The 559,546-nt window shown below is 50.5% G+C and overlaps 18 protein-coding genes, 2 long non-coding RNA genes and 1 pseudogene across 89 annotated transcripts in view; 12 read left to right on the top strand and 9 right to left on the bottom strand.

The window, feature by feature from the left end:
• The window catches only part of SIPA1L3 (signal induced proliferation associated 1 like 3), a 228,079-nt gene extending 69,937 nt beyond the window's left edge, over positions 1–158,142 (top strand). For 2 of the 5 annotated variants that reach the window (XM_017650818.3, XM_073226115.1), the window contains 20 exons: positions 61,999–63,814; positions 66,608–66,738; positions 75,954–76,142; positions 76,851–77,025; positions 79,924–80,027; positions 82,547–82,704; positions 88,532–89,108; positions 94,435–94,709; positions 101,094–101,345; positions 102,140–102,277; positions 110,648–110,775; positions 115,701–115,819; positions 117,877–118,304; positions 131,311–131,532; positions 141,524–141,689; positions 142,530–142,779; positions 147,864–148,007; positions 152,874–153,009; positions 154,691–154,772; positions 155,973–158,142. In XM_017650818.3, coding sequence (XP_017506307.3) covers positions 62,299–63,814; positions 66,608–66,738; positions 75,954–76,142; positions 76,851–77,025; positions 79,924–80,027; positions 82,547–82,704; positions 88,532–89,108; positions 94,435–94,709; positions 101,094–101,345; positions 102,140–102,277; positions 110,648–110,775; positions 115,701–115,819; positions 117,877–118,304; positions 131,311–131,532; positions 141,524–141,689; positions 142,530–142,779; positions 147,864–148,007; positions 152,874–153,009; positions 154,691–154,772; positions 155,973–156,116 — 5,334 coding nt within the window. In that variant the 5' untranslated portion in view covers positions 61,999–62,298 and the 3' untranslated portion in view covers positions 156,117–158,142. The other 3 variants (XM_073226116.1, XR_012126722.1, XM_073226117.1) reach the window with 3 other exon arrangements.
• Positions 29,984–39,127, bottom strand: LOC108391281 (uncharacterized). Its single transcript, XR_001851728.3, has 3 exons — positions 38,394–39,127; positions 37,646–37,748; positions 29,984–33,849 (listed from the first exon to the last, which is right to left on the bottom strand). It is a non-coding gene; the product is annotated as an uncharacterized lncRNA (long non-coding RNA).
• Positions 68,298–72,071, top strand: LOC118972990 (tyrosine-protein phosphatase non-receptor type 2 pseudogene; annotated as a pseudogene).
• A 2,183-nt stretch (positions 158,143–160,325) lies between the features above and the next one.
• Positions 160,326–173,430, bottom strand: DPF1 (double PHD fingers 1). 13 transcript variants are annotated; one of them, XM_037021711.2, is made up of 12 exons: positions 172,802–173,429; positions 167,316–167,476; positions 167,134–167,241; positions 165,700–165,827; positions 165,351–165,440; positions 164,877–164,955; positions 164,547–164,678; positions 163,628–163,678; positions 163,418–163,537; positions 162,297–162,409; positions 161,587–161,698; positions 160,326–161,444 (listed from the first exon to the last, which is right to left on the bottom strand). In XM_037021711.2, the coding sequence occupies exons 1-12, from the start codon at positions 172,942–172,944 to the stop codon at positions 161,374–161,376; spliced, it is 1,308 nt and encodes a 435-aa protein (XP_036877606.1). In that variant the 5' UTR covers positions 172,945–173,429; the 3' UTR covers positions 160,326–161,373. The 13 variants fall into 13 exon arrangements, with proteins under 13 accessions (XP_036877606.1, XP_036877607.1, XP_036877613.1 ...); XM_037021712.2 differs by having other exon boundaries at positions 161,587–161,668; positions 172,802–172,955; XM_037021718.2 differs by having other exon boundaries at positions 167,316–167,471; positions 172,802–172,920.
• A 14,479-nt stretch (positions 173,431–187,909) lies between these two features.
• Positions 187,910–192,406, bottom strand: PPP1R14A (protein phosphatase 1 regulatory inhibitor subunit 14A). Its single transcript, XM_017650828.3, has 4 exons — positions 191,961–192,406; positions 189,744–189,824; positions 189,144–189,176; positions 187,910–188,155 (listed from the first exon to the last, which is right to left on the bottom strand). Exons 1-4 carry the CDS (start codon positions 192,159–192,161, stop codon positions 188,027–188,029), a joined length of 444 nt encoding a protein of 147 aa, XP_017506317.1. The 5' UTR covers positions 192,162–192,406; the 3' UTR covers positions 187,910–188,026.
• A 4,903-nt stretch (positions 192,407–197,309) lies between these two features.
• On the top strand, positions 197,310–219,853 carry SPINT2 (serine peptidase inhibitor, Kunitz type 2). 3 transcript variants are annotated; one of them, XM_017650834.3, is made up of 7 exons: positions 197,311–197,791; positions 212,846–213,016; positions 215,345–215,404; positions 216,657–216,710; positions 217,314–217,475; positions 217,730–217,768; positions 219,138–219,853. In XM_017650834.3, the coding sequence occupies exons 1-7, from the start codon at positions 197,686–197,688 to the stop codon at positions 219,302–219,304; spliced, it is 759 nt and encodes a 252-aa protein (XP_017506323.2). In that variant the 5' UTR covers positions 197,311–197,685; the 3' UTR covers positions 219,305–219,853. The 3 variants fall into 3 exon arrangements, with proteins under 3 accessions (XP_036877450.1, XP_036877449.1, XP_017506323.2); XM_037021555.2 differs by lacking the exon at positions 212,846–213,016 and having other exon boundaries at positions 197,310–197,791; XM_037021554.2 differs by lacking the exon at positions 217,730–217,768 and having other exon boundaries at positions 197,310–197,791.
• Positions 219,854–220,049: 196 nt separating this feature from the next.
• On the top strand, positions 220,050–228,425 carry C17H19orf33 (chromosome 17 C19orf33 homolog). 2 transcript variants are annotated; one of them, XM_017650837.3, is made up of 4 exons: positions 220,050–227,702; positions 227,815–227,927; positions 228,072–228,137; positions 228,285–228,425. In XM_017650837.3, exons 1-4 carry the CDS (start codon positions 227,681–227,683, stop codon positions 228,387–228,389), a joined length of 306 nt encoding a protein of 101 aa, XP_017506326.2. In that variant the 5' UTR covers positions 220,050–227,680; the 3' UTR covers positions 228,390–228,425. The 2 variants fall into 2 exon arrangements, with proteins under 2 accessions (XP_017506326.2, XP_017506325.2); XM_017650836.3 differs by having other exon boundaries at positions 228,069–228,137.
• Positions 228,426–228,520: 95 nt separating this feature from the next.
• On the bottom strand, positions 228,521–236,244 carry YIF1B (Yip1 interacting factor homolog B, membrane trafficking protein). Of its 7 annotated transcripts, none has more exons than XM_073225755.1 (8): positions 235,790–236,217; positions 231,739–231,971; positions 231,552–231,656; positions 231,297–231,375; positions 231,135–231,192; positions 229,940–230,095; positions 229,767–229,860; positions 228,521–228,902 (listed from the first exon to the last, which is right to left on the bottom strand). In XM_073225755.1, exons 1-8 carry the CDS (start codon positions 236,088–236,090, stop codon positions 228,747–228,749), a joined length of 1,182 nt encoding a protein of 393 aa, XP_073081856.1. In that variant the 5' UTR covers positions 236,091–236,217; the 3' UTR covers positions 228,521–228,746. The 7 variants fall into 7 exon arrangements, with proteins under 7 accessions (XP_073081856.1, XP_073081857.1, XP_073081859.1 ...); XM_073225756.1 differs by having other exon boundaries at positions 235,799–236,207; XM_073225758.1 differs by having other exon boundaries at positions 231,739–232,182; positions 235,799–235,904.
• A 3,024-nt stretch (positions 236,245–239,268) lies between these two features.
• On the top strand, positions 239,269–249,309 carry KCNK6 (potassium two pore domain channel subfamily K member 6). Its single transcript, XM_017650839.3, has 3 exons — positions 239,269–240,080; positions 245,843–246,238; positions 246,362–249,309. The coding sequence occupies exons 1-3, from the start codon at positions 239,759–239,761 to the stop codon at positions 246,583–246,585; spliced, it is 942 nt and encodes a 313-aa protein (XP_017506328.3). The 5' UTR covers positions 239,269–239,758; the 3' UTR covers positions 246,586–249,309.
• Positions 249,310–251,357: 2,048 nt separating this feature from the next.
• CATSPERG (cation channel sperm associated auxiliary subunit gamma) lies at positions 251,358–283,056 on the top strand. 16 transcript variants are annotated; one of them, XR_012126518.1, is made up of 29 exons: positions 251,358–251,564; positions 252,773–253,068; positions 253,154–253,207; positions 257,281–257,425; positions 257,771–257,897; positions 258,079–258,151; positions 259,035–259,190; positions 267,121–267,292; positions 268,462–268,599; positions 269,556–269,645; positions 269,795–269,908; positions 270,474–270,524; positions 270,631–270,760; positions 271,266–271,377; positions 272,331–272,489; positions 272,575–272,687; positions 273,397–273,610; positions 273,958–274,020; positions 274,118–274,316; positions 274,461–274,582; positions 274,726–274,806; positions 274,896–274,952; positions 278,495–278,651; positions 278,850–278,913; positions 279,042–279,137; positions 279,418–279,507; positions 279,790–279,882; positions 279,954–280,069; positions 280,152–280,200. XR_012126518.1 is itself a non-coding variant. In XM_073225500.1 (29 exons), exons 1-29 carry the CDS (start codon positions 251,543–251,545, stop codon positions 280,425–280,427), a joined length of 3,564 nt encoding a protein of 1,187 aa, XP_073081601.1. In that variant the 5' UTR covers positions 251,366–251,542; the 3' UTR covers positions 280,428–281,636. The 16 variants fall into 16 exon arrangements, 15 of the variants coding, with proteins under 15 accessions (XP_073081612.1, XP_073081601.1, XP_073081602.1 ...); XM_073225500.1 differs by having other exon boundaries at positions 251,366–251,564; positions 279,970–280,069; positions 280,152–281,636; XM_073225501.1 differs by having other exon boundaries at positions 251,366–251,564; positions 257,774–257,897; positions 279,970–280,069; positions 280,152–281,635.
• A 1,616-nt stretch (positions 283,057–284,672) lies between these two features.
• On the top strand, positions 284,673–291,259 carry PSMD8 (proteasome 26S subunit, non-ATPase 8). Its single transcript, XM_017646697.3, has 7 exons — positions 284,673–285,050; positions 286,075–286,147; positions 286,264–286,366; positions 287,513–287,678; positions 288,688–288,788; positions 289,875–289,986; positions 290,713–291,259. The coding sequence occupies exons 1-7, from the start codon at positions 284,688–284,690 to the stop codon at positions 290,848–290,850; spliced, it is 1,056 nt and encodes a 351-aa protein (XP_017502186.3). The 5' UTR covers positions 284,673–284,687; the 3' UTR covers positions 290,851–291,259.
• Positions 291,260–291,405: 146 nt separating this feature from the next.
• GGN (gametogenetin) lies at positions 291,406–295,825 on the bottom strand. 5 transcript variants are annotated; one of them, XM_073226656.1, is made up of 4 exons: positions 295,491–295,621; positions 294,579–294,702; positions 292,852–294,475; positions 291,406–291,962 (listed from the first exon to the last, which is right to left on the bottom strand). In XM_073226656.1, exons 3-4 carry the CDS (start codon positions 294,015–294,017, stop codon positions 291,845–291,847), a joined length of 1,284 nt encoding a protein of 427 aa, XP_073082757.1. In that variant the 5' UTR covers positions 294,018–294,475; positions 294,579–294,702; positions 295,491–295,621; the 3' UTR covers positions 291,406–291,844. The 5 variants fall into 5 exon arrangements, with proteins under 5 accessions (XP_073082757.1, XP_073082758.1, XP_073082755.1 ...); XM_073226657.1 differs by having other exon boundaries at positions 292,852–294,460; XM_073226654.1 differs by lacking the exon at positions 295,491–295,621 and adding an exon at positions 295,707–295,825 and having other exon boundaries at positions 292,852–294,702.
• A 71-nt stretch (positions 295,826–295,896) lies between these two features.
• SPRED3 (sprouty related EVH1 domain containing 3) lies at positions 295,897–306,594 on the top strand. Of its 4 annotated transcripts, none has more exons than XM_037021613.2 (6): positions 295,897–296,551; positions 298,575–298,662; positions 299,913–300,081; positions 300,176–300,252; positions 302,280–302,426; positions 303,159–306,594. In XM_037021613.2, exons 2-6 carry the CDS (start codon positions 298,579–298,581, stop codon positions 303,822–303,824), a joined length of 1,143 nt encoding a protein of 380 aa, XP_036877508.2. In that variant the 5' UTR covers positions 295,897–296,551; positions 298,575–298,578; the 3' UTR covers positions 303,825–306,594. The 4 variants fall into 4 exon arrangements, with proteins under 4 accessions (XP_036877508.2, XP_036877507.2, XP_073082760.1 ...); XM_037021612.2 differs by having other exon boundaries at positions 298,575–298,755; XM_073226659.1 differs by having other exon boundaries at positions 295,897–296,555.
• A 2,076-nt stretch (positions 306,595–308,670) lies between these two features.
• Positions 308,671–312,222, top strand: FAM98C (family with sequence similarity 98 member C). Of its 4 annotated transcripts, none has more exons than XM_017646695.3 (8): positions 308,671–308,806; positions 308,908–309,050; positions 309,130–309,261; positions 309,700–309,905; positions 310,165–310,242; positions 310,331–310,447; positions 310,899–310,945; positions 311,879–312,222. In XM_017646695.3, exons 1-8 carry the CDS (start codon positions 308,748–308,750, stop codon positions 312,099–312,101), a joined length of 1,005 nt encoding a protein of 334 aa, XP_017502184.3. In that variant the 5' UTR covers positions 308,671–308,747; the 3' UTR covers positions 312,102–312,222. The 4 variants fall into 4 exon arrangements, with proteins under 4 accessions (XP_017502184.3, XP_017502183.3, XP_036877624.2 ...); XM_017646694.3 differs by having other exon boundaries at positions 310,778–310,945; XM_037021729.2 differs by having other exon boundaries at positions 310,331–310,540; positions 310,778–310,945.
• A 139-nt stretch (positions 312,223–312,361) lies between these two features.
• Positions 312,362–325,474, bottom strand: RASGRP4 (RAS guanyl releasing protein 4). 8 transcript variants are annotated; one of them, XM_073226648.1, is made up of 17 exons: positions 325,251–325,474; positions 322,795–322,979; positions 322,284–322,389; positions 322,097–322,159; positions 321,353–321,484; positions 321,088–321,241; positions 319,841–320,014; positions 318,543–318,659; positions 317,451–317,726; positions 315,879–315,959; positions 315,695–315,799; positions 315,470–315,588; positions 315,215–315,359; positions 314,456–314,492; positions 314,206–314,352; positions 313,993–314,105; positions 312,362–313,412 (listed from the first exon to the last, which is right to left on the bottom strand). In XM_073226648.1, exons 1-17 carry the CDS (start codon positions 325,472–325,474, stop codon positions 313,269–313,271), a joined length of 2,322 nt encoding a protein of 773 aa, XP_073082749.1. In that variant the 3' UTR covers positions 312,362–313,268. The 8 variants fall into 8 exon arrangements, with proteins under 8 accessions (XP_073082749.1, XP_073082750.1, XP_073082753.1 ...); XM_073226649.1 differs by having other exon boundaries at positions 314,218–314,352; XM_073226652.1 differs by having other exon boundaries at positions 317,451–317,519.
• A 5,473-nt stretch (positions 325,475–330,947) lies between these two features.
• Positions 330,948–445,203, top strand: RYR1 (ryanodine receptor 1). 2 transcript variants are annotated; one of them, XM_037021730.2, is made up of 106 exons: positions 330,948–331,096; positions 336,363–336,482; positions 337,444–337,548; positions 338,550–338,624; positions 338,708–338,786; positions 339,122–339,234; positions 339,560–339,653; positions 340,817–340,910; positions 341,060–341,134; positions 341,619–341,775; positions 341,908–342,072; positions 343,768–343,889; positions 344,382–344,577; positions 347,501–347,636; positions 347,719–347,814; positions 347,898–348,016; positions 348,945–349,078; positions 349,585–349,826; positions 350,353–350,545; positions 351,534–351,750; positions 353,098–353,202; positions 353,425–353,528; positions 354,012–354,095; positions 354,944–355,251; positions 356,050–356,252; positions 357,228–357,402; positions 357,580–357,788; positions 360,343–360,737; positions 361,665–361,797; positions 362,630–362,790; positions 363,258–363,423; positions 371,434–371,520; positions 371,647–371,873; positions 372,365–372,977; positions 374,279–374,545; positions 374,886–375,086; positions 375,420–375,531; positions 376,801–376,947; positions 379,231–379,504; positions 380,239–380,353; positions 380,440–380,572; positions 380,956–381,050; positions 382,441–382,576; positions 382,815–383,001; positions 383,088–383,196; positions 383,593–383,713; positions 383,809–383,978; positions 385,520–385,740; positions 385,836–385,926; positions 386,853–386,993; positions 387,395–387,558; positions 387,667–387,745; positions 387,996–388,085; positions 388,545–388,685; positions 389,006–389,080; positions 389,161–389,236; positions 389,571–389,694; positions 390,063–390,178; positions 391,776–391,843; positions 391,939–392,060; positions 392,511–392,560; positions 392,978–393,038; positions 393,149–393,387; positions 395,291–395,372; positions 395,937–396,067; positions 396,309–396,641; positions 397,499–397,739; positions 398,840–398,927; positions 399,031–399,123; positions 399,561–399,575; positions 400,760–400,930; positions 402,309–402,368; positions 402,580–402,717; positions 403,212–403,324; positions 403,514–403,610; positions 403,859–403,965; positions 405,527–405,578; positions 405,700–405,765; positions 406,876–406,975; positions 407,272–407,351; positions 407,445–407,521; positions 408,103–408,176; positions 408,827–408,844; positions 409,945–410,025; positions 413,529–413,617; positions 413,710–413,838; positions 413,919–414,023; positions 417,548–417,629; positions 419,213–419,400; positions 429,065–429,406; positions 431,664–432,470; positions 433,175–433,245; positions 433,866–434,019; positions 435,005–435,091; positions 436,097–436,348; positions 437,146–437,276; positions 438,906–438,948; positions 440,945–441,075; positions 441,179–441,239; positions 441,643–441,789; positions 442,006–442,140; positions 443,789–443,945; positions 444,356–444,420; positions 444,509–444,609; positions 444,771–444,822; positions 444,966–445,203. In XM_037021730.2, the coding sequence occupies exons 1-106, from the start codon at positions 331,049–331,051 to the stop codon at positions 445,059–445,061; spliced, it is 15,117 nt and encodes a 5,038-aa protein (XP_036877625.2). In that variant the 5' UTR covers positions 330,948–331,048; the 3' UTR covers positions 445,062–445,203. The 2 variants fall into 2 exon arrangements, with proteins under 2 accessions (XP_036877625.2, XP_036877626.2); XM_037021731.2 differs by lacking the exon at positions 399,561–399,575.
• Positions 389,637–395,269, bottom strand: LOC140847084 (uncharacterized). The gene is made up of 3 exons (XR_012126712.1): positions 393,695–395,269; positions 391,059–391,238; positions 389,637–389,764 (listed from the first exon to the last, which is right to left on the bottom strand). It is a non-coding gene; the product is annotated as an uncharacterized lncRNA (long non-coding RNA).
• Positions 445,204–445,292: 89 nt separating the features above from the next.
• MAP4K1 (mitogen-activated protein kinase kinase kinase kinase 1) lies at positions 445,293–461,777 on the bottom strand. 3 transcript variants are annotated; one of them, XM_073226084.1, is made up of 32 exons: positions 461,660–461,777; positions 460,690–460,809; positions 460,463–460,520; positions 460,259–460,349; positions 459,467–459,531; positions 457,916–457,971; positions 457,778–457,825; positions 457,582–457,624; positions 457,416–457,488; positions 456,782–456,913; positions 456,295–456,357; positions 456,116–456,197; positions 455,597–455,713; positions 455,277–455,355; positions 454,688–454,746; positions 454,568–454,611; positions 454,442–454,486; positions 453,621–453,663; positions 453,064–453,226; positions 452,889–452,971; positions 452,454–452,538; positions 451,493–451,569; positions 451,341–451,401; positions 450,447–450,555; positions 450,302–450,360; positions 449,999–450,102; positions 449,274–449,448; positions 448,958–449,020; positions 448,661–448,750; positions 448,508–448,578; positions 447,936–447,991; positions 445,293–445,469 (listed from the first exon to the last, which is right to left on the bottom strand). In XM_073226084.1, the coding sequence occupies exons 2-32, from the start codon at positions 460,786–460,788 to the stop codon at positions 445,400–445,402; spliced, it is 2,463 nt and encodes an 820-aa protein (XP_073082185.1). In that variant the 5' UTR covers positions 460,789–460,809; positions 461,660–461,777; the 3' UTR covers positions 445,293–445,399. The 3 variants fall into 3 exon arrangements, with proteins under 3 accessions (XP_073082185.1, XP_036877438.1, XP_036877439.1); XM_037021543.2 differs by lacking the exon at positions 461,660–461,777 and having other exon boundaries at positions 460,690–461,640; XM_037021544.2 differs by lacking the exon at positions 461,660–461,777 and having other exon boundaries at positions 452,889–452,950; positions 460,690–461,640.
• Positions 461,778–461,917: 140 nt separating this feature from the next.
• EIF3K (eukaryotic translation initiation factor 3 subunit K) lies at positions 461,918–471,985 on the top strand. Of its 3 annotated transcripts, XM_017664324.3 has the most exons (8): positions 461,918–462,102; positions 462,959–463,057; positions 464,230–464,350; positions 465,826–465,900; positions 468,366–468,432; positions 468,536–468,613; positions 470,481–470,606; positions 471,922–471,985. In XM_017664324.3, the coding sequence occupies exons 1-8, from the start codon at positions 462,044–462,046 to the stop codon at positions 471,951–471,953; spliced, it is 657 nt and encodes a 218-aa protein (XP_017519813.1). In that variant the 5' UTR covers positions 461,918–462,043; the 3' UTR covers positions 471,954–471,985. The 3 variants fall into 3 exon arrangements, with proteins under 3 accessions (XP_017519813.1, XP_036877440.1, XP_017519814.1); XM_037021545.2 differs by lacking the exon at positions 470,481–470,606; XM_017664325.2 differs by lacking the exon at positions 471,922–471,985 and having other exon boundaries at positions 470,423–470,588.
• A 4,665-nt stretch (positions 471,986–476,650) lies between these two features.
• ACTN4 (actinin alpha 4) lies at positions 476,651–547,756 on the top strand. Of its 8 annotated transcripts, XM_017664321.3 has the most exons (22): positions 476,653–476,914; positions 520,119–520,233; positions 520,482–520,601; positions 523,752–523,838; positions 524,862–524,949; positions 526,658–526,736; positions 527,627–527,708; positions 528,444–528,529; positions 532,860–532,952; positions 534,558–534,788; positions 535,366–535,513; positions 538,673–538,823; positions 541,273–541,381; positions 541,572–541,712; positions 541,785–541,967; positions 542,050–542,184; positions 543,210–543,389; positions 544,122–544,268; positions 545,105–545,185; positions 545,487–545,552; positions 546,193–546,351; positions 546,475–547,756. In XM_017664321.3, exons 1-22 carry the CDS (start codon positions 476,753–476,755, stop codon positions 546,631–546,633), a joined length of 2,802 nt encoding a protein of 933 aa, XP_017519810.2. In that variant the 5' UTR covers positions 476,653–476,752; the 3' UTR covers positions 546,634–547,756. The 8 variants fall into 8 exon arrangements, with proteins under 8 accessions (XP_073082120.1, XP_073082121.1, XP_036877571.1 ...); XM_037021676.2 differs by lacking the exons at positions 528,444–528,529; positions 545,105–545,185 and adding an exon at positions 529,562–529,647 and having other exon boundaries at positions 476,652–476,914; XM_073226021.1 differs by lacking the exons at positions 528,444–528,529; positions 545,487–545,552 and adding an exon at positions 529,562–529,647.
• On the bottom strand, positions 547,619–559,332 carry CAPN12 (calpain 12). Its single transcript, XM_037021675.2, has 21 exons — positions 558,938–559,332; positions 558,557–558,626; positions 558,309–558,427; positions 557,994–558,127; positions 557,070–557,238; positions 556,230–556,304; positions 556,073–556,158; positions 555,923–555,997; positions 555,110–555,273; positions 554,802–555,031; positions 554,380–554,391; positions 553,938–554,146; positions 553,697–553,739; positions 553,557–553,616; positions 553,009–553,066; positions 552,558–552,628; positions 552,397–552,459; positions 551,729–551,807; positions 548,535–548,651; positions 548,402–548,460; positions 547,619–548,310 (listed from the first exon to the last, which is right to left on the bottom strand). The coding sequence occupies exons 1-21, from the start codon at positions 559,172–559,174 to the stop codon at positions 548,284–548,286; spliced, it is 2,157 nt and encodes a 718-aa protein (XP_036877570.2). The 5' UTR covers positions 559,175–559,332; the 3' UTR covers positions 547,619–548,283.
• Positions 559,333–559,546: the final 214 nt, after the last annotated feature.

Genomic DNA, 559,546 nt, shown 5'->3' with positions numbered 1-559,546 from the left:
ATTTGCATTTCTCTGATAATTAGCGATGTGGAGCATCTTTTCATGTGTCTCTTGGCCATCTGTATTTCTTTTTTGGAGAACTGTCTGTTCAGTTCCTCTGCCCATTTTTTAATTGGGTTATTTGTTTTTTGTTTGTTGAGGCGTGTGAGCTCTTTATATATTCTGGACGTCAAGCCTTTATCAGATCTGTCATTTTCAAATATATTCTCCCATACTGTAGGGTTCCTTTTTGTTCTATTGATGGTGTCTTTCGCTGTACAGAAGCTTTTCAGCTTAATGTAGTCCCACTTGCTCATTTTTGCTGTTGTTTTCCTTGCCCGGGGAGATATGTTCAAGAAGAGATCACTCATGTTTATGTCTAAGAGGTTTTTGCCTATGTTTTTTTCCAAGAGTTTAATGGTTTCGTGACTTACATTCAGGTCTTTGATCCATTTTGAGTTTACCTTTGTATATGGGGTTAGACAATGGTCCAGTTTCATTCTCCTACATGTAGCTGTCCAGTTTTGCCAGCACCATCTGTTGAAGAGACTGTCATTTTGCCATTGTATGTCCATGGCTCCTTTATCAAATATTAATTGACCATATATGTTTGGGTTAATTTCTGGGGTCTCTAATCTGTTCCACTGGTCTGTGGCTCTGTTCTTGTGCCAGTACCAAATTGTCTTGATTACTATGGCTTTGTAGTAGAGCTTGAAGTTGGGGAGTGAGATCCCCCCTACTTTATTCTTCTTTTTCAGGATTGCTTTGGCTATTCGGGGTCTTTGGTGTTTCCATATGAATTTTTGAATTATTTGTTCCAATTCATTGAAGAATGTTGCTGGTAATTTGAGAGGGATTGCATCAAATTTGTATATTGCTTTCGGCAGGATGGCCATTTTGACGATATTAATTCTTCCTAGCCATGAGCATGGGATGAGTTTCCATTTATTAGTGTCCCCTTTAATTTCTCTTAAGAGTGACTTGTAGTTTTCAGAGTATAAGTCTTTCACTTCCTTGGTTAGGTTTATTCCTAGGTATTTTATTCTTTTTGATGCAATGGTGAATGGAATTGTTTTCCTGATTTCTCTTTCTATTGATTCGTTGTTAGTGTATAGGAAAGCTACAGATTTCTGTGTGTTGATTTTGTATCCTGCAACTTTGCTGTATTCCGATATCAGTTCTAGTAGTTTTGGAGTGGAGTCTTTAGGGTTTTTTATGTACAGTATCATATCATCTGCAAATAGTGACAGTTTAACTTCTTCTTTACCAATCTGGATTCCTTGTATTTCTTTGTTTTGTCTGATTGCCGTGGCTAGGACCTCCAGTACTATGTTAAATAACAGTGGGGAGAGTGGGCATCCCTGTCTGGTTCCCGATCTCAGTGGAAATGCTTTCAGCTTCTCGCTGTTCAGTATAATGCTGGCTGTGGGTTTATCATATATGGCCTTTATTATGTTGAGGTACTTGCCCTCTATTCCCATTTTGCTGAGAGTTTTTATCATGAATGGATGTTGAATTTTGTCAAATGCTTTTTCAGCATCTATGGAGATGATCATGTGGTTTTTGTCTTTCTTTTTGTTGATGTGGTGGATGATGTTGATGGATTTTCGAATGTTGTACCATCCTTGCATCCCTGGGATGAACCCCACTTGGTCATGGTGTATGATCCTTTTGATATACTGTTGAATTCTGTTTGCTAATATTTTATTGAGTATTTTTGCATCTACGTTCATCAGGGATATTGGTCTGTAATTTTCTTTTTTGGTGGGGTCTTTGCCTGGTTTTGGTATTAGGGTGATGTTGGCTTCATAGAATGAGTTTGGGAGTATTCCCTCTTCTTCTATTTTGTGGAACACTTTAAGGAGAATGGGTATTATGTCTTCTCTGTGTGTCTGATAAAATTCCGAGGTAAATCCGTCCGGCCCCGGGGTTTTGTTCTTGGGTAGTTTTTTGATTACTGTTTCAATTTCTTTGCTTGTAATTGGTTTGTTTAACTTTTGTGTTTCTTCCTTGGTCAGTCTTGGGAGGTTGTATTTTTCTAGGAAGTTGTCCATTTCTTCTAGGTTTTCCAGCTTGTTGGCATATAGGTTTTCATAGTAGTCTTTAATAATTCTTTGTATTTCTGTGGAGTCTGTCGTGATTTTTCCATTCTCATTTCTGATTATGTTGATTTGTGTTGACTCTCTTTTTCTCTTAATAAGTTGGGCTAGAGGCTTATCTATTTTGTTTATTTTCTCAAAGAACCAGCTCTTGGTTTCGTTGATTTTTGCTATTGTTTTATTCTTCTCAATTTTGTTTATTTCTTCTCTGATCTTTATTATGTCCCTCCTTCTGCTGACTTTAGGCCTCATTTGTTCTTCTTTTTCCAGTTTTAATAATTGTGATGTTAGACTATTCATTTGGGATTGTTCTTCCTTCTTCAAGTGTGCCTGGATTGCTATATACTTTCCTCTTAAGACTGCTTTCGCTGCATCCCACAGAAGTTGGGGCTTAGTGTTGTTGTTGTCATTTGTTTCTATATATTCCTTGATCTCTATTTTGATTTGTTCATTGATCCATTGATTATTTAGTAGCATGTTGTTAAGCCTCCATGTGTTTGTGAGCCTTTTTGTTTTCTTTGTAGAATTTATTTCTACTTTCATACCTTTGTGGTCTGAAAAATTGGTTGGTAGAATTTCAATATTGTGGAATTTACTGAGGCTCTTTTTGTGAGCTAGTATGTGGTCTATTCTAGAGAATGTTCCATGTGCACTTGAGAAGAATGTATATCCTGTTGCTTTTGGATGTAAAGTTCTATAGATGTCTATTAGGTCCATCTGTTCTAGTGTGTTGTTCAGTGCCTGTGTGTCTTTACTTATTTTCTGCCCGGTGGATCTATCCTTTGGGGTGAGTGGTGTGTTGAAGTCTCCTACAATGAATGCATTGCAGTCTATTTCCCTCTTTAGTTCTGTTAGTATTTGCTTCACATATGCTGGTGCTCCTGTATTGGGTGCATATATATTTAGAATGGTTATATCCTCTTGTTGGACTAAGCCCTTTATCATTATGTAGTGGCCTTCTTTATCTCTTGTTACTTTCTTTGTTTTGAAGTCTATTTTGTCTGATATTAGTACTGCAACCCCTGCTTTCTTCTCACTGTTGTTTGCCTGAAATATGTTTTTCCATCCCTTGACTTTTAGTCTATGCTTATCTTTGGGTTTAAGGTGAGTTTCTTGTAAGCAGCATATAGATGGGTCTTGCTTTTTTATCCATTCTATTACTCTATGTCTTTTGATTGGTGCATTAAGTCCATTTACATTTAGGGTGACTATTGAAAGATATGTACTTATTGCCATTGCAGGCTTTAGATTCGTGGTTACCAAAGGTTCAAGGTTAGCTTCTTTAGTATCTTACTGCCTAACTTAGCTCGCTTATTGAGCTGTTATATACACTGTCTGGAGAGTCTTTTCTTCTCTCCCTTCTTATTCCTCCTCCCTTCTTCATATGTTGTGTGTTTTGTTCTGTGCTCTTTTTAGGGGTGCTCCCATCTAGAGCAGTCCCTGTAGGATGCCCTGTAGAGGTGGTTTGTGGGAAGCAAATTCCCTCAGCTTTTGCTTGTCTGGGAATTGTTTGATCCCACCATCATATTTAAATGATAGTCGTGCTGGATACAGTATCCTTGGTTCAAGGCCCTTCTGTTTCATTGCATTAAGTATATCATGCCATTCTCTTCTGGCCTGTAGGGTTTCTGTTGAGAAGTCTGATGTTAGCCTGATTGGTTTTCCTTTATAGGTGACCTTTTTCTCTCTAGCTGCCTTTAAAACTCTTTCCTTGTCCTTGATCCTTGCCATTTTAATTATTATGTGTCTTGGTGTTGTCCTCCTTGGATCCTTTCTGTTGGGGGTTCTGTATAATTCCATGGTCTGTTCGATTATTTCCTCCCCCAGTTTGGGGAAGTTTTCAGCAATTATTTCTTCAAAGACCCTTTCTATCCCTTTTCCTCTTTCTTCCTCTTCTGGTATCCCTATAATACGAATGTTTTTCCTTTTGTATTGGTCACATATTTCTCTTAGTGTTGTTTCATTCCTGGAGATCCTTTTATCTCTCTCTCTGTCAGCTTCTATACGTTCCTGTTCTCTGGCTTCTATTCCTTCAATGGCCTCTTGCATCTTATCCATTCTGCTTATAAATCCTTCCAGGGATTGTTTCACTTCTGTGATCTCTTTCCTGACATCTGTGATCTCCTTCCGGACTTCATCCCACTGCTCTTGCATTTTTCTCTGCATCTCATCCCACTGCTCTTGCATTTTTCTCTGCATCTCATCCCATTGCTCTTGCATTTTTTTCTGCATCTCTGTCAGCATGTTCATGATTTTTATTTTGAATTCTTTTTCAGGAGGACTAGTTAGGTCTGTCTCCTTCTCAGGTGTTGTCTCTGTGATCTTTGTCTGCCTGTAGTTTTGCCTTTTCATGGTGATAGAGATAGTCTGCAGAGCTGGTACAAGTGACCGCTGGAAGAGCTTCCCTTCTTGTTGGTTTGTAGCCTTTTCCTGGGAGAATAGCGACCTCTAGTGGCTTGTGCTGGGCAGCTGTGCGCAGACAGGGCTTCTGCTTCCTGCCCAGTTGCTTTGGGGTTTATCTCCACTGTTGCTGTGGGCTTGGCCTGGCTGGGGCTGTTCCTCCAAAATGGTGGAGCCCCGTTAGAGGGGGAGCAGCCAGGAGACTATTTATCTCCGTAAGGGGCCTCTGTGCTCCCTGCTGCCCAGGGGGTTAGAGTGCCCAGAGATCCCCAGATTCCCTGCTTCTGGTCTAAGTGACCTGTCCTGCCCCTTTAAGATTTCCAAAAAGCACTCTCCAAACCAAAACAACAACAGCAACAATGAGAGAGGGAACAGAAAGGAAAAAAAAAAGAAAAAACACGCGATTTTTTTTTTTTTTTTCCTCAGGTGCCGGTCCCAGGCACCCGCGCACTGGTCCTGCTGCCCTGTCTCCCTAGCACCAGGGTCCCTGTCCTTTCAAGGCTTCCAAAAAGCACCCACCCACCGGTCCCGCAGGGAAGGAACGCTCAATATTCTTTGTCCTCAGGCACTGGTCCCACGCACCCGCTCACCAGTCCTGCCGCCCTGCCTCCCTAGCACCGGGGTCCCTGTCCCTTCAAGGCTTCCAAAAAGCACTTGGCAAAAAGAGAGAAAAAAAAGGGGAAAAACGCGCGATTTCTTCCGTCCTCAGGTGCTGGTCTCAGGCACCCACCCACCGGTCCCACAGGGAAAAATGCGGGATATTCTTTGTCCTCAGGTGCCGGTCCCAGGCACCCGCTCACCAGTCCCGCCGCCCTGCCTCCCTTGCACCGGGGTCCCTGTCCCTTTTAGGCTTCCAAAAAGCACTCGCAGAAAAGAGAAAAAAAAAGGGGAAAAACGCGCGATTTCCTCTGTCCTCAAGTGCCGGTCTCAGGCACCCGCCCACCGGTCCCGCAGGGAAAAACGGGGGATATTCTTTGTCCTCAGGCGCCGGTCCCAGCCACCCGCTCACCAGACCCGCCACCGTGCCTCCCTAGCACTGGGGTCCCCGTCCCTTCAAGGCTTCCAAAAAGCGCTTGCCAAAAAGAGAAAAAAAAAAAGGGGAAAAACGCGCGACCTCCTCCGTCCTCAGGCACCGGTCTCAGGCACCCGCCCCCAGGTCTCGCAGGGAGAAACGCGGGATATTCTTTGTCCTCCGGCGCTGTTCCCAGGCACCTCCTCACCGGTCCCGCCACCCTGCCTCCCCAGCAACGGGGGCCCGTCCCTCTAAGGCTTCCAAAAAGCGCTCGCCAAAAAAAAAAACTGCTCCGGTTTCTCTCCACCCGCCGGGAGCCGGGGGGAGGGGCGCTCGGGTCCCGCCGGGCTGGGGCTTGTATCTTACCCCCTTCACAAGGCGCTGGGTTCTTGCAGGTGTGGATGTGGTCTGGATGTTGTCCTGTGTCCTGTGGTCTCTATTTTAGGAAGATTTTTCTTTGTTATATTTTCATAGCTCTATGTGTTTTTGGGAGGAGATTTCCACTGCTCTACTCACGCCGCCATCTTGGCTCCCGCTGGGCCACACTTTTTTACTGTAGTGATAGTAAAACCTCATCTCACTTGTGAGCCTTTAGAGGATGCATTATCTGCGTTCCCAAAGCTGTGCCCTATGGCGAGACCGACCCAACAGGCCCAGAGCGTTGTGGCCCCTGCCTGCCACCTCCCCTGGCTTTACCCCAAGGGTGCCTCTGCACTCTGCCCTCCAGCCCCCTGATGTGCGTTCAGTTCCTGTAACACATGGCGTTTGTTCCCTGTTCCTGGAAGGCATCCTCTTCTCCCTGCCTGCCCATGCTGACTCCGTGTTCAGATCCCCTGGTAACCATCACCCCCAGGGGCCTGCCCTGACCCCGCATCCCACCTTCCTCCTTGACCTACTCAGCTCACACGTTGAGGGCCTTTCATCTCAGTGATGTCGCTCCATAAAAGCAGGGACCTGCCTGTTTTGTTAGCAGTGGAACCCATCAACTAAATATGCACCTTACTAAATAAGCTTTGCTGAGGAAATGAATGAAATGATAATAGTAACGTAATAAAAATAGTAGCTGTCGAGTGAGTGGCTCCTTCACAGGAGGCACAATACTGAGCACTTTCACATACAAAAGCTTTCAGTGATTACTCCCATCTCACAGAATATAATCATGCTAGGAGCTTGCTGAGCCATGGGTGGCAGCCAGGGTTCTAAGTCCCGTACCTGTGTCATCCCTCTGGGTCCTTACAGCAGCCCAGCATCGCAACTATGCCAACTTAATGGCTTAGGACAGTGGGACGTCGTGAACATAGGGACGGGATGTTGGGCATCAGTCTTTGGCAATCTAGGGCCTGAGAAGCGTAGGAGAGGTTGACGGCTGTGGGTATGGGCATGAGAATACTTTCCAGGGAGATGATGTGTCCACCACACTGCCACGGGCAGCAGCTGGGGAAGTGAGAAATGCCTCTTGGATTCACAAAAAGATACTCAACATTGTGTATAATCAGAGCAATGCCAGTTAAAATCATGCTGAGGTAATAGTTTTCACCTATTAGAAGGGCAGAAGCCAAAGGTGAACACACAGTGCCGGTGGGCGAGAAACCGGGACCATCACCGTGGAGAGGACTTTGTCAATATCTGTCAGCGTCATCCTTGCACACACCTTTCGTTTGCCCCTGCAGTTCCACTTCTAGGAATTTTTGCCTCACGATGTTCCTAGGTGTGACAAGTGATCTGTGCCCACAGTGTTCTTTACAGCAGTGTTTGTCGGAGCAAAAGATGGGAGCCGTCCGTCCTCCATGTTGTTTGTAGGGGCCTGGAAGCATCAGGTTGTCTGTGCAGAGCAATGCTGTGTGGCAGGCAAGGGGAAGAAGGTCCTGGTAGGGAGCACTTCCCTGTATGTGGTCTACTGCCAAGTATGACAAAGGAAAGACAAAGGAAGGCCTTATATTAGTAATTCCCAGTCAGGGAGAGCATTTTGGGATCTGAGGGAAGAGTGTAGGCTTTATGCAGATTCCAGTCCCAGTCACCCTAGAGAGCACTCCGAGCTGTCAAACTAGGGCGCCGTGGCTTCCATAGCAGGCACTGTGTTCTTGACGCTCTGCGTTCATACATACCACATACACAGACAGACATCCAAGATTACATTTATGTATGCATGTATATATAATTTCATTACTTTATCCAAGTCTCTGATTGGATGGCTGAGCCACCACCTCAGAGAGGCCTTCCTGAGTGCCCTGTCTACAGTGGCCCTCCCTGTCACACCCTCCCTATTACTTTCTGTCCCCTGCTCTATTTTGCCTCATAGTGCTTACCGTCCCATGCTGTGTGTGTGTCTTTTGTGCCACCCTTTGCATGTGAGCTCAGAGGGCAGGGTCTCTGTTTCATTCCTTGCTTTATCTCAGCATCTGATAGGCCGTGTCTGGCCCATAACAGTGTTTACTAGTATGTGCTGACTGAATGGGGATGAGCCTGCAGAGTGAATATTATCCCTGTGTAACGGATATGAACCCAAGGCCCCAGAGGCCTTGCCCTCCTTCCATCGAACAAACTAAGGGCCACTGCTCTTCTGACTGTGGAAGAGGCAAGAAATCACCCTAGACTGCCTTTATGCCTTTTATACAGAATTATGCCTTTACTCACATTTCCTCGAGAGAAATGGATAAAGGCAGGGTCTGTCCCGCCGTGGCCTCTGCCTGGGCAGCACCAAGAAGCAAGCCTGCACCGTGCACATTTGCGGTCCACCCTCTGGCCGTCTGTGGCCCATCTCCCCTTTCCAGCATGGATGGCGCTTGTTCTGGGCAGTTATTCCATGGAGAACAGGTAGAGGGAGAAAAAAACTTCGTTCTGAGGGCCTCTTTCCCCTGGAGGGCCCTTCACTTTGACCCTGTGCTTAGTATTATCAGAGTTCAGTTTGTCCAAGGGACGGATGTCTTCAGACTTGAGGTGTGAATGTCACTTACTATTTCTTCAGTATTTCAGTTACCATAACAGCTTTGCTAACATCTTTTAGGGCTCCCTCTGTGCCAGGCACTTTGCCAATCCCTGTTACCTCATTTAACCCTTCCCACAGCCCTATTGGTGGTAGAAATAACTCCCCACCACCACCTTTACTGATAAGGAAGCTTGGGACTCAGAAAGGTCTAGTAACTAGTAATGGGGCATACAGCTGCTAGGAGGAGAGCTGGGATTTGATTGTTTTTTGTTTGTTTTTTTAGTCTCTGAAAATTTTTTTAATTGAAGTATAGTTTAGTTGATATACAATAGTATATTGGTTTCAAGTATACAACACAGTGACTCAACAGTTACACATATTAGTAAATCCTCACCCCGATTAGTACAGTTACTGTCTGTCAACACAGAAAGATGTTACAGAACCATTGGCTGTCTCCATGCTTATGATTGAGATTTTTGTGTACTCACCCTCCCCACCCACCCCAACCTCTCTTTCATGGTAATTACCAGTTACTTCTCAGTGTCTCTGAGTCAACCACTATTCTGTTCATTTTGTTTTTATATTCCACAAATAATCATAGGATCTTTGTCTTTTTCCTCCTGGCTATTACACCAGCATATAATATCCTCTATGTCCATCCATGTTGTCACAAATGGCAGGATTTCCTTTTTTATGGCTGAGTAACATTCCATCGTGTATCTATACCACATCTTTATCCATTCATCTATTGATGGACATTTAGGTTGCTTCCATATCTTGGCTATTGTAAATAACGTAGCAGTAAACAGGGGCATGTATCTTCTTGAATCTGGGATTTTGTTTTTTCTGGTGGGATTTAATCTGGTTCTAGCTGGCTATCAAGATGGCACTCTCTGAGGTACATGACCTTCCTGCTTTCCCATCTGCTTTTGATATTTTCCCAGTGGCCAGTGAAGGAGGGTCTCGTTTCCTACAATGTGATGTGGATTGTTAATTGTGTTGCAAAGTCCTGCTGGCCAGTGTGAAGCCCTGATGGGTTGGAGGAAGTTGATGGAGAACCTTGTGCTTGTTCATTTCTGATGGACATTTGTCATACAAATGACCAAACTTGTGGAGATTGGTTCAGTAAAGAATGAATGAGCATCCAAATGCAGAATGGTCCTATCTTGCCATTTTTGTGCTAGAAGAGGAAACGTGTGTGTGTGTAAAGTGGAAGGAGATGAGGTTTAAGAGGTGTTGAGAGATTTTAATCAGGAAAGCAATCAGATGTTATTCAGTTTGATTTGATCCCTCTGGGCGTGTGTGGAGAATAGAATCTGGGGAGGCAAGTGTGGACTTAGGGAGAGCCATGGGGGAACCTAACAGCATTGTTCAGGTGAAAGGTGATGGTGGTAGCTTGGCTGAGGAAGGATAAAGGAAATGGATTCAGGATATATTTTGGAGGTAGTGGCCTCAGAACTTACTGATGAACTTGTCATGGAGGATGAGATTAGGCAAGACATAAAGGATTCCCTTGTTGTATCTGCACTGTAGTTTGTCGGCCCGTCCCTACTGACGGACACCCAGGTTGTCTCCCACTTTCCCCACTCACAGAGGCTGCTCCAGCCAACACCCCCACACGCTGAGCTGAGTCCTGGAGGATCCAGAGCAAGGGCATTCCAGGTAGAGGGAACCACTCCTGCAAAGGCTGGGGCCTCCCGAGCACCGAGCCCAGCTCAGGCTGGAGTGTGGGCTGCGGAAAGGTGGCGCATAACCTGGACCCACCCCCTGAATCCTGTGGACTTACTGCGTATTTTGAGATGGTTTCTCATGCACTCCCTTCCCCAGAGCTGCTTGCTCACCAGGCCACATCCCCTCCCCTGCACAGGTTAGTCCAGAGCTCCAGGCAGGGCTGCAGCGGCAGGTGCACTTTGTCGGAGCTGCTCCTGGGCTCAGGTTCCTGGCCCTCTGCGCCATGTCAGCCTTGTTTTCCTGTCACATGAGTCACAGTGGGGTTAAAAGCAATGGCTGGCGAGGTCTTTGGTTCTGGGTCAGGCAAAGAGGAGGACTGCCCTGTAGAAAGTGAACAAGAAGGCCTCCTGTTTGTGTGAGCTTGATTCTCCCATGTTCTTTGTCCCTTGTTCTCTCCTGTTTCTCCTCTCTGGCCTTATTCTTGAGAGTGTGGCCCATGGGCAGCAGCTGCTGTTGAAGGCCTCCCTCGCTTTTTCTGAGAGGCTGGGGGACTCTAGGCCACTGAGCTACGGAGGCAGCGCAACCTGTAAGCATGGGAGGGGAGGGGGCCCCTGCTCCTATCTCTCTGCCAGTGGTGCCTTCAAGTCCCAGGAGACCTGACTCCCACTTGAGGGCTTCAGTTTCTCTCTTGTGCCGTTGGGAGGTGCTGGCCAGGCTGACTTGTCAAACTTAGCATATCTAGGAGTTTGCTTTCTGCCTGCCCAAGGGCTGTAGAATAGGAGGAGTAGGAGGATCACGAGAAGGTAAAATTCAGCATGTTTCAGCTCGTACTAGGTCGGAAGAAAACTGAAGGGGACAGATATGAAGGAGAAATAGGGCATCCATGAGCTCAGCTGAGTAATCTCCGAGTTGCTGCAGGGTGTGTGAAGCACTGCAACCTCTTTGGAAGACAGCTGGGGAAAAAACCTTATATATTTATTTTTGAGTGAGCAGTACAGTCATGATAAATAGTCAAATGGCACAAAAAAATGTCCAGTGAAAAGTAACTCTCTTTTCCCTGTCCACTGTCACCCAGTTCCCCTGCCAGGAGGATACCCATTTCAGGAATGTTCTTCCAGAGGAACCCAATACAAAACAAGCACATATCACACAGAAGTTCTACACCTTGATCTTGGAAACCATTCCATAATACAGCTGTCTAATATTCCGTACATAGTCTCTGACACAGCACTGCTAGTCCTGTGAATCTACCCTGCAGGAAAAAAATGGCCCCAGTACAAAAGGATATTTATTGCAGCATTGTTTGCAGTGGCAAAACAAAAAACAAAATGAAACCCTGGAAATAAAATAAATACGTGTTTTTCAGGGAATGATTGAGTAAAATATGGCACATCCATACCAAAGAATATCTAAAAAGAGTGAGTAAATGCACTCCTAGTTGACTTAGAGTCATTTCTGTGATGTATTTAAGGGAAAGCAGGATTCAGAGAAGTAAATATGATATGATCCTGTTTGTATGAGAGATGATGACAGAAGTGTATATGTTGTGTTTGAGAGATGGGTGCCAAATGCCTTTCACTTCACATCACAGAGCCAGTTTAGACCCGCCTTCTGTCTGGGAGACTTCACAGCATCCTCAGTTGTGGTCAGAACAAACTTCCCACGTTGGCCAACATTAGAGGCCCCCTTGGGAGGGTTCTCCGGCCCACAGGTGGAGAGCCTGTGGCTTCAGTTTGGTAAATGCTCACCTGGACCTCCGAAGTCAAGGCATTGGGTCCCTGGCTATGTTCCAGGTGAAGCTCCATGGGGCAGGCAGCTCAGGCAGCAGTTTGCCTCCTGTCCACCCCAGAGCCACCACACAGCCCCCCAGTGGAATGCTTCCCACACCCCACTCTTAAAACAGATAAGCCCTCTTGCTGGGGATGATGAACCTCGAAGGCAGGCTCTGGGTGGACATGTCCCCACAGGACCATTGCCTTCCCCACTCCAGGGGCACCATGTGCACTGTGGTCTGTGGTCGTGGTGGCCCTGGGGATGTTCTTTCGGAGACCATGTCCCTTCTGCTTGCAGGGTAGGGATGCATTCTTCCAAGATCCTAGGGCTTCCCCCAGGATGGACATGGCAGTCAGTGGGGTTGTAAGTTGTCCCCTGCTGGGCTTCACTGGCAGTGGCTGTCTTAAGGAGAAAGCATGAGGGTCAAATTCAGGGGGCCGCCAACCCCCTCAACTAGACCACCTTTCTTGGCAGTGCTTTCTCCCCCTCTTGACTGTATTCCTTCCCATTCCCTGCCCCTGGCAAAAGGAAGGAACACTTCCTGTTTCTGGAGCAGCAGCTCTTCCTCTGTTTCCTCCTGTGGGTTGTTCATCAAAAGTGAGAGCTCACTTCTCACTGGCTTATCTATTCCTCTGACTCCCTCAGAGAAGGAAGGACCTGGTTGTTACTGACTCTGGTTGTTACTGACTCAGCAGTTTTGTCTTACTTAGGGGTGTGTGTGTGTGTGTGTGTGTGTGTGTGTGTGTGTGTGTGGTTGTTACTGACTCAGCGGTTTTGTCTTAGGGGTGTGTGTGTGTGTGTAACCCCAGGTGTGTGTGTGTGTGTGTGTGTGTGTGTGTGTGTGTGTGTGTGTGTGTGTGTGTGTGTGTGGTTGTTACTGACTCAGCGGTTTTGTCTTACTTAGGGGTGTGTGTGTGTGTGTAACCCCAGGTGTGTGTGTGTGTGTGTGTGTGTGTGTGGTTGTTACTGACTCAGCGGTTTTGTCTTACTTAGGGGTGTGTGTGTGTGTGTAACCCCAGGTGTCTGGTTTGAGCATTAGTGGTATCTAGTAGGTCCCTATCTATCTACCAGTGTCCTACAAAAAAAAAGGCAGTGATTTTGTTCATTTACTGAATTCATTTAACAGGCATTTGGTGACATGCTCTTGTGCTGTACACAATTTGAATGTGACAGAAAACCACCTTGGAAAACTCACCAGACTGTGTGAATCTTTCTTTTCTGCCTTACTCCTCATGGCCAGTCCATCAGCAGGGCCTGTTTGTTGTGGATCTGAAATTCGGGGCTTCACTAGCCTCCTTCTCTCCATTGCACTGCCTTGCCCTGCTCCCAGCCACCCCCTTCTTCTTGGGTAGCGCAGCAGCCACCTCACAGTTCTCCCTGCTTCTCTTGAACCCCAACAATCTGTGCAGCAGCCAGAGGGATCTTTCAGAAATGTAAAGAACACATCATTCTCCTGCTTCCTACCCTACTTAGAATAAAGAGCGCGCTGCTGGCCGTGGCTCACACAGGCCTGCACGCTCTGCCTCATCCCGCAGTGCGTTCTCCCTCGCTGCAGCCATCCAGCCACACTGGCCTCTTGTGAGTTTCTTTGAACAGACTCATGCATCCTGCTCCATCTCCTGGGATGTTCTTTTCTTTTAGCTTTCATTAGAGACTTTATTATCAGCACAGTAATCCAATCTGTGTAGCCCTTGGAGTGTCTTTTAATTCACATGCCATAAAGTCCACCCATTTCAAGTATTTGCTTCAGTGGTTTTGGTGTATTCAAAATGTTGTGCAACCCATCTCTTGTACCTAATTCCAGAACATTCTCAATGGCCCAAAAAGACACACTGTACTCATTAGCAGACACAGACACACACGCACACCCCATATTTCCCCCTTTTTCCAGCCCCTGGCAACCACTCACCCCCTTTCTCTCTCTGGATTTGCCTATTCTGGACATTTCATATAGTGGAACCATACAGTGTGTGGGGCTTTTGTGACTGGCTTCTTTCACTCAGCATAATGTTTTCAGCGTTCCTCCATGTTGTACATGAATCGATAACTTCATAATTCTCCATTATATGGATGTGCCACATTTTGTTTTTCTGTTGAGGGACATTCTGGGCTATTCTTACTCCCACTCTTCACATGGCCTCCTTTTTCTCTTTAGTCCTGGACTAAACTTGCCCCAGTCTCCTGTGTGATGCATCTCACTGTTTGTACTTACAATGTGTCTTTTTGCCTGTTTATTTTCTGTCCCCTGTTCTGGACTGTAAGCTTTGTAAGGCAGGGACTGTATCTGCTTTGAGTCACCATATCTAGCCCTCCACCTCACCCAGTGTAGGGTGTAGTGGAGTACTTAATGATTGCTGCATGAGTAACTCAGTATATCTTGGATAGTTCTCATTTGACTTCCTCCCAAGGCAAAGTAGCTGTACCCCATTTTGTGGGAAATTCAATATCTACGTTTCTGCCTGTGTTGAGGAGAGAGCAAAGGTCTTAAAGCATGAGGATACTAAATGGGGGCAGGTTGCCAGCAGGATCGCTGTGGTGTGCACACTGTCCCATTGGCCATCTGCTGTGTAAGACCACAGTATGATTTGAAAGTGCACTTGGCTGCCGGTAGCAGAGACCAGAAATAACACTGGTGTAAACCCAGTAGCAGGTGTTTCTCTTGTGAATAAAGTGTCTGGAGATCAGCAGCCCAGGGCTGGTGTGGCAGCTAGCTCTATAGCTGTCAGGAAAAGCAGGATCCTTCTGTCTTTCTGCTTCGCCGTCCCTAGCACAGGGCTTTCATCCCTAAGGTGGGTGGCTTCATGGTCCAGTATTACTGTAGAAGTCAAGCCAGTGAGTCTGTGTAGTCTGGGTGGGAATTGAGGTAGGGGAATTAGCAGACTCACAGTTCTTTGTTTCTGGTGAAGAATTTTCCTTTAAGTCCCACACAATTGCTTATCTCTTGTTAGGCACCCCTAGCTGCAAGGGAGGTTGGGAGATGTGTAGTCTCAGCTGAGCATCCTGAGAAAAAAGGGAAGAATGAGTGCTGGGCGGGCACCTAGCATCCAGTGGGTCCATTTGCTGCCCACAACATCCTGGGCCATGGTGGCCAGCTTCTCCTCACTGGTCTGGACCTTCAAGTCTCCCTCCTCCTCTGAGTGGGCAGAATAAGAGCAGTGCCTTTCTTTTTCTAATTGCCCAGAGGATCAATTAAGGTGAAAATAGAAGCTTCAGTTTTGAAGCTTCTCAGGGGCTTTCAGTCCAAAACACTCACCATGTCACCAGCAGTAAGAATAAAGGCAGCTCATCTTTACTGAACTCTTTACATGATAGGTTCTGCTCTAAACATTTTTCATGGAGTAATCTGCTTCATCCTCATAACACTCCTGTTATCACCCCCATTTATGGATGAGGAAACTGAGGCACAGAGAACTAACCCTAAATGTTCTCACTGTTCTTTTTTTTTTTTTCCTTCTTCCCTTTCAATATACTATGAATAAGATGATTTAAAAAATAAAGCCTGACCTATTTTGCTAGATTGACCACTGTTCTATCTTCCATGTGATTAGCTGGAGTCTGGAGAGTTCTTTGTGGAAAAGCACCCAGCAGTCAAAACCACATTGACAAGCTGTTTTCATGGCATGCAGGAAGGGGCTTAATTGTTGGCACGTCCAGCAAATGTCTGGTGACAGGAGGAAAAAGGATCCACAAGCCATGCAGGATTTCCTCAGCCCATGAGCCTGGGGCCCACGGATTACAGGGCAGTTATGCCAGCAGGCTGGCTTTGGCCTTTAAAATCATAGTCTCTCAGACTGCTCTTAGAAGTCTCTTGAGAGAAAGAGGGCTGTTCCCAACTCAGGTCCTCTGAGAATTAATTCAAGCCCCAAGTCATCTCTGGATGTCTTGGATCATGTTTGGTGCAAATCTTGAACTCCCCAGGTTCATCTCTGAGTTGAGTCTTTTTGAGACACCTTTAAATCCATGTTAATGGCTGTAGACTCCCCAGGGTGGTAGCACAGCACGTGGCTGCTGGAGCCTGATTGTGGCACGTGTTTCTGTTAGGAATGCATTTGGCTGCAATTTGGCTGCAAGTATCAGCCTACACAAGTAGCACTGTCACATCAACACATAGCAGGTGGTTGTGTCACATAACATTTGGAGGGAGAGGGTGTGGTTCAGTGGCTTGAAAGAGTCAATATCACTGCTCTGACTCTCTTACCTCCTCATGGCCACAAAATGGCTACTGCATCCACCTTCCCCAGGAGGCTGGAATCCGGAGAGCTCCATCCTTCTCTTCTGGCAGAGCATTGTTCTGGGGACAAGAGGGACCCCTCAAATCCAGGCATTGTGTCCACATTCCAAGCTGGAAAAAGGCAGATTGGTGAAGGGGCAAAGGACAGTGTGGATGAGTCTGACCTTTCTGTGAGGAGAGCAGACACTTTCCCAGACTCCCTGAAGGAGAAACTTTCACCTGCCCCAAAAATGTGCTCCTGTGTTATCTTCTACACACACTTGTATTTTTCCTTTGGCATTTGGGTCTTTGATCCAGGTGAAGTTGATGTCTGAATGTGGAATCAAATAGGCTTCACAGCTGAGCCAATACTCTTAACTGCTGTGCGCTGGCAGTGGCATTGTTAGTGGGTCTGGAGCCAGACCCACTGGGTTCAAATCCCTCCTGGCTGTGTCACCCACTTACTCTGTGATCTTGGGCAAGTTACCTCTCTGTGCCTCAGTTTTCTGATCTGTTAAAAATGGGGATGCTAACAGACCCTACTTCCCAGGACTGTCAGGAGGGTTAAATGAGTTGGTGGTTGAAGAACTGAAAACAGTGCCTGGCATGTAGTAAAATCAATGCAAAAACGTGTTGCTTCAAGCCAGAATGAGGATTTGCAAAGCCACACGGGTCTGGGAACGCAGCAGGGAATCCCAGACCCCAGTCAGTGGGGGAGGTGAAGCGTGTCACTGAGGTTACTGCCTCTTCCTCTCTACAAGAAATTGCCAACTGCTCTCTCAAAGTGCTGCTCCAGTGTACACTGACACCCGCAGTGACCGGGCAGTCCTCTGCCCCCCACAGCTTCAGTACATTTGGTGGTGGCAGACTGACATTTTGGCCAATCCGCTGTGCTTGAAATGGCCACGCGTTGTCGCTTTCCCTGAGCAGTTTCCCTGTAGAGGTCTGTCATGTGCCAATCTCCCACGGAGCTGCTTGGCCTAGGCTGGAGGCCGGACAGCTCTTAGGCCCAAGGGAAGTCCTCAGAGATCCAAGGTCAGGTCCCCATAGCATGATGCTTATCTCCAGATGGTGGGGTAGGAGGTGAGGATGTGAGACCCTCAACCCCACTTTAGTCATATTTGTGAACTGAATCAATCGATGAAAGAACCAGCACTGAATCATTAGTGTGCTAGTAATAGAATGTAGGTCATAGGAGAGAACGTGATTAATTGCAAGATAATCTCAGTGGCTGCCATACAGTGTAGCCTCTGAGGGCCTAGACTTTCCCAAGACAAAGGCTTTCTTCATGCAGTAGTTTTTCTTTGTTGGCAGGTGGGTAGAGGCAGTTGAATGAACAGATATTTTCCTAAGTCACTATTTCAAAGTTAGGATGAGGCTGGTTATAATGGGAATCTTCTCTAAATGAAGAATGATTGAATCACTTTATTAGTAGGTGAGTAGGACCCTAATGCCCCAGTGTCATGCTCTGGAAAAGACTAGAAAGGAGAATACAGCTCGTAGCAGAAGCCCCAGAAGCCTGGGTTCTCCTTCACCTCAAATCTAAATGCTTAGATCAGCCACTTACACAACTGGCTGCCCCCAGGCCAGGGAGGGTGTGTGGGCCAGGCCTTCTTGTGAACACTGCCTGCCAGGGTGTGTGTCCTGCTCCAGGACAGAAAGCAGAAGAGAGAGCTGCCATCTCTGGGCACAGGAAGAGAAAAGAGCTGGTAGGCTGGTCCCAGCCTATGGGGCTAATAATCCTGCCCACCGGGAAAGCAGATGTCCCCATCAGGCACAGCCCCTGACCATCAGAGTTGCCACCCTTCTTCCTTACTTGGTATTAGGGGAGGACCGTGTAAAGGGGAGTGGAGAGCTGTGAGTGGATATTCCTTTCCATATGAGGGGAGGTTAGAAATGTCAGGGGCAGAAGTACAGGGGCGGAAGGGCCCAGGGGCACCGCTTCCTTGCAGTCAGGAAAGCAGAACCCTGGCTGGCCCGGCTGCAGAAGCACCTCACACGGAGCCACTGCGATTAAGTGAGCATCAAAACCAAGGTCATTAATGTGTAAATTTATATCACTTTGAAATGTGATATAAGAGATCGTTTTTCAGTATGTTGATTGTGGAATGATGGAACTTCCGTCAGACACTTCCCTGGAAGCCCATTTAACAAAATAGAAATAGGGGCCATCGAGGGCTGAGGCCTCACCTGCTGCCTCTGGTAGCCTCTGTCGTCTCTCCGAGGACTGCACTCAGGTACCCCTGGGACTCTAAGCCCGGCTCTGCCTCCAGCTAGTCCAGGGCCCCAACCAAATCATTTAAGCGTTCTGAACCTCGGATTCCTTATCCATCAAGTGGACAGATGACATTAGATCAAAGCATCCTTCTCCCAGTTCCTACAGACAGGGATTTCAGAGATCTTTGATATGTCTGAGATATGCAGTGGGGTTTTTTGTTTTCCTGGAGGGGTATGACATAGTTTTGTTTTGTCAGCTTAGAAGGATCATGTTCACTCAAACATGAAGGAGTGCTGTATTGATTTCCGAGTTCCTTTCCAGTTCTGTCAGTTACTTTTTGTTGTAAATGACAGAATCTCCCCAATTCAAACTGGCTTAAACTGCAAAGGCAAGTTAATGACTCTGGGACCTAAAAATCCCAGAGCTGACCTGATTGGAGATACCATTCAGGTATTCTTGTCAGGAATCTGTGCTTCTCCACTGTGGGTTCTGCTTTTCTCAGCTTTGACTTCTTTCTCAGGTGCTCCCCTTCCCCACCAGGTGGCAAAGAAGCCTTTAGCAGGCTCTACTTTACATCCCATCCCATCCCAGTAATTTCAGCAAAATGTCTAAGGCCAACTCTGATTGGCCCCACTTGGGTCATGTGTCTCTCCCAGAGCCAATTGCTGTGGTTGAGGGGAGGAGCCATTCAGGCTAGGAGCCAGGCCAGGATACCCTCTCACCCCAAGGTTCTCTCATGTAAGATTCTGTTTGAACCCTGGGAATTGAGGCACATGGCCCCTACAGTGTAGTGCATGTGACAGGGAGCCTGGGCTCTTGATCTGATGGGTGTGCTGGGGCTACTGAAATAATTCCAAGGATGCCCTCCCTTCCCAGCTGCTGTGAGGAGGGGCTCTGTGATATCTGGGGTCCTGGCTGAATTCCTGGCCCTGTAGCCCCCCTTTGCTGCCATTTCTACAATCCCCCGGCATCTTCTCTGCTGCAGCCCCTCACATGTATGAGGTACCCCAGAATGATGGACATCACAGCTTCATCCTATCGACAGGAAGTAGATTTACAGCTCAGAGAGATGTGGCACCACTGCACGTCACTGCTGATGTAACTTTAAAGAGCCATATACATCACTCTGGAGAAAGAAAGGAGGGAAATGAGAGTGGCAGAAAAGCAATTGCTGTTGTAATTTAAAAGGCAGCTATTAAAATTTTACAGAAGCTTTATTGCAGGGGCTTCCCGATCATCCCCGGAATTTTTTTTTCATGGGAAGTCTGGTGCTAAAGGAAAATGTTCTGGGTGATTCTGGTTCCCTCCTGCTCTGTCAAGTATCTTGAAAACCAAAATTGTTAGGGCTTCATAGACCAGTTTAGGTAAAGCAACTACCCAAGAGGCTATTCTGAGTTTTTAAGGAGAGTGTTTTTCTATGTTTGCTGTTTCTATGTATAGTAACTTTCTAATTTTATTTTGTGCTCTCCTAAGTGGCTTGGTAGTGAGCTGTGGGAATTGTCATGAACTGCACTCATCTGTGCCCTCCTGTGTTTGTTGAGAGTCATTTGGTTGTGAGAACAAATAGAAATTCAGGTCAGCCTACTTCAGTATAAAAAATGTTTGCGCTCACTGCCTGGGCCTGTCCAATGGCTTCAGGCGTGGCTGGATCCAGGGCCTCATGTGAGGTTGCCAGGACCCTGACTCCTTCCACCTTCTGGCTCTGCATTCCTCTGTGTTGGTTTTATTGTCAGGTAGGCTCTGAGGCAGCTCCACATGTACATACAACCAGCTTAGCAGACCCAGGGAAAATAAACCGTCTCTTTCCCCAAAGCCCCAGCCCATGTCCTGAGACTGGTGTTTATTGAACCTAATCAGCCTGGCTGTCGAGTCAGAACCACCTTGAGCCATCTCTGAGGCCAGAGGCAGGGAAGAGGGGGTGCAGTGGCTTTATCGGCCAGGCCTACATCATATGACAGGCCTCCTCTCCCTCCACTTCTCTGCCAACTCCTGGGTGGGGTCTTTCCCACAGGAATTCCATGGACTGACTGGGAAAGGTGAGAGAGTCAGGGGGCTGACCCAGAATGGGAATGGATGCAGGGTGGGCCCAATCGCCAGTGCTCAGGACCCCTTCCTAGACAGAGTTCATGAGGATCTGATCTGCCCCACATCCTCCAGTTGTTACCTTGCCCTGGAACCCACTCCACCTTTACCCTAGCTCAGGGGTTCTTGATCTTGGGCATGGACCCCTGGAATGTCTTTGTGTGGAATGTAGAGGATCATGAAGTTGGATGGAAAAAAATGACATCTTTTATTTACTCCACCATCTCACTGAAATTCAGCATTTCCTTTCCTCCTGAATGAGGGCCACAAGCCACAGTAGTATTAGCAACACCTGTCACTTTGTTACCACTAGAAATATTTCCATGTCATATTATAGTTGTACAAGTATTGCAAAATATCATTTACACTCATCTGTTTCTAAATTACAATGGTTATTGGACCCATCACTAAGATCTCATAATTTAAAAGTCATAAAGAAGCACAAATATTACTGTGTATCTCAGATTAGGTTTTGTTTTACAGATATTTTGATATATGAATATAATTGGTTTCCTTTGTAATCTGTGTATTGCATTTTGTACATTTAAAAACATGATACTGAGGGGGAGGCCACACATTTCTTCACCAGGCTATGGATAGGGGTCCCTGGCATGAGAAAGGTTAAGAATCCCTTTGGCTTTTCCAGGATTCCCCATGGGCAAGACAAGTAAAGTCATCTTGATTCCTGGGCTCTGGAATGTTGGCTAGCTGCTCTAGCTGGGTTTCCTTGCTGGGAGTCTGTCTGGAAGAGCTGGCTGGCATTTGATCTCAGCCTTGACGTTTGGTAGTATTTGGATGCTGCAGTCTTGGGGAAGTGGAGCCGGGAGGCATCGTCAGCCTGCAGTTAGCCCTCTCGCCATGACCGCGGCCAAGGAGTCAGGAGCAAGCTGTGGAGCCAGGCCGCCTGAGTTCGTCCCAGCTGTAGTGTACTTGTCACTGGCTGGGCACCTCATGAGTGGGTTCCTCACCCACTCTGTGCCTCAGTTTCCTCATCTGTAACGTGATGTAATAATGTATCTATTCCTTAGGTTGTTGGGAGAGGGAAATGAGCCAGCCCGTCTGCTAGGACAGAGCCTGGTGTACAGGGAGTGAGAGTCATTATTTAATGGCTGGTCTGTATAGGAAGGTTCTAGATTGTCCTCTCAGATCTCATCTCCCTGACTTATTAAGTGCCAGGCCTAAACTGAAATGTGATGGTGAACAATACAGACAGTGACTTCCCAGCCTGGAGACATTTATTCATCCATAAATTATCCATTCAAATATGAACAACCATACTAAATATTCAAAAACATAAATTAATAATATAAAGTTACAAGTCAGGACAAGTGCTCTTTCTGCCACTCCTCTGCTCACAGTTGTATGAAGGGAATATCCCTATAATGGCTTTCCATCTGTCCCTGTCACCTCCCTGCTCTCATCTGCCACCACTACCCCCCACCCACACATACCATGTGCCTGCACACAGGCCTCCTGCTGCTCCTGAAATGCTCCACACACATGCTCCTGCCTCAGGTCCTTTGCACGGGCCTTTCCCGTGGCCTGGAAGGCTCTTTTCCAGATGGTCACACTCTTCCTGCACATGAACGTTCATGCTTAGGCACACGCACACTTGTCATTTTAGTTTGCAGCATAGAGAGAAAAGAAGCATGTGACATGGGTGCTCCTGCCTGGTCCCCCCGCCTCCGGCAGCAGTGTCTCATGGAGCTGTGTTCACAGCACACATCAGCGTATCACGCTTCCGTTTTTCAGCTTTTCTAATTCAGGTTTTTTAATTTACCTGAGTAAGATTCACCCTTTGGTGTACTTTCTTTGAGTTCAGGCAGATGCACACAGTTGTGTAACTACTGCCACAGCCCAGGGACAGAATGGCCCCATCACCTGCCAGGTGGATGTGTTTTTCTCCATAGGTGAAAAATGCAGTGTAGGTATTTTACATGTAATGAGGATGTGCACATGTGATAAACACTGACTATAACATAAAGATTTAGAGTATGTTTTAATTAGGCTTCTGGGCTTTTTGCTAGTGAACATCCTCTTTTGTTTCTTCGGCATAGCCTAAGCAGTGGAGGGGGCCTTGGAGTACATGGCATTCCAGTTGGTGATTGGGCTTTCCGAGGTGAGGGCGCCAGCCTTTGTCGGCGGGATACGGTGAGCATGCTTGGGAAAGGTGGCATTGTCTGGTTAATCCCTGAAGCGCCAAGAGACCCTAACAGTGTGGAAAGTGGGAGGACAGAAGATTCTGGCATGTAGACTCTGGGCTCAGGTAGCGATGTTGGCTGAGTTGCAGGGACCAGCCGAGCTTTGGGGACTGGGTGAATTCATACAGTAGCTTCTCTCTTGACTGTTTACTGGGCCCCTTCACATCCCTTCTTCCTGCCAAAGGCTCTGCCCAAGTACTGGGAGCTTGTTTGCAGGGCAGATTCCTGTCAGAGATGTTTCTTAGTCTTAGTACCATTCTCCATTGACTTCTTTATTTTGAAAGAATTTTAGACTTACAGAAAAGTTGCAGAACTAGTACAGAGAGTTCACACATGTGCTCACCCAGCATCCCCTAATGTTACCATCTTATAAAACTGTAGCACAACCATCAAACCCGGAATTAACACTGGTGCAGCACTATGAATTAAGTAACAGGCTTCAGTCAGATTCCACAAGTTTTCCTACTGATGTCCTTTTTCAGTTCCAAGAGCCTATGGGGGGTTGCACGCTGCATTGGATTGTCATGTCTCCTTAATCTCCAATCTGTAAGGGTTCCTCCATCTGTCCTTGTCTTTCATGACCATGACAATGGAAGAGGACGACTCTGTTATTTTGTAAATGGATTTGGGTCTGTCTGATGTTTTCTTGTGGCTAGATTGAGGTCAGGCATTATTTGGCATCATGTCAGAAAGTGATGTTCCCTCATCTGTGCATCATACCAGGGGAACTGTGATGTCCACGTGTCTTATCACTGGTGATGTTAACCTGGATCACTTGGTTAAAGTACTGCCTGCTAGGTTTCTCCACTGCAAAGTACTGTTTTCCCTTCATAATTGATAAGATATCTTGGGGGTGGTACTTTAAGACTCTGGTTGTTTCACCTCAGACTTCCACTCACTAGTTTTGGGCATGCGTTGTTGGGGAGAACCTTGCCTGCAACAGTTATTACTATGGACTTTCCCTAATGATGAGTTTTGTCCATCATTCCCTCTGTATTTATTAATTGTTCATATGATTAATTCTGGAAGGAAGACCTGTCCCTTCACCCACATGCAGTATTGTTTCAGTTATTCAAAATATATTGGTATGGTCTCATCGATAATTGTTTTAGTCTAGTATATTCCTTTTTAATTGGTGAGTGGTCCCAAATTCTGAACAAATTCCTTGCAAACCGTAGGGGAACCGGCATTCGCCCTACATGGTAACCAGCACCCTAGGGAACTGGAAAACAGGAGATGGGATTTCATTTGTTCATTCATTTGTTTATGTCTTTACTTGACAAATGTGATTTGGAACACATATGTTGCAGGCACTAGGGACTCAGGAATGAACAAAACAGACAAGATCCTTGGGAGTGAGGGATAAGGTGGATGAGGATTTATACAGCAGAGATGAGCAATGCAGGAAGGGGGCTGACTGGGAGTAATGGGGCGATTTCAGACAAGGTGATCCGGGAACGCCTCTCCAAGGAGGCCCTGAATGGAAGGAATAAGGAAGGTGCCCGACCTGATTCTTCCACTGGCCGGCCCAGAGATCTAAACAAATCATCTCACTTCCTTATAGGGTTTTGGGAACTGTGGCCAACAAAAAAGTATGTGTTCCCTCTCTGAGGGGCAGCCCCTACTTAGCTCTCATTCATTGGAAATGCCAAGTGGTGCTAGATCGTTGGATATATTTTGAAGACAAAATGATATATTCTTGCTTCTCCACTGAATAATCCAAGTTATGCTTCATCAGATAATTTTTGGTGGTATATGGATGGACATATGTTGCTTGTTTTCATTGTATTTAATAAGCTACCTTTGTAGCCAAAGATTTAAGTTTCTCATTTTGGTGGTAATGCATCCTTTTTAAATAAGTGTGTGTGTGTGTAACGGTTTAAAATATATATATAGAAACTTAAAAGTGAGTTGATTCAAAGAACATATTAGGTAATGATTGTACAGATGGGACATAGATTCAGCTGAAGAGGAAAGGTGGAGCACTGTGACTGCGGTGTGATAAGCACCGTTCTGGCTCAGCCTCCCACTCTTTCTTCTCAGGATCAGGGATTCTCAACCAGGCACCTGGGCTGAGGTTGCCAGTTGATTACCATGGCCATGTGCCCCCGCACCATTTGTGTCATAGTGGGTGCATCAGCCAGGAATACCGGAGTACTTTCAGCTGCAAAAACAGAAAACCCAGCCAGCTCACAGCAGTTTAAACAAGTCAGTTTTGATTTCTCTCCTGTAACAACAAACCTGGGGACCCTTGGCTGCTGAGGTTGGTTCAGAGGCTGAGTGGTGTCCAGGCTGGAGCCTCTTGGGTTGACTTGGCCTCCCCCTCATGGTTGCAACGTTGCTCTTGCATCTCCAGCCACAACAAGGAGAGAAGGGTCAATTCCAGCAGCATGTATTTCTAGTTTTGGACTGCTTCAGCAGGCCCAGAATCTGCCCCAGAAGATTCCATTTACATCTCATCCGCCAGAAATGTGTCAGGTGGCCTCCCCTAGCTCTAACAAAGGTGGGAGACTTCATTTAGATTTCAACCCCCCACCAAGGAGGAAACCAGAGAAGAAGGGAATTGAGAGTGTCATTTGGGTTAGCCAGCCAACAGTGTCTGGCTCCACAGGAGAAGAAAAATAATAATAATTAAGATGAATGGGTGCTGACTCTGTGCCGAGCGTGCCATAAGCACTTTATGTTCATGTTCTCATTCAGTCTTTGCACCAGCCCTATGAAGTCGCTGCTGTGATCACCCCACAGTAATGACTTGGCAACTGAGGCACAGAGCGGTGAAGCCACTTGTCAAAGAGCGGAGCCAGGGTGGGGATCTTTGCAGTCTCTCCAGAGCCCCCCTTGTCTAGGTAATGATCTGTAGGGGAACTGGCATTCGCCCTACATGGTAACCAGCACTCCAGGGAACTGGAAAACAGGAGATGGGGTTTCATTTGTTCATTCATTTGTTTATGTCTTTACTTGACAAATATGAGGTTGTTGCTTTGTACGAGGTCCTGGGGTCCCATACTGTTGGGTGTCTGAACTCAGTTTAAGTTCTTCCAGCAAGGGAGGAACAGGGCAGCATATTTTGCCTTTGGGGGAGTTTTGATCATTAAAGAGCTTTTTTGTGACTCACATCTGCTCTGTGTCCCTCCCTGCCTCTCATTGGTTCTGGTCCAGTCTTGGTGAAGGACACCAGCACACGTCTTCTCCTGGGCAGCCCCTCCTGGCTTGCACATGGCTGGGAAGACGCCTCCTGGCTTCATCTTTCCAGACAAATCATACCTGTGCTTTTAATGATTCTTCCCAGAACGAGGCTTCCGGCCGTGTTTCCTTTCTTGGGGTTCTGCTGGTCAGTTTACTCATTTAGTATGTGCCTCCTCTGTGCCCATCCCTGCAGTGTAGTGGGGCGGCGGAGACAGCCTCAGGGCTGGAGGGCCCTGCACTCAAGGGCTCCACGTCCAGTGAGGGAGGCAGGCCCTCAGTGACAATAACAGCCCAGAGCGGTCAGAGCCTATGGGGAAAGCCCAGGGGACAGACAGTGGGAGCCCAGAGGAGGTGCCCAGCCCAGCCTGGGTGTCAGGGAGGGTTCCTGGAAGCAGCGTTGGTCCCTGGAGGAGGAACAGAAATTCAAGAAGCAGTCTCCCCTTCTCCACCTTCCCTTTCTGCACGGAACTCTTAGTATAGCTCTCCTTTCTGAATCTCCACTCCCTTCCTCTATAATAAAGAAGGGTTTGGGCTTGAGTTCCCATCCATCCATCCGTCTATCCCACAGACTTTGGGCACACCCCATATTTTGGTCCTGTGCTGAGCACTAGGCTTAGAGGCATACCCTCCTGAAGAGGTGATATTTTGGGAAAGCTCCGTAATCAACAACCCAGAATAATGGGAGTTCTGGTAAGGGAAGCCACAGGGCAGCGGGGACGTAAAGGAGACACCTAACGCTGCCTGAAGTTTCAGGGCAAGCTTCTTGAAGGAGGCAAAAAGGGGGGAAAAAGTGGGTTGACATCGTGCCGAGGGCACAGGCTCCAGAGCCCAGCTAACCCGAGTTTTAGTCTTTGCTTAGTGTCTGACAATCCTGAGTGAGGAGCCTGACCCTCAGAGCTTCTCTTTCCTCCTAAGGTTGTTTGAGAATTCAAAGGTGATGACGAATCTCAAATACATATAACAGTGCCTGGAACAAACTTCTCATCTAAGAGATGCGGTAATGATGGTGGTGATGGTGGTGGTTCATGTTCATCAGCCCTTGTGGAATGTCAGAGGTCAGGCCTGTAAAAGTGTTTGCCACTACTCATATGGTTATTTACCAGGTGTGAGTGTTTGCCTTGTGCCCAGCCCCAGGTTAGCATGGTGCCAGGATATAGCAGGACTGCTGTGCCCCGGGAACAGGGCTTGTACAGATGAGGCCTGGGCCAGAAATCTCCTGGGAGAAGCGAAGGGTTTCCTTGGTGTGTATCGGAAACGCAAAGCTATCGGCCTCCCAGTCCCCTTTCCATCTAGTCTTGGGTCTTCCTGCACTGGCCTCTGGCACGTGGACTAACCTTGACCTCTGTGGCCAGAACGCATGGATGCTCTGCTCAGCCCATCAGCCGAGTTCCAAATTAGACCTGACAGTGTGATTTACTCTCTGGGATGGAGCTGGGAGGGCAGAGCCCCAGTGGGTGATTCTGCAGGAAGGTTGTCAGCCTGAATTAGCCCAGGCCCTTTGTGCAACCTTGCTGTTTCAACTTCTCTAACTAATAGGGTTTTTCCAGGGTGTTGCTGGCTTCTGAGCCACCTTCTCCAGTCCCCAGGGACTGAGACTTGGCTGTGGTCCCTAAGGAGCTGTGTTTGTTGCAGGCTTGAGGCAGGCTCTGTCAAGGGAGGGGGCTCTGGGCACTGCTGTCCCTTCATCTGTGCATCAGGAATGGGAAGTGGTAATGCCCCAGGGGGTAGTTGTTCCACCCCCACCCCATGCTTTCCCTGAGGCTCAGTACTGGGGGCCAGAGGTCACTGCTTTGCTCCTCACCTCGCAGCCTCCCAGTCTATGATCACGATTGTCTCTGCCTCTAGCTGCCTTCATTCATTCATAGGAATGCCAGAGGTAGGCAAGATTCTGCTGCAGTAACAAATTAACCCTGAAGTCCTAGAGGCTGGATGCAGCAAATGGCAGTTTCTTACTCACTGACACAAGGGAGGTCAGATATGGGGGGCTTTCCCTTGTACCTCAGGGGCTCAGTCTTGAAGCCTCCCGACTGGAACACACAACCCAGAGTCATCACGGCAGGACGGGGTGACTGGAGAGTCACGCAGTAGTGCTTTGATGCCACGGCCCAGAGTGATACAGTTCATTTCTGCTCACACCCAGAACTGGTTGCATGGCCCTGCCTAACTGCAAGGGCTGGAAATGTGGAGGGCATATGAATACTCAGTGAGCAACAAATATCCTGGCTACAATGGACAGGTATGATATTTATTAAACACCTACTGTGTGCCAGGCCCTTTAAGGGCTCCTGAAATACAGGGGGGTCCCTTCATTCCTGGAGTTCTTATTTCAATGGAGGAAATGGAATCTAAGTAAGTAATTACAGAAACAGCTGTGTAATTACATCTGCACTAAATGTCCAATGGAGGAACCACGAGAGCCTTATCTGAGGGGGGCCTGACATGTTTTGAGAGGTCAGGGGATGTCTGTCCTAAGGACTGACATTTGACAGGAGGCCTGAAGGCTGAGAAGGCCTTAATGGAAAGGGGGAACGTTCCCTTGAGGAACAGCACCAGCAAAGTTTTGGAGTGGGAAGGAGCTTGCCTCTGAGAAGGAACTAGAAGAAGCCCCAGCATAACCACAGGATCGTGAGTTGGAGATAGGTGGGGGCAGACCATGCAGGGTCTGCATGGCGTGGGGAAGAGCTTGGTATTTAGCACTCACCTCTTGGAGCTGTTACAAGAATTGAACTCACTTATTCTTTGGACATATGCTGAATTGTCCCTTTGGCAGGCAGGGTTTCAGGTTCTAGGGACAGAGCAGTGAAGAAGATGGACAAATATGCGTGCTCTCATGAAGGGGATGTTCTAAAGGAGGAGACAGACAATAAGCAAGAAAAACGTATAAGGTCATTTTACCTGGCGAAAATGTATAACCAGTAAATAGGGTAATTGAACAGAGAGCATGCTGGGTGCTGTGGGTGCTTTGGCTACAAGTAGTAGAAAACCCCATCATGCTGGATTAAGCTGTCAGGAAGTGGGCAGGCTCCCCAGCTCCAAGGCTAAGGGTTCTTTGGGCCACCTTATAGGCTGGGAACGCGGCAGCTCAACAATGGCATCGGGGACCCAGGTTCGTTCTGCCACAGCACTGCCGTCCCTGATGCTGTCTTCACTGTAAGGCAGGTCCTGTCCACAGTCTAAGTGTGACAGTTAAGGACACAGCGGGCAGTCCCAGGTCAGAGCAGAAGCTTGTTCAAACTGTGTGTGCCCCCAAGTACCTCTGCTGGCTGCCTCTGTGGGTGACAAATTGTAGGGGCAGTGGGAGAGCAGGGAGGAGCTGCTGCTATAGTCCCGTCCACGGGAGCAGATGGAGGACGGGACAGGGTGGGGCAAGTGGAGGTTCAGGAGGTAAAGTGGACACAGCTCGCGAATGGCACAGTTGCTTGAAAGAAGGCAGCCGACACATGCACGATCAGACACGCACGCACGCTTGGATGTCCACCTTGTACTGTGTCTTATGAGAGCCACAGTGCACATTTGCGTATTATAGGTGCTGAGAAATCCTGCAGGGAAGAAACCTGCTTTTCTGACTGGAGCCTTCTTATTTTCTGAAAGGCCCTTAATAACATGATCTGCAGAAAAATTTGAAAAATTTTTCTTGAATAATGATTTTAATTCTTGCTGCACATTAGACTCCTGTGGGGAGCTGTAAGAAACCCCGAGGCCTGCTGGGCCTCGCCCCAGACCAATTCATTAGAATTACTGAAGGTGGGACCAGGCGTGGGATGTTATTTTTTAAAGCTCCCTGGAGGTTTCTAGGGTGCGGCCAAGGGTGAGGACTACTTTATCTATCCTTGGGTGAGCTTCACTTCTGTAAAGCTGTGTTTGTTTGTTTGCATGCCTGATTATTAAAAGAATACTTAACTTGTTTAAAAAAAGAAACCAAAGGACCCAGAATCCTCCGAGGTAGTTAGTCAGTTTTATAAGCTGGTATGTTCCTTCCAAATTTTTTCAATACTCATTCTAAAAAGAAAAAAAAAATACCATATATGTCTTAAAACAAGATGATTTCCCTTTTTTTTTTCAAAGAAGATTTTGTAAAAAGCTCTGGGGCCTCCTTGAAATGTTTAGGATACTACTGCCTACTTATATTTAGTAATTTATTCATTTTGTGACACATTTTAGAACATGATATCAGAAATGTGAGTTCAAACTGTTGATTGTATCCTCTCACATATCATAAAACACTCTTCGCAGGCATCCTTAAATCAGTCGAGTCACTTTTTGAGTCGCCTGTGCGTATTTTCACAGTACACCATCTTCACATCCGTCTGAAACATGCATGATGTGGCACTTCCTGAATCTGGCAGCTCGCCCACGCCTTAATAATCCAGTCACATACCATTACACAGTTTTAAAAATATTCCCCTTTTTGTTGTATATTGGTGATCTCTAAAGTAGAGCCACTAATTTACTGTTACATTAAAAAAATAAAGCATGTTTCTTTAAAGACAGTGAAAATGAATAAATGTGAACATAAAAAAATGGTTACATAAGCACTTGTTTTTGAGTGAGACTAATCATTCCAATATGAATAATAAATGACAGTTGATGAAAATTGAATTTCATCCCACACTGTGGCACTTTGCTTCAAGACAGTTTTTCCATTTACCTTGCACATTTTGTTTTTCAGTTTTCGAAATTCCACTTTAATGCCTCTCTACATATAATTTTTATATCGAATATTTTCTTTAAATTAAATGAATGTTGCTTACAATTATTTGTCCCTATGGCCTGTTTAAGTGACTTATAATGCTTAGAATTGAAGTCAAGCCCTTGGGAATATTTCCTAAGTCTTACAGTAAATGCCTCCTCTTTTATTGTTGCCAAAACTAGCATCCTTTAGTCTTTAGATGCTAAAGTGTCTTTTTCAAACAGCACTTTTTTTTCAAAATAAAGTAATATGAAAACTCTGAAAGGCGACTCTCGAGGATCATGCTTTGGAGGACATCTTCCTTTATATTTGGGTAAATCTTGTATTCAAAATAAATTAATTAGGTTAAACACACACAGTTAGCTCAGTGGTGTTTGACCTTCCTGCTGTGAGCAATAACGATTTGGAAAGCCTGATTCTCTGACTCTCCCAGCTTAATCTCAGCATTGATTAATCCCATTAGCTACCCTCAGAACAGGCATAGCAAAAACGGATGGTAGCAAGAACAGCCTGTGTTGGAATCTCACCCAGCCCTTCACGTCCACCTGTGTGACTATGGCTAAGGCACTTAGCCTTCCGGTGCCTCAATTTCACTCATGTTCAAACTATAGTTGATGATACTACCCACCTCATAAAGTGGTTGTGGGGATTCAAGGGTTTAGTGCAGATCCACAGTCCCAGGAGGAACATGACCCCAACTGAGAGACTATGACTGCTGCAGAAATACCAATGTGATGGATGCTCCCCCAGACTGCCAGGAAATAAACTCTCTGTTGCCTTTCTGAAATTATCTGGGATTCCAAAACCCATCTGGTCTAAGGGGTTTGGAAAGGGATCTGACAACTGTGTATATGAAGCACTCAGTGCAGTGCCTGGCACCTAATTAGTGCGGTGTACGTTATTATTATTTAAAGCGCATACCTCACCATCCTTAATCATCATCATGGAAATGTAGGTGATAGCCGGAGTGAAACACCATGGCGCACCCACCTCAACGGCCAGAATAAAGGACAACACAGGAGGAGAGGAGGTCAGAGAATTGCGAGGCCATGTAGGGACTGGGGCTTTTTCCTAAATGGGTAGTGGGAGGGTTTTGAGAGGGGGAGGGGCGTGATCTGACTCACGTGAACGGAGTCTCCCTGGCGGTGTGTGGGAGCAGTGGCGGGAGGCTGCTAGAGGCTCTACCCACAGTCAGGCAGGAGACACGTGAGCGAGGTAGGCAGATCCTAGTCATATTTTGGAGGTGGAGCTGACAGTATGAATGGGGTTGGGGGTGGGGTGCTACCAAGTTTTGGCCTGAACACCAGAAGGAGGACATTGGGTTGAGAACCCCCTGGCATGGAGGTTCGGAAGAAGGTGAAGGTGGTGAGAAGAATCAAGAATACTGCTTTGGGTCTGTTAAAAAAGTTAAGGTGCCTTTTAGACAACTGTGTGAGCTTGCTAGGGGGCCACACAATATGCAAGTCTGGAGCTGAAGGGGGAGGTCAGGCTGGAGAAGGAAACAGAGTCCTCAGCAAAGAGATGGAGTTGAAAGCCAGGGGTCTGGATGAGATCACCAGGGGAGGGGTGTGGGTGGAAAAGAGAAAAGCTGTCCAGCGTCTTTGGTGGTGAGGAATCAGCAAAGGTGGCTAGGAAGGGGGTGCCAGTGGGAGGGAAGAGAGCAGGAGAGAATGGAGCCCCTGAGGCCAGGCAAAGGTCCAGAAATGACTCCTAGGTCAGGTGATATGAGGGACAAATAGCTAATGGGAGCGGGTTCAAGAGAGGACTTTTTATTTTTTAATTTTTTAAAATTATTTTTAAGTTGTTTTTAAAGAGCAGTTTTAGATATACATAAATCTGATCGTAATGTAGAGAGTGCCCACAAACCAACTCCCTCTTTTCCCACCACACAGTTTTTGCCTGTTACTTACATCTTGATGAGTGTGATGCGTTTGTTGCAGTTGACCAATACTGACGTAGTCTCATTAGCTGAAGTCCATAGTTGACATTAGGGCACGCTCTTTGGGTTCTGCGTTCTGCAGGTTTTCACAGATGTAAGACCTGGAGCCACCATGACAGTCTGGTGCAGAACAGTTTCGCGGCCTGTCCTCACCTGTTCATTCCTCGTGCTGTCCCCTCCCCCTGACAGCCTTTGATCTTTTTACTGGAGAGGGATAGGGCCTTGTGTCCACCTCCCCAGCAGACACAGGCCGTGTGAAGGTGTGGCCCTGTGGGTTTTGTTTATTGCCATGTCCTAGTGCTTGGGTCACACCTGACTCAACATAACTCCACAATAAAAATGTGTAAAATTAATGTCTTCTCAGATTGGGATGGGGTTAGAACTGAAAGGGGCCCTTGGAATCAGAGGCTCTTGCCCCAGGGAGTGGCAGAAATCTGCCTTATGGACAGGGACTTCAGTGCCCCGTGGACTCCCTGGTTGGGATTACGGGGAAGGAGTGATCAGAACTGTAATCCAGACTCGTGGGTGGTCCCAGACCATTTACTGAGTGCCTGGTCTCGTGGGCAGGACTGACACAGCTTCCTCAGCTCTAAAGTGGGATAATAGTGGTGTTGACCTCAAAGAGCTGTTGGTAATGCTGTGAGGTAATGCTGTACAACACAGTAGGTGTTAATAAATGGGAGCTGTTGTTAAAAGTAATAATATTATTACCATTATTCTGACTTCATGGCACTCACCATCTAGTGGGGAAGACAGGTAGCAAATAACCACTCCAATAAACACGTAATTTAATGGTAATTAAACTCTAAGAGCCCAGAGTTCCTTGAGAGACTAACAGGGTATGAAGTGGGGGTCTTCTTTGAGGCTGGGGGAGGCTAGGAGGGTCTGAGATGGCTTCTCCAAGGTGCCAGCAAGTCTAGACTTGAAAGATAAATAGGAACTTGCCCAGGGTGGACTGGAGGCCAGGGCATTTTGTGAGCAGGGAGTGCAGCCTGTACAAAGGGCCTGAGATGGGACGGAGCTGAGATGTGGTGGAGGCACCAGAGCCCTGCGTGGCCTGAGCAGAGTGATGGGAAGTCAGCAGGCTGGCTGTCCTAGGCCTGCTGGCCATTGTTAGAGATTTGGACTTTCTTCCACAGCTCCAGGGAGCCAGGAAAGGGTTTTAAGGAGAACAAATGACACAGTCTGGTTTGGTTTTTAACTCCGGTGTGTACTTTCAAAGCTTGGTGTCGTGACTCCCTTCCTCCCCCAGGACAGTTTGTACCAACTGCTGCAAGCCAGGGTCAGGGTCAGAGAGGCCAGTCCTTGCCCACCACATGGCACCCTGAAGCGTGCTGTCTGTCCTCTGGTTCGGTCTGCAGGGTTGAGAGGATCTTTATATAAGGAGCCGGTGCTCTGGTTCCAGACTCATCAGTCCCTAGGAAAGCAGCAGCTTGCTCATCCATCCCAGGCCACCAGGAGGCCTGCAAAACAGGTCACAGCAGCTCTGCCTATTTCCTCGCTGACTCATGATCCCGTCCTCTCAGAGAGGGACCCTGGCCCTCCCCTGCAAAGATGACCTTGTTTCCTCCCAGACCTGGAGCTGCCAAAAGTACCCCCTTTCCGTTTCCCTCTTTCTTTTCTAAGATGCCAAGCAACATGCTTCCCTGGATTCTCTCTTTGGGGCCGGGCCCTGGGGAGGGCGGGACAGGGTGGGGAGGGGAGTTCCCTGATCACCTTTGTCTCCTTCGCACTGCACAGGCATTCTGTGGGCTGAGAGCTGGGGAGGCCCTGTGCTCCAGCCCCACAGCAAGGGCTCAGATGAGTCCAGCCCCACTCCAGCCTGGGAATGGTGTCAGATTCCCGGGAAGTGGGGAGGCCCAGGTACCCTGAGCAGCTCCTCCAGTCCTGCATCTGGGTAGCTGCTGTGCTTGGAGTGGCCTTGCTGTCTGTCCCTTCCTCTGCTGTACACATGGCCTCCCCCTCCCAGGGCAAGATGGGCTCTGACCCCGTGGTGAGGGAGCCTCCCTTCTGAACACTTGGGTGCGTTGTGTCTCAGGAATCCCACAAAGGAACTGTGGCTTCCTAGCAATGGCGCCCCCGTGGTTGAGATGTTCTTCTAGAGACCCTTAGACCAGGTGAGACCCTTAGCCAGGTGTGGTCCTGGCTGCTAAGTATGTTGCAAGTATTGACTTAATCTTCCCAACAACCCTATGAAATAGGTACTGTCTGTTTTACAGATGGGGAAATTGAGGCACAGACAAGTTAGGTCAGTGGTCTGAGCCACACAGCTAGAAAGTAGCAGAGCAGGATTCAAACCCAGGCCGTTTGGCTTCATAGTCACTATGCTGTGACTCTGCGTGTCCAGTCCCCTGGCACATGCACATACTCTCTTTATGTTACCTGGTTTATTTGCTTCTTAATCTATCATAATCAGTTTGTTGACTTACAAATTGCCTCTCTATACGCTTTAGCATGAGAACTCCTATTTGATATACAAATTACATGTCTTGTTTGTTGCTATAAATCCAGCATCCAAAATAGTACCTGGCACATGGGAGCTGCTCAGTAAGTGTCTGCTGAATGAACAAACCAAAGTTGCCAGTGACAAGGATGTGGAGAGACTGGATCTGTCATACTTTCCTGGTGGGATGTCAAATGGCACAGCTACTCTAGAAAACAGATTGGCTATTTCTTAAGAATTAAATATGCAACTATCTTACGACCCAGGCATTGCATTCTTGGGCATTTATCCGAAAGAAATAAGATTTAACGTTCACACAAAAGCCTGTACACAATTGTTCACAGCAGCCATATTCATAATAGCCCCAAACCAGGGACAGCCGAGATAGCCTTCAGCAGGTGAATGGTTAAGCAAACCCTGGAATACCGTGGAAACCACGTCCATACCATGGAATCCTACTCAGCAATAAAAGGGAACAAACTATTCATACATGCACCAAGTTGGATGAACCCAGGGAAATTGTGCTGAGTGAAAAAAGCCAATCCTAAATGCGTACATACAGTATGATTCCATTTATATGATATTTTTAAATGGCAAAAGGTATACAGAGAGAGAACAGATAGGTGGTTGCTGGGTTCTGGACAGAGAAGGGGGCAGCTGGGGTTGCAGGGAGGTAGGCAAGGTTATAAAAGATCACCTGAGGCCTCTTTGTGGTAATGGAACTGTTCATATCTTGGTTGTGATGGTGGCTACACAATATATACCATGTGATAAAATTGTATAGAACTGAATACACATGCACACATGAACACAGGGAATCTGAGTAAAATCCATAGATTACATCAGTGTCAGGATCCTGGTTATGATATTATACCACAGTTTTGTGGAGTTTTACCATTTTCCACCTGGTTAAAGTGTATATGGTATCTCTGTATTCTGTCTTGCAAATATATGTGAGTCTGCAGTTACTCAGTAAAAATTCTATTTAGAAAAGTTGCCAGTGAGATTGGAGAGGAAGGAGTGGGGGGTGGTTCCAGTCAGAGGCCTGGGAGATGGGCAGGGCAGAGCATGGCCTGTAGGCCATAGGGAGGAGTTTAGAGTTTTTCTTGAGGGCCTACTAGGGAAGGTGGTCAGGCACAGGAGGGGCCTGGCCACTTCTGCATTTTAAATAACTGACAGCCAGAGAGAGACAGGGTCGCAGAATCTTGTGAACAGGGGCTACGGCAAGGGCCCCTGAGTGGAGACAAGCAAGCCTGCGGGACAGACAGCCTTTAGGTGTTGCGGACCAGCCTCCCGGGGAGGAGATCAGGGTTGATTCCCGGATCCTGACCTGCCTGTTCTCCTCCTTTGGCCGTCCAGTTTCGGGGACTCGAAAGCTACTTTGTGTATAAAGAAGGTGCCTTGGCTCCAGCCTCATCAGTATGGAGAAAGAAGTGGCTTTACAATCACCCCTTGGCCACCACAAGGCCCCAAACACACATGTGTCTGTGGGTCCCCTCCCTGAGATTGGGAACACCGGGAGGGAACAAGGTGCTCAGTTAATACACGTCATCCCCAGCCTCTGTGGCTTGGTTGGGGGTGTGGGTTAATGGGTGCATAGACGTGTCAAGATTCATCAAACCAGTACATTTTGCTGTATGTAATTACATTTCAGTAATTAGATATATGATAAAATAGCTCACATTTATTGAGCCTTTACTCTGTGCCAGGTCCTTGCTTAGCACTTTACCCATGCTAATTTACTTGCTTTGCATAACAGTTATGTGACATGCTTTATAGATGAGGCAACTCAGGTGAAGCCACTTGTCCATCCAGGGCCACAGGACTACCCAGCAGCAGAGCAGCGACTGGCACCCAGCACCGACTCCAGGGTCCCCTGACTTCCCCTTCATCTCTCTTGAGCTTCCCCTTGATTCTGATGGGTCTGTGACACGCTGCACAGGTGAGGTCTCTTCACAGAGGTCCTCAGGCTGCGCGGCATTTCAGAGAGCCCAGCCATAGTCAGATCTTAGGGTAGCCCAGATCCAGAAGCCCGACCTTTCATCCAGGAGCAGAGTCTCTGTAGGAGAGCCGGGCTGGGCTTTCTTGTCCTGTCTCATCCTCAGCTGCAGCCAGCTGGGGATTAACCCCCTGCCGCTACCAGAAGAAATAGAACACAGGAAACTGGCTGCGGCTCAGCTCTTGTGATGAATGAAAGAAATGAAGTAACCCACTGAGGAAGGTTTTCTGGGCCCTTGTGCTCAAAGGACAGTGCAGCTGACATCAAGGGCATGCTGCCTTCTGGACAGGCAGAGGACAAGCAACTTGAGAGCTGTAAATGCTCCCCATACATTGGGATTTGTTGTCCCTTCTTGTTTGTGCCTCTGGTGCCCCAGTTCCCTCTTGCAGAGATGCTTTCCTTGTATAACAATAAAAAAATGGCTGTCTAGTTTGCAGGTCTCCATTAGGAGGCTTTTATTTGCAATTAACAAAACTCTCTGACATCAATTGGACAAATAGTAAAAGCATTTAATGTGTCTTAGAAGACCAGAGGTGGGTGGGTGTTAGGGGGGTGAGATCAAAAGCACAAGTGTCTGTCGTCAAGGACTCAGGACTTCAGCATTAGCTTTATCCTAGATACCCACACAAGCGCGTGCGCGCGCGCGCGCACACACACACACACACACACACACACACACACACACACATCTATGTCATATATAGGCCTCTTTGTCCCAGGATGGCTGCCAGTGATGATCAGGGCCACTTGCATTCTTGTCCATAGACATCAGGGAAGAGAGAAAATGGCCCATTCATTATGGGTCATAAATACTTACTGTTAGTCCATGATTGGGCCAGCTTAGGTCATGTCCCCCCTCACCAAGCCAATCAAACCACAAGATGAACGCTACGCCCGATTTCCTTTGACCAGTTTGGGTCCTGTACAAGAGGGGAGTCGGTGTTAAGTAGACAACCAAATGCCTGTCCCAGCTGGGGAAGCTCCCAATTCAGGCGCCGGCCGAGGCTCCCTTAGGTTAACAAACTGTGTCAAGCCCAACAGATCATGGCATTTGAGAACAAAAAAGTGTGGTTTTCTTCTGAAGAAGCAGTGATTTGTGTCTAGTTTCCGCCTCTGCCTCTTCTTCCACCCTTACACAACCCCACAAATGGAGGCAGGTCGAGTCTGGCTCCCGTGACTGTTTGTCAGGGGAAACAACATGAGCCACCTCCCTTGTCCCTGGTCTGTTTTTTGTGGTTACTTTTTCCTTCTTCACCCTCCTCTCCTGCTGTCCCCTGCTCTGAGGTGTTTGTGGTGTGTCTATAGCTCCATACAGATCCTTGCAAGTATGTATACTGAGGTCTGAGAAAAGAGCTCTCTAGAAATGGTTTTGGGCTCCCTATCTCATTCCTCCTCTTTCTTCTGATTTTTCTGAACAGCATGATTTTGAGATCAGCCATGTTGCTCTGTGTGCTCCAGGGTGTCACATCTGCCCACTGAACAGTTGTACGTGATATGCACTGCCAGTCCTCTATTTCTAGTCCCCCATGCCACGGCAGACAGTGCCTCAGTGGACACCCAAGTACCTGTGTCCTTCTGGACCGCCGGGGTTTATATCCATGGGCCTCGCTGTGACAGGAGACGGGCATTCCGTCTTCCCCCTGGGTAGCCAGGCTGCTGCTGTCCCCAAGCACAGGAGGATCCAGCTTATCACCATTCGCTGCTCTTCTGCTTCCCCCCGCTGCCTCATCCTGTACTGTGAAGCTTCCTCTTCCCTGAGTGGTCCGTTCAGAGGCAAGGCGAAGCAGGAAGGCACGGTCTTTGGGGCGGGCTCTGGAGCTGGATCGGAACCCTGCCGCTGCCCTCCAGCCTGGCAAGTTGCTTAGTCTCTCTGAGCCTCAGAGCTTCCTTGCATAGAAAGTGGGAATGATGATAGTATCTATATCCTAAGGTATTTGGGGGATTCAGTGAGATAAATCAGATAAAGCACTTCAGACAGTATCTAGTATTGATAGGACAGGAAGATACCAGCAGTTATCATAGTGCCATCCTTACCACCTAGTGTTTAAAGCTTCTAAAATTTCAAATAATTCATCCTCTCTTTTCTTTTAATTCCTACCAGAATGTCTGCCTGTGGAGGCTTTCCTGGCTTCTCTCTGGTGGCTCCTTAGGAACCATGACAGACTATGTAATGAAACATGGGAAAAAGCAAATCAGGCCTGAGTAGATTCCTTTCTCCCTCATTGGGTGGGTGGCATATGTTCATTTCCATGTATGCGGTTTTAGCTCTAATTTTTAAAAATATATGCGACTTTTAAAAAAGTTGAACATTGTGAAAGTATACTTTTATATATAAGGTATTCTTTTGTATGTATATATTATATATATGTATATAAAAATATTTTTGTAAGTATATATATACTGTGTGTGTTTATGTATATATATATATACACACACACACACTATATATATGTACTTATGTATAAAAGTGTACCTTCCTCTGCACCCCACCCCCAGTCTCACTTTCCAGAGATGAACATACTGTTGTAAACAGTTTGCTGCGTGGCCATATTGTTAAGGGGGTGGATTCTGGAGCCAATGACCTGGGCCTAATCCTGGCTGCACACACTTACTGTCCATGTAACCCACTGTATTAGTTTGTTCTTGCTGCCATAACAAAATCCCACAGATTGGGGTGATTTAAACAACAGAGACTTATTTTCTCAAGCTCTGGAGGCTGGAAGTCCAAGATCAAGATGCCAGGAGGGTTGGTTGCTTCTGAGGCCTTCTTGGCTTGCGGGGGCGGCTGCCCTGTGGCTCTGTCTCCATCTGGTCTCCCCTGTGCACATGTGCACCTGGAGTCTGTCTGTGTGTCCTCGTTTCTTTTTATAAGGAAACCAGTCAGATTGGATTAGAGCTCACCTAATGGTCTCTCTTCAAATTTATCTCTTCAAGGGCCTTATCTCCACATACAGGCACATGCTGACATATTGGGGGCTAGGACTTCAACATGAAATTTTGACCGTCAGTGCCTGTTTTCGCACCTGTAAAATGAAGACAGTAGCTGTATCTACCTTATGGAGTTTTATGAACACATATAGCGTATAGATAAAGTGCTATATTCATGTTTATACTTCTAATGGTACTGGAAACACTGAGTCCATGGGTGGGCATGGTATCCATTTAATTATATGAAAAGTTGCCTTCAAAGAAGATTCTGCTGATTTGTAGCTCAACCAACGAAATAGGAACCTCTTTTCTCTTACCTGTTAGTTCTGTTTTATTAATGGAAAACTTGAGATGTTTACAGAGGTAGAAAGGAGAGTGTACAGAGCCCGCAGGTACATAGTTGTCGCCAGTTCCCATAGTAATCAGCACAGGTCCAAGCTTGCTTCATCCATCCCCCTGCCTGTGGGTTATTTTGAAGCAGATCTCAAACATGTCATTTTGCTTTGGGGGGTTTTAAACTTCACATGCACAGTGTGCCGGGACAGTGTGGGAGGGAGGAGGACCTTTCATAAAGTGACCCTTGGTTTGTGTGGCACTTTTCCCCTCCAAGTGCCTCTTTTCCCTTTGTTCTCAGATGACCCTAAAACTTAAGCAGCGCAGGTGTATCTGTCAGGAAAAGAGAATCCATTCGACGTATTTCAGGTAAAGGGAATTCAATACAAAGAACTTAATTAGATGAGTGATGGAGGAATAGAGGGACCAGACAAGGTCAGGGAAGCAGTCCTGAGATGGACACCCAGTGCTGGAGAGACACGAGGGGGAGTTGGTAGCATCAAAGCCCAGGGCATGGGGGTGCCTCAGGTGCTACAAACATTAGAGGGTAGGAGGGAGAACCACCCCAGCTTCTTACCACCTTCACCTTCTGGGCTTCTGCCATTGTCCCCGATTGGCTGTAGTCCCCTGCGATGCACAGCGGGGCAGGAAGAGGGTGGGCAATGGAGCCCCATTATATTGATAAGAAAACTAGAGGGTCTAACTGGCCTGGTCAGGGGCACAGTGCTTAGTGATAAGCATCATCCTGGGCCCTGTGGTCCCTTGTTACCAGGGAAACCTGAGGCAGCCCTCTGGACATTGCCTGCCCACTACTGATCACTGTGCCCGGGACAGGCCTCCCTCGGGAGGCTCAGGGCCGTTTGCCCATGGTTAAGAATTCTTTTGCTGGAGGAATCTTCCCGGGGCTTCCCCACCCCACCCCCCAAGCAGACACTCCCTTATTCTTGTCAGAGGACTGGGCTGTGCCCCAACCTAAGGAAAGCCCTCCAGAAGATACTCAGTGCCAGCAGAGCGGTTCTGCTTGCCTGGAGGGTTCTGAGTGGTGGGGTGTTCTCAGAGAACCCCTGTGTGAGGCATCAGTGTCCCAGGCCAGAGGGACGTCACACCACTGAGCAGCACCAACTGGCAGTTAGTGGGCAGTTGCACACAGCTGGGCGCTGGGCACGTAGGAGTGGAAGGTGTACAGGGCACCATCTTGGAGCTGATGCATCACAGAGGTGGGGGAGCCTAGGAGAGAGCGGTGGTGCGGGTAGGCACGCAAGGAAGTTAAACTGTATGTGACCAGTAAATAAAAGTGTAGGAGGTCAGTCATGTAAGAGAGCCCCAGTCAGAAACCACAAGGACTGCTAACATTAACTGGGTGTTCTTGGAAAGCAGGTCTTGTTTCAAGTACTTTATAGAGGTCAACTTACTTGATTCTCATAATAATCCTGTGAGGTATGTACTACTAGTAGCCCCATCTTAGAGACAAGAAAGGCAGAGAGTTAGAAAACTTACCCAAGATCACACATCTAGGGAGTCCATACTGCTAGCAGGAGTAATAGCAACTGCCACTCCTTGTGGTTGCTGTGCCGGGCTCTGTCCGCTCTAAGAGGTTTATGTATTGTTGTCTCTTCAGGTCAGCCCTGCAAAGGGAGGTACTTCTCTTATTTCCATTTTATAGATGAGGTGACTGAGGCACAGACTGGCTAAGTGACTTGCCCGCAGTCATGCTGCAGAGTTGGGATTCCAACCCAGGCATGTGTTCAGAATCTGTGCTTTTACTGGCTGCACTGCATTGAGACAAAAATAAGAACTAAATCTGCTTGCAGGGTACTTCATATTGTATTTCTTCAGACTTTGTCTCATCAGAGGAGAGCCAAATCATGGTAGCCATTTGACTGGAAGGAAACAGGGTGAGAGGCTGATGGTGTTCGCAGCTCATGCACACCATGCCATCTCCAGGTCCTGTGCCCAGCATTCTACACATACTGATGTGGAAGCTGCCTCCAGAGCCCTGGGAGGTGCATATGGATGACACTGAAGCTCTGAGGGTGAGGTGTTCTTGTTTGGAACTGGGAGGTAGTATGGCTGGCACTTAGCTGCTGGTGTGTGAGACCCTAGTACCTGTGCTCTTGGCTACCGCACACTGTCTCCAGGGACGTCATTCAGAGGTACTCGCCAAACGCTAACTGTGTGCCTACCGTGCCAGGCACTGCAGGTGCTGAGACAGCAATGAACAAAGCTGACATTAATCCTAACCCTCACGGAGCCCGTGGTCAGGTATTTGGTCCAAGCCAGGATGGCATTTCTCTGCTGTCGTCCATTCAGATTGCCTCATGTTACCTGTGCCATACTGATTTCTAAATATTTTTGTATATCAGCCTGGAATATAAGTAACGGGAACTCAACTTACAGTGGCTTCTTTAGCCAGAAGCCCAGAGAAAAGGCATTTCTGGGATGGGTTCAGCAGCTCCATGTGTCAGGGCCCCAAGTGTATGCTTCTGAAATCATTTTCGGCCCTTCCTCATGGTTGCAAAATTGTTGCTGTGACTCCCAGTATCACATCCTCTCAGCAGTCTTGAGGCAGGAAGCAGGGACCTAGCCAGGACGGAGGTACTGCTCTTTTATCAGAAATCTCTGCCCCACCCCACTTTCTAGCAGACTCCTCAGCTGGAAAAGCTAATGTGTATGGCTTTTTCAGCCTCACTGTTGACAGGTGAGCAAAGGAGAGGGAAGTTGGAATGTTGTGGGGAGGCCAGGGTGAGTGTTTGCTCTGGCTTGGTAAATGAGCTCTGCCTCCCACTCAAGCCTGGCCCCAGGCGTCTCTCTTCCTGCCATGGAGTTTTATATATTTATTCATACAACAAGGCAGGGGAGCCTAGAGGTTAAGAGCCTGGACTCTGGAGTCCATCTGAAGGGTTTGAATCCAGCTTTGTCATTTACCAGCAGTATGACGGTGGACAAGTTACTTCATTCTGTGCCTCAATTTTCTCATGTATAAAATGGGGGTGATAATAGTCTCAAAAGATTGTTGTGTGAATCCCATGAGTCAGTACATGGCAAGTGCATAGAACAATGCCAGGCACATAGTAGACCCCATGTAAACCTTAGGCAGTGTGATTAGCATTCTCCCATTCATCCGATGAACTTGACATCTCTTCAAGGTGCCAGCACTCTTGGGGGTGCAGGAGAGTATGCATGACACCTAAGAGAGCTGGTCTTGTAGGGGCAGGTGCGTGTACATGCAGCTCCCAACAGTAATGCCAGGTAGACAGCCTTTCCAGATACATCAGGGCAGAGGATGGGCCCAATGAGAGGGCCCCAAGGGCTTCCCAAGGTGGTGGTACCAGATATTGGGAGATCCAGGAAGGCATCAGTCACCCTGAAGGTGGCTTGGGAAGTAGACCTAAGGAAGAGGAAGTATTAGTGTGCTGTTAACTGCAGGCAGAACCACAGGGCCAAGGCAAGGGAGGCAGGAGGCTGCTCCAGGTACAGAGCAGTTGGGAATTAGTGAGGAGTCCTGGGGAGTGTTTGGCTTGAGTTGTAGCTAGTTTGCATAGACAAATCATCTTTGAATCCAAGTTTTAAAATAAAAAGTTTTCTAGAGTTGATGGACCCTTTTGGTCATGAGGGGAGGTCATTGGAAGAAATGTGCAGCCTCCGTGCTGGTAATAATAGAAGCACAGTTGGGCACTCACCCCCAGGTGCCATGCCCTGTGCTTTGCATCCATTCCTCATTGAACCCTCACAGCCTCCTGTGAAGCTGATGGTGGTGTTCCCACTTCCCAGAAGGGACGTGTGCATTCATTTGTTGCTCCTTCATTGGGTGTGTATTGAGCACCTGCCACCAGCCCAGCACTGTTCCAGGTGGTGGACAGTGAGCCGTGAAGAGTCCACTTTCTGTGGGGCTCGTGTTTCTGGTGTGAGGGATGGACAAGCCAACTACTAAATGGAGAAGTGGACTAAAGTCAAGGTTTCTCCAAAGCTGGTACTCTTAACTGAAATTCAGGTGCTCCTGTGAAGTGGTTAAGAATACAGGCTCACATTCCTGCCTTATCTCTTCCTGACTTTATGTGACCTTGAGCTAGTGACCTCCCCTGCAGAGCTTCAGTGTCCTTATCTGTAATGAGGATCTGGGTAGGACCCTCTATCAGTCAAGATACTCTGCTACAGGTAACAGAAAACCAGTAAGCAGTGGCTTAAATAAGGCAACAGTTTCTCTCTTGCATATAGAAGAAAAGGGAGTGTGGGTAGCCTGGGGCAGGACCCCTGGCTGGGAGAGTGGGCTCCTTCTGACTCCTTGCCCTGCCATTCTCAGCATGTGGCTTGCAGCCTCATGATCACAAGATGGCTGCCAAACCTCCTGATAAGAATCCACATTACAGGAAGGGAAAGAATGGAAGAGGTGTGCTGGCTAAGGCTCCTCTTTTATTGCAGGGCAGTAGCTTTACCAGAAGACCCCTTCCCTCACCCCCAGCAGATTTCGACTTAACCTCTCATTGGCCAAATGTGACACATACTTAGCCATACAGGAAGGGAACCCGGGGAAGCAAGCTTTGCGGATGGGCATTCCACTGCCCCAAACAAGTTCTGTCTCTCGAGGAGAGGAGAGCAGGTTTGGATTTGACAGCCCGCAGTGGAGTCAGTGCAGCCACAAGTATGATGCTCTCAAACATGGTGCCTGGAGCCGGAGCAGCCCCTGGTGGAGGGTGGCACTGCTCTCGCACTGAGGGCCAGAATCCTCCTGCTTGTTGGCAAGAAATGCCACCACTTTGGGCCCAGTTTTCTCATCTGCCCATTGGAACTGGTCCTCCTTGCTTTTGGGTCTCCTGAACAGCACCAGTAAATCTATGAAAACCTCGAATGGGAAGGACTTTGAGATACATCACCCCACCCCCACCCCCAGAAGTCTGGAGCTGGCTTTTGTTTGGAAAATTGTCAGGTTTTCTTAAAGCTGAACCCAGCCCTACCAGCTGACTGTCTGCCCAAACTGCCTGAAATGGCTCATTCGGTCATCTGTTCCCGTCTAGTCGGAACAGTGTGGGGGCAATAACAGAAGCAGTGACCCACACCTCTGTGATCAGCACTCAGCTCAGGACTGAACGCTTTGGAGCTGCTCTTCATGTGAGGAAACAGCCAGATCTTTCTAGTCTGTCCCTTTCACTATATCAGCACCACCCTATTCTGGGAGACAACATTCCTATCCAAGGGGACAGCTACCCCAACCTCTTAATGGGACTCTGCAGCTCATCAGGTTCATTATCTACATGGGTCACTGCTTTCTAACCTGGGATGTTAGTCAGCTCCTGATTCCTAATCACTCTGGGGTCTTTGCACCTGCTGTTCATCTGTCCCCCCACCTACCACCACCCCTTTTCTTAGCCAAATTCACACCCTTCAGGGCATAGTTTAAAAACACTGCCTCTTCCATGAAGCCTTCCTTGACACACACACACACACACACACACACACACACACACACACACACACACACACACACACACACACACATTCTGCAGCACCCTGTTCCTTACCTTCATCCGCTCTTCCTTTTCTTATCTTGCTTTACACTTACATTTACTTGGTAAGTGCATTCAATTCATGTGTGTCTCTCCCTGCAGTCCAAGGGCAGAGACAGGTCTACCTTGTTCACTGCTTTATAACATAGTAAAATCTCAGGAAATAATTCATCTAGTGAATGGGAATCACTTGAATGAGTGAAAATGCTTTGTTCCCCTAATTTTGAAAACACACTCATTAAAGGTAATTCAGGAAAATACAAGAAGATATAAAGAAGACATTTTCAAGAATCATTGGTAGTCTCAGCACCAAGGGATAACCCCAATTAACATTTTAGAGTATTTTTTCCCAGACTTTTTTCTATGGCAGCATCTGCATATATATATATATGTTTAATGTCATAAGGACATATAATAATTTAACCATTTCTTCTGTTAAGGTTGGTTCTATTTTTTGCTTTATAACCAATGCCATGAATTTTTTCCTTCATCTCTATTATTTCTTTGGGATCAATTCCCAGAAGTAGCATGACTGGTTCAGAGGGTAAGAATGTTTTTAAAAGCTATTGCCAGATTGCCTCTAGAAAGGTTCCATCAACTGAACATTTTTTTCAAAAAAGAAAAAAGGTTCCTGGGAGTGAGTGGCTGATTTCCTAGTGTCCGGGGCTGCCAGAGAGCCCTCCCCTAATCTCCTCCGGGCCCAGTGCCCCCTTCCGGCCCGTCTGCCTTTGCTGTGAGTACACATTCCGCCTGCAGTCCCGGGCAGGCTGTTTGATAATGGGGTTGTGGAAGCTGAGCGGCAGGCCCTCGCCATCTGCCAGCTGGCTCTTCTTCAGGCTTTGCACCCAGTTGAGGGTCAAGACTGGAGCCCTTTTAGAGCCCGCTGTGGTATCACTGCAGGGCTAGAGCTCAGGTGCACCCTTTTAAAGGAAGCTTGGACGCTCTGGAGGCCCTCCTGCATTTCTCAGGTGGGTGTGGGTCCCTTCCCCTTTGTCCCCAACTGTCATGTGGTGAGTTCTCCTGAAACTGCTGTTGTTTGTGTTCATACAGATGAAGTGGCCCTGCCGGTTCTTGGAATCTTTTATGGGAGAGAGAGTGAATTTTGAGCCAGGGGAGTGAGAATGACTAGGGTGTCCGTGTGTGCGTGCACTCACAAAGGCATGAAATTCATTCTCAGGTCTCCAATCCCTCTTGTGTGTGTGTGTGTGTGTGTGCGCGCACGCATGTGCATGTGCTCCCAAAGGCATGAAATTCATTCTCAGGTCTCCAATCCCTCCAAAGAGATTTAACAGCTGATACTGTTAAATACATTTATTTTTTTAAATTACGTATGTACTATATTGCTTAAGAAATTCATTGTTTAAAAGTTCATACAAAGTGAAACACTTTTTGAAACTTTGTTACTTACGGTGAAACATAAAATATTTATCAGATGTAAACACAGTTCAGTGAGCAGTTACAAAGCAAGCGCTCCCTAAATCAAGTGAACAGTTACAAAGCAAAGTAACCCCTAAATCAAGGAAGAGAACTTGGGTCAGTACCTCAGAAGCCTCTGTGCACTCCCACCATCAGAAAGAACCCACTGCCTTCCCCAGAAGCCACTACTCTCCTGACTCCCGTGGTCATGATTTTTGCTTTTCAAAGGGTTGGTCACCTATGTGAGCATCTCTCAATAACAGGGCTCCATTCTGACCATTTTTGAACTTCATGTAAGTGGAACTGTAAACTGTATACATGGTGTTCCATGTCTGGCTTTCTTGTCTAGAATTATATCTGCGAGCTGCCTTATTGTTTTGATGTCAATGTATTTCTGTTACTAAAGCACATTTCACTGACGCAGGTAAGCTTTATAGATTTTAGTATTTGTGCATTTTGTTTGATGAGTTTTAGAAAGAAATATAATGAATTCAACACTGATACTATTAAGGCCTTAGCACATGAGTTAGTTCGCAGGACCACCTTACATAAATAGTATGGGTGGTCTGTGGTCGTGCCGAAGTGGAGGTGTGTGACTTTGGAAAGTTTGGGAGCTTCCCAGCTGAGGATAGGATGATCACGTGCACACACACCCCATCATGCCCCTCTCCCTGGGGTAACCGCTTACGGCCTTCCAGATCTTGCTCTACATTGACCTAGGGGGATACATAGCTATAAAATATGTAGCATGGGGATTTTTTTTAATACAATTTTTTAATTAAAAGAGAGAGTATGCCGTTCTTCTGAATTACTTCTTCTTAGGGCTTCCTTGCAAGAATCCTCTTTAAGTGAGGGTGTGACCGGATAAAGCAATCATAAATCCTGCCTGGAATTTGAGAAATTAGGAGCCTGAACAATGTCACACATGCCACTGATTCTTTTATTTAGCAGATGGTTTGGTATCTGCCTCCCATTTTTTGTTTTGTTTTGTTTTGATGATCTTGGCCAGTTCCTTAGCTTCTCCCGCTCCCTGCAGATGTTGGGAACTTGGAATTTGGGAGGAAGTTAACAGATGGGCCAGGCAGAGGCTCCCTGGCCTGGGACACATCCTCAGTGGTGAGTTCACATGGGATCGTAACTCAGGGGACAGTGGCCATCTGTGTGTGCACATGGGTGAGAAAGAGGGACATGGAGAGATGGGGGATTAGGGAGACAGGAGGAGCAGAGACATGGAGTAGAGATGTGGGTAGATGGGACAGGGATACAGAAACATGAGACCGACTAGCTGGTTATCTTATTAGCTGGCCAGTTGGTCACCTGACAAGATCGGTGACTGGTTGTCTGGTTGAATTTGGTTTTTCTTTTCTTTTTTAATGGACTCAGGAAATATTTATGGAAGACTAACCTGATCTCAGCACAACCCTGACCCTGGGGATAGAGCAGTGAACAGTGGCTGCAGGTATTTTGGTCACAGCTGCCATGTTGTCATTGCTGCTAGTTTTTAACTCCTGAATAAGGATGGATGAGTGCTCACCGTGTGCCTTAGGGGGATCATCTCTGCTTCCTCCAGCAGTCCTGTGGGGCGGCACTGCTCTCTTCTCGGGTCCGTGCTGGAGCTGGGAATGGATCCCAGGATTTGCCTCCCAGGCATGAACCTAATTTCTACCTAAAAATTACTCAGGGATGGAGGCAGGCTTTTATGGAGTGCCTGCCATGTGCACGGCTCTATCCCTGATTTTCAGAGATGACAGTGGTTATGATGGCCGTAGAGTCACCCACCTGGGTTCGAGCCCCACTTCTACCTTTTACGTCACTGGGTGATCTTACACAGGTAACTGAGCCTCAGTGTTATCTTCCGTACAGTGGGGAAACAGTAGGGCCCTCCCCCGGGATGCTGCATGGGTTGAATAGGGCCAGGCGGGGGCCAGACCTGTTAGTGGGGCGGCCGTTGTTGCCTGTGGCTCAGGGAACAGGACCGTTGGAGCAGGCCTCCAGCCGGGGCTCCTGACCTGCTCCATGCCCGTCTTTGCTCTCACTTAGGACCCACCCAGGAGCTGCAGCCCTTGTGCAGTGGGGATGATCTGATGAGAAGTGCTCTCATGAGAAGTGGCCCCTGAGTGGTCACAGCATAGACTCTGGAGTCAGCCAGACTCAGGTCCCGACCCCCACCCTAGTCTCCTTTGTGGCCTTGGGCAAGAGTGTCCCCTCTCAGTGCCTTCGTTCCTGTGTGTTGAAATGGAAGGGACAAGAGTGCTACCTCCGAGGCCATCAGGAGACTCGAGTTCAGGGCCCTGTGGCAGGTGCTCTGCATGGGCCTGGCTCTCAGCAGCCCTGGGTCAGGGCACAGTTAAGCTGATTAGTGATGGCAGCTGGGTGCCACCCATGATAACAAGGCCCAGCTGTGTGTGTCCCAGTCCCCCCACCTCCCCTCACACCACAGGGAGCCTTCCTGGTGCCCCTCACCCCACCCCCAAGCCAGCCCAGGTGAGGAGAAGCAGAGCCTGTGGTGCCCCCAGCCTCGGCCTCCAGGAGCAGGATGGATGGAGAGAACAGGGCTTTAACAGATGTTCTCTGACAAGGATTCCCTGGCTCTGTTTAATCAAGATTGTCAAATATTGATTTAATCTCTGGGCTCAACAGATGTGATCTTAGCAGGTTTCCGTGGCAATTAGCTGGGATTAATTTGCAAGTTAGGCTCCGTGCTGACAAGACACTGCCTTCTAAAGGAGGCTTGGCCTGGTCACAGGAGTGAGCTCTGTGGGGGGATGTACTAAATATTTAACCAGCAGTCAGACCTGGGCAGCAGCGGCCATGGGCAGACCCAGAAGCGTTGCCCCACACAGTGATAGCTGGGCTCCAGGCAGCAACCATGTACAAGAAATAAATGACATGGCCATACCCGTGTATGTGGCTTGACATGGGGCTGATGTAAGCCAGTGAGATCCCTCCAGGGTGTCAGGCTGCCTGGAGCAATGTGTGCCCATAATTGGGTCTTCCCAGAAGGGGCTTCCCCTGATCTCAGCAGTGGCCCCTCACACAGCCTTCTAGGCCCTTAGCCCATCTCTGTCAGATCATCCCCACTGCACAAGGGCTGCAGCTCCTGGGTGGGCTTGCATGTGTGCTCATATTCCAGGAAGCATCCTTTTTTAATTTTTAATTTCACAGCCTCATTTGAAATGAGTGGGACTGTGCTCAGAATTGGAACAAGACGCTCAATCCACATGTGCTTTGGGGGAGATAAGAACACCCTTGCCTAACCTGCCTGATGCCATAGGGACTGGGAGAGGTGCCTCCCCACGCCCCTGGCTCTGGGCTGCCAGGTAGGAGGGGCTTGCTGCTCCTCTTGTTCAAGGCAGGCCGTCCTGGGCTACCTGGCTGCTGAGCCCGGAGGAACCAGGGTTCATCCCAAGGCCACATTTGGTTCCATTTGTTTGCCTTAAATTTTTAAGTATTATTATTAAGTAAAAATGATAAAAGCTAATACTTGAGTATCATTGTATGCCAGAGATAACTGAGTCTCTACACTCATTAACTCATAACATCCCTAAGAGTTAAGCTCTATTATTATCTCCATTTTAGCGATGGGAAAACTGAGGTGTAGAGAGACTGTTACATGCCCAAGTTTTGGCTAGTTAAGTGGCAGAGCTGAAAGTGGAACCTGGGTCGTCTTTGCTTCTAGCATCTATGTTACAGCTGCCACATCAGGAAAGATGTGGTAAGTGTGAAAAGCAACTTTGAAGGTATCAACCTGTTCTTAAAAATTGATCTCTCTATATTAGCATGTAATGATACAAGAAGCATTTAATGTATGGTGCTTCAAACTATACTAGTTAGGAACTAAAAACAAAGAAGGAAACATTGCAGTTTAAGTATTTGTGTGAGTATAGCCTGCATTTCACCAAGGAGCATATGCACACAAGATGGGGTGCCCCCCTTCTTCCCTCTGTGGGTCTAAGTGTGAGCATCTCTCCAGGCCACAGAAGAATCTCCACTTAGAAAGATGCGTGTTATTCAGACTCCATGGGCAGGAGGCGAGGCAGATGTGGGGACTGGTGCTCAACCCAGGACATGCTGTGTTTCTTCCATTTTGACTCTGCATTCCATATGGTCAGGGCTTTTCATACCCACGTTTTCCCTTCCATGCCCACTTTTAAAGCTGAAAACTGAACCTTGGCCTGAGATGCCCCTTCCCTGTGCAATTGTGAGCATTTCCTTATGGACTTGTAGGGAAGGGTCTGGTAGAAAGTGTGCAAAACTTGTTCACAGGGCTTTTCTCCAGGATGTGGATTTGCATCAGGGCCTCATAAGTGTCCTGAAGATGGCCTTGAAATTATATACTTGGAAAAATTCAAATACAGACATATAGACTAAAAACAAATAATAAATAAAAACCAAAAAAAATTTCCCCTTTATCTCCATCCCCAGCTTTACGCCTTAGAAATGATCACCATTAACTGTTTGGTGGGTGTCCTCCTAGACCCTTTCCTGTACATTTATAGATGTTTATGTACACACACACTCATAAAACTTATCCCCTTTTGCTGAAACCCAACTAATTTGGGTGGGTGGGGAGGTTGTTATTCTGCAACTTGCCCTTTTCCCTTCACATATGGCAGCATGGAGTAAAGGAGTAGAAACTAGGAAGCTGGATTGCCTGGGTTCAAATCCCAGCGCCACTGCTTTCTCGCTGAGTGACCTCGGGCAAGTTAGTCAGGCTCTCTGGACTCAGTTGCCCTGGCTTTAAAATGAGGATGGTGTTAGTCGTTTCCACCCTAGCTGGGTTCAGACCCCATGGGGCCTGGAGGCAAGGCAGAGGGAACCACCATGCACCTGCAGTCCAGCCACCACGCGCCTGTCTTTCGATGTGCGCAGGTGTGACTATGTGACAGACAGGCTCCTAGAGGTGGAGGCGAAATCCCTGGATTAAAATAAAATTATGCACACCTAACATTTCAGTATGTAATTCCAGTTCATTTTTCCTATTCCTCCAATGAGAAGCTATGCTGATTCACACCCACAGAAGCAGCACAGGCAGCTCAGGATCTCTGACCTGTGTGGACCCTCACCTATTGGAGTATAATGGCTGACCTTGCCCCTGTGGGAACTTCCCTGGTAGGAACGCGGGCCCCTCCTGGATGCTGGGGAAGATTTAAATTAACAACATCCTCTGCGTTCTTTGACATGAAATAACAAAGTACAGGTTTTCACAATGTGCGTGAGAAATAAGAATTTGGTCTTCATCCCCAGGTCCTAGCACAAGAGCTTAGAAAACCTTAGAATTTTCTGAATGATAGGAGCGGCTTTTGTTATTTATAATAAACCCCTTTCAACCTTACCTGAGTTTCTGCTAAAAAGGTTACTCTCGGTGGACTCCTTGTTAGCAAGGAACCGGCCACATGATGAGAGGATTGGCCCATTCGGCTCCACCCCCTGACGTCTGGGGAGGGGACAGAGGCTGGAGACTGAGGATTGAGTGAGTCACCAAGCACCGATAAATCACTGATAAATCAATCAAGCTCAAGCCTGTGTAGTGGGTAAGAGCCTGAACAACAGAGAGCTTCTAGGTGGGTGAGCTCATCCACACACTGGGAGGGTGGTGCTCCCCAAAGTGCACAGGAACAGAGGCTCCTGCACTTGGGACCCTTCTGGACTTTGTCCTAAGTATCCCTTCATCTGGCTGTTTGTTTATATCCTCTATAATAAGTCAGTAACAGTAAGTAAAGTGTTTACCTGAGTTCCATGAGCAGTTCTAGCAAATTACCTCACCTCAGGAGGTGGGGGTTGTGGGAAACCCCCAATATGTAGCAAAGTTGGACAGAAGTGTGGGTAACCCAGGGACCCAATACTTAGATTGTCATCTGAAGTGGGTTTGGTCTTGGGGAACTGAGCTCTTAACCTGTGCTAACTCTGGGTAACTAGTGTCAGGGTGAAATTAAATTAAATAGTAGGATACTAAGTTGGTGTTTCTAGAGAATTGAGAATTGCTTGGTGTGGAAAACCCACACATCTGGTGTCAGAAGTGTTAAGAGAGTAAAAAACATCATAGTAGTACACAGCCATGGCCCTGCTCATTGTTTTCTGGGCTGACAGAGCAGAGTCCCTGCACTTCCTAATGAGCTGTCTGAGTTCCGTCTATCTTGTTTCCTGGGGGAGCTCTAAAGTGGTCCTGTGTATGCTGAGATTTCCAATAAAGTGGGGAAAGACGTAGAGGGGAGAAGACAGGTTCTTAAACTGAAATCTGCTGAGCTATTGCTGACCTCATCTAGAGTTTTGTCCTTCAGAATTGATTTTCAGGATACTTGTGTCATGTGTCTTTTCACACAACACACACATTTGAACGGCCTCACCTTTTATTTAGAGTGTAGTGGTGAAGGTGTGGGAGACAAACTGTCGAGTGTTGGATCCCACCTGCTCCACCTACCAGCTGTTATGTGACCATGTGACCTTGGCCTCATCTGTAGAATGGGCATGCTAGAGGTCCCTACTCTATAAGGTTACTACAGCATGCCGGTTGATACACACCAAATGTGTGGCCCCACACCTGGCACATCGGGGGAACTCAATAGGTGTTAGCCCTGTTTTTATTACCATCATTGCCTTTTACCCCTCCACCATCCATTGCCCATGTGGTAAAACCCAGTCCACTGCAGACTTGGAGCTGCTCAGAGTCTAAGGAGGACCAAAGACACTCAAGAGGCTTAGAAATTCAGTGTGCTAACTCCTGTAGTCGAAGGTAAGTCCAGACCTCTGGGAGCTCAGGGAAGGGGAGTATGGGAGTGATTCTGCCTGGTGTGGAGGGAAGGAAGGAAGAGGGGTAGGGTGGCAGCACCTGGGCACAGAGGGGCTCGGACAAGGCTCTGTGGAGCAGCAGCCCCTGAAATACCTCCTACATTGGCCACCAGTGCCCTTCAGACTTCATCACCATGCGTGACCCACTCAGCGGCACTGAGTCCTCAGACCACCTGGTTCTCCCCAGGTGACGCCCTCTGCCCTGGCCTCCGCCTGGGCCTGCTCTGGCTGATGTGCTCACTTCCTCTTGAAGTGATTTGCAGCAAATCAAGCTTGATGTCAGGCCCTCCTCTCTTTGCTCTCTGTTCCTTCCCTTGTCTTCAGTCCTGGCTGCATCTAAGAATCAGCTGCAGTTTTTTAAAAGACCTGCAGGCCTGGTCCCCACCCCAGACCAGGTGATTCAGAGTCTCCAGGGGCGGAGTGTGGACACCTGCATTTTTACAAAGCTCCCCTGTGCCTCTGTGGGCAGTTGGGGCAGAACCGTAGAGCCTTGTACACTTGGCCACACCCAGCTTTCCTGCCGGTACATGTCAGCCTCACTCATCAGCACACCTGGTGCCTGAAAGGCACCCTCTCTTTGTGCAGACCCTGGGGCAGATGGTAACCCTCACAATGAGCCCTGCCAACCCCCTCCCATCTAAAGAAGCCCCAAGCCACACCCTGTCACAGTGTTGCATTTTACTCCTTTATACTGCTGACCACCCTTTGAAGTTACCTTGTTTTCTGTCTTTGCTTACTTCCGTCTACTGGAAGTCTGTCCAGCTCAGGACAGTATCTTCACACCTACAACAGTAGCACCTAGTAGGTGCTTAAGAAATCTGTTGAATAAATGAACAGATTTTCAGTGCTCAGTGTTTGTGAAATACATGAATGAGGCGTACATGCCTGGTAAATGTTGAATAAAGGTATGATTTTTTAGTGCTTTTTTGACTGAGTGATTTTTGGGAACTAAATGGTGTGTAAGAAGGTGGGTGTTTGTTATATTAGTGAATGAATGGGTGGGTTGTGAGGACTAGTTCTCACTGGACAACTGAGGGACTAGTATGTGCCCAGAAACTACTGAATCGCCAGGTGTCTGCCCGGAGGAGTCATCACTCCCCCAGAGCTCTGAGAGGAGACCTCAGGTTTGGGGCCACAGCCCTGAGCTATCCAGAGCCTCTAGGTCCTGCTAAGCCCCCATTGCAGTGAGTGGATCATATTTCCCTGAAGGGGAAACACCCAGAGCAGGTCGGGGTGGGCCTGGACACAGAGGAAGGCTAGGAAGGAGGCCCTGGATACCCACCCCTCCTTCTCATCCAAAGGCCTGTGAAGGGGCAGTGTATCTAGCCCCTCTGCCTTCCACCTTACTTTCAGCTTTTTGAACATGCTTCTTTCGAGCACTAACCAAGCCCCACCTACCCTCAGGTCACAGACCCCGACTGAGCCAGGGCTCCCTGGTCTGGAGTGAGGTTGGTATCCATCCATTCGTCTGTTCAGCAGGTGTTTATCAGTGGCCAACTCTGTGTCAGGCCTGTGCTGGGGATGCAGGCAGCAATTAAGCCTCTCACATTCAGTGCCTCACAAACCTTACACATGGCAAACAATTAATTACATGGTAAATTACGCACTTACATTGATGCAGGTACCATATAGAGAAATGCAGAGTGCTCCAGGAGCTCAGGTTGGGGATTGAACAATGTTAGTAAGAAGGGCAGGTCATGTGGAGAAAGTGGTCTTGAGAAAGCATTCCTTGGTAAGGGAAGGGGCAGCAGGATGGCATGCACAAAGGCCCTGAGGCAGCAGCAGAACCAAAAGAACACTGTGGCCTGGACTCTGAGAGCAAGTGGAAGAAGAGAAAGGAGCCTTGAGGGCAGAGATGAAGTTTTTGACTTTTATCCTAAGATGACTGTGCCTGCTGTGTGGAAAAGGGCCCTTAAGGGAGCGGGAGCAGAAGCAGAGACACCAGAGAAGCTGGGGTGTAGTCAACCAAAAGTCTTGGTGACTCAGACCACTGGTGGATAGGGGAACAGAGGATGGACTCAGTTCTAGTGCGGGGAGAGTCTAGTGTGGGCTGGACTTGGGAAGTGAAGGAGAGGAAGCATGAAGGGTGACACTGACATTTCCAATTAGAGCTTTTGGATAGAAGGAAGTACCTTTCACTGAGGTGTGGAAGAAGCAGATGGCCAGTTGCATTCCTGTTCTGACAAATATTGTGATGTATTACCCTGTTCCCATCAGTCTTGAATAAATAATTCAATTTGGCCAATGAAATGTGAGCAGAAATGACATGGGTTATTCCTGAGCAGGAGCTTTATAGGCCACTGCATGGTTCAGCCACGTCTTTTTGTTCTGAGATTGGCAGGGTCTTGGGTAAGGGCTGCTCTGTCAACTGGGAGAGAAGCTGGTGTGAGCAGGTTCCTTGGCCAACCAATTACGGACATTCAGTATGAACAAGAAACAAACCTTTGTTACATGGCTCCTAGCACTTGGGGTCCTTCGTTACTGTAGCATAACATAGCCAATCCTGGCTACTCTTAGAAGGAATGAGTTATTGGATGGGGAGAGAACAACAGTTCAGGCTGAGAACGTTCAGTTCACAATGCATCTGCGATACAAATGTGGTGATGTCAGTCAGGTGGAGTTTGGGACTCAGAAGAACAGTTGGATATGGGGATATTTTTTTGTGTGTCACCAATGAAGAAAAGGAGAATCAGAGAGTCCAGGACTTGGCCCAGTGTCACCAGGAGGGCTGGTGCTTGAACTCAGAACTGCGTGACTTCAGGAATGAAGTAGCTGAGTTAGTCCCTATTCTGCCACCTCATAGCCATGTGACTGTGGGTATGTTACTTCATCTCGGGTGTAAAGTGGAGATAATAACGGCATCTACCTCATGGAGTTGTTGTGAGGGTTAAGAGAGATAACAAATGATAAGTGCTTAGAAAAGGACCTGAACCATAGAAGGATCATATTCATGGTAGCTGCTATTACAGATGCTGTTTTGATATATAACTAGAATATTCAGTGGTAGGAAGTGGAGTAGTGCAGGCTTCAGGTCCAGCTTGATGCAGAGACTCTAACAATGACTACAGCCCCCAGATCTTCTGTTTAACTCTCAGTCCTTTTCACAGGCTGTTCTCCCCTCATAGTCACAAGATGGCTGCAGTGATTCCATCCCTCACATCCTCTCAGACTTAGGGTAAGAGAGAAAAGCACAGTCTTCAGCTCCAGCACTCCTGGCAAAAACCTCACTGGGTCTCACTGGTTCTGATGGGGTCACATGGTTTGTTCCTGAGCTTCAGAAGGAGCTCCTCCTCTAGCCCACTGGTTGGGAGGCAAGAGAGGAAACTGTAATTGTCTGCCACTGGAAGGCTTGTGTTTCTCCCCTCCCCTGTGCCCTGCAAGGTTCTGGCAGACATTGTGGCCCCTTCATGAAAGAGTAAGGCCCTTCAAAGCAAGGCACTGAGGCTATGGTTCCCAGCTTCTGGGCTTTGGGCCTGTTAAGGGAGCGCCCTCTCAGCTCAGAGTTGCTTCTTTACAAGTGACACTCCGGGCGCATTTACACAGATACACACCTTTGGGTGCCTGTTCTTCTCACAGACCCTGATGTTTGCAGGAGCCAGTGTGTGACCAGCCCCAGGGGTAAGTTCTGACTGGCCCAAGGGCAATCAGGATGATCCTAAATTCTGGCTTTCCCAGCCTCCCTTGCACCTGAAGTGGCCACATGTGACCACATTCTGGCCACCGAGATATAAAACAAATTCTGTTTGATGTAGGGGGAATGAATGTCCCAGCAAAGATTCTCCTTCCTGGTTAGGGCCAGGTGAGTAAGAACACTCTTACGTAATCCCTTTCTTTTCTCCTGGCCTGTGAGTCAGTGAGAAGCATGGCTGTTGGCCGTCAACTTGCAACCAGGAGGCCATAAGCTAAAGATGCAGGCCAGCAGCACACTGAAGGTACCTGATATGAGTCCACTGTACTAAGTGTGGAGCCGCCCTATCTGGCCTCCTTGTTACAGGAGAGGATAAAATGTCCTCATTGCCTGAGCCACTATTGGATGGTATCCTGTTACTTGCAGCCAAATGCATCCCACCTGGCTCTCGCATTGCTTCCGTTTTTTTCCCATTCACTGTCCCCAGCTGCCTTCCTTGCACATAGCACTGTGTATTAAAGGGTCTCTGATGCTGGCAGCAGAAGCCATACTTGACAAGCTTGGGCAGAAGCAGAATTTATCAGGGGCTTACAGAATCAGGAGGAGGTCAGAGGAGCAGTTGTAGAAAACAGGCAGGAACCAGGGAATACTGGACAGAAGGAACTGAAGGTCCCCATCAAAAGTCACGCCACAGGAAAAGCCAGGCCCACCATCCCCCACTGCTGCAGGACATTCTCCAACCTTCCATGCTCCTAGGAGACTTGTACAGATGCAGCAGCAAACACTGCCAGCTGAATGGGGGCCCTGTGCCCACCCCGAGCTGTGCTTCTGTAACCAGGGGGAAGGGGAAGAACTCCTGCCATAGACAGAGAAGGAAGGAACGGTAGTAATGGCAATGGCCTTGAGGTAGCTGGTGGTGTTCCCGTTTACAGATTGAAATCGAGTCATAGTTCCAGGACACAGTCTGTGGTACCCCAGAAATGAGGCAGTCTAGCTCTCCTCATGGGGACTCCCCCAACAGGAAGATCGCAGGGCTTAGGACCCCGGAGCTCAATGGCTGCACCTGCTAGGGGAGAGGTTTGTGCAGAGTTGGGGCCTTGAGAACATGTGTGTGTTTCCACAGAAGGGGACAAAATAGATAGGAGGTTTCTGACTGAGCTGGAAACAAAATACCATCAGCAAAGCCCATCTGTTGAGAGGGGCTTCCATAGCAAGTCAGGGTCACATATGGGCCACTGGTTTTCCCAGCCAGCCCAAATGTGGGCTCGGAGGGCTAATCATCTGCACTCCAGCAGGCTGATCCAAGGGTGGGACTGGGCTGCCAAGGACAGGCAGTGCCATTGGCCAGCCTGACATCGCAGCTTGGCTGGAGAATCCAGGGCCCAGTGGAATGTAGGCTGGCCTCAGACCCTCACCTCCAGCAAAGCTGTCACACTGACCAGTCCCCAGAGGCCACAAACCAGCATTCCCTTGTACACTGGTGTGCTGGCTCTCATGTGGTTCTGTTGGTAATGTTCTTTTTTTTTTTTTTTTGGTATCATTAATCTACAATTACATGAAGAACATTATGTTTACTAGGCTCCCCCCTTCACCAAGTCCCCCCCACATACCCCTTCACAGTCACTGTCCATCAGCGTAGTAAGATGCTGTAAAATCACTACTTGTCTTCTCTGTGTTGCACAGCCCTCCCCGTGCCCCACACACACTATACATGCTAATTGTAATGCCCTCTTTCTTTTTCCCTGCCCTTATCCCTCCCTTCCCACCCACCCTCCCCAGTCCCTTTCCCTTTGGTAACTGTTAGTCCATTCTTGGGTTCTGTGATTCTGCTGCTGTTTTGTTCCTTCAGTTTTCCTTTGTTCTTATACTCCACAGATGAGTGAAATCATTTGGTACTTGTCTTTCTCTGCCTGGCTTATTTCACTGAGCATAATACCCTCTAGCTCCATCCATGTTGTTGCAAATGGTAGGATCTTTTTTGTTCTTATGGCTGAGTAATATTCCATTGTGTATGTACCACATCTTCTTTATCCATTCATCTACCTGTTGGTAATGTTCTTAAGTACTTATTTACTGACTAGAAGTACAGGCAAGTAATCCAGGAGGCAGCCAGTGGTATACAGCCAAAAGTAGGGCTCCTTCCTCTACCTACTTGCAAGACACATTCAGATCCTGGCTATATAGCAGCATCTCACATTCTCATGGAGGGACTAAGGAGAGAGATAACTCGGGAGGGGAGCCTGGGAGCAGGGCTGGGGCATAGGGAGAAGATGCCCAGTTCCCCTTCCCAGAGGCAGTCACTGCCACTAGCAGTTTCTTGAAAACTCTACAGAGATTTTCTCTGTGTGGTGTCTGGCTGTTGCCAGTGCTGTTATTTTTGTTCTTCAAGTTAGGAGAAGTTGTGTACAATTCTAGATTTCTGGTTTCTCATGAAATGCCTGACAGTCTGTCCTCCACATTCCCATAAGGCTCCATCGCTGGAGCTGAGGCCCACCTGCCTCTTCACAAGACACATCTGCCATGCAGCTCCCTGCAGCTTTACCTGGCCTGGCTCCTGCCTCCTCACCCAGCCTGACCACGGGGCTTTCCGCTGTCCTCCCCCCGTGTGCCTCCCTGGCATCTGCAGGAATGCTCCCGTGGGCACCAGGGAGAGGCGCACTCTCGCTGCCCTCCCCACCTCGCCCCTCACCTTCGGGTTCTCACTTTCTCGGATGACACAGGCTCACCTCACTGCCTGCCCTGTGAATCCGCTTCATTCTGCCCCCTCAGTCTCTCTGCCAGCTCACTCCATACCTTTGAGCATGAGTTAGTTAGGAAATGCTCTCTACACGTGCACATGTACACACACTCATACAGGGGGCCTTACGCTCCCTCATTCAGAAAGCACCGATGATCTTTGACCAGAACAGCCACAGCCAGCTCCAGGTTCCAAGGGAAAGAAAAGTTATTGGTCACCTCGGATCAGGTGCCCCGCCCGACCCAACACTCTGCTGTCCTGAATGGATTCAGTTCTGTTGGCAGGAGGAAGGGGCACAGCCGTGGGGCAACCAGCAGTTCGTGTGGATCATAACCCACTTTGCCTGCTCCCCAGCAGAGAGTTTCATCTTCCAGAAGTTCAAGGTAGAGACAAAGGGAGATGCTGCTGCAGAGTGCTTTACGTTGCTGGGCAGAAGCATGAACTCCCCTCCCCAGAGGTCTGCAGGTCAGGATGTACTTGCACATCAGGTTAGGTAGAGACTCATTCATATAATCAATAGTGAATGAGTATCCTGGACGCTATTCTAGGAGCTATGGATACACCAGTGAACAACACAGATGTCTTGGCCATTCCGGAACTGCTAATATAGTGGTGAGGTGATAGTAAATGGTGAACAAATAATTTCAATTGGTGATAACTGCTAAGGAAAAAGAAGAAAGCAGAGTGGGTGACAGAAGGGCTTTGAGGAGGTGGGGCTTCTCTGACTACATAGGGTGGTTTGAGAAGGTGGTTTAAAGAGTTGATATCAAGCTAGGAAGGCAGCCTGGTGAAGAACCGAGGAGGGACACCCAGATATCCTGGGTAGGGCTTGGCATGTCAGAAGAACAGGAGAGACCCCCAGTGTGAAGGGACCTTAGTGGGCAGGGGCAGGAGCATCAGGGGGACTGGCAGGGCTGGATCCTGTGGGGCTTATGGGCCAGCAGAAGGAATTTAGATTTTATTCTTAAGCAGTAAGGAGCCACTGGGGAGATCTCAGCACAGAAGTGACAGGGACTGATTTACCAGCACATAGTATCTATTAATCACACAGATTTCTAGAGACATTCCTTCCCCCACACCCACCAGTGTTCATGGTGACTCACCCGTCGTCTTTACTTCCTTTCTGGTGGGGTGGCTGGCTGGGCAGACTGCAGAACAGCTAGACAGCGGTCCAGCCTCTACATGTAGCCACCAGTAGACAGGACTCACAGCAGGACATGTGTAATGACACCACAAGGGCAAAGGCAGCCAGATCCTGAAAATGGGAAACTCCACAGGACAAGTGACTCCATTCCTTCCACAAGTAAATAACATGAAGGTAAAGGTGGAGGGGATGGGGTGGGGGCAACATTATAGAACAGAAGAGACTTTGCAAGTGTATCTGCCAAAGCAGAGTATGGATCTTGTTTGGATCCTGATTTGAACAAACCAACTCTAAAAGACACCTGAGAGAATGGGGAAAATGTAGTGCAGCTAGAGTGTTATGTGATTAAAGAATTCTTGTCAGTCTAGATGAGTATGATAAAAGTAGCATGGTTGTTTTTTTTAAAGGCTGTATCTGCTAGACAGAGTAGCTAAAGTACAGGTAAAATGACCTGATGTCTGGGATATGCTGTCTAAAAAAAACCAAGCATGTATGTGGATAGATGAGACAGGGATGGCAAATAGTTCATAGTTGTTGAGGCTAGTGGGTGGCTCATCATGCTTCTCTCTGCTGTATGTTTGAAAATGTCCATGATAAAAAGGTTTTTTAAATGAGTAAAACTGTCAAAAAAAAAAAAGTCATTCTCTGGGAACAGTAGCATCACTTCTCACCTTTGCTTTTTCCCCCTTTTCAGCATGGCAGGGGAGACACCCCTGCAGCCCGCCAACCATCATCCCCACCTGCTGCGTTCTGTGCCCTGCCAAGCCACTCAGGCTGGAGTCCCCAGGACAGCATCTGCCTCCTGAGGTTGTCCTGGTTCACCTGTCCACAGCGATGGTGGAGAACTGGATTCCACAGGCTCACAACCTTCCCGTCAGGTTTCCGGGGCCAGCATCCTTCCAACTGGGACTGGTGGTCCTAAACAATGGCTGAGGACCAGGGGACCCCATAGAGTTACTCCACAGCTTACAGAGGGGCCAGTAGCACGGGGACTATGACCACCTATAGGCCCATTCCCAATGATAGTGTGGACCTGGCCACCAGCTGTGGGGCCAGGGGGGCTGAGGTCCTCCCCGGGCCTCACACAGGGGACTACGCTCCCATGGGATTCTGGGTCCAGAACGGAGGCATGCCACAGCCTGTTGGTGAGAGCCCGGCCAGTGCCACCACCCGCCCCAGTCCCACCACCCCTGCAGTGCCCAAGATGGGCGTGCGTGCAAGAGTGGCCGACTGGCCACCCAAGCGGGAGGCTCTCAGGGAGCAGAACAACCCAAGCCCCTCACAGGACACAGATGGCATAAAGGCCCCAAGGGTGGCCCATTCCATGAGGAGCATACAGAACGGACAGCCCCCTGCCAGCATCCCAGCTTCCTCAGGGTCCAAAGCTTTCCACCGACTCTCCAGGAGAAGGTCCAAAGATGTGGAATTCCAAGATGGGTGGCCCCGGTCCCCCGGGAGAGCCTTCCTCCCCCTGCGGAACCGCAGCAGCAGCGAGATCACCCTCAGCGAGTGTGACGCCGAGGACATGGGGGAGCCCCGGGGCACCCGGCACATGGGGGCACTGCCCCTCTTCCGGGAGTATGGGAGCACGTCCTCCATTGATGTGCAGGGCGTGTCTGAGCAGAGTTTCTTTGACATTCTCAACGAGTTCCGCAGTGGGCAACCCGAGGCCCGGGGCTCCCAGAACCTCACTGAGCTCCTCCAGGCCGGCCCCGGCCCTCACCTCCCAGGCGGCTGCAGCGGAGCCATGGGGAACCCCCGCAGCGGGCAGCCCACGAAGGACAACCTTCTCTCGCTGCAGCCCCTGAAGGAGAAGGAGAAGGCCCGGAAGAAACCCGTGCGAGGCCCGGGCAGCGGGGACTCCGTGGATTCGTCCATCTTCCGGAAGCTGAGGAGCAGTAAAGCGGAGGGCGACGCGGGTCAGGCCCCGGGGGAGGCAGAGGAGGGGCGGGGTGCCGCGGAGGCCGGCCGGCCGTGGGTCTGCCAGAAGAGCTTCGCCCACTTTGACGTGCAGAGCATGTTGTTCGACCTCAACGAGGCGGCCGCCAACAGGGCGTCCACGGCCCAGCGGCGGAACACCACCACGGGCGCCTCGGCCGCCTCCGCCACGGCGTCCCTCCCAGCGCCGCGGACCCACGGCCTCGGGGGCCCGGACCCCGCCTTCACCAGCACGGAGGACTTGAACTGCAAGGAGAACCTGGAGCAGGACCTCGGCGATGACAACAGCAACGACCTGCTGCTCAGCTGCCCGCACTTCCGCAACGAGATTGGAGGCGAGTGCGAGCGCAACGTGGGCTTCTCCCGGGCCTCCGGGGGCGCCCCGGGCGGCGGCAGTGGTGGCGAGGGCCGCCTGCCGGAGCCCTCCCGGAGCGCCTACCGCACCAATGCCAGCATCTCCGTGCTGGAGGTGCCCAAGGAGCAGCAGAGAACACAGAGTCGCCCTCGGCAGTACAGCATCGAGCACGTGGACCTGGGCGCACGCTACTACCAGGACTACTTCGTGGGCAAAGGTGATGTGGCAGGCAGGCGGGTGGGTTGCAGCTTGGCCTGAGACTCCCACTGCTCATTCATTCCCTGTGGGCCTGGCCTGGCCTTGCCCAGGCATGAGGTGCGGCCAGAGAGTGCCTCGGGGAGAGGCCACGAGAATGCAGGGAGCCCAGCCTCGTCCAGCAGTCAGCCTGTCTGACGATGGCCGGCACTCCAGAGCCCTGAGCTGCAGGAGACGATAGATAGGCGTTTATTTAGCAGCTAGCTGTGTGCTCTGTTCACCCACATGCCAGGACTTTATAGAGGCTGGGCATAAGTAATGACCAGATTAAAACAAAAATCTTCCCAGCACTAAAATGGGGTAAGACAAGCAGTACAACTAGAAAGATACTCTGAAGGAATAGGAAGGAGGCCTGTGTTGGTAGGACAGAGTGACTGAGGGGGGCGAGGAGGGAGCCGAAGCAGAGAGGTGACCGGCAGGTCGTGTGAGACTTTGTGGGCCAAGGCGAGGACTCTCACTTGTACTCCGAGTGAGATGGAGCCACGGGAGGGTCTGGGCAGGAGAGGACCCTGATCTGCTCTGGGTGTTCATGGCCTCCTTCCGGGGAACAGACTGCAGGGGCAAGGGGAGCAGGAGGCCAGTGGCAGGGAGGCTGCTGCGTAGTCAGCAGGGAGATGATAGACACAGACTCTCTTTTCCTTCTGCAAGAATAGGGAATTTTTCTTTAAGAGGAAGAAGAGAAGAATAAATACTAGATAGGCAGCTAGTACTACTCCACAGCAACTAGTTAAAAAAAATTTTTTTAAAGCAGTGTCCTAATCAAACGTAACAGATGTCAAATAGGACCCAGAGGGCACTGTCTGGGGCTCCAGTGGGGGCATCAGACAGCCCTGAGTTTGGAGTGTCTGTTCCATACTTATTAGCTATGTGACACATTTCTCCCTTTGGACACTGTGTCATTGTGAGGAGCAGAGATGATTGTAACAGCATCATGGAAATTAAAAATAAAGGGATGAAAAAGTTTCAGACAGTTACTAATAGAGCAGGTGAGACAACATCAGTATCACACAAAACAGATTTCATGGGTAAAAGCATTTGTCAAAGGAATGAAAAGGACCCTTGCAGGTTGATTTTGCTTTTTAATTAGCCAAGAAACTTTTTAATAGTTGTGAACCTTTGTACACCTGGCAACCTGGTTGTAGGGGACTATAAATACAACACTGTTAAGGTTACAAGAGTCAGTGGAAGACGTTGATAGGTTCTCTCTTTGAAAGATCAGTAGCCAAACAGTAAGGCTGTAGAGGATTTGAAGGACCCAGTGAAAACCTGACTTTACATTTAAATATATTAATCTTATCCCTGACCAACAGAAAGTGTTATTTTGAATTCACACATAGAAATCCCCCTGTGGTAGGGATGAGAGAAGGTTGCACCTGGAAATGTTCATCTCATCTTGAGGTAGTAAGTCTGGATCATGGAAGGTTTTTTAAAGAGTATTTTCTTTCAAAAAATGATTTCTGTGTAGCCCAAGAAGCTTATAAATCAGTTCATCATTGGTCATGGTTTATTGAGTGCCTACTGTATGCCAAGACTGCAAGGCTGTGGGGAGGCATTGACAGAAAACCAAACCAAAGCCCTGCACCTGTTTCAGGAATGAGCTGATACCCGTGGGGTGCGGTATTTGTTCTGTTGTCTGACCAGCTGGAGAGGGTTTTTAACCCACTGCAGGCACTGGTCTGATTGCAGCTGTTAATTAATACACGTTATTTGGGCCTTAGATAAGCCTTTGATTCACCAGGAGCATGTCATGAGAGTAGGAACCATCAGTTAAAGACGCAGGGTGCTGGGGTGGGAGGGAGTTTCTGGCAGCAGGTAGGTGCTGACTTCGTGGACTTGAGTCGACAGACCACCAGTAGGAGATACTTGGGTTGGACATCAGGAAGAACTGTCTGCCTGGAAGGACTGTAGAACAGCAACATGTTTTAGAAAAAAGGGAGAGAGCTGTCATTCACGGAAGAGAACAGGAGACTTGCTCCATCACTCATTATAGGCATAGTCACCAGAAAGGGAGAAAGAGTGGTGGTGGTTAAGTTTCCTGGGTCCCTAGGTCTATAGTAACATGGACTCAGGGACTGGAGTCGTGGCCCCTTATCTGTGACAAACCTCATGCCCTGGGGACAGTAATAGCCAGCGCTTCTCTTGGCTTACTGTGTACCGAGACCTGTGCTCAATGCTCCATGTTTATTAATCTATTTAAAACTCAAAACCATGCTGAGAGGTGGGCCTCTCCTTACTGATTCCATTTTACTGATGAGAATGCTGTGGAGTGGCTTAGCCTGGGCCGTGCATCTCACCAGGGCCAGGGCCCAGATTTGAGCCTGGCAGGAGGCTATCTAGCCCAGGATCTTAAGCACTGCACGAGTCCTAATTGGCAGCTAACCCAGTGAACATTTGCAAGTCTAGGATAATCACAGTGAGGCTGGTTTTTACACCGTGCACTGCACCAAGCATTTTATATATTTGTACCTTTGCTTAATCCTCACATCGGCTGTGAGAACTCTAAGGAGTGTTAGGGCCCCTGTTTCTCAGATGAGGGAACTGAGGCACGGAAAAGTTCTGAGCTTGGGCAGAGCTGGAGCAGTATGGCGGGCTTACCCTGACAGTCTGTCCACTGAGCGTGGGCAGGTTTGTGTGAGCAGAGTCCCACAGGTTGCCCAAGAAGCTGCCCCAGCCCTCCTCTGGGCAGGCCTGCCATGGGATGTCACCCCTCCCTTCCAGAGAGCTGATTCTGAACTCATCTGTTCTTCTCTCTCAGAGCACGCCAATTACTTCGGCGTGGATGAAAAGTTGGGGCCGGTGGCTGTGAGCATCAAACGGGAAAAGCTGGAAGACCACAAGGACCATGGGCCTCAGTACCAGTACAGGATCATCTTCCGGACCCGTGAGGTGCGTCCCATCACTGTCGTTATTACTATATAAATAATAGCCACCCACATCTCTGAGCCTTTACTCTGTGCCAGGTTCTGTGGGCAAGTGCTTTCCCTGCTTCTTCTCATGTCAGCCTCCCAACAACCTCATGACAGCAAGCCCCAGGTTAGTCTCCCCAGGTCACGGAAGAGAAAACTGAGACTCAGAGAAAGTATATCACTGATAGGGGATCAAGGGATCAGTGGCCAGGCCAGGATTAGAATCCAGCGAGTCTGACTGCAGAGCGCAAGATTCTTATATTTGCAAGAGATTAACTCTGGTGTTAGCCTAAGAAATAAAGGGAGAGGTGTAGGACATTCTTTTAGGATCAGGGGGGTGTCTTGCTGAATGGAAAGAGAAATTAAGGCAGCCACCTCAGGCCAGGCAGGAATGGAGACTGTCCGCCACAGGCGCTGCTGTTGGTGCTGATCAGCCCAAGACCTCAGCATGTCTCTTTCAATTCTGAGTAGAGAGAATCCCATTTGTCCTGGCTTGGTCTCAGGATTAATGTCACCTGTGTCAAGGGAACAGCCACATCCTGCTTGGCTAGGACTCTAAACTGTGACAGAAATCTACTTCTCACTGGTTTAAGCCAGAAGTAGAATTCATTGTTCATGTACCCGCAAATCCCAGGGTAGGACTGGTTTCAGGCATAGCTGGATCCAGGCACTCCAGCGATATCACCAGAATGCTGCCTCCTTATCTGCTCCCTGCTGCTTTTTGCCTTGTGAATGTCATTATCTTCTACCACTGACAAGCCTTCTGCATGCCACAAAAAACTGGACACTGGCTGCTCAAATCGCCTACATCTTTATACCTTCTCCACGGGAAAGAGACTCTTACCTGGTAAATCTCTGGGAAGGGCTCTGACTGGCTCTGCTTGGAGCATAAGCCCACACCCTGGACCAGTCTCTGTCATTTGTAATGATAGAGTAAACTGGCCATATCTGGGACATTTGCTCTACCCTGAGTCTGGGGGCAGGGTGCAGTACTGTGATTGGCAGTTCCATTAGAGCTACCTGGAGAAGGCAGCAGGGTGGCTTCTTGGCAAAAAATGGGGTAGCTAGGCCAGCAAAAGTGATGGTGACTTTTCCAGAAAAGGGGCAGTCAACTGGGCAGCCTCCCAAAGGATCTCTCTAAGTCCTGCATTGCCCCCTTCCCCTTGAGCCTTTCCTTTGCCCAGACATGGGAACCCAGTGGGCTGCTGCTGCCAAAGACTTTGGGTGTAGGGCCAGCCAAGCCTGGACTTCACCCAGACTGGCAGGTGCTGCACCAGGGGCCCAGGCCCCAGCCCCTCACAAAGACTTGGCTGCTGAGGGGGCATCGATGACACAGAGGCTTTGTGGCAGCTGAGGGGAGGCAGCCCCAAAACCTTGTGCCCCAGACTACAGGTGGTCTCTAGCCCTTCTATCTCCCAGCAGAATGTAAGGTGACAGCTCACACTGCTTCAAATTGTTTTGTGATAGATGGGGAACTGCTGGGTGAAATGACAGTGACAGTGACAGTCAAATACTAATAAATAACAATTACGACAATTGCTCTTATATTGCTGATCTACTACCACTGCACCCTGCTCTTTATGTACTTTTATATATATTCACTGTTTCTGTGAATATTTAGGTGTGTGTGTATGAATATTTAGGTATATTCGTTACATCTGTATTCACTCAAATGTCATGACAGTTCTATGACAAAGGCACTGTTATCCTCATTTACAGATGACAAACCATGCACAGAGAGGTTAAGGGACTTGCCCAAAGCACCCTCCAGGAAGTGGCGGGGCACGGGGTCAGCCTGCACTCTGGCTCCCACGTGGCTGCCTCTGAGATTCTGCTAACTTGGCTCAAACTGCACACAGACCCATTCATGAGTTACAGACTCAACTTAGTGCCAGCATTTTTGTGTTGTTGGTTTTTTTCTTTAATGAAAATAGTATGTAGAATGAATTTTCAAGATGCATTGCGCATACTAGGCATCAGGAGACTTTGGTGCCAAGATGCTGGGTCAGGTATTATATTTTTGTTGTGGTTCCTATTTGGGAAGTTTGAAGCTGACTCAGTGCCATTCCTGGCTTGTGCCTGCTTCTTTCTGCTTTCTACCCCCAACACCCATAAATAGCCTCCAGTCCACCCTGGGCTGGGCACCAGGCTGTCAAACCTTAGGAGCCCAGGTCTGGGATTCACCTACTCCCCAGAGGTTCACTGAGGGCCACCACCTGCCAGCCTGTGCTAGGCACTGAGGGCAGTAGTAAATAAGGCAGCAAGGATGTTCATGGGGCTGCAATCTTGTGGGGGAGGCAGACAGTCCTCAGGCACCCCAAGTGAGTCATACAGTGTGGTACAAGATGACAAGGTGGAAAGTAAAGCAAGGAAGAGGGGTAAGAAGTGTGCGGGGTGGCTAGGTTTTTAGACAGCATGGCCAAGAGCAATCACTGGGAAGATAACATTTGAGTAATAACCTGCAGGAGGTGAGAGAAGGAGCCATGTGGGCTTCCAGGCAGAGGGAACAGCCAGTGCAAAGGTACTGGGGCAGGACAATTTCCACCATGGTGGAGGCATGGTATAAGTCCTAGTTAAGCCACTCAGCAGCTGCAAACCTTGGGCACATGAATTCTTCTCTCAGAGCCTCAGTTTCCCCTTCGGAATCCATCTCACAGGACTGTGGTGTGGGCCCAGTGAGACTGTACATAGAGAGTAAGCAGTTCTGGGCCTGGCAGTTGGGGAGAGCCCAGTGAAGTTAGCCGTTAGCACGGCTCTCCGTGTGTCCCCTTGCCACATCCCGGTCAGCCCAGTGAATTTTGGCCCTCTGTGAGACTCACAGCCCCAGGCAGCCCTTTTTCTACCTGAACACAGCACAGGTCACACCCAGACATGGCCCTGGCACACCCCTTGCAGAGCTCCCCTGTTGGGCACTCAGGCCTCAGGGCCTCGTCACCTAGGGCTGCAGGGAGAGACAGTGGCCTGTAGTGTTTGCCGTGCCCCTTCCCAAGGCCCTTCCTGTGTGGAGGCAGAGCAGAGGATCACAGCCCTAAGGCAGTAACAGCAGTGGGAACAGTAAGGGCTAACACTTAGTGTTTCATATGCATGAAGCCTTCTAATCCTCTCAGCAGTGCCATCATGTGGGCTCCTTAGTCTCATTCTGCAGGTGAGGGTGTTGAGGCCTAGGCTGATAATCACTTGTGAGGGCCCTCCCCGTGGCAGAGCCAGGACATACACCCAGGCCCATGCTCACCACACTGCCTGTCAGGTCGAGTTTGAATTCTGGCTCTGGGACAGACAGCCCTGAATTTGGTCCATCTCTGCCACTCACTAGTCATGTGACCTCGGGTGAATGGCTTTACTTCTGAGTGCCTCAGTTTCTTCATCAGTAAAATGGGCTTTTTGTTGCTTGTTCCCTGTCTTCCTGGAGCAGTGGGAAGGGTGGGAAGGTTCTCTTGGACTGGCACATATAAGAAGGTAGCACAGGGCTGCAGGGCAGCAGGTGCTCTGAGTGGCAGACATTGTGATGACCCCGCTCCGGAGGCCATCACTCTGAGGTCAGAGAGCCACACTGTGTTGAGTTCACAGAGTTCTGTGCTTCTGTTCACACACATATGCCTCAGGCTCTTGTAAACCAAGGTGTGGGGCCAGCGCGAGGGGCCCAGGCCTTCTTCCAAGCCAGCCGTCTGGCCTGCCCCAGATGGCCGCCCCCGGCCGCCAAGCAGACAGTCGAGTGGGCCCACATCTCCCGGCAGATGGGATGTGAGCGTTGGCAGGACCAAGCTTCCCACCGGGGTGGGAACAGACTTGAAGCTGGGCTTTGGCACCACATGCCTAAATGTCACCCCCCACCCCCGAGCCTGGACAGGATGAGCCCCAGGCCTGGGCTGCCCTGTCCTGAGCGCCTTGCTGGTGCTGTCTCTCCCAGGACACAGGAGTCCTCAGCCAGCCAGGGTCTATCTGTCCCACCAGGCCCAGTGGCTCCCTTTAGCCCCCAAACGTGAGTTTTAACAGGCCTTGGTTTGGCAGGGTTAGAGGTTTGGATTTTTATCTTCTTTTTTTCTTTAAAAAGTAGCAGTCTGTCCAGGTGAAGAGAATAAGGGAAGGAGAGAGAATTAGTGTTCCAGAGAAGGAAGAGATGTGCGCAAAGACACAGAACATAGAATGCAAGACAACTTCCAACAGGAAATTCGCAATGAGTCTCATGACTATCCTCATAGAGTGGCCAAATTTCCAGAAAACAGAAATCGAAACAGATGCAGAGATGTAAGCCCATATGATCACAGTCATGTTAAATTGCAAAATGCTGACAATGATTATATTAATGCCAGCTTAGTTGACATAGAAGAGGCACAAAGGAGTTACATCTTAACACAGGGTCCACTTCCTAATACAGGTTGTCATTTCTGGCTCATGGTGTGGCAACAAAAGACTAAAGCAGTTGTCATGCTAAACCGAATTGTGGAGAAAGAATCCGTTAAATGTGCACAGTACCGGCCAACAAAAGACGACCGAGAGATGCTGTTTAAAGAAACAGGATTCAGTGTGAAGTTCTTGTCCGAAGATGTGAAGTCATATTATACAGTACATCTTCTGCAATTAGGAAATATCAATAGTGGGGAGACCAGAACAATATCTCACTTTCATTATACTACCTGGCCAGATTTTGGAGTCCCTGAATTACCAGCTTCATTTCTCAATTTCTTATTTAAAGTGAGAGAATCTGGTTCCTTGAATCCTGAGCATGGGCCTGCAGTGATCCACTGTAGTGCAGGCATTGGGCGGTCAGGCACCTTTTCTCTAGTAGACACCTGTCTTGTTCTGATGGAAAAAGGAGATGATATTAACATTAAGCAACTGTTACTGAATTTGAGAAAATATCGAATGGGACTTATTCAGACACCAGATCAACTCAGATTTTCATATATGACTATAATAGAAGGAGCAAAATTTATAAGGGGAGATTCAAATATACAGAAACGATGGAAAGAACTTTCAAAGGAAGATTTGTGTCCTGCTTTTGATCATTCACCAACCAAAATAATGACTGAAAAATACAATGGGAATAGAATAGGCCTAGAAGAAGAAAAACTGACAGGTGACAGATATACAGGACTGTCCTCTAAAGTGCAGGATACAATGGAGGAGAACAGTGAGTGTTTTGCGGAAGTGTGTTCAAGAGGACAGAAAAGCTAACACGGCTCAGAAGGTGCAGCAGATGAAACAGAGACTAAATGAGACTGAACGAAAAAGAAAAAGTTTCCTTAATTTTAAAAAGGAAAACAAACAAACAAACAAAAATTTAAACTCAATATATCTTTGGAGGAAAATTCTCCTTACTGACATAGTCAGGCCAAGATTGACAGACACCTAAATATTTCATAACTTGAGAGTATTCTGCAGCTATAAATTTTGAACCATTGACGTGCAAAGCAAGACCTGAAGCCCACTCCGGAAACTAAAGTGAGGCTGATAAACCTGTAGATTGCCTCACATTTGTTTGTTTACAAAGTAAACCTTACATCCAGGGAACAAAGACTACCACCAGCAGAAGACTTTGCAGAACCCTCTAATTTGATGTATTCTTAAGTTTTTTAATGCATGTATGAAATGTAAAAGAAATAAATTAGGAGAGACTACTTTGTATTGTACTGTCATTCCTACTGTATTTTTATACTTTTTGGCAGCATTAAATATTTTTATTAAATAGAAAAAAAAAGTAGCAGTCACTCATTGTTAGAAATTTTAAGTACATAAGCTTGCAAAGTAGAAAACGGAGAGTCTCATATTCATTGAGAGAAGCAAGTGTAACAGTGCATTGATTAGGGCCTCAGTTGGGTTCAGGAGGTATCTGTGATTGTGTCTGTGTATAGAAATATTCTCCAAAGCATACTGTTAAGTAGAGACAAAGCAAACTGTAGCTTCCTATTTGTGGATTTGTACAAATATATTTGACATGTTTACACATAATAATGGCCAACATGCTTTGAGGATTCGCTGTATGCTAGAGACAGTGCTAAACACAGTACCTGGATTATCTTACTGAATCCTTAACAACCCTTTGAGGTAGGCACTATTATCCCCATTTTATAGATGAGGAAACAGGCGCAGAGAAATTAAGTGACTTCCCTAGATCACACAACTAGGAAAGAGGTAAAGTTGGGATTCGAACCCAGGTAGACTGACTCCTGAGTGATCACCCAGGAAAAGTTCTTTAAGGATGCATCCCCCGCCCCGCCAGTCCACACAGAGAAAGGCAGGGATGCATCTGAGCCAGTGCCAGTGGAGAGCCATTTGTGCAAATAGAAACCTCCTTGCTTATGTGGCCCTGAGGCCTTTTCCCAGCTCACTTGACAGGTTACCATCAGCAAGATGATGCCAGTGTAATTGGGGTGTCGTTGGGGTCAGGTCACTCAGGGACTCACAGGCTGAGTAGTGAGGGGTAGCTTTTATTCAGAGAAAGATGGGAAACTGTAAGCAAGTTCTGCACCAAGAAGAGACAGGCTCTAACTCAAGCTGCTGTGGGAAGAACGGACTGGGGTGGGGTGGTGGCAGGGGCGGGAGTAGGGAGCATGGGGTGGGGGTGGGGGTGGAGGCCGCTGTCTGTGCAGGGAGAACATGACAGTGGGCAAGACCAGGTGGACAATAGAGGTGACCACTCTTGTTGCAACCTACCAATGCCCTACCCACCACCCCTGCAGAGAAGGAAACTCTGGCAGCTTTTCAAGTAGTAACTTTTGGTCAGTTCTTCTGAGCCAAAACGTTCCTGTAAGCCTGCTGTGTCCAGTGTGGACAGGATGAGGGCCACACTGTCCCTTGACCCCAGCAGAGGGCGCTGCGGGGCAGTGTCAGCGGGATACAAAAACACTGATCCTGTCTGTGTGTGAAGTGACACTGAAGCCCCAATCCCAGGGCCACACAGACCGGGCAGGGCCAAGCATCCAACATCATTGCTTTTCTCGATCTGTTTCAAGACTACCCTACTTACGATGAGAGATAATTGTTTGTTTAATTACTGGGGCCAGAACTGGGAACTCCCAGCCACAAGATCATTCCATTCCTTCCACGCATGCCCCTTGTCCAGGTCCTGTTTGGCAAAGGTGGGCTATGTGCTTAGAGGCAATGTCATGACATGTTATTTTTGCTGCTTCCTGTGTCTGTTGACTTAGGGTGAGAATGTTTTTCCAGTTAACACTGGTCCTCCGTAGTGTTTAAATCAGAGCCCAAATGTATTTGGCGTTTGTAACCGTCCCCCAGGGGGGAGGGTTTTCCCTACCCTGACACAGAGCCTCTGCAGCGCCACCATGTCGTGGGGATGGGGCTGCTGCTGCGGCGTCTAGCCCAGGGAAGGTGACCTAGTGGCCAGCAGCCCATTGTGGGTAGAAGCTAAGCTGGTGTTGGTGGGGTGTAAACTGGTACAACCACTTGGAAAACTGTTTGGCAGCTCAGTAAAATTGAAGGTTAACATACCCTGTGACTTAGCAGTTTCTCTCGTAAGTATAAAGCCAAAAGAAAATGTGTTCATGGACACAAAAAGATGCTTCTCTGAATGTTCCTAACAGCACTAGCCACAGTTGTCAAACACGAGGAGCAGCTCCTGTGCTCGTGAACAATAGACCAGATTAAATCCATCCTGGGAAAAACGTCAGCCTCTTGCCGTACTGTGGTCGAATGTCATGTCCATAGCATTCAGAGAAGTAAGCCAGATACAAAAGAATTACAAACTGCATGAAGCTCAAAAACAGGCAGAAATAAATTATGGTGTTGGAGTCAGGATAGTGTTGCCTTTGGGGAGGAGGAAAGGGGCACCAAAGGGCTTCTCGGGGGCTGGAACTGTCTCTCTTGCTCTGGGGGTGACTACCTAGTTGTTTACTATGCTAATTCCTTTAGCTGTACTGACACATGTTGTGTACTTTTCTGTATGTGGATAATACTTTACAGTAAAAAAATTTACCAAAAAGAAAACTCATGAGCTTTGGAGAAGTCAGGCCCGGGCTGGAATCCTGGTTCAGCCACTCGGCTGTGGTAACATTGGAGAAAGCACCTAACCTCTCAGAGCTTCAGTTTTCTCATCTGTAAAATGAGGATAATTAAAACGCCCCTGAACAGACCTATACATACAATTTCATAATTGCTGTTATACCTGGAATACAGAGCCATGAAGGTACTTTCATAAATGTAACTTGTTATCAAGGTGTATCAGTTAGAAATGACTTTGTCTGCAAAGTAACAGAAACCCTGCCTAGCCATAGCTACAGCAAATAGGGCATTATTTTATGACCTATTAATTTCCTCATGATCCTAAGAGGCTTGCCACAAATCCAGACATCTTATCCTCATACCAGTGTCCTTAGCAAGAAGAAATGGGCAAGTGGAAAGGTGCTTCCCCTTTACCAGGAAGGAAAATCTGCCCGGGAAGTCCTCCCCAAGCCGAATTCCCCTCATAGTCCATGCCTGGCACTAGTCATGTGGCCAGCACAGGAAAAACCTGGAAAGCCGCGTCTGGGAAAGGCAGGCTGAGATGGCCCAGAATGGCTTGACTAAAGGTTTTCAACCTCAGCTACCCATCAGAATCACCCAGGTGGTTTTAAAACTGTACATGTGTGTGTATAAGTAAACACATGTATATTTCTATGTGCATACATGCCTGGGCCCCACCACAGACCAACCATATCATTATGGTAATATGTTTACATAAAATATTAACTGTCATAATGACAGAGTGTTCATTTGCATGCTCACACCTCGTGGAGCCTGTTTAATTCATTGTACTTCTTACTACGTGGCATAATCCATCTCCCCACTCAGCAGTCAGCTCCATGAGGGCAAAGTCTATATTTTGTACCTGCACTCAGAACAGGGTTGGAGCTTCAAGGGCTCTCAGACAATATTTGTTGACTAAACAAAAATCCCCTCCATCCATCGTCTCATTGCTCATGCATTTAGTCTTCCCACACTCCTTTGGGGTTATGGTACTGTTACTGAACCCACTTCACAAAAGAGGAAGCCAAAGCTCAGAGATCCAAAGTCACTGGATCAAGATCTCATAGCCAGGAGCCAGCAAATTCAAGTCCTGGCCCAGACCTAAACCTTTCTGGCCCTAGAGCCCAAGCTTCCAACCATCACACATGTGCTTTGAGAACAGGACACCCTCATATGCCCTAATCCTTTCCTGGATCCCGAGAGCCTGCTAACCTTCCCTTCTGTCCCGAACAGCTCATAACCCTGCGGGGCTCCATCCTGGAGGACGCCACCCCCACAGCCACAAAGCATGGGACTGGGCGAGGCCTCCCCCTGAAGGATGCCCTAGAGTACGTCATCCCCGAGCTCAACATCCACTGCCTGCGGCTGGCTCTCAACACTGCCAAGGTGACGGAGCAGCTCCTGAAGCTCGACGAGCAAGGGGTGAGCTGGGACCACAGTGGGGGGGCCCTGGGGCAACCCTGCTCCTGGTACCTCCTCCCTTTCTGCCTTGCTCACTTTTTTTTCAGTGAACAGAAACCCATGTAAGTTAATGTAAAAGGAAGGATCTATTATCAAATTCTGTGGTGCTAAGAGCAGGCATGTGACTTGGTCTCGAGAGAAATGGTCTAAGGATGAGATAGCCACCAGATTCCTGTATGTGTTCCCTCCCCGCTCTCCAGGTTGGCTCCCTCTGCTTCTCTGTCCCTCCTACAGCTCCCAGAGCCACTGTTAGAATTACAGCCACATGCAGACCCCAGTGAGCTGGCTCTCTGTCCCAGGAGGTCAGGTGTCTGTCCATGGTCCAGTCCCCAGTCGCCAGGGAACCCAGGGATACAGAATCTTAGCCAGTTCCACCACACCTGCAGTGGGGAGTCAGCCAAGGCAACAGTCTCTTCCCCTGGGGAGTGGCCTTGCCCTCTGCAGAAAGAATAGAATGGGCAGCGTGGGTCTTGTTGTGCCTCTCTGGAACGGGAGGGAGGCAGAGGGACAGCCAGCGCCTGGTCCCACACTTTTTTCCTTCCTCTCTGGCTGTGGCACTAAATTCCTGTGTGACCCCAGCAGCTCCCTGCCTGAGAGAGCCCGCTCTGTTCCATCCCCTCTAACATCTCTGCCTGGCCTGCCTGCATAAAGCCGCTCTTGCCTCTGCAGCTCTGCCGGAAACACAAAGTGGGCGTCCTTTACTGTAAGGCTGGCCAGAGCTCGGAGGAGGAGATGTACAACAACGAGGAGGCCGGCCCTGCCTTTGAGGAGTTCCTCTCCCTGATCGGCGAGAAGGTCTGCCTGAAGGGCTTCACCAAGTACGCTGCCCAGCTGGATGTCAAGAGTAAGTGGGGAGCCAGATCGTGGGGAGCCTCCACCGCACACATGTCCAAAAGTCAGAAGGCCCGGTAATGCCACAGCAAGGACTCAGGGCAGCAGGAGCGCTCACACTGTTGGCAGGGGTGCAGTAGTGCAACCACTTTGGAAAAGAGCGGGCCATGTTCTCATAAAGTTTGAAGGTACACCTACTCTGTGAGTCAGCAGTTGCACTAACTAGTTCTCCTAGGCATGAGAACTCATGCATGTGCATGCCGGGAGATGTCCCAGATGTGCATGACTGCAGACGCCCCATGGTGCCCAGTGTGCCCCAGCAGAATTGGAGTCTGTCCACTCAGCAGAGTGCTGTGAGGCAGTGACAGCGACCAACTGGAACCGCGGGCATCAGCCTGGATGAGGGCCACATACTTGATGTTGAGTGTGTAAGGTGGGTCTCAGAGGAGCAGGTGCCAAATGATGCCTTTTACACAACAGTCATTTTAAAAGCACACTCAGTAATGTATTGTTCAGGGATTTGTTACACGGTAAAACTCTGAAAAACAACAAAGCAATGGTAGACACGATACCCAGGGTATGGCTGCCTTTCCAGGGAGAGGGTGGCTGTAACTAGAAAATGACCCTCGCATCAGAGTGTTGGGGGTGGTCTAGTTCATAAGGCAGGAGGTACGTATAACATATTCATTGTGGCAGTCCCTGTACACACATATGCATATATGTGTGGGAATAGATAACACGAATCAGGTGTGGGATTGAAATGTTCCACAAGGAGTAGTTGTGGGGGATGGACAGGTGGTGTGGTGAACGGGTGGCACGGCTGCCTGGGCAGAGGACTGACTGCCCATTGTCTTTGGAGCTGGGTGTCGTTGGCTGAGTGGCTCAGTGACTCCGGTTAAGTCAGAAAGCCCCAGATGGGGCCCTGGCTTGGTCACTCTCTCTTTGCCTTGCCTTGCTGGTCCTATTCTCTCATTTGGAAGATGGAGGCCCAGATGAGGAGACCAAGCTTAGAGAGATGAATAAAGCGTCAGGCAGTGGCCTGTGGCTGTCGTTGTCATCACCATCGCCGCCTCTACTGAAGGAGGCAGGAGGAGGAGTGAGCAGCCTGTTGTCCCGTTGCCAGCTTTGTGGTCTTTGGTGGCTTTGTCTCTCGGTCTCATTTTCCTCTTCTGTAAAGTGAGGGTAACGATGCTCTTACCTCAGGAGCATGGCACTGACCCTCCCTTCCCCTACTGAGCCCTCCCTGTGCTGGGCACTAATCTGGCCCACCTCCCCGCTCTCCATGGTGCTGATGGGGCATACACCTGGCACACAGGAAGCCCACTGCTAGTGTGGGCATTGGCGCTGTAGTTCTGTTGGTGGTGGTGTTCCCTTCACCACTAATGGGACAGTACACTCAGGAAAAAGATAGAAGACTTATCCCCAGATGCCTGTGCCTGTGGCTCAGTGCCCTCCACAAAGTGGTGGCTATAATCTTGCCCCCTCACTGGGTTGCTTGAGAATCAGATGCCCAGCACAGTGCCTTTCAGAGAATAAGCACTCAGGTGAGTATCAGCTGCTGCCATGTGGCTTCTGTGCCAGGCGGATATCTCAGAAAACCCAGGGAGCACAGTGCTTCTGGTCCGTCTCCCCAGCTAGCAGACAGGGTTGCCCTGGGATCACAGCCACCTGCCTGGAGGTCACCTGACTCCAGGCTAGGCTTGACACTGGCCCACTGTGGCTTCAGTGACCTCACCTGTCCCACCTGCTCTCCTAGAACGTTTAAGACTAGTCCCAGAAGAACAGGGAGTCCTCTGTTTTTAGCACTGTTCCCCAGGATCTTCAAGTAAATAAAGCTGATGGACCTAAATGCCCAAAAAGGCCAAATAGTGGGTTCCAGGGGTGAATGCAATACCCTCCAGGCAAGAGCAACAGCACATGCAAAGGCCCTGAGGTCTAAAAACTGTTGTCCACGGAATTAACATGGAAAATGAAGTGAGGGAGGCAAGCAGGAGCCCCACCATGCAGGGCCTTTAGGGCTAAAGATTGGGGATTTGGGTCTGTTTTCCATGGGAATGTGAAACCCTTAGAAGGCAGCACTGGATACTTTTAAGAAAACACTTGGGAGTCAGACAGCCTGAGTTTCAGTCCAGACTCTACCACCCACTGCAGTGTGACCTTGGGCAAGTCACTCCCGCTCTGTGACTCAGTTTCCCCCTCTGACACATGGAATTAGTAATCAGGTGGTATTCTCCCTGGTCATAAGCCCCCATTGTTAGAGGTAACCAATATCCTAAGTCTCATGATTATCATTTCCTTCTTTCTTCCATAGTTTTGCTACCTACCTATGCATCTCTAATTAATTTGTTTTGCCTATTTCTGAACATAATGTGAATGGAATCATACAGTATGTGTTCCTTTGTGTCTTTCATTCAACGTTATATTTGTGGGATTCACCCATGTGGTAGCTGTGATTCATTCCTTTCCCACAGTTATGAATATACAATTTGTTTTCCATTCTTCTGACTGACATTTGAAGATATGTATACCCATGTCCCAGGGCACGTGTGTACGATTTCTCTAGGCTGTGATCCCAGAAGTGCCAGCTCATCAGTTAAGCCTGTCTTCAGGTGCAGTAGATACTGCTAAAAAGCTTTCCAAAGCAGTAGTACTGCTTTACATCAGACCAGCCACATAAAGGGTTCCAGTTGCTCCGCATCTTCACCAACCCTTGGTACTGTCAGACTTTTAAAATGTTACCAATGTGGAGGGTGTAGAATGTAAGGTTTCCTCATTATCTAGATTTTTTTTCATTTTAAAGAGTGGAGTTAAGTGAAAACATCAAGTTAAAAACTAACACAGATGGTACGTGGGATATGGCAAGAGCCCAGAGGTGTTGGAAGTGTGGTGCTAACTGGTGTTTCTGTTTCAGCTGACTCCACGGGAACCCACTCCCTCTACACGACGTACCAGGACTACGAGATCATGTTCCATGTCTCCACCCTGCTACCCTATACTCCCAACAACAGGCAGCAGGTCAGTGGGGCCCAGGGTGGGAGCCCCAAATGATTGCCAGTCGCTGCCCAGCTGAGCCCCAGGACACTCCTCCTGCCTGGGGCTGTTAGCCTGCTGTGTGCCCAGTGCTGGCTGTCCTGGCACTGTTCTGGGCAGGAGACAGGAGGCTGTTGGCTATGGAGACTCTGTGCACCTCAGTCATGTCTCCTGAAGAATGGAGACTAGATCAGGTGGTGTTTGATGTCAGTGTGTTCCTCCCTGCATCTTACTACCCTGGCTACTCTGCTTACCTTACTACCCCAACTCCTGTCGGAGTCTCCTGAGTCATCAGGAGTCCTGGGAGAAAAAAAAGAAGTGACTCATCAGCATTATTTCAACTGCAAGTAACAGAAAGGCAAACCAAACTGGCATCAGCAAGAACTGAGATTGACAAGGTTAATCCTCTCTCAAGCCTTGGGAGTACTGGCTTTAGGTACGGTTGGATCCAGGCGCTCAAACAATATTAGGAATCTTCTCCATTTCTCACCTGCTTTTCTTCCTAGTGGCCTTTGTCACAGGTCTTCCCAAGGGCTGGCAAAGATCTCCCCTCAGCTCACATCCCACCAGCACAGCCATCCTAGGGGAAGAGCGCTGTGCCTCCCAGGTGTCCCAGAAATGTTTCAGGGCTGAGTCTCATTGAACCATTCACTTGCCGGTCCCTGGGTCTGGGGTGGGGATAGAACTGGCTCCAGCTGGCCAGGCCTGCAGCACATGCCTACCCCTAAGGAGGTGAGTGGGGTCAGCTTAACTTGAAATATAGACGGAGATCAGGGAGGTGCTTTCCCAAGGGTTGGAAACAGCTGCCAGAAGAATGAAGAGGTGCTGGGTGGGCAGTAGCATCTGACACCTGCTGCCAGGGGGCTTCTTTCCTGGACACAGCATGCGGACTGGGCCCGGGAACAGCTTCTCCTGGTTTCCGATGAGCAGAAACCTCTCAGACTTTCAATAGTTTAAGACATGTATTTTTTTGCATTGTAAATTTTGTTAGTGAGTTATGAGGTTAACCTGACAGCAGGCAGTAAGAGCATCGGTCTCAGAGTTTTTCTTACTTTGCCAGTCCTAGCTGTGTGATCTCGCCTCTCTGATCCTCAGGGCCCTTCTCTGTAAAATGGGCAGAAGAGAGCACCTGCATCTTGGGGTCACTGGGGACGGTCCCTGCACTGATGCGTGAGAGCAGAGCACAGGCAGGCCGACACACAGAGGGGAGCAGGAAGCAGTAGCTGTTCCTGGGGACTGGGGAGGCATGGTGGGAAAAGCTTGGGCTGTGGGTTCAAGCAGAAGTGGGCTTGAATCCTGGCTCTTTCCCTCCGTGCCTGTGAGATGCAAACGAGTCATTTGGCCGCGGTGAGCCTCCGTGTTCCTTCTCATCGGTAAAAGCAGGTAGGAGGAGCTCACACCTTGGCTTCTTGTGAAGATTATATGAGGTCGCCAACGTAAGGTGTGTATGTAGAATAATTTATACAGGGCTGGCCACAGTGAGTTCTTCATCTAACTCTAATCCAGCTTAAGACACAGAAAGAATTAACAAGTCGCTAGGATGAGTTGTGCTGCTAAGTGTGTCTGGATGTCACACTCAGGGCCACCTCATTAGAGCTACATGTGGCTCCTATCTGTGGACCTCATGTTACCAAAGTGAATTCCTAAGTTATACGAAGGCTAAACTTGTACAAATGCAAACAAGTAAACGCTATGACTACATCATCACTTGCAAAGTTAACCTAGTCTTCCTCAGAGGCTGTGACAAGCAGAGGCGAGAGGACAGGCCTCCTGCAGGTCAATCTGAAGCCACAGCTGCCCCAGTCTCGGTCTCTGGTCTGACTGCCATGGTCCATGAATGTGACCTTGAGCAAGTCGTAGCCCAGCAGCTCATGCTCTCCTCCAGTAGATGTTTATCGAGTGCCTACTGTGTGCCAGGCACTGCTCTCAGCCCCATTCTCATGGAGTGGGCACATTAGTGGAAAAGACCAGAAACAAAAGGGGGGTGGGGAGAAGCTGCTGTGTGCTAAGTGTCTGCAAATGAGAAGTGATGAGGTTAGAAATGCAGAAATAGGGGATGTTGAAGAGGTGAGATGGTAGATAAGACAGCCATCAAAGGGCTCTGTGGGAGGGCGATACTTCAGCAAAGACCTGGGGGAGTAGCCAATGGGGATCTGCGGGAAGAATGTTCCAGAGGCCTGGAGGAAATGTTTCTGGCGTGTTTGAGGAGCAGCAGGAGGCTGATGTGGCTGGAGATGTCAGACAGGGGAGGGTGGCAAGTTGGGGTCCCAGGGCCATCTGGGACTTTGTCCTTAACCCTGAGTGAGATGGAGCCACAGGAGGGCTCTGAGCAGGGAGAGATAGGGTCTGAACCCAGTGTCCACGGCTCCCTGGGCTGCATGTGGGGCCAGGCTGACACAGGTGGGAGCAAGGGGACAGTGCGGAGGCCGCTGTGATTGTCCCGGCAAGATCCTCAAGCTGACCACTGACACTTTCCCCTCCCCACTCTGTTTCCCGTTGACCAGCTACTGAGGAAGAGGCACATAGGAAACGACATTGTGACCATCATCTTCCAGGAGCCGGGGGCACTGCCTTTCACCCCCAGGAACATCCGCTCACACTTCCAGCATGTCTTCATCATTGTCCGAGCCCACAACCCCTGCACTGATAGCGTCTGCTACAGGTACAACCCCCACGTGGCTCCAGGGGCCACCCTGGGGATCGCCCACCCCCGACAGGCACTCACACGTGCTGTTTCCGTGCACAGGGAGAGAGCTGGGGCACACAGCCAGCCCGGTGGCTGCCTCCTGTGTTGCTTGTGTGCACTTCAGTAGGGAGCTCCATCCACAGGTGCCCATACCTTCTAAGAGGGTGAGTCTTAGAGAGGGGCATATCGCCCCAGTTTTGATAAGGACACCATTAGGAGTTTGTGCTTGCTTGGAATCTTTTGTTTGCAAGTGATAGAAAACCCTCCTCAATCTGGCTCAAGACAACAAGGCAGTTGTATTTATTGGCTCTCAAAGTGATAGGTCCAGGCATAGCTGGATCTACCCTGCTTTCCTGGACATTGCTTCATTTGCTTGCAGCTCTGAGCTCAACATCCTCTCAGCTGCAAACCCAGCAAAGAGAACTTTCCTTTTCCAGGAAAAGCAGCTCCAGAATCAAGGCTTCTTTTTGAGCTCCAGAATTGAACTCAGAACTGAGGCTGGGGATTGGGCACCCACTTAGAGCAAAACCACTGGCCACATGTGGGCAGCAGGCTTGTGGACTGAGAGGCACAGTAGTGATGGCCCAAAGGAATTGGAAGATGGGGGAATGGAGATGGCAGGGCAGGCAGGGACCCCCTTGGGAAATAGAACTGAGGATTTTAGTTCACAGGCCTCAGACCCACTCTGTATACACCCCAAACACCAGTTCTCACCCAGGAGTGACTATCCCCAGAGGCCAAATGGAAAGTTCTGTGAACATGGGGTGGAGATAGAGCTGTGGTCCTTGAAAACCGGCTGATCGTAACCTAGGTCCAGGCCAAGGTCAGCCCTTGTTCTGGGCAGCACCACAGACTCTGGGCCATGGGCAAGGGAGGGTTATTTTCTAAATGGTTTGATTTTTTTTTCAAAATGGTTCTAAATTCAAAAAATACAAAAAGTAAAATAAAGTAAAAAAAGATGAAAGTCTCCCTCCCACCCCTGACCTCTCACCACCCAGTTGGCCTCACAAAGGCAGTTTCCTGTGCATCCTGATATTTTATGTACATACAGGCAAATACTTGTAAATTTTCCTTTACCACCTTTTTAATACAAATGGTAGCATATCACACACACTGTTCTGCATCCTGTAATTTTTCACTCAGCATTACTTGAGATCTTTCCAAACCTTTTTCATTCTTTGTGGCTGTATATAATACTCCATCGTGGTGATGCATCAGAATCTTTCTCCCCTATCAGTGGGCATTTGGGGTGTTTCCTGCCACCTGCTATTACAGTCCAATCCATCCTGAATGAATAACCTTATTTATTATACTCTCATTGTGCATATGTCTAAGTATATACCTGAGATAGACAAATTTCCTAAAAATAGAGTTACTGGGTTAAAGGGTGTGTGCACTGGTGGTCCTAGTGGAAGTGCCAGTATCTGCCAGTTTCTTCTCTTGGTGAGGCTTATGTGAGGAGGTGGGGGTTCCCGTGTGCAGGGTTTGCCGTCAAGAACTACTGCCCTGCTGGGAGCCAGCACACAGCGGGCAGGAGCTCCATGTGACACCAGGCCTGAAGCTCCACCTCCTCCCGTACCTGTTTGTTCCATGGACATTCAGCAAGTACCTGCACCTCCAGACTTTGTGTAGGGTCTGAGGCCACTCAGATGATGTCCCAAGTTCCTCAGCAGCTGCAAAGAAGCCCCCTGAGGGAAGATGGCATTGTTCTCACACCCCCCCAGGGGAGGCAGCCCTCTCACAGCAGGGTCCTGGGCTGGGTGGGCCCTGCTCCCCTCCCCACACTCCTACCTGGACTACCCAGGAACCTGTGGCAGACCTCCCAACTTTCCAGACTAGCCTTTGCACCGTCTCCAGGATTATTTCTTTCTCCCGATGCACAAACCCTTCTTGTTCTTTCACAATTTAATGTAAAATATTTTTATTACGCAATATTTTAAATATTCCGAAAAGTACAGAAAATAATATGACACACATGTGCTTACCACCAGATTTAACAGATGTTCACATTTTGCCATATCTGCTTCAGCTCTCTTTCCTTTATTTTTAAAGATAGGAAATGTGAGAGAGACAACCAAAGCTGCCCCCTCCTGGGCCCTTCTCCCCCTTCCCCACGGGCCGCCGCTCTCTGAACAGACCTTAGTGTCCCCACTGTGTCCCCAGACACGTTTCTTGCTAGCACTTATCACACTGTAAAAACGACTGCCTGCTGTGGCTCCTGCCTTGCTTAAAGGTAGCCTCATGCCTCATGTCATACTCACTGCTGTGTATCTGCCTTGGCGCAATGCTTGCCGTATCGTAGGCCCCACAGATACTTTGGCTGGCTAGACAGATGCCTGGCCCAAACATTGTAGGCCCTGAGAAAATAACTGTGAGTATTCTGGAAGTACTGAGATACAGTGACCGAGGGGCCCGGTGGTCACAGCATCTCCTGGTCATGTAACAAGTTGCCTTTATTTCAAGTGTGCTGTTTCTGAAAGGCACACCGTCATCCCTGCAGCCTGGGGGGAAGAGAGGGACCAGATATTCTGTTGTCCAGAAACCCTTGGCAGCTTGCAAACTCGTGACTCTTAAAACTATGAATCAGGACTATGGGAAAAGTCAAAATCTGTCACTATGAACACCCAAGTGCTGCTGAACGAAGAACTTGCAAAGCTATTCATGTCCGTAAAGCAAAATCTTAACGCACTGCTAGAGTAGAAAGACTGGCCAGGCCATCTCGTCCATCCCCCTGTCAGTGGGCAAGGCCATGCCCACAAGTTTTCTCACATAAGAAAACCTGCCTGGTTTGCTGGCCTTTGAAGAACCTCTCCTCTGGGAAATATTTTTTTTGGGGTCAAACCTACACCCTCTGTACAGTAGTAGAAATCTCTTTCTTTGTTCAAGTTTAAATCATTCCTTGAATCAATATGGCACACCTGTGCCGGTGTTGGGGGATCAGCCCAGCCCAGGGTGGCCCCTGCCCATGTGGCACTCCTGGGACAGTGGAAGTGGAGAGCGGGGAGTCTGGCCTGGTCACCCAGGCCATGCAGGAGCCCCCTCGATGGCTTCCTATGCATGCTGTGGTCCCTCCCAGCCCTTTCCTCATGGGGCAGCCACAGTGATCTCTGCAGATCGCCAGTCTGGTTGTCTCTTAGCTACCAGCTGCAAACATCAGGGACCTGCAGGAAGCAGATGTCCCCTCAGGGTCTTAACTGAAGGGACTAATGAACAGACTGCTGACAGGTATGTCTAGGGGAAGGGCACCAACACAGGAAAGTGAGGCGTCTGGGCACAGGGCAGCTGGGAGCCGTTACCCCAGCCCCTGGGCTTGAGGAGGTCAGGGGAGGATGGGGGAAGTGTCTGGAAGCCAGGGAGAGCTGTGGCTCTGGGAGAGGGGCCACTGAACAGCAGCTGTGGCTATGGGTAAGGACCAAGAACTATGGCCACCCAGGGCAGCAGGGAGGCAAGGAAAGAGGCATAATCCAGCCTCTCCCTCCTCTCACCTTCCCATCACCTGTCACTGCTTCCTGTTGGCCAAACTCACCTGAGTGAAGGTGGCATATCCCATAGAGACCCTGCCTTTCAGGGCACTGCCAGGCAGAGAATGGCAGAGACGAACTGGGGGCCAGAGGGTGACCAGCCAGCCCAGGCAGTGAAATGGCTGCTTGCTGTCGTGGTCAGGATGGAAAGTGACCTTCCCAGCCTCCTGCTTTCCCGTCTGGGCTCAGACCACCCAGGCCTGGTCTCACCCTGTGTGTGCTCTCTGCCAGCTGGGCCTTGCATGTGCCATACCCACTGCCTGCAGCACCTACCCCTCGGCTCTTCCTGTGGCTCCTACGCAGCCTCAGAGCCCAACTTAATTGTCACTTCCTCAGAGAGGCTGCCCTGGAGCCCCCCATCCGAATCGGGTCCTTCTATTGTGTCTTGCCCCATTCGCCTTCCTTGTCTTTATGAGTTAATTTGTAAGTGCGTTTAGCATGTCTCTCCTTCCAGATTGGAAACTCGGGAGGGCAGGGAGCACTTTATCCCCAGTGCCTGAGCAAGGGCATCCCAGAAATACTTGTCAAACACATGCAGGAATGTCGCACTGTCCCCCCTTGGCAAGCTGCAGATTGGGAGTCAAATACCTGAACAAGCTTTACGTTGTGTTTGGGTTTCATGGAATATGTGTTGATCAAGATTCTCATTATTCAAAATATTATCCTGCAGTAGGAAGAGAAACAGTAGGAGGTTTCTCTTACCGCCGTACTCGGAAGTTGAGAGGTTTTTATGGAGCATGAATACAGTTCTCTTTAAGAAAAGCTTAGTGAGCTTACTGCTCACTCATTTACAGCAACCCATACTGTTTTTTAGTCGCATTATGTAAACAGCATAACTAATGGCATCTCTGCAGCCTCTTTAAACATCTTTCTGTAAGTCCTCTTCCGCGCCCCTGGGTGATCATTCTGAGGTGTTGTACCCTTTCTGCCTGATTTTAGAAATCATTTGCCCTGCAGCCACTGAGTGTTACCTCAATTTGGTTATTAGAAGGTCACATCCAAGATAGTCATCAAATCTCAGAATCTGCCTTATCAGCAAAATCTCTCCCACCTCCAGCTCAGGGCTCTCTCTCCTGGAAGCCTCAGTGAATGCAGAGCCCACCCGCCTCTCCTCTGTCTCTCACCTTGCCCTTCTCCTCCCCTATCCTGCTAACTGCCCGTTTCTGACCTGTACAGGGTTGCAGCACAATGAGGAAACGGGAGGCAGGGAGGTGTTGCTGGGACTGTGACGGCAGCTGGCTGCAAGCCCCGGGCTCTTCAGGGGCTCCCTGCCTGGTCTCTAGGTCCCCCGGGCAGGAGGCCCACCCCAGGCTCCTCCCTGTTGCCCGGGGTACGGCAGAGAGGATGAGGCTCCCCGCCTGCTTTCTCCAAAGGCTTTCCCCCCAGGAGTTTGCAGAGTGGGTGAGGAGGCTCAGGAGTTTGCCGGGAGCAGGTTTCAGATCATTGCCCCTTCAGTTGCTGTCTGATTTCTGTCACAATGGCATCTTGGTCAGAACTAAAATAGGAAGGGTCCCATTCTAACTTTGTTTAGAGGAGATTTTCAAAATAACCTTTGTTAAGATGTTTTATAAAGTGTATCAAATAAGGTTACACACATGTTTGAAAGAGTAAATCACATACATGTTCCGTAGTCAGGTGTTGCTATAATAATGCTGTTTAATAAGCCACCCTGAAACTCAGTAGCTCATGAACATGAATTTCTTTCTGGCTTACATACCTGCAGATAAGCTGGGGTCTGGCTCGCCTTGGCTTCAGGCCACCAGTCAGGTGTCCCTCATTCTTCTGGGACCTGTAGGCCCCCTGGGGCATGTTCACCTCATGGCAGTGCCAGGAGCACAGGAAGAAAGCACCAACCCCACCCTCACTTACCTTCACATTTCATGCCTTTGCGTGAAAGCTGTTGGCCAAGTCAAGTCACGTGACCATACCCAGGCCCAGTGAGGTGGAGATACACCTGCCTGCAGAAGTGGAGAGGAAGGTGTGAATTTTTCTAATGTACACACAATCTGTATGTATGTAAAATGAGAATAACTAAAGTTGAACAGTGCTAGAATTATTTGAATATCAATGGATGTTCTAACATCCACTGTATAGGAAGTAAGAATGCATGTATGTGCCCTAAGACTTTCTAAAGTTTCCTGTCTCATTAGCCAGCAACGTCTAATTAGATGTAGAGTTCCATTCTTCAAAAGCCAACTCCTAGTTCTGATCATGTATTTTCTTTCTAAAGGGAGTCTCAAGTGCCTTTCTTTCTGTCATCTAAATGATTTCTCCCTCCCCAGTATGGCTGTGACCCGATCCAAAGACGCGCCTTCTTTCGGCCCCCCGATCCCCAGTGGGACCACATTCCGCAAATCTGATGTCTTCAGAGACTTCTTGCTGGCCAAGGTGATCAATGCTGAGAACGCTGCACACAAGTCTGACAAGTTCCACACCATGGCCACCCGGACCCGCCAGGAGTACCTCAAGGACCTGGCTGAGAACTGCGTCTCCAGCACCCCCATTGACTCCACTGGAAAATTCAACCTCATCTCCCTGACCTCCAAGAAGAAGGAGAAGACAAAAGCGCGGGCAGGTGCTGAGCAGCACAGCTCAGGGGCCATCGCCTGGAGGGTGGCAGCTCAGGACTATGCCCAGGGGGTAGAAATCGACTGCATTTTGGGAATTTCCAACGAGTTTGTGGTGCTCCTGGACCTCCGCAGCAAGGAGGTGGTATTCAACTGCTACTGTGGGGATGTCATTGGGTGGACCCCAGACTCCTCGACACTCAAAATATTCTATGGGCGAGGGGACCACATCTTCGTCCAGGCTGCAGAGGGCTCTGTGGAGGACATACGGGAAATCGTCCAGAGACTGAAGGTAAGGAGGGGAGCTCAACAGTGCTGCCACAGTTCTGTGGTTTGGCAGAGGCTTTAGGAACCACCGAAATGCCTCCCTCTTACTGGCCCCAAGAGAAGCAGCATTGCCACTTACACACTAGATGTCAAGTGGGTCCTGCAAACTGGTTTCTTTCTGGGGAAGGTTTGGGGCAAGAATCCAAGGCTGTACATGCCATCACCTTGGGTAGAGAGAGGGCATATTTACTTACTCTGGATGTTGATAGAAAATAAAAGTTTAAGCTTAACATTAAAAAATGAAAGGGTATTTTCTAGAAAAGTTAAAATAGAAAAGCTTTCAGGCCATTAAAGATAGGGCAGAAGCAGGGATGTGAGCAGAAAGCATGATAAGAGAAACAAAAATTACATGGTAGGAATAATTCCATATCAGTAATCACAATAAATGTGAGTGGTTTAACTTTTCCTTTACTTAAAGATTCATAGTCTGGATAAAAATCTTAAGTGTAAACTCCTGGTGTAGGCAGCTCAGGCTCAGACTATTGGCCAAAACCAGGGGTGGCAGATGGGTTTCAAGTCAGCTGACAACCTAGTTGGTGACGACTGCTTAAAGAACTGTGCTGAGGAGTACTGAGGCCACCTCTGCGCTCCGTGAGAAGGAATGCTCTGCTGGGTGATTGGTGCTTGGTGGGTGTCACAGAACAATGTGTCATGCTTGTGAAATAAGAAGACAGCAAAACACAGGACACAGTTTCTAGATCAGAAGGCCTGGCTCCAGGTCAGCACTGCCACTTACCAGCCATATGACCTTGAACCAAGTTCTTAACTGCTATGTGACTCGGTTTCTCCATCTGAAAAGTGGGAACAAAAATGATCATACATCATGTGAACCTTTGTAAGAGTTGGATGAGTTAGTTAGTCAGGCAAGCTTGCCTTTGGTGGACTGTAACTGCAGACACGCTGTGCTGGCTCTGCTCACCCTTCTAGGCCTTTGCATTCTCTCATTACATTCAGGTTGGACTGGTAAAGCGCTGCTGTCAGGTTCCCTCCTTCCAAAAGTCATGCCCAGCTTAGGGTAATAGCAGCTAGTGCATAAATCTTCTGTGGGGTGTGAGGCCCAGGAACCAGGGCCTCCATCTGTTTTGCTCACTTGCTTATCTTACATGTGTGGATCAGGGCTGGCACACAGTTAAATGTTCAATAAATACTGATTAGTTAGTTGAGTGAGTTTATTGAACCTTGACTGTGCTAATAAGCATTTTACATACACATCTCAATCCTCCCCCATCCCACCAAGTGTAGGTACTGTTCTTATCCCCGCTTGACAGATGGGGGAGTGGAGGCTCAGAGAGGTATAGGTACTCACATAAGGTCATACAGCCAGTAGGTGGCAGCCTGGGGTCTGAATCCAGATTTTTCTGACTCCCAAAACCTGTTTGTGCCCAAGCTTGGAACTGGTAGCCCACTGCTTAGTCAGCATCTACAAACCCCTGAAATTGACATGTCCTCAAGCAAACTCCTGGTTTCCTCCCTCACTTCTCAGAGTTCTCCTGTCTCGGTAAAGGACAAGCCCTTCCTTCCATTTGGTCAGAAGCCTTGGCATCAACCTCCTCCCTTCTCTCACGCCCACACCCAGTCTGTCAGCTCTCCCTTCAGTGGGCAGACTCCAGCTACCTCCCTTCCCCAGCCTCCATCACAGCCTCTCCTAGACTCTCCTGTAGCCTCCCTGCTGATCTCCCTTGCTTCTTCCCTTGTTTCCTTGTTCTCAGTGAGGGAGCCAGAAGGATCTGGTCACATCACTGCTCTGCTCAGAACCCTCAGCTCATTCTAAGTAAAAGGCCCTGCATGGTCAGGTTCCCTGTCAACCCCTCTGACCTCATTTCCCCATGATTCAGTCTGCTTCAAGCACACCAGCCTTTCCAGCTTCCTGAGTGTGCTAGGCAGCTAACCAGCCCCAGGGCCTTTGCACTGCATGTGTTCTCTGTCTCTGAAACACTTTCCCTGATCCCCACGTTGCTCCCTCCCTCCCCTCCTGCAGGAATTTAGTCACATGTTGCCTCATCAGTGAAGCCTCATTATCTAAAATTGCAGACCCCCTTCTGCAGTTTGGCCCAGAGCATATCCACCCACTTTGCCTGCTCTAATTTTCTCTGTAGCACTTAACCACCATCCAAAATAAATTTATGTATTTGTCATTCACCACTGTGTCCTCAGCACCTAGGCCAGCATCTGGTATGCACTAGACATTCAGTGAACTTGCACTGAATACACGCATGCCACCCTGTAGTAATAAGCAAAAGCGAACATAAACAGAGGGCTGTGTCAGTACCTGGCACAACTTTGCACTTCTTCCCCACAAAAGCCATGAGGGAAATACCATTATCATCCCACTTCAGAGATGAGGAAACTGAGGCCCAGAGGAAAAGTGACTTGCCTAGGACCCAGGCTAAGTAGGCTGGGTTGTCAGACATAAGGGTGTTCTTCCCCCCAAAATCCTGACAGCAGCTCGTACATCTTGAGCAGCAACTATGCCAGGCACAGTGCCGGGTTACGTGTCTTACCCACATGACCTCTGCGCCACTCCACCACACGCCCACCCCAGGCCTACTGTTGCTGCAATGTTTCTAGAGCAGTTTCCATGGTCTGCCTCACTCTCAAGGCCCAAAGCCCACTGAGGAACCAGGCAGCCAGGAAGTGACGATGTCGCCATCTTCTGTGAAAGGACAGTTTCATCCTAAATGACTCAGGACAGTGAGCCTTTTGTCCAGGCTGAGGAGTCCACACCTTGCCCTCAGAGGTGGGATCCAGACATCCTTGGTTTGTTGAGTCAACAGGTTTCACTGTGTGCCTGGCCTAGGACGCCATGACCATGGTGGGCCCGGGCCTGCTGAGCAAAGAATTCCAAGTGCCAAGAGGTTAAAGGGGGAGTGAGTGTGGAGGATGCCAGGGGGCGCATATTGTGCGAGGAGATCTGAAGCCCCAGATTGGATATGGCCCCTAGACATATTCAAGTAGTTTGCCAAAGCTTAACATCCAGAGGATTTCATGCAAACCTAGCTTTCTGGCTTCAAAACTAGGGGATCTGGCTATACTGGGCCTGCACTGGCATAGGGCATGGCCAGCTGAAGCAAGATGATGGGTGCCCCCTTAACCATGGTTCTTCTACCAGCCTGCTCAGTTACATTACCCACCAGGCACCCCAGCTTGTGAGCTGGGCCCTGGGGGTGTGAGGAGGAGGCCTCCCTGAGGAAATTAAACTGAGACTAGATCAAATAGGTAGGAGTTACCCTGGTGAGAGAGGAAGTGAGGGGGAAAATAAATACAAGAGAGAAAGTGGTAGGGGGAACAGTTAAGAGGCTGAAGGCAAGAGTTAGAGTCAAATCAGGCAACTGACCCCACCCTGGTTTCTGCAAATTTGTTGTACCTGCCATAGAAGTGACCCGTTAGCAAAATTAGGCATATAGAGGGTCCCAGTGCCTGGGACACAAAGATCATCTCCAGGACAATTTGTTTTAAAGACAGGGGCCTGGGGCAGTGTGGCCACAGGACATGGCAGAGGTTCCTCTGAATTGACCTGTAGCTGGTCTCATAAGTGTTTGCTGTGCCATGGGGCCTTTCTGGAACCTTGTAAATAAACATCAGAAATAATTCTCTGCTTCAGGAGGGGCTTCCTTTGGTTGGTTCAAAAACAAAGGAGATAGAAGTTTCAGGACACTAAGAACAGTCAGAGAGCTCCCTTACCATCTGTCTTCTCTATCCAGAATGATCTAAAGCAGCTGTAGCACATTTTACAGACTGAGCTGCTGAAAGGGGCTGAGAAACCCAGGAGCTGAAATACAATGAGTTCATTTCCCTTGTACTTAGTGCCCAGGCTGGTCAAGGCTGTTAGGGACAGCCCAGGGACTCATGTCCCTTCCACCGGTGGCTGCCCCTTTCCCTTCGGCATTGTACTGAGCCCGATCAGAGCAGAGCCAGTCCCTGTCAGTTTCAGAATACATCCCAGTGTGTAAGGCTAAGTTCTGTCTTGTGGATCACTGGTACAGTCTTAGACGTTCCCCTCACTTCCCAAATTCCTGCTGTCCAGATCAGGAGCCACGTGGGTGTGGTGCCATTTTCAGGTAAGTCCTTTCCCATCCAAATTCTCAGGAATGTAATTTATTTGGATTTCAAGGAATATTTGTGCATATATGAGAGTGTGTGTGTGAATGCAGAGTGGTTTGTGACAAAATTTTTCTTTACTGTGCATAGTGGTCAGAAAAGTCTGAGAGCCATCTCTCTAGTAGGTAAACCGAATAGCCTCATTTCTAGCCAGGGAATGTCTCACCACAGGAAATTGGAACCACTAAATGATCTCTTTCCTTACGTAATTTGTGATCCTGATGAAACTTGCTTCATAGCTGTAGGGATCGCTTGTTAATCTTTTTATCCCAAAAAGAGGAGGGAATCCCTGAGGGCGCACACAAGGACTGGGGGTTCTGCTCGGTGGGTCTTCATATCTGTGATAATACATTATCATGGTGAAAATCTCACACACGTGAAGCAAGGGAGTAATTGGAGGCAAGGCCCTGTGTGGGCTGCTCGGCTCCAGGTTGGGGCCCAGTCTGCGAAGGAGATTGGGAAGGCTGTGTGGCCTCTGAGAATGACGCCAGGAAGCAGTATGGTGCAGGCCCTCACCCTCGGGAGACCCAGGGTTGCTAGTCTGTAGCTTCTCCCGCTTACTTAAGTTAGAGTCATGTATCAGTCAGCATGCAGTATTAGTGGCTTAAAGCAACAAATGTTTATCTCTTGCTCACACCACGTGTCCATTTTAGGTTCAGCTGGGGACTGTGCCTCACCTTATTCTAACTCTGGGCCTTAACTGCCAACACAGCCGCTATCTGAAATAATCCTAGTGACTGTGACAGAGGGGAAAGGCGTATGGGGGGGTCTTGCATGGGCAATTAAATGCCCCACCCCAGATGGCACACCAATTCCATTCACAATCCACAGCTAACTGGCCAAAGCAAGTTGCTTCATAGCTGTAGGCATGAGCCCACCCACCACGAAGGGGCCAAGAGCTATGATCCTGCTGTGTATAGGGAAGGAGGAAGGCAAGGGCGTTGGGAGAACATGGCTCTTGACCATTGCCCCTGTGAGGTTATAAGCCACATAGTTACAGATCCACATTTCTATATAAGTCAGGAGCGGGGCTGGAATTAGGTGGGTGTTCAGGCCCTTGAACCCTGGCATCATCTGGAGGGTAGATGAGGGTCAGCAGGGTCTTTGGCCTCAAGGTGGGGAGTCTGACCAGGGCCTTCCAGAAAGTTGGCCCTGAACAGCTTCTGAGGCTAGATCCTGCCTATTGCCTGCAGGTGATGACCAGCGGCGGGGAGACAGTGGACATGACCCTGCGGCGGAACGGACTCGGGCAGCTGGGCTTCCACGTGAAGTACGATGGGACTGTGGCTGAAGTTGAGGACTATGGTTTTGCCTGGCAGGCCGGCCTCCGGCAAGGCAGCCGGCTGGTGGAGATCTGCAAGGTGGCCGTGGTCACACTGAGCCACGACCAGATGATCGATCTGCTGCGCACCTCTGTCACCGTCAAGGTGGCCATCATCCCTCCTTTTGACGACGGCACGCCCCGGAGGTGAGGGCGTCCACCCCCCAGGGTGTGAGCCGGGTGGGGTTGGCAGCTGCTAGGGTGCTGGCAGGAGGCCTCCCCAGCTCTGTCACCACAGTCCCTTTCTCAGCAAGAAGAGTAATAACGGGAATGGGGGTGTCAGCATCATCAAATGCCTACCACATACCAGTTACGGCTCAGGCTCTCCATAGGCAGATTATCCCATTGAATTTCCGCAAACAGCCCCCTGAGGCAGGAACCCTCACTAGTCCCATTTTCTAGATGATGTACAAAATATTAAAAGTAATTTTCCCCAAGAGCACACCGCACGTCATTTCTTCATATATTTATTGAGCCCTACTATGTGCAAGCTCCATTTAGGGTACAACAGTGACAAAGTGCCTGCTCTCTCTTGGCACTTGTGTTCTAGAGGGAGAGACAGGCAATTATTAAATACAGGGTCAGACAGCGGTGGGGGTGAAAGAAAATCAAAGCGGGGTAACTAAAGGTGCTGCATGGGGAGCGAGCTGCTTACAGGGTGGTCAGGGAAGGCTGCTGGGCAGAGGCTGCCAGGTGGTTTTCTGGGTCAGCAGGTGCCAGACAGGGACTGGCCAGGGCAGAGTCTCTGAGGTGTGAGTGTCATGCGGTGCGGGGTGGCCAGTGTGTCTGGAGCAGAGGGAGGAGGGGTGGGAGGGGGGCTTCAGGATGAGCTTCGGTTTTATTCCAAGTACAGTGGCAGCCAGTGGAGGACTTGTTTGCTTATTTTTTAATGGAATATTCGTTTGGGAAAATATTAACAGTGTACTGAGCCCCAGATTTCAACATTTATCAACATGTGGCCCATTCTGTGTTGGTTGGTTAGACTCTCCATACCTCCCCACCTTGGACTGTTTGAAGCACTCCAGTGATAATCAGGCTCCTATTGTATTTTGTTCATGGGTCTCTTCATGCTCTTTTTAATCTGTAAATTTCCCCTTTCTCTCTCTCTCACTCTCTCTCTCTTTTTTCCTGAAGTGTATTTTACGAAGAACCCAGGTCCTTTGTCCTTTAGAGTTTCCCACTTCCTGGGTTTAGCTGTTTGCACCCCCTGGCGTCCTTTACCCTGTTCCTCTAGCACATAATTTCCCATAGACTAGAGTTTGTGGAGAAGCTTTTTCTGATTCTCGATAAATTCCTTTTGTAACAACATTTCCCAGGTATGCGTCCATCAGGAGGCCCCACATGTCTGGCTGTCCCTCTGCAGGTGATACTAAGGGCGTTTAGAGGGTTCAGGTGGGTGGCACCTGACCCATCACCATAGGTCACCCCTCAGCTTTCAGCAGCCAGTGATTGTTGCCTCGGCCCCTTATTCCATTCTGGGTTATTACCCTATGGGTCACATCATTTCAAAGCTCTGATTTCTCTCATTCCTCCTTCCTTTATTAGCTGAAACTATTCTAAAAAGATCTTTCCTTCAATAACTATGTGGTTACCCTGAAGGATGATTTATACAGGAAGGCAGAATAAATACACTTTTTAGAATAATGAGTTGGTACCCTCGCAGCCTTGAGGGGTGACCAGAGAGAAAGAATCACTGCTTTCCAAGTGCTGGAAGTGCAGCCACACAGGGTCAGTCAGGGCCTTGGCCCTCACGGAGACAGTGAGTAGATCCGGGGAGGCAAACAGTAAACAAGCCAGTAAGATGATTTCATGTAGCAAGGGTGGCGGGGGGCAACATAGCAGAGTGCTGGAAGCTGGGCTCTACGGTAAGATGGCCTGGGTTTGAATCCCAGCTCCTCGCCTCTCCCCTTACTAACCGGACAAGTGGCCTCACCACCCTTGCCTCAGTTTCTTCATTTGTAAAATAGGGACAGTAGATCCTTTCCCCAAAGGTGATTGTGAGGTTGGATATAAAACTTGTAAAGCACAGAGAAGAGTGCTTAGCCCGTTGGAAATGCTCTAGAGACACTAGCTGTGAGATACCGGCTATGAGGAAAGAAAGAGCATAGCCTGACTTTGGACAAGGTGGTCAGGGAAGGCCTGAAAGTGAGAAGGATCCAGAAGGGCCTTGCAGGGAGGGAGTAGCCATCTCCAAGGTGAGGACAAAGGCCCTCAGCTTGCTGACAGACCAGAAAGAGGGTCTGTGTGGCTGGAGCAGAGTGAGCCAAGGGGAAGGCCAGGATGGGGCAGCCCTGAGGACTGTGTACACGCAGCCTCCCAGGGCTGCTGTGACCCCACATTACAGATAAGAAAACCGGGGCCCAGAGTGGACCAGCCACCGGTGCAGAGTCAAAAGCCACTAAGTGGCAGGGTGAAACCCAGTCTAGTTTCCCATGACCATTCCTCTCTGCTGCCTCTAGAAGCTGATGGGAGCTGTGGGCTTGCCGCTGAGTTGTGGTGGTTCCGTCCCCACCTTCCTGCTTGCTCTGAACATGATGGGAGACAGTTCTGAGCAGGCCTGCAGCCAAGAGGCTGGCTGCCCCTCCGCCACCCACCACCCACCCCTGCAGCCCAAGCTCACGGCTTCAGGGCTCCAGTCAAGCCCCAGGTATAGGTGCTCTCAGCCCTCTTTGGCACCAGCCCCGCCTGCTCGGAGCTCTGCAGGTGCCAGTCAAGCTCAGGTAATCACAGAGGCGAGCTCCCTGGCAAGAACCCCTGTGCCTTGCTCTGACACACACTCACACCCACACATGTACACATGAGAAGCCAGCCTACCTGCCAGATGGCTCTCCGAAACCTGGGGCATGCAAGAGGCCACAGAGAGTCCCCGAACCTGCAGGTAGGGCCCAGCCAGAGCTGAAGTAAAGGGCTGCAGGCTCCCTTCTCCAGTCATGGAGAGACAAGGCCAGGGAGGGTGTGACCAGACAGAGGAGGCCTGTGCCCTGTTCAGGAGGAAACTGCCCTCCTGCTCCCTTGATGGGGAGGCCACTGAAACAGGGTCTCCTGCCAGCAGGGGTGGGTGGGGGCGGGGGTGGGGACTCGCATTGTTTTGTGGTCCTTCAGGTGCAGGGTGTCTGGCTGACCTCATTTCAGAGCTGATAACCCCAGCTCTGGAGTCCCTGCAGCCTCTTGCTGCAGTCCCAGCCTCCTGGCTCAAATGTTGCGATAAGCTGAGGGGAAACAGGAATGGACAGAGATGCTCTCTGCCACCAGCCAGGCTCTGCATGGCTCACGACTGGACCCCATGCCCTTTGAACACTGAGCAGAGTACAGCAGGTCATCCTGGTGCCCCCAGGCCATAAGGCTGGCATTGTCAGTGAATCCTGCACCACTGAGCCATAGCTCGGCCGAGCCAGGTAGCCGGGAGGACATCCCAGAGCCGCTGGCAAAATGTGTCACTGTGACCTTGGGCACATACTCAGGCTCAGGACAGCTCTTGTCCTGCTGTCTCTGTCTCTGCCTGAGGGGGAAGGCAATTTGGGATGCTCTGTCCCCCTCAGGTGGACTCAAGACCTGCCCAAGGGGTTGAAAACTGCTCCCTGAGAAAGCAGATTGAAACCTCACAATGAGTGAGTAGGAGAGGTAGGAAAGTCCCCATGGCTCCAAAAAACCCGGCTGTTGAGAATCAAGGACGAGGAGGCAGTGAGGAAAAGGGGTCTGCAAGCCTGAGGGCACCCTCCCTCAGATGCCTCCGAATGTAGCCGAGGGGTTGGAACAGAATATTTGGTGCAGCCTTGTTGGTGTGCAAAAGACTTGGAGCAACCTAAATATCCAGCCATAGGGGACTGGCTGAGTAAATGACCAGCTCATGCATGTGATGGAACAGTCATTGATGGTCTAAAGAAAATGAAGTGAATCTGTACTGAGAGGGACCTGGTAAGAATGCCACCGGGGATGAAGAAAGGAAGCAAGATGGTGTCCAGGGTTAAGTGTGCTGTTGTTTTTTATTTCTGTTTTACGTATATTTGCTATCTGCATAGGGTACTTCTGAACATATGTAAGCGACTGGAAGCTGTGATTATTTTTGGTGGTGACACTGGAGGCCAGAGTAGGGGACGGGATGCCCTTTTCTGTGTACATAACAGTGTGCAAGGCAACTCAAGAACTAATCAATGAAGTGGGCTTCTCAAATTTTCTCTTGTGTTGCAGTCATCCCTGGTAGCTCAGTAAAATGCAGGTTCCGGGCCCTGCCTCAGGAAAGGCTCTCAGTGGAGCTGAGATGGGGTACAGGAAGCTGCGGTCCTCTCTGAGCTCTCACATGATACAGATGCTGGTGGCTCTCAGATCGCTCAAGAAAAATTAGTTCCAGAGCCTCCAAGGGGTGTGGTTGGGCTTCCCAAAGAGAAAGGGAGGCTTTGGCTTCTGAGAATGTGGGTGTAGCAGGTGGACTGTCTGATGCGTGGGCTGGAGAAAGCAACCACATCAGCTCCTGTCTGGTAAACACTTGGCACGCACCCAACTCTCTACCAGTGCTTATAGAAAGCTCGAATCCAGCCCCATCTTCCAGGTTGGGAAACTGAGGTTTCTGAGCAGGAATCCCCTCCCTCAAGGCCACGCAGGTTGTAAGTGGCAGAGCTGGGGTCTGCACTGGCCATCTGGCCCAGGAGCCCTGGCTTTCCACCACTCTGTGCTGCCTTAAGATGATTCGATAACGTTTCCCTCATATTTGAGGTCCGCCCAGGGACTCCTGGCCAAAGGTGAGGCTGTCAGTACTTGGGGGAGAAGCCAGGGACCCAGGAAATCTACCCGCTGGCTCCCAGACCACTTCACAGTGGGCCAGTGTGCATGGTGGTTAAAATTCTGGGCTTTGGAGTCAACTTACTATGTTTAAATACATTTTCTGCCTCTTGTTGGCTGTGCAGCATTGGACAGGTTATTTAACTTCTCTGTGCCCAGTTTACCTCTCTCTAAAGTGTGATGCACTGATCAGGACTCTGGTTACCAGCAACAGAACCAACTCAAATATAATGAAGCAAAAGAGGGACTTTACTGCCTTATGTCCCCAACAAGACTAGGAAGTAGGGCAAGGCTTAAGCATGACTGTACGCAGGGAATCAGACACCCTCATCAGGAATCTTACCACTTGTTGCTATTGTTCTCAGGACGTCTTCCACTTAGTGAGGACAGAGATGACCCAGTCCTCTTCGCAGCCCCAGCTTAGGTCTCCCCAGCCCAGCACCTCCAGTGCAATAGGTCTTTTCCCCAGTACTTCCAGAAACAGTTCCAAAGTTGATACTCACTGATTGGCTCCCCTTAGGGCACATGGCAGTCTCTGCCAGTCATAGTGTGCTGGGGGAGAGGAGTTTCTGATTGGGAAGGCCTGGGTTACATGCTCAACCTGGAGCCAAGAAGAGGGGTCTGTCCCACCCTGAGCACCCACACCTGTTCTCAGGAGAAGGGGTATAGAAGCTGGGGAGGCAGGAGAAGCAGGTGTTCACTGCCTGGGTCACGATGATGCCCTCTCCGCCTGTGCCTACACCTGGCTGGTCTACAGATTCTGCCAGACGTCTGTATTGTTGTCGTGCTGTGCCTGATGCCTGGCAAGGCATTGCACCTCCGGTCCTGCCGCTGCTGAGGAGCATGGCGTGTTGGGCCCAGGTGCCAGAGCACATCCCTGGTTACCTTTTCATGACCCCTTAGCAGCCAAATCCCGAGCACACAGCCACCAAGTCCACCTCATCTTTTGGGGGATGGTAGGGGGAGGGCGGCTGAGAGTGCCCTGAGCTCCCGGAGACTCAGGAGAACCACAGAGGATTGGCTCAAGGGGGCATAGGAGCTTCTGGGCCGAGGGCTCCTCCAGACGCAGCTCCCACAGCTGCCGGGAGTGGGTTTCAGGGGCACAGCAACCTCCTGGGGCTCAGAGCCCCCTCCTGTGCTGTGCTGCAGCAGGGTAGAGAATGCCAGCCCGGCCCGCAGACCTCCCGCCTCAAGCCTGGAGCGCCGCGGCGCGTGTGCAGCCTGGGCCAGGGGGAGCCACAGGCCATTCTGCATCTATTTCAGGGTTCTGGGTTTTGTAGCTTTTTTTTTAACCACCCTGCAAAGTAGGTCACCTGCTCCTCTTCCATCTGCCTTTGAGCTTCGGAACAAGGCAAAGTACTGTCCTTTGATTTCTGAGGGCATCCATCTTTCCAGCCCCAAGTACCACTCAGGGGGTGCTGAGTGAGTCCATGGAGGATGCTGGCCAACTCAAGACCAGGGGTCAGGGAGGAGAGTGGGAAGGGAAGTGAGGGGAGAGAGGTGGAGAAGAGGTGAGGGAGAAAGCCGAGCAGTCAGGGCTCCTGTGTTGGACCCTGTCCTGGTTGAGGACTCAGAGCTGCTAAATTACAAACCAATTTGAAGGTTATCTGCCCAGCCTTTAAAATAGGCTGTGACAGTGCCAGTTTGGCCAGAAAAACCCAGCCCAGTGTCAGCAGACAGCAGGTCTCTCCCTGGCAGCAGGCGTGCATGCTGGTGGGCCCGGGGTTTCCTGAATAACCAAATTTTTCTTCCCAGGGGCTGGCCGGAGACCTATGACATGAACACCTCGGAGTCCAGGACCGAGCCAGAGAGCGTGCCCCCCGGGGCGCGGCCTCCCTACCGCAGCAATGCGCCCTGGCAGTGGAGCGGGCCCGCGTCCCATAACCCTCTGCCAGCCTCCAAGTGGGCCACTCCCGCCACCCCCGGCCACGCCCAGTCCCTGAGCCGGCCCCCGAAGCAGACCCCCCTAGTCCCCTTCCGGGAGTCCCAGCCCCTGCACAGCAAAAGGTAAGAGGGAGCTAGCCTGACTAAGGGAATTCCCCAGCCCCGTGTCTGCTGCCGTCCTTTGCCTTCCTCTCTCCTCTCCTTTTTGTCCAGTCTCTTCCTCTCCTCAGCCTCTCCTTCCCTCCTTGTCTTATGTGTCCCTCCCTCCTTCCCTTAGGCTTCATTATGAGCCTCCAGGGTGAGGGCCTGCTGCCAGGGAGGCTGGAAATCCACCCTACCACGTATGATTAAAACCATATATTTTTTAAAAGGCCAAGGGACTAATTAATTAGCACAAAATTTAGGATAGTGATTCCTTCTTGGGGGAGGCAGGGAAGTGGGAAGCAGGGAAGCCAACAGGTGGGCATGTATTGCCTCTGCCCTGGTTCTTGGGCTGGGCTTTTGCTTCGGGGAATTGGTTTTGTTAGGGTGTTATACACCTCACGGATAAATTCTTTTGAACATACTACATATTAAAAGATCAAGGAAAATATCTAGGAAATGAAGGAATCCAACTTGCAGAGGACCGTCCTGTCCCAGGACTGGGCGAGAGCTGTCTCCCATGGCCCCGGCCAGGACCCTGTCAGGCTGCTGAGGCTGGCAGGCGGCTGCTGCTGCAGACGGAGAGGGAGGCAGGGGAATCCTGGCCTCCCGCCACCCTTGGCTCTGCAGCTGCCTCTGCATCCTGATGGGACGGTGGCGGATGAAGTAGGTGGGCTGCGGCCGGCCTGAGGGAAAGGCCTGTCTGTCCCTCCTCTGTGCGGGCAGGGGCATCTCCTCCCTCACCCACCCTGCCTTCCTCACTCTCTCTGTTCCAGGCCTGTCAGCTTCCCAGAAACCCCTTACACGGCGTCACCAGCAGGGGCCGATAAAGTCCCTCCCTACCGGCAGCCTTCTGGGAGCTTCTCCACCCCCAGCTCAGCCACCTACGCAAGATACAAGCCGTCCCCAGAAAGGTCAGAATCTTTTTGCTCTTTTCTAATTTAAGGACTCTCATGCAAACTGGGGATCCTTCTTCCTCAGGAAGTGCACATACCCCTTGAGTTTGTTGGCCATTTTATGAGTTTCTGGATCCCTGAAGGTCAACAGAGGACTTCCAGGAGTACTGGCTGTGTCTGTTAAGATTGAGGGCTGCACCAGCCTGGACAGGACTCGCCGTTGGCTTTCTGCGCAGCAGAATTTGGGGGTTGCCATTTTCATGACACCTGTGTCACTTGTTTGAGCGAGACTCTCCCTTCCAGCAGAGCCATTCGTCCCACTTTGCAGCCCCCACTCCTCAAGACCAGGCTACCAGCATTACCCAGTTTTCATGGCCTTTCCAGCCTTTCGTGGCCTTGCTGGCAGCCTGAGGGATCTTCCCACTCCTCTATGGCTCCCCAGTGCCCTCAGGAAAAACCCAAGCTCTGCAGCTGCCTTCAGTCCCAGTGCCCTGTGTCCTTCCACCTCCGGGGTCCCCATCTCAGGGGCAACCCTGTCCACCATTCCCCTGAGCCATGGGCCTCATCCTGGTGTCTCCCTTCCTCCTCCCCCCACTGTGGTCCACGCACCCAGCCTCCTGAGCATCTCGGCCTCCCACCCCCTCATTTCCCCAGTGCCTCGCCCCAGCCACTTCCCTGAGCCCCCAGCCTCCATCCCACTTCCTCTAGTCCACCCTCCATTCAGCAGCCAGGGGGGCTCTTTCTGTATCTGTCCGTGTCTGTCGCCTGCTCCGAACCTTCCCATGTGCTCCAGGGCCCTCAGGACACAGCCTCAGTGCCTCACTGTGGCCACCAAGGCCCCATCAGCCTCTCCAGCCTAGCACAGTGCCACACGTCATCCTCACTGGCCACCTTCAGCTTCCTAGGTAGGCTGTCTGCATTCCAGAGCCTTCCTCATGTTGTCCCTTCTGCCTGGAAATTACTCATACTCCTCACCTGTGCCCCACCCCTGAATCCTGCTGACCTGGGTGCTGATGCACCGCCTCTGGGGAGCCATCCCTGACCTCCCACAGCACCAGGTGGGGTGCTGCCATTCTGCCTGTCAGTTCCCTGTGTATCTCCTGACATGGCCTTGAGCACTCTCCATTCTAGTAGCCCAGGTGAGAGAGAGAGAGAGAGAGAGAGAGAGTGTGTGTGTGTGTGTACACACGTACATGTAAGCTTTCCGAGGTCTAGGACCTTCCCAGTTCATCTTTGCATTGCTGTCGTACAACACGGAGTCTGGCACTTGGTGTACTCTTGGTATCTCTTTGATGGAAGGATGGAGGAGCAAGTGAATTTGCTTAAATAAGACCACCTGCTATAAGACCAGGGCTCAATCCACTAAGTCAGGGGTCTCTGTCTTTAAATTTGCCTTGGAATGATCAATAAGAAGGGCTGGTTAAAATGCATGTTATTGGGCCTGACCCCTAAGTTTCTACCCCGGTAGGTCTGGCATGGAGCATGGGATACCAGCTCTTGCATAACTAGGACGCAGTATCCAAGCAAGACATTGACGTTGGTATGCTCTGTAGAGCTTATTCAGAATCCCCGTGTTACACATGTACTCGTGTGTGTAGCACTGTGCAGTTTTATTGTGTGTAGTATTGGGTGACCTCCACCACAGTTAAGACATTGAAGTGTACCATCACCACAAAACTTCCTTCTGCTGCCCCTTTATAGCCACCCCCACCCCCTTCCCATCGCTAACCTCTGGCAACCATTAATCTGTTCTGTATCTCTAATTATTGTTACTTTATGAATGTTACATGAAGGGAATCATACAGTATGTGTCCTTCCGAGATTCTTTTTGACTCAGCATAATTCCCTTGAGGTCCATCAGGTTGTTGCATGTCTCAGTAGTCAATTCCTTATTGCTGAGCTGTATTCCTTTGTGTGGAAGTACCATAGTTTGTGTAACCATTCACCCATTGAATGATATTTGGGTAGTTTCTGGATTTGGTCTATTAAAAACATTCATGTTCTGAACATGCATGAAAATAAGTTTTCATTTTTCTGGAATAAATGCCCAAGAATACAATTGCTTGCCAAAATATGGAAACAGCCTGAGTGTCTATTAACAGATCAGTGGATAAAGGAAGTGTGATGTGTATTCACAATGGAACATTATTCAGCCATTAAAAAAAAGGAAATCCTGACATTTACAACATGGATGAACCTGGGGGGCATTAAGCTAAGTGAGACAAATCAGACCTAGACAAATACTGTATGGTTTCACTTACATGCAGAATCACAAAAAAGTTGAACTCATAGAAACAGAGAGTAGAATAGTAGTTGCCTCCGGGTAGGGGAAGTATGGAGATTTTGGTCAACAAGTACAAAGTTTCAGTTACAAGATGAATAAGCTCTGAGGATCTGATGTACAATGTGGTGACTACAGTTGATGATTCTGTGTTGTACATTTGAAATCTGATAAGAGTATATCTTAGCATCCTCGCCCAGAAAAAGGTACCTACGTAAAATGATAGATGTGTTAATTAACTTAACTGTGGTAGTCATTTCACAGGGTATACATATATCAAATCAACACATCGTACACTTAAAATAATGTTACAGTTTTGTCAGTTATACCTCAAAGTTGGAGGGGGAAGATGTTTCTAGGAGCGCTATTTGCTCAGCAGTTGAGAACAGTGTTATTTCAGCAAATGGGTGTGACTGACTATTCTGTATTGCATGTAGAGAAGTGTTCAGGGGAAAAAATGTACAGTTGCTTAATGTGGTTAAGTCCATTTTTAGTTCTAAAAGGAACTGCCAGACTATTGTCCGGAGTGGCTGTACCCTTGACATCCCCACCTGCAGTGTATGAGTGAACCAGCTTCTCCACATCCATGCCATTTGGTGTCATCACTGTTTTTCAGTGTAGCATTTCCAGTGGCTGTCGTGGCATCTCATTGTGATTTTGATTTGCACTTCTCTAGATGGCTAATGACGCTGAACATCATTACAGCAATGTACTTCTTTGCCAGCTGTATATCTCTTCAGTGAAATGTTGAAGCATGTCTTCTGCCCATTTTCTGATTGGATATGATGTTTTTCAATGTTGGAGGTTCTTTATATATTCTAGATAGAAAAACTTTGTCTGATCCGTGATTTGCAAATACCGTCTCCCAGCTGATAATTTGTCTTTCCATCTCAACAGGACCTTTTGCAGAACAAAGTTACTAATTTTGATGAGGTCCAAATTACGGTTTTCTTCCCTTTTATGGATCATGTTATTGACACAAAGTCAAAGGGCTCTTCCTAGACCTGGGTTCTGAAGATTCTTTTTTTTTCCCCCCTAGAAGTTTGTGTTATAGTTTGCATTTGAGGCCATGATCCATTTTGAGTTCATTTTTGCTCAAGGTGAGAGGTTAAAGTTAAGGTCTCCTTTTTGCCTACATATGTCCAGTCTGCTCCAGCATCATTTATGGACAAGGCTCACCCTCCTCATTCCATTGCTCTTGTTCCCTGAAACAAAAATTCACTTGGAGGGGGTCTGTTTCTGGGTTGTCTGGTCTGTCCCACTCATCTGTATGCATGATCGCAGTGAGTGCTCCCAGCAACTCCACGAGGTGGGTAGTTTAATTATCCCATTTTACAAAGCGGAAGCTGAGACTCAGTGAGGGGAATCCACTTGGTCAGGTGACTCTTCCAGGAAGTGGCAGAGTCAGGACAGGAACCCAGAGCTGCATGATTTGGAGGATGACCCCAGGGTTGTCCTGCCTCCTGAAGGACTCTGAGCTCATCCTCCAGATCAGGGTGACGTACGTGCTCCCTGCTAGAGTCCCCACCCTGCAGTGACACTTGATGGCTGCATTTTTGCATTTCAGGCGCTCTGGCATTGGCAAGTGGGAAAATACCACTTTTTCCTTGGACTCCAGCTCTTCCCAGCCTGCCCCTCTCTTCCCAGGGCACTTTGGAGCCCCATATCTCTGCATTTTTCTCTTTTCAGCAGCTGGATTTTATGTGTTGCCAACTGTTCCCAGCACACCTCTTCCCCTAAAGCCTCAGCTGGTCAGCACCAGCACCTCAGATAAAAGCCCCAGGAGAGGCAGAGGCTGTTCTTGTGGTCTTTGGCCCCAGCTCCTTGCCTTTTTCCTGCTGTTTGGTTGCCCTGTGACATCCTGGAGCCCTTGTGACCCAAGCTGGACATTCCAGCCCAGCTACAAGACCTCAGCCCTCAGGACTCCTCTCTTCCCTGCTGTCTTCTCCGGTGCGCCTGCTACATGCCAGATTCGTTAAGCATTTAGAATTGCAGAGGCCCTCGCAGAACCTGTCCCATGGCTCATCTGAGATTTACTGAGAGACAAGGAGGCAAGATGGCAGCCCCTTATCAGCCATGTGAGCCCGGGCAAGTGACTCCGCCTCTGCACCCAGCTTGCTCACATGCAGAACATCTGTCTCTGAGCCCTGTTGAGATTATTCAAGGAGGGAGACCCTCCGGAGTACTTAGAACTGGGCCGGTGCACAGTCAGTGCTCCGTATGGGTCACCGCCATTCTGCTACCCGCAGCCCTGCTCTGGCAGCTGGGGCACAGAGGCTGGCGGAGGCCGTCCCTGTCCTCAGGCATTCACCACTTCCGTGTGCAAGGTGAACAAACCACCAAACTCAGTCCAGGACATTGGGACAGAATTGCATGCCCAGCTTAGCAAGCCTGCTGGGGTTGGATAGGATCCTAGACATTTGCTTGTCAGACCACATGGCTGGCTTTTGTTTTTTCCTGTTTTGCTCTTCCACCTCCATGAAGAGTGATACATCGATTAGGAGGCGTTTAATTGTGGGTGACAGAAAACCTAACATAAGAAGGCATGAAGCTTTGAGGAGATTGATCAGCACCTAGTAAGTCCAGAGCTAGGGAGCCTCTAGGGCTGCTTAAATCTGCAAGGGAAGTCCTTAGGGGCAGCTCCACTATGACCCATGATGGCTTGTGTGGCCCCAAGCAAAACCAGTGCCCTGCAGAAAAAGAGGGAGGAGCTTCTCTCTGTTTTTAAGTATGGAGGAACTGGGTCACTTGCCACCTCTGAAAGTGTCATACTGGACCCACGTGACTCTTAAACTGTCAGGATTTACTCAAGTCATGTGGCAGAGGGATGGCCATCAGAGCAGAATCCGGGTCCACCAGCAAGGACAAAGTGATGGCTGTCGGGGTGACAGCCAACAGTGGCCACGTCACCTGCCCACCCTTTTACCCAGTCATCTTGTAGTTCCCCCTTCAGTCAGTGCAGGAGATCGACAGAGCAGGCTGGAGCCCTCCCCTCAGGAGAGGCTCTTGTCCACCTTCACATCTGGGTTGGTACTTTTCTCAGTGGCTGAGCAGAAAGCTCAGAGCCAACATCCTGGCAGCTGGGCCCTGCTTACCTTGAGGCACCCCCCACTTTGGCCTCCCCAGGGTCAGCCAGTGCCTCCAGCTTCTCCCTAGAGATGCCTGAAGCTAAGTTTAGTTCCTCACCCAAATCCCAAACCCTTTACCTTTAAAGTAATTTCATCTCCCAAGAGATGGGGAACTTGAAAATTTCTCAGATGACACTAAAGATGTGATAGAGCTTCTTTTTTTGGGTGGATTTTTGCCCAGAGCCATGCATGGAGAGATGCTGCAACGTCTCAATTGCCCATCAGCTTGACCAGGACTTGGCAGTGATAGAAACAGCCCCAAATGGGAAGTATTCAGCCCCCCAAAGAGTAGTTGGCATACGACAGTCGGTTTCCCATGGACTAATGAGAAAGGCTCATTAAGAAAGGAATTGCATGATTAGACAAACTACAGGTTGTCTTGTTTGAGGACAGTGGCTGAGAGATGGTAAAACACGTCCACCAGAGACAGTCTCTTAGCTAGGATCAGGTTTAGCTGCATAACATAGAAAACAGTGATTCAGCAGAGAGTTCTCTCCCACGGTTCAGGGACCCAGGCTTCTCCTCGCCGATTCTCTGCCATCCTTGGCCTGTTGCCTCCTGGTCTTAAGGTGGCTGCTGGAACTTTAGCCTTAAGGAGATGGTGATGTAAAGGTACCTTCCAGAGATTTTCTGGAAGTCGCTTGAAATACTCTCTCATTGGCCAGAATAGCAAGGAAGCCTGGGAAATATAGTCTGTTAACCAACCCATCACATTGCTCTGCTAAATACAGTTGAAATTCTGTTACCAAGGCAGAAGCAGAGGATAGATACTGAGGGAGCAGCTACTGGTACCTTCCACTTTGCTCTGGCTGACCCCAGCCACTGCTGAAGTTTTCTTTAGTACTCAGAATTTGATACAGACATTTTGAGAAAATGGAATAAACACATCAACACTTCAATTTCCAGCTACGGGGGAGCCACATTTTATCAGGTAGTTGGTTGGCTGCTGAGTCAGGCAGTAAGGTGAATATTGTTTATGCTTTTGTTGTGGCTCTGCTTCTCTACTGGAAGCATTAGAAGTCAAGGAGGATGGAGATAATTTGTATTTTCTTGGCAGGTGAATAGAAACGAGTTTTTAGAAGTCCCAACAGCCCTCTGAGGCATCTCTGTGCTGCCCTGGGGGCACTGAAGCTTAGAGCTGGGCCTTTGCAGAAGCAGCTGTGGCTTTGGGCTGCCAGGGTGACCTTGGAAAAGCCAGTTAACTCATCTTTTAGATGATGGGGGTCCCAGTTTATCACCCTCCCAAGTTGCAGGTACAGATGCAAGGAGCCAAATGGGGAATCACAATGCCAGCTCTGTTGATGGAGGCTTGTAACTTCCCCAGAGAATGGGGGTGCTTCTGGCTGCAGGTGACTGAAACTTAGCTGGCTCAGACATCGTAGGGATGTGTTATCTCACAGAAAAGGAAGCTCAGAAGCAGGGCAGGCTCCACCGAGGGCTAATCTAGCATTTCGGCAACATAACCAAGGGCCCGGTTCCTCCTCAATTCCTCCGTCAGCATTGGCCTGCGTCACGCTGGTAGTAAGAGGGCAGCAGTGGCTTGTGGTGTTGTGTCTGGATAAAGAAGAGAGGCCATCTCACAGGAGCAAGGAGACATTTCCCGGAAGCCCCCAACACACTTTCCCCATTTTAGTAACAAACACGTGAAAATCTCAGTGATTAAATCAATGAAAGTTTATGTCATACCCATACTATGGCTCCATCGCTGGTTGCAGGGGACCTCTCAGGACCCAGTTGCCCAAGCAGCTGCCAACCCCAATTCACTTCCCTCCCAACTCATTGACGAGAACCAGGCACACAGCCCCAGACAACCAAACGCAAGAGGCCAGGAAGTGCGGCCTGCCATGTGCCTGCCAGACGGAGAGCCAGAAGTACTTTGTGGGACTCTAAATAACTCACATCCTCTCACATCATATTAGCCAAGATTGGGTCCCCAAACAAACCCCAGGCAGCGAGAAGAGTTTCTGCCATGACTGGTTCTGATCTGAGGTGGGATGGACTTTGGAGGCACCACGGAATTCACTCCAGGCCATAGAGATGCAGCTGGGATGCGAGGCCCCAGGGAGAACCTTCTGCTAGTTCCTGCCTTAGATCTCAGCCTGGCCGGGGGTTGCGCATAGCCAGCCTCCAGGAGAATCCATACCAAGGAGATACTTCGTTATTTCATCTGCTCCTGTGAATTAAAACATGTCATCCCATTTTTCATATGGGAAAACTCATCTCAATCCTATGAGCACTTGCCCATCAAAGGTCATGCCCCTAAGAAGGTCTGGAACTGGGTTTGAGCCCGGACCTGCCTCCTCGTGAAGCCTGAGCCCACAGCCCCTCTCCTTCGGTGCCCTCCTCCAACACAGACATATGCAAAGTTCTGGCCTACTGGCCAGTGTGTGTGTATCTGCTTCAGGCTAAGCACGGGCCCACAGCACATGATCCAGTCCTATGAGGAAGATCCTAACAGCCTTAACAACACAGGGAAGGTGAGGCTCAGGGCTAGGAAGTGACTGTACCTGGCTGGACAAGAGACAGAGGTGAGGTTTGGGCCACAACCTGCTCAGCTCTAGGCCTCCTGTACCTACAGATGATCCCTTATCCTGTTCTTCTCCCCAGAGAGAAAGGGAGCCCCCAGACAGGTCAGGGGGTGGGGAGCTGCTGATAACAGCTCACCCCACTTCTCAGCCAACAGCAGGACCCCTAAGGAACTGATGGGAGGGCCTCAGCCCAAGTGGCCTCTGTCCCTCCTTCCTAGAGGACCCCACCTTGCCCTGCACTCCCTGCTGCTACCAACTTCCTGGCCTGATTCCCAGGCGAGACTCATTCCTGACCCTCCGTTAATAGCATGTTTACAGGCTTACTCATCTAGCCTCCCCTGCACGCTGAGCCTCCGTGTATTTAAAACTCCACAGTGAGCCAGTCTCAGGCTCGGGTGGTTCTCAGCACACCAGCCCTTCACCCCATGCTTACCTCCTCGTTTGCCTGCAGGTATGCGGCCGCCCCCCACCCACTGCTGTCTTTTGATCCCCACTTCGGCCACGATGGGACGTCCAGCGGCGACTCCTCCTCAGGCGGCCTAACCAGCCAGGAGAGCACCATGGAGCGCCAAAAGCCAGGTAGGGCCACTTCAGGCCAGCTGGGCCTGCCCGCCTCACCCAGGAGTCCCTCCTACAACTTGGCAGGTGATGCCCTCCACCTCCTGTCATTGACGGGGAAAACACAAGAAAGCTGTAGGAGCCACATGGAGGCTTAGAGATGTCATGCAGGAGAGCAGCAGGGACCAGGGAGCCCAATCCTCCTCCATCCAGACAGGGCATCCGCAGGTGGTGTCAGCTGACATTCAGATTGGGGGTTATTCATGCAATTGAGTACCACCCAGAAATTGCGTTGCTCCATACAGTCACATGGCTCTCTCGCAAGTGTAATACTGAACAACAGAAGCCAGACCTGCACGCAAACCCATCCAGCGGATGTCTACATTACATATACATGAAATTCTAAACCAGGCAAAACTAAGTTTGGCTTTGAGAAGCAGGATGGGGCAGCCTCTGGGGATACTGACTGGAGGGTAGCAGGGGCTTTTGGAGGCTGGCCACATTCTTACTTGTGCCCTGATGATATGTTATCACGCTGGACACTCATGACTTGGGCTTTTTCTTAGCATGTATCCACGACAGCCAACAAACAGCCCCGGAGGGTTTATGTCATGAAAAGCCTCAGAGCCTAGTCAGTTCTATTCCCCTACAAGCACCACTCTCAGTCCTTTTCAGTTATTTTCCCTGGTGTCACACATCTGGACGCTGGCTCCTCTTACTGTGTTCTAGTGTGGATGGACATTTGGGTTCCCGGTTTAGGGCTGCTTAGAATAGTGCTGCCTCTTGGAATATTCTTGTACCTGTCTTTTGATGAACACGCTCACATTTCTGCAGGGCATATACCTAAGAGTGCAAGTGCCAAGTCACATGTTTAGCTTTACAAGAGATGCCAGACCTTTTCCCAAAGTGACAAACCACTTCACACTCCCACCAGTGACATATGAGAGTTCCAGTCGCTCCATGTCCTCACCAACCTTTTCATTTTAGCCATTCTAGTGGGCATGTAGCAGGAGGGTTGTGGTTTTAAATTTGCATTTTTCTGAAACCTGGTGACACTGAGCATCTGCTTATCTGTTTATTCTCCATATATAATGGTTAATTATGACCATGTACACTTAGCTGAATATTTTAAATATAATTTCACATAACAAATGTGTACCCTTTGAAGTCTGAGAACTACCAGACAAATGGATGCATTCAGAAGAAAGAAAAGAAATGAAGTGTCAGGCAGCATTGAGACTGGAAGGGGAAGAAATGGAGATGTCCTCTTAGAAGGATGTTCAAGAATCTCCTGGCAGCTCTAGGGGGATGACCATGTCGGCATGTCACCATCTCCTCTGGGCACTGTGGGGTAGAGGAGAGGTTGCCTGCCTCAGGATTAGCAGCCTGGAGGATTCTTTAGCACCCTGGCCCCATAAGTTCCCCATTGGTTCCCTTAAGCCAGGGACAATGGTTGAACTTCAAGCAAGCAGATCGCCCTCCCAAACCTGCCGTCCCTTCTGCTGCTTCTGGGGCCTGCATCATGGTTAGCTCCACTCCTGAGCTCACCGTATCCTGCTGTCATTGCCTGCAGTTCTGTGATCTGTACTCCAACACAGATACACATTTTTTTTCCCCACCCAGTTGAGAAGAGAGAAGTGTTGCTTAGTGATTGCATTTTGCCAAAGTGTGAAACGGGGAGGACATTTTTCTAGCATTCACCATGGGTGTCAGATGAGGTGTCGCAGAAACTCAGCATTGTCCTTCCCTCACCTCTCCTGTCCCCGGAGCTTGGTTCCCCTCTCACATCCTTGGGACCTTATTATAAGGTGACTAGCACCCCTGCCCTGCCCTGCCCCGCCACCACACAGACACACACACATGCACACAAATCAGGGCAATCTGTTTTTAGAAATAGCTGTGAAGTCTAGAACATATTCAACTCCCAGAAAAAAGATAGCTCAGGGTGAGAGGAATGAGACCCCAGCACAGACTTGGGAAGCCCCCAGCTCTGACAGATGAGGATAGCCCATCACAGCACACAGCTTTGGGCTGCTTGTTGTGTGCCTGGAGCTGTGCTGGGTAATGTGCTCCTCCTATTTAGTCATCTCAGATTGAGCACCCTTCCCTGCCTGTTTTAGACATGAGAAAGATGAGGCACAGAAAGCTTGTCTCTTGCCCAGGGTTCCTGCTGGTAAGTGGCATGATTGAGATTTAAACCATGGCCTGTTGGGCCTGCCACAGACATCACACACAGTCCCTCACCCAGAATGTGAGCAACTTGCAAGCCTCAGAGCCCCTGGGTTGGAAAGGTGGACCCTGAATCACCAGCTGTCCTGAGCCCAGCCTGGCCAGGGTTTCAGCGTGTCTCTCACAGCCACACCCATGTCTGTCACCTACACAGCATGCCAAGGGTGAAGCAGAAAAACAGGAAGGTCACTGGGGACCAGTCCAGAGGACCACTGGAGGGCCCAGGCTCAGGGCCTGCTAGGGGCAGAGCAGGGGACACTGGGACCACCCAGAGGGAAAGGAACCTCGCCTCTCATGCCTCTGTTCATTGGACATGTCACTGATGATGAATACCAGACTGGACACCAAGGACACAGTGTGGGCTAAACGGGCACATTAGAGGTACACAGTGATAAATTATCATCATTAATGCTGAGTAGCGAGTGGAAACTAACAGCACCGAGAGATTGACGGGGTTTGGGAGAGGCTCTGAGCAAATCCCATCTCAGGCAAAGGTCTGGGAGAATGAAGGAGTCAGCTGGGAGCAGAACAGTCCAGGGAGGGGGAGAGCTAGTTGGAGACACCAAGATGGCAGTGAGTCTGGTGCTGCAGGAACAATGAGGGGCCGTGTGGCTGGAGAAGTAGTAGGAGACGAGGTGGTGGGACCGGAGCCACAGGCTTGGTTCTGAGCAGCAGAGGAATGGGATCGGATGCAGGTGTTCACAGGGTTCCTCTGGCTGCAGATTTTTGCTGGGTGGGGGACGGTGGAGGGGGAGAAATGAGTGGGTTCTGGATATGTTTATTTGAAGGTAGAGTTGACAGAATTTCCTGATGCTTCTGTGTGGGTGTGAGACAGGGGCCGAGGATGATAGCAGCCTCTTGGCTCCAGCAGCTGAGAGGAGGCAGCCACACAGACTGAGCAGGGAAGATAGTTAGACATGCAGGTTCCAGGTGTTACTGGTGGTGGTGAAGGCTGGGCCTATCTCTGCAGAGATGTGGCCTCCCTGCGGGGTCTGGCGACCTCCCAGGGGGCTGTGGGATGCTCCACAGAGGAAACCATCTCCAGAGTAAAAAAGGTGGACGAGGTGGGCAGCCTCCCCACTTTCTCGTATCCTTGGTTCCCAAGTGAAAGCCACGTGGGCAGTGACACCCTCGGCTGGCCAGCCGGGCTGCTGTCTGCCGTGGCCCTGAGTGTCCTTCCCCAGCTGCCCAGAGCAGACACCTTCCCCAGCAGGATCGTGGGCCTGGCCGGTGCTCCAGGGCTGTTCTGGAGGCAGCAGTGTGGTTGTGAGCTCAGGCTCAGACAGGCCCACAGGAAGTTCTGGGTCAGCCGTGGGACCTTGGAGGTGACCTCCCCTCTCCCGCCTTGGGCCCCTCCTCAGCAGTGGGCATCCTGAGTGCCTTTCCTTCCTGGATGGCGTGCGGGTCCAGTGAGACCACACCTGCCCAGCCTCAGCACAGGCCCCAGCCCGTCATTAAGGCAGTGACGATGCCTGTTTCTCAGCCTGTCCCCCTGTTGGCAGTGGTGGTGGTGTCCAGGAAGCACAGAGAGGGCATGGGGCAAGAGCACAGGTCGAAGCCTGTGTGACCCTGGACCACTTACTTACCGTCCCTGAGTCTTGATGTCCTCCTTCATCTTTGGAAGCGGTACTAATAGCCATATCACAGGACAACTGGGAAGATAGAGCAAGGTCAGGTGTGCAGAGAACTTAGAGTAGTACCGGCCACAGACTACGTGCATGATCACCTCCATCATTGTAATTATTTTAAATAACAGCATTGACCAAAAGTGTGGGGTCTGGGGTTAGACGGCCTAGGTTCGGGTCTTTGTTAGTGCATTTATAAGTCTGGTAGCTATGAACTAGCCCTCTTCCTATTTTTTTTTTTAAGGTCAGTTCAGGCACATTGACTAGCCTTGAGGGTTTAGACTAATTTACACCCATACCAGCCATCTTGATTTTAAACCTATTTCACCTGTGAACAGCAATTCCACTTACAGAATTGTCCCAGACGCAGTCCCACACTTGCTCAAAGCTGCATGTAGAGGGGAAGGCCATCAAAACGTAAAGAAAAAATTTTAATTGCCTAAATGTTGATCATAGGAAACTGGTTAAGTAATTGGTGCCTGTTCACATGATGACATACTGTGTAGCCATGAAAAATAAGTTGACTTCATGGTCGGTTATGTGAAGAGAAAGCAAAAACCAAGCACAAAGTGCATGATAAAGTGAAAAATGAAGCTGCATGACAATGTTTATTATGATTCCATTTTTGTTTAACAAAAAATGTTATGCACATTTAACCAACAAAGGACTGCTACCTTGCATATATAAAGAATCTTATTCACCAATAAGAAAAAGACAATCAGTCACATAGAAATATGGATAAAGGATATGAACAAGTAGTTTGCAAATAGATAATCTGCACGGCCAGATGATGATGTGTTCAGCCTCCTTTGGGATGACAGTGAAGGATTGTTGTACAGCTTCCATGCATTAACCCATGCATAAAGCACTAGAACTGTGCCTGCACATATTAAGTGCTCAGTAAATATTCCCTTACTAATTGTTGTTAAACCCAAGATGTACATCAGCAGGGAATGACCTGTGTGAGCTGAGCAGACAAGCTGACTGTGGGGTGGGACCGTCAAACCATATTTAAGGCCAGATTCTTTGGGTGGACTCTGTCCAGGGCCTGAGTCACCTCTAACCTTTGGTGTGTCTCCTGTCTTCCTACAGAGCCTTTGTGGCATGTGCCTGCCCAGGCCCGGCTCTCGGCCATGGCTGGAAGCAGCGGGAACAAGCACGCCTCCCGGCAGGACACAACAGGCAAAGATTCCCCCAACCGGCATTCCAAAGTGAGTCTGGGCCCCGCCTGTCCCACCCAGGGAGCCGGGGCTGTGGGAGCAGCTGCTTCGCCTCCCTGACTGCTGGGGCCAGGCAGCCCCGCTGGGTGTGGGCCTGCGAGGGCCACCCAGGAACACATCCTTCACCTTTGCCACCTTCCACTCCAGCAGAGAGCTGCATGCCTGGGGTTAGAACCGGCCAGGTGCACGTCCTGGCTCTGGCCCTCACCAGCCATGTCGTCTCACGCAAATCCCTCACCGCCTCGAGCCTCAGTTTCCTCATTATTACATCAGTATGACAGGTGCCTTCACCTGCTTGGGCTGCTGTAACAAAAATACCACAGACTGGGTAGCTTATAAACAAATTAATTTCTTACATTTCTAGAGGCTGGAAAGTCCAAGATCAAGGTGCAGGCAGATTTGGTGTCTGGTATAGGCTCACTTCCGGTTCATAGGTCACCTTGTCTCATGTGGTACGAGGGGCAGGGGAGCTCTTTGGGGTCTCTTTTGTAAGGTCATAAATATATGTATGGGTTTCATAATCCTATTCATGAGGAGTACATAAATACAGGGGTTTTGTAATTCCCATTGATGAGGTTCCACCTTCATGACCTGATCACCCCCAACAGCCCTTCCTCCTAATACTATCACACTGGGGCTTAGGATTCAGCATATGAATTTGGGGGGAGCACGAGCAGTCCGTCTGTGGCAGTACGTTACATGCTATACCGTATAGCCCCTGAATCTCCGTGGCCTCGCACAGTACGAGTTTATTCCCCTCTCATATGACAATCTGTGCGGTATGCAGTGAGCAACTTGCCACCTGACTCAGGAAGCCAGGCTCCCTCCGTCTTGTGCTCCACTGCGCTCATGAGAGTTCTGGTGAGCACCTGGCAGTCCCTCTGCATCCCTCCAGTGGGCATTTGGCGAGCACTTAGAATGTGCCAGGTGTTGGGACCACAGTGAAGAAGAGGACAGGTGACCCCTGTTCTTACAAAGCGGACAGTCCAATGGGGGCGACAGGCAGAAAGCAGGTGGACAGATGCATTTTAAAACACCAAGAACTGATCCTTGCTCTGAAAGAAACACAAAGTACTGTTAGGGAAAAGTGAGTGTCAAGCACCACTGCTTTAGGGTGACAGGGGATCAGAGAGACCTTGTAGGAGGTGACCTTTAATGAAGCTGCAGCCTTGAATGAAGTAAGGTGCAATCCATGCAAATACCTAAAGGGAGCAGCAAGTGCAAAGGCCCTGAGGTGGGAGTGTGATCAGAGAACAGTGAGGAGGCCAGTGTGGCTGGAGCAGAGCTATCAAGAGGGCAGAGGAGGTAGAGATCAGAACCTGGGACCAGATCGCACAGGGCCTCTGGCTGATGCGAGGACTCACTTTTCCCCAGAGTGAGATGGAGCCATGGGTTCTAGAAAGTGAAGGGACATGAGCTGACACACATTCACAACCTACCTCTGGCTGCATGTAGGGAACACCCCAGGGGTGGGGGTGGGGGGGTGTCGGGACAGGGGCAGAAAGACAAGGGCAGAGGCTGATGGTCCAGCAGGAGGCAGTAGTAGACAGGAGGAGGGTAGCGCCATGGAGGGAAGAGAATGGCAGCTTCTGGGTCTGTTTTTCAAAGATGCAATAAACAGGTATTTGCAGTTTGACTGGACGTGGGTGTGAGAGCAAAGGCAGGCTCCCGGGTGACTCCAGGCTCTTGGTGGGGAGGGGAGGCAGCTGAAAGGATGGGGGTGCCATTATTGAGACTGGCAAGAGGCAGACACAAGAGGGAGGCCAGAAGCTCAGGCTTAGATGTGTTAAGCTTGGAGCTTGAGCTGTGGGTAGCATGTTATGTACATACTGTCATCAATCCCTCTGAGCAACCCCACGAGGCAGGGTTATTATCAACCCCATTTTACAGATGTGGAAACCAAGGCACAGGGAAGTTAAATCCTTGCCCAAAGTAACATGGCCAGTAAGTGGGGAAGCCAGCGTTCAAAGCTTAAGTGTGGGGGCAGCCAGGGAGGGAAGGCCCGCCTCCGCCTGGGGTCGTGGGGTGACACACTCCCCCCCTTCCAGGGAGAACCTCAGTACTCCAGTCATTCCAGCAGCAACACCCTCTCCAGCAACGCGTCCAGCAGCCACAGCGACGATCGCTGGTTCGATCCACTGGATCCCCTGGAGCCAGAGCAAGACCCCCTCTCCAAGGGCGGCTCCAGTGACAGCGGCATTGACACCACCCTGTACACCTCCAGCCCCAGCTGCGTGTCCCTGGGCAAGGCACCTCGGCAGGCCAACCCACACAAGTCCCCAGGAAATATGGGCCTTTGTGGGGGCGGGCGCGAGGCTGCCGGGCGGCCCCACCACGCAGACAAGCGGCGGGAGGTTTCACCTGCCCCTGTGGCTGCGGGCCAGAGCAAGGGCTACCGACCGAAGCTGTACTCCTCAGGCTCCAGCACCCCTACAGGCCTGGCCGGCGGCACCCGCGACCCACCGAGGCAGCCGAGGTAAGTCACTACTCCTCTCCCAGGCCCTTCAGAGGGTCCTGACTCCTTTCCCCAGTGGAAGAGTTGACAGTGGAGGGCACCCCCTCCCAGACACATGCTCCCAGATGTACGTGCTTACTCTCTAGTTTGCTTACGGAGTTCAGAGTCTCATGGACCACCCCCTGCTGCCCATCCATCTGCCTTCAAGGACCCTGGGTAGAGAGAGAAACCGTGGCTGTCTCATCTGTCTCTGGTTTGATTTAACCCGTTGTCTCTTTCCTTTTTTCTCTGCTGAGACCAGTGGTTTTATGCTTTGTGGGGGTCACAGGTTGTATGCGTTAGGAGTGCGCTTGGCTGGGGGTAACAGGCAACCTGACCCATAGTGGCTTAAACAAACAGAGGTGTCAACAGTCCCCTGGTGGGAAGTCCAGACAGGGCAGAGCCAGGCTGGTGCAGCAGCTCAGGGAGGGCCTCAAGGCCTGGCACCCTGTGTCTTCCTTCCTTGTCATACTGCCTATGGCTTCCTGGTCTCCAGAAGGCTGTGGTAGCCCTTAGGGGCATGGGGGCAGAGGAGAGATGGCAGCATGTGTGTAGCTATTCTTCTATGGAGAAAGCAAAAGCTTTTCCAGAGCCCCCTTCAACAAATGGTGCCACATGACCATCCCAGCTGCAAGGAACTCTGGGAAATCACCATTTAGCCTTCCAGACAAGAGCATAAATGGCAGCCATCCCCAGACAGTCCAGTCCCCTGGAGAGCTGTTCAACACAGGCTGCTGGGCCCCACTCAGAGGTTCTGAGTCAGTAGGTCAGTGGGGCCTGAGAGTGAGCATTTTTTAAAAACTGCCAGTAGATGCTGATGCTGCTGGTCCCAGGACCTCACTTTGAGAACCATTAACTAGTAGAGAAGCAGGCAGGGGACCAAGTGAGAAAGAACAGGTATTGATAAGCCAACGACTTGGAGTCTGGACCTCATATTCTTTGAGAATCTGATGAAAGCCATGAGCTGCCTCCTGGAAAGGTGGTTCTGCCGTCACAGACTCAGCCTGGCCCACGGGCCCCCTCGGAGGCCTTGCCCCAGGCGAGGACTGCTGTGCTCAGACCTGTAGGACCACAGCCTCCCTTCTGAGCAGGGGCCAGCCCACATCCCAGACCCCCACCAGGGGTCTTCTCCTTTGACATCCTGACACCTTTGCCAGTCCTCAAACCCGTGGCCTCTCTCCACGCAGGACAAGACACCTGGGCAGTGGCTTCAGACCTTCTTGACCACAACCCACAGTGGACTTGTGTCTATATCTATACGGAAATGTCTATGTGAAAAAAAAAGTAAAGCAAAAACTTTCCAAACAATACTCGGCCTGACTGTGAGAAGCACTTTAGTCTAGTCTGTTTAAAATGTGTGCCTCACGATACCTCCCTAAATAATCGCCTGACCCAGTGGTTCTCCAACAGATTTGGAAACTGCCATATCTAAGAGTGCCCGGATGTCAGTGCTTCTCCTCCTGTGGTAGGTGGACCTCCTGGAGTCGAGCCCAGAAGAGCCCAGGTGACTGTGTCCTGTGAGTTAGGTCTGTCTCAGCCCGCCCTGTTAGACGGATAGTTCTTAATCATTCGGACTCACCAATTCTTGAGCGGCTCCTTCGTTCATTTATCCGTTCATTTCACTGAGATATTTCTTGGAGATAACATGTTAAGTCTCTTACACTGTTCTGGGAGCTGAGGAGAAATTAGCAAAATCGGACGAGTCCCCCCAGCCCCTCACCTCAGCCCACCATCAGTTGAGGGAGACAGATGAGAATCAGGTCGTCACTGAGGCAGAGGTCAAAGTGTGCTCCCTGACCGGGTCGCAGGGCCAGGACAGCCCTCCGTGCGGTAGGTCTCAGCCTTGTAGCCCCTGTGCTGGGCACAGACCTGGCTTAGTAAACGTGAGTAGCTGTAGGATCTGAAATCTGTGATAGAAAGGCAGCCACGCTGGGGAGTAGACTGGCTGAAGCAGGGGGTGGGTATAAATTACCCTGTGTCTGAGAGAAGGATTTGCTGAACCCAGAAATGAAGGGGATAAAATGGGAGAGGAGCCCACTACAAAAGAGGGCCCTGTGGTTGGGAGCATTAATTTGCATACAGACAATTGATGCTAATTGCAAATCATTCTTATCTACTCATTAAAGCTGCTTCCCGAAGTTTTCTCCTAGGCAACCAGGCTCTAGTGTGGAACAGCCTTCCCGAAATGGGTGCTCAGGGTGATTTGGGTGGTACGGGAGGAAAACGTTTTATTTTAAATGGGTTTGTTTGCTTTGATGAGTTTTAGGGAAAGTGTTATCGACCCATCCCCTGATTTTACAGATATTGCCTTGGGCTAGTTAAGGAAAATTAAATGAGTTAATTTAAAGAAACATATTCATGGTAGAAGTGTGGACTCCAGAGTCAGCCCACCAGGGTTCAACCTCTGCCTTGTTTTGGCTGTGTGGCTTTGGGCAAATGACTGGACCTTTCTGGGCCTTGGTTCCCTCATCTGTGAACTGGGGGCCAAATCACATACCTGCCTCATAGGGGTATGGTGAGGATGAAATGAGCAAATGCTCGTAGAGTCCTTAGAACAGTACCTGGCATTGGGTCTCAAGCCTGGCTATCATTAGAGGGGTGGGGAGGGGGGCTAGGAGTGGTATAAAAAAGAAGAGGCCTGCCTTAAACTAAGTCAGAATGTCTCCTGATCGAAGCCTGTTTACCGGCAGCACTGGGGGCGCAGTGGTGACTGAGACAGCCCCAGGACTGCCCTCTCAGGGCTCAAAGTCCAATGAGGGGGACAGACCCATCCCCAAATTGTACAGTCCAGAGTGGTCAGGGCCAGGGTAAGGGAAGCCCCCGGACTGTGGGTAAGGGAAGCCCAGAGGAGGGGCCTGACCCTGTTGTGGGAGGGGCTTTCCTGGAGCACAGAGGCTGAGCTAGCTAGGGAGCTAGGAGGGCAAGCGTGTCTCAGAGAAGACATACACGTGCCACTGTCAGCCTTCCCTGCACAGACGAACCTCCCATCACTGGCCCTCCCACAATCCTCCCCTCTCAATAGGTACAAGTTCCCAGATAGCTGCTCAAGGGCCCCCACGCACCTCTGCCTGCTGCTGGCCACACTGCTCCTTGCACCCTGCAGCCCAGCAGCCTTCTGCATCTGCCATCAGTCCATTCCCTTGGGCTGAGCTGGAAAGACAGCCCGCTGCCCACCCTCAGCTCCTCACAGGCAGGCACAAGTGTTCAGTAGCCACCCTTCTCCATGTCCACAGCACTTTGTAACGTGGCATCTGTGTAAATTCTCACGGTGAGCATGCAGTGTATGTCCAGCCCTCTGCTGGGAGCTACAGGGCAGACAGAGCCCCGGCCATCCTGGCAGTCAGGGTACCAGGGGAGACAGCAGCAAATAATTAGAAAAGCAATGAATCAATTACACTCACAGATAGCCTGCAGAGGAGACCCACTGGGATCTGAGTGAGGGTATGGAGCAGGCCAGGGCAGGGGATGATTTCCCTGAGGAGGGGTCATTTCTGCCAACAATAAGAGGGACAAGGAGGGGGTTGTGGAGTGGTTTTGGGGAGACTGATGATATATTCTTGACCTGGGTTGCAGTTATGTGGATGGTTGCTTTGTAATGATTTGTTAAAAATGTACATGTGTGTTTTGTATACTTTGTGGGCTATTTTACAACTTTATAAAAAAGAGATAAAGATGGGGTGTGAAGAGGGTGTCCCTGTGAGAGGAAGTAGCATGTGCAAAGTCCCTGAGTGGGAAGGAAAGTAGGTGCCATCCTGTCACTGAACACAGGCGCTGTAGCTCATGCAGAAATTGAAGAAGGCAGCTAGTGGGAGGTTGGGGAGGGCAACAGGGGCCCCTCAGGGCCCGTGACCCACATGACAAAGTTTGGATTTGATCCTAAGAGCTGTGGGCAGTGAGGAAGGGGTAGTACAGGCAGGTTTCTGATTGGAAAGAGGGTACTGGGGCCATGACTGGAGGTGGAGTCTCAAGGATAGGAGTGAAGAGGAAGGGGTCTAGACAGAACAGAGCAATTGTGGCCACATCAGCAAGAGGCATCACTAGGACATAAGGAAGGAGGGAGACACAGGCCCAGGACGGTACCAGCAAGCTGCCAAAGGGCCAGGCAGAATGCTGAGTACCAGGAGGCTGCTCAGGCTAGGACTACTGAGATTCTGGAGAGGAGAGCCAGGCTGGGCCGGCTGTAGAGAAATGTTACTGTTTCATTCACTGGCCACTAATGCACCCACCTTGTGCCAGGCACTCTTCTAAACACAGCAGTACAGCACAGAACAAAGTTGCATCCCTCCTTTTTTGGAGCCGACATTCTTCTGAAGAGAGAATGAGACAGACAGACAGCTGAGCAACCATGTTAATATGAATCTGTATGCCAGGTGGCAGTAGTTATGGGGAGAAAAACCAAAGAGGTCAGAGGTCTGAAGGAGTTGACATTGTGTAGGAAGCAAGGAAGTGGTCCAGGCAAGGGAAACGGCAAATGCTGAGGTCCTGGGTTTGAACTCGTTTGCAGTGCTCCAGAAAAGGCCGGGTGGCCTGAGGAGGTGGACTGAGCAAAGGGGATAGAGGCAGGAGGTCAGAACTGCAAGGTGGGCAGGCTTACTGACCATTGTCAGATCCTGGGATTTGATTCTGAATGACAGAGGAGCCCTGGAGGCCTTTGAACACATAATCTGACTAGCGTTTTAAAAGATTCTCCCACCTACTCCAGGAAAAATGGGCTCCATGGGGGTTAAAGAGGATTGACTTGGCAGGTACAAATCAAGGGCTGCCCGGAAAGGGATCGGCCCTGCCATGCCCAAACGGAACCCGCCTCACTCCTCTCCGAGCTCCAGCCCTGCTGTGGAAGCCGCTACAGCCTGTAGCAGCTTGTGCCCATCAATGACTTCAGTGACTTCAGATTCTTCCCTCAGACGTTCGTCATGGGAGCCAAGCTTCCGGGCACGCGGCCAGGCGCCAGCTCGTGCTGTGGGCACCACAGAGGGCTGAGCAATCCCAGGCGGGCAGCCACCTGGCCCCCCACCTTCTCCTGAGGCAATACACACTCCAAAGCTTCCTAGGTTTTGCTTCCAGAGCAGTTTGTCCAAGTTGTTTAGGGGCAGTCTGAGGCCCTCCACTCCACGTGGACTGACATAGCTGGGTGTTCCCAGGCAGGCAGGAAGCACTTGGCCCTTCTTACCCGGGCTGTGCCGGGAGTCTTCCAGGACAGCCCTTCCAGGGCGCAGCCTGAAAGGTAATGTGAGGACCTTGGGATCCGCTGGGCCCTGTGTTAGCTAGGAGGCTAGGGCCACACATGATAGAGACCTACTCAGAGAGTCACAGTCAGCCTGGGGAGAAGAGCCCAGGCCCTGGGAAGGAGAGCAGGGAACCAGGTGGTGCTTGGAGGGAGGGAGCAGTGCAGAGGTGAAGCGTTTCTGGTCTATTGGAAAGAGTTTCTGTGTGGCTGGAGCAGAGCAAATTAGAGGAGCCAGGGGGCAGAGGGGCCAGGCCAGATGGTGTGGGGCCTTGTGGACTGTGGGGCGGACTCACCCTGAGTGGGGTGGGGCCAGAGTCCTGAGCCCAAGAGGCTGAGATCTGACTCAGGCCTTCACAGGCTCCCTCTGGCTGTGTTTGAAGGAGGCTGCCGAGATGATTCCATGGGCATCGGTTACTGGAAGTGGTGAGCAGTGGTTAGATGTGCCTTGATTTTGACCCCATTTCTCTCTGCTTCTACTCTCTGAACACCTGCCACTTCTGCTCCCAGGCCACAGGGAGGCATGTGGCCATTCAGGGCTCCCATGATGGAGCCTGATAATTCCAGCCATATTGCAGGGACCAATTCGATCCTCAAGGTCATGCCAGACACCAGGGAGAGAGCGTGAGATTGGTCCAAAATTTGAGGCCAAGCAGCAAGGGGCCCACAGGGGGCCTCCCTGGGGTATCTGGGTGAGCTGTGTTATTTCCTGGGCTCTGGCCACTGCGTGTCCAGATGTCAGCTCCATCACTACCCAGCCATATCATCTGCATCAGCCTCCTTAGTTTCTCTGAAGTTGTTTTCTCATCTGTGAAATGGGGTAATAATAGGATGCCTGAAGGATGAACCGCAATCATGCATTCTGAGTACCTGCCTCAGGTACTGGGACATAGCTGGGTCCAGAAATACCAGTGGCTGCTAGATTGTATTTTTACTTACTGTGTCCTTCCTGTGACACCTTTTGTCATTGAGAGTACAGGCTGGTGGTTAAAGGCAGGGTCTGTTAAGCCAGACTGCCTGGGTTTGCATCCTGGCTCTATCCCCTACTAGCTGTTTCATTTGGGGCAAATTATCTCATCTCCTGGGCCTCAGTTTCCCCACTTGAAATACAGGGTGGTAGTTCCTGCCTTCTGGAGTTGCCGGGACTAAGTGAACTGAGTCCCTTAAGATGCTCAGAGTAGGCCTAGGTATGCCCTTTGGCTGCTCCATCGCTGCTCTTCCTCCTGAAGGCAGGGGCACAGCTCCCTTTGTGCCTGTAGCCCACCCTAAGCCACCCAGCAGACCAGAGTATTGCACGTGTGTGATTTCTCCGTGCAGCCCATGGTTTTTTGGCTTGCTTTGTAAGCCGCAAAACCTTTTACTCCAACAAAATCTTAAATGCTCCCCTAACACAGATCTGACACAGGTAAATGGCACCTCTCTGGGGGTGAGGGTGGGGTGAGAGTGCAGAGCAGGGTGCCCCAATCCTGGCTGAGCCCAGAACCCTGCCTTCACCCCTGGACACACCACATCCCTTTATAACTTTGCACATATGACATCACAAGGGAGGTGTTGTCCTTGCCTCATTTCTCAGGGAAGAAACTGAAGCTCACCAGAGAAAGGGACTCATGCTCAGGTCCCAGTGTGTTGGTGAAGCTGGGATTAGAACCTGGGTCAGGTGAGAGTATAGATGTCCACTGTGTGGTGTGCTCCATGTGTAAAGTCACAGCTGAGGCCCAGAGAGGATACCTGTCCACACTGGTGTTTGAGAAAGAAAGTGGGTTCACCCCACTGATCAGTAGGTGGGGTAAGAACTCCACTCCATCCCGGGCACCCAGCCCAGCTCTGGCCATGGGTGTGTGGGAAGCAGCACTCACCTCAGAGGGCTGGGTGGAGATACCCAGCATATTCAGAAGAAGTTCTTTGCTGAGGCCCTGCTACGCACAAGGCACCATCTGTTTCTGAGGTTGTGGAGGTGGAAGACAAGTAACAGGTCGGCTACAAGTAACAGAAAACCCTAGCTCAACCGGAGGAAGTGTATCATCTCACAGAAAGTGAAGTCCCAGGTTCTCTCCGTTGGCCTGTGGGCTGGCTGCCCTCACAGCCTTAAAGTGGCTGTCAGTCAATCAGATAGTCACATTGTCCAGTGGAAGAGGAGGTGATGTTTTCTGCAAGTGTTTTCCTGTTTGTTTTTTAGTGAAGAAATCCTCCCCAGAAGTCCCCCAACAGACAGTCCACACACATATATACATCCCCAATGTCTCCCTGGCTAGAAATAGGTCAGAGACCCACCCCAAACCCATCCCAGACAAGTGGTTTCAGCCAATCAGGATTTGCCCTCTGGGCTGGGTGGCAGGTCACCTTCCTCAAGTAAGGGTTCAGTGAGGTCAGCCTTTATGTACTGGATGAGGGGGGATTCTGATGATACACGCTCAGCCTGAAGAGGGGACAAAACCATCCCAAGAGAAGCAGTAGACGGAGCTGGCTGGCAGACACAGAGGCAAAGGTGCTCATCGTTTTCCCTCCCTTCTTTAATCATCTCTTGTTTTTTCAGCTCATAAAAGTTGAACATGCCTGATGACAAAATAGAGAAGTACATACTGTAGAAAAGTCAGGGCCAAAATCAACTATGATGTATCATAGAGTGGACCCTCGGCAGCCACTGAAGTGAGAGGGATTTGTGTGGACTGATCTGGACAGAGCTACAGAATATATTTTTAAGGTAAACAGCCGGGTGCAGAGCCAGCCTAGGATACGCTGCCATTTGTTTTACAAAGAACAGTTGGGAGGGCACACACTCCCCGTCACACCTGTGCTTGTGTACGCACAGCGCTCTATTGAAGGGAAGGAGAGCCGTGGTTGCCTTGCGGAGGGAGACTGAGGTGTCCGACGGCTCTTCCTTCTTACCCTGTGCCGTGGTTTCGTTTGACTTGTATTCTGTGCGGTTCCCTGTCATTAGTGCCTGCAGAGATAAATCAGTTAGTGTACAGTCCCCCAGAGATTTTTCTCCAAAAGTGTACCAGCCCGGTTCTTTCAAACATTTTGACCATTACCCAAAACAGGAAAAGCATTCTACTTTACAACCAGCATGGACATCCGGAATGAAGTTTCATGAAATCACTTACCTCACCTAATATGCTGAAATTTTTTATTCGAGTCTATTTTTTTTTTCTTTCCCTTAATGGTCAAGACTCCCTAAATTGATTTTCATGACCCACGGTTGGGAAAAAACTGTACACTGTACATATCCTTATAGTATAAAAGACAAAAAAAAAAAACAATGATCATACAGTATATGTACATTTAAAAAAAGCACAGTCATCATGCCTTCTTTCTGCTTACCATAGCTCAGACATCTGTCCTCATCCATAACAGATATATCTCATTCTTTTTTTTCTTTTTTTATGGTTGGTATGTTTATTAGATTAGAGTTCGCTTCCCCCACTACACTGTTTGAGTGTCCTAAAGGCAGGGACCTTGCCCATCCTGCTCACCATAGCACCGCCCGAGATGTCTGGCAAATAGACGATGTGCAATAAATGTTGACTCTGTAGAGATCCGAATCAACGGTGAAAGGGGCAGCTGGGCTGAGAGATTTCTAAACTGAAAATAAAGATGGTGGGGGTCACTTAATAGTTCAAGTTGACGAGTATATGGGCTTGCTCAAACGGTATGCAGCCTGAAGAGACATTCCAAGGTAAACAATAATGTGGCTCACAGTCACTGTGCAAAGATGCCAGGGCCCCCCACCTAGCTGTGGCTCATACCAGTCACTGCCCAGCCCTGCCCTCTGAGCCTGGCCCCAAAGGGACAGGCACCAATTCAAAAGCCCCCAAAAGAGCACCCGTAACCTTCCCTCCACTCCGAAATCTGTCCCTTTCTTCACACTGGCTGCATAGTTTTTGATCATAAGGGTATGCTTGGAATAATCTATTACTCCCTTATTAAAAGATATCCAGGTCGTGTCCAGCTTTTCTTGACTATACACAGCACTGCAGCAACAATCCTTGTGTGTGCCCACATGTACTCATGCAGGCTTTTCTGTGGCACAGATTTCTGGGAGGTCACATGTTAGACTGACACTGCTCATCCTTCAGTTCTCAGCTCAAATGCCACTGCCTCCTTGGGGAAGCCCTCCTGATCACCCCAAGTCCGTTCACAGCATTATGTGTTCCGTGGCTTCCTGGGCATACCCCCACCAGTGACCAACCTTGGTCCTGTTAGCAGATGTTGCTAAATTATAGAAAGCTTTTTTCAACCCAGTCTGACAATCTCTGCCTTTTGATGGAGTGTTTAAACATTCATGTGTAGTGAAAATTGGTAATGACTGATTTATATTTATATTTGCCATTTTTTTCTTTGTTTTCTACATGTTTACTGTCTTTCTTGCTCCTCTGTTCTTTCTGTATGGCTGCCTTTTGGCTAAATAAATGTGGTGTACATTTGGATTCCTCTTGATTTTTGTTGCCTGTTTTCTTTTTAGTTAGTATAATATGCATCTTATCAGTATAATTAAAATTAATATGAATTCCAATAAAATACAGAGACTTCCTCCAATATAGCCCCATTCCTTTCCCCCTCCTTTCTGCTACTTTTGTCACATATATTACATCCATATATTATAAGCCCAGCACTTGTGTATTATTATTATTATTGCCTTTTATCTCTTTAAGAATATTGGAGAAGAAATAAGAAGCCATAAATCTATTGAATCTTTTATTCTAACCCACAAATTTATTCTCTTGGACCCTTCATTTCCCTGTGTGGATTCAGTTCACTATCTGAAATCACTTCCTTTCAACCTGAAGACTTCTATTATTATTTTAAGGCAGATGAGTTAACAATGAATTCTTTCAGTCTTTGTTTATCTGAAAACATCTTTATTTTGCTTTCATTTGTGGAGGACAATTTTTGCTGGGTATAGAATTCCTGGTTGATAATTTTTTCTTTCAGCACTTTGAAAATGTCATTCCATTACATTGTTTCAAGTGAGAAGTCAGCAGTTAATTGTATTGATGCTCCTCTGTATATGATGAATCCTCTTTCTCTTGATACTTTCAAGATTTTTATCTTAGTGTTTTTCTACATGTGAATGTCTTTATATTTATCCTGCTTGGGATTTGTTGAGCTTCTTAGATATGTAGATGAATGCTTTTCATCAAATTTGGAGAGTTTTCAGCCATTATTTCTTCAAATCTTTCCTCTGCCCCTTTCTCTCCTCTCCTGAAACTCAATACACGTATAGCAGTATGCCTGATGCCATCCCAAAGGTTTCCCTGTGGTAACTTCCTTGTTCATTGAGCTGGACAGGGGAATGGGAGGAGCTCCAGGTCAAAATGTCACGGATTCCCTCTGTTCTTACCTGAAATTCAGCAGTTTTTCAAGTATAAATGATTCTTGGATAACTGTATGCCCTCAGTCAATTATTTCCAGAGTGCTGAAATTGTTGTTTTTATCAATTTTGTGCTTCTGGAAGGGAGGATTGCCACTCTCCTCATTTGGCCATAGTCCAGAGTCCCACCCCTTAATATTGCTAAATTGACCTTCAGAAAGGATTTATTGACTTACACTCCAAGAGCATTGATTTTCTCATTAAAAACTTCTTCCTTGAAATGGAATTGGAATCTTACTAAGAAGTTTTTTTTTGTTAAAGTATCATTAATATACAATCTTATGAAGGTTTCACATAAACAATATTGTGGTTTCAACATTCATCCATATTAGCAAGTCCTCACCCCCACATCGCAGTCATTGCCTATCAGTGTAGTAAGATGCTATAGAGTCATTACTTCTCTTCTCCATGCTGTACTGCCTTCCCCATGACCTGCATATATTATGATTGTGGATTATAGTGTCCCTTAATCCCTTTCACCCTCCCCACCCACCCTCCCCAAACCCTCCCCTTTGGTAACCAGTAGTCCCTTCTTGGAGTCTGTGATTCTGCTGCTGTTTTGTTCCTTTGGTTTTGCTTCATTGTTATATTCCACAAATGAGGGAAATAATTTCATACTTGTCTGTCTCTGCCTGGCTTATTTCACTGAGCATAATGCCCTCCAGCTCCATCCATGTTGTTGCAAATGGTAGGATTTGTTTTCTTCTTATGGCTGAATAATATTCCATTGTGTATATGTACCACATCTTCTTTATCCATTCATCTGCTGATGGACACTTAGGTTGCCTCCATATCTTGGCTATTATAAATAGTGCTACGAAAAACATAGGGGTGCATATGTCTTTTTGAATCAGGGATCTTGTTTTCTTCAGGTAAATTCCTAGGAGTGGAATTACTGGGTCAAGTGGTATTTCTGTTTTTAGATCTTTGAGGAGCCTCCATATTGCTTTCTGCAATGGTTGAACTAATTTTCATTCCCACCAACAGTGGAGGTTCCCCTTTCTCCACATCCTTGCCAGCATTTGTTGTTCCTTGTGTTTTGGATGTTGGCCAACCTAACTGGTGTGCCGTAATACTTCATTGTGGTTTCAACTTGCATTTCCCTGATGATTAGCGATGTGGAGCATCTTTTCATGTGCCTGTTGGCCGTCTGAATTTCTTATTTGGAGAAGTGTCTATGCAGATCCTCTGCCCCTTTTTTAATTGGTTTATTTGTTTCTTGGGTGTTGAGCCATGTGAGAGTTCTTTATATATTTTGGATGTTAACCCCTTATCAGATAGGTCATTTACAAGTGTATTTTCCCATACCATAGAATGCCTTTTTGTTCTGTTGATGGTGTCCTTGGCTGTACAGAAGCTTTTTAGTTTGATGTAGTCCCACTTGTTCATTTTTTATTCTGTTTCCCTTGCCCTAGGAGATTTGTTCAGGAAAAAGCTGCTCATGTTTATATTCAAGAGATTTCTGCCTATCTTTTCTTCTATGAGTTTTATGGTTTCACGACTTAGATTCAGGTCTTTGATGCATTTCAAGTTTACTTTTGTATATGGACTTAGACAGTAATCCAGTTTCATTCTCTTACATGTAGCTGTCCAGTCTTGCCAACACCAGTTGTTGAAGAGGCTGTCTTTTCCCCACTGTATATTAAAAGTTCTAAAAGTTAATTAGCCTGAGTGGGGTAAACAGTTGGGTCCCCAAGAGTTGAATCCTGGTTAACGGAATGAGGTTCATTGTTAACATTAATTCCACAGGAATTCAGCATTCAGGATATTGAGCTGTTGTTTTAGACTGGGTCAGCTGGAAGGGTGTGTAATGTATAGTAGGTACTCAAAAAATATTTGAATGAGGAGGCTACCTGGAAAGATACATTTCAAATAAAAAAAAAAACCTCTAAAGTTACGGAATAATGTATTAACATGATCCCAGTTACATAAAAACACAACTCTCACTCCCCCTTCAAAAAAAGGTCCTGTTTCTCTGCTTGTATATATGTGTCTATTTGTAACGCACAGGGAAGGGCTTAGGAAGAAATAGAGCGAGCAAAGCCCTGGCTACCTCTAGAGATAGGCAGGTGGGATCCCCACTGTTAGCTGTGTAGGCTGTACCCAGAAGACCTGGAATCTTGGGGTGCATTCACCCACAAGGGCGACGTTTTTAGGTTCCCACAAGGATACCAGATGTGCTAGAAAGGCGCTCCTGGGGCGGGTTTGGAGGCTGTATGGGCAACTTTATCTTTCCTCCATACAGACTTCTGAATTGGAATTCTCCACAGCAGTAATGTATTTGTGTCTCTCGTGTGTAAATGAAGAGTTTCCCAGGAGTACATTTAAACAGATCTGTTTTGCAAAGTGTAGGATGGATTTGATTGTTTGTTTCTTTTGTTTTTGCTTTGTAGTGACATGAGCTCAAGGGCTGGCTACCCCGCTCAGGTTTACAAAACTGCCAGCACAGAGACTCCTCGGTCCTCACAGCTGGCCCAGCCCGGCCCTTTCCAGCTCTCCGCCTCCGTCCCCAAGTCCTTCTTCTCCAAGCAGCCCGTGCGCAGTAAGCACCCAACAGGGTGGAAGAAAGTGGACGAGCCCCCGCCACGGCCGCTCCCCTTCACTGACCCAAAGAAGTAAGTGCCCGGATGCCCAGGGGGTGCTGCTGAAGCCAAGCCCAGGCGTCTCTGGGATAGGGAAAAGGGTGACACCTCAGTCACTCTTTCAACAGGGCACTCTGCCAGTGCCCGTTGAGAATACAGCCTTGAATGGCACACAGAGATCCCTAGACTGGGCACTCACCAGGTCCCTGCAAGGGGCACACAGCCTGTGAGGAGCAGGAAGGAGCTGCTGTGGTGGGCCAGGCAGGAGGAGAGAGGGCTGGAGTGGGGTGGAGGCCAAGGATGGAGGAGGGGCAGCCTCAGGATAGATGGGAGCAGGTAGAGTTTGCTGGTAGATGGGGTCTAGTGTGAGAGAAAGGGTGAGGCTGAAAGCGAATCTGGGTCTTGTCCCTGAAGGGTAGACTTCCTGTGAGCTGAGCTGAGGACTGTCAAGTGAGTGGGCTCGTGGGGAGCTCGAGCTCGTCCCGGATGGGTCACGTTTGCGATGCACAGAGGACATTGAGGAGGCAGTCTGGTAGGTGGTCTGGACGTCAAAGGAGGGGTCAGGCTGGGGAGAGAAACTGGGGTGTTATCAGCATAAAGGCATGAGGCTATGGAGGAGCTTCCCAACACTGGCAGCATGGGTAGAAGGAGGGGAGGTATAGGACTGAGCCTCAAACCCCTCAGTGTTCAGAGATGAAAGAGGAGCTAGCAGAGGAGGCGCCCAGCGGGTCCTGGGAGCCCAGGATGATGAGCGGTCGGGGGGAACAAGCCCGAGAGCTGAGCGTCCTCAGATTGAGCCTCAGGGAGGCCACTGGGGGGTGAGCATGACAGACACTGGAGGCAGCTGCATGCACAGCGCGTTTGAGGCGTTCTGCTATAAAGCTCAGAGAGAAGAGAGGAGTTTGCAGCGAGTGTTTTTTTAGGTTAGGTGAGTGTATCTGATGTCTACTGAGTACGTTGCTATATGCCCGTCTCCACAACAGCTCCGTGAGGTGGACCTACTATTAGCCCCATCTTACAGATGAGGCAGCTGAGGCCAGAGGCACGTGGCTGGTACAGGACGGAGCTGGGGTCAGAGCCTAGGAAGCCTGGTCCAAGCCCTTCTTCTGTTGGCTGTTGCTCCTCCATCCTGTTCTTTTGTGACCTGGATGAGCCATTCAGATGTGTGGATGACACACAGCTCATAAGGAGAGAAGTGTCAGGAGACAGAAACGGGTCCCAGGAGATGTGAGCAGGCAAGCATGCTGCTCGGGCTGAGAATCCAGTTCACACACCTCACAGCCAGGGGCACTCTGAAAACCAGATCCTGATGCTCAGATCCCCCAATTAAAGCTCCATTGGCACCCCACTCCCAGAAGTAATGACAGAGGCTCACGGTTACTAAGCATGTACAACAGACCAGGCCAAGAGCACTATGTGCTTTGCCCAGACTCCCAACCAGGGCCTGCAGGATCTGCCCTCTCTCCTCACCCCTGCCCTCCTCCATGCCTCGGGCCTCCTGTGCTCCTCATACCAGCCAAGTCCAGGCCAGCCTCAGGGCCTTTGCAGCAGCCTCTCCAGTGCCTGGAATGCTCTCTCCCCACCTCATGGCCGGCTTCAGGGTGCTCAGTCTCACACCCCCTCCTCAGAGGGCCCTCCCAGCCGTTCGTAGCCCCATCATTCTGTCACTTGCCTCTTGCCCACAGCCCATTTCCCAAACTTATGTTGTCTTGGTCATGAGGCAGTAATGGGCTGCCTGGCACTCTTTGGGTGCTTCATCAGTGAATGTAGAAGCCATGCACCTCGTCCCATTCTTACCACGACCCCATGAAAGACTCTAAGACCCCCACTTCTCAGGGAGGCCAGAGGGTGAGACCCTGCTGACCCCGTACGTGCCTCCTCCCTCCCCCTGCGTGTGTGCTGTCCCACTGCCTGGGCTGCCCCACCCCTGCCCTCCTGTATTAGCTTGCTGGGCTGCGGTGACAAAATATCACAGGCTTCAACAGCAGAAATGGATTGTCTCGTGGTTCTTGAGGTTAGACATCCGTGATGAAGGGGTCGGCAGGGTTGGGTCCTTCTGAGGGCTGGGAGCAGAATCTGTTCGACTCCACTCCCCCAGCCGCTGTTGGCTTGCTGGCAACATGTGGGATTTCTTAGCTTGAAGATGCGTCACCAAATCTCAGCCTTCACCTTGACATGGCATTCTCCCTGTGTGCTTGTCTCTGGCCAATTTTTTCTTTTTACAAGGATACGAGTCACTGGATTAGAGGCCATCCTGATTGCCTTGTTTTACCTTCATCACCTCTATAAACATCTGATTTACAAGCAAAGTCACATTCTGAGATCCTGGGGTTTATGACTTCAGCATATTTTTGGGGGATAACCCATAACACCACTCCTCAGGTCTCCACACAGACATGCCGTCTTCAGGGAAGCCTCCCCCCAACACCAGGCTCTTCCTCCCACTGACTCCAGGCTGCCTCCTTCCCTTCCACGGCATCTACCCCAGGGCATATCAGCTGCTTGTTTTCTAGGGACTTGCTTCCTTTCTGTTGCCCTCACTGGGCTGAGTCACCATGAGCAAAGGTACCATGAGCCCCACCCAGGGCCCAGCACGTAGTAGATGCTCAGAAAATACACTGGCTATATGACAACCCTAAACTACCATGCCCTTTCTCAGTGATAAGATCCAAAGAAGGCTTTTTACAGATGCGTGCGTGTGTGTGTGTGTGTGTGCAAACACCTGCAAACCAAGCACAAATAAAATTGTTCCATGGTTTCTTATAACATTTACTAATTTAGTTATGGATACATTTTAAAAATCACATGCGTAAGATATGTTAACTTAGAATTACTGCCTTTGTCCACATGCTCCCATTTCACAAAGCTGTTTTATTCAAACTCTTCCTGTTCATTTGGAGGTAATGTCTTTGTCATTGTTAGCGACATCTCTGAGTCAGCTGACCTACTTTTCCAGAAAACATCATCTTCACTTCCAGCTAAATTACTTGAGATTAAGCATGTTTTTGTTTTTTTAATCTTGGCATGATGCTGCCACTGAACTTGTACCCCAAGGTGCAAAAGCTCATTTGCATGAATTATTCCTTTTATTTATGGATACCTACTCTGCCAAGTATTGCTATAAGCCCTTTACATACATTAACTCATTTAATCCTCACTACTTTGCATCCCATTTTCCAGATGAGAAAAATTGAGGTGCAGAATGGTTAAGGCACTGGCCTAAATTCACTTGGTTAGTTAAAGTTGATCACTGCAAATACTATGATTGTTGGTTTTATAATTTGTCTGCATAAGTTCACCACATACTATGAGCACATCCCCCCAGGAATAATTACCAAATCTGTTTACTTTCTTTGCGTTGTTCATTGATTCTGGTCAGAGACGTCTACAGCTTCCCCCAGGGGAATGATAACAGCTGCAGCCTACTCGGAGCTCTGCCTTTCAGCCAGGCTGCCCTCTCACAGATGAGGCTGCCTGGGGCCTGGGGCAGCAGGTATGACCAGGGCTTGCCCTTCCAACCACCACTCCATGCTGGAGACCACAAACAGGCTTTTCCTTAGGACCACGCCTCCTCGCTGGGCCCTAGGTCTGTAGGACCGGGGTAGTGGGACCCCATCACGTGTACCTCACGACAACTCTACCCATGTAGTCACTGAGCCGTTTTATACTCAGAGATAAGTGGCGTCAGTGTGGAGGCCCATTCTTGGCTGGGCCTGCCCTGTGAAACTCCTCAGAGTGGCTGAGGGTCCACCAGGGGCAACACCAGCCCTTCAGCTGAATCGAAACCAGCCAGATGGGGAGGAAGGCCCAGGATGGCGGAGGAGGCAGGGCTGGGGGCTGCTGGATCCACCCCCTTCTTTGCTGGCTGCAGCCTGGCCTCCCATCAGCCTGGAAACCCATCGGCCTCTCCTAAGTCAGGCCCTCACCTCCTACGCCCTCAGACTCCCTGCTGGGAACCTCACATGGATTAACTCAGTCCATCCTCACAACCCTGCAGGTAGGGGTGGCAATCATCCCAGCTTAAAAAGGGAAACTAGGGTTGGAGGGGGGAGAGCAGCTGATGAGGGATTCCCGGCCTGACCCCTGTGCTGTTCGCTTCTCTACTGGTTGGGTGAAGGCAGACCAGTGAATTAAGGGTCCTGGGATGAAGTGTCAAAACAGGGCTGTCTGGCCATCAGAGGAAGAACTCCCTTCAGCAGGAGGGCCGAGTGCAAGGGACCTTCTGTGGCAGATGCTCTCAGCCCTTCCAGCACACAGAGTCTCCATCCCTCAGTAGCTCACTCTTTCCTTTGTTTAACAGAGTATTTGCCCAAATACAGGGAAGACTGTTCCTTCCAAGAAATTAGTCCTCAGAAAATACAAGTCCCTACCCTGGACATGAGTCCCCTTGTTCTCTCACGTGACGAGATGCTCTGTTGGTTACCTTATGGGTAGAAATCCTGGCTCTGCCACTTCCAGCTGCGTGACCTAGGCTAGGTGCTTCTAACTGTGCTTCGGTTTCCCCATCTGGAAACGGGGGTGAGAACAGGATCCTGATTCTGCGGTCGCCAGGAGGATCAGTGGGGCTAGGTCTCTCCAGCCCTAGCAAAGCAGCCTGGCCACTGACAACACAAAATGAACTAACGCGTCTGAAGGGCAGCCCAGGCTTCGGGGGTGGGGGGGCCAGGGGCAGCTTTGCTGCTGCTGTGGGTACTACAGGTGCCATCAGAGCAGTGTCCTGTGTCAGAGCCACCCCCGTGACATCCAGCTCCCACCGCCTCTCTGTGTGAGAACCTCTGAGTCCTCACCTGTAGCAAAGGTGATGGCAGCACCCGCCTCTCAGGGTCACCATGAGGAATGAGTGCCGCCCACAGAGGGCCCACATCACCGGGAGCCACCTTCCACGATCCACGCACACTGAGTGCGGGTTTCATCGTGAGCGGATCTCAAGGTGGCTCAGAGCATCAGGCCAATGTGGGTTCTGAGTATGTGTGTGTCTCAGTTTTCCCAGCTTCAAAAGGGGAAGACGGGAGGTGGCATGAGGATTCAGTTAGCTATAGGGAAGTGCCTAGTGATGGGTGGCTGGGCTGATGGGCACTGGCACCTAGTGGTTGGCCCCTGGCATTCGGGTTCCTTGCGTCTCGGGTTTGGGGGCCCTGGGTCCAGCTCAGTGCAGCCACAGAGGGAGCAGGGGAAGTCCTCTTCCCAGCATCCCCAGCCCCTAGCATGGTTGCCCCGCTCCCGCAGCCGCTCCCAGCCATCTTTCCAGGAGAATCTGACTGCCACCGAGGAGGTACAGGCCTGCGAAGTGTCCTCACCAGCCCCATTGGCAGAACCCCCAGCTCAGGCAGGCTGACAGTGGTGCTAATTAGCTTAATTAACTAGGCCCCAGGGGAGCTGCCCCAGTTGGAGGCCAGAGCTCCAAAGTCAGCTGGGACCAGGCCCAGCCAAGTTGGAGCCATTGGTTGCCTCCACTTCTGGCCCTTCTTGTCGCTCTTATCTGGGCCCTAACTGCAGGACCTTATTTAAAATTTTTCTGTCTTTTTCTTTTCTAACCTAAGTGGTTTAATTTCACAACATGACAAAATCCAAGTTCAAACAACATGGGCAAATGAGAGATTATGTCCAGTGCTGTCAGAACCTTGAGAGGTTACATCCTTGTGGATGTTCCCTTCGTTTGTGTTTTGAAAGGTAAATCACGTACAGAATGAAATCCAAACAGTACAAAAGGGTTTGCGGTGAAAACTAAGCCTCTCCCTTTCCTGGCCCCCAACCGTCCAGCTCCCCTCCCCAGAAGCAACCACTGTTTGATTTGGTGTGCACCCTCCCGGAAACGTTCTGCGCATGATCAGGTGTGATTGTGTGTACTCCCTTGTACCCCTTTTTATTTATTGATGTGGTAACCTCCTGTCTGCCCCTCTGCCTTGTTCCTTTGCTCTTTTCTCCTCAGATAATCTTGGCCACGGTTCTGTATTAGTAGATAGAAGGTGATCTCATTCTTTTTAACCGTCCAGGAGTAGTCCATTTTATCCTCAGAGGTTATTAGGTTTTAACGATTATAGAGACCAGAGATCTTGATTTGAAAAAGCGAAAAGTTCAGAGATGTGTAACACCAGTTCAGTTCGGTTTTTTTAAGGTGGAATTAATGCCGTTTTAAATTACTGCTTAGAATATGCAATTTAGAACATACATTGGAAAAATCTCCCGGAAGAAAATAAGAGCGAAAACGGTTGATTTGACTCTCCAAACTGAATTTCATTGTACTTTCCCTTTAGACATGTCACAGCAGCCCACGAGTATCAGTCCATGGGACCTGCAGTAGGTGAGATAGATGCAGAGTTAAGAGTTGGGGAGAAGGTTCTAGCATGATTTCTCCTGGTAAGCCGGCCTTCCACTGTGGAATTAGCAATGCCCCCCTAGAGTGCCCGGAGCTGGGAGGGTGATTTTAGCAAATGAACACAAACAGGGCAGGGAAGGAATACTTGAGTTCCTTTGACTTACCCTTTTTAAGTATCTCTATACTTTGTTCTGTTTTCTGAAAGCCATGTAAACTTGTAAAAGGAAGGTAGAGAATAAAGAAGATTGGAAGGAGGATGATAGATAGGTGGGCTGGAAAGAAGGAAGGTTGGCTCTGTGTGATACACATTAAACAACTGCTTTTGAGTGCCTACAATACAGCAGGCCTTGATCCTGACACTGGATGTGGAATGCACAAGGCTGCAGGTGAGGGAGAGGGAGCAGGGTCACAGATAAGCGAGAACACGCAGCAAACCATCACGAGGTGAATGCAGTGAAGTAGTAGCACAGGCTTGCGTGACTAATCACTCCTGGGCTGAGGGAAACCAGAAGGGTGAGAGGCCCCTCTGAGGAGGTGACATTTGAGCTGAACCAGGATGAGAAGCTGCCATTCATGGGGACAGCTGGGCAGGGCACTCTGAGGCAGCCAGAGCAGCCAGTGCAAAGGTGCTGAGGCAGGAATATGTCCAGTGTGTTTAAGGAACAATGGGAGGCCTGTGTGCAAGGAGATGAGGGCAGAGGCAGGTTGTTTGGGACCACCAGAGCTGTGGGGAGGAATATTTTTAGGAAGTGAATCTCCCACACATACACCTTTGAGGCTCAGAGTTTGGTAAACTTCAATATACCAAGCTAAGCTGTTTATGCATTTTGTTTTCTAAAAATGGTTTCACATTATATGTACCAATTCTTTATTCCCATGACATATCTGGGAGAACCGCTCTCCATGTCATTCGGTTCAGCCCCACTTTTCTTCAGCACCTGGAGGTATTAGTCTGTGGTGCTGCCACCCTTCCCCAGGGGCCTCACACTTCCCCTGCTGGCAATTCCATTTGCACCACAGAGAGGTCTCCATACACCTGGCACACGTGGGTTCCCGCCGGTCTTTCTGAAGACACACTCCCAGAATTAGTCCCGCTAGGGCGCAGAGAGTGCACGTTTTAAAGTTTTCAGCAGGTCCTTTTACGCGCCTCCCAAAGGAGAGCCTTGTGGACAATGCCCCTTTCTCAGCACAGATGAGCTGGAGTCACAGCCAGCTCCCTCCCCAGGGGCGGTGTCGCAGCTCACTGCATGGCCTGTGCTGCTTTCACACTCCCCAGGGAGTCTGCAAAATGGGAAATCCAAAGGGGAGGTGGAAGGGGAGGTCCCTTTCCAGCTCCCATGGGAGGAGCACATGCTCTTTAGGGGTGCGTGTGTCTTTTTCCTCTTTGTCTCTCTATTTCTCTCTTTTGGATCTAAAGCTTTTCATTTGCCCAGAGAACGCTATAATAGAGCCAGAATTACCCTAGACCTGGAATTCTAATTTGGGGAGGAATATGACCTGACAAGAAAAAACTTGCCACCCTCTCTTTCTTCCTTTGTTAAAATCCCAAGGCTGGCAGCAGAGAAAATGAGAAAGAAAATGTAGACTTCAAAACCCTCAGGAGCCCAAGACATCTTATTTCTTCATGAGTTCAAAGGCTCTTTTTCTTTCTTGAGTTACAAAATGATGAAGTCTGATGTCAGCTTTTTTTAAACTGGTTTTTGTTATTATTGTTCCAACACATGATTATGGTAAAATAAATTGAGACAGTGCAGAAGGCTATCAGCTGAAAAGTCAAAGTCTCATTTTTCCACCTCGTAATAAGAAAGACTCTTGCTTCCCAGAGGTAATCACTGTTCATAATTTCTTCCAGAATATTTTTCTGCCTATAGAAGCATATTATTAAACCAAATGTGGCTGTGTTCCACACACATGCATCTTTTTCACGCCATCTCTGAGAGGCGGCATGGCATTCGAACATGCTGGTGACGCCTGTAGGCTCTGCAGCCTGGTGGCTTTGGCTGGAATCCCAGCTCCTCCACTCACAGGCTGTGTGACGTGGGACAAGTATCTCTCTGTGCCTCGGCTTCCCATCTGTAAAGTGGGGATGAAGTAATAGTGGTCCCCAGGGCAGGCTGCAGTGCATTTTGAACAAGTTAGCATACCTAGAGCCCTAGGTGGGCATGGAGAATGCCCAGTGCTCCTGTTAGTTGGTCGTTGTTTATCTCCTGGGGGAGCGGTGACACCTCAGGTCAGGAATGCAGTTCGCCCCGGAGAGCTAAGGCCCAAAGTAAGTCCCACAATCAGAAGGCAAGAGGAATCCTCAGGGGAAGTCCAGGAGTGGTGGACATGGAGCCCAGGGGAGCCATCCTTGGCCAGGAGAGGACCAGGGAGCCGAGAGATGGTGGCCTGCAGAGCCAGCAGAGAGGACTGTGTGCGGTTCAGTGCTCGTCAGCCTCAGACGAGCACTTGTAAGAGCAGCTCTCATTTCCCAAGCACCCACTATGTCTCAGGTGTCTGGCAAGCACTTTGTAGCAAACTCCACAGTGCTGTGAGGCCAACATGTTTGCCAAAGGAGCAAACTGAGAGTCAGAGAGGTGGTGTAACTTGCCTGGGGTCACACAGCAGGAACCACTAGAACCAGACTCAGACCCAGGCCTGTCTACCTCCAGGCCTCCTTTTAATCCCAGGCAGTGCCCCAATGGCTTTTAGACCACAGAGTGGTCTGGCAGGCAGTGCGGGTCAGCTCTGGGATGCTGAAGAAGGGGGTGGTGATGAGAGTGACCTGTGCTCACAGAGTAACTTCCAGAATGGAGGCCCAGTAGGAAAGTGGGGACAGAAGCAGCCAGGAGGCCCCAGGCCCCTGCACAGAGCACAGCTGCTTTGGCTCTGGATGCATGAGCTCTCTTACCCTACGTGACAGAAGAGGAACCCGAGGTTAGGGGGATCTGATGTTGACCATGGAGCACCCAGGCCAAATGTCTGCTGCCTGTGGCCCAGCATGTGCCCATGGGGACCATTCCCACAGGGGTTACCCCCCTGAGACCTTATCCTTCTCCTGTGGCTGGAAGCCCTGGTCTGGGCCACCTGCATTTCTCACCTGATAATGGCAGGAGCTTCTCCTCCCACTCTCATGCCCAACTTCCTTGAGGGTCACTTTTCTGTCCAGCAACCAAAGTGATACTTTTAAAATGCAAAGAAGGACCTAGACTCACCAGCTCGGTCACAGAGGCTCCCCACATGCAGTCCCAGGCCCCATCTGTGGCTCATATGTTCTGCCCCCACCTCACTCCCCCACCCCCAATACTCAGTGCCTGCAGGCCTCCTGTCCTCAAACTCCCCAAGCTTGTGCCCACCTCACAGCCCAGCGCTTGCTGTTCCCACTGCAGTGCCTTCACCCGTGTGGGTTCCTTCCCGCCACCCTCCAGGTTTCCGCTCAGCTGTCACCCCTCAGAAAAGCCATCCTCAGTCCCCGTGAATCCCTATCCATTTACCCAGCTTTATTTTTCTTCAAAACGCCGCTCTCTCCCTCTCATCTTGAGACCTCCCTCTCTGTTCCTTTACATGTTGTCCATCTCCCCAGCTGAAGGTCAGCTCCACATTCACTGCGACGAGCAGAACGGGCATGGCACGGAGTGGGTTTCTGGCTGTATGTGTGGGGTGAGTGGGAGAGAACAGAGGAGACTTCCTGGGTCAGGACAGCTTTGAGAGCTCACCCTCTTGTCTCAGGCAGGTGGACACCAACACAAAGAACGTCTTCGGGCAGCCGCGGCTGCGGGCGTCCCTCCGAGATCTCCGCTCCCCACGGAAGAACTACAAATCTACCATTGAGGACGACCTGAAGAGGCTCATTGTCATGGACAACCTGGGACCTGAGCAAGAGAGAGATGCAGGGGTACGTAGAGGCTGCCCCCAACCATGCCCACGGGATCAGGCAGGCGGGTGGCCGTGGGAGGACAGGGGAGGGGATAGCGCTCCCTGCTCTGGCTCCAGCCTCTTCTGGCCCATGGCCTCCACCTGGGACATCTGCCAGCCCTGACTAGGTGTATGTGGCTGCCTGGTGGGGGGGAATCAGGACGTCACTAGCCAGGGACGGAATCACAGGGTAGGCAGGCATGTGGGAGTGCATTCTATACCAGAGAGCCTCGTGGGACTGGAAAGGAACATGCCTGTTGGCTCTCGTGTCCTCCTCCTGGAGCCCAGGGTGCAAGCAGCCCCCACCTACCAAACCGCATAGACCAAGAGTGGAGGCAGGGCTCCCAGGGGAAAGTGTGGCTTCAGTGACTCACAGGTGGGAGAAGGCCAAGCCATCGAGCACTGAAGTCCCCCACCACCCTCTGCTCCTGTGCTCTCTGTCCCCACCTGGCCCTGACTGGCTGTGCTCTCTTACAGGATGGCCCTAGTCTGTCCAGGTCCTATCCCGCCAGCCCTTAGCACTGTGTCCCTAGTGGTTCCCAGCAGGGACTGGCTCTCCTAGGCCCAGCTTGGGTCACACTGCCTTCCCTAAACTTATCTGGGGAAGGAGGGTGGCATTGGCCCTTCAGGACCAGGTGGGCTGCAAGTGGAGGAGGAGGTATCCCCAGGGGAAAATTGGGGTACTTTTGTCCAGAAAGGAGGCAGAAATGGATGCTGAGTGGGTAAGAACCATAGACGTCCAGGATAGGAAGAAGCCTGTGATGTTGGTGGCCACAGGCCAGGCCATGACTGCCCTCCGTGCCCTCCCCTGTCTCAGCAGCAGTCGCCGCAGAAGAGCCTGCAGCGAACGCTGTCCGACGAGAGTCTGTGCAGTGGGCGGCGGGAGCCCAGCTTTGCCAACCCTGCCAGTCTGGAGCCCAGCCTGCCCAGTGATGTGCTCTTCACCAGCACCTGCGCCTTTCCCTCCAGCACACTGCCCGCCCGCCGCCAGCACCAGCACCCCCACCTGCCCAGCAGCAGTGGCCCCAGCACCAGCCCCGCCACTGGCAACGGCTTCCCAGAGAAGAAATGTGAGCCCAGGCCCCTGGGGCTGGCAGGGCTCACCCCGGGGTTAGGACACGGGGCATCCAGCGCTGGGGGTCATTGTGTTAGCATCAGCTGGGGGGGCCTAGGGTGCACAGGAGCTTCAGAGGGCCTGCTGGTTGGGACTGGATGTCACCCACAGAGCACAGGCTTGTTAGCCAAGCATCAGGGGTCTCTTGGGGGTCACCTAGGAGTCTGGAGCACCCGAGGATCGGGGTCATCTGAGACCAGAGACAGGCTTTCAGCACCCCAAGGTGCAGACCAGAGGCTCATTACTCAGGCCCTGAGGATCAGGGCTTTGCACCAGCTGCTGCCCCAGCCCCCTGCTCCAGCATCAGGCAGAGTGAATGTTTGTTTACTAACCTGGCTCTGCCCAAGTCTGCCAACCCCTGGAGGGAAGGTGTACAGGGGGGTGATTCCTCCAACCTTCTGTTCATCCAGCAAATACATTCTGAGTGTCCTCCCTGAAGGGGACGCTGTGCACAAGGCCCCATCAAAAAGCTGAGTGCTGCCTAGGGTTTGCTGAGCCTTCCGTCCACCCCATAGTCCCTCATCCACAACCCCAAAGGCTCCAAGACTGAAAGGCCATGCAGAAGTTTGGGGCAAGCTCTTTGGGCAGGAAAGCCCAGCTTGAATGGCTGTGGGGCTATTCGTGGTCCTTCACCCCCCGGGGTGTGAGTGGCAGTTGCCTCATCGCAGTTCGCTGGTGTCTTGATCACTGAGTGCTGCCCAACTTCCCTGGGTGTGTTATGTAATTAATATACAGCACCTGTACAGCTTTCTCAAATCCAAATAGATCTGGACTTCAGAGATGTGTCTGCCCCAAGGGTTTTGGCCGAGGGGCTGCATGCTGTGTCATCTAGATGCAGCCTCTTGAATCCTGCAGTGGGTGGGAGGGAGGAGGCTCTGGGACTTCCTGGGGGAGGGAGGGGAGATTCTGTCTTCACCCTTAAAATCCCTCCATGGCCTCCCCCTGCCCTACTGTTCAGGTCCATGTTCCTTGCCCTGGTGTTGTGGGACTGCCATGCCCGGGCCCCACCCCTCTGCCTCACGGTGCCCTCCCATAGGCCCTCTAGTCTACCAGGCTCTCCCTCCTCAGGGCATTCCACTTGGTTGTTCCTTCTGAACCCCCACTGCGCTTCCCTCGCTCCCGTTCTTGGTAACTCCTGCTTCTCCTTCAGACCTGTGCCTGGTTACTGCCCTTTCCTGGAGGTCTCCCACAAGCCCCAGGCTGGGTCATCTCCCCCGGCTCAGACTCTAGAGCACCTGGCCCGCCCCTCCATTGCCTTCATTCCACAAATGTGTCTTCAGCACCTGCTGTATCCCAGTCTCTGCTCTAAGCATGGGCTTAGTGCTGTGAGAGAACGTCCCTGCCTGGGGAGGCTGAGTCTCAGTGGGAATTCCTCAGGCTTCCCTGAGCTCCACTCGGTGCCTCCTTCCTTGCCTCTTGTCATTACTGCCCCCGGCTGTGCCTACGGCAGGCCTGGTACATACTAAGCACTCAGCCCACAGTGAGGAGAAGGCCAGAGAGGGGCCACGGCAGAGGCGGTGTGCACGAAGGACACAGACATAAACAAAAGGGAATGCCTCTGACTGGCTGTGCATCATCACTTCAGTCTCAACTCAGATGCTACCTGCTCCAGGAAGTCCTCCCTCCCTGACCTCGTCTGGGCCCCCACCACCACCTGGGTTTCTCCCATCCCACCCCTGACCACTCTGCCTGATGTTTCCCCATCACAGCCACAGTCACTCTGTGGGAATGGTTCTGTCTGCCCACTGGACTGGGGGCTGCCTAAGAGCAGAGCCTGTGGTGGTCTGGGCCACTGCAGGGAATCCCACAAGGGTGCACACATGCACTTCTCTATGCCCATATGACTCCCCTGTCCCCCTGAATGAGAGAGTCCCATCAGGCCTCAGCAGGCCCGGGACCCACGGCCTTCTCCAACCCTGAGCCTGGCAAGGGCCCTACCCAAACCACGTACAGGCAGAAAAGGTACTGTCAGCCTGGGCCCAGGCTTCCCTAATGAAGGGACCTCTGTGCCAAGGAGCCTCTCCAGTGGCAGCTGCTGATTTCTTCCCTGGTGGCAGCAGCCGCTCCCACAGCCTCACCAGTGAAGGCCGGCAGGCTGGAGGCACAGAGCTCCGAGGTCAGGGCTTGGCGTCCTTCCTGCCCTTGTTCATTCCCCGGGACGTTCGTTCAGTGGGCAAATGCTAACTAGCACCATGGGGCCAGAGAGCTGGACGTCCAGGGCCAGAACTCCCAGGTATAACCCCTCTGTGCCGCAGTTCCTCTGACTGTGAAATGTGGGCTGAAGTACTGGTTTCCTCACTGGATTGAACTGAGACTCCAGTAAGTTAATACATGGAAAATGCTCAGCACAATGCCTTAATAGGCATTATTAGGAAAAAACCCTAGTTCTGTATTATGTTTTTGTTAGTATTCTGTCATCTGGGGCAAGCATTTTAATCTGTCCTGAGTCAGGCTTGTACTTCTGGACTAAAAGCAGGCTTAGAATAGGGTATTAAGAGGGACCTTCTGAACCTCAAAGCATAGATTAAGGTCGGTGTCAGACACATGGGCAAGGCACTGTGAGCCCCTTCTCCGCAACTCAGGGGTCATAACAGCACCTCCCTCCTGACTAACTGGGGGTGAAGCTGTGTGATGACTCCTGTAGTGCACCCAGCACGGTGCCCAGCAAGAAAACATGCTCAGTCAGGCTCTGCCTTTCTGCCACAAGTTGCCTCCTGACCTCTGTGTCACTGTCATCCTTTGTTGGCTGGGAGGCGTCCGTGATCAGAGACCCAGGGCCTAAACCTAGCACGTGGGACTCACTTGATGGCTTCAGCAAATGCAACCACTGGTGCCATGCTCGTGCTGCCCGTCCGACTGCCCTGAGACATCAGGGGCCTCTTTGCTGGACATGTCATGCCTAAACCAAGCAGGTCTCCCCACAGGGACCCTGCCATGACCAAACACTGTCTGTACACCAACGGCCCAGACTTACATCTGCGACCCGGCACTCCTCCAGAAATGGACTCCCGGCCCTACCGCCAGCCTGCCCACCTCAGTCAGTGCCAGCTCCAAAATCTTGGCATCATCTTGGACTCTTCCCTTGGGACCAAATCTGCTCTTCAGGGAATACTTTTGGACCACCTATGAAATAGGCCCAGGAAAAAACATAGGCAAAAATCTCTTGAGTATAAACATGATCAACTTTTTTCTGAACACATCTCCTCAGGCAAGGGAAACAAAAGCAAAAATGAACAAATGGGACTACATCAAACCAAAAAGCTTCTGTATAGCAAAGGACACCATCAGTAAAACAAAAAGCCATCCTATGGTATGGAAGAATATATTCATAAATAACCTGATAAAGAGTTAACATCCAAAATATATAAAGAATTCACACTCCTCAACACCCAAAAAGCAAATAACCTGATTAAAAAATGGGCGGAGGATCTGAACAAACACTTCTCCAAAGAAGAAATTCAGATGGCCAACAGGCACATGAAAAGGTGCTCCACATCACTAATTATCAGGGAAATGCAAATTAAAGCCACAGTAAGATAGCACCTCACAACAGTTAGGATGGCCAACATGCAAAAGACAACCGCAAATGCTGGTGAGGATGCAGAGAAAGGGGAACCCTCCTACACTGCTGGTGGGAATGTAAATTAGTTCAACAATTGTGGAAAACAATATGGAGGTTCCTCAAAAAACTAAAAATAGAAATACCATTTGACCTGGAATTCCACTCCTAGGAATTTACCCTAAGAATGCAGCAGCCCAGATTCAAAAAGACTTAGCACTTCTGTGTTTACCGCAGCACTACTTACAATAGGCAAGAAATGGAAACAACCTAAGTGTCCATCAGTAGATGAATGGATAAAGAAGATGTGATACATATACACAATGGAATGTTATTCAGCCATAAGAAAAAACAAATCCTACCATTTGCAACAACATGGATGGAGCTAGAGATTATTATGCTCAGTGAAATAAGCCAGGCGGAGAAAGACAAGTACCGAATGATTTCACTCATTTGTGGAGTATAACAACAAAGCAAAACTGAAGGAAGAAAACAGCAGCAGACTCACAGAACCCAAGAAGGGACTAAGTTACCAAAGAGAAGGGGGTGGGGAGAGAGGGAGAAGGGGATTGAGGGGAATTATGAATAGCACATATTGTAGGGGGCTCACGGGGAAGGCAGTATAGCACAGAGAAGACAGGTAGTGACTCCGTAGCATCTTACTACGCTGATGGACAGTGACTGCAGTGAGGCAGGGGACTCGATAATATGGGTAGAATGTAGTAACCACAATGTTGCTCATGTGAAACCTTCATAAGATGGTAGGTATATCAGTGATACCTTCATAAAAAAAAATAGGTCCAGGAGCTGCCCACTTGTTTCCCCATAGCTCCTACCTGGTCCTGTCCACTCTCATCCCCTCCTGGACCATCTCAGTCCCTTCACTGTCTCCCTGCTTCCTGCTCCCCTTGCCCCACAACAGTCTGTCTAGGGGGACCCCTGTGGACACTTGTATAAGGTTATGTCCCTCCCTGCTCAGAGCCCTCCTGTAGCTCTGTCTCACTCGGAGTAAAAGACAAAGTCCTTATCATGACCCACAAGGCCCCATGCAGTCCATGCCTGTCACCTCTCTGGTTTCACCTCCTACTACCCTGTCCCAGCCACATGGGCTTCAATGTTCCTTAAACCTACAGGTGCATTCCTGCCCCTGCAATTTTACACTGACTGTTCCATCTGCCAGAATGCTCTTCCCCCAGGTAACCTCTGGCTCACTGCCTCCCCTCCTCCCCTGTCATCTCCGCCAGGCCTCCCCAGCACCTGTTCAAAACTGTACCCGTATAAACCTCTGACACTCCCACCCCTTACCCTGATGGATGTTTCCCTGGTGTTTATCATCTAATGAACATAATGTATTCATTTAATTGCATGTTATAACAATTATATAACATTATAGTTATACATAAAGTAAAACATAATAATAACTTCTTGTCTCCCCATGTTGTCATTCTCACCTGTCTCCCCATCGCCCCCTCCCTACCCAGCCACCATCTCAGCCTCCGAGCTCTCACTGGCCGATGGGCGGGACCGGCCACTGCGGCGCCTTGACCCTGGAATGATGCCACTGCCCGACACAGCTGCTGGCCTTGAGTGGTCCAGCCTGGTAAATGCAGCCAAGGCTTACGAAGGTAAGCGCCTCCCACCCCCACCCCCTCCCCAGATCCCTACCTCTTTCTGTGCTCTAGAAGGATCAGTGGGGGGCCTTGGGGCCTTGAAGTGGGATCCACTCAGATTCCAGAACTGGGTGGGGTGTAGGGTTCACGTCCTGCCGAGTCACTTGCTCACTGTGCAGTCTTCATCTCCCCGATCCCCAGTTACCTTGTCTGCAAAGCCAGAGTGTGACTGTACCCACTGCCTGGGGCTGCAGGAAGGACTGTATGAAACCCTGTGTATAAAACCCATCAGGCACAGAATAAACTCTCAACAGACAGTACCTCATATTATTACAGGCAAAATTGTAGTAATAATCTAAATCATATTTAGATTTGCTTCGGCTGTAAGCAGGAAACCCAAATTAACAATGACTTAAACATGCAGGGTTTTACACAGGTAAAAATTCCAGGGGTAGGCACTGTGGGCCCAACACTGCAGGTGAAATTGACCCTTCAGAGTCCTGATGTGCTCAGTGGGAGGAGAGGGTTGCTCAGTGGCCTTTCCTGGAGGTCACTCTGCAGCCATGATGCCATCATGGAGCGTCTGCCCAGAGCCAACACTTTATCACCTTACAAAGAGCATTACTTCTAATCTCCTCTGAGGGATGCATTAGGATTCCCATTGACAGATGAGAAAACAGGCTCAGCTCTCCACAGAGTTCCCTGGCCAAGGGTACACAGGGCCAGGATTCAAATCCAGGCCTGAACAACCCTCCAGAGAAACAGAAATAGGAGACAGAATGTTTATGGAAAAGGAAAGTGAGATGGCTCTCACACTTCTGAAAACACCACTCTGGCTCTCTCCTAGTAAGACAAATGGAAGTTGAAACTCACTGAGATACAGTTCTTCACCTCTGAGAACTGCAGAGGTGGAGTTTGATGACACTGGGTGGGTGAACAGGGAACAGGCCCCTCATGCTTTGAGCTGCTGTGTAAGTTGGGCGTCAGCCCTGGTGGAGGGCAGCTTGGCACCACCTACAATAGATTTAAGATGCACGTGCCTTTTAACCTCACAATTCTTGGTTCTGTTGCCTGGAAAAAGCCTTTCCTCCCAGCATGACCCAGTTCACCGTCGTCATGTGGCCCACCCAGCCTGGCGTGGACTCGGACAGACCTTTCCACACACTCGCTTGCTATCTAAAAGGCCACGCTGGGAAAGCAGGGGTGATTTCAGGGAAAACGGGAACCCCGTATATTTTCTTGGTTCATGTGATTCCGCAAACGAGGTGCTGCTGGCCCCAAGGACTTCACATCCCACGTGTAAGTCACAGGCAGTGTCAGTCTGAAAATGCTCTGGGTCCAGCACTTTGGGATGTGGGGGTGGGGGGAGTGGGGGCTGGCACAGGACCTGAGAAGTGAAGGCAGGGTAGTCTCCTGAGGAGGAAGGGTCAGGTGTGATTGAAAAGGACACGAGAGCCTTACTGTCCAGATTTGAACCCCGGCTTTGCCACCTACGAGCTATGTGACAAGTGGTTGGCCTCTGCTGCCTCGGTTTGCTCATCTGTAAAATCAGATAGTATTCCTACCCTGCAGGGTGGCTGTGAGCATTAAATGAATCCACGTAGGTTTACTGCACTTAAGAACAGGTGTCACTGACAGCATGTGGGTTTTCAGCTATAGATTTGAGAACCGGGGAGAGAGTCCGAGGGCCTCAATCAACTCTCCTCTCCAAGCCTTTGCAGGGGTCTCACAGCTGGCCTGTGGGCCCTCATTCCCCGGGTTTCAACCCCAGAGCAGGGAGGGGGTTCTGCTCCACAGCCCAGGGTTCTTTATTTGGTAGGCATGCAGGGAGGGTGTGGGGCTTGTCCCAGGAGGAATGCAGGGAGGGGTGCCAGGCAGCAATGCCATCTCCCTTCTCTACCCTGGGTCTCTCAGCATCCTGGAGCCAGGACTGCTTTTTTCTGGGCCCTGGAGAAGCAGGTGAGAGGCTCCAGGCCTCTCCCTGGAGACCCAGACGCTGTCAGTAGCTGTAAGAGCCCCCTGCTCCCCCTTTTGACCCCTATCCCTGAGAACTGGCACCACATGCGAGAGCTCAGGGAGCTGGGCTGGTGGCATTGATTCACCACCCAGGCCACACATCAGTCGCCCAGGGAGCATTTTCCTTCTTTATGAAATTAATAAGTGAAACACAGCAGTAACACATGGTCACGCACCAGGTGGTGCGGGACATACAGCGGCAAAGCCCGGAAGGAAACAGCAGCACCACAGTGGTAGTCACCTGTCTGTGGAGCAGGGAGAGGGGCCAGCAGTGGGATGGAGTTGGGGGTTTCAGCCCATCATAAGGTGTGTTTGTTTAGATATATGCAGGTCTTCCTGTGTAATTCAAATCCACGGAAAAACTGAAGGAATTACTGATGAATTTGGCTCAGTGTCTTCATGGCATACTAGTTTTGTTAAAGAGAAGAAAATCCTAACTACTAGAGACACTTGGGAAGTTCATACAGGTGGAAAACAGGTCTGGGATTTGCTTTAAAATAGTCCAGGAAAAAAAAGTGAAGGGAATCACATCTTGTGGTACAGTAAGTAAGGAAATCGTTTTAAAAAAAGAATGGCCACGTCAGCTGGACACAGGAGCCGACCTGAGGAGCGCCCAGTGGCTAAAGTTGGAACAGTTTAACAACAAAATAACTAATAGTAGTACTGGATTATAACCCAAAGAATAAAATACATGTCCATGAGTCCATACCTATAAATAAACAAATGGTGGCAATATGACAGCTCTTCTATAGCGAGATTCCAGTTAATCTAGAAGGAATGAGGGAAATAGAAGTCATCATTAGAACAACATAGTAGTAACTGATAATGGCCAAAATTAGTGGGAGACTTTAAGTAGAAGCAGGGTATTTACATAACTTCAAAATATCTACCCCAATGTTTATAAATTGTTCAGTCCACAGATGTTTTACTCGCCCCCCCCCATGAAGTGGAGCTGAATTCCCCTCTCCTTTTGGGTGTGGCTGGTCTCAGTTCTAATAAATGGAGGGTTGAAAAGGAAAAATAGTCACTTCACATTGCAGAAAGGCGGCAGAGAGCACCGTCACCAAGCGGGCAAGGTTACCACCACCAGTAACGAGACACGTCCACACGGGAGCCCTGGCGCAGCATGCTGAGAAGCACACGCCACCTCTCTGGTATTCTTCTTCAAGTCCATGAAAACATCAGACAAACCCAAATGGAGGAATGTTCTAGAAAACCTGAGAAGTATTAAAATCGGGAAATACAAGGAAAAACTGAGAAACTAACAGGTTGGAGGAGACCAAGGAGATGTGGCAACTGAACACAGGGTGGGGCCCTGGATTGGCTCCTAGCAGATCATGGGTGGGGAAACAGGTGAAATCCCAGAAAAGCATGCGGCTGAGGTCCTAGCTTGGAAGCAGTGTTCACCTCTTCGTGCTGCTTGTTGTGCGCTGGTTCTGGGAGAGGCGGCTGGGTGAAGGGGGCAAGGGAATGCTCTGTCACCTTTGCAGCTCTACTATAAATGTAAAACTATTTCAAAGTCAAAACTTGTTTTAAAGTAAGGAAGGAGTTGGGGAGATGGGGCTGCAGAAGGACACAGGGAACCCCTCGTGGGCGGTAGACTTGTTGACAATCGTGATTATGGTGGTGATTGCCCAGAATCTACATGGAATTCACCCCTTACCAAGTGTGTGCTTTCAACACGTGCAATTTGTTGTATGTCAGTTACGCCTCAGTAAGCTGTTTTCAGAAAGTAAAGGAGTCATCGGGAATAAAAAACTAAAAATCAAAAAGCATAGGGGGTGCAGGGGAGGAGACCTGAGTATGCTGAAAATCGTTGAAACTGGTGATAGGTTTGTGAGGACCTGTGACGCTATTTTCTCTGGGGTAAATTTGCAATGGTTCATAAAAAATTTTTCAAAAAGAGTAAATATTAAACTCAAGATAGGAAACTACAGCAATAAAGGATATTATTCAGAGAATTGGGGAGATTTCAAGATGACTGACTATTAGACAGCCATATTGAAGAAATGTCAAATTTGTTGAGCATGATAGCCTGTTGTAATAATAAAGGACAGTGTCCTTATTTTGTGGAGATGTGGGTAATTTGGTCTCAAATGGTTACAGAAAAGGGGTAGAGAGAAAGTAAGTGGCAGAAAGTCAGCAACTGGTGGCGCTAAAGTAAGAATGCTCTGGATTTTGTCGTGCCATTCTTTGAGCACAGAAACTTTGAATCGGGAGCCCGCCTTTGCCAGGTGACAGAACATATCCAACGCATGCCACTCTCCCCTGGAGCACACGCCCCTCGCCTTCCACCGGCTGGCTGGCCCAGGGCCCGCTGAACCAGCCGCTCAAGCCCCACCCCCAGGGCAAGTCACGTGTCTGGGGTGAGCCCCAGGAATCTTCGCCTGCAGCCCCGTGTGATTTTTTTTTCTTCAGTATACCTGCTCTTCTCTGTCTTGTTCTTTTTGTTTTTGAAATCTCACAAGCATTCTCAGCTAGAGCGCAATGACGTCCCCCGTTCTCATCACCCAGCCTCAGCCCCATCCACTTTTGGCCATTACCACCTATTTGTTAACAGAACCAGGAAATTTACGCTGAATGTGGGCGGCTGCTTCCTCACTCTCAGTTAACTTGTTTCTCCATCCCTTGAATTTGGTATAAACTGGTCATTGGGTCTAGAGGCTCATAACAGAATCAGGGCAAGAATCAGGATAGGATTTTGTTGTTTTGGGCAAGAATCCGGGCTAAATGCCCGTGTGAGCCAACAAAAGTGTGGGAATTTTGGGGAGCTATGGCTGGGGTTTGCAGGGAAAGGCGTGGCTAGTCAGTGGGTGGCAGGGGGCGAGGAGCAGCCCGGCCCACCCCCTCCTCTCTCCCTGGCAGTGCAGAGAGCCGTCTCGCTCTTCTCTCTCAACGACCCAGCTCTGAGCCCAGACGTCCCGCCTGCACACAGTCCTGTGCACAGCCACCTGAGCCTGGACAGGGGGCCCCCGACCCCGAGGACCACCCCTACCATGAGGTGAGGTTTCCCTGGGAACACTGAGGGGCCCGGCAGCCCAGGTACCTGCAGGCGGCAGGTGCAGTGGGACACCTGGGCGCGGGGCAGCTGCGCAGCGCACTCCCACCACCCCTCAGTGACGGCGGAGAGGCGGCTGCTCCTCGCACATGGCTGCTGGTGTGATGCGCGCACTGGGACCCAGCGGCGACCAAGTCAGGGCTGGCCCTGCCCGTATGCTCGGTGGAGGCCACGCTGTAGCCCAGTTGTTTCACTCCCAACTTTGAAAAACAGGAAATAGTACCCCCACACTGGCTCCCTGCCTTCAGTCACCCCTCTGTCTCCCCTTGGGTCTCCTCTACATATTCCTAAATCACGCAGTCCCCTGACATTTACCTTTAATCTCTTCCCTAGCAGGCTCCATGCTGGGCTGCCTGGGGACCCAGTGGTGACCGAGAACAAGTCTTCCTAAGGGAGCTGGGGGGACAGGGAGAAAGACATCAGCATTGGTCATCTCCCATTTACTGCAGTATATTTGACTGCACTGGCTTGGCAGAAAATAAAATTAAAAAGGGAGAGAGGCTGGAAACACATGTTTGCATGTCCATGTACTTAGTGTATTTCACATTCATCAGCACACCTCACCGTGCAGGGTTATTTATATCTATAACACTCGTGCACTGTACTTTATGGGCAATTTAAGCGATTTTCAAGAGGAATTTTTGACTCTGCTGTTTCGCTTCACACACTGGCTTTAGAACTCACCCTCCAGCAGAGTGCAGCCCCACCGTGACGACGAAACTAAACTAGGCATTTACAGACGGTGCTGCCCCAGTACGGGTGGGCCCAGAGCAGGCACGGAAACGGCCAGACCTGATTCCCTTTGCCCCGGAACTGGTACTCTCCTCCCACCTCCCCAAGATCCAGCACCACGGAGGGGGAAAGGGTGGCGCAAAGACGGAGGGCCGAGTCCTCTTCCCTCATTAACTGAGAGGCCCTGCGTCTGCTGCAGCCCACCCTGCTCCACAGCACCCCCACTGGGTGTGAGCGCCCCACAGAGCCCAGTGCAGCCTCCGCAGGGGCCAGGCAGGCCCAGGTGAGCGCAGAGGAGAAGCCATGGGCTGGGGTCTCTGCCTGAGCCTGGTTTTCCCCAGTGCCCATGGGTAACGTGATGGTCCCAGGCGACGTTGGTCTAGGAGCTCTGTTAGACTGAGACCGTGCACAGCACAGGGTAGGTTCAGTGATGGACATGCTGCCATCATCCTTGTCAGCATCGTCGTTCTGTCCACCAGGTCAGGCCCTCAAGTTTGCCTACTTCCATTCCTCGGACTGTGACAGTGCCCGGACCTGTGAGGTGCTCGATGAATGTCTGTGGGGCAGGTTCTCTGCATTGACCATGTGAGGTGGTCAGCTCAGGAGGAGTTTCTCCCTAAAGCACATACAGTCCATTCTTGGGGTGTGGGGGGGTGTACACACACAGCATTTGATGGGCCTGGTGCCCCCACCATCCATACCCACAGATGTGCCCTCTCTGGGTGGAGCACAGCTTCCCCCAGAGCTCCCCCAGGACTCCAGGAAGGAAAGGACTCCCCAAAAATTCAGGGACAAGAAGGGCCTGTACCCCATGTTCCTCCCAGCTGCAGGCCCAGAGCCCTCCTGGAGACCTGGTGAGCTGTGGGCCTGACCTCGTCTCCTGTCTTCACAGCGAGGAGCCGCCCCTCGATCTGACAGGCAAGGTGCACCAGCTAGAGGTGATGCTGAAACAGCTGCACACAGACCTTCAGAAGGTAAGGCCGCTGGGGAGCCCCTTGCGTGGCACATGCTGCCCAGTTCCACCTTCCGGACACTGGGGGCGGCCGCAGAGGGGAGGGCGGTGAGGCAAGGCTCCTGTCCCTACCTGCACCCCTTCTGTCTTGGGGAGGCCACCCAGCTTTGAATGTAGTCATGACTAAAGAGTAAAAAGTGACAATACCGAAGGCTAGTATGCACACAGAGAAACTCATACGTTCTTGGAGGAAGAATAAATTGCCCAGCATTTTTGGAGGGCATGTTAGACAATATTTATCAAAATGTAATGGTGTACCTTGTTGACCCGGCAATTCCACTTGTAGAAATTTGTCCAACAGAATTTCAAACATGGGTACGAAGAGGTCCGTGAGCGAGGATGTTCAGTGCTGCACTGCTGCCCCTGTAAGTGGCAGACACCCATACAGCAGAATGTTCTCTAGCCAGTTAACAGCAGAAATGTATATACTTACTGACATTTAAAAAGTTCAGTAACTTAAGTAAAAAGTTAAGCAAGCTGCAGAGCAGTTTCCTACACATCAGCATACTTAAAAAATCATGTTTAACATCCATGGGTCACAGAGCTAGAAGATGATGTTCCAAGTTGTTTATCGTCCTTTCCAGGGTGAGGAAGAGTGAGGAGAAATAAGCAGAGGGCTTGTGCTTGTTGCTTGAAGTACTTTTGCGTGAAAGGCAAAGGTGGCAGAGTGAGTCCCAAGTGTGGGAATCATGGGGGCCAGTTTCAGATCCACTCCTCCGTGTAAAGCTGCGTGACCTTGGACAAGTCACTGCCTTAGGATGTTTCATACCCTGGAAGGGGTGATGGAGCTTTCCCAGGCAGCCTCCTAGCCACATCCCAGCTCCCCACTTGCTGTGTGAGGCTTGGTTTCCTCTTCCAGGAAAATGGGGACAGTAGTCCCCAGGCCTGTGGGTAGAGGTGATCATAATTACAGTGAGGTCTGTCAAACCATTACTTAATGTCAGGCTGACATGTCAGCAGAGAGCTCAACCTCCATACCTCAGGAAGCCTCTCAGGCAACCTTTTAGAGTTGAGGAAACTGGGCCCAGTGAGGTGAAGGGACTTGCCCGCGGTTGCTCAACTGTGGAGAAGCAGAGCTGGGATTTTAGCCCTGGCAGCTCGGCTCTGCACCAGGCTCACAGCCACAGCCCAGAGGTCCCCCTGTGCCCGGCCCTGCCCACAGGAGAAGCAGGACAAGGCGGTGCTGCAGTCGGAGGTCGCCAGCCTGCGGCAGAACAACCAGCGCCTGCAGGAGGAGTCGCAGGCCGCCAGTGAGCAGCTGCGCAAGTTCGCGGAGATCTTCTGCAGAGAGAAGAAGGAACTCTGAGGTGGAGAGGCTGCCGCCCCACCCCTCCACGCAGGCAGCCCGTGGGCTCCTGCTGTCTCCCTCAACTGGATCCCAGCGGCAAGTGTGACCAAGTTAATCCTACCAGGGCGCCACTGTCCTCCCCTTGGACCCAGAGAGCCCAGATGGCAGAGGCCTCCCCGGGGCTGTGAACCGGGATCTGCTCCTGGTCCTCAAGCCCCAGAGGGCCGGTGGACTCAGGCCTGCCTCTGATCGCCCCTCTCTGGTCTCGGGGGGCTGGCCATGCCTATCCCACCCTCCGGGGGCCCGTCCTGCCCCCTCACCCAGCCGCTTCCTAGGACCAAGCCATCAGAAGCTGCGGGAAGAGGAGAAGGAGGGCAGGAGTGAGTCTCCAAACCTCACAGCTCCAGGAATCCACAAACCAGGTTTCTTCACCACTCGCAACTGGATTTGGGCTTGTGGGGCCCAGCCCCCTATATGAAGTCACAGCATGAAACTCGCCCGTTCTTCCCCAGGCCCCAGAAAGATGAGGGCCTGTGTGGAAATGGACCAGGGTGTTCTCAGTCCTGGTGCACTAGCTCCAAAAAGCACGAACACTGTCCCCTCCCTCCCCTATCCTTCCAAAAAGCAGCCAGGAGCACTTAGAGTTTCAGTTATTTTCTTAGGGAGTCCCAGGATGGAGAAAGGAAACCCCAGCATGGAATCAACTTCTTTGAAGGGAAAACTCTGTTTGCACACTCGGGACCATTTATACAGTCTTTTTTGAACAGCTCTCAACCGCCAGAGGCCACGGCACCTGGGCCCCTCCACCTTGGAGCTACTGCCCCCATGAGGCCCAGGTGCAGAGCCCACATGGCCCCAGCCCCAGCCACACCCACCAACCTCGCAGCCACGGCCCCCTTCTGCACACCAGGAGGCTCCACGGAGCCCCGAGGTCAGGGCTGGAGAGACACAGCCTTCATCTCCTCCCAGTTTTGTTCTCCCTTCACAAGTCCCTCGGCCCATCTTGCAGGCCTCACAGTGGCAGCAACATTGAACACCCTCACTGTGCTCCCTGGGGAGCGCTCTGCTCTGCAAAACCCCATGAGGCACTGGTTCTCTAAAGGCAATAAGGGGCAGCTTGCCAGGCAGCCAAGCTGGTGTGGTACTACACTGTTCACCCAGGAAACAGAGCTCTTTCTTTTAAAAACAAATATATATATATATATATATATATATATATATATTTATTTTTTCATGTAGAGTTGCACCAGAACAAGTCTGTATGGCCACAATCTGTGGATTCTCCCACCTCAAGCTGAGGACTGAGGCGTGTCACATGTGGGCCGGGGCTCAGAGGGATAAAGCCAGCGGGGGCAGGCAGGCCAGCCAGCGTGCCTTTCTGGGAGGCACCAGGTGTGGGGAGTGGACACCAGGCTCAGAGCAGCATACTCCTGGCTGGTGACCAGTGCCAGGCTGCCTAGCCCTTGTCCAGAGATCCCACCACCTTCTCTTTGGGGCCAGAAACCTCAGGGAAGGGCACTCTGGGGACTGCACCCAGCAAGGGAAGTGGGGGAGACACATCGGTCTTGATCAGCCAGCACCCCCTCTCCCTTGCCCGTGGTGTGAGATAGGGGATGCTCGGTCCTCAGCCCTGGCCAACTACTGTGATGTCTCTACCCCTCTTCCCAGATCCCATTCTCAGAAGGGCTCTCCAGGACCACCCAGCCCCTTTTCATAGACCCTGACCTGGAGGCCATCCCTCCCCTCCCTTTTTCACCTCATCAGATCATTCAAATCACTTGGGGGACCTAATCATGTACATTCACAAGTGTAAATTATGATTTTGCCTTTGTGTTTTGTTATTTTTTAAGGATCTCTGCAAAACAAATTATTTAATTTGAGGATGTTCTATCTGATGGCTGAAGATAGGGGTTTTTCATATGTTGATTTGTTTCATTTGGATTTTTTATTGTTCCTTATTGTCTTTTTTTTTCAATCCCTGTCTTGAGATTTTCTGGCATGTTTCTGGAGGTTTCAAAGGAAATAAATGTTTCATAGAAATGGCTCGTGTGTTCAGTAGTTGGGCAGCCGCCTGGAGTCACTAACGAGAGGGTGTGGCCCAGCGTCAGCCTCCTCCTCCCCCCTTGTCCCAAACACCATCAGCACGTGTGTACAGACACGCACACACACACGTACACGCACTCCCCTAAGAATCAGGAACACAAGGCTTGCACAAACTGCTTTTGCTTGAAATCCAAATGACAGAAATCCCACACTCAGAATGTAGAAAAGTCCTAAAGGTAAAGAGAAGGGGAGATTCCTACCTCAGAAGTATATGCTGGAGGCCTGAAAGCCGGACCTGGGCCAGGGTGTTGCACTGCTTTTAGAATCAGTGGTCCTCAGCTTTTAAAATTCTGGACATTGTACGAAAAGCTGAATTTCCAGCTTGGGAAATCTGTTCTTTGCGGGAAGACTCAGAACAAAGGGGCCCCTGCACCCTTTGACTGGCTGTGTCCCCACCACCAGCTTACTTGTATCCACCTGCCACCACCATCATCAGTGGGCGGACGCCTCCTGCTGCCAGTCATCTAGTTGGTGATTTGGGATGGAAAGCAGCCCCTGGGAGCACAGTGAGTTGGAGGTGTCAGGAAAAGATTCCCGTGACCTCAGCACTGGCCAGGCCTGCTCTAGGGGCTTTGCTGAATCTGGGGACATCTTAAACTCCTGGCCCCCGGCTGCAGCTCCCCTGGTAAACGCTTGCAGTTTGACCCAGGGATGGGGTCAAATCGATTTTCTTAATCTGAGCACCAGCCCAGCTCCTTGACAGGGCCAGGTGGCTGGGTTTTTCTGGCACCTCACCCATTTACCTGTCACTGAGTTTTTCATCTCTCTCAGCTAAAACCTGATGCTTCTCTGATTCAGACCCTACCTGCTACCAAAAAAGATCTTTCTCTGAAATGAGATCTTTTTCCACAGAAGGTGGGCCAGCTATTTCCACATCTTCTAAAAATTCTTGAGTGTTCCAGACATACTCCCTGTCTCCACCCTTCTTGAGGCCCCATCCTCAACCCGGGCTGCCCTCCCCAACCCGCATGGAAGTGGTGGAACAAGCTGTTCTCATATCCTCTCCTGGCACCTGAGACACACACCAGCTTCTAACACCCCACAGGCCGCACACGCCAGCCCACAGTCTCACCCTTCTCCATCTTTCCTCAGTTCTCAGCTTCCTCTGCCTCGTCCCCTCTGCCCCCCACAGGTGCAGACCCCTAGTCTCTCTCTCCCCCCACCTAATCTCTGGCTCTTCTCACCCAATCTGAATTCCTACCTTGGGCTTCTTCCAGATTTTTCTGTGGTCCCTCTAAATTCTTTGTCCCCCACAAATTCTCTCCTCTGAAGTCTCATCCCTCTGTGTCACTCTCCTAGTATGCTGCCTGTCTCTGGATCCTAACTATCTCTCCCCGAATGTGCCACCCCTCTGACTCTTTTTCTCCTTGCCTCCCCTCATCCACTCTCTCTGCTTCTCTCCAAATCACTGTCTACTTCCTCTGGCCTCCTCCCAATGCATGTAGTTTTCATTACTATTATTTCCTCTCCTTAATCTCCATCTCTCTTCTCTTTCCTCATAATTCCTGAGACTCTCCTCATCGAAATTGCTCCCCAGATCTGTTTATTCCCTTCTCTGCTCTCTCCTGCTCTCTTTTTGATTGTAAATTTGTGACTATCTGTGTCTCTCCAGATCTCTGTGGCCTGGTTCTCTCCCCCTCACCCCGCCTCACCCAAATCTGCCTCTCCCAGTGTCCCTGGGTCTGTCTTCCCTCCTTTGCTCTCTGCCCTCTGGGTTGGGGGAGCCCCAGGTGATGTCGGGCGAGGACGAGGTGCTCCTGGCAGCCCCGCTCCCTGCCTCCGCCCCAGGAGAGGCCTGCCGGCTTCCTCTTCCCTTCCCCCAGTCCCCAGCTCCCCACCTCCCTCTTCACTGCCTCCCGCTGCAGCTGCAGCAGTCCGTTGCCAGGGCAACCACAGCTGGCTGGGCGGGAGCCCCCTCTCCCCCATCCCCCCTCTTCTCCTTTCTGGCGAGGCTGGGAGAAGCTGGGACAAAGCCAGCGAAAAGGCGGGGTGCAGGGGAGAGATGGAGATGGAGGTAGGGCCAGCCCCAGCTGTTAACCTCAGTTGAGGCTCCCCCAGCAGAGCCTCCAGGTTCCCCTTCTGGGTGACACCCCAAACCAGCCTGGAGAACGAGGCAGTCCTGGGCAGAGGAGTCAAGCCCAGTTTAATACACAGAACAAGTTAATTCACAGCAGAGGCAGGCAATGAAGGAGACTCATTTACAAGGCAGGGCATGCCTGGATCCGGGGAGACCCCCAAACCCACCACCTCTCCTGCTTGCAGTCTCAGTTTCCCTTTTTTTAAAACCCAAACAACAAACACAACCACAAGAAACAACCACGCCCGTCACTACCCCAAAATGGCCAGTGAGCGTGGCCAGGGCAGCCTGGCCTGGCCGGTGGGGAATGGGGGCAGAGGAAGGAGGGAAAACAAGTCCGTTGCAGAGTCTGTGCTTCTCATTCCAGCAGGCGCTGGGCAGGGGCTGGCCTTGCCCCACTGGCGACGCCCACCAGCCGCGGCAGACAGGGTGGGCACGGGCGGGGCTCTCAGGGCAGGAACAGACTTCAAAACCATGGGTCACATCATGCAGTATCCGCAGTGGGCACCAGGAGGGGGCGAGGGGTGGACACCACAGCCCCTTGCCCTGGGCACAAGGCAGGAATGGTGCCCACCTTGGGTGGGAGATGGGACAGCTGCAACTCCAGAAATGAGGAGAAGGGCCTCTAGGCAGGAAGCTGGCATAGACGGTGCCAGGTGAATGTGCTCAGCACAGCCCCCTCTACCCAGCCAGGCCTTAGAGGACTCTATATATTAATTTCTTTTTTTTCTTTTTTTTTTTAACTTTTTGACTTTTTCTTTAGAAAAAGGCTGTATCCATTCCCCGGGCTGGCATCCATCACCCCCTCATGCCCGCCCAGAGGCGGGGTATGGCTTTGAGGGGAGCAGAAGCCCCTGGTGCCCATGTGCCAAAGGGTGGGGAAGGAGGGAGGGAGGGAGGGAGAGGGGCCTTGCTGGCCCCCCAACCCAGAGGGCAAACATTCCACTTGCACAGAGGGAAGGGGTGGCCCAGCCCCCTCAGGCTTTCCCTCTCCTCCTCCCACTGTGGGGCATTAAGGGGGAGGCGAGAGTAAAGGCGCTCCGAGAGGAAGGCAGGCAAGCACCACCCCAGAGGTCCGGGGGGCCAGAACCAGGCCTAGGTGAGGGTGATGTAGGCAGAGGCCTTCTCTTTCAGGTGCCGAAGACAGAGGTGACAACTCCAGCTCCCTGGGGGTGGCCACAGGACAGGGGGTTAGGTCCAGGTCGGGTGGGACTGGCCCAACCCCTCCCGTCCAGCCAACCCTGTCTACACCAGCAGGACAGCTTTCCAGCCAACCCACCCCCGTGTCATGCCCACCTCTTCTCTCACCTTCCGGGGGCTCCGCCATGGGGGGACTCAGGCAGTACATGTGGTAACCCCGATCGCAGTCATCACAAAACAGCAGCTGGTCCTGGGAGGTGAGACCCGCCCAGCTGGCACCCTGGGGGCACGGGCACCAGAAACCGGGGTGGGGGGCTGGGGCAGGGGCTAGGTCAAAGGGGCAGGGGAAAGGGTCCCTTCCACAATAAAGGTGTCCGAGAGGTGTCTTTGCCTCACGGAATCTTTGCAAAACCCTGCATGGCCAAGCAGAACACCCCTGTGACCTAGGAGTTTGCAGTTTGTCGTGTGGGTCTTATAGGTGGCATGAAACACTTCACAGGACCCTGGGATGGTCTGATACCAGCTCTAGAACAACAGGCATGAGTTCAGGTCCCAGCTCTACTATTTCCCTACTACTTCGCCTCGCTGGGTGACCTTGGGCAAGTCATTTCCCCTCCTCTGAGCTTGGTTTTTTCTCTGAAGTGGGAACAAGAGCACCTACCTCAGAGGGCGGTTGGGAGGAGTCAGAGAGATGAAGTATTAAGTGCCAGGCTCAACTAATGGACACTAACAATAATAATAATACAGGTTACTAGTGTTCACCAGGGAGGGGCACCAGGGAAAGGCGTTAGGCCCAACTGGCAAAGGCAAAGGTACCAGGTGGGGAGGTCGCGTGGGGGTACATCCCGGGGGAGGCAGGCAAGTGGGTGGGCACTCACGTCGTTCTCCGAGGTGCCACACAGGCTGCAGGACTTGCACTCAATGCACTGCCAGCGGTAGGTTCGCACGGCTGCCGTCATATTCACCGTGAACTGTAAACACGAGGGGTGTCCTGGGGGCCGAGGAGCAGGGATGCGGTTAGCGGTCACCGTGCCCTTGCTGACCCCTGACTCTGGGGAAGAACTGGCCTGGCCCCCACCCTTGGCTCATAAGGCCAGGAGAGCTTCTGTGGCCCACAGCCTGACTCCACCCTGCCCACAGTGCCCAGAGACAGAACTGCAAGCAGGCCACCAGTCTCCTACCCAGCCACCATGGCAACCACATTCTGCTCCCCTGAATACCATGGCAACCGCATTCCATTACCCACAGTGCTGTGGCAACCACTTTCTCCCACCCACAACACCAGGGCAGCCACATTCTGTTAACCACTGCATTGAGGCGGCCACATTCCATTACCCACAGCAGAATGGCCAGCTGGTTCTGTTAACCACAGTAACGTGGCAGCCACATTCTCCTGGCCACAATGCCATGGGAACCACCTTCTGCAGTGGGGTCCCCACACCCTGGTTCCCTGCAACCTGATGTCAGTGCACTAGTGACCCCAGCACAGAGACTCCTGCAGCCACCACTTCAGTGCCACGACAACATTCCACCAGACCCGGTTGCCATGACTACCATCTTGCACTCCCCACAGTACCATGACAACCACAATTCATGACCCACTGTGCTGAGGCAACCGCTGTCTATTCCCCACAAGCCCACCATGGGGAAGAACATTCTGTTCACCACAGCTCCATGGCCAGCACCCTCTGTTAGCCACAGTACCCAGGCAGTGGCAATCCATGGCTCGTGATCACAGGCCACTACCCACAGTGCCCTGGCCAACCAGCTTTCACTATGCCCCACGCCACAGTAAGTGTGGCCCACTACCCGCAAGGCCACGACAACCACATCCACGTAGTCCCTGGGCCTCCCTGACCCCGCTCATGATCCCACAGGCATCAGCAGTTGAATCAGCTCTACCGGCTGTGGATCCCCTCACTCCTCTGCCTTCCGGCCTCCAGACCTGGCCTCCTGGAGTCCTCGCCACCCCAGCCCCTGTAATCTTAGGGGGCATCACCTGATCTCCCACAGTCAGCACAGGAGATGAGGTCTTCGGGACACCCTGTCTTCTTGGAGCCACCCAGACAGAAGTCACAGTAGCCATTGGGGATGACAGTGCCATCGGGCGCCTTCTTGGCTGAAAAACAGCAGGCAGGGGTTGGCACACGCAGACAGGGGCACCCAGTCTCGGCTGCCGCGGAGGCAGGGGCAGAGGGAGCATCCCTACCTGTGTGTTTCCTCTGTGCCTCAGGGACCCAGGCCAATTCTTTGTAAAACTCTGGGAGTGGGGGGACAGAGAGAGGGGCTCTCACCATAGGTAAGGCTCCACCCTGCCCCCAGCCTCAGCCCAGGGCTGGACTCCTTTCTCCAGGCATGGGGGAGGTGGGGAGAGAGAGTAGCTCCCCTGAGTGGTGGCCAGTATGTAGCAAAGGAGAGTTGGGGAGGCCAAGTAATTATCAGGAACTACGCAGCTCTGGGGACAACTGATTTGTCCTCTTTATTAGGCAAAAACTTGGCAAATACAGCCCTACAAAGGAGCCCCCTGCCTCTCCACTCATACATACTCCTACCACACAACCAGTGCCAGCAAAGCCCCGACTAGATAGAAATCGTGTAGAATGCCACTAGCCAAGATCTAGTATGGAAACAGATATTCACAAAACAAATTCTGAACAGAGGTGCCTGGGTGTGCTCTCCCCACAAGGGATGAGTGTGAAGATAGTTTCTCCACTGGCGGAGACTCCCCCCAAGCCCTCCCGGTCCCTCAGCTTCTGGGGCTGGCATGGGCTTAGCATGGGTAATGGACGCCAAGGGCACCCAGGCCACACATCCTGCCCCCTCGGCCAAAGCTTAGCAAAGAAGGGAGAAAGGGAAGCAGACAGGGAGGGGAGTCATCTATCACCCCCTCCCCAAGCTCTAATTGAAACAATAAATCAGACCCAGAAATATTACGCCCGGCCGGGAGCAAGGGAGAGATGGTTGGTTGCCATGGCAACCCCAGAGCCAGCATCCCCATGGTTGGTGGGGGGAGGGGACCACTGAGCTGGAGATTTTCCAGAAATGTCTAATGTGCCCCCTCCCTCCCTGGCTCCACAGCCCCCTCCCCCAGGGCCCCTCACCACCCCGCAGCCGGCCTGCTTGCTCACGTTTATGGTTGTTTTTCCGGTGGAAGGGCAGGGCATGGCGTTCAGCGTTCTCTTCCCCCTCCTCCTCAGCCAGGTGGGTGTGGGTGTAGTGGTAGCTGAGCCCCGGCCGGTTCTTATACCGTTTCCCACAGACTGGAGAGCGAGCAGGGAGGGCCAGTCAGCCCTCCCAGACCATGCTGCCTCCACCCTGGCCTCCGGGATCACATCTCCCCCTCTGCCATAGGCCTGAGCATCCCCCCCCAACCAGGGTCCAGAACAGGGGAAAGGGGCCAGGCAGGGAGTGGTCTCTGGGCCCCACTCTCTCTCTTTCCCCCTCTCAGAAGGACTCACTATCACAGACATACGGCTTGTCTCGGTCCTCCAGGGAAGCGGTGTCCTGGCGTTTCCGGAGACCCCCGATGCCATACGCCTGGGGAAGAGTCGGGAGTGAGGGGACAAGAAAGGGAGGCGACTGAAGAGTTTTCATCATTTGGGCCTGAAAGTTGAGTCACAGCTCTGCCCTTCCCTAGTCATGGGCCTTGGGTTCCTCCCCTGACCTGTGTTCAGTTTCTCATCTGTAGCACAGATATGAAGATAGATCTACCACACTACACTGTACCATCTCTGTTTTGCAATTGGTTTGATATATCCCAGCCTCAGTTTCCTCATCTGTAAATGGACATAAAATTCCGTACACCGCCTCCCTCAGGCTGCTCTGGGGATTAAACAAGGTCAAACTGGGGCAAGGTTTGACCATCAGTCATGCTCAATTAATGGGATCTGCACTGAGGGAAGGGGTGTTGGAGAGAAACCTTGCAGTGGTACCTTTCCTTTGGCCCTGTTCTTCCTCCTGGGAATGTCATCTTCCAAGTCTTCCACCTCAAGATCATGCGGAAACTCCAGCAGCTGCTGTTTCTGCACCAGGAAAAGGGAGAATGGGATCAAGAAAATGGGGACAGTGTACTGCTTTTGAGGGGTTTCTGGGCATTGCTGCAGATTAGAGGTCACAGGGCAAGTCAGGAGGCCCTCCAAAAAAGAGATGAGGTGTGGGCGGATGGAGACTTAGGAGCCCTATGGCCCTATGGAGCCAGGGGAGATTTCAGAGCAGAAATGGGACATGCCAGGGCAGAGGCAGGGGTGAGAAGGCAGCTGAGGGCCCCGGGGGTGGTCCTACCTGGCAGTCCATAATGGTCTCCTCCTCCTTCAGCTCAATCTTCTTCTCCCCCGTCTCAGCACACAGTAGTGCCTCAAGGACCGGCCCTTCTGGAAGGCCGCCCTCCTTCTTCAGGGGAGCCTCACAGTCTGGGGACAGGCCATGGAGGGGGTCAAGTGGGGCAGGTGTCCCTGGAGGACTCCTCAAACTTCCCAAGTTGGGGAGCCATGCTGGAAGGAAGAGGCTTTCCCACATTCACAAGCAACAGACTCAAAGATTCAACCCTACATACTGGGAAGGATGCCCAGGCCCTGGGAAAGACACAGCCAGATCCTCAGATCCATTCAGACACACTCAGGAGGAGACCCCAGCAGGACCCTTAATAACACCTGGCCACATATGGAGAGATAAAGACACCCTCTGAGATAGCTAACACACAAAGGAAGAGATACACCCAGACACATGGAGGAGACACATCCAGACCCTTGGATACACCCAGAGACACTCAGAAAGACAGCATTAGACTATCAGAAATACCAGACCCACATGGGAGAATACAGCCAGACCCTACCACACACCTGGACACACATGGGAGAGATACAGACATGCTGAGAGAATCACTCAGAAGATTCACATGGACACACACAGGAGAGATATACAGACAGTCCCTCTGAGGTAGTCAGACACCCCCAGGAAGACACAGCCAAATGGACACTCCAATTGATCCATAAAGACCTTGGATATAACCTGGACCAAGGAATAGAAACAGCCAGTGACTCTAATAGTATGGGACACGTTCAGGAAGTAATAAGGCCAGACGCTGATGAGCCAGCACACAAGGGCAGAAATACACCTAATGCGCCCAATACCAAGAGAAGAGATTCTCCCAGACATCCCAAAGCATCTGGGCACCCAAAGGAAGAGACAGCAGGACACCCTGATAGACCCAGACACACTCAGGAAGAGCAGTATACTCTGATAAACCAGACACACACAAGAGGAAGTAAACCTCCTAATAAATACACTTGGAAACACCTGGAAAGAGATGCACTTAGATCTCCTCTACTTCAAATGGAAGTTTCATTCAGACACTGACACACCCAGACATACTCAGGCACCCACAGGAAGAATATAGCCAGACACTCATACATCCTGGCTCACAGGGAAAAGATAGACTCATACACCTAAACACACATGACTGATACAGCTCTGCCCTCGAATACACCTGGACGCACCTAGGATATGATACAGTTCAAGCTCAGTCAGGGAAAAGTGGAGAATCTCTGACTACACCCAGACACACACCCTCAGACAGGCAACCAGGCACTCAGACACTCCTAAGGAGGGAAATAAAGGTGAATGAATGCTCAGACACACACTGGCACCACACACTTGGAGCACGTACTGGGGGCACTGATGGGGACCACCCCAGGCTCAGGACCAAGCTCCACCCACCGATCTTGTACTCGCAGGGCCGGAGCCTGGGGTCCTCCAGGATGTTGAGTCTCCGTTTCTTTCTCCAGCAGCGGGCGGGGTAGGTGTAGATCTGTCCCGGAGCCAAACCTGGAGTGAGGAGGGCAGTGAGAGCTGAGAACGCTCCGCGAAGCCGCCGCCCCGCCCCGCCCTCCCTGCCTTACCAGGCCCGCGATGGGTCTTCTCCATCCAGATGTAGCAGTTGTTCTGGGCCACGCCGGTCTGCGAGTCGAGGAAGGGCAGGCGCAGGCTGCGCTCGGCGCACAGGCGCGCGTTGTAGCTGCGGCAGTGCTCGATGGCTTCGCGGTAGAAGTCCTCGCCTAGGCTGCGAGGGACGGTGAGTAGGCGGGCGGGCGGCTGTCAGCAAGGGCCACAGCGCCTGGGCGCCCGGCACCCCTCCCCCAGCCCGCCCGTGGGGAATGGGTGGGCCGAATTCTCCAACCTCACCTCTCCCCTCCTGCCGCTCTTGGACCCAGGAGCCCCCAACCTGGGACTCAGCCGGCCTCGAGCCAACGAGTAGATACAATACGGAGACAGACAAAATTTCACCGGGACACCTCCATATGCACAGATCCAAACACACAACACAATCACACATAGTCACTCCGGATTCACACACAAAGAGAGACATACCAAAGACTCACAAAGGAGAAACAGACAAATCTCACAAATGTGTACACACAAATATCTACTGAAAGACACAAATATCCCAAGTCATATAGTGTAGAAACAGTTGACACATGTATTTATGCAAATACACATTACACATCCAAAGACACCCAATATAAACAAATCACCCACACAAAGATATACCACATACAGACAGATCAGACACACTACACCAGACACACACACACACACACGCATCCAAAGACACACAGGTACACAAATGTTAAAAGAAATGTTAAACTGCTTATTTATGCACTTACACACATTCGAAGACACAACATACACACACAACACACAATATCCACATACACTACACACACAAAAAAATTACAGATTTACACAGGATAGACACACACATTCACAGATACACAATATAGAAACCAACATCTAAAATACCACATATTCAAACACACAAAGATACATACATGCAACATACAAAAGCACAAATCCACCGAAATTCACACAAATATTTTCACATAAATCCATGCATACCTACATATCCAAAGGCACAGAATACAAATGATGCACAGTTTCAAAGAACATGTACACATATTCAAAGACCCAAATATCCAGATATCTAGTGTAGAATAAAAGGAATGAAACACATATCTACACACATATCCAAAAAACCAGAACACAAACAAGTGACACACACTTCACATCCCAAAACAAAGGTAGTATGCGTTTCACTCAAGTTTACTAGGGCCCCCGCATCCCCAGGCCATTTCACCCTCTCCGCAGCCCCGGGAGTCGTAGGGCGGGACTTGACCCTCTTTTCCGAAGAGAACCCGAAGAGGACTCCGAGTTCCCCACACCCTCAGCTCCAGGAGCAGCGCGTCGGACACTGTACTTGCCAGAGACCCATATCCACACACACTCGCACCCCCGCGCAGCCCGGCCCGCGGTGACAGCCCCCCAGGCACCAAATCGGCCCCACCCCCAGCCGCCACACACACACACCCGCCCGCGCAGACCCGCCCGCGAGCCTTCCCCCGCCTCCCGCTGGCCCGCAGCACCTCAGGGGGCCGGGGATGACCGTGGCCATCTTGCTCCCCGGGTCCTGCCCCCAGCGGGTCCCCGCCGGGTCGGTCCTCCCAGCGCTCGGGCGGGCGCTGAGGCCGCCCATCCATTCATTCCCGAGGGGCGGGAGCACCGGAGCCACAGCCAATGGCGACGGCGGGGCGGGCCCGCCCGGGCCATGCTGGGAGTGGTAGTCCCAGGCCCTGGGGCGGGTTGACCCCTCAGGAAAGGGTACAGAGGAGGGGCCACGAGGGCGCAGTCTCTCACCAGCGCTCCTGCACAGCAGCCTGGCCTCTCGGGCAGACGCTCACACACGCACACCCGGACTCGCACGCACCAGCAGTTAACACGTTCACACATATACTCTCAGCCTCCTACGTAGACTCACGCACACTCCCATTCCCACCTGCACACAGGCTCACATACATTTACACTCACACAAACACTTCAATGTTAGGAGACCTAGCAACACTTTGCAGGTGTCCCACCACACAGATGTCCCACCAACATGCCCGCGCTCACACACACACACACAGACGCCTGGCTTACTGACACCGCCCCCTCGCCACCTCCCTACGTCCTCCTGGCTCTAGGAGCCCTGTTCCGTCCCACTCGGGGCTGTCATTCACACAGTGACCCCGCCCTGCTCAACCCCTTCCGCAGGCCTGAGAACAACAGGGATAGTTAGGAGCTGAAGCCACAACTTCTGGGTTGGACCCTGATTCTTGACCTAAATTTTCTGGGCCTCGGTTTTCACATCTGGAAAATGAGGATGATTTTAGAATCCTGTAAAAATTGGATTGTTGTGAGAATTAAATGAGCACATATGGTAGTATTTTTAAAGGTACCTGGCAGATAGTAGTTGTTCAATAAATTCATTCATTCCTCAAAGAGGATCTGAAATGTATTAAGATGTAAAATGGTGATACCAAACCGTTATTACAAAGAATAATGCCTAGCACATAATAGATACTCTGTAACTACTTGTTGAATGAATAAATACACTGAGTACCCACTAAGTGCCAGTAACAGTTCTAAGTACTTTAACAGGGATCGACTCATTAAATCCCCAAAATAACCCTTTAGGGGTGGCACTATTATTACCCCATTTTCCAGATGAAGAATCCGAGGCACAGGGAGGTGAAGTTACACACCCCCAGCCCCTGGTGGCTGTTTGAAGGCGGGCGGGCCTAAGGGAAGGATTCACCTGCCCAGATGTCTGTACCCAGCTGAGCCTTCTCTCATTCTCTCTCCCACTGCCACACTGACTCTACCCTACAGGATCTGGGGGGAGAGTGAGCTGACCCACTGAGTCACAACATTCACCCAGCCCCATGTACACATACAAGGAACCCCCTAGTACAAAGTTTATGTTCAAGTGTGAGCCCCTGTTGTGGGCTCACAAATGTCCACACACACACACACACACACACACACACACACACACACACACACACCTCAAGTCTTAGACCTCTTCCACAAACTGTCCCCCATCTTTCCCCAGTAAGGCCTGAACCTTCCCCCTCCCTGCTCCCCAGTGAGAGGGAGTGGGTTTCTGCTTCACATCAGGCCCAGAGTAGGTGGCAAGGGGAGTAAGTCAGGGACACTGGCGTTCTCTTGCTCACTCTGGCCTCCGGACCCTATATCTCATCCCCAGGAAGCCCCACCCCCAGGTACATCAGCTCAGCTCACAGAGTGCCCTTGCCACCTTCCTTTCTTACCCTCACCACCCTCACCGATCCCCCAACACACCCTTACTTGCTCCCCACACCGGTGGCCTCAGGCCCTTCACTCCTGCCCCACCCAGAACCCTTGCATCAATGTGATCAGTTTGAAGTCTGAGTGAAGAAAACTCCATCAACTCCCTAAGAACCTTGTCCACCAGCACCATTTGACCCACAGACACAGGGGCACCTCTCCCTTTCCTTACCCATGGTAACCTTCACTACTCCCACACTTGAACTCTCTTGCCCAAACAATCCTCTTATCCCCACCTCCAGTGTGCCAAGCAGAAACTGGATCTCAAGTGAAGTCAGAATTGATGCTGCTACTAACAATCACTACATTCAGTCAGGGTCAGGCTGTTCTTCCCAAAGATCTCTAAATGCTTTACAAAGATCACAACAGCCTCATGAGGGAGTAAGAACTGTTACAATTCCCCAATTCACAGATGGTAATACTGAGGTTGAGGGTGGGTGGAATTAATGACTCAAGATGGAGTTTGAGCTCAGGCAGCCAAAACTCCTGAGAGCCGCACCCCCCAGCCTCCACCCACAAAGGGATTTGACTCTCACATTCTTCACCCTCACCCCTTCAGACAGACCCCTTGGAAGGTGAGAGCTAGGAAGGGAGCTGGCACTCCCACCCCAAGGCCTGCTCTGGCTTCCAAGTCCCAGCAATGGGCTGTCCCATACCTCCTCCAAGAGGGCTGAGCAGTGTCAGAATGAGGAGGCCTGGGTGCACATAGATCCACCAACCTGCAGAAGAACCTGGTCCCAGCCAGTTCGAGGGCGTCCCTCATATGAGAGACATCTGTCTGTGTGTGAGACTTAGAGTGAGAAGGAAGCAGCAGCGTGTCCCCATCACACACCGTCCCACACTTGACCCCAGCCCCACACACACCCTCCAAGCGTTCTTCTGTTCTCGGTAAAGCCGCACGTGCAGGCGCGTGCCTATAAGCCCACGCCCCCCTCCTCTCCCAACATCCCCCGCCAGAAACCAGAAGCAACTGGGGCTTTGGTCCAGCCGCCAGGCACAGCCTGGGGGAGGAGGCAGGCACTGCCGGGCTTCTCCCCCCACTTCCCACCCCCTAGCACACATTGCTCAAGGTCAAGGCTGCGAGCTCACGGGTTGAGGGAAAGGACTGGTTGTGTGTTGGGTTGGGGGTCGCCGCGGCCCCTTTGTGCAGCGCCGCGGGCGTACGCCCTCCACCTCCTCCCGCAGGCCCGGGAGGAGGGGGAGGGGAGCGCCTAGTTCGCCAGCTAGGGAGGGAGGGCGGGAGCGGCCGCACGCCTGTCACTCGGAGCCCGCTGTCACCGCCGGGGTAAGGGGGGTGGGGAGCGCTGAGACCCGGGAGTCCCGGATCCCAAAGAGGGAGTAAGACAGAGATGGAAAGGGAGGGAAGAGAGGTGGAGAGAGCGAGGGATGGCTGGAGGGGAGAGGGATGGGAGAGAGCTAGGCTCGAACCCAGGCGTCCAGGTTCCCAGCCACTGGGCCCAAGAGGAAGCTAACGCTCGGAGGAGGGACACGGACCGGGCGAAAGGGAGGGAATCCCCGGCGAGTGAGAGCGCTCCCGGCACCTTCTCCGGAGGCATCTGGTCCCCAAGGAGATGGGAGATGCTCTCGCTAGATGTGTATGGGCGGGGAGAGGGAGCGATCCCAAGATCTAAGCTGACAGGGGCGTCAGAGCTTCTAAGACCTGAACACCCGGAGAGGAAAAGGAGAGACAGCAGGGATCGAACCGGGGACCCCCGACGTCTCAGGTCCCACCCTGTGGCCCCGCGGGCCGAGGTCCCCGAAGAAAGAGCGAGCGAGAAAGGTGCTTTGATGAAGGGAAAGAGAATGGTGGAAACCCCGGAGACTCAAATCTGGATTTAGGTGTTGGTACCCCCAGCGCCATGCCCGGGCAGGCCCGGCGTCCCCGGAGAGGGAAACCCCTACCCCCACTCTGGGTGGGGAAACGGCCTCCGCCACCCCCCAGCCCGCGCCACATTCCTTCACTGACAGCGACAAAGAAGAGGCGCCCCCGCGACCCCGGAATGGCTCCCGCCCCCAACCTCAGGAGGCGACAACGGGTGGCGGGCCCCCCCCAAGGCGCAGGGCGGCGCGCTGGGGACCCTCATTCAACTACCATCCGCGCGCTGCATCCCCCTCCCCATCGAGGGCGGGGGAAGGGCTCGGTGGGGGGCGGGGGGCGGGGGGAGAAGCTGGATGAAGGGACTTGGACGGCGGGGACACTCACGACTTGAGCGGGTTCTGAATAGCGGTGGCCATGGCCCGCTCGGCTGGGCCGCCTCCAGCCCGAGGCGCCGCTGCCGCCGCGCGCGGGCCCAGCCCGGCCTGCGCCGCCCGCTCTGCCGCCCAGCGCGCTACGATTTCATTCATTCTTGGGGCTGCGGCGCGAGCCGAGCGGGGCGGGCCGGGGGCGGGGCTCGGCCAATCCCCGCACCTCCCAGCGCACCACGGGACGTGGAGTCTAGGGGCGCTCGGCGGCGCCCGAGGGCGCCCCCGTCCGGACTACACGTCCCAGGGGGCGTCGGGAGGGCCGCGCACCCATTGGCTCCTGGGGATACAGGGCGGAGCTGGGTTTGCTCCAGAGCATCCTTCCCTCCTCCCCGGGGGTGCTCCAGTCCCAGCCCAGGCTCTGCATCCTCCAGGCACCGCGGGCGCAGGAGCAGGTGGTCCCTGGCTTCTGGGTATCCTCAGGGTATGGGGACGACCCAGGGTCTGTCGTGTGTTCTTGTCCATGCCTGTTCTTCGTGTAAGCCAACACGGGGGTTGATCAATGCCTTTGTTCCTTTATTAAGTGCCTTCTTTGCACCAGGCCCTCTTCTAGGCACTGGGGATACAGCAGTGACCAAACTGACAAAGTCGCTGCCCTCAAGGAGCTGACCTGTTTAGTGGAGAAAGGTAGGTGATAAACAAGAAAATAGACAAGATCATTTTGAGAGTGGTAAGTGCTAAAAAGAAAGTGGCTTCAATGAGAAAGTGACATTTGACCTGAGACCTGAGAAGCTGCCATCTATGCAATAGGAAGGGCAGGGCGAATTCAAAGAACATTAAGAGAGCTAGTGTAACTGGAGTGGGGCAGACAAGGCTGGGGAGAAAACGAGGACCCAGATCATGTAGGGCTTTGTAGGCCAATATAAAGAAAATGGATTTTGTTCTAAATGCAATCAATCACTGACTCGTCTTTTTCACACACACACTAAGTCCACCAGCAAATCCTGTTATCTCTATAGTCAAAAAATAGATCCAGGATCCATTCACTCTTCTGCTTCACAGCCTTCACCCTGGTGCTGTCCATCATTTTCTCCTGCCTGGACAGCTCCTTCGTCTGTTTTTTATGGCAGCCAGAGTGGGCCGCCTAAAAAACCTCCAGTGGATTCTTTCACAGTTAAAATTATAATGCAAAGTTCTCACTGTACCTTCAGGGCCCAACTCATTCCCTCCCCAAGCACATCACATTTATGACCTCTTCTCCCTCCTTTCTTCCCTAACTTTGTTCCAGTCACACGGGCCTCCTCCCTGTTCCTGGAACATTCCAGTCCTTCTTCAGCCTCAGGACCTTCGTACATGCTGTTCACTACAATGCTCTTTCTCCTGAAACCTGTGTAGCTCCATCCCTCACTTCATTCAGGTTTCTGAGTAAATGTTACCTCCTTTGAGACAACCTCAGTTAAATAGCATCCCCCATAATTTCTGTCCTCTCACATTCTCCCTTCTTCCAACACTTATCATAGTTTGTCATCATGTTATAGACCTATTTAGTTATCTGATTTATTGTCTTACTCCACCAGTTAGAGTATCAGCTCTGTGAGGGCAGCGATGATTGCTGCCTCCCGGGTGCCTAGAACAGGGCCTGAAAAGTAGTAGATGCTCAATGATTATTGAATAAATAAACAGATCAATTAGTCATCATGCTCCGTGTCTCTTCCAACTGTCTAGCTCTTGAGGCAGGCATGCAACCAAGCACGGAGAGAGTAAAGTGGGCTCCAGGCTGTGCACTCCCATACACAGACACCTAGACAACCTTAAGGGGTGGAGGTTAAGGGCTATATTCAGAAAACCTTCCAGCAGAGGGTCTGGAGCTAAAAGTCAAAGAGATGGCAGAGGTTAACAGTCAGGATTACTTGTTTCTATATAGTCCCAACGTTTGGTCCTTCTCCTAACACTGGGTCCCAAAGATTTGTCCACTAGAGGGTACTGTGGCTCCAGTCCTTGTCAACACAAGGCCGTTCCTGAATATTCACACCCAGGGTCACCCTGTTGATGGTGGGACCGTGAGAGGAGATATGGGCTCACCCACCCTGAGCCCCCGTCCCCACCCAGCACCTGGTCACCAGGGCCTGAGCCCCTCCCCTCCTGTGGAATTGCTAGGACCCTCTCTGTCGCAGAACCCTGAGACCCCAGCTGGGCCTCTGAGAGAGACACTATTGCCAACCCCCACCCTACCCCACTAATCTTCAGAGGATACAGCTCTCCCCTAAGTTGCCCTTGGATATTGAGTCATGACCTTCAGAAGTCTCCTGCCCAGATGGAGATACAGAGGAGGTAAGGCTGGGGGATCACACAGAAGCAGGGCAACAACAAGAACGATTAACAGCAATAACACCAATACCCAAGTTCTCACTGATTGGGCTCTTCCTGTGTGTCAGGGCCTATGCTGAGCTTCTTGCAGGTTTTGCATCACTGCACTGTACAGACCACCCTTAGGAAGCAGGGCTTATCAGTTCAGCATCAAAGGAGGTGACTTAGGCTGAGGGACAATACCCTCACCAAGGGCCTTCCTCCCCATCAGGACAGGAGAGTGAGGATTTGAGCCCAAATCTGACTCAGAAGCTAACCTCAAGCCTGTTCTATTCTGAGGGCATTTGCTGACTTCCTGTGCCGGAATCTGCTCTGGCCCTCAGTGAAAATGCCTTCCATACCCACTCCCTCGCTTCGGTCCTAGGGATTCAGGGTTTCTGAACAAAGACTGAGACATGAGAAAAGGGGGAAAGTCCTTAGGTGGAGAGTCAGGCTTAGGGACAGCTGATCCCCTGTAACAGGAGGAGGTGATGCATGTAGAGCTAAAGTCAGGAGGTGGGAGATTGAAGACAAGGACGGTCTCTTTTATGCTTGAGCAAAATAAAGTGAGAGTGAGGCTAGGAGAAAGGAGAGAGGAGACTGGAGCAGTCAGTGGGGGCGTGGGAGCCCGACCAGACAAGGGGACAGGACAGCACTGAGGGAGATGGGCCCTGGCCTTGAGGGGTGGGGAGGGAGCTTAACGCTGGAACTTGTATTTCCTCAGAGCTTGCTCACAGGCATGGAGTAGAGGGCAAGGTCAACTTAACTAGGTTGGGGTTTTCCCAAGTGAGAATAATAAATAAGAGAGGGACAAGGGAGGAACAACCTAAGACAGGCACAGTCGCAGGGGGGCCATCAGGTAAGAAATTGGAGATCAACAGAGGTGAGGCTTAGAACCTCACCCCCACCCCCCGTTTTGAGAGAAATCTTCTGCATCCGTGGATGTTTTGTTGCCCTTGTCTAGCTCGGATTAATACTTAGTCTATAGGCACAGACCTGATCATCTACATTTGCCCTCTTACAGCACTAAATTATGTTTTCTACCTTTATCTTGCATCTACCTACCACTTCAGCATTTTATTTAAAAAATAATAATAATAATAATAAGGGAGAAATGTGGGATTCACATATAAATCAAGTATAAAAATCAAACGAATAATCATATCTGACTTGATTGTTTATAGTTCATGATGCATGATCAAAACCGAAAGTTTGTGATATGACTGCCCTTGCACTGTTCACCATGTAAGAACTTATTCACCATGTAAGAACTTGTTCGTTATGCTTCAGAAGATTGGAGACTGTTGAGAATTAGGCTTGGGGTTGATTAATGATTGTGCATTGAGTCCCCTATACAGAATTTTATTGTTGTTAACAACCATTTGATCAATAAATATGAGAGATGCCCTCTCAAAAAAAAATAAATAAGTAAGAGAGGGAGTTGAGGGTGGATGCCAGGGAACCCTTTGATGAACACCCACAGGCTGGCAGGGGTGAGGACAGTGGAAAGGGAAGGGAGTGGAGAGCACCTAGGTCCCCATGGGGTTAGGTGCTGGGGGGAAGGAGCTGGAGAGAGGCAGAGAGGGATGGATAGTAAGAAGCATGGAACTGAGAAGGCAGGGAGGTGGTTACTGGGGATGACAAGGTTGAGGGAGGAGCAGGGTTGGGCAGAGGACAAGATCACAGGAAGAGAGGTGGTCAGGCATGGAGAGGCTGCGGTGGTTGAAGGAGCATGTAAGGTGTTAGGATTATGTCGAAAGTGAGCAGTATCAGTAAACTAGGTGGAAATGTAAGCAACCAGCTGCAATGCCCAGATCAATAGCCTCTGAGGCCAGCACCCACCCTGCCCTAACTAACTTTCCTAAGAAGTTAGGAAAAGGCAGACAGGTTCTACTGGATTGATGGGCAGCTCTGGGTGCTGGATCCCTGTGAATCTGCTGACCTACGTGTGAAAGTAAATCTATAAAGTTAATAGAAGAAAATGCGACTGTTCTTGCCACTTAGGAGCAGGAGGAAAAAAAACTGTAAAATATTTTAATACTTCAAAAAAAGAATAATCAAGTAAAAACAAATTTCTTTGGTCAAATCTGGAATTTGGAAAAATAAATTTTTTTACGAACAGGGCTGGATCAAATGGATATCAAGATAGAAAGGGGGAAAAAAACATGTACCCTTTCTCAAATCAAACATAAAGATCAACTCAAAATGGTTTGTCAACCTGAATGTAAAATCTAAAACTGTAAAACTTCTAGAAGAAAATAAAGAAGAAAACCTCTGGGGTAGGCAAAAATGAGGTCATGTGACCTGGGTTTTACAACAAATAATCGGCCTTAAAAGACAAAGAGGGAGAGAAGCTGTTAGCAAGTGTTGTTAACCTTTTGTGTGCCAGGGGCCATGTGTGCCTGGGTATCTAGCAAAGCCCTTGGGCTCCTTTTCAGAATCAAGGAAACCTGTTGTATTGATAAACAGTAAGAAAAATGTTGTGATATTGCAATCTATGTACTTTTAAATTAATACACTATGGGATAAGATCCAATAACTACTGTAATTTCTAAGTAATGATGTATAAAGCCAATATTTCAAGACATCTGCAACAACTGTAAGGTGCTATAAAACATCTATAATTTATTTTGGTGATGAAGTCACTGGTTTTGTGCCAGTAGTATTGTAATTTGGTGCTAACATTCATAATCGACAGAAATATCAAATGTCAGTTAGAGGTTAGTGAAAATCAAGATGTAATCTTTTCCCATTGGAGGCCATAGACCCCAAGAATTCTGGACGCCTCGGTGGCCCTGGGACCCAGTTAAAAACCCCTGTCGATTAAAAACACAACATGTGGATCTTGTAGAGATCTTGATTTGAACAAACCAACTTGAACAGACATTTCTGAGACAATTGGGACATTTGTCCACAGAGTACGTACCATAAGATATTAAAGAAATACCGTTAATTTTTTTAAGTGTGATAATGGTACTGTGGTTATGGTTTTTGTAAAGCCATTACTTGTTTGAAGTAGATAATTAAATATTTATGGTTGAAATTTCATGATAGCTAGGATTGGTTTTTGTGTGTGTGGCTGAAAACTATAGTTTGTTTTGAAGTCCACAACTAATGAGGCCTGAGGGGATTTGCTGGGATGATAGCGATATTCTATTTCTTGATAGGTATTGAGATTAAACAGGTATAAGCATGTGTCATCTAACAGTATACTTAAGATTTTGCATTTCTTTGTGTACAAATTTTACCTTAAACAAAAGCAAACAAATCTTGAGCTCTAGGGAATGACATGTGTATCAGGTTCCTTGGGCAGCCATAACAAAGTATCACAAACTGGGTGGCTTAAAACAGAAGTATATTCAGTCACAGTGCTAGAAGCCCGAGGTCTGAAATCAAAGTGTCAGTAGGGCCGCGCTCCCAGCCCGGGCCGCCGCCAAGGGCATGATCCTTCCTGCCTCTTTCAGCTTCTACAGGGGTTTTTAACCTGGGTCCTGGGCCTTCCAAGGAGTCCAGAATTCTTGGGGTCTATGGCCTTCAATGGAAAAAAAAGTATAGAACATAGTCCAGGTTTTCTTGGCTTGGCTGCATTCTATACTCTCTGCCTCTGTCTTCACATGGCTTCTTCCTGTGTCTCTGCGTCTTCACATGTTCAACTTCTTACAAAGACACCAGTCACTTTAGATTAGGGGCCCGCTCGACTCCAGTATGACCTCCTCTTACCTATTTACACCAGCAACAACTGTATTTCCAAATAAGGTCACGCTGGGAAGCACTGGGGGTCAGCACTTCAATGTATCTTTTTGGGGGACACAACTTAACTCCTAATATGCTTACCGAACTGTTTCAAGGAAGGGTGTGGAACTTACTTTGAAATGCGTTAAGAAAATATGATAGGGAGGGATGGGGGGGTGGATAGAGAAATAGTTGTAAAGCAAGTAGAATAAAAAACTACTGGGAGAGTCCAGCTGGTGAGTATATGGGTGGCTGCTGAATAATCATTTCAACTTTTCTACATTTTTGAAATTTTTCATAGTAAAATATTGGAAACGAAAGCATTCCAGCTAAAAAGTAAAAGTGTGAAGATGGAAAGTTGAAATAAGAATGACCGTGCATTGGTAATTCTTGAAGCTGGAGGGTGGTTAAATGGGGATGGGGGGACATTGTGCTATCCTCATTACTTTGTGTGTGCTCGAAATTTTCCTAAATAAATAAATAAACTTAAGGATTCTGTTCAGTGAAGGAACTATGAACAAAACGAATAGACAAGTGAATGAAAGAAGGTACCATGCCTGAAACTGACAAATGATCAATATCAAGGATATTCAAAGAACCCTTACACATCACCCAGACAGCCACCCCTACCCCAACAAAAAAAGCGTGAGCAAAGGATATGAACACTTAAATGTCAGGAGACCCAAAAGAGTAAGGAACAAGCATAAGAAAATATGATCAGAATCATTAGTACTTAGAAAAATGGAAGTTAAAACAACAGTGATATATGGGTGTTTGCTGTAAAATTCCTTTCAACTTTTCTGGATGCTTAAAGTTTTTCATAATAAAATATGGGGAAAGAACAATGAGATATCACTTTTCACCTAGTAGACTGACAAAAATTAGGAAGCTGGATAATGCGAAGTGGTGGTAGGAAGTCAGGAACCCTCACACACTGTGGATAGGAGCATGGCCTGGGGGGCCATTGTGCAGGGCAATATGTCCTTCCCTCCCTACAAGCTAATTAAACATCACATAGCCTGTGACACAGAAATTATGCCCCTAAGGGGCATCCCCTAGAAATTCTTACATGGGCCTGTTAGGGGAGGTGCCTGATGCTGTCCGCTGAGCATTACTGTGGAGATTTCAGCTGGAGGCAGACTGGCTGTCCTTGGATCCCCCCTGGGGGAGTGGGTAGGGAAACTGGGGACGTGCATCAGGGAGTCCTGTACAGCACTGAGAAGATGCGATGAGAAACGCACAGAGCAACGTGGACAGATCTTTAAAATACAGTGATATGGGTGCTGAGGCACAAAAGTAAGAAATAGAGTAATATCCATAACATAATTCCAATCACATAGGTTAGAAGTATATGCACACAGTACCTTAATACACATTTTGTAAAAACACATATAAACAAAAGATACCGTGGAGTGAGGTACACAAGCAAGATTGTTCAGCAAGCTCCCCAGAATCCCGGGAGCTCCTCCACCCAAGTACAGCTTCCCAAGAGAGCCACAGGAACCAGCCCTTAAGGTTTTGGACCCAGGGACTTGGGCCAACACTGGTATACCCCTTTTGAGAAACAATTATTAGCCTGCTACTGGCCCCCAGTGGGAAAAGATTACCTCACGAGAAGAAACAGTGGAATCTCAGAGCTGAAATTCCTATCCTTTAGTAGCCTTCTTATGGGGCAAGACAAGTAAATTCCATTGTTAGTAGCAGGGTATTTCTTATGGGCTACCTGTCTGGTCAGACCAGAGCACCCCCCCCCTCCAGCCACCCCCCTGGGACTGAATGTTAAAGATATAATCTTATATTTATTTTCATACTCTCCCATGGAAATAAATATAACAATTAGCTATAAGTTCAGTTTGCATGCCAAATGTGTACATGGTCAAGAATGGGCCACATTTTGAAGAAAGCAGCTAGAATGAGAAAGCAGATTGAGTTGCTGGCCGTGATACACACTATGGCCTTCTGGGACCTTGCTCCAGCCCTCCATGGTAACAGAACCGCCATACAGGATGGGGGTGACCAGTGAGGAATTCAGTGGAGACACATAGAAGCCACTGATGCTTGAAGATCTGTACCCCTTGCCCACCAGGGGTACATCTAAGCATACCAATGGCTTCACATAGAATTGGCTGTACCAACCATGGCCCCAAAAGGAAGCTCAGGGCCAGTCAGATTAGAATAGATTGAGGAAGATAACTTCTAATAAAGAGGCTATTTACAGAGCTATGATCAGGATGTGGGGAATCACTCCAGAGCTAGTGGCAGTGGAGTGGCAGGCTTATGTTTCATGATCTTCCATGATTGTGGGGTGGATTGTATAGAAAAGCAAACAGGATCATCTGGTGAATGATCTAGAAGCTCAGGTTGCCTGGCAATGAGCCAACCAGGAGCAAGAACTACCCCCAACTTCCCCAGTGGGAAAGGTTACTCTCAATGTCTCATGGGACACTCAGCAGCCCAAATAGCACCCCCTGACTTCAGATGAATTGCTGCTTCTCCACCACTGCTCCAACCATGTGATCCAACTGGAAGCTGCCATTTTGTATGTGACTCCACCCCTTGGTCTCAGTGATTGGTTCAGAGACAGGACAGGACCCAGGCTGGGCCAATGAGGGTCCTTCCCTGATATTTTTCACAGTGTACCTAAGTAAAGAAGTCCTTAATTCCACCATGAGGTCTGTTGCTTGCAACCAAAGAATCCCAGTGGACACAATTTAAATCTCTCCGAGCCTCTGCACCTCACATTTATCCATTCATTCATTGATTCAGTGAATGTGTACCAACTATGTGCCTAATGCTGGGCCCTAGGGCTACAGCAGTGAATGAATCCCTGCTCACGTGTTGGGAGCATGATCATTTCCAGCCACAGGAGAATGCATTCCTTGCTACAAGATGAAACAGGTCTAAGAGAAGGAAGCTGAAAGTCAAAGACATGGCCCATTCTAGAGCCAGGGAAAATATCTTTCAAAACAAAGGCAGTTAAAGGGAATATTATCCAGCCATAAAAACGAATGAAGTACTGATACATGGGACAACATGGATGAATCAGGATGTTTCAAGTTAGATGAAAGACAAGTTTTGAGCAGGTTCCTCAGGGACCCCCCAGACAGGTCAAAACAAACCACCACAGTTCCTTGAGAATAAATCCATTCTGCTCCCTCCAGCACCAGGAATGCAGGCTGTGGTTACCAGGGTCAACACTGACCTGGGGAGCGGAGGATGGGGCCAGGGTAAGTTAAAATGCACATAGCTCTTTGATGGAGACTCAGATATTTTGAATAAACACTCTTGAATAAACATTCACCTGGCTGCTATAAACTTTTGGTTTGTTTCCACAGTTCTGATAAAGTTGATTCTGAGAGTTCTGCCATTTTATTCACTATTTTTGTGGAAGAATGGGCTTTTGGCTTTCTCTGCTCCACCACTTTTGCTGATGTCACTCCCCCAAGCCCTCTGCAATGTGATTTTGCCACTGCCCGATTGAAATATGGAGTCTAATTCCTCTCCCTTTGAATCTGGACTGGCCTTAAGGACTTAGTGGTAACCAGTTGAATGGGATGGAAGTGATGTGGCATCACTAAGAAGGCTGGGAAAAAAAGAGAGTTGCAGCTCCTGCCTTGACGTGTTAGAACAGGTTCACACACAGCTGCCATGCTGTGAGGAAGCCCAAGCCATATGGAGGGACCACATGGCCTTTGCTTCACGCTAATACAGAAATCAGACCTATGATGAAGAAGCTTGCAGATGATCTCAGATCCAGCTCTTTGAGCCACCCCCAGCCACACAGATATACCCAGCTGAGGCACTGGACATCGTGGAGCAGAGACAAGTCATCCCTGCCATCTATCTGAATTCCTGACCCACAGCATCAGGAGCATAATCAAATGGCTGTTGCACCGTCTCACTCAGGGTAAAAGGACAAAGTCCTCTGCGTTCTCCCATGAAGCCCCACACAATCTGACCCCATCACTTCTCTGGTCTTGGTTCTGTCACTCTCCCCATCACTCTGTCCCCACCACCTAGGCCTCCTCAATGATAGTCCAACAAGCAGCAGACCCCTGCCTGGGAGCCAGGGTACCCGCTGTTCCTTCGGCCCCAAACAGACTTCCCCCAGCATCCCCCTCCCCTTCTCAGGCTGTTTGCTCAAATGTCCTAGTGACATCTCTCTGACCACCTGTGTTAGTTTCCTATGGCTGCTGTAACATATTACCTCAAACACAGTGGCTTAAAACAACACAGATCCTCTTGCAGTTCTAGAGGTCAGAAGTCTGAAATGGGTCCTACGGGGCTAAGACATCAGCAGCGCTGTGGAGGGAAATCTGCTTCCCTGCCTTTTCCAGCTTCTGGAATTCACCTTGGAGCATGGCTCCTTCCTCCACCTGTGAAGCACGTCATTCACCTCTGCTTCCATCCTCCCTCCTCCTCTCTCTGGCTCTGACCCTCTTGCCTTCCTCTTTAAAACATCCTTGTGATTACATTGGGCCCACCTGGAGAATCCGGAATCATCCTTCCATTTCAAGATCCTTATTGTCATCACATCTGCAAAGTCCTTTTGCCATGTAAAGGAACAGATTCCCAGGTTTTGGGGATTAGGACATGGGCATTTTGGGGGCCATCTTTCTGTCTACACTACTCCACTGAAAACTGCATTTCCAATCTCTTTACTATTTAATTTTTTATTTTTTCTTGTTTATTTTTTCCTTAATTCTTATCACCTAACATAATATATATTTATGATATTGTTTATTATCTGTCTTGACCTGCTAGAATGTAAGCTGCTGATACAACCCGATGCCTAGAACAGTGTCAAATACATAATAGGCACCCCAGAGAATCTGTGAATGAATGAATGGGTCACTCACTCTGCAGAAGCCTGGCCTATGATCTATTCCCTATGCCTAGCTGGGGGTTTATCCAGTTCACTTGCCATGTATTACTATATACTATGCATGTGCTTACTGGTCTGTCACTGCAGCTCCTGTCAACACTTGGTATTATCCAGCTTTGTAATTTTTGTCCAATCAAGAGGTGTTAAATGATACCACATGGTTGTCTTAATTTGCATCTTTCAGATTACTGCTGATTTTGAGCATTTCCTGCCATGAATTTCCTGGTTAGCAGTTTGGGTTCCCTGTTCTCTCACTTGTCTGTTCATGTCCCTTGTATATTTTTCTACCAGGGTTGTAGTCTTTTGATGCTGATTTATAGGAGTTCCTTGTATTTCTGAGTTATATTCACTCATTACTGCAACAGTTTCACAGGTTGCAAATATCTTCTCTCCTTCTGTTCACTGATGTCTATGATGTCTTTCCTTGAACAGAAACCCTTAATTGTGACATGATCAAATTCATACAATTTTTTTCACCTTACAGTTTTTACTTTACTTTTAGCCTTGCTTTAGATGTCCCTCCTCACCCCTAAGTCACTGTTCCTGTTACCACAGCCTGCAAACAAATGACACGAAACTTAGTGGAATAAAGCACTGATCGCTTAGTACATAGTTCTGGGAGTGGCTGGGCTCAGCTGAGCAGTCCTCTCTGGGGGTCTCTCATACCATTGCAGCCAGATGGTATCTAGACTGGAGTCACCCCACTCCGGGCTTTCTTTCTCACATGTTGGCATTTGATGCTGGCTGTGGGCTAGAACACAAAGGCTCTCCATTCACCTTGGGCTTCCTCACAACATGGTGGCTGGATTCCAAGAACAAGCATGGCAAGGGAGCCAAGCCTTTTATGACCTAGCCTCAGAAGTCACTGTTATGTGCTGTCCGTTTGTGTCTCCCCACCCTCCCCCCAATTCATATGTTGAAATCCTAACCCCCAATGTGAAAGTATTTGGAGAAAGGGTTTTGGGAAGTAATTAGGGTTAGAGGAGGTCAAGAGGACAGGGCATAACAGTGACTTTTGAGGCAATTAATGTTGACTTAGCAATTTGCACACCTTCAGTCCTCCATACAAACGTTAGAATAGGTTTATCAAGTATCTCAAAAAAGTCATCTGTAGTTTTGATTGAATTTATTGGCTAATTTGGAGAACTGACATGTGGATAATATTAAGATATCCTATCCAAGGGCATGGATGGTTTCTTTTTTTTTTTTCAAATTATCTTCTATATCCTTTATTGACATTTTTATATGTTTTCCATCAAGGCCTAATGCATATTCGATTGTTGTTAGATAAACTATAGCTTTTGTTACTTTTGAGAACCACACAATTTTTACATTATGTTTTAATTGGTTATTATGGTGTTGACTAAATTATTTTGATTTTTATAGGTTGATCTTACATCACTCATAATAACCCCTATGCTTAGAGCTTTCCTGTCCTTTATTCTGAGGGCAAGAAGTATTTCTAAAACATTTTAGCCAATAGTGAATACCAATCATATCATCGATGCAAGTCCATTTCTAATACTTGTCATTCTAATTAGGAACGCTGCTGGTGTTGAGCAAAGGTAAAAGATGGGTGAGCGCTCTGTAGCAGCTGCCTCTGGGGCCTTTCCTTTCGTTGAAGCCAGCGGGCCACCCCTAGAGAGAAACTGATCGCTGGGATGGAGTTTAAAACCAACTTACACAGCCACAAGGGGGCGCTCAGGCCTCAGTTCTACAGGAGGAAGCTTACTGTGCCTGGAGAGGATGTGGCCCACCAGGGGGCACTGTTATTGGTCAAGCATCTACTGTGTGCCAGGCGCGTTTCTAAACATTAGGGATACAGCCCCGCTCAAGGCAGGCAAGGAGCCTATGTTCTGGAGGTGGGGGAATGTGGGCAGATAATAAAATAAACCTACAGATAATTTCGGGGTGTAATAATGCTATGGAGAAAACAAGGATGACGGGTAGTGAATGCAGGTGGCTCCTTAGATAAGGGGCTCAAAGACACCCAAGATTACATTGAGACGAGGATGATGGACCCTCGGGTTAGAGTGCTCTGGGCAGATTGGAAGCGTGTTTGTGGGTCCTGGAGGGGAAAAGCCTGGCGGGAGCGCGGATGGGAAGGGGGCAACCATTACGGAAAGCAAACGTTATGATTACCATCCTAATCCTTCTTTTCTATCACGTAACAACCTGTGTTGGAGATCTTTCATATCACAATCCTCCACAGGCCTCCCTTGGCCTCAGAACAAAAGCCAAAGTCCTTCCCTACACACTCCGGTCCCATTACCTGTCACCCCTGCCTTCATCACCCTCCTCGTCCTTCACCTGTGCTCACCCAGGAGGTAGCTACTATTATAATCACCTTCAGTTTACAGATAAGGAAACTGAAGCACAGAAAGGCTAGGCGATTTGCTCAGGATCACACAGCTAGGAAGTAGGACAGATGGCATTTGAATCAGGGCCCATGCTCTCACCCACTATGGGATGCTGCCTCCCAGTCCTTTTCTCATAGCCTTGTTCGCAGCCAAGTTGTACCACCCTTGAGATGTCTCAGAGGGCTGTGAGCAGTCACAAACACCTTGGTATGAATTAGCCTCTTCCTGCCACCGAAGAATAGCAATCATCACAGCGGTTTATAAAGGCACAGTAGTGTAGACGTAGTTGGGCCCTGGATTCATAATGCCTGGGATTGAAGCCCAACGCCACTTCCCAGCCATGTGACTGGGCAAAGTGATAACACTAATCTGGGCCTTGGTTTCCTCATTTGTTAAGTCCCCACTTTCTAGGTGAGGAAACTGAGAGGCCCAACACATGACACACCCAGGACTTTGGAAACTGAATTTTGGGCACATACTGCCTCCACAAAGATGGACTAAGAACAGGTTCTAGGAAAAGGAAGTTCAGAGTTCCTAAGCCCAAGTGGGGTGTCCCGGGAGGTAGGCCCAGGTGCTGGGGTGCCAGGAGGGATACCTCCGTTCTCCACACATTCATTCTCTATCCAGTTGTGTGGAGGGGAGGGGACACTGGACAGCAAGGCTCCCAAAGGGCTGGACAGGCCGTGTGCCCCTGCATGCTGTTCTTCAGGGGCATCTGCTCTTCCTGCCGGCCTGGGGCTCAGACTCCCTGGGATGGGTGCTGGATCCTGGCAGGGTTGCTGGGTGGCACAGGTTGGGGATGGGAGCCAGCACCCAACCTTGGTCAGTAGAGGCCACATGGGAGATGTGGTTTGCCCTGGGAGGAGATACTGTAGCACCGCCTGCACCAGTCCTTGGTGCAGCCACAGCCACACCCCATCTCCTGACTACACACAGGGACCACTCATGCAACTACACCTGCTGTTTTGCAAACAGCCCCTACCCACTCCTGATGCCTTAGCTCCTCTCCTGGGACTCTTCCCCATGCCCCAGTGCAGGGGCTTCCCTGACCTAGCTCTGGGGGACTTGCCCACCCTACTTGGTAAACAGCCCTGCCAGTATTTGGTATGTCCCCTGGCTCAACCCCAGTGTCAGTCCCTCCACCTACAAATGCAGAGTCCTCAAATACAGGTACTCCTTTCACATAAACTCCTATGCATCCTTCAAAGCCTTGCTTCATGTCACTTTCTTCAGGAAGCCCTCCTAAATTTCTTTACCACCCCAAGAGCTCTTCCCACTCCCTGGGCTCCCAAGCATCTCAGATCAGTTAGTACATTTTGTTCTAAATCCCTGCACCGTCCCTTGCCTCCACTAATGTGTGAGCACCTTGATGCCAGGGACCACCATCTGTTCATCTCTGAGGCCTATACCAATACCAGTGGCATGCCAAGCACACAGTAAGTGCCCAGTGAAATTCATGGTGTGGTGTGGTGATATCAGGCACACTAGGTCCTATGCATCTACTGGTGACCCAAGGACCACAGGCAGTCATTCCCATAGGAGCCCTGAGTGCCACTGTACCCCCAGGGCTCTGCTGGCTGGGACTGGGCCACAGCTAGGGGGAGGTGAGGACAGGATATGAGTTCTGAGGGTGCAAGGTCAGCAGGCCCTGTTCTCATGCTCTCTGGTGGAAGAGGAGTGATTCTCCATCTGTCCGGGCCAGCTGTGGGTGCTGGGACTCGAGGAGACACAGCAGGAAGGGGGGAGTCTGTTAGGGGAGGGCGAAGGGAGCTTGGGGAAGCCCACAGTAACCAGGGAGAGGAAAAACAGGCACACAATGTTATTGTTACAGAACCATTAAATACAGCTTATAAACAAGCCAGGACTGCACTGGGGATGCGGAGGTCGCGTTTGAAGGAGTTGCCACAGAGGTGACAGAGGGTCAGGGCGGTGCAGGTCGGGCCTGGTCCTGGAGGGGTCTCAGGCTGCCGTCACCAGAGGGGCTGGGCTGGCGGAGGCCTGGCTGCTTGTGGAGGCCTCGCAGCTTCACCAGCAGCTCCCGGACAAAGGCCTGAGGACAGGGTGGGGTAGGAGTGTGGGTGGGGGTGTGAACACAGGAGGGTGGGGGCACCCCATGGTCAGCCCAGCCCGGCCCCTCTGACCTGGGCCTCTCGTTTGCCCACCTCTTCTCAGGGAGAGGGCCTGGCTATGAACTTAGGGAGGGGCAGAGGCTACAGAGACACAGGAGAAGACCCCGAGATGGAAGAGAGACAGAGACAAGAGTGAAATGGAGACACAGAGAGAGAGATTTGGGGCCAGGGAGAGAAAGACAGGGTGAGAGACAGAGAAAGAGAAACAGAGACAGGGAGAGAGAGATGGAGAGAGACAGAGACCAAGACACAGCACAGAGACAGAGAAAGAGGTCCCGGGCTAGAGACGGAGGGAGAGACAAAGGGACAGGGACCCACAGCCACAGAGAGCTATCAAGATGTTTCTCAGGCCAGAAATCACCAGCAGGGTCCCCAGGGACAGTGGTCTGAGCTGGCTCCAGGGCAGACAGACACACAATGACGTTTGTCCCTCAGGCAGCCCAGGGCTGGTTAGAAGAACATGAATATTTTTCCCTTTTAAAGCCGGGAAGGAAGTGGGAGGGGTTGGCCGCTCAGCTTCAGGGCCAGGAGGATGGGGGGCCCCAGAGGTGGGAAGGGAGCCCCGGGGTGGCAGAGGCAGCAACGGGGGAGAGAGATGGAGGGAAATTAAGTCCCCAGACCGGAGCCCGAAGGACAGAGAACAGCAGAGGAAAGGCAGAAATAGGAGACAGATGGGGGAGCGTCTTGGTGAGGAGATAATGGAGCTGCAGCGGCAGATGGGGCCAGAGGAGACAGGAGTGAGGAAGACAAAGGGGAGACCTTGCAGATGAGACAAGGGCTGAGACCCAGAGGGCTTCCCGGAGTTCCCTCCAGCGACCTGGCACGGCAGCCTCTTCCCTCCTCTCAAGAGACCCCTGCTCCCAGCAGGGTGCAAGGCAGAACAGGGCCCGTCATGCAGGAGGAGCTCACCTCTGTGGGGTTTGTGCACGATCTCAGGAGTCCCTAAACACCCCCATCCACGGAAAAAAAAAAAGGAAGAAAATTGCAAACTACTAATATCTGTGCCCTCCAGCCCCTTCCTTTTCCCAGTAAAGCCCCAAGACAAGACCAGTGGGAGTCAGCCTAGTGAACTTCCCACCAGGGGCTTAAAGAGCAACCAGGGCATGGCTGAGTCAAGAAACTCAGCCCCAGGATCAGCTCTTGAGCCAGAGAGGGCCAGGAGGTCATTTGGCATTTCCTGCCTCTTGGAGAGCATGGAACACGGCAGCCTGACTGCCTGGCTTTGACTCCCAGCTCTGTTTCTACTGAGTTATGTGACTCCCGGTAAGTGATTAAATCGCTCAGGGCCTCATTTTGCCCATCTGGAAAATGGAGGAAATAGCAATAATAATGAGTCAGAGATAATAAACCCTTCATAGGGTTTTGTGAGGATTAAAAGAGTTAGTAAGTATAAAGCAATTGAAACAGTGCCTGGTGCATAGTAAGTGTTCAATAAACATGATGACTATTACTATGACTTTCAGGAAGGTGCAAGGTGGAGGACTGGGGGCAGCTTTCCCTTCCACCTACCTGGATTTTCCGGCTTCTCTCCTCTTCACTCTCTAATTCCAACAATTCATCAATGTTGACCTCATCAGGCATGTCTGCCTCCTAAGGCGGGGGAGGGAGAGGAATCAGGGTCCCGGCTCTGGAGGAGCACCGCCAGCCCCAGGGCCCAGCTGGCGGGTTCTGGAGCAATAATGTGGCAGTCAGGGACAGCTCCGCCAAGGCAGGACATCTGGGTGCTGGGGGGAGGGGTGGCAGATGGGTTGACAGAGGCCCAGGGGCCTGTACCAGCTCAGATGCCTGGACCTCTGGGCCCGCAGAGCCTTGGGGCTGGCACGGGTCTCTCTTCTTGGCCCCAGTTCCCACAGTGGGAAACACGCCTGGTCGAGTCTTGGAATGCCAGATTCTGGGATTCAAGAGAGGGGCTGGCTCTGCCCTTTCAAGGAAAAGTCTAAGCACTGGGTGTGGGGGAGGGCTGGCCAGAGCTTGCTGGGGGCAGGCCCCTTGCCCCAGGGAACAGGAAGGGCGAGTAGGGCTCTGGGGAGCCCCCTCAGCCAAGGAGCCACCCTCACATCCAGGGAGATGATCATTCAATGCTCCCAAAATGGGTGGGTGGGATGAGCCATGAGTACACCTTTGAGTAGCTAAGAGGGGAGCTAAGAGGGGGACCCCAGTATGGCCTCTTGGGTCAAAGAGCCAAAGGCAGGCTGGCTCAGCACCCCTGTGGGGGACAGAACCCAGCTGTTGAGAAAGAGATCCCTGAGGGTACAGATTTTTCCTCCCCAAACCAAAGTCCTGCTGACTCTGTGGACTTCAGGGCTGGGCTGTCCAGGGTTTGTGTGCAGACAAGAGAGTTCAGCAAAGACATGGAGTAATCTGGAAGTGCATCACATGCCTGTGTGAGTCTCTGTGCATGAATGCCAAAGGGCTAGGGCTGGCTGAGGGGGCCGTGGTATGTGGCACCATGTGCCTGGGTACAAGGGTCTATGGTCCTGTGGGTGAGGTCCTATGGCTCTACTTAGCTGGGTCCCAGCAGCTGTAGGGCCCACAGACTGAGGAAGACCTCACAGGATGCCAGCTACCACTAGCAACTGGGCTCGTCTGTCCACCCGTAGGAGCCCACAGGTGTGTCTGAGAAGAGAAGGGCCTCATGTCACTATGAAGGGCCATGGCCTCCATCATCTTCATGCTGTGCTGAGAATCTGTGCAGCCTGTGTGTCTGCACAGCTGTGACTCTCAGGTACCTGGGGCTGGGTTCCGCAGTGCAAGTGTGCTGTACAAAGTATGACTTCAAGCAGAAACTCAGGGGTCTGTCTGTAGACTATGTGTCCACATATGCGGCTGTGGCTTATGCCCTGTGTGCCGAATGGGCAGCTGTTGTTAATGTCCATATGTAACTATAGTTACATGGTTCTGTCTGGGTGTAGCTATCATTTCTGTTATTTTATGTCTGTGAGTGGCTGTATCATCTGTCATTGTGTTTGCCTGTGGTTATTGTTTTTGCTTTTAGGAGAGAGTAGATGGTTGTCACTTGAACATTTGGTGTCCCAGAGTAGCAGCTGTAGTTTGTACCATCTGTGAGTCGCAACAGCTTGTGCCAGTATGTATCTGTGAATAGCTGAAACTGGAGTCCTTTTGTGTGGGTGTTGTTGTAGTGTTGTATCTGCATATGGCTGTGACCTGTGCTAGTGTGTCTGTGGGTCCTGTGGCTGCAACATATGCTGATCTGCTACATGACCACAGCTGTGTCCTTGAGTTGGTGTGTGACTGCTGCTTCTGTCATTGTGTCTCTTGGCTACAGATTGTCACTGTGCACGTCTGTCAATGCAGTTGCTCCCTTGGCTGGGCCTCTGTGTGGTTGTATCTCCCTGGTCACTATGTCTATGTTTGGCTTTAAGACATCCCCCTCCCTCCCACCCTTTCTCCAGATAAGGCTGCTGGAGCTCCCCAACTTTGCCTCCTCGCCCCCCATATGCTAATCCCCTGGCCCTCCGCAGGTGGTTGGACACAGCTCTGCAGACCCGAGTGTGTGTCCCTCTCTCTGTCCACAAGCAGAGTGCCATCCTGGTAGACGGCGGGGCTAGTGAGTCCAGTGAAAGCCTGGCCCCGGGCCGGGTATCCTCTAGGATGAACCAGGCTGCGTGTACACTCATGCAACCAGAGACCCGGGGCGTTGGGTGTTCGGCGCAAGTCCGTAGATCGCGACCTTTCCCTGCGCCCCCACGCCCCTCTCCGCCTCACCCTGCCGCGGTACAGCTCCTCCAAGCGCCCATCGATCCACTTCTCCACGTCCAGCCTCCGCTGCAGCTCCCGCCGATCATACTTGACGGTGACACGCGCGTGTCGTTTCTGCAGCCCCCCGGGGCTGCCCCCCGGCCCGCGGGCCCGCGACGGAGACTGCAGCTTGCTTAGCACCCTCTTGCCCAGCCGTTGAGCTGCCATCACGCTCCCAGCCCCGGCCCTGGCGACGCGCTGTGCGCCTTCGCCTGGTGCTCCGCGCAACTCTTACGGGCCGGGGCGGGGCCGGCCGGGGGCGGAGGCTCCGGCTCGCCGGGGGACCGGCTCCGCCCCAGTCCTCAGTTTCCCCGCCTGCAGCACGAGGACTGGCCGCTGCGAGGGCGTAAAGCCCACAACGCAGCATGGCCCAGGGACGCGCAGAGTTCGGGAGCCTCAGGCCGGGGCCGACGGCTGGGGAACCGGGGCCTTGGATCCCCGAGGGGGGCGGGGTCGCGAGACAGGCTCTCGGGGACCGGGCCTGTCTACGCCCTCTGGCGGTTGCAAGGGAAGGTGCAGGGGTCCCGTGCCACCTTTCTTCGCAAGGGAAGGTCAAGCCATAGTACTTTGCAGTACATCATTTGTTCGTTCTTTCATTTATTCACTCATCCATGCATCCATCCATCCATGCGTTTATTCACTCACTCTCTTTAACAAATCTGCATACACCTGACATCATGACATCTGGGCTGCCTCTCACTCTCCCATCAGACTTCCCCATGCCTGATCGCATCCAGTCTCTGTCCTTCGGGTCATTACCAAGCTCCTCCTCCCCAACCTCCCTCCCGTGAGTTCCTTAGTGACTTGTAGATAGACGCAAAGGTAGACAGTGCTGCTTCCTTCAGCTCTCTCAGCTTTCTCTAGCTATTTATATATCAAAAGTTCAATATAATGTCTCTAAAACACATACACACACATACATACATAACACTGGAGAAAGAACAGTGCACAAAATGGAGAAGCCCAGTCACAATGGAATTGACATTCTTGCGGTGGAGACAGGTAGTGAACATAATAAGTACAGTATATTATACAGCTTGTTAGACTATGATAAGAGCTATTGAGAAATATGAAGCAGAAAAGGAGGCATGGAGTGAGGGTGGGCTATTTTGGCAAGGGTGACCACAGAAATCCTTTATTTTGCAAGCCTTCCCTCTTCTAATTATAAGCAGCAAAAATGACACATACACTGGATACCAATAAAATGAAAAACGTCTGTGTTTTAAAGGATATCATCAAGAAAGTGAAAAAACACATAATGGGAGAAAAAAGTTTCAAATCACATATCTCATCAGGCACTGGTACACAAAATACAAAAAGAAGTCATGCAACTCACTAAAAATAAGGCAAATAACCCAATTTAAAAATGGACAAAGACTCTGATCAGACCTTTCTCTAAAATATATATATAAATCCAATTAGCACATGAAAAGATGCTCAACATCATTAGTTATTAGGAAAACACAAATCTAAACCATAATAAGATACTACTTCACACCCAGTAGGATGGCTGTAACTTAAAAAAAATGGAAAATAACCAAGTGTTGACAAGGATATGGAGAAATCAGAACCCTCATACATTGATAGTGAGAATGTAAAATGGTGCAGCTACTTTGGAAAACCGTCCGGCAGTTCCTCCAAAGAGTAAACTTAAGAGTTACCATATGACTCAGCAATTCCACTCCTACGTATGTGCTGGAGAGAAATGAAACATATGTTTACACACAAATTTGCCTGTGAACATTCATAGCAGCATTGTTCTTAACAGCCAAGAGGTAGAAACAACTCAGCCCATCAACTGATGAATGGATACATAAAATGTGGTATATTGCATGCAATGGCATGTTATTGGGCAGAAATTAAGTATTGATACATGCTACATCAAGGATGAACCTTGAAAACATGCTAAGTGAGAGAAGCCAGACAGGAAAGGCCACATGTTGTATGATTCTATGCACGTGAAATGTCCAGGCTTTGGCAAATCCATACACAGAAAATGGAGGGGTGGGTGCCTGAGGCTGAGAGAATTGGGGGAAAAGGGGAGTGACTGTTAAAGAGTGTGGGGTTTCTTTTAAGGATGATTAAATTTTCTAAAATTGTAATGATAGTTGCACAACTCTATGAATATACTAAACAGCACTGCGAGTTATGACTCAATAAAACTTCAGATAAAAGGCAAGATAAGATAGTCCATAGCTCCCCATTGTCCTGGGGCAAAGTTCAGCCATGCATAATCTTCTCCCAGCACCTGTGCCCTAGCAGTTCCTACTGTTGAGAAAGTTCTTCCCCAGAATATCAGCAGGCTCACTCCTTCATCTCCTGCAGATGTCACCTGTGCAGCGAAGTCTTGTTCAACCACCCTATTTCATATTGCAACACCTATGCCCCTTACCTGGTTCTATGTCTTATCCATGATTCTCACTGCCTTTTAACAGGACACATAATATACTCATTTTGCTTACTGTCCATTTTCCAACTAGCAGTGTCCCAAAGGGAGCACAATAGGAGTGGTTCACCTTGAGTACAGGAAAAAATGAGGTGCACTATTTTAGACAATTTCAAAATAATTAACTTATCAAAAGTTGGTTGAGTTTTTATTATACCATGAACATACAAATTCTGAACTGTATCAGTGATAAAATAATCCCCCAAAATAATGCAAAAATCTTTTGTTGGCCTAACTTACAAAACAATTGATGCAATTACTGTTGAATTTTAATAATTGGCTTCACATTAGATATTTGTATTACTCTATCATTTAATAAACATTGTATTTGTATTTTTTTTCTATGCCTGCACAATAAGTTATCACAAACTGAGTGGCTTAAAACAACACGCGATTATTATGTCATAGTTTTTGTGGATCCAGACCAGGCATAGCTAGGCCCCTTGCTCCAGGGTCTCACCAGGCTGCAGTCCAGGTGTCAGCCAGGGCTGCCATTTCATCAGAGGCTCAGCTGGGGAAAGAGCTGTTTCTATCTGCTTGAGGTTGTCGAGATGAGGTCTTCATTTTCTTACTGGCTACCAGGGGTTTCGCTCTCAGTTCCTAGAGGCTGCCTTCTCCATATGTCCTCTCACAGTGTGACAGCTTTTTTCTTTCATAGCCAGTGATGGAGAGTCTCTTTCTCTCTCTGGCCAAGATGGAGTCTTATATAATGCAATGTAATCATGAACCTCTTTTGCTAAATTCTAGTGGTTAGAATCAAGTCCCAGGTCCTGTTCACACTTGAGAGGAGGAGACTATACAGGTCATGAACATGGGGGCTGCCCAACACCTCTCTGCCACAATATTCTACAGGGAAGTTAATACAGAAGACTCTCAGATATACAGTTGACCTCAGCTATACGTGTTCATTTTGAAAATAAGTTCATAACAATTTGGAATCATCTGGGCTTATATCAGGCACATTCTGTGTCTCCAATCTCTGTGATTCTACATATCCTTGCATTTAAATAATAGATTAGAAATTAAAATATTAACACAATGATCATAAAGATGAAGAAACTATTCTGTTATTCTACATATTCTGGAATTTTTGTATTTAAAATTTAAAGCAGTGAATCATCATGTGAACTGTGAGGTGTAATATTTTTATTTAGTTAAGTGCAAATTTTCATTCAATGGGAAATATTTATGCATTTAAGTAATAACTTTTAAAGTTGAAATTTGTTCATTTTTCAACTGTTAATTTTAAAATGAAGAATAAAATTATGATTCTTACAAGAATATTATTGAAAATAATTTTCTGGTAGAGACAGTGTAAAAAAATTATCCACTCCAGGTGTCAAATAGTTCCACCACTATTTCCAACATTATAAAGTGAGTTCCAACAGGGCAGAAAGTTTACTTTATTCACTGTTGTACCTTCTCTAGCATTTTACAACTGTACCTGGCCCATAGTGGATGCTCAACGAATGTGCTGAATGAATGCATCCTCTCAGTCTTACCTCACCACAGTCCCGTCTTCTAGCTCAAGCCCTGGTTTAGTAGGACTGGGTAGGGTGCCGGATTCAGGTGCTGGGAGAGGCCTTTAATTCGAATTCTTGACCTTGAGTCCCAGGACCTCATGAAACATTAAAGAAAATGGCTAGCATAAAATTTTAATTGGTTAATGTAAACACAGTTTTGTTAATCTAATTGAGGCTCTCCACAAATTCTTCTGCCAGGAGGGAGGATGAGTAGTGGGAGTGGCCCTGGTTCACATCTTTCTTGCCTCAGGACTTCTGCATTTGATGTCCCTAGATGCTAGGAATGTTTGTCCACCAGCCCATCTCAACCTTCAGGGTTCACTGTCAAAACCACCTTCTCATGGAGTCCCTGGAAGTTCAAGTAGTCTCCTTTCTTATTTTCTATCCCAGCCCCCAATACATTTTCCTCACAGCACTGCTAGGTGTGTTTAATAAAAATGCATTTATCTTAATTATTCTATTGGCCATCTTCTACTCCTATGACTGCCCCACTCCATTCCCCTTTGGAACTCAGTTCATACATCCCTGTTCCAGGAAGCCCAGTCTGGCCCTGAAGTTGGGTCTGGTGTCTCCTCAGGGCTTCCCTCCTAATTACTCTGCCTGTGCTTCCCCAGCACAGCCCTGGCACCTATTCGTGTCTGGTGAGGTATTTGTCTTCATTTTTGGATTGGGAACTGTGGAGGCAGGGCCTGTGGCTATTGTTCATTTATGGATCTGTCACCTCCTCCAAGAAGCCAACCGGGTCTTCTCTCAGGCTGAATGGGAACTTGTTCTGGGGTCCCAGTATGCCCTGGTCTTCCACCACCGCAGCCCCTGACACTCAGCTTCAGCCTTTGCTTGTCCTGTCACACCCCTAATCACTGCTCTGTGCTTCTGTCATCACTACTCCGAGCTGTTCCTGTCTGGTGATGCAGGGACCGGTGTGGTTTGGTGGCCTCTGCGTTTCCAGCAAAGTACCAGTGGAAGCTCAGTGAACGTTTAATTTAGGAAGAAATAAATCCCTCACCTTCAAAGGAAGGCTGAAGCGACGCGGGCAAAACCCACAGGTTTCCTGAAGAACTTGCCTGCGCCCTTTCCTCCTACCCCGAGGCCCAATCCATGAGTGAAGGTACTCGGACGTCATCAACAAGCCCAAGGGCAAGGGCAGAAGAAGCCCTGGAGCTCAGCTGGCGCGCACTTCCTCCCATGATAAGTCCTACCTGGGGCGGAGCCCAAGTCAGTCCTGGCCCTTTCTCTCCGATCAAGGGCAGGCCCAGGTGCGTTCGGTAAACAGGACGGCGGGTCAGGTGCCTGTTCCGGGCGCCTGCGCTCTGCGCGCCCCGCCTCGCCAGGTGCGCCCCGCCCCCTCCTAGGCCGGCTACCTTCAGCAGTTGCGCGGAGGCAGCCGCCATTGACCCTGCGCCCACCGAGCTTTTAAGGGTGTGGCGGGTTCTGAGCAGTGGGAGAGAGGCTCAGCGTCGCTGGGAGCTAGGGGGCGAGGAAGGGACGGAAGCATCGTGGGCGTAGGAGGCAGTCTCCGCACACCGACGGTCCGAGAAAGCGGCTTCCCGCAGACTCGGGCGTGACCGCCAGCCCAGCACGGCGCCGACCCTCTGGGAGCGCCCGCACCCGAACACCAGGCGCTCCAGTGCGCGTGCGCGGCGAGGGTCTTCCCGCACCTGATCGCGAGACACCAGCGGCCGGCTGCTCGAGGCCTTGCCCGGGCGGCCGGGTGGATCCCGTCATGGCCCTGCTGTGTGGGCCCAGGCGGTGCGGCGCGCTCCTCGCTCTGCTGGCCTCGCTGCTCCTTTTCGGTGCTGAGGCGGCCGACGGAGAACGTGGCGTCCACGGTGAGGGCCCGGGCGGGTTTCCTGGGAGGCAAGGAAGGCCGGAGGGCCGGAGGCGGGGCGTTAGGGGAAAGGTGTGGTGGGGGGGAGGTGGGGGTCCAAGGGGCCCTGGACGAGGTAGGAGGGGAGAAGCGGCTGGAGAGGGAAGCGGGGGCGATTCGACGGAATCAGCTCTGAGAGGCTGGTCCTCGAGAAGAGGTTTGGGAGCCTTTGGGAGTGAGGACGGGCGAAGGAGCCAGGGTTGGCAAAGTTTCCTGCGGCTGAGGGAGGAGACTAGGTCTGTTGACCAAGGAGGAGTGGCAGCGGCCCTTCCTGTGGCAGGAAGGGAAGGGGGTGAGAGGCCCAACAGACGACCAGCCTCTTCCTGGCAGCGGAATGCTCCATGGCGCAGGAAGGCCCTGGGAGGCCAGGCCTGAAGGGTGGTGGTTCGATTAGGTGACCTGGTGGCAGTTTTAGCCTCAGGGAAGGCGCCCCCACTTGCACCTCTCTGGATATTAGACAACAAACGGCGCTCTGAGAAGCCCTTCTGGATCACTTGCAGTAGAGCACCCCCAAGAAGAAAGGCGTTTCTCAGTGATAATCTAGAAGAAGAGCAAAATTGTTGGAGGGCAGTGGTGGGGGCCTCCTAGTAGAAGAAGAGTGTTGGCTTTGAGAAGCTTCGGTTGAATTCGTTGGGCTTGTTCATAGAGGTTGGTGAAGGATAGGCCTGGTTTAAACCTCTTACACTATGTGAAAATACAACCCGAAAGGTCTTTTTGAGTAAGTGTTACAACCTTAACTGCTTCAGACAAGCACAGTGGCCTTTGAAAAGAATTCTCTCTTGAAAGAATTCATTGATTGAGCAAAACTTACTGCGCCCCTATGTGTCAGGGTCTGCGTTGGCACCCGTGCTAACAGTTGTAACTCTACAAGCCAGGTCCCTGTACTTTAGGGAGCTTATATTCTAGTTGGAGAGACGTAAACGTTTAAATGAAGGGCCCTCACCACAGTATTAAATTATTAAGTAAATAAACAGGGTGAACTACATCCACAGTGATGTAAGATGATGGGAGCCACTTGAGCTCAGGTGGTCAGGGGAGGTCTCTGAGGAGTGTGACATTTGAGCTCTAACATGAACAATGAGGTGGCGGCAGCCACATAAAAATCCTTGGGGATGAGTGTTCAATTAGAGGTAACCAAGTGACAAAGGCCTTGAATCTAGAACAAGCTTGGTGGTATTCAAGGAAAAGACAGCCTCTGCAGGTGGGGGAAGAATTGGAGAAGTAGGGAGGAGCCCGCATTTTGGGTGGACAGAAAGAAAGGATGTTTGTGCACCAAGTCATGACCTGTAAATGACTTCTGGAGCTGGGTAATCTCTGTGCCTAAGGCTGACAGGCAAAACTGAGTTAACAGGGCTGTTACGGGTCAGTGAAGGAATGCTCAGTTCTAGAGGACCAGGAATCAGGAATGCAGGGTGAACTTGCAGTCTGAACTAGAAGTTGTGGGCCCTTCTGGACTCATTTAGGAAGTAATTATGTTAGGATGTACCTGCCCTTTACCTCTCCTGATAAAATTACCTGATAAAATTTTACTTTATCAAAATTGAGTTTGGGGCTAACATCTATTACTTACTCTTAAGGTCATACTGTGTTACTTAATCCTTGAAATAACCTGGTGCTGTGGTGAAGTTAACACCTCTTGCCTAAGGTCATTTGATAGTAATTGACAAAACCAGGTCTGGCTGCAAGGCCTTTCCCAGTGTTCTTCCCAGCTGCTGTAGCTGGCTGGACCTACTGGCCTTTCAGAAGTACCCCCGTCTGGCTGGGTGAACTAATGCCCTCTCACTTATCCGAAGTTCTGTTTGTTCGAAAGCTTTTGATAGCTTAATTTAAGTCAGATGATAGTTCTGATTTTTTTTTTCCTTCTCTTCTGATTGCTTTGATTTTTCTCAGGAAGCAAGGTCATTCTGAGGTGTTTCCCCAGCCATGCACAGCTGCACAGTGCCACCAGATGAGTACGGTGAGGGGGAAGTAGGTAGTGAATATGTGTAAGGGAGTGATTATAACAGTCGCTCAAGGAATTTAGTCTATGTGAAGACATGAGGGGGCTGAATAGAGGAAAACACCCTGAATAGGGCTGACAGATTGTTGGAGCTGAGGCTTTGGAGGGAATGAACTAGAAAGGATACAATGGGCAGCGAGTAAAAAATGCAGGAAACTGAGATTCTGAAGAGGTTGCAGGTATTGAGACAAGGTGTAGGTGTGACCATGGGAGGAAGGGGCAGGAGGGAAGATAGGATCACTGGAGGAGAGGTGGTCTGGGAACCAGGAGGCCAGGATGGTTGGAGAATTACCTACCTGGACATAGAAATCAACTAGGATAATGGTAGGAGCAGTGGGAGTTGCATGAGCCCTGAGCTAAAATCAGAAATGAGGAAAGTGATCTGGGTCAGCAGGTGACACAGAAGGTGGGGTGCAATCTACTCTGACAATGAGATTCATAGCTGGGGGGTTTTGAGAGAAGAGGAGAATTGTGTAGAAGCAGTACCAGGAGCAAGGAGACCTACATACTTGGAAGGGCACAAGAGAAGGCATATGTCCTCATTGGAGGAAGAAAGGACAAGCATGTTCAGAGATGAGATTGAGGAAATGAGAAATTTAGCTTAAAATAGATTATAAATAAGTCTGGAGAGGCTCCAGGAGTTTGGTGAAGGGAGAGAGAACAAAACAGGCTGTGTGGGGATGAGGGGGAATTTAGGAATCTGGGGCTGCTGTGGTGACAATCAGTGTGGTCTCAGTGAGACTCAACAGTGCTAGTGATTCCCTGGGTGGTGGAGGGCCGATAGGAAAGGGTGTGGGCTGTAGTGGGTACTTGGAGGCTTGGCAAAGAGTGGCCTGGCTCCAGACCTCTGCAGGTGGCATGGGGAAAGCTGATAATGCTCAGGGTGTTTCTAGCTTTCAGGGAGAGTGCGCATCTTTTATGGCCTCAAACGGGCTTTATGTGACTTGCAAAGTTTCTAGAATTGAGAATTTTTTAATGGAAAATTTTCTTTTTGGCTTTGCCTGGAAAATACAAAGATCTGGCAGCACCAGGTCAGTGTTCCCACATAGCACCATGGACTGGTTCCCAGGCTTCTGAAAGAACAGTATTTATTCCCTTGGCCTGCCCTCTGTATCTCTTAAGCATTTGAGTTGTGACCCATCACCTTAAGAGTATGCCCTATTTAGTAAACGGAGGTAAATAAAACATAACAACTCCCTATAAATTGTATAGTGCAGTGAGTGTGTGATGGCTGCTAGAGAGGAAACCTGTAGGTGGCCACAAATGTACATGGCTTTTTGTCTGAGGTGGTAAGTCCTGGTATTTGGAGTACCCCAAAATATGTAATTTTGATCAATACAAGGGCAGGTAATGTATTTCTTTTCAGAATAGAACCTCGAAAATTCCTTCAGGGAGTTTTAAGTGTGTAGTTCTGCCGCCAATAACTTTATGCCTGGCCTTGGGCATTAGGACTTGTGTTATGGTTACTTGGCTCATAGTGCTGTTGATTGTTCCAGGAATTTCCACTGGAGGTAAGTTCAACAGCATTCCTTTGAGAGTCTCCACTGCACTTTCTAGTGATCTTGAGTTTCCATCAACCTATTTGGATTAATTACAGTTTCTTCAGAACTGACTAAAAAGGGAACTTTCCAGAAAATCTCCAAAAAGTATGTTATTAGTCATCAGTCCTTTGTCTACTCCCGATGGATACTTGTAATCTCAGTGGTCAAAGATATGAAGTGAGATACGAGCTAAAGTGCAGCTGGTGTTGGTGATCATCTGGGGGATCTCCACAGTATTCTAGTCTTTTCTGAATCTTATAGTACTCCTGTCCTTCACAGAAGAGGCACATGTTTTGTTTGCATGCAGGATAGTTTGGTTCCAGGACAGTTTGAAATATTTTACACTGATTTATTCACGTATTTATTGAGCACCTACCAAGTGCTAGGCAGTATTAGGCCCTGGAAACAGCACTGAATAAAACAGATGATCCCTCCAGTCCATGGCAGTTAGACTTTACTGAGAGGAAGAAGATACAATGAATATATATCTGGTGATGAGTACTATGAAGAAAGGTAACGTTAAGGTTTGGTGTGCATAGTACTGAAAATGTGGCTGTCAAGGCCCAAATGGTGATGGTCCCTGAAGAGCATTGAGGCTTTGCTTTTAGATCCACTGACGACAGAAAGGACCTTTTCCACCAGAAACATTCCTTGCCCTGGTCAGCATTTGAGAGCTCAGCCTTCAGTAGAGAAAGCAAACTTCCCTTTCACCCAATCCACTGTTTTTCATTTTACCCATCTCCAAAATCATTCGCAACACTCAGGCTTATCTTAAGGTAGTTGGTCAGGTAGCCAAGCCTCTTTGCCATGCCCTGAGGTAGACGGGAGGCCAAATGAGGGATGAAGTAGCCTGTGAAGGGGTAGAGATCACTGAAGGGGTCGCATCGAGATGACTTAATTAACCCAAGAGGCCTTGGTGGCCCCCTAGTCACATGACTAATGGAGACTTCACAGATGACGCAGAAGCATTAGCTTAACGGATTATGAGTGTCTTGTGCGAATCCTGATCCCAAACATCATTCATTTCACATGTTTCTGACAAGATCTTTTTGAATACTCCCTGTGGAAGAATACTGGAACGAGGATGCTGAGGCCTAGGAACTTTGGAGTTGGGTAACTTTGAAATTTATTTGAAGTACATTTTTCATTATCAGAAAGCCATTTTAGAAGTGAGGGCAGGGATCTAGCTGTTGTTTTACACACAAATGTTTGAGATGGGTCTCACCAGCAAGGTCCTGAGTCCATGGCTCCAGAAGCCCTTTAATCTGAAGTCCCTGAGTTCATATGTGGTACTTTGTCACTATGCATCCCAGGGTCTATCATTTACAGTCTTCCATATGCTCTTAATAGGGTAAGAAAATATTAAGTATTATAATCTATGGCCTTTCAAAGGGCCACTCTACAAAAGTAGATATGTAGTGTATTTGTGGTATTGAAATTTAATGGGCTGATTACGGAAAACATGTATGAAAAAACTCCTTGGGGGTTGATAATCAACAACAAAAAAGTTGAGAAACTGTTCTAGGCAGATGGTTCATTAGCGTTCATCAGTTTCTGAAAATGGTCTGTGATTCAAAAAGGTTAAGAACCCCAGATGTGAAGGTCCATGAAAAACATTGAAACTTTATTTTCCTCCAAGTTATTCAGATGGGCTACTCTGATTCTAGTTGTGAATTTACATAAGCATAGAATTTATAGTCCTGTTTGAGGGGTGAATATGAGGTAGGAGTGGTTTACATTGTTATGAAATGTAAATGTTTATATCTAAATATTTTATATCTAAAATGCCAAGATTTTATATCTAAAACACTAAGATTTTATGAGTCTTATAATTTAAGTTGATTTGTCATTGTAAATGTTTTTTCTTCGTAAATATGTAGGGGTTATTTTAAGGTTTCTGAATTACTTATCCTAATGACAGCTTCCAGGCATCTGAACCTAGAGGAGACAGGTAGTTAGTAGTTTTCTGTACTGGAAACAGAAGCACTCAAGTATGCAGAACCTATCCAGCTAACCAAAATAGGTGGATTTTTAGATCACTATGAAATAAGGCTGGTTATAAAATAAACATCAACTTTGGAATTTGGCACAGTACAATTAAAATAGCTATAAGTACCTTCCTGGTATTCAGTACCTCTTTACCCGCACCAAACTTTTTAAGATTCTCAATTCCTTGGTGAAAAGGTACCGAAGTCCAAATCAGTAACCAAGGCATAATCGATCTTCTTTTTCCCTCGCCTCTGAACTCTTAATCTCATGATAATGTAGTGTTGCAGGACTTCGATCTGTGTGATAGTTCGCTATTGTCTTATTCTAGGTGAAGAGAAAGAATTGTATTGCTTCAGGCCTGACAAACGGTGCCTAGAGGAAAAACAGAAGGGACGGGTTTGGTCAACCATGAGTGAGGTTGTACTTTTGGTGTTCTGTATCTCCTGTATCCTGTCGGTCTTCACATTCAGTTGGACTTCCTTGTGGAATGTGTCATCCTATTTTCATTCCCATTGTCCCTGTATTAGTCTGGTCTTCATAGAAATACAGCATCTACTATTTATTCAAAGCTTTGGGCCCAATGTTTTAAGCACTTATAAACTAAAGGAATTTAAAAACTCCTTTAATCTTCACAACACTCCTATGATATCAGTCTGTGTGTCAAAGAAATCACTCCCAGTTGAGTTGTTTTAAGAAATGCATCTGTGCAAGCCTGAAGAATTTATCTCAATGGGGCCTATGGAGGGAAAGCTGACTGTGTCTCCCCACTTTATTACAGTGAATTCAGGTTGCAGTGAGCGAATGCCCTTGCCCAGATAAAGCCACTGTCAAGATAGCCTTGAGATTAATAAATAGTGCATTCCAAAGTAGGAAACATAAGTCTAGAAGTCATAAAAGGGGACTTTTTGCTCACAAACTTGCCAAAAAACACTTTCATACTAACTAGATCCAGAACAGGTATAACTCACACACAGGACTTCACTTCAGCTTGGGCTGTCACAGTGTCCTCAAGACCTCTTGCTGACATTCTCAGCTTTTACCCTAATGCAAAGAAAACTTTACTGTTTACTACAGAATATTTCTGACACCAGATGTGTGTGTTTTTCCACATCAAGCAGTTACCTAATTCTCATCAGACACCAACTGGGTGTTTCTGTCAAGTTAACTCAATTCTGACACTAACTGCTGGAGTTAGCAGAGACCCCACAGATTAAGAGCTCAGTCCCACAAGACTGTCCTCCTCCTCAAGACGCCAGTTGAAAATCCCGTCTTGTCACCTATACTGCCGTCCAACCTGCTATAAATCAAGGGTTCCCATGACCTCTGTTGGGTTCAGTAATTTGCTAGATCAGCTCACAGAACTCAGGGAGACACATGTATCAGTTTATTATCCAGGATACAGGTATGCAGCCAGATGAAGAGAGAGCGACGCCTGTAAGGCTCCTCAGCACTGGAGCTTGTGTGATCATGGAGTTAGGGGTGAACTACCCTCCTGGCATGTGATGTGTTCCTTAACCTGGAAGCTCTCCTAGACTCCTTCGGTTAGGGTTTTTCATGCATGCTTCCTCATGTAAGCATGAAAGAGTATTCGCTTAATCTCCCACTCCCAGGGAGATTAGGAAAACTGCCCCCAGGAAACACAGTAGGTTAGGAAGAGGCGGCCAGAGATCTTGTATGCCAAGATCCTTCACCAGAGCAAGCATCTGTCCTACACACTTTTGCCAAGTGACTCTTGATTGCATTACTCCCCTATACCAGAGCCTTTGGTTATTTCCTTTGTACCTTGTGTGGCTTACAAGCCTTCAGATTTAGGGTGTGATTGTAATATTTTACCTTGTGTTTTTTTTTTCCCCCCTATTGGAGCAAATCTTGTGGATCTGACTTAAATGTGAAGCCCTGGAGGACAAGGACCATATCCAGTCAGTGCCTTCTATATAGGATGGCTACTCTGTCCAGTTTATCTTGGAGGGGCCCAGTTTATGCCACCACATGTCCCAGGGTAACTAGTAAGAATACCCCCTTTCGATCTGAAAAGTGTCTGATCTGGAGGATGAATTACATGGTCGCCCTATTTACCGAACACTTGTTGCTTAGTGCTGCTCACAACCCTAGGAAATGTAGTGCATTCAGCGTTACTTACCATGTAGTTTTAAATTTCTTAACTGAAAATTTTAAGCAGACAAAAGGAACTATAATCCACTATCTGGTAAGACTCTTGACCCTTAAAAAAATTAAAAGAAATGCATTTATAAGATTAGAGTATTAAAGCTCTTCTAAGAAAAGTCCCTTTCCTTGAAGGTAGATTCATACATGTGTCTAAATTAAAATTTAGAAAAGGAATCATCATAAACCATTCTATGCTTTTTTCTCCTTAGTCATAGACATTTTTTTATCCTGGCACATACGTATTTGCCTTTTTTTAACAGCTCTGAGTATTCCATTATGTGGATTTCTCACAAGTTATTTAACCAGGACAGGCAAGATGAGTCTTGGTGATAAATTTTCAACTGTTGCAGGTCTGCAAACATGGGGCTCATTGTGGACATGGCAGTAGTTGCTCCTGTTTGAAACTCTTGAATTAAATGACAATTCATTGCTTTTCTTTGCTTTTTGATACTGAGAAGTAAACTGTTCTATTTTTTTGTGTGTAAATTAACGATTTTCAAATGTCTGAGGATTATTGTAGCAAACAATTTCCCTTTGGCCATTATCCTTAGAATTCTAAGTGGTTTTAACAGAAAGAGTAGGGCTGTTTTTAGTGATAGAAAGGTGTGCTTCAGCATTTTTGGCAAGGGATAAACCTGAGGAAAGCATGGTTAGTGTTGTAAGAAATGTGAACCATAGGAGTCTGATAGCTTCTGACTACACATACAAGACTTGCTGAGTTTTGCAGTGATAGGGGTGGAAAATCTGATGAGGCTATTTTTTTATAAACATTCTAAAGGGATTGGCAAAATGTAGCTCAAAATGTAGCATGAAAGCAGATGTAGACAATTAAAAATTTATTTATGGACACTTAAATTCTATTTCATATAATTTTTACATGTCTTGAAATATTCTCTTAATTTTTTTTCAATCAATAAATGTGAAACCATACTGTGCTTGCAGACCATATGCAGGCTGCTTTCATGCTATGACAGAATTGAGTAGTTTGAACAGCCTGTGTGACCCGCAAAGCCTAAAATAAAGGCAGAACTTGCCTTGCGTGTTTTGGACTTGCACGAGTTTCCGTTGTCACAGTTTATCAACTGTGAGTACTTGGATCAAGTACAAGTTCAGACACAAACCACTGTGTAAGTGGCATGTACACAAGGTGTCTTGGTCACTGCATGTCGTTGCACTGTTGCCTCCTTGTTTTGCTGTGAGGAACCTGTGGGATAGTTTACCAGAATGGTTGTCGGTAGGGGGAACTGGCTAAAAAGGCAGAAGTGTGCCAAAGAGAAAAAGTAGTGTTGCTGGAAGTGAGACTCCAATCCAGTGTAAATGGAGTGAGTGATGAAAGAACCAGCTAACTGCGGGAATGCTGACTTCACCTCCATTTGAGGACTGGGTATGCAGCCTGAGGCCCACTTATCCACAGGGTGATGAAAAGAATGGTGTCCTGGTGGAAGTAATGCAGGAACAGACCTCCACAGAGAGTAAAGGAACTCTGAGAGCACTTCAGTGACATTGAAAGGGCAAAGGATTAAATGTTGGAAGCTGATCTAGACCTAGAAAGATGTATGATAGTTCACTGAAGCACACTGAAAAGATTATTCATATTATTCTAAGTTCTGTGGCTAAAGATGCATCCCAAGCACTCTTCATTCAGACTGTTGGTTTTGTCTTTTTTTAACAAAGAATTTAAACATCAATTCTCAAGGTTACAATGTTTTAACTTGAGAGTGTACCAGACAATTTGTTTACTGTTTTTTCATTTTATATATTTATAACCCACAGTTTTTATGTTTTGATACAAAATATTAAACGTCATGGAACAGGCATAATTTTTCCTGTTGCTTTTCATGATTCCACACTATTGTGCAAAGCACTGCCCGCATTTATTGTTTGGCCCACAATAAAACAAGGTCACTGACCTGTGCTCTAGAAAACCAGATGGTTGGGAGGAGGAGGACCACCAGTTCATGATGGTTGCAGGCTTGTGAGGTGACAGGGGCTTTCTCATTAGGCATACAGTGGGATGAGAAGGCAGTTGTTCCTCAACTTATAGTGCTCATGGGAGTAAAGAGGGTATCAAGGACTAGAATCCTAGGAAAGTTGACTTTGCTTGTTTTAAAAGTAAACAACTCTGAAAAAGTATAAAAACATGAACAAAAGAACATCAAATTCAAGGTGATCATTAATTCGTGGGAGAGCAGGTGGGATTGAAGTGCAATAGAAAGGGTTTCAGCTCTGTCAGTAATGCTTAGTCCTTTACAATGTTGGAATTTGATAAAGCTGAGAAGTAAAGTGGATGGTGAAGTAGATGAAGGGGATTAAGAGTTGTAAACTTCCAGTTACAAAATAAGTTATGGGGATGAAAGGTACAGCATGGGGAATATAGTCAATAATATTGCATTAATTCAGTGTGGTGATGTGAGTTGAGTATTTTGTAATGTATGCAAGTGTCAAATCAACGTGTTGTATACCTGAAACAATACTATGTCAGCTATACTAATTTTTTTAAAAAGCTGAAAAGTAGATGCACACAAATGTTACAGTATTTTCTATACTTTCTAGAATACCTGAAATATTTTGTTAGAGGAGATGAAATAGGCACAGCTGCAATCGTGCGATTTTGGAGAATGATTAGATATCATCATCTTAAGTCTGTAATGTTAAACAGATTGGAGTGCCTGAGAGCCTAAAATTTCTGGGGTGTCTTTGTTACGGGGGAAAGCAGATCATTCCAGCCTGCTTGCTTGCACAGTGGCATCGGCTTGTTTTGGTTAAAGTTCTAGTGACTTCTGAACTAGAGAAACCTGTTTTTCTTGACAAAGACCAGTCTGTTTGGCAATTTTGTAATAGGTAATGTTCAGAATGCCTGCCAGGGTTTTGTAATTTAGTTTCCTATTTCAATAATGTGTGGTTTTAACCATTTCTGATGCATCTCCATGAGGTTACTGTTTATAAAAAGCAGGAATTCCATTTTTATATATTCCAAAGCAAGTTCTCTCCAGATTTGGTGCCCTTTAGCCTTTCTCTGTTCTTCCTGTATATTTTGAAAATTTCTAGAATGTATGTAATTTTGCACTGGCATTTGTGAGCATACATATAATACTTGATATATTCAACATACTTTTCATAGTTGTTTTCCAACACTATTCTAAGGCCAGTATATCATTTTGTCATCTCAATAACAACAACAGAACTCATTAAAGAATAACTTACTGACAACTAGTGACTCTATAGCATCTTACTATGCTGATGGACAGTGACTGTAATGGGGTATGTGGTGGGGATTTGATAATAGGGGGAATGTAGTAACCACAAAACGTGAGCATAAGATTGTATATCAATGATACCTTAATAAAAAAAAAAGAATAACTTCCTGATAATTTGTCCAACCATGTCTGCTCCTCAGCTTGGCCAGGTCACGTGACATAGTTCTGTCTGTGACCCTGTCATTGAGTATGACTGTAAACAGAGATCCAGCAGAGGAACTGGCCTTGGTGAATCCTCAGAAAAAGTCCGAGGAATGTTTGGGCTTTTAGGCCACTTGGTTTCTTTTTTTTCCCACTACCTATTGCCGTTAGTGGCTTTTTCTGTGCACTGGCTGTAATCGACCAGTATAAATTCAGATCCAGCTCTGCCACTGGCTTAGCTTAGCCACCCAAAAAGCCTTGTTGCCCTCATTTGTAAAGGGGTGTTACTACCTGAATCACAGTTGTATTGTGACCATTAGAAATAGCGCACATGATGTGCCTGTCATAATGCTTACTAAATGGGGTGTAAAGAAACAAGTAACTCTGAATTTTGGTTCATTTTGATTTTAATCTGGATCTACCAAAATACAGAACTACTTTTTTTTCTGAAGAAAGTTAAGTAATGGAAGCCATCTTACATACTTAAGTATTTCTGGCTTTTTGTCCAAGCTTTTTGGAGACCATGAAAGAGAAAATGCTTTGATGTTATTTGGGGAGGAGGTGAAGAATAATACATGGCTTGTGTTTCCTAACGGAACACTGTCTCCTTTGAACAAGCAAACAGAAAACAAAATCCTTTTTCATGAGGTCACTTCCTTAAGCCTAAAGAGTAGAAATACACATCATAGAGGCTTAAAAGCAATTTAATAAGTAAAAGCATGTGACAAAATTAGACTTTTCTCTATACTTACAGTATACTCTATACTTACTATCTTTATACAGTAAGGGTATGGTTAAATTTTGTCTTAGTTTAACTTAGTTCACCCAGTTAAGCTACTAGAGCCATTTCACTTCATTCAAATTTGTGTAAAAAATGTTATCTTTTTTCTCTTTTTATTATGGATATTTTCAAATGTAGTGAAAAAGTTTTATCAGCCCCCATGGACCATCACTCAGTTTCAGCAATTGTCAGCATCTGTCTGTCCAGAAATACTGTGTTTTTGGTTCAAACTTTTTCTTAATAAAGAGATGTTTTTAAATTCCCTTGGGACAAAAGTGAAGTCCCTCCACCCCATCCCTTTCTTCCCCACCCAAGAAACCTGAAAATAAGGATACTTTCTGAAACTTAAACTATGAAATCGATTTCTAGTCATTGAGAGCATATGGGAGCAGCTGTCTGAAACAGAACAGAACAGACTCCCAAGCCCACAAAATCCATAAGAAGGGACCATGACACGTACAGGAGACAGTGTTGCAGCCAAGAAGAAACATGGCGGCAGTCAGGAAAGGAAAGGTTCCTACAGGCAGCCCTTGACTGAGTGCATCTTGAGCTCCCTGCTGTGAGCCTCTGGTTTGCAGGTAGCTCCCAATGGAGAGGATGTTTTCAGGAATCCTGCATAAGCTTCCCTTATTTGACTCCCGGTGGCGTCCATTTCAGCTTGCTTTCTGAGGTGGTATGCTGGATAATGTACACGTCCAGCCTGCTTGACAGTTACTTTCTCTGTGTCCTCTCACACGCTTTGTTAGCAGGGGTCGGCATCCCTGCATCTCATCAGCGCTGGGGCGCAGAGAATACGTGTCTGAGCCTGCAGAGATGAGGGCCAGCTCCCAGGCGGTGTTGACTTTACCAAGCTGGCTGTCATCCATCTCTAGATAGGCTTTTTTTCTTGGTCTCTTTACACATCCCTCAGCTTCTACACCTGCACAGAGTGTGTATCTGGCACCCCAGCTTGTGAAAGCCACTGAATTCTCCCCATACTGTTGCTACCCTGTTGCCTTCTCTGCTGTGGTGTCTGTGGTGCCCGGCTGCCTTGAGCTTTCATTCAGCCCTCTAAGGTTTTAGTTTTAATTGAGATGTAATTTACACACTGTGCAGTTTACCCATTTAAAGTGGAGGATTCCTCCCTTGGGATTTTTGTCAAAAAGGTTGTACCAGAAATGGATCAGGAAGCGAGGACACGTGTTCTCCAGGCCTCTTAGCTTGGTGGGGCGTTGGTAGGCTGCCCCCTCAAGCAGTTGGGTGTTCTCTGCTTCGTGTTGCTCTCGGTGTGCAGTTCTACGTGGGTCCTGTGTGGTTCTTCTCCATCCTGTCTTGGTGATAGCAGTGCTGCCTCTGGCATTTGACAGCCACGTGGGTCAGGCAGAATCACACATCAGAACTCTTCTGCCATGTTCTCTCCCTTGGCTTTGTTGATTCTGTATGTTTTGTGACCTGTGGCACATTGTCAAAAACACCGCTCTAGGTGCACTCTCAACTGGTTCTGGTCTGATGTGCCCACAAAGGGCACTCCTGTTTAAAAACAAAAACCTGCTTTATTAAAGTATTTAACATGCCATAAAAATCACTCGTTTTAAGTATATAATCCAGTGGGTTTTGGTACATTTATGGAGTTGTACAACTATCCCCACAATCTAATTTTAGAACGTTTCCATCATCCCCAAAAGATCCTTATGCCCATTTGCAGTCACTCCCCACCCCTAGCACCAGGCAAACATTAATCTCCTTCCTGTCTCTATTGATTTGCCTTTTCTGGACACACTGTAGAATTCCATTCATAGGAACTGTCTAGATAAGGTACTTTTTAACTGGTGATTTAATGGATGGTTGGTTGCTTTCAGCTCAACAGAATTGCTTACATCAGAATATGCCTTCTCTGCTGTATTAGTTACCTGTGATTTATTGGTATGTGTGGGAGTGTGTGTATGTGTGTTTTGCACAGCACCAACCTTTTTTGTCTGCAGATTGATGTTTTGTGGAACACTTGGTTTCATGCCCATCATTGTGACATATTTTGAAAGACACAAGCACAGATCCTGCCCTCTGTGCTGTTGAACGTTACCCCCTAGTTGTTGAAGTAAACCTAACAAACATGAGAACAACTAGAAAGGAGTAAATGACAACTTGCAACCAAGTGTTGGGCCTAGAATGCTTTTATTTGAGATGTTTATCGTGTACCCTGTGCCAGGCCCCACCAGATGGAATGCCTTATGCCAGCGGGCAGAGGCCAGTGGAGGCAAGGGTGTGGGGGGAGGTGCCGTGGTGGTACAGGGCAGACACTGAATCACATGGTCAGGTTTCTCCCTTCCCAACTTACTTTCAGTCCTCTGATTCCTGCAGGAGAATGTCTCATTTGGGTGTAGGTGGTATTTCCATCATTTGTTAATCTCTCCCTTTTATTTAAGAGAGCACACATTTCTAAGCCTTCTGCAAGCAAATGTATCTGACTGGAATTTTATGACTTTTGTGTCCTTGTGCTTCCGTGAGGCCAGATTTGGGGACACCTTGAAACCCAGGCCCATCTTTGTGTGCTCAGATGGAAGCCATTACCAGTGCTGAAGCAGAGGAGTGACCTGAGTTGCCTTTGGAGCTGGGAGTTGGCAATAGGGGGAAATAGAGTTAGGTGTCTGCTTTCTGAGTCTCTTGTCATGTGTGTGTGCAGAGGTCTGCCTGGGCAGGGAGCAGATGGGAGGCTAAGAAGAAAAGTCCTTCCTGACCTCATATTGCCAGCTCCAGTCTTTGAGTGCTAAGTTCCCCTTGGGCTGGTGTGCTGGGCACATATCCAGAAGGATCCTGAAGTCTGGATTTTTTGGCATTGAAAGTCATATTTCTCTATGGGATGTGTGTGTCTTTGATGGTAGAGGCAGGGACAAAATCAACATGCCTATGAAATATATTTCAGTTGGGTGGGTTGGTATCTTTGTTGTTAGATAATGTGACTCTTTACTGTGCAAGAAAGGAATCACTTAAGAAGGCCTGGTGGCAACTTTAGTAACAACTCACAGAGGACCCGTGCTGGAACTTAAAGCTCTGGTTCTTCTGGGGGCTCTGGACCACTGGGCCTCCTCCTGCAGGTCTGTGCATATTCGTTCTCTTCCGCCAGGATTGCCCTGCCAAGCTCACTGATCTCTGCTCTGTGTTTCAGACTTTTGCCGAGTTTCAAAGATAGTGGGACGATGTCGGGCCTCCATGCCTAGGTGGTGGTACAATGTCACTGACAGATCCTGCCAGCAGTTTGTGTATGGAGGCTGTGAAGGGAATGACAATAATTACATGACCAAGAAGGAGTGTCTTGAGAAATGTGCAGGTGTCACAGGTAAGACAGTGGTAGCTGGGGAATTTTGTTATTTCAAGACAGTTTATTACTTGGGTTGTGGGTTTTTGCCTTTGGTTAGTTCTTCATGGCTGAACCAGGGGATGTTTTAAAAAGCAGAAGAAATAGTCAAAGGGTTGCCCGCCCAGTGGTTTCACAGCTGTGTCCTCCCACCCTTTCCCAGAAAGGGGAGAGCAGATGCAGGCTGGAGCCGGGGGTTGGGATGACTGGGTCTTGTTCCCAACTTCCTTTCTCCAACTGCTGTGTGCAAGCCCCACCCCGACCTGGTATAGGAGGAAGTGGCCTTCCACTTCTCAAGCAGAGTCTTTCAGGTCTGCTGAGACAGGCTGCTCCCCGTTCTCTGTGGGCCTGTGGCTTATTTTTACCTCTGGGACAAATGACTGGAGCTCACCCAGCCAGCCAAGTAATGAGTCATGCTAAACAGAACATACTTCCTGGAATCCATCCTCCCACCCTCACCTGCGAGGGATTCTGTACAGTCAACATAATGTTGACTCTCAGAGCCTCACAGCTTAAATAAAAACCTAAAACCCCACAGTAGTGTGCTCTGGCTCTGAATTGAGCCATGAGGGACTTCTTGAGAGCTGACGTCCCTGGGCCTGGTCCCAACCAAGTGTTCTAGAGACCCAAGGGCTGACCAGCCAAACTGTCTGTGAAAGATTTTCATTGGCCGTCTCCCTAGCACTGTTACATGATATCTTGCATCCTTTCTTGACAGCCTGGCATTGACATGAGGACTGTAGGTTATGACTCTGTTGGAGTGCGCTGGTTCCCTCAGTGCTCACTGCACACCCCCGGCCTGCGAGCCTGTGCCCAGAGACAGACCCTGCGTCCTCGTGGAATTTTTATGTCTCCTCACTCACTGGCTGTAGTCACTTTGGCTTTGAGCTCTACATTCAGAAACTAGATAAGCTTGCTAAAGTTGTGTGTAAAGAGGGGGAAACAGCAGTGGCCTTGGCGGTGGCCTGAGGTTTAAGGTGCGGTGCCCGTGCACACAGCCAGGCAGTGACCAAGCTCCTCAGGAGCATTTTCAGTTTGTGTGTGCCTGGTGCCTAGCAGGCACTCAGCAAGTGTTTGGAGAGCTGAGGTGCCTGGGTATTGTTTTTGGATCATAGAGGCAAGTCCGTCACCTTTGGGGGGCAACTAGCAACCTTATTGATGGTGACTAAAGAAAAAGCCATTTCTTAACATTTTTCTGTGGTCATCTGATCTCATATGGGGGATAATTAAGGGGAGATACTTTTTTACTACCTTTCTTTCCTGTCCCAGTCAGGAGGTGACTGTATCAAACTTACCTGCCTGGTCTGGTTACTCCATCGTGAGAACCCAGGCAGTGGACAGTGGACGTTCACATGGGATGTCGCCCCAAGGGGCCATGGGTTGAGTTTTGCTGGGGGAAGGTAGAGAGCTGTCTCCCTAGAGGGGGTCCAGAGTGTGGCTCCAACTGCATGTCTCGAGGGGTTCGCTCATGAGTCTGAGAGCTGGCATTGCCAGAGCAACTAGTTACTGGAGTCTTGCCAGCATATTCTCTCTCAGGCAGACGGGCTGTTTGGGAAGCCAAATGAGAATGAGAATGCCAGCCAATAGATCTATAGTGAGAAGCAGAACCATCCAGGGACAGACACGTGGGGTCCTATGCCGCCTGTACCTTTAGTCTGTGTAGGCAAGCCTCTCAGCCAAATCCCCGGGAGATGCTTGGAGGAGAGGAGGAGGTTTGTGGTGTGAATTCAGTGGCATCGGGTTAGGATAGCCCTGTGCCTTTCCACATGGTCTGCTGGATTGCAAGTTCTGCTGTCCTTCCTGAACCCTGCCGGTGCTCCCTTTACATGCTTCCTTAACCAGTTAGCCTCTCACCTCATGCCCTTAGCTTTGGAGAGATAAAGTATACATAACATAAGACTGACCATTTGAGCTATATTTTTCACTGTATAGTTCAGTGGCGTAAAGTACATTCATGCTGCTGTGCACCCCTTAACTTCTTAATTTATAAGGTGGGTTAATACAGTTAAACGGGTTATTTGATCCTGGAAACTATTCTGTCCTTTTATAAAAGTCACTTCACATAGCGAGTTGATTCCCAATGAGTTAATGTTAAAGTTGAACCCACAAGGCCTGTCTTGGTTCCTTATTTCCAAGTTCTGGCAGGCTTGTGGTCCAGCATGTGTGCTGAAGGGTCACATAAAGGAGAAATGGGAGTTGGCTGGGAAAGGCTTACGGGCCCGTGGCTGCTCAGGGTCACAGTTGGTTTTCTTGCACTGGGCAGTCTTCAGGTGTACTTTCTCACCATGTTGTTTATTTGTCCCCTTGTAGAGAACACCTTTGGTGACCTGGACACGAGCAGGAATGGAGCAGATTCCTCTGTCCCAAGTGGTAGGTTTTTTAAAGGACCCAGGATGCAAAGAGGGCCATTTGGGTGGGGAACTGTGAAAGGACATCTGTAATTCGGGAGTTGTACAAGGGTTTCCACCTTCTGGTTCTGTTTTCTTAAAATTGGCAAATGGGGGCTGTGCCTGGGCTGCCAGCTTCTGGCTCTTTGTCGGCATCCTTACACAGGAGTCCACTTACTCTGTACAGTGGACAAGAGGGCTGAGGAATTCTACACTGCGTCTGGGCTGGCCTCAGCTTCCTCCTGGGCAATGGGGGATTATTGTGGTAGCTGCATGTGGCTCAGGCCCTTCTCTCTGGGCTGGCCTCAAGCCCCCTGGCATGGCCTGCCATGCTGTCTTCACTGCCCACCCCATCTCTCCTGGCCTGTTCTCTCCTTTGCTGTCTGTTGTCCTTGGTGCCTCCCGCCCTGTGCTGAACCCTCTCTCTTCTGCCACCCCCACCTCCATCTCCGCTGCAGTTCTTGATCTTGAGGTTTGTGTTAGCTTGCTTTGTAGTGCTGACAGCAGCTGCCCCATTCTTCATTTTTGCTCTAAGGACTCTGGATCAGGAGCCTGGGGTGAGTGGTCCAGATGCACCAGCAAGTCCAGCCCAACTTTCCCTAAGACCAGTCCCCAGGCATTGGGCTTTGCTGGGCCAGACCTGCCTTGGAGGGAGGGAATGTGCCCCCGCTCCATTTGAGGACAGTTGGCCTGTGGCCATGCACTAGTTGCAGTCTTAGCTCTGGTCCTCTGCATCTGACATTGGTGCTCACATGAGAGTGAGCTTTTGAGTTCAGAGGTCGGCTGACTTGCAGAATGCCTAGAGTTAGATTAGAGTCACTTCCAGTTTTTCTAGGCCAGGAGTCCAGTGCTCTTCATGGCCATAGCTTTGCCTGGGTTCACTCTTTATTCCTGAGCTGGCCTCTCCAAGGTCATGCAGAACCGTGGGGTGCTGGCATGATAATTGGTTTCCATCCTGTTTCAGAAGAAAATTTCCCTAGGAGGTTTCTTCACTGTGTCAGAGAGTGAAGAAGACCATCTCTATCATCACCCCAGAAAATGTGGCTAGGGTTATAGTTTCCACAGTAACCTGGGAGGTGATGGAGCAAAGCTACTTGTGGAGTGGGCTCCACACCCTTTCTTCTAGGTGCCAGTATATCCACACACCCTCAGTGGGCCCTGTTAGACTCAGCCCCTGCTAGGCCCCGTGTCCTGTGTCCATCCCAGCTTCCCTGACTCAGGTGTTTGTGTTTTAGTTCCCAGAAGGCAGAATTCTGATGACTTCTCCATCAATATTTTCAACTATGAAGGTATGAATTTAAAAAAAATATGTATGGGCAAAATGTGTTTTCTTACTGTTTAGTTGAGAATTGACACACACTTGAGGATTTCCACTAAGGAAACTGTAGAGCAGGCTTCCTGACCTTTCCCAGGTGATAGAACTTGTGAGGCTACCCTAGGGTGGCAGGAATCCTGATGCCCCAGGGCAGGCGGATGGTGAGCTTTGCTGTGGGGAGGCGGTGTGGTGTGTGGGCTCTTCCCCTCACCAGCTGTGTGGCCCTAGGCAGAGAGGGTACTGTGTATAGCTCTGCCTCAGAGCCCCCAAGTGTGAAACGAGGGGCCCTGGACAGATCTCTTAGACACCCAGTTAAACCTAGTAAAGTGCCTAGAACAGCACATGGCATAGAGTAACCTACATATTGACACAGTCTGGCTGTAAAGAGAAGGATATCTGAAAACGTGGAGTAGTGTATAGAGTGGGCCAGACTGGCCACATTTGTAAATTACAGTTTCTTCAGCAGAGAGCGATTTCTCCTTGGGCTGGCAGCTGTGTGACTGCTCAGAAACATTCTAGCTATTTCACTCCTGCTGGGCTCTGCTAATTTCTACCCCTTGGGCTGTCTCGCTCCCAGAATACTGTACTGCCAAGGCAGTCACTGGGCCTTGCCGCGCATCCTTCCAACGCTGGTACTTTGATGCTGAGAAGAATTCTTGTGATAACTTCATCTACGGGGGGTGCCGGGGCAATAAAAACAGCTACCTCTCCAAGGAGGAGTGCATGCACCACTGCTTTGGTAAGTCTGCCTGACTCCTAAGTCCAGGAAACCATGGTGGGCAGATGAGCCTTCCCAAGAAGACACCAGACCAAGGGCCTTGGAAATGCTGTCCTTGGGACTCTAGTGGAGGAAGGCTGGGCTTTGGCCCCTGCTGTTGAGCAGACATGTCCAAGGTCCCCTCCAGGAAGGCCCAGGGCTGAAGAGAGTCCTCAGTTGGTGGCAGCTCTGGCAAGAGGAGACTGGGCTGCCCTCAAGGTTGTGTTTTCTTCCAGGCAAGCAGTTGTATCCTGTCCTGCCCCACGGTACTAAAGGTAATGGCCTCTGGCTCTCCCCCACCTGTCTTCCTTGACTAAGCTCAGCTGGGGTTGTGCAGGCTCATGTCGTCTTGGACACATCATCCTTCACTGTAAACATAATTTTGGTAGAAAGTCATGCTTCTGCACGAGAATGGCCAGGCAGCTTGGAATGTGTGGTGGACGTTTGTCCTAGTGCACAGTGCACATAAATGGGGGTTGGGAGTGAGTCAGACTCCACCCTGGCAGCCCCTGGGGTGACTGGAGACAAGTCTCACTGTGAGGTGTGTGGGGATCTTCTGTGCACAGGCCTGAAACCGACTGCAGGTTTGGAGGGAACTTGGCTGCTGTGGAGTGTACAGAGTTGGTTATGGGTGACGGAGAGTAAGTTGGAGAGCCCTTGCTGTGTGCAGGCAGAGCAAGGCAGAGGCCACTGCTGCTGTCCCCAAGTGGTCCAGTCTGACACACCGGCTGGACTTCCTCTCGCTTTTGTTTTTTATTCTAAGCCTGAGTCACGGATGGTGGTGTTTGCACAAAGGGCCTGCCACACTGGTTTGGCCTCTTTCCACCTGTTGCCTCCTAAGGAGCCCAGACCTGGCCTGTGTGCCTGCTCTGTTTTAGAAGAGGAGCAAAGCTAGAACCTAATTTGCCAAGCATGGGGCAGAAAGGAGTCCAGGTCTAGAGGGTTGGAGATGGAGAATTGCACCTGTCTGATTCTGTAGCCAAGGAAGGAGAGGGAGCCAGGTAGCTGCCATAGGAGGCCACATTTCTTGGGTGGAGCCCCACCTATATTAAAAAGAAAAAAAAAAACAACTGGCCAGTGGGACTGCAGTGGAATTAACTAGTGTTAAAGTTTCCTGGGCAATTAGGAGCGCGAGGGTCCCCTCCCAGACCTGCTCCAGGTACACCCTTACCCCACCCTTAAACATGATTTCACAGGCAGCCACCCCCACCATCTGCAGGGCTACGTCTTTTTCTGTGACTAGTTGAGGGGCGAGGTGTGTGCTTTTTGTGTCTTGATGTGCATCTTTTAACTTGGGACTCCTATAGGTTGCCCTTGGGAAAAAGTAGGGAAGTAACAGGGTTGACATGGGAATTTTTTCCTCTTCAAAAAAAAGGGAAGATAAGTAGCCACTCCTTTTGTGTGCACATATCATGGCACCTCCTTTGTCAGGAATCTGCTTAGGATGGTGGGGACATATCCTAAAGACTTCCTGGTGGGTGGCGTCAGTTCTTCAGGCCCTTCCCACTTGGGATGGGGGGGGGCATCTGGCAAGGGTCCTCGTCCTCACCCTCGGCCTACATGGATGGCCTGTGTCCCTCATGAAGCCTGGGTGGCTGTTGCCCTCCCATCCAGCCTGTTTTGAGGCCTCTCTCTCATCCACAGTGGTGGTCCTGGTGGGGCTGTTCGCGATGATCCTGATCCTCTTGCTGGGAGCATCCGTGGTCTGCCTGATGAGGACAGCACGGAGGAACCAGGAGCGTGCCCTCTGCACCATCTGGAGCTCTGGGGACGACAAGGAGCACCTGGTGAAGAACACATACGTCCTGTGAATGCCCGGTGGTCATCGGGCCGCGCCCTTCAGGACTCCCGCTATTGAAGAGGACCTGGAAGGGAGGGGAGACAAGTGTAGAATGTGTGTGTGCTTTTTAAAATAGTGATTGTTTTGTGTTTGTACGACAAGTGTAGAATGTGTGTATGCTTTTTAAAATAGTGATTGTTTTGTGTTTGTACGATCATTAGGGCTTTTGGTGTGCATGTTGCTCAAGAAGGTAAGAGGGCTACTTCCTGGTCTCCCCAGGGTGGGTCTGCTTTGGAAATCCTCTTGGAGAAGGGCTCTGTGTCCATTTCAAGTGGTCTGGGATCAGATGAGAGCCAGGTCCTCTTCAGTTTCTTTACTCCAGGTATAATTTTCTTTGCTTATATTGAATCCTATTCCCTCCTTTCCCATCACAAAAGTGATCTTCTAATAGTTCCCTATGTTTGTTTGATTTGTGGTTTTTTTTTTTTTTAATTAGGTAGAAACAAGTTTTTTATTAGGATTCTGAAAGGAGAGTAAAATGTACAAGGTTAATAAAAAGGGCCTTCCCTTTTAAAATAAATTTCAAATGCTTGCTTTCTCTATGGAACCACTAAATTTAACTCTTTGAAAATTATCACAAGACACTACATGAGGTGTCCCATTCTAGAAATGGACTCCTTAAAAATAATTTCATATCTTTTTGAATGAAATTCATATCTTTTTGAATGAAATACATCTTAAGTTACAACTGAGTGCCTGTAAAGGTTCACTAAACAATACTGGGCCTTAACTAGTGGTAAGCTTTTACTCTATTACACTTTTAAAAGATTCTGGCCACACCCTACCAAATTAATTATTTTTTTTAATGACCCCCTGTGGATTTTAACCCACACCTTTGAAACACTGTCTTTTTGAGGGCATAGAATGGAAGCATCCTGTCCAGGAAAGGACCAAAACCTTACTGTGACTGGAGTGGTTTTAACCAAAATCACTTTGGCATCTGTGATTTTAATCTTTTCCTGCAGGTCTGCAATCTTCCTCAGGTCTCTCACATGTCCCTGCATTGAAATACGGGGACAGGGCACCATGTGGCTGAATTCGGCTTCTGGGCTTAGTCCCAGTTCTGCTGCCAGTGTACCTATGGGTGTCCTTTCCTGTCTCTAGACTCTGGGAGCATGCACACCCCCTGCGTAGTCTTCCAGACATGTATTCCTGAATACAGAGCAGTATCTGAATAACCCATGGGGTCTGGCAGGTGGCCTGGGAGTGGGTGGAGTTGCCAGGCCAGTTTGTGGGGCCTGTGTAACCTCACAGTTCCTAACAGTTTCAGACTTTGGCTCCCATTAGAACAGAAAGACAACAAGCCCTCCCTTCCCCTTGACACTTCATAGAAATCCCTTGAGGCCAAAAAGCTACATTCTGTACCCTAGGGGAAGACTTGCATCCATTAGGCTTAGACATGTATTCACCAGAAGCAAGTTGGGCAGATAGCTCGTGTGCTCCTTCATGGCCTCCCTGGCCCATGGCAGATGTTGCTTGTGATGAGTTCTGGCATCCTCCCCGCCAAGCCTTTCTGGTAGCCTGGCCCTTGTTGCAACTGACTACGTTGAGAAGCAAGTGAAAGCTACTTGCCATATCTGACAAGTTTGGAACACCGAGCTCCAGAAGAGCCTGTGGCCCAGGGAAAGAGGGCCTAAGCATTGAGAGAGACTGCCCACCACTATCCAGGTGTGCAACAGCGGCAGGTCATTTAACCATGAACCTCCAGTGGCCCCACTTGTCAGACAGGTGGATGTGAGGGTTACATAAAGTTGTAGATGTCAGGCCGTCCATGGCGAGTGCTCAGCAAGGGCACCACCTTCAGGGGACTGGGTCTGCCTGCGTACCTGCCTGCCTCCTTGTTCCTCCTCAGGAGTTAGTGGCTGTGCCCCATACCCACCCTGCCACCTCACGAGCAACTCTCCAATCCATTCTTGGCTCCCCTTGTGTTCAGGAACCTCAAACCCACTGATGCCTCTCCAGTCTAGCAGAAGGGCTTTGACCACTTAATTGAACAAGGGTTGTCTCTCCTTTAATATCTTAGGCATGTGAAAGAAAAAGGGCATGTGTTTGGATTTTTTTTTAAAGTTAGGAATCGTTTTTAAATAATTCTGCGATAGGAAGATCATCAGCTGAATTCTCTTAGCACCATTAGGGACAGTCAAGCTTTCCAAGTTTTTCATACAGTGTACTTATGGTGTTTCTGGTGCTGAACCTTAGCAACTGTGATTCACTTCTGCCAAAATCTACCCCATGGCCTGGGAGGCCCCAGGGTCTCACTTGTTTCTGGCAGATGGGCTGTCTCAGGCCTTTGGCCCCTCTTGCTCTGGCAGTGATGTCTCACTGCTGTGCCTTTCAGGTCACAGTGCTGCTGTTCGAGTCTGGTCAGCCTACTCCTGCCATGCCACTGTGGCCCTGGAAACAAAATGACAGAGGTTTTTACGGTTTACAGGCGCACAACAGTGCTCTCTTTGTTGCAGAGGGTGCCCAGCAGTGGGCCAGTAACAAAGGTATTCGGTGGGTTTTACATGGCCTTTGGCATCCTCGGGTGGCCGGCATCATGAAGTGGTGGACTGGGCTTCTAAAAAATCAATTCGACGCCCTCACTCTACCTCCTGGTCCACACACTAGTGAAGCGGCGTGGCCGCTGAATGTGGCTGTCCCTGGAAAGGGTTTATCTCTAGACCATCTCCCGGGTAAAGATCAGGTCAAAGGGGTTGGGAGTTATAGAGCCTTTTGAAAATTTGGGATTTCTACCTTCTTGGTTTCTGCATATGCTGCATCTTCTTTTCCCCTAACATCAAGCCCTGGCCCACCAGAAGGGGGCTTCAGGGATTGAAGTTAATTCTGGTTCAGCTCAGAATGTTTCTTGGACTGACTGGTCCTAGGTCATGAAAATGACCATTTGGTCATCAAGTGCCTGCTTGCTAGGCTCTGTACAGTAGCCCACATGATCTCTGTAAATTTATAAAAACTCCTGTTCTATTCACATCTGACTCTTAAACAGAAGGTCTGCATGTGAGTAGATGATAGAAGTGAAACTGCTTACTGGATAGGATACACACTGGTTTCATGTCCTTGAAGGGAGAGCAGCAACCCGCACCTGGGGAGGGAATGCCTTAGATCCCAGGATGCAGGGGTGCAGAAATGCTTGCTTTGTCCTCTGAGTCTTACTGCACCCTGACAAATGCCTGGTCCACACAAATCCTACAGCATCTGCAGCCAGCAGTGTGACCCGTAGACAGGCCCGTCCTGAACCATTTTGCCATGTCTGATGTCGTCAGTGGCAGCTCCTGAATGTGGGTACCACCCCTAGATGCTTACAAATGCTAGAACCAGCACAGCCTTGTTCTACTTTGGCTGACAAAATCTCACACTTCTGATGCCCAAGCTGCCTTGGGCTGTGCCATGTATGGGACTGAGGGTGCAGCTACTCATTGGCATGCCCATGTGCCTTAACCAAGTCAAGGTAGTGGTGTTCCAAGTCAAGTTTAACAAACCCTGGAGCGCCCTATGCCCCAGTACTCCATGTGTTTGCATGTGGGAAAGAATGAACCACAGTGTCTGCATTCAGCATGGAGGCTACTTTTGGGTCTTGTAATTATTGATTATGACTCCAAGATAAGTAGGTCAGTCTGAACTCCCTTGTGCAGGTCCTAATAGATGATAGACTTAGCTTTAGATTACATCCTGGCTCTGAAATAAGCCCTGCTCGTTCATAGCTGGTCCCTGGAGTCAGACTCTGGACGGCAGGTTGGCCTCTTATCAACAGGACTTAACTACTTACTCAGACTCCTGTTAGTAGCCTTAATGAGTATGAGGCAAACAATTAATTCGGTCCCAGCCTGTTAGATGAATCAGTGGTTGACAGAACAGCATACTCAAGAAAGATCACCAGAAGCCAGGAGGGGTGGCTTGTTACAGAGACAGTCTTCCATGAGGGTCTCATCTTACTATAAGTCTTGCTGGGTGTGCCAAGAATGCTTGACTGACAGCTGTTTACCTAGACCATTTCTCAGGATTGGGTTTGCAGTAAGCACCTGGAGGGATGAGGTGATGGCTTCCTCCAGGACGGAGCAGGCTTGCCTACTGCTCGCTGAAAAGTGGCAGGTTCCCTGAGCTCACGTCTGGCTCGTCATGCAAAGCACTGCGTGTGCGGGATGCATCTGCATCATGGGACGAGGGAAACCCAGCACACATGCTAATGCTGCCTGCTGTAATAAAACCTCATGACTGACCCAGGAGTCACAAGGCTTCTGCTAGCTTTTGAAACAGTAAAAGGCTTAACTTACTAGCTCATAGAGTTGAAATCAAATCCCAGATACAACAGTCAGCTGGGTGGAGGCCAATCTTGGTTTTCCCTAGCTGGGCAAGTCAGCCCCTTGGCACCTCCCTAAGGATGGCCTGTCAAGATTTGCTGCTAGTATCCCAGAACATCCAGGGCACTTTTGTCCTGTGGGGAGGGAACTGAGTTCCTGCATACTGTGTGCTTAAGGTCATCTGCTGAGATGTGGTTAAATTCAAAGAAAACATTCCCGGACAGGGATTATAATGTTTATAGGACTGGGGCATTCTGTTCCTGTAACTTAAGGGACAAAACCGGCCTTGCACCAATTGCTTTTTTAATGAGTGTGTAGGAGCATGGCACCCCGTGGGAGGATTCTCTCTTGAGCAATCCATGCCTTCCTATCCCATCTTGGCTTCTCTTGACACTAAAGTTGATCTGCAGAAATCTTGTCCTAAATTTTAAGTAAAACCTTTAGGGTTGGCATGCCCCTGTGAGGAATGTGGGCGGGTAGGATGTTAGGGAAAGGGTAAGCTGATGTAGTAGGGAAAACCGTCAGTATTGCAGGCCAGTTGGGAACCCAAGTCCCTATTTCTACAGAGGGGAAGGCCTTGCCTATTCCCTTAGGACCAAGTCACTTTAGGCAGAAATGAGACAGGCAGGGGGAGGGAGGGCAGAGCCATTAGATGCCAGAGGTAGGCAGGGCCTGGAGAGCACAGACCTAAGCTACTGTCTGCCCGTCCTGTTAGCCATGGTAGATGAGAACTGAATGGCAGGGAGCTAGTATTTCCCAAGAGCAGAGGGAATGGACATGCACTTCTCTTAGGACCTCACACCTATGTTTTTCATTCAACCGTTTGTGTCTACCTTCCCAGTTTTAATCTGGCCTCTATTTGTAAACCTGAGTTAGGCAGAGAAGGGAAATAAGGGACACTCACTGCCACCAATAAGGAGTTGTGATATAGACAGGCTTCGATGTCCATTTGCCCCTTCCTTTCAATCATGTAAGTCCCAGGTTAAGGCCAGGTACATGGCCACCCAGCTAGGAACTATATTTTCCAAACTCCCCTGCAGGTAGACCATGGGTCTAAATCCTGCCGAAAGGATGTGTGCTGCTTCCAGGTGGGATCCTTAAAAGGAAATGGTGTGCCCTCCACTGCCCTTTTCCCAAAAACCAGTGGTGGCGGCCAGCCTCCCCAACATTCAAAGGCATCACCCTGGAGGGCTGCAGAGCAACCAGACAAGGAGCCTGGGTCTCTGGATGATCCGGTGGAGCACACCCACCTGCCTGCTCTGGATCCACCAGCTCAGGTGTCCATGGAAGAGGAAAGAGGTTACTTTGTAAGCCTCTTCAGGGTCTCTGAAAGCTGCAGCATCCTAACTTGAATGGGAGTGAACAGAGGGCAGTCTGGGGGCCCAGGCCATGGTCCTGGACCCGCTCACCCTCCTCAGCACAGTAGGAAAAAGAACATCTTGGGTCTGGAAGGCCACACCTTGGGTCTGCAGCTCCACTACCTGCTAGCCCAGTGCCCTTGGGCATGAAACTACCTTTTGGAGGCTCAGCTGCCTCATACATGGCCTGGGGATCCTCCTGCTGGTTTCATGAGCAGTCAGTAATAATGCAAACTAACACTTAAGGAGCATCTATTTACCTTGCACAGGCTGACTCCATGCAAAACTGTTTACCTTGTCGAGTAAGTTTCCATTTTACAGAGGAGGAAACGGGCCCAGACTGTTGACTTATTTATCTATAGAGCAGTAAGGGGTAGAATGAGGATTCACCTATAGGCAGACACCTCCAGAGCCCAAACTTGTAGACAGTCTGCTTGCCCTAACCTGCCGTTAGCACAGTGCCTGGTATCAGGTAACCTCACTATTTCACCCAACAATGGCAGACACCAAGTTCTGAGTCACTGTCCTGGGTGCTGAGCAGAGCAGTGTCCCCACTGGCATTTACAGCAGGAGAGAGACACACTTTCTCTCACAGCTTGCATCTAGTTGGTGGGCAAAGCCATGATCATCGCTCATCACCTCTTAGTTGGAGTAAAGGCCAAAGAACTTTGATTCATAAGCCCTCCTCCTCCATCCCTCTGCATTTCCTACCTCTCCCCTCCATTCTCTGTCACTCTGATCTTGTAGTTCTTCACTCAGGTACATTCCTGCCTCAGGGCCTTTGCACTTGCTATTCTCTTTGAGCACTCTTCCATATGTTTGTGTGGCTTCTCATTTTCAGATCTTTACTCAAAAAAGACTTCCATGAAGCTTTACCTGGTAGCTGTAGCTAAAATCTTGCCGCTTCCTAATATACCACATAGTTATTACCTAGTCCCCTTTGCTATATCTCTTGCTATGTACTAAAAAAACATTTTTATTGAGCTGTTACATAAACTCACATTTTAAACGTACAATTCAGTGAGTCTAATAATTTTCCCAAATGGTACAATTTACTGTAAGTCAGTCTTAGAACATTATCCCCCCAGTGAGATCTGTCCATTTACAGTTAATCTCTATTCACTCAGTTCCCAGCAACCACTAATCTATCTCCAGTCCTTTTCTGAGCACTTCATATGAGTATCATATGATGTGTATGTTGTGTCTGGCTTCTTTCACCTAGCATTTTTGACGTTCACCCGTGATGTCAGGCATATATCATGTATTTTTACTGCTGAATAGTATTTCATTGTATCAATAATCACATTTTGTCTACCCATTCCCCAGCCAACTGATGGACATTTTAGTTTCATTTTTTCTCACATACCGTACATTTTATTTGTTCTCCCCACTAAAATATCAGTTCTATGAGACTGGACTTTCTTATTTTGTCCACCTCTGTATCCCCAGCACTTGCATTGTACAGGACACATAGTAGATACTCACCATCTGTGCTGAAGGAACGAGAATAAAGATAACTACAGGTCATGGTAAGCAAGGACTATGCTGGCCATCAGTCGGGAAAGGGAGGCAGCAGGCAAGCAGGTAGGCCTCTGGGAGGAATGTACTTTGTAGCAGAAACTCCAGTGCACAAGGCTGATTACTGAGAATTCATCATCTCCTGGCCTCAGCTGCCTGCCCCTGCCTAGATGCCAACCTTGCCTGTCCAATCCTGCAGGTACAGGCAGTCCGGCTGCTAGCTGGGCTGGAGAGGGACCTGCAAGGGCTAACTCCACAGCAATGGAAGCAGATGGCTCAGGGTCCTCACCTTGCCCAGCTCTGTGGGGAGGGAAGACTGGGCTCCCTGGCTGCCCCTTACCCTGAGTTCTCCCCAGAGTGAGATGGAGGGGCACTTCAGCCACACTACCTGGGCGTGAATCCCAGTTCTGGCCTGTTCATGTTATATTTGCCCCTCAACTTAATGGTTTGATCCCTCCGTTTTCTCATTTGTAAAATATAGTACCAATACCTACTTTTTAAAAAAGAGCCAAAACATTATAAGCACTCTGTGCCAGGCATGGGTCTAGGAAACTAGTCCACTTGATTCTTAACCCATATGGTAGCTGTCAATTACAGATGAGGACACAGAGGCACAGACCATTAAGTGATCCAGCTGGGCTTCAAATTCCACAGACTCGATCCAAGCACATACTCTTCACCCTTTCAGACACTACTTACCAAGCCACAGAGGGGTTGGTTGTTAGAGTGAGTTAACAAACATGAAACCCTTGGAACAGTGCCTGGCACACAGCAAGCACTCAACGACTGTTGTTATCATCATGGTACAAGAGGTCATGGGGAGGCACCCTCCCTCTCATTTCTTCAAAAGCAGGCCTCTGACCCTTTGGGGGAATCTGATGGCAGTTCTAGTTCCCTCCCCAGAAATCTGCAGCTGCCCACAGCCCCACACCCAGACCCTGCTCACTTGCAAAGGCTCACTGGGTGGGGGTGGGATATAGCATAGCAGACTGTCCACCCTCCCCATTTCCCACGGAGGATGAGTTTGGCGGTGCTGGGGAGGGGCTCTGACTCAGGGCTAAGGACTCTGAACAAAGGTTGGGTGGGGCTCCCAGAATTCCTTGGGCCGGCAGGTCCACTGATTCTGTGTCCTCCCTGCACGGCCCTGGCCCTCCAGACCCACTTCTCACCACCATGGAGTTCGACTTGGCAGCAGGTGAGCTTCTGGGGAGTAACTTGAAGGATAGGGGGCCAGCCTCAAATCCAGGGATCATCCCCGAGGGAGCATTCCCTGCACTTGCGCCAACCCGCGCGACTTCTCTCCGCAGCCGTCGACTCCACCTCCAAGAAGCCCCAGGAGGCAGGCCAGGTGCGAGACCCCAAGCACAGCCCCCCCAAAGTTCCGGGCCAGTCAGAGTCAAGAGCAGCTAATAACCTGAAGGTAAGTCCCCATTCGTTGGGGTACATCTCAAGGGGGACGAGAGGGGTGCCTTTAAACCCAGGACCCTGCCAAGCCTCGGGCCTCCAACCTGGGGAGCAGGAGCAGTAAGGGGCCCGGCCTCACTGTCACGCCTCCAACTAGCAGGACCACGGCCGCTCCTCAGACTCCAGCAGCAGCAGCAGCTCCAGCGACTCGGACAAGGAGGAAAAGGTAAGAGGCTTCCCCCACCACCAACAGTTGCCCGGTGCTCCAGGCGAGGGCAGAGGCCTAGCCTGAACCTGGGCAAACTTTTCACCGACGTAACCATCTCTCCCCCTTCTCCCGTTCCCGCCGCCCCGCGCTGCCACCTCGGAGCAGCACGGAAGCACACCGGGCAAGGTCAAGACGCCCAGGGTGAAAAAGGAGAAGAAGGAAGAGAAGAACAAGGAAAAGAAGGCAGGGAAGAAGGGGAAGCCCCACTGACGGGCCTGGGCGGGGCTCATTAAACCTTCTCTCGGCTCTGTGGCGTCTTCTGGTCGCGAGCGGCGAGGCGCCCCCTTCCCGGGCCGGGCCTGCCCCCTGCCGACGCCGCGCCGCCAAGGAGAGGCTGCCCACGCCGTGCCCATCACGGTTTATTGTTTCCGGAACAGTGGCCGCACTGCGGGGGGCGGCCTGTGCAGCTGGACATCTCAGCACCTCGGCGAGGGGGAGGGGGGTCTCGAGATGGGGGCGGCGCCGGGGACGCCACGGGCGGACCCTGTGGCCACCGGCGGCGGGAGATGAGCAGAGGCAGCGCGGGGGCCGCCAGAAATAGCAGCTGGAGGCTTCGGCGGGCCGCCCTCACCGCACCAGGTGGAAGGTGAGCCAGTACATGAGCAGAGGCTGCGCCGCCGCCACGGCCATGGTCAGGTACATGCGCAGCTGGTTCCGCGCCCCGCGCACTGGGATCCCTTCGGCCACCGCCTCTGCCAGGATCTTCAGACGCAGCGTCCGGATCTGGGGCGGGAGGGTTTACCCTGAGCCCTCTCGGCCTCCAGTTCCTCTCTCCCTCCACGGCGGGCAGCTGGGCTGTCTGTGCTCCTTTGCAGCCTTAGTTACCCCCAAACCTCCCAAAAGATGGTGAGGACTTGCTCCTCCCCAGGCCTTGTGAGAAAACGTGAGAGTTCCGAACTCAAATGCCAGGCAAGCCCTTGCTGCTTCCACCCGCTTATGTTGGCCAGATGACAATTTTCAACACAGGCCAGAAATGATTTTTATCTTTTTTTTAGACTTTTAAATAACATCTAAGTCAAAGTTTACCTGAGGGTTGGATATGGCCAAACAGCCACCAGTTTTTGCCCCTGCTCCTTGCACATGCTCACACTGAATCCTTCCAGTACCCTTGAGGTACAACTATCATTATCCCCATTTTACAAAATGGGAACTGAGGTTTAAAGAGAAACTGGTTTGCCCAGGATCCAGCAAAGCTTGGAGTCAAACCCAGGCCCGCTGGACTCCAGTGCTCTTAGCCAGCCCCCTCCACTGCACCTGGAAGGGTTCTCAGAGAAGCTACTTCCAGGGTACTGAAATTTTGTTCATCCTAACAAATTCTAGTGGAAAAGCCGACCATGTAAGGAGAGTAAAGATAAGAGCCCACCCTAGCAGCCTGGCTGGCTCCTTTCAGGCCCCAGCTTGGATACCCCGTTTCAGGAGGCCCTGGACCCCTGGCTAAGGCAACCACTACAGGGCTCCTCCGTTTAGCAATGAGGCACCAGTCTAAACTCCCCACCTGTTAGCCTCTGCTTGGATGCCTCCAGGATACCCCACCTCTGCCCAGGAGGCGTGTGCCCTCAGCTCCATCCTCCCCAAGTCCCAGCTCACCATGAACACGAAGATGGACACACAGCACCAGCCCAGCACCAGGTAGTAGCCAATCTTGCCAAACAGCAGGCCCATGAGGACCCCGCCAATCATCCTGGGGTGGGGGGGCAGGATGGTCTCAGAAAGAGGCCCAGTGCTGGGGCTGGTGGGGGGGAGGGGGGAGGGGTACTCACCCAACATATTTGTAGCCCAAGAAGGCTACCAGGTCAATAGTGGTGAGGTCGGTGTTGACAGTGACCAAGTAGAGGCTGAGCAGGATGGCCAGCACTTCCAGTGTCAACCAGGCCAATGCCGAGCTGGCCTGCAACCCTAGGAGGTCTGGGGAGAACCTGCCGGCACCCACGCACCCAAGCTGTCATTGGGTTGGCGGGTGCAGACCCTCCCTGAGGAGCGCCCACCTGTGTTGGGTGGGGCTGGAGACCCGGCAGTGACCAGCATGGATCTGGGCCCTGTCCTCATGGAAGTCCCATTCCAGGGAAGGCAGACCTGTCCTCAGTGACAGCCCAGAGAAGTCAGGGCTGGGACAGGGGAAACACAGGACAGGGGAGGTGCCTGATTCAACAAGGAGGAAGGGTGTCAGAGAGGGCTTCTCGAGGAAGGGACACCTGAGCTGAGGCCTGAGGAAGCAAGAAGCTGGTTGAGAAAGGAGGACCTTGGTCTCTGCCATATCCCCAGTGCCTCAAAAATTAATAGATTATAATTCCAATGACAACTGTTTTCAGTGCCATAAAGGAATGAACAGAGGCCTAAAAGCGAGATGGGGGTCTGACCCAACCCAGCCTGGGTGGGGGGGAAGGCTTTTCTGAGGGAATGACAACAGAGCAGAGATGTATAACTGAGCAGAAACTCAGCAAGTGATGATGCAGGAGAGGAACACACTCCTGAGCAAAGAGAACTAGAGGTGCAAAGGCCCTGGGGCAGCAGTGCCAGGCCCTCTTGGAGGATGGAAAGAGGACGGGACATTGGGCAGAGAGAGGCTGCATGGAGGGCAATGTCATACTAAGGAGCTGGGGCTTGGTCTAGGGACAGAAGAGCCTTCTGAGCAGGGGGGCCATGGCCAGGCTGCATCAGAAAAGACCATCCTGGCTGCTGCAGGGGTCTGTCGGGGCAGGGAACTGAGGATGAGGCTGGATCTGGTCCTGGAGGCCCAGGGGAAGAACAGAGTTACCCAACACGGGCTGTTGCGATAGGCTACATGTGGATGGGAAAGAGGAGAGAGGTCAGGGGGCCACTGAGGGGGACACCAAGGGCTCTGTCTTGGACCAACTGGGAGCACAGCGGGCTGTGAGAGGGGGTCCAAAAGACCTTCCTACTGCCCCTCTGCCCCCCATGCTCCATCCTTCTCTGCCTACTCCAGGCCTCTCTTACCTATCCTGGGTCCCTAGTGCCAGGCCAGCCACCAAGATGTAGGTGATGAAAGCCATAGCTGTGGGAAGCAGACAGACTCTGGTCAGAGCAAGGGCCATCCTGGGCCTCTGGCACCAAAACCTCTGCCCTAGACATGCCCACCCAGAGGGAGGAGGGTGAAACCTGGAATGTAGAGGTCAGGAGCGTTGACATCAAAGCGGGGGGCCACTGGCATGTCCTGCTGGTACTGCACCTCCCAGTCCTGTGGGGACAGCATGGGGAGCAAACAGAAACCCCAGAACTGGGTTCCTCCCACCCTGCTCCCAGGCCCTGTCTTGGGGAGAATCTATGTGAGCTGCCCCCACACTTGCTCCAGGCCCCGCCCAGAGGCTGTCTCCCACCTCAGACCACATTCCCCTCGGTGGGGGCAGTGCTGACCTGGTGCAGGTAGGGGAAGAAGAGCAGGCCCAGCTTTTTGCCCACATACATGGTGTCCACGGCAAAATAATACTTGAGCTTCGTGACAGGGATGAAGCGATCAATCTGGGGAGGCAGAGCTCAAGCCTAAAGCCCTGGCCCCATGGCCCCCGTCCTCCTCCCACTCCCACCAGCCCAGCCCACTCACATTCTTATCCACCAGCTCCTTGCCCTGTGCAGCCAGGCTGCTCCCATAGGCCATGGCCATACTGGACACAGGATCATCCAGGAAGGCTGCCTGGGGCGAGGCTGCAGGGTAGCCCAGGCCGCTGGGTGTCCGCTGGGCCCCGTAGCCCCGGCTTTGGGCTGAACTCGTGTCATCGAAAAGCTGGTGGGGGTCAGCCATGCCCGGCTGGGACACGGGGATCCTCCGCTTCGAGGCTGTAGGGGGCGAGGTGAGGGGCCTCATTCATTCTGCAGGTGCTCGCCTGCCCACTCTGGCCGCCCTGCAGCACGGTTGTGATGTCCGATGGGCATCTAGTCCAGTGTGAGCGGGCTCTGCCTGCCATCCATCCGAGTAATGGTAACTACAATGGTGATGACTGGTAGCTGCTCTGTACTGGGAGCTACTGTCCACAGTCCTGTAGTAAGCCTTCGACAAACAAGCCTCTCTGAGTATCTCCCTTCATGCCCCCACCTCCCTCCCTCAGCTCCAGCTCCTTAGGCCTCACTGCTCACGGAACACACCAGGCACACTCCCACATCAGGGCCTCTGCACTGGCTCTTCCTCTGTCTGAATGCTCTTCCCCCAGACAGAGGTGGCTCCCTCCCTTCCTCAAAGTCTTGGCTCAGTGGGACCTTTCCCCGACCCTAGTCATTCTGTCCACAACTGCATCTCCCTTGGTGGCACTCCTCATCCCCCTTCCCTGCTTCATTTATACCCACAGAACTCAGCACAGCTGATGGACTGTTTTATTTTGTTCACTCTCTGTCTCCCCACTAAAACGTGGGGACCTTTGTCTTGTCCACGGGTGAATCCCTAGCCCCTACAACAGGGCTGGAAGAGGTACTTGATAAATAAAAACCTGATCAATGAATAAATGAGTCTCTCCATTTTACAGATGTGGTAACTGAGGCCCAGACAGGCTAAATGCCTTGTGCACAGGACCAAACAGTGGCAGAGCAGGAGTCCAGTTCACTTTGGCCTGATAAGTATTACATAATTAACCCCAACTGAGCACTTACGTACACCAGGCCATGTTCTAAGCACTATGGATTAACACATTTAATCCTCACGATGACCTCATTTGTGGTGGTGCTATTATCACCCCCTTTTACAGATGGGAAAAGTGAACCCCACAGAGGTTTGGTCCCTTGCCCAAGGTCATACAGATAGTGTGAGGCAGAGCCAGATTTCTAGTTTATAAAAGGCCCCTCTGGCTTCATGAGGGGAACAGCTTAGGGGACAAGGACAGGGAGAGGAGGGGAGGGAGGAAGCTGCTGCGCTGTCCAGATGGGAGATGGGGATGGAGGATGGGGCACTGGGGGGAGGAGGTGGGCTGCTTCTGGATGTTGGAAGTAGGAGGGACAGGGCTTGCTGGAGGCAGCCTTAGTTGGGGTAGGGTGAGGAAGAAGGAGAGGATGGTGATGGAGAGGGCGCATTTGAACCCAGCACTCTGGCTCCACGGCCCCTGCTCCTATCCCACAAGCAAAGCCGCCGCAGCAGGTATTTATTGAGCTCCTCCTGTATGCAGGGCACCACTGCGGGCACAGGGAACAGTGGGAGGTTACAATGGCAGTGGGGAGAGGAATCAAAGAATCTGCGTCCTTTCTCTGCACCTCAATTCTCTCCCCTGGAGATGGGGAGTTAACGGCCCAAGGCAAACTGATGCTCATCAATTGCTCAGCCCTTGGCCTGGCACTGAAAATAGTCATCCCTGTCACCGCTATCAGTTACTAGCAACTCAGCACTTCCTCTCAATCATTTACTGACTGAAAACAGACCCAGGTTCCTCAATCCCAAAGCAAGCAGCACTGCTTCTGGCCCACTTGTCCCCAAGGCTGGACACCTGTCCCTCCTTCATCTCCCACTTCTGAAAACTTTGGTGCAAGGCTTCCCTGTTACCCCCTCAGCCCTTGGCATTTGGGTTCTGCTCCCATTGGTCTCCCAAATGCCCCTCTGCATTAGCAGGCCCAGGCCTCATCCATCTTCTCTGACTCAAGCCTTCAGCAGTGTTTGATGCCATTGTCTCAAATAACCGACCTCCAGCTCTGCTCTCCTGGCTTCTGAGACACCATCCCTACTTCTCGCTTCCTTGTCTGAGCCCCCGCAAACACCCACCGAGCACCTCTGTGCGTTAGGCTCTGCTGCAGGCGTGGTGGATACGGCAATGATCAAAAAGACAAAAACTCCTGCCTTCAAGGAGCTAATGCTCCCCAATCAGTCCCTCTTGATCAGTGACTCATTTCCACCTCCCTCAAGTGTGAGACCCAGTTTTCCACCCTTACCCTGACTTTTGCCTCTCACCTAGGGCCACCTGCCCCAAAGCCACAGCTGTCACAGCACACTGGCCTTGGGCTCGGGGCTCTGTCTCTAGCCACCACTTGTCTCCTGGCTCCAGACCCAGGTCTGGCCCCTTTCTGATGACATCTTGCTTCCCCTGCCTGCCTCAGTGTCCAAATCCTTGATTCCTTCTGTCTGACATCCAACTAACCAATCTCTAGTTCACCCCCCCCCAATATGTCTCACTGTTACCCTCCCTTCTCAGACACTGTCATCTCGCACCTGACTTAATGCCCTCCTTCCAGGTCCCTCAGTCCATTCTTAGCCCCATCAAGCCTCTCTCCAGTCGGCAACTAGGGTGATCTTTTTAAATGCAAAAAAACCATTTCATGTCCTCTGCCTAAGATCAGTGTCCACTGTGCTGAGAATAAAACCCAAATGCCTACGAGGCCCTGCATGACCCAGCCCTGCCACCCACCCTTGTTTGCTACCTCTCCCACCTTCACTGCACCCAGTCCTAACAGTCTTCTGACCCTGCCAAGCTCCTAGCCCCCACAGGCTCTTGGACATGCCATGCTGTCACCTTGGAACACCTTCCCTCGATTAACACTGTCAGTATAGCACTCAGGCCCCAGCACAAATATTTCCTTCTCTAAGACCTTACTCCTCAGTGTAAAGCACTATCCCCCCCTTGTTCTTTCTCATATCAAATGGTTCCTTTTTCCCTTCTAAGCGCTAACCTCGATTGCTAAATATATATTCGTCTACTTGTTTACTTGGCATAGGCCTCCAAATCTTTTACCTCTCACCACAAATCCCCTACTTCTGGCTAATTCCTCATCATTAAATGCCCCTCTTCCAGGAAGTTTCACTGACACCCCCAGGTTGGGTCACAGCATCTTGGCCCTGATCCCTCTGCCTGTGCCTCTCATCAGAGCACCATCATTCTAGACTGTTACTGTCTTCTGCTCTATATTGGACAGGAACTGGGGCTGGCTGGGCACTGCTGTATCTCCATTGTCACCCACCACAGGGCCAGCCAGGCACCTTGCTAATGGACGGAGGTATGAACATCTTTTCCCTCAACAGAAAGGCCTCCTCAGCCCTGAGTCACATCCTGGTTTATTCCCTTTAGGGCCCTCGTTACTCTTCAGATTATCTTGCTTACTTGTTTGCTTCCAACTTTAATGTCTGTCATCCCACTGAATTCTGGGCTGTACATTAACAAGGGCCAGTGCTATACTAGCGGGCACCCGACTTCCAGCAAAGGGCCTGGCACAAGGGGAGCAGTGAATACGTGAGAAGCATGCACACTCAGAAATGAGGAATAACTTGAGAGACAAATTTACAGAGACGGAAAGGGGGCTTGCCCTACAATAAATACAGGTTCAAATTTTAAATGTGGGGTAAGCATGGCCCTCAGCGCTCACGCAAGGATAGGACCTCCGTCCTGAGGAGAGTGGGAGACAGCCCGAAGCCACGGAAGGGTGGGGCCGGCTGAAAGGTAATCAATGAAAGTCGTATTTTTCTGCACATCACACAATATCCTGCCCGAAGTTGTTTTCTTCCAAAGGGATGTCCTAAAGAAGACTCGATCCCAATGCTTCCCCTACCCGGCCCTGGCATCCCAGCGGGGCGCACACCTCGAATTTTCAGATCCCTGACCTCATGACCTCCGACCTGCAGCGATCTCGCTAACCGCTGCGGGGGCCCCGCCACACCCGCGTCCGCCAGTTCCCCTCGATCGGCCACGTACGCCACTTACGCTGCCGGGGCGTCGCCGCCGCCGCCAAGCCGGCCGGCTGCATCTTCAGTCGCCGCCGCCCAACCGCGTTTCGAAATGTGCCCGCCCGGCTCCCGTGGCTACGCCCCACCTGCGATGCGACAGCCAACGGGCGTCGCGATCGTGCAGGGCCACGCCCTCTCGCGGTAGTCAGGACGAGGATATGAGGCGAAGACTGGGAGCCCGTGACGTAAGGCAAGAGCCAAAATCGGAGGCGGAGCAGGGAACAATCCAAGGAGTGGGACCTGTGATGCATGATGGGAAGTGTAGGCATCCAGAGAAGAGACCGATGGGAGATGGAGTTCCCTATAGACGCTCAATTTGCTTCGTTGGGAGCTCTGCGGCGCCAGGGAAGGGTGTGGAGCAGGGGAGAACAGTTCCAGTTGTGTTCCCGAAGGGCCGAGCGGAGTTGTGCGGGCTCTAAACACTTTGCAATTTTGGCAGACGCTAGGTATTAAAGGGAGTATTTACAAGTTAGGTGGGAAGAACCAGGTGTCTTTTGTCGTTATCTTTAGACATTTTCCCAGAAATTCATAAAAATGCTCTTCCGTTGAGATCTGGCTTGTCTGGTCCGCAAACGACACCCTACAACCTCCAACGACTCAAAGCACACACAGGCATACCTGCCAGTGAGGTGCCCTGAAAAAGTTTCCTTAACCTCTCCTCTCTCTGTCCCCCCGTTTCCCCCTTTCCCCTCACGCCGTCTTCCCCTTTCACTCCTCCTCAGCCTCCCCTTTTCTGTCCCTCAGTCTCCACCACTTATCTAAGGCAAAGATAATGGTAGAAGTGACTTTTACTCCGGAAGGAGGTAAAAGCCACCCTGTCACCGTGGCTTTCCCCTTCTTCCTCTGAGACTGTCTTTTCTGGGGATGGTGAGGACTGTTCTCGTCTCTCAGTTATGAGTCCTTGCTCAGTCGCGGTTATTTTTTTAAGTGAGATGCCCCCATCGCTCTTCCGCGCCTCTGGTTTAGCATCTGTCCTTTGGGCTCGGCCACCATGTTCTCAATCTCCTCCCTCTCTCTCTCCCTCCCTCCCTCCCTCTCTCTCTCTCTCTCTCTCTCTCTCTCTCTCTCTCTCTCTCTCTCTCTCTCTTCTGAATTCTTCTGGGAATATATTTTTTTTATTAATAAAGCAAGCATTTCAGCTGCCTGCTGGCCTCAGAACTTGACCCCTTACCCGTTGTGTGACTACTTCATTTTTAAGCCTGCATTTTATCATCTGTTTAATGGGAATAACATAGGAAGGGTTGAGGATTCCATACAAGCCCACGTGTCCACAGAGCCTGACATACTGTAAGCCTTTGATCACTGACAGCCACTGTTAGTGTTTTTATTATCAGGTGTCTCTTCCTGTATGTGGATTGTGAGCCCCAAGTTGGGCTCTGCCCCAAGGACTGCTGCAGTTTTGTGAAAAGAACCAGCTGGGGTGTGTATGAGCTGGGCCCCAACCCCACTCCTCTGCTAGTCAGATGTCGTGGCGATTCCCGGACACTGCTCTCCAGAAGAGAAGAGGGTCAGGGAGAGTGCTGAGTTACAGCTGGAGGGAGATGTGGAGAAATAAGAAAAGGAAATTCTGCCTTGAATAGACCAGTGTATCTGTTGTTCTGCGAGGAAGAGACCCTGGCTCACGCCTATTCATCCTTCCTGACTCTGCTCAGGTATCTCCTTTCTTGGGAAGTTCTTTTGACCTCCCTAAGCTGGGTCAGTCATTCCCTTTGGGCTCCTCAGGGCTCCACAGTCCTCTGGGTTCTGCCCATCACAGCCTTGGTCATTCTGCCTCTGCTTCTCTCATTGAACCTCTTGTTAAGCAGAATAGATGTGAGCGGGGTGGAAAGAGAAGAAGGCCAGTAAAGCCCACCAGAAGGGACTCAAAGAATTAACCAGTTAAAACTAGAGACCAGAAAAGACTCACAGAGTTAATGAGTTAAAGCTCAAAAGGCCAGGAACAACCTGGCCTGGAATGTTTGAATATTCCCCCAGATAAAGAAAAGTATCCCAGCATAGCCCATATCTTCATTGTGTCAATTAGATCATGCCATTGTAAGATTTACTTTAGAGAGCTAAAGGGCCCAGCTTATTCTTTAACTTAACCTACATGCTATTTTTTCATCCTCCAGCACCCCCCCCATCAAGTAATTTGCAACCTAGGCAAGAGATAGGCATCATAATTAACTTAGCAAACAAGACCAGCTATAAACAGCATAGTAAAAACAGGAAAGATTCCATCTTAAAGTTACGATTGCAGTTTAAAACCCAGAAAGTTAAGAAGTAAGATTCTTAACATACTCTTTAGTAAGCAGACAATAACTCAGCCCACCTTGGGGGCAGGGCAAGCGGTCTTGATTGGTAAATTCCCAGGGGGAAGCTGCTATCCTGGGAAGGAATCAAAGCAGTAAATTTCTCGTGTTAATTTTGCAGAATTACCTAAGGGACTAATAATAGAAGAGTCTTAATGTCTTTCATCAAAGATAAACATCTTGAAACCAACTTAGCAAGTCTACTCTCCCTAGCCCTTTCTCATATTCCTGAAAATTCCTAAAAATCCTTAACCGCCTATAAAACTCCAGACCCTAAACTCTTAGGGGCACCTCTTTGAGGTAGCCCACACTCCCCTTTCTCCAAGTGTGCACCTTTTTGCCTTAAATAAACCTCTCACTGCTCAACTTATAACGTTTTGTCTCTGTGCTTTTCCAGTGGTGTCTTTGTTACTTTGCTTTTTTCATTCTAATCCTCTAGATTTAAAGCTCAAATCCTCACTCTCTCTGTCCTATTTCAGATAAGTAGGGAGGAGCTGCTAAAGGCTCATATCTGGGCTTGCCAATTACCATCTCCTAGGTGACCCAGAAGCAATTTCAGCTTCCAGTCATGCCCTTTAGTAGCCTGCCTGAAAGTCTCCTTTCTTTGCCTCTAGGAAGTTCACAAAACATAATCTCACTCCATCCAGTGCTCTGTGGCTCCCCCAAATCCTGGGGTGGTAGGGACTCAGTTCCCACGCCCTGCAGATCCAAGCGGACACTGGACGCCAGGTGACACTGCCTTAAGGAGTTAGCAGGGGATGTGTCCCATGCCGAATAGCAGTTCAATGCACTTCCTTCATCATTCTGTTCTGTCATCCCCTGACACTCTCGCTTTAATAAATTCCTTCCTCACCTTGTACTCAGACTTTTCTGTGTACTTGGAATTGAATTCCTTCCAACACTCTGACCCTCTGTTGAAGTGTTGGGAGCCCCCTGAGGGCAGAGCCCAGGACTGCGATGGTCACTACTCTGTCGCCGACATCACATAGCAAACGACTGGGCACAAAGTAGCAGCTGAACAAAGATTTGGTGAACCCCCGAGTCTGTCCACGACGACACAGAGGATACCTGCTCCTGTGGTGTCCCTCACTGTGGATCAGACAGGCCTCCCCTCCAGGTGCACGCAGGCCCACTCCGGAGCGCACGACTTGGCGAATGGAGCAAGGGCTGGATTTCAGTGTCTCCTCGGCCACGCGCTCTGACGCAGTGCACGGTCTTTGCATCCCTGAGCGAAGGCCTGGAGCAGTTGGGGAGCGACTTCTCGGTCGGGAAGCGGAGGAGACGGCTCCGATTCTCTCTAACCTAGGGAGCCGCGACTCCTGGGAGGAAGCGTGGGAGGAAATGGAAGGAAAGGAAGAATCCCCCCAAACCCCCATCCCCTCTTCGCGTCCTGCTAGTTTCCGGGGTCCGGGAGCGCGGGCCCCACCCTCTCAGGGCTAACACCTGGCGGTGGGGCGTGCCTCAGTTTCCCGGAGGCGGGGAGTTCCGCCCCCGCCCCTCCCCTTTTCCTCTCCTTCCTCTTTGGGGCGCTTGAGGCCGCCCCTCGAGAACTCCCGGAACTGAAGCCGAGCTCCGGGCCGGCGAGTGGGAGTGGGGCCACGTCAGCGGGGTAGTCCGGGCTCCGCGGCGCGGGGCTGGTGGGTGCCATGCGGCGGGGCGCTGTCCTGGCGGGCGCCCTGGCCGCGTACGTCGCGTACCTGGTGCTGGGCGCGCTGCTGGTGGCATGGCTCGAGCGGCCGCATGAGGCTCGGCTCCGAGCCGAGCTGGAGGACCTTCGGGAGCAGCTGCTGCGGCGCAGCCCATGCGTGGCCGCCCCGGCCCTGGACGCCTTTGTGGAGCGGGTGCTGGCGGCCGGACGGCTGGGGCGCGCCGCGCTTGCCAACGCTTCGGGGCCCGCCAATGCCTCGGACCCCGCCTGGGACTTTGCCTCGGCGCTCTTCTTCGCCAGCACACTGGTCACCACCGTGGGTACGTGCGCGCCGCCCTCACCCCCGAGCCAGCGAGGATCCGGGACCCCCACCTCGTCCCCGCCTGCCTGGGGACCTGGGAGCCTTCACGAAATACCCTTGTCCCCGCGGATCTCTCCCAGTCCTCTCTGGGACAAGGACCCCTTCAAAACCCCTCAACGAGGACTCGGGACCCACACTCTAGGATCCTCCCCTCCTCGAGGAGCCCCCATCCAAGCCTTTCCTCCCAGCAGTAAAACCCCCAGTCCCCTCCGAGACTAGGGCCTCCCTCAGAGTACCTTCTGGAGAGCATCTGGGGCCCCATTCCCCTGCTTTAACCCTCTCGGAGACCCAGGTCCGTCCAGTCCCCTCTGGGCCTAGGACCACCTCAGAGGCCTCAAGCCAGGACCCGGGACCCTCCACCTAAGACTCACCCTCTCTGGACGCCGGCCTCAGACTTGCAAGGACCTCGCCCTTCTCTCTGGGTCAGACTGCCAGTCCTTCCAACACCGTCTCCTGACTCTCCACATATGTGCTTCTGGGATGCCCCTTGGGAAGCCTGGTGTCCCAGTGAGGACCTTCTCAGGGTGACATCACTAAAGGCCTTACTGCCAATAGAGGTCCCTCAACAAGGACCTGGGGCCCCCATCTGAGACTTCCACCACTCAGTGGTCAGAACCTAGATCACTCCCCTGCAAGGGCTCTGCTCTCCTCCAGACCAGGGACCACCCACCTCCTCATCCTCTCCAACAGGAAGCCCTGACTCCAGACATAGGACCTTCTCCCCATGCCTGATTCCATCTTGACATCTCCCCTGTATTGGGGAGCTTTGTAGAGTTCTCCGCCCAGGAGACACTCTCCTGTTTCCTCTGAACATGGGACTGCCAGTTCAGCAGCCCCCAGTGGTGGATATGAAAGGGGAACCCACTATGAAGGGAGCTAGAGCACCCTCCAGGAAGGACCCTCTGACTTTTCATCCAGAAGTCCTCCACCCAGGACTTCCATGCCTCCAGTCCCAAAATCAGCTCCAGCAAAAACCCCTAGCCTTTTCCAAACCAGGAACTCCCCCATGGGAGCCTCTTTGAACCCCTAGGTAAGACTCTCACCACTCTCTGGCCCCTGACACTCCTTGGTTAAGAGCCCCAGAACAACCTGGGCCTCCTATCAGGGACCTGTGAGTGTTCTACACACACTGCAATTGAGGGCAGAATCCCCTAAACACACACACACACAGTATGCCAGCCCAGGGACTCAGCTCTCTGCACCTACTACCCCTGCCCATCTTTGATTTCCCAAGGAAGGGACTCTCCTGGGAACCTGGGACCCCTCCAATCTCCACCAGACCCACAGCTAGGCCTCCCTCTTCACCCCAATACTGCCCCAGCCTGCTCTGGACCTAAATTCTCCTCTTCATTAAAGACACTCCAGGCCCCCTCAGCACCCCAGGACACCTTCCCCACCCCACCCCCAGTATCCACTCAAGGCCATGACTGCTTTCTACCCCTGACACTCTCTACCAGGACCTGAGACACCCACCCGTTCCCATCATCCCTCAGCATTCATCCCTCAGGCATCCGTGGGCTCAGAAGCCCTCTCATCTGAGGACTTTCCTCTCAATCCCATTTACCATCCAGAACCCCTCCCCCCACACGTACAGGTGCCTGTCCCCTCCTTCCTCTGGACCCCAGCCCCCAAACCCAAGCTAGGATCCATTTCAAATCAGGACTCTGATTTCAGATTACCAGCTTCCCAGATCTCCTTCTCTGAATTACCCCCCCCACACACCATGGTACAGACCCCTTCCCCCAAGCCCCACCTGGGAATCCCCACCTCGGGGCTACCTGACCTAGGAAACCTGTTTGTTGGTAGGTTCTGCTGGTCCTCCCCCAGCTACTCCCCAACCCCCAGACTTCCTCTTCATCTCCTTGCTAGGTCTTTAGGCCTGGTGAGGAGGCTGGGCCAGGGCCCGCCCATCCTCCTAACTCCCCCTTGCTGCTGGGAATAGCACGCTGCCTTTGGTGGCCCACAGTGTGGATGGCAAACCAGAGCCCCGGGAGCAGGGCTGGATGCTTCTCAGAGACCATCCCCAAGCTGGCTAGGCCTGTCTGACCTGCTCCTGGGCTTCACTGGGTCACCTCAGTCTCCCTCAACCTCCTCCCTGGTCCTGGCTTCTGAGCAGTCCTCCCAGGCAGGACAGGTGAAGAAGGCAAATTCAAGGCAGGCACTTCCTGGGTTCAGATCCCTGCTCAGTCACTGCTCATCTCTCAGCCTCAGTGTCCTCCCTCATCTATAAAATGGGATAATAACACATCTCCCTGCACAGTAATAATACTTGGTAGCAGACTTACCACATATGGGCTTTAAGCCAATCAGCACAACAGCTTTGTGAGGCAGGTATCATTTGTGGCTGTATTTTTTTAGCAGTAGAAACAGGCCCAGAGAGGTTGGCAACCTGCCCAAGGCCACAGAGCTAGGAAGGTGGAGAGTGGAGATCTGAATGGAGGCCATTAGGCCTCAGAGTCTCATGCTCTTAACCAACCCCCTGCATTACCTCTCAGGCTTGCATGAAGAAGGGTGATATGTGTATATTGTGAAAGAAAAGTGATTCCAACACTTGTTAAAAATGGTAAGTTTCTTTGTAGGGGAGAGAGACTGAACTCAGCTCTGAATAGAGCAGACAGCTGGAGATTTGGAGAGCAGGGTGAGGGGGTCAGCGGACGGAAGATTCCTAAAAGGAGGCTAGGGGGATTCTTGCTAAAGTGGCTCACTGGGGTTCTTGCTGAAGATAGGCCAAGGACTTACACATAAGGACTTAGGTATCAAGGGTGGAAGATGAGGAATTCAATGCAGTATCAAGAGGAGGGGGTTCTCCCTGAACTGGCTCAGGATTCCTGCTAAAACTGGGCCTGGTGAGAAAGAGGGCTCAGGGGAGGCTACCTAAAGTTTGGTCAAGGAAGGAGTCTTTGTGTGAAGTGCTGGCAATAATAATGGAGGTTTTCTCATTCTTATGATTTCATTTCATTATTATTATGTTTAGGCTTATTTAGTTTACTCATGGTTATTATATTATGTTATTTCATTATTATCGGTGAAGCCAGGAGCCCTGAATGTATCTGGAGAAAGGGAAAACCAGATGTCATTCAGCGTCCCTGGTTTTGCCGTAGGCCCAAATCTTCTGAGGAAGACCTGGGGCCTGGAGTTGATCCAGGCAGCTTGGCTGCAGGTGAGGCCCTGTGGGGGAGGAGTCAGCCTACCTGGAACTGGGAGTCAGGAAAGAGGAAGTGCATATTATAGTCATGCTAACTCTTCCCATGCCCCGTCCCGACCTGTAGGTTATTGCTATTATGTTTGAGGAAAGGACTGTTTATGAGCCCATTTTGCAGTATCTGAGGAAACTGAGGCTCAGAGAGGAGAAGTCATGTGGCCCAGTTCATGTAGGGAATAAGAGGCAAAGTACTGATTTGGACTCAGTTCTTTGAGGTAGTAAGTAGAGGAGTAGAGGCTCACGGCCCCCATTCTATTCTAACTCTGATTTTCCTGTTTATAAGGATTTTGTGTCATTTGAAAACCTCTCATTTTGGCTAGGCTGCTGGAGTTTTTCTGTCTGTATACTTGTATTAATGAGGGTTGGAGCCATAGTTGCTTAAATGAGATGAAAGTATTTCTTACCCACATTCAAGATAGTCAGTCTAAGACCAGAATAGTCTGCATGGTCAGAGAGCCTGTGCTCCTCTGTACACAGTTTCATTTCCAAGGTCACCTCATGGTCCAAGGTGGCTGCTCAACTGCAGCCTTCATATTTGTGTTCCAGCCAGGAGAGGGGAGAGAAGGGAGATAGGCATCCTCCTTCCTTCCTTTAAGGACACTTTCTGGAAGTTGCTTGCTTCTTTCATCATACGACTCATTGGCCAGAATTATTCCAGAGTCACTCCTAGCTGCAAGGGAGGAGGGAATGTCTTCATTCTGGGTGGCCATGCATCCAGCAAAACTAGGGGATTCTTTTTTTCCCCATTTTTTTTTATTGTGGTAAAATACACATAACATTTCATTTACTATGTTAGCCATTTCTAAGGTACAGTGTGGTGGTATTAGGTACATTCTTATTGTTATTAAACCATCACCCCCATCCATCTCCAGAACTCTTTTCATCTTGAAAACTGAAACAGTACCCATTAACATTCACTCCCCATTTCCTGCTCTCCCCAGACTCTAGTAACCATCATTGTACTTTCTATTTCTATGAATTTGACTACTCTGGGTGCCTTATATAAGTGGAATCATACAGTGTTTGTCTTTGGGTAACTAGCTTATTTCACTAGGCATAATGTCCTCAAGGTTCAGCCATGTTGTAGCCTGTGTCCAAATCTCCTTCCTTTTGAGGCTGAATCAGAGTCCATTGCATGTACATATCACATTTTGTTTATCCAGCCACCTGTTGATGGACACATGGGTTGCTTCCACCCTTTGGCTCTTGCGAATAGTGCTGCTGTGAGCATGGACATACAGGTATCCCTTCAGGTTCCTACTTTCAATCCTTTTGAGTATAAAAGACCAGGGGACCCCTTTGTATGGAAGACAGGCACAAGTGAATACCTGCTGGTATGTGCAACATTTCCACACTTTCTTATTGATCACAGGGCTGGATCCATAGTCTTTTGGGAAAGACATTTTAGTGTCAACATAAACCAGGCCCTAAGCTTACCACTCCAGTCTATCTCTGACCCTTTTTTGGTTTGACTTCTTTGGGAAATACAGAGATTTTAAGTCACATATTACCAAAGTGAGCAATCCCACCAACACCTGAATTCCCCTTTCTCATGTTTGTTTGCAATTCTCACACCCACACTGACCTTTCTGTGTTCCCACAGTCCTCCAGGAGCCCAGTAGAACTTGTCACACCCATTTTAGAGTAGATGAAACTGAGGCTCCAAGCCAGGCTAGAACTTGCATCCTTTAATCATTACATGACTATTGATCAAGTGTGTACTCTGAGCCAGGTATTAGGGCTACAGCAGTGACACAAACAGACAGAACCCGAACCCTCCTGGAGCTGCATCCCTGCAGGGAGACAGACAGTACCCAAATAAGGAAACCATATAGTATGTTGGGAAGTGAAGTGCTATGAAAACAAACCAAAAAAGAAAAAAAGAAAAAGCTGGGCAAGAGAGTATAACAATGTAAAATGAGATGGTGAGGGCAGTTTTCACCTAGATGACATCTGAGCAATGACCTGAAGGAGTGGAGGGATGGAGCCAACCCTGCAGGAAAGAACAGCCAGTGCAAAGGCCCTGTGGTGGGAGCGTGCTGCCATGTGGGATCGTGTGGGGCCCTGGGTGTCGTGATGAGGACTCTGTCCTTTTACCTGAGTTGGAAGCAGCCACAGGAGGGCTCTAAGCAGGGGAGCAATGTGACCTTCCTCAGGTGTCCATAGAGTCCTTCTGGCTGTTTGTGGGGAACAGATGGTGGAGGCAAAGGTAGTGGTTGAAGGAGACAAGGGAGGAGGCTGCTGAGAGGCCGAGGGTGGGACCAAGAGGGCATGAAGTGCGCAGGTTTTGGATCTGTCTGAAGGCTGAGACAACAGGATACACTGACAGATGGAAGGTGGGTGTGAACAATGAGGGAGTCAAGGACATCACCTCGGCTCTTGGCTGGGGATGCCATCACCTGAGATGAGACTGTGGGAGGGGCTGATTCAAGGTGAAATCAGGGCTCTGTTTAGGGTGGCCACAGACCCCTGAGTGGAGGCACCTGGTGGGCAAAAGGATTTCGCACTCACCCCCACAGGCTACGGGTACACAACGCCACTGACCGACGCGGGCAAGGCCTTTTCCATTGCCTTTGCGCTCCTGGGCGTGCCGGCCACCATGCTGCTGCTGACTGCCTCGGCCCAGCGCCTGTCACTGCTGCTAACCCATGCGCCTCTGTCCTGGCTGAGCACGCGCTGGGGCTGGGACCCCCGGCAGGTGGCCCGCTGGCACCTGGTGGCCCTGCTGGCAGGTGTGATGACCCTCTGCTTCCTGGTGCCAGCTGCAGTCTTTGCCCACCTTGAGGAGGACTGGAGCTTCCTGGATGCCTTCTACTTCTGCTTCATCTCTCTGTCTACCATAGGCCTGGGTGACTATGTGCCCAGCGAGGCCCCCGGTCAGCCCTACCGGGCCCTCTACAAAGTGCTGATCACAGGTGAGTGGGGTGGCTGCCCAGGGACTGGGGGCAGGGCCGCAGCCTTGCCCTGGAGGTTCTGAGGGAGACCTGGCCCTGCCCTGGGGGTCTGAGTCCACCTGTCCCCTCCTGCCACCTCTGCAGTCTACCTCTTCCTGGGCCTGGTCGCCATGGTGCTGGTGCTGCAGACTTTCCGCCGTGTGTCTGACCTTCACGGCCTCACAGAGCTCATCCTGCTGCCTAGTCCGTGCCCTGCCAGCTTCAGCGAGGACGAGGATGACCGGGTGGACATTCTGGGACCCCAGCCAGAGCCACGCCAGCAACTCACTGCTGGCTCCCGCGCCAACTACGCCTCCATCCCCAGGTAGCCGGGGCAGGTGCCCCAAGGCTGGATAGACCTGGCCTGCAGCTGAGGGGCCCACGTGATGGGGATGGACCTACTGGAATGTCCACGAGCACATGCCGGCATTTGTGAGGCATTGCCACCAACCGCCTGTCCTTTGTCTCACAGGCCTGGCTCGCCCAGTTCCTCCACCACCTGCCTTGTTCTCAGTTCCTCCTCTCATGTCCCCGACACTCTGCGCCTCTCCGGCTTCCCCACCATCTCGGTCTCTTCCTCACACGTCTCTTTGTGGCTCATCCTTTTATCCATCACTGCTCTTCCTCAGCCACTCATCACTTGCCAATTCTACCAGGCTTTGGGCTCAGACCTCATGTGGGGCACTAGACTGGTCACTGGGCAAGGGACTGCCCGTCTCTGAGCCTGGATCTCCTCATCTGTCAAGTGGAAAGAATATATTCACACATCCAAAACTCCCTCCTTTGTGCTGGCCCTGGGCTGGGCAGTGCTAGGGACACAGCAGTGGTTGAGATGGGTCTGGGCCCTGTTCTCAGGGGGCTCCTGGTTCACTGAAGTAGACACACCTGTCCCCACACAGTGACAGCCCAGAGGAGGCAGGACTTCAGTGAGGAGGCAGAGGGGTTGGCAGCGTGATGGGGACAGCACAGGGTGAGTGGTCAGCATTGAGGTGGGGGAAGCACAGGGAGGTCAGGGAGGACTTCTTGAAGGAAGGGACAACGGAACTCAGCCCTGAAATCTGAGGAATAGTCAGCAGAGGATGGTGTACCTGACTCCAGTGTCTCCAGGGAGCAAGACGTGTGTGGAAAGCCATAGGGTAGGCCTGGGTGATAGAATCTTCCTCAGTGGCCTGGCGAGCAGTAAGCTGAGACAGGATCCCAGCCTGGATCCAAATGGCAGGAAGGCTCTGCTCTTAGCTGAGACACCGGTGTAAAAGCTGTCCCCCTTTACTGAGTGCCAAATGTGTAAGGTGCACTGGGCTCTGGAGCCCGCCTGCCTGGACTCAAATCCCAGCTCAGCTGTATCCTGCCTGTGTCCTTGGGCACCCACTGTACCTCTGTGATTTTCAGTTTCCTCATCTGTAAAATGGCAATACATAATAATACTAGCTACTTCAAAAGACAATTTCACAGATCCTGCTGTGTTATTCTATGATGCTTTCTTTGGCCAGGTTCTGTTCTGGGTACTTTGCAAATGAGGAAGATAATACTATCATCCCTTCACGTAGATGAGGAAACTGAGGCATGGAGAGGGGAAGGCCCTTGTCTTGGATACAGAGCCAGGAACTGTCTGGAAGTAAAGAAAACTTCTCCAAAGCCTCTCAGCAGACTCCCTCTTCCACCTCATTGGCCAAAAGTGGCTCTCATGCCCATCCTGAACTGATCATTGGCCAGAGTGAGGAAGCTATCATGATTAGCTTGGATTCCTCAGGATTTCCCCTGCCCTCAGGACTGAGGCTGGTGAATACTTGAACAAAACTGGGCTTCTATTAGAAAGGCAGAAGGTTCGGAGAACAGACAGATATTGATTATCAGCCAGGGCCAACATGTACAGTTATACAATTTGGGATGTTATGTAAGGGATGTCTGGCTGGCAGGGTGGAAACAAATTGGGGCTAAAGTTCAAGGCTGAATATGCCCAAAGGGGGCTTCTTTTTCTAATTAATGTAAATGCTCCATATAGTGAGCAGTGACCTTCAACTCATGTCCTTACACCAGAGAGAAGAGCTTATAAAGGAGACCGAAAAGGAGTAGGAAAACCAGGAGAGGAGGCCGTGTAGGTAAGAGACAAGAGAATTTTGAGGGAGAAGTCAACATTGTCAAATCATGCTATCAAGTCACACAAAATGGTTTTAATTACTTTGAAATAAAACAATTGCATAGATTTTACTATGTGTCAGGCACTGTTCCAACCCCCTGATAATTTATTTAACCCTTCTAGCAACTCTGTTAAGTACTTTTCCCACATTTTACAGGTGGAGAAAAGAGGGCCCAGAGAAGCCAAATAACTTGCCCAAGTTCACACAGGGAGTACAAAACTAGGATGTGAGCAAGGTTTTCATTGGCCACCTTGTCCCACAGGAGCCCAGAAACATCTGCTGTCTAGCTCTTCCTCAGCCTCCCAGGCTCCCTGGCTTCTCCCCATGGTCGTTGTTGACCTGGCTGCTAAAGTCAGCGGCTGGCTGGGCAGGCAGCTGCTTCTCACCTTATCGAGGGAGATGACTGTGCGATCTGGCTTCCACTTCTCACTGCTTTTCCTTCTAAACTCCTCTAGAGAAATAAACCAGGCCCTGTTCAGTTCAAGATACTAAAAAAAGGTGCATGCTAAAAACTCAAAAGGTACAAAAGAGTGTACACTGGGAAGTCCGTCTTCCTCCTGCATTCTGCCTGTATTGACTGATTCCTCAGGGTTCCCAGGCAGTACCAGCAGTGCACATGTGTGTCATCTGTTTTTTCTTTCACTCTACATAAATGGTACCTAGTATGGTGAAGGTTGCAATGTTAGACTCTGGAGGCAAAGTCCCTGGGTACACATCTGAACTCTGTCACTCCTAAGCTCTGTGGCTTTGGGCAAACGATTTCACCAGCCTGTGCCACAGTTTGAAATCTGGGAAATGGGAATTTACAGCACTTAACTCATGGTTTCTTAGAGAATTAAGCAACTTAATATTCGTAAAGCTCTTAGAACAATGTCTGGTACTTAATAAAATGTTGGCTAATGATTAATGTCCTCATTTCTGCACCTTGCTTTTTTATATCAATTATGTATATGTAATCATACTTTTATATATGTAATTATAAAAACAATCATATATAAATACATAAAATACATATATAACATAAAAATAAATATGTAATTATATATAAAATATAATTTTATAATGTATATATAATATTAATATGCTTTTTCTAACATTCTCATTTCTGAACTTTGCTTGTTTCACCAATCCAGTGTAACTCAGAAATCATTCCACAGACACACAAGTGGGTCTCATACCCTTCTTTATGTTTGCAGTGCCTTCTCCTGGATACACGTCCCATAAATTATTTCAGTGTCTTGATAATGGGCGTGTGGGTGGTGGCCAGTTTTTTGGCAGCATAAATGATGCTGCCGGGCGCACAGTGGGCATCGTGACCTAACAAAGGCACCTCCCCCCTGGAGGGGGCTGGATTCCTGAGAGGGGGTGCCTGCAGGAGACCCCAGTCTCTCTCACCGTTGGTGAGTCGAGAAGGGCTCTGGTACACAGCTGCTGTGTTTCCTCTCTCAGAGGAAATCACTCCTCCCTGGCCTGTGGGGATGGGCTGCAGAAGGGAGCATAGATTTCCCTCAGCTGTTTATTTACATAGATCACCTATTCTGGCCACCTTGGACAGATTTGGGAACAGTAATGGAGAAAGCCCTATGCCCTGTCCTCATGGACCTGTGACTTAATGGGAAACAAAGACCCATTCCCAGACAGACACGGCCTAGCATGATCAGGGAGGGATGGGGGCTGGTAGTGTATCACAGACAAGACCTGAGGAAAGGAATGTGGTCAGCAGGCGACAAGGCAGGGAATAGTATTCCAGAGGGTGGTACAGCCTGTGCATAGTCTGGAGGAGAGAAAGCACGCCGGATCGAGGATACTCAAGTCACTCCGAGTGACTAGGCTATGGACTACATGGTCTATACAGATAAGGAAAAATACTGAGTTAAGTGACATAAGGGCTGGAGAATGGGGGAGAGAGAAAAGGGAAGGTAATTAGTCAAAAGCCATGGGCTGTAGCTAACCAGAAACTCCATGTTCCTGGATGAAGTCATTTCAACAATCATCTAGAAGGTCCCCAGAACCAATGCATTCCTTCTTGCATGTGAACAGTGTCTGACTATCAACAAAAATGAATCCACAAGCCTCTATGGCTTAACCACCTACCGCAGACTTTCCCCACTTCTCATCAGCCCACCTTCCTTAACTAGAGCCAATGTAAATTTAAAGAACTTTCTTTTCTTGAGACCTCCTCATAAATGTGCCCTCTCTGAGTTTGGGTCAAGTTGTTTCCGTTAACTGGCTTTGCTGCTGGTGAAGCAGAAACTTCTTGTTCCAGGATTCAGTCCTTTTACTAGCTGTATCTGTAAAAATAAACCCTTTTATTTCAGAGATCTCTTGGTCTCTAGAATGTCTGATTCATCAGGAGAAAGGGCATGAGCTGCATAGAAGAAGTACGAGGAAGATGAGATTATTTGGGGCTCTCGACCAATTGAGTCTGGATGTTTCCCTGAGGTCCTGGGAGTCATGGAAGGTTTTTTTAGGGCGCTTGTTCCCAAGGTGTGGTCCTCAGACCATCACTATCAGCATCATCTGGAAACTTGCTAGAATCTCCAGCCCCACCTCAGATGTACTGAATAAAAAACTCTTGAGTAGAGCCGAACATCCTGCAAGTGAGTCTTACGCACGCTCAAGTTTGAAAACCTTGGGCTTAGGTCATGGTCTGAGTCCTTAAGATTACGTGTCAGAATACAAATGAAAATGAGTTTACCAAATATTTACTGGTGCCAGGCCCTCTTCACATGGTATCTTACTGACTTCCCACAACTCTGTGAGATGGCGGTCTTTGCCCCTGTTTCCTAGAGATGGGTGTTAAACCACTGAGTAATTCTCACAAGACCAAATTTTCTTTTAGAAAAATGTTTGATATAAAAGCCCATTGGGTAGAAGGAGAAGGACGAGTAGGGGTTGCCAGAACCACCAACAGGAACCACTTGAAGGACTTCCTACTGTCTCCAGAACACTCTGCCTGTGAGGTTCGCGCGCCCCGGTATCTGGGCACCGCCTCCCTCCGCCCGCGCGCTCCTGGCTCCTGCTGGGAGCGTTACCGTGGAGACGGAAGCGTGAAGCAAGTGTGCCTCTGGGAAGGCGGAAGGCGGTTGTGGAAGTGCAGGCGGCCATTTTGAGACCGGGCAAGAGGGGCGGGACTGAAGCGCCCAAGATGCGGTTGACCGTTTTGAACTGTGACTGGTACCGCTGGGCGGGAGAAGGGGGGGTTCCTGCGGCCATCCCAAGGAGGGATGTGGGGGGTGGGAGAGGGGCTGAGAAGGGGAGGCGGGAGGGAGGAGGCAAGGAGAAAAAGGAGTGGAGGGACCTGGCCACGGACGGGAGGGGCGGAGAAAGGACGGGGCGAGAACAGGGAAAGGCTGAGAGTAGAGGCGGGGCGATGCGTAGGGGCGGGGCTAGAAGAGGCGGTGAGAAGAGAAGGTAGCTGTCCGGGGCATGGAAAGGGGTGGTGAGGAGGGCGAAAAGGTGGCGCGATTAGGGAAGAAGGTGAGGATCGGGGTGCTGACGTCAGACAGGGAGAATGTGCAGCGTGAGGAGAAGGCGAGAAGCGAGGAAAGGGCCTCTCAGCGAGGGAAAGGCCGGTGGCGAGGAGAGATTTCGGGGCAAAGAGCACCTTTAAGGAGAAGGGGCGGGTCGAGGAACCGACTTGGGAAGATCCGCTCGCCAAGGATAAGGGGAAAGGGGCTGTTGGTAAGGGGCGGGTCGAGGAACAGGAGCGGGACAAGGAGCGGAAACTGAGCGAAGTGCAAGCTCCCGGCGAGAAACAGGGGTGGGGACAAGGGAAGGGGCGGGGCGTGGAGAGGCTCCATGACCAGGACGGGGAGAAGGCAGAGGCTGGGATCCGCACCCGGCACCAGCGCTGGGACCGAGCAAGGAGAAAGGGGCATTGCAAAGAGAAGTGGGGGATCGGAGCAAGAGGTGGGGGCGGAGCTAGGTGCAGTTGCAAGTGCAGGTGTAGGTGCGAGACCAGGACGGGGCTAAATAGGTGGGGCGCAGCCAACACAAGAAAAGGAAATCGAGACAGGGTGAAGAGTGGGGGTGGGAATGAGAGAAGCGGGTAGAGCAAAGAACAAGGGTGAAGTTAGATAAAGGGGCGCGACGAGGAGGCGGGGCGAAACCAGAGGCAGGGGCGTGGCCAGGAGCAGCGGTAGGGCAGGACCTTCAAGAAGTAGCAGAGGTGGAATCCAGAATAGGAGCAGATGCAGGGCCAGGGGCGGAATCGAGCAAAGGCGGAGACAGCAGCAAGCGAGAAGCAAGAGCCGGGGCGGGACCTGGAGTAAGTGCAGGGGCGGAGCCAGGAGCAGGGGCTGGGAGAAGTGCAGGAGTTAGAAGGGATCTCAAGGCTTTCCCCGCGCGCAGTCTTGATGGCGACTGTTGACCCCAGCATTCTCCAGGTTCGAGCTAAACGTTGTAACCTGCCCCAAGATGTCTGCTGCTGGCCCTGTGTGGCCAAGACTCCAAGTCCTGAGGGCGCTGTGGGCACTGCTGGCGGTGCTATTGGCACCGTGGAGGCTGTGGGCAATTGAGGATATCCAGAAGTGCTCCTGGCAGGTTGCCCTGAACAAGTTCCAGACGATAGGCAAGAACCTCGGGAGGGACCGCTTCTTCTATCAAGAACCCCTAGGCACAGTGGACAGCTTGTTCAGCCAACCGGTGGACTCACGCTTTGACCTGAATAAGGTGAGGGAATAGGGATCAGAAAAGTGAGAAGAGGCCTTGGACCCGCACCATGGACTCTGGACATTTGCCCAACCTTTCCTTTCAGGAATACCTGATTTTCCCTTATTTCCTGAAGATCAACTACTCCTGTGAGGGAGAGGTGAGTGGGTGAGGTGCATGTGGGCTCATTCTGTGTGGGCGTCGTTTTCCACATTTTAACATTTTAATAATGGTGGCACCATCTGACCCTGGGACTATAAAGGTTGTTGAAGATTCCTAGTGTCCCACCAGACACATAGTAGGTGCTTAGGTAAGCTTTTTTTTTTGCCATTAAAAAAATTGATATATAATTCACATACCATAAAATTCACTATTTAAAGTATACAATTCAATAGTTTTTAATATATTGAAGTTGTGCAACCATCACCACTAATTACAGAACATTTTTATCACCCAGACAGAAACCCTGTGCCCTCCATTCCTCCCGCCCCTGGAGACCGCTGATCCATTTCCTGTCCCTATGAACTGGCTTATTCTGGGCATTCCATGTAAATGGAATCAAAATATGTAGCCTTTGGTGTATGGCTTCTTTCACTCAGCGTGTTTTCAAGGCTCATGCATATCATAGCATGTGTCAGTATTTCCTTTTTTATGACTGAATATTAGATTGTAAGGATATACTACATTTTGTTTATCCATTCATTAATTGAGGACATTTGGGTTATTTCCACTTTTTTGGCTATCATGAATAATGCTGCTGTGAATATGTGTGTACAAGTTTTTGTATAAACATATGTTTTTAGTTCTTTCCAGTACATACCTAGGAATGGAATTACTAGGCTATATGTTAACTCTGTTTCACTTCTGAGGAATTACTAGACTGTTTTCCAAAGCAGATGCATAATTTTACATTCTCATCAGCATTGTATGAGGGTTCGGGTTTCTCTACATCCTCTCCAACATTTGTTATTGTCCATTTTTTTTATTATAACCACCTAATGTGTGAGACATGGTATCATCTCATTGTGGTTTTGATTTGCATTTCCCTTCTAACAATGATGGGAAACATCTTTTCATATGCTCATTGGCCATTTATCTGTGTTCTTTGGAGAAATGTCTATTCAGATCCTTTGCCCATTTAAAAATGGAGTTACTGTTTTTTTATTGTTGCATTGTAAAATTTCTTTATATATTCGGGATACTAGTTTCTTATCAGATATAAATATCTTGTAAATATCTTGCCACATTCTGTGAGTTGTCTTTTCATTTAGTTGATGGTGTCTTTGAAGCAAAAAAAAAATTATGTTTATTTAGATGTAATGCACATACCGTAAGTAGCATCAAAGATTTTAACTTGATGAACATCCAATTTATCATTTTTTTCTTTTGTTGCCTGTGCCTTTTGGTATTAATCCATTTTGAGTTAGTTTTTGTATATGATGTCAGGTAGGGGTCTAACTTTGCCTGCAAATATCCACTTATCCCGGTACCATTTGTTGAAAAGATTATTCTTTCCCTGTTGAATTGTCTTGACACCCTTGTCAAAAATCAATTGACCATGAATGTAAGGGTTTATTTCTGGGTATAATTCTTTTCCATTGCTCTGTATGTCTGTCTATATGCCAGTACCACACAGTCCTTCCTGAGGGCTGTAGCTTTGTAATTAAGTTTTCAAATCAGAAAGTTTGAGTCCTCCAACATTGTTCTTTTTCAAGATTGTTTGGCTCAGGTAAGCTTTCTGAGGACAGTAGAATGCTATGGTCTAGAACTGAAGTTCTGGAGACTGCAACCTGGGTTTGAATCTGCCATTGTCTAACGTTTATTTGGAGGAAGTATACCCTGATTCAAATCCCAGCTCTGTCATCTAATAGTTGTGATCTCAGGCAAGTTACTTAACATCTCTGTACCAGCTTCCTCATCCTTAACAAGGGTATTAAATTGCTCATACATACTCATTTCATAAAATGATTAAATGTATGTGAAGTATTTAGTACAGTACCTGGTCATAGAAAAGGTTCGATGGCAACAACAAATTTCTAGAGTGAGATCGTTGGCAGAGAGTTTTATTCTGTGAACCTTTTCTCCCTATCTGTAAAAATGCAATAATAATAATACCTTTATCTGTTGATTCAGCACCTCAGATCCTCTTTTTCTTACAATGGGGGAGATACAGTGATAAACAACATGGCCAGGTATTTCTTATGGTTTCATCCTGGCAAGGAAGCAGATAATCAGCAAGTAAATACATAAAATAATTATGAGGAGTAGTTAGTGTGAAGAACATAAAATGAGGAGGTGTGTTACAAAGGAGGGTGTTGGCTGGCATGGTTGGGGAAGGTCTCTGAAGAGCTTGAGCAGAGACCTGAATAGTGAAAAGGGACACCCGAGAGGAGAACTGGGGAAGGCATTTCAGGCGGAAACAACAGCCAGAAGAATGGCCCTGAAGTAAGGAGGAGGCCGGTGTGTGTGAGGAAGCTCAGAGAGGCCCGTGTGGATGGACAACGAGTGAGGGGGACAGTGGGAGGAGGGAGGGAGGGAGGGGAATGGGGCCACAGGAGCCATAGCGAGGATCTGGCTCTCACTCCGAGATGGAGCCCTGAGAAGGTTCGAGCAGAGGAGGGGCGTGGTCTGACTCAGGTGTTTACAGGCTCGCCTCCGCCGTTGGGGGGGCCTGGCGGGAGCAGGGAAGAGGCTGATGCACGGTCTAGGATAGGAGTTGAGAGTGGACAGAACCAGAACTGCGCGGGCGTTGAGGGCATTGCCCTGACAGGGAGGAGGCGCGCACTCCACCAGCTCCTGCCACCCCGTGGTTGGAGACCCGGCAGCAGGGCCGAGACCGCCGCAGTGGGCAGGCATGAAAGGGCCCTGGGCCTGTGCGGATGTGGTCAGACCCACTACTTCTCTCTCCCTGGTCTGTCGCCAAACTAAACAAACCTGGGTCCGCTTATGCGGAAAGCCAAGCGCTGACACTGGGATGTAGTGAGACAAAGCGGCCCTTTATTGCAGGCGTCAAGCAAGCAGAATGGGACCGGTGGAGGGGGTGCTAACGCTCAAGGTCCTCAACCCTCGTTTGGCTTACAGGCAGGGGCTTTTAAAGGCAGGATGACGGGAAAGGTTGTAGGGTGTGAGCAGCCGGTGCCCACTGTTCTGATGGGTCAGTGGTGAGCCGACAGGATGGCTCAGGAGTCTGAGTCAGCAGTCTTCTGGCTCCACCCAGTCTGGGGTTTAGTGCTTGGCCAGCAGGTGGTCAACTGGTGGGGGGTCTAAGGTCCTGCAGAACATCTCAAGGACACAAGTGTCAAGAATTTGTGAGGGGGACTCAGAGGTCTGTGTCTGTTTGGTTTGCTTTCCCGTGGTTTCCAAACTCCCATTTTCTTTCATCTCTAACCACTCAGTCCAATTCCCGCAGAGTGGGTCACTATTAGGGGACTCGGGCTTCTCTTTGTTAATGAGAAGTCAGAGGGGCTTCACCAAAGAGGGGGTACCTGCTCCGTTTCAGTCTCTCAGTCCACACCCACCCATCCACCTACAGTGGTTGAGGGCAGCCTTCTCTTGGGGGTGCCTCCAAGCCTTTGCTTATGCTGTTCCATGCACTGGGAATACCCTTCTCCTTTTCTCCTTGCATCCACACTCTAAGCCCTGCCTGTCCTCAGCTCAGCCAGGATCTGCGCATCTCGGGGAGGCTGTCACTGGAAGCCCTTCACCCTCTTCCCCAGTTCCTTTCTGTCCAACTGCCCCATCCCACCCTCACCCCCAGGTCCCAGCCCAACACCTGGCTGTCCTCAGACTGGTTGGGGGGCGGGGGTAGGTGGCAGAGAGTTCAATTTCTGAAGGGAAGGTGGGAGTCTTAAGAGCAGGACTGGGGAGCCCTTGAGTGAGGGAAGAGGCTACTGGCAGGTCTGGGTGCCGAGCTCACTCCACCTTCACATTTTTGCTTTTTCCAGGCTGCCCTTCTCTGTGCACTCCCTTTATCCAAATGCTGTCTGAAAGCCTTGGCTCTGGACTCACCCCCTCCAGGAAGGCCTCCTGACTCCTTCCACAGCTCCTAGCTCCTCTCCTAGCTGGCCTTTCCCCCACCCCAGTCTCAAACCTAGACCATGTTCTCTGGCTTTCTCACCCAGAGTCTGTCCTCCTGGCCCAGCCCAGAAAGACAGTCTACTAAAGGTGGGGCCACAGCTGGGGGAATCCAGAAGCTTTCTTAAGGACACACCTGTGCGGCTCTTTTGCCCTCAGTCTTCAGAGGCGCTGGTCCGCAAGGGCTACCTGACGGGACTGAAGCCCATGGTGCTGGTTACCTTCCAGTCCCCAGTCAACTTCCATCACTGGAAGATAGAGCAGCTGCAGATTCAGATGGAGGGAGTCCCCTTCCGCAGCAAAGGTGGGCTTGGGGAACACTTGGAAGGGTCTCAGCCTGGCAGGGCATGGGGTGGTCGCTGAGGCCTCAGGGAGGTCTATGACCTCAAAAGGAGGCCAGGGTCATCAGAAGAGCACGTGGCCTAGCAGTGATTGTAGGGGTTTGGGGAGCCTTGGTGGGGTTTATGACCCGGAGGAGGACATGAGGAGGCCTCAGTGGGTTCCATGGCCAAGATGGGGCCAGACAAAGGCCCCAGTGGGTCCATGGCCTAGAGGGGGGCTTGGGGAGTTGCAGGGAGATCCCAGTAGTCTGTGGCGTCAAGGGGGCCACTGGGAGACACCCGCAACCTCCGTTCTTACTGCTTACCAGCAGAGCCGTGCAATGCAGAGGTGTGTGTCATGAGCTGGTACACACCCATGCCCATCAAGAATGGCAGCGTGGTCATGTATGTGGACATCAGCAGCAATGGCCTGGGGCCCTTTATTCCTAATCAAAGGTGCCCTTTCTCAAGCCCAGGGCTGGGGGTAGACTCTGGGAGGGACTTCCTATCCCCCTATCCCCCAAGAAGCCAGGAGGAGACCAAAGGGAGGGAGTAGGGCTGGGAGGTGGCTGTAAGCCATGGCAGGAGCTCCTGACACTGGAACCCTCACCCATGCCTGCCCCACACCTGCTGCCAGGTTTCAGGTGAACATCAATGGCTTCCTGCAGAGAACAAGAGATGACACGCTCCAGTTCACTGTGGGAAATGAGGTGAGGGGGCCCAGAGAATAGGCAAGGTAGAAGATACAGGTTGCAGACAGTAGGCCGGGGCCTTGCTTACTTACCAAAGAAGTGGTAGATGCTATTTCCAGAGTGCTTGCTTTGTGCCAGGCCCTGGGTGAAGTGCTGTACTAAATGCGCAATCACATTCAGTCCCACAAGGACTTCCCTGGGAGGGAAGGTGCTCTTACATACCCATTTCAAAGAGGCAAAAACTGAAGCCCCAAAGGGATGGAGTCATTTGCAGTCTCTCAGCACATTCATATGGAATGAGACTTGAAACTGTCTGCCTGACTCCTGCACCCATAGTCCTGATCGCAGTGCATCCACTCATTCATTCATTCATCAGAGACTTACTGAGCACACAGTGTGGCATCATGGAAACACAACACTGAACACACAGACCCAAATCCCTGCCCTCACAGAGCTGACATTCTAGCGTCAAACCTGTAAACATGAAATCAAGTAAATTCTATAGTAGGTTAAAGGTGGCAAGTGCTGTGGAGAGAATTCAAACAGGGTGAGGGGAGCTGGGTCTGTGCAGGAGGGGCTGTTTACTGGAATGGTCAAGAAAGGCATAACTGAGAGGTTGACATCTGAGGAAAGCCCTGAAGGAGGAGAGGAAGGAATCATGTGGACACTATGGGAAGAGCATTTCTTATAGAGGGAACAGCTAGCGCAAAGGCTCTGAGGCGGGAATGTGCCTGGTAAGTCTGAGAAGCAGTGAGGAGGCCCAAGTGGTTAGGATGAGGTCCGAGAGCTATGTGGGCAAATTGTGTGAGGCCTCAGGGGTCTAGAGGGGCTTTGGCTTCTATTCTAATGAGGTGGAGCCATGGTAGGGGAGGGGAGCATCGAGCAGCCTCTTCCCCTGCAGCTCTACGAGCTGATACCCCGGTACTTTGTGAATGCCCCATCGAGGCCTCTGTGGTACACCGAGGAGCAGGCACCAGTGCTCATCCTGGGTGGCATTCCTGAGAAGAAGCTCATCTTGCTGACTGACACCAGCTTCAAGGACTTCTTTCTTGTGGAGGTGAGTGGTGCAGGGCAGATGGTGGGCTGGGCCTCCTGAAGGGTGCTGGGCCTTAGCCCTTAAAACAGAGGGAGGCCTGGGGCTATAAAAGGGTCCCCAGAGATATACAAGCTCCCGTGAGAGGCAGATAACATGAAAGAAAGATAAGACTCTGCAGCCGGGCACCCTGGGTTCAAATCCCAGTTCTGCAACCTCATGGCTGGCTGTGTGACCTTGGGCAAGTCACTTTACCTACCTGAGCCTCGGATTCCCCATCTGTAAAGTGGGAATAACACTTATATTCACCTCATAGAATTATTGTGAGGATGATATAAATTCATATCTGCCAGGCACAGAATGAGTGCCTATGTAAATTGAAGTTATTATCATTTATTTATAATTTGTAGTTCTGAAATCCAAAAACTTTGAAAAGTGCATTTTCACGAGGTTAAGGCTAAAATTGATTTGTTAAGAGACCCTGATCTGAGCTAACAAAGGGTACCTATAGTCTTTATGAATCCCATCGAGTGTTAATAGTCAGCAGCTTCCCTGAAGGAATATTGAAGTGTTTGATCAAGGGGTGCTGCCCCAGACCTGAGGGTATATGTATGAAGGGTATGTGCATGCCTGCTTACCTTCTAAACTCTGAAAAATTCCGAACTGTATTATACCTCTGGCCCCAAGTTAAAGTTGAACTTAAGACATCCTTATTCTTGTTCTTTGTAATAATTTGGCACTGTGAGCCTGTATTATTTGCAAAATGGGGAAGGAGCATCTGAAGCAAGGTTCTTGTGATATGTGTGACAGAAACACCGTTGAGCTGGTGCAGCAGAACTCCAACTCAGGGTGGCTTAAGCAGAGAAGGGGATTTAGGAGATGCCCGTAACTGCAAAGCCCAGGCACAGATCAGCCTTCAGACCTGCCTTGATTCGGGGCTCAAATCAGGACTCCAGCTTTCAGCTCCTCTTCTGGATCAGCCCCATCCTCAAAGTGGCTCATATCATCCCAACTCCCAGGCCAGAGAAAGGGAGCTTCCCAAATAGCTTAAAAAAACAAACAAACAAACAAAAAAAACCCTGACATTTATTTCCTTGGTCCTGATTGGTCCAGCTTGGGTCATGTGTCACAAAAATAATAGAAAGTGCCGGCTGGTTTAGCACAGGTCAGAAGCTCTAACCTTAGGAAGAGGGCAGCTTAGACAAGAGGCAGAGAAAGCACAGTTCCCTCAAGGTGAAATCAGGGTAGTTGAGGGGGAGATGCTGGTTGTTAATTGTGTCCAAGATAACTGTGCATCCCAGCAAACCCACAAGATGGCCTTAACCTCCTCCCATCAAGGTTGAGAGCCCCACCCATGATTTCTGAGAACCCATGTGAGTTAATGGTCTCCTAGTTCCCTTTGGTTCTGAATTCCTGCTTCTACTGAACTCGTTCAGTTTATAGACCATCTCCCTATCCTATGTCAGCTCTCTGTTCTGGGCCAGGTCTTCCCAGACCAACTCCTGCCCCAGACACACCCACAGGGAATATGTAGCTGATGTGGATTCTGCTGAAGAGATGTGGAGTGCAGAGAAGGGGGTTTATGTTAGAGGTATGAAAAGTTGAATTTGAACTTAAGACATCCTTACTCTTGTTCTTTTTAAAAAATTATGGAGGTGAAAATCATAAAATTTGTAAAATTAACCACTTTAAAGCGAAAATTTTAGTGCCATTTATTATGTTCATCACACTGTGCAACCATCACCTCTATCTCGTTCCAAAAATTTTCCATCATTCCAAAATAAAAACCCAGTTATCCTCCTTTAATCACGGGGATATCTCCCTGGTAACCCACATTGCTGTCTCCTCTCTTCCTTCCTCCTGTCTCTCCTCAATACTCCCCTCCAGACTGCCCCTAGGATTCCATAGGAGTCCTCGCACTGCGCAGCTCTCCTCAGCCCTATGTTGGTCAGGTTTAGATGCTCTAACAGAGACTTCTGAAAGAGAACAGCTTGAAGAGACTTGCTCATCTCTTAATAGTCCAGAGTTGAGAAACCAAGTCCCTTCCATCTTCTGCTCACCCCCTGCTAGGACCTAGATGTCGATCTCATATGTACACTCGGAGCTGGGTCATGCCCATGTCTGTATTCCAGCCACTGCGAAGGGGAAAGAGCAGAAGCAGAGGGCAAGCTATTTTCTTCTAAGCAAGTTTCACTTCCACTCTCATTCAATTAATGAGGAATAGGTCACTTGGCTACACCCAAATGCAAGGGAGGCTGGGAAATATAATTTCTACCTAGAAGGCAACTGCCCTGCTAAAACTCAGTCACCAAAGAATATAGGGGAAATGGACTTGGGAACTCAACTAACCATCTGCCAAAAGTGGAAGATGAAATTTATTGGTTCACTTAACTGAAAAATTGACAACTTCATGTCCAAGTTGACCCAGGATTTCAAATGATGTCACCAAGACTGAGTCTCTCTCTCTCTTCATCTCTTGGACCTGGTTCCTAGGTATTGACTCTATGCTCAAAACAGTTCTGTCCTCTGAAACTACAGAGGCTTCATCTTCTCAGGCCCCCATCAGTGCAGTGGGAAAGATCTTTCCCAGTACCTGATAACCCTGACATCATAAGATTGCTTCCACTTGGTACAGCTTAGGCCATTTGCCCATCTCAACTCAATCATGGTGTCCAGGGAAACCCAACAGGCTGCTTATTGAGTTAAGTGAGTCAGAAATCTCTAACTTTGCTCAAATAAGAAATCCAGCTGACTTACAACTTTCCCTTCCTCATATATGCGGGAGACAAGGGAGATGTGGTGATCCTCTTCTAGCTTAACAAAGAAAATTTCCAACTATGTCTTCCAGAAAACAGAGGCATCGAATCAAATATTAACAGGGCAATACATGACAAGTCAAATGACAGATGTTGAAGGTATAGATTAATTTCACCAGGTTCAACATCTGTAGTCTAAGTGGATTACAAGACTTTCTTAGAAATAACATTTTCAAGGAAACTCTTAGGATGCTGAGTAGGGTTGAGAAGTAAGAAAATTAATGTCCTCTTTAACTTGATGAAACTTCCCTTGGCAGCACTGCCTAGAACTTTGCTTTATTTATACTTTCTTTTGAAAACGTAGTGGAAAATTCTACTTTTTAGTGGAAAATTTCAATGAGACACAAAAGTAGAGAGAATAGTAAAATGTACCCAACTTCATAAATTTTTAACATTTTGCCTTATTTTTTTTTTTGGCCCACCATTTTCTTTTTCTGGAGTGTTTTAAAGAAAATCCTACCCATCATACTATTTCACCTGTAAATGCTTGAAACATCTGATGAAGTATCTCTAACACAGGAGGACTTTTAAAAAATAAAACTGCAATGCAATTATAATACCCAGAAAAATTAGCAATAACCTTTATTATCATCTAACCCAGCCATAACCAATTTTCCCCAATTGTCTAAAACTGTATTTTTGTTTATTAAGGTATCATTGATATACAATCTTATGCTCAGGTTTCACATGAGCAACATTGTGGTTACTACATTCCCCCCCTATTATCAGGTCCCCCCCACATACCCCATAACAGTTATGGTCCATCAGCGTAGTAAGATGCTATAGAGTCACTACTTGTCTTCTCTGTGCTATACTGCCTTCCCCATGCCCTCACTCTAAGTTATGGATGCTAATCATAATACCCCTTAATCGCCTTCACCCTCCCTCCCCACATACCCTTCCTAGTCCCTTTCCCTTTGGTAACTGTTAGTCCATTCTTGGGTTCTGTGAATCTGCTGCTGTTTTGTTCCTTCAGTTTTTGCTTTGTTCTTACACTCCACAGATGAGTGAAATCATTTGATACTTGCCTTTCTCCACCTGGCTTATTTCACTGAGCATAATACCCTCTAGCTTCACCCATGTTGTTGCAAATGGTAGGATTTGTTTTCTTCTTATGGCTGAATAATATTCCATTGTGTATATGTACCACATCTTCTTTATCCGTTCATCTACTAACAGACACTTAGGTTGTTTCCATTTCTTGGCTATTGTAAATAGTGTGGTGATAAACATAGGGGTGCGTATGTCTTTTTGAATCTGTGATTTTGTTTTCTTTGGGTAAATTCCTAGGAGTGGAATTCCTGGGTCAAATGGTACTTCTATTTTGAGCTTTTTGAGGAACCTCCATACTGCTTTCCACAATGGTTGAACTAATTTACATTCCCACCAGCAGTGTAGGACGGTTCCCCTTTCTCCACATCCTCGCCAACATTTGTTGTTGTTTGTCTTTTGGATGTTGGCCGTCTTAACTGGTGTAAAGTGATATCTCATTGTGGTTTTAATTTGCATTTCTCTGATGATTAGCGATGTGGAGCATCTTTTCATGTGCCTGTTGGCCATCTGAATTTCTTCTTTGAAGAACTGTGTGTTCAGCTCCTCTGCCCATTTTTTAATTGGCTTATTAGCTTTTTGTTTGTTGAGGTGTGTGAGTTCTTTAAATAATTTGGCTGTCAACCCCTTATCAGATATGTCATTTATGAATATATTTTCCCATACTGTAGGATGTCTTTTTGTTCTACTGATGGTGTCTTTTGCTGTACAGAAGCTTTTTAGTTTGATATAGTCCCAGTTGTTCATTTTTGCTTTTGTTTCCCTTGCCCTGGAAGGATATGTTCATGAAGAAGTTGCTCATGTTTATGTCCAAGAGATTTTTGCCTATATTTTTTTCTAAGAGTTTTATGGTTTCATGACTTACATTCAGATCTTTGATCCATTTTGAGTTTACTTTTGTGTATGGAGTTAGACAATAATCCAGTTTCATTCTCTTACATGCAGCTGTCCAGTTTTGCCAACACCAGCTGTTGAAGTGGCTGTTGTTTCCCCATTGTATATCCATGGCTCCCTTATCGTATATTAATTGACCATATATGCTTGGGTTAATATCTGGACTCTCTATTCTGTTCCATTGGTCTATGGGTCTGTTCTTATGCCAGTACCAAATTGTCTTGATTACTGTGGCTTTGTAGTAGAGCTTGAAGTCAGGGAGTGTAATTCCCCCTGCTCTATTCTTCCTTCTCAGGATTGCTTTGGCTATTCGGGGTCTTTTGTTGTTGTATATGAATTTTTAGAACTATTTGCTCTAGTTCATTGAAGAGTGCTGTAGGTATTTTGATAGGGATTACATTGAATCTGTAGATTGCTCACTTGTTCATTTTTGCTTTTGTTTCCCTTGCCTGAGGAGATATGTTCATGAAAAAGTTGCTCATGTTTATATTCAAGAGAGTTTTACCTATGTTTTCTTCTAGAAGTTTTATGGTTTCGGGACTTACATTCAGGTCTTTGATCCATTTCGAGTTTACTTTTGTGTATGGGGTTAGACAGTGATCCTGTTTCATTCTCTTACATGTAGCTGTCCAGTTTTGCCAGCACCAGCTGTTGAAGAGGCTGTCATTTCTCCATTGTATGTCCACAGCTCCTTTATCATTTATTAATTGGCCATATATGTGTGGTTTATATCTGGGCTCTCTATTCTATTCCATTGATCTATGGCTCTGTTCTTGTGGCAGTACCAAATTGTTTTGATTACTGTGGCTTTGCAGTAGAGCTTGAAGTTGGGGAGCATAAACCCCCCATCTTTATTCTTTCTTCTCAGGATTGCTTTGGCTATTCGGGGCCTTTTGTGGCTCCATATGAATTTTAGAACTATTTGTTCTAGTTTGTTGAGGAATGCTGTCAGTATTTTGATAGGGATTGCATTGAATCTGTAGATTGCTTTAGGCAGGATGGCCATTTTGACAATATTAATTCTTCCTACCCAAGAGCATGGGATGTATTTCCATTTATTAGTGTCCTCTTTAATTTCTCTCATGAGTGTCTTGTAGTTTTCAGAGTAAAGGTCTTTCACTTCCTTGGTTTGGTGTATTCCTAGGTATTCTTTTTGATGCAACTGTGAGTGGAATTGTTTTCCTGATTTCTCTTTCTGCTAGTTCATCTTTAGTGTATAGGAAAGCAACAGATTTCTGTGTATTAATTTTGTATCCTGCAACTTTGCTGAATTCAGTTATCCTAGTACTTTTGGATTGGATTCTTTACGGTTTTTTATGTACAATATCATATCATCTGCAAACAGTGACAGTTTAACCTCTTCCTTACCTACCTGGATGCCTTTTATTTCATTGTGTTGTCTGATTGCCGTGGCTGGGACTCTCCAAAGTGGGGAGAGTGGGCATCCTTGTCTCGTTTTCAATCTTAGAGGAAAAGCTTTCAGCTTTTCACTGTTAAGTATGATGTTGGCTATGGGTTTGTCATATGTGGCATTTATTATGTTGAGGTACTTGCCCTCTATACCCATTTTGTTGAGAGTTTTTATCATGAATGGGTGTTGAATTTTGTCAAATGCTTTTTCAGCATCTCTGGAGATGATCATGTGATTTTTGTCCTTCTCTTTTTTGATGTGGTGGATGATGTTGGTGGTCTTTTCTAATGTTGTGCCATCCTTGTATCACTGGAATGAATCCCACTTGATCATGATGAATGATCCTCTTGATGTATTTTTTAATTCGGTTTGATGATATTTTGTAGAGTATTTTTGCATCTGTGTTCATCAGGTATATTGGTCTGTAGTTTTCTTTTTTTGTGGTGTCTTTGCCTGGGTTTGGTATTAGAGTGATGCTGGCTTCATAGAATTAGTTTCTCTAAAAATGTCTTTTAAAGTTGGTTTGTTTGAATCAGGATCAACAAATTGCATTTGGTGTTCTTTTTCGTTTGTTTTTTTAATCAAATATACATCACAATGGTTCAACAGTCCCCTCCCCCTCCCATTCCCCTCCCCACTCCCCTCCCCCTTGGTAACCACTAGTCACTTCTCAGTATCTATGAGTCTAATTGCATTTGGTTTTAATATTTTTCTCACCCTTAAGTCTGCTTCCCTCCACCCTTTTTCCCCCAACCAACCACCTTTTTCAGGCAATTTAAGAAACCAGACCTTTCGTTCTATAGAATTTGGCTGCTTGCTTCCTCATGGCATTGATTAACTTGTTCCTCTGATCCTATGTATTACTGTGCTCAGGCTACCATAACAAAATACCACAGATTGAGTGACTTAAACAACAGAAATTTATATTCTCACAGTTCTGGAGGCTATAAGTCCAATATCAAGTTGCCAGCTATTTGGTTCTGGTGAGGCCTCTCTTCTTGGCTGGCAGGAGGTGTCTTCCCACTGTGTTCTCGTTTGGATTTTTGTCTGTGCTCCTGAGTAGAGAGAGAGAGAGATATCTGGTGTCTCTTCCTCTTCTTATAAGGATACCAGTCCAGTAGGATTAAGGCCCCCCATGCTATGACCTTACTGGACCTTAATTATCTCCTTAAAGGCCCCATCTCCAAATATAATCACATTGGGGGTTAGGGCTTCCCCATATAAACTGGAGGGGAGACAATTCAGTCCATAACACCTCATAAGGGTACAGGCTAGTAGTGAACTCTATAAGCTTGATTAAGTTTAGATTCGCTCTTTTAAGACCCAGTTGCGGTGGTGCCTTCCCACTTTTAGTGATATTACCAGTGTTAGTGATCAGTCAGTGAGTTCAGATTGTGTTAGCCTGATGGCCAGTTGTGTTTAAGGCAGAATAGGATTGTTAAAAATGTGCCTTGGGCCAAGCATGGGATATTTTAGGTCCACAATAGATACAACCCTGACGGTGGCCTGGAGAACAGGCTGTTGAGTATGGTTGAGTATGCTGTGTGGTACCCGACTTTAGGTAGCACACGAAGCCCCAGCTGGCTCCTGCCTGGGTCGCCTGCTTTCCTGACCCATGTTAGGGAAGTTTGGCCATCAAGGTGCTGCTTCAGGGTGAGCAGAGAGAGGGCAGCTACATGTGTCCATGCCAAGCAGTTGTCAGAGCAGGTGCCTCCCCAGCAAGGCAGGCTGCAGAGGCTGAAGCCAGGGCTACCTGCCCACTGCTGGTTCTGCCCCTCTACAGTTGAGCATTGACAGTTGCTGGGTAAGCTCCTTCCACTGCTCCCAGGCCAGCTTCACCGCCACCATCTATGATGCCATCGCCACTGAGAGCACTCTCTTCATTCGACAGAACCAGCTCGTCTACTATTTTACAGGCACCTATATCACACTCCACGAGGGCAACCACAGCAGTGGTGAGGGGCCATGGCCAGGTGATGTGTTTTGAGGTCCATAGCGTCTCAGCAAGGGGACCAGCCTGTTGGAGCCCCAGAGGGAGCCTCCATGAACCCCCACTGGAGGCACTTGGGTCTGGAATTGCCATGGGTGTGGCGGGGGCATGTGTGTGGGGGAGGGACTGTCCAGGATCCTGAATGACCACAGCCCACCTGCCTGGGCCTTTTCCTACCCTCTATATGCTGGGGTTACACTTGGCACTGTGAACCAGTTGAGGGAAGATGGGGTGTGAGAGTGAAGGGAGGGAGCAGAGAGAAAGACATGAGCATGTACACAAGCTCACACACACACACACACAGACTCAGAAAGGCAGACAGAAAGGGAAGAGAGGGCAATTGAGATGAGCAGCTGCAAAGGCAAAGCCATGAAGGAAACTGATCAGAGAGGAAAGACTTTTGGTTCAGCCTGACCTTTTAAGTGATAACAAAGCCCTCCTAGTTCTTTGTATTTCTCACCTCCCAACTAAATAAGAGGTGTCTACATATAGGGTCACAGAAACTTGTACTGTAACCCATATTCATCAGTAATGCATGTTCACAACAGCTTCCTTTTTCTCCCTTTCTTACTTAGGGCACTTTGACAGTGGGAGGAGCCAAGTTAAAATAGACTTAAGTCAAAGAAAGGGGTGTCTATTGGCTTAGAAAGATGAAAAAGCCAGGAGTCAGTTGGTTTCAGACACAGTTGCACTTAGGGGCTCATTGTAGCTGTAGGACCCTCTTTGTGGCCATGGTGACTCCCTGCTCCTCCCAGCAACTGCAGACATTCATGCCCTCAGAGGCCCCAGGAAAAAGCATCTCTTTGTTAGCGGTTACAAGCTGGGACTGTCTCTGACTTGTCCAGCTTGATCACATGACCAGCTCAGAAGCAATTGCTCTGGCCAGGGAATGCCAGGGTGGGGATCAACCCAATCTGAACCTCATAGACAGAGTGTGAGCAAGGAAGATTTTCTCAAAGGCAGCTAGGGCCCTACACCAAGGGCCCCATGCCAAGGGCCCCTCAGACACCACACGGAACAGCTACTCCAGTGGGCAAGGACAAATAACAGGCTCAGTAAGGCCAGGAAAATGTGAATGGGGGCCAGGTCCCAGGACTAAACCCCTAGCCTGAGGTTATGTGCTGGCTCCTGCAGGGAGCTGGGTTCGTGTCTTGGCCAACGAGTGCATCAAGAAACTATGCCCTGTGCATTTCCATAGCAATGGCTCTGAGTACATCATGGCCCTTACCACTGGCAAGCACGAAGGTTACGTTCACTTTGGGACCATCACAGGTAAGGGTAGGCACCTCTGACAGCCCAAGAGACCTTCAATACCTTCTCAACTCCAAGAATTGTGACCTCAGGCCCTTATTCCTCACCATGTGCCTTCAGGAAGGGTCCCAGGCTGGAGGCTGCCCCTATGAGCAGGATGGGCCTACGCATTTGTAGGGATAGGGCTTGGGATGTGTTATGTATCCTTTTTGATGTGTTTGGCCTCAAAAGTCAGAAGCCAATTCAAAAATAATTTCAGCATAAAGAATTTTGTGGACTTACATATAAATGAAAAGACCAGGGCAAACTCAGGATCCAGGGGCTCACCAGGTACATCATCAGGACTCTATCTCTGGGCTCCAACACATCCAACCCATGTCACCTGTGGCTTTGGACAGGTGACTTAACCTCTCTTTTTGGCTTTATTTCCTCATCTGCAAAATGGGGCTAATGATAGTACTAGATACTTGCCTCACTGGGTTGATATAAAGATGAAATCAGTTGGTATACATAAAAGTCTTAGGACAGTGCTAGGGATACAGTGAGTACTATAAAAAGTGCTATCGTGAGTACTGCAGTTTGGCTTCATTTTCAGATAGATACTCTTCACATGGATGTTCAGGATGGCCCCCAGGAGCTCGGAGTTCGCATCTCCCACCAGTTTGAGTCACTCTACGAGACTGAGAGCAGCGTCTTCTCTGTTAGCTCTAGCACGATTCCCAGGGCTGCTCTGGTTGGCCCATTCTGGGGCAGTGCCCAGTCCCAAGCCAATTACTATGACTAGAGAGATACTCTGATAGGCCAGGAGCGAGTGACTGAAGGGCCAGGGTGAGACCTCCCTCCACCACCCCCAACCTCATCCCAAGGACTAAGGGGGCGAGAGGCACAGCATTCCACCCTGACAATGGGAGAGCTGGTGTGCTGAGGTGCCAGGTGGGTTGGAAAGGGCCTGAGCATCGACCTGCCCTGCTCCACAGATGGCCGTGTGTCCTTCGAGTTGCTGCCCAGGCGGTGGTCCGTGTGTGAAGGCATACAAGATATCCAGCTCCCAGTTGCGTCTGCAGAGGGTGTGCAGGGCAAGGGGAAGCAAGTACATGGGGGAGCAGCGAAGGGTGGGAGAGGTCATGGGAAAGAGCAGGCAGAAACAGGGATTGGCCCAGCGGTCCCAGAGACCTGGAAAGGCTGGGCTATTGTGGACCTCCCCCTTCCTGTCCAGTTGTCATATGCTCCATAACCTGGGCCACATTCATTGCGGACAACTACAGCCTACTGTTGTTGGTGGAAATCGAAGACTCCAAGAAGTATTTCCAGGTGGTCAGCTACGACCTGGGTAATTCAGCACAGTGGGGGGCTGAGCACGAAGGGGTGGGAACCCAGACTGAACTGTGAGCCCATCCTGCCTGATCCGTGCCCAGCAGAGAGCAGAAGGGAAATGATGCTCATGTCCCTCCTGCATAAGGGATAGTGATGGCAAACATGCTTGGCAGGCCGGAGAAACTGAGGGGAAGTCAATGTGATGAACAGAACAGGGAAAGGGAAGGAGGGAGATTGATTGGAGAGGTGAGCAGAAGCCAGATCTGGAAGGGCTCAGGATAAGATTTTATTTGATTTTAACCTGAACTGAGGACAGGGCTGCCATGTACAGTTTGTACAGGCTGTGCACTGGACTCCCCAGCCAGGGAGTCAGAGGAGGCAAGTCCTGTGCCCTAAAAGGACTGTATTGTCTCGAAGGCAGTGCCTTTTTATATTTTATAAAAAGATACTCTAAGGGCTAACAGGCCCAAATGGGAAGCCATCGGAGGGTTTTTTTGGAGGGGATGGGAAGCTATTGACTTGCAGTTTCAGGTTTTGAAAGCTCAGGGCCTCAGACTTTGCTGTGTTCTCCCTACCTGTAGTCAGTGATTACCTGGCTATCCTCTACACCATCCCAGAATTCATCCCTGATGGTAAGATGGGAAGGCAGGTGGGGGGCCTCAAAGGTGGGTGGGGTACAGCAGGGGCCCAGGTGACCCCACCTCACCGCTGTATCCACTCTGCTTCTTCCCTGGCCAGCTCGAGGCCTGGAGTTCCTAACGATCCTAGGGACAGAGTCTTACACCAACCATCCAATGGTACCTACAGGCATGTCCTACAACCCCTACAACAACCTGCTGTTCATCTGGGGCAACTTCCTTCTGAGCAGGTAAAGGGCTGGACATGTTCTGCCTCCACAGCCTCATTAGGATGGGAGCCCATTCTGATGTCACCAGGTTTCCAGATAATGCCCAAGTCTAGAAGCTGTCAGGACAGCAGTGGGGAGAACACGGGCTGGGATGGTCAGGGTTAGGACGGGGAAAGCCAATATTTTAAAGGTAATGAAACCTGATATAAGAACCCAACCTATGTGATCAATAGAAGGGCATTGTCAGGGGAAAGGTCAGGACATGTTTCACCCCTCAAGAACCTAGGCCCCTGAGCCAATGCCATGGGCAGTTGGCAAACTGCCAGGTGGGCAGAATGCTCCTGTTTACAGATGGATAGAGGGTTTGGAGCCAAAGTTAAAGTCCAGGTTTCCTTTGCACATTAACAAGGCTAGTGGAAGACTGAGCAAATGGTTCCTAAGTTGTGTTAGGCCTGGTGTTGGGGGAGGAAGATATCCCCCAGGCATGTAGCCTGGGTGCCCCCAGCTCCCCTTTCCACCCCTGCAGCTATAACACCGAAAACTACATCTACCTGGCGGGCTTCCCCAAGGAGCAATCCATCAAGTACTTGGTCAACTCGTTCCATGGGGATGTAGCTATTGTCACAGAGACTGAGGAGGTGGGCTGCCCTGTCCCTCCCCCACTTCCTCTCTGTCCACACGCAAACCCCAGAGGTCTCCCTTCTCCCTCTGTTAGGGTAAAGGAGTGTGGGGAGGGAATGCCCTCAAGGACCCTGTGGAAGGACAGCAGAGACTCCATTTATAGCTGAGAGTCCTAGAACTCAAAGAGAATAGTGCCTTCTGAAGTCACTCTGCTTAGTCAAAGAGCTGTGCTCAGTTATGATCTGATTTCCAGATGGGGCCCTCTTTCATTTCATCACATGTCTGTTCATTTCATAAATATTGATGACACCATGCCTTGCCTAGAGTTGGGGACACAATGGTGATGGAGTCAGCCCTGGTCCCTGCCTTGACAGGGTCACAGTCCAGCTGGGAAGACAGACTCTTGCCCAGACAGTGACAGTTCAGAGCAGTCAGGGTAATAGGGCAAACAACATCTATGCAAGTTCAGAGGAGGGGCATGACCCAGTCTGGGGGTGGTGTGTGTGTCAGAGAGGGCCTTAGAGAGAAGGCCACAAGGAGGAGGGACTTTCTGGAGGCTGAGGCTCAGGAGCAGATGAGGTCTAGAGTGAAATGTGTTGGAGTGGGATCAGTGCATAGATGGGAAACTGAGGCCAAAGGGGTGGTGAGACCCTGGAGGATGCCAAAAGGGAGAGAACAGAGGGGCTGCATCCTACAAACCCTGGCCCACAGGGGCACACATATTAGGGATGCTTAAGTTGTAAGCAGCAGAAACTTATAAGAAATTTTTCAGGGCAAGTGTGGGCTGGAAGCAGAGGAGGTTGGGTTCTGGGAAGGAAGGATGGCACTATGGAAAGAAGGTATGTGAGCTCACCTGGTCCCAGCTGGAGGTGAGCTCCCAAACCTCCTGGGTCAAGGAATGGGGCCATCATACTGTGCAGACAGAGAGGTGGAGTCAGAGGACCCCACACACCCAGTTGTCACCCCCCAGATATGGTACCTCGTGGAGGGCAGCTACCAGGTGCACAAGCTGTTCCCATCCAAGGGCTGGGAGGTGTACATCAGCCTACAAGTGATGCACCAGTCCTCTCTCCATGCCCCCAACGAGACCATGGTCACTCTCTTCTATGAAGACAGCAAACTGTACCAGGTGCCAGGTGGGGGGCTTTGGAGTTGCATGGGGGAGCTGCAGGGTGGCTGACACCAGCTCACCAGGCCCTGCCTTCCCACTGCAGCTGGTGTACCTTATGAAGTACAAGAAGAGCCAACTCGTCAAGAGGCTTGTGCCTGTGGAACAGCTTCTGATATATGAGAAGCTCAACAATGATTACCTCTTGGAGCGGCAAGGGTGAGAGGATACTAGCCCACAGCAGCAGTCAGACAGCCCTCAGCCAACATGAAGCCCCTGAGACCAAGTCACCCCCAATGACAACCTCCAAGCTGTTACAGGGGAGCTCAGAACCTATAGAAGCTCAAAGAGGGGGCGGACCCAGCCTGGGGGGGAAAGGCATCAGGGAGCGCTTCAAGGAGGAAGAGGTGTATGAACTGTGACCTGAAGGGTGTTCCAGAGGGGGGGAACCACATATGCAAAGGCCCCAAAAAAAGATAGGAGATTGGGTGTTCAAGAACTGAAAGTACAGTGCAGATAGAGTGCAAGGTGAGCGTCATAGGGAAGAACTTGGACCTCATCTTGAGGGTCCTGGGGAGCCATCATGAGACTAAGGGAAGGGACTACATGGTCAGATTTTACCGTGTTCAGTAATGATCCTCCTGGCCACCTGCGGGGGAGCCCAGGGAGGTAACTGCGGGGGTAGCAGGGAAGGGAGAGGTGGAAAGCTTAGGAAGTTGACTGTGAGAGTGAAGGGGGGCCTAGGATGAGGTCCAGGACACTGGTCAGAGGGACCCAGGAACATCCAGGGGCTGAAGGCTGAGCAGGAAGGTCAGGGCTGGATTGGATTTGAGTAGTCAGCAGCGCAGAGGAGGTAAACAGGCCTACGGGGGCTGCTGGCGCGCTGGCCGCGGAAAAATCACGCCGTTCCTCACTAACCACCGTCCAGGGGCCACCTGACGCTCTCCTTCACCAACTTCTGCCCCTTCACGGTGATGCGCCTGCGGGACCTGCCCAACCCACAGATATACACGCGCCAGGAGCTCTACCGCGCGCCGCCCCCACATGTCCTGGACCCATCGGGCCTCCACAACGAGGACTCGCTCGCCGTCTATCAGGGCCTCCTCTACTACCTGCTTTGGCTGCACTCCCAGTACGACGAGGTGGGCGCCTGGTGGCTGGCGGACAGTCCGGGACATCTCCTCTGAGAAGGCACTAAGAGGGGCGGAAGGCAGGGCCTGCGTGGCTGGGAAGACCACGTGGAGGGTGGAGCCGCCCGGCAGAGTCTGAGGCTTAGGGGGCAGGGGTTTGGAGCCTTGACCCGGGCTTTGAAGAAATGGCTTTGCGGGTGTAGCTCTTTGGCTGAAAGCAGGGCCCGGGAGCCAGCCTGGGTATGCCACTTTTGCTTCGGGTTAGAGGCTGGGACTGGGGATATAGGAAGGGGTCTGGGAATGCCGCCAGCCTGGGGACGCCCCTGCGCCCCCTCTCAAGGTGTCGGTGGTCTCTGCAGCCTTACGCGGACTCGGTGCGCGACTCCACCTGGCGATGGTGGAAAAACAAGAAACAGGACCAGGTGCGTGTACGGCTGAGAGGCGGGGGATTGGCGAGGCCCGGACACCCCTCTGTCCCCCTCTCCGGGTGCTGATTTTGCCCCACACCCCATTCCCCAGGATTACTACTTTTACCTGGCGAGCAACGGGCGGGGCACGGGTAACATGCACATTGACATGGCCAGCTATGAAAAGATCTACGACCTCAAGGCCAAGTACGAGCTACCCAAGCGCATCTTCCTGGACAAGGGCACCAGCTACAGCTTCTCCATCTTCCTGACGGCCCGGGGGCACTCGTACCAGGCGGAGCCTGGGCGCGGTCTGTGGGCGGGGCTTGAGGGGGCGGGGCCTGGGTACGGGTGGTCGGTGAGTCGGGACTGGGACCGGGGACCTGGGCTCCACCCGGGGAGCGGTGCTTCTGCCGGGTCAGTCGCGGCCCCCTAACCCCTGCCTCACCTCTTAGAAGGCACCACCTACCAGCTGCGGAGCCAAGTGGACCTGGGCGTGGTGCTGGCAGACCCGAACTGCATTAAGGTGGTGGTGAAAGAGAAGGTCTTTGTTAATTACAACTCGCTGCTTTTCTGGGTGAGATCAGGTGGAAAGGGGGTGCCGAGATGCGGGCGGAGCTCCCCGGGCAGTGGGCCTGTTAGAAGCCCACCATTACTTGAACAGACGCTGGGTGCTCAGGCAAGCCTGCTGATCCAGTCACTTCTGTCCGCACCCCCCAGGTTACGCTCAGTGATAAGAGGTTTTGCTTTGATCAGGGCATTAGTGGACATCACCTCATGAAGACCTCCATCCTGGTCAAGGTGCCATTCAAGCCTTCAGGGGAGGGACGTGGGATGAGAGGAAAGACTGGACCCATGGGCCCACCACCATCACCTGCTCCTACCCACAGGTAGTGGGCTCCACCGGGCACTGCTTCCAGGACACGCACCAAGGGCCCCGCATGCAAGTATTGGACCTTGGGGCACTAAGTCCTGTGCTGGGAGGGAAGGGGTGGAGGCGAGTCTTCACAGAGCTGATTGCCAGGGCTCCACCTGGGAATCCTGTTAACGCATTCATTTTTGTCATTCACCCACTCACTCACTCCTTTCATCCATTTACATTTTCAGAAAGGGCTGCCTTTACAATTACATAGGTTGCACACAAGCTTGTGTATTCCTTATGATACTTTTCTGAAGGGGCAAGTAAAGTAGCTGCGACACAGGGCTGTTTTTACAACTGGCACAAAGGCGCCCTGTGGTCTAGCTTGGCCCTTATTTCAACATTGCTGTTTATTCTCCCACTCCCCATGTGCTTGGTTCACTCCTTTAGGTCCCTGGTTCTTCCTTGCTTACAGATGCTGTATCCTCTGCACAGAGGCTGACACTGAGGCTCTAAGGTGCAGACATCTGCTTAGGGTAACCCAGGGAACTAATAAGTGGTAGTAGAGGGGCCAACCCTGAGGCCTCATTGTCACTTACTTCCCTGCCCACTCACCAGCAGAGAGACCCTGGTCCTCCTCCCTTTGGCTTGGTATGACCCAGGGCAGAAAAAGGGGGTGATAACAGCCCCCAATTCCTTGCATTACATGAGACAATCCAGGTTAAGTATTGGGAAGAGCAATTGATGTCAGCCTCCCAGAAGTGTTTCCTGCTATTCTTAGTGGAATGTATTATTTTCCTCTTTATCATAACCCAGAAGATCAAAGTTAACATTCCTGATTATTGACCCAGCAGATCCCTTCTGGGAATCAAATCTGCAACACACTGTTAAAGCAAAAGGTTGGAAACAACCTAAATGTCTATTAATAGGGGATTAGTTAAATAAATTACAGTACATCCATGCAACAGAAAACTATGTAGTTGTAAAAACAGGTGGGGGAGAAGATCACATATTCATGTGGAATGGTCTCAAAGTGTATTTTATTCTTGAGAAGAAAAGTGAGTGCAGAACAGTATATACAAAACATTAGCATGAAAGAGGTTAACTGCGAACATATATTCGTGTTGGCTTTTATTTGCATAGGGAAACTGGGAAAATGAGCGAGAGTATTCATGTGGTTCCCTGCTGTAGGGATGGAGGAGAGGCAGGACAGTGGAAGGATGGGAATGGAAGTAAAACTTTTCACTCTGTGTGTGTGTGTGTGTGTGTGTGTATCCATCCATGTGACCATGTTACCCATATGAAAATTAAGTTTTAAAAAAAAACCCAATGGTTGTTTTTTAAAACAGACAAGGAAACAGGTGCTGAAGGAAATACAGTCTGAGCTTGTCTGTCTTTCTAAGGCTGTGGCTTTCAGGCTTCTTGTCCCTCCCTCTGCCCACCCTTACATTACCATATCAAGAAGCATGTGTATTTGGAACGCTCAGAGCCTCTCTCTGGCTCCACATCCTGTAAAAAAAAAAAAAGGAAACTGGAACTAATTGATAAATAGTGGGTCCTCAGTCTGTAAATATGTTAGATGAAGGAAGGAAGAAATAAACTTGCACATAAAGGTGCACAATCAAATTTGGCTAAATGAATAAAAGCTGGAGTATCTCTCAGCAGGCTGGCCAGAGATAGGCCTACCTGGGGGAATGGGGCTGGGGTAAGGGATAGAACAGGTGTAGATTTTACTGTCTGTTCTTGAAGCTTATTCATTAAACTAACCAATATTTGCTGAGTGCCTACTGCATGCCAGCATCATTTTAGGTGCTGGAGTTACAGCAGTGAACAAAAACACACAATTCCTGTCTTTGTGAAACAGATGTTTAGTTGGGGGGACGTGTTCACTTCCTAGGGCTGTCATAACAAATGACTGCAAACTGGACAATTTATCCTCTCCCACTCCTAGAGGCCAGAAGTGTGAAATCAGGGTTGTTACCCTCTGGAGGCTGTGAGGGAGAATCTGTTCCTTGACTCTCTCCTAGCTTCTGGTGTCTATCCATGATCCTGGACATGCTCTGGCTTGTAGCTGCATCCCTCCAGTCTCTGCCTCCATCTTCACAAGGCCTTCTCCCTGTGTGTCTGAGTCCAAATTTCCCTTTTCCTATATGGACAACTGTCACTGGGTTAGGACCCACCCTTCTCCAGTATGATCTCACCTTAACATGATTACATCTGTAAAGACCCTACTCCAAATAAGGTCACATCGGCAGGTACTGAGGGATTAGGACTTCACCATCGCTTTAGGGACACACAATTCAATACACAGCAGAGAATCTAACAATAAGCAAGATAAATTAAAGAGATTGTGTGTTAGAGGTGATGAGTGTTAGGAGAAAAATGAGCAGGCAAGGGCATGAGGCAGGCTAGCTTTTTCCATAGGATGGTTCCAGGAAGTCCTGGCCAAGGGACGGTGAGACACATGTGTGGTTGGATCAGGACTAGCAAGCAGGAAAGTAGAGAGAGATGAGGTCAAAGTGGTAATGGGAGCAGATCACTTGAGACTTAGTGAGCCATGGTGAAGGAGGTGGAGCCACAGGAGGGCTCTGAGCGTAGGAATGACTCTCACAGGGCCCTGCTGGCAAGTAGAGGACAGCCGGGAATGGGGGCAGGGGGAGTGGGGTGGGAGACCAGGCAAACAAGGTTGGACAAGACAAGGGTGGGCAAAGGAGTTGAGGGGTTGGAGGGGAGAATGGCACTATTTTGAAGTGTACAGACAACAGAGTATCTGAATGGATTGGATGTGAGTGGAAGAGGTTTCCAGGATGAGGCTTTTAGCCTGAACATGGAAAGATGAGGTGCCATTAAATTGTGGTGGGTTGTGGATAGATTGAACCTGAGATGCCAGTGAGCGAGTGGCTGATAGGTGTAAACTCTTTGGCCCAGGCCCAGCATGGGGAGTGCTTAATCTATGGCCACTGACCACTCTCCACAGTCGCCATCGAGCCCAGGCTACAGTCTCTGGTTGCCCATGTTCCTTTGATAATTGGCTGAACTCTTGGGACCTACCCCCAAAATGGGCCAGGGGCTGTACATTCTGAAGACAGTGTTATGACCGAGCCCTGACGCCTATCCTGGGCTCTACCACCTCCTACATCCCATGCTCCCTCATGTCTGTAGTTTGAGAATTGGGACCCAACTTCAGCCCTATTAAGCCCCTCTAGGAGTTGGGCGCTGCATAGGTATAGGTGTTAGTGGTTTTGTGTATCTTATTCTAGCACCTGGAGCCAATCTCTCTTTGCTCCCCTCCCAGCTCTGCCATTTACTGGCTGTGTAGCTTTGGAAAATAAGGGGCTTGACCTCTTTGTGCATCACTTGTGCCATCTGTGAAATGGAGATATTAATAGTCTCTACCATGCAAGGCTTGTTTTGAGGATTAAATGAATTTGAATAGGTAAAGCACATAGAACATCACCCAGTGCCTTGCACATAGAGCTACGGTGTCTGCAGTTATTAGAGGATTGTTTATAATGATGGTATTTACTCCCCGGTGAGGGTGAGCCTGGCAGGTAGTGGTGGGGTGCGTGGAGGAGAGCTGGCCGCCTCGCCCTCCCCTCTCCCCCACGAGGCTTGCCTCCTTCTACTCAGGGCAACCTGATGGTGCCGGTGCTTATCGGCTGCCCCCCCGGCAAGCGCCTGGCCTTCGACACCACCTACACGCTGGAGTACAACCGCCTGAAGAATAAACAGTACTTTGACTGTGTGCACGTTGACCCCGAGATACCGTGCTTCTTCTTCCGTGACAGTGCGTGCCCAGTTTGCTCCCCTCCATTGTTCACTGTCCTCTACGCCCACCCCTTGGCCCTGCTCGCTCACCTCCCCACCCATCCTCTGCTCTTCCCCTCGGGGCGCTCATCTCTCCTTCCTCCCCTCCCCGTCGTCCTCTACTGCTCGGGCCATGCTAATTTCTTCCTGTCCTGGCCTCACCCCCACTACCCCGCAGTCTTCTACCCCTTCTTCTTGATCCAAGATTTGGTGACGGGAGATTCTAGCAGTTTTCAGGGCAGGTAAGGAGTGGCCAAGCCAGCGGCTGAAGGGAGGGGACGGGAGGCAGAGGGTAGAGTGTGGAGTGGGGGTAAGTGATGGGGGACTCCGAACAGCGAGGCCAGTCCGCGCGCACCTTTGCTCCCAACAGCTACGTGCTGAAGGTGGTGGGTGGAGGGCCCACCCTGGACACCATCAGGGAGTACAGCGAGGAGGAGATTTACCGCTTCAACAGCCCCCTGGACAAGTAATCCCCTGTGCGACGCGACCCTAACACCTTTCCTTCTCATGCGGGCCCCTCCTGCTGCCTAGCTACAGACCTGCCCTCGCTGCAAGCTGCATCCACCCCAGTATCTCAGGCCCCGCCCACAGCGCTCCCACAAACACTTGTCCCGCCCACGCTGCCAAGCCACACCCACAGCCACACCCCATCCCACCTAGGGCTTCCTCCCCACCCCCTAAGCTGTTCGCAGTATTGGTCCAGCCTCCCCCAAGTCCCACGAAGTTACACGGTCCACTCACTGCAGGACCGACAGTCTCATCTGGACTACAAAGAACACAACTACTACCAAAGACTCAGTCTTCAACATCATGTCCCACCAGAGCCTGGGCATTGAGTGAGTGCATGGCTCAGATGCAGGCCCCTTTATCCTTCCACCTACCCACAATCCATCTGGCCTGTACAACCCTTCTGCCTCTGGGAGGCCCCTGATCGTCAAGCCTGTCACATGGTAGGGATCGAGTCAGCTTTCTTGGACGAATGAATGAGTTTCCAGGGAAGAAAGGATAAGATTGCAGCTAGTTGGTGCTCACGCCGAGTATGGGGGTGGCAAGAGAACTCAGGGGTTGGCACATGCTAGGCGTGATGCTAGGCTCAGTGGCCGAACTTGGGCCCTCAGGTGGCTGTGTCTGGAGAACTCCCCGTGCCATGACACGGTTCCCCAAAGCTTCTTTGCCCCCGAATTCTTCTTCAAAGTGTTGGTGAGCAATAGGTGAGCAAGGCATGTGGCCCAGGTGGGATTGGGAGCTTCATGTGGGGTGCCCTAACTCCCCCAATCCTAAGCCCCAGCCCCCACTAGAGGCGTGGACAAGAGCACATACTGTGACTACCAGCTCATCTTTCTGCTGCATATCCACGGGCTCCCACTCAGTGCCAAGAGGGCCCTCTTCATCCTCAGGGTGAGTGGCTGCCTAGGAGCTGTCCTGTGGGGGGTGGGGGCCCCCAGGCTGCCCACCCATGCCTGTCGTGTGGTGCCGGCAGGTGTCAGTCACCGTGTCTGTCAGCGTGGTGATCCTCTACATCAGCTGCTGCCTCCTGTTGCCCCTTACGGTGAAGGCCTGCAACATTCTTCGCTGGAAGATCAACAACATCATCACCTCAGAATCCTATTACACCCACACCTCCCCTTCCAAAGTCTTCAGCAGCCCATCAGGGACCAAATCTGGGAGCAACCTCAGTGTCAGCTCCCATGGCATCTCCATGGTGGCAAAGGAGAAGGCGGCTGCATCTGAGGAAGCCTTGAAGAAATTGACCTGAGCCTCTTGTCTGCCTCATCCCGACCCATCTCATCCCTCACTTCCTGGGCCATCTGAGAAATGCAACCTGTCACCCATCCCAAGCCTTTCTTTCTGTTTAGCTTGAATTTTCACTTCTCCTTCAGACCTGAGTAAAGCCTCATTTCAGGACCACCTGTGAGTCCTTGTAAGGGCTCACGTCCAGTTAAATTAGTTTGTACCACAAAGCCACAATAGGTCATTAAAACACCAAAAGGTCTTTCTGTGCCAGCTGGTAAATAGCCGCTTCTGTGTGTGCCTGCCAACTCAGCCCCTCCCCAGGTGTCCCCAAGCTCCCTACAGTCCAGTAGAGTCCTCCATATACCAGGCCCATTTCTATGGCCCTAAGTCTGTTCTGACTGTTCAGTGCCCAGGTTTAATACCAGTCATAAAATATTTCAAATGTCAACACCTATCTAGTGTCTAGGTTAAAGAGGGGACTCTGGAAAGGTTAAGATTTTTTAGTTTCAAGTAGCAAAAATTTCACTCAAATGATCCATATGGAAATAGTAATTTATGGGTTTTGTTAATCCAGACTTCAGGTACAGTTTGACCCAGAAGTCCTCAGTGTCCCTAGGATTCTGGCTCTGTTTCTCTGTAGCTATCCCTGCTTTGAATGTGCTCTCTGATCTCAGAGCCTAGCCCCACCTCACAGTCTGAGGCTGCACATTGACTATCTTATTGCCCAAAGAAAGATGGGGCTGGAGGGCAACATTCCCAGACAAAGGTCTTATCAGTCACCGTGACTGGATGAGGTTGTATTATGAGCTTTACCAGTCACACTGGCTGAGGGATGGGACCTTGATTGGTTTAAGCCAATCAGAGCCCATCCGTGGAGCTGAGGGCAGTTAGTCATACCCTAATCTCTTGCTTGTGGGGAAGGGCAATTCTTATAAGGAAAGTGAGCTGTCAAGAAGCGGAGAGGGAGACTGAAAGGCAAAACTGCACATTGTACTCCACCCCAATAGGATCGACTCCAGCCCCTCCCTGGAGGTCTTGGGTGAAGTGACTATGGAGGTTCTCTGACCAGCCTCTTCCACTCCTCCACTCCAGGATACACATACTCTGAGGGGACACCAGGGCAGACAGCTGGACCAGTTTGTCCATGAAGAGACAGCATAGCTCCAGAGCAGGCAAGGCCATTGAGATCATGTTATGGAGCTTAGGAATCCAAGGATACTATCCAGTGAGTGAAAAAAACAATCCATATAATGGGAAAAAATATTTGTAAATCATGTATCTAATAAAACTAATATTAGAATATAAACAGCTTCTACAACTCAACAACAAAAAAAACCCCTCAAAAACAGACAAAGACCTTTGTAAGTCCAGGGAGAGGAAATCCCAGGGCAAAATACCTCTAAAAACCAAAATCAGTCAAAGAGAGAAATAGTTTAAAATCCGTTTATTGCTTACAAACTGCATTCCAGGCTCTTCTCTTTCCTGCTCCAGCAGAAGCAAAACTGACCCTCCCCTCACCTCTTGGGTACAGATAAGCCCTCCTTGCCCAGGTAATTACCCACTGATATGGAGATGAACTTCTCTCCACCCCTGAGGAATGATGCAAATGCACTAAAGCCATACTTCTCTCCACCTCTGAATGGCTACTGATATGCAGATGCACTAAAGCCAGGTGAGATATTCTGGAAATGTTACAATTTTACCCACAACCTTGAATAGACATTTCTCTAAAGATACACAGATGGCCAAAAAGCACATGAAAAATTGTTCAACATCATTAGTTATCAGGGAGATACAAATCAAAGCCACAGAAATCTATCACTTCATATTTATTAGGATGGTTATTGTAATTTAAAAAACAAGATACAGCAAGTGTTGGCGTGGATGTGGAGAAATGGGAACCCTCGTATATTGCTGGTGGGAATATAAAATGGTTCAGCTGTTGTGGAAAATAGTTTGGTGTTTCCTCAAAACGTTAGGCATAGATTTACCTGTCAGCCAGCAGTTCCACTTACAAATATCTCACCCAGAGGAATTGAAAACATGTTTTTAAGCAAGTATATGCATATGCATGTTCATTTCAGCACTATATTTAAAGCCAAAAGGTGAAGACAGCCCAGTGTTCATCAGTGGAAGAATGGATAAACAAGTCATGGTATATCCATACAATGGAATAAGTTATTCAGACATAAGAAGGAATGAAGTACTAATACATGCTGTAACATCTGTGAAGCTCAAAGACATGCTATGTGAAAGAAGCCAGACACATGAGGTCACATATTGTATGACTCCATTTATATGAAAGGCCAGGAATAGGTAAGTACATAGAGACAGCATGCAGATTGGTAGTTACTAAAGGAGGAAGAAGGGAATGCGAAGCAACTACTTAAGAGGAAAGGGTTTTCTTTTTGTGGTGATAAAACCGTTTTGTTGGTAAAGGTGGTATTTGCACAACATTCTGAATGTATTGTCACTGACTTGTTCCAATTTACAATGGCCAATTTTATGTTTTTCGAATTTCATCTTAACCACAACAAATATATATATTAAAAACAGTATGGCATTTGCTAAGAATAAATATAGACTAGTGGGATATAACAGATGGCTTAAAATATGTCTGATTATTGAAAAGATTTAATATAAGACACAAATGTCTTTCATCTTGGTGGGAAAGCAATGGTTTATTTAGCAAGTGGCTCTGAAAAAATTGACGATGAGGATGAAATCAAATTTAGATCCCTACTTTACATTATATGCAAAAGTTAATTTGAGATTAATAAAAATTACATGTGGAAAAACAAATATTTTACCAAAATATTTCGAGAATATTTTTCTTTGGCATGGGGAGAACTTTTTAAACAAGATAGAAAACAGAGAGGTCACCAGGGGAAGATTATATAAATTTGACTACGTGAAATTTAAAATTTTGCATGGCAAAAGATAAATTGGTATATTCAGAATACAAACAGTTGACCAAAGAGAACAGTTGCAACAGATATGACAAAAGGTTTTATCTCTACTATGCAGAAGGGTCAGAAGGCTTATAGGAAAATGCAACAACACCACAGAAAATTTCAGAGCAGAGGAAATCCAAATATTCAGTAAACACAGGATGCTCACCCTCTTTAGTATGGAAATGTGCACTAAATCAACAAAAAACTTGTGCTGGCTTCTATCAGATTGGCAAAAGGAAAAAAGAGGCAACAAAGTTCAGTAGTGGTGATGTTTTTAGCACTCTTTCATAGCTGCTGCAACTGTGAACTGCTACAACTTTGGAAAGCAATCATGATGACTACATAAGCAAAAAATATGCCTATCTTGATTCAGTATTCTTAACTTCCTAAGACCTAGCCCTTAGAAATCTTCACTGTATTCAAGGAACTGCATTTAAGGATCCTTATTGTAGCACTGTTAGCAGTGGCAAATAAACAAAAATAACCCAGTTATCAACATGCAAATCATTAACTGAATTTGGTGTATTCATACAGTGGAATATTATGCTGCCAGTATTTTTAAAAAGTGTCAGAAATACACCCATTCATCTCCAGCAATGTCTTTACTGTACTGCTAAAAAGTACATTGTGTTTGGAAAAATATGTGTAGTTTGATCGGTTTTTGTTATAAACTTTCAAAAGACATCTTTTTACATAGTCATTCATTGACTCATTCAACACATATTTATCGATAGTCCACCACGTGCAGGGGAATAGAGCAGTAAAGAAAATCGATAAATATCCCAGCTCTCAAGGAGTTGGCATTCTAAATGACGGAAACAGAGGGTTGGGTTTGAGAAAAAGTTGGAATGTTCAGTAGACAAGGAGTGATGTACATGGCGGGATCAGAAGTAGGGACTAAAAAAAAATTGGGAATCCTCCGCATATACGTGGCATTTGAAGCCATAAGACTAGATGATTTTGGTAAATTTGTAACGTGTTTGTGTAAACTCGGAGAAAATGTGGAAGGATCGCTGAGAGACTAGAGAGTCAGCTGTTCGTCTCCGGCCAGGTTACCTGGCCTCTCAAAGCCTGTCTACAACATGGAAGAATAACACACTTGTCCAAATGGCTGCACCACTTCCACCCCTTGGCTTATAGAAGCTGCTGTGCAAGACAGAATCTCCAAGACAGAAACGTAGCGTCCCGAACGCCCAGATTGAAGCCGGGGCAGCCATATTTATTATGGGAGGTGGGGAGGCGTTGCGACTGTTACCACGTTCATTTGGGGCAGGAGGCAACTTCCGGTCACCATCTTGCGCGACAGCAGAGGCGGAGCTCCGACCGACATGTTCGTTAAGGGCCGGCCTCCGAGGGCACCTCCCAGAGGGAGACTGAGCTCTAACCGCGGCAGGCGGAGGCAGGCAGGCGCAGCCCCGCCCCCGGCCCTGGGCTCCACCTCCCGGGCCCACTTCCGCCGGGCGTGCGCCTGTAGGCGCCGCTGCCGTCAGTCGGGCAGGCGGTCTGCGGCGTCACGGAAGATGGCGGCCGCGGCGGTGAACGGGGCGGCGGGTGCCTCGAGCTCGGGGCCTGCGGCGCCCTCGGGCGCAGTCCTGCAGGCCGCGGCCGGCATGTACGAGCAACTCAAGGGCGAGTGGAACCGTAAAAGTCCCAATCTTAGCAAGTGCGGGGAAGAGCTGGGCCGTCTCAAGGTAGGGGTGGGCGGGGAGCTCTGCGACGGGTCGGGATCGAGCCGAGACCGCCTTGCCACGGGACCGGGCGGCCTGGGGATCCAGTAGGCTGAAGGATTCGGAACAAAGTGCGGGCTTAGAGGGGCGAAGAAGCGAGAGGGGCCTGGAATGGACCAAATGCAGCCTCAAAGGGTGGGAGGGTGATGATGGAAGCGTGGTTCTGGCACAACCGTGTTAAGAGGTTAAAATTTTGGTGCTTGGAGGCATAGTTGGTTGGAGTGGCAAGGTGGGGGTGTCGGAGTTTTTCTGGTGGGTTCTACACGAGACCCAGTGGGGAAGGAAGACTGGATAGGGTGATGAAAGACAGGCCGAGAGGATGGGGTGTGTGGTTGAAGACCACACCAAGTTAGGGTTTGAGAGACCTAGGGCTTAGGGACGCACCTGTGAGGAGAGGAGAGCCAGCCAAGTTGTGAGGGCAGGACTGAACCTAGAAAAAAAAAATTCTTGTAGTACAGGAGCAGAATGGGACTCAGGGAGCTTCAGATCACGTGTTTGAAACAGCACAAATACTGTGGGCTAGACCGGGTTGCGAGGAGGCTGTCAAATAAGAAATGATGTGTGGGCTGGACTATGCGGGCTGGTTGGCTCCTCTCCCTCCCTGGTGTAGATCGGGGTGGTGGTGGGGGTAGCTGGGCCCAGCCCAGTGGAGTGTAGGGAAGGTCTGCCAAGAACGGAAGGTGCCGTGTTGCCCCACTCCCTCGATTCTGTGGGGTCAGGCTTGGAGTGTGTCTCCTGTTTGCCTAATGAGGCTGTTAATTGTACAGTATGAGGTAATCTTAATGAGCACTCACAGTGCGTCCAGACCCTGTTCTGAGTGCTTTATGAGGATTGAGTACCTTAATCCTCATAACAACCTTATGAGTCAGGGATGGTGGTTAGCCCCATTTATTGGGTGGGAAAACCAAAATCTAGAAAAGGTAAGTCACCTGGCCTTGAAGTCCCACCTCCTTTCTGTCCTTCCTTTCTTCCCTGCCCTCCTTGTCAGCTGGTTCTGCTGGAGCTCAACTTCCTGCCAACCACAGGGACCAAGCTAACCAAGCAGCAGCTCATTCTGGCCCGTGAGTCCCACTGGGGCTGGGGGGTCGGGATGGGCTGGAGTTGTGGTAAGAATGGCAGCAGTGGCGGTCAGGGAGGGACTCAGTCACCTCCTAAGAGTCAGCCCTGTCACCCACAGGTGACATACTGGAGATTGGGGCCCAGTGGAGCATCCTACGCAAGGACATCCCCTCCTTTGAACGCTACATGGCCCAGCTCAAATGCTACTACTTCGATTACAAGTGAGGATGGGCCCCGTGCCTGATTTGGGGAGGGGGTTGTTATGTGATTTTATTCCTGATGCTGTAGCCACTCAGGTCATCCTCCTTCACCTGGGAGCCCCGCCTTTGCCTGGCTCTGTCCACAGAGGCTGCAGTGTCAGAGGGTTGCCCCAGAGGGCCTGAGACTGGGATTGTACCGTCCAGCCTCTTTTGGCCTCTAATTTTGCCCTCCCCTCTACATTCCACACTGTATTTCCACTCCCCAGTGTAGCCACCATCTCCTTTCATCTGCCTTGGCCCCAGCCTTGCCCCCTTGCATTGGAGAGTGGCAGCTAGTTGGATCTTTTGTGATGCTAAAATTTGACTGCCTTGATCCCCAGCTTGGAACCTGTCATGGCTCTCCATGGCCCTCAGGCTTCAGTGGCCTCAGTGGGCTGTGTCAGACCTGACCCCTCTGCCTGTGCTCCCCCCACCCTGGCCCTGTGGCTCCCACTGGATGTGAGCCTCCGAAAGGCAGAGGGGTCATGGCCACTGGTGTACCCCCATACTGCCTCACACATGGCTAGCACCAGAGCAGAGATCACTGGATATGTGTCAAATAGAAAATTGGATGGTTTTATAACTCAGTGGTGCTTGCATGGGTTAATGATTAAGAATATGACATCAGAAGTCAGACGAACCTGAGTTTGAAGCTGATTTTACCACTTCTTTGTTATGTGGTTTTGGGCAAATGACTTTATCTCTCTAAGCTTCAGTTTCCTCCTTAAAGTAAGGGTGATGCTTCTTAGTATAATCATAGCTAATCACTTACCCAGTATTTATTTGGGTCTGGTAGTGTTCTAATCACTTTACCTGGGTTTAATCATTGACTTCACTTAACCCTTATTCATTTAGCACACCTCTGTGAAGTGAATACTATGGTGTACCCATTTTACAATTGGGGGAACTGACTCTGAGTGACTTTATTGAAGTGAGGTCATTTGCTTGGGCTCATATGACCTGTGACTTCTTTGTGCCTCTCTGGCTTCACTTTAATCTGAAAACCCAGGACCCAATACCTCTCCAAGGACACAGCATTGGGCAGTCATCAGGATCCCTGGTGCCTGGAGTGAGAGGCGTGGTAGATATCTAAGCCCTCCTTACCTTGGTTCACCCACCCTGCTACAGGGAGCAGCTCCCAGAATCGGCCTATATGCACCAGCTCTTGGGCCTCAACCTCCTCTTCCTGCTGTCCCAGAACCGGGTGGCTGAGTTCCATACCGAGTTGGAGCGGCTGCCTGCCAAGGACATTCAGACCAACGTATACATCAAGCATCCTGTGTCGCTTGAGCAAGTGAGGCTGGGGAAGGGGAAGGGGAAGGGACGGGCCTGGCTGAAAGGGGATGGTATAGAGACAGACAATAGGGAGGATTTCCAGGAGGACTGAGCAGGGTTCGCCCATATTTCAGCCTGGGACTCAGTTGCTCATTCGTCCAACAAATATTGAGCCCCGGCTGTATGCCAGGCATTGTGATTGATTTTCAGACTGTATAGTGACCAAAACAGATAAAAATATCCGATCCTGTGGGTGTGATACTCAGGTGAGGAAGCAAACAATGACAAGATTAAGTAGTCTCTACAGTCTGTTAGATGTTAAGTGCTTGGGAGAAGAAGAAAGCAGGAAGGAGTGTGGAGAGTCGGAGGCAGGGATGAATTTTTTTCATAAGGATGGTCAAGGAAGGCCTTGCTGAAAAGGTGAAACTTGAGAAAGACTTGAAAGGGGTGAAGAACCCACCCGTGTGGACACCCGGGGGAAAAGTGATCCAGGTAGAGGGAACAGCCAGTCCAAGGGTACCAAGGCAGGAATGTGCCTGGTATGGCTGAGGGACAGCAGGGAGTTTGAAAAACAAGGTAAGCAGGGTCAGGGAAGAGCCTTAGTACCTAAGTACTAAGGAGGCAGCTCTAGAGATGAGGTCTCAAGGGACCTAATCCTAATCCCTTCCCCCATTTCAGGACTTTGCTGTGGGGAGAGGATGGGAAGAGGACAGTTAGGGTAGGCAGCACAGCTTGGGCAAAGGTGGGGAGGAATGAGTCTTGGTGTAGACCCAGCTCTCCATCCTCTGGTGATTGGAGAATAGTTGAGATAATTAGATACCGGCCCAAGGCAGGCTGGAGAGACAGAGAAAAGCAGGGAAGGCTTCTTGGAAGAAGAGGTGCCCAGTCTGCATGGGAGATGGGTGATGATGGCCAAGGGTTTTCTAGAAGAGTAGGGATTATGGAGGCACTGGGACAATGGTGAGGCCTCAGCAGGTAAGCCCCTGCTGCCTCTCCTCACCTCCTCTTCCCCATCCTGGCCCCTGCAGTACCTGATGGAGGGCAGCTACAACAAGGTGTTCCTGGCAAAAGGCAACATCCCTGCTGAGAGTTATACTTTCTTCATTGACATCCTGCTCGACACTATCAGGTGTGTGGGGGCACCTGCGCCCTGTGGGGTTCGGAAAGAGCTGGTCTCTGAAGTCAGAACGGCCCTGGGTTGTATCCCATTCTGACCACTTGTGACCTGGGAAGGCTGGGCATATCAGTTCTCCTTTCCTTTGTGTTGGAGCTGGTCATGAGATTGGGAAACAACCCTCATCCCACTCTGGGCCGTTCACATGTGTCCAGATCTGTCCGATCCAGAGCATGGGTTTGGCACGCAGACAGTGCTCAGCAGACAAGAACCTCTTAGAAGTGCGTCAGCCCGGGAGTCACATGACCTCACCTAAGCTGTGGAACTCTCAGTTTCCTCTTTAGACAAGGACGTCAGGTCCCACCAGTCCTTTGGGTTGCTCTGTGCACAAGTGACATCACATAGGCAGGTGAACATGACAGTTACAAGTCCTTTGAGGGATAAAAGGGTGCCCAGGTGCTGGCAGAGCTGGTTTACTCAGGCAAAGCACCAGATTGAGATGGGTTTTTATTCCTTGGGTGGCAAAGCCAAGCCCAGAGACATGGTGGGCGTGAGGAGTGGTAGTTTAGCTGGTTTAAGGTATTTTACATTTTCAATTAGAAAAAATTTCAGCTCTCCAGAATGAACAAGGAATGATACAATGGGCATCCACAACCTACCACTTGGCCTAAGAGATCAATAGATGGACCTCTTCGTGTCTCCATTTCTTCCCCAGAGCTGATCCCTTCTCCCATTTCAGTGACTCGATGCCTTGTTTTTCTAGTTCTTTGTTGATCATGGTATTTCTTGACACAGGTACAAGGAACCCCCTTGGCGTCAGATCTAGAAATGGGGTATCGCACCCTTGTGTGGGGTGGGTTATGTGTGGAGATCCCCTCAGATGAATCCCAGGCTGGGGATGGGATTCAGAGTTGGGGCCAGGGAATCCAAGATGTGGACCTTACAGTGGCCTAGATTTTGCAACTCTGGTAAGCTGCTGTCCCTCTGAGCCTTGGTGGGTTAAACCTGTACCAGCTGTCAGAGTTCACACAGGTCAGGCTTGGGAGAATGGGGTCTGGAAAACTGTCTGTGCTCATTAATAGGAGCTTCTTCTTCCTCCAGGGATGAGATTGCTGGGTGCATCGAGAAGGCCTATGAGAAAATCCTCTTCACTGAGGCAACCCGGATCCTCTTCTTCAACACACCCAAAAAGATGACAGACTATGCTAAGAAGGTGGCTGGGGTGCAGGGAAGGGGTTAGAGTGTAGGCAGGGCCATGGGATGCACTCACTAATAGCAGTGTGGGGTGGCCAAGAGGGAGGCTGGAACAAGACTGCCCCTGTTGAAATCTAGCAGTGTGACCTCAGGCAAGTCACAAAACTTCCCTGAGCTTCAGTTTCCTTACCTGTAGAACAGGGCTAGAATTTACTGTGTGAGATACTTCGCGCACAGCACCTGACATCAGGTGGAGGTGAACTCTTGGCCTATGTTGGCTGTTGTCCTTAGCAGAATTCCTTGGAGGTTGCATCTTTTCCCCACAGGACGGCTTCATTTGGTCTGGGGTATTTGTGTGGGAGCAGTGCCCCTGGAGATGCTAATGCTTGGGTATAGTGACCCTCATGACTGAGGAGGGTCAAGACCAGACTGGAGGAGGTGAAATTGAACTTGAATTATGATGACAGCTGATTAGTGATTGTTTACTCTGGGCCAAATGCTATTCTCAGTGCTTTAGAGGTGTTGATTCACTGAATCCTCACAGCAGACCCAGAGAGGTGTGTGATTAGGGTCTCTGTCTCAAAGATGGAGGAACTGAAGCTCAGAGAGGTGAAGTTACTTGCCTAGAGTTGTGTAGGTGGAGTGGGGTTAGTGAGGAAAGTGAGCCTGGGCCCACATGGGTAAGTGGGTGGGAGGGAGCCTGCGTGACCACCCCACCCATGTCTCCTCCCTTCCCTTCCTGCAGCGAGGCTGGGTCCTGGGCCTCAACAACTACTACAGCTTTGCCAGCCAGCAACAGAAGCCAGAAGATACCACCATCCCCTCCACAGAGTTGGCCAAACAGGTCATCGAGTATGCGAGGCAGCTGGAGATGATCGTCTGAGCCTGCCAGGCACTGGGGTGGGGAGGGCTTGCATTATTTATAGCAGTTGAGGTCCAGGGTTTCCTCCAATAAACGTGGATTGATAGTCACTCTCCAAGGCCCTTGTCTCCCCAGATGGAATGGGGGGAGACAAATTCTTATGTTTGAAGAACTTGGAAGTGCAGGGCTCTGTCTGGGTCAGCCTCTGTCCTGTGCCTTTTGCTCAAGGTCTCAAACACAGAAATCCACCGTAGGGGCCCAGTGTCACTGGGGCCTGTGAGAGCACAGGCCCTAGGGAGAGAGGGACTGTTGAAGCCACTGTGGACACACAGGAAGGCCAAGCCGAGGCACCAGAGTTCTTCAGCAAAGAGGGTGAAGTGTCACAATTTTTTAAATGTTTGCAATGAATTAAACCAGTTTTTTAAAATGACACGTGAAATGGAACCCGTCTGTGGGCTACCAGTTTGAGACTTCCGTGGAGTGAAAGGTGGGGGCCCTGGCATGGACTTGCCCTGGTTCCCACCTTCCTGAGCCAGTGCTGTGACTTAGGACCTCCTGCACTATTCCCCTGCCATGTTTCCTGCCTTGAGGTTCTTGAGAAGGTATTTATAAAGAGTCCAGATCTGGGTGAGCCATTTGTGGGATGTGGGGTTTTCAACATCCTCCAGAATCAGTTTCCTCAGTTGTAAAATTGGAATGAATACTCCTTTCCAAAGTGATCTGGGCTGAACTCCTGAGCTTGGCACCAGATATGCTCAGAAACAGCGTTGATGATGGATTAAGGGGAACAAGATGATCTCACCCCTGGGCCTGTCAATTTGGATGTTGGATGAATGGAACCTCTGCAATGGGTCCAGCCTCCTTAACTGCAGGATGATGCACCTTCATAGAAACCTCTGTACTGCCTCAACCCACCCTTTCAACCCTTATCAGGTGATTGATGGGCAGCTAGGCATCTGGATGCTTATTTTATTGTCAAGGAGGGGGAAGATGGAGGACATGGTACAGACTGCGCTCAGTTGGAATGGGTGTCCTGCAAGTCGTAGTGCTCCAGCCCTGCTACCAGGGAACCTGCAAGCTTGATGGTGGTGACCCAGGGCGGCTCACTCAGGTGGTTGGTGGGTGTGCTCAGCCTAAGGGGAGGGTAGAATCAGCAGGGCCTGGCTATGCGGCCAGAACCCTATCCCTTCTAGGTTCTCTTTCCCCCTGGTGTGAGGAACCATGTGTGCACATCCCTGCGGCCTCTAGGGTAGGGCAGCACTGATAAACAGTAAGAAAGGGAACTGAGGGTTGGTGATACTCTTTTCCCCATTCTGCCCCATCCCTACCCCCTGCCAAGCCCCAAGGGGTTCAAGGCAGAGGGTTGCCCAGTGATTGAGGTTCCTCAGGAGCCAGGGTCAGAGAGACCCTAGTGACCAGATCCTGTGGGGGTGGGGTGACTGAAGGATGCACTTGTTCCTGAGGACTCAGCAGTAGCCTCTGGCACAGAGACTGGAGCGGCAGTCTCCCCTCTGTCAAAGCCTTGGATCCCAGCAGCATAAGTTGCTAAAGGTTTCAAGGGTCAGGAGTCTGGGACTGGGCCAAGTGCTTCCTTTAGAGTCCTGCATTTATGCCCATTTGGTTCCAGCAGACAGTCATCTCCTTTCCTGCCATACCTGAAAAGCTTGGGACATCGGCCCTTTGGGTGCCATCAGGGACAGGGTTAAGGCCATGAATAGGGTCAGGCCAGCTGGCACCAACTTACTTCTCTGATGGCTCCAGAGAGTAACAAGAGGGCCAAGGGGTAGGCTTAGAGGTCTGGATACCAAGGGGCTGGACCAAGGTGTTCCATCTCCCGTCAGAAGTCAGTGTGGTGCTAAGGCTCCCCTTGGTTCTCAAGGATTGGAGCTCAGCTGAGTTGGAGATGCAGTCGAGGGGAGAGTCAAGGACGCGAAAGGGCTGCATGGGACTCTATCCAGGAAGTTGGGTTTAGGACTTGGAAGGGTATGCCCTCCCCTCCCTACTCTCCCGACCTCCTCTCACCAGGCAGACACGTTGCATGGCAGGCGGCGATGGTGTGGCTGGTGGCGGCAGTAACACTTGCAGGGGCAAGAGTTAAGCACCTGAAAGGGCGGCCAGTGGCGCGTGGTACGGATGTTAGCCGTCGCGGCCAGAGAAGCCCCGCCTCCTCCACCTCCTCTGCTTCCTCTGTCAGTGACAGTAGGTGCCGTCCGTTCTCGAGGACCATCTCCAGGTGCACCATCCTCACGGGTCTTGCCCCGGGCGTCTCGGGGACCCTTGTTTCTGCGAGTACGGGCCTTGATGGGCGTTAGAGCGGGCGGCTGCGGCTTCGCCAAGGTGGGAGCTGGAGCTGGGGCCGGGGCCGGGGTCAAAGCTGGGGCGAGGGCGAGGGTGAGGGCGGGGATCTGGTCGGCCGCAAGGGGCAGAGCGGGAAATGGAGCAGGAGCGGGGGCCGACTCCAAGTGGCCCGGGACTGGGGTGGCCGGGAGCACTACCGGCAGCGGCGTGAGCTGGAACACCGGTGGCTGCGGTGTGGGCGGCGGCGGCGGCGGCGCTAACTCCTGCGGGCCTGGGGGCCTGGGGTTCACAGGCTTGCCACTGGTGGGCGCCGGGAAGATGAACTTAGGCGGCACCAGCAGGGGGGGTGCAGGGTTCCTGGGCCGGGGATAAAGTTGCATTTGCCCTGGCGTAGCCAGCGGGGTGCCCCAGGGCCGTGAGAGCGCGGCAGCGCGCCTCCGGGGAGCCCTGAGGCCTCCGCCTGCTCCTTTGAAGCGGAAGTGGCCTTCGGGGCCATGCGGAGGGCTCATCCAGTCAAATTTGGGCTTGGAGCCTGGGAAGATGGTGTAGGGTGGTGGTGGAAAGGTCTGGGCATGAGATGCAGGCGCTGAGGGTGGTCCAGAACAGCCCTCGCCGTCTCCGTCACTGCCCTTTGCTTCCCTAGCCCCCCGAGGGACCTCTCCCGAGGGGCGAGCGGCCCCAGGAGCTAGGGGCTCCTGCTTCAGGACCTCAGCGTAAGAGATGGAGCCCGAGGCGGCTGCGAAGAGTCCACCGCCTCTGCTGCCCCCGAGGGAGGCTTTGGCTGCTAAGGAGCTGGACGACGCTGCCGCAGCAGGTGAAAGGGGCCCTGACTTGAAGGTGACTTTACACAGCAGGCTCTGGCCGGACTCAGAGGCTGAGGGCCGGGCCATTTCGCCCTCTCCCGGTTGAGGAGGCGGCTCTCGGCGGGCTCCGTCAACCGTCAGGCCGTCGCTGCTCTGCCGGGCCTGGTTTTCTGCAGGGGTTGCGGTGGGTGTGGCCAGAGCAGGAGTGGTTCTGAGGTTCGGGGGCTGCCGGTCAGAAGGTGGCGGTGGCGGCTGCTCCCGCGGCTCCAGGGGCGGCGGAGTTGGGGATGGGGCCCTTGGGGCACGGTTGAGATCCTCTTCGGTTAGTTGACGGGGTGGTGGCAGCAGCTGGCGGAGGCTCGGAGGGTCGCCTTGTCTTCGGTGGCTCGCCTCCAGCAGACTGCAGATCCGGGGCACCCGAATGCCAGTGGGTTTTCGCCTCTGAGACGGCGCGGGCAGAAGGGGCCCCACGGGGGATGTGGATGGTGTGGAGACTGCAGCCGCCGCCGCCGCCTCTGAAGGGGGCGTCACTGGTGAGGGCAGTTCTAAGGTCAGGGGCGAGGGTGAGGCCTGGGGCTCAGCGGAGCTGCCAGGGAACCAGACGCCCAGCCCTCGAGCCAGGCGCATGGCTGGGGAAGAGGGAGTCACCTCGGGCTCCACCGGGGATGTCCGGAGAGTTTCGGAGGAGCGGTCCGAAGCCCACTGTTTTGGGGAGCCCCTGCCCGCGGAGGGCTCCGATTGCACATTCCCCATTTCTGACGGAGGTCTGGGACTGTAGTGAGAAAAACTTACAGCAGTCAGTCGGCTAGGGCTGTGGGGACCCCATGAGGCTGGCTGTACTTGGTCCTACCCGTCCAAACCAGACCTCCTCCTGTCCTCCAAGATCCACTCAGGCCCTAGTTTCTAGCGGCATTTCTGTTCCCTGACTTCATGCTCACGTCTTCCTCCCCATGGACCAAAACAGCTGCTGTTCATGGACACTTAGGCCCAGTCCTCTTAGTGTACTAACTTTTGGTTCCTGTCTCCCTGGCTGGTCCTTCAGATCACATCCTTATACTTTGGACACGTCCCCCAGCTTCAAGCTCTTCAGGCTCCAAGATACAGGTGTTTCCTGCCTTCCTATCATTCACTCAGGCCACATAATTCATTATGGTTGGGCTAAGTAGTCTACAAGGCCTACAAGGAGTTCAAGCCTCTCTCTCAGCACTCCAACCCACCTGCAGAGGCCCATGCGCTACCTCCTCTCTTTTGTCCTGTCCCCGATTGTCTGGGAATCGGGGCTCATCATCTCCCTAACTCCCGTCTGGCCCCGCCTCCGCCTAACAAATACCAGGCGTTCTTGTCAAGCTAACCCCTCAGTCTTCACCTCTACCCGTCGGATCCCCTTCTCTCTCTGTCGATCATTAGGTCCCACCCTCGTCCCAGGGAGTGGCAGATGCTCAGGCCTCACTCCTAAACTCGTTACCCGAGCCTGGTCTACCCGCAGACCTAGGCACTCAGGCCGCACCCCTTCCCCAAGCTCCGTCCTGGCTCCGCCTTTGCTCAGAGGTTCTCGCTCACCGACTCCTCCAGCCGACCCAGGTTCAGACCGTGACCCCCTGGGCCCAGGGCAGAGAGGGGAACGGCCGTAGCAGAAAATAACTGAAAAGAACGGGGGTGAAGCGGGTGAGGGCAAGCGGGCGAGACAGCGAGGGCGGACTCCGAGACCTAGGCCCCGCCCCCGGACTCGAGGCCCTGCTCTTCTGATGGCCGGCTTGAGTCCAGCTCCTCACGAACCTTGATCTCTCTTTGGAATACTCCGAGGTCCTCTTCCCGCCCCTAGGCCTTGTAGTCCTAGGTCTCAACCCAATAGAACGTTCTCCTTAGCTCCTCCCTTTACAAAGCCCCTCCCCTCCCAGCCAGTTTTCCCCAAGCCCCGCCCATTGTGAACCTGCTACGTAGCCCCTCCCTTTGGAGCTCTCAAGCGCCCGCCCCTGATGCAAGTTATTTCTAAACTCCGCCTTCTTAGGACCCCGCATCGTCTCTTCCCAAGACCTTCTTCTTTGTCGGGCCCGCCCAGAAGGCCCCTCCACAATGGACCCGCCCCTTCCATGACGTACGAGCCTGTTCAAGTCTTCGGCGTCCTCACGCTCTCAGCCCTAGGCCCTCCGACCCCACCCCCTTGCAAAGCTCCCTTCTCGCCCCACCCCATCTCGAACCCCGCCTGCCTCTGAACCTCTCCCATTTAGAATCCAAGGAGTAGACCCTCTCCTCTTTAGAACCCTGAGACCAGGCCATGTCCCGGACCCCATCCCCACATCCTTAGGGACCAAAAGCGCGGAGAGGTGGGAAAGTAGAGGGTCTTCTCTGGATCCTGAGAAAATAGGGGCTGGGGGGCTGTTTCCTGCTGCCAGTGCCGGGCTCTAGGACCCAGCGAGCAAGTACGCCCGCCTCGCGCTTACCCCCTCCCACCGAACCACCCCCTTACCCCCACCCATCTTCGAGGTTCCTCCTCCCTCCCCCCTCGCCCCGGCTCCCGGTGCCCGTCTCTAGCGCCGCCGGAGCCTGCGAGGGAGCCGGAGCGAACAGGAGGAGGAGGAGGCCACGTCGCCGCCGCTCGGAGCCCGGCCGGAGCCTCCCAGGCAGGTGCCAAGGGGGGCGAGGGGGCGGGGGCTGACAGACCGCCCGTCCCGCTGAGGGGGCGGTCAGGACCGCACTGCAACCTCCTGCCCAACGGGGCGCCCCCCAGACCCTGGCTGGAAGGACAAGAGAGTGGGGGACCCTAAACTGCGCGGCAGCCATTTGGGGTACCAGTCTCCATTTGGGGGGCCCCGACTTCCTCCTAGGACGCCCCATTCATAAAATTCCATATTGGACCCCCACCATTGAGGAGCTCTGGGGACCACTCTTTCCGGGAAACAAATGTGTGGGGAGCGTGGGGCACCCAGAAATTCTGGCGTCCCATCCCAGCTAGGCCCTGGGGGGACCCCTGCCCTCTTTCTCTGCTTCACCTGTTGTCGGGGGAGGCGGGCGGACAAAGGAAGCAGCGTCACGTGACTGCTCATTCACAAAATCCCATCCCATTGAGAAAAGGGGGCTGGGGGCTCTGCGGCCGCCCCTTAACCTTCCGAAGGGCGGGGAAAATTGGCATGCTGCAGGTGGGGGAAGGGGCTAGAGCTCATTGTCTGGGTCCCTAAGCTTGAGATGCCAGGGTCCCTGCTCTAAGTGGTAGTGAGGGGCTGGACGCCGATCTCAATTACTGGGCGGAGGGCTACGTCCCCTGAGCTGGGGGGGCAGGGTAAAATGGTTCTGAAGGATGCTGGGGCGGGGAGGGGGTGGAGGTGGGATCAATTACCTCTACCCCCGAATCTTCCCCTTTTGCCTTCCTTCAGCTAGGGCCAGAGGGAACAGACTTGGTTTTTGTGAATGAAATGCTCTCTGAATGTGTCTCGGTCGCCCGTTTCTGGCTTCCTCTGCCTCCATCTCCCTTTCGGCCTCTCTGGCCATTTCTGGTTCTCTCCTTGCTCCCTGCCCATCTCCGTTGCTGGGTGACTCAGTGAGCTTTGCATCCGGTCTCATTCATAAATCCGGGAAGGAGTGGGGGGAAGAGAGCCTGGGTTTCTCACCCAGCCAGTGGCCTGGGCGGCAGGGTGTGGAGGCAGTATAGGGGGATCTGGAGCTGAGTTGAAGGACTCTAAGAAAATACATATGCGCAGGCACCCAGCTGTGAGGGGGAAGGATGGGTGGGGCTGTGGGGCTCTGCTGAGGAAGGAAAAGGAGACAGGGTTGATAGGGGATGAGCAGCAGGGGAAAGGGAAGTGGAAAACCAAGGCTGTGGGGGCTGAGGATGACAAATTTGGGGAAAGGGATGAAGGTGGTTCTAGAGGGAAAAGGTAGATATGGAGAAGAAGGTAGGCAGGGGAGAAAAGAGATGGCATGAGAAGGAAAGACGTCATGTTGGAAGAAAGTGGGCATGAGGGAGAAGATGGGCATGGGGGAGAAGGTGGTATGGGGAGGTGGGCATGGGGGAAGAGGTAGGCATCGGCAAGGAGGTGGGCATGGGGAGAAGATGGGTATTGGGGAGAAGGTGGGCTATGGGGAGGAGGCAGGCAGAGAGAGAAGATGGGTGTGGGAGAGAAGGTGCTCATGGCGGAAAGGAAGGCATTGGGAAGAAGGTGGTTATTAGGGAGAAATGGGCACCAGGAAGGAGGTGGGCATGGGGAGAAGGTGGGTATGGAGAGAAGGCACACATGGTGGGGAAAGGAGGGCACAGGGGGAGAAGGTGGGCGTGGGGAGATGATGCATATGGGGGAAAGGTGCATATGGGGGGAAAGGAGGGCATGGGGGAGGAGGTGGGTATGGGGAGAAGGTGAGCATGGGGGAAGATGGACATAGGCGAGAAGGTGCCTGTGGGCAAGAAGGTGTGTATGGGGGAGGAGATGCAAATGGGGGGAAGGTGGACATTGGGAAGACAGTGGGCATGAGGGAGGAGGTGGGCATGGGGGAGAATGTGGTTATGAAAGGGAAGGTGAGATTGGGTGGCTGAGGGTGCAGTGGGTCCAGATGTGAGATGAAGAGAGGTAATGAGGGTTGGGGGAACAGGGACTGGGAGAGCAAGATTTCAGCTCTCTGACTGTGTTGCCCCTGTCTCCTCACTCCCTCCAGGTACATGGTTCAGGTCCGAGCTGTGGTGATGGCCCGAGATGACTCCAGTGGGGGCTGGCTGCCTGTGGGGGGCGGGGGCCTCAGCCAGGTGAGCGTATGTCGGGTCCGAGGGGCCAGGCCCGAGGGGGGGGCCCGCCAGGGGCACTACGTCATCCACGGGGAGCGCCTCCGGGACCAGAAAGTGAGCCACCCTGGGGCGTGGGGGTGGGGTGGGGCACGGGGAAGTAGGGGAATGGGCTGGGAGAGCAGAGGCGAGTTGAGTCCTGTCCCAGCCCAGAATCAAGTGCAGGTGTGGGATGGAGAGTGAAAGTGAATATCTGTCCTATGGATAAGAGTTGGGAGTTTGGGGAATATTTCGGGTATTAAGCAGGTCCTTGTCCACTGCCATCACCTGCTGGACTGTCACAATAGCCTCCTCACTGGACTCCTTGCCCTACTCCAGCTCCCTCCCCCAACCTCAGTCTGTTCCACAGGGGCCCTGCTAACACCTGACTCAGGTCATATTCCTCCTCTGCTGGGAACCCTCCTGAGGCTCCATCTTGCTCAGAGATACTCACCAGGAGGCCTGCACCACTGGCCCCTGTCTGCCCTAAGTATATGGAGGCATTTGATGGGGGACCATCTGGAAGTGCCCATAGGGTTTACAATCCTATGTGGGTTCAGCAGGAATATTCTGGGCAATTGGGCATGATTTTGAAGGATAATGCTGAAGTTTCCTCTGGGGATGGAGTAGAGAGATTTGGATTGCTTGAAAAGCCTTGAGGGAAGAGCTGTATTTCAGAGCAGGGGTTGGCAGGAACAATGGAGGGGATCTGAGATGGTGTGAAGGGATATAGATGTTGGGCAAGGATAGGCAGGAATACCCAAGGTGTTGACAAACATCTGAGGGGAATCCTGTGGGGGTTTGATAAGAATTTGGGAGGGGGTAGCATTTTGGGAGATTATTGGCATCAGAAGGAGATTAACAGTAATACTTTAAGATGTTTAGTAATGTCTGGGAAGTATTGTTGAGTCAGAAAGAGGGGTATTGGGTCACCAGAAGAGGGTTAACTAAATTTTTGAGATATTCAATAAGATTTGGGATTTCTTTTGGGCTTTATGGGTGGTATTAGGGTAATTCAGGGATCAATGGATTTGGGGGAGATTTTGGAATATCAGAGGTGTGCTCAATAAAATTGGGAAGCAGTGTGGGGTGTTGATCAGGGTGATGGGGAACACCTAGGATTGAGCAAGGAGGTTTGTGGGATGCTGGGACATGCAGAGAGGCTCAGGGGTGAGAGGAAGTCACAGTCATGGCTGGAAGTGGGTATCTGACCTGGTCCCCTCCTGCCTCCTCAGACCACCTTGGAGTGTACCTTGAGGCCGGGCTTGGTTTACAACAAGGTGAACCCCATCTTCCATCACTGGAGCCTGGGTGACTGCAAGTTTGGGCTAACATTTCAGAGTCCTGCAGAGGCTGATGAGTTCCAGAAGAGCCTGCTGGCTGCACTGGCAGCACTGGGTCGAGGTGAGTGGTGCCAGTGGGCACTGGGGGCTGGGGTGGAAGGGTGGAAGAAGCTGGGGCTCAGGGAATTCACTGTCTGCCTCTCTTCCTCCCTCAGGCTCCCTTACCCCCTCCTCCTCCTCCACCTCCTCCTCCCCTTCCCAGGACACTGCAGAGACTCCTTGCCCTCTGACGGTGAGTCTCCAGGACACAGCTCTGCTGGGAGGGCCAGGGTTTATCTCCATCCTGCAAATATTCATGAGCACCTACTGTGTTCCAGGCACCATGCCACATGCTGGGGATCCAAATTTGGGCCCAAACTGTTAGTGTCATTCAGTCTCAGTTATTCTAGTTTTTCTGTTCTATCATTCATTCAAGGGTATTTATTGAGCATCTTCAATAAGTAGAATTTTAGGCACTGGGGCTACATCAGTGAACAAAACAAAGTACCTTTCCTCTTGGGGCTTCTACTCTAGTGCAGAAAGGCAGAAAATTAAATTAAGAAAATAGATAAACTGTAAAATGAATGATATTAAAAGTAAATGGATGAACAAGTTAATGAGTCCATCCTTCTGGTTACTCCGGGTGCAAACCTTGAGTCACCCTTGACTCCTCTCCTGTTTTATGCCCTTCATCTAATCTATCAGCAAATTGGCTCCATTTTCAAAATGGATCAGAATCTGCCTACAACCTAGTTCTGTCCAACTTCATATCCCAACTGGACTATCTCACCAGCTTTTCATTATCAACTGCCCCCCTCCTATCCCTCTTGTCTATTCACCACATATGGCCAGAGGGACCCTTTTGACATCTCAGTCAAATTATGGCCTTCCCCCACTCAGAACCCTCCCAGGGCTCCATCTCACTCAGGGTGAAGGACAAAGCCCTTAGAGTGGCATAAATTACCCTGGACCATCTGACTCCCTATTATTGTCCCTTTTGCCTGCTATACTCCAGCCACATGGCCTCCCCACTATTACTCCAACCAACAGGCATTTTCCAGTCTCAGGGCCTTTGCACTGGCTGTTCCTTCTGTCTTGGAATACTTCCCCAAACTTTTAGATGGCTCATTCCTTGATTTTCTTCTCACTGAGACCTTCCCTGAATGACTTGTTTAAAACTGCAATCTCCCAATGCTCTTTATCCTGTTCTAATTTTTTTCTCATTTTCTAAAATAGTTTCCCTATTTTTCTTTCCCAATAGCCAGCTTTCTTATCTATTTGTTTCCTGTCTATCTCCCATGCTAGACTGTCAACACCAGGAGGGCAAGGACTTTTATTGCTTTCTTGCTGTATCTCCAGTGCCTAAAACAGTGCCTGGTATACAGTAAGTGTTCAGTAAATATATGTTGAATAAATTTATTGAATGAATAAATGCACATAATGTCCGATGTGATTTGGCACTTGCTGGGAACAGTGGGAGTTACTGAGAATGCTTGGATGGACCAAACGGGTTCCTTGGGCAGGAAAGTGGAAATCATAAGGGTGATGGAGACACAGGTGGGTCTACAAAACCCACACAGGCAGTTCCCACTTATTGAGCACTTACTCTGAAAAGATGCTGTGCTTCCTGTGCTGCATCTCACATCCTCACAATGGCCTTGGCGAGCCTGCTATGTCGTGGGTGCTCAATGAATGTTTATTGAAGATAGTAAATGGATGAGGTAGTGGTGATCCCCTATTTACAGAAAGGAAATCAAGGGTATGAGAAGTGATGTTTCAACTTGTAATAGACAGAGCTTGGTTTGGTTGGGAAGGAACGAATTCCAGCTACATAAAACTGGCCCAACAAAGGTGTGGTGCTGGGAATAAGGCAGGAAGGTGGCTGACGGGCCAACAGAGATGGGTTTCTGAGAAGGGAGGATGATTTGATGTTCTGTAAGTTGGTGAGGTGAGCAAATAAGAGGCGGTCAATTAATAATAACAATAACCATTTCTAGCTCTTATTGTACTTGAGGTGTGTGTTATGCCCTTTATTGTGGGTCCTAAACACATCTTTATGAATAGACACTACTATGATCCCCATTTTACAGAGGAGGAAACTGAGGCTCAAAGGGATAAGCTCACTTGCCAGAGGTCACTCAACCAGTCAGTAGCAGAGCCAGGGTTTGAACCCAAGCCAGTCTTGCCATAGAGCCCTTGATCGCAATGGGAGGGGGGTGTCTATGTGAGGGCGTCGGCTGTGCTGGGGGTCCCGGCTCTGAGGGCGCCAATCTCCTCCAGTCCCACGTGGACAGCGAGTCCTCCTCCAGTCACAGCCACCAGGAGACACCTCCCACCGCCACCGCGGCGGCCACTATCATCACCGTGGAGTCAGCTTCTGGCTTCGGGCCGGCCACGCCCCACCAGCGCCGCCGCTCCTCCGCTCAGGTGCGAATTCCCACCCCCAGCGGAAGTCTGGGGCTCCCGGTGAAATGGGGCAGACGCTAGAGTCCCGAAGTGATAGAGAACTGAGGCCCCAGATGGCAAGAAACCACTGTCAGATCCTAAGAGATTGGTGGCCTGTATTAATTTGGGGGTCATCGGAGGGTTGGGCGAGGGCTTCCCGTGTCTCCTGTGGCCTTGGAGATTTTGGAAAGTTCTGAATTCAGACGGGTTCGGGGGATGACTTGGACAATTAATTCTGCCGGCATTCTAGGGGGTTGCTGGTACCTTTGGAAGGATGTTTTTTAGACGGTTCACCAGGCGGGGCTCGGTATCCCCGGGGATAAAATGTTACTGGGGACAGCCCGGACTCCTGCGTCCTGAGGAGACGGCTAGATCTGAGAGTAGAGGGGCCAGCGTGCTGGGACTCCCGGACCTTGCGAAAGGACAGGACTGGGAGCCTGGACCACTGGGTCCTTAGGTTGTGCGTTTGGTGCCTGGATTCTTGGGTCTGTCCCTAGATTAACTCTGTCCCTGAGAGAAGAGTGGGCTGGGGTCCTGGAAGTCTGAGTGCCAGACCCAGACACTCAGGATCCCCGGACGGGTTCCCTACGATGAATGTGGCCTGGTGGCTGGGTCTTTGGATTTTTGGATCTTCTGAGACTGGGACAGATGGTGGTGGGGTGCGGGGGTTCACAGACCCCGCTAAAACTGTTCTCCTGTCCCTTCGTCCCGCAGAGCTACCCTCCACTCCTACAGTTCACGGGGATTCCGGAGCCCTCAGAGCCCCTGGCCGGGGCAGGGGCACCGGGATGGGGCGGCCGAGGCTATGAGGATTACCGGCGCGCCGGGCCGCCCGCGCCCCTCGCCCTGTCCACCTGCGTCGTGCGCTTCGCCAAGACCGGCGCTTTGAGAGGTGCAGCCCTGGGTACCCCCGCCGCACTGCCCGCCCCTCTCACCGAGGCTGCGCCCCCAGAACCCCCGGCTCGCCCACCCCCGGGCCCCGGCCTGGCACCTGCGCCGGCCAAGACGTCCCCGGAGGCGGAGGAGGCGGCGCGCTGCGTCCACTGCCGCGCGCTCTTCCGCCGCCGCGCTGACGGGCGTGGCGGCCGCTGCGCAGAGGCGCCGGACCCGGGTCGCCTGCTGGTGCGCCGGCTCAGCTGCCTGTGGTGCGCCGAGAGCTTGCTCTACCACTGCCTGTCGGACGCCGAGGGCGACTTCTCGGACCCGTGCGCCTGCGAGCCGGGCCACCCGCGCCCTGCCGCGCGCTGGGCCGCACTGGCCGCGCTCTCCCTGGCAGTACCCTGCCTCTGCTGCTACGCGCCCCTGCGCGCATGCCACTGGGTCGCAGCGCGATGTGGTTGTGCGGGCTGCGGGGGTCGCCACGAGGAGGCAGCGCGGTGAAGACGGTCTGGTGGGTCCGGTAGCCGGACCGAGGACCCAACATTGAGGGTCCAGGACCCGGACTCCTTTTGGACCCAAAACCCAAACCTAGGCACATCTGGAACTTGGAGCTTGAGTTTGGATTGAGAGAACCTGGACCCCAAACCTAGGACTGAGATCCCAGATGCATCTTCACTGGGATGTCTGTCCAAGAGGTCCCAGGCATCCTGAGTTCTGGCGTCCTTGTCACACCTCTTGATCCCACCCCACCCCAACCTAAACTGGAGAGACCCAGACTCTGCACATCAGGCAGGCTGGAGAGCACACGGACCACCTGAGAGTGGCAGGGCCCTGGAACACCCCCCCCCCCCCGCCATCAAATAGCCATCCCACACCTAGTCATGCCTGGTACCATGAACTGTCAGATTACAGCCCCAGAATTAGGAGTTAATTCCTGACCCTCCCCCTATTCAATTACTCCCGGATCTTGAGACCACAGGATCCAGAATCACGCAAATGGTCCTTGAATGCTCATCTAAAATCTGGGGTACCCGTATTTGAGATGTTCTTTTTGCCCCAGGACCCCTGAGATACCAAACCCTCTTAAGATACCCTGAGTCCTTGGATATGCTCAAACAGATGTTCTCTGACCAAAATGACTTGGGAGACTCATCTCAAAGCCCCCACCCCCATCTCTATTCCAAAATTCAGATGTCAGACTCCAAGATGCTCTGGGAGCCGGGAATCAAAGACGTCTGTAGGTCCACCCACCCCAAACTAGTCTTCCCAGGAGCTTTGGATCTCAAACGTAGGACTCTCTGAGGTGTCTAGTATCCTCAGATGTAGGACTAAAGCCACCAACACCTCAGGGTCCCAGACACTGGTCCCAAGTCCTCTGTCCTCATCCAATCCCCTTTGTACTTGAATTTCAAATCTCAGAAGGTCCTGGAATCTTTGACTTCTTTGTACCCACAGATCCCTAAAGACTGGGGAGCCCAGCTCCAGGGAGATGAGGTGTTCATGGCAACCCACACCTCTGACCCCTCAGCCCCCATCCCATGAGTGACTCCAAGGTGCTTTAGGAGCACTGGATCCAAGACCCCAAGGTGCCACTGACCCCCCAAATTCAGAGCTCAAGCCTACACAACATTGGGATTGTCCTTGACCCAGGATTTTGGTCGCTCCATGCCAGAGACATATCTGAGGTACCCCAGGACCTAGCAACTTCAGATCCTAGATTTTTAAAAATTTAAACCTCTCTAGCCTGATATTCCCTGAGATCTGCTGCCCCTTGAATCCTGCCATACGTAGGCTCTTGAGACCCTTAAATTCCAAGACTCTGAAATTCTAATCCCAGGGACTCCAGCCCAAGCCCCCAGCATCCCACAGAACTACTCTTTTAGGAGAAAAACCCCACCACTTGGAGCTCCTGTTCCTAGATTCCAGGGCCGTCTGAGAGCTCCTCCCCTCCCATCGCTAGGTCCCAAGCATTGCCATAGACGATTGTGCAGGCCATGTGCTAAGTGACGGTGCACAGGCAAGGTGGCGAGCACGGCTGAAATTCACATCGCATTGTGCTGGTCACACTGTGCCCTCAGAGGAAGGTGTCCATGTGTGTGTGTGTGTATCTGTCTCTCTCACACAATTCCAGGCCTTGCAGACTCAGCCCCAAACCCAGCCTTGAGCATTAGCCCTGGTCCATGCTTTTTAACATTCTGCCTTCTGTTAACCCCTTCGCTCCCATCTTAGAGTTGGGATTGCTTCAGAAAATTTGAAAGCCTCTTTTAGACCTCTTTTCTGGGGAAGGGGGATGCCACTATCTCCTTTTCCTGAGTGGAATGGGACTTCCAGGGTACCTTAGATCTGATGGCCTGAAGGGAGATCAAGGTCTTGGAGCAAGACAATCTCAATATTGTATGGGCTTGGGACTCGCATCTGGTCCCCTGTATCTGGAGATATGCACTTATCTTTCTTCATTGCCCAGACTTTGATGCCTTGTAGGGGGTTCAGGGGATAGGTCAAGGGGATCAAAGGGGTAGAGCCTTCTGTCACTTCCTTTAAATTATTAACTATTTACTACATCCGGAACCTGTGAGATTCAGCTCTCCCAACCAGACCTGGAATGGGTGAGAGAAAAGGGGGGTGTCCCTCCTATCCCCACTCTGCCCAGCTCTCATCACTGTCAGACCCACCAGAGCTGAGAGCGGAGGGACTGGGGGCTGGGACAGCCTGGGTCCCCATCCCCCTCTCTGTGCCTCAGTCTCCTCCCTCCCCTCGTGGGTGGGAGGAAGCTCCATTCTTTACCTACCTCGTTTTGGGGAGGGGTGGGACAGGGGACCAGAGTGCTGTAAGGTGCTGTGGGATCTGCGGATCAAGTGATGGGGGCTGGGGAAAGGTGTCCCCCAGCCCCCACCCCCCAGCACCACCTCTCCCAGGTCTCCCAGTCCTGTTCCCTGCTGACACCCACCTCTGATCCATGATTACTCTTCATCACCCCCAAAGCAGGGGTGCATGGAGGGCTGACCCTGGGAGCCAGGAAGACCTCAGATCCTGGAGCCTCCAGGCCCAGTTTCCCAGCTGCTTGCCCCTCAGATTGGATGCTTGGCCCCCAGACCTGGGGAACGCACTCCAACGTTTATCTTCCTGATTTTGATTCCAAGCCAGTCTGTGACTTCAGTATTATTATCGTCAGTGCAGGCTGAAGTGGTGGTGGAGGAAGGGGTCAAAGACCCAGCCTTGTCATCGGGGGAGGGGCATGAGATATTCGCTCCAAAAAACGTCTGTGACAAAGTCTCAGCCTGTGTTCTGTATTTACATTGATGCGCCCCATCCACTCACCTTGAACCACCAATTTCCTATCCAATGTCTTTCTCCTTCACATCCTGTTGTCCCCAAACAGGCCCTCCAACTGAGTTTTATACATTCAGTCACTCAACAAGTATGTTTATTGAACATCCGTTATATATGCCAAACCCTTTTCTGGGCACTGGGGATAGAGCAGTGGACAGAACAGAAAAAATCCTTCCTCACAAGGGGTTTATGAAACTTCATAGTGAAGGAGATAATAAATGACATGTTAGAAATGATCTTTTAAAGAGGGGGAAAAAAGTGGAGATGGGGGATTACAGTCAATTTTAGCTAGGGTGGTCAGGGAGACCTCACAGAGGAGCTAGCATTTGAATAAAGCCCTTGAATTGACTGAAGGAGGTGAGGGAGACCTGTGGATGTCTTTGTGAAGAGCATTTCAGGAAAAGGCCCATGTCAGTGCAAGGCCCTGAGGGAGGAGAGCGCCTGGTAAGCTGGAGAGACATCAAGGGAGCTTGAGTGTCTGGATGGGTGGAAGCAAGGAGGAGGGAATTTAGGAGATGAGGCCAGAGCAGGGACTGGGCAGATCCCTGTGGCCTTGCAAGCCACTGCACGGAATTTTGTGTTCACCTCAGTGAGATGGAGCTACAGGAAGGCTCCAAGCACAGGAGGAATGTGCCTGACTCAAGTGTTCACAGGTTGCCTCTGGTTGCCTGACACTAGGGTGGGGGTGGAGGGTGGCAGTGAGCCAGGGAGAAGGCCACTGTGATGATGCAGTGGGGACAATGGTGTACAGGATCAGGAAGAGAGCAGTGGAGGTGGGGAGAAGTGGGCATGATACTGCATCTATTTTGAAGGTAGAGTTCACAGATTTAGATATGGAGTTCTCTGTAAAGAAAAATCAAGATTATGATTCTAAGGTTTTGGTCTGAGCAATTTTTCATGTTTCATTAAGGTCAACAAATGACCCTCTGAGTACCTAGCTTTGGGGTAGGCAGGGCTGTGGAGGAACCAGATTAAGGGCAGGGTCAGCCCCTGAGCAATAAGTTCTGGCCCTTGTTCTAGGCTCTACTCCCAGACCATCCCGGCTCCCAGGAGAATTATCTAGGAACTACTAGAGATTAGGATAGAGTCGGCAAGAGATTAATTCTGGAACGATAATTTCAACAACATCAACAAAAGCAGTAACAATAACAGTAATAATAGATTAAGTGGTTAAAGCAGAGACTTTGGAATCAGATCTGACTTTGAGTCCTGGCACCACCACACATTCACTCTGTGACTTACCCTCTATGAACCTAAGTTTTCTCCTCTGTCAAATGCAGATAAAGATACTGAACCCAGTAGCACACACAGAATGGTCAATATATGTTATTCTTAACTGAGCATCCCCTGTATGTCTACTAAACTCTTACATACAGGACTCTAATCCTCACAACTTTAAGAGGTAAGTAGTAGTAGTATTCCCACTTACAATGAGGAAGTAACTGTCAGGGACACCGACGTAGATGGTGAGTGGTGGAGTCAAACCCTAACCCTTGTAGCCTAACTCCTACGGTGCAATCTCATAATCACCATGGCATATTGCACGTGCTCCCTCTGTCCAAGAGCTAAGGGAGGCAGAAGGGAGAGGACCAATGGGCGCCTTGTGATTGATGAGGGAGGGGGGCCTGTGTTGTTTGTGCGTCCCTGGGTCCCTGACATAATTCCATCCCTAAGTAGGAAAGAAGTTTCTGCATATGGAACGAAGTTGAGAGAACAACACTATCTAGAGTGCTTTAAGAACAGAGGGCATCTGAGGGAAGTTGAGGAAAAGAAAACCGAAATCGCTTCTGTGTCGCAGTAGCAGCGACACCCGCTGGCCCTTCGCGACAGCGGGAATGCTGAACGCACGCCCTGGATTTACAGAGCCAGCGGCGTTTATGGAGCCCTGGAAGTCTGGTTTTCCTATGTCTCAGCGCCGGCAGACCTGGCGGCGGGTTCGGCTTCCTTCTGCACCAACCGTTACGCCGAGGGCCCGGCAAGAAGAGGCTAATTGGTCAGTGGTGCTGCAGGGGGCTGAGTGCGCACGCCGCTCTTGGGGCGGGGCCTCCCGTCGGCCGGCAGGGGGCGCGCAACTGACCGGGAGTCGACGATTTCATGGAGGGGGCGGAGGCCGGGGAGCGGGCCGCGGTGGCCCAGGATCTGCTCGCCCTGGGGTAAGGGAAAGGGGTGTGGCTGGCGGTAGGGTGCAGAAAGGGGCAGGTTTGCCCTCAGAAATTCTTACTTGACCTCCCCCACTACCTCGGCCCGCCCGCAGGTATGAGGGTTTCCTGGGGGCGGCGCCTCTGGTCACCCCGTGCCCCGACTTCAGGGCGCTGTGCGCGTGGCTGGCAGCGGAGCTGGCGACTCTGGGAGCCTGGAAGCGGGAGGAGGGCGCTGAGACGCTGAGCGCCGGCGACGGTACGTGTGAAACTGGAGGCCCGAAGAGGTGGAGCCGCCGCTACCGCTGCCGCGCTCTGACGTCTCCCGCCTCCCACAGGCCCCGGGGAGGAGGAATTTCTGCGCCAGTTGGCGGGCCTGCTACGGGAGTTGCACTGCCCAGACCGAGCGCTCTGCGGCAGAGACTGCGCAGCAGCTCTGCGGAAGCCCGGCGCGTGCCTACGCCTGCTGCGTGAGTCCGGGGCGCGCCCTGCAGGCGGAAGTGGGCGAGGCTACAGCCTCTAGAGGGGCGGGCTCAGCACATTGAGGTGGAGCCAGAGTTCCTGAGGGGCGTGGTCAGAATTTTGAGGCAGGCTAGAGTCCAAGGTGGGTGGGGTCGGAACATTGGGGCGGGTTTAAGGTTCTGCGATGGGCGGGGTTAACGTTTTGATGGGCGGGCCTTGAAGCTCCAGTGGATTGAGTTAGGCTTAGATCACGTAGGTGATTCAGAAGTGGGCGGGGCTCGAAGTCTGATGGGGAGACTGGGTCTCGAAGTGGGTGGAACTTATTCCTAAGGTGGAGCCAGGCGGATCTAGAAGGCGGGAGGATTTAAAACCGGAGGAGCTTTTTGACCCCGGTGGGTGGGGTAGCAGCCCTCCTTAATTGCACCGTTTCCTTTCCCTTCTTCTAGGCTTTCTCTGCTCCGAGCTCCAGGCTGCCCGCCTCCTCCGCCTGCATGCCCGGCGGAATACCAGACCTGTGCTGTCCGGTTGGGAAGGAGCAGAGAAGGGAGCTGGAGTGGTCCAGGAACTTGTCCTTACCCTCCAAGCTCTGGAGCTGCCCAGACCCACGCAAGGGACCCTTGCCAGCCAGCTGCTGTGGGAGTTGCATGCCAAGGTAGAAAGCAGGAGCGCCCCCACACCTAGGCCACCCCACCTTCCTTTTAGCAGGAATGTCCTCTCTCCAAAAGCTGTTTTGGCTGAAGTGCCCCAGCTGCAGGAATGGGCTGTACCTCGATTTTTTAGACCTTTCTAGAGCCGTGACCTCTCTTCTTGATTCCGTGGCCTGGGTCTTCAGGGCCATGGGGAGCTGGAGTCCATGGAGAGTTCATCTGGTTTCTGCCTAGTCAGCCTCAAACTCCTCCTTCTCTCATCAGATCTCAGAGCTGCTGCCTTCCCTGCCCCCAGGGTCCCTGCAGGCCCTCCTCAGCCACCCACTGGATGCACCTAGATGGGTAAGACTGTGTATGGCTGTCTATGAACAGTGTCCTCACCCAGAGATAGGAGGGGGACCCCTCACGTAACTGAGACCTTTTTCTCCAGGAGGCACTGGAGTTTCTGTCCCAAAGCCTGGGAGATCAATACTTCTGCCGCCGCCGTCTGCTCCTCAAGCGCTTGGACCTCACAATATCTGCTTTCTGTTGGAGTGACAGGGCAGAGGTGAGGGCAGAGGACCTTAGCAGGAGCAGTGAGGCCCAGCTGTGGAGCTGCTACTGCAGGAAGAATGAAGCCAGGAAGAGTACCCTCTTGCAGGTTCTAAGGCCTAGGGCATTTTAGAACCTTGCAAGGTTTGGGGCTGTAGAATCTCAAGGACCCGAGGGCATTCTAGAAATTCCCAGTTCTGAGCTGGGAGTGCCTTCAGAGCTATACCCCGTTATTTAGAGATGTGAGATGTGAGGCCCGGAGTGGGGAAGAGATGCTTCCAAGATGACAGATCCCACCTGGGTGGGTGGGGGGCTCTTGGCCACCTTCTGCATGCCCCTTCCTCAGGCCCAAGGAGAAGTCATAAAGGCAGTGCTGACCCCAATTCAAGAGGTTCTGACTCCAGCATCAGATGTCTCTATTGCACACGTCCTGGCTGCCCGAGCTGACCTGTCTCATCTTGTCCCAGCCACCAGCAAGGCTGCTCGTCAGGGGACCTGCTGTGCCATCAACAAGGTGGGTACCTGGCAGTGGAGAAGGGTCCCAGCATCCTTGGCCTTCAAATTGGCCTTTCAGCCTTTGCTGTGACCCAGGCTTGTCCACTCCTGCCTGGGTTCCTGGCTTCTGGACCCACCACTTCTAATTTACCACCCCCTCCACATGGCAGTCAGGACCTCACTAACACAAAAATCTGACCATGTCTCTCCCTAGCTCAAAACCCTTTGATGGCTTCCCAGTGCCTGCAAAACAGAGTCCAACTATTTACTGAGCCCCTGTCTACATATTCAGCTTTGGCTTAAAATCCTCCCCCTTCCCCTACCTCAACCTATCCATTGTACTAGTTTTTAACTTTTTTTTTTTGGTATCATTAATCTACAATTACATGAGGAACATTATGTTTACTAGGCTCCCCCCTTCATTTTTAACTATTTTTAAAGCAGAAATACCCTCTGTTTAAATGATTACATATTTAGCCCCCTACTTCTATTTAAATAGTCTTACATTTATGTGGATGAATCTTAGGGAATACAATCTAGTACAGCAAAGGTGAGGCAAAATTTAAGTTCAGAAAAAACATTTGATTTAAAGAAATATAGTAAGTAAGTAATATTATAGGTGGTGCACATTAAAAAGAACAAATAGAACACTGGTTTGTTGGAATTGTTATACAAAGCCCAAATATGAAATAGACAAAAGTTGAGGTGTCCTTGTTAATACTAGCAGGGATGGGGCCTCTGCCATCACCCTCCCCTTATTTCCTTCTTGCTGAGGCCAGTTGAAAAGTTTCAGTCCTGTATTATCTTCCACCAGTCCAGGCCCCTGCTTCCTGCCACTGTTGTACTCAATTAGTCAACATCAGCCTTCCTTTTTCAACTTGACGCTGTTCATTTGGCTCCCTTGTCCAGGATATTTTTCTTCTACTGAAACTCATGTCTAATCGACTCTCAGGTGCTTATGGGCAACATGCCAGACCGGGGGGGCCGCCCAAGTGAGCTGGAGGCGCCCATGCCCAGGTGGCAGAGTAGAAGAGAGGACGGAAGCAGACAGAAGGTGGGCCGCCAGTGTTGGGGCCGCAAGAAGAAGAAGAAGTAAAGGGAGACTGGTGGTAGCGGGTGGGGGGATTGTCTGTGAGGTGTTGATGCCAGTGACCATTTCTGAGGAGTCTGTTTGAGGGTTTCTCTTGACACGTGGGCCCCACAACCCATTCCTGAGACCTCAGATGTCCTCCCCCTGACCCACCACTCGACACCAAGGACCATGTTCTCTGGAAAATAAAATTAATTTATGACAGATATAGGACCTATCTCGCTGGGGGCCGGGTGCGTGGGTTTGAGGAGGAGTAAGGGGTCTCTGTCCCTTGGGTCTCAACAGGCCCCACTGCCCTGACATTCAGAGTCCTTTGCTCTTCAGCAGTACATCTTTCCCTTCACATGGGCATAGGGAAGGAGGCCTGAGGCACTCGAGAGACTTTTCTCAGGTACTCACCACGTGCCAGCCCTGTTCTAAGCACTGGGTGTACAGCAGGGAAAGATAAAGATAATATAAACCCCTTGTCTCCTGGAGCTGACATTTCTGGTGAGGAGGGGCAGACATTCAACAATATAAATAGGTAGAAAGTATTGTCTGTCAGATGGGAAAACGACTTTGGAGAAAAATCCAGCAGGAAGGCAGGATTGCCACTTGGTGGGGATTACAACTTTGGTTATGGTCAGGGGAGGCCTCACTGAGAAAGTGACCCTTGAGTTAAGTCCCAAAGAGGGGGGAGCCATTTGGGCCTCTGGGGAAGAGTGTTCCAGGAAGAGGGACTAGCCAGTACAAAGGCCTTGAGGTAGGAGTATCTTTGGCATGTTCAGGGACCATCAAGGCCAGTGTAGCTGAAGCAGGATGAATCAGGGGGTGAGTGGTGGGAGGTGGGGTTGGAGAGGTGATGGTGGGGTGTGGGGATTGCGTCAGGTGGGCTGCAGTGAGGCCTCCGGCTTTCCCCCTGAGAAGGAGCCACACAGGGGTTCTGCACAGGGGAGGGATGTGGCCTGACTCGGGCTCCCTGTTCCAGCCCTTCTCTAACTTCCTCCCTCTCCAGAACTCTGCCCAGTCTCCCCTCTCCCCTTGCTGGCCCATGCTGTCAGTGTGGCCTAATGGTCAGGGGCTTCTGTTTCACAAGCAGACAGAAAACCTGGGTTACAGTCCTGCCTTAACAGTTAAGAGCTCTGCCACCTTGGGAGAGCAGCTTAACCTCACTGGGCCTCAGTTTCCCCATCTGTAAAACGGAGATTGAAGGAGTTGGTGAGATGATGCCTACATCTAAACGTAAATGTATTCGACATGTTGCACACACGCCCTAGTACACGGAGGGACAGTACAATGAGTAGGTACTCTGATGCAAAAGGGGACTGACTGTCCACGAAGGCAGTGTGCATGGGAAGGAGGCGATGCCTTCCGGGGTTTTCTGCTCGAGGCGGAATAACAGGACTTGGAACTGACTCTGGGGAGGAGAGAGAAAGGAGATAAAGGTGATGTCTAGGAGTTGGGCTTAGAGGACTGGGTGGGTGGCGAGGCGGTCGTTGGCAGAGGGTCCTGGAAGGAGGAAGACATTGGGTGATGAGGGGAGCGCGTGGTATCTAGGAGGCATCTTGCCGCCAGGGGCAGAAGCTCACTCAGTCTTCTGTTAAGTGAATGAATGGACGTTCCCTGTGGATTTCTGTTTTTAATTCAATCTGAGAGTCTCTACTTTTGAATGGTAGACTTTACTCCAGTGACAGTAGAGCTCCTGATACATTTGGCCTTATTCTTGTCATCTTCTTGTTATCTTTTCTTTTTTCTCCCTAAAATCCTTTTCCTGTTCTACTGCAGCTACCCCTTTTCTTTCCCCACAAACATATTGAAAATTCCATTTTTCCACCACCATTAAAAATTAACCAGTATCTATACCCTCCTGCCCAAGCAACTGAGGCCTCTTGCACATTTTTCCTTTCCTACGCTTCCCCAGATCTACTTGGTTCCCGCAGGGAAATGCCCTGGTCTCTCCTGTATCCAGTTGGGGGTAGAGGGCAGTTCCTTCTCACCATCTCTGGTTCCCAGGAAGGGTGTGGGGGCTCCGTCTGGGTCCAAGCATGGCGAAGGTGGCACCCCATCTCAAGCTCCAGGGATAGTGTGTAGGAGAGATTGTCCTCAGAGCCTGTTTGTGGGGTGATGGGTGGGAGGGACGTGGGTATGATGGGGAGGGCCTCATGACCTGGGAACTAATCCCACCCGGCAGGCTCTCAGGACTGCCACACCTCGGGTCTTACCACCGCTGGCATGGGGAACTTGTGTGGGTGAGACAGAGGCTTCTGGGAGGCTCACATCGCCTTTGACGTCTGGCCGCTTCTTACACTCCACCTTCACACGGTCTCTGCAGTGTTTGTGGCAACACAGCCCACAGTCTGGGGGAAGGGCAGCAGTCAGTGGCCAAAGGCCCAGTCCATGCCCCCATTCTTCCAGCCTGCAGGTCCTGGATTCCTTCCCCACCGCTGATGCCCCACTCACCCCGACAGCGGTAGCCTTGCTTGGTGACACCCCAGAGCTGGGAAAAGAAAGCAGAACAGGTTACCTCAGCTAGGGAAGAGAAGTGGATGGGATCGGGGGCGGGTGGGGGAGTGTGGAACCATCTAGGTTCTCAAGGCTAGAGGCTTAAGTGGAATCTCAAGATGAAAGGAATTTGGAGGAGGTTGGGGAGTCATGTAGGATATTAGGATTAGGTAAAAATTTGGAGATAATAATATAAATTCTATGGGCAGAGATTGTGTGTGTTCCTCCACTCCCCGCCTCCAGTCTAGAACTGTGCCTGGCACATAGGAGGTGCTCAGTAAATACTTAGTGAATGAAAGAGTGAGTTTGGGGAGTAATCCAAAATTTATGAATTAGTCTCCGTTTGGAGATTGAGAGATCTGTCCATTATCTAGAGGGAAGATACTTTGAATATGGAAATTATTCAGGGTTTGAATTATCTGGAGTCCAGAGACTTGGAGATTGATTCTACAACCCAGGGTTGTAACCATGCAGGGCTTTAGATTTTGTCCGTGGTCTGGCAGTTTTCCAGGATGGAGATTATCTGTGATTTGGGCATTACCTAGCCTCTGGAGGCCGGTATATCCAGTGTTGAGGGTTCATATGGAATGTGGGGACTCTCTGGTGCTGGGGGACTGCGAGCGCTCAAGGGCAAGTCTGGCTTTCCAAGTCCAGGATGTGAGGAGTTAGGACGCTAGGGAAGACGGGCCTGAAGGGTAACGGGGGTAGAGTGCTCACGAAGCCGCTGCAGCTGTCGCAGAAGGTGGGCTTGCGGAAGGTGACCTCATGGAAGGCATGCAGGAAGGCCAGGCCCAGCTTGGAACAGATGGCGCTGGCCCGGAGCAGGTACGCTGTCAGCTCCTCTCGGCTGAAAGAGCCACTCCTGGGGACAGAGATCGCACCTCATCATGACTGGCCCTTCTTCCTGACCAAGGAGTCCAGTAAACCCTGGTATCGTGGCCCTGGGGGTACTCAGGAGTTGGGATCACTTACCCCTGGCGAGGGGGTGGGTGAAGCCCATGGCAGGCAAAGGGGAAGTTGCCAGAGAGTCGCTCAAAGTCCTCCTGAGAGATGGTTCCTCGGCCTTCAGGGTCATAGTTCTTGAACACAGACTTCATAGGAACATGGGAAGGGAGAATAAAGCCAAGTCATGACCCCTGCAGTCTTAGATTTCCACCCCGGGGGCAGGGCTGTACAGGTATCTTCTTCCCCTCCTACCTCTACCAGCTGCTCCACATGTCGACCCAGGGTGACCCTGTCCGGTTTGGGTGTCACGCCAGGGGCCCACTCCACCACCAGGGGCGCTTTGAAGGGGGAGGGTGGCTGGGGCAAGGACAGAGGGGCACAGTTAGTCAGTGCATGGGCTTGCGCTGGAGGTCAGAGGTCAGGGGTCACGTCTCACCAGACTCTTGGGACAGCGGGGCTCCCGGGCGTAAGAGAGTTCATAGATCTCGTCCTCCGTGTAGAAGAGATCCAGGGAAAGCTGGAGGTGGGCAGGGTGTTACAGACCATCCTTGTCTCTGTCCTACCTACAGCCTGTGTCCTGCCAGGATCCCCACCCTCATCCTCTTCCCAAGGCCCTCTTCCCTGGGGCCCCCTAGGTCCTCTCTTCCACTGAGCCCCCCTTCACTCTCCACACTGCGGTGCCCTCGTCCAGCAAGGCTTTTTTTGCCCTCGTCCGTCTCAGGCCTTTTTTGATCCTATTTAAAATTGCAAACCCCTGTTGCTTTCCTTGCCTGTTTCTGCCTTAATTTTCTCTATAGCCTTTATCATCTAAAAGACCGTATGACTGACTGATTTATTTTGTTTTACTGGCTGTCTCTCCTCCACTAGGAAGTCAACACCAAAAGAACAGCAATTTTTTTGTTGTTGTTTGATGTGCTCGCTGCTGTGAACCTAATGCCTCAAGTAGCATCTGGCTCACAGCAGGTGATCAATAAATATTTGGGCTCTGGCATCAGCAAAGCATAGGGCCTTAGGCACCAATCATGTTAGGGCCAGGCCAACTTCACAGGTAGGCCCCACACTTAGAAGGACCCCACTTCATTTACTGTGCTGCTGTCTTGAAATTCCAAGAATTTTGAACAAGGATCCTGACATTTAATTTTGCACTGGGCCCTGCAAATTACATAGCTGGTTCTGTCTTAGGGACTAACAGTCAGTCTTAGACTATGTGGCCTTCAGAATCCCAGTGACTCTCAATTTATAGCTCCTTAACAAAATAAAATATGACAGAATCCCATACTCCCAGTCTTATGATGTGGTGTGGTGACAAACATGTCAACACACAGGTTCTGAAGCTGGCCTGTCTGGGTTCAAATCCCGTTATACTGCTGTGGGACGCTAAGCATGTGACCTCCCCTTGTGGACCTGTTTCCCAATCTGTAGACTGGTCTTGATAAGGGCCTCTTGCCTCGCAGGTTGTGGATGGAACATGGGGCCTGGCACACAGCAAGAGGTCCATAATGGTGATTAGCTTCTTGCTTAGACTTCTGGGTGTGTAAAAGCTCAGAATTTTGGCCTAGTGACATGAGTTCAGAACCTTGGAGTTGAGGAGTGTGAAAGCTCAAAGCAATCCTAGAGGTCAGATTAACAGATACTTGAGTTGCTGGGGGAATGGCTGGGTGTGGGGGGAGCATCAGTTATATAGAGCTCACTCTGTTCAGATACTAAGTCTTTCATATGAATGGTTTTACTGATTTGAGTCTTCTCAGTCACTTTCTCAATTGCATCCTATTATTATTCCTGTTTCAAAGATAAGGAAACTGAAGCTGAGGGGTTATGTGGCTTGCCCAAGGGCACACAGGTAGGAAAAAAACAACATGCTAGAAGCTCTGGTTTCCAAGCCCAGGCTTCCCAGCGTTATTCTATCCTGACATGCAGCCCTTCATCCTCCCAGGACCCTAACTCTCAGTACCCTCCAGGCTCAGCCTCTGGGGGGCCAGCCCGGGTTGGGCAGGGCTGGGCAGCTCACCGTGAGCAGATGCAGCAGGTCCTCATTGGCACTGCAGGGCGGGTGCTGCCTCTGGAGGGCTGCCAGCTCCTGCAGCCGCAGGTAGAGGCTGTTGAGCTTGGACAGGTGCAGGCGGCCATCAGGCAACCTGTCAGGCTGTGCCTCGTGCAGGGACACCAGGTCCTTGAGGTGCACACCCAGTACAGGCAGCCGGAAGCCCGTGCAGCCTGCCCAGGTGCGTCGATAACAGGCGTAGTTGTTGTGGGTGGCCAGGAGCTCAGACAGCTCCAGCAGGGCCTGAGTGGTAGGGCAAATTATGTGGAGGGGCGGCATGTTTTTGCAGAGGCCAGTTCCATTTCCTTAGCCCCCTGGAGAGGAGTATTCTAGCAGCCTCCTGTGTGGGCTCTGGATGCCTGGGGCCCAGTGGCATTTTAGACACTTCCCTGAGTCCCTCCATGCCCCACAATGGCCTCAACATCTCCCCAAACTGCTCTTCCTCTTGGGACTCCATCTCAGAAAGGCCCCACTATCCTCCATTTCCCAGGCTAGAGTGATTTTTCCAAAACCCAAATCTGATCGTGGGTGCTGTCATCATTACCAAACCTTCCCTAGCTTCCCCTTACCCTCTGGATTAAGCCCAGACAACTTTTCAGGCTCAATAGGACCTCCCCGGGGCATCTCCAACCTAATTTCCTGCCACATCCTGACCACAGCCACACACCAGCCTTATGAATGACTCACTCTCCCCAGACATTTCTCAGGACATCCTCAACTCCTGCTCCTCCCATAGGTGGCCCGAATCTGGCATCCTTAGGGATGTCATTTCACTCCCCACCTCGACCGCAAGTTCTCTGCTAGCATCTCTCATCTGTCCCCCTCCATTCCCACTCAGGACAACACATGGAGAATAGAAAAGGGTCTGCACAATGGACAGATGGATGAGGAGGGAGGAAGAATGACAGGAGAACAGAGTCTGGGGATCTGTCGGATTTGGAGGAGCAAGGTCTCTAGGTGGCTCCAGGGCCCCTGCATGGGATGAAGGGGCTTGGGGAAAAGTGCAGGGGTTCAGGACAACTGATGGCTGGAAAGCTGAGAAGGGTAGAGGAAGATCACCTTGGTGCTCTCGGGGCTCAGGTGGGCATGAGAGTCCTTGAGTCTGGAGATGGCACTATGACACAGACCCCCTGTGACTGCCATCAGTGTGTTGAAGTTCTGCAGCTGGTACAGCATCTAAGGGAGGGAGGGTGATACAGGGATAGTGGGAACACACGGGGACCAGCAAGTCAGGGACTCAGATGACAGCATCCCACTTGAGGTGTGGGTGTGGGCCAGTGCGGGTATCATGTGAGATGTGTCAGGCAGGAGTGAGGCACGAACAAGTAAGTGGGTATTGCAGGGGGTCAGGCAGGTAACAGACTGATGTGCCGTCAGAAAAAAGTCAGGTGAGGGTAATCAGGCAAGTGTGGGGAGTTGGACAGGTTCAGGGACTAGACATGAGCTGGGGGTTAAGAAAATTGTCAGAGTGTCAGGCACTGGGATCAGACTGTTCTGAGAGACAGGTGTGGGGAGAGGAGGCGGCCTGGGCTGTGGGCAGGGGTTAGGAGCCAGGCAGAGGTGAATGGAACTAGGGTGACATGATGGGGTCACACAAACACGAAAGATAGGTGTGGGGTCGGCCTCCCCTTTTTCAAGTTGAAGGTGAGAGGTCTCTATGGGGAAAGGGTGGGGCCAACGAGGGGTGGAAGACGCCTAGCCCGAAGAGACCCCAGGCAGAGGCCAGAAGTCCCAGGTTTGAGGGGCAGGGTAGGGGAAGCCCGGCGATGGAAGCCGCCGGAGGAAGGGCGTGGTCTGCGAGGAAGTACGCAAAGGGGCGCGGCTAGTTCGGGTTGGGGAAGGAGGGCTTCCCTTTTCTCCAGAAGGTACGGTACGTGTTAGGGAGGGGGAAGGGAGGTGACACACGGGGCAGGCCAGGCAGGGACCTGACGTGAGGGGGAAGGATGCAGTCTCTGTGCAAGGGGCGGCTGGAGCCTAGGGGCTGAGGTGGAGGCTGACGCAAAGGTGGGGGGCAAGAAAAACGCGTTCGGAATATTCGGGCACAGCGCTTAGAAGACGGGATCAGGGGGGCAGTCAACAGCCTCGTTTAGGGCCAAGGGGCGAAGCCAGGACGGGTTGGACGCGGTGATAGCAAAGCTAAGGAAAAGGCGCCGTAGCCGTCACAGTCGGGGTGAGAGGAACCGAGCTGAAGCCTCGGAGGCGGGGCCAGGGTGGGGCGTGGCGTCACGGGGCGGGACCAGAGCTGGGATGACGCCACCACCCGGGCTGCGCAGCTGGGGCTGAGCTCAAGGGAGCGGGAAAGCGGAGCGTCAGACTCCTGCGCGCGAGCGTTCTCAGCCCCGCGGCGCGGGCCCCACCTGTGCCACGTGGATGAACTTCTCCAGTACTTGAGCTCGCTGCGCCGGCCCGGGGCGGCTCAGCACCATGACCTGCACCCAGCGAGACACGCTGTTGCTGAGACCTACGGAGCCCTCCAGGGCCGGGCAGCCCCGCACGGAGCCCTGCAAAACGTAGCCCCGCAGGTCCTGGGGCTGGGAGTGAGGTGGGCGTCAGGGGGGGCCGGGGCGTCCAGGCCCCGTTGCTCACACGCTCACTCCCCCTTGCAGTAGGGACCTCTAGAGGTCCTAGCCTGGCTGAAACATGACCCTGATGTCACCATGGCCCTCTCATCTGAGAAGAAATGTTTAAATAAGGCCAGGCACTATTTTGGGCCCTTTGTCATATTAACTAATTTAATCTTCACATCAGCTCTTCGACGTGAATACTATATTATTCCCATCTCAGAAATGAGGCCATTGAAGCACAGAGAATAAGTAATTTGCCCAGGGCAACACAAGCTGTGAGTCAGGTTGGGAACCTAATCTATTGCTCTTAACTGTAACTGACTAGTAGTATACAGTCAGCAAAGAGAAGGGTGGTGAAGAGGACATGAAAGCAATTTGTTTGTTCTGCTCAAGGAGTCAACTTTCCCATACCCACAACTGCAGTGTGTGTGTGTGTAATCAAAATCTTCACATTAAGGAGCCAGATCCTCTTTAAATGATGATGGCAATAGCTTCAACATATATAAGTTGAAGCATATGAAATGACCGTTTGGGCAGATAAAATATGACAAAATACGGCAATTTCAAATGGATCTCTCGATACCGTTTACTCTGGACCAGCCAGTAATCCTATCAGGCAGGAGCTGTTAAATCTCCCTTTTTGCAGATAACGGAACTCAGGAAAAGTGAATTTAAATGCTTCTTGAATAAATTAATAATTAATATATTTTGAGCACTTAACTATGTGCCAGAAACTGCGACAAGCATTTTTAGATGGACATATGAATTTAATTTTCCCAACTATCCAATGAAATATTATGACCTCTATTTTACAAATGAGAAAACTGAGTCCCAGAGAGGTTGAGAAACTAGTTCAAAATTACACAGGTAAAAGAGGCTGATGGATTTGAACCCTCTGTGCTCAGTTAGCTTAATTCATTTTCCTAGATCTTTAGCACCCAAGTTTGAGAGTTTGAAATCTCTGCCCAATTCCTATGCAGGGGTCCTTGCAGGCTCCACCCCACCTAAAGCCCTCCCCAGTTGGGGACGGGGTTCCTCACCGTGACAGCCTGGAAGGACCGGAACTCCAGATAAGTGAGGTGCTGAGCCAGTTCCCCAGTTTCCAGGTGATCAAAAAGCAAGGACACTTTGCGCTTTTTGCCCAGGCCTGGGCTGTTCGTGGGGGCTGGGGGGCCAGGGCCACCCGGGCTCAGGCTGGGGGCAAAGAGAGTCAGGGTATTGGAGGGGCACAGGGTGGAGGGTGTGGGGGTGTGAAGGGAGATGGCAGAGTAGGGGTGGGGAGAGAAGAGGAAGGGGCTGACTCACAGATTGGAGGAGTCTCCCAGGCTCCTCTGGGTGGAGTTGCCCTCCTGCTCTACAGTGGCCCAGAAGCGACCTATAACCTCTTCTAACTGGGGCTCCTGGTGCACCGTCTCAGGGTGTTGGTTCAGCCAGTACCTGAAGGTAGTTTAGAACTGGTGGGATGAGGCTGAGGGTGGAGGTGGGGAATGCCTCTAAACCGGTCTCTTGGGCTAAGGAATCTCTAGGTGCTGGGTTGGAGTCTCTGGAAGGGTAGAGTTCAGAGAGGCACCAGGCTGGGGCAATCTCTGGTAATAGGACTGGAGGCCTCTTCACACAGGCTGGGGGATCAATGAGAGATAGACTGGAAGGGATCAGTGGAATAGGAAGTGGGATAGTCGGAGGGATCTCAGGAACAATCTGGGGGCCTTTGGGGCATGGGATTTTGGGGGAACAGGGTGGGTCTTAGGAACTAGGCTGAGGTTTGTGGGAGATAGGAGTTTGGGGGATCAGAGCTGGAGGTCTCTGGGCACCAGCTGGGAGACGACCTATAGGATCTGGTCAGGTCTCTAAAGAGGTGAGGGTTTTAAGGATCAGAACTGGGAAGGTCTTAGGAACCAAAGCAGTGGTATCTCAGAAGTGGGATTTGGGGGAGCAGGGCTGGGTGGGTCTGTGGGGAACTGGGCTGGGGAATCTCTGGGAGGTGTTTTTTGGGGGACAGCAGGGTGGAGGTCTTGGGTCATGGGAGTGGAGGTCTTGGCCCAGCCCTACCTGACCAGGTGACAGATCTGCAGCCGCCTCGACTCCTGTGTGCTCCCTGTGGCCTCCTGGTACTTGAGTTCTGGTCAAGGCTATAACATCAGCATCCCGGACTTGCCTGCTCACCCTGTCTCCATCTCCCAGACTCATGTCTCCACCCTCCACCCTCTACCCACTGCTCATGGCCCTGGGAGGATATAAGGTCAGCAGACGGGCAGCAAGGTGGGCCGAAGGCAGCACCCAGCTGTGCATGGCCAGTACCATGTTGAGAATGTGGTCCCCTCGGCGCAGGCTGCCAGCTGAGTCTGGGGGCAGGAGGAGGAAACTGTCAGAATGGTCCCCGGGCAAGGTACTGCAGGGTCTCCAGAGCCTGTTGAACTGGCTGGTCAAACCCCAGCTCTACCTGTGACTCCCTGCATGAATTTAGACAACCAACTTAGCCTCTTCTGCCTCAGTTTCCCTGTCTGTACTGTGCATGGACCAGCACAGCTCCTGGCAAATCATGTTGAAGATGGAAATAGAATCAGACCTCCTCCCCATCTCTGTATCTCAGGAAAAAGAAATGCAGGTGTCTCTCTAATGTGGTGATTGAGATTCATTCAATGCACTCCCGCTCCCATTTGATACCCACCCACACTGAGGCCCAGAGACAGGGGGTGATTGGCTTAACCTTAGGACTGGGGAGGCTGGCCAGGGATGGGGACACTCACCGAAGGACTGAATACATTTCTCCAGCAGCTCATCTTCACTGCAGCCACCCTCATTCAGCATGCCCAGAGCCATGGAAGCCGTGACCTTGCTGATTTCCCGGGGACTGGGGCACGTCTTGTAGCGGCGGGCCTGTCGGGGCCGGCCCCGCCCCCCTGTCTTTCCCAGGCATTCCTGGTGGGACTTCCTGTAGGCACACCCCCGAAGGAATCATGGGAGCCCCTTTCTTTGGGCAGACCCCAAGAATGCTTCTTGACCTCAAAGCCCCAAGGCATATCATGAGAGAAGCTTTCTTTAGGCAAAGCTCCAGGGTTACTGCTGACCTACCATGGACTCATGGGAGAAAACCCCTGAAGTATTGCAGATCATGGGAGCCTTCTCCTACAGGTAAACTCAAAGGTTGCTCTACCCCCTTCAGGGTATCGGGAAAAGACCCTCAGGACTACCCTGGATCCCTGCCCTCCTCCTACCCACTAAGGAAATCATGGAAGAAGACCACCAGGACCTCTAAGGACCTTCTAAGAAATCATAAAAACTTCCTCCAGGCATTGCCCCTAAATGGTCCCAAGACATCAGTGGAGAGACCCCCCCCACCCCAGAACCATTCCTGTCCTCTCCAGGAGAATCATGGGAGGCTCTGCCTTCAGGGAGACTCCCCAGAATTCCCCTTGACTTTCCAACACATGCCTCTCCTTCCCCCAGTCCTTGTGAGAGCTGCAGACCCCTGACATTCCATCTCCCCTTCCTTCCCCATCTTGACCCCCACGAAGGTGACAGATCCTTCTAAGCCAGCCCTTCAGCAGGCCTGAGTCTTAGCTGCAGCCTTCGTCCCTAGATTTGGAGCCTGGAGAGAAGACACGGGTGCAGACACCAGGGCTCTTCAGAGCTGGGCAGGGCCCCTGGGGCTGAGGCAGCTTCAAGGAAAGTTTAAAAATAACCCTCACTCTATGGCAGCTCGAGGGAGGCTCACATTCCAGTTGGGGAAAGAGGGTAATGGAGAGACAGCGATGGTGGAAGGAGGGGGCAGAATCCAAGCAGAATGGTCGTGGCTTCCACGAGAGGCAGACAAAACTGGGTTGGAGAAATTTATGCTGACTGTGACTTTGTGTTAGTCAATTTCTCTGGGCCTCAGTTTCCTCATGTGAAAACTAAGAGTCATTCTTGGACCTTCCCTAGGAATTTATTATGAACATTCAATGCCTTGCTCTTCAAAAGTGCTAAATAAAGGACTTAAGTTTGCTCAGGCTATTAAGTGGCCAGAGGTGGGAAAGTTGAACTTGAGATGCAGAAAGAGAAAGTGATGGACCAAACTTGAAGCCAGGCCTCTGGCATGGGGGTGAAACCGGAAATCCGGAGACCCTGATAACAAGGGCACTGCCATGTCCCTGTCACATCCTAAGGCCTCAATCAGTATCGAGTGTTGTTGCGTGACAGCTGTCATTCATTGAGTCCTGAATATGTACTAGACAAAGAGTTGAGCACATACCTAGATCATTGTTCTCAAAGCATGGTCCACAACCAATACCAACAGCATTCACTTGGGAGCTTGATATAAATGATATTCTCAGGCCCCACCCCTGCCCCTACAGCACGAGCACCTTTGGAGGACAGCCCAGCAACCTGTGTTTGTGATGCGTGCTCCACCTTGAGAACCACTGGTCTAAACTGTCTCACTGAGGACTTATGTGCCCCTCCAATGAGGGACAATGGTTATTCTGTTGACAGACACTGAGGCACAGAGCAATTAAATAACTTACCTAAGGGCCACAGAGCCAGAAAATGAGGCGGCCAGGTCTCCACCACTAAACTGCTGGACATTATGGGGAAGGGACCCCTCTGCCCATCAGAGCCATGCTGGAGGAGGCTGGAGGAGCTGCCCATGCTAAGGACCCAGTACCACTGCCCCTGTAGGACAGAAGGGCAGGCTTGCCCAGGTGATAGCCCATTCCAGAACCTGCTGGCATAGCCAGCAACCAGGCCCTTACCTGCGGACTGTCTGCCCTCCGCAGTGTCTGGAGCAGATAGGGGTGGTTTCAGAGGCATGGGAGCCACCTTGCCCTGCGTCACACTCCCCTCCCTTGGGGCAGGGCCCTGCAGGAGCCTGGAGTTTCCAGTCCAGGGGGCAGTGAAGCCACTGTGATGGGGAATCAGGAAGACCCCAGGGAGGATAGACACCCAGCCTAAGGAGCTAGGATGAGAGGGGGGCAGGGGAGAAGGGGATACAGAGCAGCTCAAACTCCAGAGACAGCGAGGACAAGACTGAGACGCTCATACAAACATCCCCCAGCCCTAGCTGGCCCTGGACTCTGAAGCGTTTCCACCTGGTGCCCCTGGTCCTGTGTCTGCTCCTCACAGAGCCCACCACCCTGCCCACTTCATTAGTACTCATCAACACCCCCAAGCAGCGGAGGCCCGGGGGCATCAGCACTGCCCGTCTCCTTGGGGAAGGTCCTCTCACCTCTTGCTGTCTTTCCTGTTCATGGTTCCTGGGAGGGGGAGCAGGGTCTTGTAAGGATCTGGCTCAGCTCCTTCCCCCTTACCAGTGTTCCAGCTTCTTAGCCCCTTGGGAGCTGGGGCCTCCTCCGAGCTTGGGAAGGAAAGAGGAACTGCCCCTCCACCCAGCCCCAGGCCAGGGGGAAGGAAGAGGCTGGGGAGAGACCAAAGGTCCCCCTCCCCCCACATGGGGATCCCTTCAGGCTGAGGTTTCCGGTGCTGCCAGGCCCCCACCCCCAGGCGCCCAGCAGGCTCTCTATCTCCTCTATCTTTCTGTCTCTAGACCCGTGATTCTCTGTTCTGTCACTGTCGTGCTTCAATAAAAGCTGTTTTTACAAAAGTATGCCTAGTATGACACATTTATGTAAAGACACTCAAAAGACAAATCTATTTCTGTAAGGATGTATTCATGTATATAATGAAGGTTTGAATGGAAAGTTACAAGACAGAGTCTGTATATTCTTACGTTTCTTTTATGCCTAGTTTAGTTTTAATAATACCATTTACACCCCAAAGAACGTTTTCACTTCATTACTTTTATCGCAACAAATCTTTATGTAGCAATTACTGTAACCATACAATGTTCTAAGTGCTTCTAAAATGTTGTCATTTAATCCTTACACAGTGTTTAAGACTGTAGGCACATATCTAATTGTGAAAACATTAGAGATGGAGTAACCCTCTGGGAGCCCCTTCCTCATCCCACTGTCCCTCCTGGTCAGGGGTGACCCATATCATATATTGGCAGGTTTCTTCTGCTCTGTTGGCTGGGCATCTGTTTAGGCCAAACATAAATACATGCTCATAGAAACACAGACTTTTCTTTTGAGTATGTGGGTTTTTTTTTTTCTTTTACCTAAATGTGTCACACTTGACATAAGTTTTAACTGATGTACAAAAAGAGCACAAATCATTTGTTTAGGTTGATGAATTGTGACAAACTGAGCATATCCATGTGACACACAAATCAAGAAACAGCATTCCCATCCCCTCAAACCCCCTTGCACCCTTTTCCAGTTCTCCCGCCCCAAAGTTGCCCCTAACCTGATTTCTGCCTCGTTTTGAGCTCTATATAAATGGAGTAATTTATCGTGTCTGGCTTCTTTCATTCAATATAATGTCTTTGTGATTCTTCCATGTTATTATATTTGGTTGTAGTTTATTTCTTTTTGTCACTGTGTGGTCTTCCATTGTGTCACTGCCATGGTACATTGATCTCCTTTCCTTTGATGGACATTCGAGCGGTTTCCAGTTTGGGACTTTTGTGAATAATGCTTCTGTGAACATTCTAGCACCTGTCTTTCGATGAACATCAAAATGTGCAATTCTGTGGGTAGATACCCAACAGTGGAATAAATGGGTCACAGTAATTAATGATTCTGCCAAACCTAGTATGTTAGTCAATTCAACCAAAACTCTCTTAGAAGTGGATTTTTGCTCCTTTTTTTTTTCATTAAAAGAAGTCACCATGGATGTCTTTTTTCACACCAGAACATTTAGACAAGTGCAGAGGCCGTTCTCTTCAGCTTTTCCTTTCCGTGACATACCCTGTGGTTTCAGACCCTCTCAGCATCTCTTCCTCTTCCTGCCTCTTTTCCCTCCTCTCTCCCCCGGTTTCAAGTGCTGCTCTCCGTGATGTGCTGTCTGTCTTTCTCTCAGCCCAGCTTTTCAGCCCCTGCATCTCATGAGGTGATGTAATGCTCCTGGCTCGTGGCAGGAAAGTGTCTCATGGTGCTTGGGACTCTGAGAAGCCTCAGGGAGGGAGGTCGGAAAAGGTTCTGGCTCTGGTACAAACCAGCCTTACCCTCGAGGCCTGTGGAGGATGGTTAGTGCCAACAATAACACCATTAACCACCAAGGAAACGACTTATGAGGCAAACCGCACAATGGCAGAAAAAGGATGCATTTGATAACATCTAAATAAGGGTTTCTATTAATGAGGACACAGGACAAATATCAGATGAGATGACAGGGAAGAAGGTATTTACAATGCCGAAGATCAATGAGAAATGACTCTCTAGGATGTAAAAGGAAAAGCTGCAAATTAGCAAGAGAAAAAAACATCTCTGATAGAAAAAGGGCAAAGGGCATGGGTTGGCGACAAGGAAATCCCAGACGCTGACAGGCACCTGAGAAGATGCTAGATATTACTGGTACCTGCTCAGGGAGGTGCAAATTGAAACAACAGTGAGTCATCCTATTAGTCTGGCAAAAATTAGAAGTTGGAAAATATCAAGGGGAGGTTGGGGATGTGGAGACTTAGGGGCCCTCACACACTGAAAGTGGGCAGCCGCTCCCGAGGGCCCTGTGGCACTCACTCCTTAGTCAAATTAAGTGTGTGCGTGGAGTTCTCACCCAGCAATTAGCTCTGGGTGTATGTACAAGACGTTCTCAGTTCCATAAGGGGACACACACAGGATGTTCACTGCAACATTATTTTTGGGGAGCTGTGGGCAGCCTGGGTGTCCCACCCCAGGGGAGTGAGTACATAAACAGAAGGGGACAGTCACCAGGCAGTCCTGCAAAGCCCCCATAGCCACAGATCGTATGTCCACAGAGTAACAAGGGTAGGTCATAAAACACATAATGATGACTGACCAAAAAAAAGAAATGCTATTAATATCTTATGATATAATGCACAATGACACAGAATAATTTTTTTCTGACGCAGAATAATTTTACGTTGTATATAAAGTTCTAAGGAAAAACAATGTCTAATGCACAAGTGTATTTTATAATGTATAATAAGCATCTAATTGTATTGTACAATTCTATTAACCTAAATATAAACCTATCTAATTATGCAGTGTAAATTCAAATATGGTACAAGCATGTGCTCTATATTACAATTGTATTGACATATCAATATTTAACTCTGCAACACAGAGCGACCTATTATATATTGAACATTTTATATATAATTTTATTGAACTGCAAGATACTGTTTTGTATAACCTAATAGATATAACTATTACATGTTAATTTTAATAGATTCCTATATCAGTCAGTTACCATGTGGTAGACTCTAACCAGTTTCCTTGTGGAAATCTTCGCTACAACCCAGGGAATTGGGGACTATTCCAAATTAGCCCACTTGACAGATGAGGAAACTGAGACCCAGAGGCACAAAGTTGCCTGCCTGGGAGGAAACCCAGATGTGTGTGGCATCCTGCTTTGTGCCTCCAGCTCCACAGCTGCTTCCTTTAGAGATCCATGGAGGCCCCCTGCTTGGGCTCCCCAGAGCCTGAGGGGAGCCAGATGATCCGGCGCCCCCTCCAGCCCCCAGCTGCCAGGAGCAGGAAGGAGCTTCTTACCTACCTCAGGGTGCCCTATTTACAAAGCCCATGGTGTTCATTTGCATAAAGGGGTGGTAGACCTAGTGGCCCTCAGCAGCTCAGGAGGCCTTGGGGAGAGGGAGGGTTAGAACTCTGGGGGGCTGGGCTTGGCCTTGGGGAAGTGGGGTTTTGTTATATTTAGGAGAATTTATGCAAATACCAAGACAGTAAAGTGGAATGCTTAAGAACCCCGAGTCTGGGGTCAAATCTCTGTCTCAACTTCTGTGTAACCTTGGGCAAGTCACTCTTACTCTCTGTGCTCAGTTTTCCTTATCTGTAAAATGGTTACCATAGGAGTACTGACTTCACAAAATTGTTGTGAGAACTACATCATTTACTCCCTTCACATCCTTAAAATTGTCCTTAAACCATGATGTGAAAACCATATTATTTATTCCTGTCATGTCTTAAACCATGTCCTTGTAAAGACCACACATTTTTATTTCCTTCTCTAAACAATGTGAATAATAGCAGGATTTATGTGAGAACTAAATAAGATGCCATAAAAAGATCTTTGTTCAGGGGCTGAAATGCAACAGGCTCACAAAAGACATCTGCTGTGGTTATTATTCCTGCCTCATCAGCTTTTATAATAATGATGGTGATGACAGTGATGATGATAGGAACACATACAACATTTACTATGCATTGATACTGTTTCAAATGCTGTGAATAAATGATCTTATTCAATCCTTGCAACAGCCCTGTGAAGTAGATTCTATTAATATCCTCCTTAGCGGTTGGGAAAACAGACACAGAGAGAAGTGACTTGTCCAAGGTCACATTCAGGAGTGGCAAGGCTGCGATTTGGATCCAGAGTGTTTGGCTCAGAGTGCTTGCTTTTTTTTTTTTTTTTAGTCCAACTAATTTTTTTTTACAGTTTTATTTTATGTTTTTTTATTAAGGTATCATTGATATACAATCTTATGAAGGTTTCACATAAGCAACATTGTGTTTACTACATTCACCCATATTATCAAGTCCCTCCCCACACCCCATTGCAGTCACTATCAGTGTAGTAAGATGCTATAGAGTCACTACTTGTCTTCTCTGTGCTACACTGTCTTTCCCATGCCCCCCCTTACATTATGTGTGCTAATCATAATGCTCCTTAATCCCCTTCTCCCTCCTTCCCCACCCATCCTCTCCAACCCCTTCCCTTTGGTAACCACTACTCCCTTCTTGGAGTCTCCGAGTCTGCTGCTGTTTTGTTCCTTCAGTTTTGCTTTGTTGTTATACTCCACAAGTGAGTGAAATCATTTGGTACATGTCTTTCTCCACCTGGCTTATTTCAATATTTCACTGAGCATAATACCCTCTAGCTCCATCCATGTTGTTGCAAATGGTAGAATTTATTTTCTTCTTATGGCTGAATAATATTCCATTGTGTATATGTACCACATATTCTTTACCCATTCATCTACTGATGGACACTTAGGTTGCTTCCATATCTTGGCTATTGTAAATAGTGTTGCCATAAACATATGGGTACATATGTCTTTTTGAATCTGTGATCTTGTCTTCTTTGGGTAAATTCCTAGGAGTGGAATTCCTGGGTCAAACGGTATTTCTATTTTAAGTTTTTTAAGGAACCTCCATATTGTTTTCCACAATCGTTAAACTAATTTACATTCCCACCAACAGTGTAGGAGGGTTCCCCTTTCTCCACATCTTCGCCAGCATTTGTTGTTCCTTGTTTTTTGGATGTTGGCTATCTTAACTGGTGTGAGGTGATATCTCATTGTGGTTTTAATTTGCATTTCTCTGATGATTAGGGATGTGGAGCATCTATCTTTTCGTGTACCTGTTGGCCATCTGAATTTCTTCTTTGGAGAAGTGTCTGTTCAGATCCTTCGTCCATTTTTTAATTGGGTTATTTATTTTTTGGGTATTGAGGCGTTTGAGTTCTTTATATATTTTGTATGTTAACCCTTCAGAGTATTTGCTTTTACTCACTACGTATGTGCCCGTGCTTTTTAAAGTCGGGAGACCTGGTATGCATCCCGGCTCTGCTCTGTGACATCAACCGGGGCTTCTCCGCTCAGAGCCTCAGTTTGCTCCCTATGAAATGGGAGAAAGATGGTATCTTCCTTACCGTGAAGTGGAAAGAGGGCAGCTACCTTTTAGACACTCCCCCTATTACCCTCACTCTACCCTCCTCACCGTGGGTTTCTCTGGCTAAGGTCTGGGGTCTGTGGGCGGGACTCAGGCGAAGGGGCGTGGCCGGTGCCGTGCTGTCCAATGGGGGCCCGGGGGCGGGGACATCCTCCCAGCTCTGTCCAGCACGCGAGTACCCCTCGCAGTTCCATCTGCCTCGCGGGTGACCTAGAGGCCTCCGACCCCAACCCGCCCCCAGCCCGCCCGCCCAGCCTGAGTCCCTTTCCTCTTATTTTTCGACTTCAGCCCAGGTCCCTCGGGCCTCGACATCATGGGTGACGGAGGAGAGGGCGAGGATGAGGTCCAATTTCTGCGGACGGTGCGTACCTCTGTGTTATAGGTCTCTGGGGCGTTCTCTCTGGTCCCTCTGGGTGGCTCACTGCTTCCAGATAGATGTCTTCGTCCTGATTGTTGGTGGTCTCGGAGACTCCGGATCTCTTCCTCGTCCTTTTGGGTGACTGTCACTGTTTTTCTCCTTTCTTGTCTCAGTCTTCCTTTCTCACCACAAAAAGCTAGCAGAATTTGGGACCGCAGATGGGGAAGGGGGATCTTCAGCAGCCCTCACTTCTGACATTATCGATTTGTCCTGGAGAAGGGGGCCACTGAGCAAGCAGCCCCTCCCACCACCCTGGAAGCAGGCACTTGGGGAAGGTGGTTCTAATTCCTGAGCTTAATTTAGCCATCCTCCCTCCCCAACCCCCACCAGCTCTAATTCTCTTCTTGCTCCAGTCTCTGACCTATTAAATTCTTGGAAAGGGGGCTGGGGTGGGCTGCGGGAGTTGAAGTTCAACTCCCTTGAACTTCCAACGCCTGAGGGTCTCCTGGGGGGGTCTCTTGGGTTCTTGGTCTTCTTTCTTTCCGCCTTGATTTTGGGGAGAAGGGCCAAATATGGCTTCTAATGGTCTCTGGTGGTGTCTCCCTCTCTGGCTCTTTGGATTGTCTGTGTTCCTGACTCTTCCCATCTCTGTCTCCTTGTCTCTGTCACGGTCTCTGTCTTTGGCTTTGGCTTCAGGCCCTCTGCCTTTCACTCTGTCTCTCTAGCTCTAGGTCTCCCTGCATCTCTGATCCTCAGCCGGGGGGCAGGGATGGGAATTGGAACAACAGGTGTCCCTCCCAGAATAGCCCGCTTTTCTGGGGCCTGGGCAGGGGGTGGGGGAAGGTGGGGGGAGGGGCTGCCCACCTCGGAGTCCTTCCCACTCTTCCCTCCCAGTAGCTCATCCTGGTGCGGGGGTGTGAGTATGGGAGGGGATGTTCTCTCTTCTGGGCCGGGTCTGCTGACCCTGCATTAGCCCTCCCCCCTCCCCATTCTGGGCGCTGGGAAATGCTGACACAGCATTCCAGCCCCAGAATAGGACCCTGGAGAACCAGGTCTGGTTTCCTGGGAGGGTGGAATCAACAGCTGGGGCTGGTAGTGAAGGATGGGGACAGCTGTTCCTTTGGTCATGGAAGGAGACCTAGCTTCACCCTAGACTCTTGCCCAGCTCCAGCCCTTTAGCAGACACCAGGGGTTGGGCTCTCACCTCCGCCATGGCTGTCAGCCCCTGAGCACACACTCTATGTCAGGCCCCATGCCCAGCTCCTCAGCCTCCTCAGACATCTAATTATATCCTTGCTGCCCTGTCTTCTGAGGTAGGGCCCTAACTTTATCACCCTGGGAGACTTGAGGGAAACTGAGGCCTGAGTGGAAAAGTCACTTGCCCAAGCTCAAGGCCAGGAAGTGTCATCTCTGGATGCCCCTGAGGCCCAGTCCCTTGCTCTCACAAGAGGAAAACTGGGCCCAGACTTGCCAAGGTAACCAGCTCTGGGTTCTAGAGGCCTGGTCCTGGTATCTCTTGGCCCCAGACTGGGTCTGTTTTCCTGAACTTTATTGAGGTTTTATGATGGTCTTCTCAAACTTTTTGGACCTCACACCACCAGTAAGAAATACATTTTATATTGCAACCTGGTGCATGCACTTACACACATACGTTATAAAAAATCTACTTTATTGAGGTATAAAATTATTGCGAGTCAATGTCAGTTTATTGACATGCAGTAATAAATTGTAGCCATCTCAGGTGTTACAGTTCAGTGAGTTTGGACAAACTGTACACACCAGGGAACCACCATTATAACCAAGGCATAGAACATTTCCTTTTCCCCAGAAAGTTCCCTCTGGCTCTTTGTACTAATCACTCTGGCCATTTGCACTAGAGATGCCATTAGTCACTTCTAGTGTTTCCTGTTCAATATATGCTCATCCGTCTTGCTTCTTTTCCTCAGCATAATATTTTTGACATTCATCTGTGTATTGTGTATCAAGAGCTCACTTCTTTTTGGTGCTGAGTAGTACTCCATTATGTGAATATGCCACAATTTGTGTATCAGTTCATCTGAGAGATCGCCTCCAATTCATGCTATTCTGGGCAAATTAGGACAAAAAGATACCTTGTAACTGAAACAAGTTTCATAAAACATAGGTAGCCCCTAGAGTATGAGGAGTATGTTGCTCTTTTTTGTTCTTGCCTACTTTATTTCACATTTAGCTCATGGTTATGGACCCCCACCAGACTGATTTCATTTCCCTTTGATAGGTGGTGGCCTCCAGCTCTGCCCAGGCTAGGGTTTCTTAAAGCATGGCGCACCGCAGAGCCTCCTGGGGGCTGGCTAATGGTCCAGATTCCCTGTTCACCCCAGAACCACTGAATCAGGCTCTTAGTGCTGGGGGAGGAGTAGGGCCAGTAAGGAAGCTGCATTTTTTTTTTTGAGAGGGCATCTCTCATATTTATTGATCAAATGGTTGTTAACAACAATAAAATTCTGTATAGGGGGGTCACTGCTCAATGTACAATCATTAATCCATCTCAAGCCTAGTTCTCGTCAGTCTCCCAGCAGAATGAACAAGTTCTTACATAGTGAACAAATTCTTACATAGTGAATAAGTTCTTACATGGTGAACAGTACAAGGGCAGTCATCACAGAAACTTTCGGTTCTGATCACGCATTATGAACTATAAACAATCAGGTCAAATATGAATATTCATTTGATTTTTATACTTGATTTATATGTGGATCCCACATTTCTCCCTTTATTATTATTATTATTTTTATTTTTAATAAAATGCTGAAGTGGTAGGTAGATGCAAGATAAAGGTAGAAAACATAGTTTAGTGTTGTAAGAGAGCAATTGTAGATGATCAGGTGTGTGCCTGTAGACTGTGTGCTAATCCGAGCTAGACAAGGGCAATAAACCATCCACGGATGCAGAAGATTTCTCGCAACACGGGGGGGGGGTGAGGTTCTAAGCTTCACCACTGTTGTTCCCCAATTTCTCACCTGATGGCCCCCCTGCGACTGTGCCTGTCTTAGGTTGTTCCTCGGAAGCTGCATTTTTAACCAGGCCACCTGCCTTTGTTCTGATGCAGAAGGAAGTTAGAGAATTGCTGGAGTAGTGAGTAGGCTCCCTGTCTCTGGTTTACATCCTGGCTTTGCCATTTGCCTGCTTCCTAACTTTTGGCCAGTGATTTTTATTGTTCTCTGTGAGTCTCAATTTCCTAATTTGGAAAATGGGGAGAAAAATATGTGCCATAAGGATTCCAGGGATCCATGCAAATATTTCTCTGAGCTTATCTCTTCCCACTTTCCTCCCCATCCCTGTCTCCCTCGCTATTCCTCAACACCCTCAGCCGCTCTAGCCGAGCCTGCACAGGCTGCCCCCTCTTCCTGGAATGTTCTTCCTCCAGAGATCACCAGGCTTGATTCCTGCCTAGGATCTGGACAAGGCTCAGCTCAAATGTCACCTCCTTGGAGAGGCTATCACTTTCACCCCCTCACTGATGTCATCCCTACCCCAGAAGCCACTCTCTTACATCACCCCGGTTATTTTTTCCATAACACTTATCACTGACATTAAAATTATGAATCTATTCACCTGTTCATTGCATCGCCCCCACAAGGATGTCAGCTCGAGGGCAGGGATTCTGTCTACCCGTTGTCCTCTATCCAGTGCCTCCCAAGAGCAGATGCAATAATTGTCTATCACATGAATGTAAAGCTCTGAGGGTAAGGCCCAGCAGACAGTAAATGCTTAATAAACGCAAGCCCTATGATTCCTATGAACACCCAAGTGCCTGGTGTATAACAGGATATCCATGTTGGGGGCTACAGGACAGAGCAGTGGGGGAGCCGCCTGCAGGCAGGTTGAACCTGTCTGCCTCATCCCAGGCTGGATCGACAGACTGAGGGTGGCCTGTACGGGTCAAAGCCCAGGATTGGAACATGTTTGTGTGATGTGCTGGAAGGGCTGGAGGCTGTGTGACCTCAGGCAGGACACCTAACCTCTCTGGGCCTGTTTCCCAGCTGTAAAATGGAATAGCTACTGCCTTAACTCAGTTTTTAAGAGTCAGGATCTCCTTTTTTTGCCTGACACCACTATCAGTAAAGATGTGGAAGACTCCCTGTATACATTTATATTACTCATAAATGTAGAAATGGGCTACTATACTAGTAGGTTAAGGTGGTCTAAGAGTGTGACATATAGAGTCACAGCATTCGGATCAAATCCCAGCTATGCCATATGCCAGCTGTGTGACTCCAGGCAAGTTACTTCACCTCTCTGGGCCTCAGTTTCCACAGGTTCATCTCAGAGGACTGTTGTGAGAATTCAGTGAGTTAATACATGATAAGTTCTTGGGACTCAGCACACAGAAAATGTGCTTCTCTTTTACTTAAAATTTTAATTTATAATCTTGAAATCATTTCAAACTTAGAGAAGAGTTGCAAGGTTAGTTCAAAGGACTCCCACGTGGCCTGCAATCACTTTCCCCATATGTTAAGATTTGGCACATCTGCTTTATCTTTCCTTCCTTCCACACCTTCCACACATTTTTGCCCCTGAACTGTTTGAGAGTAAGTTGTGGATGTGATACTCTTAGCCCTAAAATGCCCTGCTGTCTGTTCCCTAAAAAACAAGGTCTGTCTCTTCCAAGATCACAGTACAGTCATCAGAATCAGGAAATTTGGTGTTATCCAATTCACATCCTGTTCATCTTTCACCAGTTGTCCCAATACCGTCCTTCGTGGCATTTCTCCTCCAGGAGGATGCAGCGCAGGCTCTGGCCCTGCAGTCAGGGGTTATTAGGAAGCACTCCTTCAATGGTAGCTATTATAAAAACAACATACAAAAGAGAAATTAGAAAAGGCTGAGCTAACAGCATTTAACTTGAGGTGCCCATGCTTCCCACCCTCCCGTTGTTCACCTTGAGGACCCCACCTGCAAGGCCTCTGGAGCTCACTGGACTGGGTTCAAATCCCTCCTCCTCCTCTTACCAGCTGTGTGGCCTTGGGCGGTCATGTCCCCTGTTTGAGCCTCGGTTTCCCCATTTTAAAATGGGAGCGACACTAGCTCCTTATTTCACCGGGATGTTAGAAGTATGTGGAACGCTCAGCATGGGCCCCTACTTGATAAGTTGCGAGGGTGGGTATTGTTAACAGCTCTTACCATTTTTTTCATGATAAGGGGGGGTCAGTGTGCATAGTACGTATGCATTGTCTCTGGGATGTGGGCCATGTGGCCATCGAGCGCTGACCCTGGCTCCCATCCCCAGGATGACGAAGTGGTCCTGCAGTGCAATGCTACCGTGCTCAAGGAGCAGCTCAAACTCTGCCTGGCCGCTGAGGGCTTTGGCAACCGCCTCTGCTTCCTGGAGCCCACCAGCAATGCCCAGGTCTGTGCGGGAGGACGGGTTGGGGCCGGGGGCCAGGCGCTCTGGGGGCAGGGAGTCTAGAGTCCAAAGAGGAAGGGTCTAGGAGTCTGAATAGGGGGTGCAGACAGGAGAGAAAATGGGGAGGAGGCTAAGAGGGAAAGGGGGCATGGTTCTGAAGTGGGCAGGGGTGGAGGTCTGAGGGTGGAGGGGCAGGGGCCCGAGGATCTTGGAAGGCAGGTGTCTGAGGAGGCAGAAGACAGAGGGCCTGGAGGGTCAGGGAGACACCGCAGGGGGCTGACTGGGGGGTAGGGTGGAGGCTAAGGGGTGGAGGGACCCTGGAGTCTGAGCAGAGGTGGACTCAGGGTCTGAGAGAGGAGGTGACCTGGGGAGATGTGTGGGGGCTGGGGGAGGGAGGGGGTGTGGAGTCTCATGGGGGAGGAGGCCAGGGGCTTGATGGGGGAGAGAATCTTGGGTCCAAGGGGAAGGGTGTCTGGGAGCCTGTGTGGGAGGTGGAGGAGGGAGGTGTAAAATCCTGTGATTTCGGAGCCATGTCCCAGGTGCCTGGAGAAGGCAGAAACTGGGGCTGTGTGATGGCGAGGGCAGGAGGTGGGGCTGCCTTTGGGGTTGGGGAGATTAGGGTTGTCTGCAGGGGAAGGCACAAAGGAGTGTCCTGGAGGTGGAGCAGGTGCAGGGTGTCTGATGATGTTCACGCTTCCTAGGAGGTGGGGTGTGGGGTACCAAGCAGGAAAGGAAGGCCAGCGCGGAAGCTTCTGTGAGCTTTGGGTGAGCTTTAGGTGTGTGAGGGGGAGGCACAGAGAAGGCGTGTTCTGTGATGCTGGCGCTCATTCAGGGAGTCTGAAAGTGCTGTAGAGGGCAGGGGCCTCTTGGGGGCTTCAGGTCAGGCCTGGGATCTAAGGGGGGAGCGGAGGGGCACAGTGCTCAGGGGCCTTCTGGCTCTCCGCTCACTTCTCCACACCCCCAGAACGTGCCTCCCGATCTGGCCATTTGTTGCTTCGTCCTGGAGCAGTCCCTCTCTGTCCGAGCCCTGCAGGAGATGCTGGCCAACGCTGTGGGGGCAGGCGCGGAGGTGAGGCCCTATCCCTGGCGGGGCACAGTGGCGGGGAGGGGTGGGAAGACCCTGGGATTGTTCACCACCTGCTCTTCTTCCTCTCTCTGCCCCACCCCCACAGGCCCTCAATTTGGATAAGTGGGTAGGTCTGGCCTTGGGTGTCACCTGTCCTTCCCACCTTTCCGGATCCCAGACTGGCCTCTTGGGCCCACATCCTGCACACAGGGCTGGGGGGTCTCCCCTACTCCAGTTGTCAGGGCTGTGGAGCCCAGAACAGACCAGGCAGGCAGGAAGGAAGGGGTGGGGGCCTCTGAAACCCCATTCCCGACTCGCTCCTTTCTCTTCTTTCCCATCCTTTCCCCCAACCCTGATCGCAGCTCTTCTCTGCATGGGACCTCTCCCTTCACTTCCTCTCATCCCAAGTGTGGGTCCCCTCCAGTCCAGGAGTGGGTCCGCCATGTGATTGCGTGGCCCCATCACATGGCCCCCTCAGAGCATGGGCATGTGAGAGCCGGGATAGCAGGCATGATGCTGTCACCTGAGTGTGTCCCCCAGCTCCTAGGAGGGGCTGAGTCGTCTGGTGCTCCATGGTGTGTGGCAGCACAGGGTGATGTTCAAGTGTTTAACAACTGGTGGGACCGTGCTGGCACACACTGGCTCCAGCTCAGTGGTGTTCTGACAGGTTAGAGCAAAGCAGGCAGAAGTCCAGGCACCTGGAGGAGGGCTTCAGCCTTCCTGAGTGACTTTAGGACCTGGCTAATCAGTCGAAGGAGGCAGGGAGGACAGAGTGGGCTTTGGAGAATATGTAACACCCCATCCACAGGCTTCTCAGAGACATGTCCTGGCCTCCAGGGGTGGGGAAACTGAAGCAGAAAATCTGCTAAGGGTCTGAGCAAAGGATTCCTTGCAGCCAGACCTGAGCTGAGCATGGTACTTTATGGGGAACATATTCCCACCTGATATAGGCCAGATGTCTCAGGAGGTCGTTTCTCACTCTGTGCCCTCCCTTCCTGCCACAGTCATCCCAGGGTGGGGGACACAGGACGCTCCTGTATGGCCATGCCATCTTGCTCCGGCACACACACAGCGGCATGGTGAGTACATCAGCAAGGGGTCACGGGCAGGGGCAGGGGGCAGTGTCCGCCAGGACGAGGCTCACTCCCCTCTGCAACCCCAGTATCTGAGCTGCCTCACCACTTCACGCTCCATGACCGACAAGCTGGCCTTTGATGTGGGACTTCAGGAGGATGCAACAGGTACGGCAGCTGGAGGGAGCCGGGAATGTGATGGGGATACTCTAAAGCAGGGAGTTGGGGTACAGGTCTGCAGAACTCTAGGGGCCGGCATGGGAATGTTAGGGGGCTTTGGGGCAGGGAGTCCAGGTGTGGATGGAAACATTCTAACAGGGAGATGGGCAAGCACTGGGGGATCCCTAGATAAAATCTGAGGGCAGGGATGGGGGGCTTGAGGCAGAGTTGGGGGCAGAATAGGAGAATTTTGGGCACAGGGCTTGGGAGGCTCTGTGGCTGGGAATGCCCTGGGGAAGAGCATTCTGGGCCCCATCATCCTGACAGCACCCTGCCCACCTCAGGAGAGGCCTGTTGGTGGACGATGCACCCAGCCTCCAAGCAGAGGTCTGAAGGAGAAAAGGTCCGAGTTGGGGATGACCTCATCCTTGTTAGCGTCTCCTCGGAGCGCTACCTGGTGAGCAATCCCACCTCCATCACGGCTACTACCGTCCCAGGGCTGGGGACATGTGGGATTGACCCCATCTCCCCATCATTGGTTTGCCTGCTCTCTGGTCCCAGTGTCCTCACTCCTGATTCCAGTTTCCTGACTCTAACATCCAATTTCTGGTATCTGGTGCCCCGTTTTCCTACTTGATTTCAGTTTCCTCATCTGTGTCCTCTAATTTTCTGTCTCCTGACTGCTGGTTTTCTGGCTTCCACCCTCGGTTTCTTGCCTCGGTCTCTGGAACTATTGCTGACCCCACCATCGTCTCTGACTGCTCCACCCTGGTTGCCTCCAGCACCTGTCAACAGCCAGCGGGGAGCTCCAGGTGGATGCCTCCTTCATGCAGACACTGTGGAACATGAACCCTATCTGCTCTGGCTGTGAAGAGGGTGAGGGCCCCAGATCTCTGGCCCCTAAGCTGAGATCCCCAAAAGAGACCTTCCACATTGCCCCTCAGGCATGTCCAAAACGAACCTTGGAACCTCAAACCCCAAACCTAGATCTCCAGAACTCATTATGACCCTTACTGTTAGATCTCCACCTGACCTCAAATCCAGAAGGAGCCCCAGAGCTCATACCTCCACGCCCAAATCTCAGTTATCAGACTCCCGAACTCAGACCTCAGAATTCACATGCCGAGCTCAGGTCCTGGAGGTCAGAGCCCTTAACTCAGATCCAAAGTTTACAACCTCATATTTGAAGCTCAGACCCCAAGCCTCAGATGACAAGCAGAGATGGCAACCTCATTCCCCCAAACTCAGATCCCCAAATTCAAACTCAGATCCCCAAACCAAGAACCCTAATTCAGACCCCAAACCTCAGCCAACCAACCTGAGACCTCCAAGCTTTAACCTTACATCTCCAAAATCATCTCCCAAATTCAGACCCCTGTGCTAAGACTCCAAAGTGTGACCCCAAAAGTTTTATCCCAACTCTCACACCCAAAACCTCAGAGCCTTAACCCAGACCCAAGCTCAAAGCACAGACCCTGAAACTCTGGCCCTAATCTCCAATCCTGAAACTCAGACCCACCAACTTCTAACTACAAAGCTCAGATCTCTCCAAACTCAGACTTCAAAACTCAGACTTGCAAACCATAGACTATAACCGCAGACCCCAAATCTCAGATACCAGCTTTAGCTCTCCAAAATCAACCCTCAAAACCTCAGACCCCAACCTCACTTTCAACATCACTCTAAACCCAGATCCCAGATCAAGCCCTGGAACTCAGAGCCCAATATTAGGGAACATTGGACCCAAACCTCTGACTCCAACCTCAAAAATCCAAACTCAGACCCACAACCCCACAACCTCAGCCCTGTACACTAAATATAGATCCTCAACCTTGGACCCCAAATCTCATACTCCCACTGTAGGCCCCAAACTTAGCCCAAATTTTCGTACTCTGAAAATCAGATCTCCAACTGCAGACCCCCAGACCTAGCCCCCAGCCTCCCACATGGGAGAAGCAGGGACCCCAGACTCCACTTTGGCTCCTGGACTTCTCCAGGGCACCAACCCCACAGTGACCACCCTTCCTGACTCCTCATAGGCTATGTGACCGGTGGCCATGTCCTCCGCCTCTTTCATGGACACATGGATGAGTGTCTGACCATTTCCCCTGCTGACAGTGACGACCAGCGCAGGTCTGGGCTGGGGATAAGAGGGCTGGGATCTCAGGGTGGGAGCAGGGGGCAAGGTAGGCTGGGGCTGGGACCCTGTGGGTGGGGTTAGGGGCTTGATTCTGGAGGTCTTGAGCGTGAACCTGTCGCCTTACTGTCTCTTGTGTCCCCAGACTTGTCCACTACGAGGGGGGAGCTGTGTGCACCCATGCCCGCTCCCTCTGGAGACTGGAGCCACTGCGAATCAGGTGGGGGAAGGGGGCTAAGCTGGAGGAGGGGGCTGGGGCTCCCTGGGGGGCCTAGGAGGGGGAGAGGGTCTTGCAAGATCTGAGGAAGAGACTGGAGAGTTCTGAGGGAAAATCTGGGGAGCCCAAGAAAGCGATGGTGCCAGTCTTAGAATCCTGGAGGAAAAGATGTTGGGGGAAGGTGGGGTCCTGAGGGAGAGATCAGGGGTCCCACATGAAAATGTGGAGAGTGGAGGGGGAGAAAATGATGGGTCTGGGAAAACTGGAGGCACTGGAGACATCTGGGGAGCTCTGAGGAAGCTGGGACGGCCTGAGAAGATTGGGTTCCTGGAGGACTGAGGGGTCCTAAGAAAGATTTTGGGGCCCTGAGGAAGGTTTGGGGACCCCAGAAGAGGACTGGGGCTTGAGGAGCCGTGACCCCAGACTGTAGTGTCTACAGGAGGACTGGGGGAGGGCCCTCTAGTACATTTGCCCCCACTCTCTACAGCTGGAGCGGGAGCCACCTGCGCTGGGGCCAGCCGCTTCGCATCCGACACGTCACCACAGGACGCTACCTGGCGCTCAGTGAGGACCAAGGCCTGGTGGTGGTCGACGACAGCAAGGCCCACACAAAGGCCACCTCCTTCTGCTTCCGCATCTCCAAGGTATGTGGGCCAGGGTGCCCTGTCACCTGGAGCCGCACACCCCACCCCAGCCCCCACTTCACAGTCTCTCAGTGGGGCCCTCTCCTTAAATGCCCAAGCAGAGGAGGCTGACCTCTGTCCCTGCCCCTGCAGGAGAAGCTGGATATGGCCCCCAAGCGGGATGTGGATGGCATGGGCCCCCCTGAGATCAAGTATGGGGAGTCACTGTGCTTCGTGCAGCACGTGGCCTCAGGCCTGTGGCTCACCTATGCTGCCCCGGACCCCAAGGCTCTCCGGCTCGGTGTGCTCAAGAAGAAGGTGGGTGTGGGGCAAGGTCAGGAGTGCAGGCAGGGCCAGAAGGGGACTCAGGGGCTAGAAGATGGGGCCAAGGGAAGGATGGAGACTGAGAGAGAGAAACTGAGATTCAGGGGGACAGCAAGAAAGAAGGATAGATAGAGGAAGAGAGAAAGAAAGGGAGAAATATGGACAGGGACAGGGAAAGGCAAAGACAGTAAGACATGAAGACAGAAAATAAGGCTAGAGATGGAGAGGGAGAGGTGGAAAAGAGAGAGACAGAGAGAAAAAGATAGGTAGTGACAGACAGACTGAGAATAGCATTCAACAAATTATTGAGTACCCCAGTTCTGGTGTGTGCAGAAAAATAGGCAAGCTATGCAGACCTGTTTCCTGCCCTCCCAGTGCTCAGAATGGTGCATAAATTGTCTTTAATGAACTACCCTGTTTTATAACTGAAAAGTGGGAAAGCTACTTTTAAAAGAGGGAACAGCATGTGCAAAGGCCCTGAGGTTGGAATGAAGTTGGTTTGCTGCAATAATAGGAAGAAGATCCAGTTTGGCTGGAGCAGAGTAAGCGAGGGGCAAGTCGTGGGAGATGAGGACAGAGGGGATAGAAGCAGATCATGTGGGGCCTTGTCAGCCATGGGGAGGGTCCTGGCTTTTACCCTGAGTGAGATGGAGCCACAAGAGAGTTTTGAGCAGGGAAGTAATCTACCTCAGGTCCATGGGGTTCCTTAGCTGCTTGTGGGAACAGTTTGGGGTGGGGGTGGGGGCAGAGCCAGAGGAGATGGGAGGAAACAGTGGACAGGACCCGGGTGGGGACTGTGGAGTGGAGAAAGGTGGCAGATTCTGGTTGTAGTTTGAGTGTGGAGCCAACAGGATTTTGTGACAAAATTGGGTATCAGGATGAGAGAGGGCATTGAGGATGACACTATGATTTTTGCCCTGAATAACTGGAAGGATGATGTGCCATCAGCCAAGTTGAGGACAGTCAAATGTCAGCTCAGGAGGACAGGGATCCAATGCCTAGGACTGAGCTACTCAAGAAAGACTTGATGAGTCAATGAGTGGGAAGGCTAGGGAGATGCGTGTGTGCAATAAGTGAAGCTTGTAGTTGGGTATATGAGCAGAGGATGCAGAGGTGGGCTTGGGCCAGATGGGGATATAGGGTTGCTCAGTAGGTGGATGGTACTTAGAGACATGGGAGGGGATGAGGTCCTGGGGAGGTCATCTCAGGGGCAGTGGTGGTCTCACCTCACAGAAAGGTGGTCAGGCATTCTGTCTGGAACATGTTAGGTTTGGGGTGGCATTAGAGCTTTCTGGTGGGGGCATAAGTCAGTAGTAGATTCAAGTGGAGAGGGTCTGGCATGGAGACAGACAAGATAGAGACAGAGACAAAGACAGACTGAATCAAAAAGGGATAGAGACACAGAAAGAGACAGACAGAGATGGAGAAAGAGAGGGAGAGAGACAAAGTTGGACAGACAGAAACAAACAGAGACAGAGTTGGAGACATAAAGAGGAGAGACAGAGAGGGGAAAAAAGAGAGAGAATGAAAGACACAGAGACACATGAAAAGGAGCAGAAGGAGGGAACTGGTAGATAGAGTCCGTGGTAGACAGGTGGCAGTTTTGGGGCTAGAGTCTGGCTGGTGGGCTGGGGAGCACCACCCTGGGTGGCGGGGCCTGCTCCTGACTTCTCTGTCCCCCACTGCCAGGCCATGCTGCACCAGGAAGGCCACATGGATGATGCACTATCACTGACCCGCTGCCAGCAGGAAGAGTCCCAAGCTGCCCGCATGATCTACAGCACTGCGGGCCTATACAACCAGTTCATCAAGTGAGCCACCTGCCTGGTCTGCCCGGGGTGCCAGGTCACACCTTGTGCCCACTCCTGGCATCCATGCACCTGACACATTTAATATCTACCTTTGACATCCAAACCCCATATAACGTACACAGGACCCTTCACCTCTAAACCTCTGACTTCTGTCTATACACTTGACCACCTTAGCTGACTTTTGAAGACCATAACTTTGACTTCACATCCCTGAACACCTTGACACCCAGACCCTTGACCCTGGGCCTCCCCATTGCTGACTCCTGCTTCCACGACCCCTTTGTCTACACAGGCATAAATCCCAGTCTCAGCTCTGCCATTGGCCACTGTACAGCTTTGGGCCAGTACCCTTCTCTTTCCGAGTTTCGTTCTCCCCGACTGTAAATAAGTGTGTCTGTGGGAGTCCTGCTAGGGCCAGAGGGTGGGTCTCGCAAGCCCCTCTCTGACGGTCAGCGCTGCGGTCCACTGGCTGACACGGTGCGGTCCCCGCAGGGGCCTGGACAGCTTCAGTGGGAAGCCGCGGGGCTCGGGGCCTCCTGCTGGCACAGCGCTGCCCATCGAGGGCGTCATCCTGAGCCTGCAGGACCTCATCGGCTACTTCGAGCCGCCCTCTGAGGAGCTGCAGCACGAGGAGAAGCAGAGCAAACTGCGCAGCCTGCGCAACCGCCAGAGCCTCTTCCAGGAGGAGGTGAGGCCGCGGCGGGAGCGGGGCGGGCCGGGGCGGTGCCTGAGGGGCCTGGGGAAGTAGTGATCTGAGAGCGGGCAGGGCAGGTGGACCGGCGCGAAGGACACGCGAGGGGGCGGGACTCGGTTGGTGGGCGGGGCGTGGAAGAAGGTGCGGGGCGTTTGGCCGGGCAGGGGCAGGGCCGGTGAGAGCGACGCCCCCGGAACGCGAAGGCGGGGGCGGGCCTGGTCCCTGGTCCCTCAGGGGAGAGGGAGGAGCTGGAGAGGTTGGGCAGAGGTGCAGCCCACGGCCGAGGCAAGGCGGGTGCAGACGAGGCCTGGGAAGAAGTCTGGATGAGGGAGATGACGCTGGACTCATGGGGCGGTGTCTGTGGGGGCTCGGCCTGCGGGGTGGGAGGACGAACCAGAGTGTGATATGGGGCGGGGGCGGGGCCGGGGGTGGCTTAGCCGGGGTAAGGGGCTTGGGGTATGTGTGTTTAGGGCACCAAGAGAAAATATGGGGGCGGGTTCCGCTCAGCATGCGGTCTGACTGGGAAGGGCTGAGAGGGGTAGGAGCAGGGGGCTAGACAAAATCCAGGGGTGTGATGTCTCTGCACGGTGATGGGGAGCTTTCATTTAAAGGGACTCCCAGTCTAATTGGGGAGGCAGGCCCAGAAGTGATAATAATAACACTAACAAAACTTACGGAGTGTAATTAGTATATGCAAAGCATTTAGAACAGCGTCAGCACATAGTAGATGCTGTACAAGTGTCACTTCAGCCCTTACTGTGTGTTAAGTGTGCTATATGCATGACATAACCCCGTGGGGAGTTGTAATTCCCGTATTACAGATGGGTCGCCGGAGTTCAGGGAGGTTAAATAGCAGCCAGTTACTCAACAAATATGCCAGAGGATAGAGCTTTTGACGAAATAGACAAAAGCACCTGTCTTATGGAGTTGACATGGAAGTGGGGGAGGATAGATACCAGTAAAATAAGAACTCAAGTGGTATATAAGATGGCAAGTGCTAAGGAGAGAAACGGAGCAGGGCAGTGATAAACAGTGCTGGGGCTGCTGCAGTAACATAGAGTGGTCAGGGAGGGTGACCTGAACGAGGTGAGGCAGCCCTGTGTACCCCTGGGGGAGGGATAGAGAAGAGAGGGAGGGGAGAGCAAGCACACAGGCCACGAGGTGGGAGTGTGCTTGGCAGGTTCCAGAATAGCAAGGAGGCCAAAGCAACTGGAGCAGGGTGAGCTAGGGGCAGTGTAGGACAAGATGAGGGCAGAGAGGTGACAAGGGCCAGGCTGTGGTGAGGACTTTTCCTTTGGGAGCCACAGGACGGTGATCTTCTAAAGTCAACTAGATAGTGATGGTGGCTGTTATGCTCTCTCCCAGGATGCACTGCTTCTCTTACTAGTAACATGGGCCCTAGGATATAGATACAACTGTCTTATAGGTGTAGACAGAAAGCACTATTTGTAATAGCCTAAAACTGGAAACAACCTAAGTGTCCACCACCACTAGAATGGACCCGCAAATGTGAAATAGCCATACAATGGGTATAGATAGTACTCAGAATGAAAATGAACAGCCACATGAAAAAATGCTCTTGAATCTTAAAACATAATAGCAAAAACATCCATGTACAAAAGAGCATGTACTGTATATCCCGAATTCAAAAGCAGGCAAAACAGACTTCACAGATGCATCCATAAGCGGTAGAGGAAAACAAGGAAAGGATTCCCCTAAAAGGCAGGATAATAGTTATTCCTAGCAGATAGCAGAGAGGTTTGTGTGGTCAGGAGGGGCAGCCAGTTGACTTGTGCATGGCTGGTAATGTTCTCTTTCTTGAGCTGGGTCATGACTATAACACCTGTATAGTGTTGATCTTTATTATTTGCAGATTCTGGATTTGCAAATTTGCTTACTTGCTGAAACGTGTTAACCCTAAATCAATACCTGTAGTGTATATTTGTGGTCATTTGTGGACAAGGGCAGTGCGGCAAGAAATTTGAGTCATCTGACTTGCGCGTTTCCGGCAGAGGCTAAACAAGGCAATAATCTGCCTTCTCTTTCAGCTCTCATGCTGTAAACAAATGTCCTTTTCATGACTTATTCAGTGCCACATTTTTCACCTTTTTATGCTTTCTGTTGATTTTGCACCCCAAGTGTAGTGCCCAAATGTAGTCCAGTGTTCTTAAGTGTAAGGAGGCTGGGATGTGCCTTACCGAGGAAACACGTCCTAGATAAGCTTCATCCAGGCATGAGTTCTATAGTGCTGTTGGCCATGAATCTAATGTTAATGAGTCAACAATATAAATTCAGTGTCTTTACACAGAAGCACACATAAAACAAAGGTATGTATTGATTGATGAAAATGTGACTCCGAGGAGCTCCCTGTATTCCCCCACCCCTGGGAGCAATGGTTCAGTATCCGCTAATTCAGTGTTTCCAGTGACTTTACAGAACCTAACCACCACAAGTGATAAGAATTGACTGTATATGTTTTATGTGTGTTTCTGTATGTCAGTTATAATTCACAATGAAAGAAGACAAAATATTAAAATGTAAAGAGAGAAAATGAAAAATCGCCTTCGTGGTTGTTGTGGAGAATGAACTAGGATAACTGGGCCCAGGAATCAGGTGCTTGGAAGTGGATAGGATGGGAAGGAAAGTTTGGGAAGGAGAGGCACACATTCAGTCCTGGTGTGAATAAGGATGTGTTATGTTGGTAACAGCCAGGGAGGACAAGGATAGACCTGGGGAGCCCAGGAGGAGCGGTGGGTGGTGGCAGTGAATGGGGACTTGGAGCTAGGCACTGGCTTAGATCTGGGAACACCTGTCACTAGTTGTTGAAGGCCGATGAATGAGCAACTCAGAGAAAGCCAGCTGAGGGAAGGAGGGCCTGGGACTCCTGTGGCAACACTGCCCGTTTTCCCCACCCCAGGGGATGCTCTCCCTGGTCCTGAACTGCATTGACCGCCTAAATGTCTACACCACTGCTGCCCACTTTGCCGAATTTGCAGGGGAGGAGGCAGCTGAGTCCTGGAAAGAGATTGTGAACTTGCTCTATGAACTCTTGGGTAAGCAACCTCAGTCCTGACTCCCCCTAGAGCACCCCAGGTCCCTAGTCCCATTGGCTCTGACCCCGCTTTGAACTCTCAGCCTCTCTGATCCGTGGCAATCGGACCAACTGTGCCCTCTTCTCCCACAACTTGGACTGGCTGGTCAGCAAGCTGGATCGGCTGGAGGCCTCGTCTGGTAGGAGAGCCGGGGAAGGGGACAGGGGCTTGGGGGAGGGGAGGGTTTCAGCCACCTCCCCTCTCACCGCATCTCCTGTGCAGGGATCCTGGAGGTGCTGTACTGTGTACTGATTGAGAGCCCCGAAGTCCTGAATATCATCCAGGAGAACCACATCAAGTCCATCATCTCTCTCCTGGACAAGCACGGGAGGAACCACAAGGTTGGTCCCTCACCTCTTGCCTCTCATCCCGCAGCTCTGAGCCCTGACCTTTCCTGGGGCCCTGGAATTCCCTGCCCTCCTCCAGCCCCTTGTCATCTCCCTCTCATCTGGACTCCTCTCCCACCTGCTTCCGTCTGAACGCAAGGGTCTCAAGCTCATGGTTCTTAAATGGATTCTGGGCCACAGATAGGCTTCACTGGACCTCTGACATATACATTTTTTTTTGAGAGGGCATCTCTCATATTTATTGATCAAATGGTTGTTAACAACAATAAAATTCTGAATAGGGGACTCAATGCACAATCATTAATCAACCCCAAGCCTAATTCTCAACAGTCTCCAATCTTCTGAAGCATAACGAACGAGTTCTTACATAGTGAATAAGTTCTTACATGGTGAACAGTGCAAGGGCAGTCATATCACAGAAACTTTCAGTTTCTGTGCATCATGACATATACATTTTTAAAATTTCTGATTTTGTAGTCTTCAGGTGGGCTGCATATACAGTTTGCCCCAGGTTCTGCTGGTTCCCACTGCATTATATCTATCATTTCATGTATTTACATTGTCCACGCAGCCCCCAAAGGCGCAAGTGTGCAACCCCTGCTGATCTAAACTCTCATCTTGTTCCCTGTGCTCTCTCACTGAGCCATCCTTTCCTCTTCTCTCTGGCCTCTCACCTCTTACTCCAGTCTCCCCTCTTACATTGTCGATAACTTAGCCCAACTCATATGACCCCCCAGCCTCTCACCTGACCTTTCTGACTCTTGACTTTTCTCTGTGACCCCTGACCTCCCACCTTCTCTCAGTCAAAATCTCCATCTCCTGTCCTCACACATCATCCTTTGCTCCCGGCTTCCCACCCTGGGCCTTCCATAGACTCTGGCCCTGGTGCCCTCCCACCTTGACCTCTGACCTTGACCTCCAGGTGCTGGATGTGCTGTGTTCCCTGTGTGTGTGTAATGGCGTGGCCGTACGCTCCAACCAAGATCTCATTACCGAGAACTTGCTCCCTGGGCGTGAGCTTCTGCTGCAAACAAACCTCATCAACTATGTCACCAGGTTGGTCCCTAACCCCAACCAACCTCAGCCTGACTTAACCCTGACTCCAGAACTCAGCAGCTCACCCCCCTCGTCCTGACTCAGAGGCTCCACACACAGGTGGATGTCCCTTCCTCCACCTGTGCTGCCCCAGGACTAACCTCCTGCTCCTCACAGGTGTCTGCTCTGCCCCTAGCTCACCCCTGGCCCCCACTCTTCTTGTCCCCTCTCCCTGCCCCTTTTCTGCCTGTCTCTTTCTCTCTCCTTTCTCTGTTTGCTCTTTTGTCTTCATCTTTCTGTCTCTGTTTCTATTTCTCCTCCATTTCTTTTACTCCGTCTCCTCTCTCTCTCTTCCCTGTCTTTCGATGTCTGTCTGTCTCTGCTTTCTGTCTCTGCATCTCTCTGTTGCCATGTCACTTCCTTTCCGTCCTGTGTGTATATCTTTCTCTTTCTCCCTCCCCATCCCCCCACAAGCTGGCTCTGCTCTCCATCTCTCCCTCACCCCCTCTTGTTCCATCTCTCTGCAGCACCCGCCCCAACATCTTTGTGGGCCGGGCAGAGGGCTCCACGCAGTACAGCAAATGGTACTTTGAGGTGATGGTGGATGAGGTGGCTCCGTTCCTGACAGCTCAGGCCACCCACCTGCGCGTGGGCTGGGCCCTCACCGAGGGCTACAGCCCCTACCCTGGGGGCGGCGAGGGCTGGGGCGGCAACGGGGTCGGCGATGACCTCTATTCCTACGGCTTTGACGGACTGCATCTCTGGACAGGTATCTGGATCCTTTCAGGGGACCCTCATCCTGACCATTGACCCTAGAGTTTCCAAGATGCTCACCACACACCTTGGGGTTCTTGGGATCCCGACCCCCCAGAACAGGCCAGCTCTCAACCCATAACTCATTTACCATGACCCTAACCTTAAACCTTCCAGAATCTTGGCCCTAACTCATTTCCTCATAGCCTCTAGAATGCTGACCCCAGATGATGTATGATTTTTGACCCTGGAAATGTCAGGAAACTACCCAGTTATTGTGACCTCTGATTTTGACTTCTGATCCCAAAGGTTCCAGAATCCTAACTCCAGGAGGGCTTTAGCTTATGACTCTTAAGCTCTTAGGATCCTAAACTAAGGGGAACTTTTACTATCACCCTTCAGAGCTACAGGACCCTCCCTGGGAACACTTGGCCTTAGGGTTTCCAGAATCTGAACCCCTTTAATGTTTGCCTCTTGGCTCTTGAGACAAGTGGTCTCTGGGCCTTCTGACTTCTGACCCCTTCCTGGTGACCTTGGTGCAGGACACGTGGCACGCCTGGTGACTTCCCCAGGGCAGCACCTTCTGGCTCCTGAGGACGTGGTCAGCTGCTGCCTGGACCTCAGCGTGCCATCCATCTCCTTCCGCATCAATGGCTGTCCTGTGCAGGGCGTCTTTGAGGCCTTCAACCTTAATGGGCTCTTCTTCCCTGTTGTCAGCTTCTCAGCTGGTGTCAAGTGAGGACTTGCCCCTGCCCCCTTCCCAGTCCCCAGACCTGGGACTGTCCCCAAGCAGCCCTTCTAATCATCCTGTGGCCTGCTGTGAGGCCAAGATCCAGCAGCCTACCCTCAGGACTGACTGGCCAGATCCCCGCGTGAAGGTCCCATGACTGTTTCACAATCCCACACACTTTCAGTGTCCTCTCAATAACCCCATCTTCTCCCCAACTCCATGTCCTTCCAGTGACCGCCAAGTGTCCCCTAGATTTCAGACCTTCTAATAACTCCAGATCCTCCTGGTTGCCTCCCAAATGACCTCAGACTCTCTGAATGACTCTATGCCATTCCAGTGATCTCCAAATGACTCCAGAATCTGACAATGATCTAATGACCCCCATCCCTCCCAGGGATCCCCCACAGTGATCTAGGACTCTTCTCATGACTCCATGCTCTTAACAATTTCCCCATAACCCTAACATCTCCCAGTGGTCTCCCAATTGCTCCATAGTCTCCCAGTGACCCCTCAGTGACCTGTTATTTCAGAGACCCCTCAAAAACTCAGTCTTTTCCTAATGACCCTGTGCTCTGTGGGGGACTTCCAAATCACCACTCAGGGGTGACTATGATTACCTCATAGTTACACCAGACTCTCAGTGGCTTCCAAATGACTTTTTTGTTGGTCTCCCCCAAACCTTCCAATATTCCCAATTGCTCTGTTGACCCAGGGTCCCCTCCAAAGGACCTTCCCATGACCTTGTGTTAACTCCACAATGACCCCATACTTTCCACTTTTAGGATTCGCCAATGATTCTCATTGCCCTCAGACATTCTTTTGACCTTAGATCCTTTCTGACCCCTAAGTGACCTCTAAGACACTATGACACCCAGTGACCTCAGGTCTCCCCAGACCTCCCACTGATCCCAGGAGCACAGATTCCTTAGCCCCTCCCCCTGGCATGGATCTCCTCGTAAGGTGCCCCAGCAGTGACGCCACTCTCCCATCTAGGGTGCGGTTCCTCCTTGGTGGCCGCCATGGTGAATTCAAGTTCCTTCCTCCACCTGGCTACGCCCCGTGCCATGAGGCCGTGCTCCCTCGAGAGCGACTCCATCTGGAGCCCATCAAGGAGTACCGGCGGGAAGGGCCCCGGGGGCCCCACCTGGTGGGCCCCAGCCGCTGCCTCTCACACACTGACTTTGTGCCCTGCCCCGTGGACACTGTGCAGGTACTGCCAGCCCTGTAGGGATCTTCTGGTGAGGCAGCCTCCCTTAAGAGTCAGGGAGGCTGCCTGAAAGCGGAGAACCTTGTTGTTTAACAGATGGGGAAAATGAGGCAACGTGGAGGCAAAGGACCCTCTCAAGGCAGAATCTCAGTTTCAGAGAGTTCTCACTACAGGCCCCCTAAAGAAAGGACTGTGATGGCCCTGATTGACAGTTGAGGAAAGCGAAGCCCAGAGAGGTTAAGCAACCTGTGCAAGTCACAAGTCACAGAGCTGCTTTGAACCCAGGTGGGGATTCCAGAGCCTGTGATCTAATCTGCCACAATTCTGCACTAGGCCTCTCTACTCCTCTTATCCCAACCTCAACTCCCCTCTCTCCCCTCAAGCTTATCCCTATCAGAGAGGATATTTTGTGTTTAGGAGCCTGACTGCAACAGTTTGGTGTTCAGTGTGTCACCACGGGCATTTGGCTTCACTTCCCTGTGCCTCAGTTTCCTCATCTGTGAGGACAAACCTACCTTGTAGCATTATTGTGAGGTTAGAGGAGTTAATATATGTGGAGTGCTTCACACGGTCCTGAGGAAATACTAAGTACTCAATAATACAGTTACTGTTAGTGGTGGTAGTAACATTATTTCAGGGGTGAAGTAAGGCCCATTGCCCTGTGAGTAGACAGAGCCCTGGGTCTCCTTCTGGATATCTCCCTTCCCCGGCCCCCAGCCCATCAGCCTCATGGCTGTCCACCTGGCCTCCTGGATATCCCTCCCACCCCCTCCTTTCCTGCCCATGGCCCTCCCTGGTCCAAACCGTCATTATTTCTTGCCTGCAGAACACCAACCATCTAAATCTTTATTAGGCACCTACTATGTGCCAAGCATCTATATAATTTATATAACATTTAGTGGCTTATGTAAATGATTCTACTGAACCCTTATGAGATAAGAATAATGAGTTAAGTATTGTTCCAATCCTCATTGTATAGACAAGGGAGAAGACTAATCCGTCCATTGAGCAAACATTTCCCCAGCATCTCCTCTGGACCTGGCTCTGGGCTGGGCAGGGCTGGGAAAACGGTGGAGACAGGCAGCGCCAAGGAGTTCCCAGTCCTCATGCCACAAGGGGAGATAGTCCTAATCCCAGATATTCTTTCATTCTGATGATGCTAAATCCTAATTCAGCTGGCTGCGTACCCTGGAGTCAGGGCAAGGTGATAAGGAGAAGGACTGGGAACAGCAGAAGAGGTGAAAAGAATTAGTCGGGGGAACTGTCCAGGGCTTGTATTGTTCAGGGAAGAGGGGTCACGGAGCGGGCTGGAGGGCACCCAGGGGCCTCACAAACATCCCCTGCTCCCAGATTGTCCTGCCTCCCCATCTGGAGCGTATTCGAGAGAAGCTGGCGGAGAACATCCATGAACTCTGGGCACTGACTCGCATCGAGCAGGGCTGGACCTATGGCCCGGTGAGGGGTGCCTGCAGCACAAGGGAGTCAGTCTAGACTTGCTGTCGGGGAGTGAAAATGGCTCACTAGTGGGGAGGGGCCTGTTGGGGGGGAAGGGACTTTAGGATCCCAGGGAGTCCTTGGGTTTTGGTGGCAGAACCTAGGGTGGGAGGTCAGGGGTCACAGTCTGGGAGTGCTGGGGGAAGAAGGGGAACCGAGGAGTTGACTCTGGCATTTCTTCAGGTTCGGGATGACAATAAGAGGCTGCACCCATGTCTTGTGAACTTCCACAGCCTACCAGAGCCTGAGAGGAATTACAACCTGCAAATGTCAGGGGAGACGCTCAAGTGAGGAGGCTACAGGGCCCAGGAGTGAATGCTGGTGGGGAGGGGGCAAGGAGAAACCAGAGAGGGAGACAGACTGAGACAGGGAAGGAAGCAGAGAGACGGAGAGAGAGAGGGAGACAAGGATCATGAGGCAGAGACTGACTGCGGACAGAGGCATAGAGATGCGCAGAAAGTGAAAGATGCAGAAAGAGACAGGGAAGGAAGCAGGCAGGAAAAGATGGGCACAAAGATATACAGGGACAAAGAAAAAGGGAAAGACAAGAGGCATAGACACAGAGACCAAGGCACAGAGAGATAGGGACACACACAGGGCGATGGGGACAAAGACACTCAGAAGGCCAGAGGAAGGGAGAGAGCTGGGGGCCCAGAGACAGAGCTGAAGGGGCCTGGGCAGGAGGGCAGCCCGGGCTAGGGGGGTGAGGCCAGGGTGGGGAAGCTGTGTGGGGTGACCCTGTCCCTTCTATCCCCCACCCCTGACCCCAGGACTTTGCTGGCACTGGGCTGCCATGTGGGCATGGCTGACGAGAAAGCAGAGGACAACCTGAAGAAGACAAAACTCCCCAAGACGTGAGTGTGGGTGGCCTGGGTCCCCTCTGGGGAACAGAGTAGGGGGCTGGGGATGGCACAGTGAGAGCTGGGCTGTCGACAGGACTTGTGGGGAGGTTGAGGTCAGAGATGAAGGGGACACCTGTTAGGGTGAAGGCCATAGGACTGGGGCCAGGGGTGGCGCTCTGGAGTGGAGTGAGTGTCCTGGGGAGGTGTCAGGATTGTGGAATTAGGAGTTCCAGAGAAAAAGAGAGAGAGAGAGAGAGAGAGAGAGAGAGAGAGAGAGAGAGAGAGAGAGAGAGAGAGAGAGAGACAGTGAGTCTGGATGCAGAGTCAGGGAAAATGAGACAGCAGAGGTAATACCTCTAGATTAGAGGCAAAGGGTCAATGGAAAGAGGTAAGATATTGGAGTTGTAGGTAAGGGATTCTAAAATTATAAGTGAAATATCAAAGGTAACTGGGGATAGTGGCCAGCATTCCGAGGTCAAGGACTTTAAAGCCAGGAGTCTGGCATGATAGGGCTTGGGGTCAGAGGTCAGAAACCTCAGAGGTGAGAGGTCAGAGAGTTCGAAGGACAGAGATCAGACTCCCACAATCACCATGAAGGTGTTACAGAAAGAAGCCAGAGGTCGGTGAAATCAAAGTCCTCGCTAGGGTCACAGGATCCTGGGTTTAGAGGTCAGGTGTCTCAAAGCTTATTCAAGGGAATCATAGAACCCTTAAGTCAGAGATCAAAGGTAAAAATTCTGAGACTCAGAGCTAAGGTCACAGGATCCTGGGAACAAGGGTCAGAAGTCAGGTGTCCAATGGGACAGAGCCCAGAAGTGGAGGTGAGGGTTTCATCTCACTGAGCCCTGCCACACCCTCAGGTACATGATGAGCAATGGGTACAAGCCGGCGCCACTGGACCTGAGCCATGTGCGGCTGACACCAGCGCAGATGACGCTGGTGGACAGGCTGGCGGAAAACGGTCACAACGTGTGGGCTCGAGACCGTGTGGCCCAGGGCTGGAGCTACAGTGCTGTGCAGGACATCCCAGCACGCCGAAACCCTCGCCTCGTGCCCTACCGCCTGCTGGATGAGGCCACCAAGCGCAGCAACCGGGACAGCCTCTGCCAGGCCGTGCGCACTCTGCTGGGCTACGGCTACAACATCGAGCCGCCGGACCAGGAGCCCAGTGAGTGCTGACCTCAGGCCCTCACCCTGCCCTTGACCCCTGGTCTCTCACCTCACTCAGCCTGAATGGGCTACATCTATGACACTGTTCCCTCCCCACCACCCTGACCTTACTCTGACCCTGACCCTGAACCCAATCTTGACTACTGACTTGACCTTCCTACCTGGGCTGTGGCTACAACACTAAGTTGCCAGACCAGGAGCCCAGAGAGCACTAACCCTGACCCCTGACTCTAGCTTCTGATCCCCAGCTATGACCCCTAACCCCTAGCCTCTGGACTTTAACTACAACATGGAGCCACACATCCAAGAACTCAGAGAGCCCCTTATCCCTACCTCTGACCTGACCCCTGATCAGCCACTGACTCCCAATCCCAGCCCAACTCTGGCTGTGGTCCTCATCCTTCAATTTCTCTCCTCCAACCTATTTTATCCCCTCCCTGAACCTGACTCTGACCCACTTTCTTGAATCCTGCTCTCAACCCTTGATTCTAAACATTGACCTTAATCCTGACCCTTAACCTTAGACTATGACTGTGACTGACCTCACTTTCTCTCTCTATGTCTCTGTCAGTATCTCTTCTTTGAGAACCCTGACTGCTAAAGGGTGTGGGGGACCTCCCCAGTAGGCCCCTCCTACCTCTCTCTGACACACCAACTCTTCTCTAATACCAAGAAATTGTCGCTCTTCCCCCAGCTCCCAAGGCACTTAGCTTCCCTGGTCTCTCCCAGCAAACCTTCCAGTGTCTTGAGATCCACTCTGCACTCAGCCTCTGACTCTGCCTGGCCCCATTTGTAGGTCAGGTGGAGAGCCAGTCTCGTTGGGACCGGGTGCGCATCTTCCGGGCAGAGAAATCCTATGCAGTGCAGAGCGGCCGCTGGTACTTTGAGTTCGAGGCGGTCACCACGGGTGAGATGCGAGTAGGCTGGGCGAGGCCGGAGCTGCGGCCTGACGTGGAGCTGGGAGCCGATGAGCTGGCCTATATCTTCAATGGGCACCGCGTGGGTACCTCCCTGGGCTCTACTCTGCCAGGCCCTGTGGTCTCCCCAACAGCTCATACACTCCAGCTCTGCCTCTATCTGTGCCTCACTGTCCATTCAGCCCTGCATCTACGTTTCCACTCCTCCATCTGTCCATCCGTCCGTCCATCCATCCATCCATCCTTCCCTCTCTCTGTCTATGCACATATCCATCCATCATCCGTCTATCCAGCCATCTATCTGTTCATTCATCTATCCACAAATCCAACTATCCATTCATCTACTCATCTGTCCAGATAATCACTTAACCATCCACTTTTCCATCTCCTTACTCATGGTCAGCCATTTGTCTAATCAGTTTGTGATTTCATTTACCTATCCATTCATCTATCCAATAATTTAACGCATGCATCCATCAGTTCATCTGTTTATTCACCCATCCATCCGTCCAGCCATCTAACCACCCATCTATCTGTCTATACTTTCTTCCTTACTTGCATCAACCCATGTAGACTCTCAGCTTTCATTTGATTCATTCTTCAATTCAGCCATACACCCTCCATCTCATTATATCTGTTTATCCATTATACCCATTCTGGGAGCATATGGGTGTATGTTGGTCTGTATGGGGGATACTGATAGGTTCGTTCTTCCTACCCATCCCTCTGTTCGCTGCTGACACCGCCCCCACACTGCCACTTTGGTGGCCTGCATAACCCCAGCCCAGCCACGGAAACAACAGACAACCCAGGCAGAAGGGATGAGACAGCAGAGATCCGTGGGAAGGGGAAGCAGGAAAGACTATCCCTTACATTTCAAGGACCATGGAATGTGAGGAAAGGAGAGGGACACTGTGGGGGTGACCTCTCATCTGTCCCACATGCCCTGGCCCTGATGCCTTGCACGTGTATCTTTACATGTCTCTCCTCACTTCCGCATGTCTCCACTTCTCTGCGTGTCTCTCCCACACCAAATCTTTCCCTTGCTTCCCCACAGGGCCAGCGCTGGCACTTGGGCAGTGAGCCATTTGGGCGGCCCTGGCAGTCGGGCGATGTTGTAGGCTGCATGATCGACCTCACAGAGAACACTATTATCTTCACCCTCAATGGCGAGGTCCTCATGTCTGATTCAGGCTCTGAAACAGCCTTCCGGGAAATTGAGACTGGGGATGGTGAGGACCGGCCTCATGGCCTCTTTCTGGTTTTCTCCCATCTCACCTGACCCTACACTGTGCCCCGCCCCCAGCTTCCCGCCTTCTGTTCCCGCCTTCCACAGTACCTTTCCCCCAACGGTTGCCCTTGCGCTGCCCACCTACCCTCACTGCTGCCCACCCATCCCCTCCCACCAGGCTTCCTGCCTGTCTGCAGCTTGGGACCTGGCCAGGTGGGTCACCTGAACCTGGGCCAGGACGTGAGCTCCCTGCGATTCTTTGCCATCTGTGGCCTCCAGGAAGGCTTTGAGCCATTTGCCATCAACATGCAGCGCCCAGTCACCACCTGGTTCAGCAAAAGTCTTCCCCAGTTTGAAGCCGTGCCCTTGGAGCACCCCCACTACGAGGTGAGGATCAACCCCCTTTGATCCACCTCCACGCCTGCCTTCCCACAACTCCCCCCTTTTTCTCCTTTCCTTCCATGTTAGCCCACAAACCACACAGAGGGGGTGTGAGGATTCCCAGGGCTGCTTTGGGGGGTATGACCTAGGCAACACAGTCTTTCTGAGCCCCAGGTGCCTTGCCTATAAAAAGGGGGAGGAGAGAAAAGAGGAGCTGGATAAAGTGAACCCAATGGAAACTTCCAGTCCTTATAATCATCTGATTCCACCACAAGATTTAAAGAAATATGAATCCTGGGGTACATTTTGGTATCTTCCTTACTAATCATTATCTGTGGGGTTTTTAAGTAGCTCTTCATTAATCTGAGTATCCTAATTTTTAGACTCTAGTGTCTTTTCTTTCTCAAGGTTTGAGTTTAGGGTCAGACTCTGACCATAAAAAGCCCACATTGACCAAAGTAACAGTCCTTTTCTCAGCCTGGGAAGAGCTTGACTTCTATTCAGATGGCTGAGCTTCAGCTGATAGTTTCAACCACACAGACCTGGAATTGGCATCTTACCTGCTGTGCAACTTTGGGCATGTGACCGTCCCCTCCTGAGCCTCAGTTTTCCCATCCATGGCATTGTTCATGTCCCATTGCATAATCTCTCTCTTTTCGGAATCATTTGAGTAAATTGGAGACATCATGCTTCTTAATCCCTAAATATTTCAATGTGTGTTTCTGCAGAACAGGCTACGCTCTTACAGACAGTGCAGTTAATGAAAATCAGGACACTTAACATCAATATATACTAACCACTAACCTAATTCACAGTCCATATCCAACCTTGGTTGACTGTGGCAATAATGCCTCTTTTTCCTTTTCTGTCCAGGATTACAGATTACATGTCACTGTTACATCTCTTTAGTCTTTAATGTAGAATGTTCCTGAGTCTTTCTCTTTCACGACACTGACATTTTTGAAGAGCATAGATGAGCTGTTTTGCAGAATACACCTCAATTTGGGTTTGTCTGTGATGACTAGGTTCAGGTTACACATGCTTGGCAGGAATACTGTGGCAGTGATGTGTCCTGCTTAATGCAGGGTATCAGGAGGCATGGAACGTTGCCATGTCTGATTACTGATTATGTTAACTTTCACTTGTTGGTTAAGGAGAATTTGCCAGGTTTCACCACCATAAAGTTACTATTTTTCTCTCTGTAATGAATAAGCAATTTGTGGAGAGGCATGTTAAGGCAAGGAAAAAATAGATTTTAAACAGGGGAATGTCCAGTGTAGATTTGAGTTTTGGAAAGGTCCCTATTAACAGTGCATTTTTGGGTGGCAACAGTGGAGGCAGAAAGACCAAAGAGGTGCTGGGGGTGGGAGAGGCTGGTGGAGCCGATGTGAACCTACCGTTCATGGCCATTGCCTGATGATGTCCTCAACCCAGAGAACAGAAGGCCAGAGAGCTGAGAAATAAATAGAGTAACCTGTGCACAACCACATGGACGAATCTCACAGACATAATGCTGAGTGAAAGAAATCGGACACAAAAGATCACTTACCGTGGACACCATTTGGAGCATGCTTTCAAGGGGCAGAGCTAATCTATGGTGTGTTTAATCAGGAGGGTGTTGCTGTGAAGAACAACTGTGATGTTTAGTTACTTTGCGCCCAAATCACAGTAGACTGCTCTCCAGGAGTAGAGGCAAAAAAGGATTTATAACAGACTGCAGACTGTCTGGGAACAGGGACCCTTGGCCACACAGTTTTGGGGTGAGAGCACAGAGGTCCACCTCGGTAACTGGTCCTTGAGGAGGGGCATCACCACTCCAGGTATTTATGGAATCTCAAGAAGACTTGTGAGGGTTGGTCTTTAGAGTACACTGGCTCCTTACTTAGCCAGGTCCATGCATTTGCTTCACCAGACCCCTCACTGCCCTTGGGAGGGTAGTGACTAATGGGCACAGAGGGGACTCTCGGGGGCTTGGTCACATCCTGTTTGTCTGTCTAGGTGCTGGATGCACAGATGTGGTCGCTCTAAAAACTCATTGCGTTGTGCGCTTATGACATGCACACTTTTCTGAGTGCTGTATTTCTACAAAAATTCACCTGGGGGGCCTTTACAAAACTTGACCATTCCAGGCTGCTTTCCTCAAGTGGTCTCCCCTAGAGACCAAGAGGGCAGGGCCTTTGTTCTGCTCACCGAAGTGTTCCCAGCACTTAGAACAGTGCCTGGCGTGCAGTAGGTGCTCAGGAAATATTTGTGGAATGGATGGATGGGTGGATGGTTTGGTCTGGAGTGAAGCCTGTGCATAGGTAGGTTTTAAGAGCTCCCCACATGGATCTGGTGTCTGGCTAGGACTACCACTGCACAAGGTGCCAGACAAAAGTTGACAGAGGGTGCACAGACCCCATGGTCAAGCTGTGTGTCCCACCGGGAGCTCATCTGCTCAGAGGAGTGAGTCTGGCTAATTCTCACACAGGGACTCTGAGGCCTCATGGTGGCTGTAACTATGTTCAGGATGCACACAGGGCCTGGCTGGCCGCCTGACTCAGTGGTCGCCCACACCCAGGTGGCCCGTGTGGATGGCACTGTGGACACGCCCCCCTGCCTGCGCCTGACTCACCGCACCTGGGGTTCCCAGAACAGCCTAGTGGAGATGCTCTTCCTCCGGCTGAGCCTTCCGGTCCAGTTCCACCAGCACTTCCGCTGCACCGCAGGGGCCACTCCCCTGGCATCCCCCGGCCTGCAGCCGCCTGCGGAGGATGAGGCCCGGGCAGCGGAACCCGACCCTGACTATGAAAACCTGCGTCGCTCGGCTGGGCACTGGGGCGATGCTGAGGGCAGCAAAGAGGGAACTGCCAGGGAGGGGGCGCCCGGGGGCACCGCGCAGGCTGGGGTGGAGGCCGCGCCCGTCAGGGTGGAGAACGAGAAGGATGCTACCACAGAGAAGAGCAAGAGGCGAGGGTGAGTCAGGGGTGGGGCCAGGGTGGTTTGGGGTCTCTCCTGGGACACCAGTTAGGCAACCTCAGGAGCTGGAGAAACCCCATTGTATTCCAAAGTGACCCCATAAATACTAAGTGGAGGCAGAACATTGAGGAAGCCTATCACGTCTCAAGTGAACCACATTCTTTCCCTGGCATGCTCTAATTTCCCTGAGAAGGTAAAATTGGGGTGCCAAACTGTATCTAGAGAATTCTACTATCCTGGGGTACGTGGTGGGACTCAAAGGATTCATTGCTGATGGATGCTAATGGAGACCTCAGTATCTTGGGATAGTTGACTGTACCCCAAGGTATCCCAGTCAACAATAGTGCTCTTCTAAATTGGGATCATTTCTGTGTCTCCGAGGTGCCCCCAAAAAAGTAACTTCAAGGGAGACTCTCAAAGGCGTTAAACTTGAATTGAAACTGCATCTGCTTCTCCCCTACAATGGCTTTTCAATGAGCTGTAGTTCTTTGTGTCTTGCGGGCTGTTTGGAAATGATAGAAAGTTTGAGTTCTCACAGTTTTGGGGGAACTGCTGGGGGGCTCTCAGGATTCTACATGCCTTCAGTGCATGGAACAGTGCCACGCAATGAACTGTCCTTTCCCAGATGCTTTTGGCACTCCTATGAGAAATGCTGACTTGGGGACCCACCGTATCTCCTAAAGGGTGTCTTCATGTTCCCAGAGGCACTTTTAAATGTGTGTGCCCTGCATCAGCATGCGTAGAGCACCTCCAGATGGATTATGTTCAGCAGTTGGGAATTTCACCCCTCCAGAGATGGGGCCTTCGGTATTAGAAATGGGGTGTAGTTAGGATGGATGTGAGGATCACGAGTGTTGTGGGGGGAAGGGCTGGGGGTCTGGGCTTGAGAGCTGGTTCTCACGGAAGCCTGTCCTCCCACTGCAGGTTCTTATTCAAGGCCAAGAAGGCTGCCATGATGACTCAGCCACCAGCCACCCCCACACTGCCCCGACTCCCGCGAGAGGTGGTGCCCGCAGACAACCGTGATGACCCTGAGATCATACTCAATACCACCACGGTGGGCACCCTCAGCTGGGGACCCCCCAAATTTCCACATGTCATGCTACAATCTCCAGTAACTGCCCTTACCTGGGAACACCCAAATAGACACTGGAGACCACAAAATATGGCACACACTGATTTAATCCTTTGAACCCCTAAATCTATATAGCTAGGGGCCAAACAATTGCAGGGAACATGGTAAATCTATAAAGCACAGTGATGTAACTCCCAGAGATCCCAAAATCCAAGGGACAAGCCAGTATAGACTCAGGACTCCAATATTTGGGTTCACCCATATAAACTCAACACTTCCAAATTTAATAGCTATTCTAGTATATTCCTGGGAACCAAAATTTGCAATATAGTTTTGGAATACTCCAAATCTGGGATATTTTCTGAGACAAACAGGCTAGTGATTAGTATTATGGGCTGCCTGGATGCTACTTGGTAAGTCATTGCACCACTCTATGCCTTCTCTTCTGTGGAAGCTATATAGAAGATTTTCCCATCAGTACAATGGGGATAAAATTTGTACCCATATAATGGTGACTATAAGGATTAAGTGAATTTATTTGTCCGCTATTTGTTAGCTACTATTTATTTATAACTTTGCTTTAACCCGGGGAATGGCCCAAATTTGAGGGTATCACAATATAGTCCCAAAGGGTTCCTGAATCTAGAAATAGATCAGTGGACACAGAAGCAGACAGACATAGACCCAGGGTCTGAAATCCAGCAACTTGTTGAACTTCCAGAGGACACTGAGAACCCAGAAACAACTTAGAATGCCAGGGAAGCGCTCTTCCCATGTCTTCCTGACTGACCCTTGGCCCCCTTTGCCTCTTCAGTACTATTACTCTGTGCGGGTCTTCGCTGGCCAGGAGCCGAGCTGCGTGTGGGTGGGCTGGGTCACCCCTGACTACCATCAGCACGACATGAACTTTGATCTCAGCAAGGTCCGGATGGTGACAGTGACCATGGGGGATGAACAAGGCAACATCCACAGCAGGTGCTGGGCAGGGGAACAGGGTGGGGCCTGAGGGAGGTGGGGGGCCAGTGCTGGGCACCTGGCTCAGGGGGTTTCATCCTCGTCCACCTTTTCCTCTTCTCTTCTCATTTATTTTCCTCCACTGGCTCCTACTCTGTTTTTCTCCTCTTCTTTTTCTAGTTCATCTTTCCTGCGTTTTTCTTTTCCTATCTCACCCTCCCTAGCTATGTTACCTCCTTTCTCTCTTCTCTCCTCCTGCGCCCTTTCCCTCTTCTCTTTCCAGAACCTTCCAGTAGCTTCCAAGAATTCTAGCTCGGTGGTGCTCTGGGTCTAGGGAGAGGGGTTTTGGCGCTCACGTCTGCAGGTGGTGGGTGTTTGGGGAAGGGGCTCTGAGGTCATGGCATTCTGGGAGCTCGGGGAGGGGATGTCTGGGGTCCCAAGCACCTCGGCTGAGAAGCCAGGTACTAACCACTCCTTGTTGCTTCCAGCCTGAAGTGCAGCAACTGCTACATGGTGTGGGGTGGGGACTTTGTGAGCCCCGGGCAGCAGGGCCGGATCAGCCACACGGACCTTGTCATTGGCTGCCTGGTGGACTTGGCCACTGGCCTGATGACCTTTACTGCCAATGGCAAAGAGAGCAACACCTTTTTCCAGGTGAGCCCAGCCCTCAGTAACTTAGCAATAGTATCTTCATGTGCAAACATCCTTGGACAGCCCTCCCAGACACCCTCTGAGGGCAGCCCCAGAGAGACAGGATAAAAACAGCTCCTAGTCTGTCCTTAGGACAGGCCAGAACTGGGAGTTCCATTGGGGACTGACTGCCTAGTCGAACCATCCATTGAACTGACACCCAGAAAGGAGACAGAGCACAGCCTTGACCTTGGCAAGAGGTCTGTATCCCCTTTTGGGCCAGGTGACACCAGTCACCACCTTTTGACCCATCAGGGAACACCCCAGGATGGGCCAGGGTCCAAAGATGGGCTCTTCCTTTCCAGTATTTTACTATAAAACATTTTAAATATACAACAACATCACAGAAATCAAAAAGTAGATGCCATATACCCACTATCAAGAATCTACCATCCATGTTTTACTACTCCTGGCTTTATCGCATACTTATCTTCCTATGCAAACATTATTCATCTAACAATTTTATAAAAATGTATTTTAAATGGAAAATTTTAAAACCATACAAAACCAGAATACCATAATGAACCTCTATGACTCCATTACACAGCTTCAACTATGATCCACTCATGGTTCAACCTCATTTCATCTTTACCCCCGAAACCCACCTTCACTTCCGCACCCACTGTATGATTTTGAAGGCCATCCCAGATATCATGTGGTTTCATTTTTTTTCAGTACGTATGCCTAAAAGATAAGTATTCTTTTAAAAAGGATAACCACAATACCATTATTATTATTATTATTATTTATTTTGGTATCATTAATCTACAATTACATGAGGAACATTATGTTTACTAGACTCGCTCCATCACCAAGTCCCCCTCCCAGACCCCATTACAGTCACTGTCCAACAGCATAGTAAGATGCTGTAGAAGCACTACTTGTCTTCTCTGTACAGTCCTCCTGTGCTCCCCCCTACATTATGTCTGCTAACAGTAATGCCCCTCTTTTTCCCGCTTTACCCCTCCCTTCCCATCCATCCTCCCCAGTCCCTTTCCCTTTGGTAACTGTTAGTCCATTCTTGGGTTCTGGAAGTCTGCTGCTGTTTTGTTCCTTCAGTTTTTTTCTTTGTTCTTATGCTCCACAGATGAGTGAAATCACTTGATACTTGTCTTTTTCTGCCTGGTTTATTTCACTGAGCATAATACCCTCTAGCTCCATCCATGTTGTTGCAAATGGTAGGATTTGTTTTCTTCTTATGGCTGAGTAATAATCCATTGTGTATATGTACTACATCTTCTTTATCCATTCATCTGTTGAATGACACTTACGTTGCTTCCATTTCTTGGCTATTGTAAATAGTGTTGGGATAAAATAGGGGTGCATATGTCTTTTTCAAACAGGGCTGCTGCATTCTTAGGATAAATTCCTAGGAGTGGAATTCCTAGGTCAAATGGTATTTCTATTTTGAGTATTCTGAGGAACCTCCATACTGCTTTCCACAATGGTTGAACTAATTTACATTCCCACCAGCAGTGTAGGAGGGTTCTCCTTTCTCCACAACCTCGCCAACATTTGTTGTTGTTTGTCTTTTGGATGGTGGCCATCCTTACTGGTGTGAGGTGGTATCTCGTTGTGGTTTTACTTTGCATTTCTCTGATGCTTAGCAATGTGGAGCATCTTTTCATGTGTCCATTGGTCATCTGAATTTATTATTTGGAGAAGTGTCTGTTCAGATCCTGTGCCCATTTTTTAATTGGATTATTTGCTTTTTGTTTGTTGAGCTGCGTGAGCTCTTCATATATTTTAGATGTCAACCCTTTATCGGATCTGTCATTTATGAATATATTCTCCCATACTGTAGGATGCCTTTTTGTTCTATTGATGGTGTCCTTTGCTGTACAGAAGCTTTTTAGCTCGATACAGTCCCACTTGTTCATTTTTGCCTTTGTTTCCCTTACCCAGGGAGATATGTTCATGAAGAAGTCACTCATGTTTATGTCCATGAGATTTTTGCCTATGTTTTTTTCTAAGAGTTTTATGGTTTCATGACTTACATTCAGGTCTTTGATTCATTTGGAGTTTACTTTTGTGTATGGGGTTAGACAGTGATCCAGTTTCATTCTCTTACATGTAGCTGTCCAGTTTTGCCAGCACCATCTGTTTGAAGAGACTGTCATTTCCCCATTGTATGTCCATGGCTCCTTTATCAAATATTAATTGGCCATATATGTTTGGGTTAATGTCTGGAGTCTCTATTCTGTTCCACTGGTCTGTGCCTCTGTTCTTGTGCCAGTACCAAATTGTCTTGATTACTGTGGCTTTGTAGTAGAGCTTGAAGTTGGGGAGTGAGATCCCCCCCACTTTATTCTTCCTTCTCAGAATTGCGTTGGCTATTCGGGGTCTTTGACGGTTCCATATGAATTTTTGAACTATTTGTTCCAGTTCATTGAAGAATGCTGTTGGTAATTTGATAGGGATTGCATCGAATCTGTATATTGCTTTGGGCAGGATGGCCATTTTGATGTATTAATTCTTCCTAGCCTGGAGCATGGGATGAGTTTCCATTTGTTAGTGTCCTCTTTAATTTCTCTTAAGAGTGTCTTGTAGTTTTTCACTTCCTTGGTTAGGTTTATTCCTAGGCATTTTATTCTTTTTGATGCAATTGTGAATGGAATTGTTTTCCTGATTTCTCTTTCTGCTAGTTCATTGTTAGTGTATAGGAAATCAACAGATTTCTGTGTTTTAATTTTGTATCCTGCAACTTTGCTGAATTCAGATATTAGTTCTAGTGGTTTTGGAGTGGATTCTTTAGGGCTCTTTATGTACAATATCATGTCATCTGCAAATAGTGACAGTTTGACTTCTTCTTTACCAATCTAGATGCCTCGTATTTCTTTGTTTTGTCTGATTGCCATGGCTAGGACCTCCAGTACTATGTTGAATAACAGTGGGGAGAGTGGGCTTCCTGATCTTAGAGGAAAAGCCTTCAGCTTCTCACTGTTAAGTATGATGTTGGCTGTGGGTTTCTCATATATGGCCTTTATTATGTTGAGGTACTTGCCCTCTATACCCATTTTGTTGAGAGTTTTTATCATGAATGGATGTTGAATTTTGTCGAATGCTTTTTCAGCGTCTATGGAGATGATCATGTGATTTCTGTCCTTCATTTTGTTGATGTCGTGGCTGATGTTGATGGATTTTCGAATGTTGTACCATCCTTGCATCCCTGAGATGAATCCCACTTGATCATGGTGTATGATCCTCTTGATGTATTTTTGAATTCTGTTTGCTAATATTTTGTTGAGTATTTTTGCATCTATGTTCATCAGGGATATTGGTCTGTAATTTTCTTTTTTTGTGGGGTCTTTGCCTGGTTTTGGTATTAGAGTGATACTGGCTTCATAGAATGAGTTTGGAAGTATTCCCTCTTCTTCTATTTTTTGGAAAACTTTAAGGAGAATGGGTATTATGCATTCTCTATATGTCTGATAAAAGCGCTGAATCCATCTGGCCTGGGGGTTTTGTTTTTGGGTAGTTTTTTTTATTATTGATTCAATTTCCTTGCTGGTAATTGGTCTGTTTAGATTTTCTGTTTCTTCCTTGATCAGTCTTGGAAGGTTGTATTTTTCTAGGAAGTTGTCCATTTCTTCTAGGTTTTCCAGCTTGTTGGCATATAGGTTTTCATAGTATTCTCTAATAATTCTTTGTATTTCTGTGGGGTCCGTCGTGATTTTTCCTTTCTCATTTCTGATTCTGTTGATGTGTGTAGGTTCTCTTTTTCTCTTAATAAGTCTGGCTAGAGGCTTATCTATTGTGTTTATTTTCTCAAAGAACCAGCTCTTGGTTTCACTGATTTTTTCTATTGTTTTATTCTCCTCAATTTTATTTATTTCTTCTCTGATTATGTCCCTCCTTCTGCTGACTTTGGGCCTCATTTGTTCTTCTTTTTCCAGTTTCAATAATTGTGAATTTGGACTATTCATTTGGGATTGTTCTTCTTTCTTTAAATAGGCCTGGATTGCTATATACTTTCCTCTTAGAACTGCCTTTGCTGCGTTCCACAGAAGTTGGGGCTTTGTGCTGTTGGTGTCATTTGTCTCCATATATTGCTTGATCTCTGTTTTAATTTGGTCATTGATCCATTGATTGATTATTTAGGAGCATGTTGTTAATCCTCCATGTGTTTGTGAGCCTTTTTGTTTTCTTTGTACAATTTATTTCTAGTTTTATACCTTTGTGGTCTGAGAGGTTGGTTGGTAGAATTTCTATCTTTTTTAATTTACTGAGGCTCTTTTTGTGGCCTAGTATAAGGTCTGTTCTGGAAAATGTTCCATGTGCACTTGAGAAGAATGTGTATCCTGCTACTTTTGGGTGTAGAGTTCTGTAGATGTCTGTTAGGTTCATCTGTTCTAGTGTGTTGTTCAGTGCCTCTGTGTCCTTACTTATTTTCTGTCTGGTGAATCTGTCCTTTGGAGTGAGCGGTGTGTTGAAGTCTCCTAGAATGAATGCATTGCATTCTATTTCCTCCTTTAATTCTATTAGAATTTGTTTCACATATGTTGGTGCTCCTGTATTGGGTGCATATATATTTTTAATGGTTATATCCTCTTGTTGGAGTGAGCCCTTTATCATTATGTAGTGTCCTTCTTTATCTCTTATTACTTTCTTTGTTTTTTAAGTCTATTTTGTCTGATACAAGTACTGAAACACCTGCTTTTTTCTCCCTATTGTTTGCCTGAAATATCTTTTTCCATCCATTCACTTTTAGTCTGTGCATGTCTTTGGGTTTGAGATGAGTCTCTTGTAAGCTGCATATAGATGGGTCGTGCTTTTTTGTCCATTCTATTACTCTGTGTCTTTTGATTGTTGCATTCAGTCCATTTACATTTAGAGTGATTATTGAAAGATATATACTTATTGGCATTGCAGGCTTTAGATTCGTGGTTACCAAGGGTTCAAGGGTAGCTTCTTTACTATCTAACTGTGTAACTTAACTTGCTTATTAAGCTATTATAAACACAGTGTGATGATTCTTTATTTCTCTCCCTTCTTATTCCTCCTCCTCTATTCTTTATATGTTAGGCATTTTGTTCTGTACTCTTGTGTTTTTCCTTTGACTGCTTTTGTGAATAGTTGATTTTATTTTTTGCCTTTAGTTAGTATATGGTTGGTCTGCTTTCTTTGCTGTGATTTTATTTTCTCTAGTGACATTTATTTAGCCTTAGGAGTGCTTCCATCTAGAGCAGTCCCTTTAAAATACCCTGTAGAGATGGTTTGTGGGAGGCAAATTCCCGCAACTTTTGCTTGTCTGGGAATTGTTTAATCCCTTCTTCATATTTAAATGATAATCGTGCTGGATTCAGTATTCTTGGTTCAAGGCCCTTCTGTTTTATTGCATTAAATATATCATGCCATTCTCTTCTGGCCTGTAAGGTTTCCGTTCAGAAGTCTGTTGATAGCCTGATGGGTTTTCCTTTGTAGGTGATCTTTTTTCTCTCTGGCTGCCTTTAGTACTCTGTCCTTGTCTTTGATCTTTGCCATTTTAATTATTATATGTCTTGGTGTTGTCCTCCTTGGGTCCCTTGTTTTGGGAGATCTGTGGGCTTCCATGGTCTGAGAGACAATTTCCTCCCCTAGTTTGGGGAAGTTTTCAGCAATTACTTCTTCAAAGACACTTTCTGTCCCTTTTTCTCTCTTCTTCTTCTTCTGGTACCCCTATAATGTGAATGTTGTTCCATTTGGATCGGTCACTCAGTTCTCTTAGTATTCTTTCATTCCTGGACATCCTTTTATCTCTCTCTGCCTCAGCTTCTCTGTATTCCTGCTGTCTGATTTCTATTCCATTAAGTCTCTTGCACCTCATCCAGTCTGCTCTTAAGTCCTTACAGAGATTGTTTCATTTCTGTAATCTCCCTCCTGACTTCATCCCTTAGCTCTTGCATATTTCTCTGCAGTTCCATCAGCATGGTTATGACCTTTATTTTGAATTCTTTTTCAGGGAGATAGTTTATATCTATCTCCCCAGGCCCTCTCTCAGGTGTTGTCTGGGTGATTCTGGACTATACCAAATTCTTCTTCTGTCTTTTCATGGTGATAGAGGTCGTCTAGGCAGGTGGCACATGTGTCAGTTGGGAGACCAAAGTCTCTTCCTACTTGCTGGTCGACTTGCCCTTCTCCACTGCCTGTGTCAGTTACCTGCACACCGGGAGCAGCCTCTGGGTTAATCCCCTGAGCTGCTGTGGGTGGGGCAGCCCTCAGGGTAGCCCAGAGCTCTGCAGGGAGTGGCAGGTGCACCAGGTGTGCTCTCCTGCAAGAATGGCGCCTCCTTGCACCTTGCCCCGGCTTCCTCTATCTGTGCTGTGCAGCTGCGCACTGGTGGCAGCCTCTGGGTCTGGCCTGGACAGCTGCACACTGAGAAGAGACTCTGGGCGGTTGCTGTGGGTGGGGCCACTTTCTGTCTCCTCTGCCACTGTGGCAGGGCAGCGATGGTGGGGGAAATGAATGGCAGGCTGCTTATTGCCGTGAGGGTCTTCAAAGCTGTGTTGCTGCCCAGAGGGTTAGGGCGCCTGAAGTTCCTCAGGATTCCCAGCCTGCTGGGCTGAGTGTGCCAGGACAATTCCATCCAGCTGTTAAGCCCTTGTCCCTTTAAGACTTTCAAAAATCACTCTCTTTTCTTTTGTCCCAGGGGAGCCGGCTGTGGGGACCTGCTCACAGATTTTACTTTTCCATTTCCCTAACATCCAGCACACAATGTGTGTCTGTGCTTCCAGTGCAGATTACTAGGGCTGGTTATTTAGCAGTCCTGCACTTCCACTCCCTCCCCACTCTGACTCCTGTCCTCCCGCTGGTGAGCTGGGGTGGCAGGAGCACTCGGATCCTGCTGGGTCACAGCTTTGTATCTTACCCCCTTCGTGAGATGCTGAGTTCTTGCAGATGTAGATGTAGCCTGGCTGTTGTACTGTATCTTCTGGTCTGTCTGTAAGGCATAGTTGTATTTGTTGTATTTTCAAAAATATATGTGGTTTTGGGAGGAGATTTCCCCTGCCCTATTCACGCCGCCATCTTGGCTCCTCATTATTATTTTTTTAAACCCAATAATTCCTAAATACCATCAAATATCTAGTCCATGTTCAAATTTCTCTGGTTGTCTCATCAAAATTGTCTTTTTACTATTTGTTTGAATCAGAATCTAAATAAGGTCACATATTTTATTTGGTTGTTATGTCCTTTGAATCTCTTTTCACATGTAGATTTCCCTTCCCTCTTTTTCTTTTTCCTTTGAAATATATTTGTTGAAGAAACCAGGCTGTGTGTCCTGTAGAGCTCTGCTCTTCAAAGCATGGTCCCTGGACCAGCAGGACTTGTATCATCTGGGAGCACATTAGAAATGCAGAATCTCAGGCCTCTCCCCAGGCCTGTCCAATCAGAATCCAAATTTTAACAAATCCTAGGGGAGTCATGTGCATGCTACCATCTGAAAGAGTGCTGGCTGCTGGCCTAATCTTCCAGTCTGGATCTGGCTGACATATCCCTGTGGTGTCATTTTAACATTTTTCCTCTGTCCCCTGTATTGCCTGTAAACTGGGAGATGGGTCCGAGATGCAATTAGATTTGGGTTTAGCAGGACTGCTACACAGAAGGTGGGGTTTGTGGTGGTGGAGGCTGGGTGGGTTCCACTGCAGAGACTGGAGGGGCTGGAGGGAAGGGCAGTCTGAGGGCACTGTCTTGATTTTGAAGAATGACTATGCTTGGGAGAGAAATGGGAATGGCATTCCGGTGAGGGGCATGATATGCATAAAGACCCAGATGACAGATTGCCCTGGGGAACTGGAGGAGGTTGGCTTAGCTAGATCAGAGGCAGTACAGCTAATGAGCAACCTCAGGGCCATTGTGGAGCCTCCAGTGCCCACGTTTAGATTTGTAGACACCAGCAGGATCGGGCGGGGACCGTCAGCCTAGATTATGAGATCCTGAGTCAACACCACCTGCAGTTCACCCTTTTCCCCACCTTGCCCTCTTCTCCCTTGCCAGGTTGAACCCAATACAAAGCTATTTCCTGCCGTCTTCGTCCTGCCCACCCACCAGAACGTCATCCAGTTTGAGCTGGGGAAGCAGAAGGTAGACGTGCAGAGATGTGGCAGGCCGAGGCAGCTGTGGAGCGGGGGCGATCGGGAGGTCTTGGGAGCGGGGTGGTGGGATGGAGAGGGCTGGGAATCCTGACCTGTGCACACCTCCTGCCCGCAGAACATCATGCCGCTGTCTGCTGCCATGTTTCTGAGCGAGCGCAAGAACCCGGCCCCGCAGTGCCCGCCGCGGCTCGAGATGCAGATGCTGATGCCCATCTCGTGGAGCCGTATGCCCAACCACTTCCTGCAGGTGGACACGCGGCGTGCCAGCGAGCGGTTGGGCTGGGCCGTGCACTGCCAGGAGCCGCTGACCATGATGGCGCTGCACATCCCTGAGGAGAACCGGTCAGCGCCGGCCCAGGCACCCAGGGCTGGGCAGGGCTGCCTGCAGCCCAGTGCCCCACAGCACACCCAGGGACTCCAGGCCTACCTCAGGGAGCCCAGACCCATCCCACAGGGTTCCAAACCCATCTCAGGGAGCCCAAACCGACCTCATCAGACCTGCCAGAGGGATTCAGACCCAGTCCAGGGATCCCACATCTTAGGGTCAGGTTCTTCTCTGTAGATTCTCAGATACCCTAAAATACCACACCATCCCAGGAATCCCAGATGTATCCCAGGGAGCCCCCAGACCATTTAGGGACCTCCAGAACCATTAAAAGACTCCTAGACCCAGGACCACAGACCTCACTGAACCTTGACCCAGAAAAACACTGGGTTCCCTGCTGGGGCTAAGGACACTTATCTAAGCACCTTTTTGTCTTCCTGTGGTCTTTGTCTCTGTCTCCCACCTTCTCTGCCTGTTCTGTTCCCTTCTTGGCCCATCTGTGTCACAGATGCATGGACATCCTGGAGCTGTCAGAGCGCCTGGACCTGCAGCGGTTCCACTCCCACACCCTCCGCCTCTATCGCGCAGTGTGCGCCCTTGGCAACAACCGCGTGGCGCATGCTCTGTGCAGCCACGTGGACCAGGCGCAGCTGCTGCATGCCCTGGAGGACGCCCACCTGCCAGGCCCCCTGCGTGCAGGCTACTATGACCTCCTTATCAGTATCCACCTGGAAAGCGCCTGCCGCAGCCGCCGCTCCATGCTCTCTGAGTACATCGTGCCCCTCACGCCTGAGACCCGTGCCATCACTCTCTTCCCACCCGGAAAAAGCACGGATAATGGTCCCCACCGCAACTGCCTGCCTGGTGTTGGTGTCACCACCTCGCTGCGGCCTCCACACCATTTCTCACCACCCTGTTTTGTGGCTGCCCTGCCAGCTGCTGGAGTGGCAGAAGCCCCGGCGCGCCTCAGCCCCACCATCCCTCTGGAGGCCCTGCGGGACAAAGCACTGAGGATGCTGGGGGAGGCGGTGCGGGATGGCGGACAGCACGCCCGCGACCCTGTTGGGGGCTCTGTGGAGTTCCAGTTTGTGCCCGTGCTCAAGCTGGTGTCCACCCTGCTGGTAATGGCTCCCCACTGCTCCCCTCTGTCCCGTTCTTCTTCCACATTCCAAATAACCCATCCATACATAGTCAATGCCCCCATATAGGCTTACAACCACACGTTCATCTCTCCATCCATCCTCCACCTTTCAGTTTATCCTAATATTGTCTACTCATCCGTACCCCCATCTTCCCATCCATCTATGTATCTTTTCATTCTCCACCTACATTTATCCTTTCATACATGTATCCATCTATCCAACTTTCAATCTAGTTATCCATCATCCTTCCATTCACTCACATATCAGAACATCCACCATTCCATCTATTCTTCTATCCATCTACCCATTTATTTGTTAATGTCTTTCCTTTCATACACTCAACCATCCTCCTCCTTCCATCTGTGCATCCATTCATCCACAATCCATCCACCCACCCCCAGATCCATTTATTCCTCTGATGTCCACCTACCTGCCCATCCATCTATTCATCTCTCTATGCATATGCATGTACACCCATCCATCTACCCATAAATCCATCCAACCATCTACATGCACTCATCCACCCATTCTCCTTCTTTCTATCCATCCTTTATTTAACCCACATACCCATTTGCATACCCATCTAATGATTCATCCATATACACATCTATCCAGCTTCTCATACACAAATCTATCCACCCATCCATCACACTGCACCCCATGGTTATTTATCCATTTATCTATTTACCTATTCACTCATTTACTTTCCCATGCATCTATCAAGCCATCCATCCACCCACCAGCTCTTTCTCCACCTTTGCCTTCGCCTCTCCATGCATTAGCCACCCACCCATACACCTTCCCACTAAGCCTTACTATTCCATTTCTTAGTTCAGCCATCCAGTCCTTCCCCCATTCATCTCTCTCTCTTTCCCCACTCTTCTTCCCTTTCACCTATCCACTCTCTTTCCATCTGAAGCATCTTCATTCTGTTGACTGAGAGCTGGCATATGCTGAGAGCTGTAAGGGCCTCCATCAGGGGTAGGGTGTCTCCTTTCCCAGTGTCACTCTCCACTCAGGCTTGGGAGAAAGACACTTGTTTGTGAAGGGAGAAGTGCCCTATGTAGTCGGTGGAACACAAGGTGTGGGTCTGGGAGGATCTTAAGGAGGATGGATGGCAGAGCAGAGGGATGCCATTCTTGCTTGTGGGAGGAATCAAATCCAGCCAATGCAGGAACACATCTGGCTGTGAAGGAGAAGCGGGTTTTGGGGGTGAGGCTGGGACTAGATTATGGAGGCCTTTCAGGCCACAGTGAAGGAACCCAGGCTTTGTCCTGTAGGTGATGGGCATCTTTGGCGATGAGGATGTGAAACAGATCTTGAAGATGATTGAGCCTGAAGTATTTACTGAGGAAGAAGAGGAAGAGGAGGAGGAGGAGGAGGAGGAAGAGGAGGATGAGGAGGAGAAGGAGGAAGATGAGGAGGAAGAAGCACAGGAGAAGGAAGACGAGGACAAAGAGGAAGAGGAGACAGCAGAAGGGGAGAAAGAAGAAGGCTTGGAGGAGGGGCTGCTCCAGATGAAGTTGCCAGAGTCTGTCAAGTTACAGGTGGGCTGGTTCTTGCTCTTTTCCAGCCCCCCTCCATCTGGGCTGGGAGACTCGGTCTGGTGGACATGAGTCTTGACTTTTTCTCGAGGCAGTGGGGAGCTGTGGAAGTGCATAAAGCAGTGGAGCGCTGCTGGCTTCAAGGGCTATCTCTGGTTTCCATGGGGGAGATGAATTGGAGGGATAAGACCATGGAGAAGTGTGGCTTAAAGATCCAGGCAGGAGACAATGGCGACTGGATCAGAGAAGAGCCGTGGACGGGGGAGAGAAAGCAAGAAAAGTTTCAAGGAAATCCTCATGGTCTCACCACCATCCTTCCTACTTCATGACTATCCTTCCACAGATGTGCCACCTGCTGGAGTATTTCTGTGACCAAGAGCTACAGCATCGTGTGGAATCTCTGGCAGCCTTTGCAGAGCGCTATGTGGACAAGCTCCAGGCCAACCAGCGGGACCGCTACGGCCTCCTCATGAAAGCCTTCACTATGTCTGCAGCTGAGACTGCCCGACGTACTCGCGAGTTCCGCTCCCCACCCCAGGAGCAGGTCCTCTGACCCCTGACCCTGGCTGACCTTACTGTCCTAAACCAAACCTCAGCCTCTTCCCTACTCTGATCAGTGGTGGTACTCAATCTCTAAACGCATGCTTGACTTCTAACCCTATTGCTATACTTATCTCTTACTCTCCTACCTCTCTCTGAACCAACCTCTGAGTTACCCCAAACTGACCCTGACTCCTTTCAAACCTCTAGTCTCCCAGATATTCTTAACTAACTCATGACCTTAGACAGGGACTCACAGTTGGATCTTTGATCCTTGACCTCAGAGTTCCTTCTCTGGGGTCTCTGGCCCTCATTCTAACCTTTGACCCTCTCCTAGATCAACATGCTATTGCAATTCAAAAATGCTGAGGATGAGGAAGAGTGTCCTCTACCCGAAGAGCTCCGACAGGATTTGCTTGAATTTCATCAAGACCTGCTGGCACACTGTGGTAAGAAAGGGATCAAAGACCTTTCTTCCAGTCTTTGTCTTGAGACTTCCTCTGAAGTTTCCCTAAGCTTTCCTGATTTTAAATATCTACAGTATTGATGCAATGTAACTGTTGGTTGAGTGAATGAATGAAATGCATTTAGTGAACAGATAGATGATGAGCAAAGGCTATGTATGCTTTTATGGGCATTTGGTTGGATGTACATTTGGAGGGCTGGCCATAGGCAGGTGAACAGGTGACTGTGTGAATTGATGGATAGACTGATAAAGAAAGAAATGGGTGAAGAGATGACTGGCTGGCTGGCTGGATGAAGAGAAGGATGGATGGATGGATGAATGGAATTGATGGGTGATTGAGAGCTAAGTGGAGAGATGGCTGACTGGCTGGCTGACCTTCATTGTTCCTGATGAGAAGTCAGTTGATAGTCTTACTGAGATTCTCTTATGTGTGATGAGTTGTTTTTCTCTGGTTGGCTTTAAAGGTTTTCTCTTTGCTTTTTCCTTTAAACTATTTGAGAAGGATATATATATATATATATATATATATATATATATATATATATATATATATATATATATATATAGGTATCGAACTCTCAATTTATCCTTTTGGACTTTGTTGAGTGTCTTGAATGTGTAGGTTAATATTTTCATCAAATTTGGGACTTTGGGACCACTATGTCTCCAAATATTTTTTCTGCCCCTTTCTCATGTCTCCTTCTGGGACTCCCGTTATGCATATATTGCTTACTTAATGGTATCCCATAGGTCTCTGAGACTATGGCAGCTTTTCACTCTTTTATTTTTCTGTTCTTTAGGCTGGATAGCTTCTATTGTCATACCTTGAAATTCACTGATTATTTCTCCTACCAGCTCACATATGCTGTTGTTCCCCTCTAGTGACTTTCTAAAATTTCAGTTACTGTACTTTTTCAACTCCATATAGAATTTCTATATGGTTAATTTTATATGATCTGCCTCTTTACTAATATTACCTATTTGATGAGTCATTGTCATCATACTGTTCTGTAATACTTTATATATGGTTTCCTTTGGTTCCTTAACCATATTTATAATAGCTGATTTATAAGACAAATGCTTCAAAGAGTGAGTAAATGAACAAACATATGAATGAATGAAGAAATAAATGAAAAACCCTGTGAATGCACACACGGGTGAGAAATGACTGAATGAATAAAGAAGGGAGTGGTTGAGCCAATGAATAACCAAACACATGAATGACATCCACCTCGTCCTTGACCATCCCAAGGAATTCAGCTGGAGGGGGAAGAGGAAGAACCAGAGGAAGAGGCCAGCTTGGGCAGCCGTCTGATGGGTCTATTGGAAAAAGTGCGGTTGGTGAAGAAGGAGGAGGAGAAACCCGAGGAGGAGTCATCTGCAGAAGAAAGCAAACCCCGTGAGGACCAGGGCCATCATGGAGGGGAGAGGGGTGCGGTGGGCAGTCCTGTTCTCAGGGAGCCTCCGGGTCCAAGACAGGCTATGAGGAGTAGCACAAGGGAGGGGTAGATGGGTATTAATGAGAGAGCGGGAGCGGAAGGCAGGGTGAGAGAGGAGGCATGCTGGAGGTGTGGCCCAACTGTGGGGGCTGCACGGTGTCCGTGCTGGCTCAGGGTGGCATACGGCCTGCTGGAGCAGAGATGTACATTCAGCTTTGGGATGGCAGTAGCTCCTACACCACCACGGCTTCCGTGTCTCAAGGCTTTTCTTCATTTTTCTCTTCTTCCTTGGTGAAATGATTGCTATGCTGAGAGATGAGTAAAAGCAGTTAAGATAAATTTGAGGCCAATGGGTCATTTTGCAAATTATGTATTATTTGTATTGTATTTATGTATTGCAAATTATATATTAGCCCGACTTCACAAGGACAGAGTACCTGACGTTGGAACTGGATTTATTCTTCAACATTCAGAAACTTTTTATTGGGTCAATTTGGAGCCAGGCACTGTTGGCAGAGCTGGGGAATACAGTAGGGACAGAGTGAAATCCCTTCCCTCAAGGAGTTTAGAATATTACAACAGATACAAACATACGTAGACCATGTTGGGTGACCATGCATGCTAAAAAGAGAAATAAAACTGAGTGAAAGGAGAGGAAAAAGGGTGGGGAGTTCTGAGTGGGAGATTGAGGTAAGCAAAGACCTGGAGAAAGATTAATGGTACAGAGGGCACAGCCAGTACAAAGGCCCTGTGGCAGGAACATCTGGTGTTTTTTTTTTGTTGTTTTGTTTTGTTTTTTTGAGAGGGCATCTGTCATATTTATTGATCATATGGTTGTTAACAACAATAAAATTCTGTATAGGGTACTCAATGCACAATCATTAATCAACCCCAAGCCTAATTCTCAACAGTCTCCAATCTTCTGAAGCATAACGAACAAGTTTTTACATGGTGAACAAGTTCTTACATAGTGAATAAGTTCTTACATGGTGAACAGTGCAAGGGTAGTCATCACAGAAACTTTCGGTTTTGATCATGCATCATGAACTATAAACAATCAGGTCAATTATGATTATTCGTTTGATTTTTATACTTGATTTATATGTGAATCCCACATTTCTCCCTTATTATTATTATTATTATTTTAATAAAATGCTGAAGTGGTAGGTAGATGCAAGATAAAGGTAGAAAACATAATTTAGTGCTGTAAGAGGGCAAATGTAGATGATCCGGTCTGTGCCTATAGACTAAGTATTAATCCAAGGTAGACAAGGGCAACAAAACATCCACGGATGCAGAAGATTTCTCTCAAAACAGGGGGGGTGAGGTTCTAAGCCTCACCTCTGTTGATCCCCAATTTCTCACCTGATGGCCCCCCTGCGACTGTGCCTGTCTTAGGTTGTTCCTCCCTTGAGGAATCTTACCCATCTCTGGCTAACCAGCCATCTTCCAGGGCCATACAGGGAAATGTAAAGTTGGTAAGTGAGAGAGAAGCAATATTCTTTGAAAAGGTTAGCTTTTTACTTCTTTGCAGATTTATGCCCTGTGGCTTCTATGCCCCATGCTGGTGTGTTTTTAAAGGCCAGTGTGGCTGGAGCAGAGTGAGCAGAAGAGGGGCAGGAGATGAGGTCAAAAATGATGGGACCAGATTGTGTAGGGCTGCTGGAAGGAAGGTAGGAGTATCAAGGCATAGGTCATGAACTGACACCATCTTTCAATGCCAGTCCGTGGAGCTTTCTCCCAAGCCTGGGATGCAGAAGACATCTGTCTTCTCTCCCAGAAATCCTGGGAAGGGAAGGATTGGGAGAGCCAAAGAGACAGGGAGATAAATGGATGCTGGTTGTAGGAGAGGAGAGCCCCAGGGAGAACACCAGGGAAAATGAAGCAGAGCTAATTTTGACATCATCTTCAAAATGTGGTGCCAAAGTCCTCACCATTTTTCTTTGTGTCTATTGTCTCTCGATGAAAAATCAGCAGTATTTTTACAGAACCAATGGAATTGTGACTTGTGCTTTCAAAGGTACATGGGGAATTATAATGGTGCTTATAATGGTGTTCTGGCATTTTCCAGTGATACTGTTTCTTTTCTTCTAGAAACTTTTAAAGGACACTTATGGTCTGGGTATTAGCAGGGAGACTCTCAGGGCAATAGGAAAAAATCTGTTAGTAACTGAGAAGTCCGCATTCTCTGGCTCACAGCGCTGACCCAGCAGAGTGTTCAGGCCCTCGTGTCCCTTTTCCAGAATCGCTTCAGGAGCTGGTGTCCCACACAGTGGTGCGTTGGGCCCGAGAGGACTTTGTGCAGAGCCCCGAGCTGGTACGGGCCATGTTCAGCCTCTTGCACCGGCAATACGATGGGCTCGGGGAGCTGCTGCGAGCCCTGCCCCGGACGTACACCATCTTACCATCCTCCGAGGATGACACCATGAGCCTGCTTGAGTGCCTTGGCCAGATCCGATCGCTGCTTATTGTGCAGATGGGCCCCCAGGAGGAAAACCTCATGATCCAGAGCATTGGGTGAGGCCCTGCCTCCTCCCCTTACTTTGCTTGTCCCCAGGCCAGGGAGAGTAGCCTTCCCAACCCCAGCTTGTCCCCTGGCGCATGTCCTCTGGATGCAGTAATGTCTCCTGGCCCATCTTCTGCCCTGTCCTACTCCTCCCAGCACCTCACCCACCCCCCTGGGGTAACAGCTCCTACTCACCTGTGACTCTTGGCACAAGATTTACCCTCTTTGAGCTTCAGTTTCTTCATCTCTAAACAGGGGAACAGCTATGCTTTCTTGGTAGAGTCATGGTGTGGCTGCAGTGAGCTCACTTGGGACCCAACTCATGAAGTAGTAATAATAATAAGATGATACTATGGAACACTCACTCAGTGTAAAGTATGCCTCATCCATTCACGCAGCGAACATTTATTGATCACCTACTGTGTGCCATGCTCTTTCTAGGCATCTAGGGATACAACATGCATACAACAAAGATCTCTGCCCTGGGGACTCATCTTGGATCCATGCCTCAGTCTCCTCATTTGTGAGATAGTGATAATTAGAGTTCCTGCCTCTTAGGGCGGACATAAGGATTGAGTGAGTTCAGAGCTGTAAAGGGGGGCAGTGGCAGGCACAGACTAAGAGCCTGGTAAATGCTAACTGTTATCACAGTCAGGGCACCAGCTCCCTCATGAGTCTGGGGGCTCTTCCTGGGCTTGGGCCCCCCCCGGCCCCTGGTGATCCCAGGCACTCTACCTGTCCACAGGAACATCATGAACAATAAAGTCTTTTACCAACACCCAAACCTGATGAGGGCACTGGGCATGCACGAGACGGTCATGGAGGTCATGGTGAATGTCCTTGGAGGTGGCGAATCCAAGGTAAAGGACCTGAGCGAGCTGGGTAGCTCCAAGTTGGGGGCCACAGAGGGCAGGCACCGACCACTGGCCCACCCTGCCTGTCCCAGGAGATCCGCTTCCCCAAGATGGTAACAAGTTGCTGCCGTTTTCTCTGCTACTTCTGCCGAATTAGCCGGCAGAACCAGCGCTCCATGTTCGACCACCTGAGCTACCTGCTGGAAAACAGTGGCATTGGCTTGGGTGAGAGCCCCTGAGCTTGGGAGCTGCCTCCAGGGCCCACTCCTGGCAGTCCGTCCACTCTTGGCTGACTCACTTGCTCATTCAGTCATTCCACAAACATTCATTCTCATCCCATCCTGGACGTGGCCCTGTAGGGAGCCGTGCTGGGGTTCCCCAGACACTCCTGGGCCTGGCCCTCAGAGGGCTCACAGTGCAGACCTCTCCCAGACAGGGACAGCCCCGAGTAGTCAGGCCTGGAATGGGGAAGCACAGACCAGAGGAGACATCTGAGCCAGGCTGGAAAAAGGGTGGTCAGGGAGGGCTTCCCAGAGGAGGAGAGACAAGCAGGAGGTACCCAGCTCTGCACCACTGAAAAGGGTTCTCGTTGCTTCTTGCCCTCCCAGGCATGCAGGGCTCCACGCCCCTGGATGTGGCAGCTGCCTCCGTCATTGACAACAACGAGCTGGCCTTAGCCCTGCAGGAGCAAGACCTGGAGAAGGTGTGGAGGGAGGAGGCCTGGCCCTTACCTCACCCCTTGGGGCACCTGCTGATTTGGGACCCACTCTGTGGAGTCAATTATGGATGGTCCAGGACGAGTCAGAGGGGAATAATTTGCTGGGAAAGAACAGGACCCAGTCACTCATTCATGATGCTGAGTGCAAATCCATGATCCACCCTCCTCAGCTGCTGTGGCCTTGACACATTTCTTGGCCCTCTGTATATCCTCAGCACACCCCCCGGCTTTAGTGCATAGCAGTGAAGGACACGGGCTCTGGGTGCTGCAAGTTAGGTTAACTCTCCCTGCCTACTTGCTGTGGCCCTGGACAGACAAATTAAGTTTTCCAGGTCTCTTGTCTCCTGTAGAGTCAATATAATAATAAAAAGACTTGATAGAGCTGTTCTGAGGATTAAATGAGTTAGTCCATGAAAGCATTTATAAAACAGTAAGTCCTTAATAAAAGTTACCCATGATTATATTATCATTCACTTAACAAATATTTACTGAGCACCTACTAATTGGACTTGTCCAAGGCAGTGATTGGCAGGGATATGACAGTGATTGAGACCCATGATTATATTATCATTCACTTAACAAATATTTACTGAGCACCTACTAATTGGACTTGTCCAAGGCAGTGATTGGCAGGGATATGACAGTGATTGAGACAGTCAAATCCTTGTCCCTATGAAGCTGGCATTCTAGTTGGGAAGACAGTTAACAACCAAGATGAATAAGTAAAATATGTACTATATTAGCCAGTGTCGAGTCTTCAGGATGAACGAATGGGAGCAAGGGAGAGAAGTATCAGGAGTCAGGAAGGCATCCAAGTTTAGACAAGAGTGGTCAGAGAAAGCCACAGTGAGAAAGGGACATTCACCTAAGGCTCTGAAAAGGTGAGGGGCCAAATGGACATCAGGGGGAAGAGCATTCCAGGCAGGGGAACAGCTATGCAAAGGCCCTGAGGCAGGAATGGACATCAGGAATGAGGAACAGCGAAGAGACCGTGTACATGCAGCATAGGGAGTGAGGAGTGAGGAGCAGGAGGGCAGGCCAAGGGAAGATTGTGTAAAGGGTCTTGTGGGCCACAGTGGGGGCTCTGGCTTTTGCCCTAAGCGAGAGGGTTTCCAAGCAGGGGAGGAACATGGCTTGACACAGGTATTTGCAGCGTCCCTCTGACTGTGTGGTGGGGACAGATGGCGGGGAGCAGTAAGCCCAGGGAGGAGGCAGCTGTGATGGTCCTGATGGGAGATGAGGGCAGATGATGAGGATTACTGTTTGCTGATGGATACAGAGATGAAACTGATTGCAGAGCTCCAGGGACCAGCAGGGACGTGAGCCTTGGGGAGGAAGGTGGTGTTGGTCTGGCTGAGCCCCCGACTATCCCCAGGTGGTGTCCTACCTGGCAGGCTGTGGCCTCCAAAGTTGCCCCATGCTCCTGGCCAAAGGCTACCCGGACATTGGTTGGAACCCCTGTGGTGGTGAGCGCTACCTGGACTTCCTGCGCTTCGCTGTCTTTGTCAACGGTGAGGCAGGATGTGACCGTGGGAGGGTGGGGGCGCTGGCGTGACTGGCCAAAGCTTCCTTTGGGTGTGGCCCACACCCTGAGCCCAGGCCTGGCCTGGGCAGGGGTCCCTCCAAGTAGGCTGGGGCAGGGTCTAGAGGCCAACCGGGGCCTGGTCGGGGGTGCAGGGCCCTGGGCTTCCTGGGGAGGGTCCCTGGGCAATGGCTCATGAGGCCTCCTGACCCCACGCGAGTGGCCAGGTGAGAGTGTGGAAGAGAACGCCAACGTGGTGGTGCGGCTGCTCATCCGCAAGCCCGAATGCTTTGGGCCTGCCCTTCGGGGTGAGGGGGGCTCAGGGCTGCTGGCTGCCATCGAAGAGGCCATCCGCATCTCTGAGGACCCAGCGCGAGATGGCCCAGGCGTCCGCAGGGACCGGCGGCGCGAGCAGTGAGTCTTCTGCCTCCTCCTCAACAGAACAACCCACCCTCCTGAGTCCCTGCTGCCTTCCCCACACCACCCACCTTCCCCTGCAGCTTCGGTGAGGAGCCCCCCGAGGAAAACCGGGTGCACCTGGGGCATGCCATCATGTCCTTCTACGCTGCCTTGATTGACCTGCTAGGACGCTGTGCCCCAGAGATGCATGTGAGACCCGGAAGGCCAGGGATGGGGAGGAGTACTCATGGCCAACCTTGAACCTCTTCATTCAGGCATTCAACAACACTGATTGAGCTCTTGCTATGTGGTGGTCCTGGGCTAAGCAATCCTGGGGACACATCAGTGATCAAGACAGCCCCAGGCCCTGCTCTCAGGGAGCTCCCAGTCCAGTGAAGAAGGCCAGGCAGTGAGAGCTGGGGGTGGTCAGAGCTGCAGTGGAGAAGCCCAGGCAGACGGGCCAGGGCTGGGAATTCTAGAGTTAGCCCCTTGAGAAGGAGTCCCACTCCACCTGCCAGTAGGTCCAGAAGGAGTAATGGAGGGATGGAGGGAGTAGTGACCAAGTGGGGCACAGGTGCCTGACGACGTGCCTCTGCCTCCCTCCAGCTAATCCAAGCCGGCAAGGGCGAGGCCCTGCGGATCCGTGCCATCCTGCGCTCCCTTGTGCCCCTGGACGACCTCGTGGGCATCATCAGCCTCCCGCTGCAGATCCCCACCCTGGGCAAAGGTGCGGAGAGGGTAGGGCTCAGCAAGGGAGCAATGCCAGGGAGGGAGCGGATGGGTGCAAAGGGCTTTGCTGCCGCTCTGCCTTCCTGCCCACAGATGGAGCTCTGGTACAGCCAAAGATGTTGGCATCTTTTGTGCCGGACCACAAGGCATCCATGGTGCTCTTCCTGGACCGTGTGTATGGCATCGAGAACCAGGACTTCTTGCTGCATGTGCTGGATGTGGGCTTCCTGCCTGACATGCGGGCAGCTGCCTCTCTGGATACGGTGAGCAGCTCTACCCAGCCTGGCCACCCTCTCTGCCTCCAGAAAGGGGATACGAGATGGTCGTGGGAACAGCGGCAGCACTTTTGTTTATTCGGAGGTTGTGTACACATTCTTATTCTTCTTATCTTCCCTCCCTCACCATTCAGATAGGGAAACAAAGTCAAGAACATTTTGAGTTCTGGGAGAGGGTGGGTGCAACCTCAGGTCATAAGAAATAATCATTCTCAGTGTGGCTCAGCATCAGGGGATCCAAGACCTGTGCACAACCACAGTAATAGTAGCAGAAGGTGACAAGGACAAGTGAGATGAGAAGTGAGAACTGACTACGGGTTTGGCGAAATGGAGGCCACTGGTGATGACAGCCAGCAGTCCAGCAAGTGGTGGGGTGAAAGCCTTCCTGGGGAGGGTGAGGCATTGGGGACAGCGAGCATCAACAATTCTGTACACAAACAAGTTGGTGAGAGAGGAACAGTGATAGGCTAGAGGGGTGACCTTGGCCAAGAGAAGGCTTTTTTCTTTTTTTATAATTTATTCAATTTTTTAATTTTTATTAAGATATCATTGATATACACTCTTATGAAGTTTCACATGAAAAACATGTGGTTACTATATTCACCCATATTATCAAGTCTCCCCCACACCCCATTGCAGTCACTGTCTATCAGTGTAGTAAGATGCCACAGAGTCACTAGTTGTCTTCTCTGTGCTACACTGTCTTCCCCGTGACCCCGCACACACCATATGTACTAATCATGATTCCCCTCAATCCCCTAAGAGAAGGCTTTTCTTAAGATGGAAGAAATAACCGTTGGTCCTTACCTGGGAAAGGCAACACTGGAGCTTGAATCGGTAACCCCCAGTGTATCATAAATACAGGGGGCAGAGGGATAAGCTTAACAGACACCATCAGAAGGCAACTAGCCAAAGCCAAAAGTAGGAATTTCACTGGACAAATGATCCAGTTTCTCTGGCAAATAAATAGCATTTAAAAGGGGAGAAAAGTGATAATTACAGATGGAGGGACCTAGGAGATCCATCAGCCAAATATGGTATGTGGGCCTTCCCAGGGCCGTGATCCAAACCCAGCTAAAGTGCAAAGCAATTTTTGAGACAAGAAAAAACTGAAGTGAGTTTTAGGAGACTGTTAATTCCCTTAGGTGTGATAATGGCAGCGTGGCATGTTAAATAGAAGCACTTGTCTGGAGATACGTATTTAAATATCTATGGTTAGGATAGCACGTGGCTGGGGATTGTGTGAAAATATTACAAGAGAAAAGGCAAGGTTCGAGGGGAAAGCAGGCAGAGGGTGGCTATCTGCAGAGCGGGCTAAACTGGGTAATAAGGGTCCATTAATTGGCTCCTGGACGTGTGTATTAAGAGAATTTTCATAGTCCAAAGTCATAAGGGGGATGGAGGCTGGGAGGGGCAGGTTGGGGGGAGATCAGAAGCCCGGGTGGTTTGCCCGGAGCTGTGCAGGGCGGGCGTCTGGGCAGCCCCCCCGGAGCCCGCAGCAGGCCTCATGGCCCCGCTCCGCGCCCCAGGCCACTTTCAGCACCACGGAGATGGCCCTGGCGCTGAACCGCTACCTGTGCCTGGCGGTGCTGCCGCTCATCACCAAGTGCGCGCCGCTCTTCGCGGGAACGGAGCACCGCGCCATCATGGTGGACTCCATGCTTCACACGGTGTACCGCCTGTCCCGCGGCCGCTCTCTCACCAAGGCGCAGCGCGACGTCATCGAGGACTGCCTCATGGCGCTGTGCAAGTGCGGCGGGGCTCGGCGCGGCGGGGGCGGGGGCGGGGGCGGGGCCCCGGCTCGTCCGGCTGGGTGCCACCGCCGGCCGGTGCGTGTCCCCGCAGGTACATCCGCCCGTCCATGCTGCAGCACTTGCTGCGGCGCCTGGTGTTCGACGTGCCCATCCTTAACGAGTTCGCCAAGATGCCGCTGAAGGTGAGGGCACGCCGGCTTCAGCTTGCCCACTTCCGTGCCCCACCCACCGGCTTGCTGTGCGCTGGGACTCGGGCTCATTTATATACCACACCGCCCCGCGCAGTTGACCTGCAGGAGTGAGGGCAGCGTCCCCATAGAAACCTCCTTAGCGCTCTCATTTGCATACTGAGATTCCCAGGACGTTCACTTCATCATTGGTGCCCCTAACACTCCCTAATCAGTGTTTAATTTGCCTAACACGGAGCCAGCCCTCACCTAAATTGTATACATTTGCATGGGTTAGTAGCACCACTATTCCTAATTAGTATACTTACTCAAATGCCCAGACCACGAGCCTTCCATTTTTCAAATGAGTATATTTATTTGAATAAGCATTACCACAGCTATTTGAAATATTCGCACAAAGTATCCTGTCATCTTTTCATTTGCATACTGGTTTGCAAAAGGACACTCAGATGTCTTGACTGGTCAGCATAATATATCTAATCAGCTCTTATTTCAAAATTTATATATTGGATGTGTAGACCTTCCAAATTACCATATATTTGCATGGGGTGCTGCCTAGATTTCTGTTTGCCATGGTAATTCACATAAGCACCTCTTCACTTCATCTGTATGCCCATTTGCACATGACCCTACCCATGGATTAAGCCAGGGATACTTGTTTGTGTACAGCAACCCTAGACGAGTCAAGGGGTAGTTTAATGCCCATCCTGACTCTAAATTAGAAAGCTAAATTTGCATAATACTCTGTCCAGGACCACTTCCCAATAGCATACTAGGTGCCTCATTAGCATCATTTGCATCACCACACCTCCTTTTTAACTTAGCAGCGCTGTCGTCCCTGGGCCTCCCTGGCCTTCCATTGCCTGCTCCTTGCTTACATCGCCGTCCACTATGTGTGTACCCCTCTTGTTTCTACCCAGCTCCTCACCAACCACTATGAACGTTGTTGGAAGTACTACTGCCTCCCAACCGGCTGGGCCAACTTCGGGGTCACCTCAGAGGAAGAGCTGCACCTCACTCGTAAACTCTTCTGGGGAATCTTTGACTCTCTGGCCCATAAGGTCTGGGCACCTGGGGCTGGGGGGTGTCTGAAAGGAGCCAGTTTGGAGGATTTGGGGCCCAAAGTTGAGGATCCAGAATGAAATCTCCAAATGTAGGGGTTTGGGGAGGGAGGCATTTCTGCAGACTTGGATCCAGGAGAATCTGGGCTGGGTCTCCGGTTTGGGTGTTACAAGAGCGGGGTGGGTCTCTAGTTTGGGGTCTTGGAGCAGGGTAATATAGAGGTGGTTTAAGGGTCTAGGTGAGGCTGAGGCTTGGGTTTCAGGGAAAGGGACCATAATTCATGTTTGGGGGCTCAGCGAGGAGGACTGATGACTGGAGGGGTGAGTTTGAGGTCCTAGGGCTTAAGGATTTGAGGGCTCAGCCAGGCCTGCCATGACGGCCCCTCCCCTGGCATCCCCAGAAATATGACGCGGATCTGTACCGCATGGCTATGCCCTGTCTGTGCGCCATCGCAGGGGCCCTGCCCCCTGACTATGTGGATGCCTCATACTCATCCAAGACGGAGAAGAAGGCCACAGTGGACGCTGAAGGCAACTTTGATCCTCGGCCTGTGGAGACCCTCAAGTGAGGCCTGGGGTCAGGGGGCTGGTGTGGGGCCTGGGGACTGAGAGAAGATTTCGGACGTGGAAGGAGGGGCCAGCCCAATAGCTGCTGACCCTATCTCCCCAATAGTGTGATCATTCCAGAGAAGCTGGATTCCTTCATTAACAAGTTTGCAGAGTACACACATGAGAAGTGGGCTTTCGACAAGGTTGGCACCAGGGTTCCCTCCCCTGCCAGCCTTCCTCAAGACCTCAGCTTTCCCCCAGACCCATGTCTTCCCTGAGGCCCCCAGATTTCCCTGAGACCCCTACTTTCCAGGGACCTGCTGCTTCCTCTGGACCCTCAGGCCTTCCAAGATTCCCCCTCTATGGTCCCCTGGCTACTGTCTACCCCCCATCCTGTCCCTGCACCCAGCCCCGTAGTGGTATTGCCTCCACCTGTCCCCTCTCCACCTCCAGATCCAGAACAACTGGTCCTATGGGGATAACATAGATGAGGAGCTGAAGACCCACCCCATGCTGAGGCCCTACAAGACCTTTTCAGAGAAGGTGACCAACCGTTGGGGCCCAATGTTGAGGATCCAAAATGAAACCTGCAAATTTGGGGGTTCACGCAGGAGTGGGTAGCTTCTCAAGCTTGGATCTCACTGGAGCTGTGGGTTAGGGCTCCTCATCCACAGACATTGTCTTTCCTCAATCTTGGTTGCCTCCCTTAAACCCCAGGCTCTTGTGCTCCTCTCTTAGGCTGGGTTTGCCTCCCTGATCATGCAAGTTCACTTCTTGGGGTCTCATGTGTAAAAGGGGCCAGTGAGAGTGTGTCTGGGAGGCTCTGTTACAGAGCAAGTAAAGGACCTGGGTTTAAATTCACTCTGGACCACTTCCTAGCCACATGGCCTTGTCCTGCCCCTTCTTAGGACACTTTAAGCCCATAAGGCTGAGCCAGAGGCCCCTGCCCCTGCCTCCCTCTCACCCCACTCCGCCAACTCCCCCACCTCCTGTGCACCCCAGGACAAAGAGATTTACCGCTGGCCCATCAAGGAGTCCTTAAAGGCCATGATTGCCTGGGAATGGACAGTAGAGAAAGCCAGGGAAGGGGAGGAGGAGAAGACGGAGAAGAAAAAAACTCGGAAGATATCCCAAAATGCTCAGGTAAAGGTGGGGGGTGGGGGGATGGGGGAGCTTCTAGAATAAGGGATGGGTCCAAGCAGGAGATTCAGTGGAAAGGGAAAAGGGCCAAGGGAAGGCGGTGGGAGAAGGGGGAGGCCAGGAGGGCTGTGCTGGAGAAGGCTGAGAGATGGCGGGGTTGGGGGGAGAGGGCACACATGTGTCTGAAGAACTGCAAAGCAGTGTGGCCTAGAGAAAGGACCTTAAGGAGAGGGTGCAGAGCAGGGGTGGAGGGCACAGATTAGGTTGGGACCTGGGCTTCCTGCTAGCCCATCAGGCTCCCCATCTCCCCCTTGTCCTCCCAGACTTACGATCCACGAGAAGGTTACAACCCCCAGCCCCCCGACCTCAGCGGAGTAACCCTGTCCCGGGAGCTGCAGGTGAGACCCTGGATCCCTTATTTGGGGTGGGGGAGGGCCTCCTCCAAATCAGGGCCTTGACTCTTTGCATCTGCCCCCAGGCCATGGCGGAACAACTGGCAGAAAATTACCACAACACGTGGGGGCGGAAGAAAAAGCAGGAGCTGGAGGCCAAGGGTGAGGGCATCCATCCCACTCCTGCATAGACTCCTCTTCACCACAGCTCCCTAGTCGTAGGCTCCAGTCATGTGGCTAGGTTAGAGTCACGTGACTGTGAACAGTTGCTCTCACTCCCTGAACCTCCGTTTCTGCTTGTGTGCAGTAGGGATATAACAGCGTTTAATTACTGTAGCTCGTGGTGAGGGTGTGACAGGCATTGAAAACAATGTTTTGGCTATCTTAACTCTGTCTTTATTAGTATAAGTACGCTCGCCCTCCTCTGCAGGAGCCACTTCCAAGAGAGTGGCTTGGGTCCCCCCAGCCCCTTGACTTCTGGTCTTTGCGGCTTCAGGTGGTGGGACCCATCCTCTGCTAGTCCCCTACGACACACTCACGGCCAAGGAGAAGGCGCGAGATCGAGAGAAGGCCCAGGAGCTGCTGAAGTTCCTGCAGATGAACGGCTTTGCGGTCACCAGGCACGGGGGTGGGGATGGGGTGAAGGGTGCTGGAAGCCCCGCTGGGGAAGGGGAGGAATGTGGTAGGAACCTGCAGGTAAAAGCCGGGCCAAAGAAGGGGAGAAGCTCAGAGGGGCGGGGCCCGGGTCACTGGGGCGGGGCCACAGAAGACTGGAGACAAGGAGGGGTGAGGAGCCCGGCCAGAGAGCGGAGGAGACCTAGAGGGGTACCCTGGGGAAGAGAGCTGGGGACAGAGAGGGGAGGAGGCCAAGAGGGGTGGGGCCTGGGGCCCAGGGGCGGGGCAGAGGTGGGAAGAGGCAGGGCTGGAGAGGAGGGGCTATCAGGGCGGGCCTGCCTCTGCGCCGACCCCTCTCTACCTGTCCTCGCAGAGGCCTTAAAGACATGGAGCTGGATACATCCTCCATTGAAAAACGATTCGCCTTTGGCTTCCTGCAGCAGTTGCTGCGCTGGATGGACACTTCCCAGGAGTTTATCGCCCACCTGGGTATGGAGAAGCCCCTCCCCACGCCCCCCCTATCCCTGCTCTCTCACCGAGGGCCCCAGTTCATGCATTTCTCCTCCCCTCCCCTCATCTAACTGTTGTGCCGGACACTGTTGCAGCTGCAGAGAATATCGCAGTGAGCAAGACAGACAAAGATCCCTGCTCTTCTGTAACTTAAATTCCTGCGGTGAATGCAGGCAATTAACAGAAGTAACTCAGTCTCTAGAGTCTTAGAAGGTGGTTAATGCGATGGGAAAAATACACTAGAGCCAGCTAAGGAAGATGGGGAGGGTGGGGAGGTGGAGCCCGTGAAAACCCGAATAGAGTATTCCAGGAAGGCCTGGAAGGAGCTGGGAGGGAGCGTGGGGACATCTGCGGAGAGGGTTTCAGACAGAGGAGCAGCCAGTGCCAAGGCTCTGAGAGGGTCCCTGGTGTGCGTATTAGGAGGTCTCTGGGCTGAAGCAGAGTGATGAGGGGAGAGGGGGAGGAGGTGGGGTGGAGAGGTGACAGGGCGGGTCCTGTGGGGCTTTGCAGGCCTGGTAAGGACTGTGGCTTTTAGCCTGAGTGAGATGGTGCCCAAGGGGGTTTGAGCAGGAGGGCCTTGGTCTGCCTCTGGTGTCCAGTCTTCTGGCTGCACTGGGAGACAGGCTGTGGGAGCAGGAGCTGAGGAGGGTGAACTGGGCAGATTCTGGATCTCCTGAAGACAAGGCTGCTGGGATGCCCCACAGATGCCACTTCCATACCACTAGGCATTGCAGCTGGGCCCCTAGACTCCATTCCAGCTTCCCCCCAAGGTCTCTAGCATTCCCCCTGAGAGCCTCCCAGGACCCTGAAGTTCTCCTCTGGTGAGTGGCCAAGCAGGATTCACTCTCACACATCTCACCTGGAATTCCACTTGGTCCCCCTCCATGCTGCATCCCTCCTGGAAATTCCCTTCCTTTCCACTCTGAACCTCAGTTTCTTCATCTGTGATATGAGGGTTTCGTTCCTCATAACTGGCTGTGGGTCTGTCACTTTCCTGCTGGGCAACCCGGGGTGAGTTACCTCACCTCAGTTTCCGCATCTGTAAAATGGGGCAGAGGGACCAACTATATAGACCTCCAAGTTGGGAGGAAATTGTGCAAGGACATTTCTCCCAGTGCCGGGGACATAGCAAGTGTTCAATAATTGGAGCCAGCATTACTATTTTAATAGTGTTGATTACTACCATCACCATTATTATGTTTGAAATTGATTTCCACCTTAAAATGAACTCCAATCTGTCTATATCAACTTACTTCGTTCATTCCAAATATACTTAGTGCCAGGTATTGAAGTTTGGGAAGAAAAGGCTTGCAGAAGGTGAAGAAGGGGATGCTCCATGGCCTTACTCCATCCCAGTTAGTCCTTCTTCCCATTTAAGCCTCAGGAATGGTTTGATCAAAGAGCTGGGGGATCAGATGAACTGGGAGAGAGGTTTATCTCAAAGCCAGCAGAGCTGACTTCATACCAGTGATTAATCTTCCATCACTTCCTACCTCTGCCCCCAGAATCCCTCCCCATCAGAACACCCTGAGTTCCCCAGCCTTGAAAATGACCCTTATTTTCCCTCCCCCATCAGAGGCTGTGGTCAGCAGCGGACGAGTAGAGAAGTCCCCGCATGAACAGGAGATTAAATTCTTTGCAAAGGTGAGAGGTGGGCTCGGAAGCGGGAGAGATCTGGGGGCTAGGTGGGCTCTCCCCACCCTTCACCCAGTTCCCCTTTATCTCTCCCGCTCCCCCAGATCCTGCTCCCTTTGATCAACCAGTACTTCACCAACCACTGCCTCTATTTCCTCTCCACACCAGCCAAAGTGCTGGGCAGTGGTGGCCACGCCTCCAACAAGGAGAAGGAGATGATCACCAGGTGGGCCACCCTGCGACCTCTGACCCAGACCCCGGACCTCACAGGGTTGTAATCCTGCTCCCTTTTCTCCCAACCTTGGGCTTTGGGGCTCTGTCCTGGGTGCTGGGCACAGACTCTTCTACCTGCAGAGGTTGCTGAAGGGCTCAGGTGGCCAACCGTCCTGGTGTGCCTGGGGCTGAGGGGTTTCCCAGGACACAGGACTTTCAGGCAAACTGGGATGAACTGGCCACCCTCCCAGAAAGGCAGACCAGCCTCCCCAGCCCCCAACCCCCCGTTTCTGCCTGTGACTTCCAAGCTTGCTCATCTCTGTGCCCCTCCCCGCCCCGCCTGTCTCCTTCGTTCTCTTCCCTATCATCCTGCTTCCTCTCACTGTGTCACTCCTGCCCTTTCTTGTCCCACTGGTGTCCTCACTCCCTGTCTCCCTTGTCTTCTGTCCCCTTCTTTCTTCAGCCTTTTCTGCAAGCTTGCTGCTCTTGTCCGTCACCGAGTCTCTCTCTTTGGTAAGTAGGCTCCCCAGCCCCTCTCCCAAATCTTCCCTCTTTTCCCCACATTACCACCCCCACTCTGAAAAATAGCTCCCAGGTTCATGCCTCCATTCAAACAACCTTCATTGTGTTCTTCCTTTGGACCTGGCCCTGGCCTCGGTAGTCCTGGGGACAGGGCAGTGACTGGGCAGCCTGGGGCACTGCCCTCACGGAGCTCCCAGGCTAGTGGGGGAGACAGACATTGCCAGATGGGGAGGGCCAAGGGATCAGTTCCAGGATGGGAGGCACAGTCAGGGGCTTCAGGGCCAGGGTGGAGGGTACAGGAAGAGGGGTAAGGGGAGGCCCAGGTGCCTGTGGGAATCTGGGGGGAATGTGGAGGGAGGTACTACTCTCTTAGCCCTTCTTTCACCATGGTCCGTCTTCCTTTTCCAGGGACAGATGCTCCAGCCGTGGTCAACTGCCTTCACATCCTGGCACGTTCCCTGGATGCCAGGTAGGGCCATGGTCGTGGTGCCCACTCCACCTCCAGCCCCGGTTCTCCTAGTCTCTCCCAAAACTAGAATCTCAGGTCCTGGAACTGACGTGACTCTGCTTCCCTCCTAGGACGGTGATGAAGTCAGGCCCTGAGATCGTGAAGGCTGGCCTCCGCTCCTTCTTTGAGAGTGCCTCGGAGGACATCGAGAAGATGGTGGAGAACCTGCGCCTAGGCAAGGTGTCGCAGGCACGCACACAGGTGAAGGGTGTGGGCCAGAACCTCACCTACACCACCGTGGCCCTGCTGCCTGTCCTCACCACCCTCTTCCAGCACATCGCCCAGCACCAGTTCGGAGACGATGTTATCCGTAAGGGCTCTGACCCTGGGGGCAGGGGTGGTTGGTCAGTTCAGCCAACACCACCCATATATTCCCCAGGTGTTTGGGTGTGGGGATTTTTTGCTGTAAGCAAAGTGTGGGTTCAGTAAATTGGTGGGTAACAGAATGAGTTAATTAGGATACAAGTTCAGCAGCTCTAACAAAAGACTCTGAACCACTGTAGCTTAAACAAGATAGAAGCATATTTCTTTCTCGGGTAACAATCTATTTACAAGTGGATGATGATGCCAGAATCCCTCCATTTTGTTACTCTGCTACCTCTGAAATATTGCCTTACCCAAACGGTTCAGGGTGGTGCACCATCAATCCTCATTCTAGCCAGCAGGACAGGAGAAAAAGCAGAGAGATGGGCACTGCGATCTTTTAAAGAAACAACCTAGAAGTGGTCTGCATCACTTCCTTCCCACTGGCCAGCACTTAGCACATGGCCATGAGTCACTGCAGGGTGGGCTGGGAAGGTAGCCTTTACTCTGGGAGATCTATTGCTAGGAAGAAGAAAAGGGCAGAGAAGGTAAGAACAGATACTGGGAATTAGTTAGCAGTGTCTGCCATGTTTATCCTACCAATTGGCACACTAGTGTGTGACCAGCCTGGGGTCTTGTGACGTAGTGCACACGGACAGGACAGAACACCAGCTGGGTGTCATGACATTGTGTGTGCAGGTCCTCAAAAGAGCCTTACCAGGTGTGGCCTGGACCGTGGTGGAGCCAGGCCAGGGGCTGGTGGAAAAGATGCTCAGGAAGCCAAGAAAATGGGGTGAGGAGGAAGGGGCATTCAGAGTGAGGCAGAAGGCGCTGGCCTGGGGATCTGGGGACAGTGGGGCTGCCAGGTGACAGGCATTGGAAGGAGTAACAAGTTGGGGGGATATGCGGGGGTCAGTCTGGGACTCAGTATGGGGGCCCAGGGGAGGCCTCCAGGGTGGGCTGGTAGGGCTGCCGGGCGTGGGGACTGAAGGATAGTGGAGCCAGGTCTCAGCACTCTGTTTGCTTTGAAATGAGAACCCCTGTGGAAAGCAGCACTTGGACGAGGTCCTTCCCCTAGTCCCACATTTTACTGAGAAAATTAAAAAATGTGCAGAAAAGTAAAAAAAGAGAGAATGGTTGACAATTTGCCCCACTTGCTTGACCTTTCACTTTATGGATGGAAGTATTTACAAACCTTTAAGTGGAACTTTAGAGTTTAAGTTGCCCCCACCATATGACACCTCATCCCTAAATACTGAGCCTACATCTCCTGGAATAAGCACCTTCCCTCAACCATAGTATCATTAGCACACACCTAACCTCAACTATATTTAAATGTCCCTCATTACTCTCAAAATGCTTTTGATTAAAAAAAAATTCAGAATCCAGTCAAGTTTTTCTCACTGCATTTGATTATGTGTCTGTAGTTTCTTTTCAATCTGAAACTGCCTCTTGCCCTCTTTCTGTCTCATGACTTTCTGAGGTTGATGAGGTTCTTAACCTGGCTTTTGGGTGGGTACGTGGATGAGCTAACACAATCCCGTAGTCAGGATTGGGTGTTCATTTGTGTTTTTCTGGAGAGGGTCCATTGCTATCATCCAAGAGATCCATGACTCCTCTCCAGGTAAAGAACAATAATGAGCCTTTATTGAGTGCCTGCTGTGTACCCTGTTCCAATTGCTTTGCAAGTATTAATTCGTTAGATTCCCACAACCACCCCATTAGGAAAATACTATAATGATCCCCATTTTCCAGATAGGGAAACTGAGGCCAAGAGAGAGTTGGTATTTGCTCAAGTCACAAGGCTAGTCTGCAGCCCCTGCTGTTACTTACCATCTGCGGACAAGCGAGGGGTTGGGGAGGACTGGTAGGGTGGGCACATCTGCCATCCTTGCCCTCCTCTCCCTCAGTGGATGATGTCCAGGTGTCTTGCTATCGAACACTGTGCAGTATCTACTCCCTCGGAACCACCAAGAACGTTTATGTGGAAAAGTAAGGAGAAAGAGCCATGGGTTGGGGCCAGGGTGGGTACTGTGGGTGCTTAGGAAAGGGAAGGAGCAGGAGAAAATGGGGATGAGTAAAAAGCAGGGGAGATGTCTTGAAAAACAGCCGTGCGCACTGTGGCAGCTGCAGTTCCTCAAGGTGGCCACATGAGGGCACTCGGGGAAGGCTAGTGAAGGCAGTGGCGGCCACCAGCTTGGGGATCAGGAGGGTGCCAGGCACTTGCTGGTCAGGATACCAGGTTGCTCCTCGCTGCGGAACAAACTTGCCCTGGCAGCAGGCAAACAGAAATGAGGGGGGTACACAGGAGCCACAGGACGCTGGGGGCACTGGGGAAGGTCTCTAGCAGAGCAGCTGGGGGCTCTCCTGAGCTAGGATCACCCACGGAGCAAGAGAGCACTCAGGAAGCCCGGAGCAAGACTGCATCAGTGTCCGCTGGTGACAGGCCGCTCTGGTCCGGTGGGATGTGGGGAAAGGGCACTTCTATGGGGGCAGGGGCTGGGACCCTGGGCTGGACAGAGAGGGGCATGGGAGCTAAGTAGCCCCCTCTTCCAGGCTTCGGCCAGCCCTTGGGGAGTGCCTGGCCCGCCTGGCAGCAGCCATGCCAGTGGCATTTCTGGAGCCTCAGCTGAACGAGTACAATGCCTGCTCTGTGTACACCACCAAGTCTCCCCGGGAGCGGGCCAGTAAGTTGTATGGGGCCAGGGCAGCTGTCAGGGGCTACATTCTACTGAGCACAGGACCCTGTGGAGTGCCCCCTTGGGGGCATTGTGGCCCAGTCTGGGCTCCGAGGGGCAGAGGATTCCTCGAGTTGGGGGCATTCCAGATTGGGGAATCCCACAGTTTGTGGGGTCCCTGGTTTGTAGTGTGGATACTGAGGTCTGGAGGTGATGGGCTGGCATGCCCTGACCCCTCCCTGCACCCCAGTCCTGGGGCTCCCTAACAGTGTAGAAGAGATGTGTCCTGACATCCCAGTGCTGGAGCGGCTGATGGCAGACATCGGAGGGCTGGCTGAGTCAGGGGCGCGCTACACGGAGATGCCTCACGTCATCGAGATCACACTGCCCATGCTGTGCAGCTACCTGCCCCGCTGGTGGGAGCGTGGGCCTGAGGCACCCCCACCGGCCCTGCCCGCTGGGGCCCCCCCATCCTGCACAGCTGTCACCTCTGACCACCTCAACTCCCTGCTGGGGAATATCCTGCGAATCATTGTCAACAACCTGGGCATTGATGAGGCCTCATGGATGAAGCGGCTGGCTGGTGGGTCCTGGGGCACTAGCTTCCTGAGGGCTGGGGCCAGTGTACTGGGCTCAAGGGCCTTGACCTGCTGTCTGAGAGGGAGATCCTAGAGTCCATGGTCTCCTGGGAGTTGGGAGGAATCTAGGTTTTCTCAGGGTCAAAAGGGCCCTCACAAGGGGTCAGAATTTCAGGCTGGAGTAGGAATCTCAGGCTGAGGTGGATGGATGGGTTCTGGGAATCCTCTGGCCTGGATTCTGAATTTCTGGAGGGTTGGAGAAGGTTAAGAGCTGGGTCAGTAGCCTGAGTTCCTTATACCAAGGGTCAGAGGATCAGGTCAAGTGTCAGGGTCCCAGATATAGATGGGGTTGTAGGTCAGAGGTCAAGAAATGAGCCTTTGAAAGGTTGGGATTCCTAGTTCAGAAGTTCCATGTCAGGAATTCAGTCAAGCTAGAGGTCAGGGACTGGGATGAGAGGGCAGGTGTCGTAGTCAGAAATCCTGTAGTGAGAGAAGAGTTTGGGTATGGGCCAGGTCAAAGGTTAAAGACTGGGGTGAGAGATCATGGGCTAAGGTGAGATATCAGGTCAGAAGTCGATTGTTGGGGTGAGAGGTCAGGGACTTGTGTCAGGCTGGAGTCACAGGTTCAGGTCAAGAGATATGGTTGTGATCAGGGATTAGTCACTGTGGCAGGGGCCAGGGCCTGAAGTCAGGAGTAGGACCAGAGGTAATGCCAAGGTTAGAAGCCAGGGTCAGTCTGGGGTCAGTGATGTCTGCTGGGTCCGTGGTGCAGGTCAGGAATCATGGGATGGGAACAGAGGTCACAGGTCCCATGCTGGAATTAGAGGCCAGCGGGTGCCTCTCCCCACTGTTTGGCCTGCAGTGTTTGCCCAGCCCATTGTGAGCCGTGCCAGGCCGGAGCTCCTGCACTCCCACTTCATCCCTACCATCGGGCGGCTGCGCAAGCGAGCAGGGAAGGTGGTGGCCGAGGAGGAACAGCTGCGCCTGGAGGCCAAGTCAGAAGCTGAGGAGGGGGAGCTCCTGGTGCGGGACGAGTTCTCTGTGCTCTGCCGGGACCTGTACGCCCTCTACCCACTGCTCATCCGCTACGTGGACAACAACAGGTCAGCATATCCCTGCTGTTCCCACACACTCCAGCCTGACCTCCAGCTTCCCTGAACCCCAGCGGGCCCCTCACCTTCTGACTTACTATAAACTTTTTCCAGTTCTCACCTGAATCCACCCAACCTTCTGCCCCTACCCCTGCCATTACTTATGGCCCAACAAAATCTAGCCCACTGGTGTTTATACCCCTTCTGCCCCTTTACACCTGAATCTGAGCCCCTGTGAGGTTGCCGTGTCAACCACAGGAGCCCCACTTTTCCCCTTCAGCCCTGTATCTCCAGGCTCGGGTAGACAGGGCCATCAGACTTGTGCAGTGCCAGGCCTTCCTCCATCATTGAGGGAAGAAAGAAAGATAGTCCAGATTGGGTCAGCCTCACTTTCCCCAAAAACTGGTCTTTAAAAAAAGGGCAGGCACAGGTATCAATCTACTGCTAACATCTCCCTAAAATCAGAAGCACTCCTTAAAGAATTGTATCTAGATGGCAGCCTAATCCAGGGGTAGTGAATAAATTTCAACTCCTCAATTCCATCCTGATTGAAAAAGATTTTTAGGTTACATCAGGGCTTTGTGAGAAAGGGTGCTTTGATTGATTAGCCATGTCTGTCACGGGAGCAGAAACAGCACGTAGTGGTCTGCATGCTGTAGGAATCCTTGCACATCACCTTTGTGCTCATGGGTTGGTATCACTGAAGGGTAGGCTCCTAGGAGTGGGAGTGCTGAGTCAAAGAGTTTGAACAAGTAAACTGTGTTATATTCAGACAGTGGAATGCTTTCTGGCAACGAACATGAGCAAACTGTTGTAACGCACAGCTTGGATGAAGTAGTTACACAATTGTGTTCACTTTACAATAATTCATCAAGTTAACATGTGTATGTTATACTACAATAAGAAGGTTACAGAAAAAGAAGAAAATTTTAAAGGAATGGTCATTTAAAACTTTCAAATCATCTGAATGGCCAGAATACACTAGAAAATTCCATCCCTCCTACTGGCCTCTCCTGGTTCCCCGATCCCTTCCCCTGAGATCTCTCTGTGTGGCCCCCTGTCCTGGGTATCCCTGCCCCTCCCCTCACTGGCCCCTTCTCCTGCCTCCCCAGGGCGCACTGGCTGACAGAGCCTAATCCCAGCGCCGAGCAGCTGTTCAGGATGGTGGGCGAGATCTTCATCTACTGGTCCAAGTCCCATGTGAGTCCCCACCTGCTGCACCCCTCCTCTCCATAACACACGAAGCTGCTGCCTGAAGATGCCTGCCCCCCAGTCTGATCCCCGACACTGCCTCCCCCACCAGAACTTCAAGCGTGAGGAGCAGAACTTTGTGGTCCAGAATGAGATCAACAACATGTCCTTTCTGACTGCTGACAATAAGAGCAAAATGGCCAAGGTGGGTGCTTTGCTCAGGGAGGAGGACTTAGTAGGGAGGAGGGCACACTCCCAGGCTTTGTACCTCATCCCTCCTCACCCACCCTGCCTGCCCAGCCCCAGTCACATTCCCTGCAGCCCTCACAGCAGCCCCACCTCCGCCCTCCACCTCTCTCCTCCCCATCTCCTACACCTCCCACCCCATCTTCTTCCTTCCCTCCGTTTCTCTCTTCTCCCTCCATCTCCTCCCTTCTTCCCTTCTGCTTCTCAGAACTGCCCTCTACAGGGTCCTAAAGAGCCAACCCAACCACCCTGACCATGGTCTGGAAATGCCCAGCTAGAGGGTGTATGTTGGGGTGGGCTCAGGCATGGGGGTGGGGCCACCTTGGAGCTGGGCCTGGGGTTCTCTGAGGAAACAGGGTAACTGTTCTTGTTTCTGTCTGCAACCTGACGAAGCAGGCTGGAGATGCACAGGTCAGCCCCACATCTGGGCCTTGAGCATGGCTCCTGGCTAACGCCCCACCCCCAAACCCCAGCATCTGCACCCCCCAGAAAACCTCTACTCCTGTTCCCCAGCCCTCATCCTTGGCTCCTGGCCCCCATCTTCTTTCCGTTGCTCCCCCACCTCAACAACCATCCATTCCCTTCCCAACTATCCACTTTTGTGGCAATTGAACTTTTTAAAAAAACTAGTTCAAAAAAAAAACACCCCACCTCACAGCCTTCCCACAGCGTTGAATGAAGCATCGCGGGCCGAGGTCATGGGCAGTGGGAACAGGAGTGGGAAAGGCATGTGCATGGTCAGGTGTAAGCCTTGGGCTCTGGAATCAGACAGACTTGAGTTAGAATCCTGATTCTTGGCAGTTGGCTGAGTGATCTTGGTCAAGAGTCTTGCCCTTAGAGCCTCAGATGGCAGCCAGCCAGTGGCCCACACCCCGGGGCTCTGGGAGACTCAGTGCGATGCTGCATGTGTGGCCTCAGCAGTGCCTGGCCACGGGTCATGCTCCATGTTGTGAGCCAGTGTGGATGTGGCTCTGGCCAAAGCTTGTCACCAGGGCTTCTCGTTGGCATGACTGGGGTGACCCTAGCCATGGGTCTACACCCAAGGTTCCAGAACATGGCTGTGGGACTCTGCCCCATGGCTCTGCTTCCAGACCTTTTGGGATCTCTCTTGCATCTTTTGTCTTCCTGTCTCCTTGTCTGTTCTGTTTCTCAGTGTCTCTCTTTTTCTTTCAACTTCTCCTATGTCTTGGGACTCTTTATGGTTCTGTATCTTTATTTCATTCTTGGGAACTCAGTGTTGGGATATGAAGTGTGTGCCTGCTCTTGGTGGGTGGGGTCATACTGGGGGTTCTTAGGGGATTCCAGGAGGAGACTGCCAAAGGTTGAGAAAGGCTTGGAATATGGGGAAGGGTTTGGGATAGAAGTTGGGAATCTGTGATAGGGTCTTGGGTCTGGGAGGGTCTAGGGTCAGGGCTCAGGTTCTGATGTGAAAGATCAGCAGGGTCTTGGGGGAAACTGAGGCAGTCTTTGAGATCAGGGAGGGGCTGCCTGGTATCCAAGCTAGGGGCTGGAGTGTGGACAGTAGTGGCAGGTTGGGGCAGGGACATGGGGCCCGACTGAGACTAGGGCTGGCACTGAGCCCAATGTCCCCACAGTCAGGTGGCTCAGACCAGGAACGCACCAAGAAGAAGCGCCGGGGGGACCGGTACTCTGTGCACACATCGCTGATTGTGGCCACGCTTAAGAAGATGCTGCCCATTGGCCTGAACATGTGCGCGCCCACTGACCAGGACCTCATCGTGCTGGCCAAGATCCGCTACGCCCTGGTGCCTGCATAGCCCCCTTCTGGGAACCTGACAGGACCCACCGCATGTCCACTGAGCCCCAGGGACTCTACTGAACCCTCAGGATTCCACTGGGAGACCCCCCTTAGGACCCTACTGAATCCTTCTCTGGGATCCTAAGGACTCGCAGCGTTCCCTAGGATGCCCTGAGCCTTCCCCAGGATACTGAGGACACCACCAGGATACTCTCAGAGCCCTGGGACCCAAGTACCACATTGAGCCTTCAGGGACCCTACTTAACACCCCTTCCCCAGGACCATGCAAAGCCCATTAGGACCCCGAAGATGCCACCCAAGACACCAGGAACCCCCCTGAGACTCCTCTGAACCACCTACCAGGACCTCCCCAAACACCTTGGAACCCACTAAACCCCTCATGAAACCACTGGCCCTCCCCTGACCCTATGGGTCCCCACTGAATTCTCCAGTTGACCACCTCTTCCTCTCAGGACCCTGCTGACCCCTCCCTGTGGACCTAGCTGAGCACCCAAAGACTCTCAGGGACCTAGCGAGCACTCTGTGACCCTAACCCCCCTGGGTCCTAATGGCCCCTTCTCCAGGACCACACCCAAACCTCTGAGGTTTCAAGGATCCTGAAGATTAATTGACCATGCCCCTGAACCTTCTTAAGCCCACTGGGACCCCACTGACCCCTTGTTTGGGATTACAACTTCCCCATCCCTTTCAGGCCCAGGGACCCTAAGAAGCCCTCTCAGGATCTTGCCCTGAGACCCCTAGAACCTCCCCCCAGGACCCTTCTAAGCACCTTTAAAACCTACTAACCCCTGGGGCCCTGCAGACTACTGGCTTCTCCCCTCTATCACAAACACTTCCTTTCCCAGAACCCTAAAAGCTCCTTCCCTTAGGAGCTGAAGCTCCTAAGACTGGCTGAGTCTAGCCAAGAACACTCTGGGGCTCCTCGGACCCCTACACTTGGTCTTTTAGGGAATCCTAAGGAATCCCCGCCCTGCTGACCCCTCCTTTGGCCCCTATATGACCTCTGCTGATCTTGCATCTCCCTCATAACCCCTCACCCACTCTGAACTCCAAAATTTCCCTGCCCATTTCCCACTTACCCCCACCCCACTCTGTCCCCCAATAATCCCTATGCGCTTATTTGACCTTTGAGGATATCCTTGGTCACCCCCTTACAGGGCCCCTCTAATCCTTCCTGCCTCTTCAGGGTGCTTCTGTGGCGCCTCAAACTCCTTGCTGACCGCCACTAAGCCACGGATCTTTTCAGGGTCTCTCAGACCCTCTCTCACAAGCCGCTGGGGTGATGGGCCTGGAAGGAAAAGGGTTGTGGGTCAGGGAGGATGCTGGGCCCTCCGGAGTGACCCAGCCTGGCCATGTCTCCCCAGAAAGACACAGATGAGGAGGTCCGGGAATTTCTGCAAAACAACCTTCACCTTCAGGGAAAGGTAGGCCTCCTGGATATGTAACCGAAAGGGGTATGTTGGAATAATAGCGACTGTAATAGCGTTGGAGCACTTACTATGCGCCAGGCGTTGAAAGAAGGACCTTCACTTGTACTCACCCACCCGTGAATTGTCACAGCACCAAAAGGGGGCCGTGCAGCCGGGAAGCCCGGGTGGGGAGGGACGCTCACGCGGGCTGGCGGTCTCTCCTCAGGTCGAAGGCTCCCCTTCTCTGCGCTGGCAGATGGCCCTCTATTGGGGCCTCCCGGGCCGCGAGGAGGACGCGGACGTCCCAGAGAAAATCGTGCGCAGAGTCCAGGAAGTGTCTGCGGTGCTCTACCACCTGGAGCAGGTGCGGCGGCGGGTGGGGTCTAACTACTGCCGAAGCTTGGGTCTCTGGGCGGGGCAAGGGGCGGGCCTTGGGCTTGTGGGTGGGGCCTGGGGTGTCCTAGGGTCTCTGGGTGGAGCCTTGAGTTTAAAGCAGGCTTAAAATGGAAACTTGGATCTGGGAGCTGTACCTGGTGCTTAGCTCTCGGCCCTGGGGGCGAGGCCAGGGTCTGGGCTGGGGCCTGGGGAAGATGCCTTGACTCTAGGGGAAGAGCCTTAGGTGGGTCTTGGGATTGGGCGGCCCGGGTCCGTGGGCGGGGCCTCGGAGTGAATGTCGGGTCTGGAAGCAGAGCCCAGGTCAGAACCTTGACTGTGGGTGGAGCCAAGGTGTTCCGCGGGCCCAGGGAGTCGACCCTGAGTTTGGGCCTGGGTGTAGATGGGCAGTTTCATCTGGGGTTGGAAGTGGGAACCGGGCCAGCCGCAGAGTCTGGGAACCCGGCCGATTGTGACCCCTCCCAGATCGAGCACCCTTACAAGTCCAAGAAGGCTGTGTGGCACAAGCTCTTGTCCAAGCAGCGCCGCAGAGCAGTCGTCGCCTGTTTCCGCATGACCCCCCTGTACAACATGCCCACGTAAGGCCCCCAGGGAGGAGGGCAGCTTGGGGGCCGTGGAGAAAGGGTGTTTGAGGAGCTGGTAGGGTTGGGTGCCAACACGATGGTATCTTAGGAATGGTTGGGAGAGGGAGATAGTGGAAGGACAGAGGGGACACTGGAGGGCAAGATGGTCTCAGTAGTGCCCACACCTTCACCTTTTCCCTGCAGGCACCGGGCATGTAACATGTTCCTGGAGAGCTACAAGGCCGCGTGGATCCTGACTGAAGACCATAGTTTTGAGGACCGCATGATAGATGACCTTTCGGTGAGCTGGGGCCTTCCTGGGAGTATAGGAGCAGGGCTGCACAGGGCTGGGGGCCGAGGCTGCTGGCTGCACACCTACAGGGGCGCCCTTCACATTGAGGGATGTGGGAATGGTGGCCCCTGGCTTCAGCAGATCCAGGGGAGTGGGCAGGATGTGGGAGAAGAGAAAAAAGTCTAGCCAGCTGGGCTATGAGGGAGACAGGAGGGGACTCTAGAAGCCCCTCCCCCAAACCCCACCTTTCCCCCCAGAAAGCTGGGGAGCAGGAGGAGGAGGAGGAAGAGGTGGAGGAGAAGAAGCCCGACCCCCTGCACCAGCTGGTCCTGCACTTCAGCCGCACTGCGCTGACTGAAAAGAGGTGAGGAGCCTTCCTAGGTCTTGGGGAAGGAACCCCCTACCTCCTGCCCCCAGCAATCTCCTTGTTCCCCAAGACAGACCCTCTGTGTCCTAAGGGAGCCCCACAGCTGATCTTTTTAATGTCACTTTACTATGACAGGCAAGGCTACTATATATGGTTATGCAGCTGAGCACTTAACAAGGGCGTCTCTTCTGAAGAGCTCACCTCACAGGCAGTACTGATTTAGGCTTGTCTAGAAGCAAGTGCCGTACTCAAACGAAACCAGCAAGTTATGGGGGGAAAAACCAATATATCATAACAGTTCTCCAATAGATAGAAGTGAGGAAGTGGGGGCCTTTTTCTAATTTTCACTAAGGCTTCACATGGGCTAATAGCAGTCTCGGGAATAAATAAAAGTATTAAAGCTGCTGCTGCTGACGAGAATAACGAGCAACATTTATCAAGTGCTTATCATGTGCCCAGTGCTCTGCTAAGCACTTGACATTATATTCTCTCACTTAATCTTCACACTATGAGATAAATACTGTTATCAAATCCTTTTTGTGGATGAGGAACTGGAGACACAGGGACTAATTTTTCGCACGTATGTGAAGTCAGGAGGTAGAAAGTCCCTGGCTGGGCAGCGGCATGATACTGATGGGGACCCTAGCTCATTCAGGCTTCCTCCCTGCCATTCTGAGGTTTTGTCTTGTGGTCACAAGGTGGATGTTGAACTTCCAGACATGATTACATGCCAGGCAGAAAGAAAAGGACAGGCTTTTTTTCCTTCTAAGACTAAGATCTTTTTATCCAAGAAGGGAAGCTGTCCCTGGTGGGCTTCTGCACAATATCTCATTGGTTAGAATTCTGACATTGGGCCAACATCAACTGCATGGGACACTGGGAAGTTGAGTGTCCTCTTTTCCATCCTCTGGGAAATCACTGACTTTGGAGATTCTCCAGGTTTGAATCCCAGTACAGGCTGTATGACCTTGGCCAAGAAGGAGCTTTGTGCCTCAGTTTACTCATCTGTAAAATGGGGCTAGTAATATATCTACCTAACAGGATTACTGCGAGGATCAAGTTGTTGATATACGTAAAGGACTTAGAACAGGGATAACCTAAGTAAACACTCAATAGGTGCTGGCCATTACTTCTACTACTACTATTACTACAACTATTATTATTAGAGACCCAAAGAGAAGGTGGTGGGTCATAGTGGTCAAATGAACCAAGAGGTGGAAGATGGCCCTGGAAACTCCAGGCTTCCGTCACACCAGGCTGGCAAATCCAGTGGAAAGGGAGTACCTCTACCAACAGCTCCAGAAAAACTCCCGGAATGAATTCCACTGGACCAGCAAGGATCACAAGCCCATCTCTTACCTATTATGGTGGCCAAGCAGATAGGAAGCACTGATGGGTTCAGCCTTAATTACACACCCACTCTGGCAATGGACAGTCTACCCGACCTGAACCACCCCGCCCAAGCATGGGGAGGGGGGGCTCTTCAGAGGAAAACTGGAAGCTGTTATAAGATGGGAGTCCTCTCCCCTGGATCCTATCTGCCCATTTACTTCCTCAGCAAACTGGACGAGGATTACCTGTATATGGCGTATGCTGATATCATGGCAAAGGTGAGGCCCTGCCTCCATCCAGGGCAGGTTCCCGTCTCCCCAGCAGCAATGCCTGTCGACTGCAAGGGCTGGGGTGGCCTGGGTGTCTCCTCTGTTCACCTAACGGATTTCCCATCCCCAGAGCTGCCACTTGGAGGAAGGAGGGGAGGGTGGCGAAGCTGAAGAGGAGGTTGAGGTTTCCTTTGAGGTAGGTGGGATCATGAGGTCCGGGAGGAAAGGGATGGGGGATGCTGACCAGTGTCTCAGGCAAAGTGGTCAGGGAGGACGGAGGGGCAAAGGCAGAGAGGTCAGAGCCAGGATGGGGAAAGGACAGGCAAAGGGGCCAGGACCAGGGAAGCCGGAGAAGCTCAGGGGGATGTGGGGGGAAGTCCAGGGGGCTGTGGAAGCCCAAGCAAGATCCCTGACCCCACCTGGCTGAAGGATATCACGAAGGACTTCTCAGAGAAGATGTTTGGGCAGAAGGATAAAAGGAGTGTGACGGCTGAAGAAAAGGAGAAAGGTTCCAGATGGGGGAACAGAATATGCAAAGGCCAGGCAGTGAGAAAGAGCTGGGAAACATGCAGTTAGCCCATTTGTCATCATTAAGGCCATCAGCAAGCATTTCCCTGAGTTTCTCAACTTTTTGGTGGTAGGGTCCCTTCTGGTGTCTGTTGAGCCTTCCTCCAAATAATGTTTTTAAATGTGTAAAATGAACTCATAGCAGAAGAAACAAGCATAGTGAAATAGCTGTCAAAATATTATTTAAAAAATTTGTGACACAGTAATTAATATCTGTATTGCCTTATTAATCTATCAACAAGACCTAACTACTTGTCCAGTAACTACTGTAACTGATGAGTAGTGATGAGCCTAAGTGATATTTTGAGATATCTGCAAAAATAATGTAATATGGAAACATCTGTGATTCTTGGTGACACAACCACATGTCCTGCTAATATTGCTGTGACTTATGGCCTCGTCCATAACAGAAGGAAATGTTACATTTCAGTTAGAGGGTGGTAAACATTAAAATGTAACTTTTCCCCCATCCAAGTTCACAGACCTCCTGCATTTTATCCATTGACCCCTTGGAGGTCCATGAGCCCAGCTTAAGACTGCTCCATGTCCAGCCCTGTGCCGAGTGCCAAATATAAATCATGGACTTCAGTTCCAGGGGATAGGATTTGCTCGAGGAAGCAATGAGCAAGTGGAGGTGGCTGGAACAGGGAGAGCAGGGGGGCAGGATGAGGACGTGAGGGGAAAAGGCTGGACTGCTGAGCCTAGATTCACTGGGCCCCACGGCCTGGCTCTGCCCCAGGAGAAAGAGATGGAGAAGCAGAGGCTCCTGTACCAGCAGGCACGGTTGCACAACCGGGGGGCTGCGGAGATGGTGCTTCAGATGATCAGTGCCTGCAAAGGTGCCCTCACATAGGCATTCGGCTCCTCCTGAGCACACCCCACCTGTCCTCTCTCCCCAACCCACCCATTTCCTGTGGACCCAGCAGCATACTTTCCCAGCCTTGCATGCCTGTGGTTTGCACTCACATGCCAGCTCTTGCATGTCCCACTTGCATTGCAGTTTCTCTCATCCTTCAATCATGATCACCCCTGCACGCACACCCTTCTCTTGCATACTCTGGGATGAATTTCCTGGTGGATGGAGAACACTGCTCCCAAACTGAGAGGACCATCTTTTGCACCCCACCCCCTCCAGGAGAGACGGGGGCCATGGTGTCCTCCACCTTGAAGTTGGGCATCTCCATCCTGAATGGAGGCAATGCTGATGTGCAGCAGGTAACAGGAGAAGGGACTTGGGAGGAGGGCTAGGAGGGGTGGAAGATCCCTGAGTGACTCCCAGGTCCCCCTCCCTTCCTACCCCCTCTGCAGAAAATGCTGGATTATCTGAAGGACAAGAAGGAAGTCGGCTTCTTCCAGAGCATCCAGGCACTGATGCAAACGTGCAGGTGAGCTCCAGCACGCAGCTTTTAGTTAAGCTCTTTGGTGTGGCTGTGCCCCCACTCCTGGTACCACTTCCGGTTCTAGTTCTGCTTTTTTGGTTCCAGAACTGCAGGCCCCCTCAAACCATCTCAAATACCTGGGAGTGTATTATAAGAATTCACGTGGGACAATAGGGGAGGCCAAATGCCCCAGGCTTAAAAAATGAGTTGTATTGTGGATCCGGACAGCTGGAAGCTGAAGGCTGTTGAGAATTCCAGGGTCATTCGGGAGGCAGGGAATTTGGGCTCTCTGTGTGTTTCTGCCTCTCTGCTGACCCTTATTAATGTGACCCTACTGTCTGTCCACTTTCTCTACCCCTCTGAAGCTTTTGCTAATTGATGGTTTCTGTTTCCTCCTGATGTCAGCTTGTACATAGGTCAACCTAGCCCCGCCTTCATAGAGCTTCCCCCAACTCCTTCAGCTTCCTCTTGATCTCAGCTTATGTCTGGTTTACCGTGGCTCTCCTCCCACCAGTGAGCGGGGCTCTGGAAGAGAGGCGGGCAGCGGCCTCAGTACATCTCCTCCATCTTTCCTTTCTTTCCCTTAGCGTCCTGGACCTCAATGCCTTCGAGAGACAGAACAAGGCAGAGGGGCTGGGCATGGTGAATGAGGATGGAACTGGTGAGGCCCTCTCTTGGGCTTCCCTCTCCCTGGGACAGCCTCTTCCTTTGGGATCCACCCCCGCCCCCAGCACTGCCAGAACTCCCTTCTTTCAAAACACCTCCCTTCCCCAAGAGCATCCCAGGGGACCCTGTGCAGTGGTCCCAGTACTGCCTCCACACCGCCATTCCTCCAGGGTGGCCTTGTCCATGTTCTCCCCACCCCCGCCCCAGGTGTCCTTCTGTCCTGTGTTCTCTCACCTGTCACCACACGGACCCCACTCTCCACATGCCCAAGTCTTCCACACTGGATGCGGTTCTCTCATTAATGTCCCTAATACGGTTAATCAAGTCTCCTCTTTGCCGTGTTGTGATGTGTCTAACCTTTCTGCCCTGATCCTCGCCTCCTGCCTTTCCACCTCTACCTGTCCCCTCTCTCTCCTTCCTCTTCTTTCTTTCCCTCTGCTTTTATCCTCATTCCCCACTCTTCCTTTCTTTCTTCTGTCTCCATACGGCTCTTTCTCTCTGTGGGTTGTTTCTCTTTCCATGTCTATGTCCTGTCCCTGACCATGTCACTGTTTGTGTTTCTGTGTCTGTCTTTCTGTCTCCTTCTGTCTTCTTTTTTTCCCTCTTTTCTCCTGCTTCCTCCTCCCATCCTGTTGGCTGCCCCAGTCATCAACCGCCAGAACGGTAATTCCCCCCACCCTATTCCCCTGCTGTGCTACCTGTCACCCTTCCCTTCTAACGCGCGCCCCCCGCACCACCCCCCCCCCCCCAGCGTGCCGGCTGAGGATCTGGGACGTCCAGGGGAGGGAGGAACCCTTCAGTGGGTGAACCTTGCCCGTGGGAAATCTTGAGATTGTAGGTCCAGAGACAAAGATTTGGGTCCCAGATTACCTGCTAACAACACACGGGACTATGAACAAGTCTCTTACCCTCCGTAAATCTGTGTAAAATATAAGATAGAGAAGATTGCAAAAATCCCATTGCAGCTGAATGTTCTCGGAATTCCAGACCCAGATTCTCAGTCCTGGGGAGGGGCTATCCTCCCTCCCACCTAGCCTGCTCACTACCGCTGAGACCCCAGTTCAGTCGGTCCTGCGGTTTTTATCTACCAACCTGATTGGTTGTCCCCAGCATCCACTCTGATTGGTCTGCTTGCCTCCTCTGCGCCTGCTCTGGTTGACCCATTCACTGTTTAGCCTCGGCTCTCCCCCACCCGTGATTGGCTTCCTCCAGATGCCCGTTCTGACTGGCCCATAGTTAATACCTTCCGCAACCCCTGCTTCTCCGCTTCTGGATTGGCTTTTTTCAAGGCATCTGAACCAATTGACTGGCATTCGATCCCGTTCCCTACCCAATCCTCTTCTGCTCAGAGCCTGGGCGTGAAAGTGACTCCAACCCCCATAATCCATTAACCCTCGTGGCCCTGGAGTGGGGTGCTGAGGGCGATGCCAGCTGCCTGAACCTATGCTGGGTCCTCAGACACTCTCGGACGTCACACAAGTGGTGACATCAGAGGGACACTGATGTAGAAAGACATTTGTGGCCCCAGCTTCATGACTCAGGGCTCCTCATGTCTCCATCTGCTGATGTCAGGGACTCTGAGGTCAGAAACCTCTGATGTCATGGCTACTTGTGGCCCTCAGTGTCTTTGGAGTGGTCGCTGCCTCTCCCCATGCACCCATGCTTTGTGTATGCGTGTGCAGTGTGCAAGGGTCTTGTGCATGCGTGTGTTCTGTCCTGGTGCATCTCACCCCTTCTGGGCCCTGCCCACTTCTTCCACTTAGGAGAGAAAGTCATGGCAGATGATGAATTCACCCAAGACTTGTTCCGATTCCTGCAATTGCTCTGCGAGGGGCACAATAATGGTGAGGAGGAGGGATGGGTGGGTGGAGAGGAGGCTGAGGGTTGGGGTCGATCCGGAAGTGTTGGTTGCCTGAATTAGTTTCCAGTCTCCTCTCACCTAACAGTGATGGCCTCACCATCCATTCTTGATGCCATTGTCTTTCATCATTTACTTTCATCAATGACAAAGCCCTGTCCACCCACTTTCCTAAATCTGTCTGGATTTCTGGAATCTAGCCACTTTGCTTCACTTCACTTCTTTTGGCCAGTCCAATTCCCCAGAAGCAATCTGTCAAAAATCAATTTGGCACTAAACCAGTTTGTCCAAATGAACAATTAGCCACATGCCACTCTACCACAGGCATTTGGCAGCTGCTGCCAAAGTTGAGTAAATGTGGTGGATTTCCATACTTGGAGTCTATAGACAAAAAGAATTCCATGATATCTTTTAATGAATCTACTAGAATCACTTATTGATTTTGTTTTTAAAATAGTTGGCTGGGAGGAATGCCAACAGATTTCCTTCCTAACTTAAGAGTTTTCACAACCTTTTACTCTGGTTCAGGCAATTTAACCAGATCAAGGATGGCACAGTAAATTAATTGAACAGAGCATTGGTGAGAAAATATAATCTCATATTACACACATAGCTTACATCATTAAAGGGGCAGTCAACATTCTGTACAGCAAACATTCTACCCAATGCCATTTCTTATGACAAGCATTCAGTGTCAGGTTTGTGGTTATAACACCTAGCAGGTGATTATGAAACCGCAGACTGCCCCAAAATTAACCCTCCCGACAAGCATGGGAGTAATTCTAAATTCCATATAATCTGCAACCCACTTGGGTAGTGTTCTTTGAGGTGACTGACTTGTAAATTTCCTTAATCTTCCCTCTTTTCAACAAAAGCTAAACCATGATCCATTGCTTTACATTGTCAAAAACTTGTATGTCCACAACTAGTTTTTCTTTAAGGTTTAATGAATACCTTTGTGCTACATGACTAGGATTTTCTTAAATTTTAACTAAGGTGTAGTCAGTCTTCGGGGTTTTAAATGAATTTTATCCCCTGGGTCTGTGGCTTTTTGAAAATAAATGTTCTTAGAGGTGGGATTTTTTTCTCCTACCAAATATGTGATCCAGTGCTCTAAATTTATGGTTTCATTAGCTAGCCCAGATAAATTTTTACAGTATCTTTTCATGAAATATCTTTCATGAAAATGCCTTGCATATCTTGAGTATTAAGTGCCATTCAAAGTAGACAAAACATTTGTCTCTTGTTTATTTGCGCATGTCCGTGACAGTGTTCTCAGTTGTCAGAGTTCTTTACAGGATTGTGGAGCTGTAGATCTAACCATTTAGGCATACAGTCTGATTTAAATTAACACAAAGGAGTTAGAAAACAGGGTTGATGGGAAAACCTGTACATTTGCTTATAAAATATTGAATATTTACATATATTCTTAATGTGAAACCAGGCAAAACCGGCATTCAGCTTCATATAACAACTGTAAAGTGGCTGTAGGGAAGTCAGGTGGACAGTAAAAGTTCAGGGGAAAAAAACTTTAAAGGGCTGGTGAAGCCATCCTCTGCAACATGATGTTGCTATAAATATTAAAAGGACTTAACTGAAGCCTATTTTTGTTGCTTTGATAATTCAATGGATTGGTCAAATGAATTCAGTGAATCTGGCCAAACAGGTCTATAGAGGTGGTTCTCAAACTTAACCTGCTACAGAATTACCTGGAGGCCTTGTTAAAATATAGACTCCTGGGCCCCATCCCAGATTTTCTGATTAGTAGTTCTGGGGTGGAGTCCGGGAATTTGGCTTTCTAACAGGTTCCCAGGAGATGCTGCGGGTCTGGGATCCACACTGCTCTGACCCCAGCACTCTCTTGAAGGCCTTTTAAGACTGCTGCTTATTGAGCACTGTGTCCCAGATGCTGTCCTAAATTCTTTATGTGTGCTAAAGCATTAAAACCTCACAACAGCTCCATAAAGTAGGGTCTTCTGTGAACACCACGTTATATGTAGAGGAACTAAGGCAGAGTCTGTGCCACACAGAAAAGTTCAAAAATTTGTCTGAGGTCACACAACTGGGAATTCATGCAGCCAACTCCTACTTAACCTTTCAGGTCTCAGCTTAAAGGTCCCGTCCTCCAGGTAGTCTTCCCTGACCACCCAGGCTGGCTCAGGCATCTCCTCTGGGTTCCTCCCATTCCCTGGGTCTCCCACTTTATGACCCTGATCATTCTACGCAGTATTCCACACTAGCACCTTTACTACCTATGAACAGTGTTTTATTATTATCTTTGTTATCGTCCTAGAACTTCTCAATCACATATTGAAGTAGAGAGAATGGTTTAGTAAACCCCTAAATGCCTATCACTCAGATCTGACAGTTGTCAGCTTTCTGCCATAGAATAATGTTATTCAAAAGTGGGAACTAACTCACCAGAGGGTTGTGAATTCAGTTTATTGCAGAGGTTCCTATATTAATTGCACATTAGTGTGCCTAGAGAGCTTTAAAAGATACTAAAGCCTGGGTTTTACCCCCAGAGATTCTAATTTAGTTGATCTGGGGTGGGGCCTGAGCATTGGGATTTTAAAAAGCCAATGGGTGATTCTAACGTGCAGCCAAGGTTGAGAGGTTAAGAACTATAAATTTATTGGGTTGAGATCAGAATTCTTTGGTAGTTAACTGGACTAGTAGAGGACAGAAATTCATATACTATGTGAATGCTGTCACATAGTAAGGTTATGTGAAACTTCTGCTCTAGATATATATGGTTATAATTTCAGATTAAGTACATGTACTGGGTCTCAATGTAAAATGGATTTTCTACTGGGGGTTGCAGTTAGAAAAGATTGAAATGTTACTACATGAGAATACAAACTTCACAAGGGCAAGGTCTATTTTCTCTGCTGTACCCCCAGGGCCTAAAACAGTGCCTGGAACATAGTAAATGCTCAATAAATTTGTAGTACAAAAGAATAAGTGGCCAATTTCATCTCCTGCAAGCAAATAGTATATACTCAATAAATGGATATTGGATAGGTAAATAAATGGCAGATGTTTATCTCCTCTGGCTTTTGGTAGGGGCTCAATAAAGATTTGTTGGATAAATGAATAAATAACTACTCTTCCATTTACCCCAGCACATAGTAGGCATTCAGTAACAATTTTTGGGAACAAATAGAAGACTGACTCTTCATTTAACTGTGCTACATTGTAGGTGCTCAAGAAAAATATTTTGGAAAAAAAATGAGTTAATTACTGACCCTCCACATCTCGCATGTAGTAGGCTATCAGTAAATGTTTATTACATATATGAATCAATGATCTTCTGTCTTCCTCTGACACCAGTAGGTCCTTGATAAAAAGTCATTAATGATTATATGCCTTCTGGCATACAAACACGCTCTCAATACACTTATTGCATAGATGAATCAATGACCCGCTGTTCATGTACCCTAGCACTCGGTAGATTCTCAGTGAATGACTTACTTTTCATTTCCTTAGATTTCCAAAACTACCTACGGACACAGACAGGGAACACGACCACTATTAACATCATTATCTGCACAGTGGACTACCTCCTTCGGCTTCAGGTGAGGATGTGGCCGTCCAGGTGTGATCTGGGTTGGAGGCTCTGGGGCCACGATTGGTCCCAGCACCCCCTCACACCCTGTGGGCCTCCCAGGAGTCCATCAGCGACTTTTACTGGTACTACTCCGGCAAGGATGTTATTGAGGAGCAGGGCAAGAGGAACTTTTCCAAGGCCATGTCGGTGGCTAAACAGGTGTTCAACAGCCTCACCGAGTACATCCAGGTAGGGCCTGCCCGCGGCGGGCGGGGCAGTCCCGCAACGCGCGCCCTGCGCCGCGCTCACTGTAGCCCTCTGCTCCGCAGGGCCCCTGCACGGGGAACCAGCAGAGCCTGGCGCACAGCCGCCTCTGGGACGCGGTGGTGGGATTCCTGCACGTGTTTGCCCACATGATGATGAAACTCGCTCAGGTTCGGGCCCCTCTGTTCTTCATCGAACTGCTTTCGGGCACCCCCCACGTGTGGCGTTTACAAGTCCTACCCCCATTAGCTTCTCATTTAAGTGCTCCCGGCACGTTCCACACTGGTTACCTCCCTGTTCCTTCTGGTCTGGATCGCTGCATGACCCCGCCTCCTCTACTGCCTTCACCAATCGGCTGGTTTCCAATCCGCATTTCCATTGGTCTGACGTTTGGGTCCCGCCCCTCCAGCCGGAGCTCCTTAATGATTGGTTGGTGTTCTTTTCTCTCTCCTGAGGTCATCTCAGATTTGGACAGCCCTGGGGATAGAATGGGAGGGGCAGGCTTTCAGAACTTGGCCTGGGGCTGAAGGAGTGTTTTACTTCTTTATTCTGCCTGCGGCAGATGACGCCCATCGCGGGCAACCATGATGTAAGGTCCCTATCGAGTCCGTCTCCCATCTCTAGAATCCTTGTGCTCCCATTCTCCACCACCCCCGCCCCTTTGTCGCCTTATCAGTGTATCACCAAAACCTTATCCATTTGCTCTGCTTGTGTCTGGCAAACACATTCAAAGCTGCCATATGCACTGCACCAGGATTCAACATCTGAAGCGGCACCATCCACATCCTAGATATCATAAATGTATCTTTGTATTTATTACGGTAGTTTTCCAGCAGGTGGAAGTAAAGTATCCTGTATGTTATAATTTCCCAGCAAGAAAAATCTTGAGGAAGGAGAGTCTTTTCCTATTTACTCAAAGGGGCTGGCAGAAATCCTGTCTGGTGTTATATGACTTTGAAGGGAGTTGAACTTGGAATGCAATTCCTCAGTGTCAGTGCAGTTGAAGTTGTGTTGTTGGTATAATCTTAAAAGTCTAGAGAATGTTGGTATCTTAATATAGAGTTCCAAATCCTGCAGTGTTAATTCATTAGCCAAGGTCGAGGGCTAGGTTGCGCGGGCTAGATGTCCAATGTAAAGTGGTGGGTTAAGGGGGAAAGTATAAAAGAATTTATCACTTCACATTGCAGATTCAGGGTCTAGAGAGATGTCAGCAGACTTCATTCTCAGTCAGGCTCTCCCCACGGACTGGAAAAATGGTGCCCTGGCCTTCCATGCACCCCACTAACAGCTCCGGAGGGAAGAGAACTCATCTTTCTTGAGAGTTCCAGGAAAAGATCTGTGATTCTCTAGATTGGACTGTTGAGTCATACACCCATCCCTGAGCCAATCATTGTGGCCAGGGGAAAGAAAGTTCTGATTGGCAAGACATAACCCCCAGAATCAGGATGTTGTCCGGCAGCTGCGCCTGAGGAGATCTCTCCCTGTGCACTGAGGTGAAACCTCAACCTGGATGGGGCAGGGTTTGTGACTGAATGAGAAGGAATTCTCGAACAGGTCAGACAACTGTAGGAAAGGGAGGAATTCATTAAAGCGAGAATAGTAGTGAATGGCAGCAACAGTTCAGGCAGCAGAGAGCAAGGAAGAAGAGAGGGAGGAAAGGGAAGCTCATTGAACTGCTGGGCATAGGGCAAATCCCTTGCCAACTCCTAAAACCAGAGTCACCTGGCATCCAGTGTCCGCTTGAATCTGCAGAGCATGGCAACTAAGCCTTTAACACCCCAGGATTTGGGGGAGCTGCAGAGCACTGGATGGAGTGAAATTATGTTCTGAAAACTTGCCAAAGGCAAAGAAAGGAGATTTTCAGGCAGGCTACTAACGAGCACGATCATACATCCCCAGTCCTGTCCAGGTCACCCAGGTGATGGGAACTTGCAAGCCCAAATCAGAGATCTTAGTAGCCCTTCCCTACTTGTCTGTAGTAGAACAGAGAGAGAGAGAGAGAGAGAAGATTAGTGCTTAAGTCTAGAAAATTGAATGAAAATAGCAAAGTAACTAGGACGCTTACCATTGGAAGAGTGCAGACCAAATGCATGAAGTTGAGCAATAAGAAGTCTTTATTTAAGGCAAAAGTACACACTTGAAGAAAGGGGAGTGTGGGCAACTTCAGATAGGCGGTGCACTTAACAGTTTAGGATTCTGTCTTTTAAGGCTTTAAAAAATAGGGCAAAGACACTTTGAAGAACATGTGTCTCCTAGATCCTTCCCCTGTCCCCTCATCTGCTCAGCATTATTGTGAATGTCTATAAAGCTACTCAAGGAAAGAAAAAAAAATAGGGCAAAGGTTTGGTGGGGGCAGAGAGCTGTAGGCTTGACATGTGGTTTTATGATGTCTGCCTCCAGTGAGAGACATTATGTCACCATCCACAGTCAGTCCTCTAGATATTCTGTAAGATAAACTTAACACAAGGAATTTCTTCATCCTGTTCTTCTCCAAGATCATGGTTACCCTCAAGCAGTGGGGACATAACATTTAGGACTACTTCTCTTGTCCCAAGATAGGGTAGGTTATTGGCTGATTACCATAAAATATGTTAGGAATCTTAGCTCCTAACTGCCTGGTTTTTAACATGCAATCTTAGGCTTAAGATGGAGTCCTCCTCTTCTATACTATTGATGTCTTCACATTTTCATCATAGGCAGTGAGAGTTAATCATGATGGTTGTCCCACATCCCTGCCCTACCTCAAGGAAGGTGGGGTTAGCCCCACAAGCTCTGAGAGTGGAATTGTTAAGAGATCCCTGGGAGGCTGACATACCACAGGCATCCTCCCGTCTTAGGATCTCGAGGTCCTGAAATGTTGGCATCTTAGAATGCAGAACTTTGGAACTATGGAAATGTGTTAGGATTAGAATCAATAACTCTACCGCTAGCACTGGGGTAGAGGAGCCTTCATCCCATTTATCTGGTATCCTTCTCCCTCCTCCATATTATTAGGTAGAACTACATGAAATTACCACTTCATAGGTTGAAAATGCTCAAATATTGGCAGTTTTATGTGGGTCAACCTAATACAAATAGGGTCTGTAAAGCAGAACTTTGACCATGTTGGAAACGTCTGCAGGCCCCATGTGAGGCACTGTCACAGGGAAGACAGCATGCCCCCACATTCTTCCCAAATGGCTCACTAGAAAACTCATGGCTGAATCCTCTAGCCTTCTTCTTGAACCAAACCTCACTTTTTCCATCACATTCATTCAACAAACATATGTCAAGCACCCACCATAGGCCAGGCACAGTGCTTGAGCTCTCATCCCTTCTCAGATCTGTGTTTCTATCCCCAGTATTTTCCTCTGTCTCTGTCTATCTTGGCCCCAAGCATCTCCTCTCCAAACCCCATTCTCCTCCTCTCAGGCCTTCTTTTCTGCCAGCCCTCACTCCCACATATCCCCTGTTGGGCCTGATTCCCCCCAAAATGCCAACCCACCCCCACAATCTTATCTCTCTGCCCCTTCCCCTGCTTCCGAGGAACATGCCTGGACTTGGGTCCCCTCGGAGGTAAGAGAGGAGGAAAAAGGGTTCTTAGGCCCCACTGGGTGGGCAAGGAGTGGCATAAGCAACTTCAGGTGGGGGTGGCATCTCTGCAGAGACCAGCCCTCACATGGCTGGGATTATGGCTGGGATTTGGCATCCATAGGACTCGAGCCAGATTGAACTGTTGAAGGAGCTGCTGGATCTGCAGAAGGACATGGTGGTCATGCTACTGTCACTACTAGAAGGTAAATGCCCAGCGGGTGGGGGTAAGGGCAGAGTAAGAGGTGCAGACAAGCCTGAGTATGCCCTCTGAGACCCAGGTAGCCCTAACCTTCAACCCCATCTGACATGTCAGGGTCAATAGGTTGACTAAAAAATTGCAATAATAAGCTTAGCAAACAGTTACTGAGCATTTACTATGCACCCTGACTGTGCACATATTAGTTTATTGAATACCCAGAGAAATCTTAATAAAGTAGGTAGCCTGGACACTTCTGAAAAATTTATATACTTAATAGTTATTTATTTGTTAAGTGTGTCCATTAGTTTCTGCTGCCTATCAAATATCCTCAAGACTTAGTGACTTAAAATAACTGTAATTTATTACTAATTAATGAGACAATTTAACTAGAAGACAAAGACATTTTTCTATAGAGGTTCAAAAAGAGGGCTGTTACTCTTTTATATGGCTGTATAGTACTCCATTGTGGGTATACAGTGATTTATTTAGCTACAACCATACTGATGGACATTCAAGGTTTTTTTTTTTAAATATTTTGCTATTACAAGCAATGTTTTAGTCAATAATTCTACTACAGTGTTTCAATATTTTGGTAACTAGCCATGACCTTTTAAAAAGTAAAAGGTTCCCTTTAAACATCAGAGTTCCTGCTTTCTTGAAAAATTGAAACATTTGTGCCTCTGGGCCCACATTCTCACATGGCAAAAGTCAGTTGGACTGGATTTAATAACTGAACTATATCAATGTTAAATCTGATTTCGATGACTGGACTGTGATTATAAAAGAGAACATCTTTGTCGTTTAGGACATATACACTGAAATGCTTAGGGTTAAAAGGTCTCATATTTGCAGCTTACTCTCAAATGATTCAGTGGAAAAAAACTGAGAAGTGGGGGCAAGAGAGGAATTAGAAAACCACTGTGGCAAAATGTAAACAATTGGTGAATCTGGAATATAGGAGGGGTCCTGTGCCCTATTCTTGCAACTTTTATGTAAACTTGAAATTATATTAAAATTGAAAGGTACAAAAAGAGGCTGGAGCCAGTTTGCTTTTAGATGGAGTGTGGGATCCCAGTTTACCACTGTCTCCACTTCTCCCCGCTGACTTAGCTTTGGCCAGCCTCACTCGCCTGCAGACCTGCCTGGCCTCTGTGGATTGGTGGAAGGCTTAGGCGTGTGAGCTCTGAGGTTATGCAGCTCTGGGTTAAAGTCCTTCCATCTCCTTTCTGGCTATGTAACCCTGATTGTGTGACTGTCTTGCTCTCAGTTTCCTCGTGTGTAAAAATGGGTAGTGACACACCCCACCCCATACAAAGATTAGATTGTGCCAGGGCAGCATTTGGCACAGACCTGCCATTAGCTTATTCCAGTTATCTTTACTGATGACTGCCCCAGCTATCAGGGGAGGTGGACAAAGACAGGACCAGCCAGGTTTGCACATCATGCTGATGCAGCTCAGGAAGTGACCCGTGCCCTTCCACCAGAACAGGGGATCCTGGTGACTCATGAGCTGGAGAGGGTGGTGAACCTGGTGGGGATCCAGAAAGGAGGCTCTGCTGTGCTGCACTGACCTGGGACTGCCCACAGGAAATGTGGTAAATGGCATGATTGCCCGGCAAATGGTGGACATGCTCGTGGAATCCTCATCCAACGTGGAGATGATCCTCAAGTTCTTTGACATGTTCCTGAAACTCAAGGACATCGTGGGCTCTGAGGCCTTCCAGGACTACGTCACTGATCCCCGTGGCCTCATCTCCAAGAAGGACTTCCAGAAGGTAGGTGCTGGAAGGAAGGCAGATGGGTGGGGGTGCCAAGTGCCAGTCATGCCCTTCCTGGTTGCAAGAAACTTCTCTGCGAGCCTCAGTTTCCTTCTCTGTAAAACAGGGATAAAACAGTCCTTGGGTCAACAGTCCTTTGAAGGTGAAATACATTAACACAAATGAAAATCTTTATTTCTATTTTAACTTTTTAATAGTCATAATGTTATCATCATTATACACAGATCAGTTATTCAGATGATAAACATTTATTGGGTGTTCCCTCTGTGCTGAGCCTTGTGCTGGTACCATGGACACAGCAATGACTGATTCAGACACAGTCCTGCCTTCATGGGGCTTATAGTCCAGTGAGGGAGGCAGTCATTAACACCAATACCATTTAAATCATGAGGCTGTTAGGAAGGGGAGTACAGGGACAGCTTCATCCAGGAGCCCACTCTTCTGCTTCTGTAAACCCTTCCTCCCCAGCTTTGCCCTCTCTCCCTATGTAACCCCAAGGAAGTCATTCATCTGCCCTGGGCCTTAGGCTCCTCGTCTGTGAAATGGGACTAGGATAATTACAATAACATTAATTATCTCATAGGACTTGTGTGAGGGTGGACAGTGCCTGGAATACTGGAGCACTTAAGAAATGTTACCTACTAGTATTACTGTCAGATCTTTTCCATCTCCATTTGCTTAAAATTTTTCAAATAACTTCAGGCATATAGGGAAGTTGCAGGAGCAGTATATAGAATTTCTGAATATCTTTTCACCCAGATTGCCCAAATGTTAACTTTTTACTACATTTGCCATATCATGGTTTCCCTTTATCTCTAAATACTTCAGCGTGTATCTCCTGAGAACAAGTTCATCCTTTTACATAACCACAGAACAATTATGCAAATCAGGACATTAACATTGATGTGGTGTTGCTATCTACAGACCTTATTCAATTTTTGTTCATTGAAGAAATTGTTTTCCCTGTCAAGGATCCAATACAGGATCAGGAATTGCTTTTAGGCAGCTTGTCTCTTTACCCTCCTTCAATCAGGAACCCTTCCGTGGACTGTCTTTGCCTTTTATGACCTTGAGGTTTTTGAAGAATAGAGTTGCTTAATGTCCCGCAGTGTGGATTTGTCTGAGTTTCCCTCATGGTGTGATTCGGCTCATGTATCTTTGGCAGGAATATTATAGAATACGATCTGTCCATTTCTGTGTCCTTCATAGAAGTGATGTGTCCTTCTCAGTGCATCATATCAGCAGGCACGTGATGTTGGTTCTTCCCGTTACTGCTGTGTTAGCTTGGCTCATTCAGTTAAGGTGGTGTTTACCAGTATCTAAATTATCCAAAAATACTATCTACAGTATCTAAAGATATGATTGTTCCCTTTACCATCTGGTGAGGATGTGCTCTGAGACTGTGTTAACATCCTGCTCCGTGTCTAAGGTTAGCATCCACTGACCAGTCTTGCCTGAAATGATTATTACTATGGTGATTGACACATGATGGTTTTCTAATTCATCATACCCTTTACCTTTATGAGGTACTGTTTTACTGTAAAGAAGAGTTTTTCTCTTCCCTTCCATATATGTCTCATTCATCCATTTGTTTCTTTATTTACATCAGTATAGACTCATGTCTTCTTGTTTTTTTCTCAGGGTTGCAATCACTATTGTGCATCAGCGTTGAAATAGTCTCAGGGTGTCCTGAGTTGCAAATAGAGAGCCGCATGCCTCCCAGTTGTCCCCCAAGAGCCTCCCTGCATCTTCCCCATTCTCAGCCACACCTCACAAGCGCTGTCTGCCCTCACTCACCCCTGTCTCGCCTCCCACCCCTTCCTGGACTCAGGGCTTGCTGGCTTCTGTCCCTGTCACTCTGCCAGAAGTACTCTGAACAAGACTGTCAGTGAGCTCTTCGCCCTGAATCTCTCCTCTGACTTGTCATCTTGGGCTACAGTTGGCCATTTCCTTCCTCCCCCAGCAATGGCTGCCTCCCTGGGCTCACACACTCCTGTGACCCCTGCTTTCTCTGCCAACCTCTCATAGCCTCTTAAATGTCACTGTCCCTGAGCTCCCCACCTTCCAGAATAAGAGCTAGTATTTATCATGTTGTCACTATTTGCCAGATCCTGTGTGTACATTACAGCAACTTCCCTTACCCTCTGTGGTAAGGATTATTTTTTATTCCCATTTTAGAGAAGTGGAAAGGAGGCACAGGGAGGTGAAGTGACATGCTCAAGGACACACAGCTCATAAATGACCAAACTGGGATTAGAATTCAGGCAGTCTGGTTCCAGAATAAACCACCTCAGGATTCATCCAGTCAAGTCCCACAGTCCGTGAGCACCTCCTGGGTGCCGGGCTCTGGCTGGTAGTCTCAGCGCACTCTCAGGACTCACAGGTCTAGGGAGAGTCTCTCTGGGGCTGCAAGAGAACTAGAAGCACTCCCAGGAGCTAGAGTCGCATCGTTAATTTCTGAAATGGTTCTGCTCAGCAAAGGAAATCATCAGCAAAATGAAAAGGTGACCTATGGAATGGGAGAAAATATTTGCAAACCGCATATCTGATAACAGGTTAATATCCAAAATATACAAGGGAGTCATATAGCTCAATGGCAAAAAAACAACTCAATTTAAAAATGGGCAGAGGACCTGAATAGATGTTTTTCCAAAAAAGACCTACAAATGGCCAACAGGTACATGAAAACATGCTCCACATCACTAATCATCGGGGAAATGCAAATCAAAACTACAGTGAGCTATCACCTCACACCTGATGGAATGGCTAGTATCGAAGACAAGACAGAACAAGCATGGTGAGGATGTGGAGAAAAGGGAAGCTTTGTGCCCTGGTGATGAGAATATAAACTGGTGCCACCACTATGGAAAACAGTGTGGAGATTTCTCAAGAAATTTAAAGTAGAACTACCATGCGATACAACAATCCCATTTCTGTATGTATATCCAAAGGGAAAGACCAGTATCTTGAAGAGATATCTGTATGATAGCATGTATCAGGTATCACAGTACTGTTTTACAGTTGACAAGGTGTGGAAACAACCTAAATGTCTGCCAGTGGATGAATGGATAACAAAGATGTGATCTACATTTAATATATATGTCATATATATCATACATATCTACATATCTATGTAGATATATAATCATTCAGCCTTTAAAAAGAAGGAAATCCTGTCATTTGCAATAACATGGATGAAACTGGGGGGCATTATGCTAATGAAATAACCCAACCAGAGAAAGAAAAATACTGCATGGTATCACTTACAAGTGGAATTCTAAAAAAAATCAAACTCATAGAAACAGGCTAGAAAAGTGAGCATTCACCAGGAGCTGGGGGTGGAGGAAATAGGAGGAAGTTGGTTAAAGGGTACAAATTTTCAGTTGTAAGATGAATTAAAAGAGAGAAAATGAGTATAGATCCCTCTTCGTTGTTCAGGGCTTCACAGATCACAAGGCTGATGCCACGTACACAGCGCTTTGTAGTTCATATCTCTGTTTCACAGAGTGACGAGCCATCTGTAACTTTAAAAGTACATCAGTTTTATTTTTTGAAATAAGTAATACATTCACGTAATTAAATAAGCAAAATATAACAAGGTATGAGATGAGAAGTCACTCCCCTCCTTTCTCAGCCTGCCCTTCCCTGCCCTTCACTCCTGTGAGGAAGCATTAGTTTCCTTTGTGTCTTTCCATCATTTTTTTCAGATATTATTCTCTTCCTTTCTTACATAACAGATAGTAAACTACGTATACATAGATATTCATACACTGGTCTGTATTATTTAACAATATATTCTGGAGATGCAAGAAGTGACCTCATTCTTTTCTTACAGGGGTCCAATATCCCACACTATGTATGTATTATGGTTTATTTGATCATTCCTTGTTGATGGACCCTTGCTTTGTTCCCAGCCTTTGGCTGTTACAACACATGCTGTGGTCAGGGCTGCCATGGATAGTTGCACAAATTGTGCACTGTACAAACGTGCAGTCCATAGTACAGATATTGTAACTGTACAGCAGATTTCCAACACATGGAAGTAAATGTGCTGAAGAAGGTTTCATATGGGCCACTAGCAATGCTGACTGCAGTGATTCCCCTTGTACATATGTGATGCTGAACGCACATACAGGATCTTATATCTAAAGATAAGCTTCCAAAAGTGGAATTGCTGGTTAAAGGGAAAATGCCTTTGTCATTTGGATAGATTTTGTCCTCCATTTTCCCCTCATATTAACAACATATGAGAGTGCCTCTTTCCCCACGGCCTTGCCACCAGACCGCATTATCAAATATTTGGACTTTTGCCAATCTGATAGGTGAAAAATGGTATTGCAGTGCAGTTTTAATTTACATTCTCCTGTTATGAGTGTAGTTAAGCATCTTTTCATGCTATTTCTTTTGTATTACTTGTTCAGTAAATTGACCATGGCTTTCCTTATTTTCTCTTGGGAGGTTGGTATTTTATTTGATTTCTATGGGCTCTTTCTATTTTAGGCTGATTATAACATTGTTAGTGATAGGAGTTGCACCTATTTTTCCTAGTTTGTCATTGGTCTTTTGTCTTTGCTTATGATTGTGTTTTTTATTTTTTTGCCATGCAGATACTTGATTTTTGTGTAGAAAATAATTAGAAATATTTTATTAACTTTTAATGAAATAGGTAATACCGGAATATATTCCTCTTGTAAAGAAATTCAGAACCTACAGCTATGGTTGCGGTCATCTTTGGCCTCCACCCCTAATCCTGTTCACATCCCACCTTTCCAAAGGCTGCCACTGTTAATCCCTGAGTGTACACGGCTTCAGACATTTATTTCTGCATTTCCATGTATATGTAACTCTGCATTAAAAAAAATTAATATAGCATTGTTTTATGGTTTCCCAAGTTCTTCACAGATGACAGAATTCTTGACGATTTGCAAAGCACATCTCCATTGAAAAGTACTTTGCAGATTCCAAAACATCTACTATGGTTAGGAAAGCCCTTTCTGGTAGTTGAAAACACATTTCAGGCTACATATTTATTCTTGGTCAGCACTGTTTTGATGTTTTTATTTTTTTATCTGCAAATATTTTTGTATGTCTCTCTACATTAAACAACTTCCTTTAAAAAACATCTTTAGTGAGATGTAATTCACATACCATAAAATTCACACATTGAAAGTGTACCATTCAATGGCTTTTTAATATATTCACAGAACTGTGTAACCATTGCTACAATCTAATTTTAAAACATTTTAATTACCCGTAGTGTGTGAGAAGCTGCTAGTGGGTGGAGTAAGCCCTGTGAACTGGGTGGCCAGGGAAGGCCTTTCCGGGAGACAGCACTGAAGCCGAGAGCTGAAAGGTACAGTGTAGAGGTGGGGCAAGGAAGTTGTAGCATCCCAGGCAGTGGGGACAGCAGTGGTAAGTACTGAAAGGTGGAAACCAGAGGATGGAAAGGAGGTCAGTGTGGCTGGAGAGGGCTGCTGAGGGGAAGAGAGCAAGAGATAAAATCCAAGAAACTCCATATCCTTGAGAACTCACTTCCCACCTCCCCCACTCAGGCTCCTGGCAACCACTAATCTACCTTCTGTCTCTACAGGCTTGTCTATTCTAGACCCTTTATATTAATGGAATTGTACAGTACATGGTCTTGAAAGACTTTCCTTTTATGTAATAAGCCACAATGTCATTATCACTCCTAACCAAAAACAAAACAGAAAATAACCACAGTTCATCAAATATCTAGTCGGTGTTCAAATTTTCAAATCTCATAAATGTTACACATAATTAAAATTCTCTTTCCTGAATCAAGATCCAAACAAGGCCCACCCGTTGCAGTTGTTGATATTTCTTTAAGTCTCACATTATCTATTGCTCCTTCTCCATCACTTTTCCTTCCAGTGTATCTGCTGGAGACCCAGGATGTCCATCTGCACAGCAGTGCCGGCTGACAGACAGTGAGAGCAACATGAGCACTTAAAAATTTTTTCAGTACCCGTGCTTTATAAAAAGCAAAGGGAAACATGTGAACTTAGTTTTTAACAATACAACGTATTATTTCATTATTTCAACATCTAATTGATACACAAAATTATTTGACATTTTACATTTCTTTTTTTTCATAGTAAGTCTTAAAAACCAGTATGTACTTTAGCCTTGCATCTCAGTTTGCAGCAGCCACGATGCAAGTGCTCAGTAGTCACATGTGGCTCTTGGCTATCATTAGCTAGTGCTGTCCTGGTTGTAGTTTCCCATATTTTGAATCCGGCCGATGTGACTTTGTGGTGTCATTTGATGTGTTCCTCTATCCCCTGTGTTTCTTGTAAATTGGGACTTAGGACAAGACGCTCCATCAGATTGAGGTTTTGGTTTTGGTTTTTGGTTTCTGTTTTTTAGTTGTGTTTTGTTTTGTTTTGTTTTGCCAGCACTGTCCTTTGTGGTGCTGCATACATCCATCAGGAGGGACATCCTATCCTGTCATCTTTTGTTGTATGCTGTCAGCAGTCATTGATATTCAATGTCCAGACTCCTCAGTTCATTAAAGATTGCAAAGTGGTGACATTCTCATTTCTGAATGTTTGACCGTTTACCAAGCATCATATGGTTTCCCAAACACAGAGCACCATGCGGTTTCCCAAACTCTTACAAATCTTTGTATTTCATGCACTCTTCAGCTTCTTTATGGTTTAAGAGGCAAATCGAGGGTTTTTTTAAAGAATTTTTTAATTTTCAAAAAGTGTGACAAAGTTGAAAAGTCTTCTCAGTTTTCAAGAGGCTTAATTCACTTGACAAAAAATGTATTGAGCACCTACTGTGTGCAGCATCCAGCAAAACAGACGGAAATCCCGCACTGAGACTGATAGCCTAGTGGGGAGGAACAGATGAAAATCACTAAATAACAAAATAATTGCACATTATAATCTGTGGTCCAAAGGAAGTGAGCGGGGTAGTGTGTGAGAAGCTACTACTAGTGGGTGGAGTAAGCCTTGTGAACTGGGTGGCCAGGGAAGGCCTTTCCAGGAGACAGCACTGAAGCCGAGAGCTGGAAGGTACAGTGTAGAGGTGGGGCAAGGAAGGTTGTGGCATCCCGGGCAGTGGGGACAGCAGTGGTAAGTACTGAAAGGTGGAAACCAGAGGATGGAAAGGAGGTCAGTGTGGCTGGAGAGGGCTGTTGAGGAGAAGAGAGCAAGAGATAAAATCCAAGAGGTGAGGGAGGCAGACATACAAGGCCTGGTTGGTTGCAGAGAGGACTCTGACTTTTAACTGGAATGAGATGAAGCCAGGGAAGGATTCTGAGCAGGGGAAGGATGTGACCTGACTCAGATGTTTACAGGGTCCTTCCAGCTGTGTGTGGGGAACAGACTGTGGGGAGAGACAGGGAGCAGGAAGGCCAAGGAGCAGGTTGCTGTGATGGTGCAATGGGAGCCAATGGGGAACAAATCTCCAGTGGGAGCCACGGAGGAGCAGAAGTGTGTGGGTCCTGGATGTGTTGGAAGAAGAGCTGGATTTGCTGATCAGATCAGGTATGGGTGGTGAGATAAGAAAGAGGAATCAAGGATGACTCAAAAATTTTAGTTTGAGCACCTGAGTGGGTAGTGATGTTCCTGAGATGGGTAAAATGGTGGGAGGAGAGGTTTTGAAATCAAGGGTTCAGTTTTGGCCATTTCCAATTTGGGGTAGAGATCCACAAAGATGTGTCAGGTAGGGCTCCAGCTCTAAGTGTCTGGATTCGGGGGAGAAGTCAGAGCTAGGATGTGGACTTGGCTATCCTTGGACAGGATAGCATTCAGAGCCTTGGGCCTCATTGATATCTTCCTGGTGAGCATATATCAAGAAGGGCGTGTAAATTCCAGGCCCGGACACCCTCCTGAACCTTTATTGGAAGAGAAGATCTGGAAGATAAGAATCCAGTGAAGAAAACTGACAGGTCAGAGAAGAAGGTATTTCAAAATCAGGGGGTAGACGTATATATATGGATGATGACAAAAGAGAAAACAGCAAATCATATGCACAGAGTCCAGCATCAAATGGAGGGGATGGATGGAGTCCCAGGCTCTAGAGGAGGGGGCTTTTATAAGGGGCTCTGTCATACTGCATCATAAGGGGAGGAGGTGAGGAGTTCCTGTGTGATTTTGTCTCTACATTCTGTGGTTTCTAAAGCCCTTCATGATTTGCAAAGCATGTTACTCATTTAGAAAGCATCTTGCAAAGTTCTTGGCTACAAAGCACTTTTGAGAGCCAGAAAATTTCACTTCTGTTCATACCCTAGAGCAGTACTTCTCAAACTCATGTTGCAACCCATCTGTGGGTCCTGGAATTAATTTAGTTAAGTCATGACTAGCATTTTTTAAAGTCAAGTAGAATAGAACATTGTGGAGCCGTGTTACATGGCAAAAGTCAGAATGTGTCAGGAAACTTTTTATTTTTTTTGAGTCACATTGTAAAATGCACTCTTACTGTGGGTACAGTCAAAACATTTGAAAAACTGCCCTAGAGAATCTCTTGAAAAATGTACATAGGAGATCAGCACAAGAATGTGTAATGGAAGTGTTGTCAGTAAAGTAAAAAAACTGGAAACAACCTGAATGTCCAGCATCAGGAGAATAAAGTATTTTATTTATAAAACAAGACTCCTAACAGCAGCAAAAATGAATTCGTTTGATCTATGTATCAACATAAATAGATCTTGAAAATATAATTGAGTGAAAAAACAAGTTTCCAATTACATGATTATAAGAGAAGTTCTTTAAAGCAAAAATACTCACAGGATACTATGTATGTTTTATGAGAAAATCATGGGATATAGGTAGTAAAAGTGTTGACACATGGTTGGAAAGATATACCAACTCCAGAACAGTGGTTACCTTGGGGGAGGTGGCGGAGAGTGGGGCCAGGGAAGGGTACACAAGGGCTCTAGTCGTATCTGTAATGTTGTAGTTCTGAAACATCTAGTATTTGAGAAATGTGTCACCATGAATATTTCTTAATTATGGGGCTATGGGTATATGACTCTTTGTTCCTAGTTGAAATTCAGAGGCCTCCACTGTCAGGTGTCAGTTACTTAGTTGCTGGAAATGCAGGCCTTGGTGAAAGGGTCTTGGAGAAGGGGAGGAGGTGGGGCACATATTAGTCAGCACCCTAGCCTTGACGGGGCTGCCCTGGAGGAAAAAGTAGTTACCTGACTTGGAGATAGAAGGAGCCAATGTGGGCAGGGCTGCAGGACTGACCTTTGAGCAAGGGACAAGGCCAGCACAGGGACAAAACCAAGGAGAGGAAGTGCACAGCTCCATTCTCCTGCGCCCTGACCCCCCACTGGATGGAGTCCACCTACAGTCAGAGGGCCCAAAGAGCCTCTGGCACAGACACAGTTGCCATCCAGGGTTGGGGTGGAGGGTGGGTGCAGAGAGCCAGCCTGTGCTGGATGTCACCAATTCATATTTTACCATCTCTGAAAATAGAATGTGTCTTACATTGGACTGAGGCTCAGCCTTGTGGAAATGCAGAATTTCAGCCTTACCTATGCCAACTTGCTAGGTGTCGGCTTTGGGTGCTGGTTACATGAGTCTGAACTTTTCTGTTTCTATGAAAAGTCCATAGTTGTTTGAAGAAGCGCATTGAGGCTCCCCAGGCACCCCTTTGACCTCCCCTGCTCGCCCCTGCCCACCCCCAGGCCATGGACAGCCAGAAGCAGTTCACCGGCCCGGAAATCCAATTCCTGCTTTCCTGCTCCGAAGCGGATGAGAACGAGATGATCAACTGTGAGGAGTTCGCCAACCGCTTCCAGGAGCCGGCCCGGGAAATCGGCTTCAACGTGGCGGTGCTGCTGACCAACCTGTCAGAACACGTGCCCCACGACCCACGCCTGCGCAACTTCCTCGAGCTGGCCGAGAGCATCCTCGAGTACTTCCGGCCCTACCTGGGTCGCATCGAGATCATGGGTGCGTCGCGCCGCATCGAGCGGATCTACTTCGAGATCTCGGAGACAAACCGCACCCAGTGGGAGATGCCCCAGGTGAGCGGACCTGGGCTTGGGCATGCTCACCTCCCAGGGCCCGGGAGACGGGGCATGCACCTTGCTCGCTGGAACCCAACGATGGGCTGTTTTCACAGCTGCTCTGCAGGCCTTGGTGGGCTCTTGCTCTGCTTACGCAAGCCCATGCCCACCCTTTTGCACACATTTTACAGATCCTGCTGTGTCATGGCACATCCCTGGTTCTTCCCTGCCCACCTCTTATAGACTTTACCCACACATGGATGCACACACGGCAGCATTAGTGTGCTACTCAAATACCTTGCCTACCACTTGCACACTCACCCTGTGAGCTCTAATGTGGCCTTTTAGTCCTGATGCATCCACAACCACATTCTCATGTACTGGAGCCCATGAGGTCATACACCCCTTACTCACCTTCCCAGCAGCCCCTGGTGTGTTATCCCTGGCCCTGGCCTACCCATGCCCATACTTTTACATGCTTACCTTGGGGGCTCTAGGGTGCCCTGTTATGGTGGCCCACCCCTCACCAGTCACCTTATGTGCCCCCAAATGTCCTCAGAGGCCCTAGCACAAGACACACATCCCACTCATTCTGGGCACTGCTGCATTGCTGTCTGCCTCCTACATGGCCTCATCATTAGCCCTAGTCAACCGTGATCACTCATTCACTGGTGATCCTGGACCACCCTCTCAAATTTACCCCCAGAGGCCTTACTCTCTGTGACCTTGGTGGCCAGTCCTACTCCTTGGCCTGATGAGCCCTGTATCAGCCCCTCATATGCGCAGTCCACAAATGACTGAATGCCCCTTGCACATGCACTTGCCCCAAGAGTACTCATGTGGCCCTGGCACGGCCCCACGCACCTCACACACCCTGTCTCCAGCCCTGCTCACACACAATCGTATGCCCTTGATGCACACGTCTTTGTTCCTGAGATGCCCCAGGCACCTGCACACTCCCCCCACATGCTCCTGCACCCCTCCCCATCTCACACTTGTAGCTCTTGAGGCTTGCACCCCGGTTACCTCCACAGCTGAGCCTCTGTGTCTCCTCCTCAGTGACACCTGCTTCATGTACACCTGGGCTCAGGTCCTTCACCGAGCCTATTCCTCATGTCCTGGGCCCTCTTGCACTGACTCTGGAGTCCCCCTTACACACTCATGCCTGCCTCACGTGCATTAACCCTGTGAATGGTAGATCCTTCACACACTGACACTCCCGCAGCCCCGGTTTTGGCCCTGGGCCCTTGCCTGCTCTGTGTGCCTGTGTCCACTGTGGATTTTGAGCTCCCATGGTTGCGTACTTCCCACATGCTCCCATATGCCACAGCCTCCTCACACCTGATTCGTCCCTGAGTTCCTAGTGCCCTCATATACTCCACAGGGACCCTTCAGATTCTGCACCCTTACCTGTGTCCCTCGGGGCACCATTGCATAGTCGTTCCCCCTTCTGGCATAGAAGTGTTTGCAACATCCTTGCACCAGGATGTCTGCTGCATCCCTGCATCTGCAGGGCGCCTAGGTTCACTGCTGGCCCTTCTCCCATTTGTACACGCTATGAGGGTCCCTCTCTTCCTCTCCCCACTCTTTTCCCTTAGTGTTATTCCTCTAAACACCACCTACTCACCCTTTCACATTTCTACTTTCCACTGATGGTCGAGTCCACCTAGGCTTGCAGGACGTGGTGCCCTGGCGCAGCAGTACAGTAACAACTAACACCAGATGGCATTTGTTAGACCCCAGGTGATGTTCTAATCTCTCAGTATCTGTTAACTCATTTAATCCTCACACCAACCTTACAATGTAGATCCTATTATTATCCCCCAATTTAAGGCGAGGAAATTAAGGCCCAGATACTTACGACTAAGGTCACCCGGCTGTTCAGTGGCAGAATCCCTATTTGAACCCAGACAAGCTGGCTGGCTGCAGACCCTTGGCCCTCAAACACTCTGTCTGCTCAAAGAAGCTAAAAACATGGATTCTGAAGCGCAGTAGCTTGTTGGGAGTTGGAATCCTTTGCCTGCCACCTCTCAGTGGCGTCGCCCCAGACACGTGACTTTCTGGGCCTGCATTTCCTCGTCTGCAGAATGGGGATAAAGCCCCTACCTCCAGGAGTGTTTGCGAGGATTAAAAGAGAAATATGTATAATGCTTGGTGAAGTCCTCACAGGAGCACCTACAGCGAGCGCGATATAGATGTACTCCTGATCGGAAAGACCACAGGGCGTAGGGAACCCGGGGTCACCCCGCCACGCCCCTCTCCGCCCGCGCTGCAGGTGAAGGAGTCCAAGCGCCAGTTCATCTTCGACGTGGTGAATGAGGGCGGCGAGTCCGAGAAGATGGAGCTCTTCGTGAGCTTCTGCGAGGACACCATCTTCGAGATGCAGATCGCCGCGCAAATCTCGGAGCCCGAGGGCGAGCCGGAGGAGAACGAGGTCGACGAGGGCACGTCCGAGGCGGGCGCCGAGGGCGCGGAGGAGGGCGCCGCGGGGCCCGAGGGCGCGGCGGGCACGGCGGCGGCGGGCGCCACGGCGCGGCTGGCGGCGGCGGCGGCCCGGGCGCTGCGCGGCCTCAGCTACCGCAGCCTGCGGCGGCGCGTGCGGCGGCTGCGGCGGCTCACGGCGCGCGAGGCGGCGGCGGGGGCCGCCGCGCTGCTCTGGGCGGCGGTGGCGCGCGCGGGCGCGGCGGGCGTGGGTGCGGCGGCGGGCGCGCTGCGCCTGCTCTGGGGCTCGCTCTTCGGCGGCGGCCTCGTCGAGGGGGCCAAGAAAGTGACTGTGACTGAGCTCCTGGCGGGCATGCCGGACCCCACGGGCGACGAGGTGCACGGCGAGCAGCCGGCCGGGCCCGGGGGCGATGCGGACGGCGAGGGCGCAGGCGAGGGAGCCGGCGACGCCGCGGAGGGCGCGGGCGACAAGGAGGAGGCGCACGAGGCTGGCCCGGAAGGCGCCGACGGGGCCGTGGCCGTCGCCGACGGGAGCCCCTTCAGGCCCGAAGGGGCTGGCGGCCTCGGGGACATGGGTGACACGACGCCAGCGGAGCCGCCCACGCCCGAGGGCTCCCCCATCATCAAGAGGAAGCTGCGGGTGAGCGAGCAGGAGGGGCCTCGAGGTTTTGGAGAGCGGGAGTAGGGGTAGGAGAGACAGAGTGGGCGATGGTGCACAGGGCGAGGGGGAAGAAACGCGGGAGAGAGCCTGAGAGACAGGGTGCGGAGACAGAGCGGGAGGGAGACAGAAAGAGACAAGGGATAGACACCCTGCAGTGGACTCAAGAGAGGATTCCGGGAGAAAGGCTCGTGGTGAAAAGGTAGCGTTTCTGGGAGAGAGAAAAAGACATCTGGAGGCAGAGAGCAAGAGATCCAGGTTCACGTTAGAGGGTCAAAAGGATCAGGAACTAAGAAGAGCCCAGACAGGGTCAGGGGCACTGAGAAAGACCCTCAGAGATGCAGATGGTGTGGGGAGTCAAGCAGCTCACTGTGACAGAGGCCCCTAAAGCATCCTCAGGCCACTGGTGCTCTGGGGGCGTGGTTGTCAAGGTGATGGGCAGGTGGGGAAGAATCACTCCTCTTGGAGTCAGCCTGGCTGCACAGTGCTTTGGGCAAGGCGATCCGTTTTTCTGGGCATGTTTCCCCTCTGTAAAGAAGAATCATAAGCCCTCTTTTGGTGTGGAGAGAGTGAAACTTAGATTGCCCCGGGGAAATGACCACAAAGGGACACAGAGCAGAACAGGAGGGGCAGCACTGAGGGGCTCTTGGGGTGGGGCTCGGCCCTGACACTGGCCCTGCCACCAGGTGGATGGAGAGGAAGAGGGGCTGCCTCCAGAACCAGAGCCTGAGACCGAGCCAGAGCCGGAGAAAGCTGAGTGAGTGGCCTTAGGGCTCAGGGGACCCAGTTCCTCTCACTGCCTCCCGCCTGGACTGGGAGCCTCCTGAGGTCAGGGCCTGACCACAGGAACCAGAACCAGCAGCTGTCCTTGCCCCGCTGTGTCCTCAGCACCACCCAGCCCCGGCCCAGAGGAGGGCCTCTGCGCAAGAGAGTAGAGAACAAAGACCCCTGTCTTAACCCCAAGACTTTGTGTGGGCCAGGACCTCTGCCTGAACACCTGCCCCCAGGCTTCATCTCAGTCTTCCTTCTCCCCATTCTGCCTTGTCTCCTTCTCCAGATTATATGTCTCCTTCTCCTTGACACCCCGCACTCTAAATTGAAGAGGTGTCTCCTCTGGGCTCCCACAACCCCTAAGTTCCCCCCATCCCAGCCCTGACCACTCAGGGCTGCCATTGTCTGGTCACCAGTCTGTACCCTACTAGACTGGAGCCCCATGAGGGCAGGGCCTGAAATTGTCTCATCACTTTGTCCCCAGCACCATCTAGACCTGGGCCAGGCATGGGGTGGGGGCTCCCGGTGCATGGCTACCAATGACCAAATGAATGGATAGATGGATTTCCCAGGCATCTCTTTACTCTGTCTGTGTCCTGCCTGCAGTGCTGAGAATGGGGAGAAAGAAGAAGCCCCCGAGCCCCCTCCAGTGCCCCCCAAGAAGACAGCACCTTCCCCAGCCCCTCCAAAGAAGGAGGAGGCTGGAGGTGGGGGCCTGGAATTCTGGGGAGAACTGGAAGTGCAGAGGGTGAAGTTCTTGGTGAGGACCAGCAAGGGCACGCTGACACTCCCTCCCCGGGACCCCCCGGGTGCATGCGCACCACCTCTCCTCCCACCCTGTTCTTGAGCTCGCCTGTGCCTGGCCCGTCTCTGAGAGGAAGCCAAGCTGGGCAGAGATGTCGCCAGACAGAGCCAGGACCTCGGCACAGGGCAGCGTTTTCAGGGGTCCCCACGTGGCTCTTCGGCCTCTCCCTGCTCATGATCTTCATCTGGGGCCACCTGCCCAGGGTTCCCACACCCATCCTCTATCCAGAGCTGAATCCACGTGAAGCCAGAGCTCTGTTCCTCTCACCAGGGCCTGTTTCTCAGCGCTCCACCTTTGGATTGGAGCTGTCACACCAGCTCCAGCTCCTCCTGTTGAGGGGAGAGCTCACCTCTTCATCCAGGCCAGGAAGGAGGGAGGGCCCTTGTGAGGGCAGGGTCCTCCCTTCCCTGCTTCCTCCCAGGCCCAGCCTGATATGAGGGGCTGAGGGAGACACGTTGGGCAGAAGGTAGTTCAGTGAGGATTTGTGGGAAGAATCGGGGATGAGAGAACAGTGGAGAGAAAAAGAGGGAGAGATGTCCAGTGCCTGGGGTTAAGCAAACAGGTGACCTCACACAGGAAGCACCAAGCCAGGGTGCCTGGGAGCCTGGACTCTGGAGCTTGACTGCCTGGCTTCACAGCCCAGGTATGCCACTTCTTGGCTGTGTGACCTTGAACAAGACATCTCACCTCCCTGAGCCTCGGTTTTCTCATCTGTAAAGTAGATGTATCAGCAGTACCCACTTCATAGGGGTATGGTGAGAACTAAAGTTCAAGCTTACAAGCTCTCAGTCCAGGTCTTGGTATACAGTAAGCACTCAATAAATAGGGGGCTGTGGGAGAGATATAAAGGACCCAGGTGTGTGGATGGGTGATGGGGTGACTTCTCCAGGGAAGTGGGTGGACAGTGAGCTCTTTCTTTCTCTTTCTCTCCTCACCTTAGAACTACCTCTCCCGGAACTTTTACACCCTGCGATTCCTTGCCCTCTTCTTGGCATTTGCTATCAACTTCATCTTGCTGTTTTATAAGGTGCTGGTCATGATGGGCCAGGATCAGGCATTTAGCAGGCTGTGGGGTGGGAGGCTCAACTCCTAACAGGTTCCCAGGGTCCCTGCAGTAAAGCAACAAAGTGTTGAGCTGGGGGTTCCCAGGAGGATTCAGGCTGGACACCTGGATCTTGGACCCCTGTGGGAGTGAGTGGGGGTGTCTGTGTCCATCTGGGGACAGATGCTTGAGTGTCCACAGGAGTTATGGCAAGGAACCAGTTCTGGGTGCAATGCTCAGCTTGGCCACTTGTCAGGGTATGCTCCTGGGTGCAGGCCCTCACCTATCTGCAACACCCGCTGATCAGTGGCTCAATTAAGCTTCTTTGTTTTCACTTAAGCTGAAGAGGAATTTGTAGGAAAGAGGACATGGGCTGCTCATGGAATAGAAGGAAAGGGCTGAGAACCAGGTCTTGCCAGGGATGTAGATAATGGGACAGAGACGCAGACTAGCATAGTGATCAGAGCATGGCTTCTCTGGGATTGAATCCCAGCTCCACCACTCACCGGTTAGGCAAGGTGCTTAACCTCTCTGTGCCTTAACTTCCTCATCTGTAAAATGGGATAACAGCATTTACCTTTTAGAGCTGTGGGGATTTAAAGAGGATTTGTATGTGTAAAGCACTTAGAACAGTACCTGGCATAGAGAAAGTGCTATAGAAATGTTAGCTACTTACTACTAATTTTAGGATATGTGTTAATATTAGTGGTCAATCTCTAGGGCTCCACTGTCAAGATGAATCAACTCTGCTTTCAGTCCTGTCACTCAGTGTTCAATAGTCAGATTCCCAGGACAGGGTCTGATTTGTTGACTGGGGCCCTGGGCCCACCCCTTGATCTTGACTGACAGCCCCACCAATACTGCACCTGATAGGGGCCCAGACCACCTCAGGAATGGAGGCTGTTCATTTTGTTAGTGGGTTCTGGGTGTGGCAGACCAGATGCCAGGACACCTGGGTACCCACCCTGACTGATCTCTGTCCCCATTCAGGTCTCAGACTCTCCACCAGGGGAGGATGACATGGAGGGCTCAGCAGCTGGGGACCTGTCAGGTGCAGGGTCTGGTGGTGGCTCTGGCTGGGGCTCAGGGGCTGGTGAGGAAGCAGAGGGCGACGAGGATGAGAACATGGTGTACTACTTCCTGGAGGAGAGCACGGGCTACATGGAGCCTGCCTTACGGTGCTTGAGCCTGCTGCATACGCTGGTGGCCTTTCTCTGCATCATTGGCTATAACTGTCTCAAGGTGGGCTGTGGCCATGGTTCTGGGGCAGGGGCATGTTGTCTCAGGCAGGGGGTGGGAGTGCTGGGGCATTGGCTGAGGAGGGGGTGCATCTCACAGTGGTTGGGACAGAGAAGGCCTGGATTTGGGGTAAGAGCTGGGGGACTGGGTACAGGGTTGGGGTGTTAAGCAAGGACAATACTCAAACTGGGGACTGATGCAGGTCACAGATGAGGAGCTGGGTCCTGTAACTATGTTAATTTCTGAATCAAGAGGCAAAATTTGTCATTGGGAATATTATTTTCTGCATGTTGGTCTGTTGGGGAATTAAGATTTGTGGGGTCTCAGACACAACATGGTTGCTAACGGGGATATGGATTTGACATCAATTGTAGCCAGCATTTGTGATGCCCCATAAAGCATGTTATAAGAACTTTAATTTGGGTCCCATGAGATCTGTTTAAGCAAATCTCGATACTTGATTAGATGAACAGAGTCCTTTTGATTTAGAACTACTTATGCTCTTCCCTCTGCCTGGAATGTTTTCCCCACTTCCACCTCCTTTCTCCTGCCTCTGTTTAGTCATCCTCCCTCCTTTGGGAAGCCACGGTGGCGCCAGGCACCACCTCAGGGCTGTCTCATTTTTCTCCCAGGCCCGCCCTGAGCCCTCTGCCCACATTTCCCCATCACAACCCTGATCACTCTGGAAGAGGTCCCCTGATGTGAGGTCCCACACAGGCTCTAGCAAAATTGGGCTCCTGCAGAGGCTGTGGTCTCCAGAGGAGCCTGACGCCCACCCCTTGCCTCCCTGCACAATCTAGGTGCCCCTGGTGATCTTTAAGCGGGAGAAGGAGCTGGCCCGGAAGCTGGAGTTTGATGGCCTTTACATCACGGAGCAGCCTGAGGATGATGATGTGAAGGGCCAGTGGGACCGGCTGGTGCTCAACACACCGTAGGGCCCAGCCCCTATATTGGGCGGGGAGGGCAGCAGAGCTGGGTTTCCACTCCAGTCCGTCCTTAAAAGACTGGGGCTCCTGTCATTGCCAGTCCTGACTCATTCTCCCCAAGCCCTGGTCTTCATCTTGATAATACAAATTTCCTGTGCATTAAAGTACCTGTGGGGCTGGGGTGACAACTGGAGATTCCTGGGACCCAGGCCCTGGAGACTCTGATTCAGTGGGTCTGGGGTGGAGCCCAGGACCCTGCATTTTAAACCCCTGACCCCATGTGTGATTCTCACCCATGTGCCATGAATGGAAAATAGGAAATAATTTGGTTTTCAAATTGACTCCAGAGAGGGAATGAAGTGTGTGACAGCAGTGTGGGGGCCTCTGGACTCCCAAAAGTGCAGTCCCACCCACTCCATTTCTCCCCAGATCAAGTCCCATTTCATGTGTTCATAAGCAGGGCTGCAGGGTTAGAGGGAGACATCTCTAGAATAAAGATGCCAGTTCCGGTTGGAACCCTGGGCTGGCCACACCCTCGCCAGGAATTCTTGGTCAAGTCACTTAGCCTCTCTGTGCCTGTTCTGTCAAGTGGGAATAAATCATAGCACTGACCTCACAAGGATCTTGTAATGATAAAATGAGTTAATGTAGTTTCCGGGGCACAGTAAGTCCTTCATAAGGGTTGGGTGTTATTATATTATGGCATCCTTTCTGGTTGAGGTGGTGTGAGGAGGGAGAGAAGGCACACCGAGGACATCCTATGCTCTCACTGTCACCATCAAAGGCACATTTAACTTACACATATTCAAGTACATGTACTTAACAAGAGAGAAGGAAGGGGATAGAGAGAGAGAGAAATACCTGTTTAAACTAGTGTCTGCCCAAGACCTCAACTTCTAAATATTATTTCCCATGGAAAGGAGCCAACCTCCTTGGAGAAGTGGCAAACTTCAGGGCTGGGACAGGAAACTGCAAGGTGAGTCTTAACTCTCTTGTGTCAGAAAGCAAGGAAGTTCTCCATGAAAAAGGGTGACATGCTGAAAGGACCCAGTGCCTGTTGAAGGGGTTCCCACTGGACAAATCAGGGACCATTTAAGCATCTATAAAGATAGGAAGTACCACAAAATGAAATACATCAAATAGGTCGGAATCCATGGGTTCATAAGCTTTAAGCAGGAGAAGGAGCTGGCCCCTGCAAAGGAAACACAACTCATTGGCCATCTTGCAGGATGCTAGGTATCAACTCATTGATCAGAAAACTGGTAAATAAAGGGCCAAAATCACATCAAATAAAATTAAATACAGCAGTGTGAGAAAGCACGCCATTCCCCTGGAGCAGGGCCAGGCCACTGGCTCAGACTCCTCCCCGCTCTTCCCACGCAAGAACCCCCCACCTGAATGTAGTTCTCTCTTTTAACACATCCTGGCTCTGAATGCAAGCCCCTGCCTCCCCTGGGACCCCCAAAGACTGCAGTGGGGTAGTGGTTGACCTTGGGCAAACTTCAGCAAGTGAGATGTGAGCCCACTATGTGGCGTCCCCTGTAAGAAAGGCATTGGAATTTCAAACCAGCCTGGCTTGGCTGGTGGCTCCCATTCCCTCCTGCCCTAACATCGCTCGGTCTCTCTCTCGGCAGGTCTTTCCCCAGCAACTACTGGGACAAGTTTGTCAAGCGGAAGGTGAGAGGATGTGGGTGGGGATGTGGAAGGCCTGCTGGGCTGGGTTCCTCCTGCTCTCCGGCCATCCCAGCCCTGTCAAGCATTTGCTTTGTGTGTGACCTTGGGCACGGGCTTTGCCGCTCCTCAGCGCCTGAGGTTGTCTGCCTGGAAATGGGCGTGACAGTCACACATCCCTCTCTTATAATGAGATGGTACATGTAAGGAGCATAGCAGAGCGCCTGGCTCAGGGTAGGCACTCCATAAATGTGAGCTACGAGGGAGGAAGTGAGGCATTCTGTTTTAAGCACACAGACTCTGGAGTCAGATGGCCGTCTTTTCCACTCCTAGCTGTTATCAACCTCTTTAATAGGGCCAACCCCACAGGGTTTTTTTTAAAGGTTATGTGACCTATGAGGTGAGCAGTATCTGGCACATAGGAAAACACTAAGTAAGGGTTGGCTGTTACCATCATTCATCTACTCAACAAATGTTTATTAAGCACTTAACTGTATGCCAGGAACCATTTCGGGACCATCAGGAAACAAGAGTGATTTTGACATTCAAGTTGGAAATGTGGACGATGAGCACATTTTTAGCATTCAGATGGTGATAAGTGCTGTTGAAGAAAAAAAGCAGTAAAGAAGGGCGAGGAGTGTGTGTGTGTGTTGGCCAAGAGAGGTTCCTCTTTTCTGTAGGGTGGTTAGGAGAGGGCAAGCTGATTAATAAGGAGGTGAGGGAGGGGGCCAAGTAGAAGTCTGGGGGAAGCGTGTCTTAGGCACGGGGCAATAGCTAGTGCAAAGGCCCTGAGGCAGGAGTGCATGGTGTATCTGAGGAACTGTGAGGAAGTTGGTATGGATGAGCATAGTGAGTGATGGTGAACGGGAGGAGATAAATTCACAGATGATGGGGCCTGATTATTTAGGATTCCTTGCCTACCTAGTAATAATAAATTATCCCAATTAATTTGGCTAATGAGTTGGCTGGACCTCTATCACTTTTGTACCTTTGCCCTGAGGATCTGCAGAAAGCTCTGGCCCTTCTACCCAGAATAGTACATTCCCGATTTCTTTTGTTTCTTTCTTTTTTTTTTTAAGGTATCATCGATATACACTCTTATGAAGGTTTCACATGAAAAACAATGTGATTACTACATTCGCCCATATTATCAAGTCCCTCCTCATACCCCATTGCAGTCACTGTCCATCAGTGTAGTAAGATGCCACAGAGTCACTACTTGTCTTCTCTGTGCTATACTGTCTTCCCCATGATCCCCCCAACACCATGTGTGCTAATCATAGTACCCCTCAATCCCCTTCTCCTCCCTCCCCACCCACCCTCCCCCACTCCTCCCCTTTGGTAACCGCTAGTCCCTTCTTGGAGTTTGTGTCTGCTCCTTTTTTGTTCCTTCACTTTTGCTTCGTTGTTATACTCCGCAAATGAGGGAAATCATTTAGTATTTGTCTTTCTCTGCCTGACTTATTTCACTGAGCATAATACCCTGTAGCTCCATCCATGTTGTTGCAAATGGTAGGATTTGTTTCTTTCTTATGGCTGAATAGTATTCCATTGTGTATATGTACCACATCTTCTTTATCCATTCATCTACTGATGGACAGTTAGGTTGCTTCCATATCTTGGGCATTGTAAAAAGTGCTGCAGTAAACATAGGGGTGCATATGTCTTTTTGAGTCTGAGAAGTTGTATTCTTTGGGTAATTCCTAGGAGTAGAATTCCCTGGTCAAATGGTATTTCTATTTTTAGTTTTTGAGGAACCTCCATACTGCTTTCCACAACAATTGAACTAGTTTACATTCCCATCAGCAGTGTAAGAGGGTTCCCCTTTCTCTGCATCCTAGCCAGCACTTGTTCCTAGTCTTTTCGAGGTTGGCCCACCCTAACTGGTAGTATATTCACAATTTCTTGCATAAAGTTCAGAGTGTCCCCAGAACTTCCCGGTGCAGGCCATGGCTCTCCCTGACTGAAGGTGTGTCTACACGGCCCCACTCTCTCCATGCAGGTCTTGGACAAGCACGGAGACATCTATGGGCGGGAGCGGATTGCTGAGCTGCTGGGCATGGATCTGGCCACACTGGAAATCACAGCCCACAGTGAGCGCAAACCTGAGCCGCCACCGGGGCTGCTAACCTGGTGAGGCAGGGACGACCCTGCTTGGGCCTGGGGCAGGCAAGGGAGGTGGCCAGAGTCTTACCCTCGGACATCTGGCCATCCCTCTTCCCCTTACCCTGCACAGGATCATGTCCATCGATATCAAGTACCAGATCTGGAAGTTCGGGGTTATCTTCACAGACAATGTGAGGAGGGGCCCATAGGTGGGGAAGGGACAGGCAGAAGAAAGGCCCTAAGAGGTTTGGGGGCTCCACCCCCAGGTAGCCCTGACCAGGGATTGACTCCTGGGCCTCTATGCACCGCTGACCCTTGACTGCCCCGTGACCTGCACAAGGCTCCTTGTGCCCCAGAATGCTCTTGAATTCCCAGACTATGTTCTTCTGTAGAGGGTTCCCCAAACCCCCAGGATGGCTTCTCACCCACAGTGCCCCCGATCCTCCAGATACTCCCTAGCCATTGATGGCATCCTCATCCTCAGGGTCCCCCTGACCCTCTCGAACATGCCCAGACTCCCTGAGTGTCCTGTTTCCCAGGAGCCCCTGAACCCCAGGAGTGCTCCCCATGACCCCTGACCCTGTGTGCCCACAGTCTTTCCTGTACCTGGGCTGGTACATGGTGATGTCCCTCCTGGGTCACTACAACAACTTCTTCTTTGCTGCCCACCTCCTGGACATTGCCATGGGGGTCAAAACGCTGCGGACCATCCTCTCTTCCGTCACCCACAATGGGAAGCAGGTGCGGAGAGGACCTGACTGAGGGGTGTGAGCCTGGCATGGATGGGGCAGGGGCAGAAGGGGGGAGGGCTGGGCAGCTGGGTTGAGGGGCAGGGTGGGCTGAGCTATGGTGAGTGTGGGTCATGAGACCCCTGGGGGTGGGGGATGAGGACCAGAATGGCTGGTGGTGGGAGGAGCAAGCCAAGGCGAGCTGACTGGCCGTCTGCCCCGTTCCCAGCTTCTAATGACTGTGGGCCTCCTGGCGGTGGTGGTCTACCTGTACACTGTGGTGGCCTTCAACTTCTTCCGCAAGTTCTACAACAAGAGTGAGGATGAAGATGAGCCTGACATGAAGTGTGATGACATGATGACGGTGAGCCCCTTGCCCTGATGTTCTTGGGCAAGTTCCTGAGCCTCCCTGATCCTCAGTTTTCCCATCTGTAAAAGGGGTTCATAATGGTACCTACTTCACTGACTTAACTGTGAGGGTTCAGTAAGCTGATACTTGTGAGGTACTTTGAATAGTGCTAGGCACATAATCAATGCTCAGTAAATGTTAGCCCCAGCTGTGATATTACTGGAGCCTTTAAAGTTGTTTTTATTATTGAAATGTTAATAGACAAAGTGCTCCTACAACTTAGAAGCCAAGTGATTTTGGGCAGGCTACTCAACCTCCCCATGCTTTGGTATCCTCGCCTGTAAAATGGGTGGATAATAACAGTGCTTGCATCCTAGAGATGCTTTTAGGACTCTGCCTTAAAAGTCTTAGAATAGTGCCTGACCTATACTAAGGATTGCATACATGCTAGCCACGATCATTATCTATAATGAAAAGTTTCACCTAAAGTACCAGCACGTTTATGTTTTCTCTTCTATTCTGATAATCGCAGTTATCACCCAGAGTGAATTTAGCCTCTTAAAGGCATGGGCCACAGTTGAAAGAATCATCTCAAGGCGTACTCCCAGCAGATGTCCTGTGATCTGGCACCATACTCTCAGACCCCAGTCTAGCTCCAGCCTGACATTTGAGGCCCCACCAGCCCTGGTATTGTTACTCATAGTCTTGTTCCCACAGCAGTCGCTAACCTTAGCTCTTCCTCAAGGTTCTCTCACTTCCTGGGAACACAGAAACAACAAGTATTAAGTGTCCCCCAACTGTCGGGCAGACCATGTCCCCGCTCTGCTCAGAGCTTTCTTGTGACTCCCCAGTGCTGTGTGGGTAAAAGCGAATCCCTTTACCATGGCTGACAAGGCCGGGAAATAGCTAGTCTTGCCTGAGTAGAACCACAATGCTTCTTACTTCTTGCTCTCTGGCTGCCTGGGGCTCTTTCAGTTCCCCTGAGACCATATGCTTCCTCCTGAACCATGCCCTTTGCATCTGACATTCTCTCTGCCTCCCACTTCAGGCGCTATGTACACACACAACCCCTTCACTTGACACTTCACCTTTCAACTTAAATGCTGCCTCCTACAGGAAGCCCTCCCTGACCATTGGCTGACCCTCATTTCTCTCCCTGCTCTTGCTCACAGGAGCTCTATTTTCCAGTCTTGCTGAACCTCTTTCAGTTCCGCAAAAAAGCAAAATGTATTCTTTCCTCCCCCCAATGGTGACATAGCACATGTGGTTTTTCTCTGCCTGGAACAGTTTCTCCCACCTAACACCTCCTTCAGGTTCCAGCTCACACATGTCCCCTCTTCCAGGAAGCCTTGCCTGATCACCCAGACTGGATCAGGCTTCCAAAGCTTCCAAGCTTCCTGTGCTTCTGTCATCTCACCCCCTATCACACTGTGCTCTTCCCGTCCTGGCCCTGACCCCTCGCCTGTCTCTCCCCATCACAACCCTGGTCATCTTGGGGCTACTACTGTCAGTAGCCGTGTTTGTGGACCCCGTGAGGATTGGGCCCAGGACTGTTTCAGGCATTGCTGTTTCCTGACCCTACCTAGCCCAGGGCCCTGTAGACACTCAGTGGATGCTGAGTGGTGAACATGTGGTCAGTGTGCTTCTCACCCTCCCTCTGCAGTGTTACCTGTTTCACATGTACGTGGGTGTCCGAGCTGGTGGTGGCATCGGGGACGAGATTGAGGACCCAGCTGGCGATGAATACGAGCTGTACCGGGTGGTCTTCGACATCACCTTCTTCTTCTTTGTCATCGTCATCCTGCTGGCCATCATCCAGGGTCAGTGCTGGTTGGGTTGGGGAAGTTGGGGCTCAGTGCCCAGAGGCAGGCCACCTCCTTTAAGAGTGCAGGCCCAGGAGCCAGTCTGGATTCATGTCCTGGCTTGGCCTCTCCCTTTGAGACTTGGGGTGAGTCACCTCTCTGGGGCTCGCTCCGTTTCTCCATTAGTAAAATGGGGATATTAACTATATGAACCTCATAGGGCTGTTGGGAGAATTAAGGCAATTCATAGGTGTCTGTGTCTGTCTTGGAATAAGTACTCAGTAAACACTAGGTATTATTATTAGGAAGCAAAGTAAGATTAGGGAGATGGGGCATGGAAGGCCACGCTCAAAGTAGCCAGAAGAGGGAGGAGTCTGAACTGGGTCAGAGGTTGAGCACCGACTGGCGCTGCTCACCCTCCACCGCAGGTCTGATCATTGACGCTTTTGGTGAGCTCCGAGACCAACAAGAGCAAGTGAAGGAAGATATGGAGGTAGGTCAGGTCTGGGGTTGACCCAGAGGTATTGAGGAACTCTCAGGGGTGGAATGGGCCTCATTCTGATGTCTCCCGCCGCCCACAGACCAAGTGCTTTATCTGTGGCATCGGCAGCGATTACTTCGATACGACACCGCACGGGTTTGAGACTCACACACTAGAGGAGCACAACCTGGCCAATTACATGTGAGCATGGGCCCACTGGCCAATCAGGGGGTGGGGGCGTGGCCGTCGGGGTACTGGTCATTGGCCTGTTAAGGAAGGAACGGCCCCCTGTAGGTGGAGTCCCAGCCAGCCAACCAGGGGAAAGGTAAGAGCGGTGCTGACTCACTGCCCTTCCACCCCAGGTTTTTCCTGATGTATTTGATCAACAAGGATGAGACAGAGCACACGGGTCAGGTAAGGGGGCGTTAATGGGAGGCCTATGGGCAGGGACATGGAGTTTTAACATAAGGTCAATCAGCAGATGGCAGTAAAAAGCTCCTATCAGTATGAAGAGTTTAAAGATGTGACCGACTCTTCCCATTCCCCCCAACCCTTAGGAATCTTACGTCTGGAAGATGTACCAAGAGAGATGTTGGGATTTCTTCCCTGCTGGCGATTGTTTCCGTAAGCAGTATGAGGACCAGCTTAGCTGAGACACCCCCAGCTGGCCCTTCACCCCCACCTCAAGTGCCTTATTCTCACAGCTAGCCCCTTAGCCCCCAAACCCCTCCCCCAAGGAGGCTGGGGGAGATGTGACCGTGTGCCAGAGAAATAAAGTCTGTGCTCCACCCCTGACATCATTGTGTTGGATTGTTGACACGTGGGGTGGGTGGGCATTCAAGAATTCTGTCCTCCCCCCCTCCTAGAAAAACAAGATGACAGCAGAGGCTGAAGTCATGTTTATTGGGAGACAGGAGCATGTCATGACCACTAATGTGTGTCTGTTGGGGAGGGGGGTGCAGGGACTCATTCCTAACACCCCCCTCGGGCCTCATTCCTGGATGTAGAGGTTGCTGGGAGCAGTAGGGTCATCTGCTGGGCGTGTCTCCACTACCACAGGCCTGGGGCAGGAAGAGAGAAGTCAGTTCATTCGTTCATTTGTTCATTCATTCACAGAGGAGTTAACAGAGGCTGAGCCAGCACAATGCTGGGCATGAGCAGACTCCCTGACCTTGAGGAGCTCAACCTAGAGCAGGAATCAATGAATCAGTGAGTTACATGAGTACAAAGAATCATGGGGCACATAGCAGGGAAACCTAGCCTAAGGGGTCAGCCAAGATGCCCCCCAAAAATGGATAGTGGGAGCCTGGAAGAGCTCAGGAGGGAACTTGGTGAAAGGGCAGGGAAGAGTGTTCCAGGCAGAGAGAACAGGCTGTGAAAAGGCCTTGAGTTGGAAGAGAGCCTGGAGCATGCTTGCAGAAGTCATGGTCTTGTGGGCTGTGGCCAGGACTAGGTATTTATCGAGGTCATAGAAGGATTTTAAACAGGGAGAGTGACACAATCAGATTTGGATTTTAAAAGACCCCTGTGGCATGTCAAAAGGTCACAGAAGATCCTTGAAGGAGCTCTTACTGGGTAACTATGGGAGTATTTGTGCCTCAAAATAAATATAGTAATAGATTATAACCCATATGATATAATGCAAATCCATGAGACTATGCTGAAATACATACATACATAAATGGTGGAGAAGGAATGCTCTTCCCTACAGTAAATGCTGACTAATAAATATAGAAGGAATGACATAAGTAGAAAACCACCATTTAGTAACCATCCTAATAATAGATTCAGGCAAAAATCAACAGATGCTAACACTAGTGGGTGAAAGTTTGATGAGAAACAGTATATTTACAGTCTCAATAAATCACTCAAAAAGATATGTATTAATACAAAGGAACGAAGAGTAGCTTTATAGTGGAGAAACCTGGCAGACTCCACTCTTAACCAAATGATCAAAGATAACATCACCAGTAATGGCACAGACTGACACATGCCTCCAGACAGTGAATTACTGAGGACACACCATACCTTTTGTGGTATTTATGCCCCAAATGCTTGACCTGAAAACCTCAAACCCAACTGAGGGACATTCTGTATGACAAGTTTCCTGTACTCTTCAAAAGCATCAAAAGTCATTGGTTAGCCAGAGACGGGTAAGATTCCTCAAGGGAGGAACAACCTAAGACAGGCACAGTCGCAGGGGGCCCATCAGGTGAGAAATTGGGGATCAACAGAGGTGAGGCTTAGAACCTCACACCCCCCTGTTTTGAGAGAAATCTGCATCCGTGGATGTTTTGTTGCCCTTGTCTAGCTCGGATTAATACTTAGTCTATAGGCACACACCTGATCATCTACATTTACCCTCTTACAGCACTAAACTATGTTTTCTACCTTTATCTTGCATCTACCTACCACTTCAGCATTTTATTTAAATAATAATAATAATAATAAGGGAGAAATGTGGGATTCACATATAAATCAAGTATAAAAATCAAACGAATAATCATATTTGACCTGATTGTTTATAGTTCATGATGCGTGATCAAAACCGAAAGTTTCTGTGATATGACTGCCCTTGCACTGTTCACCATGTAAGAACTTATTCACTATGTAAGAACTTGTTCACCATGTAAGAACTTGTTTGTTATGCTTTAGAAGATTGGTGACTGTTGAGAATTAGGCTTGGGGTTGATTAATGACTGTGCATTGAGTCCCCTATACAGAATTTTATTGTTGTTAACAACCATCTGATCAATAAATATGAGAGATGCCCTCTCAAAAAAAAAAAAGTGACAGAAGTCATGAAAACCAAGGAAGTCTTTAGAATTGTCCAACACTAAATATTAAAGAAACACGACTCCTAAAAGCAACCCATTATCTTGGAATGTATCCTGGACCAGAAAAAAATATATTATTTTTTGGTTATAACGAATATCACTGGGACAACTGGTGAGCCTTGAATGGGTGTGTGGTTAAAAGGTCGTGCTCTTAGTGTTATTGATTTTGACAGCTGAATTGTGGTTTGTAAGAGTATGTTCTTGCTTTGATTTAGGAAACACTGAAGTATTTAGGGGTAAATGGGCATCATGTCTGCAATTCACACCCAAATAGAAAAAATATAGATAGATGATAGATAGATAGATAGATAGATAGATAGATAGATAGATAGATAGATAGATAGATAGATATAGATAGATGAAAGAAGGGTAAAGCAGATGTGGTTTAAAAATAAGTTAACATCTGGGGAATTTGGGTGAAGGGGATAGAAGAATTTTTAAATTTATTTTTGCAACTCTTCTGGGAGTGCAAAGTTATATCAAAATAAAAAGTTAAAATAAAAATAAAAAATAAAAATACCCCTTGGCTGCTGTGTAGGGAATGGACTATGGTGGCAGAGATGGAAGCAGGATTATATGGTGAGAGAATATCCAGGCCAAAGATAGAGGTGACTGGGGACACCTAAGCATGTCCTCTCTACATCAGAAGCCCCCTGCTCAGGTTGTCTGTCCCCTTCCCCAGGTCCATACCTGGGGGAGCCAAGCAGACGGAAGGTGAGGGTGGGGTCTCTCAGCTCCTGCAGCAGCTGGGAAAAAGGTGTGTGTGTCAGTATCTAGAAGATTCCTCCCCTTTCCCTTAAAGAGAGCAGGTGGACGTTTCTGAACTTCCAGCTTCAGGTCCAAAAATAATCATTCTTGCTAACACCACTCATTAGCTGTGGGACCTCAGGCAAGTTATTTAAATACGTAAAGGCAGAATCTGACATGCAGGGTTCTATGAGCTAAGCACCGTTTTTGGCTTCATTTTCCTGGGGAAGTTAAGTCATTTGCCTAGGGTCACTCAGCTGGATTCCAATCAGGGCAGTCTGTTCCATGCTTTTAACCACCCATCTATCTCTACAGTGACCCCAGTGGCCAGCCAGTGGCCTGGGATGAGCTCTGAACCCAAGGGACCCTGCGGTAGACAAGGGGGCCTGTCTGAACTGCGACTGGAGGAAGCTCCTCCAGAACTTCACACACTGACTCAGTTCTCTCAGTGCATCTGATGGAGATAAGGGAGGTGGGAAAGGCAGGTCTGTGGGTATTGGGATAGAGGGGCTTACCTGGTCGGAGCCTGGAGCCCACACCTGCACTCCATGCTTCCAGAAGGCCTGGAGCCGACCCCCCACCATAGCTGGAAGGAAAGCAGCGACTATTACCCATGGTATCCCCTGAGCCTCCACTCTGGACCCCAGGCACTCCCATCCTGCACATACCCACGGCCTCCACCGCTTCAGTCATAGGGATCTCCGGAGTTCGAAGCCCCCAGACAGGGGCACCCTCTGGGGTCACCAGCCTCAGAGACCCTTAGAAGGGGGTAGAGAGACTTTAAGAGCGTGGTTTAGAAGGTTACTGAGGAACTGGATAATAAAATCAGTGTGAGAAGCAAAACCGTTCGGAGGCTAGGCCTGGAGGGGCTCAGCATTTCTGAGAGCCCAGGTGTGGGGCTGGGGATGGCGGGTGGGGAAGAGATCCAGGAGCCGTTGGGGAAAGAGGGGGAGGAGGGTCCTCACCGTCCATCAACACCATCACCTTGTCTTCCTCTACTTGGGTCACCTGTACTGGTCCCTTGTGCTCTGAGAAGAGAGGAATCAAGGACCAATCCCCCCTCGTTCCAACTTCCTCCGCTGGGCACCTTCGTTCCCAAGCCAGCAGGCTACACCCGGCACACCGATCGCGGCCCCCCGCAGACTTCAGTTTCATCGATTGTGTATTCCCGCCTTTCCTCCGCCACTCCTCCCAGGTTCAACTCCTTTCCCAATTATCACTCAGGCTAAGCAACGTCCAGCCGCCTAGACACCCTCTTCCCAGCAGCCCCTCCCCACTCACCTGTGCTCATCTCGCCCAGCCAGCAAGAGAGCGCGCCGAAGCGCACGGTGTGGAAGAGCACCGACTTGGCCGGACGTCCGGGACTCACACCGATGCACACTGCAGGCAGCTCGGAGCCTGGCCCCGTCAGCAGCGCGAACACTGGCAGAGGCGTCGGTAGCGGGAACAGTACCTGCTGCGGGCCGCACAGGCAGGGACGGGTTCAGGAGAGGGGCCTTGGAGGAGGCAGGCCTGGGGCTACCAAGTATTTCCTGAGCCCTCAGTCTTGGGAGGTGCCATCTAGAATTGTCATGGGGTCAATCCTCAGATGGCTTAGGTGGTGCTACCTTAGAAACTGACAGGTGAGGCCGCATAGTGGGTGTGGCTTCCTTTGGGGGCGTGCCGCCTTGGTGACAAAAAAGCAGCCCTCCACCCCGAGGGACGTGACCTGAATGCAGCAAACTCCTTAAGAGAGTCCAAGGACCTGAATGGGGTCACCTTAGAGACCCGGGGAACAGGGCATAGAGTCTGAAGAACAATTAGGCCGCTGTGAAGGGCGGAGCTTAAGGATCTGGAGGGCCTAAGAAGGGTCAGCCTTCGGCACCGAACCGCAGGTGGGAGGGACCTTGTGGAGAGTGGGGCGGGGCCTCGGGTGGATGAGGGGCTTCCTGCAGTTCTCAACCGAAGTAGAGTGCGAGGCCCTAGTCCGGGAACTTCACAGTTTCCAGCATTCACAGAACCCCTACCCGGACCAGCAGGAACTTGTTCATGGGTTGGTACCACTGAAGCAGGACCACGGATGTCTCCAATGCCCCGCACAGGAACGGACCCCCGGAGTTCGCGCCCTCCGCTGTGCGGGCGGGTAAGGATGGGTCATGAGTCAGTTCTCTTTCCCCTTCCCTGCTCTCCCGAAAGGCCACACATCTTTCCCCGGTTTCTGGGCACCCTGCCTTAATTCTGACACCCTCTCAAGTGGACGTAGTCCAAGCCCCGCCCCTGGCCCAGCCCCACCCCCTTTCTGAAAGCGCTTCCTTGGGGTTCTCTCTCACCCACACAGCACGCCCGGCAGCCTTTGGTGTCCTGGATCTTGGTGGAGACCATGTTCTTCCTGCAGAAGAAGGTAGGTAAGAATGGGAGGAGGGACAGCAGAAAGGGGGGATTACAGGGGTCTGTGGTGCCATCAGGGACTAGTACCTTGCTAGTAGCCGGTGTGGGCTAATGTGAGCGATGGGGCTTCCTGCTCTGGTCTCTTTCCGTTCCAGTAGGCCCAGGATGCTATGAGAATACAGGTGGGGTGTCTTTCCTGCAGTGTGTATGTATATGGAGGGGAAAGCAGGCAGTTAGTTAAAGGACACTGGACAGTCCCTCCTCTACTTTATCCCTTCACTTGACACCTTGGTTTGAAACTCCTAAGCCTTTAAGTCTCCAGCACTTTACTCATTTTTTCATTCAACTATTTTAAACGCCCACAGGAGGCCAGGCACCATGCTTGGCTGTGGTAAACAGCAGAGTAAAATAAATCCATGCCCTATCCTAGTGGTGCTTGTAGCCTTATAAGAAACTATGGACACCTAACCAGTCAGATGAAATTACACACATTTCAGAGTTTAAGAAGAAACCTATCTAGAAATTCTTCTAAAGTTTGTCATCACAGATATGACATTAACTAGCTCATGAATCCTGTTTGACTTGGTGTTTCCCTATAAATCAGAAATTCTTTTATGCAAAATCTTTATAAAGCAATGACACAAAATTTTAATCTATAACTTGCTCACTCTATTGTAGTTAAGTGTGGAATAAGTTCTAATTCTCATCTGGACACCAAAGAAACCTAAAGACTAATCATAGAAATTGCCTCAAAACTGACTCTAGTGGTGGGGACTGTTGAGAGCCCCACTTCACAGATGGGAAAACTGAGGCTCAGGGAGCAAGTCCCACAGTGGAAAAGTAGCTGGGATTTGAACTGTGGACTCTGTGAAGGAGGGGGCCTGAGTTTTTCTTCAGCTGTGCCTATGTATCTCTCTACCCCCTGATGCTGGACCCCTTATCTTCTGACCTCCAGCCCACCCGCCCACCTTGTAGCCAGACCTGAGAGAGACATGAGGACATTGTTGATGGAGTACACCCAGGTAGTCCGGCTAGGGAAGAGCTGTAAAGAATGGGGGAGATGGCTCTTGTAAGACCCCAGCGACCCCCAACTCCAAGCCTGTGCTTGGCCCAGCCCGGGTACTGTCCCTTACCATCTCCAGTGTGGCCTCCTGATCATTCCGGTTCAAGATGAAAATGCCTTCCTCTGCCCCCAGGAGCAGGTGCTGGTCTGGGGAGACAGACATGAGGTGCTGGGACCTGCCTCATCCTGGGAAACCTCCCAGAGCCCCCCCACCATCTGACCCCAAACAGTTTCCCCCAGCCCTCTGCCTCCCTTCTCTAACTCCCACATGGACACTCCCAGCCTCTGTTTCCCCAAATCTGAACTCAAACCCTGACCCAGTCCCTGGAGCTTGTCTTTGTCTCACCTACCTCTGACTCCCCCCATTCTGGTGGTTCTTCCATCTCTGACCTGAAATTCCTGGCCCTCTGTCCCCTGTCCCCTTAAGTCTGACTTCGACATTAGACATGCCTTCTCAAATAGCCCTTAAGTTCTGTCCCTCTTTCTCCCTAGTTCTGGTCTCCAAATACTAATCTTATCTCAGTATTGAAACTCAGCCCCCTCCTCACCAAATATGGCTTTTTCTGTCCAGAATGACCCGTCCAAACTCTAATGCTGTTTCTTTAACATTTACCCCTCACTGACCTTGTTGCTGCATCTTTGATCCTCAAACTCTGTCCCTTTCTGCTACATTCTAATCTCTCAAACTCCTGACCCACTAACGCTGATCCTAGTCTCTCGAACCATGAACCTCCAACTGAGGTTAAACTGAGGGTGGCCCAAATGTCACCCACCTTGTACTCCAAACACTGACTTTTCTGCTATATGTGACACTCCTGGCCCCAAACTCTAATTTTCGTAGTTTTCACCCTCTTCATCCTACCCATCTTTGATTCCCAAACCACAATTGAAACTCTGGGCTCTGGCCCTGCCTCAGCTCTGCCACTCCCCATCCTATTAACCTGAGTCCCTCCCCAGTCCCTGCATTTGCACCTTCCATGAAGGTCCCTCCCCATCCCCCCATACTCTCCATGACCCTCCTGAGAGCCCACCCTTGGTGGAGGGGTGTGTCCAGGCGGCTGTGCTGTGGATCCGGAGGGGGCAGCCATTGAACAGCTTTACAAGAAGGGCACATCCCTAGGCAGGTCATGGCGGCAGAGCAGCAGAGTCAGCAAAAGGAAGGGGACAGGAAAGTGCAGTGGTTAGGGCTGTGCAGCACGTGTGCCAGGGTTCAAATCCTGTCTACCTCTCTCAAAGATTTGACCCTCGCAAGCTACGTATCCCTCTCTGCCCCAGTTTCCCCACCTGTAAAACAGGGAAACATATTTGAAGGCTTATGCTGCATAAAGACATAAGATCAGTGCCTGGCACAGAGGACCTGCTCAACACATGTTATCTGTTATGACTATTAGTCTTCCCACCCCCACCCCCACCAGGCATCCTCAGCCCCAACCGGAGCTGTGCATCCTCAGCAAAGCTGGACTCACCTTTCTCTTCATCTTTTCCTTCTTGGGGGGCAACAGTGGGGGCTGGTCATGTTCCCGGAGGGCTGGGTTCCAGAGTGAGGGCTCTGAGATGGGGTGGGGGAAATCAGCCCCCAAAGGCCCCCCACTCCTGTCTAATGCCCCCCTTAGCCCCCCCATCTCAGCCTACCCCCATTACCTGAATGGGCAGTTAGGTGGGGGCTTCGGGTGGCTGGGGGAGGCCCAAGATGGGGAGTGCGGGGAGGAGGACCGCTGGCACACCGAACGAGCACCCCTGGGCTCAGCTGCCCCTCATCCCCAGGCCCCCCAGGCCCCTCATCTGATGGAGAACGGAATTTGGGCTTTGGAGATAGAAAAGGAATGTGGGGAAATACATTAGATGATCTGACAGGGAGGGTACCCTGCAATGCCAACCCTCCTCCCTCTGCCAGAACTGACAGCTGATCGTGGCTCTGATCTCCTCACAAGGTCCTGTAAGCACTCCAGACATCAACTCTAACACACTCTCCAAGACATCAACACAGTTAAGCAACTAAAGAGTTAACGCTGGCTGCAGCGGGGGGTTCCCAGGACCAGCTACTGACCAGTGTCCAGCAGGCTAAATATTTGGAATCCCACCCTCAGGTTTGGGGAGACCACGTCCAGATCCCAATATGCTCATCATCCTGGTCTCCCACCCCTGGAGTCTAGTATCCCAGCATCTAGGTACCCGGGCCTCCTGGCCCAGGGCCTTACCTTGGGGGGCAGTGGAGGAGGTCTGTCCTCTGCAAGGGTGGGGCTGAAACACAAAGATGGCGTAAACAGGTGCGGGTGTGGAGAATGAGAGCTGGGCAAGGTGGGGTGGCTCGGGGCTAGAGGTCTGAGGTCAGGGGCTGACTTGGCCTGGGCTGGGGCTGAGACTAAAGGACTAGTAACCATGGTGGTAACAGTAACAGCAACTCTTGGTTTCTTCTGTCACCTAATGACACAGATGACACAAGATCCTAAGGGTCAGGCTCTCACTTGGCGCTGGCTGTCAGCCCATCGCAGGTGCCACGGAAAGAGTGGATGGGTGTGCCCTGAGGCTGGCAGGGGCCTGGGGGACGGGGGCCTGGCTGACTGCTGGGGCTGGGGTTGAAGGTCTGGGGTGGGAGAGGTTCCCAGGGACCAAGGCTCAGTCTGAGGTTGGGTGAGAAGATGAAAGATGAAGTGGGGGTGCTGAGAGTGAAGGCTGCAGGTGCAGTGTGGGGTTGGAACAACACCTGGGAGGAACTGGGAGCTGGGATGTGGTGAGAGTCCAGGGCTGAGCTGGGGTAGGGCTGAGGGTTAGGGGTCTGAGATGAAGGAAGGTGAAGGGTTGCAGTGGGGTGAGGAAGGAGAGTGGGGGCTGGTCTTGGGTCAGGAGTTGGGGGTGAAGGAAGGTGGGGGCTGCACTGAGGGTCCAGTCAGTCGTCAGGGATGCATGGCGGAAGGAAAGTAGGAGCTGAGGTTGGAGTTGGGGTGAAAGGCAGGCAGCGGCTGTAGGGTGGGGGGGGCTGGGTGAGGGTCTGTGGAGGTGGGGGCCGAGCCTCTCTTACATGTCCACGTCATCATAGTCGTCATCAGACTCTGAGAGGTGCCCCCTGAGGAGTGACAGGCATGGGCCTCAGGCAGGTCACCCACATGCCCCAGCCCCCTCCCCTCCCACCCTGAGGGGCTCTGACCTGGGACTGCTGCTCCTGAAGTCTCCAGGGGGCTGTAAATGGGCCTGTGGGACAGTAAAGGGTCAGTGGTGGCCTAGGGGAAGGGGAGGGTGCATGAGGCGAGCAGGGGGAGGCACTCACTGTGTCAGGTGTGGGTCTGGACTCCATTGCTCTGAGCTTCCTAAATTCCATGTGCCGTCCTGGCAGGGGGTAAGAGAGAAGGTAATGCACAGTGAGCTAGGGAGAGGGATTTGAGTACAGAGAGACTAGAGTTTGGGGCTTTGAGGGTCAGGGTCTTAGGACTGGAACTGTCCCTTAGGGGGAGGAATCTTGGTTTACAGGGATCTCATTTGGGGGTCAGGATTTGGGATCAGGGAGGTGGGGCCTCAAAGTTATAGAGTGTTTTCAGGTTCCATTTGGTTATTGGGGGATCTGACAGATTTCTGAGGTTTCTCTGGAGGTCCTGCTGGTCATGGAGTCTGTCTGCAGGTCAGAGAGGTGGAGAATTTCTAGAGCCATTTTGTGGGTCAAAAGGTTCTCCGGGGTTCCTTGTGGGGTCATATGGTGGTCAGGGTCTCTGAGGATATGTCTGGAAGTGATGAGGGTCTTTGGGGTCTACTGTGAGGCCAGATGGTGATGAATGTGTCTGCTGGTCTGCTGGGCAGTTGAAGGGGGTCTTTTGCATCTAGCATAGGTTCAGGTGTCCCACCCTTAAGGATTCTCTACTCACGACAGCAATCTGCGTCTGGGATCCCCAGAGAGCTGGACCGGTGGGTGGATCTGATCCGCCGAGGGATGGCAGGGGGTGGCTGGGACAGAGCAGCAGCTGTGTCAGGATCATAGCCCTCTAGCACCCTACCACCCCGTGGGCCCGGCCCAGAGCCCTCACCTCCCCCATACCCTCTGTGCCCCCAGCCCTGTGCCCAACCCCCTATCTTCCCTCCCTTTGGTCCTTCCAAGAGAGGCAGCAGAAAGGCACTCCAGGCAGGGGCACAGCCTGAGCAAAGGCCGGGAGGTCCCAATGCTTTGGTCTGCCAGGGGGCCCCTCACCTCGGGCTCCTCATCTTCTGTCTCGCCAGCGGGGGACCCCTTCCCTGGATTCCTCAGTTTGTCAAGAAGATCTAGGATCAGGCTTCTACTTAGCCTAGGCTGGGACACCAGTTGGTGCTGGGGGAGGGGAGGAGGGTGTCAGCAGACAGAGGTCTGATGGAGGGAGAGGTTGGGACAGGGGCTCATGGAAGGGCATCTGGTGGGGAAGATGCTGCTGGAGGGAGAAGGCAGGGGGCTCCAGGGAGCTGAGCCTGGGGAGTTCTGAGGAGCTTGAAGGGATTAGAATAATTTGGGGTTCCTGGCAGGGGTCCTAGAGAATTCCAGAGGTGTCTTAGAGGACACTGGGGTTCACCCGGAATTCCAGAGTACACCCAGGAATGGGTCTTGAGGCCCTTGGGGACTGAGTTTTAACAGCTCGGTATCATGGAAAAAGGTCTGGGATTCAATTTGGAGGGCCTGGGGAGGAATCCTGGGAATTCTGGGGTCAGAATTTGGGGAGGGCTTCTCAGGAAGGTTTACACTGAGCATCTTGGTGGCGCTGGGTCGTTTCTTGGGGCTCTTAGTGAGGGTGACTTTGACAAAGTTGTGGAAGGCAGCCGACCTTGGGAAGAAGAAGCCATGTTCTGGAGTGAGGGGACTCGAGACCTCCCCACCAGACCTTCGGCCCTGCCTCCCTCCCTCCCATCATTCTCTCCTACCATTTGCCTTTTTCCTTTAGCCGAGGCGGCTGGTAGCCACTCTTGGTCATGAGGAAGAGAACTCTAGAAGAGTAAGGAAAGAACGCGGGATTCAGACTTCCAGTGGGGGATCAGACCTCATGGCTCAAAGGGTTCCCAGGGGCACTGAGGTCCGCAGAGAACTGAGTGAGGGGCAGAGAGAATGAGGTGTAGGTTTCACGGTGCATGGGGATGCCACGACCACCACGTTATAGAGCTACAGCAGCTGCAGAGCTCTGGAAGATCAAGGTGGGGGGCCCCTTCAGTCTGTGGTAGGGAAGACCAAAGGAAAGGCTTTCTGGGTTGAGGGGATCTGTTGGTGGGGTGGGGGGATGTCTCGGATTGGGCTCTGCAGAAGGATGATCTGTAACGGGTCTTGATGTAGAGAAGCAAGCAGGCTGGGGGTGGTGTCCAGGGTCAGGGCTGGGGTAGAGGGGTTGGGCCCAGGGGACCTGCCACACGTGCCTACCTGAGAGGGTGCACATCAAAGAGTGGTGGCTGCAGCTCAGCTAATTCTATGGCCGTGATGCCCAGTGACCAGATGTCACACAGCTCATTGTATCCCCCCTTCAAGGCCACGGCTGCCACTTCCGGAGCCATCCTGGGGGCAGAGACCCTCAGAGATCCACGGGTGATACAAGGAGGGGGAGGGGAGACCCCTTGGGGTGGAGGGTGGAAGCTGGAGAGAGACAGAGAGGCAGACAGCCAGATGCAGAGAGAAACATAAAGATGAAGAGATGTGGAAATAAAGACAGATACGGAGAGGTAAATACAGAGACGGACTGAAAGACAGAGACAGAGAGTGAGAGAGACAGGAACAAAGAGACAGAGACAGCCACAGACTGAGACAGAAGGAGAAGGCAGAAATGCACAGAGGAGGAAGACAGAGATCCAGGTAAAAATCGACAGGAACACAGAGAGAAATGGGTGAAGGGGGCACAGGGAGACTTAGGCAAATGAGAGCCTTGAGAGCCAAAGACAGAATGTTCAACAGAGAAAGACTGGGGCAAAGAAAGGAGGCAGGACGGAGACTCCCAGAGAAGCAGGGCTGGGAACGCTGCTGCCCTCGTCGCACCCTTAGCTGCCCGCCAGGCACCCCTCACCAGTAGGGCGTCCCAATGAAGGAGAGGCGTCGAGCCAGTGTTGCCCCAATTTGGGCTGAGATACCAAAGTCAGCTGGAGGTAGAGGGAAAGATGTGTTGACCTGGGGTCCCTTGTCCCCTCGGGATCCCAGCCAGTCCCTGCCCCCCTCCTGCCAGTCATACTCACCCAGTCTGACCTCCCCAGCATCGTTGATGAGGATATTGGCTCCCTGGACAAGAGGGAATTAGAGACTGTCAGAGACCACTCTCCAAGGCCACAGCTGCCTCCACCGTGCAGTTCAACTCCACCCTGACCCCTCCAAACACCACTCTTGTCTCCTGGGCCCCCACCAACCAAGGCCACCTTTCTGCCCCCAGACCACCTTGATGTCCCGATGTATCTTCTTCTGTAAGTGCAGATAGGCCAGTCCCTGGGGAGGAGGGCGGACATGGGGGCTGTGAGTATTTGGGGATTGGAGCAGGGCCCTGCCCCCTCCCAGGCCCACCAGGCCTCTCCTCACCTGGAGCACTTCTCGGCAGACATAGCTAATCTGGAGCTCTGACAGGGGGCCTGTCACTGCAAAGGGCACCCCAGTGACATTGGATGGGAATCAGGGAGCTCTTGGCCCCCATCCACATGGGCTAAGAGGGTCGCGCGTTGGGGAGGGGGAAACAGGATGCGACAAGTGAGAGGGAGAGGCAGAAGGGTCAGAGACCCACAGAGGCAGCCATACAGAGGAGGCAGTGATGAGGGGAACCTGAGGCCAGAGGGAGACAAAAATCACTGGATGTCTCCTGTGTGCTAGGTCCCGTGGTAGTCCCTGGGGATACAGTGTGGACAAAAGAGACAGATCCCCATCCTCACGGAGAGAACATTCCAGTGGGGCAGAGGGATGGCAAGGAAGATAAGTAAACACACAGTACGTGAGGTGCTAATAAACAATAATGAGATAAAGCAAGAAGACAACAGGAAATGTGTGTGGGAAGGGATATGACGTTTGACTCAGACGGTCAGTCTGAGAAGGTGACAAGGGGCAAAGATGTGAGCAGTCCACTCGGTGGGGGAACAAGAAAAGAAGCAAGCGTACAGGCTGGGAGGGGGGAGAGTGCCTGGTGGGCTCGGACCACAGCGGAGTGGGGGCGAGGAGAGGGGTAGGAGGTGAAGCCGGTCAGCTTGCGGAGCAGGTGCAGGTCAGACTTGTGGGCCACGTGGGCCGCCATGAGGAGCTTGGGTTTCTCTTCAGAGGGAAATGGAAGCCAGGGCTCTGAGCAGGGGGTGGTGTGACTTTGTAAGAGGAGGAAAGGCAGAGAGACACCAAGAGAGAGGCAATGAGAAAGAGAAACAAAGAGAAGCGGGAACAGATCTAAACTGAGACAAAGAGATGGTAAGAGACCAAAAAGTGGGAAGACAGTTTGAGAAAGAAACACAGAGGGGTGGAGGGGAGCAATAGAAACAACAGATAGAGAGAGGTGGTCTGACAGACTGGCTGCGTGAGTCACTTCCTGCCTGTGGGCCTCAGTTTCCCCCGAAAGACTTCATTACGAAGTTCTTCCTTTCCTGACATTTGAGGTCTTGGGCTGGAGGGAGACCGGAGATGGTGGAAGACAAAGATGGACATCAGAGATTGAAAAATGATCAGAGGCCTACCACACCCGCACGCTCAAATTCTCCAGGAGTGAATAGCAGCCCGGGAGAACCAGAAATTCATTCACTCATTCAATTAAAATGTGGGCACCTACTGAAAATGGGCCAGAAAGGCAGAAATACTCAAATACAGGAATGGGTCTTGGTGAAAAAATGCCACAGAAGAAGATGGGGAGGAGGAAGTAGAGGGGACCTGCTGCACGTAGAAAGATGGGGGCTGGACTGTCAAGTCCTGGAAGGCAGGGCTCGGGACCAGCTCTGCCAGCACAGGATCCCCAGTTTCATCCAGGCCAGGCCCAGGCCCAGGGGAGGAGCTCACGGCATGAAATATGGACCAGAAGGGCAGTCCCAGGAGACGCAAACACAGAAACAGGAGAAGTAGACTGGAGGGGTGGGGCAGCCTGGATCCCCGGGCCCCTCCTCTCACCTTGATAGATGTCCTGGAGAGAACCAGCCCCACAGAATTCCATGCAAATCCAGAGCTTCTGCAGCCTACAACAGTTCAAGAGTAATACTACTAACAATAGTAACAGCAATAAATTGTTATTTATAGGACAGCCCCTCGCTCACTGTCTTGTGGTAGTTCAGCAAGAACTTTAATGTAACCACGGAAATCTCTTTCTCTCCCATTGCCCTCCAGAGTGAGACCGCCCACTTCCATTTTACAGATGGGGAAGTTGAGGATCAGAGAGAAAATGCATATTCAGGGTCAACTGGACTCAAACCCAGGTCTTTGGGCTCTTGACTCAGGGCACCCTCTGCTATCACACGCTAATGGAGGAGACAGGACAGAGATCTCCCAGGGTGTGGAGGTTCAGAGGGGAGAGAGTGGCCCAGGGTGCCAGGTCTGGGGGACAGAGGTCATTATTGGGGCATCTGGGATATTAAGGGGCCAGGGAATTAAGGAGCAGAAAGTAAAACTGCAGGACCCTAAGGGCAGGATGATGAAGGATTAGGAGACTTGGTTTCAGATTTAGTTACCAGGAAGGGATCAATTTTAGGTATCCCTGGTCAGAAGTGGGAGTTCTGGATTGACGGTTTCATTAGGGGCTGCTCTGGTCAGATATGCAGGACTTTGGACTGGGGATCAAGCTAAGGGTGTCCCACTTAAAACTGGGGATCCAGGATTGGAGTTCAGGCTAGGGGGTGCCCTGGTCAGGGACGAGAGTTCTGGGCTAAGGGCTGGGCTGGGTCCCAGGGCAGGTCTAAGGCTCCTTACCAGAGGTAACTTCCATGGTAGGCCACGATGTTGGAGTGCCGGCAAGTTTTCAAGATGAGGATTTCCTTCTGAAGTGTGGAAACATCGTCGTCTGCGAGGAGGGGCAGGAAAGGAAAGGCCGCTGCATGGAGGGAGTACGGGAGAGGCGATCCCAGGAGGCGGGGGTGGGGGTATGGGGAAGGAGCTCCAGTGTCCTCTCCTCACCAGGCTCCATCTTCACCATCTTCAATGCCACCAGGTCCCCCGTCACCTTGTCTCGAGCCTTGTAAAGGGGAAGTTGGCAGTCAGGCAGGCTCCATTCGTCTGAGTTCTTCCTCAGCATCCCTGAGCCCAACCCAAGGCTTGGAACCCTCTCTCATCCTCTTCCCTTCTTGGGCCTCACCCCAAGGGTCCCCAGTTTGAGGGTAATGAACAAGGAGTGGGGTCCTCACCTTAAAGACTTCCCCATAGGTGCCGCCACCCAGCCGCTGCAGCAGATCATAGTGGTCCCGGGGGTCCCTATTAAAGATGTCGGGGTCCACGAGGTCCATCCCTGGGGGCCAGAGCTGGGCCTGTGCCCAGGGGCCAACAGGGCCTCAGGGCTCGAGTGCTGGCGCCTCCCTTCTTCCCCACAAGCCCTGCACCCGCCTTGCCTTGCCTCCACCGGCTGTGGCCTCCCCCCTCCCCAGTCTCGCTTCCTGCCCCAACACAAGGCTGTGCAGCCAGCTCCACCCCCTGTCCCCTGGGCCCAGAGAGCCTGTGAGGGGTTCTCAGGGGACCTCTGTCCACCTCCAGGACCCAGGACTGAATGTAAACCAGATGCAAACTATCTTATTGTGACCTGGGGGGGGGTGCCCTAGCACTCCATCCCCCATTCTGGGAGGTGGCTAAAAACCACAGTTGCACCCCTGCTGAATGCTTGAGCGTTTGGCCGCAACACGGAGACAGAGAAGTTAGAGACCATCATGCAATGTGCATGCCTGTTCCCTGGGACACAGACATGCACTTAGTGGCATCACACATGTGGGTCCACCCATAGCCTATACCTCCATACATGGCACATGCCTGTGCAGTCACACCTGTAGTGTGCAGAATCCATACATTACTCATGGCAGCACACATGGGGCGCTCGCCTTAGTCGCAAGACTGGAGCCTAGTGGGTGACTGGGCACTACCCGGCGGGGTCCAGGAACCCCTCACTCCAGCTCCTGACCAGCAGAGCACAAAATCTTTGCCGGACCCTATCCCCGGAGTTGGGTGGAGCGTGGAGACAGGGTCAGGGCTTGAAACTGCGGAGCTCACTATCATGCCTGGGACAAAGGGGACCTCAGAAAGCACATCCCTCGGGATTAGGCCACGGCCCATAGGGAAAGCTACTACGTGCATTCCACCCGTGTTTTGAATTCGCTGCCGCGCGCAAACCAATTGGCACGCAAGCCGCTAGGAATCAGTCTCCCGCCGGAAGGATTCGCGCGCACCGCCGGGGAACTAGAGCTGCGTGCGTAAGACTCGGGGAAACCTCAGCCCCGCGGCCTCGTCCTGAGATAGCGCCTGCGCACTAGGTTAGACTAAGCTTTTTCTCACGCCGTCGGTCCAGCTCGGGCGGAGCGTATGCGCACGCGCCAACTGCGCCCGCCGGGAAGAAGTCACGTGGCAGCTGCCGCAAGAGCTTTCACCTTCACCGCCTCCCGGGCTGGAGAGAAAACAGTGGCGTAGTTTCCGTTTCCACCTCTTCTTCCGGTCCTTGAGGACGCCGCGCCGGCTGGGTCTTTTCCTCCAACCTTGGTGTGGACGGCGAAAGAAGTCATGGCGATGTTTGAGCAGATGAGAGCGAACGTGGGCAAGTTGCTCAAGGGTATCGACAGGTCTGAGCCCGGGCGAAGGGAGCACTTCAGGCAAAGTTGGGTGAGGGGAGGATTTTCTGGAGACAGCAAGGGGTGGTCAGTATTCTAGGCTTACGGTGGGGTGGGATTTCCCAGTCATTCCGGACCAACGCTGCAGAGGCCAAGGGATGGGAGATGGCCTCGCCTACCTCTCAGTCTACCCCTCTTTAGTCCTTAAGGCCCCTCTCTCTTCTCTTCAGCTGTCATTCAGCTCCTCGGTTTTCTCTCTCTGCCTAGACTCTCGGTGTCTCCCAGTGCCTCTTCATCACTTTCTTCTTTTCTCTTAATGTTATTCAGTCAACACATGTTACTAAAACCTACCTTGTCAGTGGTGGACAATGCTGAGGACCCGAGGTTACCAAAACAGCTACAGACCATGCTTTCGTGGAATTCCCAGTTCACAGTCCAGACAACCCTGATAATAGATAGTGATTGCCTGGAGTGGTCAGGGCCGTGATGGGTGAAGCTAGGCAGGAGAGGATAGGGCTGGGGAGGGGAGAGAGGGGATGTTGCAAAGACTTCCAGGAGGCCAAGTATACAGGCTGCATGCGATGATTGACTGGCTGAGAGTTTGGGGAAGCTTTCTAGAAAAGACCCGGGGCTCCCATAGGGTTTACAGCTTAGACTCAGGTCTGGGATGTATTGGATAAGCTTTATCAGGGGTTATAGTGCTGACTCAAGACTGGGTAGGGCAAGTGGACCGTGCCAGATTTAGAGAGAAGGGAGGGAGAAGCAGTTTATAATGCACACACTCCCCACTGCCCCCACCCAGTCCCCATAAAGTGACAGGCCTCAGCTCCTGTCTCCTCTCTGCTCACCCATCTTGATTCTACTTTAGGTACAATCCTGAGAATCTGGCCACCCTGGAGCGCTATGTGGAGACACAGGCCAAGGAGAATGCCTATGATCTAGAAGCCAACCTGGCTGTCCTGAAGCTGTGAGTGTTTGCCACTATCCTCAGCCCTGAGCCAGCAGCTAGGAGGGTACCACTCTCAACCCTGGGTGGGGTGGGCATTGGAGATAGCTTGCAGGGTGTGACTTCTCTCAGTGTGCAGGACTAGGAAGCCAAGAATTTGGGGCAGGAAAGGGATGGTTTTTAAAAACCCAGTTACAAAACACCTACAGGTTAGTACATAAAATAAATACATAGTTTAACAAGTGGTTACAAATGTACAGCCATGTGATCACCATCCATATTATAAAATTGAGTGTTGCTAGTGCCCTAGTCCCTTTGCCTGATGTGCCTTGTACCAACTCCATTGTCCCCCACACCCCTGTAACCACTCTTATGGGGTCATGGCCTGGCTTTGCTTGAGTTTCACACATGCATCCTGATTGCCTTAGCTCAGGTTTGCCTGTTTTGAACTTGACTCTAATGTAGTCATACAGCATGAACTCTTCTGCCTCTGGCATCTTCCACTCAGCACTAGGTTTCTGAGATCCGTCCATCCTCCATGTGGCTGGAGTGTTTGTTGTCATTGCTGTACAGTGTTCCAGTCTCTGTTCTAATTATCCTGTTGGTAGACCTTTGGGTTCTTCACCTTTTGTGCATTATTGACAGGATACCAGCTATGTAATCTCTTCAGACTGCATAGCCTTAGTTTTGACATCTGTAAAATGAAGATAACAACACTTGTACTTGAGGGGAAGCCACTGTGCTCTAAGCTTTGTATGTATTAATTTACTTAGACGCTATATTGCCCTTGTGAGGTAGATTTGTTGTGCTTTTTCAAAGGGAGAAAAAGAATTTAAGTAGTCCAAGGTCACTTGGCAGGGAAGTTTAAACATAGGCATCTGGCTCCAGAGCCTTAACCATTACTCCAGACTGCTACTTCTGTTCTCATTTGTCAATCACTTAACCGTGTCTGCCTTCCTGGGTGGTTATGAGGATTAACTGTCCCAGTCTACAGGAGTGTCCCCATCTACAGAGCAGGAAAGTCAGGTCGGGAGTTAAGGTCACACAGCTAGAGACTACTGTGATTGAGGTTAGAGCTGAGGCTGTCCAACTTCCAAGCTCTGGACCAAGGCAGTGAGCAGCCTGCCTGGCAGCTGGTGAGGCCCAGGGACCTGGAGATGCCACTGTTGTTACATCTTTGTTCTCTTTCTCAGATACCAGTTCAACCCAGCCTTCTTTCAGACCACAGTCACTGCCCAGATCCTGCTAAAGGCCCTCACCAACCTGCCCCACACTGACTTCACGCTGTGCAAGTGCATGATTGACCAAGCACATGTATCCTTCAGCTCCTGGGCCTGGGTTTGTGAGGGGAGGGGGCAGGTAGATGAATTCACAGGGAAGTGGTCTGTGAGTTTATCCACAAGGACTGAGTGCTTGCTCTGGGCTTGGTCTGGCGCTGGGTGGGGCTGGGGCACTGTGGTGGCTGAGACAGGCTGGTCCCTGCCCTCACGGAGTTCAGAGTTGGGCAGATAGGTCGCCTGGAAGTGACAGCCTGGAATAGTCAAGGCTTGGGGTTAGGTGGGTGTTAGGGAAAGCTTCCTGGAGGAGGGAACATCTGAAAGATGAGGTGTTAGGTGAAGCAGTAGGGAAGGGTGATCCAGGCAGAGGAAACAGTTTGTAGGGAGACCAGGAAGAAAAAGCTTGGTGCTGTCTTTCAGAGGCAGTAGAGGAGGTTCAGCATAGTTATTCATTGTACCACAGATTTCAAAGTGGGATTTGGTCAGGCTCAAAAAGGGCACTGAGGATCCACAGAAGGCTTCAGACCTGCAGAGTGATACAGGAAAGATTTCTGCTTTGAGAGTTCTGCTTTGAGAAAGATTGCCATGAGAGTTCTAGCTGAGTAAAAACCAGGTGAGAGGCAGGAGCCTAAAGAGCTGGGTGGTGAGGTCACTTTCATTCCGTGTATCCTCAGTGCCTGGCAGTGTCTGGTATAGTCCTGGCCTTCAGTGAAAAAATGGTGAGAGAAGGTCAGTGAACTGGCTCCCTCTGCATACACCAACACCCCCACCAGCACTTTTCGTAGCTGGTCCAGCACTTGGCCAGGTGAGCCCGAGCTTTCTTTTAATCACTTGACAAAGTCGGCAGAGTCCCCATCTGCTTGTAGTGCTCACAGTCCCGAGGCCATCACACTCACATCACTGGTGGCTGAGCTGAGAAGTGGCTTACTCATTGAACCTGCTCTGCCAGGTGTGTCTGTGGGAGTACCCGCTTTCTGAGGCATTGTCCACCTTCACCAGGAGCCTGTTCAGGTGGATTAAAAAGGAAATAGGCGTAAGTATGCCACTAAAAGTGCAAAAGCATACGGTGACAAAAACAAGGCTTCTTTCCCTTCCTGTCCCACAGACACTAACTCCCGGGAGGCAACGGCTGTTTGCAGTCGTTGGGTACCTTTCTGCAGTTATCCTGTAGTTACTTAAGAACAGGTGTGTGGGTTACAGACATTTACGTCCCACCCGAAAGGTAGACTGTCAGTGTGATGGTCTGTCTACATCTTGTTTTTTTTCACAGGACGGTGTGTCTTGTCATGTTCTCCTTATCAGTTCTGTAGGAGTTGACTTGATCCCAGTGTTCAGTGAGCTGTCACTGATTTAACTATTCTCATCATTGGATCGTTGGGGTGTGTCTCACCTTTTGCCATGACAAACCAAACTGCAGTGGGTAGAAGAAGATGGGCAGGAAGGCTGGTGCAGGCTTAACAGCAGTGTCTTCTGACTCCAAGGTCATTTTTTCTTAACACATCTTCCTCCCAGCAAGAAGAACGGCCAATAAGACAGATTTTGTACCTTGGAGACCTGCTGGAGACCTGCCACTTCCAGGCCTTCTGGGTAACAGGCAGGGTCCTGGGGCAGGGTGGGTGACAGCGATGCGGAGCAGGCTGCTAGCAGTAATAACCATGCACGTTTATTGGCTGGCTGCATGGTGATGGGCCCTGTGCTCGGCTCTGTGCGTGATCTCATGGGGTCATTGTTCTCACACACAGCCAGGACTCCCAGGTTGCTTTCTGTGCCCATATGCCACACATACACCTGTCCTAGCTAGAGTCCTGCATCCTCTAAACGCTTTCTCCCTTTCTTACTTTAACCAGAGCCTGACTCTTCAATTCTTCAGCTTCCAAGTGGGAGGCCGGCCTCCTTGCTTCTCACCACCGCTCACAGACCCATCTCTCTCCCACTCCTGAAAGTCCTGAAGTTCATGTCTTAGCACCTCCTGCCCGACTTTGTTGGTATCAGCCCCCCAGATGACTGCGTGTTTCATGAAGAATTCATGAATTCTCACTGCCCCTCTGTACACGCCTGTCCTCATTCTTGGATGCTTGGAAAGCCAGACCAGTGATCCTTCTATCACCCCAACTTTGTGGCTCCTCGACCTCTTCCCTGCATGTGGTCTCAGCCCCTTCCAGTCATACCCTATACCAATTTTCAGCACGTTGGACCCCTGAGGAGTTAAAAATACTGGTACCTTGAGTCTTGCACTCACAGTGTGATGCAGTTGGTGTGGTTTAAGCTTTGGGATTTTAACCATCATCCAGGTGACTCTGATGCCCAGCTAAGGCTGGGAGCCACTGCCCTATACTTGTCTTCACCAAAAATTGCCTTTTCTGCCCACCATTTTTATCCTTTGACTGCTTCCTCCTAGCCTCCCAGCTTACCCTGGTGCAGTTTCCAATCTGACATCATGGGGCCTGACTGGCAGCTCCAGTTCTGCTTCCTCCCTTAGCATAAGTCTGCATCTGTATCTGAGATGATGAGCAAAGCTGCAGAGAGCCTGTCAGGAGCATGTGACAGTCCAGATCCTCAGCCCCTCCTAGCCTGGGGTCTTGCTTCCCTTCCCAGTTCATTCCCTCCCGCTCTCCTGCGCAGCTCTTCACAGCTTCTCATCCCCCTGCCCTCCCTTCTCACTTCAGCTTGTGATCTGGCTGCTGCATTCATGGGATAACTCATGAGCTCACACATGTTCCTGTCCCTGTTCCTGACATCTGGCAGCTTACAGCATGTTTCTGTTTCAGTGGGTGAACTGTCCCTCCTCCCATCTCAGGTCACCCCTCTGATCCCCTTCCCTCTGGCCCATGCAGTTGTTTGTTGCACATCCATGGTTCTTCCTACTCTTAGGACAGCAAACTCAGCCTTCTTGGATTATTCCTGCCACCACGAACCATGTATCCCTGCAGTTTTAGCCTAAAACAAAGCAGCTCTCTGTTGACCTCCATTTCCTTGCCTACACTGCCTCCTGCCCCTTTTCTCTGCTGCCCTCCAGAGCCATGTCCTGACAGGGGGACTGGTTGCCCCAGTTTGCCCCCTAGTCTTTCCTGGTTTAAAATCCCAGGATGCCCCTCAGGCGAACTGGGGCTGCTGGCCACCCTGCTTCTGGGACAGGCAGCCTTTGCCTGTTCCGAGTCTCCCCACTGCTCACCTGAACCCACTCTATTCAGTCCCTTGAGGCTTTTGTGACCAGCCCTCTGTCTCCAACCCCCAACATACACTGTCCATGGAAGTGCTCTTGTCAGCACCCACAGTGGCATCCCTGTTGCCAGGTGCAGTGGGCGGGTCTCAGGCCCCATCTGATGTGCCCTTTCAGCCACCTTGGGTGGGGTGGTGCTGCACTGCTCCCTCAAGCTTTACATCACGTGGCTTCCGGGACAGCTACTCTCCTGGCTTTCCTCCCACCTCACTGGCTGCTCCTTCCCATTGTCCTTGCAGGTTCCTCACTTCCCTCACGAATGTTGGAGGGGGCCTTTGCTGGGAAGGTGACATTTGAGCAAAAGGGTGGAGGTGAAGGGGCTAGCCATGGGGGAGGAGAGCTCCAGACCCAAGAACAACCAGTACAAAGGCCTCGAGGTGGGCGGGTGCCTGGCATGCCTGAGCATCAGTGAGGAGGCCCCCGTGTCTGGAGTGAAGGGTGAAGTGGGAGATAATGCTGGGCCTCGTGGGCCATGATGTAAAAGTTGGCCTTTTCTCTGAGACAGGAGCAAGGGGAGGTAGTTGAGTGCAGTTAGCTCATCTGTATCTGTCCCCTTTCTTAGGATTGTTGTTTCTGTCTGCCAGGTTCCAACCCCAGTTCTGTGATTCTTGGCAAATCACTTAGATGCTCTGAGCCTTACTCTTTTCACCTCTAGAATGGACATAAAAACAGTAACTTACATCATAGGGTGGTACACAGAAGAATGGCTGGCATGTGGCATGAACGCTTGGCTGTTAGTTTCTATTAATGTTATTTATTTTCTTGATGTTATTAATATTAGTATTCTTAATATTGTGGGATTAATACTGTGAACACTACCCTCCCCTCTTAGCAAGCCTTGGATGAAAACATGGACCTCTTGGAAGGTATAACTGGTTTTGAAGACTCTGTCCGGAAATGTGAGTCCTTCTCTGAGCCAAGGCTTCCCAGGGGGAAGGTGTGGAGGGTTACAGCAGGGTCCTGGGGAGTGGTCTTTCACCACCGTTGTTCTGACCTCCGCAGTTATCTGCCATGTCGTGGGCATCACTTACCAGCACATCGATCGCTGGCTGTTGGCCGAGATGCTCGGGGATCTGACTGGTAAGGCCCTCTGTGGGTCCCTAGTGCTAATCTGGGACTTTGGGGGCTGGGCCTCAGCCGCTTCTCAGATGGACCAATTCCTGTCTTACCAGGTTGTTACTTAAGGCCCAGCCCAGGAAGGGTATAAGGAATTGGTGTAGAGAAATCTTTTCTTGGGGGAGACCCTGTGGCATTCCTTTATTTATCCTGCATGAACTGTTTGAATGCCCACTCTGTGCCAGACACAGCAGTAAACAAAACAGAATGGCTTAAGTCTGTTCTCCTGGAGGTAGCAAAACAGGTAACGAATTATGATGTACATGTCCAGTGGCAGAGTATGTAGGACAGCTCGTAGAGAGGGATTGGGGGTGCCGGGGGGCATGTGGAGGTGAGGTGGCAGTGTTTGAACAGTTACTCAGTGGAGTGAGGTGAGCAGCCAGAGGGCAGAGCAAACCTGAGGCTCCTAAGGCAGGGGTGTGCCTGTCATGTTCACCGAGCTCCCAGGGTGCCTGTGGCTGGAGCAGAGTGAGGGCTGTGAGGTGGTGAGGGAGGGACATCTCAGATACCCTGGGCTCCCTCGACTTTGACCTTTACCCTGAGTGAGCTGGAGCCATGGAAGGGTTCTGAGCAGGGAGGGACATGGATCAGATTTATGTTTCTAAAAGATGCCTTCAAAAAGAAAAAAAAATGTTTGTGTATTTGCTCATTTTTTCAAAAAATGGAACAGGAAGGAAAATAAAAAGCTGAGGAAAATGGTTACCTCTTGGTGGGGTGACAACAGGGAGGAGAGTGGTGGGTTGAGGGTGAGATCTTATTGAGTATGTTCTTGGGTGGTGTTGCCTTTTGATCCAGGTAGTTCGTGTGTGTGTGTGTTTTAATTTTTTAAAAATTAAGATTTTTTTATGGATGGTAACTTTTATGGGACACTTTGTATCAGGCTGTAAACTAAGTGCTTTATATCAGGTAGATGCTTCTTTAAAAGTGAAATTAAAAGGGGCTGGAAATAACCCTTAGAATTGAATGTAAAGAGAAGCAAATGAATATCAAATTGATGGTAGTCACACAGAAAAGAATTCAAGTACCAGAACACTCTCTGACCACACATTCTTAGCAGCATATTTTTTAAGGGCAAAAAAGAACTGCAAAGAAATCCTCAAACCTGATGTCGTGGGCTTATTGTTAGTAGTAATGAAGACACCATAATTTTGAGACCTTTTCATGTAGGTAGTGGAGAAAGTTAGGTAAGTAAATAAATACACTGTTACTTGAAACAAGATTTGCACTGGTAGTAAAAAAAGATAAATAGAAAATGAAAGAAGATAAATGCCCTGTAATGGTCAGGAGGTTAAAGCTAAAAGGCTCCCTCTGGCTGCCGTTTGGAGACTTAACTTGGAGTTGACATTTCAACAACCCAGGGCGGGTATGTGGCAGTGGTGTTAGGGGCAAATGACCCAACCCGCATTTGAAAATCTATAAATTTTGACTCCCCCAAATAATAGCTTACTGTTGAACAGAAGCCCTACCTAAACAAATAGTTAACACATATTTTGTTACATTTATTATATACTGTATTCATACAACCAGGTAAGCTAGAGGAAAGAAAATATTACTGAGAAAATCACAAGGAAGAGAAAGTACATTAAAATACTGCATAGTATTCACTGAAAAAATGCCACGTATAAGTGGACCTGTTGTTGTTCAAGGGTCAACTCTATAGAAAGCATGAGGGTGACAGCAGGAGATCAGTTCAGCTGCTGCTGTCCTAGCAGGATGTACTGGTGGCCTCTGAAGTGGTCTGGCAAGGAGGGTTCCCTGGCCTTTTGTCTCCAGGCCCCCTGTTCCGGCGTTGGGGTAGCTGAAGCCTCTGTGCTGCCCGTGTCACCTGCAGAAAGCCAGCTAAAGATGTGGATGAGCAAGTACGGCTGGAGTGCAGATGAGTCAGGCCAGATCTTCATCTGTAGCCAGGAAGAGAGCATTAAGCCCAAGAACATTGTGGAGAAGATCGACTTTGACAGTGAGTGAGGGCTCAAGGCCCCCAGCTGGGGCCAAGGAGGTGCCCTGAAACAGACCAGGCTGGGGCCCCAAAGGACCTAGGTAGATAAGGTTTGGGTCAGGACCAGGAAATTTGCATCTGTCAGACTCCACTGACTTCTGTCTTGGGGCTGCCAGCCCAGGGAGGAATGGCAGGGGTTGCTGGGTTTCTGTCACTGGGACTCCCCAGAACCTGGAGGGGCCTTGCAGGGTGTCTCCACACCCTTAGTGGTCCCAGGGGCCCTCTGTCCTTGGGGCTTGTGGGGCTTCATCTGCTAAAACACAGCAGAATGCCAGAAAGTACAGGCTCGGGAGTTGGGTTAGCTGGATGGGGATCTTGGGTCTATGCTTCTTAGCTGGGTAATGGGCAAGTGATTTTACTTCTGTGTGCCTCGGTTTTCCCATCTAAAAAGTGGGGACCACAGCACTAATAATTATTATATTGTGTAGTCTTTACACTTATTAAATTGTTTGGTTCTCATATCAACACTGTAAGATAGGTGCCATTACCGTAAGTTAACTGGATAATAGAATACCCATGTCATGGAGGTATGAGTGTGAAGTCAGACATCCCTGTATAATACTTAGCAAAGAGCCAGTCACACAGTTCATTGAATGTTAACCATTGTTGTCACCACCATCCACACACTGAACTAACACAGACTCCACTGATTGCTCAGCCAAGGAGAGTGAACTAGTTAGCACACGCTCTCACCTGCTCAGTGTGCAGGGTGTTGGAGTGAGATCTGCAGGATAGGGATGGGCTGCTCCTCTGGGCCCTGGGGTCTCCTATTCACTCTCTCGACTGATTCTGGTGTTTCCAAGATCGATATTTGTAGAGTGACTACTCAGTGCAAACCAGCTAATTTGGTACTTAACTGAGGAAGGAGATTGAGTGGGCAGTCATCTCTGCACATAGGGACTCCTCTAAATGAGATGTACCCAGTGTGGGGGATTCTCTGAGGACCCCCTCCCGCAGAGGGTCCTGCAGCGAGGAGGTGGAAGTCCAGTGCTAGAGTATCTTGCAAATAGTAATTGTGAATGTTTTAGAATAGTGATGTTAATAATAACCATCACTTACTTTGTACCAGACTGTGTTCTAAGCACAACATTTAATCCTAAGATCTTAGGGTAGATGCTTCATACAGGTGGGAAAACTGATACAAGTAACTTCTAGGCCACCCACCCGGTACAAAGCAGAAAAAATGAATTGTGGGTGCTGGGGTTGGTGGCTGGAGGTTTGTCTCCCATTCTCCCCAAATTGACCCTGGTCCGCACCCCCTTTCTTTTCTCAACAGGTGTGTCCAGCATCATGGCCTCCTCCCAGTAACGGCAGGGGTTTAATAAAGATTTGTTAATTTATTCCTTCCGTCTCCTCATTGGCTTCCTGCCTCTGCCCCTTGCCCACCAGAGGGAGCCCCGGAGCCTCACTTATGCCTGGGTCCCCCATTGGCTAGGCTTCCGCCCCTACCTCCTCCAGCTTCCTTCCTTGCCTGGGCTCAGCCACAGACCTTCCACTCCCACCTTCCTGATCTGTCAGGTCACGTGGGGGGAAGGCAGCAGTGAGTCAGCAAGGAGCAGAGTGTAAATAGGACCTAGGAGCCCAGTCCTGAAGCTGGGTGTACCTGGGCTATGTGAACAGGGGTGGGCCCTGGGTTCCTGGTGAGGGAGGCACCACCTTTGCCCTTTGGTCTCCTCACCTGCAGGCACTAGCTGGGGTAGGGGCAGGGTAAGGATTCTGGCTGCTGCTCATCCTGCTGTGTCTGTGCTAATGACGGCTTCTCTGTCGGAGTTTCCTCATCTGCAAAAGGGGAAAATGATGCCCCCTTTTCAGAGTTTTGAGGATTCCAATGAGCTCTTGCCAGTAAATGTCTCATATCAAAACCAACCCAGATCTTGGCATTTAGAAGACGGGAATCATTGTTCATTTCAGACTCAAAGGAGTTTGTCCTTAAGGTTGTAAACTAGTCCCTAGCGCACTTCTGTTGGAAAGACCATGAGAAAAGTAGGGTTTCAGCCAGGCCATTCTCCCCCATCCCCAGGTCCCAGCCCACACTGGCCAGGAGGCATAGCTCGTGTCACTTGATCCTTAGCTGGGTTGGTTGGTCCCATTTTACACACATTCTGGCAGAGTGAGTGTCTGACAAGTGTCTCCCTCTGAGCTTGTCTGTAGGAAGAGGGGGGTGAGGATAACAGTGGTTGCCTTTTAGGAAAATGGAGGAAATGAAGTGCTGTAATAGATATATAGCCCTTGGTATAGGCTGGCAGCTGCCCCTGAGTGTTCTCGTGTGCCAGTGTGCCTGAACTTAGTTGAGAGGGCAGCGGCAATGCCTGAACCGCCAGCCTTCTCAACCCCGATCTGTCCTCACGCCCATGGGTCCTCTGAGGGGACTGATTTGGGGAGCCGTGGCAGGGTGGGACACCTTTGCCCTGGATCCTGGACAGCAGGAGCCAGGAACTAGGGCGTGCCCAATCCCTGGGGACAAAGGGTGTTTCTGCATCTCAGGACTTGGGAGCCAGCTGTAAGGGGTAGAAGGAGGGAAGGCTGGGATGCCGCTATTTGTGTGAATTACCAATAGGTACCTGCTCTGGGTGGGCACAATTTGCACTCATCCACTTGGCAGATGCCTTTGTGTAGGATACATCCTGCACAACTGGTGGTGGCTGCTCTGTAGGGAAGAGGAAATGACCTGTAGTCTCCTGGAAGTCATGTCATGTCCTGCTTAGCCAACCTGCTTTTGCTCCAGGATCTACCTTGAGCAGCTAAGAAGCCTGGCTCTGGAGAAAAACTGCCTGAGTTCAAGCCCCAACTTAGTGACTTTGGGCATGTTAGTTAACCTTTCTGTGACTCAGTCTTAACACCCACTAGTGAGTTAATAACACGGGGAGAGTTCCAGCAGTTTGGTATATAGTAAGGGGCCATACATTACTCACCTGCCATGCTCACTTAGGCTTCGGCTGCTGTTTCAGGGGCTTCCTTAGTCACCTGTAGACTCCCAGTGTCTGTTCATATTCCCACCCTGGGAGAACACAGCCCTGTCCTGTTTGTTTCACCTAAGTAGCATAAGCAATGGGATACAACCTTTAGAAAATTTAGATGGAAGCCTCAAGGGTTCTAAGAAGTGCTGGTGTGGAAATGGTGAACCTAATGGGGCTTCACCAAATGGGTGACCCCATTGGCCATACCCCTTTCTCTCAGGGGTCTATTCCTGCCCCTCTGAGCCCCTGCCCTACTGCCCTTGACCCTCAATAGGTAACAACTATGATTTCTACACTGGCCATGGATAGCAGCCAGGAGGAAGCCTCAAAGCTGGCAATTAAAGAGAACCTTTAAACCTCATTGGGGCCCTCTGCTTCATCTCTGAACCCTTGGTGGGGGAGTTTTCTCAGTGTCCACTGGAGCAGGCAGGTTGGGGCAACTCCCACTGCCCAAGTGGCCTCTCCTTGCCAACCAGGCCCAGCGCAAGAGTCGTGGCCTTGCTCTCCAAGTTAGGCGGGAAGAGGCTGCCTGCCCCAGCCCAGCCCAGCCCAGTTATGGAAACCAACACTTCTGGATCTTTGGCCAGGTCCCAGCATCCCCCTGGAAAATGGGCTGCTGCTCATGCCTCCTCCTCTTTGCTTGCTGTTGGATCCCTTCTCGTGCCTTTGAGAGGGTGGAGGGTTCCTTGCAGCTCTCATACCTGGATAGCTTTGTTACCACACAGTGCAGTAGCGGGCTCTCACCGTCCCTTCTTGTCATTACTGTTGGCCAGTTCCTGCTTTAGTCTAACTCAAACTCTGACCTCCTTACTTTTTCTGACAACTATTCCCCTCAAGTCTTTCTCTGAATCCAGTGAAGTTCTTCACATTCCCTTGTTGCTCAGGTCCAAAACTTAGTCTTGATTTTTCCCTCTTGCTCACCCCTGTCCCCCATTCCCAGTCAAATTCACAACAGTAAGTTCTGTCAACTCCACCTTCTGAAATCCTCCCACTGCCCCTTCTCCACTGTTCTCTAATCCTGCAGCACCCTGTCCTGTCCACCCTCACCTGGACCATTGTAATAGCCTTCTCACTGGTCTTTCTGAGCTCACTCCACCTTCTAGTCTGTTCCCCTGATGTGGCCACAGGGACCCTGCAAACAGCTGAATTAGATCCAGCCTTACCCTGCTTAAGATCTCCCTTAACTTCCCACTGTATTTAGAATAAAATTCAAACTCCTCACCATGGTTTTAAGTTCATTTATTCATTCACCTAGACTTTACTAATCTATCTTGCACCAGACACTTATTCAGAGATCAGATACACAGCAGCGACCTGACATTCTTGGGAAGGAGACAGATACAATAAACCAATTACGTAGTATGTTAAATGGTGATCAGTACACTAGGAAAAAAGCAGGGAAGGTGTGGGATACTATTTTAACCAAGGTAGTCAGGGAAGGTCTTATGGAGGAGGTAATATTTCCGCAGTGCAGGAGAGTAGGCTGTAAGCCTTGGGGATACATCATCTGGGGCAAATGTTCCAGACAGTAGTAACAAGGTATCACCAAGTACAAAGGCCCTGAGGCTGGGGCATGCCTGATGTGTTCTAGAAACAGCAAGGAGGCCAGCAGCATGGCAGGAGCTGAGAAAGTCAGGAGGAGAGTGAGAGATGAGCTGAGAGAGGAAATGAGGACCAGAATGTGGAAGATCTTGTAGGTCTGGCTGAAACCTCAGGAGTCTTGGTTATTTCAAAAGCTGGGCCAGGCTGGGCCAGAGCAGGGAAAACTTCTGTACCCTTTCCTCCTCTCTTTGAGTTTGACTTGTACTCAGTGTGGTGATCATGTTAAAGGGTTCCCAGCAGAGGGAGGAACTTGATGTGACTCAGGTGTTCACAGGCTCCTTCTGGCTGCTTGTAGGCAAGAGTTGGGTAGGGGGACTGGAGTGGGAGCTGGGAGGTGGTGAGGAGGCTCCTACAGTAGTCCAAACAAAGAACAGGCAGGTGGACAGGATGGGTTGGGCCATGGGGACAGGGAAATGGGTGGATTCTGTATATAGTCTGAAGATGGAACTGACAGAATTTTTTGAAGAACTAGGTGTGAGGTGTGAAGACAAAGAGGAATCTGCAGGTTTCCTTCTAGCTTGTGCAGCTGGAGGGATGGAGGTGCCATTAACTGAGATGCAGATGACTGGGTTTGAGAGGAAAATCAGGAGCTTAGCTTTGGGTGTTTAAATTTGAGATGCCTATTAATGTGGCAATGCCATGTGTCTGTATTTATTTGCTTATTTTTGTTGCCTCCCAGCCCCCAGCTTTACATTAGCCCCTTGAGAAGTGATCATGCTTATTATGCTTGGCACTACATTGCCAGTGCTCTATACAATGCCCGGCACCCTGTAGGTTCTGAATGAATGAATGAAGATAGACAAGTCCAAAAAATCCTTTACCTTCCCAGTCAGCCCTCTCTGTTCCAATCTACCTCTCATGTCCATTTCATGAATCCTTCATGTCCTGTGTTCATATGGCCTCCTTTTCCGTAAAGCTTGTCCTGACTACTTTGTTTACATTCCAGCTCAAGCTTAATTTTTCTCCATAACATTTTCACCTTGGAATATACTGTATACTTACTCAGATTTTGTTTTTTTGTTTCCCTTCACTAGAAGGTAGTTCCATAAGGGCAGGGATTTTTGTCTATCTTGTTTAGTGCCAATGCGTTAAACATGGTGGGGCAGGCGTTTAATAAATATCGTTTAAATTTATGTTGCTGAATGGGAATACATTCCACGGCTGGGCAGGTTAGGGCCTGACGGCGAGGCCCGCCTTATGAATCATTCATGTTGATCCCGCCCACACGCGGAGGCCGCGCGCGCTCACGCGAGAGAGGAGGTGCGGCTCGTACACGAGCTGACGGGGCGGTCGAGAAGTGGGCTCTGCGCAGGCGCCGCGCTCCCCGAGAGGGACGTCTCAGGACCTTTCTGGTTAGGAGGCGCGCGCGCGCGCGGGAGGGCGGCGGCGGCGGCGCGGTGCGCAGGCGCGGCGGGCTGTGCGCAGGCGCTGGGGGAGGGCGGGCTGAAGCAGCTGAGGCGGCGGCAGCGGCGGCGGCGACGGCTCGGGCAGAGGGGCGGGAGCTGAGGCGGGAGAGGACCGGCTGGTGGGTGAGCAAGAGGCAGCGGAATGGTGGACTACCACGCGGCGAACCAGTCATACCAGTACGGCCCCAGCAGCGGGGGCAATGGCGCCGGCGGCGGGGGTACCATGGGCGACTACATGGCCCAGGAGGACGACTGGGACCGGGACCTGCTGCTGGACCCGGCCTGGGAGAAGCAACAGCGCAAGGTGCGCGGCCCACGGGCTGGACAGGCTGGAGGGGTGCTGGGGGCCGGGAAGCGGGTTGGAGGTCCTGAGAGAGGATTGGAGGGTCTGGCATGGGAATCGGGGGTCCTGAAAGGAATTGGTGGGTCTGGAATCCTGAAAAGGAATTGCAGAACTTGGGCAAGGAATTGGGAGTCTGAAAAAATAATTGGCGGCCGAGCAGGGAATATGGAAGTCCGGAAAAAGGAGTCAGGGAGCCTGATGCAGGAATTGGAGGAAACCGAGGGAGGGGATTGGAGACTCTAAAATGAGATTGGGGTCTGAGTCGGGATTGGAGGGTCCAGAGGATGGGTTGAGGGTGCTGAGAGAGAAAGGGGGAGTCTGGAATTGTGGGTTAGGATAGAAGTAGGGTTTGGAGGAGCCTGCAGAGGAGCCCCTGGATAGGAGGGGTTATTTAGAGTGCGGAAAGGTCTGAAGAGGCTTGGAATTGTGGGAACCTCAAGTCGGGGCAGTGCTAAAGGGGATGGAGATTCTGGAGGTCTGAAACTAGGGTAGTGGTACCAAGGAAGGGTTTGTGGAGTCTGAAGAGTAGTGGGAGGATTACGGAGACTAAGGGTGAAAGGAGAGGAGCTTCAGAAAGAAGGGGGCGTGAGACACGGGGCTTAGGGTGTGAGGATGAGTAGGGGTGCCAAGGAGGTCTGGGGCTAGGGGTCTAAAGGATAAAGTTTGGGACCTGTGGATAAGTTTTTGAAGGGGGTGAGATTTATTTGGGGTACTGTTCTTAAGAGGAGAGAAGATTGGAGATAGGAGTAAGAGGAGTTGAGGGATGGACAGGCCAAAGGGGCATACAGAGAGTGTTTAGAGTGTTTTGAGGAGGGGTTTCTGGGGAAGGGATGGAAGGTTGAAAAGCTCAGCCAAGGATTGGAGGAGCCTGAGGAGTAGGTGAGAGTCGTGGAGAATGTGAGCAGGAATAGTGGAGAATGGGAGGGAGGTTAGTTTAGCAAAGTGAGTCTCATTAGAAAGGGAGTGTGTGATGGATGGACTGTGAAAGGAATTTTGCAGGGAGGGCTTTGAGAGAGGCAGTCCTAGGTCTGGTGAGTGTGCCTGGGTCGTGAAGGGAGAATAGGGAGGAAAAGGCCAGAGTGTCCAGGAAGAATTGTGCCTTTTTGTGGGGAGGGAGTGAAAGGATCCTAAAGCAGGGTCTGTTTCCGGGTGGCATTTCGCGATGTGGAAACTACTTCGGGGACCCACAGTAGTGGAAGGGTCAATAGGAGGGGGAAGCGCAGGGAAGGTGGTATGTGCTGTGGGGGAGGAGGAATAATCTAAGGCTCTTGAGATGGGGGAGCCCAGAGCTGATAGGAGAGGGTTGAGTGTGTGCAGGAAGAGCTAAGAGTGTGTATGTGTGTTGGGAGTGGGTTAAATGTGTGTGAATAGGGTGGGAGGTACTTGGAGTTAGAGGCATTTAACATGTTCCGGAGATCTGAATTTTCTTCCCATATTTGTTGTCCATCAACTCTATGGTCTTAGGCAAGACTGTTGATCTCTCAGTGCAGTTCTGTCATCTGTAAAATCAGGAGGGGTCGACGGGGGCCTTTCAGTGATTGTACAGGATGGATGTGTGGTGTTGGGACTCTGGGAGGGTAGATTCATTGGAGTCTTGTAAGGACTCTGGGGGCAGATTCAGTGGGTTTGAGCGGTGAGCCAAGGGAAGAGAGTGGGGAGTGTGACTGGAAGCCTCTTGAGGGAGCGAGTTGGTGCTCTGCGGCTTGGAGCGGGCCATCCGACTGGAAGGGAAAGGGTGAAGGGAGCAGCGGTTCCAAGGCAGCCTGGGGTGGGGCCTGGCATAACCTTGGGTAAATTACCGGCCTCTGCTTGAATTTCCTCATCCTCAGTGGGGGTGGCGGGTTGGTGGTGGTGTTCTTATCTGTTGCCCCACCTACCTCAGGGTGGGCAAGTTGAGATAATCTGACATAAAAATGCTTTTTGAGGGGAAAGGGAGATCTAGTCTTCAGTCTCAACAATAATTTATCGCCTGAGGCCTTGCTGGATTGGAAAAGGTTAAGAGTTAGTTGCCAAGAGACTTGGGAAGTTGGGAGGGGAACAGGGGACATGGGGTTGTTTTTGAAAATGTCTGTAGTCTGTCTTCAGCTCCAGGTGCTTGGGGAAATGAGTCCCTGATCCTTTTTTTAGTTGGTGTGAGTGGGAGCCCTTCCTTTTCCCGCCCTGCCAATGTTCTACCTCCCCGAGTGACTCCCTTTGCTAGCTCATTTCCACTCCCTTCTGGGAGGTAGGGTGTGTGTGCTTCTTGGGGGTTATTGTACACAGGGTGAGGCTGGGGCACCTTTCAGGCCCTGGGCGGGAACCAGGACTCACCGGAACCCCAAGGCTTTGTGCCATGTGTCATTCTCCCTCCTCCCTTCCTCAAGGACCAGGCAAGGCTGAGGGGAAGGGTGGCTCAGAGCGTCCTCTAAAACCAGTAGCTTTCGATTCTCAGTAAGGGCCAGATGCTAGTATATCCTGCTTTATGCCTACTGCGTCAAATATTTACACATACCTTGTTCTTTGGGGAAAAATTTTGCTTCACTGCTGTGCACTTTCTATTATGGGGCAGGGGTGAATGGGGAAAAAAACTAATGGAAAGGAATATATACACAAGTTTGGGCTGTTCTGTTTCCTGTAAGAGGAACCCCTTTACTCCCAAACCGGCTGCCTGGGTTTTTCATTGCAGTGTTTCTTTAGTAAATTCAGTGACATGTTATTGTTATCCTTCTTGACTCTCCAAGGCTAAGCCACTGTCAGTGACAGTGCTAGTCACTATCTGAACAACTGTGTCCAGCATGGTTGTAGACCTTAAAGGGTGTGGAATTGAATTATTTGAGGAATTAAGCAAGGGTTGGCCCAAGTCAGAGTGTGCATGGCTCCAGGTGGTGCTCACCTGAAGTCCTTTGCTCTGACTTCTAGGGACTCTTGTGACCAGGGCATTACCTGATAAGTAGGTTATGCAACAGTTCTGGCATGGGAAGGCCCCAAGTGTTCTTTTGGTAGGTGGGGGAGGAGTGGTCTGGGTTTTGAGCAAATTCTGGAGCAATTAGAGTTCTGGACTATAGTTCCCTCCCAATTTCTGAAAGGGGCCTGGGTAGCCTTGCTGCTCCCATTCACCATGGATGAGGTCTTTTGATAGCTGCTCCAGAACTTCTCATCACAGCAAGAGGAAATGCCTCCTTACCGAGCTTGGCTGTTCATTGAAATGATTGCACGGCCTCAGTGTTTAGACCCTGACCTTTGGCTCAGGCTGTATTAGGTGTGAGTTAATTATTTGAGAGTTCTGATGGTGTTTTGTTTTTCTCCAAGTAGGTTTTTCTTTTAGGCTGATAATGGAGGCCCCAAAGTACTCATCTGTTATTTTGTTCCATTACTTTAATTGCTTGCCTCTTAGAATCTGGCTAAGACTAACAAGTCCTTAGCAGTTTTCAAAATTGTATAATGTACTTATAAAAAACAAACAAAGCAAAAAACCAAAGAACCAATCAAATGCAGTTGTCATCCAGAAATAAGACTGTACATATGTGAGGGGAGCAAGTATATAGTGTTTGCTGTCTTGGGAGGGGGTAGGGGAAGGTCCTCAGGGGCTAGTGTGCTGTTTCTCCACCCCATCCCCATGTGTTTTAGGACATGGCTTTTCTGGTGACTTCGGAAGAGATGAGGTGGGGGAGGATGGCCTGGGAGTACAGTGCTCCTGTAGCCCTTACACTCATTCAGTTGAGTTGAATCCGGTTGGTCATGAAGTGTGGGAGTGGCACTCGCCAAGCTTCATCTAATCCTAGGCAGTCCTGGGCATGGGCCCAGGATTGCCCTCTGCCTTTTGAAACACCCTTCCCGGTTCCAGCTTCTGAGACCAGTGAGAAGTCCACTTTGGCAGTTAGGGAGCTGACTCATTCTCCAGTTGCCACTAGTGCTAAATGGTTTTGTTTAATGGTATAGTTTCATTTAATGGTAGCTGATTGCCTGGACTTGAGTGGGCCGCCTTGTGGGGAAAGCAGTGAAAGTGTTGGAGGTAAACAGTTCAGTAATGAGGGGTGGTGTTTTAATATCCAGGTGCTGCTGCTGTTAAACTCCTGATGCATTTAGGGAGGAATGTCCTCTTAATCAGATGGCAGGGGAGCCAGGAACAAGTCTGCATTCCAGTGGTAGGCCTCTGGGGTGGGAAGTTCTTCCATTTAAACATATACTCCAATCACGGCAGACTTTGGCCAGACAGTACTCTTTTTCAGAGTTAACTGAGTGAGTAGTACAAGTTATTTGGCAGTGCTGTCTAGCAGATGACAGCGAAGTGAATGGAGCCAAAAATGAATTGATTTGGGAAGGCTCAAGGCATTTCTGAGACTGTTGAGATGAACACTTTAGGCTTTTGCTATATTGATTTATAGTGTGCTGGGATTGTACAGGGCTTTGCCCAGATCTTAGGGTTGTTCTTTAAAAACAAAACAAAACAAAACAAAATGATTCCCTTGCTGCTTTTATGTTCGGGGGGAAAGGTTCGAGAAGGGCAAGGCAAAAGTAATTTGTGAACAGCTGTTTGGTCTAGTATAGATTACTTAGTCAAGTTTTTCTGAATAGCTGAAATATCAACATATTTATCTCTCCGCTGTTTAGTATATTCTAGATCAGTGTTCCCCCCAGCTTTATTCTTGTTTCCTTCACTTAGTGATGTCCCTGTTCTCAAAGTCGTATTCACTTCCCTTCCCTCAGTTTCCTTCCGCTGTCTTTCTGTGTGTATTTCACAGACTAACAAAAGCACTCAAGTTACCTTAAGTCTCCCCTTCCCCCCTTTTCTTTTTTCATGGAAATAGGAGGCAAGTGATAGCAAGTTGGTAATTCAATGGCAGTGGTAACTGAAACACTGACCTACTAAAAGGTAAGTGGAACTTTCTACTTGAGCAGATACAAATCCTGTCATCCATGGAGGTTTGAAAGAAGTCTTTATATCAGGGGTGGTTTGAGAGCCCAAGATTAGACTCCTTTAGGATGAGTTTAAGCTTTGAAACATCAAAGCCAGTTACAAAGCAACTAAGTTTTACAGTGTTGGCAGCTAGGCCAGAATTTGTTATAAAGTATCTGAAAGCAGCACAGGTAACACTTGCTTTTCTTAAGGAAGGTTTATGATTTACAGTTTTGTCAGCCTCCCAGGTATCAAGTTTTGTAAAGTTCAGTGAATCAAGAGAAACAATTATTTAAAATTCTGGACTCTGTTTAAAGAGTGATGTTATGGGATGGGGTGGGAGGAGTGGAATTAACCAACTAGCTAGGAGGAGAAGGATCCTGCTGCCTCCAGAAAGTGAAGTCCTTGCATGCACTTAACTGGCCAGAGTGTCCTTACATCAGTGCTTGGGAAGTTTTATCCAAGTAGCAGTCTCCCTGGGATTATAAAAATCCCCAAGACATTTGTCTTAGTGTTGTGCCTTTTTTGGTCGTGTTGTTCTCCCCCCTCCCCTTACCCTCATAAACAACAGATTCATTAACTTGGAATGTTCATGCAAAGTCTTTAAAAGCTTGTTGGTGTAACTTGGTTGCCATTTATTTAGTCTGAACAGCATTTACTCCGGAAGAGGCTTTTTTTCTTAGATGTTATTTGTTGAAATGTTATCTAAAAGCAAGTATATTGGGTTTACTTGGGATTTGCTCTTTGCAACCTATTTCTGTGCTGACTCTTGTTTTCCTGGGGCTGGGATAAGCCCCATCCCCACTAGAGTGAAGGACCATCTGCATTTTGAGAAGGGACTTTGTTCCCCAGCTACATCAGTACCCCTCCCCAACAACCCTTGCATTTGTGTGTGTCCGCACTTCCTAAATTTCAGTTGCTTGTGATTTTTCCATACTCACTTTTACTTTTATATACATATATTTTTTAAAGTCATTTTGCATTTTTTGCCTTAAGTTTTAAAAGGGAAATTTTTGTGAGTATGGTAAATGGAAAAACCCAGTTTCCCTGTCCGTACATAGAAGGAAACTGCAGAAATAAACACGCTCAACAAAAGTGTTGCTCAATTCTAGCTAGGTATTATCCCTGCTGAAGGCTCTGAGCTGGAGGCATGCTCCCTTTGTTAAAAAGCAAGTGTTGGTGAGGTATGAAAGACTCACCATTCCAAGCAGGGCCTTTCTCTTTGAAGTTCTGTGAAGGTTTACAAGAGAATCCAAGGACCAGCCTCCTCACTGTGACTCAAAGTTGAATGTAGTTGTGGATGACCCTGAAAATCTCCCATGTGTGCCTGCCACACTTGGAAAAAACTTCAATCTCATTTGACCCTGCAAACATTTTGTGAGTAGCAGGGTAGAGTGACTTACCCAGGAACACAGTCCATCCTGCTTGCCCATCCACCATACTGGACTTGACCATGTCACTGATGATTGGACAATGCTGGACTTATCCCTATTTCCAAATGATAGGGTTGTTTGTTTTTTTGTTTTTTACGAAACTCCAGAACCACATTGTAAATACGGTAATTGTGGGTTTATCACTTGCTCCTCACACAGCTTTTTCTTTTAAGGCTCTGGTTTTCTTAACACATACACATAAAGTTTGCTCCGGTGAATAAACCACACTGCTCTCCTGTTAAGTATTTGAACCCTAGATTCTGAAAGGAAAGCAGTGCCTTCCTGTTGAGTTAAGAGAAGGCTAATTTAAATGTTTTTCTTCCAAATATCAGAGCAGAACAGATTATTTGTCCTACAGTGGAACTATCCACACGGGGCAGAAGTATTTGGAAGTGGCAGTTACTACTCTGCGGAACACAATGAAGTCGTCTTGGGAAATAATTGTTGGTGTTGAAATGATTGAATGGGATGCTAGAACACCAGCAATACAATAGCATTTATGTCTTCGGCTTTGGGCAAATAAAGAAGACATTGTGGTTTGTTTTATGCTTTTTAAAGTCTCCCCCCCAAAGGTGTGGGGCTGAATGATGTCTGTCACTGGCTTTCTAGTGGGTTTTTCTTTTCAGCTTTTCCCCTCCTTGACTGCTGTTGAGAGTAGGTGGAAGCCACAATCTAGTGGATGAAGCAGTGCTGAAGGCAGGCAGTATGCTTTACTCCTCCTCCTCCTCCAGGTGTGAAGGGACACATTTGATTTTTAAATCTCCAAAAGCCCAGGACAAAGAGTACCTATATCATACCTCCGGAGCAGTAATGACGGATTCCAGCTCTAAGAACATCTTAATTAGCAGCCATCCGGGATGGAGGCACAGCAGGAAATAAAATAGATGCGTTTCTTTCTTTTTGTAATACATGCTTCATTTTGATGGCAGAGGAGGCCAACCAGAGGTCAGGAGAAACATCACAGGAGGAAGCTTGAAAGCGATTCAACAACCAGCCAAAAGGGGGACGTTGCTTGAGGGGGTGTCACTCTGGGAGGGTTTGTGGGTCTTCAGTTTGCTTCATTGAAATGACAGGCCTTTCTCTGCCAAGTGCTGAGGGCAGTGCTGGAAGCCAGCTTCATTGTCATCAGCCTTCCTATACTGTGTTTAATATTCAGCACGTTAAATACTCTCTGATCAATAAATCTGGGTGTGAGTAAAAGGTATTTTAGCTGATACCACCATGGAAACTGAGTTGTTGACTTGTTTTGACGAGTGCTTCCATACCAGAGGCAGCACTGATGGTGGAATGTTGGGCTACTGGGCAGAAATGCCATGCTGCCAACTGGTCTCACAGGAATACATCCATATGCACAGTGGCTGCTGGGTAGGAGATGAGGGGCTTTGTTTCCTGGTGCAGTAGTTGGGGCCAGCCCATTTTATCCACGAGGGGTATGTGTGTATTTGCACAGAGAGAAGAAAAAAGGAGAGTGCACCATGAAAGCCACTGCTGGCTTTGTGGCTGGGATGCATGCTTTTTCTCTAAGCATTTAGAGCTGGAATCTCAGCTATGTGACTTCTTAATAGCAGGGCAAAATGTGCCTGCATCTTTTGCCTGCTTTCACAAACACTGACAAATTAAAAAGAACTCTAAAGTTTCCAGAGAATCCCAAGAGATACATTAAAAAGAAATCCACATCCTTCCTATCCCAACTCTGACAGTAAATAAACCTTGTTTTCCCTATCACCCACTCCTCTTTCTTTTAAAGAAATAAGTATCTTTACCATTAAACTCAGTGTCCGATGAAAATAATAAATGCTTTTAAAAAGGGCTTCTTTGGCTGTTCCTGGCATGGATTGTGTTTGGAAGAGTAAATTTTGTGTTTTTCAAAAAATTTTATAGGCTTGTATGATCTTCCAGTTCTGGCCTATGAAATAAACTCAGTTTCAAAATTCAAAATGTCTGGAAGCAGCCAGCTTGCCAGGCTGGTTCAAGGGCTTTTAGATGAATCAACCCTCCTTACAGGCTGTCTGCTAACCAGTCCTGGAAGGTATCCAGACGGTAAACATCACCAGGATTGTGAGGCGGTTGGGGGTTTTTTTGCTTTTTTTTTTTTTTTTAGATCTTTTGAACTGCACTGCTAAGTGTGGTAGGATCTGACTTTCTGTAAAACAGAAAAGTCTGTATCAAGATGTTTTGTTTTTTTTTCCAGAGATGTCAGGCATGTAGTCACCGAGTACTGTCTTTCTGGTGAGGTGAGAGGAACTTCCTGGACCAGTTTGGGGAGAGCTTTGTTGACCATTTTGGGGAAAAAAATGTTCCCTTTCCTTTTGTAACTTTCATTAACTTACTGATTCCAGCTCAATCCATGGAAAAGAATTCAGTCCAGGGAGAGCCATGAACCATCTTAGGGATAGTTGGTTAATAGATCACGGACCACCATTGTGGACCGTTGGGAGTGGCACTAGGCTCCTACCCGCTACACAGAAATGCTCCAGAGGTTCAAAGGGAACAAGCTTTTGACCATAAAAACAAGACTCACAGTGCATTAAGTTCTCTTTGCAGCTACCTTAAACTTGAGAAAGTTCTGGGCCTCTTTAATAAACAACCACAGAGCAGTCCTTGCCAAATACGGCCTGCTCCAGGGCCACAGGGTTAGCTTAAGAGACAACTTTCTCGCCTAAAAATAAATGTGTGTTCCTATCGAACATTCCAATCATAGTTTAAACATGAGACTTCTGATTAGCAGTTTAGGCTTTGTGGATTCAGTTATGTTAGAGTGTGGACAGCTGAGGGTCTTTGGGGAGCTTGCTCCCCACTTTGGGATTGACCAGTGACCACTAAGGAAGTCAGGTAACCAAATGCAGACCATTTTCCATTTCATTTCTGTATGTTCTTGGTCTGTTCACAGGCTGGTGGGGGAGACAGAGAGCAAGCATGTACATAAAACAAGATGATTTCAGATAGGATTATGCGCTATGAATTAAATCATAGAGCTACATATTACTCTGTGCTAGACACTTAAGTGCTTCACATGGACTGACTCATGTAATTCTATGAGGTAGGTGTTGTTACCTTTATAGGATAGGTGTAGAAATGGATCCATGAAGTTTTAAGTACTTGCCCAAGTGCCAGTGCCAGGATTTGAACCTAGAAGGTCTAACCTTCATGTCTTTGTGCTTATTTCTGCACTACGTTACAGTCCAGTAATTGGGAATGGCTTGGGGAGAGGTCGGGGTACAGTGCAGGTCTTTAGATCAAAAGGATGACCCCTAAAGACATGACGTTTTAGCTGTTCCCTAAAGGATGAAAAAGAGGGAACCAAGAGAGCACTATGGGAAGGACATTCCACAAAGAGGGAAAGTGTGGAGGCCCTGAGGAGCAGAAAGAAGGCCAGAGTGAACAGAGCAGGGCATGCAGAAAAGATGGCCACAGCCAGATTTCTTAGAGCTGTGTTGCTGGGAATGGTGATGGGGCCTAGCGTCTGCAAATTCAGTCCCTCTTAGACTCCATTAGGCCAGGGACCTCATGCTTCCAGAACTCTGGCCCTGCAATCCTTTCCCCAGCCCCTAGACAGGCCAAACCAGAACTGACTTCTAAAGTGGGAATCCCAGGATTGTAGGACATTAAACCAAACAAAACCTCCAATTATCTCTGTGATCATTGCCGCAGTAGACACCTGTGTTTGATTAAAGCATTGGTTACTTTTGAATCTGGAGTTTTATGGCACTGTGTATTCATATGGCTTTGTAGTGTCCCTCTTAGAGAACTTAACTTTTACCCCATGAACAAATTCCAGACCCCTTCAGTCCCATCAAGCAGCCACTTGATTTACAAAGCATCTTTGATAAAATGTTGTGTCTTCCTCTTTGATGTGGGAAGCCAGGAAGCCTGATTTTTTAAAACTGGCTCTTCAACTAGGTCCTCCCTTTCTTTGTAAGTCCCTCTGCCATTTGCTCATTATTTCCCCCCATTTCCTTTGGTTAGGTGGAGCTGTATCTAGGGTGGTTCTAGTTCACAGAGACATGCAAGCTGATTTACTCTGAGGTGATCAGCTTTCTGTACCCCAGTGGAAGCCAATCAGGGAACACCATAGATTTCATTTGACCCATGGTTCCGCATTTGAAGATGGACCTTGTCAAACTAGTTTGTGGCTTTTACTCAGGAAGGGTGGAATAGTGACAGAGCTTGGGGCTGTCAACAGTCTCTCCTCAGTCTGTACACACAGCACCCAGCAAGAAGCCTAAGTTCATGGATCATAAAATGTCCATTGTGAACATGGGCTGGGATTCTCTGCCCTGCCCTTTATGTGATTCTGCAGCAGAAATCATCCCTGTTCACAGACTGTAAAGGAGCGAACGAATATGAAGGTGTCCTGTGTGGCCAGCCCAGCTGCTTCAGCTGGAAAGAAGATGGCAAAGTTTCCATTCTCCTGGCAGCGTACCCATGTGAACTTGTTAAATCTTTTAAGTAGCTGTATAGGAGGGGAGATAAGTGTGTGTTTTTATCCTTATCCCCTTAAATACCAAAATAAAACTTCTTTATAAAACTGATTCAGAGTAGGAAGAAAGTGTATGGCGAATGGGAAATGTGTCCAATTATATTGAGTCCTTCCCCACGTTTGGGATATAGCTGTAAGTTTCCATGGTGGGTGGCTTATTATGCATTTGTGCTGAGCTGAACCTGCTCCAAGCTGTTCATGCAGATAGAAAAGGCTTCCTTGGAGGGAAGCTGTCTCTTTCCATCACACTGTAAAGACTTCATCAGTCGTCACCTGGGTAGCAGAATTAGGGGCTACTGACCAAAGTGGGTCTGCACATTACAGCCAGCCAGCATGTTGTGTAACATGAGTTGGGGCTTCAAAGGCCCTGGAGTCCAGCACTCAAGTAGAAACATGACCGCCAGGGCCAGACAACAGCCCTCACTGGGCCCCTCTGCAGAGCAGAGCTCTGTGCAGAACCTTTGCGGGTATGAGAGAAACCGGAGACCCGACCCATGCTCTCAAGAAGCTCACTATGTAGTTGGGGAGAGAGCAAAGCCACATGAGACCTCAGAAGCGGCACACAGAGAAACCCAGAGCTCTCTAGCCGTGTCCCAGGAGAGCAAAGGGGTGAATAAGGGCAGGTGGGGTCAGTCATGGAAACTTTCATAAAGGAGGTGAGTGAGCAGGAGGGGTGGGCATTTGTCTCAGCTGTGGACAGGTTTCTGGGGGCAAGTGTTAGGGGGTTCCCATGTAAGCAGTTGAACATTTCCTTAGCTGCCTGTCAGCAGCAACTCTACCACTTCCTCTGATGAGCATTATCTTTGGGCAGTTTCACGATTGAGGTACCATAGTCAGTGTATCTTAGCCATGCCTTGGAATCTCTGGGTAGTGAGACCCCACTTCTGAATCCTGTCTATTCATGGATCCTGTCACTTTCATGGCAATAGTGAGCAGGCCAGACCTTTCCCCAGATGGGAGTCTACTCTGACTAATCTTTTTGAGGCATTTGCTTTCAGCTTGCTGATGATCCTTTCAGAAAAGCACAGGCTTAATTAAAAGAGGAACAGAGAAACTCTTCTTACTTCCAGGAGTCTCTCCAAGCCTTGTGCCTTACAGCCCCTCCAGTTGTGTGTCGCTGCTATGCCTCCCGGTGCAGATGGGCACTCAGAGCTGGCAGTGCTGCTTCTTTTGAGATCATGGAAGTGAATAGGGTTGACTCCTGGCTTGCTGGCTGGTTTGGTGTGCCACAGTTAACATGCTGTCCCTGGAATGAGGGTTGCCTACAAGTGTTCTGCCTTGAGAGTTTATTCTTGCCTGCCAGGCTCAGCTTCCAGGTGCTATTCTTTTCTTTAAATAAATGCCGTAGAGCTGGCTTAGGGAACTTAAAAGAGTTCTCATCTCAGGAAATACTTCAGTGGTGTTAAAAAAAAAACGTCATTCAAATGCTCATGGCCAAATAGGTGACTCAAATACTGCAGTACCCTTGATATGCTTTCCCAGAACTGACACACAAGTTGTACTCTGGCCCCACTGTGAGATAAGGTTGGGGTAGCTGACCCATCCCTCTTTGTCTGCATGGTTTCAGGTTGGTTTTTTCTTCCTTCAGCTGATGCTGGAGAGCTGTGACATAGCTCAGCTCATGCAAGTACAGCAGTGGCTGAAGTCATCCAGTAGAACCTGGCTTCCATCTTCTAGATGCTGTGGAAGGGCTTGGTGGGGATGGTGAGGGTGGCAGGTGTTGCCTGGGGTGAGCTAGTCTCTGTAGCTTGGACACAGAAGCACTGCTTGTGGCGTTAGGGGAGAGAGCTGCACGAGGTGAACACAGCCAGTTTCTGTTTGCTCTTCCAGCTTGTTACAGTTTCCAGATAGGGTCTGCCTGACCAGCCTTAAAAGGTGCCTCTTTCCCTGCTTTGAAAGACACATGTTAGGGAAGCAGACAGTCTTTGAGGAGAGAACCTGGGGCTCATTAGTTGCACTTGGAAAACATATTGCTCTACCCACATTTTGGGAGAGGTTTCTGGGGGAGAAGTTGGGGAACATTTAGGGTCAGAAAGTGCTTGCATGGATTCAGGCTCTGAGAGGAGGCACCTGCTCAGCCAGTGGGTTAGCCGATAGCACCCAGCCTACCCACCAGACGACAGGAGGTGGCTCAGATGTCACTGGGATTCAGGCTGTCTCCTGGCCCAGGCAGCTGTAACCCGGGAGAGGGTATTTACAGTGCTGAAACTCCTGTGGGAGGGTGCTTCTGGCCCCCATCTTCTCCAAGCTTGGTTCTGGTAGTGGTGAAGAGTGTGGGTTGGGAGGAGGGTGAGTGCACAGCCTTTAGAGGGAGACAGACTTGGTTCCACACCTACCTCCTCCACCTACAGGCAGCGTGACTGCGCAAGTGACAGGTTGAACCTCAGTGTCCTCCTTTGACAGGGGTCATCATCCTACCTTGCTGGATGATTCTGGGATCAAATGACAAATAGTGTGAGTAGTGTGTATGAAGCACTTGGCACAGTGCCTGGCACATTGTCAGTGCTTAATAAATGTGGCCTCTCAAAATTATTTCAGCGTCTCACCATCTACATCCAGGTGGGGTCTGCTGCTTGAGTTTGTAAAGAAGTTGAAAGGGTCCACGGAACAGACAGCTCACTGAGAAACCAAAATGTATATCCCCTTTCCTGAAGTCCTCCCCAGGGAGCTCCAACCTACACACAGCCAGGGACTACAAAGAAGCATTCCTGGTCAGATGGCAGCCCGCATTTGAGCTGCAAGTGACCTCTCAGAGTCCTCTCCCCAGCCTCTGGGTCCATCTGGGCTGTGTTACCTGGGGGGTGGCTGCTTCTCTCTGAGTTGTGAGCCCTGAGCAGTTGTGTTTGGATGAGCTATAGGCCATGCCAGGAATGCTTTTATTTATTTTGTTTATTTTATTTTGGTATCATTAATCTACAGTTACATGAGGAACATTATGTTTACTAGGCTACCCCCTTCACCAAGTCCCCCCCACAAACCCCATTACAGTAACTGTCCATCAGTGTAGTAAGATGCTGTAGAGTCACTACTTGTCTTCTCTGTGTTGCACAGCCCTCCCTGTGCCCCCCCGACATTATACATGCTAATCATAATGCTCCCTTTCTTTTTCCCCCCACTTATCCCTCCCTTCCTACCCATCCTCCCCAGTCCCTTTCCCTTTGGTAACCATTAGTCCATTCTTGGGTTCGGTGATTCTGCCGCCGTTTTGTTCCTTCAGTTTTTTTTCTTTGTTCTTACACTCCGCATATGAGTGAAATCATTTGGTACTTGTCTTTCTCCGCCTGGCTTATTTCACTGAGCATAATACCCTCTAGCTCCATCCATGTTGTTGCAAATGGTAGGGTTTATTTTCTTCTTATGGCTGAATAATATTCCATTGTGTATATGTACCACATCTTCTTTATCCATTCAGCTACTGATGGACACTTAGGTTGCTTCCATTTCTTGGCTATAGTAAATAGTGCTGCGGTAAACATAGGGGTGCATCTGTCTTTTTCAAACTGGGCTGCTGTATTCTTAAGGTAAATTCCTAGAAGTGGAATTCCTTGGTCAAATGGTATTTCTATTTTGAGCTTTTTGAGGAACCTCCATACTGCTTTCCACAATGGTTAAACTAGTTTATATTCCCACCAGCAGCATAGGAGGGTTCCCCTTTTCTCCACAACCTCGCCAACATTTGTTGGTGTTCGTCTTTTGGATGGTGGCGATCCTTACTGGTGTGAGGTGATACCTCATTGTGGGTTTTTTTTTTTTTTTTTTCATTTTAAAAAATGAATACATTCTTTAATTATTTGCAATTAGCCACAGGTTACATGGAGTGTGTGGCCATCTCCTTTTTTATTTTTTATTTTTTATTTTGGTATCATTAATCTACAATTACATGAAGAACATTATGTTTACTAGGCTCCCCCCTTCACCAAGTCCCCCCCACATACCCCTTCACAGTCACTGTCCATCTGCATAGTAAGATGCTGTAAAATCACTACTTGTCTTCTCTGTGTTGCACAGCCCTCCCCATGCCCCCCACGCACTACACATGCTAATCTAATGCCCTCTTTCTTTTTCCCCGCCCTTATCCCTCCCTACCCACCCATCCTCCCTAGTCCCTTTCCCTTTGGTAACTGTTAGTCCGTTCTTGGGTTCTGTGATTCTGCTGCTGTTTCATTCCTTCAGTTTTCCTTTGTTCTTATACTCCACATATGAGTGAAATCATTTGGTACTTGTCTTTCTCTGGCTGGCTTATTTCACTGAGCATAATACCCTCTGGCTCCATCCATGTTGTTGCGAATGGTAGGATCTGTTTTTTTTCTTATGGCTGAGTAATATTCCATTGTGTATTTGTACCACATCTTCTTTATCCATTCATCTACTGATGTACATTTAGGTTGCTTCCATATCTTGGCTATTGTAAATAGTGCAACGATAAACATAGGGGTGCATCTGTCTTTTTCAAACTGGAGTGCTGCTTTCTTAGGGTAAATTCCTAGAAGTGGAATTCCTGAGTCAAATGGTATTTCTATTTTGAGCATTTTGAGGAACCTCCATACTGCTTTCCACAATGGTTGAACTAATTTACATTCCCACCAGCAGTGTAGGGGGGTTCCCCTTTCTCCACAACCTCGCCAGCATTTGTTGTTGTCTTTTCGATGATGGTGATCCTTACTGGTATGAGGTAATATCTCATTGTGGTTTTAATTTGCATTTCTCTTATGACTAGCGACGTGGAGGCCAGCAAGGCTTTTTCTTGAGTAACTCAGCTTGTTATTAAGTTTGGGGTCAGCCGAGGGGCTCTTTCCTTAGTTCCCCTTCTTTCCCTGTCCCCTTCCCCCCAAAGCAAAAACAATCCATATCAACTCAAGTTAGAAACAACCCACAGCCTTGAGTCAGGCTGCCTTCTCTCAACTGATAATGATGTGGAAGAGGAAGGACTTCCCACCTATAACCCCAAAAATAACTGCCCAGGAGTGCTGTCAAACAGGGTCTAGAGGTGTGCAGGAGCCTGTCCCCTACTGCTCACCAGGAATGTGGGACCTTCTAGAGGGCTTGGCAGTCCTGCCCCTCCAGGCCGCCTTCCCCAGTGCTCTCCTGACTGCTCCTCCATCCTCTTTTCCGCCTTCCTCCTGCCCCTCCCCACCCTTCCCGAGGTCACTTCCTGATGCCATTCCTCAACTTAGCCCCTATCCCCCCAAAAGCAATCAAATCCACAACCTAATAAGGCAAAAGAATGAGGAGAATGTCCGCCTCCCAGCCTCTCCCGTAACAGGGTGCAGGCCCGCAGCAAATTTGGAAATTGGAAAATGTTACAGTGGAGCGACAACTGACTGGTGGGGGGGTGGGGGGGTGGGCAGCCGTTTTCAGGAGCTGCCCATTGTTGGCAGCAGGCGGAACCCTTCTGGAGGGCCACCCAGTCTGCTTTCCAAATCAGGCAGTTGACACCCCTGTCACACACAGAAGCCTATGGAAGATAACAGTCCAGGATTTGCATCCCAGAACAGAAGTGTCTGCAGTGGGAGTCCACTTGGAGACCTCTCCCCTCTGTTGCAACTGGGACCCTGCAAATCCAAGCACTTTCTGCCTCTGAGATGAACAGTTTTCTTCCCCTTGACTGTGCCAGGGTTAAATTAGCCTAGGCATTAATTAAAACTTGTCGACACTTAGAACAGGCCCCCCAGAAACCTGTCACCCCTCCTACATCATTATCCCAGGCAAATCGGCCCTCTCTGGAGTTTCCATTCTCCATTGAGGAGGAGGAGAACAAGCCCCTCTCTTCTGGGGAACCCTGGGGGAGGGGGCTTACTGGGCCAGACCTACTTTGTTTTGGAAGGTCAAGCTTAGTAATTAACCTGAATGCTTCAGGGAGGGAGTGAAAGAGAAGGAACCAGGGCTAAGGATGTGCCAGGTCTTTCAAATTGCTAGTTATCAGCAGGCATGAGGTCATCCATAAATATATCTAATTCTTTAGCTGTAATTAAGATGCTCATTAAAAGTGCAGGGAAGGTTTGCTTCTTTTTTAGAGGAAAAAATACAAAAAGCCTTTGTTTCGGCTTGACAGGATGGCTCAGAACAGGCGGAGGACTCAAGGCCCAGGACTAGTTTCCTGCGTTAAGAGCCTTTGCAGGAAATTCACTGCAAACAATATTGGTGACCCTGCCAAAGAGGCGCAAACCTGGTGATGTCACTGTTTGACGCTGTCACTGCCAAGCCTGGTCTTGGAGGGAGGAGGGTTGGTAGGATTACAAAAGGAGTTTGTGAATGTGTGTATGTGTGTTCAGCTGTCTCTGGAAGAAGCAGGTCAGTTGAAAAGCTGGGCGTGAGAGAAATCACAAAAGGGGGGATCTTTGAAATATTTTTATCTAGATTCAACTTTCCTTGTTTTTCCAAGTTAAAAAAATTTCCTCTTAGTATTTTAGCTCCTCAAAATGCTGCTGCTTTTTCAGACAGCCTTTTCAGAGCCATTCCCCATTTAGTGCTTTCTTGGCTCTTACAAGGTGGGATTTGTGGCCCACAATGCAGGATGCTAAGTTAGGCACTAGGTAAATGCTCACTGCTGCTTTTCCGAGAACAAGAATCTCCATCGTTAAGAAATGTGGAAACTGAGACACAGGACCAGTTTAATGTGTCCGTTTCATTAGCAGAAAACATTTTAGAAAACTACCCAGTGCCAGTGAGTTGGCATCTGTGAGTTGTTAATCTTCCTGTGTGCCTCCAGGAACTGTCTGGAGCATCTCTGAAAAAAGGACAAGCTTTGCATCTTGTCATTTTTCTTCTGGCTGGAAGACTTAACAGAGAAGCATAAACACAGTCTTAAAATGAAAGCAACAAAAATAAACTCAAACCAGCCCTGCGTGAAGACATTAATGCAAAATATGCAAGCTGGCTTACTATTTATATGTCAGAAGGCGGTTATAAGAAGATCCAGGCCTGGTTAAGGAGAGTTATGTCTTTTGAGGTACCGGTTCCTTAGAATTCCAAATAAACCATGGGTGATTTACTCAGATGCAGTTATAATGTGGTGTCTCATTTCATACTTTGCACAGTCCAGTTTCTTGAAACCTCTGAAATGCTAATGTGGGATCAGGATACAGTCTAGAGTGCCCCCTGGACTTTCCCCTCTTTAAAAAAAAATCCTAACAGTTTTAGAAGGAAGTTTGAGGATTGAATAGGACAGCCATGTAAGTTTCCTGTGGTTTGTATTCTGTGATCTGTTAGGACTCTTTTTTTCCCCCCAACTCAACAGACATTTATCCAGACGCGCTGTGTTAGGCTTAGACATACAATGAGAAAGAAAACCAAAGTAGCTCCTGTCCTCATAGTAGTAACATTCTGGAGGGGAAGATAGACCATGAGTTAAATGATGGAAGTGAACTGAATCTTAGGGTGACATGTAGAGGTGAATGTGGTCTTTGGTTTACTGCTTACAGTCTAACTTAAATAGACCCATTGACGTTGCTTTCCTGGGTTCAGAAAGGATCTTTCCAACATGCTGTGTATATCTAGATGCTCAGGTATTCAGGGCTCCCTCTCATAAATTGGCCACCAGGTGAGTCCTGAGTGTTGGGTTCTTAGTATGTAGCTTCATAAGTTCCTTAAGGCCAAGGATTCACCTGGGATCCAGCTTTTCGTAGAACTCTTACTGGCTTGGGACATACTGCCAGAAAGAGATTGTAGACCTAGGCAAGAAGGATGCATCTCCTGGTCAAGGAAACTAGATTTTGCAGGTGACCCCCATCAATGCATCTAGAATTTCTGCATCAGGGAAAAGCTTAGGTGGCCCATCTGGTCTTGAGTGGATGGGTAGAGTACTAGTCTAGAAGCTGCGAGCCTGCTGTTTTTACTTAGATTGTGTGTGTATATGAAGCCTCTGGGGAGGAGCTGCTGTGATCACAGTGGGGTGGTAGCAGAAACCACAGCCATTGCCTGGGAAGATGGTTGCCCTTGGATTGCTTGAGCTGCTGCTTGATTATGGAACTGCCTTGTGTACTTGGAGCCACATTTTTGTGGTAAGTGCCAGGAAGCTGAGCCCCCATGTGGCCTCAGGAAGTTGGTGAGGTTACCACTTTTTGACGGGCTGATAACAGTACTAGGACTGATACGTCATAGTTGTAGCCCTGGGATTTTCTTTTCTTTGGGAACACTTTGGAAACCATCTTTTGGAATGCTGGCTCATTTGATAACTGGGTAGGTGAAGCAAGAGTTGAGGGAAGGAGGGAGAGACGATTGCAGCCCAGCCAAAAATCTCAAGGTTTGGTCTTCAGTGTATGGAAACTTCAGTACTTTTCTGGTCTTCAGTGGAAATAGCTGTTCATTCTTAGCACCAATTGGAAAGTGCTGGCAGCTAAAGGGGGTTGTTCCTCCAGGGCCCCACAGAGCCAGTATATCTGGTGTTTCTAATATTTCCCTGACCACAGGTTTCTCCTCCATTTGCCCCATCTCAGCCTCCAGTCCCACCATTTGGCTTGAGTGCCCGGAAAGAATGTCTCCTAGATCCCCCAGGAAATTTGGTGTTTCCGCCCAGGGTAGTTGGGGTCCATGTAACTCTCCTGAGATTTTAGGCCACCTGTGGGTCTGTGGAAGCTGGAAGCTGAGCCCTCTTAACTCTGTGCTCAGTCCCCTTTCAGGAATAGTAAGGAAGAGGGTGGCTGTGTTCTGGCATGTAGCTCATCACTCCTGATAAGTAGTCCTGTCATTTGGGCCATTGTGAGGGGCATGGATGTGAGTGCTCTTGGTTATCCTCTGGAGCTGAGGGACTGTAGTCCTGGGTTATCATAGGGCAGGTGACAAAAACCAGTGAAGCAGCCTGGGCAGGGACAGGGCAGCTTCAGCTGATTGTCACCAGTTGGGGATGAGAGCCTGGGACTTCATTTTCCAAAAATTTGGAAATAGAGAGTCTCATGGGGCAATTCATTCAACTTAAAAAGGAAAACAAAACAAAACCCTAAACCTACAGGTCTTACAAAATGGGGCCATTTGGCCCCAAGAGCTACCGATTTGTGACCTCTGACCTTGGACATCTGCATGGTCTTGATCCTCTCTTTGCTTCTTTAGAAGTTCCTGCTTTCCTCTTGACTGGATTGCTGCTGCTGAATTCTCTTACTGGGAAGGAGAAAATCCATTTTCTTTTGGTCCTTGGTGACAGCTCCGATAAAAAGGGTGGTTGAAATGAATGGCAGTAAAAAAAGGTTGCCCAATTTGTGGTTTTTCATCTCTGTTCTTCCCTGCTCTCTCTTACCATGGATAACTAAGAGTTGGCTCCTCAAAATGCCTTTTACCATATACATACTTTTAGGATCTGACTCCATGTTTCTGTGAACAATGTGGGAAAACTTTTTGTTTGTTTTTGTTTTAGAAGGTTCAAAACAACATTTTCAAACAAAAGCAACTCTTCTGTATACACAATAACCTGGTGAACAATGCCAACTATACAAAATTAACTGCCAGTTCAAAATTTGCACCGAAGAGGCAGATGTACAGAAATACTCACTGAGGATTGATGACTGAAATTTGACTTTTGGAAGATGTTGGCAATCCAGATTTTATGAGAGACCGGTTTTAAGATCTGTGTAGGCAGAAAAGCCAGAACACAGTACTAATTATTTATGAGAGAGTTGATGGATTTCAGAAAAATGGTTTATAAGTGTGCAAAAAGTTTGTTGACTTTTGAAAAAGTTTTGACACCTCTGAAAATTTCATCTAATTTTTTCTAAACTCTTATTTAGTCCTCTGTTATTTGGATTAATGGCTACACAGAAAATGATCCTTATCGAACTTTGCATTTGGACCTGTCTGTCTGGGAAAAGCCAGGAAACTCCATAAAGGCATCGCCCTCAGCTTTAACTTTTTTGGGCTCTGTTGCCTCCGCACTGGCTCGAGTATTTCCTGGCTCAATTGTTTTCTCAAGCTGGCCTTGAGTCCTTAGATGTTATTTGTGTGCCTTGAAATAGCTGGAGGAAAAATGGTTGTAATGCTTTGCATTGCTCACTGCCTCTCCATGGATGGAAACTCTCTCTGCAAGGGAAAGCGCTTTCCACCCAGAAAAACAGCTTAAACTGCTGGGTGGAGGAGACTTCATCACCCCGCCTGGCCTATCACATTATTCCAACAGGGCTCTCGCTGTGGCATTAGGGGGGACATTTTCTAGTTCTCCGCAGATTGGCAGCCCAAGGTTCATTAGGGTAGAGACCAGAGTGGTGGCAGTTCTTGTAAGTGGACTTCACTGTCAGCCATGTGGCTACACAAGGATGTTTGTTACATAAGGCTCTACCTTTTGATCTGTGTCCTTTTGGTGGATTTGGAATGAATGGAGGAGGAAGGAAATGAATTATGAAGGGGAAGGGAGGGGTAGAGCCGACAGACTGAAAAGGAGAAGAAGCCTTCTCGCCAGTTTTAAATAATTGATCCTGACGTGATTGATGGAGAAGATGGGGGTGGTCCATCCAAATAGCATTTATTGAGCATTTATCCAGCATGTGCCATAAACAAAGTCCTGGGTACAATGAAACAGTCCTTCCTGTCCTCATGGAGCTTACAGCTGGGTGGGGAAGATAGGCATTAAATAGTAACACCAAAAAAAATCCCAAATATTTAGAGTGTTCTAAATTGCGATAATTTTTATGAAGGAAAAGAGTAGAGCCTTTTAAGAGGGTACAGTGGGCACTTGCTTTAGACTGAGTGAGAACCATTAGGGGGAGACCTTTCTGTGGTGGCAACAGTGAAATGAGACCTGGAGAGTGAGCAGGATCCAGTGGGGGAGAAGAGTGTTCCAGGCAGGAGGGCCTGAGGAACGTGGGACGAGAGAAGCAGAATGAGGCCAGGGTGGCTGGGGTCAGGTGAACCAGGGTAGTGTGAGATGAGGCCAGAAAGGTGACAGCAGCCAGAGCATGTCTCCAGTAAGTATCCTGGGTTTCATTCTAAATGCAGCCACAAATAATTATTTCATGCCAGTCACCATTTGGGGCATTTAGTATACAGCTGAAAAAAACATACCCAGCCCTCTCCTCAAGGGGCTCCCAGTTGAGTGGAGTGCCATGGAAATGTCCTTTTTAATCCTGGGACAGATCCTATGACAGCTCAAAAAGTATATAGCACTTTTCCATTATCCTCATGTCAACTTTGTGTTTTTATCCCCACCTTACAGATGAGGAAACTGAGATTCAGCGATTACATTACTTGCACAAGCTCTCAGCCAGTAAATGACAGAACCAAGAATCAAACTGTACTCTTCTCCTTTCAGGTTATTTCTCCCATGTCAGGGCTGAGCGATTGGTTTCTTCTGACTTCTTACCCTGGTAGTTAAGACTTAAGGACTCACAGTATTCCTTGGACTTCAGGCCTGCCATGGCTTCTAAGGGCATACAATTTGGGTCCTGGAGGATGGGGTTTGGTAAGAGGACGGAGTTGGTGATGTCCCTGCTTCAGTAGCCCAGAATTATGCCCATTCTTGGGCATTTCACCTGCATTTTGGCAACTTAGATTGGAGACAAGCATTTGACTGAGCAACATGCGTGGGGGAACCTGTCTAAACAGTGGTGTGGAGTTGGAGAGTTGACTTGGCTCTCTGGCCAAACCAGGTGATGGCAGTAGGAGTTGTTTTCTGCGTTGCTGGTGGGAGGTGCCCAGCTACATTCCTTTGTAGACAAGCACAAACTAGATATTTTTTAAATTGAAGGCCTGAAAACAGCCAAAGAATTAATCCTGGTCTAAAAAGCATATGGTGAGAGTACAGCCAACCTAGCTTGGGTTTTGCCTTCTTGACTTTGTTGTTTTTTAATAAGCCTAGAAATATCTCTCAAGAGGGAGGATTTTTGTGAACATACTGAGCCGCGTTCTTTATGGCTGACAGTGGAGGCCTCCAGCTAGCTATCAAGGGCTCAAGTCCGTCTGGCTATCTTGTGCACTTTGGCTGATGAGGTGCTGGGCAGAGGTTTCAGCTACTACCAGGTTTCCTGATGAAAGGTCAACTGGATGGGCCAGACTCTTCATTGCCCAGCCCAGAGACCTCATAGCAGAGAGAGAGAGCAGGGCCTGGATGTGGGGACCCCACAGGTGTACAGCTGGACTGAGCAGAGGCCAAAGCTGGACCTGGTGTGTTCTCTGGCTCCCTCCTGAATTGGACTCTATTGACTTTAACATAGGGTCTGAAGCCAGAAAGGCTCCAGTGTTGATCCTGGCCCTGTGCTTACTGCCCAAGAGACCTTGAGCAAGAAAGCCTTGGTTTCTTTATACACAAAATGGTGCTAATAATGTAGCTCCTTCAGGGCTGTCAGGATTTAGTAAGGCAATGGTGTGGGGCTTGTTGTAGAGATCAGTGCATAGTGAATATTTTTAATCATTACTGTCTACTAGGGTGGGGGTTGAGATGGAGTTTGAATAAGGCCTTATCCTGTGGAATATGGAGTCTCAATAGGAGTGATTGGTTGGGGGAGGGGGTTCATGGTCCCTTTTGTCAACTAGGAAACTGTAGCCAAAGAACTAAGGAAATAAAGCAGTCTTGCATATAAATTTGAAGCCTGCTGCTCTCTGAAGATTGACCCTGAGTTGTGGCAAGTTCACTTGCTAGATATGTAAGCATTAAACATTTAAGGGGCCCTGGAAGTAAGATTTCTAGAAAGAGGCAGTAATTTCTTACTCATCTGATTATCTCAGACCCAGGGTGGGGATGGAGTCCCTGTGCTCAGGGGCAGACTCTGGGCATTGCTGGGTGAGAATGCTAAGACAGAAGAGGCCAAGTGCTTTGCACAGCAGTATCCTGTGAATGGGCTGGAGACTTCACTGAGGGAGGTCAGTGGGCCCCACAGTGCCTCTGAGGAGGCTTGATGAGGTACTCTGTGTTCCACAGTGCACCACACGTGTCCTTCCCTTCTGGGAAGCCTTCCACTCAGGCAGGGCATTTGGGCCGGATGTGGAAGGTAAACAGGCAGCCCCTCTGCTCTTCAGCACAGACAGGCCAGGAAAGGCCCAGGCTATAGCTTTTCATCTCAGGAAGCCCTGAGGTGTCCTCCCCTCCCTGCTCTCCTGAAGCAGCCTCACTGTCGCTTTGCAAGAACTGAAGCAGGTGCTCCAGCCCCTGCGGCACTAGTGGAGAGCCAGTGTGGCCCAGGTGCTGCTGCTGAAGTTGAGCAACAACCGCTGGCCCCGCAATCCATTCTGCACTTGGCAGCCAGATAATATTTTGCTTGAAATCTTGATCAGTATCCTTTGCCTTTGGGATCAAGTCCGGAAGTCCACTGGGCCTTACAGGATTTGCTTTCCCCTCTCCAGACTCCTCTCTCTCTTCTTCCCATTGTAACACTCAACTGGGGCATGCCAGCTGCCTCTGCTCCATGCCTTTCCCTACCTGTGGAACTTTCCCCCTCCAAATCTCCACCCAGCTCCTCCTCATTTTAGATCTGAGTTTATACTCCTGTATGTAGGGAAGTCGAACCTGACCCCTTCACCTCAAGGTTCAGTCCCTCTCTCAGGGGCATGCCTGTCATCTCCACTTCCCCTTTTAACTGTAACCATTCTTTGCTCTCTCTGCCTTCCCTGAGACTGAGGGCCTTGAGACTAGAGACTGAATCTATTTTGTCCACTGCATACATGTGTCCCTAGAATGTGGGACAATGTCTGGCAGATGTAGGTGCTTAATAAAGAAATACATATTGGATGAATGGATAAATTGCCAGCCAGCCAGCGAGGTAGAATGGACCTGCACCCATCCACCCACCCATCCACTTGTGGTGTGTCGCCTGTGGGACGGCACCTCTGCTTGGTGTTAGGTGTAGGAGATTGTCCCCCCATAGTCCCTCCTCTGAAAAAGAGGGCACTGTCACTTTCTAGGCCCAGGTCACCTCTACAGGCTAGTTGAATCCCATCTAAAGCTGGCCCTATGCTAAGGTGTGTGCTCTGGAAGGTCATAAGAGCCCTCCCTGGAACATTTCCAGACCCGGTGGAGCAGCCAGCTGTCTTAACAGAGTTATGCATCAGTGCCTGCTAGTTATGAGACACAAATCAGGTGCTTTTCAAGTGGGGAAAGGAGAGGAGACATCACTGTTGCCTGGAGAGTTGGGAAAATAATTGTTAGAACAGAATTCATCCTATCTTATGTAAATATTTACCAAGCAAGGTATCCATAAGTTGTGTGCCAGGCATGGGTCTAGACAGCAAGGACATCATGGTGATTGTGACAAGAGAAGGCCCCTGCTCTCAAAATGATACAGATGGCTGAACGCAGGGAAACCTGTTCTTTTCTTTTTATAACTTTCCTCTTTTATACAGAAGTTGCTACTTATAGGTCAAATTAACTTATATAGTAAGAGACAATAAACTGTTTCGTTTCTAGGGATAGCTAAAAACATAAAAGCCTGGCCCTGTGGTTTAGTTGACTGGCCACCTTCCTGAAACCTAGCTCTCTAATGTACCGTGTTCTGGGGCAGACCACTCATCTCTACATCCTGAGCTGAGCCTGGAGACATGCACTGCCAGGAAACGAAGCGCAGTCCGGCCTGTGTTTGATGCCATTGTTATTTATGGGGCATTAGCAGAGAAGTGAGTACTATGGAAAATCTAGAGAAAGATAGAGGCTACACCGTGTGGTTGAGCAGAATTCGATAGCTCCTCAGCACTCTCCAGGCTATGGGACCCAGACCCACTCGACTGCCCTGTCTCTGCTTAGGGGCTTGACCTTGGGCTTTGTCTGCCATGTCTCTCCACACCTCCTTCACTGTCAATTTGAGCAATCCTGGGCTGAGCTCTGTGCCCCTGGGACATTCTCTCTGTTCAGAAGACAAAAGCTGAGACTGTTTCTCCTTTTCAATGTAACTTTGTTCTGCAGCAGAGGAGAAAAGCAAGAAAGAGATGTCTTGTTCATTTGACAATAGTAAGGTGTGCTCTGATATGCCTTTGAAAAGCACCCATTTGCTCCAGCAGCCTTTACTGGATACTGAGGGGAGCGGGGAGCACAGGGAACTTAGTGGGAATGAACCTGGACTAGGGCTTATGGGGAGACAAGTTCCACTTTTACTTTGGAGTGGTCAAGTTGTCTGTCTTGTAGGAAAACAGAATGGTGCTGGATGGCCCACAAGCTTAGTTCTATGCTGGGAAAAGAAACATGCTTGGATATTGGCCTTGGTGCACTTTAAAAATGTGTAAGCCTTTTCTCATTGATTCCATTTCCTCACTTCTGCAAAGTTTTCAACTCCCATAACTCCCAAGTCTGCTTTCTCAAAGATCTCTTGAGACTGGCTAATTTCCACCCCTTAGGGTGTGTGCACAGCACTGCCTGATCAGGATGTATTTAGCACTTTCTGTGTGCCAGGTATTAAATTAGGTGCTGGGGATACAGGCAGTGGTCCTGCTCTCTCTTAACAACCTCTCTGCAATACATGACACACTCAAAAAACCACATACCTTGGTGCAAAACCCCTGCTCCCCCCCACCCACACACACACAAAAGAGAGAATCCTATGTGCCCATCACTCAGCATCAACGATGATCAACATTTTGCCAAACCTATTTTATCACCTCCTCCCAAACATTCCCCGCTGAAAATATGTTAAAGACAACTCCAGACATTATCCATAAATGATTCGGTATGTTTCTCTAATAGATATGGATGCATGTGTTTTTAATATAATTACACACTGTTATACTTGATTCTTCTGAACATGTCTTAAAGGGAAAAGCTCCTCCACTTTCCCTTCCTTGACATCACCTTGTCTCTGCTTTGACTTTCCTTTCTCCCATTTCTGAAATGGGAATTACTTTCCCTGTACTACTTCTTAAAATTTCACAATGTCCTTTTCTTCCTGAAGGATTTTATCTGCCTTCTTTCTCCCCAGCCTAAGCTTCACGTCTCTAGTCCTGATGTACAGATCACTGTCTAGTGCAGGGGTTTACGAGCCATCTCTGTCCCCTGTTAGACTTCAGGGTCTCCTGTGGAGGAACCTTGTCTCATTTCTCCCTGTTTCCCAAGTACCAGCACTACCTCCAGGCCTGATCACGGGAGAAGCTCCAACGTGTTTGAATGAGGTCCTAACGTATGCATGTGTGAGCAAATGACCTTTCTGCTGAGTTTTAGACTTAAGTTTCTCAATGAGGGCTGGTCGTGCAGCACACACTTCACTCTCAGCATCTCCCAGTCCCTCTTAGTTGGGTTCTCCATACCCAGGCTTCACAGTGCCCCATCCGTAAAGTCATCCAAGTCAAAAACCTGGGAATCATCTTTTGACTCTTCATCCTGTAATAGCAACCAGGGTTTACTTCTTTCTTTCTCTCAGATATCTCCTGGAATCCTAACCTTCTTCCTTCTCCTTTGCTTCTGCTGTTGTCCTAATGCAGAGCCACATAGTGAGTCTTACAAGTACAGGTACTGAAGTCAGATTGCCTGGTATATACTGCAGAGCTGCCACTCGCTACCTTGAGCTGTGTGACTTTGGGAAAGTGCCTTAACTTCTCTGTGGGTGTAATGTCTACCTCTAAGGGCTGTGGTTAGACTTCAGTGAGGTAATTTGGGTGCCCTTTGTGCCATTCCTGATACACAGGACATGTTCTGATGTCGGCTCCCACCACTCTTATCCCTGTTACACCTTATGTGTGTCCAAGTCCTCTGCAGAGGCCTCCTAACTGGCTTCACTCCAGTTTCCTAGTTCATCTCAGTGTCTCCATAAACGTCTTTCTGAGACTCACATCTAATCAGGTCATTCTGAGAAACCGACCCCTACCAGAGAATAGGTTCTTATTTTTCAGCTTCCCTACCTTCTGACCACAGGTGACACCATCTTTTGCCATTTCTTTTAGGGGTCCCCAAACATCTCCTGCACGTTTGTGATGTTTGCTGTTGATGTTCCTGCTATACTGAATGACCTGCTTCCCAGGTCACCACCTATCACAATAGCGCTCCTCTTTCAGGGCCTGGATCAGGTGTCACCTGACCTCTGCTGTCCTCGGATCACACTGCCCTGCAGTGACTGGCTTACCAGTGTCGCTGTCCAACTGGACCGTATGCTCCCCCAGGGTAGAGCTGTCAGGTTCTGCATGTTGTCCCAGACCCTTGGTGACGATTCTCTTTACTTGTCCTGAATGAATCTCAGCTCCCCCAGGAGATGGGAAGCTACCTGAAGAGCAGTTTCACCTTAGTAGATATTTAGTTCAATAAATGGAGGATTTCTCATTCTCTCTGCCTTTAGTTCTTCCTTTTTTCTTTGTTTTCTTGTCCAAGAGAAGAGGATGTTGTGGAAGTGAAACCTACGGCCATTGTTTGCTCCCATCAGGGAGAAAAGCTGGGAGTGAGTGACTGTCTGCTTTGGCAACTGCAGCAAATTCAGGCTGCTTGTCTCTGGTTCTCCCATCAGGTTTCATCTGTGGGCACCAGGCCAGACAGTGGGGAAATTTTGGGATTCAGACCTTCTTATCCTCCCTTTGTTTGTTGCTCCACCTTACAGAGGGGAACAAGGCTTCAGCCATTCCCAATTGGAATGGCAGCACATGTGCTGTCTGCCTTCCTCCAGCCGCCACCACCCACAGAGCAGAGAGGATCAAAGGCTTAGCAGGGAGGAGAGGGTCGGCCTCTCACATCCGCGGAACCAGAAACTCTCTTTCCCCTTCCATAACTCGGCCTGACTGAGCCCTGTCCTCCCCTCAGTCCAGTGGGACATAGGGGCTGCTCTTTAAAGGACCATAACCATTTGGAATATATTTTGCATGGAGGATTTAAGATTTAAAGCAATGATCTTTTTCAACAACAACTGTTTTTCAAGTTGTCTCACATAGATCTACCATATTATAAAATAGATAAAAAGAGCTGCTAAAATTTGGGGAGGGGGCACCTACCTCCCCCATGAAGGCAGAGCTCTCTTGGGAATGCTTTGTGAAAATCACTCCTTCATATAACTTCTACTTCTCCATTAAAAAGCATTCTGTTGTTGCCCTCGGAGTGTCCCTTTGTGAATGAAGTCCATCATGGTTCACCCTCAGGCCTGTGCATTTCTGAAGAGGATGATTGAGCGGGGGTGGTCCTGGTATACACACTGGGTGCAGCTTTGTGCTGTGTGGGGTAAGGTCACCTAGTAGCCCCAGCGTTTGGGTTCTGTAAAGGAGGGGAAGGCTTTGCAAAGGATGGTAAGTCCTAGGGGCTCTGTCTGTAGAGTTCTCTCCACCTTCACTGCTGTAGCGCTGCCATCCCCGTAACCACCTGGCGGGCTCTTCCCACACCATAAATCTGGTTATGCCACTCCCCCTGTGAGACCCTCCAAGAGATTGCTGATGGTCTCAGAAAAGAATCCCCACTGCCAGTAGCCTCTGAGGCACTGTGTGAACCAGCCCCTCTACTCTTCCTCTATACCCCCTCTGCTCCAGCCACATGCCCTGGAATGATCTCCTTCCTACTCATCAGTTGGTTTGCTCTTTCTGTTTGTTCAGGCTCAAATGTCACCTCCACAGAGAGGCCTTCCTTGACTGACTGAACTTTATTCCCTCCCCAGCTCTCCCCTCCTCCAGTTAGTCTTTGCTACATTAGCCTGTTTTTTTGCACTGTCACTATCTAGTATCTTCTTTTTTTCTTATCTCCTCTACTAGAATATATGCTTTATAAGGGCAGGGATATATTTGTAGTAGGTAGCGTGTGGTAGATGCCCAGTACATTTTAAAACTGGAAAATGAATGAGTGCAGTTTGTGAGGGGCTTAGAGCAGTGAGTGTTCCCCCTCTGGGGCCTGGGGGCTGCCTGGGAGGGGGTGTCTGATGCCCAGGCTGGAATGGCTTTCTGGAATCCTGTGAGGCCCAGTCAGCCTCTTTGGTTCTCGTGCAGTGTCAGGAACTCAGAGCTGATCACTTTGTCCTCTGCTGGCCTGAAAGGCTGTGGCTCCCAGTGCAGCTCCCTGTCTCTTCTTTTTTCTACTCTGGGAGAAAGCAGGTGGTCTGGGCTTTCTGAACCCAGAAAGAACTGTTGTTCCACGCCTGCTTGAAATTGATTTCCTCCAGGCTCTGCCTTGAACCAGGCCCTGTGAACAGAGGGAGGGCTTTAAGCCAGGCCTTCTCTGCCATGTGTGGGGAGAAGAGTGACACAGCCGCCTGGCCTGGGAGCCACCAACACGCCCTCCCCTTCTCCAAGAGGCACACAATGGCAGTTGGGCTCCACCTTTGTTTTATGAGTCACTGGTGATAGCCCGTCATAAATGGTTTCCTATACTTTCAGAGCAGTTTTACTGCGCCTCTCCTGTGCAGTCCGGGAATGGATTTGATGCAGGGTCAGTTACCACGTTGTCGTGAAGAAATCTGTCATTGTGCCCATATAAGGCAAACTCCTCAGGTTACTTTTTACCTTGGCAGAATCACAGGAATGTCAAGGTAACCAGGCCACCTCAGCATAGCTCTGATTCTCGCTGGGTCACCTGCCTCGCCCTCCCACTCCTGTGACTCACCCTGCAGCCCAGTGCTGGGCCTGCTATGCTAATGGTGGCTGGAATTGGCCAAGGGCCTCCAGGACTGCACTTGGTGCTCTTTCTTCCTTAGAGTGGGTCAAATGAGAAAAACTAGGTGAGGTACTTCACAAGGGCCTGGCAGAGCAGGGACCCGAAATGGAAAGCAACCTTGGGTTAGTTAGTAGACTTGAGGTCAGTTAGAGGACAGTGTGGTCCCAGCTCTGACACTACCAGCTGTGTGACCATGGGCACGTCACTTCAGATTTTAGAGCCTTATCTAAAATGCAGAGCATTCAGAGCAAATCCTGATATACAGTAAGTGCTCAATAAATGTGAGTCATTTGTACAGTTATATTAGGGTAAGCCTTAACACCCCACCCAATCATAAATACATCTCTTGTCTTCATTTAAGGCTCAGCCCCTTAGTAGCTTGAGTGGAGCAGATTGAGCTGGTATGCCGAGTCCTTCCCTGGAAAACTGAACCCACACCTGCATGGTGGCACCCCCATTACACACACGCGCACACACACACAGCAAGCCACTCCCCTGTTGTTATAGGGCCAAGAGTCAGATCTGTCCCTGAGAGCAGCAGGGGCCTCTTTCTGATATCACACTGCTCCTTAGAGACAGCTGCCCTTTATGACTGCCGAGTGGTTTGGCCAGGCCTTAGTACCAGCCCTAGGAAGGCCTGTAGGTGGGGCAAGCCAGGGGGAGAGTCTAGCCTTGTCACTCTGCCAGGGCAAACAGTTTCACCATTTTTAATGGAGCAATTATGAGTCAGAGGTTTCAGTCTCTCTTTACTGGGTCCTCCCAATCCTATAATTACCTCTTGGCTATAGAACCTTATTTTGGTTTTTCTTTTTAAAAATCCTCCTAAGACATTGTTAATATTGTCCATCTTGTATGCCCAAGGGGTCTAAGGTGAAAAGAATGTGGTAAAGGAAAAGAGACTCCAAATCCAGAATGATTTCTTAACCCACAGAAACTATGCCCCCTACACCATCCTAGTGCCATGCCAAGAAGTAGAGCCAGTGCCTGCTTACATGAGGCTAAAGGCAAGAGTGGATAACTGAACACCACCAGTTACCTCTTAGCAAACTCCAAACTCCAAGCCAGGAATTTCTGGTGTGCAGCACCTCCCAGATTGATTCATTTACTGCCTCATCCAGTACTCCTGAGCCCCTGTTCAATGCTAGCCCCAAAGAGGAGCTGTAATGAACCTCAGCAAAGGGCGGGCAGGCTGACAAGCACCCGTCACCACTGTGGGCCCCCTGCTAGTGCTGGTCCACTCAGAGATGAGAGGACTTGATCATGCAGATAAATGCCCCATTTTCTCTCCAAAGGTCTCCAAAGTCACCCTGCTTCTCAAAGGGATGGTCTTACACCCAGGCTCTGAGAGTGGGAAGTCAGTGGGAGAGAGTGTACATGGAACAAGTGCATATCTGTAAGCTCTAGCCAGGCTCCAGTTTCCCCCAGTGTGTCAAAGGCACAGATTGCCAACCAGCCCGGCACCTCCCTAGCCATGTTACTCAGCCCCCAGTACCCTCCCTGCTTTCACTGGAGTAGGAGAAGCCTTTTGACCTGACTGGCAAAACATTGAATCAGAACGTCCCAAAACAGGAAAAAGGAAAAGGATCACCAAGGAGGGGTTTCAGTTGTCAGAGGTGAAAGCCACTGTTAGAAATGACTCCTAGGTCCTGCATAATTGTCCTTCTGCCAACAAGCCCAGTTTGTGAATCTTTTAAATTCCGGCAGAAAACAAGACTGTCTGCTAGAAGATGAACAAAAGAAGGAGAAATGAGTGCCCTGCCTCCAGATGCCCCTGGCCTGAGGCACTCTTTGCACTTGCTGATACTGTTGGGTAATTCCCAGGGTGGCCCTAGGTGGCTCAAAGCAAAAGTAGCACTTGCCTGAATGACACTCAGGTCTCATCAGTACCCCCTCTGACTTTTTCTCCCCCAGATGCCAGATGCCTGTTATTTGGATGAGCAAGTCTGTGGGTGGATTTGTCCAGCCCAGAACATTAATTCTAAATACTGGTCTTCTTAGGCACCTGTTATGATTCCAAGCCATACAGTCTCAGGGCCAGAATTGGCTCACTTAGCTATCTTTTTGAAGGATCAAAGTTTAAACCAGACAATCTTTAATCTCCCCTCCTACCCTGAAACCTGAGCTTAGCTGTAAGCCTTTGGAAGTAAATGGGGTTTTTGTAGCTCAGACTCCCTGTTCTCCCGGTGAAGGGCCCCCTGTGCCTGATCATTTCACAAGAAAATGCCAGATGGGGCCAGAGGAGGCAGAGGGCAGGTCCCTGGTCTCTGCTGCTGCCCTGATTTAAAAACTGCCTTTGAAAGTGGAAGTTTTCTCTTTTCAAGGTAGATATTTCAAGGTAGGCCTTACCCATCTTCTCTTCCTGCTGTAACTCTCCTTTGAGAGCTGAGTGCTACCTCCTGCCTCTGCCTGTCTTTAGTTCAGACCCTTGTCTCCCCATGCACTCTGTAGAGAGAGCAGGCTCTTCCCCAATAAGGGACCAGTTCTTAGGAATATAATCTAAGTAGCTTTGGGTTTCTCGGTTGATTTTCCGTGTGTGGGATAGCTCTGGAAAAGTCTGTAGGAGAACCAGAGACAAGCTCAGACTTTGATATCTCCCTACCTGGGTCTGCCTGTCATCTGTTCTCTGGGATTTCTTTTAGTGCCAGGGGTTAGATCCAGTGACAAGGTCTCCCTGGTTCTACTCAGGCTTCCAATTTCTCATTTTATGGAACTAGGGGGTTAAATTAGAGTGGTGTCCAACCCGAGCTACATGTTAGACTCATTTGGTGAGCTTTGTAAAATATCATTATTCAGGACCTGCCTCTAGTAAGTCTGATTCATTTGGCCTGGGGTGAAGTCAGGCAATTTTAAGAAACTCCTATATCCCATACATTTATTGTCAATTGGATTTTCAACAAAGGCAAAAGGTATTTTCAGTGTGGAAAGAGTAGTCTTCAATAAAAGGTGCTACAAGCAAAGAATGGAGTTGGACCCCTACCTCACACCATATTAAAAAGAATTAACTCCAACTGGATCAAGACCTACATATAAGACCTAAAGTTATGAAACTTGTGAGAAAACATAGGCATAAGTCTTCATGGCCTTGGATTAGGCAATGGTTTATTAGATAGAACTCCAAAAACACAAGCAACCAAAGAATAGTTAAAATAGACTTACTCAAAATTAAAAACTTTTTTGCCATAAAGGACTCTCTTAAGAAAGTGAAAAAGACAATCATCAGAATGGGGGAAAGTATTTGCAGATCATGTTTCTGATAAGGGTCTAGTGTCCAGATTATATGTAGAACTCTTACACTGTAACAATGAAAAGAAATCCAGTTTAAAAATGTGCAAAAGACTGGAATAGACATTTTCCAAACAAGATATATAAATGATCAACAAGCATATGAAAAAGTACTCAACGTCGTTAGTCACTAAGGAAATGCAAATGAAAACCACAATGAGAGACCACCTCATACCCACTAGGATGACTGTCATCAGAAGTGAGATAATAAGTGTTGATGAGGATGTGGAGGAATTGGAACCCTCATACGTTGCTAATGGGAATGTAAAATGATGCAGCCTCTTTGAAAAATAGTCTGATAGTTCTTCAAATGATTACACATAAAGTCATGATCCAACAATTATACTCCTGGATATAAGAATGTAACCTTAGAGAACTTGAAACTTGAAACATACATCCACACAAAAACTTGTATGTGAATCTTCATAGCATTGTTCATGGTAGCAGAGGCATCTAATAACAAAAGTAGAAATATCCCAAATGTCCTTTAACTTGTGAATGGATAAACAAAATGTGGTACATCCATACAATGGAATATTTCTCAGACTAAAAGGTATGAAGTACTGACACACTCTGTGACATGGATTAACCTTGAAAACATGCTGAATGAAAGAAGCCAGACAAAAAAGGCCATGTATTGTATGAGTCCATTTATATGAAATGTCCAAAATAGGCAAATCCATAGAGACAGAAGTAGATTAGTGGTTTCCAGGGACTGGGGGGAATGGGGTGATGAAAATGGTCTGGAATTAAATGGTGGTAGTAGTTGCACAACTTTGTGAGTATACTAAACACTGAATTTTATGCTTTAAAGGAGTGAATTTTATGGTGTGAGTTATAACTCAATTTTTAAAAATTGATTCTCCAAACTATGCATATGATTAAAAAGAGGTACATGTATACCTGTGATCCAGCAACTCTGCCTCTGTTTTGTATTAGTTAACTGTTGCTGTGTAACAAATTGCCTCAAAGCTTAGTGGCTTAAAACAGGAAGTATTTGTTATCTCAAAAGAAAAAAAAGGGGGAAAGAAAAAAAAGCTACTGGATAATTCTAATGTCAGCCAGGATTGAGAACCTAGATTTGAAGGATCTTTGGAAGAAAGAACCAGGTCTGATAATTATATTCCTTTACTCATGTGGTGTGCCCAGGTTAAGGGAAGGGAGGTTTGGGGGAAGAACACTTTGTTTCAGCCACCAGCACACAGCCAGCCACTTGGTGAATCCTGAAGGGGGATCTGACTTCACCAGCTGTATTGCCAACAGGAAGAAGGCACCCTCTGGAACAGGAGTAAGGTAGTAATGAATAGACAATCTGCTTATTCACTTGCCAGGCTGTGTGTATGGTACTTTCTCTGTATTATCCTATTGAATGCTCACATAATGTCTATGATCCTCTTTTTACAAAGGAGGAAACTGAAGCTTGTAGAGATGAGGTTTGTTTTCTGAGGCCACACCCAATTTAAGCAGTGAAGTTAGGATTTGAAGCTACCTTTGTTAAGATTTGACGTCCCTTGCTCTGGATCACTGTGCCATCTTGCCTCTTTCTAGCCCACCCACTGCTACTCACCATCTAAGCCCAGCCCTTGAAGCAGGGTCTTTGCCAAGTCCAGAGTCCCCAGTGCCTGAGTGATTACAGTTTCTGAGGGCTCCTCTTTCATTGGAGCAGCAAGCTTGAGAGCAGTGTCTTCCATGGCTTGTTTTTGGAAAATGTACAAGTCCAAGGTTGATTTTGTAAACTCCTGGAAGCAAGCAGTTTTATTCCCTCAGCAGGGACCCTTACCAGTATACAATGGGATCAGAAACCATGAAGTCATGAGTGACTGGACTTGAGAAGCCTCAGCGCTGTTCCATTCATTTGAGGATTTATTGAGCACTAACTGTGTGCAGCAAACAGGACCCCACTCTCATGGAGTTTGTGTTACACTTGGGAGGGAGACTGGTTATGGACAAAGAACATAATTTCTGATAGTGGATGAGACAAAACAGTAAAGTGATTGCGTGGTAGAGATAGCAAGGTCAGGGGTGTCCTCCCGGGGTGATGACACCTGAAGAAGTCCTGAGAAATGAGAAATAACCAGCCCTGTAAAGAGCTGGAAGAAAGTCTGAGACCACTGTTTCTCATGAGGAGGAGCTACACTCCAAGATCAGTCCATTGCAGTGACAACATCCACGCCGTCTGTGCCTCACGGGATTGGCTGAGGTGGGAATGTAGGCTACTGGAGAGGCTGTGGGGAAAAGAGCTGGTTTATGGATGGACACGCAGGACCTCTGGAATGCTCACTACTCTACTCTGTAATATTTATACCTCTCTCCTCCGACTGGGAAGTCAGAACTTTTTCATGTAGGCTGAGAAAACTCCGAATAAGGCAACGTCAGGCCAGGACATAAGAAACATTCCATATTTCCATGTAATTGCTTTCAAATTAGGTTATGTCGTCATGGGGCAGGCACACACAGCATGCCCACTCTGCCCTGGCTAGATATGGAGTTGGGTTCTGGACGGGTGTGTCCCTACAGCATGATACCACCAGCTGCAATTACCCTGTGCTTGTGGGGCTGAGTCCTATGTTGCTGCCCGTCTTAAACTGCGGATGTCATCATGACCAGTTCATTTTCTGTTCTCTTAACCTGATCTCTGGTTTTTATCTCCTTCGGATCTGGTAAAGGCAGTGATCTTCAAAAAGTGCTTACGTGTACAACCCAAAACCATTCCAGGGGCTTCACAGACTCCCTGGGTGGATCTGTGCAGATGTTGCCAGGGCAATCGCCATTTTGCCTGGGCTTAGCTGTTGAGCACTGGAAGTGCCTTTATAGTGATGAAGCCCAGGGGCCAGGGGAGCAGTCTCTGCTTTCAGAAACTGAAAAGATGCCTCGCTGGAGCCAGGCCTTGCCCAAGGTGATAAGAAGGGTGGGTGCCTGCCCTGGGAATAAATAGCTGACCCTCCCCTGTGTCCAAGCCCTAGACACCCTTCCTCAGGACCCTTGGAAGCAGGAGTGATGGGCAGCATCAGAGGTCACAGGAGGTGGGATGGCCGATGTCGCAGAGGAGCCGCAAACCCAACCTGGTATTGGAGAGACGAGTTTTGCAAACTGACAGTGCCCTAGGGAGCCTGGTCTTGCCTCATATACCCTGGGGGAGTTTGCTGTGGCCAATTCCAGTCAGTCCTGGGCCTGGGGAAGATAAGGAACTGTTGCTTCTGGGTCAGGCTCTCGGCTGTGACATCCTCCAAGAGCCTGGTGGTGGGCTGTATACACAGTAGAAGGTGGGGGATACAGCCTAAGGCAGCCAACGGTTTTTCCTAAAGTCTAGTCAAGCATGGAGTCGATGGAATCCACATGTGAGCATCAGCTGGGTGAGTAGAAAGAGAACAGCTTCCAACGCAGGTCCATGAGCCCTCCTTTGCTAATGCTAGTAACCAAGGCCTCATGCTCGCCTCAGGGCTCAGGTGAGCCTGTTTCTAGGCCCAAACTGACTTCTCAAAAGACTCCTTTTATTCTGGTTTAGTGGACATTTTCCTCCACACCACCATCTTCAGGAGTAAGAATGTTTTGTAAGAGGAAGTCGTTGGGAAGAAAAAGTTCTTCAGGTGGGGCGGCCGCATCCTACAGGCCGCTTTCTTGAACTTGCATCACTGCCCACGGGAACACCATGTCTGTCTCTCTTTCTTACTCTGACTGCCCCAGCGCAGAGAGGGTTTACCTCTGTGGGTTGGGGGAGGGAGTCACCAATGAATGGCTCATTAAAGCCCACTGCTGCCACATTCCTGACTGCTTAGGTCACCTCCCAAACAATATCCATCATTCATTCACCCAGCCACCCCACATCCTGGCTGCTGGGAGCGGTCTCTGTGACACAGGAAGGACTTTATAACCAGCAATGCTAAGCCGCATCTCCCTCCCCCCACATACAGAGTGACAACGCAGAAACAGCCCTGGGCCCCTCCGGAGCTTCCCTGTCCACCACAGGCCTCGGCCCAGGGAGTGGTGACAGCAGATCCAAGGGAACCCACAGGCTCCTCTTTCTCCTTCCACTCCTCCCTCTCCCCCACTCACACCCTGTGCTATGTTAGCAACCAGAGAACAGTTTAACAGGCTGCTAGTATGCAGAGGCAAGTTCTGAAGACTCTTCTCTATGTTTTTTTTCATGTGTGTTCTCAAAGATGAGTCTACATCCTTCCTAGATAGGTCAAAGGCTCTCTCCCAGGATAGCAGGGGCAGGCTGGGGAGCCACAAGGCCACTACTGGCATTGTTTGCCTGCCCCACACGCAGGGCCCAGGCTACCCTTTAAGGAGCAGCCAAATTTTGGAGGCACAGCTTTGCCTGCCTGCCTCACTTTGTGAGCGCACCTCCAGCTTGGGGATTGAGGTGGGGTTGGAGCCCTTTTTAACTTGGTTCTGCTACCTCTGCTTTGCTGGGCCAGTACTGAGCATTCCACTCAGTTGTTGTAGAATCCGTGGCTGCCTCATGTTTGTGTTTATTAGCTGTGTGGACTAGGACAAGCCACTTAACCTCTCCCTGCCTTAGTTTCCTCATTTGTAAAAGGAAGATGATAGTATCTCACATGATCATAGGGTTGGAAGTTTTAAAGAGTCTATATGTAAATAGTAAGAACAAGCAATTAGTAGTAGTTGTGTAATTACCTTTAGCCTGCCACTGTCCCCCCACCAGAATGTAAATTCTGTCTAACTTGCTTCCTCCATGCCCCATACCTAATAGGGGCTCCAGGTCAGGTGAATGCACTGAGCACCTCTTAGGCAAGGCACCAGGGACGTGGCCACCGCTCAGAGGCAGTGCTGCTCCTGAAAATGACCTTGACAATGAAATCCAGACAAGTTTGATGCTCTTTGCCATTCCCTCCTCTCACAGAGGGCCTATAGCTCTATCAAATGACATCACAACTTTGAGCTTGTGTTTCCCAGTCAGCATAGCTGGATTTCCAGCATGGTTCCTCTGCCTTCCTCCTCCTGCCAGGCTTCTCTCTGAGGCTCTACCCTCTTTTTTCCTGTCATCACCCATTGATCCTTGCCCCCTTTGGTTCAATACCCACACAGCAACAGCCAGGGTGACCTTTTGAAGGCCAACCTCATGGCACAGCTTGCTGTCCCTCCCTTTCCTCCCTCCAACCTGCCAGAGGGCCTTTGCACGTGCTCTTCTGTCCTGGAGAGCTTCCCTTGGTTTTGTCTTTACTCACTCTCAGTCATACTGGTTTGAAATTACCTTCTTAGGAAAATACCTGTCTGCCACTGCCACTACATCACTGTCTCTCTCTCTTTTTTTAATTGAAGTATAGTTGATATACAATCTTATATTGGTTTCAAGTATACAACACAATAGTTCAACAGTTACCCATATTATTAAATCTGCACAACACTATCTTTAGCTCCCTTTTGGGGAATGGGAAGGAAGAGGGCAAACCCAGCATAATACCTCAGAGTGCGGCCTCTGGAGCACAGAATACCTGGCCTTCAATCCAGCTCAGTAACTTCCCAGGTGCATGCCCACCTGTGGGCAAGTCACATCATCTCTCAGACCCTTGGTTTCCTCATCTGTAAAATGGGGCAATAACACCACTTGCCTCTGAAGATAGGAGAGTTAATACATGAGAAAGTGCCTAGAACAGTGCCCAGCACACAGTGAACTAACTCTACAGAAGTGTCTGCTACAATTAATACTGCCTTTCCAAAGAGCATTACTTCTGTAATGCTTGTAATGTTGAGTAATTGCTTGATGAATGAGATCCTGTCCCTCATCAGGCTGGGAGCTCCATGAGGCTGCCAGCCTGTGTCCACTTTTGCTCACAACCAAGTACTCAGCGCATGCTTGCTGTGGGAATGGATGAGTGCAGACCCCACGGGGGCCTGGGGCATTGGGGAGCAGGCTCTCCAGCTCACATTCCTAGTTTTGCATAGTGGGGGTGGGGGTTGGGTTCAGTGGGCACACGAGGCCTCCGTCTATTGAAACAGTCCCTCTGCACTCTCCATCCTAAATTGCCACCTTAGTCTAAACCAGATCTGGAGAGGAAGTGTATAAGCAGAATGTTATTCTTGTAACCAAGTAGAAAAAAACACATTTTCAATATACCATTCAAGTTCCAGCTCTTACCAGCCACGCTGTGTGAAGTGGTCATTCGTGGTTGTCTCACAAGGTCATGACTTTCTTGCCCACAGCTCATGAACCTTAGAGAAAATAGGATCAATCCGGGAGTGAGGGTGGGAGGCCTGGCAGTGGGATTCCCACTCCATGTATCAAGTTCAAGAGGGAGTCCCTCCTTGCTCCCTAGGCCAGCAAACGGGTATTCTTCCTGAGCACCTGCTCTGTGTTCTGCCTGGGGCTCTACCTGCTTCCAGTCAGGGAGATAGAAGTAGACGGCATAGCTACCATTTATTTAAAGATAGAACATTCTTTGACTGAGTACTTAACCTGTGCCAGGCACAGTCCTAAATGGTTTACTTGCGTTATTTTTTTAGTCTTCATTTAAGAGGAGAGATTACTGTCCCCATTTAATCTGTGAAGAACCCAAGGCTCATTGAGTGTCCAAAGTTATCCCACTGGCAGGTTGTCTCAAGGTCAGAGGCAACATTTGAACTCAGGTCTGTGTGAGCCTTAAGCCCCAGAGCTCTTGCATACTACCCGGAGAGGGTGGGCAAAGGTGCAGAGATGGGACACAAGCTGGAGGGTGGGTCGTTCAGTGACCTTTTAAGGACAGACACTTTGAACCCAATGGGGAGAGGTTTGTTCAAAGCCTGCACAGGTTGGGGTGGGAACTGTCTTGGAAGGGTGTCCTGCAGTCTCATTTCCACTCCAAACTGGGATGAGGACCTTGGCAGAGAGGGAAGCAGCCGGTGTGCATGTGAGCTTGTGCACGGTTCATCAAGCACTGTATCGGATGCTTTAAACCATCCCCTCACCTGGTTTAATTCTTACAGCAATTACACGAGGTAGATTTTGATGATAAGTCCACCCTACAGAGAAGAAAACTGAGGTGTAAGTAGGTCAAGCAACTTAGTTGGAAACAGAACAAGCTGAGGAGCTGGCATTCAAACCCAGCCATGTGCCTGCCTCTTCAGAGCAAGTAGGCATAACCCAGGCAGCTGAGGAGGTGAGGAGTGCTGTGTAGACACGTGCTCAGCCTGCCTACAGACCAGGTGCCTAGATCTTGGCAGCACCAGAACACCAGGGGTGGAGCCCTCTGGGAACTGTCCCCTTGTATTGGCAGCCTTGGGATATGATTGGTCACCTTACTGCCCAACAGCATCTTCTGGGCACACGCAAGAGCAGAGGCCAGCATCCCCAGCCACTTCCTGCCCTAGCCTGTGGCTGCCCTCTGCTTTATAGTGCTTCTGCACCTGCTCACTGCCCACCACCCATCACTGTCTTTGCTTTGGGAATTATATAAAGGCATGTGAGATGTGAGACCTGGTTCCTACCCCCATGGAACTGGCATGTGTGCAAGTAACATCCAGTATGACACAAGGACTGGAGGATGCTGTCAGATGTCAGGGGCTGCATGTGGTGGCGAGGGCAGGCAGGGGCCAGAGAAAGCACTCTGGAAGAGGCGGGCATGATTTCAGGAGAGGAAGAGATACTGGGAGGGATGTCCTGAGAACTGCTGTTTACTGAGCACCTGCTGTGTGCTCTACAAGCACTCTCACCTTGAATACTCACACTGATTGTGACCTGGGTGGTATCTTCACCACGTTATAGATGAGGAAGCAGGCATTAGGAACGTTGGGTAACTTGCTCACATGAATGGTATAGCCAGCAGTCTAGCTCTGGTTTGTCTGCTTTCGGAGTTGTATAGGGGAAGTGTGGGAAATGAGGTGAGAAGGCACGTTCACGCATTCCTTAATGATAACCTGCACCATGGCCAGAGCTCAAAGTAGCTCATGGTTGTGGGGAGGCAGAACACAACACATACCATAAGAGACGAAAGAGCAATATGCGGTGATGAGATCTGAGGGCACATCCAGGTCGGAACTGGGGAGGGACAAGCAAGTTGGTGCAGGCGCCCCAGAGTTGCCGCACTGTGGGCTGGTTTTGAGGGATGGGTGGGTGCCAGCTCGGGAGGCATAGCGTGGCAAAGACATCTTCAGCTGAGGGAGCAGCTTTATGCAGGATGGACTCCCTGTCCCCTAGGCAGAGGAACTCCATTGGCAAGAGGTGGAGTGTGGGGGTGCCCTGGCCCTCTGACAGTCGGCCCCCCCTGTTAGGATATGGAAAGAAACCTCATGCCCGTCTTTACGGTGGATGCATGCTGTGGTGTAGCATGTTAATTAGTCAGCTTCTTTGTCTGGGGGGGTCCTTGTGTTGAGTCTGAATGAGGAGGACTGGCGACAGTTGTCAAAATACATGGTGCATGGCCAGAAGCCCCTTGGAAGCCCTTTGCCCCCCACATGGCCTCTGTCTGCTCCCAGGCATGGAGTGTATTCTTGCACATTCCTGGCTGTCTGCCCACATCCATGCTGGCCCCTGCAGATTATGGGGGGCAGGGTGGGGTTTGGGGGCTCCTATGAGAAATAGGCGTGGTATTTTTCCCAGACCCTGCTGTGGGAGGCTGAGTGGGTTGGTTTCCCCAGAAGGTGCCTGGACATGTCCACATTAACTGATGTGATGTGCTTCCCAGGCGTTGATGTCAGATAACGTGCCCCAGCCAGCAGCAGGCTGAGGGGCCGGTGCCCTGCACTTGGGGGTTACGGCTGGGGTTTGGACTTCTCATTTATGGCCCTTTCTTCCTGAGAGCGCTCTTTCACCTTTCCATGTCTACATGCCCTATGTTCCACCAAACTTCCTCCTCAGATATGGCTGCCTAACCCTGGTGGTTGGTGGGTGCCTGCCTCCCACTTGCCTCCCAGGCTCCTCGAAGATGCATTGGATCTTAAGATTTGGAAGGGTGGGGTGTGGGATGATCTCCAGTGAATAGAGGGCATCTGGCCTGTAAGGAAACAGACTGTGTGGGTATGAGCACAGGGCTCAGGATCTGTGCTCCTGGCCTTGCAGGTGAGGTGCTTACTGTTCGGCCACCCAAAACTTGAGGAGAGTCTGACTTGAGGGAACCTTGAGTTTACAAGAGGCTTTTATTTCCCAAGTGCTTCCCTATCTCGGGTCATCTCTGCCAGCGATGGGGAAATTACTACCTGAGCTCCTACCTGAAGGGAGGGGAGGGCAGAGGAAGCCACCACCAACTAGGACCTGTGGTCTGGTCTGCCCGCCCAGGAGGTGAAGGGCTGGGTGTGTCAAGAGAACACAAGTTCCATGAGAGCAGGGACCCTGCCTCTTGTTTCCACACTGGGGGCCTGGCGCTCGGTTAGGTTTGGGAGTGAATGAGCAGGTGATGGGCTTTGTCTGATGCGAGTGCTGGGCTCACTCAAGGTATTGTGGACAGAGCACTCGCTCCAAGGGTGATGGACTTGGGCTCCAACCTGCACTCTGCCACTTAACTCCCAGGTGATCTTGTAGTGGGTCAGTGAACTACCATGAGCCTCGCTTTTCTCTGATCAACCTGCCTGGATGACTGCAAAGATCAGAAACTGTATATAAAGGGTGGAGCTCAGGGCCTGGCCTGGCTCAAAGTAGCTCATGGTAGCCCTTTTGCTCGAAAGCCCCAGCAGTCATGCTGACCCTCAGGCCACTCTCTGTTCTGCTTCTCCAGACATTCACAGCCTGGTGTAATTCCCACCTGCGGAAGGCTGGCACACAGATCGAGAACATCGATGAGGACTTCCGAGACGGGCTCAAGCTCATGCTCCTCCTGGAGGTCATTTCGGGTGAGGCTCCCCCACTCCGGGGAAACAGTGCACACCTGAAATGGGTGCCGAGTCACAGCAGGTCCCTGGCTGCTGCCTGCCCCGCCCGCTGTCCTGCTGCTGCTAGGAGGAGAGTGAGGCCTTTACTGGCTGCAGTAGCAGTGTGTCTTGGTCTCAGCCTTTGGGGGCAGGGCTAGAGTGCCATGCTGAATGGGAGCAGGGATCCTAAAGCTTCTCTCTTTCCCTCTTTCTCTGTGTGTGGCTCGTAGGTGAGCGGTTACCAAAGCCAGAGCGGGGCAAGATGAGAGTGCACAAGATCAACAATGTGAACAAAGCACTGGACTTCATCGCCAGCAAAGGTGTCAAGCTGGTCTCCATCGGGGCAGAAGGTGAGCTCAGATGGGGTAGCTCTGTTCCTGACCTGCAGGCTCCAAGACCCAACCTCTTGAGTTCTGAACAAAAGTTGTGTTGGGGCAGAGAGCACTTGGAGTCACTCAAAGCCCTGATATATATTCAGCAATGGCCACAGTGCCTGACCTCAGTGTGACGTTGGGCCCACAGCCTATTCCTTCCCTCCTCCCACAGAGTAATCCAGTCTAAAACTGGAGAATCTGGCACACCCAATCTTGTGGGACAGGCTTACTCTGCAGGGGAAGAAGGGCTTTGCTTAGACCCTGGACGCCCTCACTCACCCTTCTCATGCTGGGCCTGAGACATGGTATTTCTGTGCCAAGTACACCTTTGCCCTTAGGCCCTGCCTGGTATCTGTGGGCTGGTGGTGTGTAGAGGCAAGAAGGGCTCTTGAGACCTAGTTGTCAGGGCTCTGGGGCAGAGGGTGCAAATCCAAAGGTCAGTGACCAGACTTTGCTGGCTGCCCAGCCTATGGGAGTTTGGCCTCCAACTGGATACCCAGGTTCCTTCTGTGTCCTTTGGGGATACACAGGACTGTGATCCTCCACTCCTGGCCTTTCCACTAGAGCGACAGCGTGCTGTCCGTCCAGCAGCAGGCTCTTGTCTTCAGCTCACAGGCGCTTCTGGAGGCTAGGCAAGGCCTGATGGAACCCAGAAGCTTCCCATCTGCTTGGGCTCACAGTGCTGCTCATTAGTCAGAGCAGGGTTTCCTACACCCTGACATCCATGTTGTCCCAACTTTTAGAAAAACAAAGAAAACTAATTGCCATTAATGACAGGACTCTGAAAGTTTGGCCAAGACTCTAGGCCAGAATGCATGTACTGAGTTCCAAGGTTCTGCCCCCGCCTGGGACCTCTCCAGGGATGGGTGCCAAGCCTCACATGCCACAGTTGAGGTGGTTGGTGTTTGTTTAAAAAAATCAAAACCCAAAAATTCAATCAGGCCCTGAGATTTTCTGTCCCTGCATGGATCTTTCCTCCTGGCTCCACTCCAGCCTTCTGCTTCTCACAGCTGCATTTATTTTGCTCAAATGTTAGCCTGTAAATACAGAAGGGGTTTAGAGGAGAGACCATGGCAGTCATTAGTTTTCATTTAGAGAAAAATTTAGTCTAAAAATGTTCCCTGCTCATGCCCAAATCCTTGTGACCATCAGGCTTCGGGACAGAGCTAGAAGGCAGCCTGTTGGAGACATTCCCAGAGCTTTGAAATACCTGGGAGCCCCAGCCCAACCCTGCCCTATCTCCCCGCCCCTCTACATGGTGAGGGTGGTTGCAGGAATGTGGCTCCTTGTGGGGGCACAGCTGCAGGTCTGAGGAGCAGCTGGTGGATGTATCATGACAGAAGGCTTCTTCCTCCCTCACAGGAACTGTATAAGCACTCTGTGACCACTTCCTCATGTAACCAGCTGGGTATGGGAGCTACAGCCCCCTCTTCAAACAGTGCCTGTTCCCCAGCTTTAGAGTACCTGGCAGTTGGGAGGAGCGCAGCCTAGATTTCCTGAATGAATTGCTGCCTTTGCCCCACACTGGGAAGGCTCTGCATGGTTTCCAGATATAGGGTTCTCAGCCCTGGGAAAGGGCCAGACAGACATTGTATCCTTCCCCTGCCTCTGTGCAGCAGGCTGAGCATATTTCCTTATCCTGAACCTCTGAAGCCAAAAGCTGCCCTCAGCCATCAGCCCACAGCTTAGCTACTGGGGACTTCTACGGTGTGGCTGATGGAGCCCCCCACCCCTTCCTCTCAAGTATGTCCTTGGGGAAGGTTGGGCCTCATCCCCTGGGTGGTCTCCTTTCCAAATCAAGCCCACCCTAGAGTTTTCTGTTCTGCAGTCAGGGAACAAGGTCCCCCTTAAAGTGTCCCCCTGTTTTCCTCACCCTTGCTTCCCTGCATCTGGTATGCTGAGGTGTGTGTGCAGAAGGCATCTAGAGGACCGCCAGAAGCACACGGGCTGAGGGGCTCCAGCATGAGCCACGTGCATGCCTTCTTCTCACCCAGCAGTAGACACGTGGTGCCCTGAGTGTTCCAGAGATGATTATTCTCTAAGCTGGTGAGGCTGAGGATGCATGGCCCCAAACCCTTCTCTCTCACTTGCAGAAGTCTGGCAGAGTGGTTGGTTTTTGCTTAGTCAAGAAAGTGTGTGCCTCATCAGCCGGACCGTTGTCCCCATTCTGCTTGTCCTTCATTAGCAAGTCTTTCTCAGGGGCCCGGGTCCAGGTACTGGGGATACAATGGTGGTCACAAGGCAGACAGTGAATAAGGAAATAAGCCAGAAATACATGGTCACACATGGTGATTGGTGTGTGAGGGGAATAGCCAGGCGCTGGGGAGAGATTGCAGGAGCACCTTCAAAGTGGTGGTCGGGAGACAGTTTGGAGAGGTGACACTCAAGCAGAGGCTTACAAGATGGGAAGGACCAGCCATCTGAAAAGAGGGCAGAAGGTGTTCCTTAGGGACAGATATCCTTAAAGCAAGAAAGAGCGTGGCTTGCTGAAAGGACAGAGCTAGAGAATGCCAGGGAGTGAGGGGGCAGGTTGCCCTGGGCAGGCCTTACAGGTGGGGCTCTGGGATCCCACTGGCATTTATCAGGGAAGTGACACAAACCTGATGCGCCTTTCAAAGCGACCACCCTGGCAGCCGTGTAGAGCTGGAAGGTGGGTTGTGTAGGAGGCAGTGCATCAAGTTCTAGAGCAGATGACAGTGGCTTGGACAAAGGTGGCCGCAGTGGCCTTGGAAGTGGGTACATTCTCAACAAGCAGTAGTACAGCTGGCTCCTGCTGGTAGGGAGACAAAGCCGTAAAAGCTTGATGGAGGTGTAAATGGCTGGGTCCCAGGCACATCTTCTGGACAGGCTCAGAGAGGCTAGAGCTGGGTCGAGAGAATGGGCTGGTGGGAAGAGGGCTGTGTGGCTGAGAGCACATGTGCAGAGCCTCAAGGCGAGCAGCAGAAGGCTTTTGGGACAGTGCTTCCCAAGTGTTTAGGGGACATTTCCCCCGATGAGGGTGGTGGACGACAGGCCTGGGCGGCTCCATTGGCAATGGGAGCTGATGATTAGACAGGGCCAGGAGGCCGCCTGAGGAGTCTCTGGTTTTAACAGCCGTCTCACTTCTCTCCTGCTCCCTTCATGCAGAGATCGTGGACGGCAATGCAAAGATGACCCTGGGAATGATCTGGACCATCATCCTCAGGTTCGCCATCCAGGACATCTCTGTGGAAGGTAAGAGCTGAGAGCCTGCTGACTGGTAAAGAACAACCCGTTCTCTCCACTCTGGTTCCACCCGAGTTGGCGTGAGTCAGGTTAGGGTTTTGGGTGTTTTTGTCTTCATGCTTCGAGGCTCTTCTCTGTTTCCTGGTGTCACTTGCAGGCCTGGTGCTGCCCAGGAGTGAGTAGTGGAGGCGCTGGCTCAGGCTGCAGGTGAAGGGGCCCCTTATAGACACCCAGCTCTGGTTCCACCCAGGGCACTTAGGCTCTTACAGTGTCCATCTTGGTGGACTTCACACCACCCTCATCAAGTGGACATGGTTGCCCCATTTTACCTGAGTCACAGGGCAAACTAGTGAGAGCATCAGGCCTGGCCTGGTTCTCCCGAGCTTCAGTGCCTACCTGTTTCCATTTGGCACTGCCACCCTTGGACCTTAGCCTTCATGGACCTGGGGTCAGGCTAGGCCACCCAGGAATGAGTTGCCTAACTTCCCTTCTGGAGACAGGCCACAGTGGTGACCAGGCCAGACGTGTTCCCTGCCCTCATGGCACTCCCAGTCTGTTGAGGACAGCCAGAGCCGTCCACAGAGAATAGGAGAGCCTCCTAGCCCCTCGCCTGATGCTTCCCTGAAGCGTGGCTGGACCTGGGAGACCTAGGTGATCAGGGCCCATGCCCTCAGCTGATCTTCACTGCTCAGGAGAGGCTGAGGCTTGTTTGGTGGTGCTTTCTGACAGCCGCAGGCACAGGCTCTGTGGTCAGATGTGGCACAGGCCATGCTGTCCTGTCACTGCCACTTCCTGTGGTGACCCCCAGCAAGTGACTTCTCTTTGGTGCCATGTGTGGATCAGCAGGATCAGCAGAGGCCTGCCTGTCCCTGGAATGGGGGGTGGTTCCCACAAGCACTGTGGCCATTGTCCCATCTGATATGTTGTCCCCAGTTCTGTCTGACCTCTTTGTCTGAGCCATAAGAATCATCCAGCCAGGCTGGGCTCTGAGGGCTGTTTTGAGCCAGTGCTCACTGTCCGTGTGTTTTGCAGAGACCTCTGCCAAGGAAGGGCTCCTTCTGTGGTGCCAGAGAAAGACAGCTCCATATAAGAATGTCAACGTGCAGAACTTCCACATCAGGTGAGGGCACCCGGCCGATGCTCCACAGCCCGTCTCATTCCCTGGCTTCTCCCCAGGACCTAAGCCGCTGTCTTCCCACTGCCCTCACTTCCTGTTCCTTTGTCATGGCCTGTGAGATGACAGCCCTCAGGGAGCCCCTTGGAAGGCCCCTGCACCCTCTCTGAGCAGGGGTCAGGGGGGCAGTTTCTTGTTGTCCTGGGTAGGAGACATTAGGGCCCAGCACTCCCAGGCCTTACAGTCTTCTTCCTCCCCAAATAAGGTAACTTTCAGAAGCTACGACAAAGCTCTTCCTTTATTTTGGTCTCTCAAGAAAGATCCATCCTTAGTTGCTAGTGAAATTAGTGTTGGGAAAATGTACTCTTGTCCACAAGGTGAACGAGACTCAGCCTGCCAGGAACCCACTGTCCTTCAGGTGAGAGAGGCAAATGAGGAATGTCTACCTTCGTCATGACACAAAGCGAGTGTGGTCAGTGCCACACAAGACCAGGAGTGTGGTGTGGCTGGGTGGTTACTCCACAGGCTTTGCAGCTTGCCCTGAGGTCAGATTTGGTGTGTCCTGGTGACTTACCACTGTGAGCCTCTGGTGTCGTCCCGGGGGGGGTGGACCAGGGACAAAGCACACATAAGAATGAACAGATGCTTCCTCATGGGATCCACAGAGGTCCTGCTGTCTCCGGGCTCTTTGGGGCCCTGCACTGCCATTCATAGCATGTGGTCCCTCTCTTGATCTCCTCTGTGTCTCCTTCCTTTTCCTGCTGCCAGTCCGCTGGTCCTCTCTGCACTTATTTATTTATTCAATCAGTACATATCTGTGAAGTGCCTACTGTGTGCCAGGGTTGGGGATACGGCAGCACCAAAATAAAGTCCTCTCCCTTGGAAAGTTGACACTATATCTGGAGGGGGCCAATAGTTCACAGAGGTATAAATAAACCAACAACATAATTCCAGGTAGTGAGAAGTGTTACACAGAGACAACAGAACAGGCGGAAGTGATAAAAAGCAAATCAGGAAAAGTTCTCTGTCCAGGGGGGCCTCTCTGAGGTGACATTAAACTTGACTCCAGTAGGAACCAGCCCTTAGAGGATCTAGGGAAGAAGACCATGACCTAAGTCTGGCTTGTAACCAGGTGTCATTTTCCTCTGAACAGAGACGTTCATGCCAAGCCACATCCTGGCATTCAGCCAGCCCATGGGTCAGGTCAGCCAAGGTGGGAGGTCACACAGCCAGGCACTGGCCACCCACATCGGGCCCCCCCCACCCTTATGGGCCTGTCCGGTACAGCAGGGCCTTGCACATACAGTGCTCAGCAGGTCTTAGCTTTCCCAGTAGCTGGCAGTCATAAAGTTCTCATCATGTGTCAGACACTGGTCTGAGCATTTACATATTTACTCATTTTATCCTTACAACAACCAAATGAAGTGTAGGTGCTTATTATTATCCCCATTTTACAGACATGGAAACTGAGGTAGCAGGGATTATGGAGCCTGCCCAAGGTCACGCTGATAGTAGTTAGAAGAGCAAGGATTCCACCACAGACTGTCTGGCTCCAGCAGTCCTGCTCATGGCCACTCTGCCACACTGTCTTCCTGAAGTGCCTGGCACACCACCTCAGCAGATGGAAAGGAATCACTCACCTGGTGCCCAGGCCATTAGCACTCTGGTGACTTTGAGAGGGCCTTCCTCATAACCTTTGCCTTTCCATCTCCAGCTGGAAAGATGGTCTTGCCTTCAATGCCCTGATCCACCGGCACAGACCAGAGCTGATCGAGTATGACAAGCTGAGAAAGGTATGGGTCTTGTGCTCCCTCAGTGGCCCATGCACACCCTGAATCTGACCCCAGTTCTCAGTCACCTTCCCCATGCCCATCCAACACTGGCCTCTAAAACTGGATTCTCTACTCAGATGGACAGGCTGGAAGAGGCTCAGTGGCTGATTCTTGCTTCCTTGTTCCCCTCAGAAACTGTCCCCTTCTCCCTCCATGGGCATTGTGGCTGCCAGGGACTGCTTCAGGGCCTGGCCTCAGAGCTCCTAGCCTCATGGGGCGGCAGGACAACGTGTCCCTAGCAAAGCAGCCAGATGAAGCCATGCACATGTGCTCAGGCTGAATGGGAGTAGGGAGGGGACAGGGCCAGACAGATGCTGCAGAGGAGGGATGACACACCTGAGCTGGCAGGGGAAGGGCCTCTGGAGGAGGTGGTGGCCTAGAGCCAGAGAGGGGGAGGACCCTGCACTTAGCTTGGTCACGCCCGGGGAGTAATCTCTTTGGGGTGGTGTGAAGAGGTGCTCTAGGGGAGTGAGATGCGGAAGCCTGGGGTCTGCTCCCTGCCCCAGTGCTCTCTCAAGTCTGGACCGTACTTCCCTGGTTTCAGGACAGAGCTCTTATTCTGCAACCTAGGTGCCTGGAAATTGTAAGAAAAAAAGCACACCTGCATTTCTTTCTGGAGGGAAGGTCGATGGTTTGCTCCACAAAAGTTTCCAGAGTTATTCCTTTGATGTGAGATGGACTTTATCAAGGTGTCCCACCTCCCCGCAGCAGCACAGATAGCTTAAGAAAGACTGAAGGAAGCTCTCTAGTCTTTTCCCTTCCCAAGATCCCTCCCTACCAGGCTAGCCCTTGTTCCCTTCTTCTGCATCCTAATAGAGCTCTTCCTCCTTCCCTCACCTCCGTCCCGGCAGGATGACCCCGTCACCAACCTGAACAATGCCTTTGAGGTAGCTGAGAAATACCTAGACATCCCTAAGATGCTAGATGCAGAGGGTAAGTACATCCCTTTTGTTCAGTCATCACCCTGTTTTGAGGGCATGTCTCAGGAACTGGCAGAGCCAGTGGCAATGGCTGAATGAACCTGGGTGAACCAGGGACAGTGGTGTCGCCTGGGGGGCCAGAGCAGGAGCAGCCTGAGCAGACCCGAGAGCTCAGGGATGAAGGTGGGGAGGGAGAGCATGAGGAGGACTGGCTCTCTGGGGGCTGTATCTTGGGCCAAGGCCCAGGCACCCTTCCAGAGCCCAGCCTGTCGGTGCCCCACCCCACCTTGGGAAGGGCCAGTGAAGTGGCCAGGGAGGGCTGGCCCCTAGGAATAACCAAGGCCTCTACCTTCCCTGCCAGCCGCAGGCTCGGAGTCCACCTAAGTGGAGGGTTTTGTTTTTTCCTTTTCCACTTTGCTCCATTTCTCAGCCATGCACCACTCCAGCTAGGACCTAGGCCTCTGGCCTGTGTTGGCCCTTGGGGTTGACTGTCCAGAACCATTCGCACAGAGAGGAAGTGGCCTCATTTCAGTCCAGTTCCCACAGCCTTGGCCTTTCTAGAGACCAATGGGAATGGAGGGACTGAGGGTGTGGCCGAGTCCACCAGAGTCACCAGAGGTCATTGAATTAGCTCTGAAGGTCCTTGTCCCAGGGTGGATGTGACCTTGGGACCCTTTGGATCTCAGTGAGCAGCCACCCCCTCCGCTACTCCTACTTGGGCAGTTTAACCCTTGTTGTTCACTTGCAGACATCGTGAACACGGCCCGGCCCGACGAGAAGGCCATAATGACCTATGTGTCCAGCTTCTACCATGCCTTTTCAGGAGCGCAGAAGGTACCGGGCAGGGCCAGGCAGGCCCACCTCGCCGCCACTGCCCAATGCCGCTGCTGCCTCTTGCCTCCCATGCTCACCTCATTTCTCTTGCAGATGGCAGTGGCCTCTCTCCAACTGGAAGCCACCCCCACCCTGACTCCTTGGCATCACTACCCACTTAGTCTTGCTCTATTATTATTATCCTCTTGAGTGTCTGTTCTGTGCTGCACTGTTCCAGGCACTGAGGAAACAGTGATGACTGAGGCAGGCAGAGTCCCATCTGTCATGGGGCTTACATGCTAGTCTAGGGTGGGACACACAGCAGGCATGTCCACAGATAGTTATTTCATGTGACAGCTTGGTAGAGAACATGGGACAGGATGGTGGGAGAGAAATGCCTGGGGGCTACTTGCCACCATCGGGAGGCTGCTGGAGGTGCCATGAGCAGGCATCTGGAGTGATGAGCAGGGGCTGTCAAGTGCAGATCTGCAGCAAAAGCTTTCTGTGTAGAGGGCAGGGCAAGAGCCAGCCCCTGAGGCAGGGACAGGCTTGGCTTATTCAAGCAGTAGGAGAAAGGAGGGCAGAGGAGAGGGGAGGGAGTTCAAGAGAAAGGAGGGGAGGAGAAAAACAAGGTTAGTGAAGGTGACAGGGCAGGGGTGTTGGGATCATTCTCGTCTGGGATCAGGAGTTTGGCTTTCATTCGGAGGGCCCCAGGAGACTGTTAGGTGGTCTGTATTAAGGTGGTAGGTGGTCACACAAGATGCGATCTTAATGTTTTCAGAAAGATCAGTTAGTATTTGACCCTTCCAGCTCAAAATAAGGCTTCTTTTCCAGAGCCAGTGGCTTGTGTCACAAACCCAGGCTTGATTAAAACAGAAAGCCACCTGTTTGGATTCCCCTCTTGCCTCTGCAAAACTTGCCTGCACAGCCGGAGCAGGGGTTTGGCTTCCAGTCCAGAGCAAGCCCTGTTCCTCCCGCATGAGCCTAGGGCCTGGCCCCAGCCGCCCTCCCTGCATCTTTCACTCTGTCCTGCCTCTCTCTCTCTCTGCGCAGATATTGTAGGCACTCTGAGGCCAGATGAGAAAGCCATCATGACTTACGTGTCCTGCTTCTACCACGCTTTCTCGGGGGCCCAAAAGGTGAGCTGGGGCGGGAGCACCCCTTACTGACATGGCTGGAGACATGCCCTCGCCGTCCCCCAAACATCCCCATTGCCTGTCTGTGGCTGGAGCCCTGGCCAGGCCACTGGCCACTGCCACATGATAAGGACTGATCAGGTCAGGCAGGTTTCTTGTGACTGGGCCTCCAGTGCCCCCATTGAGCCAGTGCTGGTCCAGTGCTCACTGCCCACCTACAGGTATTCTGTGCATACAGCCCACCCTCAAGAAAGGTTGTGGTGTCCCAGTGTCTCAGACGAGGCAGTTGAATCCCAGCATCATGTTAAATGGCAGAGCTGCTGTTCAGACCTGTGTTTCTGACAATTCAGCTGCCCTGCCCCTCTTTTCCTTATCCATAACAGCCGCCTGTCTGCTGCTCTGGCTGTTCCTTCCTGGGGGAGCCCTGGCTTTTCTACCCCCTTTGCAGCTCCTTCCCCTCCCAGATGCCCCAGGAAGGGCTCGGCCTGCACAGGTTAGACTCCTCCTCAGCCAGCAGCTGCTAACTCAGCTTGTAGGGCCCCTGTCCCCGAGAGCACATGGACTCAGGCAGAGCAGTTCCCAGTGGCAGCTAGGCCTGAGCCTGGCTGACCTCATGCTGGCCCCGCTGCTCCTGGGGAGAGGCTCACAGGAAGGCCTGGCCACCTCTGTCCTCTCTGCCTGCCTCCTCGTCTTTGGTCTTGGGCAGCAGTGTGCTCCTACTGACTTGATTTTGTGTCATCAATTGGCAAGTGGGCAGGAGGAGGAGAGGAAATTGGCCCTCTTTTATTATTTCCTACATGCTGGGCACTCCTCCAAGGACTCCACAGACACAGGCACTAAAAGAGTCCTTTTAAATGGGTGCCGTTATCCCCACTTAAAAGAGGAGGAAATTGAAATTTGGAGAGGTAGGGAGCTGTCCCTGAAGTCACAGACAGAGACTGCACTTTCTGCTTCCTGTTGACTGCCTTCTTCAGAGCCCAAGGTCCAGCAGGGGCCTTGCTCTGAATGGTCCATGCTGGCCCCTGCTCTGCCCCCTCTCAGCAGTGTGACCTCGGAAAGTCCTTCCCTCCCATTTCCCCACCTGTAAAGTAGGGGTCACACTAGCCCCTGTCTCACAGAATTGTTCTGAGGAAGAAATGAGCCCCTGCAGGTGAATAACTTAGCACTGGCCCCGTCGGCGCTCTGTAAGTGGTCAGGTTCTTTGGGCGGTCTGCTGGGCTTGCCCCACCGGCTGCGGTCCTCCCAGCCCCCTGGCCAGAGAGGCCCTTTCACAGGCTCTCACCACCTACCCAGCATGTGGTTGGAGCTTGTTTGAATTGTCCTGCTGGAGGGCACAGGCAGGGATAGTGGAGGGGATCCCCACTCTAGTGGGAAGGTGGGTGGGCAGCGATGGGATATTCCTCACCTCTACTGAATCACAACATGTTTGCCATTGGACTTGCCCCTCTGTGGCCCCCAAGCCAGCCTCATCGCCCACCATATTTCCCTGGAGAGAACGTTTTCTCTTCTGCCCACACTGCCCTCCTGCACTAGAGTGGAACTCCCCTCTGTTGGGGGACAGGCAGCCTTGAGGGGTTTGCAGGAATGCCCAGGGTAGAGCATTTGGAGGGTTTTGAGGCTGTTGGAAATAGAGGCCAGGCAGTTGGGAGCCACCTGTTCACTGAGGGATGCTCAGAGTTCAGGCTGCTCCAGCTGAGTCTAGCTTCCCCTAGCCTGTGTTTATTTCTTGGACAGCCTTTAAATGCTTTTATTATTGTTGCTGTCTTTTCCCCAGAGACTCATCTATGAGTCTTTTAAATGAGCGCTCTCTAGGGTTTGTTTTGTTTTATAAATGCCAGGCAAACTCCAGCCTGGCACTGAGGATGCCCGTCCTTTCCTGATAGTTTACTTCTGGTCACTAAAGCATTTGCTCCCCATTCCTCTGCTCACTCATTCTCATTCATTCATCAACTCTTGAGTACCTAAAACATACCAAGCCCTGAGTTTGGTGCCAGGAATATTCAGCAGTGAAACAAAACACCTCTCACCAGCAGCTCCTGCCTCTGTGGGTCTGCCCAGCAGGGTGGAGCTGAGCTTGGGATGTCCGTTGTCTCAAAGTCAGGGATCAGGGACTAACTAACCTCCCAGACTCCCCCACAAGCTATGACCTTAGCTTTGCTTCCTGCTCTTGCCTGGGGCTGGGTGTTCATTGGCAGAGACCCTTGTGAGCCTCATCTCTGAGGGGCATTGCCTCGTTGTGAACTGCAGCATGAGGCAGGGTGTGTGTGTGCACGCACGTGCACACCAACCTTGGCTGGTACCCCCTCACCTTCCTGCCTGTCCCAGGAGCGGCATGTGGATGGGAGAGGCTCGGGTCTGTACCTGAAGCTAGCCGGGTGTGGAGCCATCCCCAAGCCTCTCTGTTTTCCTCCTTCCCCATCACTCTGTAGACCCTCCTCACTATTTCTGTTCCTGTTCTGTTGCCGTTTCAACTCCTCCTCTGGGATCCTTTCTGTGCTTCCTGAAAGGTACCTGGTCTCTCCTCTCCCAGTGTGCAGCCCTCACCCACCTCTCTCACCACTCCTTGCATTTTCCCTGCAGCAGGACAAGGCAGGACATTGTCCTGTAGTTCTGAGCAGAGACTAGTCACTGGCTCCGCCGCTCCCTGCTCTCTGGAGCCCTGGCTCCCTTCTGCCCAATGAGCCATCATTATCCACCCCCAAGGGGAGGAATAGGAAGGGGCAATGTGCTTTGCCTATGCACTGACCACCTAACTTCTCTGGGTGAGGGAGGCATGAGTGCCACCCCCCCTAGGCCCCCCCCCCCCCCCGTCCTCTGCCTGCCCCCACAGCTCTCTGGCGCCACCTCCCTGCAGCCTAACTTTCCCCCTGAGGGGAGACGTATCTAGTGCTTGGCCTGAGGACCCCACCTGGCCTCACCCAGCACTCCTTCATGGGCCTGCTAACCCATTTCTCCCATAGTGAGGCTCCTCTGGCACTGCTAGGGTCTGGGCTGAGAATGCCTAGGGGCCCGGCGGTCTGGGTGGGGGCCTTAGCGGTAGGCTGCAGGGATGCCGGCAGGGTCTGTCAGAGAGCCATCTTGCTGGAGCCGCGTTTCCTTTCCTTCCCTCCTTTGGGAGTTCTGTGTGGGCCATGGAGCTCTTTAGGGACATGCTTATCAGGAGGGAGGGTCACCAGCCCCAAGGCAGCCCTGACTGTATGTTTCCCCTGCCCTAGGCTGAGACTGCTGCCAACCGGATCTGCAAGGTGCTGGCTGTCAATCAGGAGAATGAGCACCTGATGGAAGATTACGAGAGGCTGGCCAGCGATGTGAGTGTACCATTCGCTGCCACCCCCGGTGGCCACACCAGAACTGAAAGATTGGCTCACCTCTTATTACCCTTGCCCAAAGGTCATGTGATACTTAAAGAAATGCAGATGTGGCTGTGAGACTTTCTAGAAAAGGTGGGAAGGTTAGACTGTGGAGTTTGACCAAGCCGGTATGTGACCTTTTGTGTTGGTTTCACAAGGCTAAGGGTCAGACTCGTCTGTCACCGTGCTAGCTGGCTCCTGGGGTCTTCAGCCTATGTTCCTAAAGAGATACTGAAGGACAGTTTCCTGAGTACCCTTTAGAATCATCTGGGGAGCTTTTTAAAAATCCTGCTCTCATGTCGTACCCGTGGAGAACCTGATTCAGGAGGAGGGAGTGAGGCCTGAGAGTTGAGCAACAATAGGACCACAGTGTGTCAAGGCAGTCCCTGTGCGGACTCTCCACAGCAGCCCTTTGAGGAGGGAACTTATACTACTCCCTTTTCCAGGTGAGAAAACTGAAGCCCAGAAAGGGTCAGGCGCCTGTTCCCTCTCAGCTGTTGGGACAGAGATCTGGGGTTCAAACCCAGGAGCTCTGCTCCAGAGCCTGAACCCGGAACGTCAGTTGGGAATGTGGGTGCTTAGTATCCATCTCTTCTAGATTCTTTCCTTTATTTTTAAAATTTCCATGTTAAAAAAATAAAAATAGGTAAGCTTCCCAAGGAGAGTAGTTTGACTTGCTCTTCTACACCAGTGGTTCCCAGACTTTGAGATTTCACGGACCATGAAAATTTGGAAAAGTATTTGACAGCCTACCCACAGTGGCCAAGCTTTTATTTTGCCAAGTTAAGGATATTAAAATAAAAAAGTACCATCTGTTACTACCATCATTTATAATACCAAGAAAAGGTTAAAAGATTATGTCTTAGCATCCCAGTCCTTCCAAAAGAGGGTCAGCACCATATGTCAAAACATAAACACACATATAAACCTTTGTCCTTGGTTTTCTCATTTTGCCAGAAGTTGGCATCCTCTCTGAGCATATCTATGCTGAATAATCGATTTTACTCTCCTAGGAATGTTCTAGAATGTCCAGTTTGTACCCTGTCTTCACTCTGTCAACGACATGAATGGCTCATAAAAATACATGTTCCCAGTTTTTCTCTCTTTTTATGTCCCAGGCCCTGTGTGTGGCACTGGCCACTCCAGAGTGAGCTAGGCATGCTGGGGATCCTGCCCACGAGGTGCTTACAGTCAGGGAACATGGAAGCAGGGAGACTCAAAACAGTGCTAAGCTCAGTGAAGATGGTGACAGCAGGGTCACATATGGGGGGGAGGTGACGGGAGGCCATGAGAAGGGGCATTTTGAGTTGAGGCCTCCTTGCCTAGATCTGAGGAAAAGGGAAACCAAGAGCAAAGGTGCGAACAGGAAGTAAACAGAGAGCAGCACATGGTCCCAGCTGTGGGGTCCCCATGGGAATTATGGAGAGGTCAGTCTGGGGAGCCAGGGAGATCCTAAGACGGGGCCCTCGAAGGTCCAAGTCCCATGTGCCCATGAGCCGGGGCAGCCCTGTTGGCACTCTGAGTCCCCTGCAAAGGCCACCACAGATTCCTGTGGGCCCACAGCTCCTGGAGTGGATCCGGCGCACCATCCCATGGCTGGAGGACCGTGTGCCCCAAAAGACCATCCAGGAGATGCAGCAGAAGCTGGAAGACTTCCGAGATTACCGGCGTGTCCACAAGCCACCCAAGGTGCAGGAGAAGTGCCAGCTAGAGATCAACTTCAACACACTGCAGACCAAGCTGCGCCTCAGCAACAGGCCTGCCTTCATGCCCTCCGAGGGCAAGATGGTCTCGGTGAGTGCCTGGGGGCTGAGAGTGGGCCAGGGCCAGATGTCACCCGGCTCCTGAGCCAGCCTGCAGAACTACTGATTCATTGTGAGCGGGCAGAGGGGCAGCTCCAGACCACCCTCAGCCTTTTGTTTGGCCAGCATAATTTTTGGCTCAGCATAGCCTTTGGGGGGTGGGGGTGTGGTGGGAGATGCACTACCATGTTCCTTCTCCCAGTCACTCCCTAGAGTTATCCAGCCATCCCCAAACCACACCACAGTTTGTGTGGAATTGTTTGAATTTGGACCTCTGGTTGGTGTGACTGTAGGACCACCAAGTGCCTGAGGCTCCTTCTGAGAGGAGGGACGACGTTCATGGGACAGTCACATTCTGGCTCCCACTGCTTTTTCCATACTTAACCCACAAAAACTGATTGCCCCTGCCATGTGTTAGGCCCTGTCTAGGCACATGGATGTAGCAAAGCAAAAGAAAGACATGACCCCACCCCATTTCTGCAGTTTTGCCATCGGATCCCTCAGGGAGGCATTGCCCTGCTGGGTGCCCAGCTCCCCCATGGTAGCCCTACCCTCTCCTCCCCCTGCAGGACATCAACAATGGCTGGCAGCACCTAGAGCAGGCTGAGAAGGGCTATGAGGAGTGGCTGCTGAACGAGATCCGCAGGCTGGAGCGGCTTGACCACCTGGCAGAGAAGTTCCGGCAGAAGGCCTCCATCCACGAGGCTTGGACCGACGGTAGTCCTCCTCGCTCCCTCAGTTCTTTACATGCACGCACGTGCACGCACACACTTTTGCTTTGGGTTCATCCAACCCCAAGCAGCAAGGAACAGTTTGGGGCTGGGTCACCTGGGTGTGGGCACAGGAGTGGGCTTTCCCAAGGCTGGCAGCTCCTCTTCAGTCTGCCTTCCCTGTCCCACACTTCATGACTGTGGACGTCTCACTGAAGAGCCCAGGCTTGATGGGTCCGTTTCCTGAGCACAGTCTAAAGGCAAGGCTAGGGAGCTGCCTGCCTGACCTGCAGATGGTAGGCCCTGAGCATTAGCCGCTCACCCCAGGAGCTCTTCATTACCTTCTAACCCCATCCCTGTCTTTCTGAGGGGCCTGGCCTGTCTGCAGGATGGCTTCTCCCGGAAGGGCAGTGGTGCCTCCTGTTTCTCAGCCGCTCTACAGGTGCCTATTCCCCTGGCTCGGGATGTAGAATTCCATCACATCCCTGGCCCTCAGTCAGGCCCCACACCACGGTTGAGATTCCAGATCCCAGAGCCTTGAAAACAGCCAGGGAAAGCCAAGAGCCATCTTCCCATCTCTGGCCACCTCCTGTCACCTGCCTTCCTGCCACCACTCTGCTCAGTGATCCACACCTTGTGTTGCTCAGTGTGTCTTTTCATCCCCCACACCCACAATTCCCCCATGAGATCCTTGCTGAGCCTCTGGGGGCTCCTCTGGCTCCCACCCACCCAGCTGTTGGGCAGATAGCCCCAATGCTGGCCACATGTTGAGACCTACCCTGAGGCATTGATACAGCGCCTGCCCCACCCGCCTGCATGTGAACGCAGAACTCCAAATGAGCCACAGACCTAGGCCCATGTCACCTGTGTCCCTGGCTGCAGCCTAACCAATGCCCTCCTCACATCAGCTCAGGCCTGCTCTTCTTCAGCAGCAGCTGCCAGATCAGAGCAGTGCCCTAATCCTGCTCTGCCAGGGAAAGAATGCAGAGGAGTAGACACCAGAAAGTGAGGTGAGGAAGAATTAGCCTGGGCCAGGGATGCGGGCGCCTCCCTTATGCCTCAGAAATGGCAGCCGTGGGTTCTACCCCACCCTCGAGGAGCAGTCAGCTTATTAGCTCATTTATTCATTCATTTGGAAACCCTTGTCTGCCTCTTGCCTTTGCCCAGTAGTGTCCCAGTAGGCGAGGTCCCTGCCTGAGGAACTCACAGGCCAACAGGTTTTGTCATTTTCCCTTATCAGAGGGCCCTTGGGCATAGAAGTGATTTTATAGCACCCATGTCCCACACTTGGACTGAGCTGTCTCCTGTCATCATCTGCCATTCTCCTGGGGCTCTGGGCGTCATCCCTGTGGATTTCCCTTCTGGGGGCCTTTTGGTCCCTGTTGTCAGCTCTGTGGTCTCTCACCTAGGGCTCCAGGAGGCCCTGGGAAGATGGTTTTCTGAGGCCAAGGGGTGTGTGTATGATGGCCCACCAGAGCTCCTTTCCTGGGAATGGCTGCAGGACCAGCCTTCACTTGAAGACGGTTAGGAGAAGTTGGCCTAATCCCTGGCTTGGTGGCCACCACACACCTGCTGAAGCCCTGCCTCCCCATAGGCACTGTGGCCTCTCACCCTGCCCCTTGTGTTAGCCCAGAGCCCCGAGGCAGGCCTGCCTACTTGTTCCCAAGACAAGCCTCTGTCCTCTGAAGCACCCAATTATGCAAAAGGGGAAGACACACCAGCCTCCTGACCCCTCTACATCCCTGGAATCCAGTGAGGACCCTCCTCACCTTGAGGGTGTGCCCAGAGGGCAGGTTGAGCCCCCAGTGCTATGTGCTTCCCTTACCCCCTGCACAGCCTGCAGGGTGAGTCCTTGTGCTTGCTCTGCACAGGGCCTTGGATTATCTGGGGAAAAAGCAAACATGAGCCCCTGCGTCCCCTCTGTGGCTACCCTTCGTCTGTGTCCAGGCAGCCAGGGCCACTCCTCCTAGATCTTCCCCGTGCACCCTTGCCAGCCCTCTTGCTGAAACTTGGCTAAGGCAGACAAGTGGTAACCTACTATTTCTGGTTCCCACCCTTGGGAGAAAGCAGTTTGGGGGACGAATTACAAGCTTGCCTTTGTGGTGAAGGCTCCTGCCCCAGGGTTGGGGCAGCAGGGATGGTGGAGTCAGTCTTCCAGGCTGCTTCCCCCTGCCTACCAATGCCAAGCCCTGTCCTTGGGGTGGCTGAGATGCAGATGGGACTGGTTCCATGCCCACCCTTCTTGAACATCACCTCACTGAGATGTCAGGCTAGGTGCTGGTATTGGCCCCATTTCACAGATGCAGGAACAGTGGGGAACAACTCCATGCCGTCCCACTGCTCCAAGTTGCTGCACCGGGCAGGTGGCTGCTAGTTAGATGCTCTGGTCCCAGACTGAGGAAGGGGTCTCTGAGCTGCCACTCCAGGGGTAGCCCGAGGTGGCTTGCCTGAAACAGGGTACCTTTAGCTACTGGGGGTCCCATGCACCTTCCCAGGCTGGCACTTGCCCCTCGGTTCTCTGCAGTACCTCCATGTGCTTGCAGGCCTTCCTGGAGCTTTGTCCTGGGTGTATAATTAGCTAGGCTCCAGAACTAATCACAGTGTCCCTCCCTCCCTTCAAAGGGCCCAACAGTGGGCCCCACCTCCCTGCATGTCAAAAGCCCTTAGGATAGTGACAGGACCCCCACCCTGAGGGAGCCTGGCCCCCAGGTGCCAGGATGCAGGTCTAGCTACTGGAAGAACCCTGACTCAAATGCTACCCCTTCCCCTACCCTGCCGAGGTATGGGCTCAACCCCACCTGCCTCCAGATCATGGCCTTTCACAGATTAGTGCCCACCTTTCCAGCCATGCTAGTAGCATAGTCGAATTCTTATGGTCCACCAGTAAGGGACACTAAGTTTAGAACACACAGGTTGAATTGGGATATTTATCTCAGGCCCACCAGCCCAGTGGTGTCTCCCAGCTCCATCCAGGATATAGTGGGCTTAGAGATGCCCAGAAATGGCAAGGAAAAAGGTTCCAGTAGTTTTTAGCCTTCATGGTTCTGTCCTGGGCGAGGCAGGATATGGGGTCTGTATCCTGTTACCCTCCTTTTGGTGGACTACCCTCTGGACTCCTGCTGCACTGTGCTCTCTAAGCACCCCCTGTTCTCTATCCCACCCCCAGGGAAGGAAGCTATGCTGAAGCAACGGGACTATGAGACGGCCACTCTGTCAGACATCAAAGCCCTTATCCGCAAGCATGAGGCCTTTGAGAGCGACCTGGCCGCACACCAGGACCGCGTGGAGCAGATTGCAGCCATTGCCCAGGAGCTCAAGTATGTGTGGGTTCAGAGCAGTGGTTGGGCAGCATGCTGAGGTGTGACCTGCTCCAAAGCCTGGGGTGAGGTCTCCTAGCCCTCCCTACCCTCAGCTCCTTTCAGGTGCCAGGAGAGGGCCCTGTGGGTGAGGAACTGGGATCTAGATTCTCAGGCAGCAGGGAGGTTTCTGACCCCTTCTTCTGATTCTTCCGGCAGTAGGGGTCCCTCTACCTCCTCTGCCTGCCACAGGGACCATGGAGAGCCCCTGGTCCCTTGATATGGTGGCCAGCCTAGCCCCGACTGCTCCCACCCGCCCATCCCTGAGGAAACCGGGCTGCACAGAGAGCTCATTGTTCTTCCCGGCCCTCTCCCTTTCTTGCTCAGAATATACTTATTGTAAGAGCTTCCAGGCAGCTGGATTCTTTTCCCTCCCTTCCCCACCCCAGTCAGATAAACTTGTGCACACAATTAGTATACTAAGCCTCCAGAGCCAGTGAATGGGGCCTTATTCCACTAGCACACCAGCCAGCAGCAAGGAGGACCCAGGGAGTGAGAGGCCCAGGCCATTACTTCATGGAAAATCCACAGGCCTTGGAGGGGCAGCAGGGCTCCTAAAATAGCTGTCTGCTCAAAAATAGGATCCTTGACTGGAACTGCCCTTTTCCACAGGCAACTCCCACCCCAGCAGAGTCATCCCCAAAGTCCTGCATGTTCTTAAAAGTCTGGGGCCCAGTGGTGATGTCTGCTGGAGCCCTGAACTGGGCAGGACTGTTTCCTCCCTGCCTCCCTCCCTCCACATGGCCTCGTTGCTTTGGGGTTCCCCACATACTTTCCCAGAGGCAGAGGTACCATGGGGCCTTTTCATGAAACTGGGAATAGTATCTCTGTTGGGGCTACCCTTGGGGGCCTGCAGCCTCTCCTGGGATTAAGCTCCTGCACCTGGTGCATCTGGGCCCAGGAGAGTGAGTTCATAGATGCAGACATCCGCAGGGGTTGGGGTACATGGGCTCCGTGTTCCAGGCAAGCCCCTGGATGCTGGTAGGAAACAGATTTGAAATATATCCTAGGCTAGCCTACTTCTCAGGCACTGGGGAATAGCCACGTGAAACCCATTACCCTGAGCCAGGGAACAGGCTGTTGCTGAGGTAGCTTCCTGGACAGTAGCCCTGGAGGAGAAAGGGAGGGCTGTGTGGGGTGCTGTCTGTTCCCCCAAAGATGAGTCAGAGGGCTGAGGGCTGGCCAGGATGAGCCTGGATGGACAACCCAGCTAAACAATGATTAATGGCAGTGATGGAAACCCAGAGTACTCTGTGCTGAAGAGTGTCAGCTCATTGACTTCCCCAGCTACCCCATGTTAGAGGGGGAACTGAGGCTGAGAGAGACTAAGGGGCTTGCCTAAGACCACACAGCTAGGGAGTGTTTGAGACAGGGATGGAGCCCAGGCCCCTGGCCCCTCTGTGGACCGTAGTCTTGCTCCCTCTCCCAGCCCTGGCCTGCTCCCTGCTGGCTGCTGTATCCCGCCTGCCTATCTGGCTCACCAGGCAGGCAGGACAGACCCCATGCCCCTGTGCCCCATGTACTGTTTCTCCCCACAGTTGTTCACTGCTCCCCACCACTGTGTTTTACCTGTACACTGGTTCCCTAAGAGCCCGCTGCCTAGAGTATGCAAGTGTCCAGACCCATCTCAAGTGGGAATCTTGGGGCTGATGAGAGGGAGAGGAGGGCAGGGAGCACATAGGAGGGCTTAGGGGGCCAGAAACTATTGTGTCAGCCCGGGGTTTCCTAAACCTCATCATTCAAGTAATAATACCTATTCCCTAATCAGCTCACCATTTTTTCCTAAATGTCTGACTAATTGCTTAGAGTGAGATTACAGGCTAGTTATAATTTTTTCTTAATACCCATTAAAATATATATGTAACCTTTAGTAGAAAACAAGTGCTAGCTACTACTTTTACCTACTGGGTGCCAAGGACTGCTTTCAGTACTTCACATGCATTAAGTAACTGCATCACCACTGTAACCCACCCCCATGAGAAAACTGAGGTGTCCAGAGTAGTAATTCGCTTGCCCAGGGTAGCACAAACATGAAATCAACCAGAATTCCATCCTGAGAGCTTGGCTGTGGGACCTGTCTTTAACCAGTGTGCTCCGCTAGGCTTTCTTAAAGGGAAAATGCAATCCGTGTGCAGGCATGGTTGAGGGCCATACTCAGGGGCCCCCAAGTTAACTTACGGTGATAGAGCAAGTTATAAATTGAGGAAACCCCTGCTCTCTATTATCCCCTTCCCCTAATTCCTCCTTCCTTAGTGGGGGTATGGGCCAGGGGTGGCTGATGACCAGTAGTATCCTTAAATGTTGATCCGCCTCGGCACCGGGGCGTCTTGGGACACTTGGGGGGCCTGTGGTCTGAGCAAAGCCTTGATTGCCTGCTGCTGGGTCTCACCGCTGTCTGCCTGGCCAACAGTGAGCTGGATTACTACGACTCCCACAATGTCAATACGCGGTGCCAGAAGATCTGCGACCAGTGGGATGCCCTGGGCTCTCTGACCCACAGTCGTAGGGAAGCCCTAGAGGTGAGGGGCCAGTGTCCTGCATGGAGGCCTGCACCCCCTTGTCCCCAGGGCTGGTGGGAGGCATGGACTATGCCCAGACCCTCCAGCTTCTCTGACCTCTTAGTGCTCCCGAACTCCTCTCCATCATCCAGACCTCCTGCTTGCTGACTGACCTACACCCTCTGTCCCTGTCCTTCCTCACACACACCAGAAAACAGAGAAGCAGCTGGAGACCATCGACCAGCTGCACCTGGAGTATGCCAAGCGGGCTGCCCCCTTCAATAACTGGATGGAGAGTGCCATGGAGGACCTCCAGGACATGTTCATCGTCCACACCATCGAGGAGATTGAGGTGCGTGCCCGTCTGCCCTCCTCCAGGGCCTCTGTGGGCCTGGGCTGCCCCTTACTCCTTTCTTCCTCCCAGGGCCTGATCTCAGCCCACGACCAGTTCAAGTCGACGCTGCCAGATGCTGACAGGGAACGGGAGGCCATCCTGGCCATCCATAAGGAAGCCCAGAGGATTGCTGAGAGCAACCACATCAAACTGTCAGGCAGCAACCCCTATACCACCGTCACCCCCCAGATCATCAACACCAAGTGGGAGAAGGTAGGTGGGGCCCTTGGGGATGGGCGGGAACGGCCAAGAGGGGGCTGCCACCCTGACTGCTTTGGCGTACCTCCTCTCTCAGGTGCAGCAGCTGGTGCCCAAGCGGGACCACGCCCTCCTGGAGGAGCAGAGCAAGCAGCAGTCCAACGAGCACCTCCGCCGCCAGTTCGCCAGCCAGGCCAACATTGTGGGGCCCTGGATCCAGACTAAAATGGAGGTGAGGGGCTATAGCCCCAGCCCTGCTGGGCCTGGGAATATTTCTCAGGGCAGAGTGGAGGAAGAGCTGCCGGGTAGTGAGAGGTACACTATGGGGCTGGTGGCCATGGAGGTGGATTTGGGCCCCAGCTCCAGGAGCCGTGGTGGCCCCGTGTGACTAGGAGGGTCAGTGCGGTAATGATGGAAATGGCAGCACCATCCAGAGGAAAACTTGGCTGAGGAGTTGGACAGGTGGGCTTGAGTCTTGACCCTGCCTTTGCTGATGATCAGGAGCTCAGGCGTATTTTAACTCCTGCTCTGCAGTTTTCTCATCTCTAAATGGGGATGAAAACAGTTATTTCATTCCCTCAATAAATGCTTTTGGGCACTGCTTTGTGTCAGCCCCGGGAGCCACTGAGGTGTAACTGTGACCAAAGAGGTCTGAGCTCAGACCCTCACAGCGCACTCACTAGTGACCCTTGTGACCCAGCCACAGGAAGGCTCATAAGGATGCCAGTTGTGGCTCTGGCCACCACTTAAAACAAGTACTCTTATGTGCCAGGTGCAGTGCTGACCACAGCAGCCTCTCTTAAACACACAAGCCTGGAGAGAGGTAGGCCGGCCAGCCTCGTGGCTCTGTGCCGGCTGCACAGCACAGCCACTGGGAGCTGAGGCTTAGGGTTAACGTGCTCTGGAGCACAGGCTGTGAAGTCAGCCAGGCCTGGATTCAGATCCTGACCTGCCTCTTACTATGGTTAATTGCTCTCTTTAGGCTTCAGTTCCCACATCTTCAGACTGGGCCTGTCACAGTCTGGGCTTCACAGGGAGTCAAGGGTGCAGTTTGGTTAGGGTGCCCCCTCATGGCTGCCTTTACCCTAGATGGTGGGACTGGAGGGGACAGTTGTCAAGCAGCAGGCCTTCCAGGATGGGGGCACCGTGGGCAAAGGGCCCTAGGGTGTAGGCAGCAATAGAGACCTCCTCCAGCCCACTGGCTGTGGGTGAGGGTCTGCAGCCTACTGTCCTCAGCAGCACCCACCTTCCATGCAGGAGATTGGGCGCATCTCCATCGAGATGAACGGGACCCTGGAGGACCAGCTGAGCCACCTGAAGCAGTACGAGCGCAGCATTGTGGACTACAAGCCGAACCTGGACCTGCTCGAGCAGCAGCATCAGCTCATCCAGGAGGCCCTCATCTTTGATAACAAGCACACCAACTACACCATGGAGGTACAGGAGGAGCCCCCTGGCCCCCCAGTCCCAACTTCCTCATTCCAAATGCTTTTTGCCCAGTAGAAAAGGTATCTCCTGCTTCCTCTATCTCTTTTCTAATGACTGAAAAGACAAGATCAGACATTTACACATTAAAAACTTTTCCTACCATGATTCTCCTGTCACCATGACAGTGCACATCTCAGGACAGCTGCTGGGAGAGCGGTTTTGTCCTCGTTTGAGGACACAGATTCAGCCAGCGGGTGCCAAAGTCCCTGAGGACCAGCTTGCTGAGGCCCAGTTAAATTGTTAGGGCTGGTTGCCATCAAAGTGGTAGCTTGAAATGGTCCATGCTGATAGTATTTACACAACGTAACAGACGCTACACACAAAAAAGGATTTTTCCCTAGAGAGCCAGTTGAACATACCCAGCATACACGTCTGCAAAGTTTCTACATGGGTCCTGGCACAGGTCCCAGTCCCCAGCCCTCTGCTGCATCCATCACTGGGACACAGACCAGCAGGACATGGACCCTGCTGGTTGGCAGAGACAGTAGGAGGTGCCACACCTGTGTCCCTGTGTGTGGATGCTGGGTTGGTGTTCGAGAGAGAGTCAGGGTGAGCCTGACTCCAGGCCATCCCCCGTGCCCCATGTGAGCAGAGCCCAGTTCCGAGGCCCCCTCACCTGCAACTGCAGTGGTCCCAGCACCCCACTGCGTGGCCTGCAGTCACAACCCACTCCTCCCTCAGCACATCCGCGTAGGCTGGGAGCAGCTGCTCACCACCATCGCGCGCACAATCAACGAGGTGGAGAACCAGATCCTCACCCGTGATGCCAAGGGCATCAGCCAGGAGCAGATGCAGGAGTTCCGGGCCTCCTTCAACCACTTCGACAAGGTGAGCAGCTCCCTCTGCCCCTTGGCGTCTTCCCTCCCCTGTCACTGTCCCACCTGGCCCCCTCCGTCTTTGCATCTGTCCATGCGTTCATGTCAAGGTTGCTGAGGATCAGCCCCTGCTAATGGGCTGGCAGGGTGCCAGCCACCAGAGGGCATGCAGAAGAGCATCACCTTGACTCACAGAGGAGGTAGTTTCCCTCCAAAGGAGAAAGGGTCCCAAGCCCTGTCCCTGAAGGTGTACCCTGTTGCAAACAATGCTGATGAGACCTTGGGGCAGACTGAGTCCCTGCACAGTGGAGATTTGAGACCTGAGCCTTTAATCTGGTCCACAAATAGATGCCCAGAGTGTTCTAAAATTCAGACAACAGCTGCTTTAGAAGGGCTCTGAGTACCAGTTTGCCCTAGCCCCACCCTGGGATCTGATGTGTTATCTGCCTGCCTTCTGTGGGTAGGAGTGCATAGCCTCAGTTCTGCACTGTCAGGCAGGGACCAACCCTGACGTCCCAAGCAGGATAGGGTGCAGCCCCCTTTCTCCCATCCGGAATCTTGGAGTCAAGGAGCACTCTCCTCCCCCTTCCACAACTCAACTTCCACCTCTGCTCTGGCCCAGAGGAGGTGGGAGTCCTCTGACTGCCCTCCAGGTCACCCACACCCCTCTACCAGCCTCACCCATCCCTGGCCATCACCTTGTCCACGTCACCTCTAACTCTGTGTTTCCCTCCCCCATGTGTTCCCCTCCCTGTACCCTCTGCATGTGACCCTGGCCCCTCTCCCCATCTCTGTGCCGGCCTGGTCTCCACACTGCCCCTTGCGCACGCCTGCCTTTGGACACGGCAGGACCACGGCGGGGCACTGGGGCCAGAGGAGTTCAAGGCCTGCCTCATCAGCCTGGGCTACGACGTGGAGAATGACCGGCAGGTACTCGCCCCCCTGGGCCCCAGCGGACCTGGCATTAACTGCTCTTCTCTTTCTCTCCTTCTCTCTGTCTCCCTCCCTCTTGCCATTCCACCCCTTGCCATCCTGTGTGCCATTTCACCGGCTCTCTTGCCTCCTCCCCGCCCTGTGTCTCTGGGCACCTTCCCCCTTACCTGGTCTCTCGGGGCCACTTCTGTCTCCCCTGCTCCCCGCCACTGTCCTGTTTCCCTGCTGTGCACATGGGGCGGCCCCTCTTGCCTACTCTGGGCCTGGCCTCCTCTGCTGTCCCTGCGCCCTCGAGCAGAAGCAGACAGGCAGCATGGACTCGGATGACTTCAGGGCTCTGCTTATCTCCACAGGATACAGCCTGGTATGCAGCCTCTGCCTCCCCTGCTGCTGTGCCTCCCCTCCTCCCGGCTCTCCGCCCCCCTCTCCTCCCCTCTCCTCCCTCCCTCCTCCTCCTCCTCTCTGTGCTGGCTCCCCCTCCTCCTCACCGCCTCCAGAACTTCCTGGTCCTCGGGGACACTCCTCCACCAGGGCAGTGCAGCCTTGCCTCCCCTCTGCTGCTGCATCTACTGGGCTGGGGTCCCTCCGATGACTCCCTGAGCCTCCCATCTCCTTTCCTGGAAGTTCCCAGAGAGAGGAGGTCAGGCCTCTGGCTCTCTCCCCCTTTTCTTTCTCTTTCTCTCTGTCTTTCTTCCCCACCCTCCAGAGCTCACTTGTGAGCCTTGGGCTGAGGAGCAGTAGACCTGTTTGACCCGTACCCCAGCTTCCCACTTCCCAAAGACATGGGAGGGGAGGAGCAGGCGGGCATGACCCCAGGCTGGGACTCATGAGGCAGAGGCCCCGAAGCCAAGACCCTTGGAGGCAGGCTGACAACAGGTGGCACGAGTGCCGGGGTCAGGCCCTGCTTCCCAGCGTGGTTCTACTGCACGAGCATCCACTGGGCCAGGCCTGGCTGCCTACACCACTCAAATGCTGCCTGTCCCTGCCCGGCTCCTGCCTCACAGGGCGATGCTGAGTTCAACCGCATTATGAGTGTGGTTGACCCCAACCACAGTGGCCTCGTGACCTTCCAAGCCTTCATTGACTTCATGTCGAGGGAGACCACTGACACGGACACGGCTGACCAGGTCATCGCCTCCTTCAAGGTCCTGGCAGGGGACAAGGTAAGCTTGGAGGCCCCTGGGGGCTGGTTGGGAGGGGCCCTTCCAGCCAGGACTGGGCGTGTGGGGCCGGGTGGGCCAGTGTGTGGGTGGGAGTGGCCCAGAGCCCTGCCCTGCCACCCCCAGAACTTCATCACAGCCGAGGAGCTGCGGAGAGAGCTGCCCCCTGACCAGGCCGAGTACTGCATCGCCCGCATGGCGCCATACCAGGGCGCTGATGCTGTACCTGGTGCCCTCGACTACAAGTCCTTCTCTACAGCTCTGTATGGCGAGAGCGACCTGTGAGGCCCCCACCAGAGAAGCCCTGAGCAAACACCCCCTCCCCACAGCCTCCCGGAGGGGCTGGGGAGCCCTTCTGCCTCCTGGTCCTGTTCCTCTTACTCTGTATCTATGCAAAGCACTCTGTCAGCCCTTTCCGGGGGTGGGGGGTGGGGGTGGGGCAGGGAGGGGCTGGGGCAGGCTCTCTCCTCCCTCTGTGTTGGTTGGCCGGGAGGTTCTCTTCCCCTCCCCTTGAATGGGGGAAGGGAGACCTTTGGGGTCAGTGCTTCTGGTCTGGTAAATATATATGATGTGTTGTTTTGTTTTGTTTTTTTAAACTATGTGGAGGGCACAGTGCATCCCCACAGCAAAAAGGTCCCCTTCAAGACCTAGGAATGTCCTCCACGCCCTGTCTCTTCCTTTGCCCCTGAGGTCCCTTCAAGGCCTCCCACATCCAGGCCAAAGCCCTATGTGCCTTGTCCAGGAACCACCTGGGCCTTCACTGGGCCCAGCAAAGGGCGCCACAGCCACCCAATAGGAAAGAGGACCTGCCCTGCTCCCTCGACCCCTCTCGGCTCCCCTCTTGGCAACTGCCAGATGAGGGGGTGCGGCCCAGTGCTCCCCTTTTGTGCAACAGAGGAGTGGGGTTGGGCATACCAGCCTCTCGCACCCCACCCCCAACCAGCCCCTGCCTTGCTTTGTCTGGACCTGTGTATCTCTCAGATTTTCTAAGGACCAAAAAAAAACTGATGGAAAAAAAAAAAAAAAAACCCTATAAAAAAAAAAGAAAAACTTTCAGAGGATTACTATTTACTTTATTAACTTACGGATTTATTATATAAATATATATTCACCTAGCAACATCTTTGCCGCCTCTTGCTCTCATAATGAAGACACGGCCGGTTTGCGCCCTCCTCCCAGCCCCCCTGGCTCTGTCGCCTGCCGGGCGGTGGTCTCCGGAGGCCTCCTGAGCTGGAGAGGGGCTGCTGGCCTGGCTGCCTGTTAGTCGATGGTTTGGCTCTCTTCCTCCCCACCTTTCGTTTCGTATTGTTTTGTTATTCTGTTTGATTTTTTTTTTTTTTTTTTGGTTTCTGGATAAACCACCCTTCCGGGGACAGGATAATAAAACATGTAATATTTTTAAGAAGGATTCCTAGTGTCTGCTCTTTTTCCCTCTCCTGTCTGTTCTGTGCTTCTTAGGAGAGCGATGACAGAACACCTCTCCCCAGAGCAAGGTGGGGCAGGGAGCACACGATCTGTTCCCCCGAGAACAGTGAGCCCTGCTGGGGACTCACTCTGGGCTAGGTACTGTTCTAAGCACAAAACATGGACTATTTGATGTAGTCTGCCCAAGAAAGGTGCTGTTACCACCCCGCTTACAGGTTAGAAGAGCAGAACACAAAGAGGTGCAGTGACTTGCCCAGCATACCCAACTAGGTGAGGCCAGAAATTGACTGCAGGCAGGCAGGCTCCCGAGGCCATTGTCTAAACCACTGCATAATGTCAAAAGCATGTCAGCCCCCATACCAGGCAGGGAGGTGGAAGGGTCTGAGGGAAGGTGGTTTCTGCTCATATCCCTCTCCTTGTGGAATAAACCCTGGTCCAGGCTGGCAGAGAGGAAGGCGTGGTTCCCAGCAGCTCTCCTGCCTTCAGCTGCGATGCCCCTATGCTGGGATCCTAGGAGAAGGTGGCCACCTCCATCCACTGAGCAAGAGAAGACAGTGGGCTTGAGGCAGGGGTCTCAAGACACCTGAATTCCTCACCCTGAGCCACTCTCTCCCTCTAGAAGGCTCACCTGTCTGTGGGTCAGACAGATGACCCCCGCATCCCCATCCAGGTGCTGGCTGCAGTGGCCTGTGCAGAGAGGGGCAGGTGAGCCCCCACCACGCCATTCCTCCTGCCCCACCCATGCCTGGGGCAGCACTCACGGAAGATGCGGGTGAGCTGGGCTGCACAGGACACGAAGCGCTCAAAGTCTACGTGCAGACGACTGTCCCGGTAGCGACTGGTGAGAGCCTGGGTCAGCTGGTTGTTCAGGTGGAAACCTGGGGGAGGCTGCCTCTGAGCCTGGGCTGCCCTGGAGTCCCACCTCAGCAGTGCACCCCATCCCAACTCCCAGGGGAGACAGACACTACGGGAGCTGTCCCCAGCTCTGCTGCATCTTGGCTGTGTGGCCATGGGCAGCTACCTTCACTTCTCTGGCCCTCAATTTCCTCTGTCAGTGACAGTCCTGACCCCATAAGGCTGTAGGAAGACGTTCTATGTACAGAACCGAGAATAGTATCAGGCACATAACTATAGGTAAGTGTTACCATCCCTTTAAATTCTGCAGAATTGCTGTTGACGGACACTGGAGAATATCTGCAGCAAGATATTTTGGCAGTTCCATATGGAGTCAGTTTCTTTATATGCCACATGGGAGGCAATTCTTAAAGTTTAGAACTCAACTCTGATGAGCAATCTCAACGGAGACTCTTAGAAGCCAAGAACAGTGGTTCCCCTCCCAGGTTACAGATACCCCCTTCCCCCAGCCTCCTGGGAACTCAGGGTTGCAGGGTAACTGTCCTCCGTCCCCGCGTGTCAGGATAAACATGGCTCTGAGGATAATATCATGGGCTGCACTCGCCTAAAGCCCATCTTCCACTCCCATTCTGTGTGTCCAATCCCTTAACAAATTCCTGTCCTGTGCCACCACATGGCTGTGCTGCCAGGAGCTGTTGAACAGCCTTGAGGAGGTTGGGGGCCTGCAGCCTCATCCTGGTGGTGGGAGTCACCCTCCCCTGCCCTTGGGATGGGAGTTGGGATGCTGAGCCCTGGGCAGTGGGAAACCCAGCGAGAGGCGGTGGAAGCATCTAGGAAAGGGGCCAGGGCCCCTCAGCTGTGCCTTCTGGAATTCCCATTGCCCTTGTGTGGAACTGTCGGCTTCCTCTGGCCACTCTGGTGGGCTCTTATGCCCTGGATGCTTACCTTGGGGTCCTACCTGGGGTCCCCCAGTACTTGAGGAATCCCTCACCTAGTCAGTAGGCCCTGGTGACTGTGACTCCTGGTCACCCCTCCCCAGGTGCCCCACTGCTCAGCTGCCTGGTTGGTGGTGCTTACAGGCCTCACCTCCTTTCCTCCCCCTCCTCTACTTGGACCTTGGGCTTTGTCTTGTCTGCCTTGCATATCATGTTCCCTCTGCCTGGAACACCTTGTCCTCACTTGACACGGAGCATGCCACTCATTGTACCCTCACTCCTCCAGGAAGCCCTTAGACACCCCAGCAACGCAGCACTGAGCACGTCCTCTGGCTCCCTCGGCTCCCTGTGCCTCCCATGTCCCCACCCTGAGCCCTCTGGGCCATCACTTGTCGATGGCTCTGGCTGCCCCTGGACTGGAAGCCATGGGAGGTCAGGGGAAGGTTTCTGGTCACTACTGAATCCCCAGCATCAACCAGCACAAGGATGGGAGCAGAGCAGGTGCTCAGGGAGCGTTGGTAGGGCAAAGAATGTGGTCGCTGATCCTGCGAGGCCCGACCCCAACACTACCCACCTGCTCTAGGGTCGCTGGAGCTTGCTTCCTGCTGGTCCCCTCCTTGGCGCTCCCTCCGTCGCACACAGCCAGCCTTTTCCTTACCTTGGCTGCAGCCCCACACACACCCTGGCAGGACTTGCCTCTTCCTCTTCCCTCTCATATACCATATTTGAAATTTTTAGCGCTGAAGACTTCATGAAGCCCCATGGGGCTCTACTGTCTTCCCCGACCAGTCTTTTCTCTCTGCCTCCCAACTGCCGCCTCCAGCCACACCAGACCCGTATCCTCATCTCCATCGCTGGGCCTCTCCCTCATGTCACACCAGCCTCCTTTAACCTAGTCCAACAGGTTGCACATTCCCAGCTCAGGACCCTTGCACTGGCTATTCCCTCTGGACTGCTCTTGCCTTATTGTCCCTAAGGCTCAGTCCCCCTCCTTCAGGTCTGCTCAAAGGTCACCTCGGGGAGGCCTTCCCTGACGCCCCATCTCAAACCACACCCCATGCCCAGAGTGCCCAGTGCCCTGCCTGCTTGTTTTCTCAGCCACAGTGCTTCGCCATCTGACCTAGATGTTCTTTCTGCTGGTTTGCTGTCTCACCACTAGCATGTCAGCTCCTCAAGAATTACCAGGTTTCTTCTGCCCAGAGCGACACCAGGCATGGACCAGGCAGCAATACTGAACAAACCGCACAAACCTTCCACCTTCCCCTTGTTCTCTGTTGCTTCTGTCTGGGACTTTCTCACTCTCTGGGCCTCATTTCCCAATCTTCTCTTGCTCCATCTCAACTTCATCTTGGGCTCTTTACTTGCATGTCCCTGGACATTGACCTCCCTTCTTGGGGTCGCCCTCTGGGCCTCAGACTGGGTCACAGTCTTGTCCCACCTCCCACCTCCCCATTCTCACCCTTAACTTTGCCCAGGGTGGGGGTGGGGGCCTGGGAGTCCTGTCTGAGCCCAGCGGCCTGCCTGTAAGGCTGGGGGTGGGGCACACTCAGAGGCACTTCTCAGCCTGGCTTGGGGCCCAGGAGAAGCACTGCTCTCTGGCTCTGTCCCAGGGTGTGGGCTTTGTGCCCCCATGCAAATGGAATGAGGTTGCTCTACCTGGAAAGACTCAGCCTTTGGCCCAGGCCGCAAGGGCATGACCTAATGGAAGTGCATCCCAGCACTAAGCCCTGTGGGCTTCATGCCACAGGCTCCTCCCAGCCACGCTGGTCACAAGCCATTTTACAGAGAGGGAAACAGAGGCACAAGGCCTCTCATGTGCCCATGGCCACCCAAGGAGTGAGTCAGTGGAGTTAGCATTCCAGCGCAAGCTGCCACAGTGCCCTTGGGGCCGGGGCCCCTCAGACACCAGCTCCCAGGCCTCCCTTACCTCTCCCTCCTAGGAAGGCCTCACTCCCTCCCGGGCCTATCTGTCCTCACACTCTCCTCCCCATACAGGCTTCTCCACATGTGTCCTCTTTCAGGGTCCTCCATCCCTGCCCAAGGTCTGGCAACAGACTAAGGTGTGGGTTTTGTGGATGGCTGCAGCTGAGTGGGCAGCCAGCCTCTAAGGGGTAGGACGGGGGGGCAGGTCTCATCTCCATGACCCCCAGGACCTCTGTCCACACCTGCTGCATTCAGTGCCAGCCTCAGCTCGTAGGAATTCATGGTTCCAGAGGCATCTTCATCAAACTTGTCAAATGTGGCCTGTGCAGGGAGGTTTACAGGTCAGTCCCATACCCCAGGCCCCTAAGTGCCCTGAAGAACAGGTGGGTTCCTCTCCCACCTCCTTTCCCTGGCTGTGTGCCCTGGGCAGACAATTTAACCACACTGGGCCTCTGTTTCCCAATCTGAAATGGGAATAAAACTAGGAGCCATTGTGAGAACATGTTGAGATTCTGTGCACAAAGGGCTTAGGACTCAAACAGTGACGTCACTCTGCTAGCATGGGGAGAAGCTGGACCATTTCCTCCTCACAGGGATTGGCATGGAATCACTACATGCTGTGGATAGACAAGCAAAGGGCCCTCAGTGGGCAGATCATGCTGCCAGAAAGGGAATAAACTGGGAGCTGGAATTCCAGTGCAGGACCCAAGTCTGTGCTCTGCATCCCTGAGTTATTTAGTGCCCCTACAGTGCCCACAGAGGAGTGAGTGGGGCAAGGACGCCCCAGCCGGATACCTCCAAGTTGGTGTGGTATGTCCAGTTCCCCCTTCTCTCCTGGGGCACCTATGCCCCTATTAGTAAAGGTCCCTGTCCCCCAAGAGGAAGTGGCCCGCCCAACCCCCCACCTTACCTGCCACTTCAGGAGGTGGCTCCAGAGCTGCTGGAAGTGGGGCAGCGCCAGGCTTCGCCCATGCTGGGGACAGAGCATCTGGTTAAAGGGAATGTCCCCAGAAGGGAAGCACAGGCCCCAACAGCCACCCTCCCTACTCAGGCCCTGCCCCTTCATATTACCCCAAAACACTGCAGCAGCTGCTCACAGGTCCTGAGCCCAATCTCTCTGGGGGTCTGGGCATGGGCCCTGGCTACAGGAAACAAACAAAAATGGAGCTTCCTGCATGCTGACCATCTGTAAGCGCTAGGGGTTATTGCCACCCCATCTATAGAAACCAAGGCATAGAGGGCCAAGTGGCTGCTGGTAACTAAAAGAACTGAAGTTTGAACCCAGGCAAGGGGGGTCCTTGTCTGTTCATAGCAGCTACACTCCAAGCCTCTCCCTTAGAGGAAGGGTGGCTTCTGAGTGGCCATGCTCTTGGCCTCCAGTCCTGCCACACGGGGGAAGATGCCACTCAGCGGAGTTCAGGGTTCCCATGAGCTGACTCCCAGCAGCATTATGGATCAACACAAGGGATGGGGCAGGGTGGGGGTGTGCTGGCTCTGTGAGGTCTGCTGATTCCCAACTCACCAGGCTCCAGGGCAATGCTTAGTAAGATTTGGAGCTGAGGGGCACTGAGTTCTTCCTTCTGGTCAAGGAGAAAGCCCACTGTGAGGCTATTTGCTCAGGCAGCCATTCAAAGTAGAGTTGGGGCCAGACCTAATAGCATGCTGGGTGGTGCTGGGGACACAGCAGAGGCTGAGAGAGCCCCAGGCCTGCCCTCTCTGAGCTCATGGTCCAGGGAGGGAGAGAGACCCGTCCCCCACATGAGGGCAGCAGTGAGGAAGCACTGGACTATGGGAGGCCACAGCTGGCAGGCGGCTGACCAGCCCGGAGGAGGGGCAGGAGAGCTCCCAGAAAAGATGGGCCTCAGCCAGGGCAGGCCTGGGAAGGGAGAGAAGGCAGTCCAGGCAGAGGTACAGACTGAGCAAAGGCCCTGGGGCAGGGAAGAGCTGTGAGCAGTTTGAGAGAAGAAAGTCACCATATTTAAATACATAGAGAAACTAAAGCAAAATGAGACATCCAGGATGAAGAAGGGACTCAAAGGTGTTGGGGAGGGGGGTTGGCTTAGCTTTCACCTCGCCTGCCAGCTCCTGAAACAGCTGCTCCAGCCCCAGCTCCATGGGATTGCAGGGGATCTGTGGGAGGGGCAGTTTAGTTATGGCCAAGAGGATGCCCACCCCGCCCCATCGTGCCCCCTCGCAGGGCAGCCCCATACCTGGAGGGCATGCAGGTCGGCGCTGATCACGTCATCGATCTCCCTGCAAATTGGAGAAGGGAAGTGGAGGAGGGGGCTGCTCAGCCTGCTGCTGGGACTGGGCAGGGTCTAGGCAGGATCCTGGGGTCCTGCGCTGATCCTCGCGGGGCTGGGGATTCAGGGGGCCCCGGGAAGCTGTCTGTGGGGCCCTGGCCGGTCTGGGGATCCCGGGATGGGGGTGGATCTGGGTGCCCGGGCTCACACGGCTGTGTGACGGCGCTCGGAGAAGACGCGCAGCGTAAAATCGGCCTCGTCGCCGGCGTTGGCGGCGCTGGGCACCACCAGGTAGTGGCCGGGTCGCAGGCGGCAGCGGCGGCTCACGTCGCGGCGGGCGCAGAAGGACGAGCGGTCGGCTCGCAGCAGGCCCGGCAGGAGCTCGCGACTGCGCGGAGAGTCCCACAGGCCCAGCAGCTGGGCGGCCGGGGCGGCAGCGGCATGATCACCACGCCCAAGCGCATCCCGCCCGCCCTCCGACCCACCGCACCGTCCCAGGGTGCCCCGTCGCCGCCCACTGGTCCATCCACCACCCAAGCGGTCCCCAGGCCCGACCCCCACACCCCCGCCCCGCGTCGGTTGCCGGAGCCCCTGGGGCTGGCCCGGGGGTTGGATGGTCTCTGGGATCTGGAGTCCCATCTGAGACCCACCTCCTCTGGGATCTGAAAGAAGGAAGCCGAGGGAGTCAGCCACCCCTCAGAGCCTCCTCTCTGTTCTCCACACCCCTCTCTCTCCTTTTTTAACATCCCACCCTTCATTCAGTCCCTGTCCCTGCCCCTCTGACCCATGCCGGACCCCTTTTTGCCTATGCCATCAAGGACCTCTGCTCCTTGGTCACCTCACTGGTCCTCAGGCCCCCTTTGACCCCTTTCTCTCCATTCATCCCACCCCACCCCCAGCCCTTATGACCCCCAGCCTCTTTCCTGCACCCCCAGCCCCTCAATCTCTCCCTGCCCCTCCTGATTCCCTCGGCTCTCTCTCCCATTCTGACCCTTGCCCACTGTCCTCTACCAACTGAGATCCCCCCTTGGCCCCCTGTGCCTTCATGCCTCCCTCACCCTGGAGGTCCCACCTGGAACACGTGGAAGCCCACAGTGAGGTAAGTGAGGCCCTTGGCCCTGAGGCGCCGCTGGTTGCGCTGCATGAGTGACAGGAGGACAGTGCACTTGGGGGTGTGGCCTCCCTGTGCAGGGCCCCTTGCCCCTACTGCCCCCCACCCCCCCCAGGGTCCCTCTTCTTCTTCAGCCTCTTCATCTGGCTCCAGCAGTGTCAGCCGGAACTGGGGGTTGGTCCAGAAGGTTCCTAGTAGAGGAGAAAAGAATGGGGTACCCAGCCCGCCTGGACCCCTTGCTTGCCTCTCAGGGTCCCCTCCAGTCTCACCAGCACCAGGCTGGCTCCCGCCAGAGTTGAAACCGCGCACCCAGCGGCCTTGGAAGGTGTGGACGTGCCAGCCGCCTCCAGCAGGGCTAGGGCCCAGCACCTCCGGGCTCAGTGAGCAGACCTGGACAGTGTTGAAGTGGCGGAGGAAGTCCTGCAGCTCCATCCTGTGCAGCAGCCAGTGGTCAGGCCCTGCCCCAGCCTCCTCCCCAGGGCCCCGACTCTCAAATATCTCAAGACCCCAGCCTGGCCCCTGAATCACAAATTACCCCCCCCAATATTGCCAAATACCCTTCAGTCCACCCAACAGTACCATGTCTCCAGAAAAGACCCCTAAGCCGCTAAGCCCTCCAGCTCCCCAAGATTTCTCTGTCTTCAGAAATGCCCAACAAATAGCCACGATCCATAAACTCCCCCCAAAATATTATCAAATTGCCTTCACTCCTCACATATCAAGACACTCAGACTCTCAATTATGAACAAGTATCCTTCAGCCCCTCAATATTGCCAAATCTCAATAAATGCCCCAGATGTCACCAAGCCTCCTTCAATTTCTCTAAATATTACTCATCCTCCTTCCACGCTCCAAAGATTACTGTGCCTCTAAATTCTCTTAAAGGTACTACTAATTCTTCCTCAACTCCCACAGATAGACCCCGACCCCAGCATTACCACCAATATGGACAGTTTCTGGCTATTAAGATGCATCCCCATGAACTTCTCCATGTCCCTTCAGGCAGAACTTGCCCCCCACCGCCCAGCCCCATTGGCCTGATGTCCCTCCCCGAGGCAGGGCTGAGACCCTCCCTTTCTCACCAGAACTCGCCATCCTCTTTTTTCACCAGCAGGGCATCTCGCCACTCGGTGGGGAGTGCATCCCAGCGTGGGCAGCTAAGGAGACTGGGGTGTGAGGGGTGGGAGGGTGGGGATGAGCCCCTCCCCCCAACCAAGATCCATCCATTCCACCTGTCACTCCAGGCCCCGGTCCACTCCACGCAGCCCCAGGGGTTCCGCAGCCGCAGCAGCCGCACTTTGGTGAAGCCCAGGGACACCTGAAAGTGGCATCACCAGTGAGGGTAGCACCAGGGCACTCCTGGCAGCCCACCTGGCAGGGAGCACTCACCTTGTGCGTGCCCGTGACTGAATATGCATGTCCCTTCACCAGCCCATCTTCTGTACGGTACTCACCCCGATCACTCTGGGCAGAGGACAAGGGACAGTAAGGCCATGGTGGAAGATAAGGGGATGGCCGCTCCTCTCTGCACCCCAACCTCCTGCCACCAATACAGGAGTCAAGCAGAGCACCCAGAATGGCACAGCGCTCCGAGAGGCCATGGGTGTTGGAGTGAAGTGAGAGGAAGGAGAAAGAGGGAGAGGGAGATGGAGACAACAGACAAAAATAGATGGAGAGGACAGAGACACAGAGACAAAGAAAGTTCAGAACAGAGAAGAGGCAGAGAAACAGAAAAGACAAAAAGAATCAGTGACTGAATAGAGGATTGAGTAAATGAATGAGTTAGACTGATTCAGTGAATGAATATGTGACTGGTCACAGGTGAACATAAGACTCAAGTAAGCCCATGAAAATCAATCCTGGGGCCTCTGAAATTCTCAGAAAGAGGCATTCTTTGTTTTAACCCAGCCCCCCGGTGGGGGAGGAGGAAACTGCTGCTGTGAGGGCCCCTTTTGTACCCATGAGGGGAAAGCCTACCTGGGAGCAAAGCTAACCCAGAACCAGGAATAGAAAAACACATTTGCAACATCCACTAAGCACCTGGATCCAGCTGTGCCTGAAGCTGAAGAAAGCAAATAAATTTCCTTTTGACTCATTTGAGTTTGATATGTGAGAGAGCATACGCCAACAGTGAAAGCAGAGAGGAGGAGGGCCCCGGTCGCCTCCCCACTCCAGCCCTGACTGGGCTGTCATCCTGGCAGGGGCCCCGTGGGAATCTGACCCTCTCACCAGGGCAGTAGCACCCACGAGGGACTCCTTGGCCAGGGCATGGCGCAGGACAGAGAAGAGGCCTGGGATGTTTTGCCTCAGGTAGAGCACCTCGCCCACGCCGCCTGTAAAGTCCACGAAAGCCTCATTCATGTGGCCGCCTCGCATCACCTCATAGGAGCCGTGGAGCCTGTGGGAGCAGGTCTGGGGTGGGGGTGTCTGAGGCACGGATGAGCATCTCAGGAAACACCCTGGGATCTGGGGGCCCCTGTCCCAGGATGTGGAGTCCCAGGGGCTATCCCCCCAAATTTGCAGACTCCTGAGGGGACTGTGGCACATTCTGGAAGCCCTTGGAAATGGACATGTGGTCCCTGGGCCACTAGGACTATATGGTTTGGGGACTGTAGCAGAGCTCTGTCAGAATTCTGAGTGTCCTGGGGGCTGTGTCTGAATCTCTGAGTCACTGGGAGATGTTTGCTTTGGGAGTAACCCCTATGGGGCTTGTCAAGGACTGTAGAGCCACAAAATGGGGAAAAACAAAGATTTTTGAGGGTCCCAGGGATTACATCCAACATTTTCAGGGTGTTTTGAGTTTCTCAATGGATCAGGAGAGATTCTCTGAGATTATAGATCCCCAAGGGGGTAAATCTTAGTTTTGGTGACTCCAGAGTTGATACATGAGATTCCAGGCTCCTTAAGAATGATGAGTGTTTGGTGGGTCTCTAGGAATGTTTTATGTGAAATGTTCATGGAGGGAGGTGTTTATGATTTGGAGGCCCTCAAAGGGATGGTGTGACATGAGGGTCCTGGGAACTGACTTGGTCTGGGACCCTTGGCAGGGTATCCAGAGGATCCCAGAATTTGGAGTGCTCCAGGGTCTTGTGACTTGGGGCCTGCTGGCTGGGACTTAAAGCTGCAGCTGGGGGTGTATGTTGGGATCCTTACTTGGCATAGGCCTTTTCTAGGAGTGGGGCCCAGAACTCATTCCTCTGATCCGAGCACACGAACATCAGCTTCCCCCCTTTCACAGGCAGCCTGTCGTCCACCACGACGTCCACCCAGTGGCCAAACTGCCAGAGCTGGTAAGAGAAGGGGCAGGGCCCAGGCTGGACTTCCAACCTCCAACCCTGCCTGGGCCCCATCTTCTGATCTGTAACCCTGCTGTACCAGCCCAAGAATTACAGCCCCAAGGGGACAACATCAACTGTGAAATTCATGCACCAGGAAGAAACAGGCATGAGCAGAGCAACCGAGCTATACCTGGAAGTGAAAGACTCCTGCGTAGCCATCGTGGAACCCCTGTCCAGGGGGGACCACTCGGTACAGGAGTTGGGGATACAGAGTGAGGGAGGCGGCGGCCGCAAGAAACCAACAGTTACCTGGAAGGAAAGGCTTCGATTGGGTGACGATGGAAGAAGAAGGGCTGAGGCACGGGGAGAGTCTGAAGGGGACCAGAGGGGCAGAGCTGTCAGGGTCCCGGCTGTAATTTGCCCGATCTGGGGGCTCACCCAGTCTCCCCTGACACACGTCTGTCCGGCTCATGTCCTTACAGATGAACTGGGGCTCAGCACAGAACTCCTGGGAGTGACAGGGGATTCTAGGCCTCAGCCAGGGAAAGAGGGAAGCAGTGACCAGGAGGTCAGAGGCCTGGGTGCCCCCTGCCCTCACTATGCCACCTTAATGAACACCTCCAACCCACAAGAGGCTTGTAAAGCCTGTGTATAGGCATTTGGCTTCCCTGGGTCTCCCAGCACCTACCCTCCCCCAGACCCAGGGGTCCAGGCCCCCAGCCCCTCCTCCCTCAGACCCAGGGGTCCAGCCTCCCAGCCCCTCCTCCCTTCTCCCTCAGACCCAGAGGTCCAGCCCCCCAGCCCTCAACCACACTTTACATGCGGCCTCAGCCATTCCACCCCGTTGGCCTTCTCTGAGTCCGGCCCCAGCTGGTCGTAGCCAAGAGCATCGGGGCCAGCAGGGAAGTAGGGATCACGGAACAGGATGCCCTCATTCAGGCAGGCTGCTCGGATTGTCTCATAGCTCTGGCCCCGAAAGGGCTTCGGGCCGCTGGTCCCAGGCTCAGCCTCCTCGCCCACCAGCTGGATGGTGATCCTCCTGCTGTCACACGCCATCGCCCATCGGGACTCTGGGCTCGCAGGTTGGCCCCAAGCCCTTTAACCTCCTGAGTCATGGGGGTGGGGCCTGCCCGCCGTCTGGGCCCAATAGGGGTCTTTAGGCAGTGAGGAATCTTCCCTCATTAATATTAATTGGTGGTTTGGGGTACTGGGGAGCAGGGACGCCTCTTCAGTGGTTTCCTCCCCAGGGTGTGGGGCCTTCAGTTGTGGCCATGGTAGCAGCTTAATGGGCTTGGCCAGCAGCAGGAGGAGCACTGAGGGAGGCCGGCTGAGGCTGTGGGAGTGCTGGGAAGGAGGTCAGTGGTAGGAGGGGGGCTGTTTCTGGGCACTTGTCCCTGTGTACCTCCCTCTGGGGCTGGGGAGGGAGCT

The sequence above is a fragment of the Manis javanica genome, chromosome 17 (genome assembly GCF_040802235.1).
Source record: "Manis javanica isolate MJ-LG chromosome 17, MJ_LKY, whole genome shotgun sequence".
Classification (NCBI taxonomy): Eukaryota; Metazoa; Chordata; class Mammalia; order Pholidota; family Manidae; genus Manis; species Manis javanica.
This window is presented reverse-complemented; position numbering and strand designations above follow the sequence as displayed.

Excerpts from the sequence above, each read along its gene's own strand:
- DPF1 (XM_037021711.2), bottom strand. The coding sequence starts at position 172,944 with ATGAATGAAATCGTAGCGCGCTGGGCGGCAGAGCGGGCGGCGCAGGCC. Across the intron at positions 163,679-164,546 it reads CCGGAAAAACAACCATAAAC|AGTTTTACAAAGAATTGGCC; the intron begins GTGAGCAAGCAG and ends CCCCACTCCCAG. Across the intron at positions 161,445-161,586 it reads CATGGCGGAGCCCCCGGAAG|GGAGCTGGAGTTGTCACCTC; the intron begins GTGAGAGAAGAG and ends GGCCACCCCCAG.
- PPP1R14A (XM_017650828.3), bottom strand. The coding sequence starts at position 192,161 with ATGGCAGCTCAACGGCTGGGCAAGAGGGTGCTAAGCAAGCTGCAGTCT. Across the intron at positions 189,825-191,960 it reads AGGAGCTGTACCGCGGCAGG|GAGGCAGACATGCCTGATGA; the intron begins GTGAGGCGGAGA and ends CCCCCGCCTTAG. Across the intron at positions 189,177-189,743 it reads AGAGAAGCCGGAAAATCCAG|GGACTCCTGAGATCGTGCAC; the intron begins GTAGGTGGAAGG and ends GGGGGTGTTTAG.
- SPINT2 (XM_017650834.3), top strand. The coding sequence starts at position 197,686 with ATGGCCCTGCTGTGTGGGCCCAGGCGGTGCGGCGCGCTCCTCGCTCTG. Across the intron at positions 213,017-215,344 it reads GAAATGTGCAGGTGTCACAG|AGAACACCTTTGGTGACCTG; the intron begins GTAAGACAGTGG and ends GTCCCCTTGTAG. Across the intron at positions 216,711-217,313 it reads CAATATTTTCAACTATGAAG|AATACTGTACTGCCAAGGCA; the intron begins GTATGAATTTAA and ends TCTCGCTCCCAG.
- C17H19orf33 (XM_017650836.3), top strand. The coding sequence starts at position 227,681 with ATGGAGTTCGACTTGGCAGCAG. Across the intron at positions 227,703-227,814 it reads GGAGTTCGACTTGGCAGCAG|CCGTCGACTCCACCTCCAAG; the intron begins GTGAGCTTCTGG and ends TTCTCTCCGCAG. Across the intron at positions 228,138-228,284 it reads ACTCGGACAAGGAGGAAAAG|CACGGAAGCACACCGGGCAA; the intron begins GTAAGAGGCTTC and ends ACCTCGGAGCAG.
- YIF1B (XM_073225755.1), bottom strand. The coding sequence starts at position 236,090 with ATGCCTACACTTCCCATCATGCATCACAGGTCCCACTCCTTGGATTGT. Across the intron at positions 230,096-231,134 it reads GCACTAGGGACCCAGGATAG|GTTCTCCCCAGACCTCCTAG; the intron begins GTAAGAGAGGCC and ends GGGTGCCGGCAG. Across the intron at positions 228,903-229,766 it reads TGTCCATCTTCGTGTTCATG|ATCCGGACGCTGCGTCTGAA; the intron begins GTGAGCTGGGAC and ends CTCCCGCCCCAG.
- KCNK6 (XM_017650839.3), top strand. The coding sequence starts at position 239,759 with ATGCGGCGGGGCGCTGTCCTGGCGGGCGCCCTGGCCGCGTACGTCGCG. Across the intron at positions 240,081-245,842 it reads CACACTGGTCACCACCGTGG|GCTACGGGTACACAACGCCA; the intron begins GTACGTGCGCGC and ends TCACCCCCACAG. Across the intron at positions 246,239-246,361 it reads CTACAAAGTGCTGATCACAG|TCTACCTCTTCCTGGGCCTG; the intron begins GTGAGTGGGGTG and ends CCACCTCTGCAG.
- CATSPERG (XM_073225500.1), top strand. The coding sequence starts at position 251,543 with ATGCGGTTGACCGTTTTGAACT. Across the intron at positions 269,909-270,473 it reads GGTGGTCAGCTACGACCTGG|TCAGTGATTACCTGGCTATC; the intron begins GTAATTCAGCAC and ends CCCTACCTGTAG. Across the intron at positions 280,070-280,151 it reads GGGCCCTCTTCATCCTCAGG|GTGTCAGTCACCGTGTCTGT; the intron begins GTGAGTGGCTGC and ends TGGTGCCGGCAG.
- PSMD8 (XM_017646697.3), top strand. The coding sequence starts at position 284,688 with ATGTTCGTTAAGGGCCGGCCTCCGAGGGCACCTCCCAGAGGGAGACTG. Across the intron at positions 285,051-286,074 it reads AAGAGCTGGGCCGTCTCAAG|CTGGTTCTGCTGGAGCTCAA; the intron begins GTAGGGGTGGGC and ends CCTCCTTGTCAG. Across the intron at positions 286,148-286,263 it reads GCAGCAGCTCATTCTGGCCC|GTGACATACTGGAGATTGGG; the intron begins GTGAGTCCCACT and ends TGTCACCCACAG.
- GGN (XM_073226654.1), bottom strand. The coding sequence starts at position 294,683 with ATGGGGAATGTGCAATCGGAGCCCTCCGCGGGCAGGGGCTCCCCAAAA. Across the intron at positions 291,963-292,851 it reads CCATGCAACGTGTCTGCCTG|GCTGAGCACACCCACCAACC; the intron begins GTGAGAGGAGGT and ends CCCTCCCCTTAG.
- SPRED3 (XM_037021612.2), top strand. The coding sequence starts at position 298,579 with ATGGTTCAGGTCCGAGCTGTGGTGATGGCCCGAGATGACTCCAGTGGG. Across the intron at positions 298,756-299,912 it reads AGCGCCTCCGGGACCAGAAA|ACCACCTTGGAGTGTACCTT; the intron begins GTGAGCCACCCT and ends CTGCCTCCTCAG. Across the intron at positions 300,082-300,175 it reads ACTGGCAGCACTGGGTCGAG|GCTCCCTTACCCCCTCCTCC; the intron begins GTGAGTGGTGCC and ends TTCCTCCCTCAG.
- FAM98C (XM_037021729.2), top strand. The coding sequence starts at position 308,748 with ATGGAGGGGGCGGAGGCCGGGGAGCGGGCCGCGGTGGCCCAGGATCTG. Across the intron at positions 308,807-308,907 it reads CAGGATCTGCTCGCCCTGGG|GTATGAGGGTTTCCTGGGGG; the intron begins GTAAGGGAAAGG and ends GCCCGCCCGCAG. Across the intron at positions 309,906-310,164 it reads TGTGGGAGTTGCATGCCAAG|ATCTCAGAGCTGCTGCCTTC; the intron begins GTAGAAAGCAGG and ends TTCTCTCATCAG.
- RASGRP4 (XM_073226648.1), bottom strand. The coding sequence starts at position 325,474 with ATGTGGGGGGAGGGGGACCTTTGGTCTCTCCCCAGCCTCTTCCTTCCC. Across the intron at positions 315,800-315,878 it reads CCCGCTGTCCCAAGAGTCTG|CCACCCTCCCCCTTCAAAGC; the intron begins GTGAGACGTGAC and ends TCCTTGCCCCAG. Across the intron at positions 315,360-315,469 it reads CACCCACCCCCTCGCCAGGG|GAGTGGCTCTTTCAGCCGAG; the intron begins GTAAGTGATCCC and ends CTCTGTCCCCAG.
- RYR1 (XM_037021730.2), top strand. The coding sequence starts at position 331,049 with ATGGGTGACGGAGGAGAGGGCGAGGATGAGGTCCAATTTCTGCGGACG. Across the intron at positions 380,354-380,439 it reads TTGGAGGTGGCGAATCCAAG|GAGATCCGCTTCCCCAAGAT; the intron begins GTAAAGGACCTG and ends TGCCTGTCCCAG. Across the intron at positions 392,561-392,977 it reads TCACCGAGTCTCTCTCTTTG|GGACAGATGCTCCAGCCGTG; the intron begins GTAAGTAGGCTC and ends TTCCTTTTCCAG.
- MAP4K1 (XM_073226084.1), bottom strand. The coding sequence starts at position 460,788 with ATGGACCTCGTGGACCCCGACATCTTTAATAGGGACCCCCGGGACCAC. Across the intron at positions 450,556-451,340 it reads TGTCCTCATGTCTCTCTCAG|GAAAGACACCCCACCTGTAT; the intron begins GTCTGGCTACAA and ends TACACACTGCAG. Across the intron at positions 449,449-449,998 it reads ACAAGTTCCTGCTGGTCCGG|CAGGTACTGTTCCCGCTACC; the intron begins GTAGGGGTTCTG and ends TGCGGCCCGCAG.
- EIF3K (XM_017664324.3), top strand. The coding sequence starts at position 462,044 with ATGGCGATGTTTGAGCAGATGAGAGCGAACGTGGGCAAGTTGCTCAAG. Across the intron at positions 462,103-462,958 it reads TTGCTCAAGGGTATCGACAG|GTACAATCCTGAGAATCTGG; the intron begins GTCTGAGCCCGG and ends ATTCTACTTTAG. Across the intron at positions 468,433-468,535 it reads TGAAGACTCTGTCCGGAAAT|TTATCTGCCATGTCGTGGGC; the intron begins GTGAGTCCTTCT and ends TGACCTCCGCAG.
- ACTN4 (XM_073226019.1), top strand. The coding sequence starts at position 476,753 with ATGGTGGACTACCACGCGGCGAACCAGTCATACCAGTACGGCCCCAGC. Across the intron at positions 476,915-520,118 it reads GGGAGAAGCAACAGCGCAAG|ACATTCACAGCCTGGTGTAA; the intron begins GTGCGCGGCCCA and ends CTGCTTCTCCAG. Across the intron at positions 529,648-532,859 it reads CTTTCTCGGGGGCCCAAAAG|GCTGAGACTGCTGCCAACCG; the intron begins GTGAGCTGGGGC and ends CCCCTGCCCTAG.
- CAPN12 (XM_037021675.2), bottom strand. The coding sequence starts at position 559,174 with ATGGCGTGTGACAGCAGGAGGATCACCATCCAGCTGGTGGGCGAGGAG. Across the intron at positions 553,617-553,696 it reads CCGACCTGCATGCCCTCCAG|ATCCCCTGCAATCCCATGGA; the intron begins GTATGGGGCTGC and ends CCCCTCCCACAG. Across the intron at positions 548,652-551,728 it reads GCTGGCACTGAATGCAGCAG|GTTTCCACCTGAACAACCAG; the intron begins GTGTGGACAGAG and ends AGCCTCCCCCAG.